Source organism: Ascidiella aspersa, chromosome 9 (genome assembly GCF_963924565.1).
Source record: "Ascidiella aspersa chromosome 9, kaAscAspe10.2, whole genome shotgun sequence".
Classification (NCBI taxonomy): Eukaryota; Metazoa; Chordata; class Ascidiacea; order Phlebobranchia; family Ascidiidae; genus Ascidiella; species Ascidiella aspersa.
The window spans coordinates 5832960-6409675 of NC_139455.1; the positions used below are offsets into that span (position 1 = coordinate 5832960).

Here is a 576716-nt window from a genome sequence, read left to right on the forward strand (position 1 = left end):
CGATTTCGGCTTGCGTTTTCGCGTTCGCCGGTCCTAATGCGATTAACAGACCGACGCACGGCGCGATTTAGACTCTGATCAGATATTTACAATTCCCGTCGCTCCACGACTGGTGCGCAGTTTGAGGTTTAGGCAATTGGCCGGACTGAGCTGCTTTGAAGACGCAAAACTCCGGTTTTCCACGCTGCTATGCACATAGCCTGTTTTACGAAAGTCGATTATGGAAAGATGTACCGATAAGACCGGCTAATTGTTAACTGTTGCGCTTCATTTCAATATAAGCTCCTATAATCGCTTGTGACTGGTAAAGCGTATTGAAACGCGAGATTTTGTTTTTCTTTTATATCAATAGATAAATAAATAAAAAAGCTAAAAAGCACAAGGAAAACAAATTATAATAGGAAAGCTCTCAGGCAGCTAACAACCATCTACTTTTGTGTATCGCCGTAATTTCTCTTTTTTAAGTCGAATATCGCTCGGAAGTTCGCACAGAAGACAACAAACTCAAGTATTGCGTTGTCGCAATGTACAACATGCTTACCAGCTACAGAACATTCTCGTGTTCGCAGCTGCACACCGGCGCTTCTCCTCGTACACTGCGCGCGGGTTCAACTTTATGCCTTGTGACATTGCATACGTGGTTAGTACGTAATACGTGGCATGGTTGCACAGAGCCGGGATTATGTTTTTACCTTCCGGTTCAGAAACACCTGCAGAGGCAACGGAGTGCGTTTACGAAAGGAAAGTTGTTTTCCAAAGGGCACAGAAATAGACGTTTCTTTACATGGGCTGTTTAAAAGCGTGTGTGTGTTTCTTAGAAATTAAGCAGTTTCCTGACGGAAGTAACATGGCTGTTTACATTTTGGTTGGCTTTAAGGTATTGAATGTTTCACAGCTTTAAAACCAAAACGATGAACAGATACTTTTTCACGTGAATACGTAAGAGCTTGGTTGAATTGTCTAGAATGAAACAGCGTATCTTTAAAGTGAAAAAACATTATTATTTTGTGCTGTTCGTTCATAATTGAGTTTTCAACGATTAAAATCCCAAGGGCTTTGAAAACGCAAAAAAGACAAAGAGAAATCTGCAGAGAAAATAGTGCTGACTTACGCTGACTTGTGAAACGTTGTGCTCGTATATACTGTTGTGTTGCTAGAAACGTGAGGCAGGCGTGGAAGCGATAGGAGTGCATATAGGCGGGGTCGCACATGGCCGTGCGGGCGATCAGTCAATAGCCGCTCGTCCGCCGCAATCGCGAATCTTGTTATTTTTTCAGCCGTCGTTGCATTGTAATCGGCGGCCTGGAGGGCTGCAGTCTATTGACGCGCGCCCGCGGGCTCCAAAATCAGAGCGACTGCAGCTCTGCGGCTCGAGACCCGTCGCGATTGCGTCTGTTGCCGGACAATTGACCTCTTTTGTTTTCCAGCAGGGTCTATAGCCAGAGTGCGTGCGTGTTAGTGTGTGTGTGTACTTACTGTCGAGTTTTCACGATAAGACAAAAGCGACCAGCAACCCACCAGCCCCCTCCCCCCACCAAAGTCAAACGATTCTAGTTAATCAGCAAACGTGATGTCTGAACAAGAAGCCCAAACTGCCACCGAGACCAAAACCGAAGAGCCAGCGCCTGCAGAAGCCCAGTGCGAACAAGCAGCCGAAGCAGAAGCCCCAAAAGAACAAGCAGCCGAATCAGAAGCACAGAAAGAACAAGAAATGGCCGGACAAAGCAAAGAAGGTTTGTTCATCCTTGCTTTATTATAATGTAATATTTCACGTTGGAGCATAAATGTTGGAGGTTGCATAAGACGTAATAAGAATATCAAAGCCCATACAGAAGTAGGTATCAGTTTTAACGTTTCGAATAACTCTTTATTCATTTTCAACATAAAGAAAAGGCACTCCACGTGTTTCGGCGCAATGCAATGGTATTTGCTTGTGTTAATGTTAATTTCAGTTCTAACGTTTCGTTTTTTGGTGAAACAATAGTGTAACACCAAGTGGTCTTGGGGTGAGACAGCATTTTTAACGTACTTTGTTTCGTTCATGCCCCCTAACTATATGCTCGTTTATGCTCTGTGGTCGTGGTGTGACAGCAACGACAGAGTACGGTTTCGAATGTCCAAAAATGTATATTCCAAACTGGACCTCTAAATCTAACCGATAGTTTTGAGGGTAAATCAACAAGTTTTTTAAAATGCCCCAATAAATTGACCAGATAACCGGTTTTGTCGAGGTTTTCGCTTTTTTATTGTGACCATAAGTCTATATTTTCTTCTTGGTGATTTTGGGTAATCAAAGTCCTCTTCGTTTGGCACAGTTTTATTAAAACCAGGCGCGCCGTTCGGATTTGCTTTGCACACTTAACTAGAAGTGACGTAACATTGTTGCGAATAAAACTCGACGCCTTTCATTTTTGGCGGATCGATTGATTTGTTTGAGTCGAATTCACTTGACTTCGATCGTTCTTGTAAATGTCCGCCCTAATAGAATTTGTTCTGGAGGGATATATTTATGAACTTGACAGAACGGGTGTAGTATATAGTACGAGGCATTTGAAACAATATTTTACTATCTCTTTCTAATAACGAAGGTTATATGATGGGCCGTAAACTAGTTATGCTCGAATAGAGTTATTCGAAACGTTCAAAATGATACCTACTTTTGTTGATATGCTTACTCCTCCAACCGTTATGCTCTTAAAAGTTATACCCTGTTATTGAATTGCAAGTTTGATATTACTGACTGAGAGGTCCGGCCAATTGTCATAATTTGTCATGAAATATATGACGTCACAATGTGACGCAAGGTTTTGTAGCTCCACCCGTTTTTAAGGGAAATTTTGAGAAACGCCTAATTAAATATTGCCAATACGCAGCGTTTATTCTGGACGAATTAGTCATCATTCGGTTGAGCGTTTTTTGCCCTTCGATTTCGTGTCATTCTTTAATTTTTTGTCTGGCAACTACGCGATGATTTGTATTATGAAAAGCTTTCTGTAATGTTCAAATTTCGGTACGACATTATTCATTTCAAAGGTAAGAACAAGTTTATAGAAAGGCGAAGTTGTTTTAACTGTGTTTCCGGAAGAAGTGTAGATCTCGTTAGTAGCTAGCTTTGGAAATATTTGTGTGATTTAAATGATAAGACCTAGATTAATTACGCAAAATGAGAAAGATGTTTAACCAAGAAAAACGTATCGGTTATAATTAGACGTAGGCTATAGCTACTGTAGAATTCGTCGAAATAATTTTTTTGTTTTAGTTTTTCGTTCTTATTTAAGTGAAAGCTTTGACTATTTTGGGATTTATCCCAAGTCATTTATGGTATTTATGCAGTGTTTTTAAACGATTGTTTCATTTGGCACACTCTAACTATATTTAAATTTCGCTGTGTAAATACCTGTACTACAGTTCACAACTTTATTAGGCGTAGAATCAATTTGTAAAACCCAACTTAGTCAACACAACAATGCGGCGAGACGATATTTACAGTCGTTGGTTAGTTGTTTTTGTGTTAAAGATGAGACAAAAAAGGCACCACAATTTTAAAGTAAAACGTGATCGGTTAACCAGCCCCGATTGCGCAATACTGACGCAGTTTCTTGTGTTGGTTTTTGATTTATTGTGCCGGTTTAACGTCTCTGTGTGGAATTCGGGTCGTGCTGGTGGCGAATGGCTAGCGGCTTTGCTGGAATACGCACTTCCTCGAAGCCAGCTGTGACATCATTTTGTGACGAACTCAAGAAATAGGCCGGGAATTTTTGACCTGGGTTTAAATCGCAAAAAAAGCTACAGCACGAATTCCCACCCGGGCACATGCAGCAGTTTAAATACATAAAGGCTCCATAATTTCGAGGATTCGAACCTCTATTTTTGACATTTGGGCCTAGAATACGTACTTGCGAAATAGCAAGAAAACTTAAACGTCAGTAGTGTGGGATATAAAACAGGTTTTATGTGTATTCGTTTGAATAGGCAGCCTTTGGTACAACGAACTGAAAAAGTGCGGTTTTTGGCGTGTAAATTTTTAAAAATGCTGTATTAAGGCGAAACGCCGACATTTAAGTCCATTTTTTGAGCTAATGCTTTATTCAAACATTAAATTTTGCGCCATGTTGTTTCAGATGCTCCCGCAGAAGTAGTAGAGGAGACGCCACAACAAGAAGAACCAAAGGTAAGGGTAAATAGAGTAAAGAAAACAATACATTTTACTCAGTGTAACCATATGCTCAATGAGATTGTTGTTGGATGCTTTTCGTCGCACGACATCTCTTATATTCAATGATTGAAAATTGATATCCCCCACCCTCTATAAACTCTTCCGATTTTTTTCTTGTTTAAATAATGGAAACAACAGTTTTAGTGTCCATACTTTGCGTCGACAGAGGGCAACGCACGTCAAATAGATTTATGTTGTTAAAAGCCATTATGTTGATAATGATTCTCAATGTCAAAAAGGTCGAGTATATCGAAATCACGTTTCGATTTTGCTTGTATCATTATAAGTTAATGCGGTCCATAATCATGTTTTCATAAACTTTGTTTATTACACTGACATCTTTATGCCGAAGCGATAATTACACTTGGTCGTTAAATGACTATTTGTGACGTAACACCACGCGCGTTCAAACGACAAGTTGCGAGTTTGCTGCTGACGTAACTGCCACAAGCCAACCATAAAAAGCCCATGCGTCACCGTTTTGCTCTTGCGTTCTAACGTCGGCGAAATTCCGGGAATGGCACGTCAGCGCAAAATTTTGCGTTACCCGAAAGTCATGACCCCAACGAAACTGGCACAACGACTAAGGCGTTGTTTTAACTGCCATTTTCTGCGCCGCGACAGCTTTTAGGGGCAAAAATGATTAAAAGCGTAGTTGACGAGTCACCAATGTTGTAAATAAATAGTCATTTTTGTAATGACTCAAATTATAGTGTATTTTTCAACAAAAAACCTTTATTTTCCTAGAAAAGCCTAAAAGTGAATAGGCCTACCCTTGTATAATAGAATGTAGCAAGCATTGGAGTCGTGTTGTTTCACTACCTGCTCCCCTCTGAGCCTGTGTAGCTCAGTTGGGAGAGCGACGGTCCCGGTATGGCTGGAGGACGTGAGTTCGAACCTCACTACAGGCTAGTTTTTTTTTCTAGTCCTCCTTGCGTGCATAATGGATCAACAGCTTTGGTTAGTCTGCAAAGGATTTCGGTGCACTGTCAATTTAAAAACATAACCATTTTGGTATTTTGGTAAAACCTGGCTAAGTCATTTGACCAAAGCATTTCGGGTCATTTCAAAAAGTGATTAACGTTTAACAGTTACACTGGTTTTCGGATTTTTTTCGAAGCGATGCGCTTTTCAAGCTATTATTAAATTTTGGAACTTTTATCGTCGGCATTATGTGTTCTGTTGGAGGGCAAGATTCTGTTGTGGAAACATATACTATAAGCAAAGACGGGATAGTTGTTATTTTTGTCTTAAATCTCCCAATTCAACTGATCGCGCAGGCCGAAGAGGTGAAACAAGAGGAAGCGGCCGCAGAGGAAGGAGGTGAGAAGAAAGAGGAAGAAGCGGCTGCTGAACAAGAGGAAAAGAAGGAAGAAGAAGCCACTCCAGCCGCCGCCGCTACTGAAGAGGGTGAGACCTCGAAGCCGGCCGAGGAGAAAAAGGAAAAAAAGAAGAAGAGGCTCTCCAGCAAATCCTTCCGCAAGGTCTTCAAGATCTTCAGCACGAAAAAGCCGGCCAAGGCGGAAAAGTCTGCCGAAGGTTGGAGCCGCTTTTTTAATGTTGTCATTCCTTAGCGCTTAGCTCAATGTTTCGCAACCTTTTTCGGATTGCAGCATCCTACAGAAATTATAAATAGTTCGCGGTAACCTTGCTCGTATTTAACTGTAACGCTACAATAAACAAGATTGAAACAGCGCGTTAACTGTACAACAAGGTTGAAAAAAACTTTTTAATTTTTGGAACTTATCGTACGCAAAAATTGTATCAAGAAGCTTACCAATAGAGTAAAAATTAAAATCCTAAAAAATATGAAATATCTTTCGGCAGCCTAGAGCGTTTAAAAGGGGACCCTGGAGTGCCTTGGACGGACCATAGAGTGCCTAGAACCACTTGTATAAAAAAGGGGTCCCTAGAGTGTCTAGAACCACTTGTATAGCTCTTTGAAGCTTGCACTAAAGCATAGTTTGGATTTGGTTTTCGTAGCTTTTATAACGATAAGAATAACATGATTGACTTGTTTCAGAGCCAATATTTTAAATGTATCATTACCCCCAAAGTAAAATCTGGATAACTGCACTATCCAATCCTATATTTGTAGAGAGCACATAAGTCCTACTATTTTAGGCAATTGGGAAGACAACTATGATGCTTGTGTAGATTTCGGGTGTGACCAAAGTATAACGACTTTGCACCTTTCCGTTTTTCAGGCGAGAAAAAGGAAGAGAAGCCGGCCGAAGAGGAAGCCAAGAAAGAGGAAGAAGGCGAGGCGTCGACTCCTGCTCCTGCCGAGAATGGAGATGCGGAGGCGGCTCCGGCTCCAGCACAAGAAGCAAACGGAGGTGGGCGTTTTAAACACTGCGACATGTTTTAAGAGATTTTTCGAAAGCGTCATCTATATTTTTAGTAGTCAGAAAGCCAAAGTTTTCTTGGCTTAACACTTAACGAAATCGGTGACTCGAAATTAACTTAGATGACGAAAATCGTGCATGAATGGGGGGGACTCAAAAATACAGTTTTTATCAGTTTTAACATATGATATCAATGTTAAATTTTGATTGTGACTGACTTGGGCAACTGATAAATTGGACTCAAAAACACAAATGAGTTATTTTAGTATTGCCACGCCCACACATATCATTGACTTTTAGTAAGAAACTTCAATCATTGGGATTTTGAAGAACTAAATATAGCACACTAGACGCATTTTAAATATCAATTGAAACAAAATAGTTAAATTCAATGAAAAAAGAAAGGTTTTAAAATGGTTTACCGCCATTTCTAAACACCTCACTTAAGCTGCGCATAAAATAGATTGCGGGCTACATTCAAAGTCTTAAAAAACAAACATAAGGATTTTCAAGACTTGTTTAATATAGAACCATTAACAGTTGAGGACATTTAAAATACTGCTAAGATTTTGGGGCAACGCTGAATTAGTTATTTCATATTGACTTGTTTACTTCAACAATGCAAGATCCAAACAAACTTTTGCCTAACACAAACCAGCGAGCCGATTGAAAATCGTTCGATCAATTTCGCCAAACACGTTCAACTTCCCGGCGTTTCGGCATTGCGAAATAGGAAGTCCTGCGACAGGGTTAAACATTTCATAAAGCTCCAACTGTTGTTTGTTTACTTTTTCATTACGAAACCGAAGGGCCGGTTCTGAAATCGTGTAAATCGCTATTTACCTTAAGCGACCGGCTATGTACAGCGTTGTGTATTGGCTAAGCACACACATTCGGGAAAGTAGTTTCAAGATGCATGATTATATAATGTAACCCGGGGCCATTTTCACGCAGGAGTTTGCCAAATTAGGGCCTAAGGGGTTTGTTGATTCAAATTTGAACCAATGCTGGAAACATTAAATTAGATTAATTTTGGTTTAGCATTTTTTTACTTTTTTACTTAATCTTGGGATTATATATATATACTATTGTGAGGCAACATTTCGATTGTTGGCAGTCAATGTGCCAAACTTTGTAACAGAAGTGGATTTTTTCTCCTTCCCAGGCCTATATGAGCTCAGACACCCTTAAATTCTAAAGCTAACTTCCTGCACTGCCGGCCAACGCACTTATAACTGCTTTACATTTGCCGCGTCCGAATATTTGGCAGTTGTTGCTCTATCGCTCCCTCCGACGGACGCTTAAAAAATATTATGTCGTCACGCAGAGGCGCCAACCGAAGGCGGCGAAGCACCCAAGGAAAACGGAGACACGAGCAAAGCAAGCGAGGAAGTCGATACCAAGGCCCCGGAACAAAATGATGCGCCCGCCGCCGCCCCCGTCGAAGCGGCCGGGTGAGCCGACGGCGCCGGAAGACCCGCGCCCCACCGCCACCCAGTGGACAGTGAACCCCCTTCGCGGTATACATTCCTGTATAGCTGCCCCTCTCAGTGTTGCCGCAAAAAATACCCAACGCGCGCGGCGCCGACGGGCAAAACCCCCTTTACCCCCTCACACCCCACCATTTTTTTTTCAGGTATTGTTGGCCCCGTTTTTTTTGTGGTTTTATTTCCTTGTTTCGTGCCGGTTTTGGCATTCGCGATTTTTTTTCCCAGTTTCTTCGTATTCGCGTTAACACACCCCCTACAAGATCACGATCATCGCCATGACACTTTTTCGTTTTTCGCCCAGCATATTTCTGCCGGTTTTTTATGTAAATATTTTTAGCGACCATCGTTTCGCGGTGGTTTTAAACAAAAAAAAATCGCCCTAGTTTTCGCCGCGAGCGCGAAATACCCCCGACCAAAATCCGCATCTTTGTACTACTTTTTTGCGCGATCAACATATGTTGGACCTTTTGGCGCGATTGTTATTTACTCAAACCAACGGAAATTCAATTATTTCACTCTCACATCTTTTAAAAAAAAACGGCCATTTCTGTCCCGTTCATTTTTCTGCGTTTGTCGTCCAGTAATGCGATCGCTATCTTTACCGAATCAGAGTTAAAAGGCCCAGTCCCACACAGTTTTGTGGGGGGCCTTCAGAAAAGTTGACGAACATCTTCACTTGAATTCCAACCAACTTCCTGGTGAAACGACCATCGTTCTATTTAACAAACTTTTTCGCACCATTCCATTACAATACATATTACTAATTTGGCCAGCATATTCTCGCTAACCCTTTCGTTCTAAGTTTTTCACCATAGCCGACCTGAACAATGTTATGTTTTTGAGTTGATTCGCGTGTTAACAGAGTCCCGGAAATTGTGTTCAGTTTTTTTAATGTGTTTGTTTTTTCTTGCAAACGAAGCTGGTGAGAATATACTACGTTCGATATTTGCCTTGCGGTTTTATCCCGGTCATTAAGCGAGCGTAAATATTCGACAACGTTTTTTTGTGTCTTGGTCCTTGTAAATGCAACCCGCTAAATAAAAACCTGCTCCCGACTTAGCCCATTTGACAAGGAAAACTACGAAAGGTTTTACGAACAGCAGACTGTGACAAGGCTAGAATCAGACCAGCCATTTATATTTTAAATTTAGAAGATGGGATTTTAAAACGTAAATAAGTTGTTGTGTAGTTATAGGTAGGGCTGCGGAGTCGGTTAAAATAATCCGAGTCCGACTCCGGCAAACAAATAAACCCGACTCCCGACTCCGGTCAAATGTGCGATTTCGTCGAGTTCCAAGTCCGGCCCTGACTCTACAGAACTGTAATAACGTGGAAATTCAGCAAACCACCTTCAGGTGTGTCGTATAATTCATTCACTCACAATACAGGGTTGAAAAATATTCCACCATATGCTATTCCACCTTTAGTTTTTAAATTTGGTACTGGGCATGCGCATGTCGGAATCGGGACTCGAGTAGTTTTACGTGAGAGTCCCGAGTCCGACCCGACTTAGCAGCCCTGGTTATATAGGAGAGGCGACATACATATATATATGAGATGGTAAACACTTCAGCAGACATGCAATGGTAAAAAAGTTTTATTAGCTAAATGGGTATCCAATTCGTGATTCCTATGAGCAACAACAGCGTTTGTCAAATTTAGTCGAGACAACTAAAAGTGCGTTTTTGCGTAAAAAAGGGCAAGACCTGTTAAAAAAAAAATTTAAATTATATCATCAGAAGATGCTGGAAGGAAGGAACTACAGCCGAAACATGAAAAAAATGTTGTTTATCGGTTCAGTGCTATGTATAAAAAATAATAGCTTCCAATCAAAGATAAAATCATGATTTCCCAACGACAATGTTTCTCAGAAAGACTAACAAGAAATCTAGCTAGGCTATAATCGTCTTTAACGCTAAAATAAATAGAATATTGGATATAGGTTGTCGAGAGCCCAAGTAATTGGGCTAAAAAAAGAGCAGGAGAACTTATTTTATATAAAAATATAATGCAATCCGTATAACATTGTTTCTCCAGTTAAAAAGGCTGTCCAGTAGATAAAATTACCGCCCGGGAATTGTACTTCTTTATAAAAGGTGTAGGCGAGTTTTTGTGACAAGCAAATTGGAGTTATATTGAAAAAACGTATAGCTAGCGGTAGGCAGCTAATCATGCCATTAATTTACCATGATTGGTTGACACAACTTGACAGCTGGCAATCTTGTTTGGACCTTCGGTAAAAAAGAGATGCCTTATGAAATCGCAATCAAACAGCGCGTAACGTGAACGAAAAGCTTTCACTTCGCCTGAGAATATCGAACGTCGCAGGCGAAGCGGAAAACCTTCACAACACATGTTTCCAAACAATGCAGACATGGAGACAAGCGCGAACTTTTCAAACCCTGTGCAAGACTTTGCCCAAATGCGCACGGTACGCTTCAAGCAGACAGACGGAAGAGAAAGAACCGGAATTCTCGGCCAATCAGCGCTCTCCTTCTCGGCGCCGAACCTTCTTCGAATTTCCTTCTCTCGAAAATGCTCGCGGGCGCCAGCTAGCGGCGGTGGTTGTGCCGCCGGAACTTGTCGAAGTGAAAATTGTCGGTGGATTTCAAGCCGACCGATTGCTGCTTCTGTTGCTCGGCTGGCGCTTCCACGTTCCCTCGCCTACGTTCTGCGTTGTTGACGGGAAACATTCAAGAGGTAAGATAAAGAAAATAGTCTAGCAAGAGAGGGAGATTTCAAGATATGTAATGAAAATTATTATGTGATATGTATAATACAGTCAATTACTTAATTGGTTCTTATCCTGTGGCGCATGCACTTATATACAGGAATAATCAACTCATGTTTGATTTAAGTTTTTCAGAAGGCACAGTGTTGTTTTTTTCCTTCGGAATATGGAGGTTCCGATTCGGATGTTATCATTTTTCAGATTTTCGCAGCATGGTGGCATTTAATTACTAAGTCTCCCCGTTGTGAATAACAATTTCGCGTTAATATAGCCTAATTAATATATCTACTTTGGCGCTTCTATAAAAAACACTGATTTAGGGCGTGAAATAGAGCATTTAATATTATAGCTACAACCTAAAAAGCAGGTACTTTAAAAATCCTGGCTTGATCAGGTTATTTTAGTTAGCCCTTTAAAGGCTTTTGGTGTATAAGGCGTGTGGCGTTTTGGGTTGGTCAAACAGACGTATTTTAAAGGACTATATCACAGCTGTTGTACGATACATTTATATGTTTTTGCATTTAGGGATTTCCAATACTTGATATTCTATTTCGATGAGATACCAAATGACGTCAGTATAGTGCTTAAAAAAGCAAAAATGGAGAAATTTAAATGTTCAAAGGCCTTTTTGCCAGGTGGTTAAGCAAAAATTTGCCTTAACATTAAAAAGTTTAGTGCTCCAGTTGCTAATCCTAACATTTTTAAATAAATTTGCAGTTTAAGATTGAATCACTCTGTTGGAACGAAAATCAGGATGGAAGTTCCGATATACTTGACACCGATGCCACCTCAGTATCAAACGGGTACCGATAACGATACTACCACTTAGATTAGTGTATCGGACCCGGACGATTTCATCGGACATCCCTATTTGCTTTGGTAGAGCTACTCTAGATAGAAATTGTTTTTTTGGTATTGCCAGATGGTTTTAAGGCGTAGGTAAGAACAAGTTATCGGACTTTTTGCACTCACCTTTATCTCCGACAACCAGCGGTGGTCTTTCGACGACTGGCGCTTTCTTGTTTTGCTTCGTGTTATCGTTTTGCATAACTGCGAAAAGGTGAAGAAGGCAAGTGTCAGTGCACGGCATAGACAAAAGTTGGCTTACTATTTATATATGTGTGTATATGGAAACAGAAAATGCGTGGCAAACCAGCAAAACGAAACTTTACATGCGTTATTTTTAAATACAGTATGTGTTGTATACTATAAGACTTTGCACCAAGAAATGAAAAATGTTGGCTTGCTAATGTATTACATGATATTAACAATAGAATACTAGTTTGAAGTTTTTTTTGTTATGGCCTTTGTATCATTTCGAGTTGTGCAGGCCTATACTGCATAAAGCTCCTGATCCTTACATGGAAGGGGAAAGCTTACTTGGCTTTACAAGCGACATATATTGCCAATATAACACAGACAACAACACTTTTTGAACGACCTCAAAGTTGTATAATGTCTCAGTGGATAGAGCCAACCGAACACTCTAGTTTTAAGTTATCTTTTGTCATTATAATTTATTAACCAGGCTTTAGCGACACGGAAAAATTACATGAAATAAACGTAGCCGTATTCTAAAAGCCAAAAACTACCAGGCTCCCTCTTTCAAGCCCCTTTTATACCTTGGCCTGTCCAAAGACCAATGCAGTGCATTATTTGTCAGACAATAAAGCTAACTTGCAACTGAATATTAACATTTACTATACAATATCTTAATCTTAGTATAGCTAGTGTTTTAAACCTACATCGCTTGTGTTGCACGTAGTTAACAGCAATGTTGGTGGGAACGAAGGAGGTGGTGGACTCTTTCTTCTTCGAGAGGTCCTTGATCATCTTCTGTTTCGCCTCCTCCGTCCTCTCTATGTTCTTAATCTTCACACTGAAGGAAGAGTGAGTTTTATTTCAGTTGGAACAATTTATATAAAGCAGGGGTAGCCAACTAGTCAATGGCGATGGATCGGTCGATCGCTACATTTACCTGGTCGATTGCGTCAAATATGTGTTACGTCGATACAGTCACTGTCGCACACAAGCGGAACATTAAAATGACCAATTGTTGTTTGGAGAAGTAACAAAGCGTTCTTTCATGTAACAAATTACCTCCATCGCTTGGAATGCTATTAACGCTCACACTGTTTCAGAAGTGTTCTTGTGACGAACCAGTCAATCGCAAGCCTCAATGAAAAATATTTCAGTCGACTGCAATCAAACATGGCTACACCTGATATAAAGGATATGTTTACTCACTCTATGCCAAGGTCAATCTCAGGTATTCCACTTAACATTTGATTTGACAACATTTCCTCGGATTGCTTGTATGCTGCCACCTGAAGACGGATTTCATATGATTAATTTTTTTTATAGCAATTACATTTTTTGACCACAGCTTAAAGACAGTTAATGAAGAATGAATGACTGTTTTTAGAAATATGTTGCACTTCAGATATTTTTAGGCTTTCAATGGTTAAAACTGGAATATTGAAGATTCATTCTATTTTAAATAGTCACCTTTAAGTGTTCAGGCAATTGATACAATGCATCTTCAGCAGTTTTCAACTTTGATTGGCCTCCATCACCGTCTTGGGCAACCTCACCCTTGATCTTTTTTAATTCGTTTTCAACATAAGCAGTTCTGTAAAGCAAAATTTAGGTTTAACCTTTATAAGATACCAAAAAACACTGTACACATTTTTAAACATACTTGGTTATTTCATAAATAAGGTGACTTACAAAATTGTATATTTTCATGTTTTTCAGTACAGTGTTAGGTATTATTTAAAAATGTTCACATAGTATTTTATTTCATAAAGATAAGTGACTATTTGGTGAGAAAATCGACAACCATACTATGTTAATATCAAAGATATATATAAAATAAAAAGTTAACAAAATTAAAGTACCGGTAGGTACTAGTTATTCTAAAAAAATAAAAAATCTTATCAATGTTAGCTTCAAATCAATCCAAAAATTGTACCCCAAATGTAATATACAGGGTTACCAGTTTGTAAAATAAATTCAAAGACAAACCCTTTATAGGATTTTAAGACATAAAATGAATTGAATTCCAAGATTTGTTTCAAGTGTAGTTCAAAAACAAAAAATGCCATTGTTCAAATAACAAGTAATTCAAAATTGGCTTTGCAATTTGCAACGAATATGTGACAACAATGACAACCCTGACATATCAAATTAGAAATACACACTTTATAGCGTAAATTTTTCAGCGTAAATCCAGCTAAACATGCCGTAATGAGAAAAACTTAAAATGGTATAAAGTGGAACAACTTGAAGATCTTCAGTATACTAGATTAACTAGAATGGACATTTTTATTCAACATACAATTCTGAATCTTCATCTCTTCTGTTGGTTTCCACAGAGAAAGTAGATCCCAGACTGGTAACATCTCGATCTATGTCCTCATATGTCCGATCACGATTTCTGTCCTTGATGTTACGAAGACTCACCAAACCTCCATTCTTTAATTTGAATGGATCTTCCTGTATAAAAGAAAAGTAAAAAAAAAATTAAAAACATATTAAAACACTAAAAGAAATGCCTGCCACATTTCACCGTTTTTCTTAATTTTTTAAACAGCAACACAAAAGACTTTACACTATTTGACTAAATATTAAATAACATATTATATGCATAATTGAACATTTTATAGAATTCCAAGGTCATGATTACTCCATTACAATTGGTTTCTTTTTTTCTATGATGAAATAAAGGGTTAAAATATTTTTGCAATTTAGTGGAGACAGAAATTGTATATGAAATACTAAAACTGTGTACACTTAAAAACCCAAAGAAGTCGATATACAATAGCAGTACAAGATAAATTAGTCACTTTGTACTGAATAAGTTCAGTCCAAGTCATCAGTTGCCCAAGCCAGGTGCAAGTCCAAGATATTCTAAAGTCTATTCCAAGTCAAGTCCATGGCATAAAAACAAGATGTTAAACTTTAAAATTGATACCACCAGGATACTTACATCCATGACCATTTCATCAGCCTTGGAAAGCTTAATACCGGTTGCCAGAGAGGCAGAGCTAACACCCATCTGCCGTTTTCGGATTCTCTGCAGCTCTCTTGTTGCTTCGAGTACATCACTGCAAAGTTATGAAATAGAATGGCCTTCATATTCAGTATTTTGATGTATTGTTATTTCAAAGAGTATATTTTTTTCTAATGGAGACAGCAGAGTATTTAAATAATGGCTTTATGTGTCTAATTAAATTATCGCATTAATAAGTCACTACTGGTTAACTGTGGGAAGTATGGCAAGTGTACCCGCAAGTTTTTTTACTAGCTCTTATATTTTCAGTTATAATCAGGGTTGCGGAGTCAGAGTCAAACTCTGGACTTGATGGAGTCGTCTTGTTATGCTGGAGTAAGACAATGGACATGAGTGAGACTAGGTAGAACTTCCAGAGTCAAGTCTGACGTGCGCAGTGGCAATTTTCAAAACTAATAAGGACAAAAACTATTAAATCAAAAAGGTGGAACAGGATGTGGTAGTGTGGGGACTGGGGATTAATTGTATTACACCCCCATAAGTGTATTGCTGAATATCCTGTAGAGTTAGAACCACACTTGGGGAAATCTGTATATTTGGCCAAAGACTCTTTCGGACAAGGGTTGTTTTAACCGACTCTGCCCTGGTTGTAATTCACATCATTTTTTCACAAAATGAGCAGGTAGGGTTCCAGCTGAGAGTGCAACTGTGCCAGATTAATGATTTTGTTGATACCACCAATTAGCTTTTGACAGCCTGACAACAATATGATTGGTGCTCAAAATTGTTTTAAGCTAGAGTTAAATCAACACCAAATATGTTTCAAGACACAGGATTTAAATACTAGACAAGTCTTTTGTTTTTCAAGAAACTCTGATGCACATCACCCAGGTTGGAAAGTAAAGCCTGGGATTTATTGGGATGCAGTTTGCCGGTCAGCCACGGTCATAGCCGCGCATTTCATGTAAAATTAACGTAAACCACGAAAAATCGCTCAAATGCGCAAAACTTACGTCGCGCTAACGGTTTTCATAGTACTCCATTTTCAGCCGTGCAAATTTTACAAATAACGTTATTACAGCCGCTCAAATTTGGGCGGAAATGTTATTACAGCCGTGCAGTTTCAAACTGCAAAATCGTCTCTCCCGCGCAAAATCCAAAGTTTCCAATCTGGCACATCACATGCAGAGGCCAGCCTGCATTCTGCGGCAGGTGCACAACTGATATTAATTCTAAAGGAAGAGGCTATTTATGCGGATACTAAAGAAGTTCAAATCGATATTAAATCACTAACGGGTGCAAGCCTAAAAGAGCAATCAGGGCAAATAGCCTGTAGGCCCTTCTTGAGGCTATTTATATGGCTTACAAAGTAATTTAAATCAACTTTGGAATTATGCATGGAAATTATGGGCGCTCTTTCACTTATGTACGTGAAAAGTTCTGCAAAAAACAAAACAAAATAATACCGCATACCACAACGCATATTGTTTGGGTTAGGGTTAGCGTTTGGGTGAGGGTGGGTCAAGTAATATTATGTTTATTATTAATAATAACTTGACCCACCCTCAACCAAACGCTAACCCGCACCCTAACCCAAACAATATGCGTTGTGGTATGCGGCATTTGAAGAAAGTTTTTTTTTTATTAATTTTTACGTACAATAGTGAAAGAGCGCCGAATTATGCAAGTGCTAAGGCAATTAAATCGGTTTACCTCACTTTTTCCTCGTTTTCTGTTGAATTGTCTTCATCAGATTCACTCGGTTGTCTTCGCCGACGAAACTGCTTTGCTTTTGGCATTTTTAACAAAATTTTCTTTAAATTTTAGTCAAACGAAAGCAAAACGCAAAGTTTGTACAAAGTTTGGCGTTGTTTATAAATTGCCAATGTTACGTAGAAAAGCCAAGGAGCGTATGCAAAATTTGACAACCAACTCATATGCCTAAAATGGCCAGTTTTAAACTTTACAGCAAATAAACTACTCACCAGTTCATAACTTGCTTTTAACTACACAAAGTAATTGCTACAAATTTCATTCTTTGCAACAGGAGATTGCATTGAACATATTTTACGCTAGCTTGGGCATGCGTAATGAAAGCAAACTTAAATTTTTTTACAAAAAACTGGGTCTGATAAGGGTGATTCTACAATCAACTGATGAAATAAATGTAACTTTTTAAACATGAAATAAAAGGTGAGTATTTATTTGGGTCAAAACACTCATAGGATTGTTCAGTTTGTAAAAATCAAATTCGTTACCATACGAGGCTTTCTTTAGTTTGTGAAAGTCTTAAACGTGGTTCGGCCGTTGCAACAACTTTTCGTAGATGTAACTAAAATTTTGGTAAACTGTCAACTTAACTTCCAGGCAAAGCATACTCGAATTTTTTTTAATACAATAAAACTACCAGTTTGCAACTAATCATTTTAGTTTAAACAATGCGACACAGAAATGAACATGCGGCTTAAAATAAGTTATTTAAAAAAAAAACTTCATCACGGTTAGTATTCATCCGTCTCTGGTGATTTAAAAAATTAAACACAGGATAAATGTTTATTAAAAGTGACAAAAATTACTGTCGTACAGCGATCCCATCACATTCACAGCCAATGTTACACATTACAACACGAAATAAAATCCGAACAATTAAATTATAAAACACGTAAAGAGCAATAAAGGGTGCTTACGATTTTGCAGATCAATTGCAAATTTAAAAAGAACCAGGCAGATCGAAAGGGCCAAGGGTAGGCGTTCAATCGGGGGAGCGTTTAGCGGCTCAGACTTCGAAAATCTACTATTAGGCACATTCGTTTGGACCAATAAAAATGTCACGTCTAGGTGGATCTAATTACAAACTGCCAGCTTTCGGCGGTTGAGTGCTGTCAGGCTTTGTTTCCGGGCTTTTGGCGGTTGTGTTGTTTTGTGAGCTGGGTCCCGGTTCAGCGTTAGAAGCAGAGGCGGCCGCTTCCAGTTCGTCATAGCCGTCTTTTATAATTCTGTCATAGTCCTCTGTCCAGTCGAGTCTCTTGCAAAGATCGCGACAGCTGTCGTCGCAGTCGCCAAGACACGCGACATCCCTGGAAGAAACACGCATATTGTTTCCATTCATTGCACTACGAGCCAGTGTTGAAAGTCATTTTAAAATGAATAAAGTCCCAGTCAAGTCATTTGTGAAATAAGTCCCAGTCAAGTCATTTGTGAAATAAGTCCAAGTCAAGTCTTTTACAAAAATAGCAAGTCAAGCCCAAGTCATTAGTTGCCTAAGTCAAGTCATTATTAGAGCAAGCCATCTCCAAGTCAAACCACTAACTAATAAAACGATACACCATTAAAATAAATAAACTTCAACGATTACACGCAAAAAAAAAAACAACTAAAAAAATAACAAAAAACATGCTGCAATCTAATCGTTTTATGGGCAAAACTTGCGATAAATAGCTCATTTTTATTAAAAAAAGGTAATAAAAACACTAAGTTTCAACCCAAGTCATTTTGCTCAATGAATTCAGTCCAAGTCAAGTAATTTTACCAAAAGATTTAAGTCAAGTCATTGACTTACGTCATTACAGAACTGTAACAAGCATTCGGTGTTCTTTATTTAAGAAGGCAACTTGAATACGTAGGTTAATTATCAATTACTATTACCAGAGGAGCGGTTTTGATTAATATTATGCCTGGTAGCAACAGTTTATACACACCATTATCGTTTACACTTTACAAAGGAAGCTCAAATTCGCAGATTAGTTACATAAATGCAGTTCACGAAACGAGGGCAAAATGTTAGAAAGTGGGTTAATGCCGAGACGAAGCACATATTACAAACAACTTCGTTGAACTTTGATTGCTTTTTCATAATAAAACTTCATGCTGGTTTAATGTCAATCGTCTGCTTATGTTGTTTTTTTATTTTAGGCAGAGCCTTTAGGTCATTTTGAGTTCTATCGTTTACTGTTGGGCGTGATATTTGGTCAAACTACATCATACTTTTTGAAGACCGACAGAAAGGTGCTTGGCGTTGGGTGCACGCTTGTTAAAGCTGCTTAATAAAACACAAATATCGTAAAAAAAGAGGACAACATTTATTGCTAGATAAGGTAACGGTGAGAAAATCCCCATGACCATGCCTCGAATTTTAAACAGGTTACAGGCAAAGTACCTGTAAGCCTCCTCCGAATCGAAATCCATCCCACTGGCGAAACCCAGCATTGCCATCATCGGATCGGTTTCGCCGCATTTTTCGCGATTGATTAAGAGCCGAGGTGTTTCCAATCGGACCCTGTCGTGAATAGAAGGCATCGTTCAAAGAAAAAACATTTTAAAGGACTTCACTCATCCGACATGTGAAGGTTTTTGTACAGATTTTATTCATGAGCACGTCGAATAACTGTCGAACTTACACTTTTATTAATTATTCCAATACTAAGGTCACATATACCATATAGATTTGGCTTAGCTTCTTAAAAAATTTAGTAATATTTAGTTTAGAAAACAAAAATACATTTAAAATGAAAAGCGCGTCGATTGCTAAGAATCAAAAATATTAATTTATGTGTATTAATACCTATTATAGTATGGGCTCCGATCCGACAATACGCAAAAACTAAACACCTCGTATACAGAAAACGCGACATAGGCCTATAATACGTTTTCTAGAGTCTAGACGACGTAACTCCGTAAAACAGACAAGGAGGTCTTAAACCTTATAGCTTACCCTCCGACCAGCGACGCAAACGGTTGAACTTTTAGTGAAGTTCCCATCACAATAAGAAGGTCGCACTGCTGAAAGTCGTCGTATCTGTTCTTGAAGAACTTCTCCGGTAGTGCTTCCCCGAAGAACACAATGTCTAAACGGCGACACAGAATAGGACTTAAAAAGCAATAATAACTAGCAGAAAAATCTATACAAGCATAGTATTGAGATTTGAAGCCAAGTACGCCGTAATATCCGCGACAAGTTAAAAACGTAATCGTATAAAGAAGATATAAACTCGCCGGAATAAGTCCTAAATTTATCGGAATAAGCCTGAAAGGCCAAATTAACGCCAAAAACGTAAGGCGAGGTAATGGGATGATCGGAAGCCATGGGTCTAACATCGGTCGTTATGTTATCGACGTTTTGTTTTGGCAACGGATTTTTGGCCCTGTTTGGGGTTATTGGTGTGTAATGGGTGGGGTTAGAAAATGGGTTAGGGCTAAAATTATTAAGGGAGTCATTAGTCATGTACTTAGGGGTGTGGGTTGGGGGTTGGGGTTTGGTAATAACTGGATTCCGTATCAACATGGATAATAACCATAATATACAAAACTTTACGAGAATCAATCTTAAATCTGGTATCAATAGATAGAAATTGCCTTCTGGTGTAAACTAAGTTATAAACCTAAACTAAAATGAGAATACGTTAGCCAACTTATACACTAAAAACATGTATAAAATAAAACACTATAGATCAACAATAAATATACACGTCGCTGAAGTTCACGATAATCTGTGGCGCGACAAGGTTATCCGTATGGAGAAAAGCGCAATATAAAAAACTTCACGAGAAACAAGCATAAATCTGATACCTTCGCTTTTGTTTCGCCAAATTAATTTAAAGTTAATTTTTTACGCTCTCTTCTTCCTGTGCAGTCTTGCATATCTTGTGCAATCAACCTGGTTTTACTAAAAGTTCAATAAATGATGTTTTTTGTCTCGTTTGTCTCCATTTTTCGGTGACACAGAGCAAGCCAAATCAACTCCGCCTGGCATCACGTATGATACATAAGAAATTAAAAGAACAAAAAGTGTGAGTTTTAAAATCAAGTTTTCGGTTTGTAAAGCTCCATAAGTTAAATAAAATATTGGCAGGAGAGATTGTTCTAACTGAGAGACTTAAGCAATTCCCTTATTATATTGTTTCTTTACAAAATTAAATTACCAGGTTTTACGAGTCCTTCGGTTTCATGAACGCAGTCTGGACATCGTGGCACCTCGTCGCTGAAAATCTTTTCTGCGCAAAGAACATAATTCGGTAAAAAGCGATGTCAGATAATAAAATACCAAGCTTCGATGGTTCATTTAGCCAGTTTCGCTCCTGGCTATGAACAGCAGGTTTTTGAAAATTTGTGGGATCAACCTAAATTAGTATTTAGACGCACACAAGTCCACTAAATTTATCTGGAGCGTTGAATGTCGGTTCATACACACACACACCCTTATGTGTGGGCAAAAAAGATACGTGCTTCGTCTTAGCACTGATATATGTCGTGTAAAAATAAAATTGTGGGTTTGGTGGCATGTTGTTTATCCGGCCAGTGAATAAATAGGCGCATCAGCCTTTAACTCAAAATGTAATTCCGTCTCCATACCATTGGCAATGAGTATAACGTTACGGAGATTATGGTAAGATCCTGGCGTTCATCTTATGGCTCTAAACAGTGTTTTTTTTAAGGTGTTTTTGGGGACCGAAACGGTCCCCCGAATTTCTCCAGCGGTTTCCCAAATTTTGGACTTGCAACTTTTTGGTATTTAAATGAAACACTTGCGGTCTCTTAAAACCACTTAGCGGTCACCCAAACCAAACCTTAAAAAAAACCTGGCTCTAAATGTCCTGTTATTTGCACTTGATGCTTATCATAAAAAAAGTTTATAAAATAAAATATAATAAACAAAATTATAATTCGCGATGTTTAAAAATAGTTTTTATTTTTATTGTTACATTTATTTTATATTATTTTACTTTATGTTATGATACTTCATCTTTTAATGTCTCCGACTAATACTAATACTTATACTGGTGCGCTGTTTATTCAGACATACTGACGATGCCTTTGTCGGCAAGTAGATATTTTTTAACATGTTAGTGTTTGATCTGAATCATTAGCTTTGCTAGACTATTCTGATGTTTGTCACAATAATGACGTAATTTAGTGTCGGATCTGGCGGACATGGTTTTTGACTGAAATTTTGAGTATCGGAATAAACACACAGTACCGGACGTCTCTTTGGACTAAAAATCAAGCCTACAGAGATGGCTGTACAAGGTGGTCGGCAAAAGTTATGTATAATACAGTCGGTAAAAGTTGGTACATCTATAAAATGCCAATCATCAATCCAAACCTTTCATCCACTGCTTTGAGTATTCTTTTTTGCAATCGAGGCAGTGGTTGGTGTGAAAAGTGCCGTGAGCTTCAACGATCTTTTCTTCGCTGATGCCGGCTTCCCTCTCCAGCGTATCGATGTTCTGGTTTAATTGTTGCACGGATTGTTTTACGGTTTGCGTGTGCGTTATTGTTTTTCTATATTTTATCGTCTGTACGCCTGTTGATCTTATCAATCTTCCTTTCTCACTCACGTATTGCTTTTTCACTAATGCATCTCACCTTTCACGTTTGAAAAGTTTGAAATTCGAGACATTGCAATTTATTTGAAAAATCGACACATTGCAATTTACGTTTTTGCCCTTTTTAGACGTTGGTCGCGTTTTACTGTTTTATGTCTTATATTATTTTATTTAGGGTTGGCAAGCCGGTCAATTGACCGGTCAAATAAGGTCAATTGACCGGTCAATTGACCGCACTTTATTTAACTGGTCAAATACTCATATTGGATTCAAATGTTGTAAATTTTTGTTTTTGTGATTTGAGTTTTTAATAAACTTGATTGTAACTTTTAGAATTCAAATATAAAATGGCAGGGTTTACCTGAATCAAACACATGTTCTGTGCTAATAACAAGTGTTTGTAATAGCAAAGTAGATTTATTTTGTTTAGAATAAATCCAGGTATATGATGAATCGCATTTGTCATAAAAGGAAATACTAGTCGGGACCTAGAAATTTAGGAGAACCAAATCCCTTGTCTCCAGTGGACCCTGGTGATGATTTAGAAAATTCAGATAGTCGCAAAAGTATTTTTTTTTACTGATGCATTTACTTGTTGTTAAATTTCGTTAATGAAATTCTTGGCTTAACTGGTGTTGCTTTGTAAGATGGAGATGGTTTTGCAAAAATTCTTATTAATAGTCATAAAATTATTGTTTTTTGTTTACAAACCATTGTACTTGAGCCAAAACGTTCACATATTTATTTAAAGTTAAAATCAAGGTTTATTTTGAACTTCAATTGCATTTTGATAGTGTGTATAGTATTTGACCAATATTTGGCCTATTTGACGAGTATTCGGATCTTATTTGACCGGTCAAATGCCCAACCCTAATTTTATTTACGTTTCGTCTATATTAAAACTGTTTTAAGACACTCCGTTTAGCGCTTGGCATCTGACAGGCCGTTAAGTGGGGCGCCTGTAATTGGTGTAACATGTCACATACAACTTATGATAAATAGTTTTAGCGAATCTATCTGCGGTAATCGGCATATGTGTAAAATGACTCAAACGAGCAAACTTAATGTTAGTAAAAAGAACGCCCCCGCTGTTGACAGCAATGACTGCAATTAGTATTCCTTGAACTACATATTTCTTTACATAGAAATGACTGACTAAGAGGGCAAACACTAAGCCAGGGATGTCCAACCTGCGGCCGGCGGGCCACATTGCGGCCCGTCTGAAATTTTGGTGCGGCCCGCTAGTCATTTTCACTCCCTAGTAGTATTTTAAATGTTCAATATTAGCCTAATTAAAATGTACCAGTCAGCTTTTAGGGGCGCACTAATAGTATAGCATTGGTAAAAATATACATATATAACTCTAAAGGCCCGTTATAACTCTAAAAAGCAATACTTAATCTTGAACCTTTATAGGTTCTGCGGCCCATTAAATTATTTCAAGTGTCAATGCGGCCCACTATAATAAAACGTTGGACATCCCTACACTAAGCCATGAAATCCACATGGTTGATCAGCCTGTTGAAGCAATACTACACACAACTTCATGTTAGTTAGGCGATCAACAGCCCGGATCAAGCAACTGAGCCATGACATTGACACGAGTAGTTGAGTACAATATACTAATCAGGGCCAACACTGGTGATGGTTTTGGGAAATCTTACACTTTTTTACTGTAGATGGCAAATACAACTTTTTTACTTGCGAAAAATTGAATAACAAACTGTATTTTTGGTCGAAGCCAAGGGTTTCAGTTTAAGGGGTCACCGGTACACAAGTTACAGGTTTTTTTATTTTTACTTTGCCTATACCTGAGTGTACAACCTTGCCAGCTTTCCTTTCTCTTCAAGAAGTTTCACGAAGAAATGGCTGGGAGTTGGCTGAAATACAAATCATTCAACACATTGACACACTGGACAACTATTTCAGAAAAACAACACAGCAAGACATACCTTGAAGTTGCCAGGGTACAGCTCTTTCGCCAGTGTGAAAAAGGGTTGTGGATTTTTCTGCCAAAAAAAAATTAGTTAGATAGTTCTAACTTTTCAAGAGTTTCAATCTGGACGACCATACCTTTTACACAACGTAAAATGTATTAATAAAGTTTATAAAATATTATTGTAATATTACTTTTATTGAACATATTACGATCTATGTCTATCCAACACTGTCACTTGTTGACCTTTTCTCCATATCATATGACAGCAAAAAAACCACAAAGGTAATGGAATAGTTCATGGCGCACTTCGGCAATTGTTGGACCAATTACTCATAATTCTAATTTCCCTGTCGTTTGTCAGTCACCATTCAACTTTTTTCGCTGTGGGAATACTTTTATGCCAAACGCATCCATATTGGCGTATGGGTTTTGGAACAGGAACAGGGCTTATCACCAAGATTTTTATCACTTCGTGCTTTTGACGACCGACACTATAATCAAACAAACTTCACGTACAATTCCCACGCGGGGTGTTCGTTCTTTGCCGTTATTGCAAACTTAAATCACAACAAATCATAAATATTCAAGTATAGAAAACGATCGCTATTCAAGTGCCACAACAAAATATTAATAATACTTTTTTAGCATGTTCTATTAATAAATATTGGGTGGAACTAAAATATTTGTCTTTGAAAACAGTGTCATCTTGCCAGAAAAGACGGTTATAGCAATAGCAATGGAATGTGGTGTTGCACAATAGTTCCAGTTCCAACGCAATGTTATAAAGTTATGTAAAGCCGTGAGATCTCGCGTTACTCTTAAGTGGCGTACAGTTACATGCTGCGGGTGGTCCACGTCTGTTTCGTTATTAGTTTCCCAGCGATTTCCGAAGTTGCAACAGAGTTTTGTTCCGCTTTAACCTCGCTTAAAAATACTTCGATCGAGAAGCACATCAAACGCAACCGTTACAAAATGTCGTGGAATTTTTTTTTTTTTTTTATGTTTTATTCTAATCTATGCAAATTTACTTTTCTCCACGGAAATCAAAACGCATTGTTTTAAATTCAGTATTTTGGTACGACATAGTTTATTTTTCTTTATTTCTTGAATATAAAAAGGAATTGTAATTACAAAAGGCTCTAAAGACAAACAGGAACCACTGTCAAACACATAAAAACCATTTATATTAGTATTACATTAAAGACAAACAGTAATATTTCTAAAGGATGGGTATCTCACTATGTTTAAGAAAATGAGAGGTCAATGGTGCTGTCATACACATATTTTAACGTTAGCACGTTTAATTTAAATTGCCTTCATATTTTATTTTTCTCCAGCATAAACCGATTATGTCAATAAGTTTGGCTTTACTGCGAAAAAATACTACTGCTGAAACCACCTACCTGGAAGTAAACTATGTCGAAAATCTGTTGCGGGTTGCTCAACTCGTACTTTTGCAGGTTGTCATAGAGACCAGTGCCCGGAGACCTAAAGTCAGGGATGCCAGCAGCTTAAAACACATTTAAAGATCAGTAAGTTATAATCAATAGAGTACATTAATAACACTAGGTTTACCACTTACATGTTGAAATTCCAGCACCGCACATCACAACAATGTTCTTGCCTAAAAAACACAAACAAACGAAATAGTCCAGTCTCGGAACTGTGGTAAAATCTACCTATTCAGTCCCTGGAAAGAATGGTACTTCTGGCAAAATAAATTATAGAATATATTTAGTCAATTTAATATAAAAGTAAAGTATCTCAGAAACAATACAGCTAAATAGTATAACTGGATAAATTTAAAGCAATGAAGCAAACAGTAAGCCCTACAAGACTACAACCTACATTTATCTGATTTGATATACTTCACAATGCCGTCCAGGTTTAGCTCTTCCAACAACTTTTCAGGTTTTTCAGCTGGTTCCTCATCAGAAACTCGAAATTTCTGGATCAAGCTTTGCAGCAAATCCACTTAAAAAACAAACAGAGGTTTTAGAGAAAAAATGTAAATGCGAGTTCTTAGGGAGCTGTTTTGGGTAGCAACAGTTTTTATATAATGAAAGTTCTTACATTTAAATCATATATGTAACAAAATCCTTTGAGCCATTTTAAGTGGATGCAAGCTTTTTAAATACTCTAGTTTTATCTCGAAGTTGTGGGCAGCTTAATAGCTGTACATTTATTGTACTATTTTGAAAGATGGTGAGCGTTTTTATTTTGGCTTGTTGTTTGACAACTTAGGGCCACTAATTCAGGAACCCAAACTGTACTTTAAGCCAAGTTTAAACATTAAAGTACAAATATTTGAAGGACTTAAAACAAACTTTTTTCATAGCAGTGAATCCTATTCAGCCGAGCACTATATGTATATTATGGAAGGAATTGCAAACTACTGATCTGCAAGTCACACAGTGACCCATTTATATTTACAGCTAACCCTTGTTTTTTTAAATACAGAAATATGAACTTAAAATATGAATTTTATAAAATAAATGTGGAAGGAAATGTTTGTAATGTAAGGTGCCTACATTGAAACCATGTAATTATACAATCCTAACAGGACAGAGTTGCTGCAAAATTATTTTGCACCATAAAAAACTTTGCCCTACTTGTGTGAATTATATTGGTTCTTATTATATCGTTCTTATTATAACCTAACTCTAACTGAATTGCAAAAATTTACGAATTATCAACCAAGGATGATGAAAGATGCAGCAGTAAGTTTGTAATCAAAGTATGATCATGGGCGGATCAATGGGTGGCTAGTAGGTTAAGCCCATTACAAACGATTGTTTTTGCCTACTTTACCTATGAACACACTAGGTTGTTTAGCGAAACTTGTGATAAACTCTTTTATGTGCCTCATGCAATAGGTATCCTTTTAATTAAAGATTTGCCAATTGAAAACAACTAAACGTAATTGCATGACAGAACTTTGTGACATCATAAATAAAGGTACACTTAGCTGTTTAAGTGGTTAATATTAAAGTGAAATTGATATGTAAACACAATACATACTTGGTGATTGGGACTCTTCCTCAGCAACTGAAGTGCTTTCTTCATTTGAAGGTACAGTTGCATCTTCAGTTTTGGAAGAGCTCTTATCAGCATCAGCCATAGCAAAGAAAGTAATTTATAATGCAGAAACAAGAAAGCAGATTTACATTTAGGACTTTAAGTCGAAATTTTGGGAATTAGGCGCCTGTGCTGTGGATAAAAAAACACTTGTGTCAGGTTGGAAAGTTGCACTCTTAGCCACGGTCGTATAAAATCGCCATCAAATGCATTCAGCTGCAAAACTCATTCAAACACTCAAAACTTTCGCTAACGGCTTTCAGTATAGTACTTCGTTTTCAGCCGTGCAGATTTTAGAAATAGCGTTATTCCAGCCGCGCAAATTTTAGCAAAAACTTTATTCCAGGCATGCATATCTAAGCTGCATAAATGTATCCCCTATGCAATAATCAAAGTTTCCAATCCGGCATTTGTGGATTGTTGACCTAGATTCATGACGGAAAGATCATACTGAAACAAAAAATCCCTTGACTACAACCTACAAATTTATTTAAGCTAAAATAATTCTAAGAACAAAGAACACTATATATTTGTAATTTATTATAAGTTGAATTGCTTGGTTAAATATTTTTGAGTTAAGTGATACTTCAGAATGTGAAAAATGTTTTGTTTTTACTATTTTGTTTTAGCAAAACGCGACAGTACATTATGTGTTCTATTAGGTTTAAAAAAGTAGTATGTTAGCAACACAAACCTGTGTGATAAACTCTTTTGTAAATAGTCATGGACTACAGTTGAGTAGCACATATAACTGCATGTTACCGCCTCTTATAGCACATAGTCAACTAATTAGTAGATACTTCGGTAGCATCTATTTCTATTAATAACTGTGCGTAGAGTTTTATAAAAAGGAAGTCTAGGCTACTTTGTGCTGTCTGTTTTAACCACATAACGAACACAACACAATATCATTACTTTAAATGTCTTTCTGTCATTATGGCAACGTAACGTATTTATTTTCGCGGTTCTTTCTTCACCATAATCATCCTGCCAGGATTTTTTTGATTTTTAGTCTTTTTCAAAATGATTTTTTCGTTTAAATGTTTCCAAATATATTTGAAAAAATTAAAATGATGTAATAAAAACAATACAAATATTTTACTTGTAAATCAATTTAATGATGCACTATATAAAAATTATATTGAATGTTTCTGAAACTTTCAGTTATTCAAAGTTTCGTCATCGCTATTAGGCATTCTCAACGTTTGTTCGGGACCTACTTCGTAGCTTTGTAAGAAACGACTTTTAGGAAAAAAATACAAATGCAAAACTTTCCGAACAATACATTTTTTTCAAACTTTCGGCAGTTCTAGAAGAAATGTTCCTTATTCAAACGACAAAGTTAAAAAAGTGACCCCATACCTGGTTACCCCAACATAATAAATTGTTCGGGGCCTATTTTCGCTTTTTTCATGATACGAGTTTTGGACGTAAAAAGAAGGCAATTTTTAAAAACTTTCCGAACAATAGATTTTTTTCAAACTCTTTGCAGTTCTAGAAGAAATGTTCCTTATTCAAACGACAAAGTCAAAAAAGTGACCCCATACCTGGTTACCCCAACATAATAAATTGTTCGGGGCCTAATTTCGCTTTTTTCATGATACGAGTTTTAGACGTAAAAAGAAGGCAATTTTTAAAAACTTTCCGAATAATAGATTTTTTTCAAACTCTTTGCACTTCTAGAAGAAATGTTCCTTATTCAAACGACAAAGTCAAAAAAGTGACCCCATACCTGGTTACCCCAACATAATAAATTGTTCGGGGCCTATTTTCGCTTTTTTCATGATACGAGTTTTAGACGTAAAAAGAAGGCAATTTTTAAAAACTTTCCGAACAATAGATTTTTTTCAAACTTTCGGCAGTTCTAGAAGAAATGTTCCTTATTCAAACGACAAAGTCAAAAAAGTGACCCCATACCTGGTTACCCCAACATAATAAATTGTTCGGGGCCTATTTTCGCTTTTTTCATGATACGAGTTTTAGACGTAAAAAGAAGGCAATTTTTAAAAACTTTCCGAATAATAGATTTTTTTCAAACTCTTTGCAGTCAAATGGATTTATTTTATCGGATAATAATCAGATGATGTAAGTTTTTGTATTTCCTATATCTCGTATTCATGCCGTTACCGATACCCGATATTTTTTGCAAAACGTACAGACACCCCAACCGATACCAAATGATTTCATTACTTTAAGCAAATTGATGCTATCACAGAAAGTAACAACGATTATTTTAGCACGTTTTATTAACAACTTCAGCTTTTTAAGTGCAGCCAAATTATTGAAAGACAACACAGATAGTAAATAATTAAAGTTTTGGAAATGGGTTCAGATTTCTCAAAGCTTCATAGTGACCTGCCATGAAACCGCTCTCATTGGCCATATTATATGTAAGTGGCTTCCAACCAAGCTTTTTGGAAGCTTCCATATAACAGATATTACAGGCAATCATTTCATAACGTATAAAGGCCTCGTTTACTAAAACTAAACGGAGATACGTATTAGCATTTTTCTTCGCTTGGTTTGCAAAATTCTGAAAAACTGAACCCTCGTGTAAATCAACTTTTAGCTCTAGTCCGCACATATATTTAGAAAAAATTGCTTGGTCCACATTACAAACCCTTAGACGATATCTATTTGGACAAAAATGGCTTTGCATGTAGCTCCACAGAAAATTATGTTGTCCCTCATTTAAACTGCCTTCGTATAATTTCGAAGTTAAATTGATAAATCTCAAATACGACATGCGCTCGTTAATAAATAACTGGTGGCGGCAGCATTCATAAACGTTTTCCGCTTCCAATTTTGGTGTGTTAATCATCGTTATAATTTGTTCAGTAACTTCCGAAAAACGTTTTTTTATTTCCATGTGGACTTTCACAGAAAAGTGTTCTAACGCCAATTCTTCAAAATTAAAAGAAATGTTTTCTGTAACGTATTGGGTACTCATTTGCATGTCTTCGGCACTTGGTATTTTTCGTTTTTTCGCTTTATCACTGTTATAGTTCGCGGCATCTCGTCATCGCTGCTTTCCCAGGTGCTCTCGATTAGTCTTGAAATTTTTCGAGGCTTACTGATGCAATTCTCAGGGGATCTTATACAAGAAGACATACAAGTGTTTGCTTTATCGCCAACAGATGAATTATTTGGTAAAGAGTCTTTTAAAATATGCGAAGCGCTTTGTTCACTATCATATTCACCGGGTTCGGTGTTGATTAATAAAGGCATTTCACCTGTGGGTGGAGGACAAACAACGGTCGTTTCTAAACTTAATACTTTTTTATAAATAAAAAAAAACGCCATTTCGTGTCAAAGTTGGTTCAATTAATGTTCTACTAGTCAAGTTAACTAATTCGTCATTGTATACAAATACACCGTTCTCGCAAAAATGATAGGTAATGTAGTGACCACTGTTAACGCGATCTCCAAGTAAATTGCTTTTACGTTAATACAGTTTGGGACAAAGGGATAGGAGTGCCAAACAATAATTTGATAAAATTATGTCAAGTAAAACGCTAGAGATACAGATTCGTGAGACTTCTGCTATTTAGGCTTAACTTTTAAACTCTGAATTTTGAGAGCGTAACATTTGGTTTTGGCACGGCAATCCAGTCAGTGTAGTTAAAATAAACTTAAATTCTCTTGTTTTGGCATAACATATTAAAAAAAAGAATTTACCTCAGGATCAATAATCTGACGTCCATTGCTGTCTGTCAAGAGCAACACCGACTGAACCCTGCATAGCCTGACGAAGATAGCCAGTCTCTTTTCCACAAACTCCCTTTGGAAATTTAACAAATTTAACCATTTTCTCCCGATATAACTTAGTTTTTAGGAGGTGCTACAAATAAAGAAATATGTAAAATACATTTGGACAAACTTTGTTTGCTGGGTATAAATAAATATATAATCATGGTGCGACGTAAACTGTATTCTCCACAAGGCCAATAAAAACTAACACACAAAGCAAACTGGACATAATCCTTAATAAATCGATTATTGTCTTAAAATAGGCCACGCTTAAATCGTTCAGCTGGGCGTTCTAGCTATGGGGTCATCAAAATGGTTTTACTGCATTGTTAAATAAAGTGTATTCTAGCAATACTGAATAACTAAAAACAATCTATTGTACGGAAAACTATTTTATTTGTCTTTACTTTTATGCTGCGGAACCAAGTTATGCCAAAAAATATTATTTTTAATTCACATAAAAATCCTTCCTCGTCTTTCCCTGCAAATATAACTATTGATACAACCGAACATTAAAACAAATAACTTAACTTCAAATGAACTATGCTGATCTACGTCGCTGACGTCAAATAACAATACGAGCCGCGTAATGCGAGCGGTGGTTACCCCTATGACAAAGCGTTTCGGCGGCGTGTGGCCCAGCGGGATATGCGCATAGAAAATGTCTAGCGAAGCGCCTTGTTGCATTCCTTCAACAATGTAGAACTAAGTTTCGCCAATTTATAAAATAGGCCACCCTTAGACCGTTCTGCTGGGCTTGCTAGGTATGAGGTCATCAAAACGACTTTACAGCATTGTCGACTAAGATGTAAACTAGCAATACTGAATACTTGAAAAAAATCTATAGCTCGGAAAGTTATTAAAAATCGCTCTGATTTTGACAAAAATTCCAAAAAAAATAAAACGACATATCTTGAAGTGTGTAATACTCGAAAACTAGTTTTGGCGTAAATTTTTTAAAATGTAGGTTGTTATTTTTTAAGTTTGATTCTTACGATGCTGAAAAAATTATAAAACTTTATGGACTGGAAAGTTCTTAAAACCGTCGTTGATTTGGCCCTCTAAAACGCTGTTTTAAAAAGTTACAAAACAGGCCAAGCTTAAATCGTTCAGCTGGGCGTTCTAGTTATGGGGTCATCAAAATGACTTTACAGCATTGTCGACTAAGATGTATTCTAGCAATCCTAAAAAGTTAAAAACAGTCTATTGTTAGAAAACTATTTTATTTGTCTTTACTTTTATGCTGCACAACCAAGTTATGTCAAAAAATATTATTTTAAATCACATAAAAATCCTTCCTCGTCTTCCCCTGTAAATATAACTATTACTACAACCGAACATTAAATTCTGGTCGTCCTGCTTTCGTGCAAACAAATAACTTAACTTCAAATGAACTATGCTGATCTACGTCGCTGACGTCAAATAACAATACGAGCCGCGTAATGCGAGCGGTGGTTACCCCTATGACAAAGCGTCTCGGCGGCGTGTGGCCCAGCGGGATATGCGCATAGAAAATGTCTAGCGAAGCGACTTGTTGCATTCCTTCAACAATGTAGAACCAAGTTTCGCCAATTAATAAAATAGGCCACCCTTAGACCGTTCTGCTGGGCGTTCTAGGTATGGGGTCATCAAAATGACTTTACAGCATTGTCGACTAAGATGTAAACTAGCAATACTGAATAATTGAGCGGTGGTTACTCCTATGACAAAGCGTCGCGGCGTCGTGTTGACCAGCGGGATATGCGCATAGAAAATGACTAGTGAAGAGCCTTGTTGTGTTAAGAATGAAACCCAAGAAAAATAATAAAACATAAAAACTTGCACCAGGCAACCTGTCAATCAATCAATATCGCTACCATGGTGTAAACGAAGTTATAAATCGTCTGTTCGGCTGTAATATTGCATCAGAACCTAATCACTAAAAATATTGAAAACAAGCATACGTTAACCAACTTATATAATTGTGAAATAGTTAAATGAAAAAGACTTTGGATTAGAGATGGAAACAATTGTTGCTGAAGTATAAGATAATCTGTGGCGCGACGGGCCATCCGGTCAATTTCGAACAATAAGGTTTTATCAGTCAGCTTCAGCGACGTGAAGATAGCCGGAAACGACGAACCCTTTTTGTTCATGGTGTAATGACCTTGGCTGAGTCGGAAGGATGCGATGAACTATTTTTGTAAAAGTGCGGTTTTAGGGTTCTAGGAGTTAACAATTATCTCAGTTAATTCCGTGTTGAAGTTCAAGCGCATGCTCTGGCAGAGTCGACCAGATAAATTTCACTTGAAAAACATAAATAACCTTAAATTTCGCATTTTTACCCAATTTTGCGCTTTTCGGCAAAAAAACAACTCGATCTTCTTATACCTGTACATGTTCAAATGAGCTTAAATTTTGTATATAACGGTTGTAGGTGTCTATCTATTAAAATCCATATGAGGCAGGTGGGTTTGAAAAAAAAAAGATTTGACGACCCGCCCTTACTATATATGTTCCAACTATTCCAGAAGACAGACTGTATTAACGCGTTGCAAAAATATATAGATTCTAAACAAGCCATTTTTTAAGAATTTCACTAATTCTTTTTCAGTCAACATAATAGTGTCGTAACATGTTAAAATATGTTGTCACAAACAGTGCAGACTTAAAAAAAAACATGAATTGCTGCTTTTTTATAAAATTTCCAAATTATGTACAGAAAAAATTTGACGTGATAGAGAAAAACTACTTCCATTTTCCGAATCAGTGACCTCGAAATAGGGGGAAACGCCTAATAGGGTGGCTGGAACTTTCAATGACTCTAAATTTGTAAACCAGTGTATTTTATCATGCTGATAAATTATTCAATAAGTTTAAAGCCAAAAAATTAAATAATATCAGATATAAGCTTAAGAAAAGAGATATTTTGCTTTCTTTATATAAAAATAAAAATTGCTCGTTAAGTAATAAAAGTTTTATACTGGGTGGGTGGAATAAAATAAAACAAACCAAAATAAGGAATAAAAATAGAAATATTTTTTTCTTCAAAAAAATGATTATAAACACTTTATGTGGTATGCGCATCAAAAATCAATTTAAAAATAGGCAAAATTTGAGCGAAATAAATTCCAAAAAAATCCTGCCAGAATGACAATGGTCTTTCTTCCGTTAACTTTTGCATACTAACTCAAGCATGACGATACAAAGTTACCCAAGCAAAGCGTGTATTATTTATTTATGGCGCCAGAAAAGTAAATCTTTTAAATAGAAGCCTGAAAAGACACTTGGGCTATGTCGGCCAAGAAAGGTACAGTTCAAGCAACCATGCAGAAGAGATAAATGAAATAGTAGTCCCACACCCGACTACATGACAGAAAAAGTCAAGAAAGTAAATAAGGCATTTACACAGCAATTAAGACTCGTTGTTATTCGTAATACTCGTCCTCATCCGGTTGAGCTGTGAGAACTCGCTCGTAATTCCAGTTGTTTCGGCGGCGTTGTCTAATGTGACGAACGTACAGACCAATCTAATACAAGATAATTTAATTTTATCTAAGAAAGTATAGGTTTTTTAATTAACGAATAATATAAAGACGTTTACAGACTTTGATTATACCAACCTATTTCTACAGTTATATTCAGTTATACAATGCGTCGGGTGCTTTTCATGCTATTGGAACTTGTTAATAAGATTTTACATATTATAACATGACTCTCCTTACACAAGTTATTCAAAAACAATAAAAAACTAAGGTTTTAAACCAGACAGTACAGTACCGTACGTTAACAGATACCTACCCTCTTTCTGACTTTGTACAGAACACAAATGGACAGAACTACCATTGCACTGGCGAAGAGCACTAGAATACTAAGCATGGGCAGTTCCTGTCTGGCATCGTGTCTTGTGATCGAATCCAATCCTTCTGCCATTATTCGCTGTCGTAGCAACATAGCTTCCCCTAAAACAGAAATAGCAACATTTAAAAAACCGAGGAGCCTAATAGGCGTTGCTTGGAATTGGTTTGTATTTTTTCACCTAAATTAAAGGCGGGTAAATTAAAACAGCGTTCGGGAACCAATAGCTCGCGAGCTATATGTGGCTCTTTTGGTAACGCCATATGGCTCTATTGATGAAGTAATTTTGCCCGCAGATAAATCAAAGCTATCGTTCTAGCATGATGTGAATAAAACTGCACGCGCCCATGGCCCTTTCCAAACTGTACTTTATTTTTTAAAACATGACGAGAGGCACCTTTTCAGCGCTTCGCGCGAATACTATTCGTCTATTGGTGGCTGTTAGTCCGTTTGACGAACAAATAAACAGCCCTACTTAAATTAGGTAGCATTTTGTTTTAACATAAACTCGATGTTAAAACATGTTATATGACTCTCATCGAAATACAACCAAAAGTATTCCGCTTTTATGGCTCCCTCGGGTCAAAAGGTTCCCGACCCCTGAACTAAAGTAAAGATTGTAACAGAGATGTACCTTCAAAATTATCCCAATTAGGTTGTTGGCCAAGTTGCTCAATTTCCAAAACTCTGCCCACGGGGAATACATCGCCTTTTTAATAAAGAAAAAAATTCACTTTATAATTTGTCTTCGTTTTGTAATTTTCACAATTTAATTTTTACCACCGTTAATTTAGCTATTCGTAAAACGACAGACCGAACAAAATTATAAGCTCTAACTGGACTTGAAAGTTAGTAACGATGTACCAACTTTAAACTTTGGGCTAATCATGTAATGAATAATTGCACCAAAGTTACAATATTTTTAGAAAAAAAAATAGTTTTTTAAAAAAATCCCAAGTTCAATATTTTTGAAAATTTTGACAAAAAAATTAATTTTTTTTGACATTTTTCGTTTTTACCGTTAATTTGAGTTCCATCGTCGGCTGGAAACGTTTCTCCGATTTCCAGGATGTTCTCCAATAGTTTAGGATTGCTTTCGAGAACTTGGGACAGGATCACGCCTTCTTCTTCCTCGCTTACGTGGGCAAGGTCTATCACTGTGAAATATAAGCGAATTGGATTTGAAGCAGGAGTTCTTAAACTTTTTTTACCGCAGACCACTAATTTTTGCTTCGCGTGGACCAAGGTAGACAAGAAACTTTAAGAGTTGACCTCATACATTGACGTCACAATACAAAAAGACTTCACAATACCACTCTTTTTGGTCCAAAAAATGTGAAAAGGAGTTGGTATACATTCAGTGCAAAAACGTTTTATATTAAATAAACTATTTTCTTTAAAAAAGTAGTTACTTTTTAAACATACACCAATATTTCAATAAGGTCCTCGTGGACTCCTTAAAACTAGCTTTCGTACCACGAAGATGTCCCTGGACCCCATTTTAAGAACCATTGATTTAAAGGTATTTTTAAGTCCGTGTATTGTGCGCAGTGACAAAAACATTACTTCTGTATCGGGGGTCCTAAACAATACTCGGGTAATTACCTGGGTGTGGGTACAAGCAAGAGCATAGCAAACTGACACGTCAGTCGCCATAAAACGTTTCCCCAAAAACTGAGCACTGGCAGACGCGGTGGATAACTTTTTGGTGGATAAATTTTAAGTGTTTCTTTTATGCTGGCCAATTGTCTTTTTAGCTCTTTCAAAGCAATTTAGTACTCTGCCGCCTTAAACATCGGTGGCGTTTGTGTTGTAGAAACGTAAGCAAATCTTTATGCAACCATATTCCAGCTTTTTAAGATATCAAGGTGTTAGGCGATACCATCTATTCTAGATAGCCATTAAGGACACGGTCAAATTAGTAGAGGGCACGACGCCTTTTTTGTTTGTTTTCTTGAGCCGCGCAAAACAGTAACGAAGTGGGTCACCTTTATCAATAAAAAACTAAAGAACGCATGATGCTTTAAAATATGGCTGAATAGCATAATGTTATTTTAAAAACATGGTTATTATCCGATAAAGCCCGTATGACATAACTGTATTATATTGCTTTTAAATATGTTGTTTAAGATCCGCGGTTCTCATTCCTATTGCTCACATAGCAAATTTTCAGGTGCTACGCGAACAGTGTTCTGGTGTTATGCTGAGTTAAGAGAACATGGTAGCGGGTCGGATAACTGTTCGGATTGTTTTGGGGTCGGATATATAATTTGATGTCGAACTTTAGAACTTGAATATCGTTAGAAGAGCTGTATTAAGATGTATTAAATTGTCGTTCAGTTGTTTTTAATATTATCACGAATTAGTATGGAATTTGCATCACAACATTTCAACTTGATTAGGACAACATGACTAGGGTGGTTTAAACCTTTTCATTTTTGTTTTCGTCGTTTGCAGGGCACTTTAGTTTATGGTTTTTACCGCGTCACTCTCGAGCAAGATGAAGCGCTTTTACGAGTCCAAGTCGATCGCCAAACACTACGCGAAGTACAGGGCTGGTTACGACGACGCAGTGATCGGTGATGATGAGCTATCTCAGGCGGAAAAACAGCGGCGCCGCGACACAGGGCAAGTTCGGCTTGATGGTAAACGTGGGCTGCGGCACTGGGCAAATAACGACCCGCTTCGCGCCACATTTTGACAAAATCCTTGGCTTGGACGTCAGCGCCAATCAGCTGAGTGAAGCGACGGCAGCTAACACGCACGATCACGTGATCTACAGTGAAGCGACTGCCGAAAGCATGCATGAAGTGGCCGACGGGAGCGTTGACCTTATCGTAAGCGCAATGGCAGTGCACTGGTTGCGCGTTGTAAAATCCGACGGCTGCCTGGCGCTGATTGCCAAGTCCATGCCTTTACTTACTGGAAATTTACCCGGTCCTTACTGGAAAAGAGCCACGGAAATACGACAATGCGACAATCAGGGAAAAGTTCATGAAGGTTGGCGTTTTCGACAGACCGGCTTACAAGGAATTTACCAGCGATTACCCGAACATTTTCGCGGCCATACCGTCCAAAGATAAAGAGCATTACGACGAGTACGAAACCGTCCAAAAGTGGGACCTTGAAACGTTTGTGGGCTATCTGCGGTCGATCGACGCATAGGCGTAGCCAGGGGGTGTGTGGGAGGGGGGCTGAGGGGCTATGCCCCCCCTAACAAAAATTTATAAACATTTTACTCTTAATAACTTGTTTTCTTTAGCATTTATGAGAAGTACCACAACAGTAGATCACAGGCATGCCACACCTTTAATTTTCATGCGTTGTTACGTCACAAACGATGTAGTAAAAGGTTTGCTATACAATAATGTAGTTTTACTGCATTCAGTTTTTTCTCTTTAATGGGTTTTTGTGTATTACGTTAACACTCAGTCAGTTGCTGCTCGGAACGGTTTGCTAGCATTGTTATTTATGTTCGTTACGGCAGTTAATACAATGACAAACACTAAACAAAAAATTCCAACTTTTTGGCCCCCCCCCCCAAATTTTCGGCTGGCTATTTCAAAACCACCAGGAAGTAAAAGTGGAAGAGCTCAAACGCAAGGGTGTCGAAATAACGGACGAAATACTGAAATCGGTCGACCTGGCGCTTGAATTCCGCTCCGAATCAGGAAGGGGAATGCAGGTCGACGACAGTGTGCCGAATTCGGAAGTGAAAAGCGAGGGAAAATCGAAAGTAGTCATTCTTTTGGCGTGCTATTTGGACTATTGAATCCGTTTCGACTTACAATCACGTCGCTTTCGGGCGATATTGTCAATGATTAGCAGTGGTGCAATGACTTGACCTAATTGCACCTAAGTCACTGTTTTTAAATGGTTTGACTTGACGTAAGTCTTTTCGGCAAATGGGTTGAAATCAAGCGTTTTCATCAGGCTTTTTTTCTATAAAATTCGGTTATATTTCTTAATCTTTCTACATAAAACAATTTGCTTGCTACATGTATTTTTAAGTTGAGTAAAAGCTCATATTTGAGCGACTTTACCAATTTTATTATTTTACCGTTTACATTTTTTGACAAGAACTTGACTTTGAATTTATTTGGTATAAATATGACTTGACTGGGACAATTTTAGATTTGGTATGATTGGGGCACGTATCTTTTTTGTCGTTATTATTTTGTTGTTTGCTGCCTAGGACCAATGTATCTTTGCTGATTGCTAAATTTTAAAATACTATACAACAAGTCAACATTTTTTTATTCGTTTTCTTTCCACATTAGTAAAGTTGATGGACATCGAAAGTTTTTTTTAGGTTGTATCATAAATTAAGAGTATTTTTATGAAGACTCGTGCTTACAAGTCGTTCTTTGAGGATTTATTACACCGTTTCTTAAAGAAAATGTAACACGTAACACCAGCTTTGTAAGCAAATCCTTTTAAAATGACTGAAGTCTCAGTCAAGTCACTTGCAAACTAACTTAAGGCTGAATCAAGTAGATTTCAATTAATCACAAGTTAATCCCAACTCATGCCATCGGTTTCTCAAAGCAAAAAAAAACTCTTTGTCAAAAAATGTTTCGAAAATTTACAAGTGGAAAAACATTTGAGTTAAAAATTGAGCTAAATGTTTGTTAATATATTTGTAAAAAAGTAGACTCCGCACTGGTTTCACCAAAAGATAAATTAATTATTTATCAACGTAGCCAGCTTGCACTAAAGAAATACTGACGATGGATGTTAGAATCCGGGTCGATTGAGCAACTGAGGACAGGAAAATCCTTTTTGCGGTACACTGGTAGTTGTATTGGATTTCTCTTATCGTTAAACAAACTTTCAATCATATTTATTGTGTGCGGAAGTAGGCTACCAACCTGTTCCTTGCATATCGTCGTAGTTGTAATTGTAGTCTGCAGCGTCAGACGGTCTTGTGTTGAGGAGCTTAGGATTGGGCCTGAACACATCGCTGGCGTTAAAACTTGCCAGCAGGTCGCCGATCGCCTGGCTGATATCTATACCTATAAACAATAGTGTATATTGGAGTCAGCAGGCGAGGCAAAACTGTCAAAGGAGCCAAGCTAGAGGAAACCAGATGCCAACGCGGCGTCGCTATTGCCAATCAAAACTTGGTATTGTAGCAATTTAATGCGCTAATGACAAGTGACTGTTCGAATTTATCTGTTTAAGGCAGTTGCAAGCCTGTACTGCTGGGGAAGTAACTACCTAGCCTTGTCAGCTGAGAGCAAGCTAGCGTATTGTTATGTCAGCGCAGCGTCGCTCAAGCGAAACGACGATGCTGGGTGACTTTTGACACCTTAGAACTGTGGAAGCGAAAAAGGCAGCCATATGCTATAAATTCAATATTGCCGAAATGTAATTTTCTTGACGCAGAACAGATGTGCGTTTTTATAAAGGCTACGCTTGCTCATTGAAGTTTAAGGTTACGAAAAGCGTAGCACCCTGAAGAATATTGTTTTCTGTAAGGTTTCCTTTGCAGGTTTACGTGGCTGATTGTTGCAATATGTTACTAAGCTACTTCAGTTTCTAGTTACAGTAGTTATGCGCTTTAAACTTGAATTTTGTTGAGTTGAAACTTATATTTCAGCATTAGGAATGTTTATCAGTTTATTTACAGGGGTCAGAAAACATAAGGCTACAATAGACAATTATTGCACTTTGTTGTTTGAAATAGTGGAAGAATATGACTGTACGAAATTACGAATATTTGTATTACTTATGGTAATATTGCAAGCACAAACGCTCTGGTTTGGCCGTTTGTAATGTGCTAGGCTTTAACTGAAACTTAGTTTACCATGTAGGCCTACGTTTTACTGTGGGCCAAATAAGTTAGTAGTATTGTTGACCACAAGGGCACAAACCTTCATCATCAGGTAGGTCTTCCATTTTATCTTCGTCAATGTTTTCCTGTAAAAAGAGATGTTCATATCACATTCTCTATAGAGGTTTCAATAAGTCAAAGAGTTAAATATAAAGGTGATTTAACGGCCTATTTTGTTGGCTCGTACACCTTTTGTGCTCACCTATAAAATAAATCTTTAGAACAAAAAAAAAGGGTAAATTCATTACATTTTAAAATGTTTTGTTGCAATAAAAACTATTCCAGATGTTTTTGCGTCAAAAAAATACCCTCAAAGAATAGAGCCGCGCAAGCGCGTTTAATCTAGATTTGAGCTTATTTTTACCTTTGTCATTCTCGAAACCTAACATTACAAGCAAACACTCATTTAAAAGCGGTTTAAAAAATAATTCAACAACACAAAGGTGTATTCCGCTGTTTCTCAAAGTCTCAAATACCTCATCGACCGTTTCGCTTGCCGCCTCGACATCGAAATCGACCGTCCCGATCGTCGCGTCCTCTTCCTCTGTGACGTCACCAGTAGCTACGTCATCGTTTTCGGGGACGTCGGGGGTGGCACCTTCGCTTGGCGGGGTTTGGGCGTCGGCGGCCTCTGCGGCGCGGGCCATGACGTCCTCGATGTAATTGTAGTTGAGTAGGTAGCCGAAGCAGATTGGGTGGGCGCCGTCCAGCCCGCAAACACTTGGACAGGTGGCCGCCGAAAAGAGAAGGTTGTAGGTCGGCTCGAACCATTCGTCCTCGCCTTTACGTAATCAGAAGCAACAAAATAAGGGCTAGTGCTGGTGTTTTAATTTAAGGCCCGTTTACACTTCAGCTGCGCTGAGCTGAGCAAAGCGTAATATACATTTAATTTCTATTTTGGCGAGCGTTTAACACTTTGCTAAACTCGTGCTCCCTGCAAAAAAGTTACGCTTTGGATCGATTTTCACGCCATCGAAGCGTAAAAGTGAATTTTCCCATAGTCTGTAAATTTGCCTAGTCGCAATTTCACGCCGAGCTCAGCTGTAGTGTAAACAATTTCATGTCCATCTCAGCTCAACGTAGCTGTAGTGCAAACGGACTTTAAGGCGCAGCGTATAACTTTAAAGTTCAAATAACACCTACTCTATTTGCTTGAGCATATATAACGTCATTTTATATCGGTACGTTTTGTCCAAAATATCAGGTGTGGCAATCAGGTTTGATCCTTTGTTTGAGGAGCGCACGATTTTTTTAGAAATGACGTCACAAAATTACGCCATGACGTGGCGTCAAAAACAATAGTTCAAGTTTTTGTGAAATTTTTGATGTGGAAGAATTTGTTCTCCGGTGTGCATTGAATTCTTATGTTGCATGTTTCCGGGTCGGGTACACACGATTAGGTAATAAAAAAGATGCAAAGTTGGGTAACCCGCATCCTTAGCCAGAAACAACATTAGGTTAAACCTAACTCAGATGTTATGTGCTTTTTTAACTAATTTACAAATTCAAGACGCAAATCACAAATATTTATTTGTAACATAGGTACCGTATCTGAAAACTAAACTTGAGTGGTCCCACGCAACTAAAACCGTTTGGGTTGTACTGGAGTGTGTTTTATTTAATATCCTGATTTAGCAAAACCCTCAATTCACTATTGCATAATTAAATATTTGTATTTCAAAAAGTTGGCAGCCCATGTAAAATTCGTAGTGTTGCTGTAAGATGCGGTAAAACCACAGTACGGTGTTTGATTTGTTAAGCTCCGGTTGCTGGAAAAAATGTGATTATCATTGATCCAAACGTTAAATTCGATTGACGAATACCCAACAGAAGCAGGTTGCGTTTGGTGTACACTGTACATGTCACGTACTTTTTTGGCTTGTAAAATACCACAAAATGCTTTACTTAGATGTTTGACCCCGACCCTACACGAAAGCGTTACTGAAGCAATATTAGGGCAAATGCGTTGTCTGAATGGCATGTCAAAACACCGCAGGGAAATGGGACAAGTGCCTGGAAAGACACATTAGCCGTGAAAGCACTTCCATTCCCATTTCGTCGCGTTTGATCCACTCTTCTGGGATTCAAAGCGCCGGTACATAATGTGACTCACGACGCAAAACGGAAAACATTGACCAGAGCCTGTCAGTTAAAAACACTGTGGTAGGCCAGTGCTTGGGGCCACACGTTTAGAAGCTAGGCTTTATTACTACTATTCTCTAGCCCTTGGCCTGTTTTGGGCCTCTTATTACCCAGTCGTCTTAGTTCTACCTTTTGCTTTTTTGTATATGTAAGGTGCGAAAATGCAACGTAATTAGGGCCGAAAAAAAGGAGATCGGGCCTGGTTTAAAAGGGCTGTGCAAACTGCCTGGTTTGACAGTTGCACCCGAGCCACCCCGGGTCCGCGTCCATTTGATCAGGAAACCTGTCTCAGCTGTGCAAAAAATACCAAAACTGTCATTTCAATCAAAATGCTCTTTTCCAGCATCTGTAATACCTATGAGTTGGGCTGTTTTTTATACTTAGCCTACTTTGCTGCTAAAATAAAATGTCATACAACATCCACTAAACTATGAACTAAATTGCCGGTAGCGTATATCTTGTGCTTGATAAGCCACTTTCACACTTTACCAATAGACTACGTGCAACCAGTATTAATTGACCGTAGCTTACCGATTTTATTAACGTAGGTTTAATAGCAATCGTTACTGTTTGACCTACCTGAAGGGTGCGGGAATAGCTTGGGGTCGTTTTCCCTGAATCCGAGTAGGGTGTCACAAATATCGTCATCGCCGATTTCAGCTTGGATTGTGGTAAGGCTCAGCATTGTCTGCAAAAAAGTGCCCCTTCGCAGTTAACCTTGTTACACACATACGCCGTATTGGTTTTTTATGGATGTACAGGTTTAGCAATTTGTTTGAGTTTGTACGACCCTGGAATCCTTAACTTTGTTCAAGAAAATGTTTGTGGTAAAAAGTTTACGCGTTAGTCCGAAATATAAAAGTGCTTAGCTAATAAAAGGGTTTAACCTCAGTGTTAAAAACAAGTATTTTGGAATAAGTAAGAATCCAGTCCTAGTCAAGTCATTTCTAAAGTATCAGTCCAAGTTAAACTTTTTAAATTGATTAACGCGTCTGATTGTATGACCAATAACCTATATAAAAAAATAACAGAAACGCGACATTTAGCAAGTAAATAGTTTTAATTTGAAACATCAAAATAAATAACGAAAAATTGCTTGATAAAAACACTTTAATCTAAGTCATTTGTCCAAAAGACTTAAGTCAAGTCAAGTCAAGTCAATTAAAAACAACGACTCGATCCCTGAAAACAATAGCGCAGGGGCGTTTCTGTGTCTCGCTCTCTCACCTCTTAAAGTCGCGACATTTATTGTATAAATGTCTGCTACTTCCGATTATCAGGAAGTGAGATTTGCAGACACCAGAATAACCCTCCGACAAAGCCCTTCAGTATGTTATTAAGAAACAATGTTTCATATGGAATACTTATCAGTTCTTGCTTAAGACACGGAAGAGCTCAATATTCCACCCCCATATAACTGTTCGTCATTTTTGACGTAATTACCTGGCGTTCTTCGTCGCCTGCTCCTTCCAGTTTGCATAGCGACTTTGACGTGTTGTAGAACGACCGACAGATTCCAGCGTAGAAGGTGGTGGCGTCGTATTTCACGTCGCAAGCGCTACGAAATGTGGGGTGAAAGTCCTGCGGGAAGTTAAAATTGCTTTGTTGTGATCGAGGCCGACAGTATTTTTTATGGACTCCAGCCGTAAGACCGAAACTAGAACACCACCAATATCGCAATAAAACACAGTTCGGAATAAGGCTAAGATAGGACTAATACCTAATAGTCGTGATAACGTCCAAATCAGAATAAGACCCAGGACCGTCGGAATAACACCTAAATGTCCGGAATATTGGCTATGCAACATTTTTTTAAACTCTAACCCCAGCCGTAACTTTATCACTTACTCCTCTAAAAAAATTCAACCTTAACCCATTTTTTCTTACGAGTATAACTTGACTTCTTTTTGATGGAAGTTTTTCATTTTTGATAAATAACTATACATTTTAAGGTAGAAATAACTGCGCTAGATCGCAAAACATAAATTAAGGGTATATTACGCTTTGGAGTCATAATCAGAACTTATATACAACCGTAGTCTCAAACGAGTGTTGATATTATATCACTTGGAATCGAAAATCGTCTCTTATCCCAGATATCTACAATAGCGAGTATACCTTCTTGTATTCACAGAACCCAAACCGTAAGATGTATTTAAGAAACAAAAAACAAAACTCCTGCTAATATCTTGTCAAGTTTACCGGTGGCGGGTACACGCATTCGTTCTGTGTCCAGTATGCTTCCGCGTCGTCCGCTATTGTGCTCGTGGGTGGGGTTGGGGGTGATGGGGGCTTCGAGGGTCCCCTAAACACGTCGAAGGGACTTTGGGCCGACGCCCTTTGACCAACAAAGCTTAGAAAAAACAGCAGCAACACCGCGGCTGGATAGTTCAAACTCATCATTTTTATGTTTCTGTCAAACAACGTTTTTTAATGAACTGCAATGGCACTAAACAGTAATCATTGTTCAGGTGTGATGCAATTTTGGAAACTTATACGCAAAACAAGTAAATTAGCCTACACAAATTGTAACTTATTTGAAAAGCAGATATTTTTGCTTTGCAATATTCTTTTATATTTTCTCGACTTTTTTTGTTCAAAAACAGAACACAATCGAAAAAAGGGCATACGGTTTAAAAAATAAACCACCTTTTTTATCGCTCATTGTAATGACATAGTGGCATAAAGGTTACTCAAAAACGACCAAAGGGCATTTGAATGACTTTCTCATCACCTGGCGCTTTTTTAAAATAACTTGTTGTTATTTATTAAGCTGAAGCAAACACGCCTTTAATCTACTGCATAACCGTAATCTTATCACAGTCGTTCTCCTACCCATTCATCTTCAAGCAAAAAAACAACAGACTAAGCCAATCGGTGGCACGTTGTTTTAAGTCACAGAATATGAAACCGACAAAAGAAACATATCGATTTTTGCCATCGTTCATCTTTCAAGTGCGCCACAGAGAACAGAGTTTTGAACATTGCGCTAGTCGTACGTGTCCGGTTACAATATTAGAGTGTTCTATAGCCACTTTGAAATCTTTTCTTTCGTGGTGCCTTTCCAACTTCTAAAGTGTGCAAGGTTTTTAAAGTAGCGCAAAAAAATGTTAAAAAATGATCATGAAAACTGAAAAAAGTTGGACAAAAGGCCCTAAATATAGATCAAAACTGGTGCCTGGCCGTTTGAAGTGGTCTCGTAAACCGACCTATATTGCGATTAGAAATTCGAGTGCCCTTGTGGAAGTCTCTGTTTTTCAGGGTATGAATTTATTGTCCGCTTTTCAAATTGCGACAGTTGTTTTGATTTTCCGCGTGACGAAATTTTAAGTTTTGTGGCAACCATTTGGAGCACGTGGTTTACATGTTATTTTGTCAAAGTCTGGTTTAACGTAATGGCTTTAATTGTTGTTCAAGCATAAACACATCGCCGCCTAAACGTCGGTCGCAATGTTCGTCCTTTGTGAAACTAGCAGTGTGTAAACAAGTCAATTTAAAATGAAAAAAGTCCCAGTCAAGTCATTTGCGAAAACACCCCAAGTCCAAGTCAATTGTTTTCAAAAAAAATAATAATTGAAGTCCTGGTCAAATCAAGTCATTATTAAAGCAAGTCAACTCCAAGTCAAATGACCGATGAAAAAATATAGCGATAAACCATTAAAATTCGTAAACTCATCCGATTATTATCAGCAATACCTGAACTTTTTGTTTTAAGTGAAAAAATTAGCAAATTGTTTTAAGTGAAAAATTGAGATGTATCTAACTGAATTTTATAATTTATAAAAAAAAATGTTAAATAAAAAACACTTAATTTCAATAAAAGTCGTTTGCCCGAGAGACTTGAGTCAAAGTCAAGTCATTTACCAAAACTACTCTAGTCAAGACAAATCATTTGAAAACATTGACTTAAGTCATTTCGACATTGGAAACTAGCGTATTTAGAAACATCCGTAGTATGGCTTGTATTTGATTGCAGGCAAAACCTTAGTTGGGTCAGCCAGCGAAACAAGCTTAACATAGAAAGCGTGCGAAAGCGCATGCGTAATGGCTGGCACCATTGCGGGAGTAATTACTGCTAAATGCCTAATCGTAACTCTGCTTTCCAGCTGCAAGCAATAACAACACGCAACAATTTGTGCAATGCCGTGACCCCCTATTCCAAGTTCACTTGCAAACTCAATGTAACCTTGACGCCGTTCGGCTGTAGAAATCCATTTGGACACTTACGACCACGAATTACTTGTTGTTTAGTATCGATAGGGAAACATACCTCGAAAATTATGTTGTTGTTTTAAGTGCTAGCATTTCAAATCATCTGGAACTTCTTTCGTAACATTCCATTTTTCTTAACTTAAAGGGAAGCAGATCACTAGGCTATTTTTTCGAAAATATAGTAACAATAAGTTATTGGCATTGCAATTAAACGGTTATTCAGTAATCCAAAAAAAAAACTCCGAGGAAAGCGTTTCTAAATATTGAAGAAAAGTTCATCTTTGCAAACTGTAAATTGTGTTTTGAGATTCAATTTAATATTTTTTTTTAGAATTATTGCACCTAAGTTTGCTTCACCAAAAAATCCCTTAATAGAGTTGTTCATAAACGCACATTATTTTGAAAAAAAATAATGTTTTTTAAACGAAGTCTTCGCCTTTTCAAATGTTTAGCGTCCAAAAATTCTGTTGAGTAAGGCGTCTTATCACTAAATTCAAAAAACAAAAAGTTCGAAAAAAACACAGAGCAGACTCGAAGGCCATTTGCAAATCTTCAAAACACTCGGAGACATAAAAAAGCCCTTTACATAATAGAATTGAGCGGTGTTCGCTGAACACTTGCCAGCTTAAACGGCAAAGTGGAGAATTCGGTCAACACAAAGCGAATTTGTCGATGCTCAGACAAAACAACCTGGTGGCAAATCTCGCACTTGATTGCCGCCTTTGTCTTAAAAGTTCCGGAGCAACTCGTGTTCTACAAGTTTTTTCTCGGGTTGCTCCGGAAAAGCAATCGCGGACTTTGGAACAGCGTTTTGATACTGTAGCCACACGACGTTTGGCGTTCCGAGGTGTTTCTCGGCAAAACGCGCAAGGTCGATTGGCCGCTTGAGTTGTGGCTGCTGGGCAATCGAGTTCGCTTTCAAAATGTCTTTCGAGTCAGTTCCGGTGAAAAATCGATTCTACCGTGTCTTTATAGGGCATCTGCGATCGCTCGATTGTGTGTCCTATCGAAAAGCGATAAGAACCCAATGTAAGTGTGCCAGTGGAATATGATTTTCTTGAATTTAGAGGAGATTTTATTGCTTTATGATGTTGAAATTTACAATTTTGCATTCGCAAATTAACCGAATGGGATTTTTAACCACATCATACTTAAAAGCAAAGAGATGTAACCTTACTTAAAGAAAGCTACAGTTTGCTGGATGTTGTACAGGACTGTCATTTTACGCGTATTTTGAGGAACATCGGTCCAGACAATATTTTTTTTCTCAGAAAGGTTCTCATTTTGTCGTGCTGTCATCGCTAATATACTATGTTTTAATTTTTGAAAATGAAGTATGCCATGCAGATCAGAGTCCACGACCAACCAATTTTTAAATGCGTTTTTTATATTTAGAAAAATTTTCTTTTTGGTCGTTAAATGTTTAAATTTGCATTTTCTTTGTGAACATTAATTTCCCTTTGTGTGTGTTGTTTTTATGTTCAGATCCGTGCTTCAGGCTGTGAAGCTTTGTCTTCTTAAGTTTTTAAGCGTTGTTTTGGCTAGACAGCCAGCGTCCTGCAGAATGTTGATTCGCTGGTGCCTTGCTTTTCTGTTAATCAATCTTGCCTACACGGAACCCACAGCGACGACACCTTCTGTACCGGATGTGTCCAGTTGTAACGGAGCCTTCGATGTCTACTTTGTTCTGGACATGTAGGTGACTTTTTATTCTCCCCCCTCCCCCGTTAATTTAGTTTTGTGTTCATTTTACCCCCGTTCATCATGCTTATTAAGTAGCGTTGTACTTTTAATCGTTGAAAAGTTCTACTAATATCTATTTTCTCACTAAATTCCATTAAAAGTTGTGTTTTTTTTTGACTGAATAAAGGTTTCGGAATTTGAATAATTTAGAAACGCTTAATATGGTGGCTTTAAGGGGTACAACAAAACTGAGTACATATCCTGGATTCAAATAGTCAAAAAAAACTCTGTACATCTCAAGAGACGGAACACCAATACTTAACAAGTGGTATTATTGTAAAAGGGGGCCCTTTTTCAATTTTTTTGTAAAAATGTCCGCCCTTATATTTTGTAAAGGACACGCGCGGTAAAACGTTCCCCTGACCGATTTGTAACGGAATTATTCAACGTTATCGGTCAACCAAAAGGTTTGATTGGTCTTAAAGTGTTTCAATTATAGTCGCTTAGTGCAATTTCTTTAGTGGTTGATCCCAAGTATAACATTACACGTAATTATATTAAACCTTATCATTAGTTTTGACGCAATTGTATACATTTTGTATTTTGTTGCAGCGCAAAAAAGACCCTTATATTTCGTAAAGGGCACGCGATATTGCCAATCAACATTTAGGTTCGTTTAGTCTGAAATAGACTTTAAAGAGGTCTAAAGATAATCATCGGTGAGTACCATTTCTATAGTGGCTGATCCCAGGTATAACATGTCACGCCAATATATTAAACTTTATCACTAGTTTAGGCGCAATTGTATACTTTTTGCAATTTGTTGTATCGCAAAACGACCACGAAATGTCACCACTTATATTTCGCGAAGGGCACGCTATGTTACCAATCAACGTGAAGGTTCATTTGGTTTGACATAGGCTTCAAACGGGTCTAAAGATAATAATCGGTCGGTTTCTATAGTGGCTAATCCCAGGTATAACATTTCACGCAATTATAGTAAACTTTATTACTAGTTTTGGCGCAATTGTACACTTTTTGTAATTTATTGCATCGCAAGCAAAAAGACCAAGAAATGTCCGCGTTTTGTCGCAGTTTTAGACATTTCATTTCGGAAACAATTCAGAAACGAACTTTGACAACCGCACGCCATACTTACTCGATACAGCAGGACTACATTGCCAGCAATCTGCCACTTATCCTGGAAACACGGCGGCAATGGATTTGCAACCGCAAACGACCGAAGTCGCCCGCTTTGGCATTGAAGGATTCCCGTAGCTTGTTTATTTACGGTCGTTTTCGCGGAGCCTTCCCAGGCTCGTTGGCACATGTTAATTCCTTCCTGGACCTACCACGGCGCGACCCGCGGGCCTGAAACCAACGGGCGACCTTCCACTTGAATGGAACCATAGAGTGCCCAGATTTGAAGCCTATAGGGGAACGGGCAGGCAGCGGATGCTTTTCTCCACAACGCGATTTGTCCGCGATTGCAAATCGTTATAACGTTTTTTCGCAAGTGGCTGACATTTTGATTCGGGAGGTTACCCTTTAAACACCCGGGAAAAAATATGTAGTTGAAAACCTTGCCAAATATTGAAGTTTAACCTTATACAAACATACCAGGGTTGGATCCAGGATTAGCTTTTTTCTGGTATGTAATATCACTCAACCCTGCCTCAACCAAACGGTTGAAGGGAAAAGTCCCGGTTTGTCCGTGGCCTTCAGAGACCAAAATCAGTTGATAAATCAAGAATTTTGTGCAAACAAGGCTAGGATAAACAACTTGCGTGCAGTGAGGTTCAAAATCATGACCTCAGCCAAATCGTGTCCATGAAAACTAAAAACGGTCGAGAAACATACAGAACACCCTTTCCAGGTGCTGCATTTCCGTTTTTACAATGGCTAGATTGCATATTTTTTAGTAGACTTGAACAGTTATCATTACATTTGTAATCATGTATAGATTATTATTCGTCGTGTTTTTAAACCATTTTTTTCCTGCGTAACAGTTCTATAGCCTAGCTTTCACATGGACTTGCACCATACTTGTGGTAATTTGGGCCCGAGTCCATATGGTCAAACTCACCATAAGTATGGCTCGAATCAACAGCGATTTTAGCACGTTACAAAGCAATTCAGTTTCAGCCCCCGGATACCCAGCGAACCAATGGACTTTCATTGGCCTATTGGCTTATCCGGCCTTGGATAAGGTGGCTATTTGCCATAAAGTTTGTCCGGATCATCGTGAATTGTGTTGCAAGCGACTTGTTTCGAGACTTTGAGAATAAAGTTTATCAAGATTAACAGTTTAAATTGCTTGTTGGTTATTTCATAGCCAAAAATCTCGCCAACCAATCAAAACGAAATATAATAATAATCAAGAATGTTTTTTGAAAAAAAGGCGTGGCGTCATAAAAACATGTTCTGTTCTGAAGACTTTTCGCAAATTCCCGACAACCAAAGGGCGCTGCTATTGATTGATTACAGTGTAAAAATAAAATTATAAATTTTATTACCTCAATCGTTGTTTTTAGTTGGTTTTCGATCTCTAACAAATAGGCTGCAATTCCCTCCCAAGTCGTATCGCTTTTCAGTTGACTTATTTGAGTTGTTTAAGCGTATCCTGGTAGAACTGTAAAAAATATCTCATGAAAGTTTTATGCTCAATTTCAACGTACAGTTGGCAATGTCAATTTCGAGTCATTTGTAAATTCTAAAAACCAACTTACTACTTTTAAAAAAGTTCAAGTTTCCTCGTAATCAATATTAATTGTTGTAGTTTCAACATTAGTAAACGTATTTAACTCCTATCAATATTTTGCTTGTAAATAATTAAAAATAATAAGAAACTTTTAAGTTACACCACACGTATACGTATCTGAGTCAGAAACGTATTTTTATTTAAAAGTTTATATTTACATAGATTAAGTTTAAACGACAAAGATTTATGTGCTCTCAAGCACAGTTGGATTAATTGTAATTTGTAATTGTAACAGCTTTTAGTGTAAATGTAATGTAATTGAGCCATTTTCATTCTGTGTAAATCAAATTGTATTTGTAATTTGCTAAAATTGTGGCTCAATACATTGATATTAAGAAACTTGAAGTTTCAATGCCGCAATTTGTAATTGATGTAATTAATGAAACATTTAAGGGTGTAATTGTAATTAAACTAAATTAAAGTGATTGATCCAACTCCGCTCTCAAGTGACGTTCAACATTGTCACCCTGCTGTGCCTTGCAGCCAGTCAATTTTCGCTGCGCAGTTAGTTGACAAGCAATCATTCAGTCGTGCTTGCATTTTGTAAAGGTCTTCGAGCTTGCTGAAGGGAAGGCGCAACCACTTCCAGGAGGAAACGGTCTCGTTCGTGAAGCAGCTGGTTGACAAGTTCACCAGTCCACTCCTTCGCCTTTCCTTTGTCACCTTCAACAACTACGCGTCTGTCGTCATGCAACTTACCAACGACAGGTCGGTCGGTGCCAAAATCACTAAATGAATTTCAATTAATAAGAGGTTAAAGCAGTGTTTTTTAGCCTTTTCACCCCTCAGAAATAATAAATAGATTGCGGCAACCCTACACGATTTTTCCGTAGGTAGTTCACTAGAATATGACCATAGCAGAACTGGAACAACATTCATCAACTCTATACAACGTAAGAAGTTATAACCGGATTTATTCCACTCTACAATAATTTGTGTGGAGTTGAACAAAAATCAGATAACTAAAGATTCCCAAATATGTCGCGACACCCTTGAGGATCATGAAGAATGTAAAGATTAATTTCGTCAAAATGACTTGTTGAGTCTTTAGAAACAATGCAAACACGAAAACTGGTGATTACAATGATGAAAGAGTAACAAGAACAAAAAGGGGCAGGCTAGAAAAACAATTAACCTACTGTGAGGTTCGAACTCACGACCTTCGGCCAACATATGCGTGTACCTTTCGTACTTTGAAGCACAATTTAAAAAGAGCAAAACATCCTTGTTTTTGTTTTCCGTAATACTGACAATAATTTATAAAGCGAACGCTAACGTACAGAAACTATAACTAAACGTTAAACCGTAAAACACAGAAAAGTGGTGGAAGAGAAACTGGAGGTTCTGCGAAACGGGATCCCGGACGGGATGACCAAGCTCGGCCTAGGTCTCAACCGAGTCAACGAGCAGATCCGCAAGTTTGGCCACAAGAGGGCGAGCGTAATCATCGTGCTGACAGATGGAATTCTCGAGTACACGACGAAGGCGCGATCCGTGACTGAGGTGAGAAATTAACAAGGAATTATGAAAGTGGTTCTCAGCCGGGATGACAGTTATATGGGGTTGGAAATTCAGGCTGCCAGTGTCGCAAATGTGGCGACTTTAAGGGGTTAGGGCAGTGGTTCTCAACCGTGATGCCGCGGCGCCCTGGCGTGCCATTTCTAATTTCGCTCAATTGGTAAGCTTCGTGATACAACTATTTGTGTACGATTGGATGCCATTATATCAAATGACATTTTCCTTCATGTTTAAAGTTGATTTTGTTGTTCCAGGTCCTTTTATATTGACATTTCAGTGAAATACTCACCTGGTGTGCCATTTCTAATGCTCAAGGGTACCGATAGGTCTTTGAGAATTTTTAAAAATCTAAATTTTGCTCAATTGGTAAGCTTCGTGATACAACTATTTGTGTGCGATTAGATGCCATTATATGAAAAGACATTTTCCTATATATAAGCTATTGCTGCCAGGCATAATATCAAGTTTGTAGAGCTCTTCTGGCAAATGTAATTTTTTATTTACATTTGTAAAATTGCATTTGCCAGAAGAGCTCTACAAACTTGATATTTTCCTATATGTTTTATTGACATTTCAGTAAAATGCTAACGAAAAATTTCCAGTCGGAGTGCCGAAAATATATTCATTGTTTTTGAGGAGTGCCGTATAGCCATAAAAGGTCGAGAATCACTGAGTTAGAACCTCACGTTAATGCGTTGAGATTTAGTTGCCAGACTACTCAACCCATAATTGACTTAAGTCCTACTTGAGTGGTTTTCATGATGACTTGAGTCCCAAGTCAAGTCATGATCAATTAATACTAAGTCAAGTCCTTATCAAGGTTATTGTCATAGAAATTCAAAGTCAATGTCATTTGCATCTAAAATAAATATTAAACTATAAAAAATTAGAATTAAGATATACTGACGATGTCTTAGTTGGCAAAATATATATATATATATTTTAAGATCTGCTAAATGTGTCTGACCTGAATTGCTAGCTTTGCTAGATTATTTTGCTGAAACTATTAAAATTAGTAAATTTTATACATTTAAAGCCATATTAATATCAAAAACAAATAACGCTTTTTTTTTTCTTTTTACGAAAAATGTAAGTTCATTTTTATTTGCCTAAACATATTGCCCAAAATATTTCACACAAGGCAAGTTATGTTAAGTGCACTTGAACCATGTCATTGACTCAATTGGTTTTTACATGCAGTTAAAGGAAATGAAATGAAATTATTGTTTCAAAGTGATAAAATTGTGTCTTTTTGATAGGAAACATTGTATGGATATTACTCATTATAGTTTTAAAAATTGCTACAGCGAAAACAGAAAACTTTTTATAAACAAAATGACAAATGGCGTACGAGACATTTTGGGTATCGAGTTGTTCGACAGAATAAGTTGTTTATGTAGAATCGCACACCATATGCAATCGGCAAGCCGAAAATCACTTCACCTAAAATGTAATGTCCGTAAAAATTGCTTTTAAAGCCTTGCGACCGCGATAAACTCTTCATGCTGCTTCTTACTTTCAACCCCACAGGCGGAAAGGGCTCGCAAACGCGGTGCTACCGTGATGGCTGTCGGTGTCGGTGACTTTGACATGCAGCAGCTGATTGAGATTGCAGGCGGCCAAAAACAATACACCTTCCGGGTAAGTATAGCGGGGAAGGTAGTTGTAAAGCAGGGCTGCGAAGTTTGAAGCAAAGTGTGTTTAGTACTCTGAAATTTCGATTTTTATTACGAAGGTGTTCGATTTGTTTAGTACTTAGGTTCAAGTTAGATTTGATAGTCTTGGTACTATCAAGATAAGTACCTCGTAAGGCGGGTGGTAAAGCTGGGCTACGGAGTCAGTTTGAAGCAAAGTGTGTTTTGGACTGTGACATTAAGCTTTTAGTAGGATAGTGTTCGAATTTGCGTACTAAGGTTAAAGTTATCTTGGCTAGTCTTAGCACTCAGGCTCTGGCTTGGCGAATTTGAGCACAATTCTTGTTTTGAAAATAAAGATGCGACACCCTCTCGCATCAACTACAAAACTCCGGCAACGCATTTCCGAAACACTAAAACTGTGCTATATATTCCAAAAAGCTTGTCCCTTCACTGCTAAAGGTGAAACACGTTGTTGTGCGTTGCAGGCGGCAAGCTTTGACGGTTTAAACAAGATTGTGGAAAAAGTAATTGACGGTTCCTGTGTAGAGATCCACTCTGCCGACCCTTCAGCTGTCTGCACCAACTGTGAGTCTTACAACAAAATCGTAATAGCCGTTTTGGCAGAATAGCGTAACTTGATTTTAGTCTTTGTCGCCGATTAACTCAACTTTATTTAACTCAACTCGTTTTATTTATAACTTAACCAGGATTGTTTTGTTACGTTTTGTGTGAAAGCTATGTTTTGGATTTTTTAAACCCCTAATTACTTAGTATTGAAGATAGTTTGGATAAGAAAATTAAAAACTAGACGTTTTAACAGATTGTTTTTTTCTGATAAAGAAACCTGTAGAAATTAATCAATCGGATTATGTAAAGGAATTGTCTCAGGGATGTCTGATTCTTGACCTATTATTCTATACCGATACCAAAGTATATCGAGCAAAGAGTCCTATACCAAAATGACGTCATTACCAAGTTTAAATCTGCAAAATTATGAAATTGAAACGTTCGGAGGTTATTTCACCAGGTTGTTAGGTTGAAACGTGCTTTTAAAAAATGTATATACAGTACTATAATAAAAATTATTTCGCAAATTATAGCGAAATTAATGTATTAATTTGGTATCAAATCGACGGCGATACCACCCTAGATTTGGACGACTACTGAACTACCATTTGGTATCGGGTTTCTGCGCCGATCCGATATTCAACAACATCGCTATTTGTCGTAATTCAGCTATGCCAGAATTGTAAACAACCTTAAAATCTCGGAAGTTGAACATTTATGACTAATAGTAGGCTATTTGGCGCCGTGCATGGGTCAACTAGCAATTAACTTTGCACTTTGGCACTAAAGTTCAAGGTGTACATCATTTGTAGCGGTATCGATTGATTACTTTTTCCGGATATTATTCCCATTATTTAATTGCAATTGGTGGCCGGGAAAGTTTCAAATCACATCAACCGTAAACAAGTTTAAGAATGAACTCGTAGTAAACATACACCTCGAAAGGACCTGTCTTGAATAGGTTCGAAATAACAATTTGTTTTTCTGTAAATGTGAGAACCATGTTAATTATTTCTGGGAGTGTAACTTCTTACATTGTATGTTTATCTTAAATTTATTTTTTATAAACACTTTTCACAACTTATTTAACTCGTTTCTTGTAGGAAGAATGGTAATATGATTGTCTATAGTTTTGCTACGTTTTCACCTTTACCTTTAGATTTTTGTGTGGAGATCCATGACATAGATATGGTTCTGGCTGGTCTTCATGCCGTGTTTCGTTGGTCTTATAATCAAAAAGTTTCCGAATTATCCGTTGCCTGTTTATAATGTTTTTCGACAAAGTAAAGCCAACTTCAATCGTGACAAGATTTTGATAATTGGGTGCCAAAGATAAGTACTTAACAGTGTCCGCGCTACCCAGTAACACCTCGGTAAGGTTTGGCTTTCATTGCAGTGGCTGGCTCTACCTCTTTTCTTTATTACCTCTGACATCTCGTTATTCGTTAATTCGGACTCTTTTCTTTTTGCAGCAAGTTTCGAGGTCACCATCGCAGGACGGGGGTTCAACAAGACGGGGGATCCCCGAAACGTCATGTGCAACTACTGGTTCAACAAGACGTCAAGTTTTCGTGAGTCACTTGAGCTATCGGCAATTCATTTGCTGCTGGTGCCTTTGGTGGCATGACACAGCATTGGCAATGACGCAAGTTAAATCGACGCCATCTGAGCTTGCTTTGGAATTGAACTCTTGCAGAACTTTCCCCGGAAAAAGCCGCAGTGGCCAGTAATCGGGCAACAACTTCCTGGAATTAACAGAGCTGGCCAAATTTTGTTACATAACCCTTATAGGCTCGTTTTAAAGGGTCTTTAAATCACTCGTTTTTAGCCAGCCATTTATTTTAAACGTAATATTAACGAAGGAATAATGTTGATCTGTTGTTAATTAGAATGACATAGCAGACCTAAACGACAATAGAAACACTGTGGAAGTAAATGTGTCAAACCACCGAAATTCACGCCAAACCGGTTTGGAAGCTATTACAATTTTCCCCAAGCTTTTTAGAACAGTGTTTTGTGATGTATAATTAGTCTTAGAATTTGTTTTGAAGCATGCATTGAGCAAAAAAGTACAAACCAGCAATGTCATTTTTTGAATGCTGTTTTTTTTTGAAAATCTGTTTTCTAATTAGCTATTACAAGAGGGTAAATTTTTCAGAAAATCCCAAAATGACAAAATAAAGGAATGTAAAATATAAAAATGTTCAGAAACGCAAGCCACATTTGGAAATTCAAGAGCCGCGTATAATGGATAAAAGTTTGTAAAATGAATTAGAAGTTTTTTTTATGTGGCATTACGTAAGAGTGAGTTCTGGAGATTTGAGACCACAATCCTTAAAAGCATCGAAACAAACGATAAATATTATATACCGGTACTTTTGTATTGTTCGGTTCTTTGGGGCAGTCACATTGCAATGTTACATCACAGTGTAAACTATAGTTTAATTGCGAGGTTCTAAGAAAAAAAACTTTACTGTTTCGTCATAATGAAATTGTTAATAAATAAACAAAAACGTATAGTTATAGTTGATATGTGAGGTACACTATCTTATGAACTAGGATGTTACTCTTCAAGCAGAAGAGCCATAAAAACATACGGAGAGTAGCATTCGGTTCAACGCAGTTTGCCCACGTTTAGTTTAAAAGGGTTTTGACTGCTCCAAATAATCTCAACTGCATGTTCCTTGTAGAAGTACGCTTGAGACCTTAACATGTGTTTTCTCCGCAGTCGTTTCTCCCACCGAGTTCGGTCCGAACCAACTGAAATGCCCTTCCCCCAAGAACGTTATTCTCGGCATCGGCGACACCGTTGTCCTCCAGGTGACCTTGAACGGCGGAGTCAGCTTCATTTCGAGCAACGTCACAATCACCACCGTTTATTGCGTGAGCAGATTTTTACTTGATCTTAATCCGTGTAAAAGTAAACATGATCATGGTGCCTCTGGATAGGCTTACCGAAATCAGTCAGCCACGCATAATGTGGTTACATGTGCGAACAGGATACAGCAGGCAAAGGTGCTATGGTCGTTTTTTAAACAAATGCCACTGATACTGCGTAATTGGCAGAGCGACGGTCCCGGTATGGGCGGAGGTCGTGAGTTCGAACCTCATCGCAGGCTATAGTTATTTGTTTTTTTTTCGTCTCGCCTTTTTTGCACGAATATCCTTATAAGGCCAACTGGTTTGGTTAACCTTTCCAGGGCATCATGAGTACTATGTTATGTGTGCCATTGTCGTCCCAGAAGGGCTTGATCACAGATTGTACACATTGTGTATATGTATGTGTTAGTCGTGTAAAAGGAGTCAAACCTAATTTGCGACAAAAATTAGCTATTTGCGACGAAAAACCTATATTTCTAATAACTGAAATGACAAAAAACGCCGTTTAACATGTTCCAACAGCAATACATTTAGAGGCTTTCTAATTGATGTAGATTCGTTGTTTCCAGTTTGTTGTGTACGGTAAAAAAATAGTTCGTTGGGTACCTTAATAAAGACGTCTTAGTTTGTCGAATTAACGCAATTTCTAATCGTCAAATTGGGTGTAATGTTGATGTTGCACAGCCGTGCTTAACCGGGTAAAATTATCTTGGAAACAGGTTGACCTCAAACAAATTTATTTTAAACAAAACGCCCGATCGTACTAATTTGCAGTTATAACGCTCTCAAATTTCCAATTGTTTTGCTGATTATTTCACAGCGTCGCACAATTGGCGGGGTGCTGGTGGCTCTCGCGTTCTTCGGTTTGCTGTTTTTGCTTGCCCTGTGGTGGTTCTGGAAAGCGCTCTGCTGTGTGGTGGTAAGTGAGTTAGAAACAAACCTACATCAGTCACGTATTTGCATTAAATGGGGTTATACTTTTTTACAGAAATATTTTACTTTTGCATTTTATTTTATTAGTATTAATATTTGTATATTTTGGGGGAGAGGAGGGGCATTAAAATCCACGACTGATTGAAAACGCGATTAATGCCTCAGTTTAGGGGTAGTTTAAACAAACCCACTCAAATTCAAAAAATTATAATATTGGGGCTGTATGAGTTCCCATAGATGTTTACAAAATTCCGTTTCTTGGTGATGTCTGTACCATAGCCATGTGACAGCAACGCGTTTTTTTGTTGGGTATGTGTTCGATGTATGTACATTCCACAGGGTGTCTTTCCGAAAGCGCAACAGTTTAAAATTGACACAAACGTTCCAATCAGCATAATTGCTCGCCTGTCGTAAATAGAGCGTCTGGCGTCTCTCTGAGAGCTCCAAAATAGCAAAAAAAAGTGGTCTCAATTTCAGCCCTGTCCAAGTAGGCTTTAGGCTTCCGCGGAGCCAACAATGTCGAAATTTATGACGCAAGAAATGCGATTGCTAACTTCCTGAATGGTTCCTGTGCAGAGCGGCCACTTGCAAGCGCAGCTGTATGCCAACTTATCGGCTATTTTTACACCTTAGGGCAGACATCGCTTGGCATAAAGCATGTTCCGGTATCCTGTAGTCTAAGTCAGTGGCGTAGCCAGCCGAAATTTTTTTTGGGGGGCCAAAAAGTTTGAACTTTTATGTTTAGCTTTTGTTATTGTTCTAACTGCCGTAACGAACACAAATAACAATGTTAGCAAACCGTTTTGAGCATCAACTGACCGAGTGTTTATGCCATTATTAATGTATAGCAAACGTGATATTAACTACATCTTTTGTGACGTAACAGTGCATGACAATTGAAGGTGCGGCATGCCTGTGATCGACTTTAGTGCTACTGCTCATAAATACTAAAAAAACAGATTATTAAGAGTAAAATATTCATAAATTTTTGGGGGGGCCTATGGTCCAAGTTGGTTCAACGCCTGGACATACTTAAAGTTCTGCTCATTGCCGCGACTAGACGTTTAACAACCGCTCAGTTGGAACTTGGAAACTGTAAATTGCGACCTGAATTCGCCCATAACAGAAAATTAAGAGAATGACTGACAATTGTAAAAAAAAAGCTTCGGACACAATCGGAATGTAACTTCGGGAGACAAAAAAATGTCGACTGAAATTGTTTGACTTGACGACAAACAAACAAGAAGACTTTTAAATGGACTGGACGTCACCTTGGCCCTGAGTCGTTTAGGAAAATGGTTTAAATTGCACTTAACAGTTGCGATTTGTTTGGTAAAAACGACGAAAAACAATTTTATCTAACAAAGTATTTTGTTTTCTTGACGCAGGTAATGGAACCCAAGCGCCAAGCCCCTCAACGACCGGTGCCACCCCCACCCCCTCCGCCGCCTGTAAGTCGTGACGTCATACAGGATGACGTTTGTTCTTTAAAATGTCATTTAGCATTGTAAACGGCCATTTATCCAAAAAAAGTGGTTAACAACTGGATGTAATTAAACCTCTTTGCGCTAAAGTAAATTTGAGCCTAATAATCTGGAAAAAAATCTTTGAATGTTTGGATTTTATCTAATTTGCTCGTTTGAGAAAAGTAATCACGACATTTGCTATTGGATCAGATCGCGATACTGTCAAAACTTAATGCTGTACCATTTCATAAATTCCTCGATTGACACAATAGCCTCGGTTTTACTCGAATTCTTTTACAAGATATAGGCTCGATGTGATATTGTTCGGCCTTTTTAATCCTTATGGTAAAACATTGTGTCGTCTTCCCCTCGTAAAACGCGCATGCACAAAAGCGAATTAAAAGCCTGAAATATAGTTGAGACTTCAATGTAAATCGTCATTAGGGTCTGAAAGTTACTTCTTGATATTTAAGTGCTTGTCGGAATCGAATTCAATAGATGCAATAGTTATCCTGTAAAGTAGCTGCGACCTAAATTGAATTATGCCCAACGCGCGTAACATACGGTCTTATAATATTAAACCGGACACTTTTGCTAATAAATATTTTAATAATACCAAAATGTTTGGAGCATAATGGTTGGAGGTTGTAGTAAATCGTAGTAAGAATTTTAAAGCCTATGCTGAAGTAGGTAGCATTTTGAACGTATAGAATGTCTCCCTATTTATTTTCATCATCAAATGAAAGTTCGATGCGTGTGAAATGTCTATACACTTCAGTATACGCTTTGATATTCTTACTACGTAATACCAATATCATTACGAAATAGTCAGGAAACACAGAGAGTTAATTGACGTATATAAATTTTCCTCGATATTTGCGTCAGTTGTCTTCGTTTATTTAACTTGAGTCAGCGTTCAAACAGCCTTGTTCAAGCTGCAACGCCAATAGAGAGCGCCTAATACATCATCATCGCGCCTAGTACCAGTAGTACCCACCTCTGTACTGTACAGCAAGAGCAGCCGGACGACATCCCCAACAAACGCTGCCCTTGTCGTTGTCTCGAACTTGGAAATCGATCCGTTCCTGGATACGCGCCAATAGCGATGCGGCCGCTTGGCACCGGCGCCATTGGCCTGTCCCCGAACGCTCTCGTATTGCCCCTCGTGTAGTCTCGGAGCCCTGGCTATGATGTTTACTACGCTTTTGTCGCTCGTGTTGTTGTTGCTCTCGCTCGCGATTGACTGTCGCTTCGCACGAGATGTGCAAAGTCCGCGACTTTTGCGAAAGTATAGCAAGAGCCCGTTGGATGGACTGCGCTATGCTTTGTAACTGATGACTGATTTACCTTAGAGTTAAACGCATTGAAAGGCTTAGTACTGCATTGGCGTTTGTCGCTAGGATTTTGTACAATGTGGGTCTTTGTTTACTTTTAAAAAACAAGTGGCAACATGCCACGGTTGAGCAAGAGCTTGCCAGCTTTAATATATATTTTTTTACAGTGCCACTTGTTTTTATAATTATAATACAACTGCGTATCAAAACGTCTTTATTTAGATAATGTCGATTTACGCGACATATTTGGCTTTGGTTTTATTTTTAAGCCATTTGTTTTCATTTTTTTAATAAAACAAATACAGATCTAGGTCAAGATAAATATCTGGTTTCAGAAATGCTGTGAAAATTTAATCGGGTCGGGTCATTTTAGAACTCATCTTAAAAAGTTTTGTTTTTGCAATTCTCTAGCTTCTTGTTGGTTAGTTAAAACAACCTATACATTTTTTCTTAACTTTTTTTCGTTTTCATGTTTAGCCGATGACGGCGGTACAGCAATGGCCTACCGTCGACGCATCGTTTTATGGAGGCAGGGGTGCCGGTGGAATCCATGCCATGAAGGTAAATGCTTTAATGCTTGTTTTTGAACGCAAAATAGGAAGTTGTTTACCAGGTGCATAATGTTATTGCTTAGCAATAATACTTTCCTGTCTTAGTCAAAGTCAGTCATTCATAAGTTCGACTTCCTATTTTTTAGTCAAAGTCCGTCATTCTTAAGTTCTAGTCTATATTTCTCTGTTAAAGACTAGAACTTATGAATGACTGACTTTGACTAAGACAGGAAAGCCTAAAGTATATTTGCTCCCATTTGAAGCCATTGTCGTAATTTAGATGTAAGAGCGAGGAGATATCCACATATTTTAGACATTTAGTTGTTATTGCTTACCTTTACTGGTTTATTTCGTTTATTCCCTTCCAATAACCCCTCAACTTGGCGGTTTTTCAGGTCAAGTGGGGCGACAAGGGGTGCACGGAGGGGGCGATGCACCTCGAGAAGACCAAAGACGCAAAAGAGGTCGGATTCCTGGAGCGGGAAGTCCTGGTGGACGGCGTGGAAGAGGAGGAGCCAGAGATCAAAACAAGAAGGCCGCTGACCTGCTGCGAAAAGTTCAAGGTTTGAGTCTTTAAGCCAGTGTTTGTCAACCTTTTATGGCGCACGGCACCCCTCGAAAATAATAAACAGATTTTCGGCACCTCGACTGGAATTTTCGTTGAGTATTTTACTGAAATGTCATTACAAATAAAACTGGAATAACACAATCAATGTAAAACATGTAGGAAAATCATTTTGATATAATGGTATCTTATATCCTACACAAATAGGTGTATCAAGAAGCTTACCGATTGAGCAAAAATCAGATACTAAAAAACTTCTTAAAGAGGCACCCTTGAGCATTCAAGGCACCACTGCTTTACGACATTCTTAATCTATTACTCGTTACACTTAAATATCTATATTTTCAGTTTTAAATAACTTAAGCGCACCTCGCAACAGTTACGTTGGTGGGAGAATCAGGCATATCCTGTAGTGTTGTAATGACTAAGTCAATGACATGACTTAAGTACACTTAAGTCTATGTTCTCAAATGGCTTGCCTTGTCTGAAGTCTTTTGGGTAGAATAACTTGACTTGGCTTGATTTAATTCATTTAGACAAATTACTTGACTTGATGACTTAAGGTATGTTAAGGTGCCTGAATGAAATACTTGAAAATTGGGTTCTTTTAAGTCAATTATTAAATGTAATAAATGTTGCTATTTGTTTTGTTTTTGTGTGTTTGTTTTGTAAAATAATGGACAGACTGGAACGTTTTATACCAATTTTAGAAGTTTAATGATATTTTTTGTTCCAATACTGTGACTTGAAATTGACTTGCGTCACTAATGACTTGGCCTGGGACTTGACTTGATATTCGTTTAAAATAACTTAACTTTTTTCAGTTACTTAAAAAAATGACTTTACTGGGACTGAAGTCATTTCGAAAATGACTTGTTTACAACACTGATATCATACATAAAAAGTAAATCAATCCCTTTTTCCAACCTGTCACTATGCTTTGCTTCATTTAAAAAAAATTGTTACAGTAAAACTAGGAAAGTCAGATGCTTCGTAATTTTAATCCAGTACCCGATATTTTAGGCAAACATTGCTCTCGTCTGACGGGATTCCAGTTATGCCATTATTCAACAAAATATCATTTAAATTGTTCTAATCTACACAAACAAATGTTTGCAATGGAAATGTGCCAAGGCAATATATTTGTGTTATTATCATTATTTAACTACAAAATGTTAGTTGATTTCAGATATTAATATTTCCTTAACGAAAGAAAACAACACTCGGTTTGCAAGACATTGATTAAAAACATACTATTTTTGTTATATGATCGGTATCGATATTATAGCTTATTATCCAGCAGCTAGAAATTTCCAACATGGTATCGGATATCTAATATCACACATGCCTAATGCCCATTGACTAATTATACGACACTACTATAAGTGTTTGACCCGATAATTTATCGAAACCCGATTTTTATTTCACCTTAATTGTGAATTTTCTCCGCAGAGATTTTTCCTGCGTCTGCTGGCTCCACTTATTTCACTCTACAAACGACTGGACGTGAGACGTCCCGGACCTGACGAAGTGGTAAGTAAGAGAAATCACCAAAATGAAGGCGTGTGCTTTGTTGGCTGCAACGAACCCAATTACAAAATCAGCACCCGGCGCTTACTGTGCTTTACTGATTGTTTGAATCACCCGTATAGGCAAAAACTGGCAAAACGTCCACTCGTCCAGTCATTGCAATCAACGTGTTTTTATCGTACACTAAAAACTGACAAGTGCTTGAACATTTTATTTACTTCAGCTCCATGTAGCCTGGTAGATTTTTTTATATTTAAATAGGCCAAAATCATTCAAAACGCACGAAAAATATGATATTGTTTTGTGCGGTTCTGTTCCATTGAATTATTTTAAGTCTAGCTACGACAAATGCTTTTATCATCATTTCAAGCCACGTGTTTACAAATGATTTAACTGATGCACATTCGATTTAACTCATTACAATTGCAATAAACCATGTAAAGTGTTAGCCAGTATTTAAATGTGTTGATTTCGTTATTGGCTAGATAACTGTAAGGCACAACGATGCTGGATAAAAAAATTGTGTCGCAATATGTTTATTAGGATTTAACTTGATTAAACACTTTTATATTAATTATTATCGTTGAACGAAAGAAATATAAATACCTATGCAATAAAAACTGTAGCTAGCTTTACAAAATTGTCCTTTGCTTTAAAAAATCATCCAAATATTTCAAGTGTGCTAACAAGATATGCCTCGGTTTGGTAGAATTGACTCTGCGGGTCGGATCTGTCCCGCGGCCGTAGATAGGCCACCCCTGGTTTACGCCAAGGCCACATACAATTGTGGCCAGATTGTATCGTTTTTTAGTTGTATATAGTTTTCGGCGCTCTACCGATACTTCCATAATGGAAGTCTTTTGGGTTATTCAGGGCAAATGCGTCTTGTGCAAGAGCGGAGAGGCACTTGGCAACGCTAAGAGAGAAAGTCTGACCGGCGGTTATCTCGACACAAGAAACTGAACAAACGTGGAATCTTTTCAAGCTACTATTCCACAACAATGAAAGACAATTACAGTTATTGTCTTTCCAGCTTTACCAACATTTTTAATTTTATTTGTCAACTGTGTCTGAAGCTTTCTTAAAGCAGATTTTACGCTTTGACCAAATTCGCGTTAAAAAGTGTCAGGTTTTTCTATTCACTTTGAATGCCATTACGGCTGAAAAATTCGCTTTAGGCAAACTAATGTTAAAGCGTCGTTTTACTTTAAGACCAGCATTGTTTCTTTTTTTGCTATATTTTTTATTTATGTCGCTCTAACGATGCCTATTTTGCTGGCATGTTCTTTAATTAAACCCTCGCGTCAACTATTATATAAATATTGTTGACATAAATGCACTGAATATACGTCATTTTTTAGTTGTTTGCTGTTGCTCATTCAGGTGGTTTTATTATGTACATTCCGCTTGCATTTTTTGTTGTGTGACTGTCCTGCATAATTGTTACACGTGTTTGTTGTTTTTTTACCAGGCCAAGTGGGTCTCCTATTTGTAGTTGCCAAGCATCATACTCGCTTATTTGTGTTTGTATCAATCTGTGCTGCTTTATCACGTTTTGTGCGCCAATAAAATACCCTTGGTCATGAATCAGGTTAATTTGTAATATGCGGTGAGACCTTTTTAAAAACTGAAAAAACAACTGGGATGATTTAAATGGTAGCGCTATTTGCTGTTCTTATTCCATACTCATATACCTTTAGTCTCTTTCGGCACATAAAAGTCGTTTGGTATAATCTATATTTAGTCAATATATAAATGATAAAGCACAGCTTACCTTTCCTAAGTTTAGGTGCAGTACAACTGGCTTCTAATAACGAGCTTACAGCACAAGCTGAGCTTAACCTATAACGTAAATAGAACAGCAGTCAAACAGCAGCTAACTTTTAACCAGTCACTAAGCCTAGTTTAAATTATCTTTTCAAGTCAGCCCCCAAAATCAATAATATATTTGCTTCAACAAGTCAAAATGACACATGTACACAGCAATAAGGTTACAAAGCGGTTAGTAGTTGTTTCTCGTTTGCTGGTTTGTCATGCTATAAGTATAAAGTAGCGTAAGAGTGGTAAGATTTCACAATGATTGGCGCGAGTTTTGTACAGTAAATCAAAGCTGGCGAGCGGCTGAACGTACATTGGCCAAACGTTAAAAAAACGAAGATGCTGCTAGAGCTTGAACAAAAGGCAAGCCAGTGAGTGCGCAAAGCGTTTCTGAGTTTTGTTTGAAGGTGATAATTGACAAATTAAAAAGCGGTTCGCTCGCGTGAGTTCGAGTTCAGTGTTTCGGATGGCAAGACGCTAATTTGCACGGACACCACTACAGAAATTAGTCAGAAATATAAATCTACAAAATGTCGGTTCAAAACATAAAAAGAGACTGTAGCAAACGCAATAAACTTAAAGTCGATAAATTTGTTTTATGTCAAAGTTAAAAGTGAAAGCTCATTAAGTATTGTTCAGAGAATAAAAATATTGACAAAATATCAGATTTTCTGATCAACAAGATTCTGAAGTTGACCCATACGATTTATATAAGAGTTTAATATTAAATATACAATTTTAAAGATCCTGTGTTATTTGCGAGCCTCGAGAAGACAATGTGCACGAAAACGAATTGAAGCGTGTACAAAACAAAAACGGCTAAAAACGGTACAGCAAACGCACGTCGTATACATACTGCAAATATGAGTAAAATCGGGCAAGCCTGGTTAAAAAAGAAATCCCTACGTCATCAGTCAAAATGACGTCATAATGTGAGTCGCTTTCTTGATTTCGCTGTTAAAATGCGGCGCGGCTAATGTGACTCTGTGTAGCGTGAGTTTCGCAAAATACCACACTGACAATTAGGGATGTCTGATAATATGGAAAATAAACACATCATAAAGGTGCCAAGCGGAAGTAACGGGACAAGTCCCATACCAGGTTGTGTCGGTACGGATCCCATATCACAATATTAAAGGGATTCCGCCAATTTTATTTATAAAAAAATAGTAGGCAAACAGCTGGATGTAACTAAACTACTTTACGTGAAATCAAATTTAGACCCAATAACCCTGGTAATACAGGTTTTAAGTTAACCTATTTTGCTCGTTTAAGCTTATCAATGACGTCATTTAGTATTGGATTGGACCACTGAAGGTTTCGTCCGAAATTTTGAGTATCGATATCGGAACATCCTTATCGGACAACCCTATTTGCCTACTGATAATACTAAGTTCGGTTATCAGTTGTTGAAATCTTTGCGCAAAAGCAGGTTGAAAAATTTGAACATCGAAGAAACTTAGAGGTTATAGTACGACATCAAAAATGATAGATAATGAAAAGATTTTTCGTGTCACATGTTGCCAGCTACAGTATGTTCTTAAAATACAGCTAGTTACAATACTTTTTTAAGTATTGTGAAAAGGTGCTTTCATATCCAATATATTCCATTACTGACTCCGCATTTAATAAACGACAAGAATGTACCTTAAAGCGGACGAAATCACACCGAACAAAACATTATAGCGTTTTGGGCCCATAGCGAATCGAGTCTAAGACAGATGAAAAATCATAGAAATCGCAACCCGGAAGATGCTGATGACGTGTAGCGCCCCCTGCTGGCGGCAAGATGGCTCAGGGGCGCCCTTACGCGGGCAGTCTGGCGTTCTTGTGATTTGAGCAAACCGGCTTGGCGTTGATTGCGAAGAAACCGGCGTTCTTCAAGTCGCAATGGCACACCTGGAAGATTACGTATTAAATTACATGGTGCCTACCCCATAGCGTAAATACGTAAGTACAATTATAACGCAATCATCTGGTTGAAAATTGAAAACAGGAAAAATATAAGGTGGTTAATTAGTAAACACTTCGAATCAGAATTGTACAACTAGATAATTCTATAGTTTTATAATTCAATGAGTTAGAGCAAAATGTGACTAATTCTAGTCGAATTGTGAACTGTTTGTGTGCTCTGATTCCAGTTCTAATCCAATTCGGATTTTACAAAAAATGCTACTTTACTTTGTCCAACGGCATTTTTAGTCTCTCAGTCAATACAAAGAATTTCAATTACTACTCTTTGGTTGTAACGACTAGTATGTAATTTTTACAGTCTGAAAAGCATAAAAAGGCATAAAACTGTCACAAACATATTTACCACTGACGTTCCTGTTAGAATAATTTGCGATTTAATTAAATTGATTGTGAATAATTAAATGCAATTCTAGTTAAAATTTGATTTTTTAAGAATTCGGTAATTCTCATTCAAATAAATCGAATTCGAGAAAGCTCAAAGCAATCTAATTTCAATTCTAATCTAATTTGGAAAAAATGAAATGCTCTAATTCTAAAAAGCTAAAAAAAAAATTAGTTGTCGAAGTCTAGATAACAACGATGAAAGATTGTACCATGACTTGTTGTAAACGTATAACTCATAAAACGTAAAAGTAATATCTGTTAATAGTAAAGTCGGCAAACAAATTCAAACTTGGAAAAGAACTGTTAAAAATTAATTAATAACAGGTAAAGAACCAAAGTTTTTCGAATAAGGGCAGAATATGGATATGTTATAAGTGTGACGCACTGTAAAAGCTATCAGGGGGTTATCAGCAACGGCCCTCTCTAAATAATGTACACTAAAATAAGGTATACACAGCGATAAGGCAGGGTTTGTGTGAACTTTGTCGTTTGTTCAGCATCGCGAGTGATAAGAGTACAACAAACAATTTTAGTGCCCTAATTAAACAAAATTGAAACCAAGGTTGCGTTAAATATTTTTTATACGAACCCACATAAATTGATTGTCTGTGATTAGTCTACGGAACGTTTAATATTTTGGTGGAAATCGAAATTAAAACCTACCCAGGGTAAATTATTAAGGTAGTTCAAACATCAGTTTAAGCCAAATAACAAATCCACTTTCCACTCTTTCTGTATCGTTTCGCGCTTCAATTATTATATGTAAAAGGTGTAAGAACTGAGATAGTTACAATCACATTTAAAGCAAACATGATAGAAAACTATGGTTTAGGAAAGACCTGTAACCATAATTTGCATAGCTGTAGCTCAAATGACGGTATAATCCAGGGGTAGGGAGTTTTTCTGCTTATGGGGCCGTAAAATCCGATTGTTTTTGGCTGATTTTCATAAGAGCCATATAATATTTTCCAACATCAAGCTAAGGTTGGCAAAATAGTGATTTGAAATCATTTAAAAAGGCCACATAATTCTTTCTTCAAATCGGGATTTTCTTCGAATTGGCCTACAGCCACGTGGAAAAGTTTGCTATTAGACTATAGTTTTGAATAGTTTCCATGCGGAGACAGTTATGCAGCGACAACCTACTGGAGATCATTAAGCGATATTGGGCTTTTCGATTTAGGCAGACTGGAAATTAAGCTAGAACAGGCGGAGCCCGAAGAAAAAAAACAGAATCCTTACGGCGCAAGTGAAGCAAGTCTCGTGCCACTGTGCCTTGATTGCTTCAACGTAGTGGTCTCCAGCCTCAATCGGAAAGCCGCAACCCTTGCACATTGTGCTGAACAGCCTGTTGTAGTCTGCAAAAAGAAGAAGAAATAAATATGGTAATAAAATAATTTCCAACACGAAAAATTTTCAAGTTACGAAAATTAATCTAAACGTTACTTTTTTTTTCTCTTTTTTTTATGTTAACCAGATTTTTAATGGCAAGTTTTATTGAAGTTTTATATCTTATTAAACTTAACTGGTCAACAGTATTTCTTACAACGTGGGTAAATGCCTATTGGTGAAGTAAAATTTGCCCTCCGTGTCTATGTAGCTTTCTATTAACATTCAAAAAAAACTTTTTTTATTTCGGTCAGTTTTATCCAGGGCTTTTGTAACCTAATTTTAACACCTATACAAAAAATGTGAAGAATAAAAATATATTTCAAGAAGATTCGTTGGGAATTATTACACGGTTCTACCTATATTGAGGTGAACTAAGTTTATACCGAGAAAAAAGTGTTGAAAAATGTGAAATGGGGCTAATTAGCACCAATTATGTACAGGCAGCTTAAACGATTTCTCCAACAGGTGGTGATATCTATGAAATGGGCAATACTATCAGAGCTTGTAATACATCCATTGACAACAAGTTCTGACAAAAATGAAGAGCCAAATATACGAGTGACGTAGCCCAGTGACTCATGTACTCCCGTTGATAAATAATTATCGAGACTGTTGATTGGCAAAACATCACACCGGAATCATACCTAATGTGTGTTTCTGCTTATTATCCTACGGTTAGATACGTGACTTTCGTAGGCCTTGTTTTCGGCATCGCAATATGTTAAAACACAAGCGCTCATTCATCGAGTCCGTACTTATATCACGGCAATCGGGTTTTGCGGGTTCGACTCGCTGTATATTTGTTGGGCTCGAAGCGGCAAATGAGAAAGTCGTTTTCACGCACAAAACAACGCGTTCCTTCGGCGAGATAACATCGCACAAGTTCGACTTTACGAAAACCGATTTTTTTTGTTCGTAGGTCGGCTTGTTTGTGCGAGGACGGTAAAACACGTGAAAATTCCACAATTCGTTCGACGGAAACGCGATGAAGACTGCTGTCTCGAATTTAGGATTTAGATTTTTTACTGAATGTTGTATTGTCAGCAAGTCAATAGAAGCGAACTGATCTTTGCAAATAAGATCGATATTGAGTTTTTGTTATTTATAAACCCATAAACCCAGGGATAAATGACTTAAAACGCTAGGCATGACATAACTATGTTGGGCAGAAATTACTAAAATTGACCCAATCATTTTGAGAAAACCATTGGATTTCAGTTTCTTTTTTCTTCCCGTGAACCCCGACCTATTTAAATTTAACTAGATATAATTTACAATCAATATAATACATAATTTTGGCAAACTTTCAGGTGATTTTTAAACAAGTTGTAATAGCATTGACCCCACAGATGTACGGAAATTTCGTTACCTAAACGTCATGGGTCTAACGGCAATACGATTTACAACATCCGCCCTTAAACTTCGAAACCCCGCTACGGTTAAATACCCCACACCTTCCCGGTTGAGAACCTCTGCCTTAAACGTAAAACTCTCTGAACTTACAACTTTATGCATGCACGACATTACTATTCCCCCGGCCGTTAATCAGGTTTACGACTCTTCAGGAAATCAAAACGCTTTCAAGAGTTATACCAACGCAATAGTAAAGTACAACGGGGTGCATCAGCTTACCTGCAACGCAGTAGGGCTTATCGTGCTCCATTTGGAATACGCCGTCCCGGAATGGTTTCTCACAAGCAGTACACACGAAACAGTTGACGTGCCAGTCCTGGCTCAGTGCGTGCATCACTTCCTGTTAAGGCAACAGAAAATACAATTGAGCATCTTTAAAGCTGCTATTCGTATATGTCCGATTATTATTAAAGTGTTACAACAATCAGGTTGCGTTTTGATATGGTTGGGTAGCCGCCTGAAATAGTTCACAAAATTAAACAATAAAACTGAAAGTTTAAAAACCCGAGGGAACCAGGATACGACATTTTTCAAAGGAATGTGTATTTCGCTTATACTGGAATCGTCAGTTCCGTAATTCGAATAGTTTATGTACAAACAGTGATCGACAAGCAGAAACCTGTTGCCAATGGTTTTGGATTCCATAAAGATACGCCTTTTTTACAAGATTAGGTTTGTTAAGATTGGTTCTGAGCAAGATTTCTCCAAAAGACATTGCTAATTTTGCGTTTATGATGCTTTTAGTTAGGTCGCTAAAACCTCGCTGGAATACTTTCACTAAGTATATTTGATCGCAACAAAAACGGTTGAGGAATACTGAGTTATAAAGTAATAGGAACCTAATAAAAAGCATCCATATCTTCATCCGCCGATAAATATTTAAAAGGTGACAACTAATTAAGCGTATGCGGAAAAAAATTAGAAACCAAGTATAGGCCGAATAACGAAATCTAATGAGGCGCTTATGGCTATCTATGCAGGCCGCGTGCTCTCTGCATTCGTCAACGGTTTTAATTGCGTGGGCCAGTGTTATTTTAAGTGCAATCAGAAATGGAAGACAAAACCCAAACCAGCGTGTAACAGAGCTTCCGAATTGAATTGACTGGGTTTATGCGTAATATGTGGAGATAGATGCTGATAAGCATCCAATGTGAGATATCAATCAATGTGGGATGTAATCAAAAAACAAAAAACGATTTAACTGCAACTCAGTTTAATTCTACAATTCAATTGTTCATAGATTAAAAACATGAATAAAGCCCGTACAAATATTAAAAGCAATTCTCTGCGTGTAGCTTTTAAATTTAGCATGTTACATTAACAATAGGTTGTGTATCGTCAAAAAATATTCACAAAACAGTTACAGCAGATTTACCCGTCAAATACAGTTTTGCTGGTGTCTGTTTTAACCAAATGGGACAATGTTGATTTGGATGATAGAACCCCGTTTGTTTGTTTTTCTCTTTCAGAATATAATAGGTGGCAGCTGGGTCAAATAAAAATTGAAATACCCAGATTAGGGCTATGCAGGATTATCACAGTGAAGCCAACACCTGATAACACGTCATAGTGGCAAAAATCGTAGAACACCTAGGCTAAAAACGGTGCCATATCAATCCGCTATATGCATTTCAGCTACGATTAATGATCAAAGGCAAATATTCTACCTTGAATCGAAATTAGTGAAAAATCATAAATTCACAGTCGAAAATAAATACACTTTCCATAGTTAAATCAAATTTTATCCTAATTTTTCCGAAAACATTGCAGTAACACGTGTTATCATTAACAGTTTTTTTCGAATTTAACTATACAATCGACGTAATTTAGTATCCGATAAGACGGCCGCACTTTGCCCCCGAAATATATTGGATTAAACTACAGAGTATTGGACATCGCTAAACCCAATTGCAATATACATCACGCGCAAATGGGTTAGTCGCCTTACAGGGGTGGGGATTCTTAAACCTTTTTTACCGCGGACCCTTAACATTTTTTTGGAATGACGTCATAAATTTACGTCACAATACAAATTTCGGTCCAAAAAATGTGAAAGTGAAATGGAGTCTTAATACATTCAGTGCAAAACCGTTTTTTAAACTGTTTTCTTTGATATGTTAATTACTTCTTAAATATACACTAATATTTCGATTAGGCGTTCATGGACCCCATAAAACTAGTTCATAGACCCCCAATGGTTCCATGGACCCCAGTTTGAACCTCTGCCGAAAAAGATGGGATAAGGGATCACCTGCCAAACACCTGGGCTAAATAAATAGAGCAGCAGGCAAACTCACCCCGACGATTTTCATCCTGCATTTTCCGCAGCTCTTTGCGTAGTAGCGTTCGTAACATCCGGAGCAGTAGCGTCCGCCTTCTTCCTCGATGAAGCCGCAGTCTTTGAGCGGGCGACGACAGTTTTGCGACGAACAGACGAACTCGTCCGGGTGCCAGTTCTTGCCCTGCGCCGTGAGGTAGGGGCCCCTGGTACGTAAGTTGGGTTAGGACTGGGTCAAGGTCTTTGAAACGATTTTTAAGGTACTTTAAAACGTTTTTTTAAGTTATTTTGAAACGATTTTTTAAGGTACTTTGAAACGGTTTTTAAGGTACTTTAAAACGATTTTTTTCTAATTTTGGGGTAGACATTTAGGTATTGCAACTTGAACATATTTTTCGGGTAACAATATCTTTTTTTAAAAACACCCATAAGGGGTGCGAGAACTGTTCTAAGAAGTGTGGGGATGCTGAATGAGACACAATAATGTATTATTGTAATTTATTTCTTTGCGCAATTACCTGTAAAACTAACTCATATTTTGGTATTGTGTTATTGTGTTTAGTTACTTGTATAAAAATAAAGTACAATGCCAATGGTTTTGTTATTTAAGCAATTCAAGAAGGGGTTGCGAGAATAAGTTGGTGATTTGAAAGGTGTGCAGCAAGGAAAAAGGTTACGAACCACTGACCTATAAGGTTATTCCGATACTTCTTGTTCAAATTACCACAAACAATACAACAACGGAGAAATCGCATAAGAAAACAGGCAGCGAAAACTTGACACGTTTGCAACAAACCTGATAAGCTGTCGACATCCCTCGCATATGAGGTCTTGTGTTGAGGTGGTGCTCGTGTTCGAAACTGGCACTGTTACGACGCTGCGTGGGGGCGGGGGTAAATCATCCATGGGTACAGGGTCGGCGGCAGCCTGGGGCAAAAAAAAAACAGATGACGCTTTAGGGTAGTGGTTCCCAACTTTTTTGACTTGCGGCACTCTAAAAAAATCTTAACTATTTTGCGGCACACTTTGACCAGAACAACAATAGAGTAATTTTATAATCGCCCTTAACACACGACAAACTATATGTAAATGTCTCAAAATTATTAGTTTGTAATGAACATTGCGAATTTAAGTCTAAAATGCTTGAATGTATGCCTATTGGTAATATAAAATACTCTCTTTTCCGGAATACCAAAAAGTTTCGCGACACACTTGACAATCTCTCGAGGCACACTAGTGTACCACAGTTTGGGAATCACTGCTTTATAGGGCCTTCTTGGTGGTCGGAAAGTTATAAAATTAAAGTCAAATGAGCTAAGCCTAATGGGAAAGTAAAACATATATATACTAAACAATATAAAATACGAATTCAAAAGGCATAACTGCTCATTCAAATTACCAAACAGGATATAAGATTTGGGTTGGGTTTTACCCTCCGCCAGCCCGTTTTTAAATTGGGTAAATTTTCGCTGCATTCTTTACAAATCGACAAAACATTAATAGAAACACGGCTGCCAAAACGTTAAACGGGCGTAAAAAGATTTCGGTGCTTAAAAGTGTGATTTTAGGATTTGTGAATTTCGCGTGCTCTTGGTGCAAATTTTGTTTCCAACCTTTTCACTATTTTTATTTTAAACCTTTTTACAATATATTTGTTTACCTTTGTTCAGGTTTTTTCACGATAATCGTTCTTTTAAAAGCGAAAGAGCCAACGAAGCAAAATGCGTTTACAGTATAAGAACACCGTGGTGCCTCATTATAGGCCGACTGAAATTAGCCGATGACAACGAATTGATTGCAAGCAAACATTAGATGACTATAGCCCGCGGTGAAATTCACTTTTGTGGCCTTAATTACACCATCGTTTTGCTGATCGAGCTACGCAGGCTTCGTAAAACATGTCTGCTGCATTATAATCGACAACTTAGACGGGAACAACAAGTTCCGAATTAATCAACTTAAACGACATATCACGACAAATTGGCTGCGTTTTTTGGGGGGTTATACGGAAGTTAGGAATGGTCGACACATTTACCAAATTCATTTTTTTCTGAATTGCTATCTTTAGTTTTATACATACAAAATAACAAAGTCTTAAAAAATTAATACTGCTTTCATAAAATATTATTTGCACGCCTTTCATTTTTAAAACAATCTAGCTTTTAAGCCTTAACGTTTTCCCCCAACCTAGGCTGCAAACACGTGTGCATAATATCAGCACCGGATTTACGCTAATAGGTGCCCAAAGCACTTACAAGATTGTGGTCCACTCTATATATGTGTAATTCAAAATTAGAAATGAGAACTAAAAACAAAACTTAACTATTCGATAAAATCGACATTTTTCTGTTTACAGACGTTTCACCAATACCTCATGCGATCATCAGTGTAAAAATACAAGTAAACTGAACTAATTTAAAACAAACATTTGTATATATTATATTTTACCTTAAATCCGTTATCTTAAAAATATTTGGGTAGAACGAATATTAACTTAAATGCGACAATAATTGTTTCACGGGGTCCCCTTTTCCGGGATGCCATAAGCACGTACTTATATTGCTTAGTGGTTAATCCAGCCCTGATTAATTAAAACCACATAATTATGAAGTCATACTGGCCAACCGTAACGACTGCTTGGCAAATAGAATTGTCCTTTTTCAGTTTGGTGAAAATAGGTTCAGATTTTCCAGCATGTTTCTCTCACCGTGTGAGGTTGGTTTTGGAGCATGGATGAAGGCGGAGGCGGAAGAAAATCGTCGTTTCGTTTCTCCTGAGGGGGATTGACTTTGTTCTGCGACGGTTGCCATGGTTTCTGGGATCAAGTCGAAACTTTAGACTTTTAAACTCCAAGTAAAAGGATAGGAATGTGTATATGTTTTATCCGAACTAATTTGACGGTTAAGGCTTAGTAGGCTATGCAAGTAACAAATACAATTTAAATAGCGGACATTAATTTTCAAGATGTATGAAATGGACAAGTTCTTTCAAGCAAAAGTTATTTTTAACCGAGTAAATTTTGGATAAAGTAGTGTCATGAGGTAGATTGTTCGTTATAAAAAATTAATTTTGTAAAAAAAAAAAAATTAAACTACGGAATCACTCGATCCCAACGGTCAAACTTAATGAGCACGAGTATATTTTTTAAAATTCGACCGTTTGGTCTTTAACTTAGTTAAAGTGCTAGTCTGGCGTAGATTAACTCGCGGCAAAAAAACACACAAATTAGCTTAGGTGCAATACTTACGGAGGGAATAGTTACGGTCGAGGTAAAGGTGGAGGGTTTGTTACTCGACGGGGGTGACGAGTAGTTTTGTGTGGGTGCCGGGGCGACGGGGGCGGGGGCAGAGTTTGCTTCACCAGCACTGCAAAATGAACTATAAGTTACATTGACCATGTTTAATTGGGAGTAACTATGGCGCTGGTCTAGAATCCTACCACAATCATTAAATCAACGCACAATATTTGGGTTAGGGTGGGTCAAATATTATTATATTCATAATTTATTAATATTACTTGACCCACCCTAACCCAAAACGCTAACCCGCACCCTCAACCAAATATTGTGCGTTGTGGTAGGATTCTAGACCAGCAACACGTGTGTTTACCACATGGGGCATTTTTTTGGTCACTGTGTTTCCTAGTTCACATAAACAATACCGCCAAATATAGCAGTTTGTTAAACAGGGCGTGCTCATCAAAGTGTTAATCTAATTTTTAATATATTCGTGTATTGATATTTGCGAAGGCTTGGGCGTCATGCGACGTTATGGAGTCAATTTAATTAAGTGTGTGACGTGTTTGAAGAGTCGCGAAAATTTAGAAAAGTGCGACGACGGGAAAAAAAGCGATACAGGTTTAAAACAAGTTATAAAGGAATGAATGTAATAAAGAGGAACTGTTTCCTTAATAGGGGCTAATACACTCGGTAATGGTGAGAACAATTTCATATTTTAAAATGAATTTCGCCTATTCTTAGCGGTTACGGAAACACTAAAAATATGTAAAAAGATAGCTAAGTATCGTTTAAAAGGGGAAATATAGCGTACTAAACCTAATAAGTGGCAAATTGCGTTTAATTATATAGGAGCACAATTCTAATATGATCAACTGCAAATTTATCAAACATCTCACTTCAAAAATTTGAAACTTTTAGTATTTTACTTTGGATAAAAACTTTAGAATAAGTTTCATCTATCATTTAATCGTTACCATACTTAAAGCACCAAAGTTTGTCAATGTAATACGTCTATCCTACTTCTAATTAAATACAGCCTCAAATATTGACCAAAAAACGTTATTTAGCACCTTTTTATCGTGAGGGTTAATTCTGAGGTGGACGACTTAACGTGGTTTTGAGCCTCCAGATGCGAAAGGTTGCTGGAATCAACGCCATTAATGGACTGTATGACATCACCTGGCTTTAAGCCCTTCTGGCTGGCCTTGCCGCCCGGGGTTACCTGAGTTCAAAAAACAACTAAATGAGAGGTCACTTCGGTTCACGTGAGGTGCTTGAAGCTCGGTGGTGGTGGTAATATGTCTATGTGTTAAGGCTTTAAAGCCTATTATACGTGATCTAACGTAAACAAGGCTATCACTGCAAGTTGACTTTGCAAGTTGACTTTGCAAGTTGCATTGCAAGTTAAACCATCAAGGGGGGTCAACTATTTAGGGTTAAAGTTGCATAAAAAGGGATGGTTGTACGTTAAAGATTGAAAACTTTCCGAATTTTGTGGCAGAAACCAATCTTTGCAGTTTTTAAGATAAAAACGGCAAACGTTGAATAAAAATTTGCAACAATGTATACTTTTTTTAAGTAGAGCACATACATGTTTTTTTTTTTTTTTGTCAAACATGCTTATGGGCCTTGTTAAACTTTTGCGCTGTGCAAATTCAAATGTGCTCTGTATGTATGTCAGTTTGCAATATCAACCAGCTTCAAAAATATTACTCAAATAAAGTTACTTTTGTTGTTTTATAAACTGGTAATAAAACAAAACAATAAACCTGTCTTTATACATACTTTTAAAAATGCTAGGAATTGCAATTTTAGGTCGTAGTGTACACACATTAACGTGATGTTGCACACCGGTTGCAGCCAAAATGCAACGGCCTGGTGGTAACGTTTTTGCACGGGACGTATGCCAGTAAATTTTGTTGCAGCATTCCCGTCACGCCAAATAAGGACGTGGCAAATAACTGCCAAACAAATACGGTCCCAGTTGTGGCTACAGCATTCCCAGCGCGACGGTAAATAATTGACATTACGCCGAGGTCGCCCGTTCTAGCAAATTCGATTTTAACAAGTAAAACTCGATCTCTAAGCTATTTCAAACCAGCGGGTTCCAAATGTTTAAAATAGAGCTTACAACTTTATTAAATATATAGCCTATAAATTTACAGATTTATCTGAGTTTTGTAAACCATGCAAAATCAAGATTCCGATAAACTGTTTTTTTTTCTTTCAGGCAAAAAAAACATTTTGCCAAATAGCAGCATGTGGGATAGAATACAAACCACCATTCAAATTTGAAATCAATAATAAATTAGAAGAAAAAAAAATGGTTTTAAACCTCGGTCAACCGGTCTCCACTATTTTAATGGGTGTTTCGGTACACTGTGAATATGTGTCACAAAACGTCGCTTTAAATGTGTAAAAGCGGGTCCCTCTTAGGTGGTTATGCAAACAGGATAGTGGAAACCGCCACAGATAGCAGACAAACTCTGGTCTTGACACATTGCGGCGCTGTGGCATGTATAACGTCTGTTGCCGCTATGGCAGGATACAAGTGCGCGGTCGTCTGCCATTCACACCACTTCCGCCAATCGAAAATCGCTATCAATAGCAAGAGACTTGGCCCACCTGAAAACTGCAAAGGACGTCGTATTGAAAGCGATCTTAAACCTCAATCAAAACGTCGCCTACGGTGTTGGGAATTGCAAGTTTAAGTTTTTGCGTAAATTGCAAAATCGAAATTACATGATGACGTGTTTCGGATTTACAACTACTAAAATAAACAGGCAGATTGGCAAAAGGTAATAACTGGACGCGGAAACTGGTGTATTTCAACGTCTGTTTTTGTGGTAATACACTAAACCGCACAATTTTAGTTCAGGGAGTAAAACGGTAAAGCCATGTACCAACCACCTCTGTATAAATAAAAAAAAAGGAAGCCTGTATAATAAAAGCAAGGCTGAAAAACGGTACTGCAATTACAATAGAGCCCATTTGGCTAGCAGTCATCAGCCTTACGACAACATGCCCTCTATTTCACCGGCGGCTTGGCCGTTACTGACCGACATTCTATTTGTCGTTCGCTGTTGTTTTAAAAGTCGTCACGAGCGAAAATAACGAGGTTAAGATGATTTGAGAGCGCCGTCGCCGTCCGTTTGCCAAATAAGGCAATGGGTTCAGTCGAGCGCGACCGCTTCGAATGCCTAGTATTGTGTCGTCACAAAACGGATGCGCGTTTCAGTGCGCACGAAAACTTAGGGGCTGCTTTTATTCCAGCAATTCAGCAGGCAAGCGTTGGCTAAAGCCGGTGGCTTGTTTTTGCCAGAAACGTCAACAAACACGATACTGTTGAAAGGTCGCACGTCGCAATTAAGCGCGGCCGAAACGGGCAGGTGAATTTCGAACCCTGCACCCAAGTTTTTCCATATAAGTCGATAGTTCACAACAGTCGCGTTAAGGCGAATTTGTGGTTTACACTGAGGACAGTTTGAAGAAACGGCACAGTCCGGGCAAGGTGTTTCTAGTTTGATTTTATCAACATAATATGCTTGTCGAGTTTATCATAATATGCTTGTCGAGTTTATAAGTTATAAAAAGTGACAATGGTTGACCTGAGTTTCACGCCTGTACCTAAAACAATACGTTATTTCTGAGTTGTACAGCATTAGACCCATTACTATAGGCACACACACACTCGGTATTGCAGCAAACTTCCTAACATTTCCAAAATGATTTTAAACAAGGAGAGAAAAAACATAAACAGTTATCACACAGCATATTTAAGGATACAAACGATATTATAACTACGAACTGCACAGGTTAAGGAAATGTCCATCTTCTGAGTCAATATTACCATCACTTTACCTTCGATATTGCCAAGCTTGCGTGGAAATCGCTGCCACCGACCAGTCGAAATCCCCACGGACTGCCACCGCTCAATGTTACAACGCGCATATTGTCGCTGAGATCAAAGTGCAATTTAAAAAGCTTAACAAATAAAGCAGTACAACTATACAGCGGAATGTTGCTCTGAAAAGAGACAGAACGTCGATTTAGAAACACGGACGTGATAGCTTTATCGCAGTCTGCGATCTTTTCAGCTCTGTCTAGCTCTAACCTCAACTGGTAACTTCACCTGCAGCAACTTTCGATTTCCGTTAACCTAAATTAAACAACGTCTTAGCAAACCCTTATTTTCTGGTGGGAACTGACAGTGTCAGCCGCAAGCAGTACTATTGGTAAGGATTTCTCAGAATTACAGTTTGTGCGGCCTAACAGCGGCGCACTCCAAACCAAAATCCGTTTGTAGCGGCCTAATCGGGCCTTATTAGTCGCGCAAATCTGCTTGCAATAGGCCTGTACTATAACTTCCGGAGGTGGGCCCAAGCCAACAGCCTTGCACAACGTAACACATCTCTTTACCCCACTGTAACCAGCGTAACTACGATGTCTCGCTTTGAGTGAGAATGGCCGACGCCTATGTCTGTGTTGTTTGCATTACAGAGCGGGAAAAAAGGCGACGGGCGCAGTGCTCGAAATACGCTGCACTGATGGCTCGCTACGACTTTTGCACGACTGCAGACCGATAAATGCGACTTGCATATAGTTTAGTCGCTATACTTTATGGAAAGTTAAGTACTAGCCGTGAGAAACCACACTGTTTCGCAATCCCTGTCTTTCACAATAGGCTGAACAGTAAACACAAAAATGAACCACACATTGTTTTGTTTGGACACAACTGCTGGTACATTGTAGGCGCGACAGGGGGGATTGTTTTAACGCGCAACACAGATTTACTGTCAAATAAGGAAGCGACGTAGACTTGGTTTCGAGATGTAGTTTCTTCATTTGTAAAATTTTTGTAACTAGTGAAAACTAGTTTATTTCAAGTTAACACCTAGGCAACTGACATTTTTTACTAGTTACACCTTGACGGTCTTGTCACGTTTTATGTTCATACAGTTTTACATGGAAATTTATCGGGGTTAAGTCAACTACACAAAACTCTAATAATATAAAGTCAGATATGTGCCTTTCTTAAACCGCGTTGGCAACGACAACGGCATATTTATGACTAACAATAAAACACCGGGGCCAGCAAGCCTTCTTGGAAGCTTGAAGAAAGTTGAAAAATATAGCCTGTCATAACCCAGACTTGGACAACTAGATAATTCTAGTTTTCTAATTCAATGAATTAGAGCAAAATGCTTCTAATTCTACTTCTAATCTAATTTGTGAATTGCTTGTTTGCTCTAATTCTAGTTCTAATCTAATTTGGATTTTACCAAAATTGCTACTTTGTCCAACGGCATTTTTAGTCTCTCAGTTCAAACACAGAATTTCAATTAAAATTTTCTGGTTGGAACGACTTGTATGTAATTTTTACAGTCTAACAATATAAAAATGCATACAAATTAGCACACACATATTTACCATTCACGTTCTTATAAGAATAAATTGTGATTAAATTAAATTGGTTGTAAAAACTAAATGTGATTCTAGTTCAAATTCTAGTTGAAATTGATTTTTTAGGAATTCGGTAATTCTAATTCTAATCTAATTTGAAAAACCTCAAAACGATCTAATTCTAATTCTAATCTAATTTGGAAAAACTAAAATGCTCTACTTTTAATTCTAATCTAATTTTAAAAAGCTAAAATAAATCTAGTTGTCCAAGTCTGTCATAACCAAAGGGTCATTGTAAGCTGTGTCCTGATCATAAGTGTTTAACGCCAGGTATTCATCAGCCTTGGTCGAGCAACTAATATCATTGTATTATACACTCGTGTGTTTGTGTATATCTGCTCTGCCATCTGTCCCTCTGAAGTTCTAATTAACGATTAACACATATTTTCATACAGCAATAGTAACTTGGTGCCGGAAATACGGATTCAAAGCATTGGCCAACCAAGAATTTTTTTTCAACAACGGAATGACTAAAAGTTTGACCAAAAGCCATGGCATTCCGTTTACTGGCATAAGCATTTAAATTGATTGACTTAATTAGCCGGTAGCGCCAGTGGTGCAATATGATTTATTACTAAACAAATCTACATCCTTGTTTGTTTTTGGTAATTTAAATGACATGAAAAGCTTTCGTAGATCAACCACCAAAATAAATATAAATCAAAGCTAGTCATAATATTCGAATGTTGATGTTTGGATTTTGGCTGAAATACCTCCCCACTCAAGTGGCTCTATACTTCGCAATCGAATATTCTATAAATGTTTCGGATTTTTAAAAAAGGACGATGTAGAATTCAAAAATAATATCAAACACATTAGATATTGGCAGCAACAATAGTAATGTTTTTATTCACTTAAGCCTAAGGAATTACAAGAAACGAAGATTATTGCTAGTGAGCAACAGTTTTTTTAAAGTAGATTGTAATTTTGTTTCTGGTGTAGTAAAGAATACCAAGAAATTAAATCTATAAAACAAATCAGAAAAAAGTGCCACAAACGTATTTCTTTTTGTTTCGCGACTAACGAACGTCTTAGCAAGTAAACACTTAAATTAAAGAAAACTGATCTACGGCAGGCTCTCTTGTTAAACACTCAGCTATCGCCTGACATTCGATAGATAAAACAAACAAACAAAGACAACTGGTTTTGCTCTTTTACAAAAATAGCTTATAATTTCCCCAATTCTTTCGACGTAGAAAGGGAAATAAGGCAATGAAAGTAATATTGACCACCGACTGCACAAAAAAGAGAGAAAGACTCAGCAACGAACAAAACACATAATATAAAGAAATGAAAAAAACAACAACAACAACAAAGACTGAAAGCGAAAAAGGGAATTTCGCAAGATTGGAACTCGAAACGCAAGAAGGTATTTGTGCGACAAGATAGACTAAAATAGCGCCCTATATGTGAAAAATGTAATGATATAACGATGGGTTTAAGCCCCTTGCTTCAAGAGTTTATCTTACTGAAACTACTGGCAAAGACATAAAAACTATAGGAGCTGTATACTACTGTTGAGGTCTTATGGAACTTGAGATAAACGGCAAGATTCTGGGTTTTACGTTTACCAAATAGTAAAATGCAGTAGATTTATGCTTACGCCGCACCGTTACGTCTTGTAAAGCTGCGAACAATGCAGAAAGGGGCGAACAAGGCAGAAAGGGGCAAACAACAGTATGCTGAACGTCAACTTAAAATAGCAAAGCAACAAACCGCAATAATACTGCTAAACGAACATTCGCCGCTGCACATTTACAAGTGTTCGACCATAATTATCTCCAACTTTCGTTAAATATCGCGAGGAACTGACAGGTTTCAAAGTTCAGGAGGTCCTGTAACGCAGAATGACTTAAACTAATACTTCTATTGCTTATAAAAGCGACTGCAATCATTTGCGCAGAAATTGGCCGGACGTAATGGCAAGCGACAGAAAAAGTGCACGGCGGTTGCGGCCGCTGGGTGGCAGAAACAAACGGCGGGCACAGCTATCACCATGACAACGCACTGCGTGTGTCAAGCTTTGGGGCGCGCGCGATAAGCAAAAATTTAAACAGCGAAATAAACCAAGCAAAGGCGACTGGAAAAAATAAATAAAAAGGTTGGGCACGCGTTTTTTTCGGCGAAAAAATAGGCTGCTGTCCAGCGGGCTTCTTTTTCGCGCCCGGGGGGTGAAGCTCACCCCTCCTTCCGAGGGGGCTTTCCCCGGATTTGGAAAGCCGGCGGCGGCGCGCACAGTATCTTGGCTGCGGCGGACTAAATACAAAAAGCGCACGGGCCGGCACGTGACGTCACTGACTGACGGCTGCGATGACATCATCAGGTGCCTCGAAAGTGGTCGCGCGGGCGCGTTAGGCCCTGGTCCCAGTCCAGGCCCGGCTGCCGGTAGTTGCAGCGCGCCGGGTGCGCCCGGGCCCCGGGGAAGCCCCGCTTGAATTCGCGACACGCAGAGCTGTGGTGCGAGGGGAATCCCCGGCGTCGCGAGGACTTGTGCGGCAGGCGCCTGTGAGAAAAGGAAAAGTCTTATTGCTGGCTAATTAGGGTGCATTAAGACTAGGTAATGTGTGGAAATTTTAACTGAAAATCTTGTTCATTTGTCGAGTTGTGGGACTTTTGTTTTTTAACCAAATTTGAATTTTTTACGTTTATACATATTTAAACGAATATTTATAAACTATCCCCCTAAAACTGGCGGTCGAGTAATGGCCTTTTTGGAAGAGTAGACTCGTAGGGATCATCCTATATGAGTCACTTTAAACGTTTAAAAATGTTAAGTCCGAAAAGGCTGAATATTAATATTTTTTTTTGTTGATAATTTCTAATGGCTGGCTAAGTTATAGGTTGCTTTGAGTAATGTGTGAACATTTCTGATTGATATCTTTTTACTTCCGGAGATATTACACAATAAAATCCAGCTGCATGCTTATCTTTGGTATAAAAAGAGGTATCGGGTTTTGTGGTGCATTGGTGGATTACAAGATTAAACTATCGGTTGGTCAACGGTTTAATCATAATTTTACCTTTTAACACATTGAGTTAGAATTGGTCAACAATCGAACAGTGTACACTTTAAATGTGTTGAATTAGAATTGGTCTACATTCTAACAGTTTACGCTTTAAATGTGTAGAATTCAAATTGGTGAGCATTATAGCACTTAACACTTTTGATACGTTGAGTTAGAATAGAACCGCGTAAAACGGTTAAGAAACACTGTGCCAGATCACAGATATACCCACGTGTCTACATAATGGTTGTGTGTGTTTCAATATTGGGTCAATTCTCATTGCAAATCGATGCTAATTTCAAGTCAATATTTCGCCGAAGGCAAGTAACTGTACTTACAAGTAGCACGGCACCACGCAGCGTGACGATGATGACGTCACAGGATGTCGACACGCGGATGACGTCACCCAGGCCGACCGGCTCTCGTTCCAGCAGCCGTATATGGCGCGTCTGCGGAGAGACAAAGTCGGTTAATTGACTAATTAACGCAATAAAACTTTTGCTCGAGCACGCCCGCCCACCACCATTAGCCGTCACGTTAGCGGAAATGACGCGAGAGAAATGGCATATTTGCCTAACTTCCGGTATTAAACGAAGGCGGTGTTCCCTCGCCGTGTATGCTAACGGCGAGCTATCCATGTATACGCGTTGTCGTTGCAATTAGGTTGGCTAAATTGGATAATGTGTAGGCCTTCGTGCAAGGTTAGGGAGCAAACTTTTTAACTTTTTAACTGTTGAATTCAAAAAGTTTCCAGCCTCCGACCACCTCTGACATATTCATCCCGAAAATTGACTAAAAGTATTTTTGAAACAAAAAATGTGGCCGGCTTTTAAAGACTAAATAGGCTTAGAGAATCTTCGGTCATAGCGAAATGACCTCTTCAGGCAATAAGTTCAATTTTACATATAGGCCTCTGTCATAAAGGTAATGTCCTATGTCGTGTTTACGTCATGTCTTACATGTAAAAAGTTATTCAAGAAGATCTTCAATTTCACTTGTATTTTATTGAAATCAATCTGCTTAAATTTATTAGCAACGATATAATCATTTTTTATTTAAACCAGGCAAAATTCGTCTTAAAATCGCAGGATTGAAAATTCCTTATGCTCAATTTTCGTTTCATTGTTTTACTTCTAAATCAAACCTTTTCTTTAAACAAATGATCATCTTTCAAATATACACTAATATTTGAATTAGGCCTTCACTGACCCCTTAAAACTAGTTTACGTACCCTCAAAGGGTCCATGGACCCCAAGAACCCCTGTTTTAAAGGCAATACTAAATGTAAAGCCGAATGCTTGCTCAAGGTCAAGGATTATTGCTTTCTTGTTTCCAACAAAACTCGATGGTCGATGACGAAAATGAATGAACTTCAAATTAAATCGAGTCATTCATATATCGCAGAGCTGGCAAAATCTTACCTTTTCCCGACGCCGCATCCCATCTCTGAGCCGCACATGCCCCATTCGCGAAACACGCTCCGAACCGATCTCCTACGCCGTCTAGCGGCAGCGGAAATCTCCTCCGAATCAGGATTCTCGGCGTCGAGCAACGACTGGGGAGTGCTCCGGGTCCTGTTTACTTGCGGCGAGAGAGTCTGGATGACTTCGCGGACCCCGGAGTTTGCGTCTGGATCGTGATCTTCTTCTTCGTCTTCTTCATCTTCATAGTCGTCCAGAACTGCTTCCCGGTCAACATCCTCGTCTCCGACATCTCGGATCGCTTCCTCCTCACCTTGAAGAGCGGAGGGATTTGGGACGACCTCCGGATGCAGGAAGACCTCGCCGTGAACGGTGGTGAGGCGCGTCAAGTTAAGGTTGTTGAGCGCGGACTGCGAAAAGCAGATTTGTTAATGAGAATCGCAGATAAATAGGTTGAACAAAAGCAAGTCATTCGAATTCAGCTTTGATTTTCAAGGTGGAGAAGGTAAAAGACAATTTTTTTATGAATTCATTTTATTTCTAGCAATATTTCGCGTATTTTCCAAAATTGTATTTAATTGAAGCGCTCAATTTTAATCTAAATCATTCGCCAAATTCACTAAAGTACAACTTAAATAATTTATGCAAAAGGCTTAAGTCATGCGATTTAAAAAGCAATGACTAGCACTTTTTAAGTGTTTGACACCAATCAAAACTGTTTTAAACAAACTTTTTACTTCTTTCTTTTATTTCTTTTTCTACAGCGCCATATGGAAAAAGGTTTTATTAAAATGGGCAAAACCTAACAAAAAATTGAAAAAAAACGGCATTTAACATAATTTAAAAACATAGTTTTCGGTTTCTATATGGCCTTGTACCTATTTGGTAATTCAGAAAAGCTTTAATCACTTTTCGAGAATTAAAACTGTGCTTAAAGAATAGATTTTGCACATTTATTGATAACTTGGTCAAACTCAAATTCCAAAGCGTTTTGACGCCCAGCCAGAAATCCAGGGCGTCCAAAAACGCTCTGTACACCCCAGTGTTGTAATAACTTATGTCATTGACTTGACTTTAGGGCACTTAAAACACTGTTTTCCTATGACTTGACTTGACTTGCCTTAAGTTTTTTGACCAAAATAACTTGACTTGACTTAAATCTTTTGGACAAATGACTCGACATGGTTTGTCAAATAACTTGGGATAAATTAAGTGTTTTTCTTTAAAATTTATCTCGAGTTTTGCACATTAAACACTTTTATTACCGTATATTGCATTTGTGGTATTTTTTAGTTAAATTGTTTCTTATAATCGGACGAGTTTACCAATTTTAATAGTTTAACAGTTTACTTTTATGTCAATAACATGACCTGAAATTGACTTGCTCTCATAATGACTTGACTAGGACTTGACTTGTTATTTTTTGCAAAAGACTTGCCTTGGACGAAGTTATTTTTTAAATGACTCGACTGTAATTTGAGGAATTTTAAATGACTTGTTTACAACACTGGACATCCACATTCGGCACCAAAGCTCCAAAGTCTTTCACAACTAGAAGCGCAAATGCTCTTACTTGATTGTTTCCGTACAGCGAATCGTTGTTGAAATACCGCGAGACGGCGTCGCTGAGCAGATGACGTACCGCTGGCACCTCGCCAGGTGCTTCCCCGTACTGACGTCGGTGCTTGCGGCACGAGCGGCAACACAAACTGCGGTAACCCTTGATCTCACAGTAGCTCGAGATTGCCTTCAGCTTGCAGAAGATCGACTGGTCGGTGGTGCATTCGCTTTCTGCGCGAATGAAGAGGGTTTGGACGCTTTTTAAAACTTTACAAATATATATATCATGTTTTAAACTTGGGTAAACTATGCACGGATCTGTAATGTAGCTTGATAATAAATTGCAAAGCCAAAAAGGTCGATAGATCGACAACGTCTTATTCAAGAAGATGTCGATCTACCCGACCTTTTTGGCTTTGCAATTTATTATCATGTTTTAAACTATTGGGTGCATAATGGCTCACAAATGGTGGCCAAAAAGACCAAAACCGAGACGCAATGCCTTATATGCCTCGACAAAATATTACATCCAATTCCAAAGTAGGTAAAACATAAAATCCTGATTGAAAAACAAACATCACGTGTCCATACTGAAGTAGGTGGCATTTTATAAACGCTTTAAATAAAGTTGGAAGATTTATTTCAAACTTTTACGAAATGTTTTACCTACTTCTTTATGGGAGATTTTCGTTTGAGACTTTTGAGGCATTGTTTCTCGTTTTGGACTGTCATTTTTTTTAGTGACCAACAAGTTTAAAGCGCCTGGAAAAAGCTCTCGTGTGGATAATGTGCAACACAAGGTAAAAGGTTTTTGTCTTGGTTTGTATAAATTATTATTTCGGCCAAGAGATCAAGGTATTGTCTTTAGTGAGAAATGTTTATACTGATGACGCTAAAATAAATTTTCCACGATACTGATAGCAATTCCAGCAAATTTGTCATTAAGGGATCATTGGACAAAACACAGTAAGTTACAAAAATACATCCAAGAACTTATTATAATATGTATAAGTAAACTAGCAAAGCGTATAGTCAAAAACAAAAGCAAGGCCACTGCTTAAGCTTAAGCAATATTCGCAAACAAGCAAGCACCAAGAATATGCAGTAACGATAAAGCACTCTTACAAGTTAACCTACTTGTTTAATTTTTTTTTTCAAAACTATAATAAAACGTTTTTCTCGCAAAACTACCTTTCTTTGACTTGTCGCGTGACCGGGATGAGCTGCCGGATGTTGGGCGAAAGCGCCTGCCTAGGGGTACAAGCGCAGTCAGTATTCGGCGAAGCGTTATGGAACGAAGGCAAAAGCAAAGCCACCGGTGCAAATATAAACACACATGCATATATATATGGCAAAAGGCAAAGGTCTAACCGACTAACTCGATAGCTAGGGATGTCCGATACTTGGCATTTTATTCCGATACAGATACCCGATATTTTAAACAAAAATTATCTAATTCGATCCTATACCAAATGAAGTCGTTGATATGCTTAAACAAGCAAAATCAAATCGTTTAAATATCATGTTTTCCAGGTTAATATGTCAAAATTTTCTTCAGTGTTTTTAGGTTAGTTACTTATAGTCGTTAACCTAATAATATTTGATCAATTTGTTGGCATCAGGTATCGGCTCCGATCTGATATTATTGGACATCCCTAACTATAAGAATAAATCTTTAGGTAGACTTGAAACTAAACCAAAGTCAAATGTTTTACGAGAGTAATAGAAATTACTTTTTTGGGAAAAAAGACTTGGGACTAGTTTGGTTTCATTTCTGTTTTCTAGTCATTTGCTTTAAAATCAATTTTGTTGTGTGTGATAAATTTAAGTAAAATGTCAGTTAAACAAAATGATATAAACTATTAAAATATTCACCACAAGCGTTTTAAATATTCGCCACAAGCTTCAAAAATACAGCATTGGTTTAGCCTTTGTCAGTGCAAAAAAGCTTATCAAACAAATATATGAGCTATCTATACGATACAATAAATTGAAATCAATTAATATTTAATTGAAAATCTATTGTCTGTTCAGCTTACGTTCGCAATCGGCTAGTTGACAGGTTTTCACGTCGAGGGGGCGTGTCTCGAGGCAGTTGGGCGAGGCGTAGGTGGTTCCCCGGCCTCTGCAGATGACCTGACGTCGTTGAATGCCTTCGCCACAGGTTGCCGAGCACTGGGGACAGAAAAGAGTTGATTTTTTTTAATAAAGGGTTAATTTTGACATTTGTAAAGTTAGGCGCGGTGGTTTGCTAAGTAGGTTAAGTTAAACCCGGGAAGGAAATATTTCATTCGCAATGTAAAATATACTCAAAGTATTTTACTGATAACACTGATTTTATAAAATAAAAACAAACTAGCAAATCGCACTTAGCTGACAACGAGAAATACAAAATGGAATGCACCGATATATATTAAACTTAGGGCAACGCTGTATAATAGTGAACGCGCAAACTTTGTTGATAATACGAATTATTTCTTAAAAAATATCGCAATTATCAGCTGTTCAGTGCCCAACTTAACCAAACGCATTAGGCAGAACTCGTTTAGTCTTCACCGTTTAAAGAATACACGCACTGTTCAATCCCATAAGACGCATTGGTGATGGTGGGTACATAATAGTTCTCAACAAAGTTCGCAATTTTTAGCTGTTCAGTGCGCAACTGAACAAACACCATCAGCAGAAATCGATTCTTTGCGAGAAAAATAGTACAAAAACGCTGCGAAACTTACTCTAGACCAGTTGCCCTTCCTCCATACTGCCGGACACGGAGGCGGCATACAGCGGCGTTGGGAGACCGGCATCGCATACCCAGAGCAGCGGGCATTGTCCAACTGCTCTCCGCTGGCCGTCTGTCTGCAGGTGACTGACCTGTGGTGGACTCCTGGAAAGCCGCAGGTCCGCGAGCAGGATCCCCACTCTGACACGACCCAGCTGCGTGAAAATAGGGACACTTGTCATCAGGGTTTAGGATTAGGAGTCTAAATGGGGACTCGAGACTAGGTGGAGTCGGTTAATTTTACTGAAGTAGGACTCCGGACTCGAGTAACGCTCCTTAAGATTACCCGAACGAGTAAAGAGCAGGATCCCCACTCCGATTTGACCCAGCTGCGCGAAAACTCGCGACACTGGTCAGCAGGGCTGCGGAGTCGGGACTTGACGATATCGTTTTATTCTGCCAACCCGGGTAGATAACCGACTTGTACATGCGCAGTACTAAACTTCGAAACGGATAAGGCCGCAAACTTTCAGTTGTAATTAGGGATGACGATAATATCGGATTGAAGCCGATACCCGATACCAAGTGGTAGTATTGATACTCGTCCGATATACGCAGGAATTTCAGTCATGGTTTGTAATCTAACGCAACGATTCAAACTTGAAAGGTTAATTTATCAAAAACTATACTAGGTTAACAACTGAAGGCAACTACATTTTTTACCATTGTTGTGGAACGCAACCGCGCCATTCCCGAGCACGCGGCTCGAGGCATTCTTGTGTTATTTTAATTGCTATGCGTTGTTTGTGTGTACGCGCTTGATTTGTGCCTACTGCAGGAATGTAATTGGTGTGTTTGTAATTACTTCGTGAGCCTATAAAAGGCTGTTCACTTACTACTACGTTACCATTCCATTTTACTGATTCCGACTGAATACAACCTAAGTTACAACAAACTGTGCTTATTTGGACTCTGTAAAGAAGCAAGGCGCAAACGTGATTGAAAACACAACAACCATTAAAGCAAATGTTGGCATAATAACCTGGAAAAGGGCCTTAAATGTTTCGATTTCACCTATTTTGCTTATTGGAGAATAGCAATGACGTCATTTGGTATCGGATCGGATCGCGATACTTTTTGTCTAAAATATCGGGTATCGGTGTCGAAATGAAATATCAAGTATCGAACATCCCTAAAAGGTGGAATAGCATATAATAAAATACTTTCCAACCACGTGTTCTGTGTGTACGGGTAATTAGACCCCCGGCATGGGCGGATTGCTGGACATCCACCATATTTTGGTTACGTAAATGGGTGAAGGTAAAAAAGATAGGAACCAAAATAGTCGCTAAGTGTTTGTGGTTTAAACCACGAGCAAAATAGACAGTTTAAAAATTCTTGCCGTGACACAAAGTTTAGGGTGATTTTATTAAGAGTAGCCATAGCTCCGAAAAAACTCATTTCGGAAGAACATTCGAGTCACCAACCTGATAGAGGCCGGGCATTCCCCGGCGTTGCAGGTCTTGCCCCAGTTTTTTGGGGGCGAACCCAGGCACTTCCTTTTTGTCACCCACTTGCCCATCCGCTTGCTACGACAGCCGAAACGAGGGGTCCTGGATAGATAACAAACGGAAATGTTAGAAGGCGTAAGTAGTATAGTAGGAGGTAGAACACATTAGCTCTTTGTTTTAATGTAGTGCTAAGTGTTTTATTAAGTGCTAACGATGTAAGAGAGGCCGATGAATATCTGTAAGAAGTAAATCGAGATTTTGCTACGCGTGTTATTTGACGTTTAACGTTTGTTATTGTCTAATTTTTTTCATAGTGATTTTATAACTGTAACCAATACCATAACACCTCAATAAATCTAGCCCTGTCAATTACTGCAGACTGCGACTCAACAAAATCAAACGCCAACCCAAATTTAGGTCGCAAACCATAGGTTGAGAAACACAGGCTTTGGCGAAGCCATTCTTGGTCATCTCAAATAACGGCCATGTTTACATGGGACAAAAAGACAATACGCGACAGGCGCTTTAAACCGGTCGCGCAAATCGAGCGAACCGGGTTCGAACCTCTGTCCTTCCCCGCATGTCACGGAACAGGGCGTCCAGCGTCGCACCGCAAAGTTGTAAACGTCGCGCGGCCTCGGAACGTCGCGCTGGTGCAGCACGTAGTTGTAGCGCACGTCGACGCGCACCTGGCGAGAGCGGACCAAGATCTGAAAAGGGAAAGGGGAGAATGTTTTTAAGTATAGTTGCTGAGGGAACTTTACAAGCAAAGTGCCGACTTATAGGCCAGTGAGTTCCACTTAGTGTTAAAAAGATACAAAAGTGCCGAGGTGCTATACCGTATAACACCTCAGCACCTTTGTATCTTTTTAACACTTAGTGCTACTCACTGACCTATACAGTGCCGACTTGGTTTTGAAAACCCTTATACGTATAGCTGATTAGTCAGTGGTCCTGAATTTAAACCCAACCGCAGTTAGTTTTTGTATCATTTCTGTTGTGCATGTAAATTAAATCAACAACGAATAATATTGGTAAGCCCTTTAAACAATTGCCCAACGTATTATACTAAAAATAAAAGATCGTTTAGAGCTGCTGTATGACCTCATAATATTTGGTCCGCAATGTGCATATTGCTTGCCTTAATGTGTTGTTTATTAACTGGAGAACATGACTTTTAAACAATCTTAGATATAACCACCAGACGTGCAGCTTTGCTTTCTCTAGTGACCGAAGCAATTTTGCAAAACAACTTGGGTTTTGCTGCAATATGCACGTAAGGTCGTCAGGTGCTCAAAAAGTTTCTTTTAGTCTCTTAAAATACCAGCTAGGCTCCTGTTAAACATATTTTTACGGCTCTGAATGGCGTCCACCGTGATTTGGAGTGAGCTGCAGCTCTCTTATTTTAATTGCAAAAACAAATACTTTACGAAACTTGGGTTGTCACAGTTGAACAGAACGTTATTGTTGGCTAAACGCCATCAGCAATTTCTCATCAATTTACATAGGTGTAGCTGACGCAAAACAGTGTCGTGTTTAAGAACTTCAAACAAGGTGGGTAGGGAATTTCGAGGCGTTTCGACACAAGATCGATAGACCAATAATAAGTTAAAATGGCAAACTAACATTCCGACACTAATCCTTCGCATTTTTGAGTTGCCAATTTGCGCAAACCGTGTTTTCCGCAGTGTGTGTACTGTGTAATCAAAAACCAAGGGCTCGTTCGAACGGTCGACGGGCACGTCGGGATTACCTAATGGCTGTTGTCGATGACTCAAGGCCAAACAAGAGATCAAGTTAGAATTCGAAATGCAGCAGCAAGGAAAACAACAATTCCCACATGATGACGTCACTGCCCTACACCTGATATGACTCATGAGCGGCATGGACTGAAAACCGTGTCCTTTTCACAAGGAAGTGCTTTGAGAGTCCTTTAGACAAAAAGAGGGGCGCAAATACTTCACCAGAATGACGTGCGTCATAACGACGGGGGGCATCAAAGCAGGGACTGCCCCGTTACCCAACGTCAATAAACAGGCCAACTTGGGGCCACTGATCTCGTTACAAAGAGGGGAGGGGGCTGTTGACGTATTCGTGGAGAGCAATTGGGCAGCAACTTGGTGGAGGGATAGACATTCGCAAACCGTGTGCCGCGAAACTTTTTGTGAGTTTGGAAAAACTATCCATGTTACACATTTGAATACAGACAAGACTTGAATTTATTATTATTTTTTTGGTTAGTTGACGCTGCGTCTTTTTTAGTGACGCTGTGCATCACCAGGGTATAGAAAAAAACATTTCATCTAATTTTATTTTATTGCCTATGGTGAACTGCAAAACATTAACGCGCTGTTTCAATCTCGTTTATTGTAACTTTACAGTTAACCACTCAGCAAAAAAACGAGCAAGGGTGCAACGAACTATGTATAACTTATGTATGGTGCCGCAAGTCAAAAATAACGAAACACTGCTGCGATTTATTTTTTTATTTTTATTTTTTTTTTAAGGGCGATTTCGCAATTTAATTGTAGGCTACTTTCGTTTCGAAATTACATATACGACTTAAAATCGGCCGGCCTACTACTTGTGGCGCGCATACAACAGGTGAAGAACCGCTGAGATAATTGCAAGTGTTACGGTATTAACCTTTTGCCAAGTGTATCGCGATTTTCTTTGGAATTTTTCCCAGTAAGCTGAAAAAGTTTGAGAAACCCTTCGTTTAAGTAGGGAAATTTTGCTTTTGTGTTAAGGCACTTTGCATGACCGCAAACGAATGAAAGTCTTCGCAGTGGATAAGCAAAAACACGAGACGCCGCAAAGTAATGGGACTTTTGTAACCCCCGTAAAAAACCTAACGTCGTTTCATCGGCCGGCGAGTTAGATCGTGCGCGCCGCTATTTGCGCTGGCAGTGACACGAGCGACGGTCTTAAACAGCGCGCTCCCTATTGTGACGTGTTCACGTGTTGATAATCGTGCCGGCGACACGGGTCTTTAAAAAAGAGTAATTGTGCTTCGGAAAATAGGAGGCGCTTTTGGCTGTTAAAACTGTTAGGTTTCTTTCCCTTATGTTTGAGCTGTTAAATTTCTTCTCTTTTAGTATATTTTTTTCATTAAACACTGCTCAACAAGCTTGACATCAAACAAAAATCAAGTAAATTGCGTAAAATTTCTATTTTTATAATAGCAGAAAATCGCTACTATAGCTATCTACATCCAGGTATCGTTTGTTTATCGTTGTTTTTGTCCCGGAAAGCCTTGTTCTAGACTGAAATCTAGCAAATTCTAAGGTATCTCAAAGGATGCCTCAAGACCAATAGAAGAACTTAAGAAATGATTTAAGAAGTTGTAAAACGGGGGTAAACTCCCGGGCTCATTAGGGAACACGGGCTTTAAAGCGACCAACTAATCGAGCATATCAAACAGTAGATCACAGCAACGAATTATCTCACAATACCCGTACCATTAGGTTGACGTCTGAGTTGGTCGGTCCATAGGCGGTAATGTTCTCGACTCCGTTTTCGCTATCGTATGTCCACACCGTCCCCGCGCTCACAGTGCGGTAGGGAAGCGAATCGCCGCTGATCACACGACTTCGCTGGTTGAGAAAGTAACGGCGGCCTTCGCGACTCTTGAGCGCTGTTTCGGGAAGCAAAGGTGTGTGTTAACTCGGTGCAGAGAAAACGCGTTTTGGGTCGAGGTTTTCTTTCAACGGGAGCTGTTGTGTTGCCGTAAATATATATTGGATGCAAGTCTATAGCAGTGTTGTAAACAATTCATCATTTACAATGACTAAAAAGTCCCAGCCGAATCATTTGTGAAATAACTTAACTCAATCCAAGCCTTTTTAAAAAATAACAAGTCCAGTCCCAGTCTAAGTCATCAGTTGCCAAGTCAAGTGCCATTCAAGTCACTATTGGAGCAAGCCAACTACAAGTTAAATCACTGATATAAGAATAAATTGATAAAAAATCATTATAATTTGTAAACCCGTCCGAATATGAGCACAAAACCGACTAAAAAAATAACAAAAATTTCATGTACCAAAAATGTGCAAAAATTTAGATAAATAGTTCAAATTTGGAATAAATTGTTAAATGAAACCACTTAATTTTAACCCAAGTCATTGGACTGACTTAAAAGACTCAAGTCGGTTTTCCAAAACCACTCAAATCAAGTCATTTAAAAAACAGTGAATTAGGTCTTTACAACACTGGTCTATAGTAAATTATTTGGACAAACTAAGTTTAGAATTTGAAACCCCCCAACTCCATTTCGTCAGATATGTACGATTGTTTTTACTGCATTATAACTATTTTTAGTATCTTATTGGGATTTAATTTCGCTATTAAGATTCTTATAACAATCCGGTTGCGGTAATAGTTTAGAGTTCACTATTGTCTGGGACATAGAATCAGTTGATATTATTGATAGCGATACCTACAACATAATTTTTGGATTCCAGGTGATACTAAAGTAGCGGATAAATTACCGTGTTTGGATAATTTCGCCTATTATACTTTAACCAATTCGTAAAACATTTGACAAATAAATTTACTTCAGTTAGTCACTGCTTCAGGCCCATTTAACCCGCAAACCAACTAACCTACTTCATTTAAATGGACTAAGCATTGCGTTTCGAGACACACGTGACTAACTGTCTACAAACCTAGACACGATGGTCGTTAGTTTTGAAGTATGGCTTTGTTTTTCCAGAACTAAATTACTCAGCGCTAACGAGTTGTTAATGGTAAGAGTTGTTTTAGTGATTCAGACTCATTGCAAGTTTTTAACCTTTGCTTGTCACCCTAACTGTGCCCCCAAAGACTTGACGCTAGTCTAGAATCTTACCACATTTTCGATTTGGGATTTATATTGCTTATATTATTTGGGTTAGGGTGCGAGTTAGCGTTTGGGTTCGGTTCGAGTGGTTCAAATATTGTTATGATATTTATTTTACTCTCCTTGGCATTTTATTTTTGACAACTCGTTTCTTTAGTGTAAAAAAGTGGTAGGATTGTAGACCAGCGCCAAATATTTCCATTATATTCCTAATAGGCAGGTCTATCGCATCTGAAATCGAATTAGCTGATAAGGTCAAATTCAAATTACCATACAACTTACAGCAAACACTTTGCCCAAGGTTCTTACCGAGAATGTTGGCGTTATCTGATGAGGGAATTTCCCGAATGTGGATGTGGCGTGCGCCGCGCGGGATCTTGTACACCTTCATGTATTCTGAAAATAGCATCGAAATTATCTCAACGTTTGATCATTTTTGGAAAATTGAAGTTTTTTTTTGTATTTCATTGTTTTGTTTTACTAACCTCCTGTTTAACAACATAGATAACTTAAAAATACGCTACAGCGGGCAAAATACATTTTCATTATATACCAATTTAAAAGGTAAATTTGTATAGCAACTTAAATACAATTGACTTCTTGTAGAAACAAAAATATTAAACAAACGGAAAATATTAAAAGAATCTGCAGCCAAGGGTGGAATAACAAAAGTTTCGTGATCAACAACTTAAAGTGTTCCACGTTAAACATAAATATGCCGTTGCTACCATAGGCATAGTATACTAAAACAACTCTGCTTATACTTATTTATTTTTTCCAACGTTTCAGCTAAACCTACACAGGATGCCTTCATCACGTTAACCATAACTTGACGGTCGCGAATTGAACCAAATGCTGTAGCCAGCCCCTGTACTTACGGTTTATCTTCCTCTTGGTGGTCTTGGTCAGCTCCCCCGTTACATTTCTGCACTGGCTTCCATCCCCGTTGCAAACCCCGCACGCGTCTTCACGCAAAGGCGATCCGATCATCTTATCACAACCGACGTTCTGCCAATACAGAGTCGATTTAGTTTTACAATGTGGTATACCATTGTTAAAGCCGAAAAGTTTCTCAGTTTGTTCAAATTGATCCCAAAATCGGAACGCCTTATCGGCGACTAAAAATACAATGAATGACTTTCTCTGCTACCGGACAGGACTCAGTTAAAGCCCAGTACAAGAAAGCCCGAAACCCCTGTATTTTAATGCCTCTCTGCTAAATTCGTCCAAGTGACCTAGATTTTTACACTGAAGATAGCATGAGGTATTGCTAAAACGTCTGCAAACTGTGAAATGTCAATTTTATCGAATATTATTCAAATTGCTAAAAAAATGAGTGTTTTGTTCCAATGGTTCTTTTAAGGTTTGCAAAACCTTCATTAAAGTTATCGTCCATACATGAGAAATTTTAAGCCATAAACAGATATCAAGTTGAATAGAGGGTTGTCAACAGCGCAATCCCATTTATGCTGATCAATTAAAATCCTCAACGCCCGAATGTACATGGATTGCAGATCAGTTTTTCAAAGTTTTGCTTGAGGTGCTGTAGAATTTTTTTTATTTTTTTTTTAACAAATACCAATGCAATAAAACACTGCTAGAACCCGCTACAAAATTAGAGCATTTTAGGGAAAATCACGCGTGTCAAATCTATAATCTTTTCCATAACTTGCTATCTCGGCTTGAGCCCTTCCGGCCATATTCGCGCCTGGCTGCAGAAATGACGCCATCAAGGCAGTATTTACGTCGTGGGAGGTTAAAAAACAATCAAAGGCGCGCGGAAAAAGCTTGCGGCTCAACAGATTAAGATAAAAAGCGCCAGATTATAATCCGGAGGCAGCTAAAAGCGTTCGCCGCCGCCTTTTGACGGCAAAATGCCAATAAACAAGCCACGGCTGCGGTTACCGCTTCGGATTTCGCGGCTGGAACTTTGTCTCTTCGGGCCAGGTCAAGGCAATCACAAGAGTTCGATGTTTTTTTGCTACAAAGAAGGCCTCAAAGCTGATCGGAAAGATACTGTAGTGTGCTGTGTAGCTATCCGCCTAAACTGTAGACCAGTGGTTCTTTACCGGGGTGCCGCGGCGCCCTGGTGTGCCACTTCTAATGCTCAAGGATGCATATATAGACATTTGAGATGTTTCAAGAATCTGATTTTAGCTCAATTGGTAAGCTTTCTGATACAACTATTCGTGTACGATTAGAGACCATTATATCAAATGACATTTTCCTACATGTTTTAAGTTGATTGTTTTGTTACAGTTCCATTTACAGTGACATTTCAATAAAATAGTTAACGAAAATTTCAGTCGGGGTGCCGACAATCTATTTATTATTTTTGAGGGGTGCCGTAAGCCATAGAAGGCTGAGAATCACGGCCGTAGACACTTAAAAATTACACGGCTTATTTAAGTGGTATACACGAGATTAAACTTATCAGACCGCAAGGTGTAATTTTTTGTGAATTTGTCCAAGCATTGGTGATTATCGAGCAGTTCAAAAACGATCACCGATCTTAATTGGATCAGCAAGCGAAAGCGAATTTAAAAAGAGGAACGTTGCTTGAACACGTTTAGGTCATTATCGGAAAACACATCAAAGGATTTCGAGAGAAACGCAGGATTCAAGGCAACGTTAATCAGGGCCAGAAAGAGAAAGATAAAAAAGCTCTTAAGGTCATTGCGGTGATATCTTAGCTTAAGCGCGCGTAGTGGTGTCTAAATGGGAATCCTTTGTCGCTGTACTATAGTCTCCTGAAAGCCGATATATATATCTCTCTTTTTGGATCAACAATACGCGTCCCAAACTTGTGGCTTTTTTGGATCGCGTTCCGACAATTAGATCTTTTTAAAGACGCTTCGAGTTTAACTACGAGTTTAACGACATTACACCTGGGTATGTCTAAATATCTCATCACAAAGGGGATTGGAAACTGTTTAGGAAGGAAATACTTCATCGTGTTTCTTTTTTAGGCCTACCCATATTGAACTCACACTTGAGTTCGTATATGGGGTTAAGAATGTTGTTTTGTCAACGGAGAAAACACTGTATTTCGAGTTAAAGTTTGTCCGCGCAAGAATATGCGACGCTCTTGAAATGCAAGAATTTTTCTTTTTTTTTTCTAGTATTTTTTTTCAATCTCAAAGAAAGTAAAGAAAGTAATGTAAAGTAAGTGGTGAACGTGTAGTAACTTTTTCTTTCCATAGGCCAAAAAGTCGACCGGAAATGCCTGAAATGTCAGTAAAAGTTTGGCCCAGTCCTCGAGACAAACGACCTCCCATAAGGAGGCGGTGCTGCCGCTTAGAGGTAGGGCCAGAGTTGAACTGCTAATCGACAGAGGGTCAACATTGATACCTTTTTGTTTATAATGTAAGTAATAATTGTAAGTGTCAGTGTAGTAATAATTTCAGTATTTTATTGCCCCTAAAATCGGTTTACCCAGTAAAAATAATGGCAGGATAACCTTAAGGAATCCGGTCAAAAAACCCTGTTAGGTAAGTATGGACAAATATATATGTCTCAGTGAGCTCAAAGTGGGCCCTAATAGGACCTACCACGCACTCCCCGCGAATGCAGATCCCGTGCGGGTCTTCGTAGCTGCAGAAAGTCCCGTCCTCAACTATGTCGCCCATGCTCGCCACCAGGTGTCGCTTTCTCGACACGCAGAAGAGCTCGCATTTGAGAAAGACTGAAAAAAATATATTTTCAAAATTAAAAAAAATACAATGAAAAATAGTAACACTTTTTTCCGGAAAGCAGGAATAAACAGCCATGAAGTTTGTTTTAGAAAGGGAACAGTGTAAAACGTAACGCACAAATACAACAAAAATTGACGAAGAAACACCAAACATGTTTCAGAATCCTTGAAAAACAATAGTATCACACATCTACATGTTTTACAAATGCACTGTAGAAATTAATACAAAGTGATCGTACGCCACATATTTACATAAGAGAACACTCCATGGTGTGCAATTATTTTTGCTAGCAGGCCGCGTGATGCGTGTCAAAATGGGGAACTGGAATACACATAATAAAACGTGCAATTCCTTTTAAAAGAAACTTTAAATGGCCTTGTTTAGACAAATTGGTAAGAGTACGAAAAAGTTTACAAGAAAATTCCTTACAAGAATAATGTATAAAACAAAATATTTTAAAATGTTGTTGTTTTCAAGTTGCTTGGCGGGCCGGCGGTAATTTACCCACGTCTGTTCTAATCGCTTTAATGCCGAGAAACTTGAAACAAAATCAACTGACAACTTACGCTTGGGGTGCTCGTAGGGTTGCCACTTGTGCTTCTCGCGCTTGATCGACACGCCGTTGCTGTTCATGCACTGCTCGGCTCGGAAGTCGCGTCCACTCGGGCAAGGGCGCCGGTTGCACAAATCGGGCTCCATGTTTTGTCCCGTGCAGTCGCGCCCGCCGTTTGCGGCGCTGCGGAGCAAGGTCGGCGCGGTTAGAATTTCATAAAGGAAACGACGTGGAAATCAACGTGGGAATCCTTAGCCTTTAACTAATTAAAACAAATAAAATAAAAAAGAGACGTGAAGGTTGCGCAAAAGAGTTGTAGTTTTCGTTCCAATATTTTGCGTTGCCTTCGTGAATTTCGCTTTATTGCTGTTTTCGATAATGCAAATCGTCTTGTTTTACCTGTTTTATTTTCGTTCATTGCGATATTGCAATGTCTCAAAATTATGTATGAAATTGGTTATAAAAATGTCATGACTGAGTATTGCATTTTGAGGGTTCGGCATTGTTATTTCAGCTTTTACCATAACGACATTTCCAATCGTTGTATAAATTGTCGAATAGTACAGGGCAAATTGTAAGAATCATAAATTACGCAGTTAACGGTGAACCTCTAAAAGTCAAGTGTAAACTGCCGCTGTAATATAATGGGATTCAAACGAAGAGCCCTAAACGACCGCGTAATATTAAAACACCCTAAAAATACGCTGTTTTTAAACGACCAATAGGTAGCCTCACGCGCCACAGCGGCTTGCAAGAAAATTCGCTCAAAGCACCCACTACAATATCCCCGTAAACTTAAATCTCCGTTGAGAGATCACTGAATCCGCTCAGACCACTAGTCTAGCAAAAAAAAGACTCGAGCTCAAGCGACAAACAGTCAGAACACCGCAGACACTACGCTACGTGCCAAACTGAACGTTCGCTCACAAAAAAGCGCAAATCCGTCTCTCCTTGGGAAGATACTAATCCCGCGCCGCACTTCTGGTCTCTATCTGGAAGCGGATCGCTACCTTGACGAGCCGCAGCCGGAAACAACAAATCGCGTTTCTGCTGCTGACATTTCGCTCGTCTCTTCAAAGGCTCGAGTATTTACGCTAAACTACGCCGTAAGTTTTCGCGGCGAGTTTCGGATTTGTGAACTGACAAAACGAATCCGTTGCACATGCGCTTTCGGATGTACACGTAGAAAGTTGCCGATATGTAAACTGGCGCTACCTGGCGTAGTAATGTTAATCAAAAAACGGCTCCTCTGGTAGTTGTAATTCTTTACCAACGTTTCGGCAACCTATTTAAGGCGCCTTTGTCAGAGTGAATGACATCGAGCGCTTACATGAAAAACACACAAAGGTAAAAAAATAAAGTTGCCAATGTATAAACTGTTGCTACCAGGCGTGGTAATATTAAAAAGCAAACCAAAATTTCATACATTAAATCGCAAATTTTGTACATCAAAATCTATTTTTCCTATATAGGTCATTGAACTGAATTGACCACATAAATTGCTTGATGCGCAAACTGTTATAGTTCGGAAAAAGCCGGTGCATGTTAAATAATAAACTCCAACATAAGATGTTATTCCGACATCACTATCCGCCGTACCCGGTTTAGTTGACAGGGAGATTTTACAGACTCCTTTAACAGCGAAATCGAATTAAACCAATAGCGAATGCATAAGAGCCTCCAGATATGATCGTTGATCCTTATAAGGTCGCCGGTGTACACGTGTCGTGCTGTACAACAGCGTCGGTGCAAAGCAGTTGAATGGTTAGCACCCGGGGGACTTTGCTGGCAAGCGCTATTAGAGCTGGACGTGAACGCCAATCAGTGGCCCGCTAGTTGGTCACGTGCCAGTAGAAGGGTCTCGTTTTAGTCTTTGCGTAATGCGAGGTTCACCGGGTTGCCTGGCACTTATACGTAGAGTATTATAGAGCTAAGTGAATTGTAAGCGCCATGCGTAAGCGGCTGAATTGGAATCCTGTGTCGCTATGTATTATGGTGTCGTGTCTTACACGCGCGCCAATTAGAAGGCGAGCAGATGGCCTCTGCAAATGCAAATATTGGGCGAATGAGGTCACGTTCCCGCTTTAAAGGAAGGACTGGAACCATCATGGGTTTGATCTAGTTTTTCGCAATTTGCGACCGCTTCTTCCAGAAACAGAAATTACACATTAATAGAAGGAAACGGGCTTTATTGTTTGTTAAGTTACTACCGGGTTTCGTAAAGTTGGTAGAAGATATTTTAAACTTGGTTTTACAAAAATCATCAAATTTCAGGTTATGAAAATTTGACATCGGATTTTGGGTTTGTATCTCGTTTGTAAATTTGGTATCAAATTTGGCAAAAATAACAGTGAATTTCGAAAAGTGTTTAGGTTTCGGATCTTTTAAAGTTGGAAACTGGTTTTGTAGAGTTGATATCGAATTTCGTACAGTTATATTTAACTCTTTTTGTAGATGACAAATTGGCAGCTAAAACATTCACTCATATTTAAGTGATTGATGCTTTAGCTGGCACACATTTCTAGATTTCCATGACCAAAATGGTACCAAAAGTGCTCTTTTACCCCTCCCTTTCAACACACACCAACCGTATTAAAAACGTATAGTATACTCACGGCGGCCGATTGCAGAGTCGAGTCCTGTACATGACCCCTGTCCCGCAAGTCCTGGAACAGTCCCCGTAGGTGGACCAGGGACCCCAGTTGCCATCCACCGACTGACGGGTGTCCCTTCGCAGGCAGTGACCCTTGAAGCACCACTAAAATAACAGATTTGGTCAGTGTTGTAAACAAGTCATTTTGAAATGACTAAAGTCCAAGTCAAGTCATTTGTAAAACAAGTTAAGTCCAAGTCAAGTCTTTTTGCATAAATAACAAGTTAAGTCCCTGTTTTGTGGTCAGTGTTGTAAACAAGTCTTTTTCAAATGACTTAAGTCAAGTCAGGTCATTTGTCCAAAAGACTTAAGTCAAGTCAAAACATTTGAAAACAGTGACTTAAGTGAGTTACTTAAGTCATTACAACACTACATTGGGCCTAGGGTTATCTTTTTAGCCTAATTGTGATCCAGCTTTTTAGGGAGATCCTTACCGCTTTTTGCGTATCTTATAATAAACAAAAATAACAATTTAACAAAAAAAGCGAATCTTTTTGGAATTTAGAATCATGAGCAGCAGGAAATATTCCCCTTAAGCGTAAAAAATATTACTTTTAAACAAACGTCTTATCCTGTACGTACAATACAAGTGTTTAAACGTTTCGGTATTCTTTATGCTGTAAAACACAAACGCACACAAAAAGTAAACTAGAAGCCCACGAAAAGTTTAGCCGTGGTAATTTAAATGCAAATAGCGTGTATGTTTGGTTATTTTTACATAAGCTTGATATGTTTTCCTTCTTGGACAAAAAAATGACACATAACACCCCTTAAATTAAGAATATTGCTTAACCAACCATGTTATCGCCGCACGCTGTCCCGTCGGCCGGAGGGCCGGACTTGGTCAGGCAGAACATCGGATTGTCCACGTGGCTGCACCAGAGAGTCTTGCACTTGTCCAGGTTGGAGAACTGCTCTTGGAGAGAAACAACCATTCTTTAAAAGCGGAAGTAAGAACTGTTTTTTGCCAGGAATGTGTAAAATAATGTCGGGTGCAAATTTGCGGGACAAAAGTTTGCGCCAAATGTTATCTTTATGGCTCTGCGACTCTCACTATGTATAAGGTTGTGGTCTAATTAGAACGGAATTTATCCCTTCCCCCTCATGCTAATGTATACCACGCTAGAGTTTCATCCAAATATTTGAATTAGTTATTCTAACTTTTATTGTGAAACGAATCTTAAGAGACGTACAATATTTTTCGCAATCGGTAATTAGTTAACACTCCAGCGTACCGCAGGCCTTTAAAAGTTCCTAGAGAAATTACCGGTCGTCGCACGCTACAACTTTTCAAATTCGTTTTCATAAGACCTAATTTGAGAAATTAACCGTAAGACCACAGAGTTGTATCGGTAAATGCAGGGAGGGGCAAGGCTTGCTGGTTAACCCGAGTCTCTGCAATTATAAATTAATTGTGGGGCCGACCGCTATATGTTCTCCCTCTTTTCTTGCTCTCTCTCTCTATCTATCTTTTCCGTTGTTGTCGTTCTCTCTTTTTTTCTCTCGCTACACTTCTTTCTCTTTTCTTTCTCTCTTTTCTCTAAACTTCTTTCTCTGTTTCTGTCTCTCTTGCGTTCGGTTCTTTTTTGCTTCACTCCCTTATATATAAAAAAAAAGTTTGCTATAAAAAACCAATGTGAACAAATTAAAAAAAATATGAGGGTGTTTGACATCGTTATGAATTCATTTATTTCAGTTAATAGCGACAGGCGCTAATCATTACAATCAACAGAGTTGCCAAACCAATAAGGCAAATCAAAAATACTGAAAATAGAAAAACTTTTTTTTTTCTTTTTACTAAAAACTTTCAAGGTTTAAAACGGGTCAAAGCTTTTCTTAGCAAAGTCAAAGAAATGCCGCGTGCACGTTTTGTAAAGAATTCGGACGAGCAAATTAAAATGAACCTGAACCTAAATAACTGCTGGGTGCGAAATGCCTGAAACGCATCGTCGGGTTAGAGTTTCAATTTTTCGGCGATGCCTTGCTTTTGACTCAGGCTGCCCCACCGACTTGGATAAACACCGGTCAAGGTTTGTCACCCCTCTAAGTGCCCCCTAAGTTATGACTCCGGACCCCGCCCCGAAACGTGATGGGACACATAACAATCCGGACCCCCGAAAATTGGCCCCAACGGAAACCACCAAATAAATGTCCCTTGGGCGAGCTGCTAGTTTGGGTTAGAGTTTGATGTCCCACAAATAAGCCCACTCTAAACGAGGGATACTCTTGCGAATTTTTCGCGTGTCTGGGTCGTTAGCAATATAAGCAAGCTCAGAGCCCATCCTTTCGGCGGAATCCGCCGTTAAAACCCTACACCGGCTCGAAACCACTCAACGTTACAAAAGCGTATCGATTCCGACCAGGCAATATGGTCCCTAAACTGCCGGTTGGCCAACTATGCCTAATTAAAACTTGCAAGCAGAAACGTGTCAATCAGTGTTGATTTTACGTTTTTTCCGCTGTTCTGTAGACGCCGTTTTTACGGAAGGCAGGAATGCTTTTCACTGATTAAACTTACAACGAACGTTGCGACAAATATCGGTTAACGGAATAAATCATCTTGATCATTTACTCGCGAAAGATTATCTTCGTCACTCTTTGGACGAATCGCCGGAAATTAAGCAAGTTAGAAATTTACAAAGACGCGCATTATTTAAGTTCGGAACAAGACTTTTTACTTGTTAGATGTTTTGTAAATCGCGTCTTCTTGATATAGCTGATCGCGATAATTATTTACAAGTTATCGGGCATTGTTAAATGTAATGCTCTACTAATGCCTTGCATACATAAAAGTGAACAGGGGCTAGGGGATATGTGTTAACATTTAAACAAAATTAGCGGTCAAACATTTCGACAAAAGCTTAGTGAAATAGTGCCACCCGGTCAGATAAGTATGAAATAAGCCAATAAAAGGTTGCAAACAGCATGATGCTCTAGCAAAGATGCCAATTCAGGTCGGACACCATTAAAATATCTTAAAAGATATATTTATATATATCGCAAGCAAAGGCACTGTCAGTATATCTTAATTCGATCATTCCATATATTTTAATAGTATCTGATCTAGACTATTCCACTTATACTGATTAGGAATTATAGTCGACATTTATCTTGCAAGGGTCAAGGCGATTTCCAATATCACATATTTACTGCAAGCATGAAAATGTTTCTAAACGACAAAAAGACCATCCCCAAACTACAGTAACTACCAAACAACGATATAAAGGGTGTTTTTCACAAGCTTATAAACGAATCACACTACTTAACGAAGGAAAGTTTAAGGGCGGAAAAAGTCATGTACTCACAGCAGGACAAAGCCGGTGCCCCTGACCGAAGTTGAAACGGCATTGGTCGTCCACCGAGTAGGTGACTCCTGGGTAAATTGGGGTTGGGCCCCAGTTCTTGGTGTGGGGGTCGTCAATCAAGCAATCGAACCGTCTGCGTAAAAGCAATCGTTATGCTTTTAAGTCGGTTCAGGGGGTGGTTACAGAACTATATAAAAGATATAGTATATTTGTTTAAGTGTTAATACACTTTTTACTGATAGTCAGCAAGTAAATGGTGATTTGAACGTAATTTACAAATAGTAAAAAACACACAAGTCTATACAACGTTTACTTTCGGGTTTGAAAACAATACTTGTAAATGAAAAATGTTCGACAGTTTAAAAATCCAAGCTTTTTAAGTTTTACGCGACAATATTTTGCAGCAAACTGCATTGCCATTTCGAAGAACCGGTGCAGTAGATGCGGAATTCGAAACCATTTCAACCTCTTCTGTTGTCTTGTAACGTTTAAAAAGCCCAAAGGGCGAGTAGCAAAAACGATACTTTTCGAACTCCCTCGTTAAGAGGTTCTAATTAGCGCCAGGCACGTTGGAAAAGCCGCTCATTACAGAGAGAACGTTTTACACGCAAAAGCAACAATTCCTCGGAAATCAGCGGCGGCATCTCGAAAAAAAAAAACGAAATCTGGCACGAAAACAGCCGGGACGATAATGAAGCGGCAACAAACAACTGGGTATTCTCGGCTCGTTACCTAAAAATAAGCGCGGAGATTGCGGATAGCCGGGCCCCGCTGTCACCGCGCGCTTGACTGTAAACGCTGCCTTCATTAGCCGCCTAACCCGCAAGGAGGGGTTGTTGTATGTTGCCCGACTCGAGCACAAAGCATGCGAGTGTATGTTGCATTGGAAGAAAGTGAACGCCCCGCTTGTAATGGGCTGGTGAGGTCACGGGCAAAGCAAATGGCTACAAACAGCGCCTGGGAACGCGAGTTTGGGGTAGTGAGAAAGGCGCTGTGTGTGTGCAGTGCAGACGCGCCCCGGAGAAAACATGTTTTCGACCTATGCTGGGGTCGCGAAGTAATTTTTCGTTTAAATAACTGAGCGCCTTTGAAGTCGCTTTATGATAACCATGCGCGCATGTGGAGTGACATCACAGCAAAGAGTTTGCGGTGCGAAATGTTCTTCACACAAGAAGTATTCGCGGTTTACCGGCTTTCTAATCTGTTTGCTGTATGTCAGCCGAGGGTGTGCCCCAGATTACAATCCATTAGGGTTTGCTTGAAGTCTGTAAATTGCAAAAGTGCGGCGACTGTGAACGCAGCGTAATTTTTTTAGCTATACTAAGTACTTTATATATATATATATATATATGCCTCAAGCAAGTTTGCAAAAACCGTTGACACTGAACCACAACCTGAAAAAATGACGCAGTCGGGTGCTTAATTTGTGTTTTATATGACCTATGCTGATAACTTTTTTAGGCGACGGTAAAAATGGTTATCAGCACGCGACGAATAAAGGATAAATTACTATTTCAAACTAATTTCCTGTTCATAATGCCACAGACAGTGTAGAGACGAGGGATTTCCTGGTGGCTTTGTGGTTAATCGTGAAGGATTTGTCTTAGAGGTTATAAAAGCGCTTAGCTTAAACTTATGAGATTAGTTCACCCTCAGGATTGTGCGGGTCAAGGGTATATTACTACATTCCTCGCGTTGCATCGTAAGTCATAGCTAAAATACTTTACTTGGTTTAGCGTCGCAACGACACCCTATAGCACCGTACGATTTCCGAAACTACCACTCTGCTTTGTGTAGCGGCTCCGATAGAACAACATCGGACATCTAATTCTCGTAAAACAGTCTTTGTACAACGCACAAAAGAGTCCGAAGAAACGTCTGCCTGGACTATGGTGTACCGCATAATCTAGTTCGCGGTTTTGCCAGAAGCATGTCAATACAGTAGCAGATTAACTGACGTCCAATTGCCAATGTATGCACTTACCCGATGTTGCTGATGATCTCCTGTTGGCTGCACCTCGACCAGTGGTAGCGGTGGAAGGCGGCCTGGACTATGGGCGCCATGATTGATCCCATCACAGTCTCGTCAATGCATCGGTTCCCCTCACCGTCGTGCTCCATTCCTAAGCTGGCCGCGCAAATGAAAAGAAAGTGAGTTCTATATATAGTCGCTGGAAACGTAGCCGCTGTTGGGTACACACAAAATGACTCGTATTCAAGTAGAGTGGTACACAAAATAACTCGCGACTCATGATTGTAAAATTGCTCAGCCCTGGCTATAAAATTGCTCAGCTTAAAGTCATTTGGTGACATGAGTAAAAACGTGTGTCACAACTGACTCGAGGCAAAATTTCAAAAATATTCCACGTTTTACTGTGTCAACTTGAGACACTTTAATCACTTCGAAGTTTAAAGGCATTCACTTCAAAGTCTGGTTTGTAAATAGTAATAGGATCGTGATTGCCCAATGCACGGGAATGTTTAATATCAAATAAATACGTAAACATTTTAAAACAAAGGTCCTACATAGTAAAGAAATACAATTTTAGTGCAGGCCATTGGCTATACAAAATGCCTCACAAAATGACCCGTATTTACGTCGAGTGGTTCACCAAATAACCCGCGACCTATGCGTACTAGCAGTTCTTCCATCCCAGGTTATAAAATTGCTTAGCCCTAAAAAAAAAAATGATTTTTACAAATGACTGGAGTCAAAATTATTCCACGTCTTTATGTCTCAAAGACTCAACTTAAATTAAGTCTAAGTCTACAGGAATTCTATTTGAAATTTGGTTTGTAAATATCAATGGGCTTGTGATTGCCAAATAATTACGTAAACAGTTTAAAACAAACGTCCTACGTGTATAGTTCCCATATAGCAATACAATTTTAGTGCGGTAGGCCTAATCGCTTTTACTTCGTAACGGCATGATAAATATAAGTAATTAGAATGACTCATTTGAATAAGAGAGATTAAAGTGTGATTCGAACAAAATAAATTACAAGGCATTTAATGGAAACTGAAATTTGAGCTTTGGATTTGTCTTCATTAGGCGTTTTTTTTTTCTTAAGAGCTACCTCATGTCAAACTGCTGGAAATATGTAGAGCCGATTCGGTTTTTATACTTCGAAAAGTGGCTTAGGGTTGTCATCGCATAAGGTTCGTGCAACTCAAACCTACTGGATTTTCAAGCCATGACCTCGCGGCAGCAGTTCAGCTTATTGGAAAAAACTCGCCTACGTCGCCGAAGTAAAAAAAACGGGGTCGCTTTCGATAACAAATGAGGTTAACGCCACTGTCCATCATCGCCCGGTGTGCGCGCGCAAGCCTGAATTCACATCAAACGCCCCTCTCAAACTAGGGCAAATACTTGGGGGTAGATTAGCTTTTCTGCATTTTCCCACACCTTGGGCAGCCAGTCTATTTTTACGAGCTTTGGTCGCATTGCATAGAACAGGACCTATACAGGTTTGAAAGTAACGGCGGCTGCCTGAAGGTTATCATGTAAACAGGCAAATTACTGCATCACACGACTAAAATGCTTTGCACACAGATTCGACAAAATTGAAATGCAGTAGTATGTTGTGCAATTATCGTGGCCTGTTCGTGCAATTTAGTTAAAACTAAAGTATTCCCAACAGAGCGTTATCCAGGTGGTGGCATTAACGATCCAACGCAACTAAGGAATACCTTTTCACGCAATCGTTTGGGCGAAACGGCCTTTTAGCAAACCCGTCGAGTGGGTCAAACGCGAGCGCTTCGAATTACTCCCAGCGCTATAAGGAAAGGATTAAAAACGTCCGCGAAAGAACTGGAAAGATGCAGAATCTGGCATAAGAAAAGGCAGGAGAATCGAACCCGGGCGGCAATTTATCAGCCCCCGCTGTCAAAGCGTTTCAAACAGAAGCGTGTTGAGTTCTGAGATGAAGAATTAGTGCTAAGGGCAACGCCCGGACCCTCTAAATACCGAAGCCGCGTCGAGATAAGATCTCCACATACACCGGCCAAATCCACGATCGAGTTCTCAGCGCTCGGGGTCAGAGTTCGAGCGGCCGGACATTTTGTTTTCACAAGTCGGATTTGCTCGGCAACTCGATACACTTTCGGCAATTCGGCTTTGCGCTCATCGGACGGGCGGCAATGCGTATACACTTGTTTTCTTAATTTTTCGGCGGGTTTAGTGTACTTAAATTCTTGAAGGTTGGTAGAATTAGTGGGAACACTTTGCGCGAATCTGTAACGTAGCTTTAAAATGAATTGCAAAGACAAAAAGGTCGGGTAGATCGACATCATCTTGATTAAGACGTTTCTAAAGATGATACAAGTTCGTATCGAAACGCCTTAATCAGGATGATGTCGATTTGATCGACCTTTTTGGCTTTGAAATTTACTATCTGGCAAGATTCAGTTGAGGAAAAAAGAAAAATAACAAAGTTGCAATTGTAAAATCGAATTCGTTACAGATTTTTAGTGTCAAACTAAGTGTTGGAACAACCTAAGTGTTGGAGAACGGGAGGACATCTTCTATATAATCAAGTTTCGGGTAAATAGTTAAGTTCGGGTAAATCACTATTGTATACTTACACGTGTCCCAGCTCGTGCGCCACAACGAAGGAGGTCGAGAATCCATCCTCGAAGTTCAGCGAGCAGCTGCGCAGTCGATCGCACATCCCCGACACGTGGGCGAAGCCTGCGCCAATCACAAGGCAAGGTTAAGTCACGTGACTACGCAAAACAGGCAACAGTTAATAGGGGTTGCTTGAATGTAGATTTCAGTCTCTGGCTTCAAAAAATGTGATAAAACATCTTTCAAATATAGACTGGCAATATATTTCTACTGTTATGATTAGTCACTATTAAAAAGGAAAAAAAGCAACGTTGTAACGACCTAAGTGAATGAGTGGTAAAGTACATTTAGACTTAACTTGACCAATGTCTTCAGAGGAAAATGACCTGACTTGAAATAAGTTAGTAAAGCAATTGAATGGATTTCGTATCACGTCTGGTATAGTCAAACTATTGCTCAGAAAGGGACGAGTTTACAAATTTTAAATGTTAAACATTTATTCTGCTTTTAATCGCTTCGTATGACACCTAAAATATTTTACAACGAATTGACTGGCATTCAAGTCATTACTGATTGTGTTATTACAACACTGGAAAAACATGTTGCGCTATATTTCAATAAAAAGCCAAATAAGACTAAATCGGCGCGCGTTAAACCTAATCAAAAAGTGTATGAAAATGGAATGCTGTGATAAAGTCATGCCTGTAAAGCACAACGGTTTGCAGCCTCTCCAAAACACTCGTGCGCATTCCGGATGTTTTTCAGCGTTCCGCATCCTGAGCGATTCGGCATTTCCCAGCCCGGGGCCGCCACAATTACTGCCAAAAAAACTAAAAAAACACCAAAAATCAGGGCGGGCCCATAATCGCGTCCATATATCTGCGAAATCGGGCGTCGACACGCGATAGAGATTTTTTGTGCAGATGGCGATTTCGTCGTTGACTTATCGAGATTTACGGCGTTTATGGCCGTGATCCTATCGCGGCAAAACGCGGACAAGTTATGACCCAACAAGGCATTGGAATTGGGCGCGGCGTCTTGATTGCCGCGGACATTCGACGAGCAAAAATGTTCTACCAGCAGAAGCGGGCCAATTAAATTGCGCAAGGTCGCGATGGCATCGTAGCAGCGGCGATAAGGATCGGACGCGTTACAGCGATAATCGCCACAGCTATAGGGCGTCGAGGAATGTCAATAGGTCGCCGTGAAATGCGACTGGAAACATCCGAACGGAAGACACGGGTCTCCCAAAGAACGATTCCCATCTCCACGAATTTCGCGTCATTGTAACACACTCACCATTTACGAGTGATGCGGTTTCGAGCTTTGGATTGCGACTACTTTTGTGCGTTTACCACTTGCAGAAGTTTTTATTTCTGAACGCCTTTTTATGCTTTGTGTATTGGTAGAAAAACACAACTAAACTCGCTTTACCCGTTGTACATATTACATCGCTCTCTCGCTGTGAAAGAATGTAATGATAAATTTTATGTTTTTTTATTTGTGATAAAACGCTGGATGTTTATAGAAGACAGTTAGATTTTACCCTAAGGGTTCGGATAATCGTTATACTTTTTTTTCTAAATTTGGAATCGTTAACCACTTTTTGTGTAAGACTTGATTCATTACCTTTAAAAGGGCAATCGTGGTTTTCCAGCAATCGTACAGAGAAAGGTTCAATAATTTTAAAAACAAATCTAAAACTCTCCAGTTTTATCATTAACAGTAAAATGCTTGCGCGTTATTAATACAGGTGTCCTTTCTTTAAATAGTACTTTGGTTCTAAAATGGGTTATTTGTGCTCGCCACTCGATGATCAGATTGTTCAGATAATATGAATCAGCAAAAAAACTACAGGGGTCTGGGTTATCAAATCGGCAGCTGGGTCAAAGCGAAAGTCAATCTGTGAAGAAGCCAGGATGTGTACACTTCAGCTATTATTAGGCCTGCATATCAGGTGGAAAACATCTTGAGATATCGTCAAATAAACATTTAATATTTGATTTAACCCGTCTGTGTGTTGAGTTACTCCCCCCAAAGCGGAATATGACTACTTAATCTTATTTTTGACAAGCTTATGTTATGTTCGCCTGATTTCCTTGCCGGCGACAAAAAAGCCGCGGTAATTTTCCCGGCTGATACATATACGATAAACTCGCCGCCATGTTTTTTGAATCAGTTTATCAATGGAAAAATGTCGCTCCAACCCAAACCATCTGTTTTACTTGAAATTATCTTTCGATTCTCAAAATCACATCACAAAAGACACAAAAAAGAGTCCTCAATTTTTCATACCGCACGAAAGCCATGGCCATACGTCCAATGTAATGTAATAAACTTTTTTTCATGTTGTGCTTTTCCAACCAATCTTTTCTGTCTTTTTTCAGGCCTAGGCCGGCTTACGTGGCCACCTTAAAAGCAAGCCCCATCCCTGTTTCTCCCTCTTTGTGTCATTTCAGTCTCCAGAGTTGTGTGAAAACTGGAGAAAAACCAGGCGGCTTTGAAGTGGCCAGATGTGAACATAACATGTCCTGTTGTGACGAGTGGCGCAAGTTTTTTCCCCGGAAAAATGCGATTCCGCAGAAATCGTAAAGCCGTCATGTCGAACAGAACCTGGCGGGAGGTTAATTCGTTTCGGGGAATCAAGCAATAGCGCTAAAATTACTCTATTGTAATAAAGCTAGCCATGTGAGCATTCTCCCGGCAGATTGTTTAGCTTCCCAAAATCCAGATTTCAGGACATTTTTCCAAAATGTATGTAGCTTTCCAAAATCTTTATAGAGCTTCCCGAAATATATGTAGCTACCCGAAATATTTATATAGCTTCCCAAAATCTATCTAGCTACCAAATAATCTTTATTTAGCTTTCAAAAATGTTTATATGTAGCTTCCAAAAATGTATGTAGCTACCTAAAATCTTATGTAGCTACCCGAAATCTATATCTAGCTACCCAAAATCGTTATGTACCTTCCCCAAATCTTTATGTATAGCTTTCCACAATCTATGTAGTTACCCAAAATCTTTATGTGGATTCCCCAAATCCAGATGTAACCCTATAGCCTTGAAAATTACGCAATGACAATTAAACGAGTAACGTAACTTTAGCAAAAATAGACTGTGGATCGCTTGCATAACCATCGCGTTTTTGTTGTTGCGTCGGCCGGCGTTCTTCAGTTCTGACTCACGCCGGTTAACAAGGTGAAGTAAAAGCAGCTAAACAACAGCCGGGAGACTCGCTGTTTTCGCGCCTCGATCCCAAATGTTTACCAGAAGTAAGGCGGCGGTTCGCGGTAATCTGCGATTGTGCATCCGGCCGACGACGTGCGATCTTCCCGAACCTCGAGCGGCGGAGCGCGATAACGACCAGCTATTCGCCGAATGCCGCCCGCCCTAAACAGTCGAGCACCTGCGCCCCAAACCACATTGGCACGACTGACCACAAGACACGCTCAAAACCTACGCCGCTTTGAAGTCGCTTTCCCAGCAGCAGCGGCGGCGGACAAAAGTTGCCAGGGACCCTTACCGGGGTTCACCCCCCTTGGGTCTCTGCTACGGTTCGACTGCTCGCTCGGGGGTAGGGGTAGGGGGTAATCGCGTCGGGTCCCTCGGGAGTGTTCGATTTCGTCAACAAGCGCTGGATCTGAGACCGTTTCAAACGGGAAGAGCGCTGGTTGAAGGAAAAGGCGTTTAATCGGCTTTGGGTGCGCCCCGATGCTGACGATTGACAATTGCAAGACCGGGAATAGATTTCTCCGCGTCTGTACCAAATCCGAAGGAGGGGTTTGAGAATTGGGTTTTGCCGAATGCAGCAAAAGCGGGCGGCTATTACAAATCAATAGAAAAAACTTTCTCAGGACCCTTTATACTTTAGCGGCCACTTTGTTAGATTATTACAGGACTGGGCTAACGTACTATCCGCTTTGATGACATTGCCCAATATTGGGTTCAAACGTAGGCTATTCTGTATTAATGACAAAATTGTGATATATTACATAAATGTAAGTATTGCGACTGTTAGGCCTGCATTTGGCTTCTCATAAACGGTGACTTAATAATCAAACTATATTTTCCCTGCTTAGGTTGGGCTTACTGGGTATCCCAATATTGCAGAAATGTCACGTTTTTTGGCGAAGCATAATCTACCCAGAAATACTTTAAAGTACGATGGGTTTGTTATAAAATGAAGTTTAAAATTCGTATCACGTTACAAATGTGCGTAATAAATGTAAAGCGCAAAAATCGGTTAAATTGGGTGTAAAAGACAAAAGCCGTTCTCTCACAGCTTGCAGCCCCCGGTTTTGACCCACTTTTCACAAGCCCCGGGGCAAACCGCTGGCCCCGGGCCAATGCCCCAGGGCGCACGTGTTCGGCGCTGACGAAACCAAATCGAACGGAACAGAGATAAGATCGCGCGCTTGATTTTCCAGACTAAACAACAATCAATTTTTCAATCGCCGAAAACACACAACACCGAGGGGGCCTCGACCTCGCGGCAAGGCGATATTTTAATTTTCACGGCTCTGCTTTTTTTGCCTTTTTTTTCGTCTCGCTTCACGTGAAGCGAAAATCCTTTTTTTAGCCGACCGGCGAAATTTGTCGAACACTTGGTGGTCCCGGGAGCCGAAGCGGATTTTGTATCGCGAGATGAATTCAGTGAAGGTCTTTAGGGTTAACGAAGCATTATGTTTTCATTACTAGTATTGCCTTACAATACTCGTGGTTTTATCAAACGACAGGAACACAGTTATTTGGTAAAACATTGTCTTGTAAAAATTGCAATTTCGCTTTTGATTGTGCGAGACCAATACATCTAGTTTTGAAACAACAAGCCGAAAGTTATACAAAAATACATGGTGTAGTATATGTAAATAGGTGACAAGAAATTTTAGACTGTACGACGGTTTACAAAGGTTCGCTACAGTTTTTATTGCACCTAGTTGTTCATATTTTCCTAGCATAATAATAATTTAGTTAGGTAAGTTCGACAACAAAATTTAGATCCAGTTTGCGATCGTAAATCCTACCAGTTATCCGGCCCTCGACGGCCAGGCTTTACAGTTATCCGGCCTATTTTAAAAAAAGTTTGCATATCCCTGACCCAACTATAATTAAGCACTACAAAGCAGGAACTCTCACCTGCGGGTCCAAAGCTCCTCCTTGTGAGAAAGATGCTGCTGTCCGGACGTCGGTTGTGCTCCGGAGGGTCCTCCGTGAAGATGTCGTCGGCCCATTTGCAAACGTTGCGCAGACTTGTTTTCGCCTGGTTCGAGCGGATCAGCTTTCGTGACTGTGTGACGTAACAAACATGTGATCAACGGCTTGTTTTCGTTTGAATTTAAACCCTATTGCTAGTGACCAGTGTGTATACCGGTGATTACAAAGCGTTTTACAACATGTTTTTTGCAATGCTTCAAGGTAGGGCTTTCTGAACCGGTGGTCGCTTAATAATTTCAGGACTGACAAGTAAGGCAACATCAATGTGTTCTTTTATCTAATGAACCCATGGACTTTTTCTTACTTTCGGACAAGTGGAAAAAACGATGTAAAAACTATTTTTAATCCGGCTTCTATATAGCATTTTAACTTTCTAATTAGTTAAGTCGTAGCCCATTGGACACGTTTAAGCTCAGACTGTAATATTAGAGTTGGTTATAAAAATCCAAGTGAGTTTTTTTCACAATTTAACATTTTTTTAACGAAAGAAAGAACTTTTAAGGGTATATATAGTTTACGCCGGATTCTGCCGGTTTACAAACTTGACGGCACAAGTCTGTTAATATCCTTGCCAATTTCCTGTCGCCGGTGTGTACAAATTACACACGCCAATTCGCCGGCAAAATGTAAACGGCCAAAGTGCCGCTGCTATCTCAGAGATCAATTCAAAGCTAAAAAAACACTCTTCACGGCCTCCGTAGGTTTATCGAGTTAAAATGGCAAGTCCGTCCGATCGCCTTAATCGGATTAACGTCGCGGCTCTTGACGAAAACGACTGGCGATCTTTTCCTTTGTTTCCGCGCGCGGCGTAATCAAGCCCGGGTGTTTGTTTAGGTATCCGGCGCTTCAGTAACCGGCCGGGCCTCGTAGAACAGTGCTTCTTATACTTTTTTGGTTTTGTTCACCCCTAGCATCTATCTTCAGATTTTATTCACCCTTGTCTCATGATATGATAAAACCATCCCGTCTATATATAACAGCACAAAATGAACACCCAGGATATCCGCCCTGCTCGCATGCTATCATCCATTTCTGCCGGTTCACCCTTATTCACCCGTTTTGGTTGGTTCACCCCTGCAAAAAATGTATTCACCCTGTGATGAACCATTCACCTGATTAAGAAACAGTGTCGTAGAACACAACAGTTCATAATAAGAGCAGAGGCTCTCAAATTTAGATTGGTTGCGGCAATCAAACATATTCGGGAACACTTTCTACTAAAGAATAACTTTGTAACTTAACAGCCGAGCCCAAACAAGGCTAAGCAATAGCTAAACACCATTAATATATATAGTTGTATTCTGGATAGTGTGCTTTTGCTCTTGTATGTGTGTTTTTATTTGTAACACAAAACAGTTATTTAAAACTTGTACCGATATGCAGTGTTGTAATGATTTAATGACTTAACTTAAGTGTACTCAAGGGTGTTGATTTCACTTATAGATGACTTCTCTAATGATGACTTAAATCGGATTTGACTTGGGTAAATGATCTTGATCTTGGACTTGACTTTCTTTTTGACTACAATTGACTTGGACTCAAGTTATTTCAAAATTGAATTGACTGGGACTCAATGATTTCAAAACGCCTTTACAATAATGCCTTTACATATAAGCGTTTGACCTGTTTATTGGTCAGCACAGTTACAAAACTAAATGCTGCTTTGGTCACTGACATTTGTGAACCAAGGAACGAAAAATTGACTCCAGGCCAAATAGATGTGTTGTGTGCGGTCCTAAAACACCCAAAAGCCACACTGGTCGTAATGAACAGCTAAACGTTGTGTAAAAAATTTGAAAGGAAAGTCGATCTGTGTCATCATTTCACGACTGTAATCGCCAAACAACAACGCACTTTGAAAAGGTTAAACAAATTTGGTGAAAAGGGCGGCACGAATTTGCTCCATAAACTTTACTGCTTCGAATTCTTGCATTCGGTATATGAATGTCGCGATAGTTCAAATCAGTATTGTATGACTTAACCTGAGTACACGAAAGTAACTGTGCTTTATTAAAATACCTTGAAAAGCGTGTTGACCCAACTTTATTCCATTTACATTAGTAGTTTGGCCTAAACGCAGGTATTTTAGACGAATGGCTGGACTTGTAAAATTGCATTATAACCCTTATTTTTTGTAAGCCTTTGCTTACTTTGAGTTCGATGCCAATGACTTCAATGGCAAAATAGGAAGATTACTTATCATTTTACCCGTAAAACAGTTTACTTGCTATATGACTTAATGACAATGAATTGATCTGGCTTGTCTTTCTATGGAAATAAATTGGACTGGAAGTTCCTGTTTATTGCAAACGACCCAAAACCTAAACCCAATGATATCTTGCTGGCAAATTGTAACCGATTTAACGGCGGCTGTGTAGCAACAGCTGTACCCATCGCGCTGCGTACGTGCTGAGCTTGGCCTTGACAGCGAACCGCCAAGGTTTCGCGCGAATTATATACCCCCTGTTTTTGTTGACCGAAAGCCGCTAGAACATCAATCTCTGCACCTCGCCGCTTTCCGCTGAGATGAGTCGACAACCGCAAGCAAATAAACAATAGACCGTATGCGTCACTTCTTAACGGCGGGGGTATTTGCGGGGGGCTAGTCAGCTCGTATATCGTACACAAGGACCACATCAATTTAACAGCATAGCAGCTGTTTTGACAAGTTGAAGTGGACAGGAAATATTATGTTGCCTATATTTTTGTTCGTTATTTGTGAATTCAAGGACCACTCCTTAAGTTTCATTATTTTTAACCTTGTGATCAGTTTACTTACATTCAGAAACCCAACCTTGTAATGTGCGATAGAACATTAAAACACGAGCGCTATGTTCAAGGACAGGTTGCTTGAATCACTTTGCAATGACAAGACGAAAAAACAAATATTAACTGGGGGATGCGCCCACAGCTGTTCTCTAGGCAGCCAACAAGGCCAATATACAACCGGCAACCTGCCTATTTCGCAAATGCAAAAAAATTATACGTGACGGGCTTTTTGGTGCAATTTGCAAACGGGATATTTCCCCGGCGACTGGACCAGGCATTTTTTTGTGGGCCTCTACACGGGCATTTATTTTGCCCCACGAAATAGTTCACATCGTCCACAACAGACATCTTTTCATTTCACAAACCTTAAAACACATGGCTGAAGCTTTTGATGTAGCCGCTTGCACAACGGCCAATTGTGTTACGGCCAAATTGCGTTGTATATTTATACAGTTGCAAAGTGCCGTCAATCGGCAAGGCAAGATCAAAAGTGGAAAATTTGGGGTGCCGGATGGCGTGTTACACCTGTCTGGCAGTATACGACCCTCTGTGCAATCAACTAAGGCCACGGCATGATCAAAGACATCGCATAAATCGGTCAAACCACCCATTACACGGGATCGCCGCAAAAATAGCTCAATTTTTTGAGGATCAAAGCTACACTTCCAACGGGATTAAAATGTGCGGTGAAAAAACAATATAACGTAATAGCGAAATTGCATTAGAGTTGCGTGCAAGATAAAACAAGATCACGGATCCCTTGCGAAACACCGAACGTTATAGTATGGCCCTTGGGTATAGACTCCAGAGGGGTAACACTAATTTACGGAATAATGAATGGTCGGAATGGTCGGAACGCTCACAGTATTATTATTAAACATAATAACACTTGACCCACCTTCACCCAAACGCTAACCCCCACCCTAACCCAAATATTGTGCGTTGGTTTAACAATTGTTTTAACGGGGTAACACTTAAATTAGTGAGCGTTCCGACCATTCATCATTCCGTAAATTAGTATTACCCCTCTGGCAAACAAGGTGTTCATCAGACTTGAGCTTAAGTACAGTAATAGGTGAAGTAAAATTGGGGGTTATTAAGCTGCGTTGACAAGGCCAATGCCGACCCGGCCATTAGGGACGAAACGGAAAGGCACAGAAAGCACTCAACTAACACACCACAAGGACAGAACACGAGCGCACAATTACCAGCAAATGGGATTTGGAAGTGGTTCAACCTGAAGCTGAGGGCGACAATTTGCGCCTAATCGCGCTTGTTTACTTGAAAAAAAAATCGCCAGTCAGCTGGCTTGTCCCAGTGGTTAAGGGTAAAACCTGGAAGTCGCCCTACCGAGCATCCGAAACAGGTCGAAGAAAAACGCTGCTGCGGAGTGATCTTGCGGCGGCCGCATCCCGTTCATTATCGCCTCATAATAATCGACGACGAAACAAAGGGCCCTTATTGCGTGGCAGCCCGCCGGCGTTTAACTTTCCCGCTCGCCAGGCTGATCAGTTGGTCGACTGCTGCGATCTGTTTGTGTGTGTGTTGAAAACAAGCGAGTTGCAAAACAAACGATGACGTTTTGCGCGGCTACGTTTAGCATTTAACCTTAACGGGCCAGAAACAGTCTTCTGCTGATGCTGATGATGCTATTGATGCCGGATCTGACCTTTCGGGAGCCGAGAGTAATCGCTCTTCTTTTTTTGCGCTCATGACGTAATGCGCCGAGATGCACGGCAATAAATGTCATCGCGCAAAAGACTGGCAACGCCTGCGAACGCGTTTGCGCCCAAAACACGCCAAAAGTCAAGCTCTTGTTTTACGTGGGTTGCGTGCAACTGTGCCCAAAAAAAAACGCTTGAAGTGCGCAGGCGTTAACATTTTTATGTGCTGCTTGATTATTTGAAAGGTCTTTATTTATAGCGATTACTGCACCTTTAGTACTTTCCCTACATCGGTGTTACTGTCTAGTATTGGCACGATTAAGGGCCAAGCTCAGGAACAGCTGAAAACTAGCACCTCACTGTGCCAATTTTCTTTAACATGTTTTTAATAGTTAGGTACACTATGCACGGATCTGTAATGTAGCGTGATAATGAATCTCAAAGACAAAATGGCAGTGTTGTAATGACTTTAGTCATTGACTTGATTTGAGTGCACTTAAGTCATTTTTTTTAAATGACTTGACTTGACTCAAGTCTTTTGACCAAAATGACTTGACTTGACTTACGTCTTTAGGACAAATTACTTGACTTGGACTTAAGTCATTATGTCAAATAACTAGGGATTAAATTAAGTGTTTTTCATTAAAATTTATTTTAAGTTTTGCACATTAAACACTTAAGTGCTGTATATTGCGTTTGTGTTAGTTTTTTAGTTAAATTGTTGCTTACGATCGGACAATTTTACTAATTTCAATAGTTTAACGATTTACTTTTATGTCAATGACATGACTTGAAATTGACTTGCTCTTATAATGACTTGACTGGGACTTGACTTGGGCAACCGATGACTTGGACTGGGACTTGACTTGTTATTTTCGCAAAAGACTTGACTTGGACTTAAGTTATTTTTCAAATGACTTGACTGGGACTTAAGTTATTTCGAAATGACTTGTTTACAACACTGCAAAATGGAAACTCAAAATGATAAGAATTGCGATCCTCCTTTCATAAGTGAGGTTTTTTTTTTTTTTTGATAGATTTCAGTCACATTAGCTGATGAAAGAAGTGCGCATCGAAACGTCTTTATCACGATGATGTCGATTTACTCGACCTTTTAGCTTCGAGATTTTGTGATAATTTCTTCATTAAAAATGACAAATTTATAAACGAGTTTTAAGGTTATTCTTGTACAGTGGCAATTTACCTGCAGTAAAAAAGCCACTGGCTCAAATCCACTGTTTTGAGGCGAACATTTAGGCTACAGTGGTCGTATTTTCTAAATAAAAGTATCATCTCAACGAGCGAACTATAGTCGCCGTGCAAATCTGCCAACAACAAGCGAGCAAAATGTCGACCTTGACGCTTTAATCCGGCCAAAACAAAGCGACGAGGCCCGGTACCTTGCACCGGGCGTCGGGCGAAAAAAACGAAAGCGTGGGAACAGAGGGGCCACAAACTTGACACCACAAAAAAAAAGTTGACACCGCGCCCAGTGCTCGGCATTTTTGAGCCGCGTTGCCATGGCAATTTTGCGCGTCGTCGTCACTCCAAATAAGGAGCCAAGCGCGACTGGCTGAAGTCCAGCGAAGCGATTGGGATCTCGCTTCGCTGTTGACTTAACTTAATGCCATTTACATTCGTAGTTTGACCTAAGCGCAAGACTTTTAAACTAATAGCTTCGCTTGTAAAATTGTAAGAAAAACCTTTGCTCACTAAACGATTGATGCGAACGACTTGTATGGCAAAATCTGAACACTATACTTATCATTTGATAATAAATTGCAAAGCCAAAAGGTCGAGTCGATCGACAGCATCTTGATTTAGACGTTTCGATGCGGCTTTGCAATTTATTATCAAACTACATTACAGATCCGTGAATAGTGTACCCACCTATCATTTTTACCCATAAAACAGTTACCTTGCTATATGACTTGATGACTATCATTTGATATGGCTTTGACCTGATATATGGAAATAAATTAGACTGGGAGTTCCCGTTTGTTGCAAACGACTTACACCTAAACCTCGCTTCGATTAGGTATCAGCATTTGACGCCGGGGTCACCACCGATGGCCGATTGCTTGTTATCTTGTTGGACAGTTATGACGTAGGAGGGGTGAAGGGTCAAGAGGTTAAGGGGTCACTCGGGTCAGGAATTACAGTAGAGCTCACAGGTATCGCTTTCGCGGAGAGAAGTGCGATTTGGGGAGAATCGTTTTGCCGAAACTGCACGTTTACTGCTGCTGCTGCTGCCTGCTGCTGAAACATGAGCTTTTGTTTGGTTTGCAAAATAGAGCCCCTGTTATTCTGGACTGGCGTCTCTCTAAAGTAATCTACTGAAATCAGGTTCTACCACAAAAACATATAAAACCCGGTCTTACAAAGCATAACGCAAGCAGTTTTAAATTAAATTCCTGTCTTGTGTCGAAACTAGTTAAGATATCTTGATAATGAATTGCAAGGCCAAAAAGGTCGAGTAAATCTTTAGCCGAAGATGATACCAGGCTCGTATCGAAACGTCTTAATCAAGATGATGTCGATCTACTCGACCTTTTTGGCTTTTAAATTCATTATATCGAGCTACATTACAGATCCGTACATAGTGTACCCGGGTTTAGATATGTTTTCTCTTATTTCTAATAAGCAACTTAAAATAGTGAATTTTTGCTGATATCGCAACATAAAGTAGTTTCGTAAGAGTTTGTGAGACCAAGACATGAGAGCCGAGGAAAGTAAGAAAAGTGGTGAACAAACCTGCAAAGCGTCCAGTTGATAAATCCTCGTCAAGATGATGTTGATGTGGAGGCCGAGGGAATCGTCGTGGTAAATCTCATCCACCTACAAAGAAAAAAAATGGGTTTTTGCTTGTCGATCACTGTTCCTCCGACGCGTATATAAACAATAAAAACTTAAGGTTTAAAAACCTGAGTAAAACTAGAATCAGACATCTTTTTAGTATAACACGCGTTAGACTTGCGAGCGTCTTTCCAACAACATATATATTTACATTTAGCGTATTCGCCAACAAAATAGCGCAGCTTTACATTGGCGCCCGCAAAACGCCGCACTTGGAATTTCATTTGGCATTATTCTGCGAATCCAACACTCGAGAAACATACATTTTGACGAGGCGAACTTGTCAGGACACCTGTGAAAAGTATACACAGCGTAGCGCGATGCCATGCGAGCGTCCGTCTACCCACGGTCACAAGCTGTTCCCCAACGAAACCCATGGGTTCGCGTTTCACATTCTGATGGGGTTTTGCCGACACGCGACTGACCCATGTCCCACCGCCACGTTGGCAAAAAAGAAAAGGGGGCTAAGCCCATGGGTAACAAACAGGGGGCCGCTTCACCCATACACGGGGGGCGGACAACAGGTGCGAGCCGAATTCGCGGGCGAGCTGTAACGCGACGCCCCAAGGGGGTCAGGGGTCAGTAAGGAACAAGATGGGGGTGTTGACAGGAGGGACAAACATCGTCAATTTGCGGCCTCAGTGACTCAAAGTCGCGCGCACAGCTGTTACCGCTGTTCCTGTGATGCGAAAAGGCAGTGGGCGCGAAAAACAGAGATTATCGGGTGTGTGTACATATGCGTGCGTTTATTATGTGTAAGGGGCGTTTTGATGCGTCGAAATTGCGTGACAACCGGGCACAGCGTCAAGGAATCCAAATTTAAAACGCGCGTGGGCGCAATGTGAGAATTTATGCCACGCGTGTTTATAGGGCGGTGTAACATTTGCGTGAAACCCACGAAAACACAGTGTGATGGTTATAGGACACTTCTTCAAAAGTTCAATCGCCCCGACAACAAGTCGAGAGTAAAAATGTGCCATAACATACAAGAATACGGTTGTAAAACTCTGCGGATATTTTTGCAATTGAATACAAAAAATTGAATATCAGGGTTATGGTGGGGCAAACGTAACAAGGTCCTTGGAAACCAGTTTTCATAATATCCCGCTGCATTAAAATTATTTATAAAAAAGAAATGCCAATTTTTTGAAATATATATTTCTATATTTGAGCTGTGAGATTTTACCACGAAAGGAGCTTCTTTTTGAAGTATGTAAAGAATTTTAAAAGAATATAAAAATTGAACTAATAATCATTGCGCAAATGAAAAACCACTGACGGGGTAAGTAATTTGTTGCAATCACGATTGCGGCAATGTAAAAGGAAATGAGACACCGAAGCGTGAACGTGGTGGAAAGCCATACAAGGGCCTACAAGGCAGTCGCGAAATCCACACTCTGCAAAAAACAAACAGTTTTGAGGATCTGAAGGGAAGAACAAAAGAAGAGCCGTTCTGGTTAGAAAGGCTTCACAGACCACTCTACGGTGCACAGACACAGAAAAAGAACGCGGCGCTCGCGAACGACGTCGGCAAAAAATTGCAACGTTCTCGGGTGTCGAGGCGGTTATTGCGGTCGGCGCGAAACCGCTTGAAAAAGAAAAAAAAGTGGACTCGAACGAGGGGGGGTGTCAGATGGGGGTACCGGGGTGCGAACGGCAAACCTGTCCCGCCAGGCCCATTTTAGGCAGGGTTCCGCGGACGGGAATGTCGGGCAAAACTGTACGTCGGTGCCGCGGCGGTGAAATAATAACTTTTTAGCCGGTCTTGGGTTGCTCGCCCCTTTGATGTGAAGTCGGCCGAGCGCAAGCGTAATTACACAGAAGCGCGATCGCGTTTCAAAATACGCCCGGGCTCCGGTTCCCATGCTTCTCTTCGCTCATTTTCGGCGCCCCGCCGCGAAAATGCGACTCTATATGCTCGCATATCGCACCCAACGCGCTCTAATTGATCCTCGCTGAGAAACGCGCCTTTGCTGAAAGGGTTCGACACATTTTCATTAAGCGGGGAAATTGGTTTAGATCACGCTCTTTTGCGAGGTTGGCGAGAATTTATCAGCCTAAACTGACAAAGGAAATTTAAATTATAAAGCGTAATTTTTCTATCAGCAGCTAATTCTTAGATAATGTATAGTTTTAGGTGACAACTGATTTCTAAATAATATCTTTTTAGATGGTAATTGATTTTTTCCAAAAAGTTTTCCGAAGGTGGATGTTTTTAACTGACGCAACAATAAAAAGGTCTATCACTACTTTGCCATTTTAGCGACGTGTCGTCAACTTCCTGTTGTCAATTTCGTAGATCTTACTGCATTCATTTAAACCGAAAAAACGTACGTTGAACATTGGGAGGACACAATATTACTTTTGAGACAAACATAGAAGGATCATATCTTTAACTACATTGCCGATTTAACGACGTACGTTCAATTGCCAGTAGCCACATCGGGTCAATTCGTATGTCCAGACATTTCACCGCAGTCGAACGCACAACAAGAAGCGGCCTTAAACAGGACAGAACGAAAACGCGACACTTAACGTTCACGTGATATCCTTCCAAGGCGCGTCGGCAGCAAATCGAAGGCGCAGCAGAAGCAAGCAAATCAGCAACAGCAGCAGCAGCAAGGAACAGCAAGCAGCGGTGGTTTTATTTGAAGACGCCTGCAGCGCGCGGGCTTTTGTTTGTTGCTGTGTTGGCGTGTTTACGCCGCCAGTTCCGCCCGACGTACAGCGCGGCCGCGACAAGGCCCGGCTCAACGAGATGTCCCGGACCAGATTAGGGCGGCGGGCTCTCTCGAACGCGGAGGACTTCCTCTTTTTCACGACGCGCTCGGAGAGCCGCTATTTTGCGGCCGCACTTCGCATGGCAACCTTAGCGAATCGTATCGTAAACAAAGCGCATCGCCTCGGTCGCTTTTCGCTTGCCGCTGATCCGGGAAAAATTGATCTATCGACGCCGATAATCTCGCCCGGCCGCTTAAAAGCTCCAATCTGTGCAAGTGTGTATGCGTGTTCGCGTTTCTAAGGCGCATTGTGTTGAAACCTCCAGCGCTGCTGCATTTGCAAGCCGCGCGATTCGTATCTTTGACTTGAACGACGCCGCTTGTTTATTGCCGCTTTTTAATAATTTGAAACGCCATTAATGGTCTCGTCGCCCGTTCGCTTCAGGCTAAATGTAATCAAAATAATTTTTCTATAACGTTGGCTGTTCTTTTGTAACTCCTCTCGGATCAGGAACAAAGTAAATTCGAAAAAACTAAAGTTTCGCAAAAACGCGAATTGCGATAATATTTGTGTTTTTCTAAAACAGTGTCCCACTAATTAATTTCCGTGTATTTCTAATACATGTAGTAAAGCATGCTTTGTTGTTGACCAATGGTAAACTTCAAAAGATAAAGTAAGAAAAAGTAAAGAGAGTAGATAAGGGTTGTGGCTCGATTCTTCTCATTGGACAAGAAGGAGCCCGGGCATTTCTTAGCAAGGCAAAAAATAAACGTTTTAATCTTTTGTTTGTGGTGGTAGTACAAGTATAAGTATAGGTTATAACAATAGGTACGTATAATAGTATAGGAAAAATGTTAAGTTATACTTATTTTTAGTTATGCTGACCCCAAAACAACAAAATTTCCCTGGGAAAAAAACGCAGGAAAATACCGAATTAGTTAAGACTTCCAGGGAGCCAGCTACCTTATTCAAATATAATTAGTAGATCAGGCGAAATTGCAGATTTATAACTACGGGACCAACGCCCAAGCCCACTGCTGTAAATGCGTGCCGATGTCTGCTGTAAATGCGTGCCGATGTCCAGCGTTTTGCATGACCCACTGCCACCTGCTGCTAACCACGCTTTGACGTCACGTGGTACTCTTGATTGCCGACTGTCAATCTTTCTCGCCTCAAACGCCCGACGGGTAGGGGGTCGGGGGTCGGGGAAGAGGGGGCTTACTTTCGAATGGAATTACAGCGGCGGGAGAACAAGCGCCCCCCCCCCCCTTGGCCCCCGCTATTCATCATCGATTCTTAGCTGCCCCGGTATTCAGTTTCGCCCGCTAAATGGCCGCAATGACGCAGTTTGCGCGCTTGGCTGCTGCACGATTGATTGCGGGCTTTGTATACGGGGAAAGACACCGTTTAAAAAGCACCAAGCAATCGGACCCCAAGCATTGCGGCGCGATTAAGCTGGCTTACAGTATAGAGCAAAGGAAAATCTGACCGCGGTGGATTTAACAGCTGTTGCTACTCGACCGGCGACTCCGGTGGTATTTCGCCTTTCGCCGAGCAAAGTAAATGACAAGGAGCCCTTGCGACCCCGCAGAGGCCCGTTGGCGTTGTTGGCACGCTAGCGGGATCCTATGGCCACTTGAATGAGATTGCTAGCAGCAAAGGATGGGGCCATATAAACGTGGGATGGAATGCTCAAATAAAAACGGCGCTCAAAATTCCTCTTTACGAAATTGGACAACGGGGACGTTTTTTTATCCTTTTTAGGTCTCCTAAAGTTGCACTGCATATGTGATAATAGAAATCACCTTGACCCTTGCAAGATCTGTTAATTGTGTTCGAACTGAATTGCTAGCGTTGCTAGATTATTTTGCTGAAGTTTTATAAAGTATATGTATTTATATAGTGCTTTTCTTCAAATCACAGTAGATGTGGTTATCACAAAAAGCTCACAAAGAATTATGCTACCATGTGCAAAGGTTTTGAAAAACGTTTATTCGTTTTTAAGCAAAGATTATTTTTATTTGGTCTGCACGTTTCTAGTCCAATTTTGTATTTATCTTTCAAATATGTATATTCCGACAAATTTGTTTGCTTTTTTAACCATTTAGTGTCAAAAGCTTTACCAACATTATTTTCAAAGCCAAAACAAACATCTTGATGAACTCCTGGCCTTTTTTGCTTAGAAATAAATTCTTTTTCGTAGCTGTTTTTCTCGTGATGATAAACTTTTTTTTCTGCATAATATTATTGCAGCTCTTAACCCATTTACCGGTCATACTCTTTCGTTAAGAAAACCTAATGTGTGCACAACGCAAAAGTATACACAGCAAATGTTCAACAAGGCAACTCACGATGTTTATGAGCGTGAGTAGGTAGTTTTGCACGTGATCGCCGCCGTGAAATGAAACGAGCTCGTAATCGGCCGTGAGAACGATCTCCATGTTGTAGGCGTTCTTCCGCGTGTGACGTTTCTCACGATTCCGGCCTGAGATGGAAAGCTTGAATATTTACCAAAATAAGGAACGTTCGTAAAATTCTAGGCCGTTTTCTCATAGATTAAAGGCTCCTATACTAAACGTGGGTGTTGCATTGAGTTCTTATCTCGAATTGACTAATTATAAGCACTAATTCAACTAAACAATAAAAAAATCATTTGCAATATAATAGTTTTACGTGAAAAACTTGAGATAAACAGCCCAAACTTATCATAAAGTGTTGATATTTCGTTGACGTATAACTCATTACAACACTTCCTAAAACGTGCATTGGAGTGATCCTTGGGCAATTTGTTTAAGGGCCGCCCTAAAGTTAACGAGATACGAATCGAAAGGTCACGGCAGCTCGCTCGAGGTGTGGGTTTCAGCCTTCAACATCCCCAAACAAAACAGACCGGGGCCAAATTGACCCCTAAAACCGAGTGACGTCACAAACCGGTTATTGTACACCGCGCGAAATGTCGGGCGCTCGCAAAACTTAGATTAATTTCGCCCCGAAACCGAAAGGAATAAAATCAGAGCTCAACGCGCGATGACGTCATATCATGGTTGTAAGGCTCATAAACGAGAAAAGACTTGTCTCGGGGTGAAATTGAGGGGCCGCAAGATGCTCAGAAGACAATAGCCCTCCTCCCCCATTTCCACCTGGGTGGCGAGACGCGGGTGGCGATTCCCAGCGTCTTATCTCGTTCGGTTTAGCGAGCAATAAAAAAGCGGAGGCCGATTTATCTATGTCGCGCGAATATCCCTTTTTTGTTGTTTTTTTAGCGGCCCTCCCCCTTCATTATCGCCCGCCCGGCACTAGGAAACACCTATGTGGCCGATTTAATCGCACAAAAAATATTTTACTCCAAAATTCGAAAACACAGCGACGCTATTAAATGCCCGAATAAACTTTCCAGGGTTTAAACCCGTAAATACATTGAGTTTCTTTTGTTGTTGTGGTCGTCTATGTTTTCTTAGTTTTTTTTAATCGATAAAAAAAGCTTTGGCAAATTTTTCCTAGAGGTTTGAAATCTTTAAAAGTGACAAGACTCTTTTATCTGTGTGCTGCGCCGTTTTATGACAAGCGAGTAATAGGTTCACGACCGCAACCCATCAAATATTCAGCCGATCAAGCAACATACAACGAAAATACACACAACGGCATTAAGCCAACAGTAAAGACCAAGCCTTAATTCCCTTGAACCGTTTACCTTCAAAAAACGCGCAATAAACTACACGAAGCGCGACGAGCAATCCGTCTTCATTTCTGGCGAATCGCACGTCCGATTGCGCAATGCGCCCAGAGAAAAGGCCCCAGGGGGGAGCGCGGGTCGCCGACGCCTCAAGTGCGCGGTTATGTAACGCTGTCCGAAACCCCGAGTCCGTACCACGAACCGCGAGGTAAACAAGAGTCCTAATCCCGCGCAATTTACTTTTTTTTCGGACGCTGTCGCATTTTTTATCGATTTCCCCTCGGTTTGTTTTGATTTCCCTCGTGTCGCCTGTCGCACGCGCCCGGCAAAGCGGCGACGACGGATCCGTGGCGTGCCGCTGCAAACTTCCGCGACGTGCGACACAGCTGCATCAGCTTCGCGCGACACGCACGCGTTTTGTTGTGTTAAGAAGCAATTCTCACGATTTGCTAATTTGCTAAATGTAAAAAAATCCGTTTAGACTTTAGGCCTAGGACATAACTGCTTTGGTTTTAGTCTAAAGTTAACGCTTCGATTAATAATTCCTCATTTTTTAAATCCTGCCAAGAAAATAATAACAACCTTTCGTTTAGTGTTTTTCCAAATTCTAGCGTTGTTTCGCAATATTTTGCGACACGACGTTCAAGGATCGTTTTGATCCAAAATAAATCTGTCGGAAACTCCCGAATGTCTCGAGACAGTTTGGATAAGGTGAAAGTCTAAAGTAAATGTTATTTTTGGGTGCACAAATATGTAATCCTAAATCGAAACAACATACGATGCTATTTGGTCCAATTGTCATTACACAGCAGACGAACTTTCGAGCATAATGGTTGGAGGTTGTACGTGATAAGAATAAACGTCCAAAATGATACCTACTTCTATATGGCCTTTATTATTCTTATTAGACCAGCGGTTCTCAACCAGAAAACTTTTTAGATTGGACACAGACCAATTTTTAAAAAGCTAGATTTATTGAAGAATTTAGTTTCATTTGTGTCACTATACCTAATTTTACAGGAATAATGGCTTGGAATGTAAATAAAACATAAATCTATTGTTCAGAAGCAAGTACCTCCCTAATACACGGTTAAATAAATAATCTGTTTTGATATATGCTCCACTATTTTTTGTGCAAAACCTTTTTTTATAGTTTGTTCTTTCATAAACATTTTTTGGGCCACAGAATGTTTGTGCAACGAAAATGGGCCACAAAAGAAAGAAGGTTGAGAACCACTGTATTAGACAGACTGTTTCACTTTTAAAATTTCTCTGGAGTATATTTCAAGTCATCAGTTATAAGTCAAGTCCAATAAGCCCAATAAGTCAAGTCCTATACAAGTCATTATTAAGATCAAATCATTTCCAAGTCAAGTCACAGGTATAATAATAAAACTATAAGCAATTACAAGTTGTTACCTCGTCTGATTATTATCAGCACTAATTCAACTTTCACGTGCAAAATTTGAGACCAACAGTCCAAATTTAGTTAAAGTTTAGTATAGCCTCATCAACGGGCGTTCTGAATTCCCTAACAAATGAACCCAGAGCTCGTTTGGAAGTTTAACAATGCAGCACCAGTTTAATTAAGTCCGTGTAGCTATGTCCTGGCCGTTCGACAAAACACGAAAACTGCTATGGCGAAAAACGTGCTTTGCGGTGCCGGCACAGCTGTGCAGTACAACCGGGCCATGCCGTCTAATATCTCGGGCAAAGTCAACAAACCCGCCTCACCTTCTGTTTTTCCCGTCAGCGGATTGGCCATGATCGATGCCAGGGAGTTCCCCAGGCTGCTGTGGGAGTCGTCGGCGTCGGAATGCGACCGCTTCTCGCGCTCCATACCTGGAAAAGACCGAGGAAAAATGTTCGTAAAACTTGTTTTTTCCAAACCTAGGCCTCGGGATTTTTTTTAAGTGTTCGCAGCGAATACTAAGGGCACACTTCGACTGAGATTGTTTTCCAACCAGAGTAGAATTAAAGTTATATGTGGTTTGTGTTTTTCAATGTTTGTTTAGATTTAGTATTGGGGGTCTTGTGAAAACTAGAAAGTAAACTAAAATCTAAACTACAATAATTTTCAGTTATGTTGTGCTTACAAGAATGTTAAAGGCAAACATTCGAAGTAATGACTTGAACTTTTGGTTGAATATTTCACCTATACACATCTATATTAAGCCTAAGTTATCTAATCCCCATTCACAAAATGGTATAGAACGCCCTTTTTTTAAGAAAATGAGAATAGACAACAAGTAAAATAAAAAAACAACAAAAAAACAAGCAATTAACAAATTCGTTTGGTTAAAATTAGCAGCATATCGATATAATTCGTCAAACTAGGCAAACAGAATTTTCTTGTAGGCCAATATTTGAGGCTTTTTTCTCGCGGAATGCGCCCGCGTAACGTTGCCTCTATACAAACTGCTGCTGTTGTTGCGCAAGCGAAATACCTTGCATTCGGCGGCGGCCTAAATTACCGCCAATATTCGTCAGATAAAATACCGTTCCTGCTTTATGTCACGACCACCGGCAAACGCAGGCAGAAAAACAAGTGGAAAACACATCACACACAGCAGCGTTCGCGTTGATTCGCGGCCGCCGATAAAAAATCAGCCGGCCCGCCGCCGCGCAATCTAGGGAGATGGGGAATTTGTGACGTCACGCGAGGTCAAGGCGAGGGGTCGCGGGGGCCGATCGGGCGCCAGGCACGCGGTGACACGGAGCCGAAGCGCGGCCGCCGAGGCCTAAACAAGATAAGCGCCCGTCGCCGTTCCTGCTGCTAATGTTGCTGCAAAACTCACGCGAAAAGCGTTTCACGCGGACATTTGCGGCCTGATGAAGGAGAAAGGTTTTTTTAGATAGGGACCGCGCTAATTTTTACGGGTTTCAGAAGCCAGGTTCGCTTGCTGTAAGGTTCTTTTTTGGTGACGGGTCTCCCGTCATGGGGTCTCAAGTCATGGGGTCTGACGCAGTTTTTTCCCGTGTTTCACGCATGGGTGATAGCATGTAGATTGGGAGAAAACGCATTTAGTTTCGTTGTTGGTTATATTCCCATGGACGAAACACCTCAAGGAACGGATCAGCAGAATAACCTTTGAGGGAAATTTGCAGCTGACTATACCCTTTTGCTTTTAAACCGTGCCAGGAGCACGAATTTTCGAGGATGACTAACAAGAGAATGAGCCTAATTTTTCGATTCAATTCAAAGTATTGGGCCCATGGGCATCCATACATTAAAAACACAATAGTCACTATAAAGCCCTCCCCCCAAAATAGGACGAATATGATTTTGGATATACATCCATATTTATTCTCAATTAAAAAAAGTTAAAAAGTTGTCGGTGTTGATTGTAATTTTACTATAAAGGTTAATGGCGTTACCTACACTATAAAGTAGGCGTTAGCATCTCGTATAATTGATACCCATGGTCAAAGCTAGTTTTCGATTCAGACATTACGCAAAAAAGAAATCGAATTGTTTTTCACTGTAAATTCGAAAACGCATAAACCAATCAGGCTGTAATTTTCTGAAAGAAGGAAACACTCCGTCACTTGTTGAAGTTTGTTTCATACCAAGGTGCCCGGTGTGCAATTTCTGCGAAGCGAGAGGCGCTCAAAACAAATTGTCAAATTGCCTTGGATACGTCTCGCAATCGCGATAAGCCGGGAACATATAGGCGGGCCTCTCTTACCACGTAAACCCGCGCGCTAATCGCGTTTAGGGGAAAGCGCGTGATGAAGATGGTGCATGGGAAGAAGTGATTCGCGGTAGCAAAACAGAAGCGCCATTGTTACGTCACACCTGAGCGTTCCGACGCGATTTTTAAAGCTGTTGACGATCAATAATGTTGGGCGATTAATAATTCCGACCGGGGCTATAGCGCTCGAGCAAAAAAAAACGACGCGAAAGGAGAAAAGCGACGATTTAAATAACAGCTTGCGACAAAAAAAATAAACCAACGCAGCGAGGAGGTTGATTAAAGACGACAGCGGCTCAATCGCACAACGCGTTAAGCTGCAAAAACGAAAAACAAAGAGGCTATGAAGCCGCTGCCACAACCATAGCCGCAGCCGCCGTGGATTAGCTCCGGCCGTTGCGTCATCGCCACGTAACAATGGCCGATTGTCCGCTGCTGCCGCTGCTGTCGGCTCCCCGCTGCAGAAGATAAACAGTGCTGCCGCGATTGCATTTTGCGCCGCCGCAAAGGCCTGTTTACAAACTAAACAAGTGTGTTTTTTTTCCTTTTCGTTTCAAAGACGAAAAGGGCACGAATCTACTTTGTTCGGCACGACAGGAAACGGTAACAAAGGCGGTTGGGTCGACCCCCTCCCCCCTGGCCCCTACAGCCCCCGTTATTCTGGCACAGGTGACGAGTCGCCGAAAATGCTTCAGCTTGATGAAAAATAGCAAAAAAAATGCCGCAAAAAGCCTTTCGCCCCATGAGTTGCATATGCAGTTGCAATCGAATTTTTTTTTGCATTTATTTCCCGTAAAAATTAAGCATTTTTTGTGAATTGAAAGAAATGAACTCTACGAAGCTTTCAGTTTTAATTTAATGAGTTGCTATAATAAAGCGACCACAGTATTTTTAACCGGCCTTTATATTTCTCCTAAGACTGAAATTTCCATAGATCGGGTAATTCAAATTTCGTTGAAACACGAACGTCCAAACGTGCAAAATATCACCCTCCCAAAACTCGTCGTCGCCTTGCAGCCTTTGTAGTCACGTGACTTCGGGGTGAAAACAGCTAGCGTTCCCACGGGCCGGCTGCCAGCTGACCACGACGGGTCAAGTGCGTAGTGACGTCACAAACGAGATCGCGGTGCCGCGCGCGCGATGGACAGCCGACAGGTGGCCGGGACGGCGGACCTGGCCGTCACGCGAATGAGCCACGCAAGACGCCAGTTTTTCGCGATATGGTTATAGTAACGTGACATTAATTAATTCTTTAACGATTATGCTTGATTTGCTCTTTGAAATGTTCCGATTACTCTTAATTTATTTATTTACGTTGTTTTCATTTTTGTGTTTTATCCATGGCTTTCTGTCAGGTTTTTTCTTCAGCCTCTTAAAAGCGAATATATAGGTGTTACATTCTTATATAACAATTTGTCCGCGTTCTATATGCAATGAATTAGGCCGAAATCTAGAAAAACGCTAAACGAAAAAACCCTCCAAAACGTCTGGCTTAAACCTATACAGGAAAATGATCCCGACCTTTTTAGTCAGGTAAAACATGGCCGGAAACTGACCAAGTTATGTTCTTTTTAACATCTTTTAGTAAATTGGAGTCTAAATTTTAGACAGACGGACGCTTTAAATACAGTCGGTTATATTTTCAAACCAACACGAAAAGATGTAGATCACAAGTTCTGCTTTAAAAAGGCAGCCGTATATACCAGGCACGCGGCAAACAATTCACAAAATATCAGTTGAAGAGGGAAGAACTGCTCCTTTTGAAGTGGTCGTGTACAGACGGCCTCGCTATGACGAAAGCAGAACTCCCTAAAAATAAAGTCAGCGTCCAAATCGTGACCTCTCGTTGTCGAAAAAGCGAGTGAGAGGTCGCTCGGGTCGCCTAGTTGCTAAAACCGGAGTGTGGGAACGCTTATTGAAAGTTCATGACGTCACGGCTGATCGGGCGCGTGAAATGACGTCACCGTCTGTGAGCGTGCGAAACAAAATCTCCGGGCACGCTACCAAATGAAGTCGCATCAAAATTGCATTTTTAGATCGAATTTTCATTTTTTTATCGCCCTAAAACCCTTGGAGCAAGGGCTTTCCAATATTTTCCGAACGGCTTCTGCTGCTAAATTGCGCGGAGCGGACACAACAGATAAAAGCAGGGGGCTTGTGTGTAAAGTGTCGCCCCAGTGCGGCAAACAGCTTTGCGGTAATCAAAACACCCGACCGATTGCGGTCTCCAGCATTTTCGCAAAGCTGCGCCGCACTTTGACGCTCAATTCCCCGTGCGCGAAAAAGCGCTGACGGCCTGATCCCCGTTTTGTTCGGGATGTCAAAACACGAGGCGGCGGCGGCGGATATTAAACGTGGCTGCGGAAGAGGCGCTGTTTTTAGCAGCAACAAGCAAAAGGCGAAAGCTGGGCGGCGAGAAATCTCCCTGTCGTCGGACGCGTCAGTACACAGGCGCAGGGCTGTCCGGGGAGTAAGCGTGCTGGTGCTGGATTAGCGGCTGGCGCACAAAGGCACCTTTGTGCGAAAACGCGTCCCGGGCTCTCTAGGCTGTTTAAAAATCCGCCTTGTTTCAATACAGGCTGTTGTTGCCCGAAGAAAAAACCTTAGTATTTTTTCTCCAAATCGAAGCTTAATCACCGAAATTTAGGTCATCGAATTTAAGTAAGGCAAGTCAAGTGTCAAGGAAATCTAGTCTGTCTCCGCATGCTTGAGGTCGACCGTTCGATCCCCAGTTAAAAATATATTGTCTGGTTTCAATACAGGGTGTTGTCCGAAGCACAACCGAAGTATTTTTCCCTTTAAATTAACTCCAAATCACGTAAATTATAGGACATCTATTAAAGATTTCCGTTTTAGCAAAGTAAGTCAAGTCTTAAGGAAAATCTAGTCTGAGGTCGTGCGTTCGAACCTCACTTCAATCTGAATAGTCTATATTTGGATTATCTGCATCCTTGCGTGGCAATCCATCTACGATATGTGTTTGTGAACACGACTTTAAAGGGCTAGATCACACTTGCGATTTTAGAGGCGCAAGATCACAACAATCGCGCGCAAAATCGGCCGTTTGAAGAGGAGGTTTTGAAAACGCATGCGCACCAGACACAAATGATAAGAGTCAAAACCACGGCCTAGGAAGGCTTTTTTACGCTTCCCGTGCTTGGATAAACCAAGATAACGTCGTCTGAGACTACAAAACCGCTTTCCTATGCGTCTTTCCTATATATCCGATTCGCTTGACTATGCACCATTGCAGGGCTTCTTAAACTTTTTATACCAAAAAACCCTAAAAATTTTTTTTGCTTCGGGTGGACCAGTGCAAGCAAGGAAGTTTAGAGATGGCGTCCTACATTGATGTCACAAAACAAATAGACTTCAAAATCTGCTGTTTCCGGTCCAAAAATTGTGAAAGCTCAATGGAGTCTAATATAGATTCAGTGCAAAAACGTTTTATAATTAATTCAACACTTTTCTTTAAAAAAAATTAATTTTTAAATATACACTAATATTTCAATCTAGACTTCATGAACCCCCTAGGCCTAAAACTAGTTCACGTACCATCAAGGAGTTCATGGACCCCAGCTTAAGAACCTCTGATTTCAAGAAGAGCACATTTCTACCCCTGCGATTGAGCCCAGTTCGTGACTGGACACAGCGGAGGTGGAAATGACGTGGTTTCCAAACCAATGTGTGCGTCACTAAATCGAGTGGTATTTCAATGGAAAATTCTCCCTACACTTTCGACTTGATCGGTGTCGAGAACGGCGCTAAAAATCGCCCGGTATAGATTCAATTGCTTTGGCGTCATTTGCGAACCTTACTCGTACAAAAATATGCCCATTTTGACAATCGACGCGTTCGCATGCCGGCATTTGAGAACTGAAATCTAACTTTATGTATCGAAATTTTGCCATATAATTGCTAGTGATAGCAAAACCTTAGCGTTGTTTCAAGTATACTACATCAAAGTGAAGAAAATAAATAGAAACCGTGGCTAAAAATATAAAAAATGTCAAGCTTGGACCAGTTTTGTTACAAGTCACAAAAAACAAGCACAAGTCTTAGAAGAACATATAAGCGTAGTCAGATATCTAAATTAGCCCTGTAAATTACCAGACATAAAGGTCAACGTGCCACTTATACAAAAGATTTCGGATGAGTTTGACCTTCGCTGACAAATTCGCCTGTGATTATACAAACTCGAAAGTTCAATGCGTCATTACCATATTGTATGACTCGCAGCCTTGCGCCAAAGAAGTAGTGATGATGTCCACCGATCGCAGTCATTCACAAGTGATAGTGAGCAATATATTTACACAGGCGTATAGTGATTCAGCGCGTTGGCCGCACTAAATCTCTTATAAGAGGAACAAACCTGGCAAAAATCTCATCGCTTCGGAGCCCTCAATTTCCGCATCTGTCGCGCACACCAACCATTAGTCGGGCTAACGATTTTCGCACGCGGCCCCAGGTGGGTCCCTGCACGAGCCTAGGGGGCGAGGATAAAAGTGGCCGCCCCCTGGGGTCAATGGGGGCGAGGGGGCTACAGGAAGCGCGACAACGGGCCGCGTTGTTTTGCCAGCTTGCCGCGCACAATCGAAGGGCCGGCGACAATGTATCAGAACGAGGGTCGCCTGACACGCGATACAAGAGTACCTTGGCGGGCGCTGAAAGGCAGATCGCTCTTCGCCCGTCGCGCTTGTCAAGGAGGGGAAGCGGCCACAAAAAAGCGCAAGTTTACATGTCCGCACCGGGGTTTAGGGGTCGGGGAGGGGGCGACGTCGGCTCGCGGCCTTTACGCCGAACCTGGCGCGGTTGGCACGCGCCCATGGGGCCATGAGAAACGTTGAGTGGTAAGCGCTATTACATTTTCTTCAGCCTATATTAAGTTGCCTTAATTTCTTTGGGAATAGCTTTGAAGCAAGTATTCGCCTGCCTCTGAGTATCTCTGTTTAGATTGCTCTCTAAAAGAAGCTTCTTGGAATAATGAGTATGATACCGGTGCCATTCTCGTTGGAGTGCCAATATGAAATACGGGGTAGATTTATCAATCCGCAATTGTGTTTGAACATAGAAATTATTGTGATCTGACCTTGACTTTTAACACGAGCTTAAGTAACTAACAGAAATAGATAAATCTGAGCGTTTAAAGTGAAATATAAATTTTTTTTAGGTGTATTCCGAACTTTTCACGAACCAACTTAGATATATTCGTCTCATGTTGGTAAGGTCTGAGTGCACCTTGTTAGCCATTTTTCCTGGTGTGTATAACCCCGCTTTCATCGCGCATTTGAGAAAGGATAGACTTGCACAGTACTCACTTTTTTGTCGACCACAAATCGTGTACTTGAAGCCTGGAGGAAACTAGAAAACTTAACCAAATACTCGCGCGTACAAGAGACTCGTTTTCGAAATCGCTTTCCGTTCTGTCGCGGCGACCGCAAACGAGATTTAAAACGTGAAAGGCCATAATTTCCAGACGAAATGGACGTCGCCATCATTGCTTTGTAACAGGACAGGGGCACAAGTCGTGCGACTCTGACACAAACAGGACCAGTCCCGAATCGAAAGAAGCTCAAGCGGGGGTAATGGGGTGGGGGGTTGTCGGCCCGGCCTCTTGATGTGCTGATGTTTACCGCGCCGCAAGCCAAGGAAAGCGCCATTGGCCGTGACAGGAAACACCGGAGACCGAAATTAGGTAAACGCCAGAACGCGACACTGGGATTCTGTCGCCGGGCGTTTTGTCCGTCGGGGTTCAGCCATAGCCTTAAGTTTACTCTGCCGTCCAGGAAAGGACTGCAATATCCCTATTTTCAACAAGACAAGGGGGTCGTGGAAAAGGCATAACACATTTTTGATTTGAAAAGGGGGCCGACTAATTTTAAAGTTTGGGGCAATTTTTTTTCTCGGAGACTTGGCTCATGTTAATTAAATTTAAATTGATTTATTCCATTTTTGGGGGTTTCGTTCACTTATGAAAAGTTCAGTGAATGGAAAAGCGTCGCCACAGCTTGACTGTGCTATTTACGCTTAGTATTCAGGTCGCCGCGAGTTTTTGTATGCTTTAACTAGCTATACTCAGAAATTTACCAGCTTATGCAAAGGTTTTGTGTAAAACAATGCCTCAAACCTTTCGTGTAATGTGGCACTGAATATGTGATAATGGAAATCATCTTGACCCTTGCAAGATAAATCTTTCTTCAAAGTGGACCTTTGCAGTAAAAAGCCACAGACGCATAGCCGAGACTTAAAGCCACGCGCAACTATATACCGGCCACGCGAAACCCAGAATAAATCGCGTCATTTCGTCTCACAAACCGCGAGCCGCCTTTGAGGCCTTTGATAGGCACCGGGGTGCGACTGTCAGCACAGAGCGAAGCGCACGGGCGCACGCGAATGGATCAGTTTTTTTTTTCAGCAGTATAACAGGGCTTTTGCGCGCGAGCGGCGACGAGGCAATGCCCGATTGCTTACAGCAATGTAAGCAGTCGCGAGGGGAAATTAAAACACGGGCGGTGCGACGGTTGGTGGTCGCCTTTCACTATGTAAGCAGCCTCGGCCCGAATCAAAGGCAAAATTTCTGTCACGGCGCATTTTTCTGCGCTTTTTTGTTTGGCGAAATTCGCTTGAAAGTTTTTTCCGACCGGGTAACTAAGGGAGGCTGGCCTTTGATCGGCCGAAAGAAGGGCGAACGTCCAATTTCCCGAACGGGAGCTGGAGCCAATTACTGAAGATGCCTCCTTCGAAAAATGTCCGAAATTCAGCTGTCTCGAAAAGAAGGAAATACGCTGTTAGACAACTATTCCAAGCCTGATGAACTCCTTTATTGAACATGGTGGTCGTTGGGGTAGGCTAAGTCGGGTCTGTTCGAGATTCGAACTCTTGACCCCTAGGGTGCCGGAATTTTCTCACAGTATGGCGGCATGGACGAAGGGCGTCGACAAGTTTCCGCCCGTCTTGGATAAACAAGCACCCCGCCATCTGAAATACCTCGGTGGTCCGAGCGGAATGGGCCGTTTTTACATATATATGTATGAGTGTATATATGGAGCGCGGGAAAACACAAAGCCAGGGAAGATAAGGTCTCGAAACGCGGGCCACGATTGCGATCGGACAATTAGCCTGAAATCGCGGCGCAACCCCGGAGTTAGAGCCGAGCGGTTTATTATTTTAACCGACGGATTAGCTATTTCTAGTCGCAGCCTGGCCCCATTGCGGGCACGTCTGCGGGCCAGACGTACAAGCAGTCCGAAAATATATCCATTCCTGGTTAAGATCAAGGCCCGACCCGCCGCCCTTATCAGTGTTGGCCAGCGCTAACGGCCTCTCATCTGATTGAGTCATTAGCGGTGGCGAAGATCGAAATCGCGAGCTGAACACAGCAGCTGATTTTGAGACCCAAGCCCAAATTGACGAATGCTGCACGGACTTAAAGGCTTGCTAAATCTTGGGGTCTTCGGCGGCTGTATGTGTTCGAATTTGCTGCGAGGGGAAATAGCCTCAGACACTCGAAGTCTCAACCGGGTTGCGGGTATCGCGAATATTAGACAACACTGACTATGGCATAAGTCAGAGGTTAATCAAACTGCGACGACCTGGTGAGTCGTTTTGATTTTCCAAGGGCGTTGCACAATGATTTTGTTTCGCGCCCAAACTCAAGTCCGTCAAAAAATCCTTAGAGATAATATCATCCCTTGACATGTAAATTTGAAATCATTGGTATGAAAAGAACTGTAGCTAATGATTACGATTTGTATAAAGGAATAAATAAAATAATTCTAAACAGTATAGTTACGCAATAATGCAAGACTTTTATTCGACAAAATTAACTGACAATTCCCAAATTTTATAGGGCTTTATACGCGTTATTAAGCAGCTTAAACAATTTAAATTTTTTGCCGACATATAAGTATAGTCTTAAACACTAATAAAACCACAGCTCGAATACAACGCATTATTGCGGGTTATAAGGCGACCGACCACCAAAAGTTAAGTATTTTTGAAGCGTATAAGCAAAAACGTGTCTCATTGTAACAAGGATCACACCTTCCACTAAACCAATTTGCGCGTCTATTGCGGAGAAACGCAAATTCAAAACCCGGGTATAACCGCCACGTTAAAAATCCCAGCGCCCAGATTAGCCACGTAAACTTGTTGACGGCCTTTCATGGCTGCGGTGATTCGTATGTGCACGTGTAACTGTGTATGGGGCTTGTCGAGAGGGCGCGTGAGATAAACTGAACCGCAAAACTTCAGCTTGAGTGTTGCAAACGCCCTGATTGACAGGCGACCGCTATATGCGCGAGGCGAATAGGTCTGGCAATCGAAAATTCGAACAGGCGGCAAGTGTTTTTTTGCCCTTTTACCAAATGTCAGCAGCTGGACAGATGGGGCCATTTGATGATTTCATGCTGAATCGAAATCGCGTTTTGTTGGCCATTTGTACGCGGTGATCACCGGAAAACACACTGATGAGTATTTCGGGCGTTTTGAAAGTTTTGAAAGGGAAAATGCGTTTATACATTAAAAGGTGATTATTATCGAGATTTTTGCTAGAATACAGGTAGATGTTTAAACGCAAGCTGTACCTAACACAGTCGACAGTATTCGAAGTAAGTTCCCGGTTATTTTGCGAAGACCTTATGGAAGTACAGGCCGAAGTGAAAATTGCGTTTTGTGTTTTTTTTTTGTACGTCCTTTTTTGTGTATGGCCGAATTCATTTTCATAAAGGAAAAAAGGTGCGAAATGTTCATATCTTTGTCGTCGGACGCAGAACCTTATATAAATCGTACATTTTCAACAAAAAAAACCGTACATTTTCAACTTTTTTCTGCAAAAAGAAAAAAGCGTGACATTTACACGCGCGGAAGCTTATCTAAACCCGGGCAATCGCCAAAAAATCTGCTTAGCACGTCGCTGTCGGCTGTCGGGCGCTTAAGCTTGGCAGAAGCTTATCTAAACCGGGCATTCGGTGTTTGCCTTCTCAGGGAGCAAACAGAGATTGACCGGCGGCGGCAAAACAGATCAGCAGAAAGCAAACAACATTGGGCGGCAAAAAATCTATTTTCAAACGCGGCCTGCTCTACACTAGATAGGCCCGGGCCCTTTCAGCACACAGCAGCCGCCCAAACCTGGCGTCGAACCGGAAGCGAATATGCGCACGTCGCCCTGCCGTTCTTCCGATGACGTCACCGTATGACGTCAGGATCGCCGCGCGACGCGTCGACAAACAAGTCGGGCGTGACGTCGGGTTTTAACGCTTCCCAGAAACTGCGGTTTTATTTGGCCGTGAGCAAATGTTGACGAGTCGACTTTATATCGTTGTAATGAATTAGGAGATATTTGAAACGTTCAAAATGATACCTACTTCTGTATGGGCTTTGATATTCTTATTACGTCTTGCTCTAACCTCCAACCATTATGCTACTATTTTTTGTCGTTTTTTATTTTTATTTTCTCATGGGGTAAATAAAAGGTGTGCGTTTTAGTGTCCCGCGTTTACAAATAAAGATGCGCGATAATATCACACAGTGCGAAACGGATTTTTCCTTTCTTCAAATATAAATATTTTAATTTGTAAAAAATTAACATGTATCTAAGCTTCGTAGGGCTAACGAAAATTTAGCCAAAGTGAATGGAAAACCTTCGCAGTATATCAATTTAGCTTATTTTGCAATAGTTATACCGTCATTTTCCTAATTTCTTTTTCCTAAATATTGTGTATTGTTATCGTAAGAAAATACGACCTAGAAAACGTATTCACACACGATTTTTTGCATTTTTTCACGCAGGGAAAATATAGGTACTCACGTTTTCCACTGTAGGCGCTGTTGAGCGGTGCCGAGCGCTTGTAGACCACGTGACGTTGGGGCTTTCCCGGTTCGTCCGGGGTCTCCAGGGGTTCGATGAAGATTTCACCCTCGTCGGTCTTAATTAAACCTGCCTGGAAGACGATTCGGTCACCAAGCACATATTTTGTATTGTTTTATTCGGTTTGCTTTAGCGCAGTGGTTCTTAACCGGGGTGCCGCGGCGCCCTGGAGTTCCATTTCTAATGGTCAAGGGTGCCGATAGGTATTTAAGATTTTTTAGGAATCTGATTTTTGGCTCAATTGGTAAGCTTCTTGATACAACTATTTGTGTACTATTAGAGACCACATTTCCTACATGTTTCAAGTTGATCGTGTTGTTCCAGTTCCTATTATAGTGACATTTCAGTAAACACTCAACGAAAATTCCAGTCGGGATACGAAAACTATTCATTATTCTTGAGAGGTGCCGTAAGCCATGAAATGTTCAGAATCACTTCCTTAGCGTATGAGTGACAAAACCACTGTCCAATGATTTAAAATTGCATGTTTAGGGAAGTGAGTAACTAGTTTAAATTTGTCAAGTTTATTTCTTAGAATTGGCTTGGGAAAAAAGTAATAAACGTTAACTGGGGATGATATTTTCCAAATCCGTATGAAGTTGGTAACCTAATTTGTTTACGATATTACGCCCAGGAATTTTATTCAGTGTAGAATTAAATAGGCCCCAACCGTAAGCAATTTGGTCAACCCGAATACGTGTTTTCAAAATTGGATTTCCTGAAACCTCATTGAAATTTAATTTTCCGGCAGAGGAAAGAAAAGAAAATTGCCCCCGATGCGCCAGAAACTATAGTGAAGTTCCAAGCAATGTGGTTTACGACAATTAAGGCATCCAAGGGCCGAAAAGTCTGACTTTTAGACCTTGAGGTCGTGGCAATGCACTAATTGGACCTTTAGGTAAACTCCCGGCAAAGTAAAAATGAAAATATTAGTGTAAATAGATGCGTATTTTTATCCAATCCCAAATTCTTATAGAAGGCCTCGCCTCTGATAAATGTTACAACATGTTGTTTTTACAAATGAAAAAAACGTATTGAAAACAACATGGCAAAGAGCCTATACTCACCAGTCCGTTGCAGTTGCTGATAGCCACGGTCGAGTCGGGCCTGTGATTGACTTTGCCGAAAAGCATGCAAGCCGAAGATATATCCGTTTCAACCTTGGTCCCGTCGCCAGCAAAAACTACGGACTTGGCGCCGGGCGCGATCAAATGCTGCTTCCACTGTACGCTTAGCTGCAGCTCGGCGCCGAAGGCAGACACGTTGAAGTGAAGCATCTCCGGCCGCGGTGGTTGATAAGCGTGGATGTGCGGCGGAGTTCCGGCGGTCGGCGGTTCGAAGCTAGCCGAGCGCGCGGGAGAGCGCAGCGACTTGGCGAAGCCGCTTTCGTTGCGGTCCGGGTAAAACATGTCGTTCCGAACGTCGATGGTGCGGTTGTAGCTGCGGATTAGAGAGTTTGGCCCACCCAGAGCAACGATCACGGTCTCGACGTCAGCGTCGTTTTCCTCGACCGAGCGTCGCCGTCTCCGCGGGCTTTCGGGCTTCGCAAGTCGGCGGAGATCGTGCGAGATGAAGTGGCCGGCGCCGCTGACCTGCCGCGGCGTGACGATTTCGTACAGTGAGAACATTTCCTTGAGCTTTTCTGCGGCGTTCAGGTTAAAACAGACACTGATTAGATTTGTTTTTTGACGGCCGACAATAATGGGTTTAACACATGTGTAAGTAAGCGTAAGGCTCCGTGAAACTATTAACAGCTACAGCACCCTTTTACATATCCAGGCTCTAATTGCCCCAAAATAACTTATTTTTAGTTCTAAATTTTAACTCACAACTTGATAATATACACGCCATTGTGTCAGTGGTTGTTACATTGGGGTCCAAAGAACCCAAGGGTTCCGTGAGGATATTCAAGGGGCATGAGACAACATCTTAACCAATTAGCTGGGCAAAAATCGTCTTATGTTTCGATGACAAAAATCCCTTTGACAGTTTGTTGAAGAATATTTTGCATGAGCAGTGATTTCAATAAATAGTAATAATCCCAATTTTTAGGTTTACAGAGAAAGCAAAAGGTTTCGCAAATAAAAAGGTTAAAGAAGCAAAAGATTCCGCAAGATGAAAATATCCTTTGTTAGACGAAACGAATAGTTTACTTTTATTTGAAAACAATTTTTGTTTGACTTTGCTTTGAAAATTTCAACTGAAATAAAGAACAGACTTACCGGGTGTTGCGCCATGGAGCACTGCGGATACCTGAAAAAGAAAAAAAACACAGTTTAGACGGCTGGTTCCTTTAATTAAAAGTTAGGCGTTCAGAGTGCACTTGAACATAAATGAACGACAAAAATTGTTCAACAGATTACGCAGAATGTCTTGTACAGAAGAAAAAATAGTCACTAAAAGGGCTGCACAGACCTATGCATGATTTTACCAAAACCTTCGTTTGTCAGTTTTAGAAAAAACGTCTGCACATCATAAATACGTGAATTCGCAACTGTTAGAAAAGTGTTTAGTATAATCAGACGAGAAAATTGTTTCGTGAAAAAGAGGAATCCTCGCGCGCAATCAGATTGACTTATCTCGTGCCGTTTTTTAAAACAGCAGCCGCCGCTGAGAAACTACACTTTGGACCTCAAGTCGGCAAACAGAGCCCACGCCTTTTTCACAGCAAACTTAGCAAAATGTCAGATAGGGCTAACGCACAGGAAATGTCATCAGAGGTCCGAAACGGTTTACAATATATAAAATACGTTGATCAGACTGAAAAGGGTCAGGTAAGCTACATGGCTGCATCTTCACTTAACAAATAATTTTATTTCACTCTGAAACCCCCATTGGTGCCCCATTACCTCACCCAAGGTCCATATAGCAAGTTAGAAATAACAGTATAAACTTATTAGCATGTGGCAAGTATAAACCGGCTTAAACCCTTTCAACTTAAATCTGGTCGAAAATGCATCCTTCTTATAAGTCTATTTCAATATTGTTTTGAAATAGAGCATCCAAAAGTACCTACCACACAAGATATTGTGGCACCACTGGACTGACCACAAATGACGCGGATTGAAATAAAGTGTTTTTAATCAGCATTTCTCATTATATTTTTTATACCAGTATCTTAAGTTTGCACGTAGAACAATTTTTTTTTTATATATGTTTGACAATATGATGGGATTTGTTATTTTTAGTAGAGGGTATTGCTCATAATGGGACTAATTTACCAGTTTTAATAGTCTAACGTTAAGAGTTATGTCATGAAATTTACTTAAAACTGACTTGCTCTAATTGTAGCTTGACTGGGACTAGACTTGTCATTTATTTAAAAATGACCTGACTTTGGCTTAAGATTTTTTTACAAATGACTTGACTGGGACTTGTCATTTCAAAAGTGACCTGTTTACAACACTGCTGGAAAAACAGCAGACTAAGGGCGTGAGCTTTTGAATCAGCGGTATAACACAGGCCTACCGAGCTGCGTCACAAGTAGGCGGGTCGCGTATAGCGTGGGAATGGCGAGCGTGTAAACGTGAGCCTAGATCTGCGGTCGGCCAATTAACGCCATTCGGCTTGACGCCGCACGGGAGGCATGTGGGCGACCGCCACCGCCATGACTGTAAATGGCTTTTAGAAGGCACCGCCTGCCGTGGCTTTCGTATGCCGTGTGCGCATGTGACGCCCTTTCACTGCGCGCAGCGTATACTTAAAGAGTCGAGCGTTTTGTAACCTCCCGTGCTTACTAGGCACTATTCGGCGACTTTTGTGAAGGGCGACCGAAAATCGCTGATTTCTGGGAAGCTTTGTGCTTGGATTGGCCTGGTTTAACACGAGCTTTACAGACTAAACGGTAAATTAAATATCCAGGATTGTCGTTTTGGCAACCTACTTTAAAATTCTGACCGCACTGCTAAAACGTTGAAAATTATATACATAAATCCATGCGCAAGATTAGGGTTTTGCCGTCAAGGTTTAAGAAGGATCACGCGGAAAGGATTTTATCTGAAAAGTCCCATATCCCTGTGTTGTAATATCAGCAACCCCACATTTTTAAAAACAAAATGAGCGGACCGTTTATCACGTGCATTCTTCCACATGTATACAATTGTAAAATCGCCGTGAGGAAAAACCCGATGTTCAAATTACATCTGATAAACCGTTATATACAGCTGTTCCAAAAAATATAAATTCGGGTGTGTTTTAACCCGGCTCACTTTGTAAGCGCATTGAGTTCGGCCTATGCCTCGTTTCCAAACATCTGTGGTCACATTACGACGCTAAACGACTTTAGGCCCGCGACCTTACGGCCGAAAGCGCTCGAAAAGCTAAAAAAGCTGCCGCGATTTCGAATTCCTTGCACGCAGCTGGTGGCGAGGGTCAATTGCTGATTCGATCGGATTCGATTAAGCGCTCGGCATCGAAGGGGCCGCGGTTGTTCCCAGGGACCCGAAATCTTGAAGTTCGCGAGGTTTTAGGCTTGGATTTCCAATCGTTTGCAAGCTCGCATGTTTTAAGTTTCCCTTTGTTAACTGCAATGCGGCGAAATTAAGGCCCCGAAAGCGAAGAGCAATGTAATTATTTCCTTGGTGTTGAAAAGGCTTGGAACTAAACGAAGCCTAGAAATACGTATCTTCTGACAGAATATGTACGCGACTTGAGATCAGCTTTTTCCCTTTAGCATTCTTATTGTAATTTTGGCTTTCACACTAAAGGTGTTAAAACGGCGAGGCAATAAAAGGAGCTGATGCTTAATTCGCAACACACTGAACAACCAAGCGAAAGAAGGATAAAAAACTAACAACGGAAATGGCACTACATGTAATCTTCACAGCGCGCCGCTATTTCAGGTGGTGACGTAAAGACCCAATATAAAGCCAGAAACAGTTACAACTTGCTGCACGATAAAGCAACATAGGTTGTTCTAAACGGAGTCTTTATCGTTCCAGCAACATTTTCGTGGAAGTGTAAAGACTGTACCACTGTAAGCGCATGGGTTTGTTTACCAGCTGGTAGGCGCGCTATCTAACGAAAACGGCCTTAAAAGGGCGGGTTTCCATTTATTCTAGGCTGGTTACTCACTTAATTCCCAAATCTGTTTTATTCGTTTTCTGGCCGCTTCGCTTTTATCGAGAAAGGTTGGAGAAATTCATAATAAGGTCGGAGAAAATGGAGGATTAAACTTTAAGACCAGCCAAAGAGACCCGACCGCGCGATTAGCTGTGTGACAAACTTACGGTTTCGGCATCTTGACATTTACGAACACGTCGCAATTGACGACAATACCAACACACCAGGCGTCCGAAAATAAATGCAACGACGACACTTTCAAATTGGTAGCAATTAAATCACAAAACCTCCATTTGTGGTGCAAATTATTCACGCCCAAATGTAATATCTATAATAAACTGTCGCGGGACAATTCAGCGAACTTTTCGTGAAAAACCTATTCCACATCTTACCTAACTAATATTAATAAAAAGTTTCAATTTGACGATGTGGTATTGCTAAATAAAATGCATTGATGCGTACATTAAAAATGACTCAGTTAAATAACGTCGCCATTTCTAAGTGACCCATTTTAAGCAAAAGGGTCAAATCAAGAAATTGAAAATAAAATCATTTGTGGCTTGCCTTAAACTAAAACATTTCTCCGTTTTCTGGACACTTAGCAAAAAACTGGGATACTTTGCCGCATGTGATAACAGTTCAAAAACAGGACACGTCACGAAATCATGGACTACATACATCAGGCGTTGTTTTTGCTTAAAACGAAAGCTTTTTTAATCGATTTCGTACAAATTGTCACTAGGCAAACAATTTCCTAAAATATTGTGTTGTAAAGTCTGCTCGTGGGCAATACAAAGGCGTAGGGCGGAAGATTTAGATTCTGAGAAATCAAATAAAACGACGAGATCGCACGGAAACGTCAAGGCCTGGCGATGTCTGAAATAGTCTCGCGTTGCAAAATCGTAACCAGACCGAGAGTATAACACACATGGCCAGCTTATACAGTAGGTGGCTACTGCGAAAGCGCGGTTCTCTTGTGTTGCAACACAGAATGAGAGCCTATACGACAGTGTTTCTCAATGGTATTTTTGCCGCGAACCTAATGCTAAGCGTAAGTATAACTGAAAAGCATTGGCGGCCCAATTCTCTTCACTGAACTTTGTATTGGCGAAGAAAACATAAGGTAATGGCATAAAAACCGTACTCAACAAACCTTACCGTGTGAATTACTACAGGCGGCGATTCATCCAAATCACAAAGGCGACCTGTTTTAATCGCGACTATTAGGCGGAGAAACACAACTCTAAGATACGTGACGGAAAGTTTGAAATAGATAAGACAACATAAGGTGGTCACTCGATGAGTCTGGCTCATTTTTTGCCCTGTTAAGCACTGTAGTCGAAAAATGACACACAAATTCGGTGTGAATTAGACTGTTTTAACACGCCGCCGTATAAGCACATGCCAGAGCGGGATTAAAAGAGTACCATAACAAGTATGGCCGTCTTTCCTAAGAGCTGATGTGAACTATAGGGAGGGGGTGTCCTATCAGGCCGGCGCGTTCGGCCGATGACAGACGTACAGAAAAGAATAACAACAGGCCGCTGCGAGGTTGATAACGGGTTAGCGCCCCAAGTTGATGGGAGAACCATGCGCACGTCCGCCTCTTACTGCCTTTCACGTCTCACTGTAGCCCTAAGTTTACACGGCTGGTTTAAAAGTCGCTGTCGATGTCTGTCAAATTTCCCACCGTTCTCCTGTGCTAATTCTATATACTGTTTCTTAGCTGCCGAGGTTCTTTCAGGTTTAGTTCAACCTCGGTTTTAAGACGGTCGGGTGTTGTGCTTTGGCCGCGCAACGTTTAAAACCCATAAGCCAGGCCTTTAAATCAACTATAAAACCGCAATAAACTACCGCACGGGGTCAATCGCCTGACTGAATAAACGCGAGTAATAACGACAGGTGCAGTCGATAATGGCGCCCGTACGTAAAGCGGCGTTCCATTGCCGAGCGTCAAATTCTGACGCCATAAAAACTTGCTGGCTGCACAAAAGGCGACTCGCAACCTAGGGGTAAAACTAACCCGGTAAAGCCGCCACGATATTCGGTTTCAAAGCGTTGTGGTACCGCGCCGACCGCAACCGTACGGTTGAAAGTTGTCATGCTAAACAGACTCGACCCTAAAATGATAATAAACAGCTATGTATACACACAACATATCGCTTCACACAGTCATTGCGCAACGTTTTATAGCGATTTGGCAAAGTTTGCTGCTCAATCACAGTAAATAACGGAGGAAAGCTCCAATTTGGCCGCAACGTTGGGGGGGCATGGGGGTGATTAATGCACCCCCGCCCACGTCCAGAGGCGCTGTTGACAATTTGCCGGCGCGGCGGGCAGCCAATTGCGCCCAGCGGCAAAACAATGGACTTTGCACGACGACATGTCAGCCCGAAAACGCGCTCGCGCTGTTTTCCCGATCATAAACCGGCGCTCGCTCACTGGGCGGGCCCCGGTCACCATAAAGACAGGAGCTTTAATATTTATGGATTGCTCTGAATACGCGGGCAGCAGCAAACTGCCTTTGTGACTTAAGCCGACTTTTGCGTTTACGTACTGGTTTGCAGGTTGGGTGAAACCATAAAGTCGGGTTTCCGTTTATAAATCGACCGAGCATCAAGGACATGACTCATTCACGCTGGCGCAAAGTCCGACCTTTCGCCTTTACCTGGCGAATCGCGCCCGCGCCAAATACGGCCCGGAATCGACTTTCGCTAATCGGCCGCCACGCTGAGACAATTGCGCCGCGACGACGACGCTTGATTCGTTCCGCGAAAAGGCGAGCTGTTTAACGCGCGCGCCGCATTCTGCCCCGGCCAATCAAGGCCGAAAGCGCAAGCTCTGCTGCCAACCTCAAGCTACAGCCGTTGGCCTGGCCTTCTACACTGCTACAGTGCAGCGAAGTAACACAACTAAACTCGGGCGACGCAGCTTTCGGAGACGAAATAATCCGTGTATGCGGATCGAGAGGAGCGGCCGGGTATCCAATGGAAGTTCTCGTCCGCTTTCTAACACAACTCCACGCGTCACATTATAAAGGGTCCTTTTTCTTTACCTCGGTCGATAGCAGGCCCAAGACGACGACGAACAAAAGTTTCGTGAGCTGCAGGCAAACCGGTGTCATCCTGACGTTGAAAAACAGCACAGCAACGCGCACAGGTCTCTCTCTCTCTTTATCGAGGCGAGTTATCAAGGCGTTCGATTCTGGTTTTCGTTCTCAGAGGCCCCGGGTAGTCGGTGTGGCCTGCTGTCCTGTAATTACTCGAATGCTCGGTTCGCGGCGCGCGCCCTCGTACAAATTGCGGCGCGTTCTTCTGCGTCGCGCTTCGCTGGCGAGAGCGCCTTTTTCGTCTCGCCCCCGTTGATGCTAATTTACGGCGCGAGAGAACGAGAGAACGGGCCGTTGCTGCTTCTTCTTCTGCTGCCGCTGCCACAACACAGGAGGCCGGCTTAACACGGCCACTTCAAGAGCGCCCCCGTTTTAGCCTAACTGTTTTCTTTTTTGCTTTCGGCTTTGTGCAAACGGCACTAAACGAGATGTATAGGAGAAGTGTAATGCCCTGGTTTTGCTGCAAAGATAGGCTCGACATTTAAAAAACGCAGCCTCTGGCACTTTCTCACAAGGGGTCAAATAAGCTGGTCAGTTCTTATAGCCAATAAATCCAAGCACAAGTTGCTGCTGAATGAACAAATCTATAGCATTATTGCCCAACCCAATAAAAAGGTCAACAAATATTACCAAAGCTGCTTATAAAGCAGCTGTCAAAACAGGCAAGTGGTACAAGAAAAACAGCACAATAAGAAAGGAGCTTCAAAGACCGAGGTATGGATAATTTGGCCGAATAACTGTTTTTGCCTCATTGATCGCGCCCAATGGCGTAATGCTGTTTTCCTAGCTGCGGCGCGTCCGCCACCTTGCCGCTCGTCTTGACGTCATAGCACGCACCTACGTCACGCCTGCTGAAGTTGATTTACTCGCGCGGCGATTACTGCTCCCTTTTGGCGCCGCGCGGCAGTCAATAAGAACGCACGGCGAAGTATAGCCGTTCGGTGTTTTGTACATCCTGCTGCATCACCGCGAGTTATGGGAACGTCAAGAAAACGGCGCTGTGAGAAAATGCTTGCCACACAAGCGATCGCGTGCTGACTGGAGGACTTCGATGTTCGATGCTTGGCAGCCTCCGGATTAGAATAACCCGCAGGTGACATAGAGGGAACGTCCTAAAGATTACACATCAAAAGTTTTGACGATTTACGTAGGCAATTGTTTCGCGGCACGACCACTAAACCTTTGCGTGTCATTGATGAAATTGAACCCGATATTGCCTCTATAGGCTGATTGGATTATTCTAGAAAAAAAAAGTTTTGAAATGATTAGGGACGCTTTTTAAACAGGCAAGCGTACATTTTATCCGGCACGTCCTGTTCACATATTGTTTTTTTTTCGGGTCCGTAGTGATGGCATTTGAAGGTAGGTTATCAGATGAACCTTTGGAAGTACATTAGATTACCATATAACAACAATAATTCTTGAAAACAAGATAACTTAAGACACTATAACTTTGCAGTGTTAGCATTACAGACTATATTTGTATCCCAACGACAAGCAACATTTTTGACATTTCAGCTTGCCAACAATAAAAAATACACTTTGGTGGGCATAGCCTATATCAAACGCTGCAGACCGTTGATTGAGCATATTTACTTGTTTGGGCATTGCGAATCCCTGTCAATCAATGCCGACCTGCATTAAGCACTGACCAGGGTCAAACTAGTTTATAGTTTTCATTTTTCCTTTGCCCAACTCAATCATGGATAACGCTAGCTCTCGGCTAGCCGGAATACAGACAGACGTCTCATTTGGGTTTACATTGAATTCCGTTGACCGAGCGGGCGCGTGCCATGTCCGCAAACACATGGACATATAAGTCTATAAATATATAAGTAGGCCTACCGTGTATATACAAAGATAGGCCAGAAAATAGCGACAAGTTCCAGTTATCAGAATGCGTTGCTGTGTCCTGTAGTGTAATTATAAGGCTATACTCTAGTCTAAAATGACCTTTCCCACCCTTTTGAAAGCTTGGCAAAGTGCTCTATTACACCGATTAGCTGATTCACTATTTCGAAACCCCTCGATTCTGTTTTGTTTTCGATTTTTATTACCTTAACAAAGCGAAAAAAGGCACTAAGCAGCATTGCAAAAAGAGCAGCCAGCTACGTTTGAAGTGGCTTGGTAATTTATCCCTAGGGGGAAAGCAAACGAGTTTTAGCAAAGCACTGAAGTGTGTTGCTTTTGTCTAACTATTCTGGGACTTTACGCCGTTACCCAAGAAAAATGTTTTACAAAGGCACGCTATATTTTTTGTTTTTAGGGGAGCGGTCAGATATAGCCGATATCTACAATGTCAAGGTCGACACGCAGAATTTCCCACTAATATATTTATATATATACAAAATAACTTGACTCGAACGTAAATTTACCTGTTTTTATATGCAGTCGTTTTATTATTATGACTATACTGCATATCATTCTGGACCTTACATTTTATTCACCTTATATTTTACAAATATTGTGCTAAATTGCAATGAGAAAAACAAACCGAACCAAGAAAAAAAACGGAAACGGAGAGAAAAAGACAAGGTGTTAGGCCAAGGTTTAACAAGGGTGGTTTTCGTGTTTTGTGAGAAAATTAATACAGATTTATTTTTAAAAAATCCTCCACGAATGTAGCGCTACCATATGCATTTTGCGTTTTGCGATTTTTTTTTTTTGACATAATTTCATTATATGCGTTTCTTTGGCAAGTTAAATCCTTTTAGGTGGCAATAAATCTAGTAAAATGGTTTATCTTATGACGGTTTCCTATAAGAAAAAAAATAAGGAAATCATCGAGTTGTCGTGGCCGAAATCTGGCATCCTTGCTTTATGTCATTTTTTATGTTAATTTAGCAAGTTTTGTTTGCTTGTACTCGCTGGCAAACATTTTCTTGGTTTGGAATAAGAAAATATCCCTAATGCCATGTGTACCCATATGTTTGGCAGGAGATCTTAAAAGCGCCCAAAACCGAAACTGTGCTTAGTTGTAAGCAGTCTATCAAAGCAAGCGGTAACGCCTGGTGCACAACTACAAAGCAGCTCGGTGTACATGTGATCGGGTTAAGAGAGTTCTCTGTCCAGCAGTGGTGGGAGAGTTCTTTTTCTATAGCTGTGTTCACGACAAACACAAACCTTATCTAAACCCGTAACAAACCACTCACCGTTCCGTTCCCGGCTATCTGCTGATTCTGCTTGTGGCAGGTTACCTAATCCCAACAGCGCTGCTTTGCCTGTTGCAGAGGACTTAAAAGCTCTCGCTGCCATGGGCCTGTGTTAAAGCGAACTCAACCTGCTGCATTGACAACTCTCTCGATCGTCGTGCACGTCACAATGGAAAGCCAAGGCGGGCGATTGTTGTGGGGCCACGAGCTTTCTCACGGCGACGCGCGGCCGCTTTCAATTGTTTGTTAGGCGAATACGACGAAAAGCGCCGACACCCGAAGCCGAAACGACTCAAGTTGGCCGGGCATCTTCGGTTGCACTTGTCAATTCGAAACAGGGCATCAGATCCCAGCAAAAGAATCGACAGGGCCGGTGATTCACGACGCTACGCAGCAGCAATTGCTATGACGTCAAATCCCTTTGAAACAACAAGGCAAATTGCAAAGGCATGTCGGCGGTAATCCCCTTAATCTCGCGAAAAAACATCTATACACACGGCAAGTGGCAGTTGTCATCGGCTTTCGAGATATCTGGAAATTGTGTAAACACTGAACGTCGATGACGAATTCGTGTTAAAAAAAAAACAGAACCGCCTCGTTTTTTTCCTCCATAGATAAAGTGGGTATATGACCTCAATTCCGGGCATTCCCCTCCAAGGAATCACTACTAGTTTATTGCGCTACATTGGCGGATACTATCCAGCCGAAGAATTTTGTTATTTCGTTTTTGAACGGATCTGTACGATTAACTATAATATGTTGACTCACTTAGCGATTATATAGCGTTCACATTAATAAAGAAAAACACATACCCGGGAGAAAAGTTGACCTTTTAAAACACACATGTCTGATTTGTTTTAAATGTGCCAAGCCCTAGACAGCAGACTGGTTTGAACAAACGCGCAAAGCCGAATCCAATTTGCAAGTAAGTTTATTTATCTTGCGGTATAGATAGAGAAATTATATAACTGTGCTTCTCAAGGTGGACTTTGCATGAGGTTCAGGTGGTTAGCAATCTTGATCTTGGAATTTATCCCAAAATTATGGGATTAAATTAATCTGTAGTTCTGTCAATCATTCGGTTTAATTTTAAAAGTATAATTTTGCATGGTCACGTTTTCACTTATATTCTCATTTTCTATACAAGGGGCCTTGGGTCAATAAAAACACAAAATGGTCCGCCAAGTACAATATTAAAATGATCGGAAACCGTTGAGCGATACAGTGGTATTTTGCATGTAGCCGAAGGTCTGTCTGCGAAATTATTTAAGAATTATTCGCAGAATTCGCAAGCGGGCCGAAAGGGTGAATTTACTCGCTTTTGAGGAAATGCTCATATAGCTGCTATGGAAAAAAAACATAGCTTTTTATTAACTTTTCAATATGTAAATCAATTCTTTGTGGAACCCTAAGGGCAATTTGTTAAAAAAACAGTGAGGATTATTTGAGAATTCATCATAATTTAGTCGCTTTGAAAATGTACCAGAGAATGCTTATAGTTGCAAAACGCACTGATGTACGCGCCGGTGAAAACTGTGGCCCGAGTCAGCTGACATCGGCCGATTCGCGACATTTAATCGAAGCGAAACCCAACTCCGGGCCACTCAGCCCTCGCGATATTGCAGCGGTCGTTTTACAGAGTCCTTGCTATTTACACAGCACTGTGCAGCGCACAACGCCATATACAGGATATCAAGGTTCAATGGACCCGGGCCGTCGCAGCAGTTTCATTCAGCATGCGATAATATCGCGACGCCTCGCCGTGACAGCAAAGTGCGAACAGAGAGAGATTGGAAGCTATGCGCGGGTTAGATTCGCCGTAAGGTTACTGGTTACGCCCTCTGTAGTGGTAAGTCTATCGTAGTCCGTTGGAACACTTGAGATCAAGTGACGAACTAAAGCGACCGGCCCCTTACCGAATTGCAGTTGTCACTGCTGGTTTACGTGTCAGGAAATTACGAAACTTATTTTTCGAGTTGTGCAAAACAAAAACTGTGACGCGGTCCGATTGCGATTTGCCTGTCTTCTCCATATATGGTCACAGAAAGATGCTGCGTATAGTGGGGTTGGAATGAAAACAAGAGAGTAGTATTTTAAACCTATAGTATATTATTTCAGAGTGAACGTTGTTTCCGTTTTAAAACAACGACAACGTTTTTAGTGGAAAGCTGTGAAAAGACACAATAAGAGCAAAAAATGTTATAACTAGGGGACAATTATTTTGGACTGAACATTAGGACATACATTATCAAAGGGTTGGACTCGGGACATAATTAGCAAGAAGCCTATTTTTAGGTGAAGATTACGTCACTTCACTAACAGAGGTCAGTAGTCCGGAAATAAGCCAGAATAGCATCGTTAGCGACCCAGAAGACTGTTTTTGGAAGCTTGTGGCGCAAAATAAACCCCGAATCTTCAAACTTGAAACAATCCAGGAAGAAGATTTATGACCCTGTCAGCAGATATCCATAATTTCGCCCTTGACTTCCCAATTAAACCCCTGTATCAGGTTTAAGCATTTCCGTGACCAAACTCGCATCTGGCGCGTGTTTAGCCAAAAACAAACAAGCACTCCATTCCCGAAAAAGCCGCAAACACGGTGGTTTTCTATAAAAAGCACTGAGGCTGTATGTAATTAGAGACGGGCGTTTTTTGTGTTTTAAAACGGTATACACTGTATACACTATACGGAGTCGTCTCTTTACGTCTGCTTCTACCTATGAGAGCTTCGTGTCGGTATTTTTCGCCCGTTTCGTACAGTTTTCGCCTTTTAGCTTCCAAGCGGCGAACGTGTGGTGAAATTGATCGATCGCTTGATTGTAGCCAGTGGATTAGAATCTGTTTACCTACTGCGGACGAGCAGGCTTATTGCAGGGCGACGGCCGCGTTGTTTTGCTTACGGTCGCTTCTTTCTCCCCTTCTCCCCGGCTATTTCGCCCGGGCCCTCAGCTTTGATCTGGTCTGGCGATAATTGGCTCGGTGCTGGAGGAAAGGCACCCGAGATGCAAGGGCAGATAGCCGGGCGACCAGCGATAGCCACCGTTTAATACGCATGCTCAACGACCTAAAGTGGTTTGCACTGGGAGGGGGCAGCTGCCGGGTTTTCGAGTTGCCCGATTGTCCAGATGTGTTAAGCTGTAGTCGGACTGCATGGCTGTTAATTGTCTCGGCCTGCGGAGCTCAACCTTCTGTGCTGGGTCTGCAGTGAACATGCATATTCAATTTGAGTTCGCATTGATTAACATAACTCATTGGCTATGTCACTAAACTATTTTTTCTGGACCGCGGCATATTTCCTAAAGTTTAAAATGCGTTTCATATTTAGAATATCAAAGTCCATACAGAAGTAGGTATCATTTTAAACGTTTCGAATAATGTTGAAAATGAATAAAGAGTTATTCGAAACGTTCAAAATGAAACCTACTTCTGTATGTGCTTTGATATTTTTATGACGTCTTACTACAAACTCCAACCAGTATGCTCCAGCGTTTACTTTTCTTAATTTATTAACAAAAAGGTTTGTCGGGTGCAAATCCAAGCTAAATTTTGACGAAATTGTGAACCAAACCACAAATTCAGAAAGCTCATATTTTAAATATTACTGTATTATTATGTTTCCATCGTTTAACAAATAATCGAGTAAAATGTGGCAAAAACAAATATTGTACCAAGCCCTCGATCTTTATTCCCCAGTTATTCGGCTAGCGAAACCCAGACCTTTATCCTGCCTTTTATGAAAAATGGCGACTTATCAAAAAACCATTGTTAAAACGCCTAAAAGGTAATGGACACGCTTAAAGCACAGTTTTACGAGAAATACATGTAAAATCGGGATACCTTAAAAGGTTGACCTGTTTTAGTTTAGGAAAAGAATACATAGCAAGACGTAAGGGGCCACAATGTTTTTTTAACATCGAAAAGGTATGGCACCCTTAACCTGTATGCACTGCAATGCCCCTAAAAAACGCTACGCATCATAACTTTCATATTGCCGTGCCCGACAGCTCATATCGGGCCAATTTGGCTAGGATCGTCTTCCGCTTGTACCTAGAGCACCGTGCCAAGCCATTGCCTGGCCATTAGGCTGCAAGTTGGGCGACCTGCCAAAATTGCAATACGAAGGGTTTCTTGGCCGATCGCTATTCGCCCTATCGCTTCCTGAAAGGGCGCTGTTTTTTTGTTCTTTCGCATTTCGAGTGTCGGGGTTATTCGTTGTCGCTGGCTGTCGGACGCTGTACTGCTGCAGCCGCTTCGTTTTTGTTTGCTGCAACCTAAACAAATGCGATTTGCCGATTTTGGTTTCCTAGACTGCCTCGGAGATTGATTTGTGGACGGTTATTTGTTCGTTTATCGATTCTTAAATGTGTAAACACACCAATCCAAAACAAAAGTGTGAATATTTAGCCAGCATTTTTTATCCTCATTCAAATAAGCTGCTTGGCACCGTTTCGGAATGGAATTTTAGTAACGAATTAAGGCAATAAAACGTATTTTTTCAACTATTATATGTAAAATGGTATCATGGGCTGATGTCGGATTTTTTAGGGCGGTCATGAAAATTTTTCGTAATGACGTCAGAAATTCCAGAAAACAAAATAAAAGCATCTGTTGTTCATAATCGAATTGGTACATAAAATGCACTGAAATCCAGTCTGACTTTGCGAAAATAATTGCGTTTATTTGCTTTAAAATGACAAAACTTTTAATTTCAACTAAAGCGCGACAGTGTGCACATACAAAATCACATATACTGCTTGACAAAACAGAATGTATACTCAATTTAACATAAATGACAGTTTATAGGACATAGAGTTTGTGGGTTACACGGCGCAACAAGCCACACTCAGCTTAGCGTATTTGATCTAAACTAATTGCATAAAACGGCTAAAAAATCACAGTTAAACGGATAAAACTTCAGGCGAACTTGTCAGTATGCACATAGTAAAATTTGGCAAAACACATTTGTTGAGGGAGTGTTGAATACCCTGTTGTCCTCCTTCGATCCACCTCTGTATGTTAGTAAATATTTAATTGAGCAGCCTACCTGACAATTTTGCTTCCCTAACAACAGCGGATTATTATCATCGCAGCGTTGTAGGACAAGATGTGAGGTAAATGCAGTTAAATGGATCAGCAACAACAGGCTTTTGAAAATGGCAAAGTTCCCTTCGACATTTTGAAATGTCGACAGACACGCAGAAGTCAACAGTGAATAGGGCCTCGATTAACGAGAATAACAACGTTGTATAATATATCAGCATGACTTATATCGTTTAATTGGATTCGGATGTGATGTAAAGTGTAAATGATTAGCGAAACAAAGTTTGGCCAAAAGATAATAATACTTGTGTTTGTAAAGGATAGTGGAAAACAAAGTACTGTTAATAACGATTTTATTGCGCTTTCAAACTAACATCAATTAACCAGAGCAATTTTAAATTATTAGCTTACTCAAGTGCTTGCAAAATACCAATAATCGAGATAAAATTGTATTAAACGTAGCTAACCAGGAAATAAATTAATATCATATTCCTTCAAAAATGTCATCGGTCATATACTTTCATAATTCTACCATTTTCTCATTCGAGTAGCAATTGATTGATCAATTAGTCAAAAATTTGCCCTTTTTCGTTAAAAAAATCAAGAAACAAAACCTCTTCTGAGCTTTATTTCGCAAACAAGTGGTCAAAATCAAGCTTTGAACTGACTTACCAGTTTTTTACTTTTCAATTTGCACAGAACAATCGATAAAAGTCAGTTAATTTTTATTTACAATTTGTTTTCAACGGTGGCCCAAGATTTATAGTTTTTCTAACCGGCTGTCACATTAAAATAATGTCGAAGTCTCTTGCATCTTCATTTCAGTTAAATTAAACGAAAAGCTGGCCAAACCAGGACATAAATGTTGCAATTTACCTCGTTCGTGAGCAGTAAAAATTCAAAAACCTCATATAAATAGCTGACGCCACAAGTCGGATAAGGGCGTGTGAAAATAATGGATAGCGCAGAGGATTGGACAGTTAGTGTATGACGCATAAAACTGGCACTGAGTTGGCACCAGAAAAGCTAATAAACTGCACCAATTGCAGCCCTATTCGTTTTAAAAAGCCCTAGCAGGTCGACAGTTGCGCCAATTGGCAGACACCGATTTCAATGAGAAACGACAAGGGTTCAAAAAGAAAAGAAAGACTAGGTAAAAATAAATCTGTGAGAAATTACTTTTAATTTTTAAATTAGGGTTTTGTGACGTCTTATCAAACGTGTGACTGCTCGATGAGGGATGGTGCCATTCTCCCCAAAACCTAAAACACGGTTAGGCTAGGTTTTTTTTATTGAAGAGTAGGCCTAAGCCCCAAACTTTTCCATTTGTATCGCTCTCGCCTATTTTTCTATTCGCTGTGTCTTTATATGAACAAACTAACAACAACAAAAGAATACTATGTTCATTAACTTGGAAACATTTGAAGAAGAGGTATACCGTATACTGTATAGGCAATTATTTGTTGTATGGGGTGTATGAAAAACGGAAAATGTTGTATAGGCCTGGGACCAAAAAAGTGTCTGGAATACACGCAATGTGAGTTGTAAACCGTCCTATACGGTACTTTTAAAGGCTGATAAAAATCCGGGACAGTTCCAGGATTATTCTTAGGAAACATGAAATGTTTTAAAGGTGACGGCACAAGTTACGTCCTAAAACAAGTAAGCTTAAGAAAAGTGCTGTTCTTGTAAAAGTCATGAGCAAACGTGCAACTGAACTCTAAATTAAATAGAACCTTGACAAAATTAGGGTTATTAGAACAAAATCACAGTTATCAAATAGCCAAAAATTTAGAATTAGTATACGCATTGAGAATCCAAACAGTTAGGTAAATCGCTTGATATAAAGGCAATACAGCCTATTTTGACAAAACAACGAGTTGTATAGTCCATTAAACAAATTATAATAGAGTATAGGGATGTCCAAAAATATCGGATCGGAACAGGTATCCGATGGCATGTGGTGGTATCGGTAGGCTAATCGTCCGACACTAAGTGGTATCTTTAAACCGGTACTAAATTTATAATGAATTACAAAGCCAAAAAGGTCGAGTAGATCGACATCATCTTGATTAAGACGTTTCGATACGAGTTTGTATCATCTTCAATTAAAGTTATAAAAGCGCGCATCGAACGTCTTAATCAAGATGTCGATCTACTCGACCTTTTTGGCTTTGTATATCATTATTCAAGCTACATTACAGATCCGATACTAAATGAATATGAGAATTTTAAGCATGATTGCGATTTCGACGTTGAAAAAAAAATCATCAAACAACACAGTAGGTTAACAACTGGAGGTAAGTAAACTTCTTCACCATAAAGCAATTTTTTTTTTTTTTTTTTTAATAACAAAAAACAATTTGCTTGGAAAAATACCTATGATGAACGTTTCTATTTGAACTCTTCTGCTTACTTGAACAAACTAATCATGCATTCAGTATCAGATCGAATACTGTACGTCTACAATATCGAGTATTGGAACAATATGTTACTGTTGTCAGACATTCCTGATGAACTAGGCTACGTTTATATTGTTTATGTTTCAGGTGGAATATGTGTTACGGTAAGCTGATTAAAGATTTAGTTTGTGAGAAAAATATTTTTTTTTTGGCAAAAATTGATAGAAATAAAACCAATTTAAAAAAATTACTTCAGGACTCAGTCCGAAGCCCCGTCATTTTGTGCCAAAGACTTAAGTGGCGAAAACAGTGAGTTAAGTCATAACAACACTGATTATGTGTATTACTGACTTATATGTTAAGTTCATGAAAAACATTCTCAGAAAGAATTGCGTCTCTCAATCAATAAAAGTAAGAAAACTTATTTTGTAAAAATGTTCCACTTATTTATGCAAGCAGTGTTTTACAAAGACTTTTTTCCCGGGTTATTAAGATAGTAACTGCCACTAGTTCTAAAATAAAACAGTACAGCGGATCTAAAAGTGTTTGTATTGTCGACATGAGCCTCATAAGACAGGTAAAATCGCGCTGGATTGATTGCATGGTGCAAATAAAAAAAACACGACGAAAAAAAACAAAGAAAAAGCAAAGGCACCGCGAGCATTGAGCCTAAGGTATATAGCAAGTAGTAAGGCAAGATATTGCACAGTGTAGGGCCGCTAGCTAAAATCACGAGTGTCTCTCTGTGAAAGTGTGTGTCGGTGTGTGTGGGGTGTTTCACCATCTGGAAGCGGAATTAGCCTTGCTGGAACCGCCACCCATGCTCTGCTTGTAAGCGGCAGCCGCTTCGGCAACGTTGCCCTTCTGGTAGCTGCAACAACATGATGAGGAAACTAGTTTTAAGACGGAGGCGCAAGGGGTTCTCAACAGCAGGGGTGCGGAGTGGGACTCGGGACTCGAGTAAGACCACTTAAAACTACCCAAATCCCGAGTCCGACATGCGCAGTACCAAATTTTAAAACTGATATCGCGGCCAACTGGAAATTGTAAAGGCGGAATAGCATATGGTGGAATATTTTCCAACCATTTATTATGAGTGAATGAATTATAAGACACACCTATAAATGGATTGCTTAATATCCACATTATTTAAGTTACGTAAATTAGCGGAATACAGGCTGTAGAGTGAGGGCCGGACTCGGACTCGGGAGTCGAACTAGGGTTTATTTTTTGGCCGGAGTCGGACTCGGGTTACCTAATCCAAGTCAAATCTTTTGCACAAATAAAATTCAAATCCCAGTCCAAGTCATCGGTTGCCCAAGTGAAGCCCCAGTCAAGTCATTATGAGAGCAAGTCAACAACAAGTCATTTCAATGACATAAAAAATAAAACGTTTACCAATTAAAATAGGTAAACTCGTCCGAATATGAGCAATAACTCAGCTAAAACTAACAAAACCGCAATATACAGCCAGAAAATTGTTTGAGGTTCAAAAATTGACCAAAATAAACCAATTTTGTTATATTTTAAAGCTATTGGACAGCTTCAAATTTTCGAACCATAATTTCTAAAAAAGGATAATTTGTTCATACTAAGTATTCTTTTCGTTTGGAATAAACTTGCTGTAGAGCTTTTTTATATCCCTTTGTGGTTCTGTTCGGATCTTACGATATGCACAAAAGCTCAACTAGCAGTGTTTTTAACAAAATCCCAATATAACAATAAACTTAAAAATAATATTATTTTTTATCAACTATTTGGCTGTGACAGTATGACAATCATTTTCAGGGCGTGTTATTCATACAAACAACACAATAAAAGCCAGGCCGGTGTGGGATGTCAGCAAACTCACAGCAAGACGGCGATATTGCGCAGAGCCTGGAAGACCTGAGGGCTGCTGTGGCCCAGCACCTTGCGGTAGATTTCTAGGGCTCTCTCGTACAGCGGGAGGGCGGTGTCGAGTTGGCCAAGCTCGCATTCGGCGACCGCCACGTTCACCTGAAGAATAGATTGAGGCTATGTTGTTAGATGGTGATTGTCAACTTGACCGAAAAACTTGCTTGCTGTTTTTTGCGTTTTAACGTTTAAAAATATGCATTGTTTACACAATTTCTGAAAGTTTAAAAAAAAAGCAGGTTGTGCAAAAGAGTTATAAGACTCTTATTAGTAACCTAATATCGCGTCGTCTCGTTTAGCCTTAAAAATTATCAATATTATGTCGCACAAATCCATATTTAAAAAAAGGCGTTATGAAAAACTTTTTCGAAACGGAACTCAAAGAAGGTCTCCTTTAAAAGAGTATTGAAACGCTTTACAATGCAAAATCAGTTCGGCTAAAGTCATTTCCTTTCGCAGATAACTAAATTTAGTTTATATAGGAAAAAATACTTATTCTTTTTATATATTCTTAATATTTCTTCTTGGGATTTTACAAAAACAAGTCCGCGACAAAAGTAAACCAGATCTAAAAGTATTCAACGACTTTCGCCGCTGTTCGACCAACATGACAAAGCGCGCCATTAGCCATGCAATACCACAAAGAAGGCCATTTAAAAAAGAAAAAAAGAAGAGGCCTAAGAAGACTACAGGTGCGTAAAAAAGGCGCCCATTTTACCATCGCGTTGGCTGCGGGAACGGAGTTGGGACTCGACTGTTGTTGCGTTGCGGTGAGGATCTGGCGGTAGACCTCGGCCGATTTGTTTGGATTCTTGCATTTCTTGTACAAGGCGGCGAGGTATTTCATCGAGGTCAGAACTGCCGGATCGCCCACGTGCAGCAAACCCTTTCTATAAGTGGGTTTTCGACAAAATTTGAATTTGAAAACAGCTTGGGAACGCTAAAATAGTTTTTTTCGTGAAAGTAGTTTGGCGTAAGGTTGTCCGTTTTCTCGATTTAAAACTTTTTATCATGGCCAGCGTTTGTTTTACCGTCAAAATGCACATACCTTTGTTTAAATAAATTTAATTAAGGCTATTTAAATAAATCTTCAACGTGGTAGAAAAATACATAGGTTCCTTAGAAATGTTTTAGTTTGAAAATATATTAAAAACCTTAGAATTATGAGGAAGACTATTGCTGGTTATATGAAACAGTATGGGTGCCACGCACTTTTATATAATAAAATTAGAAGAAATTCTAGAAAAATTCATAGGTGTCCTAAAACTAGATCAGTTGATATGTATTCAATATTTTTCCAAAACAAAACAGTATAACTGCCAAACTAAAGACAATAACAAAGAGTTTTTCAACTAGTTTTACAATGACACTTCCAAAAACGCAACTCAAGCTGCAAAATGAAAAACAAAGACTTTCCAATATGCAAGTCAAAAAAAATCTTTGTGGCAACCCTGAATGGGTGTTAAAGTTTGGTAATAAATCGAAAAAAAACATTTCCTTTTATAAGAATTCGCCAACAAAGTTCCATTTTTGCGGCTTATAAACGGGGGGACACCAAAAAGCGCTTTGTGGTCATTGGACCTTGTAAATCAACGAGATTTCAAAGCGAAAATCCCTAAAACATTGGCTTAAACACACGAGCAAAGACGCAAAAACCTTATGTTTAGCGCGGTGGCCATGCAGACCGAGGCCTGTTTAAAGTTCTTCTTTTCGTTGTAGACAGCAGCCAGGTTGTGGTAGCTCTGGGCCACATCCAAGTGAGAACCTCCCACCAGCTTCTCCCGGGTTTTCAGTGATCGTTTGAAGAACGACTCGGCCTGACTGCAAAGACATTCGAAACGCTGTTTAGTTCAGTGGTTCTTAAACTACTTTGGCCCTCATAAATAAACTATACTATAGGCATAGTATACTTAAAATAAGCTGGTATCTATGTGTTTAACCAACGTTTCGGTTAACTGTTTAGAAAGCCTTTATCTTGTTGGCCATGTGTGTCATTCCCTGATGAAGGCTTTCTGAATAGTTAGCCGAAACGTTGGTTAAACAAAAAATATCAGAAGAACTTATTTTTAGTATACTTAAACTAGCTCGAAAATATAATGAGTCTGCTTTTATCGCAAATGCTACATGAACGCTATTAGAATGGAGGTTGCGTGTTCTCCTTCTACTGCTAAACATTCATATCTGTTTGACTAGGTCCATTACAGTGTTGGCATATTCCAGTCCGAAAATTTCATTTTATAAAAAGAAAATAGTGTTAACAATAATAAATGTTATTATATGGACCATTCAATATGTATACCTAATTAAGAGTCGACCTGACGACTACAGGAATACGCTACGAACACTTTACTGATTTAACAAACAAGCACACAAAAACATTTGCAACATGTTTTGCTAGACATGAAGATTTAGCTCGTCAGAGCAACTCCATAAAAGAGTACACTGTAGTGACCTGTAGTAAGCGGTTTAATTAAAAAAAACTTCGGCTCTGCGTTAAAACATGCGTTAGGGCTGCTTCCAAATTAGAATCTCGAAACGGATATTTATTAAAACATTAAGTTTTGTATATAGAGAGGTAATGAGCGCACAGTTAAAATATCGACCCTCAATATTCCTCAGGCAGTTAAACACTCTGGCTCAACAAGTAATACAGAAATATTTTAAAGGCTTTAAAATGCAAGCAAGCATAAAGTTAAGGGAGGGAATAACGGCAAATTTCTCAAAAAACATGGCGGACATAAGTATACACGATTACATAAGGGATAGGGCTAGAGGTATAGCTTGGTCGTCATTACATATCATGTCAGACAATTGAATTTTGATTTTTTTAAACTAAACGATAAGTTGAACAAAGAGCTAGAACTTCCATTAGAGCGGATTCAACAACTGTTACAAAAGCTGTCAGTTGAAAAGAGTCGTCTACAGATAGCAAAGATAACAAGTACTGACTCGAGGTTGTTCTGCATGTGGTAAAGCACACCGAGGTCGTTGAGGGCCTGCGCTGTGTCGAGGGTGTCGTCTCCAAGCGTCAGTTCCTCGAGTCGAACAGCTCGCTTCATCAGACGCTTAAAGTTGTTCTGTGCGATTTAAAGAATGACTAAACTGTTTAGAGCAGTGGACCTCAATGTGTGGTTGATTGCCCACTAAGGGTTATTCAGATAATATTATAGGGCATTTTCATGGGTAAAGCTCGTAGCAGCAAAAATGAATCTTCATAGATATTTCGGCAGAGGGCGGTTTCTGTTATCTATAAAGGCCATTAATGTACTGTTTCCAGTTATAGCACGACAAAAACAAATTTCGATTCCGCATATTTTGGACAGCTAAATGACCAAGTTTGGACTGCTTGTAGTCGGTTGATTCGTTTGGTTAAACAACGGCTGCCACATAATTTTATAAAAAATCGACAATTGAAAGACTTCTGAAAAAAAAATTATTATTTCCAAAAAAAAGACTCAAAATTGCATCCCTCGACGTTTTTTTTTTAATATAAGTCGTACGGTATAAATGCCTTAGTTGGCACGATAGAAACTAGTTAAAAAATGGCAATCCAACAGCACTTTCTAAACACATACCTCAAGCTGAAGATAAAATAGTCCAAAATACATTAAATTTTCCAAAAAATCGACTTACAAAAAAAAACTTTCGAAATTTTTTTTTTAAAACACTGCCTTCAACTTGTAGACAACCTTGCTAAATAGATGTGTAGTTTCTAGTGTTCAGTGTTGTAAACAAGTCATTTAAAATGACTTAAGGCCCAGTTGAGCCTTCTGCTAAAATACCAAGTCAAGTCTTAGTCCAAGTCACCAGATTACCAAGTCAAGTCCCAGTCAAGTCATTGTTAGAGAAAGTCAACTTCAAGTCATGTCATTGACATAATACATTAAACACTTAACTATTAAACTGGACAGTCGCCCGATTATGAGCAATAACTCCACTAAAAACAAAAAAAACGCAATAAACAGCTAGCAAATTGTTTTACGCGCAAAATTTTTTTAAGAAAAAGACTTAAGTTAAGTCATTATAACACTGGTTCATAGGGCGACATACCGATCCGAAAGAGGAGTTCCTCTTCATGATAGAGAGCATCCTTTGCTGAAGTGAATCGGCCACTTCTCTTCTTCCCGTTTTCCGATTAATTCGGACCAGTGCCGACAGTTCCTGGGCGATTCGCAAGTGGTCACGCCCCACCGCGCACTCGACAAGCTCCAGCGCTTGCCTGTGACGTAACAAAAGGTCGATTGTAGTAAAATGTAAATTTGCTTTGATCACTCGGTATAAAGTGCAGCTTTTCGCAGGAGACTTTGCATTAGACAAAAGTTGGGAGGAAAATTAGAAAGCGATTTTTTTTAATTAAATTTAATGTCGCAAATTTAAACTCGCATTTTCCACAGAATTGCGACTAGCATACATTTATTGAACCATACCTAACATACTTGAAGCGTCCAGCTGATAAAACACGATTTAATATAAAATTAAAATGGTTTAATATAGTAGGAGGAGCCAAATTTTCTAAAGGTGTCATTCTTAACCTGGAGTTCGTGGGAAAGTCACACGGGGTCACGCAACATATTTATATTCCTTTACTAAAAAAATAGTTCTTATTGAGCTTTAATGAAAGCTGTAAGCCCAGCGTGTTCATTACCGAATTCGAGACTGATAAAGCTGCACACTCCATATCATAAAAGTGAAATTGAAAACGATGTAGAATTCCCACCCACTAGAGTTATGACACCCTGAAAGTGGATTGGTGTATTGTCCATTGTCCAGTTTGTCCACCCTATTTTAATTTTGCGATGGAGACACGGGACTCTGAGAAGCCGTTTAATTTGGTTAAAGTTGGACCCTGGACACGGGGATTAGAAGTGGCATTCCGGTTGTTTTTTCTCGACTTTATTTTTTCGGCAGGAGTCGTGAGGTCCGGCCAGTTAAAATGTTATAAAAACATTGATCTAAAAGGGAGGAGGACCTGTAGAGAGGCTCGGCGGTGGAGAGCTTTCCCCACTGGGTGTATACTGCCGCCAAGTGGTGCAGTGAGTCGGCCACGGCAGGATGATCAGGATCAAGGATGCTCTCTTGAATCTCCAGGGACTTCTGAAGGGAGGAGACCGCCTAAGAGAAATAAAAGTTGTTTAGAAACCCCCTTGATGGATTTACGAAGTTGTTATGCGCGTTTGACAGTACAGTGCATAGATCGACCGATATCACTTTTTAGAACGATACCCGATTATTTACAATTTTGGCAACCGATACCCGATACCGATACCTTTATACACCTGGGAAATGTTTAAAACTTGAATTAATTGAAAGTAAAATCCAAAGAACGTTTTAGTTTATATAGCTTTATTAGTTATTAAACTATTATTTCGCATGTTGACTTGGCGTGATGCTTAAACCCAAATTCAAAAAAAATTGTGTACAGGAAAAATTATATCATATTTGCGTACTGAAATATCGGCCTACATTTACCGATACCGATATATCGGTAGAAGCCAAATATCGACGGATATTATCGGTATACTCTAGTATAGTGTATAGAGATCTTCAATGACATTGAATCGGACCAAATACAAAGGTCGCAATATCAATACTCAAGCAATTTTATAAGAATTTTAAGGTGAGGAAAGCAAGCATATTTATCAGAAAATTTTTTGATTTAGGTTTATCACCAAAGGGATTTTCTTTTAAGTAGAAATTCTATTGTGCGCTATATAGTTAACTTATACTGTCTTGTTTACACGAAAATTCATAAGGATGTTTAATTATGTCAGTCTGAGGGCGTTTACTGTACTAACAGTTGTGCCGTTATCCTTGGTCAGTATTACATTAAAAGGAGCAGATCACGGATATAAACATGTGCATGAATATAATATAGAGACCATAGACTGGATTCCGCATAATATTTCCACTTTTCCTAATACTGAAAGATGAATAACTTCTTACGTCGTTTTTAGAGCGTTACACCAGGGATTGCTAACGGTTAGAATTTAGATAACGACTTTAGAAGGTATAAAAATTGACAACGAATCAGTTGCTAATTCTAACAAATCAAAATAAACAAATGTTTTTAATCAAAATATCAAAAATAATGTATTCTACAAAACAGAAACTAAGAATAAAGATAGGTGCCACCATTACAGAGTATAACTTTTGCACTTAAGAGCAAACAGCCAAGGACGGCATTAGATGCAATATTAAATAATAAAACAAACCTATCGAAGGGAATAACTTGACGCTTGCAATAACAAGGATAAAACTGAAAACTAATGGTTCAGATTCGATACTGAAGTCTATATCAGTGTACAGGAATTTATAAATAACACAAATCCTTACTCAGGTAGATTCATATCTTAATTCGAATGAATACAAAAAAATGTTATTGAAACAGAACAGTATCAGTGTAAGTTAAACCTCGTCTCCAAACCGTTACAAGTAGCTCACAATAAGCTCCCACAGCGACAAGGTCGTAACACCAACTGCCGTAATGACAACTACAATGTCAAGGCACCATGTGCTTAGCGACCTTTGACTGCAAATAATAGAATGCTTATAAAATTAAATAGGTCACAAATCGCCCACATTAAGATGCGCAAAACTCACTGTTAATCTTAACAGAAACCACCCACCTCTTCCATGAGTCCCAGGTCCTTAAGAAACCTGCCCAGCGACAAGTACATTTGTGCCACGTCACTCATCGTCACTACGCCCGTGACATAGGATGACGCGGCATCGGCAGCAGTGGCTTCGAGTCGCTGTAGCGAATTGCGATAGTAGCCGGCCAACAGCGACTTTTCCTCGTTGAGAAAGTTCCAGAGGCGAACGACTTCGCACGCGCGTCCCCTGGAAAAAGTGGAGAAATGATAAAATCCGAGACAAATTTGCCACATCATTAGATTACGTATGTTAAAAGAAAGGATTGAAATGGCTTTTTAAAAATGGTAAGAAAAATTTGCCACCAGATTTGAAACACTCTTCCTTAGAGCCAAACGATTTGCCACTTAATTAGATTTACGTACGTTGAAAAAAAGGATTATAATGGTGAGAAAAAACAAAAAATTGTCACCAGAATAAAGCTATTTTTTCGTGTAGGTAAACGAGTTCTGTTCAAATATATTATGAAGATCTCTGTTTTTCACCTATACAGTATATTTTTTTTTTGAGAAAAATATTTTCAATTGTATGTATGAAGCATTTTGAGCAACGGACGCGAAACGGACTAAAGAATAAATATCATCAAACTAGGTAAGAAGAAATGTGTGAAAATATAAAAGTCAGAAGTTTTACTATCAATAAAACCTAAATTTAAATCAATCAAACTTAAATTTTTACTTTTAATAAATAAGTAAAACTTAAATTCAAATCAAATCAATTGAACTAAAATTCAAATGAATAAAACTTAATTTTTTCCATTCAATAAATCAATAAAACTTTAAGATGAGGTTACCCCTCTGTGCCTGCTGTTAGAACGACCTGTTTCGCAAAACGTCTGATACGACGAATTCTCATTACAAAAATCGAGATTCAATTACGCGTATAGCGTTTAAATTAGCACCCATTTTTTACCTGGAGTACATGAAGTGGAAAACGACAGGAGAGGCGAGCACCTTGCGCAAGGCTTCACGATCGTCGACCTTATGCAGGAGCCAGAGTAGCAGGTCGCTGTTGCGGGGAGTCACCTGACGCGCGAACGCCTGCTGCAGCCAGTGCGCCATCTTGTGGTGGACGCGGCGTTGTTGAACCTCGTTACTGACGTAGCAGTCGTAGAGGACCGACGATATCTGGCGGCGATTTGAAATTATTCAAACCAGCCATTATTTTGGGTACACTATGCATGGATCTGTTATGTAGCTTTATAATGAACCTAGAACTTAACGTCATTACCAACAGCACACATAACAATATCACGTCGGGAAACAATTAATTTTTAACTGAGGACATTGGCATCGGTATTTATTTTCATTCATAAAATGCGAATCGGCTAAACTTCGTAGTTGCACGCAATGCGCATATTTTGCTATACTGCTAAATGCAATAACCATTATAAATATTCAAAACAAAAAATAGATCTGGGTACACTATGCACGGATCTGTAATGTAGCTTGATAATAAATTGCAAAGCCAAAAAGGTGGAGTAGATCGACAGCATCTTGATTAAGACGTTTCGATACGAGCTTGTATCATCTTCAGTTAATGTGACTGAGAAGCATAAAAAGGTCAATGAGACATTAACTGAAGATGATACAAGCTCGTATCGAAACGCTAAAAAATCAAGATGATGGCGATCTACTCAAACTTTTTGGCTTTGCAATTCATTATCAAGCTGTTTTTTTGTTATGAATGTTTAATATGGTTTTTGCATTTAGCAGTATTGCAAAATATGAACTCCGAAGTTCAGCCGATTCGCATTTTATTAATCAAACAAAATACCAATGCTAATGACCTTAGCTAAATAAAATAAGTTGTTTCCCGACTTGATATTGCTATGTGTGCTATTAATAATGACGTTCAGTTCTTGGTTAAAAACAATAATTTTTCAGATTCTATACCGCCGGGAAACAAAAGGGTTTGGTCAATAACATTTAAAAAAGTTGCATTTTAAACGACTATAACACCAGTATAACAAGCGGAGGAATTGAGGGAAGATATTTTAATTAAAAATGTAAATAATTTCACACAATAATGCCCAAGCAAAATAAGGCTTAAAAACATTGGTGCGTGATAATATCGGTTTCCGTCCGACGCTAAGTTGAAACTGGTGCCGATATGATAGGCAACTAAGATAGGCATTACACCTTGTAAATAAACCACAACACAACGTTTTCTCAGCTGAAACCATCTTTCAGACAAAAAGTTTGCAACTATAGGTTTATTATTAAAGGCATTAAATTGATCATAGTTAAGGCCAAGTGTTAGTTCAAACATTTTTTCTTAACTGAGAGCATGTTTTAGACAAAAAGTTTTTAACAAAGTTTATTATTGAAGGAATTTAATTGATCATAGTTAAGGCAAAGTCTTAGTTATAATAGTTAGTTTGATCGTGTTATGAAATTCCTTTTGTTGCTATCTCAAAATTATTTGCTATCGCAAAACACCGATAAAAAATTGTCCTGATCTGAACAGCCTTGTAACTTAATCTTCAAGTCAATGGTTTAATAAACTTAAAACTATTTAACTAACTGGAACAAGCAGTTTGTAACTATGAGTTTATCATTAAAGACATTTAATTCATAGTTAAGACAAAGTGTTAATTCAAACAGTTAGTTTGTTTCATCGTGTTATGAAACTTATTGCTATCTCAAAACTCATTGCTATAACATAAATTCAAGTCATTGCTTTAACAGACTTAGAACTATAATATAATTAACTATGACTTACCTCGGAATTATGCAACATCACTAGGCCCGAAGTGTCATCGATGACGCAATAAGCGACCAGCTGACGTCGGAGTGACGTCCAAATGCTCCAGGTGAGGTCAGGAACCAGCCCCATGATCTCGGTCTCGGCCAGGCCGCCGCGAGAACAAACCAGGAACTGAAATCAAGTAGAAAAAATAAACTTTTTAGACATTGGTCCTGGAAAATTACAAAACCTATCCAGGCAAAAAAATTAAGGTGCTTGTGTATTTACGTTCTTTACCTTTTGGCTTGGTGGCCCTCCTGACAAAAATACATTGAAAATACCAAATCTTAGCTGTGAATCAAATGAAGGCTTTACCCGAAGCCATATTATCCTATTTTTTTATTCTGTACAGTAACACATTATCCGAGTTTAGTTATAAAATTTTGAACAGCTTAGGAATATAGTTGGCTTTATTTCGATACATAGAAAACATGCGGTAAGGGAGTAATAAACAAGGTTTCTGGTGTCAGGGGTTGACAATATTTTACCCATTATAGTCGAGCCGAAAAACCTTGTACAGTTGTACATGTATTGTTAAAAGATTTTTAATTCAAAGAATCGCAAATGAAGTTATATGTTTGTCAAAGTCAGGAAAATAGGCGAAAAACTTTCTGCCAAAAGCAGCATTTATCAAAGCAAATCAAAAACTTTGGGCGTAATGATTCTAGGTTGTAGTAAAACTTAGTAAGAATATCAAAGCCCATAAAGAAGTAGGTAGCGTTTCGAACGTTTCGAACAACTCTTTATTAATTTTCAACATCAAATGATGTTCTACTTCTGTACTTGGAATCAGATGTTGAAAACGAATAAAGAGGTGGTCGAAACGTCCAAAATGATACCTACTTCTGTATGGGCTTTGATATTCTTATTAAGTTTTAAAAAGAGTTGCTGTCGGTAGACGAGTCCACGACGAGTAACTGCACAATACTCGTTACTCGTCCATGTCGAGCATATAAAGTAATTGACCATTGCTAATCCTCATCACCTGGAAGAGCGCCTTGATGCAGCTCCTGGTCTGCTTCCTCCCTGCTCTCGACTCCACATCCCGGAGGAGGACACGATAGAGCTCCGAAGAGTCTCTGCTACGGAGGCAAGCGCCGAAGAGGCTCTCACCGGCAGAATCGCCAACGCAGCTGCTGGAGGAGAAAACGAAACTTTTTTGGCGAAATTACAGTTGAACGCTGTGCTTTTTTTTCGGTTTAAAGCTTTTTTAATCGGTTTAAAGCGGGTAGCTGGAAGAAAACGACTAAACCGTAGGGATGTTCAAAGTAGAATCCCAAGGTATTCTAGAATAATAGGTTTCGAATCTAGAATAACGAATCCAGAATAGCGAATCCTAGTATATTTTTATTAAATTATTTATCCTCGATTTTGTTTGGGGAAGGGATTAATCTTAATCTACCCTACAGGGCCCACAATCACAGCAATAAATCACCCAAACAATTTTCTAACATGTGTACATTATAAGAAAAAACTCATATGTTTAACATTCTTAGCAACTGTCATCTGAAGCCGTTCTGTAAACTGTAATATGTCAACTGTCCAGGCTGTGTCCAAAACTTATATTTTTGTCAAAAGTGAGCAAATGCAACACTGCACACAGAAGTCTTAAGCAATTCGGTCCTGATTTTGAAAGCATTGTTAAGTTATATTTCTTCTTTTTTGACTAACATCATCTGTTATGCAGTCAAATGATGTACTGCAAAGAATACAAAGTTATTATTGACATAACAAATTCTTGACAATTACGTTGTGCATAACTGTTTAACTTCCCTGAATATTGGCCTAAAGTTGACCTTAAGTAACCCCATAGCGCATTTTGTGGACGGCCAGCATTTTACAACGTAATGTTACTTTTGCAATTAACGCATTTAGGGAAATTACGAACTCCACACCAGACATTACACGTTAGCCGCTCGCCCAATAACGCTCGATTGACACTTAATTATTAGACGAACGTTATCGCGAGACGCGGTAATTGGTGGCCCGAAAAACGCTGACACTGCACTACGAGGTTACATTTAAAGCAAGCACTGTAAATTGGACATGCCAACTTACCACACGCGTTTATGCAATCAGACGCAACAATCCGCGGTAAAACATTAAATTATATCGGTTCCAATTACCCGAAATAAACGGCAGAATTGGATTCGAATCCCATAACAAGACAAGAAACATTTTAATGGTAAATAGTATTTAAAAAACATATGACTGAAGATGATAGATAAGTTGAATAAATTAGAAAATGGGCTTTTCTTATTTTACGTTCGACTCATTTTCATCATTGTAAAAAAATCATATTTATAGAGGTTAGCGAAAAAATATATATACTAGCGAAAAAAAATATAATCAGGTTTCCGAAAGAAAACAAAAGCAATTTTTATTTCCAGGGTCAAAACCGTCAAAATGACTTGTTTACAACACTGCTACGAACCTGCAAGCAACCGACGATAGAAGGGCCACGTAGAGGGGATGGCAGGTGGTTGCTGTTCGACACTGGGAAACAACTTCACGCTCCTGTGTAAAGTGAACAAACATGTAAAGACAACAGAAAGTGAAAACTTGACAAGCATAACATGTACGTTCATAGAAAGAAGAAAGTGCTATTTTTTCAAAAAGGAAATCCCTAATGTTTTTATAAGGTTCTGCATGTCCAAATCAAGTTTTTACTCATCCAAGTCAAGACCCAAGTCATTTCTATACCAAATCGCAAAACAGTATAGACTTTCTTGTCTCAGTCAAAATCAGTCACTATAGGTTCTAGTTTATAAAAGAGAAATTTATTTCGCCAATCACGGCATCATCAGTCTCTTAATTCGAATGACTATAGTGACTGCTTTTGACTGAGGCAAGAAAGTCTATACTGTTTTGCTACCATTCGAAGTCATTAACGTGCATTAGGGCGAGGAGATATCTTCTTTTTCAAATATTCGGTTTGCACTATACCAAATCGTTTTCAATTCAACATATTAGAATCAAAGTTGTTTTATAATAAAAAAGTGATGCACTTATTTCATCTCAAGTATAATTAAACGTAGCACAGCAACCACCAAAAAATAAGTAGCAATGAAACTCTTTTACTAAAAATAGTAAACCGTTACATTTTTAAAATTCCATTTTAATTAAAGCAACCAACTTAAAATGCAAAGTATTTGCAAAATTGACATAAGTCAAGTCATTGACTAAGGTCATTCTAACACTGAATTGCCCTACATCCTGGTAGACAGGTAAAGCATACAGAAATATTAAAACTAAATAACTAAAAACACGCAAACATATTTACTGGGAAAGTGCAATCACTTTGAATACTATAATAAAGTAATAGAATAACCCGGTAGCTACAGCCTTTCGAATTTCAGTAAAGCACATTTAACTTTTGGCTGAATGTTCCTGCGCAACATTTATGCTTAATACGGTGAAGAGAGTGTTAAGCACTTTTTTATTGTTATCAAAGCTATTTTACAACGTTACGCTATTAAGTTACAGGCGGTGCAAAAAGTTAGAGAAAAAAATTCGGGTTTTAAAAGAAACACGTACAAAAGAGCATAACCGTACAGCTCGACAAAACTATAATTGAGATGAAAAAATGTGCGAAATATTTAATATTAACAGCAAAACAACGTCAGTGTCTCTTTAAACTGATTAGGAGATACTGATGATGCCTTTGTTGAGGAAATACGTCTATATTTTAAGATCTTTTAATAGTGTCTGACCTGATTTTCTAAATTAGCTAGAATATTCTGCTGTTACTGCTCAGGAGGTAAAGTCGACAGTTATATTGCAATTTCCATTATCACATACTCATTTCTAACAAATATTATAGGATATATATCTTTTATTTCCACTAATGAGCATTTCTTAACCTTTTATACTTGGGGGCGCACCTAGAGACGTATGAAAACGTGGCGGCGCACCTTACGAGCGAAGCGAGCGCAACATTTTTGAGGTGTACCGATATTTTAATTGCCTGCATTTTTTATTATATGGGCCTTTATAGTTGCATATCTTTAAAGGGACTTCAAGCCTTTCAGACTAAAAACGTTATTTTCTCCATTAAAGTCTAAATCCGATTAATGTTGGACTTATTTCGACATGTTTTTTCCTTTCGCTCGCGGCGCACCTAGCATCCTTCCATGGCGCACCGGTTGAGAAACGCTGCTCTAAACAGTAATCAAAACGTAATTTGGCGCTAGTCTAGAATCCTACCACATTTTGGTCCGAGGTTAATATTGCTAACATTATTTGGATTAGGGTGCGAGTTAGCGTTTGAGTTCGGGTGGGTTAAGTATTATTATTATATTTATTTTCCCATATTTATTTCTTACTGCAATTTTAATTTTGACAACTCGTTTCGTTATTGTAAAAAAAATATTGATACTGTAGGTTTCTAGACCAGCGCCAGTATTTTTTTAATTGAATAAGATAATAAACAATGTCCCAATTATACTTTGAAATTGAGAGACTAGAAAACCCCAAAATTCCTTTTCACATATCCACGTAGCCAGTGGTGAATATATTTCTTAGAAAATCAACATTACAAATTTCTTGATGAGATTCATTTCTGGAAAATCGCCCAATATTACCGGTGAATTTAGTTATAACAAACGCAAATTGAAAAAATCATTGGGGATTCTTTGGAAAATCCAATGTCTATTTAAATCTAAGGACGTCCTTTGGTTTTATTCGTAAAAAACTCTTCTGGTTCCACACAATTAGGATCGAACTAAAACAAATGATTAAAAGTCATGTACTTTTATCGAGGCAACACCATTTAAAAACAACAATATATATCAGACCAGTGGTTCCCAGTAGTGGGCCATGAGTCTATTTTAAGTGGGCCATAGAGCTATTTAAAAACATTGCAACTACACATTTGGTGGTACTAAAATAGTTTTAGCATATGGAAAATACTCCATTTGCTGCAAGAAATAAAAATCCTTATAATATTGGCAAACTTTTGTTAATCAATATGCAATAGTCATTACCTGAGGTGAAAAAAGCGATGGGTCACGATCTGTTTTGTAAAAACAAAATTGGGCCACGGAAGAAAAAAATTGGCAACCACTGTATTCGACAATGCAGCGGGTAAATAAAATTAAGAACCCATACTTAATTGAAGTTGCATTTTGATAAAACAACAATAATGCAAAAAACAGGAAACCTTCGAAGAGAATTACCTTATGCACCAATAACGCAAGCCAATATAAATGGAGGAAATTAATCATAGGTGCATGCATCCGAAATAAAAACATTTTGGCTCTGGAATGTCTTTAAAATAAAACTTTTGGCAACTTGATATTAATGAATTTTTCCTTTGCGCGAATAAAAAACATCTTTCTAATGTGATTTTGTGTTCTAATTAAAACGCCATTACCAAACACATACAAAACAAACGCACTTTGTTCTGTTCTTAAGGTAACTTCTTTAAGACGTCACATTCAAAAGTAACTTTATATCGTATTCTATAAAAAAAATGGCCAAAAAACTTGTCCTAAAAAAACCTTAATCCGTCAACAGGAGGTGTTATTTCGTGCAAATTACCATAACCTAGATCGGTGTAACTTAACCAGAGGTCCACAAGGAGAGGTGGCCTTCATTAGGTAGCTCCTAAATATAATAAGTGGAAATAGAGATGGCCTTTATAAAATCAAAAACAATACTGTGGTTAAAACAGCTAAACGAATTTTGCGAATAAAATTGGATATAATTATAGGTTGTTTTTCAACATTGCGAAAACGCTGACAAAATTCCGATTATTTTCAAGGAAATTGAGTAGGCCTATAAAGCCCATATGGAAGTGGTTCGATAAAAAGTACCAGTTTCCACTTTACTTTTCTGAAAACAGTCTTCAATTTGCTTATTGTTTATTTTTCTGAAAATAGTTTTCAATTCGCCTACTGTTTGAAAATGTCAAATGATAGGAAAGATCTCCATCTGATGCTGTAAACTACACTTAACCAAATTGTTAATAAGCACCTTCCACTGGTTTATTTCTACATTAAAATTCTGAAAAAATCATGTGCAAAGTGTTTGTCAATTGTTTTAGGCAAAACTACAGCTAAGATCTGCGCTGTTCAACCATATTTTACCGTTGTACCCCTTTAGTAACTTTGTATACAACATACTTACCAAAATCTGTACAACGCCTGTGATCTCGACCTTCAAAAGTCGTCGTTTTGATCAGCATTAACAACTTGTATCCTATTACACCGGCAGTCGCATCATATTTAACCGGAATAAGAGGCTAATCAAATCAGTCGATCAATTTTAGGCAAGACAGGCCAGGCTTGAAAAACTTTGCTCGGCTAATTGAGTTACCGTAACCGTGGGGCAAGCAAATCACAATTGAAACAGAAAGAATAAGTTCGCGCAAAGTATGGCTTCGAAAGACAAATCGAGACACGATTCCCGATTCCGACGTGCGCATGCGCAGTATTAAACGGCCGCAATTATACATTTTCGAGGTGAAAAAGCTTAAGGAGTTTTTAAACCACGTATTGTAGGTGGATAAGTTATATGACACCCCTAAAGGTAGATTGTTGTATATTTTTTTAAATTAGCTGGATGGTTATATACACAGAGTTTTAGATAGAAGCCCGAGTCCACAAATTTGACTGGAGTCGGACTGGGGTTGTTTTTAGCCAACTGTAATTCATCACAAAAAACAAGGGCAGCTTATAAAACGTTTACCAATATCTGAGATATATTGAAAAGTATGTGCAACAAGAGTAATTTGTGTTTACGATTTGCACAAATACATGCAGGTTCAGACAAATTTTAATCTTAAAAAAGCCCAAAAACAAATACTAAATTAGCGATTTTGTTTTCGTGTTATTAGAAAGGAAATACATAGACTAGACCAGCCTTTTCCAAACTGTGGTCCGCGGACCATTGGTGGTCCGCGACGACTGCACAGGTGGTCTGTGGCGATATGACAAGAAATTAAAAAGTCACACATATACGTTGTACAGTAGGCTACCCTTTAAATAATTGCCGCAGTTATTCACAACTTAATGATTTCGACAGCTTTTGCTATCCAGTATCGTAAATCTTTCTTGTTGCGCGAAGATCAGTGAGTAAAAAGTTTGTTGTGAGGCAGAGATGAGAAATGGAGTGCAGTTATTGGATAATTCAATTGTGTAGTTAATTACACTGCCATTTTATGAGTTCAGTAATTTACCTTTAATTATATTGCGGTCCTCAAAAAAAAAGAGATTCACAAATATTGGTCCATTGTTCAAAAAAGTTTGGGAAACCCTGGACTAAACAATTTTCAGTAATGCATCTCATCGAAAAAATTTTGTGAAATAAACATCGTTTATTTTCGTGGAAATATACTAACCGTTGGTTCTATAAAAAATTTTCGCAGGATGTCGAGTTATCCTCGGTCCCTTAATTTCTTAGTATAAATAAGGCATTGTTTTATGCCTTTAATTAAATTATCAAAATTACGTTTAGTTTGGGTATTCCATTTTATCAATATTCGCTATATAAAAGGTTGAAACAGTATTTCAGACACCATTGATCTGCTTCAGCACTTCAAGGTAAGTTCTGGCGAGGAAAGAGTTCGTTTAATATTTTGAAATTGATGGTGCAGTTCTCAAATTACCAATAGGTTAAAACAAAGGTTATAACCATAAAATCAAAATTAATGTTTTTTTGTTTGTCATTTTTAGATGAACAAGCTCTATGTATTTTGGTAGTATTGTTGGTTTTCTTTACCGTAAATGTTAAGGCATAATATTTGTCGCACATAACCTAATATTTCCGAGAATATCATACTGGAGGCTTTTTCTTTTCTCTTTTTTAGATGAACAAGCTCTTCTTGCTTTTGGTACTATTGTTGGTAGTCTCTACCGTGAATGTTGAGGGACTTTGGTGGCGCAGGCGAAGGTACTATTCCCGAAGAAGGTACCACTCTAGGAGACGTTACCACTACCATGGTGATGTGAATGAGGAGGATGCTAAAAGCGAGAGCTCTCCTGAAATGGGTGAAGACATAATGCCCGAGGAGGCACAGCAACTTGTTGAGATGGTCAACGAGATGGACCAGCAACATAATTAAATGAGTTGTTTAATGTGCATTGCAAAATACAGTAAAAATAAAAGTAACATTGTTGTTCTTAAATTGGTTTAAACCAGGAATTTCCAACCTTTTAGCAGAATGGGCCGCATTGTCACTTTAAAAATTTTCGATGCCGCAAAACCGATTCAATTAAAAGGGTGACGTCATAAGTTACGTCATATCGTGACGTCATAAAACAACTTAACTTATAAACACCTGCTCTTCCAGAGTGAACTCGTGTGCAAACATGCCAGTGAATATCGGTCTTATCCCGCGAAACGCCAAAATTTGAGTTTACATGCCGTATCATGCCATGGTAACACACCTTTGGGCTGATATATTTCCTTAAAACGGTGCGCAAAAACGCACATTTAGGAAATAAAGAGGCATCTTACTTGACAATGACGGGCGCACAAGTGTTCGATGGATGTTGAAATGCGACATTAGACTCCATTACACATTTTATGAGAGTCAAAACGATGGTTTAAATAAAGGCTACTGAAATAAGAATAAGTGATGAGCCGCACGTAAACATCAGGCGGGCCGCGGGTTGGACAATGCACATCCCTGGTATAAACGGTTTGACCATTTTGAAACGAAGGTGTAACAGGCGACTGCGACAGATCAACATTTTAGTGTCCAAAACAAACAAACAAAGTTAGGTATTTTTTTTTCAAATGGATTAAGTGTTCGTTGACGTTAGACAAGTCATCGCTTTTGCCAAGTTAAAACCCTTTGTATGACAACCAACAATAATATAAAAAGCAACATTGCTTGTTCATCTAAAAACAAAACGTCCCCATAATGTAAGTTGTTTATAGAAGTGGTTCTCAAACTTTTTCATCATGCAAACCCAATATGCTTTATAAAACAATGGGACCCTTTGATGTTAAAAACAGCAAACATTTAACGTTTTCGGGACAAAAATTACTCTTGACAAACAGTTCGGTATTAACGAGTATACTTACTACACACAGTCTGACCAAAGATTTATTATAAATAAAATTTCATGAAAAACGTATTCGTCCGCGCCGCCAGGGGCATACGCTTACACGAGTTTGACAACCACTGGTTTATAGTAATGGTTTTAAATACGATTTTCATGTTAATAACCAATGTTTTAGGCCTGCGTAACGGAAGATTCAATCAAAGTATTTTAAAAATACATCGATACTGGCTGCGCGAAACCTACTTGAAGTGCTGTAGCAGATCAATTGTGTCTGAAACAGCATTTTAAGGACTGATATAGTGGTTATTCGACTCTCTAAACCAGTGTTTCTTAACATTTTTTACTTGGGGGCGCACCTAGAGACGTATGAAAACGTGGCGGCGCACCTTACGAGCGAAGCGAGCGGTACACCTCAATGTCAATGTGAATAAAACCAAAGGACGTCCTTAGATTTAAATAGACATTGGATTTTCCAAAGAATCCCCAATGATTTTTGCAATTTGCGTTTGTTATAACTAAATTCACCGGTAATATTGGGCGATTTTCCAGAAATGAATCTCATCAAGAAATTTGTGTTGATTTTCTAAGAAATATATTCACCACTGGCTGCGTGGATATGTGAAAAGGAATTTGGGGTTTTCTAGTCTCTTAATTTCAAAGTATAATTGGGGCATTGTTTATTATCTTATTCAATTAAAAAAATACTGGCGCTGGTCTAGAAACCTACAGTATCAATTTTTTTTTTTACAATAACGAAACGAGTTGTCAAAATTAAAATTGCAGTAAGAAATAAATATGGAAAAATAAATATAATAATAATACTTAACCTAACCGAACTCAAACGCTAACTCGCACCCTAATCCAAATAATGTTAGCAATATAAACCTCGGACCAAAATGTGGTAGGATTCTAGACCAGCGCCAAATTACGTTTTGATTACTGTTTAGAGCAGCGTTTCTCAACCGGTGCGCCATGGAAGGCTGCTAGGTGCGCCGCGAGCGAAAGGAAAAAACATGTCGAAATAAGTCCAAAATTAATCGGATTTAGACTTTAATGGACAAAATAACGTTTTTAGTCTGAAAGGCTTGAAGTCCCTTTAAAGATATGCAACTATAAAACCCATACAATGAAAAATGCAGGCAATAAAAATTTCGGTACACCTCACAAATTTGGCGCTCGCTTCGTTTGTAAGGTGCGCCGCCACGTTTTCATACGTCTCTAGGTGCGCCCCCAAGTAAAAAAGGTTAACAAATGCTTATTAGTGGAAATAAAAGATATATATCCTATAATATTTGTTAGAAATGAGTATGTGATAATGGAAATTGCAATATAACTGTCGACTTTACCTCCTGGGCAGTAACAGCGGAATATTCTAGCAAATCAGGTCAGACACTATTAAAAGATCTTAAAATATAGACGTATTTCCTCAACAAAGGCATCATCAGTATCTCCTAATCAGTTTAAAGAGACACTGACGTTGTTTTGCTGTTAATATTAAATATTTCGCAAATTTTTTTATCTCAATTATAGTTTTGTCGAGCTGTACGGTTATGCTCTTTTGTACGTGTTTCTTTTAAAACCCGAATTTTTTTCTATTTTAAGTGGGCCATAGAGCTATTTAAAAACATTGCAACTATACATTTGGTGGTACTAAAATAGTTTTAGCATATGGAAAATACTCCATTTGTTGCAAGAAATAAAAATCCTTATAATATTGGCAAACTTTTGTTAATCAATATGCAATAGTCATTACCTGAGGTGAAAAAAGCGATGGGCCACGATCTGTTTTGTAAAAACAAAATTGAGCCACGGAAGAAAAAAGTTTTGCAACCACTGTATTCGACAATGCAGCGGGTAAATAAAATTAAGAACCCATACTTAATTGAAGTTGCATTTTGATAAAACAACAATAATGCAAAAAACAGGAAACCTTCGAAGAGAATTACCTTATGCACCAATAACGCAAGCCAATATAAATGGAGGAAATTAATCATAGGTGCATGCATCCGAAATAAGAACATTTTGGCTCTGGACTGTCTTTAAAATAAAACTTTTGGCAACTTGATATTAATGAATTTTTCCTTTGCGCGAATAAAAAACATCTTTCTAATGTGATTTTGTGTTCTAATTACAACGCCATTAACAAACACATACAAAACAAACGCACTTTGTTCTGTTCTTAAGGTAACTTCTTTAAGACGTCACATTCAAAAGTAACTTTATATCGTATTCTATAAAAAAAATTGCCTTCCTGAAAAAACTTGTCCTAAAAAACCCTTAATCCGTCAACAGGAGGTGTTATTTCGTGTAAATAACCATAACCTAGATCGGTGTAACTTAACCAGAGGTCCACAAGGAGAGGTGGCCTTCATTAGGTAGCTCTGTCGTAGTATTGTAAAGCTCCGGTATCACAATATTAGTTATTTTCCACTCAAATATGTGGTTTTCAACATGACTTCGCAAACCCTTGTGATGCTTGTTAGTCAAACCTCTTTATTATTTACCCGTTAAAGTTCGTGAATTCACACTGTGATGTAAAGTAATTTGACAGTGAATTTGTTAATATTTTGTTGTGATTGTATTGAGATAATTTTTGCAATTTAGCTCCACGTCGTTTTGTATATGCTAACTATAATAAGTGGAAATAGAGATGGCCTTTATAAAATAAAAAACAATACTGTGGTTAAAACAGCTAAACGAATTTTGCGAATAAAATTGGATATAATTATAGGTTGTTTTTCAACATTGCGAAAACGCTGACAAAATTCCGATTATTTTCAAGGAAATTGAGTAGGCCTATAAAGCCCATGTGGAAGTGGTTCGATAAAAAGTACCAGTTTCCACTTTACTTTTCTGAAAACAGTCTTCAAATTGCTTATTGTTTATTTTTCTGAAAATAGTTTTCAATTCGCCTACTGTTTGAAAATGTCAAATGATAGGAAAGATCTCCATCTGATGCTGTAAACTACACTTAACCAAATTGTTAATAAGCACCTTCTACTGGTTTATTTCTATTAAAATTCTGAAAAAACATGTGCAAAGTGTTTGTTAATTGTTTTAGGCAAAACTACAGCTAAGATCTGCGCTGTTCAACCATATTTTACCGTTGTACCCCTTTAGTAACTTTGTATACAACATACTTACCAAAATCTGTACAACGCCTGTGATCTCGACCTTCAAAAGTCGTCGTTTTGATCAGCATTAACAACTTGTATCCTATTACACCGGCAGTCGCATCATATTTAACCGGAATAAGAGGCTAATCAAATCAGTCGATCAATTTTAGGCAAGACAGGCCAGGCTTGAAAAACTTTGCTCGGCTAATTGAGTTACCGTAACCGTGGGGCAAGCAAATCACAATTGAAACAGAAAGAATAAGTTCGCGCAAAGTATGGCTTCGAAAGACAAATCGAGACACGATTCCCGATTCCGACGTGCGCATGCGCAGTATTAAACGGCCGCAATTATACATTTTCGAGGTGAAAAAGCTTAAGGAGTTTTTAAACCACGTATTGTAGGTGGATAAGTTATATGACACCCCTAAAGGTAGATTGTTGTATATTTTTTTAAATTAGCTGGATGGTTATATACACAGAGTTTTAGATAGAAGCCCGAGTCCACAAATTTGACTGGAGTCGGACTGGGGTTGTTTTTAGCCAACTGTAATTCATCACAAAAAACAAGGGCAGCTTATAAAACGTTTACCAATATCTGAGATATATTGAAAAGTATGTGCAACAAGAGTAATTTGTGTTTACGATTTGCACAAATACATGCAGGTTCAGACAAATTTTAATCTTAAAAAAGCCCAAAAACAAATACTAAATTAGCGATTTTGTTTTCGTGTTATTAGAAAGGAAATACATAGACTAGACCAGCCTTTTCCAAACTGTGGTCCGCGGACCATTGGTGGTCCGCGACGACTGCACAGGTGGTCTGTGGCGATATGACAAGAAATTAAAAAGTCACACATATACGTTGTACAGTAGGCTACCCTTTAAATAATTGCCGCAGTTATTCACAACTTAATGATTTCGACAGCTTTTGCTATCCAGTATCGTAAATCTTTCTTGTTGCGCGAAGATCAGTGAGTAAAAAGTTTGTTGTGAGGCAGAGATGAGAAATGGAGTGCAGTTATTGGATAATTCAATTGGGTAGTTACTTACACTGCCATTTTATGAGTTCAGTAATTTACCTTTAATTATATTGCGGTCCTCAAAAAAAAAGAGATTCACAAATATTGGTCCATTGTTCAAAAAAGTTTGGGAAACCCTGGACTAAACAATTTTCAGTAATGCATCTCATCGAAAAAATTTTGTGAAATAAACATCGTTTATTTTCGTGGAAATATACTAACCGTTGGTTCTATAAAAAATTTTCGCAGGATGTCGAGTTATCCTCGGTCCCTTAATTTCTTAGTATAAATAAGGCATTGTTTTATGCCTTTAATTAAATTATCAAAATTACGTTTAGTTTGGGGTATTCCATTTTATCAATATTCGCTATATAAAAGGTTGAAACAGTATTTCAGACACCATTGATCTGCTTCAGCACTTCAAGGTAAGTTCTGGCGAGGAAAGAGTTCGTTTAATATTTTGAAATTGATGGTGCAGTTCTCAAATTACCAATAGGTTAAAACAAAGGTTATAACCATAAAATCAAAATTAATGTTTTTTTGTTTGTCATTTTTAGATGAACAAGCTCTATGTATTTTGGTAGTATTGTTGGTTTTCTTTACCGTAAATGTTAAGGCATAATATTTGTCGCACATAACCTAATATTTCCGAGAATATCATACTGGAGGCTTTTTCTTTTCTCTTTTTTAGATGAACAAGCTCTTCTTGCTTTTGGTACTATTGTTGGTAGTCTCTACCGTGAATGTTGAGGGACTTTGGTGGCGCAGGCGAAGGTACTATTCCCGAAGAAGGTACCACTCTAGGAGACGTTACCACTACCATGGTGATGTGAATGAGGAGGATGCTAAAAGCGAGAGCTCTCCTGAAATGGGTGAAGACATAATGCCCGAGGAGGCACAGCAACTTGTTGAGATGGTCAACGAGATGGACCAGCAACATAATTAAATGAGTTGTTTAATGTGCATTGCAAAATACAGTAAAAATAAAAGTAACATTGTTGTTCTTAAATTGGTTTAAACCAGGAATTTCCAACCTTTTAGCAGAATGGGCCGCATTGTCACTTTAAAAATTTTCGATGCCGCAAAACCGATTCAATTAAAAGGGTGACGTCATAAGTTACGTCATATCGTGACGTCATAAAACAACTTAACTTATAAACACCTGCTCTTCCAGAGTGAACTCGTGTGCAAACATGCCAGTGAATATCGGTCTTATCCCGCGAAACGCCAAAATTTGAGTTTACATGCCGTATCATGCCATGGTAACACACCTTTGGGCTGATATATTTCCTTAAAACGGTGCGCAAAAACGCACATTTAGGAAATAAAGAGGCATCTTACTTGACAATGACGGGCGCACAAGTGTTCGATGGATGTTGAAATGCGACATTAGACTCCATTACACATTTTATGAGAGTCAAAACGATGGTTTAAATAAAGGCTACTGAAATAAGAATAAGTGATGAGCCGCACGTAAACATCAGGCGGGCCGCGGGTTGGACAATGCACATCCCTGGTATAAACGGTTTGACCATTTTGAAACGAAGGTGTAACAGGCGACTGCGACAGATCAACATTTTAGTGTCCAAAACAAACAAACAAAGTTAGGTATTTTTTTTTCAAATGGATTAAGTGTTCGTTGACGTTAGACAAGTCATCGCTTTTGCCAAGTTAAAACCCTTTGTATGACAACCAACAATAATATAAAAAGCAACATTGCTTGTTCATCTAAAAACAAAACGTCCCCATAATGTAAGTTGTTTATAGAAGTGGTTCTCAAACTTTTTCATCTTGCAAACCCAATATGCTTTATAAAACAATGGGACCCTTTGATGTTAAAAACAGCAAACATTTAACGTTTTCGGGACAAAAATTACTCTTGACAAACAGTTCGGTATTAACGAGTATACTTACTACACACAGTCTGACCAAAGATTTATTATAAATAAAATTTCATGAAAAACGTATTCGTCCGCGCCGCCAGGGGCATACGCTTACACGAGTTTGACAACCACTGGTTTATAGTAATGGTTTTAAATACGATTTTCATGTTAATAACCAATGTTTTAGGCCTGCGTAACGGAAGATTCAATCAAAGTATTTTAAAAATACATCGATACTGGCTGCGCGAAACCTACTTGAAGTGCTGTAGCAGATCAATTGTGTCTGAAACAGCATTTTAAGGACTGATATAGTGGTTATTCGACTCTCTAAACCAGTGTTTCTTAACATTTTTTACTTGGGGGCGCACCTAGAGACGTATGAAAACGTGGCGGCGCACCTTACGAGCGAAGCGAGCGCCATTGAGGTGTACCGATATTTTAATTGCCTGCATTTTTTACTATATGGGTTTTATAGTTGCAAACCTTTAAAGGGACTTCAAGCCTTTGAAACTAAATTTGAGACTGTCCATTAAAGTATTATTCCGATTAATTTTGGACTTATTTCGACATGTTTTTTCCTTTCGCTCGCGGCGCACCTAGCAGCCTTACATGGCGCACCAGTTGAGAAACGCTGTATTAGAGTATTGAGTTGAAAATTAGGCAATATTAAAAACAAACCAGTAAAATTACTGAAGAGAAACGTCGTCGACTGTAGAACCACAAGAAAATAGGCCTACCGTGTGACGTGGCAGGGTGATTCCCCGGAACGAGGCGTGTTCCTGTAGTAAGGACTTTACCGACTGGACGGAGAGGGGTTCCAGGTGTAGGGTGGGAAATGTGCGCCACTCCTCGGGGCAGGAATCCACCCCTGCCGAGATGACGACACGCACCCCGACGTGAAGGGGGTCCAGAAGCCAGTGGAAGTTGCGCTGGGCCTCCTGGTGAAGTGGGGTTATAAAATATGTGTTGTTTTAACAGTAATTACTAAGTCATTTGGTTACTATTGACAAAATGATCGTAGCACTAAATGACTGGTTGATATTCTGCAAACATTTGCAGAACGGACGAATACGACAGTGTTGCAATTACTTTTTAAATGACATAACTTGACTTAAATCTTTATGCTAAATTGACCTAACATTACCTAAACTATTTTACCACAATTGACAAGGTCATAAGTTGTTGATATTCGGCGAATACTAGACTTGAACATAACATTCGAGTATAGAGGTATTATTTGACAAAACAATCTTCTTGTAAGAATCATGGATACGTACGAAATACATAATCAGCTTTCTCACAACCGTGCTTCATCAGGTCAACAATCTATCGTTTTAATAAACAGTTTTGGGAAATCTTGTCAAAAACGAGGATTTCAGCTTTGAAAAACACAAATGCGGCTTCAAACAAGAATGGCTAAACAGCAATCTTCATTTGACAATAACTTAATCGTTCAAACACTTGAGACACACGTTTTTTATAGATGAGGGATTTCATATTTTCATGATACAGACAAAAATTGAAACAGGTACTCCTACTATAAGCCGAAACACTTTTGGAAATAACAAATCTCCCGCAAACAATAAAATATAATAAAAGATTTTTCAATAAGGCGAAATATATATTTTTGTAAAATTTAAAGAAAGGATTTTATGTTTTATACCTGCTTTCATAAACAGTCTTAAGAACATCACTCCTACTATAATGTTGATTTTCTTCTAAGAACATTAGTTTAGCTTTCTTATTTTCACCTTCAGCAAGTCGATAGAATCGACCACGAGCAAAATCCGATTGTTCCTCCGTGACGTCAGCTGCTCCAGCCAGCGGGGGAGGGTCTCCCTCAATCTGGTGACGTCAAAGGTGGAGAAGGTCTGCACCGGGGGCTGGTTGGCCAACGGCAAGTGATGACGTAGCTGGCTCAGCAGACGCCTGTGTGTGACGTAGTTGTCAAGGTCATCGTATCACTAAATTAGTTGGAATGCTCAAGTAACTGTTTTAAAACGACATGACTTGACTTGAGTTGAGTTGTTCGGCTAAAGTGACTGAACTTAAGTAATTTGAGTGACTGAACTTGTTGTAATGACTTAAGTCAATGTTTTTTTTAAATACATCACTTAAAGTCTTTCGGGTAAAATTAGTTCATTTTAATAAAAAATATTAAAAAAATGAGAATACCAATGATTTGGAAACATAAAGGAAAAGCGGAAATTAAATTGTATGAAAAAAAAAATTTTCGGCAAAAAGTTTAAATTTTCGATAAATACCGAAGCATAATGACTGGGTCGGCATCAAGAGCTTCGATTCCCGTAACAAAATGTTGAAGCACAAGGATATCGGGGCTGGTGCTTTTCAGACGACGAATCCAACTGCAAGTAAAAGTTGTTTTTGCTCGTATGTATTTCGTTGGTACAACTAAGTCTGGTTGTGTTGTAGTTTTGGGGTGGTGTGTTTGTTACCCGGAGCAAAACTAGCTTAAAATGCGAAATACACCACATGTGCTGTAAAAGCATTTACAACAAAGCCTAAAAAAGTATAAAAAAAAGATTTCTATTATATGGAATCGCAAGTCTTAAAACATGAACGCAACACAACACGAGGGCTAAAAATCAAATATAAACAATTAATAACAAAACACATGCCTCAGTATCCAAAACACGTATGATAAAAAGAGTAATTTATATCAACGTAAATTTTTGACGTGAAATTTATTCGCTTATATTGCTTTCTGAGAGAACAAACATTTAAATGGCGTCAGAATTGTTTATTAGTCGAAACCAAAAAGTGATATCATATATTTAATAATATGTGTTGATCCCAAAAGCTCAAAATACAACGCCAAAAATAAATTGATGACACTAATACGATAATGGACTGTGGAGGGAATATTTTTTTACTACAACGTTCAACAAAATTGCCAACCTGGTAAGGAGAAGGGTTTTCCCCGAACCCCTGGTTCCCGATATGAGAAGAGGGGGCACCGGACCAGGTGACGTCACAACTTCGTCCAGTCTTTCGTAACTCTGCACGAAAAGGTTGATCGTTGTAGCATAATTAAAGACGAAAACAACAAAATATAAAAACGGATAATCCAGCTGGAATAGTTTCGCAACTACAGCAATGTCCGATAACATCGAATCGGATCTGGTAACGTTTTCTAATTGAAATGAAGGTTTAAAAAAATGCCACACTAATAGCAGAAGGTAGCGAAGCGTTTTAACGCTAAACCAATAGGTTTTTTATACTGCCATGAAAACGTAAGTTTGGTATATGATTGCGGCCAATTTGTGCCCAAATTATCAGTATACACCATGCGGAATTACAACGGCAGTATTTAGCTTGTCAGCTAGAACGAAGTACGGCAGAGATGAACAAATATGAGTGTGTATATAATCTAACAGATACATGCGAAGTTCTGTGATCTGTATCTTGAAAGTCGTAGATACCACGAAAACGGCAAACATATAAGCAGCACTAGTACCCTTGGTGCCTTCGGTAGTCTACGTAAAATCAGCGGGACTAGAATGGCATTTTAAGCAAGGCTATAGTTAAACACGTTGTATTCTGCGGACGGGATACAAATTGACAACGCAGGATAAAATGCGTTAAACAGTTACAGAAGCATGCTTTCGGATTAATCAATGTCGTAACACCATAAACAAAAAGGAATTGTAGTTTTCGGATATCTACAAGTCGCTTTAGCCAGCGACATGATTGAAAAACGCCGCGTTGTTCGACGGTGCACTTTTGCACCGGATAACCCCGTCGCGTCGCACCTTATCGTAAGTTCAACGACGTCTAGATTTTTTGTTCTACGACTAGTCTTTCATTTTATTTTCTACTTTTTCAGTACATAAGCTGACTAAAAAATTCTCGTTTAAATTATTAATCTTGTTGAAGTCAGCAGTTATCTGCTGTTGAAACGTCAGTTCAAAATTTCGCTCTCCGTGATAAAGCGAAGCTTTTGCGGCTAGCTATTATGCTGTCATCGAATTTGGTGTGCAATTAAACTTAATTCTGTATCTGGGCGTTGGCGCTTAAGCTTTGGCGGCTGGGAACGACTGCACTAGATAAGATAAATGCTTATTTGTTGCTACAAATGCGAACACAGTAGCAAACGATTAACGAACAACCACAAAATGGTTATCGAGTCAGTTAACCCTGACCTAACCAAAAGAAAAGATAACATACTAAATTGATAATGAATTGCAAAGTCAAAACGGTCTAATAGAACGATATTATCTTGATTAATTTCGTTACAAGCGATCCATTGATATGTTGCCTGGTGGAGCAAATTCTATTTTTAAGTCCAAGAAACTTATTTCTAACCTTCTCGAATCCGACGGGTTGTAGGTCGGGAGGCGCCATGATGGACTGCTGCATCTGCTCCATGTGTTCATCCGATGGCATCTCATCGATGCAGACCACCTCATGCTGCTCCGAGTCCCCCGATGCCTCCGGAGGTTGAGAGGATGAAGAGGACGCCTTTATACCGAACTCCTGGAGGAGAGAAAGAGGATTTTGATTTATACATTTTAGGCCAATATATTTCTGTGCAGTAGCGGGCTTTAGAAAGCTGCAGCCTTGTTGTTTCACATTGTCCGGTTATTAATGTTCCTGCCTTTGGTTGCAATTATATTGCCCTGCAGAACATTACCTGAATGGTAATCGAAATGTTGGCACTTTAATAAAATTTTACGGAAGAACAATTGAAATAATGCTGAGCAGCAACAGCATATTCAATAAAATAAATTAGTTTCGGTATGATTCGAATATCCTTTTATTAACATGGATGTTAAAAATAGGTAAATAGATATTTTAAACGTTCAAAATGTTACCAACTTGTATATGGGCTCTAATATTCCTACTACGTCTAACTAAAACCTCCAACCATTATGCTCATAAACCAGCTGTACTTACCAGCTGCACAGCCTTGCTGATGCATTTTAAAGTTAGGGAAAAAACTTCTTCGGATGTTTCGTAATGGAACTTTCGCCTGCAGTGGCTGGCAGTGACACGCTGCTTTAATTCGGCGCTTGGCATGTCGTCCCGCTAAAATAAATAATAACACATTGGGTTAAAAGTCGGTACTTGTTGTTTTTAGCGCTATGTATGACTATCGAAGCCAAAAAAACAATCGATTTGCCAGTGTAGGGTAGTTATGCGATACTGTGGTATCTTTGCTGATTCGTTAGCAAACGTTTATAAGAATTTTAAAACGGTTTGCGATTAAACGAAAGATTTTATTACCAGAAAGCAAATTTGAGCCAAAAAACCTGACAAACATTGATCTTGCATGTTTTAGTCTTACATACTTCATCTACTTAATGACCGTAAGACGTTATTTGATATCCACGTTGAATTTTAATTTTCGCACAAGTTTTTGTTATAGCATCTGAATTTACACAAGGCATCTCACATATTCATCATCCATAGTTGTTAACCGATGTGCCAGGATTTGCTGCTCGACTTATGAATGTCTTGGAGTAAGACGACAACGCAAAATGAAAACTACAGTATAATTAACAGGGAGGCTGTTCTGTGACTATTTTTAAACATTTGGCTCTGGGGTGTAAATGGCGGATATTTTTTATGCGCTATTAGAATACAAAAAAATTCTTTATGAAACCACAAATCTTGTAAGTATAATTTTCTTTAAGCTGGAGGTAGGGAAACACAAAGGCACGCCGACACTTCTGATAATACAAACTTTTTCTCTTGCGATTTTATAACTTTATTGAAAAACGTTGGAATAAATACGTATATAACAAATACATGCGCTTTACCTCGCCCTGCGTGGAGTTTTTCAGACAGAAAAATGTAGATTTGGAACCAGGAGAGTTAAAATGTCCTTCTTGGCATTCAGCATCTGTGTACCTAGAAATACGTGGTTCAATAGGCAATAAAATCAGTTCAAATTGCAAAAAATATTTTCTAGAAAAAGAAAAAGTTACTCTTACTTTCCCAACATGTCACCAATGATGAATATAAATATGGATGATCTGTGTACAGCAGATTGAATTAGTTCTACTTTTGCAACAGCTGGATCTTCATTTTCCTGCCTTTCCTCCGTATAATCACTCAAATCTATGATTTGGTTAAATGTTATTTGCATTTAAAGGGCAATTGGAATATTTTTGTCAACGTTAATCAACATTTAATTCGGTGTTCAAAATATGACATTAGTATGTGCTATGATTATGAAAAGGTATTCATTGTAATACATTGTTTTACCTGTAAGATTAGTCACTGAGAGAAAATAGCCTTCTTTTTCACAAGCACTTTTGGTTGCTTCTAATTCTGGGTGATTTACTATACTTTTCAAATCTCTGATAACATCAGGAGTGCCACCAACATAACATCTGTATCCAATTAAAGTTCAAGAATTAAATGTTAACACAGTTTTCATGAAATGTCTATACTTTCTTAAATCTGTATTAGGTTACTTTATACCTAAAAACTTAAAACATAGCAATTAAACAATTGTGGCCGCATTGAAAGACGTACAAATACAGTATATATGAATATGTCTCATTTGTTCATTTCATTGTCTTACGTTTTTCGGTGTTTTTAAAAAATTACAAAACAACTTTGAAGTACATTACCTTAATATAATACTTCCACAAATGTCGGTGGAATTGGTGAGAGGTAGGACCATTGGCAAACTGTTGCCGTTTGTCATCCAAGGTTGTCTTTCAGTTGGAGGAGATACAAAATCACTGCCATCCTGAAAAAGGTTTATCAAGTTATTGCTTTTGGCGCCTTGTAAAGAGTCTATTTGTTTAACATAATACAAATGTACTGTGTACTGATTACCAAATCAACGGCTCAAAGCAGGTGGCATTTGACTTTTTAGTTGTTTTAGGCTGAGTTTGCCCTCTTTAACTGGGCATTATATAACGACAATGCTATTTTATGTTGTTGATAGTGAACAGGCTTCAGGCTAGCGAGAAATTAAACTGGGGTACTGAAGGAACGGATTGCCTAAAGTAAAATATATTGCAGAGACAAATCAAACAATTAAATTTGAACTTGTAGTGTTTTTTTGATAACAGAAATACTTAACTTTAAAAAACTGTTAACCAATACAGAAAATTATTATAAATATCTGTTGCTTGTACTAAGAAATCAAGCAAGCATTGGCGTATGGTTGATTCTCGACTCGCTCCTCTCTGAGCCTGTTTAGCTTAGATGACAGAGCTTCAGTCTCGCCTTGACCGGAGGTGATGAGTTCGAACCTCACTGCAGGCTAGTTGTTTTTTAGCCTGCCCTACTTGCATCATTGATCGACAGATTCGGTGAGTCTGCAATGGCTTTCGGTGTACTAATGATACATAAGCCGTACATATGTGTGCGTATGTTTCATTAAATATTTTTACACAAAAATTGTTTCAATCTAACTTACTTCTACACGACCCTGCTCACGGATATCGGCTGCACTTTCCGCAAATCCGACATTGGAACCATTGCGAAGTTGAGCGTAGCTTCCGAACAGAGAGGTGGCTTCACTTTCTGGAGGTGCCCACCACTCACTGGCTGGTCGCATTGCATCTAATTAAAAAATAGTAAAATTAGGATGTTTGCAAATTAACTAAGTATTTGGTTATCAACAATTTTTTTCAATTTTCAGCAACATTTAAGGAAAATTGGTGTAAACCAACTTGAAAAAAAGTTGTTCATTTCTGTATGTTTTGTACTATATTTTCATTACATTAATTTAAATATTTATCTTTAAAATAAATGTTTTCCTAAATCAGTAAAATTACATTTCGGTTTCTGTTAAACACTTTCATAGTAGAATTACTTGGATCGGTTTACATCATAAGTCTTACCAGAATTTTTTTTCAAACAAACTATAGTCTTACCATCAAGGTGGTTTGATGCATCATTTTTGGAGTAAGTTTGATCATCAAGCGTTGCCACTCCATAGGCTTGCAAACTTTGAAGCTGGGTTTCAAACTGGCGCTTGGCCTTAAAATAAATTCATAGATAATTTGAAGCTTTATCATGTACTGACTATTTGTGAAAAAAGATACCAATCCTTCATGATAATACTCTAATTAATAACCTGAAACCTAAAGGTCTTTATCCATGAGAATAAATATGGGTATATAACTGAAATACAACCCTACTACTACTGGCCAAACAAAAAGCTCAGTCAGTAGAGTGGTAGTCCTGGTAAGGCCAACAGTGTGTGTTTGAATCTAGCAAGACTTTTCTAGGCTAACCCTGCTTGCACTCTGATAAAACTAGGATTTTGTAATAGCAGGTGCAAATGCACAAACTTGATTTTCTGTATAAGATATGAATCCTTCGTCATGAAATTACCTGTAACAGAGCTTGTATTTCAGATTCCTTTGTTTCTCTGAAGATTTTAAATTGGCGTTGGATTTTCTCTCTGTCCTAAAGAAAAATATGCAATGCAAAGTCAACTTGGTTATTGTAAAAATTGAAATTCAAGATTTAAATTTCACTTGGCAAGTTATCAACAACCATCAATAAAATTTAAAACATGTTTAATACTTCCTATTCAATTAATCGCTTCCTGTATTACAGTTATAAATAAAACAATTTGTCAGCAAGGAATTTCTAAATAGTCTTCATACATTCACAAAAACATTGAATAAAATCCTTTAATTTACTTACGAACCTGTTCCAAAGCTGTTGCTCTCTCAGTCGCCTCATAACTACTTTCCATTGCAATGTCACGCTCTGCCCTCAGTTTTTGGCATTGTTTGTTCAAAGCTTGAAGTTCGGCTCTTAAGCGATTGTTTTCTGTGTCAAGTTTTTGCTCCTGTAGCGAAAAAAATATTTTCGATAAAAATCCGCAAAATATAAATATTAAACATTTTTCTTTTTTATTATAGTTTTCGTAAAATAATGTGCCTTTTTATGGATAACATAAATAGAATAACACACTATTCAATGATGTAAAATATCATTACATAAACCAAAATAAATTTAGGACGACAGTTCTATTGCACACAATTTTATCCATTAGCAATTGTTTTCCCTGTACCTTTCTCTGTAGTGCTTGTATTTCTTGCTCTTTAGTAAACTTAAGGGTGTCATACTCTTTTCGTATCTTGTCATTCATGTCTGGCAGCATCATAGCAGCGTTTGACGGATCAAACGACCCTGACGACCTTATATTAGCAGTTGGGCGATGCAATCCGTCCCCGTGCTAAGCAAGACAACGAAATATATAGTTAAGTGAAAATTTAATACAAGATACATAGACAACTAATTTGATTTAGTCCTTCTGAAGCCATTTTTAATCTAACATAGAGCCTTCAATTAAGAAACCCAATCAAGTCAATCAATAAATAATGGATTGTCATGCAAGCAAGGCTAGGATTTGAACAACTAGCTGGGGTTTGAACTCATGACCTCAACATTGGTTAAGTGAAAATTGTTTGATTGATGTAAAATTGGCATGTATATATAGAAAACCATAAATATGTATCAGCTACAATGTTTTATTGCATAATTTTACATGTCAGATCACTAACCAAAAACAGTGTATAATGCTTTAAGACGGGTTCATGTTAATAGTCTTCTAATGGAAAAACAAAATACTTTTACAAGTATAAACCTGTCCATGTCTTGAAATGTAAAACATAATATTTGTATTCAAGGACAGGGTATTCTACAAACAATGGTGTAGTCAGTACGGACAATATATTTGATTGACAGTGGCGATTCAAAAGTGACTGATCAGACTTACATTAAACATTTGCTATAAAATTACTTGACCTAAAGACTTTACTTTCAACTTGACTTAAGTTTTGTGTGCATACGGTCATTAGTTTTTTAGGCAAAAGGGTTTAATTAGGCAGTTTAATTTAGTTTCATAATATTAGTATATTTAATTGATTATAAAGTGTTAAACAGTTTCATGCTTTTTTGTAACAGTTTCATGCTATTTGTAAATGGTAACTGATTAAACTTATGCTTAGAATGGAACAATATTGACAATTCTTTATAGCTTAAAATATTTAATTATAATACCAACGACTTGACTTGTAATGCCAATGACTTGGGCAAGTAAAGACTTAGAACTTGACTTTGTTAAAAATGACTTAACCTGAACTTTATTTATTTTGCAATTAAAATGACTGGGAATTCAAGCGATTTTTTAGATTACTGTTGGCCAGTGTTGAAAGTATGGCAGATCTTAAAAAGATATTGTGGGTGCACAGCAAAAAAATCTGGGTGACCGGGTGCAACCAAGGTAAAAAAAGTGCACCTCGGGTGTACTTTCAAATTTCCGACTACATTTTTTGATTTTCCAATGCACTCTGCATTGCAAAGATTGCACTGTAAATGTATGCTGCACAAATGCATATTTGGGGAGCAGTTAAGCTTTTTTCGAGGTGCCCTTTGTAAGGTTTAAAAAAAACTTGCAGGTGCACACAAGTTACAATGAAAACTAGCACAGTTTAAATTAGGAAGACATATCGTTCAAAGACCATTTTTAACCTTTTTTGGAATGAGAGACGCAAGAAGGGTGCTCGGTGGTTGACTGTGGTGTCTCGATATGGCGCGGGTAGCAGATGCCTCGTCGGCAATATTGACTTCGACGCCGCCGTCGTCTTTGTTGGCGACCATCGAACCAGAAGCGCCCATCTTTGAGCTACCTATCCCGGCTATCCGCAGTCATTGCTTTAACTTTTGCTCGAGGCACACAATGCGTTTCGCTTGTGTATAGATGAGGTATAAATATTGAGATTGGAACATGCAAAACAAAGGACAAGTCTTAAAGTTGACACAAAACGACTGTTGTTTACGTTTACGGCCTTAACGATTTACCGGAGTGGGATGTTGGAGCCTAGAGATTAGCATGTCATAGAGTACTTATACTTTAGTAGTTTTCTCCTTAATTTTGTTTGTTATATACACATCAAACTTATTTAAACATAATTGATTAAAACGGGGTTTACTTTGCTCTTTATTATTGGAACTTGTGTTCATTTTAAATAAAAGTACAATAAGTTTTCAACAAACTAAAAAAATCGTTCCCTTAAGTATTTTATGTTAAATGTGGTTTGAGACACTATATTGATTTTGGCTAAAGATGGTAAGAGGTGCAATGTTTTTCAGTTGTGATCATGGCGGAGGCAAATAACATGTAAATTTTGGAAGAAATATGTATTTGGAAACGTAACCAGCAGTTTATACGACAACACAAGTACTGGGTACACCCTATTTGTAAAAAAAAGGTATAAAGAGGTTTCTTTCCATGTACTTTTTCTCACTTTCATAAAACATGAAGATAAGTTTCAAAAGTACGCAAGGGTGTCTTCAAAATTGTTTTTTTAACTAGTCAAGCTGGTAAAATCATACATGGAAAAGAAAGATACGAATTAAAAGGCTTTTAGACCTTTCCAGGAACATATTTTTATTGGAATTTTAAAAAAATAACCTGCTTAACCTTTTAAAATAACATTCCTAATATAAAACCCACAAAAACCCGGAAAAAACTAATGGTTTCTATCAAAAAGCATCTTCAGACACGGTTAAAAAGTAGTGCACGCGCTATCTCGCTAAAAACGCGTTTAGTCGTGTCTGTCTGCTGTGCGTAAGATTTGCGTCAAGTCTGGTCGGTGGAGACGCGACAACAAAAGAAATAGCGTTCCATCTCATTAGTCGCGACCAGACTGCTTTAAAGCGTTTTTGTCTAACCGGTGGGGATTCAGCCTAGAAAGCAGTACCCTTACAGACGATTTCTGACAATTCTTAACTAGATTCATTTGGCCATTTTACTTGACATACATTGACGACAAGAACCACAAAGTAACAATTTAGGGCTGTGTGTTTATTCAACAGCAAATTAACCAAGGGATAATATCGATGATAAAGGTGAAGTCGGGTAAAAACATTCACAACAGACACGACGAGGGTAGACAGTCTAAAAAAATTCGAGTATACTTCTTGCACCCACTATTTTCTGCGCCCAACTTTCATTATGATATAAACACAATAACAATACTTAGGCATCTTTTACGCCTTCAGTTTGGGAATGCATCAAACAGAAAGCGATTGGTATTACTCGTTTGTTGTTTAATTCAGAAATATAAACATTCATGCAACGAACTTTGGGTACAAAAAAATGTGAATTATATCTGTAGTTACCATAACGACGCCTTAATGCAATTACCACTTGAGAAGTGCGCTTGCCTTAAAAGTCGAACCGAGCACTGCACAAAAATCTACAGATATATTTTTTGCGGAAAATGACGTCTACTTTAAAGATATGCTGCAGAAAAAGGAATGAGAAAAATGTTCTGCATCGCGAGTCATTTCCCGATGTAAATTGCCAATGAACGCGGGACAAACACACTTTACTTTTTTTTCCGAGGCTGGTATGAGCAGAAAGAAGAGACGAAAAGAAAACCTCGTGTAAAGAGGTGAAAGCAGCAGCAAATCCAAGAGCTAAAAACGCCTAAAAAGCGGCTTTAACGCTCGACTTCAAGTAGCGGCGGTAACAGAAGCAGTGACGGAATCCCCTTTTTCGGCGCTCGCGTCTGCGGTGTTGCCAAGTTCTGCAAGGTCCTCTGCCTGATCGTCCTCCTCTTCTTCTTCCACGTAAACTGTGACTTTGCGCACTTCGCCGTCCTCGCCCTCGAGCATCACTGAAAAAATAGAAAGGTGTTACGAACAGCCAGACGAAAATTGAATGGTTTTACAAAAAAGCCAGACGCATAAAATAGGGAGCAAAGGCCTAATTTTTTATATGCGAATGCGATAGAATTTATTTTATTTTAAACACCTTTTTTCTCAAACTGGAACCAGGTAAATATATTACGCAATCTGTTTGCTGTGCTGTTGACATATCGAAATACTAAACTTTATAACAGGGTTGCCACACATCCTTATGACATAAAATTTAAGGACACTTTAACGATCTTAAAGAACATTATCTTTAAAAAGACCGAAAATTTGAGGGCTCGACGTTTTTTTCAACATAGTTCAAAAGCATAACATTATATAAAAAATAAAAATAAATTTTTTTGGAAAAACAGATTTTTGGGCTTCGTGGCAACTTAGAATAAGCAAGTGCAGCTTGATATAAAAAAATAAGCAAAACCAGGTCACGCAACTAAGGAGAAGTAGTAGGCATTGGGACGTTGTCTTATTGTAAAGAAATTTGAATTTTTTTAAAAGGAATCTCTAAAAATTTGAACGCTTTTCACTTTTAAACAAAAACTAAATTTGCTTTAAAATAAGAAATATTAATGCTTTAAAATGGAAACACCAAGGACAATGATTACTTGGTTAGTTGATCTGTCACGTTGTTCCTATCCAGGCTGCGGGTAACATATCGTGTAATACTTTTAAATCATTTTAAAAGCGGCGGTTTAGTTTAGCAGCTCCAACTTACTAGATTCGTATTCCTCCTGATCCTTCCAATCGATGTCGTCCTCGTCTGAATCGTAATCGTGACGTCGTTTTCCTCCCTTTCATTATAACGGAAAAAATAATATAGGTTGAAGAAAATCACGCAATTGAACACTTGAAAGTTGTCACCAGAGTTAAAAGCGTACTCCGGCTCTTCCGTTAAATTTGCAGGATGGCCACACAATTTTATATATTTTTTTAGACTTATCAAATAAATGTTGTAGGTTTTTGTCGTGTGTTAAGGGCGATTGTAACGTTTCTCTTATGTTGTTTAAAAAGTATGCCCGCAAAATATTTGAGATTCTTTTAGTATGTCGCAAGCTAAAAAAAGTTTGAGAACCACTCCTTAAATAAAACACTTACAGCTCCGTCGGGCCTGAACCGCACCCCGCAGCTGCGGTGAGTGCGCTGGTGCTGCATCAGGCTCCAGCGATCGTGGAACAGCTCGTCGCAGTATCTGCACTGGGTTGGCGCCTCCTGCCCAAGTAAAAAAACACTCTTGTTAAACCGCAGTATGTCACCACCTTATGAAAATTGTGCATAATGTACCCCAATTCAAATATATTTAAATTAAAGAAAATTTTCAGGTTTTTAAAGACCTGCAATTGGATTACTCTGACCGTTTTGAATATACCTCGAAAATGGTATAAGCCCAAAACACCAAAAAATATTTCAAAAACGTTTTAACGAGATAATTTTGAACCACATAAATTAGGCTGCCCCCAATATGAATTCTTAACGGTTTCTGTAGCTTTTTTTTCGAAGCTCAAAGAACCTGTTGCATCCCTGTATCAGCATTTCAGTTTTGAATGCCTATAAAGCTTTGTTCATAGAGCGAAAAAAGTCGCTCGTGTAAAATGTACTGCGTTCAGCTGTGGGAAACTATTTTGGGTGAATTGTTAAAAAAAAAATATTTGTCAAGGGTGTTGAGCTGACTGACTTGGAATGCATGTTGCTTTCGCATGTGAACGTTAAGGTCGCTTTTCCTTCCCAGCAGCGTCTTGCAAATCTCACACTTAAACTTGGGTGCGGTTTTGGTGTGCTGCTGCATGATATGCATCTGAAAAGTAAATATGCGAGTGACGGCTTGTGATGGCAAAACATAATAGGTTACACCTGTCCTGCAAAACGAGATCTAGTCAAACCATATTACAGCTAAATACAAAAAAAGTCCTAGTAGCAGGTATAATGGTTTGCCTAACAAGTTATTATAGCAAGCAAACTGCCGGTAAAGTGTGGAAAATAGTTGTATGTAAGGTGATGTATATTCGAAAGTAGGCCGAGAAAAGTACTCATTTTAATTAAACATGTTCTTTCACGGCATAAAACAAAATACCAACGCTTTAAAGCAGCGTTTCTTAACCAGGGGTACATGTACCACTTGGTGGTACGAAGCACCACATCAGGTGGTACGACATGTGTGAAATGATTGTGAATGATGCGTTATTTGGGCATATTTGTGAAGAATGCGTACTTACGAAAAGCAACAACAAAAAAGTCATTAGTAAATTGACTGATTGTTTGTTTGTTGTAAATATTGTTGAACTTGCAAGACTGTTTTTTAATGCATGCATTCAACACGTAATTATAAATACACTGAGTTTAATTCCTATTATTACAATTTTATTTAATATCGTCGGCCATCGCAGAAAGGGGGTACGAGAAAAATTCATGAAAGCTCAAAGGGTACAAGCGCTAAAAAGGTTAAGAAACACTGCTTTAAAGGGTTAAATATCAGTCGGTACAAAATGACTGTTGTTAGGATAGAGGAAACAGTTACTTGCCAAACGCTTTTTGTCGAATAATTCTAGTGATTACAGTCTTCGTACTTAATCTATAAATCAAAGCGTCTAGCCCAAAAGAATCGTAATGGCATCCAATGGAGTAAAAATCGTTTCGAAACAAAGGTGTATGAAACAGCTGCAACTAACCTTGACGCTGCCGCGCTGTGTAAAGCGCTGGTGACATTCGGGACACTCGTAAGGCTTCTCCCCGGTGTGAGACATTCTGTGTCTCTTCAGGTGGAAGCTGTCAGCAAACGCTTTCCTGAAACAAACAGTTGTATTTTTAGTTATTGGCAATATTTATGTGTTTTTTGTGCAGTACTTAGTATAACCGAGGCTGAGCTAGTCAAGCGCAACGTATGCACTTTTTTGCTTTGTGCAACTGGAGATTTTCGCCTCGCCAATAACTAACCGATTTAACGATACTAGCCCTGGTACTAAATATAGAAGAAAAAACGTTATCAGAATGTGTATTTTTCCGTAAAATTTATTTTAATCAATAGTAAAAGTTTGTTTTTGTAATGCCTGAAGGACTGAGGGTGTATCAACGCTTTTCACCTAATTAAAGTCAAACTGTCACCAGCTTGAGCGTAATACAAGGTTAGTTTTTAAGACTGTCATAGCAAGAATATGTTTACTTGCTACCCCACACATTTTCTCAACCGTTCACATGAAAATGTATACCTAATTTACCAGTCAATACCAGTTAACACTACGTATTTCCGGGAGCATCCAAAATTTGATTAACATAATGGGACAGAGGGAGCTAAAACCACCATGCTACACGTCACTTATAACCTGCTGCTAGCCATTAACAAATCACTGTTATGCGAATGCTTTTATGTAGCAAAGTATTAAATCTTTCCACCACACCAAACGTTTTGTTTTTATCCCTGATTAGCCATTTTTGTCTGTTTCGTAACAAAAGAGCTTTTACGTTGCTTTGTGACGTCACTTGACGCAGCTACAGACACTGGAGTGAACTTCAGTTTTTTTTACTGCCGTACTGATTACAATTATGTAGTCAGTTTTTTTTCGGTGAATTATACATGCGCTACTGAGCCGAAAATGTATTTTGCTGAAGTTTATATTTTTATCGCAGGTAAACCACAGTTATGTCTACCAACCTTAAAAAATACTATAATTTACACAACGAAAAAAAGTTCAAGAACCTCTGGACTATGGTAACTCGTCCCTACCCCTTATGAACTAGCCTAAAACTTGCGCTTAAAACCAGAGGAAATAACCTCACCCGCATTCGTCGCAGCTGTAGGGCCGTTCGCCGGTGTGCGAGCGAAAGTGACGCCGCAGTTTGCTGATCTCGACGCTGGCGTAGTCACACATCGTGCAGCGGAAGGGCTTCTCGTGTGTGTGGATGTAGCGCGTGTGGCGCGTAAGTTCACCGCTCGTAACGAACGCCATGCCGCAGCCCTCAACCACGCACTTGTACGGTTTCACGCCTGCAAAGGAAGTTGTGGAGGTTGGTTTTGCGTTTTTTTTTATTAGGCTTTACAACACAGTACACGGGTTTTATTAGTAATTTTATTACAAACAACAAAACCAAAATATTCGATGAAATCAACATTTCGTTGATAAAAAACGTTTCAGCAATACGTCATCTTCCAACCTTTGTATGAAACATTGACAGACTTTAAAAAGTATAGCAACACAAATAAAACTAGTTTTAAATGGGAAAAAAATTTTTAACTAAAAAAAGGCAAGATTTTATCTGTCTTCTTCAAACACCCGTTTTCCCTAGATGGTTATTGGTTAGATATACTAAATCTCATTAAAGTTCAATGCAAATTGACAGTATTTAACACAACACTAACCTGTGTGGGTGTTGATGTGGTTCCGGAGCAGCGTATTTGTGCGGAAGGCCTTGTCGCACAAATGACATTTGTATGGCCGCTCGTTGGTGTGAATCTAAGAGAAAATAACATACACTAAAACATACATCACAACAGTCTGAATGGAGCAAAAGTACCCAGTTTTTGTGGCCGTAAATACCTTATTTTTAAAGTTACTGTATTTAAGCCGAAAGACATAAAATACAGGCTTTGATGGCATCAATTAAATATACACCGAGGACCGAGGTCAATCAAATATACCTTATCAAAAATACAGTGGGTAATTCAAATATACTGTTATCATATATACAGTGGGCCAATCAAAATATATACCTGATCAAATATATAGTAGGGTCAATCATATATACCAAGTTATTAAATGTACAGTATCTTCGCAGATGTTAAAGTGAAAGGGGCATTTTTACAGAAACAATTAAAAAACAACATTCATAACTCTTGGTCCCTGTTGAGCACTAACCTTCATATGGCGGATCAGGTTGCTATGGCGATGGCTGTAGAAAGCGCATTCCCTGCATTGGTAAATTTTCCGACGGTCGCGACTTTTGTCGGCGGCTCGCTTGCCACGCTGCTTGAACATGGTTGGGTCGAGCACTTCAATCTTGTTGTTGGCTTCCTCGTTATCGCCACCTGTCGGAGGATCCTGCGGACAAGAAATTAGAGTGAAGTTGACTGTGTATGTGTGTATGTGTGATGTACCATTGGCGCCGAACGTGCTGTGATGGTTTAACAAAAACTTATAATGAACTATAATTTAGCCAATTAAAGTTTTACCTAGAAACATTTAAAAGCTTAAGTTTAAGAATACTGTACAATACTGCAATCATGAACTGAGGTTTAATAAGCTTGCATAACAACAAAAGGTATACTTTTACTTATTCTTAACATATATGATCATCTGCATTTCATAATATTCTTCTATGTAGGTTGCTACTAAATTTCATTTATATTGGTAAGAATATAAAATCTTCTGAAGTTTTGAAGCTAGCATGGATCTATAATAACTATTTCCGTGGCTAAACTAAGGTAAACCACTTGACAAACGTTTATATATCGATCAATTAATTTCAATAAGAAATGAAACTTCAATATAAAAAGGATGAGTTGCATTTTACCTCGGATTGTAGCATGGCTGTTATAGCTGCCTTTATCACCAAAACTTGGCAAAAATTCCAGGTTGCCTCCTTTTCCATGAAAAACCTCTGGAGAAAATAACTGTCACAAAGTACTGAGAGGTGTCTGCCAAACCTCAAACTAGTGAACTACAAACTAATGCTTTTCTAAAACAAATCCATTTTTATTCCTTATAACTCCGACACCTTCAATATGTTCCTGATTTAAAAAACTCCATAACTATGTAATTTTCGTTTTTTTACATCTACCTTTTTTACAGGTATTCTGAAACTAATTCTGATAGTACAACTGTTAAGCTTAGCACAACTAACAGAAAAATTCTGTATCTAAAATTAAGTAAAGGTAATATTTTTAGCTGACTAAAAATCAATTCAAACTGCGTCGAGAATAAACATGGAAATGACACCTTAAAGAAAAACAGAATGAAGAAGCTGCTCTTTATTTGAAAGAAGACACCATACCTGAAACTCATAGACAGATTCATCATTCGGTTTTTCTTCAGCCTCCTCTGTTGGACCTTCCTCAGTAAAGTTTAATTCATCTGCAAATCAAAACATAAAACTGGGTGAAGGGTGCAAGTTTACATTTTAATACTTCATAATTTTGTTTTAAATGAGGACGTAAACTCTGTTTTGGCCAAGATAGTTTAGCTGGGCAAGTTTGAAGTTTATACTTTACAGTTTTGTTTTAAATCTATGTACACTATGTTTTGTCCAAGATAATTTAGTTAGTAAAGCAGATAAACTAACTATATACCTTTGCTGGTTGCGATTTCGGGGGAGATTATTCATTAAAATTTATTAAGAGAGTAGCAACAGCTTAGAATGTAACTTTTACAAGAAGAACATTTGAAGATTTAATGTGCAGATCATCATGCATAAACATTTAAGTACTAAAAAAAATCGAGCAAAAACACACATCAATGAAACTTACTGTCCTGCAGGAACGAGCTTGAAAGCACAGCGTTGCTAGAATCTGCGTCCTTCTGACTGTACACACGCAACTTTAATCTTGGTTTCTTCGCACGAGGGCGCTTGCTCTCTGATTCTATAGCATCATCCTCTACAAACAAGTAAAAACGACAGAATTTTACTTTAAATCTTTGGGTTGTTAGGAAATCCTAGGTTCTTTAGGCACTAAAATTAGTCTACAGACAAAGATTTGGAATATCAGTAAATTGAGTGACATCCATTGATCCAAATGAATTAACATAAAACTATTTGTCTATACTAGTTTCACTCTGCGAACAAAGAAACAACATGTCATACTATATTATATGTTTGTTTTTTTTATTACACAGTGGAAACTACGATATAAAGTAAAATACGAGCATACCGGTCTCATTTCCATCAGTGTCATTGTTCTGATATTCTTCTTCTTTTTGCTCGAGAACAACAGCTGCCGTTGTGGCAGTTATGTGAGGGACATTATCACCCATCGAAAGCTGAGAAATTAACCAACAGAAGAACAATATTATACATTGATTATATGACATTGGAGTTTGTTACTGTAGAACAGGAGTTCCCAACATTTGGTATGCATACCGCTAGTGGTACGCGAAGGTTTTTCAGGTAGTAAGCGAGTAGCTTCCGGTTTTTGCACAAATACGTGGAGTTACAACTTTATATTTTGTTCATCTGGTTTTGTTTACAAAAAAAAATTACGAAGCCTATTCATTGTTCTGAACTATCCCTGTTTTTCGTATCATTACAATCTTAAAAATACAGGTCATGCCAATTGTCAATAAGGAGCACAGTTGCTTTAAAAAGCCACATAACGCTGTGTGACAGTGGGCGTTAACTACATGTGAAATGATTGTTTTCGATGGATATTATCTGCTGTTTTATAGCTTCATTTACAAATAGCATGGAATAATGCTAATTGTAAGCTAAAAATAGATGAAAGTAAGATTCAATCAAATTAGTTATTCCGTAAGAAGTGGTAGGCGTGGCAGTACATAGCGTCCAAGTGGTACAATATCGTAAAAAGGTTGGGAACCCCTTCTGTAGAAGCCTAATGTACCTCATTACAGAATGACAAAATAACAAAAAATATCATAACAACAGTATCATAAAATCAAAAAAAATTGTTGAAAGTGTGCCATGGATCAATAAGTGAGAAAGCGATAATAAAAAGAGTTTCATTTTGTAATCACGCTTCACTTACCTCCATGGCTGTATCAATCGTAATGTGTGTATCTTGGTCATTTTCGTCCTTGGTTATGAAAACGATTCCGGCCTGTTCGGCTGCCGCTTGAAGAATTGCTGGTTCGGTTACAGGCACTCCGTTACTGTCCACAGCAATCAGTCTAACCTTTTGAAAAGAAAAGTAATGGCAATAAGTTTTAGCTGATTAAATACATTACAAAAATAAATATTCTCAAAATGAGACAGTTTTTAAAGTATAAAAAAGTGTAATATCTGATTTGCCTCTGGGTTATTCTTTAGTTTCTTATTTAAATAAACTTAATCATTTAAACTGAAAAGATAAAAGATTTATGTTTAAAATGTAATTTTATTGGATAAGGTAAGGCACAAAAATAATTTTACCAGCGTTATCCTTACCCAAGATAATACAAAAATTACTAATGGATTAAAAACACATTAGTAAAGAAAGAAGCATTGGTTTCAATGTATATACTTTGTCAAGTTACCTGTTGGGCCTCTGCCCCTGGTATTTGCATATGCACATCAGCCCCATGCACACTTTCTGGTAGTTCTCCTGCTGCCACCATCCTGGCATGCTCTTCGGCCGAAACGGCAATAAACTGAACAGTGGTGGTCGTACCTTCCTCGGCCAATACCTGGTAACAAAATAACAGAAATAAAGACAAGAAATTTACCTTTTATTTTTATAGTTAACTTTAAGAGGATTTTCCATGCATTTTGCATAGTATCCAAATTTGTTTAATTGGTTGGTTTAGTGAGAAACTTTAGATTGGTATTTTACTAATGTTAGGCAATTTAAATTAACTAACACTTTGTTACAGGAAGTCAATTGTGTCCAAAAAAAACATAACTATATAATGCTCCTGAAATGTTGTTTAATAACTTTTTTTGCTACAGAAGATTCAAATAAAACCCAGTATTACACCACAAAAATTATTTTTGAGACATATCTTGCTTTTGCCTGAATTAATTTTTGGTTTGGTTTGCTTTGGTTTGATTCAAGTCAAACATTCATAGAAATAGTATCATGCAACTAAATTACTAGTTTTTAGGGGGTCCATAAAGGCCTAATGGAAATAGTAGTGTATATTTTAAAAGTTTTAAAATAACTTTAAATAAAAATTAATATTTTTTTTTTCTGGCCAAAATCAGCAAATTTCTAAAGTCAATTGGTATTGTGACATTATTTTTGATAATTTCTTACCAACCGTGGTCAAGGCAAGTCAAAACAAATATTAGGGGTCCGCTGTCAAAAAGTTGCTTTAGAGCTTTAGGGTTCTACCCACAGAGAGGCCTTTGACTAGGGAGATGAAGATAATGAACATATAAATGCTTTTAGCTCTATACCCCAATTTAGTGCTATCAATATCGCTAGACAGGACTTGTTCTGGCAATTCCATAGCAATGTAGTGGGTATGTTTTCATTGAGCATTGTTCAATATTACATATTTATTGCTAGTCTTGGTTTTCTAGATGTGCAAAATAATTGTAATTTCCAGTGAGCCAGGTTTAATATGATAGTCGAAAAGCAACACACAATATGAAATGACGGAGATCACATGATCAATAACGGAAAGGAGTTTTTTAAAACAGTACAACTTATATAGAATTTTAGACATACATTGATCAAAGCTGAATAATCATGACATGATATTATTTCAGAGCAGTGGTCCTTATTATTTCAGAGCAGTGGTCCTTTGTACCGCCCCCCTTTTTGGTAATTGTCCTGACCCTTAGATATTAAACAATAATCATACTAAAATAAATTTGTTTTATTTTAAATACAAATTGCTTGTTCTATTGGTTTACATCAAGCTGATTTTGAGATACAAGTTGTGAAAAAACAAACATTATGTTAATCCTGTTTCCAAAAGTGTTATAACCCACAATGTAATGGCTACATACAATAAGTAACATTACAAATTATCACAAATAAGTATAAAATCCCTTCAAATTGTGATGTATGTACGACAGGTTGTGCGAAGAGCACAATTTTTTAGAGGAGTTTTTTTGTTAAAATGGCAAAAGCACAGTTTATGGTGAGAGTGGCTTGCTGCACAACTTAGATCTCCTCCAACATACCGTACTGTTTTGACTAAACACAGCCACAATGCTAGGCACCCACAATTAAGAACCGCTGTTTTAAAGCGTTTGAAGGTCATCTAGTTACATATTTTGGTACTAAATAGGAAAAGGTTTTGAAAAAATTCAGAATTAATTAAGGTATAACAACACTTAATTACTGCAAATCTCAAAATGTTTCTTAAACATTTAAAGTTGTGTTTTTTTCCCATGCTACAAAACATTATTTTAAAACAGCTGGATAGCAATTGGCTTGCATGTCGCTGTTCAACCAAATAGACATTTAAGTAAAGCACGACTAAAGCACTTTGTTTAAATAGTCGGTTTAAAAATTATATTAACCGCTACAATGTATTTTGTCTACAATATGGGTGTTAAACCAAGCATTGCACAAGGAGGTCAGCGAAAAAACTGCCATTACTATTTAGTTCGAGTTTGTGCTTTAAGAAATGGATGTAACTAGTATGGTACTACTGTTTTTATATTTTATGATGCATGACTGTACAACTTTTGCTTTATTCATGGAAAATAAACTTGAATTTAGCAAACTGATTTTTTAGCATCTGAAGGTTAAAGCAAATTATATTGCAAAGATATTGTAGCTACTGAACAGGAACATTATACTTCTCAACAGAAACTTCTCGCCAAAATGTTGTTATGCTTAGGGTTGCAAAATTCCTGGGAATTTTCAGAGCCGAAACTTTCCATGGAAATTTTAGGAAACCTTTAAAACAATCTTAGTTTAACGTAAGTGTGAAACCTTTCCCGCTATGCGCGAATGATCTTCATACATCCAGTTGATTGCGTTTTGTAATTCTTTTCAAAAGATTAGTGCTTCTTTACCTTTGTTAAGTGAAAAGCTGACAAGCGTCACGGACAAACGGAAAACGAATTTAAAATTTTTTGACCTTTTTTAACATTTTTCATTTTCGGCAGTGTAATAAAAACTTGAAAGAAATTTAAACGAAATACACTATGCCAAAAAAAAATCGCACTCAGCTCGCCAGGTATGCCCAGACTTAAAAACTTAGCAAATATTGAATTACTAATAAAGTTATCGCGTTTCTTCAAAGTAGTTCATTACACTTTTTATTAGTAGTATGGATGACGACACGTGGACTCAAATTTTACACCAAACAAATGCCTTTTTCGCGCTTTGCGCCAACACTTAACTGCCTCATTAAATGTAATTAAACACGTCTTTAAGTGCAAAAAACGATTACCGCCTAATATACAGTTGTTCTAACATTTTAATAACACAATTCTTAGTTAACTTATTGTGTGGCCCCAAAGACCTTTCTTAGTTTGGTTTAGGCCCGCGACTAGAAAAAGGTTGCCGACCCCTGTACTAGTTGCTGCCGATTAGCATCTCCTCCTGCTCGTCTAGAAATGCTCAAGTTTTTAATATTTTTTTCTGGTTGATGAAATATTTAACAAAAGCTTTAAACATAATAAATGCCAAATTTGAAAATTCCCAATATTCCCTGGTCCTTCAAAATTCCCGAAAACTTTCCACCCCTTTACAACCCTAGTTATGCTTACCTCATCTGTTTTATCTCCAGTAGATAATGGCGGGATTGAAGAACCGGCATTTTTGTCTATTTCATTGCCCTCTCCTGCCTATAAAAACATATTGAGTTGAAGAAAATATTTAAACTTTGTAATAGTAAATTTTTCAGAGTCACACCACCTAAAGATGACAACTAGATAAGGGTCTACTTTCGAAATAAATGAGATGTGGTTTGCAATTTTGTACTGTTTAAATATCGGCATCTGTCATGACACTTCAAACACCATAAAATAAGAACTACAGAGATAATTTATTTTTATTTTTAAACAAAGTTCAGTGCATACTCATATTTCTGCCTACAAACTCAGTAACACAAACTAGGACAAGCCAATTATAGGCATTCTGTTATAATTCCAATTGTTTAATCTGTTTTAATACATATTTTGTATCAATTATAACAATATACATTAAACAACCGATATATGGTGTTCAGTGATGAGCAACTTCTTTAGCAATTTAAACTTTGTAATCATTTATTTTGTAATTGCAACCATTTTTTATGTATCTATCATCCAGTCTGGAAAAGATGGCAGATCTCACAGGTGCACAGCCGAAAAAATCCGGCTGACTGGGTGCAACAAAGGTAAAAAGTGCACCTCGGGTGCACTGTATGATTTTCCGGTACACTTTGTATTGCATACACTGTAAGCCTACGTCACACAAGCTTTTACATATTTGAGGTGCAGTTCACATTTTTTCAGGGTGCACTTTTGAAAGATTGAAAAAACTCGCAGGTGCACTTGCCATACTTACCACAGTGATCTATCATAATACGACTAATATCAAAATATAAAAGTGAAAACTCTGATCAACAGTACAATTTCAAATTGACCAGTTGAAATAAAAAGCTTATTTGAAAATTAAAGTAAATACCAATGCTGATGCCAATTGATCTACATCTCCATTTGTCTGTAGTGCTTCTTTAACCTGATCAGAGTCGGCAGTAGAAGCTGCTACTTCTGCCATTTTCTCTGCAGATATAATTTAAATAAAAATGAAGTACAAGAAAGGCAATAGGTTGGTAATAAGTTGAACGAGTATATATACATATTAATTTCAGGGTTCTTCCAATTAAGTTTTGCCTGACAATTCCCGTTGTCACTTTAATATTTGTAAATGAAAGTGCAAATCGCATATAGTTGGAAATAAACTTTTCACTATGTTAATTTAAAAAAAAAAAAATTGGGCAACATATGCCAGCTGACGTTCATCGTAAAAAAACTCCCAAGTAAGATTCGTTGAAACAAATGGAGCCCCAGTTAAGCCCCCTCAGTTCTTACATGGTGTAGCAGGCGTTTTTTTTCGGCCATATCTTTGATTTTAAACAAAACTATAAATTTGCAAGCAGAAACGGTAAGGACAGTTGTCGCAAGCACCCGGCACAAATAAACTCTTACCTATGTTATGCCCTGCACTGCCCTTCTGCGGGTAAAACTGTATACTGGAGGGCGCTCGGACCTGAAATAACGGTCTCAAGATGGCGTTCGACACAATTCGCTTTTCGCTACCCACAGTTCCCTGCGCGGGTCAGGGGTTAGCCTTTCTGCGTTTCTTTATGACGTTTCGTCACGTGATCAAACGAGAATATGAAGTCGTTTCGAGAAAGTAACGCGAAGCGCGCTTTTGCAGCGATTTATTTTTTTTAAATTCCCAGGGTATCGCAGATACTACGCAAAGCAGTTGTTAAACACCATTTATTGTCCGTTGGTATTTTTTGTGGACTACAGCAACGCTTTCGTAATTTTTGGAACTTTTTAATTTTTAAATAAATTTTCAACTTTTTGCAAAAACTTTAAGAAAAACAATAACAATAGACCTTGGATAACTAACTTTTCAATAAATAAACTTCTTTGTGTCAAATTCACTTATGCCCAGCCCAGTAGTCCACTTTTTTTACTAAATCGGTAAAAAATTACCAGCGATTTAAAAAAAATCTTATCAATGCCAGATAATCAGGCATTTCATAGTTTAATTAATGAATATTTAAATTAAAAACTTGGTCAAAAAACAGATGGAAAAAGCGAGCATACATTAATTAAAAAGTTCGTCAAAAATCCAAAAACATTAATTTCGCTAATAACGGAATACGTGGAATTAAAAAAAAGTTTTTGCTAATGTAACCGAGAAAAAATCCTAGAGGAACTATATTTTAATAAAACACTAACATTCCATAAAATCTTAAAGTTATTAGAAGTTAAACACATCATATTTTGTACGCAAAACTCTTTAAAAACAAACTGTGTTCTGCTAGGCCAAACTTTTGAAAAAAATACCCGTCTAAAGATTGAAAATCCTCCAAAGAAATATCTTGTGTCTAACTATTTTCTTACGTAATTTAAAATTTTTCTTGAAGAAACTTTTCACTCCATTTGTTTGTCAGAGTAAAAACAAAGATTAAAAAACTTTTAAAGAAATATCTTGTCACTAACTATTTTCTTAACCAACTAAAAGCTTTCCTCGAAGAAACTATGTTCACTCCATTTGTTAGTCAGAGTAAAAACAAAAACAACGACACCACCAGTACACAAAACCGTTTACTTTATTGGTAATTGGGGGGGGGGGGAGAGAAAATAGTGTGCGCCGGGCAGAACTGCTGTTTGGAGGAAGAAAGATAATACACGAAAAGGGGCGCAGACGTACGACAAATACGACGACAACATCACGTATATGAAAGGGCTGGCTTTAAAAACTGGCATCCCTAGGTGCCGCTTCAAGGCTTTTACACATGGACCGTGTGTCGCAGGAAATCTAAGAAAGCGATAAAAAAAGTTGCGTCGCGTGAAAATCGGCGACGCCCAGACGGCAAGCGGCAAGACGACACCAGCGTTTTTGACACGAAAAATCACGCGAAGAAAAAAAAACTGGGCGCCATACGAGGGAGACAAAACACTGGAATAGCTTACAATCTAACGAGAACTAAAAAGTCATGTCGCCGGGAATGATACACCGCGATAACAACCTTTCGCTTGTCCCGGCGTGTTAGTCCAAAGAGTACGACTCGATTTTGTTTCATGCGCCAAAGCAAAGTTGCTGTTTTGCCGGCAAAGGGTTAAAAAGCGCGTATAAGAAAAAGCGGAAGAACGATGTGTGAGGTAAACGAAGTAGTGAAATGCGGAACAGGTTTGCGCAGATCTTGGAAAAAGATTCGTCTCTATGTCAATTTTGAGTTGTCCAGCAGCTGTAGTGAAACCTTACCTGACCCTGAATCCCATAATAACCTGAAGATGACACCAAAGTGTATTTTTCTCGACAACGTAGAATTTAAAGAGAAAAAATGGTGATAAGTTAAGTTGGGCGTGTAACTTGAATTTGATCAAAAAATGGTGCTTTTAGGTGTTCGCAGTTTTCTTGAGGCAGTAAATTGTGATTTTTTGTCTGTTGTTCGACCAAAGAAATAGTAGAAAAAAACACGTGCAGCTTGCAGTTTCCTCTGTAAAAACGCGAATAAGGGAGCGCACAGTGGAGCAAACGTTGAGAAAAGAGTTTTCGAAAAATCAATAAAGGAAAAAAACGAGCGCAAAGAAAAAGTCAGGAGAATATGAGACGACACCGAACAGGGAAGCAGAGCTGTTTTGCGTGATTTCTTATTTCCGAGTTAAAACAACGTTGAATTCGCTGCGATAAATGCAAATCAAAAGCTTTTTAGAGTAATTTTTACCTTGATGCACACTCAACGTTTCAAGCAGGAAAGTCAAAATCCTGCTAATTCGCAGCGGGCGCATTTTTTTCTTTAAGAATATTTGTGCATTTCGCGAAAGAAAAAGAGCACGTTACGTTCACAATATACTACGGCAGGAAGTGGCATAGGAACAGATGATACTATCGATCCGCTGATGACGTCACATCCTCGGTGCCAACGTCATCAACCTGTCGGAATCGCCACGTCACCGGTGCCAAGCGCCGCAACGCATTGTCAAGTGAGAATAACCTGCAGGAAAGCATCACGTTGCAATTTGTTTTGGTTTGAAAATAGCACTGTTGTGACGACATAGTGGGGATTATTATATCGAAAGCCTACCTTATTTGGTCATCTAGCAGCCAGTCCAGTTCCCAGCGTTGTGTGGGTGGTGCGGTTGGGAAGAGTCAGGGAGCAGGTTTGATCCGGAGTCGAGGAGGTGGAGGAGCATTCCAGGAGCTTGTCGGAGCTCTTGCTCTTGCGCAACATCCGAGAGAGGGGCCTGGGTGATTAGGGAGAAAGATAACTTGGTGAATTCAATGAATGTGATGGTTAGCAAACAACGATTTGCGGTCGGATTGGCGGATGCTGGGTTTGGTATGTCGATGTGAATTGTCCCAGTACATAAATATATCTCGTTAAAAGTAAAAACTCTTTTTCGCGGGGATTTCTTACAAATAAGACGTCGCGAAACCAAAGAAATCTAAAAGGACAAATTGTAATTCCACAGATATCTTCTTAGACATATTTGTCAAAGTGATATGTTTACAGCATAAAACAAATTAACGATAAAACACATAGGAAATATTTTTTGCGGAATAACCGTCCTTACAGTGTTGCAACAAACTATGTTTAAAGTTGTTAAACTTCGAACAAATGCTGCTACAGAGCTTTGTAAGTGCACATAACTTCAAATTTAAGTTTTTAAGTTGACGTTTTTGATATCCCAGCCAATTTGTGTAGGACTTTGACCTTCGTATTTGTTAAACGTGAGAGCAGAATACTCTAGCAAAGCAAGAAATTTAGGTCAGACACTTTTAATAGATGTTAAAAGATAGATATATTTCGCCAGCAAAAAGGCATCGTCAGTATATCTCAATTTCGAATAATTCTGAAAGTGTCTGAACTAAATTACTAGCTTTGCTAGAGTATTTTTGATATTACTGATCAATAATTAAGGTCGACATTTACCTTGGGTCAAGATGATTTCCATTATCACATATTCAGTGAGCATTGGTTAAACGTGGTTTTGACAGAAAGCCGACCGCTTGCAGCCTTAAGGCCCGTTTACACTACAGCTGCACTGAGCTGCGCTGGGCGTAATTTGCATTTAAATTCTGTTGTGGCGAGCGTTTCACGCTTTGCTAAACTCAAGCCCCGTGCAGCAGCTGCAGCTAGCTTAAAGTTACGCTTTGCTAAACTCAAGCCCCGTGCAGCTGAAAAAAAATACGCTTTGGAGCGATTTCCACGCTTTGCTAAACTCAAGCCCAGTGCAGCTATAGAAAAACATTACGTTTTGTCGCGATTTTTACGCCCAGCGCAGCTCACTGCAGCTGTAGTGAAAGCAATTTCACGCCCAGTGCAGCTCAGCTCCGCTCAGTGCAGCTGTAGTGTAAACGGGCCTTTACCTTGACAGCGAATTGTTGCTGTGCGACTTTTTGTTGCTGGAACGCTTCACCGACCTTGGCGTTGACCTTGCCCGTCTCGCTCCACTGATCACCGGGCGACCAAGTACTCGACCTGGAAGCCATCCTTCCGCTGGAGGCGACGTTGAGTTGGCGGCGCGAAACACCAGACACATACCTGCCGAACGGAGATATGGCATTGATTTGGACGCTTGTGTGTTTTTTATTATAAGTAATCGATATAACGGTAAAGTAAAGTATACAATTGTGATTTAGGGATGACTGACGATTCCACGCGTTTTAAATTCACTGTAAACATTTTAGACCTACATTTTCCTACAAATTTTTTATTAAGGTTAAGCCTTACTTTTAAATTAAACACAAGATTTTAAATTTTATAAGGGGAAGTTGAATTCTAAAGAAAAATGTTTAACCTAAGTTTTAACCTTACTTTTAAATTAAACAAAATGTTTTAATTTTATAAAGGGAAGTTGAATTATGGAGAAAACGAAAGGTCTTTTTAATAGGATTGTGTTTTAAGCATGTTGGTGACCTGGCCAAAGATCTGAAAACAAAACATTATATAAAATCGTGGCCATTTTAAAAAACACCATTTTAACAACTACTTTCGATGGCAGCTGACTTAATTTGCCATCCTAAACCCATCACTTTGGAATTGTAAGCAAACAGACAACACTGCACAAGTGTACGGCGGGTGCGTTTTAGGCCGCCATATCACAAATCTTGCGAAAGACCGCCCCCTTTTTATTCTAACAGAAAAAAATACTTTGTTACGATCAATGATGCAAGCAAGGCAGGCTAGAAAAACAACTAGCTTACAGTGAGATTCGAACTCACGACCCCCGGTCATACCGTGAACGTCGCTCTACCAAATGAGATACAAAGGCTCAGAGGGGAGCGAGTCGAGAAACAAGCATGACGACAATGCTTGCTACATTCTGTTAGTACAAGCAACTTCACATTGAGGAGGATCTTTAAGCCTTTTTAATAACTGGTGGTGAAGAAATCTCTACCAGTTGCTAATCCATAAACGACTTGAAATCTCATCATGGTGGGTTTGGTGGCTAAACCAACAAAGCCCAGAAGACACAAAAATGAAGGCGCCTTAGCTATATGTACCATATTAAAACCTTATGCCAGTCTAAATTAACTAGGTACTTCACCTCTGGGCACGTAAAGGGCACAGGAAGGAAGAGTGGCGCGCCGGACCAATAAAAACATTTAATGAAAGACACACGCATATATATGTGTTTAACAAATGTGCCCTCCGAAGCTGCTTTTTAACCAACGATTACGGCTTACGTATCGCTGGTGACAACTGAATTAGTTTATTGTCCAACTCTCCTACCTTGAGCGTTGGTTGCAATAATATCAAGTGGTTCGCCTTGCATCACGCTAATCTCGTCCTCCTGTTCTGCTGTGTAGTCCTGCGTCGCCTGCACCGTCGAGACCGACGCCGATTGCGTCACAGGTGACGTCACAGTCGGGCTGCCAGTTGCTGTTGATGACGTAGGCGTCGCGGGCGATGGCGCCGGCGTTTCGGCACTGGAAATCAATAAATAAGGGTTTGTGAAAAAATGTCTCAGCATTTTAGTTTGTTTTGTATGAAAAAAACAGGACCGAAATGATATGTTGATAATTTAGTCTAGTTTTAATATTCCTTTCATGTTTTACTTTCAATATGAAAGACAAAATGTTAATTCGAAAAAACGACGGTGGTTATTTAGCAAAGCAATAGTTTCGCCGCAGATAAGTCACGATACCTGACATTTTAACCGATACCGATATATTAAACAAAAAGTATCGTGATCCGATCGGATACCAATGACGTCATAACTATGCTCAAACAAACACAATTGTTTAAATTAAAACAAATTTTTCTCAGGTTATTATAGGTCAATATTGTTCGGTGGTATTAAAAAATTTAATTACAATCAGTTGTTAAACTACTGTTGTTTGAGAATGTTAAGATTAACAGTGAGCTTGCTAAACCGCATTTTTATTTAAGTACTTTATGACCGATTTAATTGTGTAATCATTCTATGACTTGCGGTCAAAGGTCACTGAGCACATGGTGCCTTGACATTGTAGTTGTCCTTACGGCAGTTGGTGTTACTACCTTGTCGCGGTAGGAGCTCATGTTGTTAGTTACTTGTAAGTGTTTGGCAATGATGTTTAACTTACTGATTCTGTTTCTGTTTTATTAACATTGTTTTGTATTGATTCATTCGAATTAAGGAATCCACTTGTTTAAGCCTTTTCGTGTTTTAATAAATTCCTGTACGTGTACACTGATAAAGACTTCAGTATCGGATCGGATCCATTAGTTTTCATGGTAGCAGAGGATGGTTACAGGAAACCAGTTGTAAACACACAAGATGGCAACAAGTGCAAAGAGATCTCCACCAAAGTTTAAAGACGACTTGCCTTATTCTGCATGGAAGAACAAGGTACAAATGTGGCAACTTGTCACGGGCGTCGTCAAGAAAGAACAAGCAATTATTGTTCTGTTGGAGAGCCTAGAGGGCAACTCGAAAGCGGAAAAGGCTGTTTCGCAATTAACGCGCGAGGAACTACACGCAGAGAGTGGAATGTCCACGTTGATTGGAAAACTCGATGCAGCGTTCAAGACGGAATCTGTAGATGATGCGTACTCTACATACACGAAGTTTACAAGGTTTAATAAAAGTACTGATATGACGATGATTGACTACATTCTAGAGTTTGAACATTTATCGCATAAGATGACATTTCACGAGATGGAATTGCCAGATACAATTTTTTCTTTTAAACTGTTGGATGGCGCAAATTTAACTTCTAAAGAACGACAATTGGCTTTGACATTTGCAAGTGACCTTAGGTTTGAATCCATGAAGTCTGCTCTAAAACGCATATTTACTGAAAGCCCAATTTCTAATAAACTGTCACAATATATTGACGTCAAAGAAGAATCTTACGTAGCCAGTAATCCAAGACATCGAAAAGGTTTTGATAAAAGAAAGTTCAATCCTATTGATAAGTTTGGGAAAATATCTAGATGCGTCATATGTGATTCTAAAATGCATTGGGCGGCAAAATGTCCTCACAAAAGTTGTAATACGTCTATATCTTCTAATGATGTTTCAGACGATGAAGTCAACATTGTGCTATTTTCAAGTGTTACCAACAGTTGCGTAGCTGAAACCTACAAGTCGGCAGTTATAGACACTGCTTGTTCGAAAACTGTCTGTGGTGAACGGTGGCTGCGAAATTATTTATTCAATTTACATTCCAAGTTTAAACGTGACGTTAAAATCACTCCTTCGCGTACGGTTTTTAAGTTTGGTGACGGAAAGAAAGTCATTTCCAGATCCCAAGCCCTAATTCCTGCTTGTGTTGGTGGAAAATTGTGCAGCATTGACGTTTCTGTCGTCAAGAACGACTTGCCCCTGTTGCTTAGCAGGTCGTCACTTCGGAAAGCAAGTGCTGTACTTGATCTTGCTCGTGGTCGAGCAACAATGTTCAACAAAGACGTTGAACTGTTTTTGTCGTCTAGTGGTCACTACTGTGTTGGTGTTTTTCCGAGGAGGCACAAACCTGGTGACAACCACTTCCATGGTCGGAAGAAATGGAAAAGCCCTGGCAATTTGGCCAGATCGTCGTGCCCAGTAAGAGCGGCTCCTAAGGTCAGCGAACCTAGTAAAGCGCACACTAAACGAGTTGCGCGTGTAATCAGTAAAATCACAGATGCAGCGCAGTACGAAGACTGTGGTGAATGTCCACATCTCGCCAATGATGAGCGGAATCGATATTACTTCAACGCGTGTAAAGAATGCAAGAAGGTAAAAGGAAATCTATCCAATGGTTGGATCCTTCGCCCAGATGATAAGTACGGTGGTCGTCGAGCGACAGATGAGTTCGTCAACATATCATCGGGTTCTTACTTTTCGTCCTGTCAACTTGAGGTTAATTGGTTGCTGTGATGGTATATGAGGTAGCCAAGGTACATTGCTGTACTGACGGCCCTATTGTGCGTGTCACATCAACGCAGTAAATGAGTTGGTGTTGGGACGGACTGTTATGTTTCTATTCTTGCGTTCGCTATACATTGCCGAGTGTTCGTTAATCTTTCTATTCGTTGCAATTCACTTTTTTAAGAAAAAAAAATAACAGTGAGTTTGTTAAGATTAACAGTGAGCTTGCTAAACCGCATTTTTATTTAAGTACTTTATGACCGATTTAATTGTGTAATCATTCTATGACTTGCGGTCAAAGGTCACTGAGCACATGGTGCCTTGACATTGTAGTTGTCCTTACGGCAGTTGGTGTTACTACCTTGTCGCGGTAGGAACTCATGTTGTTAGTTACTTGTAAGTGTTTGGCAATGATGTTTAACTTACTGATTCTGTTTCTGTTTTATTAACATTGTTTTGTATTGATTCATTCGAATTAAGGAATCCACTTGTTTAAGCCTTTTCGTGTTTTAATAAATTCCTGTACGTGTACACTGATAAAGACTTCAGTATCGGATCGGATCCATTAGTTTTCAGAGAACATACCTCTTAAGGTAGCAAAGCTGCATTGAGTGACAAATCATGGCCAAAATACTAATTTAATTTAGTATCGGATCGGCACCGATACTAACACTTGGCATCGTGTATCAGCTCCGGTCGATATTATCGGACATTCCTAGTCACGCCATATATATTCAAGCCAATGTTTAAAGTTCCTAATATTCTTGACAAACTTTGTGTCAGACGAAATACACAGGCGCGATTCCGTGCCAGGTGTAACATATATCCGACGAGAACAAAAACACGAAAAGAAAAAACTCCAAACCTTACGGGCGCCAAAAGAGTGCTCTATTAGTGCGCAAAAATACTCGAAAAAAAAACAGAGACAAAAATCAAGCGATTGTTTACCTGGTCCCGTCCGCCTGTGGATGTCCGTGTGGGTAGATGAACTTGCACGTTGACGACCTTATGTTGGCCGGGGAGAGGGGCGACAGCCAGAAGGACTTGGAACCGGAAAGATCCGGCGCCGAAAGGTGGCTGTTAAACAAAGGCCTAAAAACAGGGAATTTTTTGTTAAAATAAAATGGGTTGAAGTTTATTTTTGTAACATCACGCGCAAGTGAGCTCTGTAGGGGACTTTTCTGTAGACATAGTAAATAGAAGGATTCTTTGCATATTTGGGGACTGTGTAAGAAGATTGCCAAAATTTTAAGGCTAATTGTTAAAAACTTTTTTCGGAAATTTATTGTGTGAATGATATAAAATAGTAACAATACTAAAACACAGTTTGGTACTGGTTGAAAAGTTACAGATTGATGTAATAAGTTATAACTTGTATTTGATTTTAATGTAGCGAATTCACCTCTGGCATAAAGAAAAAAACACACAAAGAAAAACCTTTTCGTTACCAACAAAAACCTAAAAATAATTACCTTTTTACTATCCTAATTTTTTTATTAACCAATGCGTAAAACGCCGTTTATACGAAAACCTATGTGCGAAAGACCTAATAATTACTTGAATAACTGGGAAAAGAAAGTCACTTAAAACAAATAAATGGTAGATCACCTGACGGGTGTCGATGGGTTACTCAATGACGTCACCCTGCATAAGTTGAGGGTTTGCGCACCCTCGTGGCCATGGGCGCTGGCGGGTCGGGGCAGGAGGCTCCGGTGCCGACCACTGAGTGGCGCCATCGCTTTGCTATCGACTGTAGAATCTAAAAATAAAAAACATTTTCTTGCTTTTCGAACAATTCTTTTAAAGAAATACTGTTAAAGCAAATTGCATTTGAGCATTAAAAAACGTGTATTTTAAGTAGTGCGTAGATATAAGACACACCAGTAGGACAGAGTGTTGGCAACTTGACGACTATGTTGTACACCAAGTTGTACTTTTGCATTCCCCTTATGTGTTTCAAACACCCAAACAAATAAAAGAAAATACTCACCCAATTGCTGATGGTCGGTGCAAAGCTCCATGGCCGGAGTTTCGGGCGCCTCTATCATTGTGGAGTTGCAGACAGGCTCGGGCATGGAGAGTGGTCGAACTGGGCTTGCCGTGATAGGGCGAGGTTCGATGATTTCCTTAGCAGCTGCTTCGTTCTTGCTGCTTTGTTCGACCGTTGGATGAACTGTCTGCACGAGGTACATAACCTTATTTTAGATTGGTGACGCGGGAGTTGAAAGTAATAAAAAGGACTACATAGGTTAGCAGCGTGGTTAACGAGTGGCTAGTATGTCGGGCCAATATTTATTTCCAAGGACTCGATTTTACATTTTCGGCCAAAGTACGACTCCGGTTGTTTTTACCGGCTTTAGAGCCCTGATAGATGGGCACTAGTTGCTTTCGTTGACTACTGATAACTCAGTGGTACTTAATCTAAGGGATTCACTAGGGTTGGATTGGCACAAGTGTATTGACAAAATATCCTGAGTCGACATATCGTTTGCTCACTTGGCTTAAAATGGCTTGAGTCTTGTATCTTGGTAGTTTGGGGTAAATAACTCGCGTTGACTGGTTTATTGTTTGTGTTAAATTGTGTTTTGCTAAAACCTATAACTTTTAGCATTAAAAGTGGTTGCAAAACATTTCTCCTCGAGTTTTCAAGTTTACCTCACCCCACCTCGCAAAAAAATTCAGTTTTGTTTGAATTTCAATAAAAATTCAACATAAGAACGTTGTTTATACCTTAAATTGCAACTAGCATTACATAGAAAATGTAATCACGCTGAGAAATATTGTGTTAAAAACAAAGATATTTTTTAAAACACATGTTTTGTTAAAACAGCGTTCAAGAAAGGGTCACGCTTTTAAAACGAGCTTCCTATCTAAGAAAGCAAGCTTTTCAAACACAACTGAGGGTATTTACCTTTAAAGGCTTCAACGTCGTTTTCGTCGTGCTTTCTTGTTTTGACCGCGGTGGCGATGACGTCATGGGCCTCGCCGCGACGACGGTGACGTCATTGTCAACGTCATCGTTGCGCGAAGCTTGCTCGTCATCCTGCGTCACGACAGCGCCACCCGCTTTAGAGTTTAAATGAAGCGGCGGTTTGAAAGAACCTGTCGATAAGCAATATAGGTTAAGGAAAATGGCGAAGTGTGATTCTCCTTTGAAAGTAAAGAACAATTATTTGCCTGAAAAACAGTGGCTCTTTAAGTTTAATCAATAACTAATTAAAAAAAATCATTTATGTCGGTGAGTTAATTACTCAAATATTACATAAACAGCACAAGAAGAATAGAAGTGGCCTGAAAATTTGCATTTCAATTGTTCAGCTTTTTACAGCGTTATGTGATATATTTGTCTGAATTACAATCTCTACACTGTTAAATTAATCCTGTACAGAACTATTGTCTTAGTCAAAGTGTAGGGCCAAGATAAAAATCGGAACCTGTCAATAGAATGTTATAATAAAAGAAAAGTGTAGCACGAAGTCACGCGATACGAGTAACATAATGTTCAATTGTTCAACCTTTTTTAAATGTTTGGCTGAAGGTTTCTTACTTAAAAACTGACGCTCGGTCGGTCGGTTTCTGCTGTTATTGTTGTTGTTATTATTGCTGTTGTTGTTATTGTTGTTGTTCGAACTACCAAGCTGCTGTCGCTGGTAGTGAATGGGAGCTTGAAGGGCTAAAAAAAGAAAAATAAGGTTTAAACAAAATGCAGTTTAAGAGAACATGGAAACAGTTGCGATTGGGGGCCGAACAGAATTACTAAGGCTTAAATTAAAACGATGTAAAACAACCTTATTAAAATACACAATGCTGCAGCTAGGCCAAAGTCGGCATCATCATTTTTGTTTAAACGAGTGTTCTATTTTTAATTCACAAAAAAACACATTTTAAAAACGTTTTTGATTTCGTTTTTGAAATAAGTTAGATTAAAGGTGGCGCGAGTCAAAGCAGTCAAACAATTGGCATCGCTTGTCGCAAAAAGCAGCCTTTCTATTTCCAAAGTGCAATTTGAGATGACACAAAAATCGATGAGGAACAGAAATAAGTTCGGTATCAGTCAAACGTAAAATCGATTTGTTTTACATTAAAAACCGCAGATTTTTAAGGGCATAATGGAAAAGATCGCCCTTTCGTGAGTCGGTGTTGCAACAAAACCAGCACGACTTGAGTTCTTCAAGACGGCTTCGTTATTTCATGTAAATAAGTCGTTAGATACAATAGTTTGTCACGCGTCAAGTTTTCCACCAAAAGCTTAAGAAACTAGAAAATGTTATTTAGTCGCATTATGTGTGCTCAAAGTGCGTCTCCTATACCAGTAAATAAGTTTTTTAAGATCATTAAGTACCGGACAAAAATTGATTTCTCTTATAAATCAAATTTTGCAATTTTATGCCTTCTTTTAAAAAATTGCAATTTATAAAAAAGCGAGTATTTTAATTGAAAAAAATAAACTTCATGAAAATAAGTCAGTATTGGATACAAAGTTTTTTTAACACACGTCGAGGTTTCTACCATAAAAACGTAGATACGACAAAAGGAACAAAAAACAATACAAACACGGCAAAGTGCGTAAGTTATACCACACTGTAAAAAATAAATTTAACAAAAGATTATCAAGTACTTGACAAAACAGATTTCTGTTGCAAGTTAGAGCTAGAGTAACTGATAAATAACGCGTAGTATAGGCCAGTAATTAGGAGTACTTGTCAGGAAATGATTACCGGGCGAGAAATTTTTTTTTTTTGAAAAATACGGCCATCCTGAGAAATTGTGGCCTCTTGTCAAAAAAATTATGAGAAAATATTATTCTGAGAAATTGAGAACTGTTTTTCAAGAAATCATGAGAAAAGATATCCTTTGAAATTGAGAGCTCTTTTTAAAGAAAATGTACCTTTGTCGATAGAAATAAACCCTTACCGTTCAGGAAATCCATCTGGTCTTCCAGCTGCTTTTTGACGACCTCTAACCAGGTGAGTTTGACCTTGGGGTCGGATGCGCACAACTCGTGCGCGTCGTCGCCGTTCCGCTTGGCTAGCGAGAAGCGCGCCTCGGTTCCGGGGATGTCCCTCAACACGAGGTCAGAGTTCTTGATGCTGGGAAAGCACCCGGGCAATTCGGTTAGATTTTTTTCGAACGTATTTATGCGTTGAAGGAAAATAGAGAAACATAAATAAAAAGTGAAAACAATATACTTCTACAGCTTCATTTAACTATGGTTATGTTTCTGTTTTGTTTTTTTGTTAACCCAAAAGCAGTATATAACTTTAAAAAAGGTACACATATAAAAAATGTTTATAGTTGTTTTTGGTGTTATCGATTTTCTACCGAATTTTAAATAAAATATGTTCGCCATATGCAAAATCATTGTAGTTTTTATGTTTGATTATTGGAAAAACTCAAAAGCGTCCATATACTGGAAAAGCTTGCATTCAAAATACAAATATGTGTTTAAAAAACGGCCAATTGGAATTGCTACATGGAAAAGTATGAAAAAGTACATTGAAAAAAATAAGCCTTTTTTAATCAACCGTGTAATAAGGGATGTCCGATAATATCGGATCGTAGCCGATACCCGATGCCAAGCATTTGCACTCGTCCGATACTACGGTGGTAATGTCGATTTGATAGTCAAACTAAATTCATATAATAGTTTAGCCATGCTTTGCGATGTAAGGCAGCGTTTTCTACTTGTAAATTTTAATTTATCAAAAAACAAAAGTAGCAAGACTTGAAGGAATTTTTAGCCTCATAATCTGAATAGAATTACCTTTAAAGTTTAAACGTTTTTATTATGTGTTTTGCTTGTTTGATAACGTAATGACGTCATTTGGTATCGAATCGGACAGTTATGATTTTAAACCAAAGTATCGGGGATCGGCATCCGAATAAAATGCCCAAGTATTAAACATTACTATTTGTAACACACGATAAGGTTAAGCACTGACCTGGTCTTGTAGACGAACCCGCGTTCCTCGGCTCTCTTGTCGACCAACTCGCTGAAAATGACTGACTGCTCGAAGAAGAAGACCTTGCGCTCCTTTTCGTGTCCGCTGGATCCCTCGCGCACCAGAAAGGTGTCCTGGAGAAGGAGCTTGCCCTGAGCGGCGATACGGCCCTGGAGGAAAGTAGATTTTTTAATTTTGGGAAGCGCAAGTGTTGAGAGGATTGTTTTATCGTTGTGTGTGAGTTGTAGTTTCTTTGTTTTAACGTTTTTACGTTTGTTGTTCTTTTCCTTCTTCCTTTCTCACTCACGTAACTTATATTTCTTTTCCTCTTCTGCACCTCACCTTTCCTGTTTTACTTCTTATCTAACTAGGGCGATTATTTTTTAACCAACAAAATGAGAAATTTTGATAAATATTTGACCTAAAAATATATTTTTGTGACAAAATTTTGACCTATTGAAAATACATCGATTTAAACAACATTGTTGTTTGAAGAACTTCATTTTCACGTTTGTGATGTTTTACTGACTGCCGGTCGAACATAAATAGGTTATTTCTCGGGTTTGTGCAAAACTCATAAAAATGCTCAGTTGATATTTTTGTCATTTCAAAAAGACAAACCACTATAAAAATGCCAACGTAAAAAAGCGGGTTATTTCAGAAAAATGTATACAGTTGAAATACAAGGTAAGAAAATTTGCAGAAAAATTTGCTTTTTTCGCAATAAGATTGATAAGGTTTAAGTTATCCCGTTAAATTTTGGACGCCAAAGTGCCCTTCAAAAAATTGAGCTTTTACTACCACACCTTCCAAATTACAAAACATAAAAAAGCGTAACTCACGGTGTATCCGGTCATCCTGGCCACCATCATCATGTCGTTGGCGAGCTTAGGAACGACGTGCATCACTTGCACCGCCGCCTTCAGGTCGTTGCACTTGTGACGAGCGCGCTCCGTAAACTTGAGGAAGTCCTGTGATGTTCGAACGAGAAACGACTTTATTCGGTGCTACTGTTTCACATTCGGATATAATAGTGCAGTAATTGCAGTAGTTACAGTAGAAAGAGAAACGTCTGTGTTTTTTTTTTAAATGTTTTGCTTGGCAGCTGGTAAGACAATTTAAATGTGCCGATCGAAATGCCAGGACAGTTATGTTATCGTGATTTTTTTTAACTTTTTGTGTTAATTAATAGGGTATAATTTCGAAAAAAATGGTACCCAAGTAATAACAGAGTTTGCGGACAGCTGACCAGGTACTCAAACTCTGTTTTACTTTTCTTGCCGTACGAACGACAGTGCTAAGCTTGCCCCTTGGGCATATTGTTTTAATCGACAAATACCGCTCCTAGTAGACACCTCTGGGCCTCTGTCAAGCAAAGAACATTTTTCTTGTTATTTGGTCGAGCAGTATATTTGGGTTATAATACTAATAGGTTTAAAAAGTGTTCACATTGCAAAGTGACAGAAAAAATTAAAGGATTCCCTTGACCCCAATATGGTAGAAATACAAATGGTTTGGCCGATAACTTTAAGAGAAAATTGGCAAAGGTTTACTAAAGCGTGTTGGAAACTTAAAATTACGTGAAAGCACATGCTGGCTGTTGTGCAAACGCATGATCAATCCAACTTTTTTCTTAGGAACACTAAAAGCCCTTCAGAGCCAAAAAACTCTACCTCGTCGCGAACTTGGCTAATTTCTAAAGGCGAAAAAAGAACCAGCCACGGCGCCAAACATTAGTCAAAAGAGCACGAGCCAGCAATAAGTTTATGGATTCTCCTGTCTAAGTATCCGCCCATCTGCGAACGCCCCTAGAAAACCCCATTTAGCTGTGTGTAATTTGCCTGGGTACATAACCTCATTCTACGGTTGACCCCATATTGCATTCAAGTTGCCCAACCGTTGTAATCGCGTCAAAAAGCCAATTCCCACGTGGGGGCCAGGATGACGAATAGGCCTCACTAAGTGACTTTTAATCGAGTTTCGTGCCTGCTCGCCAATTAACTTTGCCGACCAGCCTTGCAACTCTACTTAGAGCAGGCCTATAGGCCAGCAGGAAAAATCAGGATTCGACCAGAGAAGCAATTTTATTTGGCCCGATGGTTTCTTTCTGTAAAACTTTTTTGATGAGCCGTTACCCTTTTTCTATTAATTATTTTTTATTCAATAATTTACACTTGTACGGCATCCTCACATATTCCTTCTGCTACCAACTTGTCAAAACTAAAATATTTATAGTTTTATTTAGAGTAAATTATCCTTTACATTACGTGTATTTGAGTTCCCATTTTTTATACGGCCCACCAAGACATTTAATGTTTGTCACGCGTTTAAATTCGAGATTCTTATTCATTTGAGCATAATAATGTCATTGTTTGGAAACCAATCGGAAGGTTGTGCTTTTCACCACAAAATGAACTGGCGTGTATCGAAAACAAGATAAAAAAGTATCCTAACTGACCACCACAAAATCCCCAAAGACCACTAACAAGAGCACCCTTACCTTAAGAAGCAGCTGGTATTTCATGATTCGCTGCACGGGTTTGATGAGAAAGTCGGTGATGTCGAGCTTAGTGCCGACCTCAGCCTGGATTTCGGTGAAGAATGGCGTCTTGTATTTGTGCACAAGGTACTCGCTTAGCGGCTTGTTCTGGCAGTAGACCACGTACATGTGCAGGCGCCGTTCCTGGAAGTAGCGGAGATAAGTGATGTAATGACTAAGGTCAATGACTCGTTAATAACTCGACCACTGTTTTTAAATAAATGAAAAGTTTCATAAATCGTGGTATGCAATAATTTCACTCACGTATCTTTTGAAGAGCTTGCCCAAATAGTCCGGGTCCTCTTTGCATTTGTTCAGTTCCTTGAGGAAAGTGCTACAAGAAAACATATTAAGTAAATATTTAGAAATAAGAGACAGAATCACAGGTGATACAAAACTATAGCGTGTATAGACTTGGCGAAAGAGTTTTGTGAGACCTTACGGTACCAACAACAGTGCAACATCTCGAACTAAGTTCCTGCATCGATTTTTTTAAGAAATAGTTAAATTATACATGTCCATGTACGGGTCAAGGTAATATCTAAAGAAATGCAGAAAAAAAAATAGGGATAGGGTAATCAGGTGGCACTATGTACAAAGAAAACTGTATTGATTCTCGACAAGCTTTCGCACAACCGTGCTTCATCAGGTCAAAGTAGAAATGAAAGCAATCAGTTTGAGCCTTTTAGTGGTAGGAACTGTCTTTAGTACAGGGGCTCTTCGACTTTTTGTCACGCGGACATCTAACAATACAATTTGGTTTGTATGGACCAGGGCATGAAAAATATTAAAGATGACGTCATATTAAAGCTGACGTCTTTCATTTCTACTTTGACCAAATGAAGGACGGTTGTACAAAAGCTTGTCGAGTGTCAATACAATTTTTTTATATGTGCCAAAAAAATCCAAGTCAAGCCAACCGTTTCACCGGCCACACAAAGCAACGCAAAGCAACACAAAGAGCACTCACTCGCGATGCCATTCGTAGATCTGCTGGATGTTGCCGAACACCACACGTTCCTTGCCCTGGTCGGGCTGAGGAAGTCCCCGTTCCAGTACCCGGCTCATGTAGCCCTCTACGACGCTGGCCAGGTCCGTCACGTACTCGCGTTCCGTTTCCAGCAATTCCTACGCGCCACCAGACACAAAATGTCGGTCAAAATAAATAAGACCGCGGCGTCGAACTGTTAACAGTCGCCGTTCCCCAAGCCCGGGTTGCCACTAAGGATGTTCTAAGTAGACAATCGGATTCTCAAATTCGAATCCAATTTTGCCGTTTATATCGGGTAATTGGAACCTAATTGTACAAACGCGATTGGCAAGTACAGATAAAAAGACCTGTCGCTGTGGCGACACATTTATAGTGCATGCTTTTTGAAGAAAGCTTGTAGGTTTTTAAATACCTAAAAGTTGATCACTCGACGTGCTTTGCATATATTTCGAAAACAAAAGTATAAATTTTATGTTTAACGCAATTAAAAATATGCATTTCTGAACACATAATTTAAGCTGGACGTTTAATCAACGACTATTCAAAGACAACTAAGTTTTTTGAGACTTTTTAATATGTTTTTTAATGGGAATAGGTGAATCACTTTAAAATTTTAATATTATGTAGCAACATACTAATTGGTAAAACTCGCTTTTTCGTTGTAAACGAGGCCAGAAGTCGGTGTTACTGCCCTACGACTAATCGTTAAGTATCAGTTATAATGAGAGTTAGGATAAACTTTTTGATACAGCTGTTGGTTTTCTGATTTGAAAATTTTGTAGGCACGATATTGTGCAAAAAACGTTTCACTACAAGCTGTAAAACACTTTTAGCGAAATTACCCTAAGTATATTTCTTAAGCTCGACTGATCGCTTACGCATCGCGATGCATCACACACGGTTAAATACTTTACACCTTATCCCAATGTTTATTAACTTCGTACCTGTAACACGACACAGATTAAGGTTTGTGAACTTTGAATGCTAAATCATCGTCGGGTTCGAACATTGAAAAATACTTCAATCCCATACCGTATCCAGTTGTTCAATAAAGCATCGCCTTACCATTAGAACGTATTCCCTTTTGATGAGGTTCTGGTCCTGGCCGCCCTGTACACTAGGTGTCGCGCTTTGCGGACTCTTGGTGACGTCGCCGTTGGCCAAGGTCGTCTCAAGGTCGGCGTCGCCGTCGGGTGGGGGCGCTGCACCGCCACCAGAGTTGGACGAAGAGCGTTCCTTGCCTGACGACTGAAACGAAAACAATAGACTAGTCGAGTGGTTTTCAAACGATTTTTCTGGCGTATTTAAAAAATGTTTATTGGACTTGCCCAGCCATAGGACTTTTACTAATTTTTATTTATTTGTTTGTTTGTAACATAGCATCATAACCAATTTCGAATGCACGTGTCATATTTGCAAACTTTTTATTACCACAATAGAGTTCAAGTAAAAAACGGAATCCTTGTACAACGCCCTTTGAAAAATTGAAACGACGCACCAGGGCTTGGTAACGCACAGTTGGACTAGTTTGCAAGACTTGTAGCAAAAACGGTAAAAAAACAGGTTATAATCAAGCCTATACTGTTTTAGATCAGAGCTGTGATAACTGAAGGCCCCGAAGCTCGTAATGAGTTTTAGGGGAGCGGGTTGGTCCATATTAAGTTTAATCGTAAGTGTAACTTCTATAATTCTATATAAGCGTGCTTTATTAACATTAAAATTTTGAAATTAACGTAAACCTCAATCTACTGGATGTGCGCATTATCTCACCACATGCGAGCAAAAGACAGAAGCACAAAAAAAACTCTCTTTGTCAAAGTCAAACGGGGTCGCAGAATATTATATTTAATTAAAATTTATGATTTAAATAAATTAAAAAAAGGAAAATTACAAATAACGCTAAAAATTAGTTGAAAGCATAAAACTGTCGCTAATTAAGGTGGTCATATTTTCTGCAAACGACAAGGTTTATAATTCAAGCGTCAGATCGTTTTTCAATTTTAACACGACGAGGAAGTGGAGTAGGTGGGTGGAAAACTTTAGCAAAACTATCAACGCCGAAAAGATTTTTTATTTTATTTTTTTTGCATTATTTTCGGTTTTTTTCTTTTTTAACATGCAAAGACGCAAAAAACAAGGCAACTCACCCTTTTCTGCCATACCTCCTTGCCGGGCGAATCCCCGTTTTCGACCCTTCGTTCCTTGGCGAGGGCGCTTCGTAGCGGCGAAGATTTCTGCGTATTAGGAGAAAACAAATAAAGCGCGCGCAGTGGAAAGAGAACAAAGCGAGGGAATCGGGCGTTCGATGAAATAATTCGCTTTGTTGATTGGCGTCGACTTATGGTTGTTGCATTGCGAAGCGGGCGCGTTTATTGCTTGAGTGGGAGCGCCCAATTACACGAAAAGTTGATCGCTCGACGTGCTTTGCATATAATTCGAAAACAAAACAGTATAAATGTCATGGTTAACGCAATTAAAATATGTATTTTTAATTGTTTTAACTGACTTTTTTAAACACATAACTTCAGCCGGACAATGGACATAAACATTTTCAGCGACTATTTAAAGACCGTTAGGGTTTTTCAAAGACGTTTCTATAAGTAAATTTATTCAAAGACATTAAAAAAAAAAATTAAGGACTTAGTGGCAGCATAGTAATTGGTAAAATTCGTTTTTTTACTAATTGGTAAAATTTGCTTTTGGCCCTACGACTAATCGTTAAGTAACAGTTATACTTAGAGTTTATTTAACATAACTTTTTTAATACAACTCTTGGTTTTCCGACTTCAAAATTTTGTAAGCACGATAAAATTATTTTAGCGAAATTAACCTAATTTTTTTTTCTTAATCTAAGCCAGTGGTTCTCAACCTTTTTTCTTTCCTGGCCCACTTACGTTGCAAAAAAATTCTGTGGCCCAATAAATTTTTATGGAAGAAAAAAACTGTAAAATAGTTTAGAACAAAGCACAGCAGAAAATATTTCAAAACAGATTATTTAATCAACCGTGCATTAGTGAGATACTTGCAGCTGAACAATTAATTTACATTCCTTTTTATTTCCTCCCCAAAACATTAATCCTGTAAAATTAAATATAGTGACACAAATGACACTAAATCTAGCTTTTTTAAATTGGTCTGTGGCCCACCTTAAATGTTCTTGTGGCTCACCAGTGAGCCACTGGTTGAGAACCGCTGATCTAAGCTAACCGATGGTCTTCTTCCAAGCAACGCTTGGAATTTAAATCGCGGTGAACGTTACTTGATTGGCGTCGACTGGTGACTATTGGATTGCGAAGCTGGTGCGTTTATTGCTTGAGCGATTAAATGCAGAGCGGCCAATTACACGAGTTTTACGGGATGCCAAGAATCAATGAATTCGCGCGCGCGGGCGTGAAATTTTCAAACGGACTCGAATGTCCTCCGACCGAAATGTTAATTAGGCCCGGGGAGGAGTTAATTTGCTGGTTGATAAGCTCTTTGGCGGAATGCGTCAAATCGTGTAACCAGCACCACCTTCTGGGGCATAGGTCAGTCGACCTTTTGCTTTCAGATGACTGGATTAACGATTTACCGACGACCGTAGAGACGTATCGCCAATAGTGTTTTCGTGCAATAATGCAGCGAACTAATTGAAACATTTCCTTGTTGGCTTACTAAAGGGAAAAAAGTGATGTGAATTTTAAAAAAGCGTTAACTGGATTGCTTTATGGCCGGCTAAACCAAGGTAAAAATACTTTGCGCACTGCGCAGTACAGCATATATTTGGAAGGTTGCGTAATCTTTAAACCGAAAGCTTGCATATTTATTGCGTGACTGTCAAATATGTAAGTATGTTTTTAGGTGTAAAGATCAAGTGCAGTTTAGTGACTTCATGCCACTAAATCATTGCTAAACCTGAACTAAACAAACATGAACACCTTGAAAATTTAGCTCCGTTCAATTTACAAGAAGATACCCTAAGTGCGCATTTTGCTCAGAGTTAAACTTCTGTGATTTAGTGATGTGATAAATACTATATAAGAAACCCATCAAATATTTAACATTTTTCCTCAAGATCGGCAAATATTTTGCGATTTGGCGCAGGAAAATCAATATTGCTGGTTCGATTGCGGAACCCAATTAGTAATTGCGGGTCTTTCAAGTTCACTTTCCATTAAGCCAAATTGTTAAAACGGCCAAACACACAAACACAGATTTGGTCGTTTTTGAGTGACTTTAAAATCAAACGTAGCTGCTTATATGTTCATTGTTTGCGCAGGATTAATTTAGGGTGAATGCAGTCATAATAGCTCGTTAGTAGGAACTCAAGAAAAAGAAGCATGCAAATCCAGGAAAAGCATGCATATTAGTTGACGTATGGGTCATGCGTTTGAAGACGGAGAAATGCTAAATTCAAAAAAGCGAATAAAGGGTAAGTGTTTGTGTAGAAGAAAAATAACAAATATCTTGCGACAAAAATTGCTGTTGAGTCCTGGTTTAAAAATTATAGACTTAAGCCATTGTTGTTGTTATAATACCTTTAGGGATGAACATCGTTACGCGTCTATAAATACAATTTCGACGCCCGCACTTTTTTTAAGTTTTTGCGATCCGATTCCGACAGTACAAAAAAAACGCTAAAAAAATATATAAAAAATTAAGTATTAAAGTCCATATTACATTTCTACGTCCCAATTAATGCGTAGCTTTCTTGCTCATTGAAAATCCTTAGCTCTGATTTTGCTCATTGAAAGTATTTGCGTTGAATCACAAAGCTTTTTTTTTATAAAAATCTGATAAAAATAAAATACAAACCGGGATTACGATACCCGGTATCGGACGAGTTCAAACATTCGCCACACGTCGGTATCGCATCATTGTGCCACACTACAAAGAACAGCCATGCACCCAGAAAAAACACCAGAAAATCAAAATCAAAAGCAGCAGCAGCAGCAGCAAGCCGAAAAAAACAAGCAAAGTAAAAAAAAAGTCACCGAAAATGTTTCGCTCAATAGAACTTCCATCTCGCGTCGCAGGTCGTTCGAGTGCGAGTGGTTCAGGTCCGGGGTATTCCCCCCGCCGGCGAACAGGTCCCCGCTGCCGTTGCCCGGCGCCGACGATGACGTCACGGAACATGCGGACGAGCACTGCGGGCGATGACGTCACACGACAACGTAAAAGGTTTGGGACAGAACGAAAAAGAAGGGACGACGACATGTCATACAGGTTACGTCACGATAACAAAACAGTTTCAGTTTTCATGCAATTATGTTTTTTTAACTGAATTAAATTAAATCCCTGGTTAATTTAACAACAACGAAAGGTTGATTTTGAACAAAAAAAATTAACATACAAAAATCTATGATATTAAAATAGCATTACTCTATATTTAGTTAGCAACGTTTCTCGTAGGTTTTTACAGCCGATATGTTATTGGCATTTTGTTTAGAGTAAAAAGGCGCCAAAAGTAGTTGCCAGCTCTAGTTTGCATGCGGTTTTTAGTTGTTGTTTTTTATTAGTTGTTGTTTTTTAATCGAGAAAGCACCGTAGTTTTAGCCGCAGCTCTTCACACCGACTGAGATATTTTTTATAGCTAACATAGAACAGTCCAAGTGTTAGTCCGTACAAATTTGCATATTTCTTCCTAATGTTCAACGTTTAACCACGGATTTATCTCGAAATTTTAGTATACAATTTAAAGCATCCATTTTATGTAAATATCTGCTGAACACCCCCCTACCCCGTAAAAAGGAAATATTTTCTTCAAAACCATATTTTATATTTACCTTTTCGTTAAAATTTCAAAATTTAACTAGATGCGTTAGACAACAAAATCCGCCTAATGTAATGCATTAAGCCGCGAGTGCGCCGTACATACACCATACAGAAACACAAAAAAATTAGAAGCAAAGAATCCGCACCTGGCTTGCGCTGTCCATTGCCAGCTTGTTGCCGACGATTTGCATGGGCGGGGGAAGGGAGGGGGCAAGGTCCTCTTCGTCGTTACCATCGGCAACCAGGTGCTTGACTGAGGAAGGTTGCAAAGGAGCAGGATTCGACGAACCGTTTTGCTTCGCCTGAAAAAATAAAAAAAATTATTTAAAAAAATTATTAATTTTTTTTTTTTTTGATTAAAATTTTTTATTAATACTTTTAAAGCGGATAAAATAAAAAAAAAAGTTGAAAATTTTTCTGTTTTGCCTTTTATTTTTCTAAACCTAACGCGGGGTGTCTGGTATTAACAATCGGGCCGTTACCCGATATTATGTGGCAATATATATAATTAATTGGTCGATTTATTTATATCGGCGCCAACCCGATTGGTTTTATATTTTAGCATTAAAGTAACACAAACGCACATTTTGTCTCACAATAGCTTCGTGTACGTTTAAATGTCAACCATTTGATTTATTTGACGCTAGTGATGACGTATAGTTATTATCGAAATAACCGGCGTAGCATTTTGTCTAAAATATATTTTTGTCAATTAATACACGGGTTCTAATTAATAGCTTTCAGAACGTTCTTTTTAGAATAGTATTTTTTTATTATTTTTTTAACGTTTTACCACCATAAAAGAATTACTGCATTGTGCGGACTAAGCATCCACGGTACAGTTTAGTGCAACTTCTATGGCAAGACAAAAACTATTTTACCTATTTTGCAGCACTGTGGTAATAACAAATCAGTAGACAGAATGATGTCGGCAATTAATAGAATGCTTACACAATTAAATAGGTCATAAAGCACTTACATCAAAATGCGCTTTAGCAAACTTATTATTAATCTTAACACTTACCTTTCGAAGTCTTCGGGCAGAAGGAGATCCCGAGAGATCGCTACTCTGTTGTCGGATGTTGCTCGCCTGCTGCTGCGCCCCCTCCTGGCCAGGTGATGTCACGTCGGAGGAGCCAGAGGACTCCTTGCTCTGGTGGGAAGAGGAGGAGGACATCTTGTGCAGCGTCCCGCTTCCCTTCTTCCGCGAGGTGGTCCACCACTTGCGGAAGCCTGCAGCGGAAAGGGGAGTTATAAAGGACAAAGTTTACCAGCTACGCCGTTTGTTAGAGTCCGTTGTATTTTTTAACACTGGTAGATATTTAGTTTTTACACGTGGAACTTATTTCTTCATCAAACGGCAAATTTAAGCCTATTTCAACAATTCTAGTTGTTGTTCTTTAAGTTATCCGTGTCATAAGATCCAAAAGAACTGCTAAGGTTAAAAAAATCCAAAACAGCTTTATGAAAAGACAGAATACTGCAGTTACGCAAAAACAGGCATCAGCTTAGATGCGAATATAAACAATAAAAATATTAGCATAGTTATTTTTTTTTTACCTTTTTTACCTATGGTTAGCAATTGTTATTTTTATGTAAAGGTGTAGGTCCTTTTGTCAGAAAGTGACCAATTAACCAAAGCTTGACAATTTTTAACCAAAGCTTGACAATTTCGTACAGCCAGACTCCAGAGTAAATATCAACTGCACCAATGAAAACTATACTATCCGACGAAAAGCAGCAAATTGTCGAGTTTCGAACCAAAACTAAATCCATATTTTAAATAACACAATTTACTAACGTTTAAAAAGTTGCCAAATTGGCAGTATACCCAAATTTTGTTCGTTTCATAGTCCAATTAATTTTAATTATTTTGTAACCAAAGCTCTCTAAGGCAGAGGTTCTTAAACTGGGGTCCATGAACTAGTTTTAGGGGGTCCATGAAGGCCTAATTGAAATATTAGTGTATATTTGAGAAGTTTCCATTTTTTCAAAGAAAACAGTTTAATTAATAATAAAACGGATTTGCACTGTATGTATTTAGACTCCATTTCACTTTCCCATTTTTGGACCGAAATCAGCAGATTTATTAAGTTTATTTGTATTGTGACGTCAATTTATGTCGTCATTTTTGAATTATTTTCCCTACTGTGGTCCACGCAAGGCCCCCATTTTTTTTTCTGCTCTAAGGTGTCTCGAAACACGTTGTTGACCCATTTATACCACTCATACCCTACAACAGAAATTGCTCTTTTTAACTATCATTTTAAATACAAAATAGGCGCGAATGACGCGCGCATTTAAATAGTATCCGAAATGACACGGCCAACCATTGATGCATAGAACAGGCTCAAAAACCAACATGTGCGACATTCGGGTGTAGCACGATAACACATACCAGTTGAATATAAGTGACTTACCGCGTTTCTCATTGGGCAGGGTGGCGGTCGATCCGGCGCTGGCGCCGTTCTTGACCGGCCTCGCGTTTTGGCTCATGGCCAGGTCGCCGGCCGACGAGGCCCCTCCGCCCGGCTGCTGGTCGAGGTCTCCTGCACGAGAAAAAGTAGAATTGTCAAGAAGTTTTTAAATGTGCTTTGGGAAAGTTCAGCTCGGAGCCATGTTGAAAGCGCAGTTAACCTGGCACAGAAAACGGTGCAATATGGCGGCGTATTATAGGTACTCGCCTTACATTGTCTGTCGATGACCTGATAATGTATTGGGCATACATGGCATAGCAAAGCAGACGTGCAAAGGGTGTTATATGACTGCCTCACCATTCACGATTGTTCGGTGATGAAACAACAACTTTTTTATATTTTTTTTTTTATTTTTTTTTTTTTTTAACAATTAGGTTTAAGAAAATCACAGTGAAATGACCCAAATTTGCTACAAATCTTGCTATGTTTTTCATAAATATTTTAATATTAGCAACAGTGCAAATTTAACCGCATTTCGTTACTAATTCGACAAAATTAATTATTGTCACAATTTGAAACCTTCTCAAGACTTATAAAGCTGCGGCACAAAATGAATGCCGTGATATTGCGTTAAACCTTACTATACCAGTTCTTTTTTGTGTAAATAAAAATAACGCTTATAAAAACAAAAAAACGCAGTTGCAATGTCAAAACAAAAACGCTATATATTTTGGCATTTCGGTATTTGCTGAAACAGCATTGTGATGCAAGTTGTTCGCCAAGCAATATAACCAGGTGGTTCTAAGGAGAAGGCAGATGGCCTTTGGAATTACGTTTTTTCGTATTAAATGTCAATACAAGGATCTTCAATTGGTAAGAAATTCATAAATTAATATATTTATAGTCGTAATACGATCGCTCGTATACTTGTAATTTTAGAGAGCAAAACATATACCGGGCGCGCAGCCAATGTGACTAAACCAGGCGCCCACAGGTTTACAAATTAAAACAAGCGCGTCTAACTTCCGGAAGCAGTCACCTGGCGTCTTGTGCTTATTTTGCTGCTTGGTGCAAAAGGCCAGCGAAGGACAGCTGGTTAAAAAGCGGTAGCATTCCATTTGGTTGGTTTCGGCAGATCTAGCGGCTTGGGCGTATCAAAGCAACGTTCAGAACCATTTTTGGGACCGTTTTTTCAGCGGTTTAGTCAAATTTTTTTGTACTTTAACGGCAAAAGCTTAAGACTGCTGGTTTACGAGAATCCTAATAGCGAAATAATGCAAAATCATAAAAGTAACACGAACAAAAAGCATGGTGAGCAAAAGCGATTGGAAAAACGGGCGTTTGCAGATTGAACACGATTTTTAACTTTACCTGTTTTTCTAAAAGTTCGACAAAGCAAACACATGATGATTTGCAGACGATTAGAATTTGCGAGTGCGGCCATTCAATTTACGAACTCCTATAGGTGCTGTATGGAAACAGCAAATATTTGAAATTACAATGCAAAATCGTCTCTTATTTGTCCATTTAACTTCATGTATAATATGCGGATCGATCGATATTGATGCGAATTGAGCGGATGGATCTGTTGTCAATTACCACTAAACAATAAACATATACCTTTGGAGCATAATGGTTGGAGGTTGTAGTAAGACGTAATAAGAATATCAAAGCCCATACACAAGTTGGCATCGTTTTGAACGTTTCGAATAACTGTTTATTTATTTTGAAATATATATACCGATTTGTCAGATCAAACCAAATTACTTTGATAGATAAAAGTTAACTGAACCAAAAACTAAACGAAATAGTTTGATCGCCAGTTGCGACCATACTTTGGCCGTTAATAAAATGCCCCGTAATGCACTAAGTTCGGCAGAAAAATTTCAAAGATGTTGTTCAGGTCAACAAGTGGCCCTTTTCCATTAGAAACTTGTTCCCGTAACATTTTAAGTACACCCTCGAAAGTTGGAAACCTCGACGCCAAAAAGTCAACAACACACCAACAAATACAACAACCATTTCTCAGCAATAAGACAGTGTATAGATGGCTACTTAATCACTAGTAGGGATACGCCAATTTTATCATAGATTAAAAGTTTACTTTCATAACTTATAATATAAAGATTGTAAAAACACCTTGTTGGCGAATAAGTGCAGAAAAGGATAACGAAATAAGACTGCCAAACCAAAGGGTCGCGAAATGTTTAATAAACTAAAAGGGGTATGCGTACTAGAAGTTTGAGAAACCCTGTTGTGGAAAACTGTGGCCGACTGCTTTAATGCTACTTTTTAAAGTGGTTGAGGAGTAGGTAAAGCAACAATAGGCTATGTTTTTAAAGAACACCTTGCGATTTTAAAAGTAAGATGTAAACTAGTCAATTAGCAAAGTGGTTGTTCATGGACTCCTATAAGACCGAATTTAGAATAACATCAACGTAGGAATACAACACAAATCGAAACAAGATCAAAGACGTAAACCGCCAGAAGAAGATTAAACTAGACACTTACCTAACCCCAGTTACCAGTCCTAATTTTATTTCTAACTTTATTCCAAACCTAACCTCACCTATTCTCCATCCTTAATTCCAAAACAGTGCAAATATTCCGGTGCGCCAAAATAGCGGCGTACAAAATATTGCACCCGAACGGCCGATGTCGGAACGGCGGCGTCCAATCGTCTCATACACCCTCCAATAAGTTTTAATTGTTTACTTAGGCTTATTTAGGTTTTATTTCGATGACTTTAGGTATTATTTCGATATAGATTACACTTTTTTTTTTAAAGGTTTTATTATGTCGTTGGCTGTATTACTATGGTATAAAAGACAACTTCGCTTTAAATATTGGTACTTTATAGGTTTAATTGTGCGTAACCGTTATATATGTTTGACTGGTGCATCAATATTTAGCCATTATTTGAACAAGATTGATTTGCGTTTTATTCGACGTTTTTCAGTGCAATACGCCGTATTCTTATTAAAAGCGGAGCAGGAAACCAACAGTTCGTCATTTTATTCAGTAAAACGGCTTGATTTAATATTTCGCAAGCGCTCGAGTCTTCCTTCTCAAAGTGGCACCAATTTCTCCCCACATGAAGTGGACTGACTTGTAGGGGATTCGATTAAAGCTTGTACCTTTGCAGGAAATCGATCGGGAGGAACTATAGCTTTTACGATTACGCGTTTTTTTTTTACTGTGCGCAGGGACTGGCTATACAATCTTACAACCAACGAGGTTGTCCGTAAAATAATAGCCTATACAAACATATTGAGCATTTGTATCGGCCACTGAAAACGACAGAATAATGAACTGGAGGAAACATATTGAGCGAGACTTTTTTTATGAAAATAGCGACATTATTATTGCTGGAAGAATATGTCAATCGTTTAGCTTATGCCAGTTTTTGTTAATCATGCCACTGAACTGATAGCTTAGGCAAAAACTCAATGAAGAATTAATGTCTTAAATTCAATTATACTCAGATGTTCGCTTTGTACTGACAATATATTCCAACGAACGCTCCCCTGTGGTGATGAACAACAATATTGACAAAATATATTTAATAGGTTTACTTCCTCGTTCAAACAGAAGCTGTATAGTTTCATATTCTACCATGTATGTGGGCCCAGCAAAAACACATGGTTTTGATACTTCTAAATAAATGATGGCTACCACAGATGTGGCCATTTTGAACAACGCTGACACTCGTGATTTAAACACTGCCCCTTTGAAACAACAACTGGTCATTTGATGTTGCCAATTACCAAAACAGAATACGAAAAACGGAAAACATCAGGAAATAAAAGTATTTCAACACCCTCCATGCGCTTTTCTTGTGAATCTGAAAAATATACTACGCTTGAACAAATTCACTGGAATAAAGTGGTGAATTTTATAGTCTCATTTGAGATCTTTCGCTAAGTTCAGTTTTGCGATACTGTTCCTCATTTAACACATTACAAGACAGTGGACAAATTTAGCGATCCACAGCAAATCGCTTTTGACAAATTGCGAATCCACGCGGCCTTTAAGTAATTCTGTAAACTTATAATTTTCTGCACCGGCGCTTTTAAAAACCTCAAAATCGGCTATTCAGTAAAAAAACGCCACTGGCTTGGCTTCACGAACGCTGGAGCTCACTAGAGAACAACGCAAGATATAGAAAAGGCTGCACAATGCACAGATAACCTGGATCTGACTAGGACGATGCAAGATGCAGACCCAGAACAACGGAATATACACCAACAGTAACAGCTACGCAGGTAGCCCAAATGCGATCGAGCGCGTATTACAATATTACACACAGCTCGCACCTTTAAGCGAGAGCAATTAAACAACATCAACAGAAGCGGCGCCTGACTCATCGCAACATACACAAGCGTCGTACGCATCACTCTCAAACCACCTAATAGTGGAGAAGCAGAGAGGGCTTCTGCTGCTCTACTGCTCTACTGTTGTGGGCGTCAGTCAGACACGATGAGCGCTGCTTATTTGCAAGTGATGTATATCGGAAACGGTCGACGTCACCTGCGGTTTTTCGATGTTTTTCGATGCTCGTCTGTCGTTTTGCGTCCGATGCGACGCGAATTGCTGGTTTCGGCGGCGCCTCGCTCCCGATAAAGTTGTTAATTCGCATGATCGACCGAAAGAATCGAATCGGAATCTTTCGCGACGAACGGTGCATGCGATTGTATGGAGGGGGAATTTTTTATCGTGTATAATCTATGTATGTAGGCTGGCAATTTAAGCCGGTCGAAAGGGTTGCTCTATGACAGCGTTTCTCAACCTATATGGATCGTCGTTCGATTTGGTGGGTCGCCAACTGCTGTGCTTTACATGGTTAGATATGTGGAGATTGGTTTCGGGCAAGCTATCTCTGATATTTGAGAAAAAAAAAAACTTTTTTATGCAAATGTCATATGTTTTGTTTGCTTACAAAAATGTAATGAAGATAATTCGGTCGACAGAGCTTCGCCTATATAAGGTTTGGGTCGCCACGAAAAAGGCTGAGAACTAAACAGTGGAAACCTCAACGTCAAAATCACTTTTAGTTTCACATTTTTAATCGAAACTTTGATGTTTGCTTGTGCGTAGCTTACACAATTACTATAGAATCGACAGACTAAAATACTATATTCGGGCAGATTCAGGCCTTGTTTCGTGAAAAATTTGAACTGATCCTTTGACAGGGGATTATCGTCTTTTCGATTATAATCGTTACAATCGAATGTATGGCGGGTGGACATGTAGGCTTTTTTGGCGGCTCATATCAAAGAGGGCAACCTGTCCAATCTACAACAAATCGATTTTGGGAAAAAAGCTGATGCTTAGAACAGAGCGAGGGAGTTTTGCCTGAGTATGCTGAAGGTTTGTGTCAAACTTGCCTTCGATAGCTGCACGTAAAATGACGGCAAGATGAATAACAAAGGTGACATACACTTTCAAAAAAAAAATAATTAGCGAAATTAAGGTTGTTCATAAACATTAAAAAATTCGATCTCGTGGAGTTTTAGAGAAAAAATTCAAGTTAAAAGGCAGCGCAAAATTTTTTTTTCATAAAAATGCCCATGTTTCCGCAACAGAAATGTTGAACGCCAACAGACAACATAATTTTAATAGGGTTACTGTAAATCTAAAGCAGTTTCAATGCACAGGCATAACGCACACTTGAAAAAAAGACGGACTGTATCAGCATCTTAAAATACGACTCCTCGCTAATCAAAAATACTTATTGGTGTCGTGATTGGAGACAGGCCGTCAAAAACCTTAAAATCTTATCCTTCTCGGCCCGATAGCGTGCAAGCGCGAAAACCCAAAGTTGCAACTCTCAAACCGGAAATCAGATTACCTTGATAGGCGACAGTCTTGGTGGCGATCCGATCGAAAAAGCGCAGTTCAAAGTGACAAGAGGAAGTTGGTAAAAAGCACGGTTCGACAGGCAATAGGGCGATGCGGGTTTTGGCGGATCTGCCCAAAAACGGGTTCACACGCGGATCTTTCTGTAACACCAGTCGATCGACAAGCTTCATGCCCATTTCTTAGGCACAATATTAGCGTTGGGTTTAAAACTCAATGTTTTGCCCTCGTTTAAAGCCGTTTTAAACCGGTGTTTAGATTCATGTATGCTTATTGATTATAACATTTCATCTAACCGCAATGCAACCAGTAAATAAGGGCCATTATTGAAACACGATTTGGGGCTTTGATCACTTTTAGGCTCTCAGTTTGCCATTCTTTTTCGAAGGTCATTGTAAAGCCTACTGTTTCGAAAGCGCCCTACAAATACACGCAAAACATTCAGTTATTCGAATGGGCAACTATGTCGAAATCGTTGCGATGAGTTTATATTGATTGATGTAAGGACGGCGAATAACTCGTTTGCCTTCGGAATTATCCGTAGAAAGTCGGCAGTGCATGTGTTCGGGTGTGGAGCAGTGCGTCAGAGGTTACAGCGTACGAGGGAGGAAACACGTATTTTTCGCAAGACAACATTACACACGGTTCAAATTTAAGGAAGGGCGTCTAAACATATGTACATATATATGTATATACGTATAAGTCCAGCCCGCCTTGCATGTCTTAAGCTATTTCAAACGTTTGGCGGATTTAAATTCCGATGAGGTGAAATAACAACATGTAATTTAATGCCTCTGTGAAAATATTACACTATACATCGCTGTTTATTGGCCGTGAGCAGTGGTTCTTCAACTGGGTTGGGAGAAAAGGTTTGGGGCCAACGCAAAATTTTTGAATAGGAAAAAATTATAAAAAGGTAACGACAACCATTTCATTACGTTTCAATCACAATAAATCACTGAATATGTGAAAAACTTTTGCTTTATTTTTTCGTGTTGCAAAAGTTCATGGAGTCCCCGTTATTTCAAGAAAGGAAAGGCGGCACAAGTTTGAAAACAACTGGTATGGAGTCTCAGGCAAAGTAATATTCTGTTAAAATACGCAGCGCATTTAAGTCAATGAAAGCTACACGCAAAATATCGTTGAACAAAAATTCCCGTTTTTAGACTTCGGCACAAAAACCTTCGTTTAGCATTGGCGAATTTCGCGCGACCTTCGGTTCGCAATTGATTGCTTTAAGTTCCGCGTATCGATTGTTCCCGGATAAGGGCGTCTTGTGACGTCACAGCGAAGCGTTCGAAATTTGGCGCGGCGCCAGTACGCTTATTTTAAATAGCGACGTCGGCTAGAATCTTAAAGTTGCGATGCGTCGAGGAAATTCCCAGAAGTTGCGAGGCGGGTAAATTAATTAGAATCTAAGGTTGTGTTGAGGGATTATTGAGAAAGAGTGCTTTTTATCTGAAGCTAAATTGACCACAAAAAAAGATCTAGCAAATAATACAAAATCATTGACAACTAGATAGGAGTCAATTGCTACAGAGAGCTAAAACGATTACGTCACAATATTTTAGTTTATTTGCCCGTCAATCGAAGGCCCCCAGGGGTGCAGATTCATAAACCTTCTATGCGCATCCTACATACCACTCTACGTCTTGTCTGAAAATTTGAGAATTCTACGATGTATACTTTTTCTATAAAGCTTTGTTGGACAAAAGCAGCTCTGAAACATTCAACGGCAAAAACAAGATATGTAACGAAAATAAATTTTCGGCCCATATAATTAATGATATTAGAACATTTAACTTCTTCGAAGGCAAAAAGATATCATTGAATTGTCAAACCCGGTGAGAGAATAATAGTTGTCGACATAACAAGTCTATGCAAGTTGGTGAAATAAATAAATAGTTAAAAATAAAACAGTTCCTACTGCAACCACATTATGATGGGAGAGTGTTTTAAGTATTTGATTTCTATTGCGCCCGGCATAAACGAATTCGATAGTTATGAAGAGGAAAAGGTTGCCTACATTAGACAATATTATGGAAACCAGCGTTAACCTTGTGTAATTCCTACTGAAGCATGCTTACCCGACAAAATCGTTACATCTTAGAATTACGTAACTCTTAATATTTCGGCTTGCCCTTGTTGTAACCTTTACCCACATTTCGACCCTAGTTTACAACGAAATGTCTGTCGCTAAACAGTCGCTTCGAACGGCACAAAAACTGAGATTCGCGGTAAGAACAATTTAAAAGGCATTATTTATTTTAGCGCGACCGGCGGTACGATGAACAAATGACGCACGGTTGCGTCCAAATACGTGGCTGCCCTCCCCAAAGCACCGGAACACAATCAAACAATCGATCAATCAATGAAAAGCGTTGACATCTAAGAATACAGCGAAGTACAGCTTATATCTGTAAGTCCCATTAAAATCGCAGTTTTTGTAAGACAACGCGTTTACTATGCTAATATATTGACATTCTGAAACTTGTACTTGAGTGAGACTCGAACTCAAGGCCGCGGGCAACGCGACCACCGCTCTTCCGTCCGAGTTATCAAACAAATGCAAAGTACTAAAGTACATTACGAAGGTTTTTTTAGCTTGCAAATGTGGAAAAATGTAGGTAAGAACGCAAATAGTAACGCGTCTGAAAGCAATCAGATCTACATGTACAGTGGCACAACAACAAGCACGCGTCCCTTCGGGCCCGGAAATCGTAACGGAACAATAACAGTAGGCGGCGGGTGGAGGGCAAAAAGAGTTAAGACAGCAAATGCCTCACGCAGGCGTAGGAAGCGACTCGGCAATTCTCGTATCTTTGCCAGACGAGCTGGTAAGAGTAGTAACAGTGGGGCAGTCAACCTTCCCGGAAGCGGTGCTTATACGTTGTAACTATACAGTAGAGCACGCCTAGCCTGGCAGCACTTTATCGACAGGTGATTGCAACTGAATACGCGGAGGGTATTTTGTGTGTGGGTGCTTGTTACTCGCTTGGATAGGATTTGCTTGTGTGCTTTACTACGTGCGATTGCAATGTTTCGTGCGTGGTTTGTTGCTAATATTACTTCACACCTCTACTTTTTTTTCCTGATCTAAACATAACTCGAGTGACGCAAAAGCTTTTGCAACCTGATTTGTCATTTCGGTAGACGTGCCAAAAGTTTTGCTATAACTTTGCGGTCTTGCGAGTAATTGTAGTTATTTTCACTAAATCAGACCTTCTTCGTGTATTATAAGGCTTGATTTTAATTATAAATTGTAAAACGTCAACCATCAGGATTTAAATAAATAACCTATTCAAAGGTCGGACAGTGAGCTGACATTTCAGTTCGACAACTAAAAATAGATTTTAAATACATTCAATTTTACACATTTGGGAGTAAAACATGTTGCCCGGCATTAATCAACCGATTATATTAGTCACAAAAAATGGTAGACACAAATAAACGCTAAATGTCATGTTACGCATATATTATATAAGTGTTAATGCGTAAATTTATAAATATATGTGTATCATGTATGTATATATATGTTTATTGGTCACAACATCGTGCGATAGAACACACCATCTAACCGCAATGTAACCAACCAACACGCAAGTTTCACATACAAAATGCGTCATTACGGACTAGTGGAGCTCAAATTCGTGGATAAAAGAGAAGGGTTTAAAGGTGAAGGTGATTTTACCAAGCTGTGCAAAGGGCGAACGGTGTCTTGTTCAAAGGCGAACTGCAACACGAGAAATATAATTGCAAGCTGAATTCCGCTGCCAACTTTACCGACTATCATGTAGTCCACCAACGCAGATCAAGAGATCAGCGCGCTCGAATATGCAATTTCGAAAAACCACACGCGCGCGCGCGCGCGCACGCACGCACATACAGGCCTATCTACGCAAAACCATATATATAAATACCAGTATAACATGAAAATTTTCTCCGAATAGGATGCGTTTTGGAAAATGACGTGGATTAAACGTATATACGCCGCGATAAGTGGGTCATGTTAACCCACACCTGCACCAACGCTCGGTGAAATATTTACACGTTAAAACAGAGGAAAAATCTGCTATTTTACGATAACAATGCTGTTTCTCTGAAGTTTATTCTGTTTAGGAAATCAAGGCGGTTTGAAATATATACTATCCTGCTGCGATTTTTAAACAAAATGTAGGGTAGTAAACTTAACGGGAAATTACCAAAATATAACATACAATTTTTTTGAATTTATTACCTTTTCCAATAAAGCATATTTGTCTAGAAACACTTTCCCAAACGCTACCCCCAAAAAAATTAAGAAACAACACTCACAGCTTCTCTATAGAGTGGTATTTGGTACCATTCATAGTTTTGTGCATTTAAAATTCAATCTTTTACATCACCATTTTTAATTTTACCTTTCGGTAAATTGTTTTACCAAGAGACCTTACAAATTTCAGCACAACATGGGTACCGCGACAAGTATAGCTATGACATAAAAGTAAAAGCTTTACAGGAAATTCCTGCCAGTTATCCGGGATATCAAACTGTTTAGCAGAGTTTAAAACCTTGTAGACATTTACTAGAATTTGAAAGACACAATCAAGGCCGCGAATATAGTGATCAACACACCCTAAATTCTTAAACTAAGAAAAATATTTAAACAGTTTCGATTGAAGTGGTCAAGCTGCTAGAGCTCAGTAGAACCAGCAAGTAATACTAACAGCAAAACAATATCAACCAGAGATGGTCCCACAACGTACAAAAAAACTTAAAAGCAACACAAAGAAAGCGAGTAATCCTCGACAGTTTTGCACATTACCAGGGCCCTAAATTTGGCCGAAAACTCGTAATAAAACCGACCTTGTGCTTTCGAGGAGTCGTTGATCGAAGGAAGGTCCAAAGATTTGCGGCTTGGCAGGGCGTAAGAGTGACGCTTTGGTTTGCGAAATCGCACGGAAAAGGAGCGACTCGAAGAAGACTTTTCGCTCGACATGATTTCCCGATCCGCGCGCAGAAATAAACTGAAGGCAAAAACTACAAGAGCTGCTGCATTTCGACAGGGCTTGCTTCCATCACACTAATCCCACTCGCGCTCTCGCTGTACAGAAATACACTTAGCGGCGTCTACGGCGTAGGTGGATTTGCTGCTGCTACTGCTTCTCTCCAGAACACGTGACCAGGATGTGACGTAACGTGCTTTAGACGGGGAGATAAAAAGAGGCTGACTTTTGCGCGCTCGAAAGAGAGAGACCTTTCCACCACCGCTGCTGACTTGTATAAAGGCGTGCTTTGAAAAACTCAACCTGTCGCGGCGACCTTGCTTTGTAACTCGCCCTTGACTGCAGCGGGTAGGGCGGCGGTGGCGAAAAACAACAAGCAGTTAAGCCGGGGTTACAAGAGGCGGCCTGGGAGCCTTTTTCGGGTCGATGAAGCGTCCCTATTCCATTCTCGTCGGTCACACGAGCGATATGGATTTCCCGGCGGTGGCACGAGGCTTTAAAAGCGTGTAAGCAGCGGCAAACGGTCCCTGTGGTGCGGAGAAGCGAACACGGCGGAAGGTAAAACGTGGGGAAGAAGCGATTACCGGCCTGCGAACACGTTGTTTGGCTGAGCTCGGTTGAGGCGCCTTCTTTTTGTCACGTTTGCATGTGAACGCGGTGCGAAAAGCGATGGGCGGAAGAGATTTGATCGCGGCCCAAGCACAAGAAAATTCGCGCAAGTACGACCGACTTCAGCTATTTTTTGTTTTGCTATTTTGACGAGATGAGCAAAGTAAGACCCACTCAAGTGTGTGTGTACCAGGCGCGACTCTAAAAGCAACATTTGCCGTGCATAAGAAAACAAACAAGCCTGAGACGCCGCACACCAACACATAAAGCCGCTTTCGTTGAAACAACAAGACTCCTTTAACTCTTTCGCGTGGGACGGGTCAACTGCGAGGCTGTTGCGGCCGCCAAATAACAAGAACCTACAATTTTTATATTCAAACATACGACTAAGAAACTACCGCGAGCTTTTTACGTTCCAGCAATTTTTTATTTAAATTTTGACTCAACAATTCTTGTATAATTTGCGCCGAGACCTGTTACTCTGTGTCAAAACTACGTACTCTGATTTCTAATCTCACAGCTCACTTGTTGCGTTTTCGAAGCAATCTTACTATTTCCGCGTCAATACGTCACACACTTTGCTAAAAAAATAGAGACGCTAGGCAAAAGCACAAGTTTAAACGGCGAGTCAAGCTCAAGCTACAATGCACCGCCTCGTATACAACACAGTAACTGGTCACTCTGGCAGTCGGGCAATGGCCGTGACTTGCGAGTAAACATGTTTTACTTTTTCGTTTGTCGGTCTGTGCTGTAATCCTTCATTCCTGGTGTCGTGTCGACAGTGGACGGTAGCCATTAGCACAAGGGCTCGAAAAACAAACGCGAAATTGTTTCTCAACCCTGGGGTCAAACACAAACTGTTGCGAGTTTGGATTGAAAAGCGCTGGCGGCTTTCTTAATTACAGAAGTTCTGCAGGGACATGTGAGGAAGGGTGTAAAATATGAAATACGTGATTTCAACAACCTCAGCTAGAGTGCAGTAACACTAAGGTCGTTTTTATTTCAGCGCCTTCCTTACCCGCAGCAACCCCGCAACGCAAAACACGCACACACAATGTGATGTTGAGCGAGTTTAACTGCAACAATCAAACAACAAAATAAACTGCTGTTAGTTGGGGTGTTTTTGTTGTTTCCCAATGCACCGTAGTAGAGAGGCCCATTCAACAAAACGTATTAATGTCAATCGTAATATTGTTACACAAGGGTGAAGGTAGAATATTTTCTTAACGGAACGCAAGGAAATTATTAGAGATAACGACATAACTGAATGTCCAAAAAGAATAAAATGAAATAGGAGGTTATCATCGTAAACAAATAATGCTACTGAAATCTTAGTCGAAATACATTTAAGGAAACAGAGCGTGGCCTGGTGGCCTTGCTGAAAAATATCTTTATTTTAGCGGAACTATGTTCAGGATCATTCCGGGTACTGTTACCCGTGGTGTTATATTAATTTGACGCGGTGCTTAACGGACACTTTTTGCCACACAAGTTTGCTGTTTTCTGTGTGTAACCGGCCTATATTGCGAAACGAACCAAACACGACCTGAAAAAGGTTCCACAGAGTCATTGCGAAGTAAACGGTCGACTAATAACGACCATCGGCCATAAAATTGGGCCGTCATCAATAACCCGGTAATAATGCCCGCCGACAGCTTCAATCAGAATTAAATTGCAGCTAAGCGCAAGAGGCGCTGAGTGTGGGAGTCTGATCACCAGGCGAGATTTTTTTTATAGGAGAAGTCACTTTGACATTTGCCCTTGCAAAATTTTTACACACCAAGCTCACGTTTACAACGTAAGAAAATTATTAATTATTGCGGCAGTTTGCATGACGAAAAAACCTAAAACACGACAACTTGTATCGTAACGGGTCAGTCCATATTAAAGTTTTAATAGACCTAAATCTTTTTTATGTGAACATTGCTATGCACAGGGTTGCCATACAATTGTATGAAAAAAATAAAAACATCCAAAGACTCTTTAAGGAAATTTATAGAATTTGAAAGATCAAAAATGTGGATCGCCCTTTGTTTCACGAATATATTTTGAAAACAAAACAGTATAAATACCTTTGTCTACACAATAAAAATCTAAGCCAATAACGTTTCAGACTAAACACATAGAGTTTTTTAAAGATTAAGCTCGACATAAAATGAATTTAAAGACTATTCGATGACGTTTTGAAAATAAGTTTTTTTTTACTTTGTTGCAACCCGGTGCACAGTTACGCCTCTCATTGTACTTTGAAAAAGATTTAATCAGCACATCGATTCGTTCACTTTCTTTGCGGTGAAAAAGTAGCGCTTAACCCCGAGTTGAAAACGTACAGAACTAATAAACGTGACCTTTGCGTAAAAAATCGATAGATTAAAAATCGCAGGCTTAGCAAAAACGATTTAAATGCTCACACCATTGCCGGCATTTCCGTTTGTTTAAATGACACTACTACTACTAATTCCTTTCTACCTTGACAAAAGCTGCATTCGCTGATCAAATAAGTGAAAAATGGCCAGATAAACATTCCAAGAATTGATTACGGCATGCGAGTTTAACCGAAAAATATTCTGTCATTTTTAAAAACATTTTGGAGCAGTGCCTAGGGAGTTCGACAGTTCGCGCATTAAACGTTTTTCAACCCCAAATTTAAACTGTCTTAACCTTTTTTAAAAATCCAGGGTTTTATTTACTCTTGCCTATAGCATAGCCAAAACGATTCGCTACTCCGGAAAGTAACAAGTCTAGTAGCTGAAATGTTCAGAAAAGTCGCCTGTTTCCGTTCTACAAATGTTAACTGCAAAATGGCATGAAAATGTCATCATGTTGCTCTATGCTGGAAATAACGATTAGACTCTCGGGTTAGGTTAACCAGTGTAATCGACATCACCCGTCGAAATTAAGTAATACTAACGCCACTAATTTTTGATTGTTTAACTCGGCGCTACGTTCGAAATTCAATATTTTTTTAATTTCGATTTTTTTTACTGGCCGAAATGTTTTAAAATACATTTGTTGGAATGTAATTTGTCTTATAGAGTAAGAGGGTTTAGCAAAACAGTCTTAAAATTAACAGAAATAGACATTTCGCCGTATTAATTAGAATTAGACAACGCATTTTTTAAACAAATAATAAACATTCAACACAATCCCCAATTGTCAAATGGGTAAAACCTGCTAAAAATTAGAAACACCTTGAGGTTCAGAGGTAATTTAAGAGTCTGCTGGAGTTCATAATCAAAAAGCTAGCAACCTGAAACCTGACTGAGACCTCAAAAAGCAAAATCCTAGGATACTTGCCTAAAAGAGCAAAAAGAACTGTATCATCATCGTAACACTCCTTAAAAAACGGCAGCATTAAAATTTATTTGTTTTTGTTCATATGAAACGGCAATGCAAACTGGTCTAATATCACTTGGAAACCGCTTGAGCCGCCCGTATATCGAACAGAGGCGGCCTCAGCGCCAAATCTAATTAATGTCGAATGATTGAAAGGGCGCTGGAGAAATGCGGATCGATCGTTAGGGTTCAGGGCCTTGAAAACATACCTTCATTTTTCAAACAGTTTATCGTGGCCAGTGTCTCGACCGAAGCTATTGGTTGTACGTGTGAGGTTGTGTTTATTAACCTTTTCGAGGTTGTGTTTATTAACCTTTTGCGACAAACCAAATACTTGTATAAGTTTAACGGCGAATCATTGGCGACCCAACTTTCTTCACTGGTATTTTTGCCTTTCTAAAGCTTAAAGTGAACAAAGAAGAAAGAGATACAAACTGTTGCTAGCAGGCATAGCAATGTGAATCACAAAACAGCTCTTCTGGTTATTCTAATTCTTTCAAAACGTTTCGGGAACCTATGCAAGTCACTTTCGTCATGGTTAATGACCCAACGCAAGAAATAAGAATAAATAAAGGAGAAATAAGCCGCTTGCGTTAAATGATTCAAAGTTAATAGAAAAGCGTCATGTTCTGGTATTGCCTATACGCATTTTTTCAACATTTGAAGCAAAGTTGCTCTGAACCAATCTAAAAAATCTAACCTGGTGAAAAACTGCACCCAACCAAAGCAAACGCCGATTCCCAAATTTGGGCCTCGACCCACGGGTTGAGAAACACTACTCTATAAGCCAGTGGTTCTCAACCGGGGTGCCGCGGCATTCTAGGGTGCCATTTTTCACGCTCAAGGGTGCCGCGAGATATTTTAAATTGTTTAGGATTCGAATTTTTCCTCTATTAGTAAGATATTTTTTCAATCTCGTTTATTGTAGCGTTCTAGCTAATCCACTCCACAAAAATACGAGCAAGGGTGCCGCGAACTACTTATAATTTTTGTAGGGTGCAAGCCAAACAAGGTTTTCCATCACTGTTTGTAAGGATTGCTCGCATTCTCATAGAATCGAAAACTGTTTCCTTGTTCTGCCATAAAAGGCGGCTGTTTTTGCATAACTTTACCGACTCCCAACTGTGGTAAGGTATTAGGCGTTCCACAGCGAGGGGTAAACCTCATGGGATCCAAAAATATGACGGCGGTATAGGTTATCCTGTCAATAGACGATGTTATGCTGCAGGAAAAAAATTGACCAGGTTCTTATTATACAAGGTACAGCTTCTTCGTTACTATATACTGCGTTCATATTTAGGTTTTTTTTTATGTCCGATTCTTGACATTTTAATACGATACTGATACCCGATACCCGATATTTCATACAAAAAGAATCGTGTTCCGATCCGATACTAATGACGTCATTACCATGCTCACACAAATCAAAATAGTTCAATTTAAAACTGTCAAAGATAATCCCGATACCACCCTACTGTCGGACGAGTACCGATACTACCACTTGATATCGGGTATCGGCTCCGATCCGATATTATCGGACGCCACTAGACCTGACCGAAAGTACCGAAAATTTTCGTCGCACGTCAGCATATTTAACTCTTTATAACAACTAGTCGGCAATTTCTTATAGCGTTATACGGTTTACGTATAGACAAATAACATGCGGAAGGCTCATAAAAGTGTGACCCAAATGATCTCAGTAATGCACAGATAGAAAATTAATTCCCGCACAAAGAAAAGACAAGTTTGAGTGAAGCTCACAAAAACAAAAAAACTTTTTAATGTGAAGCCGTAAAATGAAATGAAGGCGCCAAACCGTTGTTGTTTCTTGGTGTTATTTTAGGTGCAGTCCGTGTTTAACATCGCTTATATTTGGAAAAAGGTCAGCAAGAAAACAAAACGTAACAGAAGTGATTGATTTTTAAGAAGTACACCAAGAGAAGTTTTATTCAGCATAACACACTAAGGGAAACTTTTCCGCAGTTCTTTTGAACACTGTATCCACACTTTGATTTATAATTTCGGAAAGTCAATTTCAGGTAATAATATCGTTTAGGAACAATTTTATGCTGTATCACTGTCCTTCTCGAAGGAATTGCACAAATACCATATATTATTAGATTAACACAAATGCACTAGGGGCGTTACGTGTGAAAAATGCCCACTCTCACTGATAATTACCGAACCACTTGGCTACTGGAAACGCAACATTCTCGAAAAAAACGAAAAACTCAACTACCTTTAACCGGCCGCCAAATCGCAAGTTATTGAAATATTTTCGAAACCAAGAGCGGCAAAAACGCGGTCATCCACCCAAGCACGTACACAAGTTCGAAACTGGCATTGCCACTGCTCTGTCACACGCCTAAATACAGACGGAGTGGTTGCCGGCTGCGGCGTGGCAATCTCGGCGCTCAAAGCAGTAATGATGACGTGTGATTGTGCAGCGCGGGTCTCGAGCGACTGATAGGCGCGTCCCATTGATCTCAAGGCGATTGGCCCCGGCACAGAAGAAAAAGAAAAGAGAAACTGCCTTGGCTAAAGTTAATATGAAACCGACGGCGGCGGAATTGAAATCGTCGGTGCGCAATTTACCGAGCTATCTGGGCGTCGGGTAATAAAAAATAATCAAAATTAGATGTGATTTAATGGCGTACGGCGGGTCTCACGGCGACAGTTTGAAAGCGGGCGCTGGCTTGATGAAACTAGAGACGGTTGAAATCGGATTTTTTTGATTGTCGCCTATTGCATTTGGAGCGATATCGGTGCTATTTTTGGAAAATCGCGTCTTGCAAAAACGGTAGGAGCGACTCCTTAGTTTTTACGACATGTAACCTAAAGCGCAATCTTTTTTTTCAATGGCTGGCGATTGGAAATAAAAGGACGAGGTGTCGTTTTTTGGAAAAAAATCCTTGGAAAACGGTACGGGCTGCTACACAATTTTCGTTGAAGGACTTTTTAAAAGAAAATTTATAGGACCACTCACTGTATTTTAAGATAATTCGTAAACAAAACAGAATAAACGCAATGGTAAACAAAATAAAAAATCCTTTTAGCGTCACTGTCTAAATATATGCATAACTTGAGCTCGGCATAAAATAAATTCAAGACTATCGAAAGGCTTTTGGAAAAACCATAGGCTATACGTAAATCGATTCCAAGACATTCAAATACTTTTAAAGTTCCAAATACTTTGCGGCAACCCTGCGGTAGGATAGACTAAAAAAATATAGTTGACTTTACGACATATAAAACTAAAAAACGACTTTTTATTAACTGTATGCAAGTTGACTTAACTAGATGCGATGTCGATCATGTTTTTGTTTTAAATCAAGACTGAAAACAAATCACATTTACGGTGTAAACTAGAGATCGACCGATATCACTTTTTTAGACCGATACCCGATTCTTTACAAATTTTCAACCGATACCCGATACCGATACCTGTATACACCTGGGAAATGTTTAAAACTCGAATTAATTAAAAATAAAATCCAAAGAACGTTTTAGTTTATATACCTTTATTAATTATTGAACAATTATTTTGCATTTTAATTTGGCGTGTCGCTAAAACCCAAAATGTTTTGATCAAAAAATGGGTAAATTGCTTATTGTACAGGAAAATTATATCATATTTTCATACTAAAATATCGGTCAAAGTATCGGCCTATATTTACCGATACCGATATATCGGTAGAAGCCAAATGTCGGTCGATAATATCGGTCAACCGATATATCGGTCTATCTCTAGTGTAAACCCTAAATTCAATTTTTTAAACAGGTAACGTATGGGCGGGTTTCGCGCCAGTGTCTATATCGGTCAATGTTTCGCCACCAGTAAGGAAATTAATTGCAAAGCCCAAAAAACATCAACATTATTTAATTAGGACGTTTCGATACACTTTTCAGTCACGTTTACTGAAATGAAACAAGTTCGTATTACAACGTCTTCATGTCGATTTTTTTGACAGTTTTGGCTTTGCAATTATCAAGCTACGTTACAGACCCGTGCATATTTTTTTCACTTGTTATTCATTTGAGCCGCACAGATTCTCAGTAAACGTGTAATTTGAGCAGCACAGATAAGTTTATAATTCAATTAATCTTAACTGACTTCAATAAGTTTCTGTACTTAAATCCATGTTAAAATGAATTGCAAAGCCAAAAAGGTCGAGTAGATCAACATGGTCTTGATTAAGACGTTTCGATACGAGCTTGTATCATCTTCACTTAATTTATAGAAATTCAACTGTAAATAATACAAGCTCGTATCAAAACGCCTTAATCAAGAAGATGTCGACTTACTCGACCTTTTCGGCTTTGTAATTTATTATCAAGCTACATTACAAATTCCTGCATAGTGTACCCCTGTTATACTTTTTTCTTAAAAATCGGACATTTTTTTCTCGTTGGTATAGTGCTCAACCTAAAATGGTGCAATGCAGCACTGTAGTGCAGGTACATGTAACATAAGTTGGTCACCCCTGCATGATACTAACTTTACCACTTGCAAAATAAGGGATTCCGAAAAAACAACAACAACTGACTTTGTAGTGTAAAAACGTACATCAATTAAATGAAAAGAAAATAAACTCACCGATAAGAAGCACGCACGAGGTTGGAACCAATCCTTCGCGAGATCCGTCGGCGTTCTGAACGTGCACGAACTCGTCACGTGACCCGATCACGGTCAGCAATTGGCCCTTACGTACGGTCATGTGACCCACGCCGCCGCTGTAGTCCTCCAAAGCGCGGGCGAAGTCGCCGGGAGACAGTTGCTGAAAAAGCAAGATATTTTAGCTCCTGTTAAACGGGAGCCCAGGCTGACGAACGCGCGGCTGACTGCCTGCTTGGCAAGGGCGGTGCTGTGGCAGAAGAACAATTTTTAACCAACTATGTCGAATTGGACTCCAGAAGATCGAAATATTAAGTTTTAAGAAAAACATCAACGCATAAAACACAGTTTCGAATAAGACTAAAATAGAATACACATAGTGAGCTCTAATGAGCAAATTGTTAATTAATTTAAAATTTCCGAGAAATGTAATTTGGATTTGCATAGTTAAAATACTAACAGGTGCATTTTAGGATTATTACAGATATACGACGCGGACCCGAATAACTAACTAAACCGATGAGACGAAACAGTTTGGTCGCCATTAGTTTAACTTTAAACAAAGCAAATTTGATACAATGTAACGGAAACCACACTTTTTTTTATGTTAACCACATTGCAACAAATTTTTCGGGTGCAATATACGACGTTTCGAAGACATGCAATATACTTAGATACAGGCTTTTCGAATTTAACTTAAATCAGACAGTGGGTTTTCTAATACGAAATCAGGTGATTTTGACACTCTACACTAGTGTTTCTCAAGTTTTTTTTTTCGCGGTAACATAAAACTAAAGCATGTATAAGAGCGAACCTGGCGAATTCTTTAACCGAACTGTTTGAAGGCAAACAAAACATAGCAATTAGGATTTATCAGTGCTAATTTAACTAAAACGAGTCTTCGTATTGGTTGCACAATTTTTTTCAAAATTTGTAGAAATATTTTTTAAGAACCAATCCAAACAAATCTAACCAAGCAAAACTACAACAGTCGGCGACCCAATGTGGGTTCGCAACCCACAGGTTAATAAACTCTGATGTAATGTAATCTAAATAGGCTTAATTGGAATACCAGATTTTAAGTCAATAAAACAGTTTTTACCTAATCATAGGTGTAAGTAAGGCAACAATGTTGAACAACTTTCTCTATTTTCAAACGCGATTTAACAAATGGCGCGTATAACTCACGTTTTCGTTGTAGGAGGTTCGCGAATGAAGCGACACAGAATCCGGGTTTCCGACGCTGCTGGATTCGCTCCAACGATCTGTGTTCACGCTCCACCGGTCATCGTCCAGCATGCTTCCGGTGCTGTTGTGCCTAGGTACGACGTTTAAACTATTTTTATCATTTGGTCACGCACATTAGCTTAAGGGTTGCAGGGCCACAGTGTATGACAGACACGAGACAACTAGAATTACCAACAACTTGTCTTTCAAAAACAGAATGGAAGTAAAAAAAAGCGGAAATCGACCGAGATTCGACAACCAGGTCATTCTATTCGGAAAAATCATAGTGAATTTCCTAAAATTCTCTTTTACACCTAATTGGTGACTAATGTGTGAGTTCAAATATAATTTTTTTCCCAATGCCTTTAAGATTACTAGAGTAGCCAAATTCAACAGCCAACTTTAATTTGGACGAGCTGCTGTTTGACCTTATAGTTGGTCGCGTCTGGCAAGACTCCAGTAACTGACGTTGAAGGCCAGGGGTTACTCAATGTTCGGGGTGGGCCTTACACAGATCAACAAAGCTTTGACAAACAGATAATTCTGTTGTCTAGTTCGGCAAATCTTAGCGAATGGTCCCAAATTCTATTTTACACCTAATCAGTGAATAGTCGATGTGTTTAAACTAGGAGTGGCCAAATTCGACAACAAATGTCAAATCGGCAGAGCAACTGCTTATCTTAGTTGGTCGCGTTTAACCAGACTTCAGTAAATGACGTTATTTGGCAGGCATCAGGATCAAATTGAAGCATGTGTAATTTTGTGTACATTATTTTCTTTGAATGTTAACCTTAAATTTCAGTTTTTATATTTGCGCACGACATCGAACGAGAATAGAAGGTTGCTTGTGCTTGCCTGTTTTATGGTTGTGCGTTATGACGTAACGCTGTGACGTCATCTCTGAGAATTTGGGTGCGTTTCGGTAAGAAAATTATTCTACTTTCAATATACGCATGTGCAAGTGTGCATATTACTAACTAGTCTTTGTATGCCACTTCGGAAGTCGCACTGACTAACGATAAAACCTCCGTATCCTTAAACTCATAAAGTTTGATGCTTTGCATATCAAAAATACCTTTGGTTCAGTATATAGGCTTTCGAAAAGAAAAAAGCAATACGTTAGACGTCTAAATAACTTAAGTTACAAAATAACCAATATTAGCGGACCTCTTATTTTGGCTGGGAAAGGTCTTGGTTGGAATTTGCATATCCTTAATGTGGGATGAAGCTTCCTGGATCACTTCCAAAAGTTTGCGGATCCATTCCTAGATAAATGAAAATAAGTGTCGAAAATAGAAAATCTTGCTTAATTTTCGGTGAGATAGAGGTTAATTTTTTTTAGATAAAATAAGGCGAGAAAATAATAATGTTTAGAGCAATTTACTAATCTTGGATTTTAAAACAATCTGTGAGCGAAATGAACCACCCTAATCATAACATAGTTCATAGGTTGGAAAAGCTGAAAACTATAAATTCCCCGAAAGCTCTTCAAAAAAATTGCCACCATATCGATTAATACAAATGTATGTAGATACAGGCAGACACACACAAAGAAAAATGCCACACTACACACTATAGCGTATATTACTATTTCCGAATAAAAATAAATAAATAACAAAGCACCCATTTACTAAAATAACAATTGTCACACACAAAAAGCAACAATCACACAAAAAAAACGTGTCATATAAAAAAAAAAACAATTATCAAATTAAAAAAACTGAAGCGCGCTAAACGCCCTCCTTATTCTAACAGACCCCACAAACCTGCTTTGCCTCAACAGTTGGAGCTTTCAAGGTTAACTTTCCGTCCGAGCTTCCTGTGAAGATGACGAACTTACAGCTGTCCTCCGACTCGACGCTGTCAATCACGCTCAGGTCGCAAGTCTGCCAGAGAACGCAAGAAAAAACATGGTTAACGGAAGAATACTTCAAATTTTCGGGTGAAACACTGTTTTTTGAACTTTGCGTACAACCTAATAATTTATTACTTCCATTATTTATGAAAGTCCGATATTTAGAAAAATTAAACAAAATTTATCGCGATTGGATTTGACCCATTACCAAATTACGTCATTAAATTGCATTAAGCGGTCGTTTTTCCAGGTTATTAGGCCAAAATAAGAAGTTGATTTATTTTACGGACCATAAGGCGCAATTTAAATCTTTTTTCTCCTCATAAAATGATCGTGCGCCTTATAAGCCGGTGCGCCTAATGTATGGATCAAGTACAGTAGTGCTTGATTGCCTACACTCAAAACCAGTACCGATAGACGAAAAAGAGGTGCGCGGAGAAAAAGTGGGAGGAGTAGGAGAAAGAGCGGAGCGGTTTACCACGCGGCTGAAGTCTCGGCTTTTTGTGGAGGCCTCAGCGTGTTGCGGACGCCCGGGCGATTTGGACAAATTGATCGTGCGCCTTATATCCCGGTGCGCCTTATGGTCCGTAACATACGGTACTTCTATTTGTTTGATAATATTCTCTATTGTTTTTATACCTCTATTGCTTGATAATAATAACTTTTAATGTAAAAAGAACAGCGTTAGATCGCCAATCATGTCTGAAATTCCAATGTTAATTTGCGATACCACCATAATGTCACTGTGTTATCAGCCAACATCTTGCATTAATATAAAGAAAAAAAAGATAAAATAAATCGAAAAATTTACGGTTACAATTAAATAAACCAGGGGTTCTTTTTTTAAGACCTCTTTGTTTCGCGTGCGGCCAGGGTCGGCATGGAATTTTTAAAGATGACGTAAAAAAATAAAAATATATATTTAAGAAACCTGCTGTTTTTATAGTACGACAGAGATAAAACTGAAATGCAGCGTAAATACATTTAAGTAGAATGCGCCAAAGCTTTATTTTCAATTCAAGCCTTTTTTTAATTAGTCCGCTTTGCAAATTATACACGTAGGTTTCAATTAAGCCTAAATGGACCCCTTAAAAGTAGTTCACGTACCCCCAAAGGAGTCAAGGACCCCAGTTTAAGAACCCCTGCATTCAACAAGATCTGCCAACTCACAAAAGATTGTTGCACAGGAAAAGTAAAGCTAAAAAATTTTTTTTACAGAAAATATTAATGTTAGCTGGCAAACACAGTTTCGCTTCAATATTATCTCACCGGGTACTTGGTCTTGAACAGGTACCGGGACTTCCCCGTGCTGTCCTTGGTCTCTTTGCACACGAGAAGCGAGAGCTCGAATAGAAAAAGGTGGCGGTCGCGACCTTTCCGGATCAGCTGTTTCGTATCCACGATCTGAACGCATAAAAACGATTGCCTTAAAACTCACGTGCAACATGAATGCGCTTTAAATTTCACAAATAACTTATACTGAATTCCTAAAATAACCCCTACAGACATAAGACGTAAAAATAGGATTTCTTTATTTTAATTTTAAAAATCTTTTGATTGTCGTATGAAAAAACGATAAAAACAGGAACCGACCTTAAGATTTTCTACCAAATCTGCTTTTATCAAACGGTTAAGCAACTTTTTTTCTCTGCTTTTTATCTAACAGTAAAAAGAACAACTTAAATTTGGTATGCATCTAAAAACCCTATAATGCGCGTTACGTCTTTATTTTCGGGACGACAATTGGTGAATAGAGTTTTTCTGTGGTCGATGTCAGGCATTCCCCAACGTAATTTAGTGAGAAAATAATGGGCATTGATTGTTCAGGCAGTAGCCCGAAGGGACTCATCAGAGTCAAACAATTAAGAATAGCGGGCGGATTGATCGATGCGTGGAGCCGCGTGAGACCTTCACAATTTACTGGCGTCTCACAGGTGGCAAGTTTATAAAACTAAAGTTAATGAAAACGAAAGACGAAATATAAAAAGGTTTCGTGACACGATTAATAACGTCCCCCTATCGAATTCTTGCATTGCCTGCTGAAATGCTTGGCATGAGACTGTTTTTTATGCTGTTGTTTTTAAATCAGTTTATTAAGTTAACTAACAAATGAAGTTTAGAAGGAAGCTATTCAACCGGACACCAAAGCCATCAACCAAAAGTAATTTACAACAACGCTTTTTGATCGCTTTAGCATTTAAAACTACACATCAAAAAAGCAACAGAAACCCGTAAAAATAAGGCTAAAAAGCATGAAAAACCGAATGGTAAAGCCCAAGGGTAAAACTTACTGGTAAAATCTAACGTAAAGTATTTCCAGAAATTACAAACAAATATATATTAACAGGTAACGCTGTAAAAAATCATACACGATTTAGGCCAGTGCTTCCTAACCTTTTTCAGTTCGCGGGCCACTTTTAATGCAAGTTTTATTGTGCGACCCACAATGAGATATGAATTGTTACGTATTTGTTGCATTGTTGCATAAATGTCACGTAATGATAAGGCAATAATTTCCCGATCTAATAGAAAACTATGACATTTAAAAATAGCTTCGCGACCCACTGGTTGGCAAGCATTGATTTAAGCGAAAAAACGAAAAAATACGCGTATCTAAAAAGAAGATCAACGCAATGATGATACCTGGAACGATTCCTGCATCAGCATCTCTCCCTGCTCCCGGATGTCCTCCTCGAATCCTCGCATCATGCTAAGATGGAGGGCGTCGTTTGCTCTTCGCGGGACCGAGAGCATCACGTCGAGTCCGTCGCGGATCTCGCTCACCTCGCTCGTGCAGCAGGAGGCAAGGTCCTGAGAGGAGGAGGAAGATTAAAGAGGAGGAGGCATTGGAAGAAGAAGGATTTTAGGAAGAGTGTTTAAGGAGGGGGGTTAAAAATTAGCTACTTTGGCTGACTGCGATAAAGTTACAGCTGAGAATGATCGCCCTTGCGCGTATTCGAGGAGGAAGATTAAAGAGGAGAAGGAATTGAAAGGAGATGGATTTTAGGAGTGTTTAAGGAGGGGAGTTTGAAACTAGCTGATTTTGCTAAATGATATAAAGTTGGAGCTGAGAAAGATCGCACTTGCGCGTATTCGAGGAGGAAGATTAAAGAGGAGGAGGAATTGGAAGGAGATGGATTTCAGGAGTGTTTAAGGAGGGGAGTTTGAAACTAGCTGATTTTGCTAAATGCTATAAAGTTGGAGCTGAGAAAGATCGCTCTTGCACGTTTTCGAGGAGGAAGATTAAAGAGGAACAAATAAAACTCAAAGTTTAAAAACCCGAGTAAAACCAGGATCAGACATTTTAAAGTAATATATATTTCGTGAATCATTCGAGTTAAGGAACTGGCGATGCTAGTATAGGCGAAACATATATTACTTTAACAAAATGTCTGATTTTGGTTTTTCTCAGGTTAATAAACTTTGCGTTTTATTTGTTTAAATACAGTGATCGATAAGCAAAGATATGCTGCCAATGGTTTTGGATTCCATAAAAATATGTCTTGCGTGTTACCAGGGGAACTATAAAGGTCCGATAATATTAACAGATATTAGTGGTGGTACACATCTGGAGATATTAGTGGTGGTACACATCTGGAGTTACGAATTAACAATCCAGGATAAATATTAGGGCTCCAAATCAGTGTTACCGTGACCTTTTTATGCAAAGCACGGTTATAATGAATAAAGTCGATGACTTGGCACTTGAGTCAAATGGCTTGACTCGACTTAGGTGTTTGGATCAAAATGACTTAACTTGACAAAGTCTTTTAGACGTTAAGGACTTGACTTAAACTTTCATTGTGTCAAAAAATTTGGGCTGAAATTGGATGTTTTTATTAAATATATTTTATTCAAATTGTGTTATTTGTCTTAATTTGTGTATGAAAAACAAAATGAACTCGCAATATGTTGCGTATTTGGTATTTTTTGAGTTTAAGTTGTAGGTCTATTTCGCACGAGTTTACCAATTTTTATTACTTTAATTTTATTTTTATACTAATGACTTGACTTAGGAGTCGACTTTGGGTCATTTGGGCGACTGGTTACTTTGCTATAGACTTGTTATTAATTGAAAGACTTAAAATGACTTGTTTACAACAATTACAGCAAGGCAGCCTTACAACTTTATAAAGTTCACTTACCTTGAGCAATAGTTGGTATTTGGTGATACGTTGCACCGGTTTGATGAGGTAGGAGGCGATCGAGTTGTTGAGCTGCTTTCGCGCTTGGATCTTGTCGAAAAAGTCGCCAGCCTGTTCCACGAGAAACTGCGAGAAGAAAATGAAGGTGGTTTATAGTCAGTTACAGAAAACAACGGCAAACGTTAAATTGTAAATAGACGGTTGAAAATCTTGGTAGTTTTAAACTTAAAAACCGGTGGTCCACGGCTTCGGATTCCAAAAAGATTCTAATGGATAAGTCTAATGGATAGCGAATAATAAAACAGCGCTTAGCGTAACAACTAAAAGTCCGCAAAAAACTGAATTCATGTTTCAATCAGGCAAATGATTTACAATATTAAGGCGTAAGATTTCTCTTTCTCTGAACACTAAAGGTATGCAAAGCGGTATGTAAGTATGAAAAGCGTTTTAAATTATAACGCCTGAATGTAATTGGGCGCCGACGTCTCGTTTTTTCCTTAAAACCCGTCTGATACTTCAGAAAACTTTTTGTTGCAAAATACATGTTTGCGCGTATTTCGTTTCTGTAATAGTTCTCGTAAAGCCTAACTTATAACTATTCTTGTCCCATGATATTTCGACCTCACCGACTCACCTCGTTCGACATGGGCTTGTTCTGGCAGTAGGACACGTACAGGTTGAAGTGTGGCGCCCACGTAACGAAGCAGTGTCCCAGGTCCTCCGGAAGTTGCTCGTACTTCTTCAGTTCCTCCAGGAAGATATCGCTAGAAAGAAGCAAAGTGGGTCAAAAGGAGTTTTCAACATAATTATTATTGTTTATACTAACACTGCCAGGTGTTCAAATCTTTACATTCATATTTTTTAACCAAGTTATAAGCAAACTTTTGCTACCGTTTTGGAGGTAATTGCAGTATTTTGCATTTTAATAAAGTTGGTTAGAATTGTTTAGTTTTTTTCAGGAAGATCTCAATAGAAATAAGGAAGGGAGCAACAAGAATAAAAGTGGGTCATCAGGAATTATAAGAAGTTGATATTAGTATTTTTGTTATTATTGTTTATATTAGGATCTAGGCTTGTTCCAACACTGCCAGTGGTTGAACTTTTATCCAAATTGTAAATTCCAAAAAGAAGATTTCTTTTTAATGAGTAATAACAAGCAAAATGATGATGACTTTTTTGGCGTAACTGTACTGTATTCTGCATCTACGTGTGAAACAGTATCCATTTAGTCGTTAAATCGGTTTGTGTTTGCCTGTATTATCCGTTTACAGAAACATTACACAGTTCACCCTATGCCAAAATACATAAGCCTTTTGCAAAAGAAATTCGAGCCAACAGACACGGTTTTTAAGTTGTAAAACAAGTACTTTGTAAATCACTTAAACTGTTCCACAATAAAAATCAGTGTTTTCTCTCAGCCACACAAAAACGGAACGCTCGCCGACATAAAACCGGAAAACAGATCACCTAATTCATAACCGCGAGTAAGCTCAAACCTATCCAGAACCGAAAGGCGGCCTTAAGGACGACCAATGAGAAAAAAGTCACCTGTGGAAGCGAAGCAGCTCGTCCATGTTGCCGAAAATCACCTCCTGTTTTCCCTTAAGTGCGGGAGGGAGCTCGGGGTTGGATTCGTGCATCTCGAGCTTGTAATGTTCGATGCAGTCGCCCAGGTCTTTTACGTAGCTGAAGAGGCAAGAAAACGACGGTTAGGGTTTTATATTTTTTTTATGCCACTGTATAATTATAATTATGCATAATCAGTAGTCCTCAACAGGGGTGCCGGTGTACCATTTCTAATGCTCAAGGGTACCGATAGGTATGTGAGAATTTTTAAGAACCTGAATTTTGCTCAATTGGTAAGCTTTTTGATACGAACTATTTGTGTACGATTAAAGACCATTATATCAAATGACAGTTTGGTACATTTTGTAAGTTGATTGTGTCGTTCCAGTTCCATTTATATTGAAATTGCAGTAAAATACTCAATGAAATTCCAGTCGTGGTGCCGAAAATCTATTTATCATTTTTGAGGGGTGCCGTAAGCCGTAAAAGGTTGAGAATCACTGGTGTAAATGATAAGCAGGGCTGGACTAACCATTAAGCAACCTAAGCACGTTAAATTACAAACTCGTCCGTACAATGACCGAGGTCAACAGTATCGCTGTACAACTGTACATTCACTTTACTATTGAGTCTCCAGCCTAAACAATGTAGAAAAAGAGTTCAACATGCAGTTTGACTAAAAATATATATTAATTTTTTGAGAACGAGCGTTGGGGGATTCGTGTTTGGGCAATTGAATGAAGGGCCTATGTTACGCTTTACTGATGTTGCGTCTATCGTTTGGGCGACTGGATTCTCGAACTGGTATTGAATTCAACGGCTCGACGTTTTTTTTTTATAATTCGAAAACAAACAGAATGAAGGCCGTGGTGGTAAACTTAACATAAATAGTTAAAAATCATTTTTACACCGGCACCAGCTCGCAGCATGTCTTAAAATACGCCAAAAATACATAAAAATAGAAAAAGACGAAAACTCACGCTTTCTCGGTCTGTAGAAGTTCAGCCATAACGTAATTCTGCCTCCTGGCGGTCTTCCGCTCCTCCGAGTCCTGCTTACCGAGCTTGGGAGCCATGGGCGATCCCGGATGCTGTCCTCCTCCTCCTTCTCCTCCTCCTCCTCCTCCGCGAGGAAGAGCCTCGGAAGAACCGCCGCTGCTGCTGCTACTGCTCCGGATCGAACCTGAAGAGGAAAGAGAAAAACGATGAGGAAAAATTCTATATCTTTGATTAAATGAAAAACCTTTTTGGTTAGGAATGTCCGATACTTGACATTTTAATCCGATACTCGATATTTTGGACAAAAAGTATCGCGATCCGATCCAATACCAAATGACGTCATGAATATGCCCAAACAAACAAAATATGAAATTAAATCGTTCAAATATCACGTTTTCCACGTTATATGTCAAAAATTTCTTTAGTGTTATTAGGTTAGCTTGTACCGAAAATCCAGGCTGATTTCCTATGTTAGTTTGGTATCGGATCGGCACCGATACCACCCTATAGTAACAGACGTGTACTGATACTACCACCTGGTATCGAGTATCGGCTTATCCCTAACTTTGGTTCAATGAAAATCTCTATACTTTAGTCATCTTACGCAGTTCAGGTAAGTGTTAAAGAGCATAGTTGTGTTGTGTGAGTATCAAGTGACTGAATGACAAGTCACTGAACACATGGTGCCTTGATATTGTATTGTATCTGACCTTATTTTGGTTTGTGCCTTTTATTTGAATGAAATTCTTTATATTTTTGATCAACTTGCGCATTTTAGATGTGTTGAAAGTGTTGAAAAATTTGGTTGTGTAAGTATTATACGGCATTATATTGTATCATATAATTAGTAATATATGGCTCAAGTCACTGAGCATGGTGCCTTGATATTGTGTCGTTTAAGTGGTTTAGTATCAGGAAGTCACTTTTTCAAATGGTATAAGCATAAGTCAGTAATGTTATGGTCTTTTAACAATTGTTTTGTATTTATTTAATTAGTTATTCATTTCAATTAGGATAAAGATTTATGTGATCAAGACATTGTGATGTCCATAAATTTCCGCGCGCAGAGTGAAAACAATTTAGAAATTTTTATCTTGTGTTAAGAATTTTTCGGTCTAGGCGGGCCATTTAGGTCAGCTATAGAAGCTAAGACTAGGTATAAACAAATACATGTGTTAAAGCCTTAACAAAAAACGATTTTTTGAAAACAAATATTATAGTTGATCTGTGCCGATGATATAAAAGTAGGAGAGTACTCTTGACCGAGACGAATATTACAATATTCTAATTTTTTTTAATCTCGCAACTATAATCACAAAGAAATATTTGTTGTAATAACTTGTAATAAAAAAAGCTACAATAACAACCCAAAGATGGCTATTTGTAAGTTGTAACTAAATTTTTTTGCCTTACCTGTTCTAGACGACAGGCTGAGTTGCTCCATAGAGTTGCCGAGCGTTTCGTCGAGAAGCTTCTTCTGAATTTGCATCCGATGCGAAAAGTCGTTGAACCTAAACGCAAATCGCGTATGTTAAAAAACACTCGTTTCAATCCAAATACATCGGAGATGCTAGGGGGTAGTTGAGGATTTAGCAGTAATTAGGTCGGTGCTTAATTAGGTCGGTCTTTTCCACAAACTGCTTAAACATTTTGTTTTTATATAATTTCACCTGTTGACGATGACGGCCTGGTATCGCTGCACGGAAGGTAGAAACGAGCGATCTTTTTCCACGAGGGAAGACGACATTCCTTGAAAGGCGGTGAACTGGTCCTAAAATTTAATATATCAATAATAAGAACGGGGTATTTAAACGTTTTGTAGGAGTAAGTTACAACGACAAGCCTAAACAACCCAGTATGTCTTTGCTTTTTCATCTTTGTTGAATTTTTTCAATGTTTGCGTGAAAGAGAATGGATTCCTTTTGGGCGTACTTAAGTGCAGAGGCGGACAATTTAGTCAGAGACCAAGAGACAGACCAGACAGAGACCAAGTGTTTTACTTAATTAGCCAAAATTAGCACTGGGCATTCTAAGAAAATATAATTCTACTGGGACGTAAGAGCCGCATAAAACTGCTTGAAGAGGCACGATTTGGCCACTCTGTATTGTGGCTAAAATCGTGGTTTAAGAGTTATTCGATCTCCGCTGTATTGAAAACTCACAAAATTAATGGGGTATTACATTTTACTATCGGGGTGTATTACGGACTTAAAAAAGAAAGAAAAAGTGAATAAAAAAACACATCAAGCAACTTTTGCCGTAGTTTCAATGAGTCAGATTTTAAAATCTTTTAGGCTTTGTTTTATTTTTAGATTGAATACCCCTAAAAAGTACATCGACAGTGGAAAAAAATAGCCCGCATTCGCGATATGAACAAGACCTAGCTTTACAAACAAACACCGCATTTTCAATTGCTAAATGCGACTTGTAAAATGGTGAGAACATGAAGACATAAACCTTGGCTCCCTTCAGAATGCTGGCGTGCTCTTTCGCCTTGCTGGTGCTCTGTTCTTCCGTAGGTTTAGAAGCGTTAGCGGCAGGTGGTTGAACGAGGTAGGTGTCGACTGGCGAAAAACAAATATTGGTAAAGGCTATGTGCGTAAAAGAGGCCGACAATTGGGTGTTAAACAATTTTACGAAAATATCCGAATACTCGTCGCTCAAGTCGAGTCGTTGTGCAAAACAGCCCGAGAATAAAAACTCTATTAAAAATTAAAAATTTCAAGAAATTAGGTTAACCTATAGGTACACTATGCACTATGCAGGTATCTGTAATGTAGCTTGAAACTGAATATCAAACCAAAACAGGCCTAAAAAATCTACATCTTTTTTTAAAAAAGTTTTGATGACACGGACTTATCATTAACAGTTAATGTGAATTATGTGACTGGTATATATTATTTACTTTACTCGACATATTTGGCTTTAACATCCATTTTCAGATTTTTCGATAAAACTTCTTTTTTTTTTTGATAAAGACAAATGCGTCATATAGGTGTTAAAATGATTAACGTGAAACACGCAAAGCTTCTCTGTCGAATAACATAAAAATAACTTTACAAAACTTTAACAAAAATATTAATTTCAGGGCTATAACCGTTACTATAGGACGAGTGTATAACATCGGCACAATTTCTTTCCAATATATACAAATACAGCTACGACTGTAAAGGTTTAAAAAAAAATTCAAAATCCCACCAGTGGTGTGCAGCCACTTGAGCGTCTTGTCTACGGTCGCCTGGTATTCCTGCCACAGTTCCATCGACGATTTGCGTCCGTTCCACAGCCGGAGGACCTGGTTCTCGCGCTGGAGGAGATCTTCCAGGATTGCTGGAGGAAAAACGCGACGGAAATCGGAATTACAAGTTTTGTGGGTGAACGTGTACAAACTGCAGTTGCCAGTCAGCGGGTTTTTGAAATGATAACGATCGTTGAACATTTCACTTCGAACTGGTATTACTTTTTCCACGTTTATAAAAATTAAACTTAAGGCTCTTGATGGCAAAAACTCTTAACTGTTAAGTTTGTTGTCCTGAAATGTCCATTTTTGAGTAGTTTATAATAGTTTTTAGCTATTGAGTATACCAGAATACATAATTATATATTTATAGGTGTTTATAGATTACGAACTTTAGGATAGTTTTAATGGACTTTTGACATTGCAGATCAATTCCTTAAAAAAACAAGTCCGAGAAGCTACAACCAAAAACAATTTTTACAATAAAAACATTATTAAACTAAACGCCGGTACTTATGACGGACACACGCCAACGTGACGTCATTATCAAAATTGCTCACTTCGGACGCATGCTTCTGGTTCCCTCTGGTGGGCGGAGGCCTTAACGTCGACGTAGAACTGGTCCTTGGGGTAGTGCGTCACCGTGCGGCGAACGTTTTTGAGGAATTCGTTCGCTAGCTTGCGCACGAGAGTACAGGCGTGCAGAAAGCCGTCCTTCTGTTCCTCGTGTTTTTCTGTGTTTGAAAGATAGCGTCAACGTTAAAGTTTAATGCGTTGAAATAAGCAACCCTATTCAACCCATATGAGTTTATACAGAGATTCCGTCCGAATGATTCAAATTTGGACTACTAGATTTAATTTAGCATTTAAAAAAATTATCGTGGCCGCGTGCAGTTTTATTTGTTATCATGCTGAGAAATGATAGCTCAGATATTTTTACAAGCAAGAATCTTTCATCAAAAGAGCCATACGGCGCTACTAAAAGAGCCATATATGTCTCGCGAGCCATAAGTTCCAGACCCCTGCACTATAACACAGCCTAGAATTAGAGTACACAAGCAATTCACAAACTAGATTAAAATTAGCCGCACTTTGCTCTAATTCAGGGGCGTCCAACCCGCGGCCCGCGGGCCACGTGTGGCCCGCCGGGGTCTCAGAAGTGGCCCGTTGAACTTTCCGCATTTTATGTTAATTCTCACTAGTTAATACGGTGACAATTTTTTTCTTACAGGAATAACGTTTGTTACTAAAAATCTAAAAAGTGGTAAAACAATAAATGCTTAGATTTTTATGTGCTGTGCGCAAAAAATCATTAAAACACAAGCAGCTCCAGCGGGCAGAAAATTAATAAGTGACATAATAATGGCTATTATGGTAAGACAATTAATATTTTCCGGCGTATTTTAAACAACAGCCGAAGTATAAGGCTATAGCCTATAGGCCTACATCTAGCATTATTTGTTACTGCGATATTCGCCTTTGGTTGATATTTAGTATGGCATAAAAAAAAGACAGAAGATTAGTGATAATGGCAGAGTATTTCAAGAGAGGTGGACAGAAAAGTACTTTTTTGAGCAAGTCAATAATAAGCCGATCTGCTTATTATGCAACAAATCGGTTTCTGGATTAAAAGAGTATATATATAACATTAAAAGGCCTATTTTGACTTTTACTCCTTGGCGATGGATGAAAGAACAGACAGCAAATCTCAGTTAGCCATATTTGAACATTTTGATGTTACAGAAGAATTAGCAGAATTATAATAAATTTTTACAAGAAGTCACCTGAAGGATTCTCTGTGTGTGCTACTTCATTTGAGCCAAATAGGTCTCGTTCGTAACAAGCAATGCCAAGTTTCCCTTAATTCTTTGTTTTAAAAATAAATCACGATTTTTGAAGGTGTTTTCAGTAATTGATTATATTATATTGTGGCCCGCGAAAAATTTTGAAAGTTAAATTCGGCCCTTTACACAAAAAGGTTGGACGCCTATGCTCTAATTCATTAATTTAGAAAACTAGAATTATCTAGTTGTCCAGTAGAATTATCTAGTTTCCAAAAGAATTATCTAGTTTCCAAAAGTATTATCTAGTTTCCAAAAGAATTATCTAGTTGTCAAGTCTGGACTGAAGTAGTACTGACCAACGGTTACGGCATAACCATAATAATATACCAGGAGCCACCATAAAGGCCTTCGGTGAGGTTCGAACTCATGACCGAACCAAAGTTCGCAGGCGCCTCTTGTTGGCTTCGTTAATCAATGCGTTGAATAATTTATGAGTTGTCATTATAAGAGGGTCGACAGGTTTACTCCATTTGAATGCAAACGTAAATAATACTGAGGATCAATAAAAAGCAGACAAAAACGAAAATTAATTTTTCGCTTTATTGTTTTTAGTGAATCGCCATGAATTTTAAGTCGTTATACTTTTATAACAATAAGTAGATAGTTCAATTTGAAAAATCAACACGCCTGCAGACTAATGATTAAACAAAACGGCGCCACTACGTCGGATTTTAGAAAAATACACCCAAGGTAATATATAGAAGTATGGGCGAAATATATGTTCCTTTTAAAAGAATGTCTGATACTGATTTTATTTTGAGTTTTATTGTTTACTCAAGGTAAAATATGCATATTTAACTTATGCTATCAGGCACGATATTATTGAAAAGCAGCTTCTCTGGTAATTATATAGACTTGAATAGGTGGCCAAAACGTTGGAGACGAAACGTAAAAGATATTTTTCAAAATAACTAAGAAAAGTCACTTACCGAGCATAGCTGGGGTGTTGGCATTCTCACTCCAGTCAGGAGCCCGCTTGTAATCGGCCTGAAGACTTCCCAGGACATCGCAAACCTGCCGAAGAGAAGACGTATTTCTTTAAGCTTTACTTCCATTGACGATTAGAAAAACATTGGGCTCAATTTTAACAATACAGCGTTAATTTTTTTTTAAAGCTTTAGTGCCGTGTTTGTTTCTTAAATTTTCATAAATTCGTTAAAAAAATGATTTTTGCCTTTGGTAATTGTGGTCATTTAGTGGTGTACTACACAGATTTTAATACTACACAGACAACACAGATGTTAAAGGTAATACTTTTTTTTAAGTTTAAAGAATTTCTTTTATTTTAGTTCGTCTGCAATACTGCATTAAAGTCCGCTGGTATGAATAAATGTATAGGCGTGGCCGTATAAAAGTAATTGTGAGGGTCATTCTTGATTACTTTTTTCGCAAGCCTGAATATTTTTAACGTGGATCGCGGCTAAAAATGGTCGACAGCCACCGTACATAACTTCGTAAAAAAACAGAGGCGAATAAATGCGACACTCACATTGTTGGCAGTCTGGTAGAACTTGATGGCCGAGATGGTGAGACGCGACCTCTCGTCGTGATGACGTGCAAGCGCCTGCCATGCGTGACGAACGTTCTCGGCCGCTTCGCGAGCAAGCTCGACGAAGTCGGAATCGCGGAGCAGCACCCAGTCGTTTTGCACCTGAAAGTGGATGGAAACTTTAATGGTTGGAGGTTTTAGTCGGACGTAGTAAGGATACCAAGGCCCATATAGAAGTAGCTTACTGTTTCGAAAATCTTTTTATTCCTTTTCAACGTCAATGTGATCCCACAACGGTTTTTATCTATTAAGAATATCAAGGCCCATACAGAAGTATAAGTGGCATTTTAAAGGGTTCGTATATTTCTTTATTTATTTTTAATATTACATTGTTGTTGAAAAAAAAATACTAAGAGATATTCGAAACGTTCAAAATGCTACCTACTTCTATATGGGCATTAATAAATGTGTTAGATAATAACCGCTAAGGGACGATGTTGTACCGCCGCGTTTTAGCTTCACAAAGAACGCTCGCAAATTAAAATCGATTTTTTTACGAATACAAAATCAAGTTTTATTGGGACGAAAAACCGTAGCCGTAGAAGGATAGTTTGGTAAATAAAGTTAAAAAGATGTCGCAAGTCCAAATAGAGGTGATGGCGATCTTTAATCTTCTTAATCTTAGTAGAAGCGGCATAAATGAAAACAAAATTTGATAAAAATCAAAACAAAATTGGGCTTAAATGATGAAAACCAATAAGGGAACAAAAAAAAGTAAAAAGTTTGTGTCTTTGCTAACATGTCTTAAATAAATCAACGCTTCGACGTTAAGCAGACGACCCAACGTGTAATCGTATTGCTCTGTCTAAAAAGGTGGAAAAAGTTCTTTATAGCCCAAAACGTTGTTCTTATTTTTTCATGTTGCATTCACAAACTCAAGCCATAACAAAAAAAACGAACACTTCAAAAAATGACACAAAATGGCGTCGGAAAGTGACCTGCACGACGCAAGCTCGTGTCTTCTCGGTGGCGTCGATGCAGTTCTCGTGTACCACGTGACACTGCTCGGCACTGTGTAGGTTGGCCAGGGTGAGGGGAGATCCCCGCAGGGTTTCCTCGCCGTTCGCGATCCATTGCAGAACCTGGGGGTAAAAACGGGGGGTTGGTTAATAAAGAAATGGGTAAATTGTGTAACGGAAATCGGGTTAGTGTAGAAATGGGTAAACTGTGACATGTACGTACAAATCTATTAAATTAGCAGTAAGGGGTTTCTGAAATAGGGCCATTAACCCCTAGGGGGAATAAAGCGGTCTTTTGGGAGGGTACATAATAACTTTTACATAATCACGTAACCACCTATGGGGAAAAGAAGGAGGTTGGGTTAATGAAGGAAATGTTGTAACAAGTCATTTTTTTTCCAATTTAATCCTTTTTAAAAAAATAACAAGACAAGTCGTTAGTTGTAAGTCGACTTCAAGTCATGAAAATTAAACGTTAAACTATTAAAATTGGCCAACTCGTCCGTTTATGAGCCATAGCTCGACTAAAAACTTAACAAAACACCCAAATTGTTTTTTAATGCATTCATCCAAACATTAGTTCAGTGATCCACAAAATAACTTAGATCAGTGTTTCTAAATCAGGTGAATGGTTCACCCCAGGGTGAATGAAATTTTTGCAGGGGTGAACCAACCAAAAGGGTTCAAAGGGTGAAGTGTCAGAAATAGATGATATCGTGCGAGCAGGGCGGATAGTCCGGGTGTTCATTTTGTGCTGTTATATATAGACGAGATATAGTTTTAACATATCATGAGACAAGGGTGAATGAAATCTGGAGATATATGCTAGGGGTGAACAAAACGAAAAAAGTTTAAGAAGCACTGACTTAGATGCATTAAGTGTGCGTGGCTCTAAAAACTTTAACAGCATTGCGTTAAAACATCCTTGGATTAAAATCATCGCGCCTGACCAATAACATCAAACCTGCTGGCATTGCGTCTCGAGTCTGCGCAGGTGAAGACATTTTCTCAGCTTGTCCTGATGCTCGCACGCCTTGGCGCTGAGTTCGCGCATGCGCTGTTGTACTTGCTGCTGCAGCTGCTTGACTTTCACGCACACGGTGTCGCTGTTGGTGCTGCACACCATCTCCAGTTCTGTCCGAGACAAAAGGCTTTTAAGCATAGGGTTGCCACTCATTTGGTATAAAAAATCATAGAAATTTAAAGGTAGCTTTTAAAGAAGTATAATCGTATCTTAGAGAGGTGTTGAACATTGACCAGAAAACAAACACTATAAATGCTGCGGTTAACACAATAACAGAAAGTTAAAAATTGTTTTGCTACGTCACATTAACACATAATTCAAGATTAAGGTCGACTGGGAAATTAACCTTTCTTAGATCAATCAGGAGATTAAAAACTGCCTGTCAAAACATAATATAATAAATTTACTCTTGCACAAGTATAAGTAAGCTTTTGCTAAACGTCATTACACACTACACAGGTATGATTGTTTTCAGTTTTTAATATTTGATTTTGTAACATATGTTGTACAAGAGTTCCGCTGTTTAGGCCGATGGAAAAAAATAATAGCGCTGTTTGGCAAATAAAAAAAGTAAAATGACTTGATTAAAAAAAAGTCTAGAAGAACAGTATCTTTGATAGCCTAGCCTAAGCGAATTCCTAAACCCACGAAACAGGCCGGATCTCGGCAATTCGACACCCGGAGGACCCACCACGCTCACCGGCTTGCTCCAGCTGGAGGAGGATGTCCTGCGCTCTTCCGGCAACATCCAGGGTGAGCGCGTGCATCTTTTCCTGTCTCCGGCCCGCCTGCGAGAGACGCTGCTCCACAACGGAAGCGTCGAAGAGAGCGAGCTCGGCCACAGTGCGCGACATGTCCTCCCACCAGTTCTCCAGCTCCAGGAGCAGCTGGGAGGAAGAGTGGAAGGAGTGAGAAAAGGTTTAGCCGTGTACGCTTTAAATTAATATAAATCGCCCACACAGTTTTTAAGAAAAGTAACGAAAAAAACGTATAGCCTTTCAAAGACCTAAAATAAAATACCAACGTTTTTAATAATTAATTACAAAACAAAACAAAATTGCTTATATACTGCAAATGATAGGGTCAAATCAAGCTCGGCAACAGTGCGCGACATGTCCTCCCACCAGTTCTCCAGCTCCAAGAGCAGCTGGGAGGAAGAGTGGAAGGAGTGAGAATATGAGGAGGGTTGGTAAGCCGGGTTTGCGCGGCCGCTAAGGCGAGTTTAACCGTGAACGAATGAATCACTTTAAGCACGGAAGGTGAACTTAGAAATTCTGTGCCGCTCGATGGTCTTTGATTTAGGTGAAATACTTTTGGTTATGTAAGTGAAAAATAAGTGATATTTGTATTTCCTAATGAAAACGTTCACAAAATTACTCATTGTTCGAATGGACCTACATTACAGTGTAACGCACTACTTTTTTAAGGGATAATCTTAATGTCAGGCTCATCCAATAAAAGTCTCATATAAGCGGTAATATAATTACCTCGAATGTACATTTACTAATTAAGAGTTAGGGATTTGTGCACAGTGAGATAATATAGGAATTTAGCACGTTTAATCCAGTGATGCATTCATGGAAAACATCAAAACTTATAATTTTTCATTTATCATTTATGTCGTTTAATTCGCAATGACCAGTGAGTCTTCAAATAAAATTAATAAGAAACCAACAAGAAACTGAAACAAAAACAAAAGTCAAAAATAAACAAACGTAAAAAAATAAAAGGGGTCTTAAAAGAGCCATGCTCGGACCTTACCTATGCTCTGTGCAAACCTGTAGAAATAAAGTTAAAATTTAAGGAGACAAAATATTTTTCGCCAAATTAAAATTTTTTAGGTTAACATTTAGATATCGGTCTTTTGTACTTTCTTGAATAATTACAGACTGTTAAGGTTTACAAATATTTAGCGATCCCGTTTGAATCTGTCTTCCATCGTTTGTTGTTCAAAATGTTATAATTATAAATTACTGAAGGGTCATTTGATCGGTTCAAAATAGGCCTTTATACTTTGTTGGTTTTATAAATGAAACAAGTAGCAAGTTAAAAATAGTTAATCTCTTTAATGGGTAGAAAATTAGATTTAAGTTGTAGATAACCGAAGTCTCAAATCAAAACGGTCTTGTGTACCTAAATTTGAGTTTTAAGTTAAAAAAGTCCGCATTAAACTTTAGAAGACATACACGGGTTTTATTAAAGCCATTATATTCGATATATTTTCATGTTATGTCCCTTTTTTTTGTGCGTGTTTGAGCGTTTTTATCTGCACTTGTATTTTTACACTGATGATGGCATGAGGTATTGCCGAAAGTGTCGATTTTATCGAATATAATGGCTTTCGTATTTTTATTGAAGTCTCCATTAGTTTTATTTAAAAATCGGTATCTCTACCTCAGTGTATTCTCGTTCGTACGCCCTGATCTGCTATTTCATGGGTATATATTAGATTTTTAAGTGGTAGAAAACCGAAGCCTCAAATCAAAACGGTCTTGTGTACTTGAATTTGGGTCTAACTTAAAAAAACTCAATTAAAATTGGTTCCTCTACCTCGGTGGATTACTTACATTCCATAATAAAGCTAGACAGTGTTCGTTTTGATTTTTAGGTCTAACTCTAAAACATTTAGATATCAAGTTGTATTCAGTTTATTGCAATTTGCTGATAAAAATTTTAGACTATTAGAGGTTAAAAAAAATCGGACCCTCTACCTCGGTGGATTCGCGCTCGTAGGCCCTGAACTGCAGCGCCAGCTCCAATCGGGTTTCGTTTTCCGAGCACGAGTCCTCGAAGGCGCTCTGTTCCTCCTGCAGATCACGGAGGATCTTCTCGATGTTCTGAATGGCGGAAGACATGTCCTTGCGCGTGTCCTCAACGCTGCAGCACCTTGAAACAGGGATTGACCGGTTAAAAGTGGGCACGCATTTTTTTTTGTTTTTCAATATACTGCTGCCCAGTGTTGTAAACTAGTCATTTCGAAATTACTTTAGGTCTCAAGTCAATTCATTTGTAAAATAACCTAAGTCCAAGTCACAGAAAATAGTCAGTAAAGTTCCAGTCCAAGTCATCAGTTGTCCTAGTTTCAGTCAAGTCATTTTTAAAGCAAGTTATCTCCAAGTTAAGTTACTGATAAAATAATAAAAAGATAATATTATTGAAATTGGAAAACGTCTCCGATTATGAGCAATAATTCAACTAAAAAATTACAAAAAACAACATTTAGCAATTTCATCGAATTACGTGCAAATCTTGAGATAAATAGCTCAATTTTATAACAAATTGTTAAATAAAAACACTTAATTTTAACCCTAGTGATTTGACACAATGACTCACGTCTAAGTGAAGTCATTTGTTTACAAGTCAAATCATTTTACCAAACCGACTTAAGTTAAGTCAAGTCAAGTCACTCGGAAATAGTCAAGTACACTTAAGTCAAGTCATTGACTTATCAGTAAGACCGATAAATTGGTCTAACTCTATTACTGTTGGCTGTTAATCATTGTTTTCTCAAAAAAAGAAGAAAAGGTTTCGTTTGGTAGCAAACCATACTTGAAATGCACAAACAAACTTAAAATCGTTAGGTATCGCCTCCATTTTATAATTATCGGACATCGCTATGTAAAACCGGATCACTCTTTTATAAGGCCTTCCAAAGGGTTTTGAAACAATATTGAAATGGGTGCAATCGTTATATGTCTGTAGGACTTCATGTTGGCTATATAACGGCTTGTAAACACTTTATGACCGTCATCCTATTTAACATAATAAATACATGAGATTTTAAAAGAATCCTGTTTTATATTTTGACCAGCATTTTTGCAATTTTAGTTAGTCATTTTGAATTAATAAAAAAATAATTCTGGACGAGAGGGCAGGTTAGTTTAAGCAAGAGCGTCTACAAAGAAAACGTTACGATTCTTTCATTACGGATTCTCGAAGGGTAGACCAACCATTAAAAGCTGTAGTACGCCAGTCAAATTGCACAATCGAAATACTGTATATGTAATATGGCACAAATGTGGCAGTTCTTTAAAACTGCATAAAAATGTTTTGTGCGCAACTGCGCATAGCTGATAAATTGATTAAAATCAGATAAATGACTCATGACATATTGGCAAACATGTCGATCGACGATCGATAACGCCGGTCGATAGAGAAACAGTCTAACTTTAAGTAAGGTACGTATTTGTGATCGCAGTGCATTAAAGGGAGCAGATTTTCTAGAATTTTGTTGCGGAAATATTTAAAAATCTATAGCAACCAAACACTGCAAATTTAGTCAGAGTTCTTGTCAACTTAAAAAAGGGTTTTAAAATCTTCAGAAAAATTAAATTAAATTTTAAGAATTGTCTTGTACAAGGCGAGTATCATGAATCATATACGACTGTAATTTTTTTTTTTTTCTTATCGAATTACATCAGTTTCCTCTGTGCATACACTGTAGTGTAGTCACCAACGCATGTTAGAAGACGAATATATATATTTTTTAAATTAATTTCATTTTTCCATTTTTTTTACCAAATAACGTCAGAATTATTTTCCTACAAAGTTTCATTATTTTACAAGGATCTTACAGCTATTCAGCATATTTAGCACAAAAAAGCTTCTAAAATTCTCAGATTTTTAACTACCAAATGTTGCCCATTTTGTAAGAATTTACTTTTTTTCAAATATCTCCCAACGTACAGCGTAATCAGCACCAAAGGGCAGCCAGCCCAAACACACTCAAGCTAAATTTCTCGGAAAAAAGTGCAATTTTCTAGAAAGTGTTAGTTTTTTTGCGGTTTAATAACAACCCAGTAGAGACACTTTCCTCACCTGAGTTGCAGGAGCAGGTTCTTGGCCTCCTGCTGGCAAGCGATGAAGGACTCGATGAGGCGATACCTCTGCTTGCGAAAGCGGCTCATCCGTTCCTCGGCCGACTCCAGGTTGTCTGCTACATCGTCCTCCTGCATGTCGCTCCTCACAGAGTCGTACAAGTTGCACAGCTGGAGGAGAGAAGGAGGAGATTATGAGGAGGAGGAGGAGGAAAAAGTAAGAGCAAGTTAATTTAGGGTTAAAATGTATTGAACTTGAAACGCCTTAAATATGCTGTTGCTACCAGGCATAGTACACTAAAAATAAGTTCTTCTGGTATATATTTGTTCGTCCAACGTAACTATTCAGAAAGCCTTTATCAGCCTTCATTGAAAGGCCTTGGAAAAGATTGGGCGTAACTTGGGTTACCGATTCTGGGGGTGTTATACCTAATACCGATCCGATGTATTGGACAAAATGTATTGCGATACGATCCTATACAAAATGACGTCATTACTACGCTTAAACAAGCAAAATAGGTGGATTTGAAAACGTTGAATAGGATTTTTTTCAAGTAATTAGGCCAAAATCTGCGTTAGCATTAGAAAGTTTAATTATGTTGTTATCCAACTGTTTTTTATAAATTTGCTCTTAGAAGTAAAAATTGCTGCGCGCAAACGCAAATCATGTCTCAAATTCCCATAATAATTTGGTATCGTATCGGTAGCGATACTACCCTGGTATCGGACGATTTCCGATACTACCCATTGCATCGCGTATCGTCTCCGGTATTATCGGACATTCCTAGGCATAACGTTATGGCTCAAGCCAAACTGTGTTCGTCCAACCGATTTAGGGGTGTAGAAATTTTGCCACAATTATTAAAAAATAGAAAAACAAGCAATGCGCCTTGTTCCTAAGCAGTGCGCTTGTGTTACACAGTTACGCTGATGGTCTTATTAGGCATTGCCTTATTAGTTCAAGATAAAATAACAAATTATGACGATTTAATTAAATATTGTGAGCTGAACCATTCAACTAAAATACAAAAAGTTGTGAAGTTTGACGTTGATAACAAAGAGAAAATACCAACAATCAGGGTTATTCCGCGAGCCTATTGCTTAACTGGTTATGCTACAAGGTGTTCTCTGCCAATCGCCTGAAAAAAATTTATATAATTGATTAAATGGAGACATATATACATAATACAACTTTAGTTTCTGGAGCCATACAGACCACGAAGGGCGCACAAAAAGCTTTTAATTCGTTGTTGTTACACTGTGCCACGACACTTTACAAGTCGGACATTGAGTTAATAGGTCACCGTTGTTGTGTCAAAATCGGGATAAACTGTTTCGTATTTGCTGGAACCATTCTGTAACGGATACCATCACGACATTGTAGCCGTTTTATAGAAAGATATTTAAAACTGAAGCACACTAATACAAATGAATTAAAAAAAATAAAAATAAATCGTTAGGATTTATATAAAAACAAGATTATGAGAAAGAGCAGTACTGATTTTTCTTTATTGAAGAATTGCTGTTCCAAACACGAAAAACAAAATCGAACACTTTTTTTGGCCACGCAAGCGGCACTGTCGATCAAAGAAAGGCCCATGTAGTCGTTTCCACCGAGACGTCTGAGCCGGTTGGCGGCTAAAGGAACGGGATCGATCTTTGATGAGTCCGTCGCCGCAATCATGTAGCATCAGAGGACTGGCGGTCAAATATACAACCATTGGGCTTGATCTACATTTTCTCAGGGGACTTATTGTAATTAATGCGCGCTATATGATTTATAGGAAACCACAAGGCTGTGTGGTTTCTCAGCTGTGTTGGCCATTGTGTGGAGTATTGTATCGGCCAATGCCGCGAACGTCTCTGACTTCATTTCGAATAAACTCGGTCGGTCGACTGCTTCGATTAAGGCAGTGTTCAGTCTATAAAATTGCGTCGCCGTTTGATTTGGTTGAGTCGCCGACTGCGGTGGTTTTACATTGTCATATATATTGAGATTGGCACTGAGCAAGATTACTCCAAAATATACTTCACAAAATTGCGGAAATAATACGCAGGAAACAATTGTAAGACCATTGGGACGACCAATCTTCGCTGTTATAGTTATGCTTAGCACTTGGGCCGCGGCAACAAAAGGTTGACGAACATTGGGTTAAGTTTTTTATAATTATTGAACCAAACGGGTTAGGCTTTGGCTAATGTGTATGGGAACACGAAGCCTTAAGAGTTAAGACAAACCTCAAAACATGTTTCGTCGGGGTTTGTCCTAAATTAGTTTAGTAGTGGTTCGTTAAAAGCGAGTTCCTAGTGGTAAGTTGATGGTTTGGAGTATATAGCGAGTAATTTTGTTTTCGGCAAACCAATGTGTTTACAGTTTGTAAATTTTACGACAATATTTTCCATTAGGTTGACATCATCAACCTTCTAGTGTTGTCATTCATAACGGCCGTGATACCAGTTGGTGAATTTAAAACTATGTTCGTGTTTAGCCTGAAATTAACACCTTTATACCATTCCCACTGTACGTTGTTATAACTGAGTACAACATAAATTTTCCAGGGAAATTATTTATTTGTTTTACAACTAAATACATTTGGAAGAACTAAGGGTGTCAACTATCCTACCGCATTTTCGTCCAGGGGTTATATTGCTAACATTACTTTGGGTTAGGGCGCGAGTTAGCGTTTGGGTTTGGGTGGGTCAAGTATTATTAATATATTTATTCTTCCATATTTGTTTCTTCCTTGCAATTTCATTTTTGACAACTCGTTTCGTTACTGTAAAAAAATGGTAGGATTCTAAACCAGCCGAACTTCGTGAGATTGGCGTGGATATGAACATATAAACACACAGAATTCCTGGATTAACAAAAAGACCACTATATAGTTTAGCCGGAAAGCTTTAGCACTTCGATTGACTCGAAAGCGCATCGATTGATGCGAGACGCTAAACCAAATCGATTATTGCGCTTTGTCGACGGAAATGATCCCGTAATTGTTGTGGAAGTACGGCATCCCGTGTTCACATTTATACAGGTGCTAATTGGATACACGGGCTCCAAACGTAGTTATAAACATCGCCTTGCTGAAAGTGTAAGTGACTTGGGGATATCACGTCATGCAAAAAATAAATTTCGTTTTAAAACGGTTCGACATTTTGAACAATACTATTGCATTTTCTTTCGCCGATGCTCCATTCATTGTAAGTCAGATAAGCAATGGTTTACATATTTTTAGACTTCCATTGACAATCCTGTTAATTGTTTGACAAAGAACTGACTAAAACACGTGGCGACATCACCAGGGGCGTTCCTTGACATTTTGCAACAGAATGGAGTAGACAGAAAAAAATTCGTGAAAGTGTTTAGCCATTTGCATGAATCCTATACAATGATGCTATTCTGTGACCAAAATGCTTTGGGTTCAATCTGTCTTCACAAAAGTATTTAAAATTTGACCTTTTAGATCGAAAAAACCGAAAGTTTTTGACAGTTTATCTTTGGTATTTTAGACACTTTTAAGCAGCACGACACGTCATTTAAACGCCAACTGGCCTAAAAACGGCCATACCTTTGTTTACCGCTTTACATTTTCCGTAATCAAGTTTATAGCGTCGGTATTAGTAAGATATTAAGGTGTCATCAAAGGCAAATAGCAAATAATACAAAGCTATCCCTTATGAAAGAAATATAGGCAAAAATAGTGTTTTACAAACGGAAGAGACAAAATGGATCAAACAATCGTAAGCATTCTGATGCGCTAATTTCCCCTAATTTGTCAATATTGCACGTGTGACTTTTCCCTTACCTCTTTTTTGTTTGTGTAGAAGGACACGGAGAGGTCGAGGATGTTCCTCCTCTTCTCGACGCGACGCACAAAGTCCCGGATCTGTTCCTCCAGGTTCCGAGCCACCTGAACAAGAGGAACAAGATGACGAGGTCGTTCGAACTAGAGATCGAACGATATCACTTTTGTGGACCGATAACCGATTTTTTTAGGTCAACCGATACCGATATCTTAGGAACACAGTGGATGTATTTTGAGGCTTTTAATAAAAATGCTAAAGTCATTATATTCGATAAAATCGATATTTCGCCGTTAAAAACGCCTCGCCAATACCTTATGCCATCATCAGAGTAAAAATATATCGATAACCGATTTTTTTTTCTAACCGATAGCAAATGACGCCTTTTACTACGCTTAAACTTGTAAGCAAAACGTATTTTCCAGATTATTAGGCCCAAATTTACATCAGTGTAAAGAAGTTTTGAAGAAGTAGAGTAGACCCTGTAAGACTACATGTGAAAAAACACGCCTGCAAACTGAGTCCACTCATATGTAAAAAAGGTTCAGATCTTTATATCAGTGGTTTTCAACCAGGGTTCCGCTTGTACAGTCCAGGGGTTCAGCAATTTCTAAATTGTTTAGCTAATTGAGGTGTTTTTATTACACTGCGGTTCCTCGACCAGTGGAATTATTGAACTGGGGTTCCTCGAGCCAGTGGAATGTTTCCATAGGGCTCCACTCCAGAAAAAAGGTTGAAAAGCACTGCTTTATATGATTAATTGGTGGCCAAATGATAAGGGACCCATTCGATCAAATAATAATGTGCAAATCTTTTCAGAGAAGGTGAGCAAAAATCTTGTTTTACTATTACCGTTTTTCAATTCGGCGACGAACCTCGCGAAAAAGGGTCTTGTTATTTGCGGCAGGAAATTACAGGCGAATTGTTTTGCCGTTCGAAGAGCAAAGTGCGAAAGCGAAATCTGATATTTTTATCACCTTTAAAAAATACCCACTCGGGCCGTAAATCTCATCCTCCGTCGGCTGTTTGCCAAACAGAACGCCAACTCAGGCCTATCCGTGCGCAACGTGTTCGAAAATAAGTTTCATTGGCGTCGTTTTGACGCCAATAAAACGCGCAGTGGGTTCCGTTTTTTTTTATATGTTGACGAATAACTCGGCCTGCTATAAGTCTCCTCAAAGTGTTGGACACAATTTCTTTTTCATAAGTTTAATTTTGTTTTCGTGCTGCTTTCGCAATTTAGATCAACCGTTTAAATACGAGACACAAAAAAGTGGTTATCACAGGGACAGCAATCATCTTTTTAACGGCCAAACAAACTTGCCATTGCATGACATTCCGAAAATAATCCATTGCATTACATTCCGAAAAAATTATCTACTGCATACCTATAGGGCAATCTTCGCAAAAGTGCCTATCAGTGGACGAAGCAAAATGAAACGGCCGAAAGAGTTTGCAGCAGTTTGTGATCAATTTCAACTTTTAAACAAATCGACAAAATAAAACTCCCGTCATGTATATTGTCTCAATTCTTTGCAAAAATACGGCATTGCGTTTCAGTGGAATTCTACTAGGCGAAACAATTAATTGCTGTTTGGTGAAATACAGGACTAACTTAGTTCTTAGCCACGTTCGTCTAATTAAAAAAAACTTGAAATCAGGTGACACCAAGTTATCCTGATAACTGCTAAAACGCACATGTTGGTTTACACGACAAACGTGTTTTTGTTGGTTTACACGACAAGGGTAAATTTCCTCGTTTTAGGGGGTAAATGAGCTATCAATCGAAATATCTACATCGGTTGAAGGGCTCATTTTCGTTGTACTTTATCTACTTTACCAGATATTGAACAACTCGTTGCAAAAAAGAGCAGCCGTCGCATTAAATATAACTGATGTAATTTGTTACTTTCGTTTTTTACTAAATGAGCACCATTTTATATATTAGGGTAAATCTGATATTCGTTTTTGTTAAAAGGGTAAAACATACAAAAAAGGTTAGGAACCCCTGCTTTAAACCGAAAAAAAAGGACATTTGCGCACATTGAGTACGCTAATTCAATAAGCAATGCTGTGTACTGTGTAGCCACCGTGGTTATTCCATAATTATAGTGTGGCCGATGCAATGAGAATAGGATGACCAGCGCGATAAAAAAGCACGGTGAACGCAACTGTGTGCGCAAGCTTTAAAATGGTAGCAGGAAGAACTAAACAATGTTCTACAATGAGATTACTATTCGTTACTCTTTAATTTATAGTTAGAGAGAGAGTAATGTGGATATGTTCCATCTAGCGTGGCCGATGCAATGAGAACATAGGACGACTGGCGCGATAAAAAACATGGTTATCACAATTGTGTGTGCAAGCTTTCAAATGATAGCAGAAAGAAGTTTCAGGGCGGCCTTTACCCAAGACCAAATACACTTACGCCGACGAGATTTCCCAGAAGGCGTCACTCGATACCTCCGGTAAACAAGGCCTTAACACCGCATATATATCAGTAAAAGCTCTCGCTCGCTGTCCTGGCGTGTTGTGCACCTTGCCCTAAGGCGGCGATGTAAAAGGATAAGGCCATTATCGCGCCGCTTTGAAAAGGCCGAGTCGCCGAGAACAGGCGATTGGCATTAAGAGAAGGCGAACCCTTTTTTTCGCCGAAAGCCTTTAACACCTTTTTCATACTTGACTAGTTTACACGGCCGCTTTAATCGTGTTTTCTCACATTTGCTCGTGCGGAAAATGCACGTCAGAATTAGCTATTTTTCCAGCACCTGTATTGGCTGGGCTTACGAACATGGACGACGTAACTTAAAATAGGCGTAAACGATCATTTGCATCTCATGTTCTTACGTTACAAGCTTATACAACTGTGACTAATGGTGCAACCCTAATACAACAACAAAGAAAACTTTTATTTATCTCGATGGCGAACTAGCCGATTCTTTATCACTGTGTTGTATTTTGCCAAGAAAGAAAAGCCCAAAAGTTGCAATATTACTCCACTGCGAAGGTTTTCAGATTCTAAAAGCAAGGTGTGCTGGGGTATGAAACTTTGGCAAAATTGAAGTACATCGTTGTGATTTTGACGCGTTTGAGTCATCATGATCCTGCACATTGTTGTCTGAAGCTTGCTACTGACATTTAAACACAGTTTTCACATTTGTAATTTGGGGAATGGCATCTAATGGGGAAGGGAGTCAGGAAATTTAAAAAGAACTTGCCCACGGCAATAAAACGATGTGCAATTACCCAACAAAAAACAGGTTTGCGATCTAAATAGCCCAGTCCTGTATATTTGCACAAAAGCAGTCGGTAATGCAGTTTCAATGGACGGCTGCGCTTAACGACAAATAACGCTGCAAAGGCGAGAAAATAAAAGCACAAATGACAGGCTTACGGGAAAAACTTTGCCCTTTGGAGCAAGTAGAGTGCGAAGTGGCTGGTGGATCGAATTCGTAAAGCGTTACCATATAAGGCGACGGACAGAAATTCGGCTTACGACGTTCATTTCAAACGTTTTCTTTTGTCCTTCAAGTACGAAAACTGTGATGGATTTTAAGAAAATTTGAACCGGCCTTTTTACATTCATTACATCGTCTGATTTTCTCTTTTTTCTTGTTTTTTTTTTTACTTTTTCTATGTAATAATTGAAAACTTTATCGAATGTATACAAATCCAAGCCAAAAAACACGCAATGGATCTTTTGTTGGTATATGTTTGCTTTGGCCTAAACTATATCAGAAAAAATATATCAGTCCCATTCTACCTTATTATACACGAATTGATAGCCGTATGACAAAAACAATGGTGATGTGAAACTGTTTTAGTTAAAAAAGGTGTTCGCTATAAGCAAAGGTTGCAATTTTGCACGCCGGCCTAAAGGTGCAAAACTCATAAAGCGAGTATCTTGTCGAACACTATAGGCACTCTACTGACAACAAGCATACTAAACTTCAATAAGTACTCTTTCAAACAAAACCAATACAGAGGCGATTCAAATTGAAACTAAAGCAACATTTTCCAATGCACCTTTGCCTGATTAGTGATTACTCAAAACAAAAAGCAAGCGCAATAAGGGTAAACAGGTGACTTGAATAAAGATATTTGAATTAAAGGTTTTCACTTATTATACTCGTTTGTGGAGTAAGATGTTTTCATTAAAAATATTAACAAATTTCGCCAAAAAATTTATTTAAGAGTTTTGAAAAATCTCAAAAATAATACTTTCGGCCAAAAAATATTTTTTTTTAATTTTAAAATTAATATTACATAAAAATACATAAAGTTTTTAAAAATCGCCTTCTCTACCTGGAAAATCTCATGCGGGTCGCAGTCTCCGTTTTGCGCCAGCTGCTCGGCGGCTTCCAGAAGTTTCTCAGCGTTGGTGTACGTGTTCTGCGCCACATCCTCGAAGTCCTCGTGCCGCTTGCGCAGCTGCCCAGCTCGCTGTAGCGACTTCCCGATGCCCGTGTACTTAGCGAGGAAAGCCTCACCGTGTTCCGCTATCCACTGAAGGACCTGCGTTTCAGAGATCTGGGTTTTAAACTCTTATTTCTTTCTAAGGCTCGTTTTTGTTAGCCACAATCATGGCGCTTAGTTTTTGGCGATCGGTTAGATTTGACGCACTTTTTTCGCTTTTCGTTCTGGTATGATTTACAATTTTTCCATTTTTAACGATCCCCGGTTAAGAGATTCTATTTTATCACACATAAAAAATTAAATGTTTGCAAATCCACTTGCGTACCCGCATTTACTAACAATATTAGTCGATTTATGAACTAATTGTTTTCTGACAAAAAATCAATGGGTTAGATCGCTGAACAATAACCGTGTCTTAAATGCCTACAATTATTTGCCAAATTAACCGGCATCGGGTATCGGCTCCGATCCCATATTATAGGAAATCCCTAGTACGACTCACAGTATCGGGATGGGGTATCACATACTATTCAATAGGATCGGAAATTACTGCAGGGCACACAACTAACCTGCTGTACGTCGTGCTCGTAGACCCGAAGGTGGTGTTTTTGCGAGAGGGCCGCCTTCCGTTCGTTCCATCGCTTCTCCAGCTCTCTGTGGTGGTGAAAGACCTGAAAGATGGCAACGTAAAGAGTTTTACGCAACGACATTCAGAAATAAAAAGCGCCAGGGTAACGCCTGTCGGTTCTATAGGCGCGCCAAGTGGGTCCCAATCACAAGTCTTGTTGTGGAACTGATTTACGTTTCCGATTGTGCAAATTTCGGTCTGTTCTTTTTTTGCGCACCCGTTAGCTATTCGATATACTGTCGTGCAATTTTTTTTTTAATTTTAGCGGAAAAGGCCAAGTAACCCACAAAAATGAATTTCTGGTAAGCACACAGTTAAGGGTAAACTTCCAAAGTTCCTTTTTCGCCAAGAATATTTTTCTGGAGTTGCTTACGTCATAGCGCATTTAGAAATACTCTAGATGAGTGTCAGTGGCGCGTAAGAGTTAGTGACGAAACAGGTCTTGCTCACCTCGTGAATGCTGTCGAGCACTTGTTGTGATGCGCCACTGTAGTCGATCAGCTGCGCCAGAACGTCGTCACTACTCGGACTTGCTGGTTTCTGAAGGAAGTCAAGAAGTTCTTTGCCGTTGTCGCAAACCTGCGAAGAAGAGGTTGGGTTATGCCAGGGATCGACAACCTACAGTCAGTGGATCCGCAACTGTAAATCATGTTCTTGCGTATTTCGTTTTCCGTGTGAGCTGAGAAAATGTGTTTTTTCATATCACTTTGCCATGGTGGACGTTAGTAACAACTTCTGACGTTTAGTTTAATTAACAATAGCAATTAAGCAAATAGGTTTGCGAAACAGTATATAATGTTGGCAAAAAGTGCTTTGTTGTATTTTGTTTAAAATGTTGGCATAACAACACCCGAGTTAATGGAAATTGATTATGGCCCACCGAGAGACCTAGCCAAGATAAATTTTGGCACGCGACTAAAAACGTTGCTGACCGCGGTTGAGGGCGAGTGGTCAACAAAAGGAAAACTGACGATTTTTTCTCTATCTGGGCGATTTGCACTGCACTACTTTATGTGTGTATTTGTACGGCTCAGGTGGTTTCTTAATTATAAATATCGTGGTGCAATAAACCTCAAAAAACCCTAAGGTGGGAAAAAGGGGGGACCGCCTTTAGGCGTTTATTCAGGCAGTTTATATATTTTTCTTATAAAAAATGTCAGCTACCTATATATTTTCAAAGCTGACAACTAAATCGCCTAACTAAAAAGCCAAAAGCTGCGAGTAATAGCAATCGACCAAAAGCAGCCAGTTCGTGAACTGTCCAAGTGTCTTTTCGAAATGCCAAAACTAGAAAGATGCCAGATACCCCGGCAACTGCTGCCCGCACCAGTGTGCTTATCCAGTAACTGTTTTTCAAGAAATTTGCCTTTGGTTTGCGCAGCTTTCGGAATATACACGTGCGGCCGCTGGCAACTGCGTCACACTTGTAAGCAACTTGTAAGCAAGGAGGGATTTGTTGCAAGCTGTTGAATAATTGATGACGGGCGTGTAAGCCTTACAAGATACCGATTCCATACGAGGTTTTCGGGAGTGACCGGCGTTGGACTTTTGCTATGTCTGGCGGTTCGTAACAACAACAATACGTCACAACTTACTGTGCTACATCGAAATGTCCGATAATATCGGATCGTAGACGATACCCGATACCAAGTGGTAGTGTGGGCACTCGTCCGATACTAGGGTGGTATCGGTGCCGATCCGATACCAAATTAAAATATAATTTTGAGACATGATTGTGGTGTTTAACGCAGCATTTTACCTTAAGAGCAAAATTTATTAATAATAGTAGGTTAACAACTGGAAGTTACTAAACTTCTTAAATCTAAAGCAAAGTTTAACCTAAAGACCTGGGAAAACACATTTCAATATTTCAATTTTATCTATTTTGCTCGTTTGGGTATAACAATGACGTAACTACGTTCCAAAAATGCTTTTATGGATTTTTCTTTTTGCCGCAAAAACTTAACAGTGTAGGTAATGTAAAGACAAGAACGACATTTGTGAAAACTGTAAGACATGCAACTCTTGTATAATGTAAAGGCTGTATATTATAGGAAAACAACCATCCAATGAAACATTTAGATCAAAATTCGAAAAGGGGTGAAACAATTATATCTGTACTAACCATTAAAACCGATTACATACATGAAAAAGTCAATTACCATGCACAAATTAAAGCGGAGTTTGTCTTATACATCATCGTAAAACATTAACCTATATTAGAGAAGTTCTTTGCGAAGTATTACGAATAAGCTTGTAGTAACCCACAAGTGGAATGGTAAATATTACGCTTTTCGTATAAGCTGTTCACTGTTAAGTAGACGAGAATACATAGTTTTCCGAACATGACAAATTAGTTTGATAGATCCTTTCGGTGTTTCTAAAATAGTCTCTGCTTATAACGAAATTGTAGTACTGTGATTTGCAACAGATTAATTTGATTTTGGTGTTCGGGCACATACTTCACCATCCTCAAAAACGTAGAAGCGCAAAGTCAGTCTAATTCAATCCCTCTCATATAGCACTATAGAGTGGAATGTTTTCGTTTCCGGTTTAAACATTCCGCCGAATCACCAATTCCCGGGCGCTTTTAGCTGCGGCAGCCGGTTAAAATTGATTTGACATTTAACCTATTAAAAAGCACGGTTATAAAATATGTCCCAATCTGGCCCGGGTAATCTCGAGTGTATTGATACAATACGCAGAACGGTGTGCATCGCACTGCGTATAATGTGCTAGCGTCATATTACAAAAAAAAGAGATAGAAAGTCGTAATTGCAGCCGCGATATGGGCGCGTGGCGTAAAGCTAAAATCGATTGCCAGGTTGCTGAAATAATCATGCCGATCTCCGTGCAATCCACGGGGTCAACTCACTTAAGAGTCGATATACGCATATTGCATACACATGTGAGATGCCAGTCGGACAACAAATGGACTGACAAACTTGCGATTTCTTCAAGTAATACAGCGATTCAAAAAACTAAGGCTTGGCGTAAGGAAACGCTGGTTTAGCTTTATTAGGTAAACTAGGTTTCAAAAAATAAAGTTATAGAACAACTTACAAAATTAGTGAGCTTTGTGCTATTATTTAGTTTTGTTTAAAATACTAGGACAACATAGTTTGCATTTTTATTTACTTACTACAAAAATTTCCAAAAATGAAAAAAATGAAACCCGCAGGTCGTAGTTGGGTCACTGCTGTTTGACTACGACCAACTACTTAGCTCGATACCTCTAACTGAATACCGTTTATTTTTCTGTTCAAATCAAAACACTTTTGGGGAGTTCAATCATATTTCGAAAAATTCCCATATAGGGGCGTCATTCTCTTCGCGCCAATAACACATAAATGGTCGCGACAACAATAGGTACTGATTAAAATATATAATGGTCGCTAAAAAAATAAGTACCGACTCCATATATCATGAAAGAATAGCCTGAAAAACAACAAGTAAAAACAAAAATCGTACAAAATACATAAAGCTGCGGCGTCCTGGGAGACCTTTAAACCTTTAAATAAGTTGCAGCTCTAAAAAGGTGCCATAAAAAAACAAAATCGCCAAAAAAACATAAAAATTGCGCCCTGGTAGGCCTTTACATTCTTAAACGTAAGGCAAACCACTCAAAATACTGAAAACGGCCAAGGTATTCTAAAAGATTAGGGTCTAAGAAAAAAAAAACTTTCGTCTTGGTAGGCTATTACACCCTTTAGCGTAAGACAAGCCACTCAAAAATACTAAAAAAGGCATTCTACAAGAATAGGGCCGAAGAAAAAAACAAAACTCACGTCCTGGTAGGCCTCGGTGATACGCTCGTGTAGGCTTTGGTGCTTGTGTAGGCTCTGCTCAAGCACTGCGATCGTAGCCACCGTGGTGCTCGAGTCGCTGGGATATCGCTCGTCGTTGTCACATTCACGACGCCACTCGGACGCGTTGGCCACAAAGCGCTCGACCCTCTGGTGGAACTTCACGGCCAAGGCCATCAGCCGGCTGCGAGTAAAAAACAATAGTTGCAGCTTGCAGGTAGATATGTTCTATGACAAGGGTGTTCAAACGATTTCTTCCATGATCCACCATAGCCTGACAACATGATGATCCACTAAATACGAATAATGGCCTGGAGCTTTAAGTTTAGAGTACTTAGATGGGTAAAACAGTCAGCAAGAAACGCCAAGTTACATAGATAGGACCTTCAAGCAGAGTACTACTTTGACACTTTACATTCAAAAACATGACCTACTCTTTACGAAGGTCCCACACCTTTTTCAAAGCTTTACCCTTACTTAAAAAGGTTACTTTTATTTTATTTTTTCTTATTTTTGAAGACCACATTTGGAAGATCCACAAGTTGTACACAGAAGGTAAAAGTCAGACGTAAAAGTTTGGACACTCGCCCGTTCGCCAATGCGAGTGCAATTCGCTACGGACAAGTGCTGATGATTGACACCCACTGGCCAAGCTGGCGAGTGCTTCAAAAACAATAAGTTGGTTGTTGTTCTTATACCTAATGTCGGTTTTAGGTTGTTCATGTGCATCAAGCTATTTTAAACGGCCACTGCCAAAGGGTAATTATTTAGCTAAACTGTGAGCAATGCGACAACGACTCAATAAGCGCATCGCATATGTTAAAAATCCTACGCATGCAATATGACGGCAAAAAAGGCTGTCTCTATAGTGGTTATAGTAACAGTTTATTTTGGTTAGCACCTAACTTCATTTCTGCAGTGTACCCAATTTGCGCGTGGTTGTACGCAAGGACTGGTATTCAAGGAAAACAGAAAACGGTCGAAAACATGTGCGGTTTTAGTTTAAATTTGTACTGTTTTTTTTTTCTTTTGACAGAAAAAAAAAGAAAGACGAAAAAAAATTGCAATAGAATAATACTTTAATAATTATTCACTCCTCATACAATCGAACTATTTATCACGAGGAAAATGTTTTACAAGCTCTTGTCCTAAAGTGCTCAGCTTACTTTGATTTTTTAGTGAAATTATATCGTTTGGCGTTTCCATGAAGTTTACAGTAAAAAGTGAAACATTGTTGTAAGGTCGATTCGAGTTTGTCTAATAGCAGCTCCCTGACTGGTTAGGTGGAATCCAGCTGCGGGAAGATATTGGGAAGACGCGGCGAAGTAGGTTAACTGCGGATTAGCAGAGCGGCTTACGATTTGCGTATGCGCGCATTGTGAATCAGCAACGAACGAATTGCGCATCTTCATAAAAATGATTGATGTGTTTGAAGGCCGCACAAGCAACGTAAATGAAATTCTGAACGACGTAAAATAAAACAATTAAGAAAGGGTTTAATGAAAGGGTGGGCAAACCGCGGCGGCTCTTCGACACGTTTTAGGTAATCTTTGTGTAAAAAGTGACAGTAACCAATAAGGAATAGTGATGTTCACTTTATTGACTAAACGCTTTTTTTGCGGCTCGCCTGTGTTTAAATTTTTTTTGCAGCGCGGTATTTTATCGCACAATTTACAAACCCGTGTTAGATGCGGCGTTATGGGTACATTTGATGAAATATTACGTGGCTTCAACATCTGTCCTGCGTCGCGTTTAACTCACAACAGCCGCGCAATGAAGATGGTCAATCCTTTAAGCAATTAGTCGATACAAACAAGTCGTTTTACGAGGTGGTTAAAATACACAATAGCAAATCGAAGAAAACCACATAATATTAGTAAATTGTAATGCTTTAAAACCAATTTTTTTTAAATCGGCAGTACGGATGACGATAACATCGGATCGGTGCCGATACCCGATGCCAAGGGGTAGTATTGGTACTTTTTCGATTAAGGGTAGTATCAGTGCTATGAGATAATAATAATTTAACCGGTTACATCGGTAGTTTAGCCATTATTTGCTACCTAATAAAGCAATTTTTACCTTAAAATGCAAATTTAAACAAAAATATGAAAATAAAAAACAATTGACGGTAATTGAACTTTTTTACGCTAAAGCGATTTTGACCTAAAAACCTGGGAAAAATTACCTTGAAATAATTTCATTTTAGCTATTTTATTTGTTAGGGCATAGTAATGACGTCATTGGTATCGGTCTACAATATCGGTATCGAAATAAAACGTCAAACACAGCAGACGAATCGTCCTAAAAAGTTTCCCGGGCAAAAGGTGAAACGGTGGTTTGACAGATAAATGCGCGTAAACAAGTTCTGGGGTAATCGAAGATCGAAGATCGGCGACGAAGGCCGTAATGTTATTTTCATAAAGTTGGTCTGCGTCATTGCGCAAAGGTTAATGACACGTTGTTGTCGCGAATGGCCGCCGCTTACGCTGTGGACGGGTCAAAATATCCGAGTTTACGACACAACCCGCGGTGTGACGATTCTGTGAAAGGATTGTTCAGGGCTGCGATAGTAAACACAACTGTAGACTGGTTCATTTAGGAAAACAATGTCAATCCTTGTTTCAATTTTTAGGAAGGTTTTACACTACGTTTAACGCGAATTTTCACCAAAAGAAAGGAATAGAAATGCTGACAGCTTTCATATCAGGCATCGTAACTAGATAAACAGCAGGCGATTGTCCAAACAACATATTTATAATGTAACGCAGTTTAATTTCGCTTGAATCTATGCACACAGCTTATAACAACAGCCAATGATTTCACGCTTTAATTCTCGATAACTGCTTTAATTGTCGAGAACTTTCTCGTATTTTCTGACGCAAATGCAAATAACCTAAATATTCGGAAAACATGTAATGCTATGTCATTAATTTAACATTTTTCGTATAGGGGCTTATGAGCAAATGAATACATTTTTCAGTTGTATAGAGTAAAAACAAACGTGTGCTATAGTTTTGCAAAAACAAAATTCTGTGCCTCTTAACCGAAAGAAATTTTGTAAAAAAATGGGCTCGTTTTTACATGTTTAACGAATACCAAGAAAACAGCGAATATGCGCGTCTGGACAACTGGGCGTGCATGTAGAATTTTGAACGACCGCCAGCTGTTAAAACTGAAACTGGCAAGTTTATTGCTTTAAACAGCCGACGGGGTAGTAACTAGTAAGTCATATATATATAAAGCAATGCCAGTGGTAATCCTTTGATACAATTGCCGAGGCTTTTAGTAGGGCCTTGTCACATTTATTGGGTTGAAACGCGATATACACTTATTGCTTACGATTTACGAACATCGCACATTTGATGTGAAATTAAACAAACCTTGAAATGTTAACTAGTTAAAAATCTGGCTCTTAAAAAAACGTTCTTTTACATGAAGCCGTTAAAAGATTTACCGAACAAAAAATTGTCACTTTTCGTCAGAACATAGATATTTAACACACTCATTCTTCAGATTGAGTTAATCAAATTTGATGCGGGCCACGCGGCAAAGCACACTACAGGAGAAACATAAATGCAATGGTAATTCTCAAGCGGTTAAATAGGCAAGTGTTACCTTTTTAAGAAGTTAGCAAGCTCCAACCACAAACGTCAATTATCTTCAAAGCTATAGGATATATCGAAAAGTCTAGGGAATATTTTTGATAAAATGTGTATTTGCCGGACAGTTTATGCTACTATGAATAACGTGTAAAAAATCCCAGCTGGATATCTCCTATACCTCAGGAGATAGTAAACGCGAACCTTAGAGCTGCTGAATTCACTTAGGGTATCATTTAAGGTTTAAAAAGTACCCTTATCACTCACCTCCGTTCGTCGAGCGCAGCAGCAAAGATCTTCCATTCAAGGTCGAGGTTTGCGGATATGTCACGGATCTCGTCGGCTGCGTAATGCCCAGTTTCCAGCAGTCGGTTGGCCACCAGCATTACTCGCCGTACGTTCACGTAGACGCTCTGTGGTGAGAGGCAACAAGTTGGATAACATGAGAGATTAGAGACAATATTACTCGGTGGGTATTGGTGCCGATCCGATATCAAATGGCTTCCTGCATCTTAGCCGTGTTTTGCATTGTAAAATTGGGAGACTATAAAGTAGAGTTGATGGACTTAATAGTCTGGCCGAGTACAATCAACAACCACCGCACATCTCAGTTAACAATTATACAAAACGCCATCTGAATAAATCTCTTTTTTATATGTAACTAACAGCAATTATACAATGCATTGGGCCACCAACCCATAGAAACCAGTGGGCGCGAAAAAAATTAGGCGAAATTAACTTGAAAGACTTGTAAACGAAGGTGATTGGTTAATAGTCTGGCCGGGCACAATCAACAACCAACAACGACCGGACTATTCAGTTAACAATTATTGCTATTGGTAACAAGTGAAGGCGCTTTTAAGGCATCGAGTGATTCATGGCGATGGCAGGTCACAGGGCCTTTTCTCGCTGTGACGGGGCCTTTAATGGGCGACACGGCGCGCAATTAGCCGCACGGCGAGGAACACATCGGTGCCAATTACGCGAGGTCCTCAGTCACGGCGGGCGAAGATTACAGAACGCGTGCGCAGGGCGACTTTTCTCGTTTGGCGTAATTCGACGCGATCGGGTTTCGAAATCGAAAGTCAAACGAGACGACTTTACTTTTGATTGCTCCTCAGAAGAGGCAGTGTGATAAGCGGATGCAAGAGGTTACGATTCCAAGAGAAAACTTCACACTTGCTAAAAATAAAGTATGCAAGGATCCCGCAATATAAAATCAAAAGGTTTTAGATGCGTTTAACTTTTTATTAAATCCTTTAAACGCGATATTCGTATTATCAAACTGGGTGGCAAAACACCAAAAAAGATTTTTAAGCAAGATTAACCAGGTAACTCTAACTTTTCCCCTGTAATTTACAAAAAATTATAAAAAAAATATCAAACCTCCCACAAAAAGTTAATACTTTATATGGACTTCTCTCATTTAACAAACCTACATCCAACACCCTAAAAAATAGCGACACATGAAAATTTGACTGCCATTCAAGTACAATAGCTGAAAGTTATCCTGGGAACAACTGGTACACTGCTTTTAGATTTTTTAAATTAGAGCAAAAATTGAATTCAAGTAATTTACAAATAATTTTCTGAAATCAAATTTTATTCACATAAGAATGCAATTGGCAAAGATCTTACATTGGTACCTTTTAGCAAAGTTTATGCTATTCAGACTAAAAAAATCACCTTCAAGGCTGCTAAGCCTCTCCGAATAACAATTTAAATTATATTTTCCGGCTGAGAAACTAAAAAATGCCCTTGAACAAAGCAACACTTTTGTTAATATAAACTAGAATTGGAGCATGCAACCAAGTCAAAAATTAGATTAGAATTAAAAATTGGATTAAATGCATTCAGGATAATTTTTCACACTCAACAACTAGCTAAGTCTTGTGCGCCATTGTTTAAAAAAGGTGTCCTAAGAGAGTGGTAGCATAAGTCTACAAGTTTTCGCCGCTATAAATGTAACGGACAATTTGTGAAGCATATTTCCAGGAAAATATGCTGATCGCTGTCTGGATTAGCGTTAAGCAGTGTTATTCCACAACCGGCGTTATCGGCGCGCTATGTATGGTTGCCATACGTACGTTAAGGCTTCGACGTGTAAAACGCGCGATTCGTGACTAGAGGCTTAATATTACCTCTCGTCAGACTGTTACATTTCGGCCGTGGCGGAAATAATTGCACTCGAGCAAACAATGGCAAAGGAATTCCTTTCGATTCCCGGGCCATTCCAGAGCCAGGGCCATTGCGGTGGTTTTAACCAGTCTGGGAAACAAATACAGCTTTGCGTAATGACACTTGACGTTTCTCAGTTAGGCTAAAAACGATCGAAACGATCGACCAGACATTTTAGTCGACCCAAGTGCATCTGCGACGATTCGAACGGGGTACACTTTCGCCTTTTTTAACTTGTAAGTTTACCAGTTCAGAATCTCACATTACAAGGGTTTAAACATAAAGGGTAAATTTCAACATTGGCGATATTGATGTTAGACGGACAACTTTTAAAGAAATCTTTTATAGTAAGGCGCGAAATGCGATTTACTAAACTTCATAGATTCGTCTTGAAAACCAGCTAGAATTTAGATTCAAACAGCTCGGGCTCGGTAATGTTTTGGTCCGCTCGGTTCACCTATACCTCTCTACTAATAAATTCAGACAGGTATGAGCACAACATACATGTACGTTCCATAGCCCGCTTTTACAAGGCGTTTGGCCAAAAGGTAAGGCACATATGTGTACAGTTGTTTCTACATGGTTCGCTACTCATCGGGCAGTACCTTACCATGGAGTTGTAAACAGTTTTTTTTTTTAAATGACTTAAGTGTCAGTCAACTCAAACATTAAATAACTTAAGTCCAAATCATTTCATTTGTAGATTTAAAAAAAATCCAGGGCCAATTTCTAGTCTTTCTTGATAAACCCAAAAAAGTTGAGTCCCAGTCAAGCCATAATTTGGGCAAGTTAATTTCAAGTCAAGTTCTTGTCACAAAAATCACACATTAAACTACTAAAACTGGTAAACTCGTCTAATTATGAGCAATTATTCAACTAAAAAATAACAAAAACGAAACATATAGCGAGCAGATTGGTTTATGTAGTAAATTAAAATAAGATAAATATAACCCAATTTTATGCAAATTGTCCGAAATACTTGGGTCAAAAATTTGCCAAAAACCTTCGGTCAAGTCAAGTAATTTTTTTCCAAATGACTTATGATCTAAGTCAAATAAAAAAAAACAGTGACTTAAGTGCACATTATTGACTTGAGTCATTACCACACTGGTATACTCACCATGGAGTTGGTAGCGAAGTGACGGTGGCTCTCCTGTAGGTCAGAAGCCTGCTGACAGTTGGAGCCGATATCGGTGCAAGTGCCCACGAACAGGGCCCGGTTCTGCTTTATCCAGTCGAACATCTACACAACAAGTCGGACACGGTTAAGGCGCGGTAATAGGTCGTGATTCGGGCATCGGCCCGGCCATCTGTTAGTGCTTGATGCGAAACTTCAGCCAAACGAGCGCTTGGTATTTTGAGTAAGTTAGAGCGAAGACAACGACACAACGAACGCAAACGCCGTTTGTTTTGGCGTATAAAGAATACATCATCGCAATAATATAGAATAGTGTTTATGGACGGATAAATACAAAAATAACCCTGAAAAATTCTTTTTCAGAAATTCAAGTTTTCCGTTGGTACATATGCTCACACGTAGCCTGGCGGTCTATAAATAAAACGACAACAAAATCGCCCAGAAACAAAAAAATGAGTTTTGAGCAGATTTACATTTTTCAACTGAAAACCGTTAAAATCTAGTTTTTCAGTTGAGCACCAATATTACCGAAATTCAACAAATCTTCACGAAAGGTAAACTCGAAGTGTATACGTTCAAAGTACAGTTCGTTCTACGTAAAAGAGCTACTTAAATCTAATGCAGTTTTGCTCGCTTCCTAGTTTATTTAATGCTAGATTCACGGAATTGGCCCACCATATACAAAGTGGGACATAGTCTTGCAGCAAGCGTTGCGGTGATTTTATTTAATCTTATTTAGTAAGTTTTTAATTCTATTTAATCTTATTTTGAAGTGCATTCGTGAAAAAAGAACCTGGCTATGACTTGTAAAATGGCATTTAATAAAAAATTATGTTGTTTCTAGAACTGTTTGGACATTGAATTATGTATGTTTGAGATAAATGTGACCTAAAATAATACTGGCAATAGAGTAACATATCTACGAAATTTAATTGCCGAAATTATTCCCTTTAAAACATGATGAATGAGCACGGTTCTGATTTCAAATTGTATTTTTCATGAGACGAACATAAATAATGTGCTATGTTGAATCTACCTTGAAAATATTTTGACCAAACGTGGATTTGAATGCTATTATCAATGGCCTAAAACAAAACCTAATTAAAAGGGACACCTTAGCGCAGTGGTTCTCAAACTTTTTTAGCTTGCGGCACACTAAAAAAATTAAAAATATTTCGCGGCACACTTTTAACAAAACAACAATAGAGCAACTTTACAATCGTCCCTAACAAACGACAAACGATATGTATAATGCCTCAAAATTATTAATCTGTAATGAATAGTGCGTAGTTAAGTCTAAAATTAATGCGTGTACGGTATGCCTATTGGTAATACAAATACTCTCTTTTCCGAAAATACAAAAAGTTTCGCGGCACAATTGACAATCCGGGACACAGTTTGGGAATCACTGCTTTAGCGGGACAAGAATAAAAAATAGCGGCAACAGAATCATCAGTATAACATCTCGAAACCGTCCCACCTTGTCGGCGTCTTGCTGAAAGAGCCGCAGCTGGTAGCACTGCTCGAGCTTGATCTTGCGCAGGTGCCAGAGGTTCTGCAGTTGGTGCCTGGTGCTGTGCAGTTTCTCGATCAGACTGTGGATTCGCGGCGCCGCGCTCTGGAAGTCGGCGTTGCCTGACAGAGGCACGCCCCCACTGCTCCCTGGAGAGAAAAGGGCGAGGTTTTTTTCAGAGGAGTTTGCTTGTATCAGGCAGACAGTTTTATGAAAAAAAAACGACACTCAAAGACTGTTGTAGGTTGTAATTAAGCCTTGAACCCGAATCTCCCGACGTTTTTTTGTTTTTTTTTAACACAAGTCAAATACGAAACAGTACGAATGGCCAGGTCAACAATCTCTTTCTAGACAAACAACTTGAGCTGCACATATTCTCCCTCAAAAACTATTTAAACTTTTGGAAAAAACGCAGAGTTTTTCTTTTCAATACGCAAATCAATTCAAAAAAAAAACTTCAAAAAATGTAAAGACTTAGTTGCTCGTATCAGGCCTGCCAAACACTTTTATAAAAAAAATCCGGACATTTTAATACTTTTGTAGGTTGTTGAAGGCTTTAAACTGGATCGCCCAACGTTGCTTTGAATAAAAGTCGAATACGAAACAGTACAAATGACATGGTCAACAAAATAAATACAACTCTTTCTGGAACACCAACTTGAGCTGCACATATTCTCCCACAAAAACTATTCAAATACTTTTCGAAAAACACAGAGTTTTTCTTTTCAATACGCAAATCAAACCAAAAAAAGACAAAACGTAAAGGCAATGTGACAACCCTGTTGTTCGCTTCGCATGCATGCTGCTTGTCGTAAGGTAAAATGACGCAAGGGTGAACTTTGTAACGTTAAGCTCCATTTATAACCCTCCTTGTTTAAAGGTCCTGTTTTTTATGATTTCCAGCGAATGTTGGTTTTGTCTTGTTATTGCATTACTCAAGTGTGTTTTTCAGATTCTATGTCATTTTTTTTCCGTTTGTAAAGCGAGTATTCGAGAATTTGTGTTTTATCACTAAAATAGGCTTTACTGCGAGTTTTTGGGGGTCAATGTTTTTGTTTTTTCTACGTTATTCAACTTTCCCCGGCGATTTTTTCGGGGATGTGTTTTGTCGTGACTTCTCGCGACCTTTACCTTATTAAGCACGCATACACTATCTTCCGTAAAAGCGCAACGATCGGGGCATTGACTTCGCTAACGTTATACTGTATATGCCAATCCCGTGGGCTTTCAAAGCGCGACATTCCATAACCGTCGGCCAGCCTGTGTATTGATCGCAACCGACTAGACTTAATTTTTCCTCAAGCACGTTTTGTTTTTGTTTTTTGTTGTTTAACGGGTAACACTGAAGAAATTCGTCTTTAAAAAACGCAAGTCTAACCAAAATTCGAATTGACCTCACTACCTGACCGAAAGGTACGAAATAGAACGAGAATGTAGTTTAAAAAATGCCATAGTAACCAAAAAATAAATAATGAAAGTAAAAATGGACTAAAGTAAACCAAAAAGGTATATTTTAACTTTTTGGTCTATGATGAATAATGGCCAGGAGCCCCGGACAATTTTTTTTTAAATTAATTAAAAGATACTTGAAAAAAAATTAGTCCAGACCCCCTTTCAAATCTGCCAACTGATCCAATTTCCATAAAAAAGCACCGGCCAGATGGGCCAGAATTGGATCCGGGTGTGACGAACACGATAGATTGGCGATTGGTCTTCGCGAGGCGCCGGGAGAAATCAAAACCGTTTTGGTGACCAGCGGCGGAGATCGACTTTTAATTGCTCGTTTAATTGAACGTGACGCTATGGCGTATGGTCGGGTCAGACGAACAACGGCTAACGGCAGAGGAAAATTCGATAGCATATGTCCACAGTTCGTGTCCGCAATTGATTTTATCGGTCCTAGATTAATTAAAAAGTTTGTTGATAGCCGTTGGCTTAAAGATAAGATAGAGCACTTTCTTTAGTTTGCGGTATTAAATTGTGACGGTGAACTTTTATTTTACCGTATACAGCCAATTCACGATTTATTTTGTATACTTATTTTGCAGAAAAAAAATGTGGATTTGTAGAAATTTTGTTAACACTAAAACTCAAATTGCATCCCAAATTTTCTATCCGAATAACAACTTTTACTAGATTTCAATTTCATTGGGCTTACATTAAAAATAATGAATCCTTATGGTACTTTAAAATAGAAAATCGTTTTTTAACTTTACTAAATAGTAAGCTGAACCACAATTGGCTTATATGAGAATAGAATTACACTGTACTGTACTCTCCAACTAATATAACCAATGATACCTTTTTAAAAAAGGAAACTTAACCCAAAGTCATCAGGATTATCAACGACTTTTACTTGGATTTATTTTCATCGGGTTTAAATTTCAAATAATGAATTTCACTAAATAGTAGCACTTTAAAATAGAAAATCGTTTTTCAACTTCACTAAATAGTAAGCTGAACCACAAATCCAGTATTACCAGGTACAACATATTCCATGCACCACAGTATCACCAGGTACAACATATCCCATGCACCACAGTATGTATATCAGACCTCGTCAAACTAGGCATCGGTCCCTAAGAGGGTTATAAGTGTGAAGGTAGTAGCCTACATAAATCACAAACAAAAGTCCTACATCTGTATCATTTCTACCTTCCTCACTTTCGAATTTTGATATCCAAAGTCCTAATAAGCACTTGGTGCATCATGGAAGGTGCATCATGGAAGATTGAGGTGCGCCGCGCGAAAATGGAAAACTATTTAAACTTAAAATATTTTTCATCAGTTTTTTGTTTTCTCTGTTTGTTTAGTTGTTAAGGGAAACACTGGTAGACCTCACGCCGTTTTTAAAAAAGGAAACTTAACCCAAAGTCATCAGGATTATCAACAGCTTTTACTAGGTTTTAATTTCTTTGGGTTTACATTTAAAATAATGAATCCTAATAGCAATTTAAAATAGAAACCTTTTTTAACTTCACTAAATGGTAAGCTGAACCACATGTGTGGGAATAGAATTTACACTGTACTATGAAACTTAACCTAAAGTTATCAGGGTTATCAACTGTAATCTTTGGCAGATAAAAGGGCATTGTGGAACCCACTTAGCAAAAGTTATTTTATCAGCTTTAAGCAAACAAAGACATATGCTGGAGCACATAGTTGAGACCTGTTTTGGAAGCAACCAGTAGCTGAGATATTTGCCAGACAAACATATACAGCGCAAATAAATGCTCCTCTATGTTGACATATGGACTTTTGGCTCAGCACAATGCATTTAAATTCTTTCGTTTGCACGAAAATCCCTTCATTATTTTATACCATTGTAAAAACCTTAGGGTTGTATGTATACAATTTTTATCAAGAGCATTAGAGTACTAAAAAGACAAAACATTTATATTAACATGTTTTTAACAGTAAAAATTGTGTTTTTATTGAGTTTTTTTAGGCAGTTGGTACTAAAAAAAAATAGCGCAAACAGTTTAAAATAGTGATGGCCACTAATTGCCATTATAATAGTTTGACGAGCTATGTTTTAAAGAAAAACATATATATATAGACATTGTTTAAGTTTCAAACAAGATTCTTAAACTGTGTGTCGTATAACTTTTTTATTATTCAAAAATCAATAAAAAGCATATACAGCTAAATTGTGCATTATTGAAGTAGACAACTAACAAGTAAATATGTACTACTTATGTGTCATGCAACTCATGCCATTTACCAGAAAATCCACTATCCGCATCGCAGTTGTTTCCATTGATTCGCTTGAGTAGTTTCTGACCCTGGGAGTCGAGTTGTTCAATCGGTGAATTCATTATTTTCTTTTTCAATTTCACATGTTCTTCCATCATGACCTAGTATACCAAAAAGCAACCAATTTTTAATTTGTTAGTCAGATTTTACAGCAAATTCAACGTTTTTTAATTGACGAAATAACTAAATTACAGCATTTTATAAATAAACAACTGAAATCGCAGTTTGTTTTAACAGAAATCTAAAACTTTTATAATTTGTTATCGTAGAAGCTACATATTTTACTAAATTACTCAAGTGTCAATGATAAGCATGATTACATTCAAGTAAATCTGTAAAAAATACATTTGTTTTATAAAAATAACCAAGTTATTTTATAAGTTTAATTTTTAACTTTTTACAATTATTTATGAAAAACAAAATTGAAAACTATGAATGCCTTAATGATTTTAAGTTTATGACAACAGTCATAAAATAAATTATATATATGATTTTCTTTTTACAACGCATCAACAAAATGTAAATCATCCTGATTTAACCGTCACTAATTACACAAAACCATTCAAACATTTTATAACTAGGGCAAGTATAGTCCTGACTGTGCCCAAAAGGGTAGAAAACATCTCTCTACATACAAGGCTAACCTTGTTGATAAGTGAAATCCAGATGTCTGAGTGGCATTTATCCTTAGGCCTTGGGTAAACAAGGTTTAGGGCGGCTGTCAACTGCTACATATTCGTCACACAAAGGTTATTATTGAGAGCATTGGAGTGTAGTCCTATTGTGAACCTTATCAGACTAAATCTGCCAAGCAAGGTGTCTTATTCAAACCTAATCAAGCGTGTGTGAGTGGTGAATCACCACAAAAACCAGACGATTTGCCTGGCTGTTGTCTGAAATTGCAGCATGGTAAACAACATCTTAATATTAAGAGCTATAAAAACGGAGCTATCCTTAAAAATAAGGATCAAAAATCTGTTGAATATGTCAAAAACATTTTTTAAGCCAATAATTAAAAAAAAACTACTAAAATCTAAAAATATGGTAGGTAGACTTTTTGCACGAAGATATAATTTTGTAACTTGTATGTGTTTGTCTAACTTTTGTATGCTTATTAACCTTGAAGATTTAGTAAGAACCTAACTTTTTGACATACACCAAATGGAATATTCTGTAAGCATTGTAACCTTTTTTCTGTAAACAAGCAAAAATCACAGCAAAATAAAAAAAAACGTGATGATGATTTCTTAAGCTGCCTTTTAATGATGTTCAAACAAACAGAAAAGAATATCATTGTAGCACATATACTTTGTATTATACCCAGAAAACATATTGAAAATTGCAACTTACCTTGGCGCCTTCCTGGTCACTTGCAAACTGATCTGACGACAGTCGACTTTCGCTGTCATGTAGTTTATCTAAAACATCCAAGGCGTCCCAGATAAACTCCTCGAAGGCAATTCGAAGTTCGATCCATTCTTCGTGGTCGTAGGACAGCGTTCCGCCCAGTTCAGGAGTCAACTGTCGGGGGTCAATTGATCGGCATAATCCGTCCAATGATACAATGTGAATCTGTATATAAATAAAGCAAAGTTTTGTATATTTTCATTTTAACCATCATGAATAAGTCATTTCCAATATTATTCAGCACATATTAATAGGTCATTGGAGATGTTTTGTATTTATAAATATATTAATAACCTAACCTTTATTTAATTTCAAACATAAAGTCTGCATTGAAACATATTTTAATTTTAAGGCACAACTTTCATGATGTTATGCTCAGTTTAGAGATATAGGTTACATGCAAAAACGTTGATCAACTCAATTAAACCAATTTTCCTGTAAGACCTAAATCAGTTGATGTATTATTACATTTAACAGTTCTAAGATATACTTTAGTTTGGTGGGGTCAGCTAAATATTATTTTAATAAAATGATATGTAATATTAAAATTGTGTTGGGTCTGCTTCTTGGTTAAAACTTCTACACCACAAGACAAAGAGCCAACAATATATAAAACATGGAAAGCAAACAGTGTGAGGTGTTTTGTGTGCAAAGCAAATTTGCTTTACCAAGTGTAACGTATAAAAACACAACGGGGAATTTCAATCCGAATCAAGCCATATAGGCAAGGAAGTAAAACTTTCTTATTATTATACTATTACAGATTTCAATATAGGTAAGTTGAATTGGTGTAAAGCGACATGAAACACCCATGACATTTACTTGTGTGTTGAGAGCTTACAATTTTGCAGTTAAATAACATCTACAATTCCTTATTAGAATGTTATTCTTGTCCAGATTTTACATTTTCTGGGTCGCAATTATCTACATGACTGCTTTACGGTATTGCTTACCATCTCAACTATATTTTCACATTAAAAATGTGTCATGATTGACAATATTTTAATTTTGCATACAATAGTTATTGGGTCCTGAATTCTCATTAAAAATTGAACTTAATAAATCAAAAAGGGGAAACTAACAGGCCGATATTGTATACAGTGTTGAGCTGGGTGTCTGGGCGACTGGGCGTCTTGGGCAAGGTCTGTGTATACATTGGTCTTTTTTAATGAAAGTTGTAGGATACAAATCCGAAAAACATTTTTTTGGAATTTAATTTGTTAGAAGCACCCTTAGTTCTCATCAAATATTATATGCAATCTTACATCATTGTTAATACCTCAAGAGAAACATCATGGTTAGTATAGTACAGGGCATTAGTACACTCAACTAGTGGGCCGCGGTCCGAATGCGGACCTTTATAGTATTGAATCTGGACCTTATCTGTCTCAGTATTTACTTAGCAATGCGATTTGATTAGTTTTCTCTAGGCAAACAATTGCTGCTGTTTATTGAAAACCCCTACATAACATAATTCCTAGTTAAAGCCAAGGACAAATTATACCGTATTGTATTTTGTATGACTGTGAATTATTTTATGAGAGGTACAACAGGCCTAAGCAAATTTTAAACTTTTGTAACTGGACCTAAAGTTGCTAAAAATATTTGAGTAGTCCTGGTATAGTATATACCTCAAAGGAAAATTTGTTGCTGCCAAAGTTGGTTCTCTGCTTTTGCCAGAAGTTATCCGGCTTGATGATGAAGGCGCCGTTTATTTTGGCTGGAAAGTGATCCTGCAGCACCTTGAGTATGGGTTTAATGGCGTTCCAGGTGGAACCGCGCATATCCATGACAACAGTGAAACCCAGTTGCAGCACATCCTCACTGAAACACAAATGAGTTTAAGTTCAAGTTTTGTATGTCTATTTTATTGTCAGGCTGGAAATTATTAAGGGAAAATTCAAACTACAAAAATTTATAATATGTTTCTGATTGAACCTTAGTGAATCTGTTTTATTTGGTATAAAATTGCAACTTAATAAACATTATGCAAACTTTAAACACACAGCTAACCAACTAATAAAAACCTTAGGCATGGTCTAATTTAGAGTTTCTTAATTTGTGGTCGTGGCAAATTGATACATCATTTTAATTTTCAAGATAGTTGCACAATGCATATGTTTTTATCCATACTCAATAGCTGTAATAGAACTCTTGTAAATAATATTCTATGTCTTGTACTTTTAAAATCATTGTAATGAAACAACTACAGCAAATTGATTTTGATTTTCAGTTTCAAACAAATGAATACTCATAATTTGGTAAAATTTTTCTATCGCTGGTTGTGTTGTATGTCAAACACACTTTTTTTAAGGTTGTCACAAAAAACGTTTGTACGAAAACCACTGGTCTAATTGCAGCATATCAATATTAGGTTTACAAAAATAGCACAATGGAAAAATTTTCTTATTCGCCAGTGTTTTAATGGCCTACACGTCAAGTCGCCAATTTTAAGGTTAACATGTATGATTGTTTGACGTCATTCACCCTGAAGAAGGTGGCTGGCATAGGTCAACATCAAAGAGTTATAAAAGTAGTTTCCTTTTTGTTTTCTACCTTGGAACACTGGCAAGGTAAGACACCAAGCATTTAAGATCCTCTGGGCGAATCTTGTCACAGTTCTGCCATGCTGGAAAAGACAATATCGGGCCACCCTGTTGATCTCGTCCACCTAGAAAAATCAATGCAGATTAAGGACGAACCAGCTTTGCGCTTGCAACTAGACATTGGATAAATTATTTATAGCAAGACTGGACAACCTTGACTCTCTACATTGCAAGAAGACACAGAATGCAGCATAACAAACATACTTTTGAACCAATCTGATTAAAATAAATACAGTCAGGGTTGAAAATTTGCAATCGCCTGTTCACAAATGTAAGTGAAATTCGCTTCATACAAAAGCTGATTGACACTGCCCAAGCGAAAATTTGGTTGTGAAACCTACTGAAAGTATTAATTTTTATTTAACAAAATTTATTGTTTACTTCACTCATTGAAGGCTAATTATAAAGGCCGTATAAAATTGATAAAAAACCTAACAGCAACATGCCAAACTCTCTTTAACCATCCATTTTTATCCCTTTTTATTTTCAAATTAAGAAAACTAGATGATTTGCTTACTACATGTAGTTCTAGGGGAAATTATTATAAATCTACCAGGTCCAATTCAAAGGCCAGCCCTGACAGAACTACTTAGTGTGTTAAGTCATGCTTTATTTCAGATTGTTGAAAGACAATTTTTACAAAGTAAACATATTTTGTACGTCATGAAAAAACAATCTTTACAAAAGTGTGCTGCAATATTTTATTAAAATAAAACATTCATACCAGACAGAAAAGTTAATTTTTCTCTTAACAGTGGCAGTAGGTCAATTGCTCTAATCCTGTCAGCCATTCTGAAGAAGTAATCCAATGAAGTACTTTACATGATCCTTGTTTTTGACTGGCAGATATCAAGTGTACTGATTAAAATACATAAATCCCCAAGAATGTCCTGGATTGAAGAGACAAGAAGTTGCACAATTAATAAAATTTCCAGTTATTTTCAACCTAGAATAGCCTGCAAAACAGGAAAGTTGGTTAATTATTAAAATATGGCTGAAGAAAAGCCTATTTTTCTATACCACTTATTCAACTCTATATTCTCGCAAAGCAATACTATATACATAAATAACTTTATGAAATTTCACTTTTATTCTTTGGCATTGATATTTATATATTTTATTCATATAAAATTTACAAAAGACAGCGATCCAGTAAAATAGCCTAGGCACCTCCTAAAGGTAAATTGCTAACGAAGTAAATTTATTTATTGCTAACAATAATTTACCCCACTAACAAAGTAATTTAAAACAATTTTCGCAAAAATTATATACAATGCTACCACCGATCAAACGCTAACCATCACTGCTGGAAAGTATCGCAGATTTCGACAAGATCTCACGGGTGCACGGCCGAAAAAATCTAAGTGACCGGGTGCAACAAAGGTCAAAAAGTGCAACTCATGTTTTTTAATGCACTGCACTGTGAATGTATGGCGCACAAGCATTTTACATATGTGGGGTGCAGTTAAGATATTTTTCCGGGTGCACTTCTTTTTTGTTTTTTTGTTTTTTAAGGTTGAAATATACTCGCGGGTGCACTCGCCATACTTTCCACAGTGGCTAACCATAACCCCTAAATCTGATCAAAGAACCACTTCCTTTTTTAAATGGAAGTAGAAATGCTGGGTTAAGGTAATCTATGATCTGGATATATGCAATGTTACAAATAATAAAGACAAACCAGTTAATTTCACAAGTAAAAGCGATTTAGCAATTTTTTAAATAAAATGCACTCACTGGCCGGCGAGCATATAACACAATTATATACAAAAAAGTTTCATATTGCTTTATGATAAAATTCAGCACAGCAAAGAATCTCAAAGTATCAAATACACACTTAACAAACCCCTCATGTTCTCTTCTTTCTCTAAATTTGTCATTTTCACTAATTAAGCCTATATTAGCGCGCGATAAATCAAGCAAAATTTGATATTATGGCGTAATCAAAACGACAAAACAGCAAACGCACAACCAACAAATCTACAAAACTTAGGAATATTACCCGCTATTAAATGCAATGCCGAACGTATAACACGTCTTTAAACTTTAAGAACTAAAACAAGCAACATATTATGTACAGAGCAGCTATATCGGCTTTTAGAAAAAAATCATTTCTCGTAATAAAACTCACACCTATAAAGCGCCACCTGGTGTCACAACTTTTAAACCGAACAAATAATCAAAAAGTATTCCACTTCAGCTAAAATAAATTAGCAAACTCAGTATTGAACAACCACTTTGAACATACCTCTGTAACGACGTGAACGGTAGTGTGTTTTAGACCAGACTGCGATAAATATGACAACTTAAATTTGTTGAAATTTTCGACACAGTTTCTCGCCATATTAAATTACAATTGTTGTGGCTAAACAAAGTCGCTCCGGCCTTTTGATTAGGGTTTCGAATACAACAGAGATTGGGCGTTAATTTACCCCTTTCGATGCTGTACGTTTGTGTCGACGTAGAGAGGTTACGCTGTAGGTTTGTTCGCTAGATAAACAGGTTGTAAAGCAGAAAAAACATGGGCTGTTTTTCGTCTAAAGAACATCCGGAACCTCAACAGCATACACAAAGAGCTGCCAGTGCAAATTCGCAAGACAGCGGAATTGGACTGTCTTGTCCAAACCAGTCGACATCTGCAGCAACTACATCGGATAACGACTCACTTGTCCAGTCGAGGAAGTCCAGAAAAGGTACTGTTAAAAACAGGGTGCTAACGGAGCTAGCGTGTAGCCTAACCATCTGTATAGGCTACCCTTTGCGAATCTATACAGACTGTCTTATGATGGCGTTGTCGATTAATAAAGTAATTTTTAAGTTCAGTTCTAAACCATTAGTTGTGTAGCGTTTCCTGAACACCTCAGTTGCAAACAAGTGAAGATCTAGGAATCTTGTTTAGAGAGGGGTCACAAGTCACGAAGTTGTTTCATACCGTGACGTTTGAAAGGTATATCTCAACGAGACGTTACAAGAAGCAATCCTAAAAACATAACACAGTTCCTGTTAAAGTTTTTAGATTGGACACAGGTGTTTTTGGCATCTTCAATCAATTTTTGATATGCCTATAGGATATAGGCTAACATGGGTAGGCCTACTGAATCATATGAAATTACTCAGTAAAGTAGCCTACACTCTAATGAAATAACCTTTTTAGACGCAGCAGTAAATAGTGGCGAGTTGTGCTATATAAGTTTCCGGGTGTCTGATCTTATATGGTCATGCAGGTGACCATCAGGTAGCCGTGGTCAATGTGTGGATGGTCCCTGGTATATATTAAGTACCGCCATTAAACGTTGGCCTATATACAGCCTAGATAGAATAGGAATATATATATTGAATAATTAAGCCTTCAATGAACTGTCATTGCAGGAATTGCGTTCAACGTCTCTACCAGGGGAATAATCAGACAACACCCACCAAAGAAGCCATTAGTAAGTGAAACATCAATAAAGGCAAAAACCTTTTTGCAGCCTAACGAATAACAAACTTATCATTTTTCAGTCGGGTCTTCGCAGCAGGTCGTCTGCTGGTAGTTCTAGGAACCAGCCCCTCAGGTCTATTTCCCCACGTAGACGAGCCAGGCCTCCGCCGAAGTTGCTCGACAGACAGAAACCAAAAATCTTAACAGCAGATGAAGTAAGTATTTTGCAAGTATGTGTACCTACCGATCTGTAGACACATATACACAATTAGGCCGCTGCATTTAATTTAATATACATAGGCTATAGAGGCAGGGGTTTTCAACATGTAGGCTATATCGCGTGGACACTTGGCTAAGTGCATTAATAACAATTACCGTAACTTAAGTCCGACTCCGGCCAAATGCGCCGATTTCGTTGAGTCTTGAATCTCTACAGCATGTATTTCACTTATGTACGAAACTAAAATAAGGTTGATGATTAGCAATCTACTAATAATTAGGGTGTCACATCTATATTTCATATACCCACAATGCGTGGTTGGCAACAATTTTACCACATGCTATTCCATCTTAACAATCATATATTTCGAGTGATCAGATTCGAAATTTTGTTCTGCACATGAGCAGGTCGGTGGCGGAAAGTTTTCAAGATAGTCAAATAGAGTCCCGAGTCGGACTCCCTAGCCCTGGCATAACTTGCCTTAACTGTTGTGTCCGCTTAAATACTTTATTATTATTTTCAGTCGAGACCGCTATGGTCTCTCAGTCAAGTCAGAACAGTCATCTCTGGTCTCTTACTTTACCGTTATCTGCGACCTTTTGTTAAAAAATGGACAAAACAATCTAACAGCTTAAAACAGTAGACGACAAGCAACAAATTGCCCTACACACCCCTGGCTTAATTTTAGTGGTAGTTATTAATTTGTCTTGCTATGCTTAACTGGGATACGGACAAAATTCGATTGGCTGTGATTTGAATTGTTGTTTTCTATCAATGACTTGGCTGGGGCTTTTTGTATAACACTGCGAATAGTTTAACAAACTTTGCAACGTATGCGAAAACAGCTGGCGGCGAAGCAGGAACAAGCGGAAAGGAAGCGCGAAATGGAACGGCTGGCCACGATAGCGAGGTTGCATCGGCGGGAGCTGCGGGCGAAGAAGATCAAGGATCGGGTGCGATTCGATTCTGTTCCACGCGCAGACCTCGCTCGCTTCGGCCAGGTCGGACGGTCAAAATCATTTTAACGCTCCAGATACGTCTGGATTATTTTTCAGAGGGAGCAGGAGCTGGCAGAATGGGAGGCAGAGGGCAGCGGAGATGAACTGAGCGACGTCGACGTGACCTTCAATGACCAGCAAGGTGAAAAAATATAGGCGTCACCTTATACGCGCGAGGACTTGTCTTTTAAAAGGTTAAGGCGCACAGTGCTGACCTAATTTGCTGTTTCTAATATGCCTATTAAAAAAATTCTAGTAGGCCAACTTTAAAATTGGTTACTTAAGCCAATTATTAAATACAATTTTTGTTTCGTTTTTTTGATGTTTGTGATGTGAAGTTTCGGTCAGAATGTAACGGGCTGACCGATTTTATAAGTTGAACGTTTTTTTATTATTTAACGACAATGCTGTGACTTCGACTTGCTAATTGATTTGGACTTTAATATAAAATATGTAAAGTTAATACAAATATAACGAACTATAGGACTTGTCTACAACACTGGGTTTAAACGAACTAAATTAAGCAGATGCCGCAACAATAAATAAGTAATACCAATTCCATTTGCCGCCTTTTTTTAGCAGACTTATCTTTCTTTTTGTCACAAAATGTAGTCGTCTATTTGACCCTTATCTGATAGTTGTACAGTGCACACGTTGTCTGGCGTAGGTTATATTGTTAAATAAGACGAAACATCCTTTAGCAAAAAGAAGGACGCTATTTTATACGTGCGACCAAAACACCGGCAACTGTTGAATAAACGGTCTTTCGGTTGATTGTAAAGCTTCCGATATCAGTGTTGTAATGACAGAAGTCAATGACTTGACTGAAGTCATGGATTATAAAAGACTTATCTTGACTTATGTCGTTTTGGTTTTCATTCAACATTTGATTTTAAAATTGAACTATTCATCTAAAGTTTTACATGAAAAACCACTAGATTGCTACATGCTTTTTTGCTGTTGTTTTTTAGTTGACTAACTGACTTGACTTGGACTAAAGTTATTTCACAAATGACTTGATTGGAACTCGGGTCAATTCAATTCAAAATGACTTGTTTACAACACTGTATAAAATTTGAGTAACTTTTGTCCAGAATTCACCTGGGATGACGATCTATCTGCGAAGGATGAAACTACCTCATTGCAAGCAAGCGCGACGCATAGCGCAACAACAAGAACACGGGAACCTTCCGTTCAAAGCGACGTTTCTTGGTGAAACAGGAAAATATTGGGACGGAAATCGCTTTAAGATATGACGGGGGACGTTTGTTAAAGAAATTTTTTCAACAAACCGGCAAATATGTTAATGCAGTCTTGTAAGAAAAACAAGACTATAGACTTCGGTCACCTTGTAAGATATCCACAAAAGTTGTAAGGTGTGTATCACTGCGGGAACAGCTTAGGTTTAAAAGCTTTCAACAAAAATGTCATACTTTGAATTAAAAATAACAAAGCGGAATGCCTGGCAGACTGGAAGCGCGCTTTGCGCTAAAGATTGTTTTTTTTTTCTAAAATAGCCTACAAACCGGTCTGTGGTGTCTATTTATATGCGACTCAAATCTTTGTCCAAAAACATGATCCTTCGTCGTCTTTAACTATGTGTCTACCTCATTTCTGTTGGATTTGTAGTAAATAGAAGTTGAATACAAGAAAATTGTAATTACTAGTAAAACGTCGTGGAAAAGCCGCACAATTTAACTTGCTTTTTACAATACAGTTTTACTTTGTTGCAACACGGGCGTAATGATTTTTTGCAAAAGATACGTTTTCACAAAATTTCACACGGGAAGTTTAAGAGGGGGTGCAAAAGACTACCCCCAAAAGCGCACGACACAAAATGTCAATTGTTCTGAAAACTGTGGTCGCGAACCACTAGTCGTTCGGGTTAATCAGGTGGTTACTGGCCGGGGTTGAGGGAAAGCAAGATGTTCTGCTGGCTGGGAAGGTAGTGGATGTTGCGTGACTTCGCCATAACGCCGGCGATTTCTTCGGCCGCTTCCAATTTTCGGAGTTGAATAAGACCCTCCCCGGCGGCGGCTAGAACAAGGAACAAATGTAGTTGAAACAAACCGGCGTTTTATATATACTGTTGCTACCAGGCATAAAAATAATAAAAAAAAACAGCTCCTCCGGTAGTTGCAATTGTTAACCTCTCGGCAACCTATCTATATCTAAATCGCCTTCTTCAGAATGAATGTAAACGTACAATTAAAGGATTTTTTTCCATATATTATACCACGAGTATTTGGTGCCTTTCACCCTGAAACAGGCGATTTGAATAGGTTGCCCAGGCGTTGGTTAACAATTACAAACAGCCGTTCATTTTTTGAATAATTTTAAAAACGTTTTTTATGACTAAGTAAGGGCTTCTGAACTTTAGCCGCAAAGGGTCAATGCTGGTGATTGGTGACCTATTCTAAAGAGTTTACAGGATGTTCTTACAAAGTTAACATTTCCTGGCTGAAAGTTCAATTTGTGAGTAACCTAAATAAAGTCCAGCTATCCTACTTTTGCTGGTAACTGGAGCATGGTGCTGCAGTTAGGGATGGTTTGCTTTTCGTATCTGCTGGTTTCTTTGAACCCTTAGGTATTTCTATATATTTTCGGTTGAAAACAGTTCACTTACCAACAGATTTAGCGATCATCTCCGCGGCCTTAGCGTCTCCTTCGGCTGTCGTAATGGCAGCTATTTTTTGTTGCTCAGCCTAAATACAGAACAACATTATAATTTAAAATTCGATTAAAGTGTGAAAATTTTAGTCCAAAACCAACAAGTTAGTGGCTTAATGACAAATTGCAAAAGTAGCCAAAATTAAATGGCCATTAACTGAAGATGATACAAGCTCGTATCTAAACGTCTTAGTCAAGATGATGCTGATCTACTCGACCTTTTAGTCTTTGCAAGCTATTATCAAGCTACATTACAGATCAGTGCATTGTGTACCCAAAAAGTTAGTGCTAATTTAGAAGGCCTGCTTTAAAGTTCTTACCTTTTCGACGACGAACCTAGCCCTTTCAGCGTCCTGCTGAGCAACTTGTTTCTGTTCAACAGCAGTCGTGAACTCGTGTCCAAAGGTCAAATGCGTGAGGGAAACGTCATCAAGAATAAGACCGAAGGCGTCTGCTCGCTCAGCCAAATCTTCACTAACCTATAGGACATGAGCATTAAATACATTAAATTACAGGGAGATTCGGAATTGACAAAATCAACTGATGGATTTTAATACCCAATTACCCAGTATCTGGTGGCGGGATCGATACCAGTCAACTGTTTAATCCAGTGATTCATAAACTGTGTGCCTTGAGAGATTGCCAACTGTGCCGCGAAACTTTTTGCAATTTCGGAAAATATAGAATTTGTATAACTTTTGTATAACCAATAGGCATACACGCAAGCATTTTAGACTTAAATATGCACTACCCATTACAAATTAATCATATTGAGACATATGCATTTAGTTTGTCGTGTGTTAAGGGCAATTGTAAAATGACTCTATTGCTGTTTTGTTAAAATTGTGCTGCGAAATATTTAAGATATTTTAATGTACCGTTGCCCGGGAGCCAAAAAAATTGTTCACTGCTAATAACAAATACCACGATTTGAATTAACTATTACCATTTTACATTTTGATTTAACATCATTTCTAAAATCAATACCCTATTTTCTGTTTTTTTTTTAAGAATGCTAAATTCCAATAAATTGAAGTTAAACACAAAAACAACTGTATAATCATGCAACAAACCTGTCGTGAAACAACTTCTCTTTGTGTGATCAATTCACTGGCATCAAATCTAGCCTGCAAAAACAAAAAGTTTAGATTTTTTTAATGTGTCTTTATGCATATTAAATAATATGATTTCAAAGCAAAACTTACAACAACTGCTTTCAAAACTTCATTGGTAATCGAAGGAAGAATTCTCTCGTCATAATCTTCTCCAATTGTTGTGAAAATGTTTGGGAGCTGAGAAGGTTTAGGGCGAAACAGGATTCGAAGAGTGATGTGTACATTTTGCAGATCTAGTTAAATCAAAATTATCTTGATTTTTTTTTAAACAAGGATTTGCTTTATACTTTAAGGTGGGTATTTATTCCCCATTTACAAGTAAAATAAAATCAAAATATTTGATTTATTTGCTAAACTAAACCTGTCCTAAAACAAAGTCTACTACTAAGTTTTGCCTAACAATTTTTGAAAAAAGCATGTTTAAAAAATAACCATTGAATTAATGTAAAGTTACATCTATACATCAATTTTATTCGGGGTAATATAAAACCAGGGTATTGAAAGGCTACACATTTAAGCTTGAAAACCTTATTTCAACAAATGTTAAGGTGAAAACTAGAAATGTCCTATGATATCGAATAGGAGCCGATGACAGTACGACAAGAGTGGTAACTATGCCAATACCAAATTATAATATAATTTTAGGACATGATTGTTGGGTCTCATGCAGCAATTCAACAAAGGTAAATTTATCAATAAATAGTAGGTCAAAAATATAGGTAACAAAACTTATTTAATCTAAAGCAAAGTTAGGCCTAAAGACCTGGAAAATATATTTTGAAATTTTAATTATATCTGTTTTGCTTGTTTGAGTGTAATAATGATGTCGTTCGGGATCGGATCGCAATACTTTTTGTTCAAAATACCGGTACCGCAATAAAATATAAGGTATCGATCATTCCAAATGAAACATTTGAAGGATAAGGACCTTTTTAATTATAAATATAAAACTGCGAATCTATTTAGAGCAGGTGAAAGTAAAGAGAGAAGAGATTGCATTTATTCTGTTCAAATATGCATATAAATCCCATGTAATTAAAAGAAACCTGAATATATATACCTTTTGATCCAGTTACCACAGGGATGTTTCTTGGTCTGGCCTTGCAATCAAATATGATTGGCTTTTGGATCGCTGGAATGAGGAAATGTGTTCCTTCGTTTGTCACGTTTTGTTTCACTCCAGCAAAGCGATCGAAAATTACACCTCGACATCCAGCATCAACTGAATTGGAAAGATTAATCAGGGTTAACACATAAAATGATCAGCCATAATTTCCCAAAACATGAACATGGCATAATTTAGGGCTTACTGGCTACAACAATAGCTATATTAGATAAACCATGTGTACCAGTAGAGAAATCTGAACTGTGGAGTCAGCAGGACTCTGGACACAACAATGTCATTTTTTTGCCAGAAGGCTGACACAGGTAGAAGCAAGTTCGAAAAATGACTAGGCTTCATATTGTCTTCTAAACGAATAGAAAATGTCAAATGTTTTTTTGGTTTATAATTGGATGGATGTTTTCATTGCAAGGGAGAGATGAAAGCACGAGGAAAATTATCTTAATTAATTTCTCAGGTGTGCAGAACCAATTTTTGAAATGTGCAGGTGGGCAATTATGTTTTTTACATACCTTTTGGTTGGAAATCCTATTTATACTGCATGCTTTAAACCCAGCCATTTAGTGCGGCCATTGGTTGGGCGGACAATTAATTGCATCTCCCGATAACCTTCGCCTAATAATTAAGTGTCAATCAAGCGTTATTGGGTTAAGTAACATTTCTTCCTATAACAGGCTGGCCTTGGACAAAATGCGCTACAGGGTTAAGGTAAACTTTAAGACAATATTTAGCAAAGTTAACATTTGGAATTTTTTTATTACAATATAGACCTGTTAGCAAATTATCTTCCTATTTATTGATGTGGCCTGTGAAAGAAGATTAATCCCTCGACGAAACAAAATCGAGATTAAATAATTTAATAGAAATAAACTCAAGTTCTGGGATTTTACTTTGAACATCCCTAATGACAGTATCCACTAAAACTCAACATTATCACCGTGTATTTTTATTTTATTGGGAACAGTCTGTTTTTTTCTCTCTGATGTACTTGCTATGCTTTAAAACCGGTAAGTGTATTCCCGTAATCAAGATATAACTGACAGTCTTTTTACCCATAATTCAAAAGCAACCTACTAACCCCTATTGCATTCCAGTACCTGCTTGCCCAAAACCTAACGCAACAAGTGATGTCATTTGGTGTGCAATATGTCCAAGATATGGCGCTTGTCTAGAAATCCACAACGAACATTATTCGGGTTAGGGTGCAGGCTAGCATTTGGGTAGCTTGAGCAATATTACCAAATGTTAATGCTTGACCCACCTTCACTCAAACACTAACCGACACCCTAACTGACCCACCCTCACCCAAACACTAACCAACACCTTAACCCAAATATTGTGCGTTGGTTTAATTATTGTTTCAAAGCTGTGGTAGGATTCTAGACTGGTCTATAATCCTACCAAATCGTTAGAACAATTATTAAAGCAACGCAGAATATTTGGGTTGGTTAGGATGTCCATTAGTGTTTAGGTGAGGGTGGGTCAAGTATTATTATATTGATTATTTGGCGCTCTTTCACTATTGTACGTAAAAATTAATAAAAAAATTTTTTTCTTCAAATGCCGCATACCACAACACATATTGTTTGGGTTAGGGTGCGGGTTAGCGTTTGGTTGAGGGTTGGTCAAGTTATTATTAATAATAAACATAATATTACTTGACCCATTCTCACCCAAACGCTAACCTGCACCCTAACCCAAACAATATGCGTTGTGGTATGCGGTATTATTATTATTATTTTTTTTTGCATAACTTTTCACGTACAATAGTGAAAGAGCGCCGATTATTTAATATTATTGCTCAACCTACCCAAACGCCAAACCCAAATAATGTTGGTTGTGGAAGGATTCTAGACCAGCGGCCAACATTAATAGAAACTTGGAACAGATAGTTTATATGACTTACCATTGTACAACGCAGAGTTAGCAATGCCACCAGCGATCGCCAAACCCAATCCTAGCTTGGTAAGTTTCGACAGCAGCTCCGACATTTTTGCAGCAGTTACGCAGTGGTTTGAGAGTTACACAGCGCAAATAAACAAAATAGAGCCGCGTTATAATGTCTGCAAGAAACGTGAAATAAGATTAGGTACAAAAAGCGTTGCACAACAAAGTACAGAATCATACCAAACGTGCAATTTCCACGTGATTTCGTCATGTTAAAAACTCCGTTATCCAAAGCATCAGGGAAAATGCGAATATTCCAGTGATTCGGATTTTAGAGCAAAAATATTGTTGACAAAGAAAGTACTTTTATTTATTAAATCAATGATACTATATAATATAGTATCATTGATTAAATTGCAAGATTTACAAATAAGAAAACTCAAATGCCATTCCAAAATTTATCAACGCTCTGATTTATGTTTGAACGCCCAAATTCGGGGCAAGTGAGAAAAAAATTGGGACGTATGAATCGTTTGGTATGCCTACGAAGCAAATCCACAAAGGATAACGACCACGGCGAAACGTTTACTGATCTAAGTTTTATTGTTCGCGAAAAGTTTCTATTTTAGGATCGAATGCGTTACCAATGACTAACAATCATCAATGAATAAATTTACGTAACCTCTACCGACATGCGTAGCGATTTGTAACAGCGCGTCAGAGGCTGCTAACAAGGCGCGACGCAAATAAAACACATGTCACGCCAAATAAGCAACTATACTGGAGAAATAGTCGATATATATAGTACCAACAGTACTCTTTATAGGTACTGCACTTAATGAGAAGTAGGCCTCTAGATAACAACAATAATGTTAAAGGCAATTCGTCGGCTGAAGACGGAGTTGCAAGCAATGGAAGAAAATCCAGACGACGGCGTATCTGCATCACCCGTTAACGAATCGGACATATTTCAATGGAAAGCCATCATTCAGGGCCCAAAAGATACGCCATACGAAGGTGGAGTGTTCAGCATTTCAATTCGACTGAACTGGTCTTACCCTTTCACACCGCCAAAGGTGCGTTTCGAAACGCCGGTCTATCATCCAAATATTAGTTCCGACGGAAGAATCTGCCTCGACATTTTACAGGAGCGCTGGTCGGCGGCCCTTACCTTGTCCAAACTTCTGCTGTCGATTATTTCCCTTCTTTCGGATCCGAACCCCAACGACCCAATGGTTTTTTCTGCGGCCCAATTGTACAAGACCGACTATTCGGACTTCGAGCGCGTGGCTAAGGAGTGGACTCGCAAATACGCCCGACAAGAAACGAAAGAAAGCCCTTCTACTTCAAATGACAAAAGAACAACTTCGTGATACATAATAATTGATGCTGTTTTTTTGGTTAATCTAACATTCTAAGCCACCGAAACTTGAACTTAATTTTGGCTAACTATATGCCCGTAATATCAGGCCGTAGCCGATTTTCGATACCAAGGTAAAGTATAGGACTATATGTGCTTATTCGATACCAAGTTATTTTGTTTCACAGCTACAATGACATGATTTGGTTTCACATTAATGCACTTTTTTCCTATCGGTTTGGAATAGGCCTACCTAGTATCGGACATAATATTTGCAAGTTGAATATCAGAAAAGCTTGTGTTATAAATAGCAAGTGGCAATTAAAACAGGTTAAATCTTTTTTTACATTTCGCGTTTTGAACTAGAAAAACGAATTTTTATACTGTATATAATAAAAGTAAAACAAGTTTATCTGTGATTTCGTTTTTTAGGTCGAACTGTTCATTGTACTGGAACGACTTTCGTGAATTACAACAGTATTACTATTTTAAGCATTAGGCGATTACATAATGACGGTTGTAGTAATGACACTATTTTAAAAATGGCGTCAATACGACAACAATGCCGTTTTATGAATGAAATTGCGTGTAAAGATAAGCGTCAATGAAATATTACTATGGTCCTTTTGTATAGTTTGAGCCAGTCAACATGTAAGATACTTACGAATAGTGTATGTTCAAAATGGAAATCAACTTTTTACTTTACGCCCTCATCTTACTCACATACTGATTTTATAATTTAAAAAATCCTTTCTGAAGATAAATCTTTGAAACTGCATGAAGCTTGTTAACATATGAGGGTCCAATTACAGTTAATTACATTTATTTAATTCACATTACTTTTAAAGCCACAATATTTAGGAAGTGTCCATTTCTTGCTGGGCACTGTCAAGTTCTCTTAAAAGTGATTTACATTTGGCCATGAGAATCTTAACAGACTCTGACATCAAAACATCAGGTGCTAGACCAATTGCAGATTCAACCGTAAAAATAAAGTGGTCTTTAACTTTGCTTAGTTTTACTTTGTCTTTTATGTTTGGATGCCTGTGGATTTCCCTGCTGCAAGTATCTTTCCTGGCAGACACAACAAAGGCCTCCTTTTCTCCAATTTCATTTCTTTTTATGTCAATTACCCCGGCGGAAAAGCAGGACTTTAGCTCTTCTGCTTGTTCTCCAGTTATAGGTTCAAGCAAATCAATTTCGGGCAACAGCCTGTATGCCGTGGTGGCAACAGGCGAGAATTTGGCATGATCTTGACCCAGACCCTTGATAGCATGCATTTTTACATCGATTTCATGTCCTGGGCGTAGTTTGGCAATAAGGATGTCATCATGGACTGGTTTGGCATAGACCAAGTCGCTCTGATTTCCTCTTGGAAACCACTTGATGTCCCCAGAGTAAACCTTGCTATTCTTGTACATCACATCAGGATCTGTGGCATCTTTTGGTGCCGCTGGGTCCTTGGTGCATTTTACCTTTAGTTCAAGGTCAAGAGTGTCCTCTTGGGTTCCCTCTTCATCGTCAGCTTGGCGAAATTCAAATAGGCGTGCATCTACATCCAAGGGGATCAGTCCAAGTCGGTGAGCCAACACTTCGTCTTGAATCACACTGGTGTTGTTATAGAGAAACACCTTATCTATTGCCATAGTTGGGATTTCAGCCAATAGTATCCGTCGGAAGGCATTGGCTATGGAAGCATCAATTCCGATCATATCAAATTCCATTTCGTTTCCATCGATGTGAATCACTTTGATTCTGAATTTGGAAATAAAATTCCTAGAGTCCCATCCGTCCTTGTAACCACTGTAACTACCTGGAAAATCTGTGGTGTGTACATTGCTCAGCCCTTGCTCGTTCAAAGTCAGCCTAGTTCGCATATCACTTATGTGATCCATTACTTGGATTGCTGCACGCGCTTAGGCGGTTGCTTGGGTTGAAAGGTGTAGTATGCGAGATAGCCAGCAGATGCCAGTGTCAGACTAAATAGGGCAATGTTAACAGATATGTGAAGTCTGTTTAATATACGCTCTTTGCGCTGAGTGTTCCACCAGGCCATTACCAACAAACTCTAAAGAAAAACAATGGTTTCAATAATTTTTTTTATTTTTTATTGATTACATCAGTGTTTCTTAACTCATTTTACCTCAAGCGCACCTATAGGCCTCTAAAAATGTGGTAACGCACCCTGGGATTCTAGCAGGAGAAAAATTAAAAAAAAATGTTTTTGAGGGAAACGGTTAAACAGTTATTAATCTTGAATTGCTTGCATATAAAGACTTCATAATTGAATATCTTCAGTATGACAGAGAAAGTAAGAACAATTTTCAAAAAATGGATGATATGTAAAAAAAAAGCAAAGATGGCCTTAATGTTTTTAAGGCCATCTACTTGTGCACACTGCTGGAAAGTATGGCAGATTTCGCGGGTGCACGGCCGAAAAAATCCGTGTGACCGGGTGCAACAAAGGGAAAAAAGTGCACCTCGGGTACACTTTATGATTTTAGGATGCATTGTGTATTGCATACATTGCACTGTAAACGTTTTCCGCACAAGCGTTTTACATATTTCGGGTGCAGTTCAGATTTTTTCGGGGTGCACTTTTAAAAGTTTGAAAAAATCTCGCGGCTACACTTGCCATGCTTTCCACAGTGGCTTGTGCATATAGTACTCGGCAACACGCGACACAAAGTTGGGAACAACTGATTTAACGCAATAACTCCAAAATCACACATTAAACAAATGCTCGAGCTTAATAGAAACACTTTCATTGATAATAAAGAAAATTATTTTATCTTAACACGACTAGCTTGATAAATAATCATTTTAGCAATTAGGACGATCTCAATGTTAAACAGCAAATTATTATGCCTTTGGAAACATTTTTGCACGTGACTTTTTCACTTGTATTTTCTGAAGCAACGCCATTTTTTATCTTATTTAAGGGAATAAATCTTGCTCTTTAGGGTTGCTGCTCGCTTCTTCGCAATCGGAAATATTTCGATAGGTAATAAAATAAAGAAACCACATATGCAACGTTTTTGTGGTTGCAAATGCAAAAATTATCCTGCAGTTTAATCTTAGGTCACAACATTAAATCACACATTTCGGAATTGATGTTCTGTGTTAAACAGCTGATTTAAGATGACGTAATGATTCTTAAGCAAATGGAAGTCGCTTTGCTTTGCATACTTGTAGTTCTCAACTGTCAAGGCGTAAGGTTAAACTGTTCATATAAGAAGTAAACATGGTCGGATCGGCGTTAAAGAGGTTAATGGCTGAATATAAACGTAAGTTTGTGACTCAATTTTTTAGGGTTTATATTTCAACTTCTGAAATAGCAGTTGGAACCCAAACAAATATTTTTACAGAGCTTTCGCTTAACCCACCGGAAGGTATTGTTGCCGGACCAGTATCAGAAGAAAACTTTTTTGAGTGGGAAGCATTAATAATGTAAGTATTATATTTTGTTGGAAACACAATTGGAATTCCACACAGCTCAAATTAAAAGGTTACCTAGCTATGTATTTCAGTCACTTAAATTTGTATGATGTTGTGAGTTAAAAATAGGCTCCTGAAGTGTTCGGCGCTGGTCTAGAATCCTATAACCACATTTTTGTCTGGGGTTTTATTTTGCTAACAATATTTGGGTTAGTGTGTGAGCTAGCATTTGGCTAGCGTCTCATTTTGTTATTGTTAAAATAAATGTGGTAGGATTCTAGACCAGCGCCAAGTGTTCTAGTTGTATTTCACTTATATATCTATTTTAGGGGTCCTTCCGACACGCCTTTCGATGGTGGGGTGTTTCGAACGTCACTACATTTTCCAACAGATTACCCAATGAGTCCACCGAAAATGAGATTTATATCCGAGATTTTCCATCCAAACAGTAAGCAAATAAGAAATATTTTGAGTGTAATTTAATAAAGCTAATGGATCATAAAAATGAAAGCCGTCTTTTTTAGGGCAATTTAAAGGTATTTTTTCTGCACAAAAACACCAGCAGTGAAATAATTATATTAAACCAAATTGCGTCACAATAGAATACTGCATTCTGCATTTAACTATATTCTGATTCAGTTTACCCAGATGGGAGAGTTTGTATATCCATTCTGCATTCGCCCGGCGATGACCCAATGGGTTACGAAACAAGTGCAGAAAGATGGTCACCAGTACAAAGCATTGAAAAGATCTTGCTGTCAGTTATGAGTATGCTTGCAGGTATGCAGTTGAAGAAACCAAATTAATTTATTTGCATACAAAAAACATGCATGTCACCTCAGAAATTTAAGTTTGACATGCCCGGGAAAATTAACACTGTTCAGAAGACGCAACATTTTGTAGGTTTGGCAATTTAATGATTTAAAAATTCTGGCCAATATCACTTATAAGTATTGAAATCAATTAAACTTTAACAAGACACTTCCTGTTTTGTGATGTTCGAAACTACCATGGTAGTATTGTATTCGATTTAAAATTCACCACAAAATTACATTTTTAACACTTCTACTATCGTAGTCTAGGTTTTGAATTCTTATGTTTTGCAGAACCCAATCCAGAGTCTGGAGCAAATGTGGATGCATCGAAAATGTGGCGAGATGACCAAGAAATGTTTAATAAACATGCCGAGAAGTTGGTTCGAAAATCACTCGACTTGCCTGCTGATTTGTAACATTGACTTTTGGGAAGTATTGCATTTGCAGCATTGTACGGAAGGCTACCGTTTTTTTTTTCTTTTTGTAAAGTTAGGCATATTGCCTTTGTAAATATGTTTTATATTTGTGCAATACATTTAAAAAAAAAACATTGTTCAGTTTTATAGGTAATGACGCTATACAAGACTAGGACAGTTTGTACTTTATTTAACTCAAAGAGCAATAGAATTGACACAGTGATGAATAATAGGTAAAACTTATTTCCTGGTAAAATTATAATGTGGGTAACTGATTCCTATTCGGGTCGGCAAGGCGGCAAAATACACACATGCGAATATCCAGGGGGTCCTCTGCTTGTGCAATTGAAAAAGGCTTGCTGCATTGCTCGCACTGTAAAAAAACAGATGCTTGATTGTGTATCATAGTGGTTTCCAAATTGTGCATCGTATTAATTTATTAGGTGCGCTGAACAATGATTTTGTTACAATTGTCAGAATAAAATGCTTACAGATATTATTATACAATGCTAAATGGATTAAAACTCTTTGTTGCTAGAATGCTACACTGACCGATTTTGTTTTATATTAATAGGTGCGATGCAATAACAAAAAAAAATCCTAATATTGTAAAACTTTTTATTCCCAACCTTAACAATCTTAAGTCCCATTGCTCTTCTATTTTCAATAACTGCTGGTATGTGGTCTGCTGCTTCGATATTCCAAATGCGAACAGTTTTGTCCTTTGAAGAATTAACAGTAAACTAAACATCAAAGTTGAACTAAGTCAGGGGTGGGCAATCACTTTTTACAGCAGTAAAATGTATTTAAAGGCCAGTGTAAACTAGGATATATATTACACATAATATAAAGGGTAATAACTTTTAAAAGAAAGCTGTTGATATTCTCATTAAATAGATAGAAAGAGTTGGTTGATGAGGATGCTTTACAAGTGTAACAAAGTAGCTCTGTTCAAAAGTCAACAAAAAATTAACATTTTTTCATACAATTAGAAAGTATAAATCATTACATATATATTTTTTAAATTCATTTTATTTGCTTTTTAATAAACCTCTGATGAAGACATGATCCACTTTCCGTCAGCACTTACATCAACTCCAGTCACCCAACCATCATGACCCTAAAATAAAATATACAGCAATTTTATAAAAACAAACAAAAAACATTTGATTCTGCATGGATTCTTCATCATACCAATATTTTGCATCAATCATTTTATAAAATCTAGCCACAAGACTTTTCTGGTTTAGTTAGGTAGATTAGGAAAAATGTACAATATTGTATACAACTTACTTTTAAAACAAGTTTCTTGCTTTTGTTCTGCATTTCCCAAACCACAATAGAATTGTCGTATCCTCCTGAGATAATTTGCTGTCCTACGAAAAACATTTTGTTAATAATATAATTAATGTAATTTTTTGTAAGTTGGCTAAAAAAATAAAGAAATACCATCACTAGTGAACTTGCAGCAGCTGACTGACCCATCGTGACCTTTGGTTAACTGACTTGGTCCTTGTGATCTAATTTGTCAGAAAAAATATAAAGATAGTGTTTGGGAACACAGGAAGCAGACGTTAAGTTTAAATTGTTTGGCTACGGTAATACAAATTTAGACGTCTTGCCATTATCAACTGGTTAGCATGTTCAGAAGGACATGGTCTTTATTTTAAAAATGGCATACACATCATCAAAATTAAAAGAAAACATTCAGAGTAAAAACATTCTATTTTAGCCCTGATGTTTAAAAACAGATAAACATTCATCACCAGAAAAATGCATATTTTATCTCCAATAAATATTTTAATAACATGATTGGTCTGCCAATGTTTAAAAAACCTAACACAAATTTCTGTCAACTAGAACTATTAATTAAAGTGTAGTTTTAAGTAAAGTTCCCTAACATACCGTATTATACTCATGCATGAAAATACCTAAACATTCCTGTGGAAATGTCCCACACTTGTAACGTTTTATCCCACGATGTAGTGCACAGATATCGCTCGTTGGAAGCAAAACAACAACTTGAAACAACGTTTTTGTGGCCACTAAAAATATTTTTTTTTGAGATTGTTGCTGGTTGATCCTTTTTTGTTTTAGGAAGCAATTTACCTTAGTTTGACAGTAGTACGCTTAGATAGCAGGTCATAGACCTTTGTGGTTCTATCGAGACTTGTTGTTGCCACCCTTTGACTGTTTGGCGAAAATACACAACTTGTGGGCATACTGTCATGATATTCTATGAATAATAAAAATGAAAAATAAAATACATTGTTCTAACATATCAAGTTACTTGTTTACGATAGGGGTTATCAGCATAATATCACCCAATTTCGGGCCTCGTGCCTATTTTAAAAAAAAATCCCTAAACATATTTCATAAAAGAAAAAGGCAACACCGAAAGCCATCGCAGACTCACCGAGTCTGTTGATCTATGATGCAAGCAGGGCAGACTAGAAAAACAACTAGCCTGCAGTGAGGTTCGAACTCACGACCTCCGGTCAAGCCGGGATCGTCGCTCTACCAACTGAGCTATGCAGGCTCAGAAGGGAACGAGTCGAGAAACAACCATACGCCAATGCTTGCTCAATTTGTTAGTACAAGCAACCTCATTGAAGGGGATCCACAGTACCATATCATTTATTCAATGAAACATTCACACATATGTGTGTTAATAGCTGAGATCTAGCCCTTCGAAGCTGCTTTTTGACCAACGACTACGGCTTACGTATAATTAGTACACCAGAGCGACGGTCCCGGCTTGACCGGAGGTTGTGAGTTCGAACCTCACTGCAGGCTAGTTGTTTTTCTAGTCTGCCCTGCTTGCATCATAGATCAACAGACTCGGTGGGTCTGCGATGGCTTTCAGTGTACTAATTATACGTAAGCCGTAGTCGTTGGTCAAAAAGCAGCTTCGAAGGGCTAGATCTCAGCTATTAACACACATATGTGTGAATGTTTCATTGAAGAAAAAGGCAATTTAGAATTGAAATGCAGGATCAATAGCATACTACAATTTATTCTATACTTCTGTCGTAACCAGGTAAAGAAAGCAGATAAGATAAAATTAGTGCTTCGAAGTTGTTTTACACTGCTGTTACCACTTGATTATCTTACCAATCAACTCTTCAACCATTGACCCATCCCTCATATCCCAAATTAGAATGGAATTATCAAAGTCCGAAGCAGAGACTGCAAGTTTTGCATCATTAGAAATGTCGCAGGAAGTCACAATACCATTATGTTGGGACTGCCACTTTACTTGACCGGTCTCAACATCCCATGCCCTTAAACTTTTATCCCACGATGATGAGAGAATTCTGTCAAATGGATAGGTTATTTCATTAAAAAAATACAGTGATTAACAATTATATTTCGTTAGTATTTATGTTATATGATAAAGTTCATTTTCATCAGGTGCCTACACATAAAAACTTATCTAAATATAGCAGACATGTTTAAAGCAAATGAAAATTAAGTTATTAAAAAGAATGTTGCATGTGCAAACTTGTATATGCATATATCTGTTATACTGAGTGATATTTACATATATAGTGGGTGTTATTTACATAGAGGTATGTTAACGCAATTTGTTTTTGTACAAGAAAGAGTGATATTCAATTACATCACACCAATTTTGTACCTTTATTTTTTTATGTGAATAAATATTAAGGTTACAGTTGAAATTCTTAATCAAGACATATAAATATAAACACACAATTAAACCATAAAATGTCCATACGTGTTATTGTCATTTTGACTTATTGCACCACGAGTAACAGGTAACGAATGACCAGTGTAAGTGTGAATTATGTCTCCATAGTCGGCACTCTGAAAGATAATTTTGTATAACTATTACAATAAACTCTTGTTACCGGTACATTCAATTATAAGCAAAAGCGAATTTATAATAAGAGATGATATATAAGACATAAGGCTTTTCAATTTTTTTTATTAATGAAAAACTCATTAATAAATAATAATTATGTACATACGCGCATCACTACTGTTCCATCTTGTGAGGTTGAAAGTATCTTTTTTCCTTGTGAAAAAAACTGGCAACTTGTCACACCACCGTCATGTCCTCTAAATACTTTAAAAGGAATCTGAAAAAGGTCAACTTAAGTAATATAGTACAAAATGTTGTAGCAATCTTAATAGATACCAAACCTTATGAAATATTAGTTGTGGTAATTCACTTTATATCAAAACAAGTTTTATGAGGTAAAACAAACAAAGCGAAAAAAGTTTAACGGCCTCACAATGAAGTTGACATAAACATTGTAACGTGCATTAAATGATCTTTTTTCAGTCGCGCCCCCCTTTGGCAATTTTCCTATGCTTCGCGCCCCCTACGAAAAACAAAGAGAAAGCTTGCGGGGCTATATGCAGCTTAAACCCAGTCCAAGCGCAGTAAATGCAAAAAAACACTTGCTTTAATTCGGTTTAAATTGATGAAAAAATGGATTTGTGCACATTAGGCACATAGCAACATTTGCATATTGCTCGTAATTATAGTCTAATTTTAAGAGTTGCATTTTGTGGAGTTTAGTGACATGATGCAACAGGCCATAATATGCATAGCGCTTTAGGGTTGAATTGATTTTCCTAAAAACAGACAAAAACTGTTAAAATGGATAGAACTTAAACAATAATATTTACATCGCAAAAAGTAACAAAAAATAGTTAGGGGTCAGTTCCCCTGAATCCCCTTGTTTAAGACCATGGTTTTAGAAATTCACTGTTTCTTGCCCCAACAACAGACTACTCTGCATAACTTGGCGTGGCAAAAATTCTCTAAATTGGTCTATAACTAATTATTACATGCTCTCAGTTGCTTCAACTATTGGACGCATGACAAACTATGCGCTTTGTTGTTTTTCTGCACTCCTGGCATCCTGACGTGACATGCCATGAACCAGTCTGAAATGTATGGCAGATCTTGGGAGTAAACGGCTGCCACAATCTGGATGACCGGCTGCAACAAAGATCGAAAAAGTGCACCTCGGGTTTTACAGGTGCACTGTACTGCTTTTCTGATGCACTCTGTTTTGCATACATTGCCCACAAACATACACTGCATAAACGTTTTACACATTTGGGATGCAGATCACACTTTTTTTGGGGCGCTTGAAAAAAGGTTGAAAAACCTCGCAGGTAATGCACTTGACATACTTTCAACAGTGGGCCATGAAATGCAGATGAATGAGGTTGATGTCATAAACATTTCTCAAACTAAATTCGACTTTAATATGACTTGCCACGATCATAAACGAATTAAACTACATAAAACATGAAGGTAAAATCAGTTTACTTTAACAAGTCGCAGCAAACTGCCCCACAAGCTGATTTAAGTTTAGTACGACTCAAAAATACTTGACTTAAAACATTTAACTAAAATATCAACGAACGTCATCATATATGAACGTCATTATATTCGGTGCTCTTTCACTTATGTACGTGAAAAGTTATGCAAAAAACAAAACAAAATAATACCGCATACCACAACGCATATTGTTTGGGTTAGGGTGCGGGTTAGCGTTTGGGTGAGGGTGGGTCAAGTAATATTACGTTTATTATTAATAATAACTTGACCCACCCTCAACCAAACGCTAACCCTAACCCAAACAATATGCGTTGTGGTATGCGGCATTTGAAGAAAGTTTTTTTTTTATTAATTTTTACGTACAATAGTGAAAGAGCGACTTATATTCTTAACCTGGTGACAAAACAAAGTGAACATAAAACCAAAAATATACCTGTGAAAGATTTTCATTTTCCCACAAAGATGGTCTCTTTTTGTTAAGGGCCGGGGTATCGTTCGATGCGGAAGATAACCCCATAATCGATTTGCCACGAGAAGCGTTACGTCTACTTGCAGGGTAGCTTGCAATTATTCATGAATATGGTAGTTAACAAATCATGGGATGTTTAGTTAAACATTTGACAAATTAGCTATTTTGGGAAATACCCTATTATGATAATTAACATTTTGGAATCTTTACAGATAAACCTTTTTTTGTAGTTTGTACCAATGTAAAAATAAAAAGCGTACACAATTTAATGCAAACACTAATGTAATTTTATAAAAGTATAGTCCAATTCAAATCCTTAAATTTGTAAAAAAGTTAAATACAGTAAATGTTCTGTTGTCCTAGTAACAGAATGTTTAACTACACAACGCTTAAAGAATTTAGTGGGTTTTTTTTGAAAATATGGGCTGATTTGATTTTAGTTTTACTTTCGTCGTGTTTTTTTTTTTGAAGAGTTACTATTGTTTTTTTATTTTTATTTTTGACTAGTTACTATCGTTGCTTTTCAAAATTTTGAAATGTTTAGATTATTTTGACTGATATAGTATTCGCATATAACCAGGGAGTCGAACCGTTTGACTTTTCCGGTTCAGGTTCGGTTCGGGTTCAAGGATTTTTACGGAATCCGGTTCAGTTCCGGTTTAGGTTTCGAGCAATTTAAAAGTTCCGGTTCAGTTCCGGTTCGACCATTGTTATTTCAAAACCGGTTCATACTGTTCAGGTTCGGACACAATATAAGTTGCGTTAAATCTAAAAATGTGTAAATATTTGAATTATAAGTCATTTAATCTAAGTTACGTGACGTTTTAAAAAGACAGCCACTCATTATTCAAATATCTGAAAAATAAAAAATCCACGTTTTATTTATTAATATTAATATTTTTTTCACAAAATTTCGAACATGGCATAAAAACTTTCCCATAAAATATCGAACATGGCGTAACATAAAGTTGTGACGTCATGCTGGAGTGAACCGCTTTTGTTTACAGGTTCGGGTTCGGTTATGGTTCAGGTTCTTTCAAATTATTCGGTTCAGTTCCGGTTCGGCTCCTTAAAACCTTGCAAAAAACGGTTCAGGTTCGGTTACGGTTCGGGAAAAATTGACCCAAAACCGGTTCATAAAGTTCCGGTTCGGTTCCGGTTCGACTCCCTGCATATAACTAATTACGTTAAGTCGACATTTTGTTTAAAAAAAGTAATAAACTGATTTTACCAAAAAATATGTTGTAGTCTTGATGTTTATTTTCAATTTAGCAAATAAGAAATTGTAGCAATAACTAGGAGGTTTGTTGATAAGCCCTAAACCTTAGCTTCCAAAATCCTTCCTGCTTAGCAAGCTCGATTTATTCGTTCGTGTCGTATGATCAAAAAGTACAGCCGATTCTCATTATCGCGATTTTCAGTTGCGGTAGCGTTCAACCTACCGGTCCCACAAACCCGTGGTTTCGATTCTCGTGTGTGGTTTGATTTTTTACGCTATTGATCGCAGTATAAACGACAGTATATCACTGGTATAGGCCTACTGCTCAAAAACGTATTCATTTTGCATTTTTTGCTGCATTAGACATCGAATTACAAGTTAGGCCTACAGCTACAGTGTGCAAGTTTTTTGTGTCAGGCCAGTTTCTAAAACTCATAACTACAAATTTTAACCTGCTTTTTAGTAACTGTATGGAGGACTGGCAAAAATATCATGTATAAGAATAAAGTTTATTATAAAAATCAGAGAAGTCTAGAACGAATTTAATCTGAGTCTAACCGTTCCCGAACAGGGTCGTTATAAACCGGTTTTGAGCCAATTTTCCGAACCGTAACTGAACCTGAACCGTTTTTTAGAAACTTTTAGGGTGCCAAACAGGAACAGGACGGAATATTTGAAAGAATCTGAACCTTAACCAAACTAGAAAACAGTGCGGTTTACTCTAACAAGACCACAGAACACTAAATTTTTTAAAGTGTTCCGTATATATTATTTGTTTTAAAGATTTAAGGTAGGTATGTCATGTTCGGATTGGGCTTCGGTAACTTAAAGTTTTACGCACTGCAACAAAACAAAAACTGATAAAAAATTAATATTTATCAAATAAAACGTTGGGTTTCATTATTAATTGTAATATAGAGCTGTTTTTTATTGCGCCGTGAAACTTAGATTAAATTCGAGTTTTAATGATTATATTGTTTTTGGATCCAAATTTTCAGGTTTAGCTCAATTTATATTGCACCTGAACCGAATCTAAAACGAAAAAGAAAACCATGCGACTCCCTGATAAAATACCAAATAAGTGGTTGAAAATTGTAGTAGGACGAAGTAAGAATATCAAAGCCCATACAGAAGAATAGAAAAGAAATATTCGAAATGTTCAAAATGATACCTACTTCTATTTCCCATTTCGGCTTTGATATTCGTACTTTATCCTATTTTACAAATAATTCAAGTGATTTTAGCGTGTTTTTAATTTTTAAAATATAAAGGCGTTACCCGCAACAAGTTATACAAAAACAACAAATTTCTGAAGGTTTGGAAATTTGTCATTCGGTCTGCAAATGCGACTTGCTGTCGACTAATGCCTAATTTTTTTTTCAAATTGTGAGCGATTATGACAATGACAATAATCCTTGTTCGAGTAGGCAAATCTATTCGAAAAGTTCTTTGTCGTAATGACTTGTGCAAGTTCATCCGATTGTTTGATGGCCTGGGGATAAGATTACTATGAATTCTTATCGCGGTAAAAACAAGTAATTGACTCACTTAACAATACAACAAACTAGCGAAAACATATCTCTCTCCTTTCAGCAACGTATATACAGTACTTTTAGAAGTTGATATTAATAACACTACGTAAGCTGTATAAGTTCGGCAACCTTTTTCCAGTTGCGGGCCAAAACCAAAGTCAGAAAGGTCTCTACAGGCCGCAGTGTATACTAAGAAATGTGTTATAAAAATGTTAGAACAACTGTAAATCAGACTGGCCTCGAGGCTTTTTTGCACTTAAAAACGTGTTTAATCATATTTAAGGAGGTACTAAAGTGTTGACGCAAGGCGCATAAAAAAGCGTTTGGTTTGAAATTCGAGTTCACACGTCGTCATCCATGCACTACGTAATGAAAAGTGTAATAAAACTACTTTGAGGAAACGCCATAACATTTAAAGTTAATCAGCGAAGTGTATGTTAACGTTTTCAAGCGAGGGCACACTTCGCGAGCGAAGTGAGCGCGATTTTTATTTTGGTGTAGCGGCATTTCTTTTAAAGTTCTTGCAAGTTTGCATTACATTGCCAAAAATAAAATAAAAAAGTATATACTAAAAAATATTTGTGAATATGTTTTCCGTTAGTCCGCGTCGCACTTAGCAGCCTTGCACGGCGCAACGGTAAAGAAGCGTGAAATTTAGTTCAAAAGACAGCATCAAAACGCAAACAAACCGGATGTAGGATGATCATTCGAACTTACGTAGTTAAAATGTATGTGAAATTGATCTGTGTCCAATTTGTCAAAGAGGAGGCGGGCCGGATGAATTACATCGGTGGGCCATAGGTTGCCGACCCCTGGTTTATAACGTTATGTTGATGTAACTTTGTTACTTCATGTTTAGACGTAACTTACGTACTATGGCGTAACTTTGCAACCTAATCTCTAAAAATTGTTTCATGACCCCCCATTCACCCGAAAAAAATTGTATCAGGGCCTAGCTTCAATATCGCCGTTCATAAAACCTCAGACAAGGTTAGGTAGAAACCTTTCTGTTGGCTTAACCAGCATTTTATAAAATTTCGTGCAGCTATTAAACCGTTTTAAACATGAATTTCAAAGATCCACATTATCTTGTTCGTATCGAATGCCATTTTGCATAATCCCCTCTAAACCTAGCAAACCATCTAGCGCAGTGGTTCTTAACCAAGGTTCGGTCGAACCCTTGGTGTTCGACGCAGCTGTTTCAGGGGTTCGGCGAAAACGTCCTCTGAAACATAAATGCTGTAATTTGAAACTAAATTCGAATCTCTTTTATGTGCCAAGGTGTCATGTGACGTTATAAATTGAAAGTTTCGCCAATTTAACCTATTTAAATGGAAGTTTGTAATTTGGTAATGCCCAGTTTCAGCTGCTAGGACAGGGATGTCCAACCTGCGGCCCGCGGGCCGCATTGCGGCCCGCCTGACATTTACGTGCGGCCCACCACTTATTGTCACTTTCAGTAGCTATTAAAAACAATTGTTTCGACTATCATCAAAACGTGTAGAACGCGCAGTATTTGATGTAGGCCTAATCTTATGTTTTTTCTAAGACTATAATCAAGTCTAATGTCGAATTTCAACATCCATCGAACACTTTGTGCACACACCATTGCTAAGCAAGATGTGTGTTTTTCTAAATGTGTTTGTTTCCGGACCGTTTTAAGGAAATGTATCAGCCCACAGATGAAAAATCTCAAATTTTCGCGCTTCGCCATAATAAAACTAATAAATAAGGTCGAGATTACTTGCATATTCGCGCATAAGTTCACTCTCCAAGAGCGGGTGTTTATAAGTTAAATTGTTTTATGACGTCACGATATGACGTAACTTATGACGTCACCCCTTTAATTTGAGAGGTTTGGCGGCCCATCGAAATTTTTCAAGTGGCAATGCGGCCCACTCTGCTAAAAAGTTGGACATCCCTGTGCTAGGAGGAAGAAACGAATACTGAGCGAAAAATTTGGGGTTCGACGAACGCTTGCAGAATAACATAGGGGTTCGACAGGTTACCAAAGGTAAAGAACCATTGATATAGCGCTAATACAAACACGTTAAAGCCCTTGCGACATTCGGTTGTCTGGTTATGCAATATATAGGAGCTACGAATGCCAACGTACCTTCGATCACCTGTATGGCACCGACCTTGGCCTCACAAGGAGGGGCGTTAACCTACACTTCACAATTAAAAGAGCCAAACATGTTGTCGGTTTTGGGCTTTTTTGTGACGACATCAAGGACTCGACTTTGACTTGACTTTATTGTGCTTTAGTGGAGTGGTGAACGACCCGCGTCCTTATACCGGGTTATGTGGCTCTTTCATTCATGTAATATTTATCTTTGAAGTACGTGCAGGGTTCAGTATAACTGGTCAATTTGCTTATGTACTGATTTTTTTATAGAAATTAATTGAGATTCCCTTTCTTTGTAACCCAATAACTAGATTGAGCACTGGTAGCACGGTCATATTCCAACTTTCTTGAACCAAATTTCACAAGGTCAACGAGCATTTATAAGGCCTATTCATTCCTATTTATTGGGCAACTTTTATAATAAATTCAACTAAGCGAAAGATATATGTGTAAGTGAGTAGCAAACAGGGCAATATATATTTCTGCACAAGGTGTGCCCCTTCGCGGTTAATACAGAAAGTTGAGAGAGTAATGAGTCTCTTCGATTTAGACTTGTTGACAACCTCTTGCAATGCCATAATTTGCTTAGACAGCATCGATTAACTGTCCTGAACATGATTTGGATAGAATCGCATTATAGAGGGGCTGTATTGGGCTCGCTTTATTTAGAAAATGAGGTATTGGGCTCGCTTTATTTAGAAAATAAGGTATTTGACGATAGACTAGACTTAGACCAGAATTAGTTCAGTTTAAGTTGTAGAACCATAGACATAGACTGCTCAGTGCTCATTGTATAGTTCCTGATTTTGTTGTTGTTATTTTGTTTCCTCGTAGAGTTTTTTTTGTGAGCAGACCAAAGCATCACAGTTATAAACAATGTCTGGTTTTAGCTCACGTAAATACGCAGGTGACGCTTTATTCATTAGTCCAGTAAACGCATTACTTTAGTAAAAGGCGTTGGTTTGTTAATAGGAAGATGAAAAACAATTTCTACGCAATTTGCAAGCAAAACTTAGCAAAATAACCTGATGCATGTTGGCGAAATAAACTATTTAGGAAGTTTTAGAAAATCGTTGCTACTTCAGCAGCTGCAAAGCTGACAACAGTCCAATTTAGCACGTTGTATGATGGATACAACAAGGGTGTCGTAAAAATGCAACAAGGGTGTCGTAAAAAGTCAAACCATGCGACTCCCTGATAAAATACCAAATAAGTAGTTGGAGGTTGTAGTACGAAGCAGTAAGAATACCAAAGCCCATACAGAAGTATAAAAACGAAATATTCGAAATGTTTAAAATGATACCTACTTCTATTTCGGCTTTGATATTCTTACTTTAAGTGATTTTAGCGTGTTTTTAATTTTTAAAATATAAATGGCGTTTACCGCAACAAGTTGTACATAAACACAAGAAATTTCTGAAGGTTTGGAAATTTGTCATTCGGTCTGCAAACGCGACTTGCTGTCCACTAATGCCTATTTTTTTCAAATTGTAAGCGATTATGACAATGACAATAATCCTTATTCGAGTATACGAATCTATTCGAAAAGTGCTTTGTCGTGATGACTTGTGCAAGTTGATCCGATTGTTTGATGGCCTGAGATAAGATTACTATAAATTCTTATCGCGGTGAAAACAAGTAATTGACTCACTTAACAATACAACAAACTAGCGAAAACATATCTTTGCATATACGGTACTTTCAGCGGCGCATACAGTACTTTTAGAAGTTGATATTGATAGCACTACGTAAGCTGTAAGTTTGCGCCACAATCTGCAATCGTCCCTTGTTGAGTAGCGTACGTGTTGTCGAGAAAGAAAAATTACCCATTGGAGACTGCGTTAACTGATGGCTGCCGTCTTTACAATGCGAATAAAGAAAGTGCCCTGGGCAGCAATGCAGGAATTGTTTTAGCGGTGCAAATAACAAAAGATAACAAAGTTTCTTCTGCTTTCGTCGCAATCTAAAACTCAATGACTTCAGTCAGGGGGTCAATGCTTCCCTTAAACTTTAATTGCATAAATGCATCCGCAAAAATTTAAATTATGCTTTTAGTATGTTTTAGATTAGACAATTTTGATAAAATAATTTTAGTTCAAATGCATCGTACGTCTTATCGCACTTTTTAAAATGAAAGTTTTGCCATCTATAACGACGTAGGCCTAAAGGTGCTTTGCCTGATTCGGTATTACCTTTTTAATGTAGTTTTTGCAAGTAACACCTCTCCAACGTAAAACTCTACTTAGAACGTACAATAAAATGTTGCTATAGTTTATAACGTTATGTTTATGTAATTTGTTGCTTCATGTTTAGACGTAACTTACGTATTATGACGGAACGTTGTGACGTAATCTGTAAAAATGTTTCATGACGCCCCATCCACCCGAAAACAACCTGTATAAGGGCCTAGTTTCAATATCGCCGTTCATAAAACCTAAAGCCTTCAGACGTTTTTAGATTGCGGTCACTCGAGTCGCTATCTATCCAAGGCTGCAGCCCAGAACTAAACGTCGACACCTTATCAACACCCCTGTACCTGTTCAACACCTGAAGGTGATAAATAATGCCCCTACTTTCGAAACTCAGAATGATAACAATTGCGTCTCTTATAAGTGATGCTTAAAATGCTTCTCAGTCACATTAACTGCAGATGATACAAGCTCGTATCGAAACGTCTTAATCAAGATGCTGTCGATTTACTCGACCTTTTTGGCTTTGGAATTTATTATCAAGTTATATTGCAGATCCGTGTATAGTGTACCCATTGGCTCGCTTAAAGAATTACGCGAAAATGCACGTGTGTGTAAAAATGTGATTAACGGGAATTTGTTATAGGAAAATTTCATATGCTGAAGATTGCATTAAGCTGCCCTGCTTTACACAAGGTTGATTTTTTCATAAAAAAGGAGGAATACAGAAGTGGTAGCTTAAAGTCAACAGATGCACAGTGCTCAATTGAGATTCTAACGCAGATTAGTGTCGACTTCAGCTGTGATCGGTAGAAACTGTTGACCTAATGAAACCACATCATTTGCTCTTGTTTGTCTAAGGTTTACCCATGTGTTTAATTTGAAGTGGAAACTTGATTGTTGTACAAATATAGATTGGCAAGTAAAGTTTAATAGGTCAAGCGACAAAGAGTATTGACGGAGGTTGGCAATTAGGAGCAAAAGGCGAACTTTGAGACTTATTGAAAAACCTAAAGTACCTTTAGACAGTTAGCCGCGTCCTACTGGACAGGTGTTATTCCAAGGCGTACGGATGTCAGAAATTGATCCTGAAGGCAAAGCGGATCCATAGGCCCGTTCTCACATTTGGTCGTGCTGGCCAGACCATGCTAATCACAATAAAGTCAGCCAACTGTTTTAAATAGTAAGCAAATTATTTTTATTATTCGAGCCGAAAACCTATTTTCGGGACATATCTTGTTGTTGCCGTTGTTTTCGTTGGTTTGCTATGGTATGTTTCAGGTCAATTTTTTGTCCGGAGCTTTCTAGTTTTAATGCTTTTGCGAGAAAAATACTTTTTTATGTAAGCGCAAAGCTGCATTGGGCACATTATAATGCACTCGTTTTGGTGACAAAATTCAGGGAGCTTGATTTTGTGCAGTTCTCCTTTCTTTAAAACCCAATAAGTTACGGTACACCATTCACCCGGAAAGCAATTGGACTTCATTTCTCTCTCACGCAGCCGCAACGTGCGTTAGGCGTGTGTAAATACTGAACTTGGGATGACGGTTTCTCAAGGAGCTGCTGTGCCAAAGTCAAAATCGTCGAGCCACGACAATGTGAAAAAGCCGAGGGGCGACGTGGAAAAGCACAAGTACAAATGGGTGGTGCTGGCAATGGCCGTCTGTATCAACGGACTGACCTGGGGCATGCTTTATTCGGTCGGCGTATTGTACTCTGACTGGGTTCGGTACTTTGACGCCTCGGCCAGCTACATTTCACTTGCTGGCGGACTGCCGACCGCCGTGTCTTGTTTGGGAGGTAAACAAAGAGTTTAAATGAGGGATGTTAAATTTAGCTAAAGTTTTAATGGTTTAAAACAATCAAGTTCATTTCGGAAAATCCTAAAGAGTTTTTCCATTTTTTAAATCAACTCTTTAAATTTTCTAAATATAAAGTATATTTTAACAACTGTAAAAAAATTAACTTCAACAAATATATATAAAATCAAGTCGGTTAACAGAGAACCAAGGCCATGAAATTTATATAGATATACTGTCAGAATCTTGCCAGCCTTCTGGTGACAAGCATTTTTGGTCTAAATTCTTTGGTATTTTGGTCGCGCCCCTAAACCTAAATGATGTGTTTGCCTAAGGAATTTATCAACCTTGAAATGTTTAGGCGATAACAAGGCTATTAACTAGTCAATAATGAAATAAGAAGTTACGCCCATGGCGCCAAATTTTTTTGACATAAACAAATACATAAGAGGCAAAAGTGCAACCTAGTGTGCACATTTCTGCTTTTCTTACTCTAACAGTGTTACATAGCTAACTGTTTTTGGGAGAACTCGTGTGCAAACATGCAGCGCAAAATCAGATTAAAAAGCGCAAAAAAAATTCTTGGGTTAAATTGAGAGAATTTTTTTATATTTATTGCTTGAAATAACAATATTTATAATCCAATTTAATAGAAATTGTTTGCCGAGGTTAGAGTCACACAGTAAAAGCTCGACAATTTTTGCGTTTAAGTAATTAAAACAGCCAGAAATATAACAGGAATGGCGACTATTGTTTTTAACTCAATATAGGAGTACTTGCCAAATCAAAGTAAAACTGCAAGCACACAACAATTCTATGATCGAAATTAAGTAATTTTTAAATAATAACTATGTGTATGCTTAGCACTGGCTTTTCCTCACTAAACAACGTGTGCTTCGCACTTCTGTACTTTTTTCAGAATGGCACACAAAATCAAAATTATTTCTGCAATTGTTGTGCGTAATGTTCCTACATATTCTGCATTTCAAAAATATATGTGAATAAATATGTGTAGAAACAACAAGTTTTATTTTGTGAAATACCGGTAGATCTTTAAAAAAAATGTAATTGAAAACAATAAAAAAAAAATTTTTTTAATTTTTTTTTTTTGCACCAATTTCTTCGGTTTTCTGGCTCATTCTGCGGCCGACATAGTTGCTAAGTCGCCAGCATTCTGCCATGTAGACTGTCTCAGGGATCACAAACTACGCCCCGCGCTCCGACTCGCCGGGAAAAATAATTCGGCCCACGGCATATTTCCTTAATGAACATGAAGTCGAAAGCAATTTTAAACTAAATTTTAATGCAATTTAAACTGTTGGAAAATTTATTAGGGCTCAGGCTCATTACAGTTGTTATTGTATAGTTTCATATTCCCTTCGTGTAACGGTAATCAGTGACTTGACTTTAGTGCACTTAAGTCATTGTTTTCAAATGACCTGACTTGACTTAAGTCACTTGAGCTAAACGACTTGACTGGACTTAAGTCTTTCGGACAAATAACTTGACTCGACTTAAGTCTTTTGGGCAATGGCTTGGGTTGAAATGAATGGTTTTTCTGTAAGTCTATTTTCAAAACTTGAGCTGATTATTCAAATTTTTGCACATAAAACAATTTGCTTGCTAAATGTAGCGTTTTTTTTATTTTTTAGTTCAGTTATTGCTCATAATCGTACGAGTTTTATAATTCCAATAGTTCGACGTTTTATGTTTACGACAAGGACGTGGCTTGAAGTTGGACTTGCTCTCATTATGACTTGACTGAGACTTAAGTTATTTCAAAATGACTTGTTTACAACACTGTGAAAAGATCTTGGTGACCTCTGGTATATTGCTAAAAAACATCTTTCAAGAAAAAGCCCAACGGCCGAGATGTATTTGTACTTAAAATGTGGCTATAAAGTTTCGATTTGTAAAGATTAATTCTTTAAAGATTGTACTTATTTATAATTGCTATATGTTGCTTATATCGGACTCAGTCGGAAGTTAACTTGCCATTTGTTGAAAACGACTTGCCTTGACTTGGACTTATTTTGCAGATACCGTGTTTCAGACGGCATCTCAGGCTCCACATCTTATATATTGTTTTTTTTATTACCATTTCTAAGGATTTTTATTCGTTACAAATAACATAGGTTCAATCTAAGAATTTGCATTCGTCAAAATTAAATTTTTTTTTAATGAAGCAATTTAAGTAATTTCTCGACTACCTGTTTGCAAAACTGTAGAATTAAGCTTCCGTTTTAAATTTCACAGGTCCTGCCTTCGGCTTTTTGATCGACAAGTTCGGCTGCAGAGTGAGCGGTTTTGCGGGCGGGGTGATCATGGCGCTCGGCTTGGCTCTGAGTTCGCTGGCCAACACCGTCACTCAGCTGATCGTCACATATGGAGTCATAGCAGGTGATAATTGAACCTGAGTCACAATAGCGGTGAATTTTTCTACGGAATAAATTGCATATTGGCCACATTCACCGGCATTTGTTCGTTATTTTGGTGCTACACAAATTTCCTCCCAAAATGTAAGATAGAGATAAACAACTCCTGCTAATCTATCTCCTTAACCAATTCTAGTGTAATTTACACTTATTTATTTATTTCGTGTATAGAGATGTTGGGATAATACTTCCTGGTGACTAGGGCAGCATTGTATGTGACAAGACACAAAGACCTTTTATCGATTGGCAGAGACCAAAAGGCCGTCTTATGCAACAGCATAAAAACTCGCGGCCTTGCAAAGTCGGTACATACCAGGTTTGCGGATTATTAGGAGTTAACAAGTTAATAAAACTTTCCTTTTCTAAGGTTTCGGTGCCGGTTTGTCTGTTTTCTCGGCGAGCAGCGCCATAAACTACTACTTTTCGCGCAATCGGGCTTTGGCGGAAGGTGTTTCTGGCGGCGGCCTTGGTCTCGGAATGTTTGCCTACTCCTACTTGCTTCAAGCTCTCAGCAACACTTACACATGGAGGGTAAGTAGGACTACTTCACTAGCGCAGCCTACATGTCCGGGAAATAAACACTGTTGGTCGTGTGTGACATCCTTATGTTGCACTTGTATCCTATTTCTACTAATGTCAATGTAGTTAAAAATAGTAATTTAACAACTGGACTTAAAAGAACTTTTTGATTCGAATATTGGCCTATTAACCCAAAATATATTGTGACCATTCGAATGAGTTTGCTCTTTTGATTACCGAGTAGTGAAAGGATTTTATATTGGGCTCACCGTATTTAAGTTTATGCCTAATATATTTTGTATTAATATCGAAATATATTGTCTATTGTTATCAGACCTGTATAGAATTTAATATCAGAACTGCGTTAAATTATCCTTTATAGGTAGGAAACAATCGTTGTTAAAATCTGCATGTTTATCAGCGCCTGATTTTTTTATTTTTACAGGGCGCAATGTTGCTGTCAGGGGCAATCTGTTTTCACAGCTCCATCTGTAGCATCTTCCTCATCCATTCCGACCAAATCGAGCAACATTCATTTAATCGCTTGTTTGTGAATTCCCAAGCGACGTCGATCGACCAAAAAGCTTCTAAACGAAAATATGATGACAATCGGCTCGACGACAAAGAAGAATACCACGAAGATCAGTATTCTTCTGAAGAGGTTGGATTCTTCCGCCGTTCTTTAGCGCTTTGGAAGAGTCCAATCTTTCTTCTATTATTAGCAGTTGACTTTTTGGCGTGGATCGCTGTGTACGTTCCGTATGTTCACCTTATTGAACGCGCAAGGTAAACCCAATGGAATTTAGTTACACTAACTGTGTTTGTGCTATCTCAGATGAATCACGCGTAACGATAAAGCCATGTATGTCTTATTTATCAGAAAGCATCAATGTTGCAATGAATTTGGGCAATGACTTGCCTCAAGTGCAATTAATTTACTATTTAAAACTACTTATAGCTTTACTTAGGCTGCATCGTTGGTGTTAATGATAAGACAAGATTAAACAAGACAAGATTTAAATTGACAATAGGCGCGTTTCAATAAATGACCTAATTTGACTGAAAGTCAAACCACAATAAGATCAATGATCTGATTTGGACGAAAACTGTTTGCTAGTTGCATGTTCAAAATTTGGTGTTGACTTTATGAAATCTTGTTTGCAATCAACTAAGAACTAACTAACAAATTTTAATTCGTTTAGTTTCTAATCATTTTATGTTAAAATAACTTGGGACATGACTTGCTATAAAAAACAAACAAATATCGTTCAGGCTTGTGTACAATACTGACGGGAATATAAATAACGCAATAAACAACTGGACTGCAAAATAAGATACAAGCAAAGTATGTTTTGTATAGCCGATTTGAATTTCTGCTTTGTTTTCATCCATAGGCAGCAAGGCGTGGATCCTAATCTAGCGGCCTGGTTGTCTTCAGCTTGCGGAATAGCGAGTGTGTTCGGGAGACCTTTTACTGGCTTCATCTGTAGCTATTTTAAGCTGCATCCCTTCTGGTCTTATTGTACAATGCAGGTGCTCGTTTCGGATTGTTCATGAAGATTTTGCAATCTATTAAGTTACAAACTGTGATTATAAAATTCATATTTTATTTTGTTTAAACCACCATTTCGCTATTCTTTTCCCATATTCAAAATGCATTGACATAAACTGAGATATTTTTTAGGAATCTGTATCAAACGTTACATGTTTACAATTTAAACTAATACCTTCAAGTCCATGTGATCATGTAAAAGTTACAACCTAATTTGTTTTAGGCTAGACATACTACCTATAACGTTTAGTGGTCTTAAAGCTTGGTAACTTGAGCAATCCGTATAAATCAAAATGTAGCTCCTCTGGTAATAATACGGCTATTACCAGAGAGGAGCTGTTTTTTATTTATATTACTATTCCTGGTAGCAACAGTTTATAGATTGAGTAATCCTTGACGGCCCAACAGCCATTAATCGCCCACTTCCATGTTGCTTTGACCCAGATGATACTCGGTCTCGGAACGTTGCTCAGTCCTTTCTGGTCGGACATTTACGGTCTGTTCGCACTTGCAGTCCTGGTCGGATTCCTGAGCAACAGCTACGGGATGATAAAGGCAAGCGCTGCCCGAATGCTGGGCATGGAACGCTTCGTGGACGCCTACAGCTGGATGATGCTGTTGGAAGGAATTGGAATCGCCGTTGGACCAGTAATCGCTGGTAGGTTTGCTGATGTACGGCATCGAGTCCAATTCCTCAGTTTTTTCGTCAAAGCCCCAAGTCCGGTTGCGACTCTACAGCCTTTATTTTACCAATTTACTAACTAATTTAAAGTGGATTTTCAGCATTTCCCTCATAGGGAAAATGTCACAATTCAACCACTAACAACACATGGTTGGAAAATATCCACCTTATCCTATTCCGCCTCTACAATTTACAGTTGGCGGCAATATCAGTTTGAAAATTTGGTACTGCTGCGCATGGGCACGTCGGACCCGGGAAGCTTTACATGGTCTTACTCGAATCCCGAATCCCGAGTCCGACTCTGACCCAGCAGCCCTGGTTATAAAGATTCCCATATTTCGATGGACGCCTTGAAATATAAAAAACTAGCGTTTATGTAGCAAGTAACAAACTATAACTGGATATGGATCTAAACTTAGTGTAAACATTTTTATATGCCATTACCTTAGCTTCGACTTGATTTGTTGAATGACTGTTTTCAATTGTCTTAAACTCCAAAGTTGCATTAAACCAAGTGTATATTTTGTCACCGGTAAAAAAAAGTAACAAAAACATACCAAAATGTGTACAACTTTATCCTGAATTAAGCAAATTTATCATTTACAAATTTACAGCACTGCAATGCTACGTTTTATATTAGGCTTTCATCCCCAAAATAATTCAACGCAATGTTGGCTTTTACTTGAACTTTACCCATAAGGGAAACCAATTCTGTATTTGTCCAAGGGTACTTAGACATTTTGATAGAATTAAACTTGTAGCAAGCCACGCAACAGCGTTTTTTACCTTATAATAAAGCACCGAAATAGTCACACCTACTATAAATGCTGAGTTAAACTGAGTTAAACATTCCAATTTAAAATACAGATATAAATGGTTCTGTTATTCAGCTGACTCCAAGTTTGTTGTTTAGTAATGTTTTTATCCCACCTCTGAAAAAACTTAAATAAATTTATTTTTTGATTATCCAGTCCTCTGTTTTGGAAATTTCATTGGCAGTAAGAAGTCTTGCTTTTACCCTTTTTTTTTGCATTCATGAGTTTTCCGATCCATCCAACGTTTAACGTGCTTGATTCTTACAGCTACAGTCGTTTCTTTGCAGGCGTGATTTTCGACGCGACCCAATCGTACAACCTGCCCTTTCACTTTTCCGGATCGCTGCTGGTGCTCTCCGGTCTAATGTGCTTTCTTAAAACGCCGGTCGAGATTTTGAATCGTCGACTGGCAGTCAGCGTTAAACAAAAAGCGGAAGCATGCTCTTGCTATATTGCGCACGTGTCAGATCGCCCACCAAATTTTCAAACGGCTCCTGTCGAGGCCACTGCTGGTAATAAGAAGAACAAAACCTTACCGAAGGCTGCTGTCGACACGAACATCACTGTTTAACCCGCTCCCGAACACTAGTAGATCCTTTTGATGTCTTGTTTCGACGTGCTGCAGTTATCTCATTAAACACGGCCTTTGCCGCTTTTGTAATAATAAAAGCCTAATTTATTTTAATCTTTTTCTACGCTTTCGTGTATAGCTTTATATTGTTTTAATTCTTTTGGGCCGTACACTTTACACCAGTGGTTCTTAAACTGGGGTACATGAACCCCTTGGGGGTACGTGAACTAGTTTTAAGGGGTTCATTAAGGCCTACTTGAAATATTAGTGTATGTTTAAAAAGTAATCATTTTTTTAACGAAAACAGTTTGATTAAAAATAAAACGATTTTGCACTGAATGCTATTTAGACACCATTTCGCTTCTACATTTTCGGACCGCAAACAGCACATTTATGAAGTCTATTTGTACTGTATCATCAATTTGTGACGCCATTTTTAAGTTTTTGGCCTATTGAACCCCGCGCGAAGCAAAAAAATTAGGGGTCCGCGGTAATAAAGTTTAAGAACCCCTGCTTTACACGTTTCCCCGAGAAGACGTATAAGATCCGCGTCTCAGATTTTTTATATTTTATTTTTTATTGTCAACTGATATTAAAAAATCGTGTCTTTTTTCTTCGATCGTTTTTTTAATCAATGTTGTATAGTACCGGTGATACTGTTAGCTAACATTTTCGACTTTTGTCACTCGTTGAAAGACAACTTTAAATTATATTTTCTCGTAATTTCCCGTCAATGGAATGTAAAATGTAGGTGTGATGTCACATCAGTAAAGTACAAAACGCTGTTTTTATATGATTTATTAAATATTTTTTGTGAAACTGTGCTGGCCAATTTACCAAAGCGTAACTTTTTCGTGACGTTTATGTTTTCCCAACAATTCTTTAGGCCACTATAAAATTGTTTGCAATGTTTAGTAGGGCGATTATTTTTTACCTAAAAAATTAAAAATTTTGACCTGAAAAATTAAAACTTTGACAAATTTTGACCTAAAAATATACTTTTTTGACAAAACGTTTGACCTATTAGAAATACATTGCGTTAAGCAATATATTGTTGTTTAAAGTACTGTATCAATGTCTTGGAATCGACAACCACATGTTTTAGATGTTTTACTGACCAGCGGTCGAAAACTAATCAATTATTTTTTCGGGTTTATGCAAAACTCTTGAAAATGTTTAGTTGATATTTTGTAATTTCAAGAAGACAAACAACTAACAAGGCCATATTTTTTTGAAAGAAAACAAGCAAAACAGTTCAATATATATGTTCATATCAGAGATAAAAACTATATAATGCAAAAACGAAACTAGGCCTGGGTGGTGAATTCTGCCTGCTTGCGTATACGTTGGACGTAGGTCTATATACTGCTCTAATGAAGATATAATTCAGCTAAAATGTCGTTGAATATAACTGAAGACTATTTTTTGTTATAAAATTTTAAATGAACGACAATTTCAACAAGCTGACTATAGTTTTTTTAAATTTTGTAAACGATTTATGTGCATTTTTAATCGATTTTGAATGGAACTAATTTTGACAAATTTTGACAAGTCAAAAAATAATCGCCTTGGTCATTAGATAAAAATAAATTTAAAATCGTCTGCGGTTTGTCTCATGGTTCGCCGCTTTAGTCCTATTAGCAATCCTATGGAGATTCTAGAAGTAAAATATTTCCACATGTATCTATCCTTTGCAACATTAATCAATTTATGGGGACTTTCATTGTAGTTTCCTTGAAGTGATCTAATGTAAACAACCCACCTTGCCTTCGGTCATCCTCTGCCAGCACGACCATGCAGCAACCCTTCCTTTCATGCACTGTTCCAAATTATTACTGTTTCGTCGGGCAACTTTGCCGATCGTTCACTTAAAACTGATTAATGGAGAAGAGTTTTGTGATCAGCCCAAAATAACCCAATATATTATGGACGGCTTAAGATAGGCATATCAAGTTTAGGGTGTTGGGGCAGGGCTGTGGAGTGGAACTCGGGACTCGGCAGAGTGGGTTTTGTCGCTGTAGTCGGGCTCGGGACTCGAGTAAGACAACGTAAAACTATACCCGATACCCGAGTATGGATGGATTTCATCAAAGAGTCGGACTTAGAATTAGTTTTTGACTGGAGTCTGACTCCATCAGGTATTATCAAACGAATGACTACCCCTGGTTGAGGGTATCCCAGAGATCCATGCGATTCTTTTAAACCATGCTATCAATGCGATGTTATAGATTTTGGATGCATCCCCGGAAAAGGTGGAAAATATTTCAGTATTGTTTTTCGGAAGCTCAAATGACGACAAACTATATATGTTCAAATTGCGTCAGTAAAAACGAAGAAGTTAAAATGTTTTCCGCGTGAAATGATCTCGGGATTTAGTGTACGTGAGTATGGATTGAAGTCTTATTAGCAGAATCGGCATAGCAACTTCTGGCGAGTTTGAATATACAGTCTGGTTTTAAATTGGTGTGCATCTAATATTTATAGTATCACAAGGAAGTGGAAAGATCGTTAGGAATAATCTCAAAGACCGGTTGGATTCAATAAAAGCTTCTCTAGGATCAATAGTTTAGATCTAAAGATCTCAGTAAATCAAGTTTTATGTAACACCACAGATTCGAGCAATGTCTAATTAAAACGTAAAAAAATGTTTAACCTGAAAACAAAACTAGTACTTTCTTTAGTTTTTTTCGTATAAACGTTTTGTTTTCGAATTAAAAAACTCTTATTTCGAAATAACTTCATTTTAGGTTCAATTCATTGTCGTGGACCAAAGAAAACGCAAAACGTTCTGCGAAAGCTGTATAATATCTAACTAACTTATAGCCTAATTAAATTCGTTTAAATAAATTTAATGAGAATAAATAACAAGTTTTAGTACAGCGTACCATAAATATATATTATCACATTTGATACACTTACTGTAAAGTATGACATCGTGTAAAAATGTTATATATACAAAGGTTAACAACAGAGACATTTCAACATTGCTTAACGCCATGACAAAATGTTACACTTAAAATTTGATTATATTTAGATGGCCCAGCAAAATAAACACAACTTTGGTCCACATTAAAATTGGCTTTGTTCGTTAAAATTAAACACGGTCTCGAAAAAATTTATGAACAAACAACGGCGTTGTTCAGATTAATTGTGCTATTAGATCTGAGGTTCTTGAAAAGTGAGAAATTTCTCCTTAGAGAGGAATTTTGAAGTTGAGGTGGGAAATCTGGAATTTGATCAAAAAAGCACGTTTTAGTTAGGTGTGAATTTTGCTATCGTATGTATATTGATGCAACTTATAAGCAAGGCCCAATTCAATATCTTAATACAGTAGATGTTTTCCGCAAACGAAAAAAATGTCTGAAGTGTACAATTTCTTATGATTTCGTCACAATGTGCTTTGTGTGCTCATTGTTGCTTCGACTGCATATTACACAGTTTTTATCCAAATTCCATTCACCAAAGTAGTAGCTTTTATTTTGGTACTCACACAACGACCAGCATACGTGAGTAGAGCATACATATTGTAACCACGCCCTTTGAATGTTGTTTAAATGAGCTGAAAAATCCAGGTCAATTGCCTTAATTGGTTTGACAGACAGATGGGATAGTTCGCTGTTATGCCAAGAAAATAAACGACGTCGAGTATGATTCCTATAAAAACATTCAGTCTACTAGCATTTTGCCGTTAGACTTCAAACTAAGCCAAGACAGTCCGGAACGGTGTTTCGATAAAAGAAGGTCCGCCGTTCTGGTAAAATGATGTCCCATTTCACGAGGTCAATTTCAAAAACAATGTTTGCCTCTTTTAGTCGCATGTTTGTGCACAAAATCGAACGCTAAGCTTGGAGTTTTACGGATAATAATTAATAAACCCATTTTTTTGAAAGTTGACATATATGTTAAGGTTTATTGCTGTATTATTGTGACATGTAGCTAAACATGGTTACATCTTCAGAAAATCAGAAATTGCTTGCACCAAGATAATTGCAAGCAGGATAAAGAAATTTTGGCCAGATAAACCATACCAAAAGTCTGTTGAGCAGCGTTAAAAAAAATATTGTATATTAGACATGCACAACTTAATTCTAAAAAGAAATGTTGTTCTTCAGTGAACCCGCGCACAAATATGCAGCCAAATACAGTTTTAAATACAGTCCTCGCGGAAAGCGCAAAAAAGTTGCGTATATTTGGTTTGAATTGGCAAAACTTTCGATTTTAAACGTGGCACATTATAGACAAACACAAGAGATTCGTATATTGCTCGAAATGACGGCATTTGTAGTTTAATTTAAGAGTAATTTTACTTTGTAGAGTTTATGAGAGAAAAGAACAACATGCCGTAAAATGGCATAGCGCTTTTGGACTGAAAATATTTCCTTACAACAGACAAAACCACAGTAAAAAAAACAACAAAAAAACAGATTACTCCCCACTCTGGCTTGGCAAATATTCTGCACTCGGTAATCTACTTTATACAATTCTTCATTAAACTTCTGATTTAAAATGTGACTAACAAGATTAAAAGTTTGACGACCCCTATAGTCTGGTCAATCTCTAAATTTTAAATTTACATTTTTACACGCATAATTAAGCTATGTGAATTGTTGTTTTGTTAAAAAAATTACTTTGTGTAGGCCTGGTGTATATCCTTAGAACCCTTTTCGTGCCAGTTTCAACCACTTTTTTGGTTTTAATTTAGGTATGTAAAAAGCCTGCATACAAAAAAATTCGGGTTTGGTTAAGGTTCAGTTTCTTTCAAAACATTCCGTTCCGGTTCGGCTCCTTAAAATCTTACAGAAATCGGTTTAGGTTCGGTTATTGTTCGGAAAAATTTAGCCCAAAACAGATTAATAAAGTTCCGGTTCGGTTCCGGTTCGACTCCCTGAAAATAAGTGTCTTATTCTTCAAGATGGTAATCAATACAATTTAATACGAGAAAAATAGCTGTAGTCTAGTATCATACTGGTCAAGCATAAGTATGTCATCGTTGTCCTACGGTAAGTCAGGTCAAAATATTGAACGAAATTACTTTTTTTTACTTCGTTGACCGAAATCGTTAGACACCTATCAATTAACAAAAGTACATTTTCCGTATTCGATTTAACTACATTTTTTGTGTTTTTAGACAAGAAAACATAACTTTGGTCCATAGCATGAAGTGGATTGGTAGGTGCTTTTTGGCATCATCATTCATTACCTTTTGGCAGCCATTCGAATATAAAATCGAATTGTATTGTTCTCCGACAAAGTGCCTTGCGCTGTACAATACCCATCAACTTGAGTGGATGCCCGGAAGGGTATAAGTGTACAGCGAAAGCTACAGTTCAAGTTGTGGGCGTAAGGCGCGCAGCTTCAGCAAAACGTTTATATTATTATCTATTTAATGAGGTAGGTGTAAACGGCGATGCTGTAACTATGTAGTTTAGTCAGAATTTTCGGTTTTCGTTAGAATACGCCTTTTAAAAATAGGTATTCTTTAGTTCTTTGTTTCCTTTGTGTTTTCTAGATTCTTTGTTATGGGTTAAAATTTTTATAAGTTTACAACAAAAATTTTGCTATGAAACGTAAAGCTGACAAAGAGTGTCGCAAAATCAAAGGATTCTGAATGCAGGGGCGTAGCGTGGGGGCGAAGTCTAGGTGTCTTGACATTCCCTTATATATCGGTAAACTATGTTATATAGGAAACATTGCACCTGTCATACGAAACACGTCGGTGCTTATCGCCGCCTCCTAATCACCACTCGTTATTGTTGTTTCAATTAGCAGTTCGCCTGTCACCGACTCAAGTAATCTCAAACAGGCCTGATAACAAAAAGATATTTTTTGGTGAAACGAAAAGACTTCTCAACGACGTTCTCAACGAAACAGGCGTGTAAGCTACAGCAATGCGCATTTAAACTAAATTAATTTTACTCCAATTTTTTTATATGAAATCCTGAATATTATCATCAACGGAGTAATTTTCCGGTGTTCGTATATTAGTGTTAAGCCGGTTAAGCGTTCTTCGCCGCATGTCACTCTATTGAACGTTTTTATTAGCCTCGTGTAAAAAAGGTTTCAAAAAAGGAGTCATTGCACGCTTCATACAACCGGCGAAATCTAACTACAAATATCACCAAAAAATTTTTAATCCTTGGATTCCAATCCAAAAGGGATTCGTATCCAATTCTGCAGTTTATTTCTAGTAATTGGAACCAATATAAAGTTTGATCGCCATGTTTACGCCTAATTGTACATTACGCGAGTGCCAAGTTTAGATAAGGCCTGTCGCTGTGGCTACACATTGTAAGGGCTTGCTTTCAATGTAGCCGGGTAGTGCAGTGTTTGCAGTTTTTCGGGCGACCAATTATTTCGTCTCGCGATAACATTAACCTAATAATTAGGTGTTAATTGAGCGGTATTAGGCGAGCCACTAATTTCCTTAACTGCGTTAATTTGCAAAAGTAACATTCCCTTGTAAAACGTGCGGGCCTTGGTCAAAATGCGCTACAGGGTTATTTAAGGCCACCATTAGGCCAATATTCAGCGAAGTTGCGCGCAGCGTAATCGTGACTGTGGGTCCTGTAGTGTGGGATATATTTTAGAATTAATCCCCCCTCAAACAAAATCAAGGTTAAATAATTAGAAAATAGATTTTCGAAAACTAAAATGTTTGAACATCCAACGGAGTGCAACAGTTTGTGTTTGATACATCACAGAGGTTGTTGTGACACCGCAATTCCATAGCGTTTCGCGCGCAATTGAAATCATGTGACTTGAATGCCTCTATAAGGTGTTTTTTTATAGTCGAACAGATCATTTTAAACAGCCGTAAGCTCCTAATAATCGCCGTTGACGGCGTCTAGACCAGTGGTTCTCAACCTTTTTTCTTCCGTGGCCCATTTTCGTTGCACAAAAATTCTGTGGCCCAATAAATGTTTATGAAAAAAAAAACTATAAACTAGGTTTAGAACAAAAAACAGCAGATCATGTTTCAAAACAGATTATTTCCTTAACCGTGCATTAGGGAGATACTTGCTGCTGAACCGGAAATTTACATTCCTTTTCGATTCTTTCTCAAGTCAATATTCCTGTAAAATTAAGTATAGTGACATAAATGAAAATAAATTCTTCAGCAAATCTAGCTATTTTAATTGTTCTGTGGCCCACTCAAAATGTTCCCATGGCCCACTGGTTGAGAACCGCTGGTCTAGAGTCTAGAATACACGAAACGTCATTTTTTTACTTCATTTTACCATAACCGGCCCGCCGACTGGAGAAGTTGCCCGCCCCTGTTCTAAAGGTTGCTCAAAAACAGGCTGTAATGCGAATACTGTTGCAAAAAGTTGATTCTGCTTTTTTAACAGGTAGTAAAATCAATTTAGGCCTATTTGCGTTATAATATCATCGATCATCAACCTTTCATGTATGGAAATGTTTTTTTTTAGGTTTTTTGATTCGGCACTAATTTGTTGAAGTACTGTGTATCGTAAGGGGTTTGTTTTGATTTGTTAAACGTCGGAACTATTACGTGGCACTTTGTTTATAATTAAAGTAGCCTACTGGTTATGAAGTTTGGTATGGCCAACATAATTTACTCATAGCACTGCTAGTGCGTAAGTGTTCCTGTTTATATTAATGTACTTAGTATTAAATATGTACAACGATTTTCGCAATAAAGTTATACATAACGTGAGGCAAATTTATATTCCTTTAAGTTTACATTGGCTTAAAACGGAATATAAAATATACTAAAAATGATTTTAGCCGCACAGAACAAAGATATTTCTTTACTGCAAAGAATTATCACATTCACTTCAAAGAATTATCACAGGTCCATGACGAAAATTAATCAATATGTTACTTTAGTGGCAGCACTAACATATTTAACAAGTGGCATCGCTCAATAAAGTAATTGTCCTTATTTCCAAACACAAGTATATTCGGTGTGTTTTGTGTAAAACTCAAGGGTAAGATTCAATCTGTCACCCCTGGGATTTGGTGGCCTTTTTATGCTTTTTAGCCTGCAAAAATTACATACAATCGTTCAAACCAAAAAGTTTTAATTGTAACTCTGTGTTTTAACAGAGGGACTAAAAATGCTGTTGGACAAAATAGCATTTTTGGTAAAATCCGAATTAGATTAGAGCTAGAATTAGAGCAAACAAGCAATTCACAATTCAGATTAGAATTAGAATTAGAATTAGCCACATTTTGCTCTAATTCAATGAATTAAAAAAATAGATTTATCTATAGTTGTCCAAAGTCTGATCGAAGGTTTACGAGTGATCCAAGTTTTTATGAGCTGCTACCTTTCGATCGCAGCTGTGGTAAGCGAGGTAGAGTGACGCCGCTGAAATTAGCAAAGGCTATCATTCAGCAGGGCGGTCGGATGGTTTAGTAGGCGCAAAACGTTCCGAGTGGATTGCGTTTGGCAATTGAACGACGTCGGCCGTGACGGGCGACTGGCTCCGGCCGTCAAAACAAAACACGGGCGGCGTGAGTTGAATCAGCAGGGTGTGTGGAAACGGCAGAGATTAAGCACTTCTGTTATACGCTGAACCCGAGTAGGTGGCGTGTGGATCCGAACGCGTTTTGTTTACGCCAGGGATGTGAACTGAAGTGCGTTATTAACGGTATAGTATACATCATAGTGGAAGAGAAATATAACCGAGGCGAAGTTGTTGTATACCGCCTTTTCCATTGCGGTAAGTCAGTGATTCCCAACCTGAATGCCGCGGTACCCTGGGGTTCAATTTTGGACGCTTAATGGTGCCGGGAGATATTTACAATTCTTTTAGATTTTAAGTTTTGCTTAATTAGTGAGCTTCTTGATATATTTTTTCGTGTACGATTAGATTGAGTGTAACATATCATGAAGGTTTTTTCGATGTTGTGCATAGTTGATGTGGGTCGTTTCAATTTTGTTTATTGCAACGTTACAGTCAACCATTAAGCGAAAATTCAGTAAGGGTGACGAAAAAAACAATTTCTGTCGGGTGGTGCATGCCAAAAGTTTGGGTACCACGGCAGTAAGTCGTGTGCAAAAACATGCAATACTGTTTGGTTGCAACGGTTTACGTTAGTACTTGTTTTACATTATGGGAACCGCCAAAGGCGTTTTTTTAAAAAATTGCATACTCTGATTTTATGCATGTGATCTAAACGAGGTATTCGTATTTTATTGTGTAGGAGGACCACCTGTAGCGATAAATACTTAACTTTTGCGGCTTTGCCTCATTTGTGTCAATATCAATAGGCTCTACATGAAAATAAACGTATATTTTTATGTAGCAAGTAAAAATTTGCTTCGTGTGAACCTAAATGATTTGAAGTCCTGAACTAATTAAGGCCATACATATATAAGCAGAACGCGAATACCATCGTTTCAAAAAAACAAGCAAACGTTTTAGTGATGACAGAAACTCGTTTTGCTTTTATTTGCGTTTTTTCAACCTTTCTTATTTGGAAGCAAACAAACTAAACAGCAAAGGCGTATTTTTTTAATTAAATTAGTTTCTGCCAAGGCAGCAATATAGTGTGACGAGGGTAGCTTGCTAGCAGCGATAAACTAAACGTATTCAGGATAGTTGATCGGAAGTGAGTGTGTTTAGTCATGAGTAGTTGCTTGCGGTCAGTGAGGTATACCAACATGAACCACGGAAGCTTGTTGTGGTTAATTAGACTAATAGACCGGGTGTGGCTGACTTTTGTTTGCTTGCAATCAACTGAAATACTTTTAAGAGATTGGCGATCGACTGGTTCAGTGAAAAAAAACAAAAAAAACACTTAAACATTAAACATTTTGAGCGGTAATTGCTTTTCAAGCCAAGATGGAGGTTAGTTTGTTCGCCAAAGAACGTTTTTTAAGGGTTGTCCAGACAACAATTGGTCATTTTAAAGTTCCGCTTGTGTGCTACAGGCTACAGCTACTGAAATGTCGTAACACATTTTCGACAAGGTGAAATGTGGCGATCGACGCGCTGTCCTGTTATTGACGAAACACCCTACTGGGTTTAGTAATCGGCATCAAATTGTAGGACATCTTATTAGATCAGTGGTTCTCAACCAGTGGGCCATGGCTTACTGGTGGGCCATGGAAACTTTTTAGATGGGCCACAGAACAATTTTAAAAAGCTAGATTTATTGAAGAATTTAGTTTCATTTGTTTCACTATACCTAATTGAACATGAATAATGGCTTGGGGACGAATTGAGTAGGAATGTAAATGAGATGTAATTTATTGTTATATGCTCCGCTACATTTTGTTCTAAACCTTTTTATAGTTTGTCCATTTATGAAAATTTATTGGGCCACAGAATTTTTATGCAACGAAAATGGGCCACCAAAGAAAAAAGGTTGAGAACCACTGTATTAGATATAGTCAGCTTAACTCATTGTACTGTTAGCCTGTTTAGTTTATTCCATCACAGAAGGCTGCAAAATAGACCGGAAAGACTAGAGATGTCTGTCCTGGGCTGACTGAGAGACAATCTCTCACGAAGACAATATAAGATACAAAGCATATAAGCAAGTACGAGTTGAAGGCTCGCTTATTAGAATTCAACAAGATAGTGATCGCCAACGCTATAGATAAAGGTACAGACACTACAAAATTGTTTCAAAATATCGTTGCACTGAAACTTAGACACTGTGCACCATTATAGTTCGCTAATTCCTACCCGAATCGGCACCCTTATTGAGTTGGACGATGTTTTAAGAATAGTTTAGCCTGAAAGTTAAGTTGTCTAACTGCGACGAAACGCCGAGCGCGAAGCCTGGGGTTGTGCCATATTATCAAATTTCCGGTGAAACGTTCCTTGTACAATGCTGAACGTAAAAATTGATAATTAAGTGGTGTTGGCCGAAGTACAGCTTGTTTGAAATAAGTTGGTGCCCGATTTAGAGAAAGTGAAACAAAGAAGGTTGATCTGATCTATTGAATAGATCAACATTTTACCATAAACGGCATTCAGACGCAAATATTACACTTTTATGCTCAGTTTTTCGTCAATGAAACCTATCATGTCTAGTAAAAATAGCTTTGCCAAGAGTTGTTTACAGTAAGAAATATAGCATAATTATCCTTGTGATTAATTGTTTTGAGTTTAAAGGATGTCGCAAACGAAAGCGTGACTGAAAATCGCGTCGTAGGGCTGTGCATCCTGTTTTAAAGTCTAGTTTTGTTTTTGTTTTGAGATCGTTGACAAGCAAACAAATTGATTCAGAAGTATTATGTTGGTCCAACAGACTGTTAATCGACGCTCAAATCTCTACTGTTGTTGACATTTTACAAGAATGATGTGCATTTGTTTAAAAAGTTGCATTCTAAAGGACATAAACTAAAAATCCCTTACGATCATTATCATATTTTTGAAAAGTCCGCCGACATCATGTTTTGCCTGCGTAATTGTACGTCTAAGATTTAAAACATTAGCAATAACATAAACCGTTGAACCCAATAGGTACCATTACAACATATACACTCTTAAAATGTTAGTTTATTAGATCTATTTTGGGCTTTTAGAGAGTGTTTTGTATTATCTAGCACAACTGGGATAACCTTTTGCAAGTTTTTTTTGCAAGGTTGTATTTGGTACACACCTCATATCAAACTCAATCTGAAGCGGTTTCTAGCTGTTTATTTTATAAGAAACGGTGAAAAAACAAACAACTTTTAAGCTTGTGCGTAATCTTTAGCAGATTCAGGATGCGATAGAAGACAAATAAATCTATTTAAGAATGCTTTTATTGCTTTGTTATTTTTGAAGCATTTTAAGTAAAGGATAAGATTTTCGAGAACTTTGTTATTCACCTCGAACTAAAGACCCTGAATAACCCGCTCAGACCGTGACCCAAGCCACGAGATTCAAACCAATCAGAGCCGATCAAAGGCCTAAGGGTGTGTCGATGTTTTGGGCAGTCATGTGTGCAAAGAATCTATACGTCACACTGGCGATCTATTTTCGTTTTGTGGAACTCTTGCAAATGACGAAAACTTCACTTGTACCGGCTTACCTGCTTAAGGAGCCAACCGTCTAATGCGCACCTTTATCTGCAACAGCGTTCAATAATTCAGCTCAATGCATTTAGGTGAGCGGGGTCGTCTAAACTTGAAACGATTCGCACGTTATAGGAAGTTGTTAGGTTTCGTTTTAAATTTTAGGAATCTATCTCTTCATTGTGTTGATGACGTCAATTTGCTCGTTGCGCATTTCCTTTAACATTTTCTCAGCTTAGAATGGCTTTATACCCTAGAACGCGAAACCGATGGCTGGCCTTATCGTTTGGTGTAGTTTGATGATTATTTTCTTCTACCTTGGTGAAAGCAAATAAGATAACATGTTCTTGGTCACTGTAAACCCACTTTGGTGAAACTAAATTCAACGTATTAAGGGGTGAGTTGGGTTATTTGAGACGCGGTTAATAGTGGCCCGACGTCTATTGTGACGTCAATCCGACGATTGTTGAGACGTTCATAAACAACACGTTTGCCAAAGAGGCCCGCCTTGCTTATTTTGCTAGTCGCACTGTTTCTTAATTTTCAACAGTGTTGTTGTTGTTTTTTATGATTTAAGCTGAACCTGTTTTCCATTTAGGCGTTGTTTTTATCTTACTTAGCGTTAAATGATAGAATTGCTTGCGTTTAGTATGAGCAACTGGAGAGTAGGTTGCATTTAGCACAGCACAGCACTGGATACAACTGGTAAATTTGGTGAGGTTTTAAAAGTAAGGCGCCGTTTTGTTTTTTTCCTATGTAGGAACCATTGAAACAGTCACTAAAATGACGTTCTTAAATATTTTTTAGAAGTATACATTTGATAAAAAATGAGACAAACCTGTCTGATGTAAACACATGTTTGTTCAGAGATAAACTTTACCATTTCAGTGCAGTTATTTACAGTTTTGTATATATAGGGAAGCTTATATATACAAAACTGTAAAAAACTGCACTATAGGACAGGACTTAAAATTAAATGTTTTGAATGAATACATTTTTGAAACAATTACAGTCGCGAAACAGATCCGGTTGTAAGCCACAGTTAGACAAGAGGATGCAAGGCACGCTGGTATAGTTTAACGACCAATATGAAAAAACGAATGTTCAAATCCTACATTCTGTTTTTGCTTTCAGCAGAATAACTCACAAGGCTCTACGCAAAAACGGCTTAAAAAATGTAGCCCTTAGAGAAAGCGTTTCTGACAAAGGCGCGGCGATTGAAGCGTCACAGCAGGCAAAACATGTACGACGACGGAGAAAGGTACAAGTACAAATGGGTGGTGCTGGCAATGGCCGCCTCTATCAACGGACTGACCTGGGGCATGCTTTATTCGGTCGGCGTTTTCTACTCCGACTGGATTCGGTACTTTGACGCCTCGGCCAGCTACATTTCTCTTGCTGGCGGACTGCCGACCGCCATGTCTTGTTTGGGAGGTAAACAGAATTTTAGAACACTTGTTGGACCTAGTTGCATCGTTGCAAATGCCTTTTTTTGTTGTAATTTACTAAAATATGCGTCAAAAAAATTTAGTCGATATTTTCGAAGTTAGTAAAATAGTGATTTGATGATTATAAAACGATTAGGCCTTCTAACGATATAAAATATATTTTGGTAAGAAACACTTCGCCATAAACATATTATATCAGATACGCTAAAACCTGAACTCAATTCCTACATAGATTTAGTTTGTTGTACTAATTGCAAATGGGCCACTCTTTTAATTGAACCAAGCTTATTCAACATTTACCTAGACTTAAAAGTTAACCTATTTTCCTCAATTTTAAACTGTTTGCTTGCAATTGAAGATGTCCGATAATTTCGGATCGGGGCCGATACCCGATACTTGCTGGTAGTATCGGCACCCGTCCAATACTAGGGTCGGGCATCGGAGCCCGATACGATTCCAAATTCCAATAATTTGCGAACCAATGCAGCGATTCTACCTTAAAAGGTAGTTTTATCAAAAAATAGTAGGTTAGCAAGTCAAGGTAACTAAACTTCACACCTAAGCTAATTTTGGCCTAAAAACCTGGAAAAATTGCATTTAAATAGTCGTGATTTCATCTATTTTGCTTATTTTTGCGCAGCAATGACGTAATTGTTATCGGATCGGATCGCGACGCTTTTTGTCCAAAATATCGGTTTTAGGTATCGGAATAAAAAGACAACATCTCTACTTATAAGGTTGCTTAGATGTCGCCTGCTTTTTTTTGATCGAAAAGTTGACTTGCAGATTAAGCGTTTTTTTTCTAAGTCATGTCTTGATTACGTGTACACAAAACTGCAAAGAAATGAACTTTCGTATCAAATTATTTACGCTCGGCAAACGCCGCCTTTCCATATCGGCTCCTCGGTCCCTGGACTCATGTATAGGCCTACCCACTCAACCAACGCTATACTGGCATCAATTAAACAATTGAAACTTGCGCCTTAAATTGAAACACTTCCACACTCCGATCTTATACCTTTCAACTTCTTCTTTGTTCAGTTTTCAAAGCGGCATTGGTTTTGTCTCACTGCTTATTACATGTCAACACTGATATTAATGTGTACTAGTGAAACATGGCTCATATTAATTAAATTTGAAGTTACCATATTTATCGCATGTTTTGTTCGCTTACAAAAAGTTAAGTGAATAGCTATGGAACCTTGTTATACTTGCGTTTATTATTTGGGTCCCGCATTAAAAGGTTGAGAAGAACTACATTAAATCGACCTATAGTATAAATTCGTTTTGAATTCTACAGGTCCTGCCTTCGGTTTTTTGATTGACAAGTTCGGCTGCAGAGTGAGCGGTTTTGCGGGCGGGGTGATCATGGCGCTAGGCTTGGCTCTGAGTTCGCTGGCCAACACCGTCACACAGCTAATCGTCACCTACGGACTTGTTGCAGGTAAAATCTACTTGTGTCGGCACTAATACGCACTGACGGTGAGATGAAAGTCTAAAGACCACTTTAATGAGATTGAGAAAGTTCGGTTTTCACCTTTTTAGTGTTTTGTTAACACTCGACCTGTTTTAACTTTCTCGATGTAAAAAGATGAGATGGATGATTTTAAAGTAGCCTTGTCAATCAACCAAAGTGGTTTTGTAAGTGCCTTGCTACTTCGTGAACCAGCCAAGTATATAAAGCGTTTAAACGAGACACATAAACCCACACGTATATTGGTTTTGGTTGGTTATTCAACTGTGGCTATAGCCTTTGCTATATATTTTTCTATTTCAATTTGGTCTAAAAGCGCTATGTATACTGAGGCAATGAGGCATGTTTGGCTGCGTGACTCATAAACTCTCCAAAGTGCAATTTCTGTTAACTTAGCTATAGGGTGGTCCATTACTGACAGCAACTTGGACCACAATATCATTTCTGTATTGTCCCCAGGCCATCCACAATAATATAGAAACTTCCAGGGTAATATGTGTATAAGATTTGTTTATATTTTTGAGTTTATTTTAAACGTAGGTTGTACGCTAACTTTGTACGAAACCCGCATATGATATCCAAAGAAATACAGTTTTGACTAATTGAACTTAAACAGTGTTCCGCAGGCCACAAAAATGATATGGTGGGCCACATGTACACGAACCTCCTGGGTTCGGACCAACCGGAATTAAATTATGAAAGCCCTTATTTCGAACGTTATTAGAATATCTTTTACATGCCTAATTCGTCACGTATTCTTTTAAGTTCAACGTTTTGTCAATTCAAACCAAATAGGATACAGTGAAAACTATTCCCACGATTAGACTGGATTTCAGCTATATTTTAGCTTAGGAGTTCGCTCGAGAGGAACAGCTGTTTTAAGATTAAATGTCACAGACGTAACACTGTAACGTCATTCCTCGTTACAGTGTTACGTCTCACAACTCGACGATACTCTATAATCAACTGCAGTGTGCAGTCCGCAATTTTGTTTGCTTGCGTCGCTTTATCATTTAGACATTATTTTACACGCCTGAAATTATTTAGATTTTTATGTAGCCTATAACCGCCCTAATCTTGCTATCAAACAATACATTTGTCATTTGTGTGTTTTTGGAACGAGCGGTCGAAAAAAACTCGAATCGCAAAAGGGCGACAACTACTCTATATTGAACTTGTAAGGATGAGTAACCAATGTGAGGCGAGATCCGAGCTCGATTCTATAGGTCACGGACGCTCCAACTAAAGCACACACCTGTTTCCGCAGAGACGCCAGAAACGGCAAGGCGCGCGTCAAGCATCATTGCACGATATAAGCGCTGCCAGCGTAAAGAAACGCTTGTCCCGATGTTTGACAAATGCCCCTGGACGGGAAAATTGTCGTCGTTTCAGGTTTTGGTGCCGGCCTGGCCGTTTTCTCGGCGAGCAGCGGCATAAACTACTACTTTTCGCGCAACCGGGCTTTGGCGGAGGGTGTTTCGGGCGGCGGCCTTGGTCTTGGAATGTTCACCTTTTCCTACGTGCTTCAGGTGCTCAGCAATAACTTCACGTGGCGGGTAAGTATACATAGTTGTCAAAAGTGTTCAAATAGATGTCGAGTTTGTGGCAGGGCTGCGGAGTCGGGTTAAAGTAACTCGTGTCCGACTCTCTCGACCAAATAAGTAAACCCGACTACGGCCAAATGTGCGATTTCGTCGAGCCCCGAGTCCGGTTCCGACTGTACAGCCTGTACTTCACCCATTTATAGAACTAAAATAAGGCGGATAATCAGAATTCCACTCATGGGGGCGTCATATAACTCATCCATCTACAATATTAGGTTAAAATTATACCACCTTTACAATTTACAGTTTAAGGCCTTATCAGTTTCGACATTTGGAACTGCGCATGCACACGGCGAACGCGGGACTCGTGTAGTCTTACATGGTCTTGCACGGGTCCCGAGTTCGACTATACGCAGCCCTGGTTTACAGTAGGGCGATAACCTCGCATGTCGTCTGAGAAACATGCCATGCCCTTCATGAATTTCAGGGTCCACTTTTCTTGATGGCATCGGTTTTATATCGGTCGTCCCTATATTAACACGAGAAGCACTGCCTGTATCTAAAATATGGTAGCAACTTAATATCACTGTTGCACTAAAAGTATAATATTTCAAACCACCTTTACCCTTGCAAAAAGATATACAAACCTTATCGAATTCAGATATACTGGCGATGCCCTTGCTGGCAAAATAAATATATATTTTTAAATATCGTTGCAAAGTGTATTACTTTAACTAGCATTGCTGGACCAATGTACTGCAACCCAATATCATTGCCAATTATGTACAATTGTGGTGAGTGTCTCCGGTAATTTGTAATTGGACGTTGCAAACTCACAGCATTCCTGTTTAGCCTATATAGAAACGTAATTGTGATAATCGAGGCTTCGTGCTGTCTCAATCTTTAGATGCTATTTTAATATGGTGGCTTGGCCAGGAAAAACGTTAATTACGACTCGAAATGTTTCTAAACAGCGCAATGTTTTTGTCATGGGTATTGCTTCTGGGTAATCGATAATTTATTCTGTCGGTTAGGCCGGGGAATATGCAATAGTAACCCGATGCTACATTCTGTCGGTTATTTGTTCACGTGCCAAGGATGTGTGTAATAAAAATGCTTATCTAAACGTCCTTAAATGGTTAACTTTAATGGTTGCTGTAAGGTCTACTAATGCCACTTTATTCTGCTCATTAGCCCGGTAAATAGACAATAATAACTACGATCCCTTATTTTACCAGTTATTTTTCCGGCTCGACAGGCGATAGGCGTTAATGATCTTAAACTTTATTCAGCTGTTTCGGTCGATAAAAACACATTAGAAAAAATAATAACGCATACTTGTTTCTAAACATGACCAACTTGCGATATCCAAGGGTGCCATGCTGCTGTCAGGGGCGATTAGCCTCCACACTTCAATCTGCGGCATATTTCTTATCCCTTCCAATCTAATCGCGAAACACCCGTTCAACCGATTTGCCGCAAACATTCAAATACCGGCCGCTCCAGATGACGGCTCTGACATAGAAGAGAGTCCTAGAGCCACTATCAGTAAAGAAGAAGAAAAAGACGAGCGTCTGCCCCAAAGGGAGGGGTTCTTTCGGCGGTCCTTTGCCCTTTGGAAGAATCCGATTTTTCTCCTAATCCTCGTGATGGACTTTATTTCGTGGATTGCTCTCTACGTTCCCTATGTTCATCTTATTGAACGCGCAAGGTACATAAACACTCAGGCGTTTTTTTCTCTACTTTTTTTGTCGTTACTTGTTAACAAAATGCCAATGTTTTTTTTTTACCTTGAAGAAACATTTTCAGTGCACTTTTCACGTTGCGCAAGGGCATCTGTATTATATCTGACGTTTCTATTATCGACACGAAAAGCTCTTCCTGTATCTAAAATTACATTCCCAGGCTGGTTGATGTTACTTTTTTATTGTCCTTACTCCTGAGGCCAGATGGATTTTAATGAACCCTTTTGGTTCAATGTGGCAAAATATTAAAAATATTTGTCCTGCAGTCCATTAAACATGAATAACATTACAACATAAAAGTGCATTCCAGTTCAGTACTTTTTGTTCAGTAGGCTAATGCTACATTTGCTTTTCCGTATTTGAAGAAGTCATTATGTATATTTGCTAAAGTTTTCTCCTTTAAATTGGTAAAACTAAAACCGTTAAATTGTCAAGTATTTTGAATAAGAACACTGATTTAACGCATAAAATCACTGTAGGTTTAGAAGAGTGTGCTCCAAAAAAACATCACTAAATGCAACAGGGTACTATCCCTACGATTTAACCGTGGGTAGTACGATACATAGCCTCACTTGTACGACCATAAAGTGACGCTCTGGTAAACCATACAGATATAGGCTATGTCATCAGAGTTGTGAAACAAAAAGGTCTGTGACAATTAGGGCATCCAAGGACCAAAAAGTGTGATATTTAAAAATCGTGAAAAATGCACTAATTGAACCTTTTAGGAAAGCCTCAGGCATACATAAAATGAAAATATTGGCTGAATATTGACAAAACAAAACAAAAAACAGGGATATAAATTTAATAATACTCCCTCTCGAACCCAAACGCTAACCTGCTTTCCAACCCAAAATAATGTGCGTTGTTTTAATGAATATTTTAACGTAGGGGAAAAAGCCTAAACTCGGGTGGGCAACAAAATAATCTTTCGTTCAGGTTTTATAACGTTGTTACGTCACACATTGATGTGTTAATGCCACCCTAAAAAGTTTATATAGTTATTAAATCAACGTACATTAGTTAGGTTAGTGTGCTGGCTAGCGTTTGGGTTCGGGTGGTTCAAGTATTAATAAATTTAATCTTCCAATGCCGATTTGCAAAGTTAAAACAGTGCATTGCCACGACCTCCAAATCCAAAAGTCAGACTTTTCGACACTTTGATGCCCTAATTGTCGTAGGCCTACACATTTTTACTTAGAACTGCATCAATTTCTGACGTTCAGGGTGGCACTTTTATATCGGGTTTTTGTTATTACAATTTTGCTATACACTTACTATTGACTGTACGACAAAGGCGACGATTTCTGTTTACCCTGCAGACAACAAGGGGTAGAGCCTAACCTGGCATCCTGGCTGTCTTCAGCTTGTGGAATAGCGAGTGTGTTCGGGAGACCTTTCACGGGCTTCATTTGCAGCTATTTCAAGCTTAATCCTCTCTGGACTTACTTTACAATGCAGGTGAGGACGTTCAAAGTAGGCTTGTGCTATTTTACTTTGTTTCTTACGGATTTTTTGCCTTAAAATGCTGAACGTTAACATAAACCGTTTATCACTAGTCAGAGCAATTATCATCGATTTTTCACAATATTGTCTTGGAGTCAAGGACATTAAACAAGGTATATTCCCAGAAATTTTATCTCTCGAGCTTTTTCTGGCGATATGTGAAACAAAGTAAGCTACTCTTACTTAGTCTTTTTTCACCGGAGTTGTTGTGGTTTTTGTTTGAAGCAGTGTTTTTCTCTAAGCTGCGCACCAGCGCAAATTGCGACACATAGGATTACAAATTATATTAGAATTAGAATTACCGAATCATTAAAAAAACGAATTTGAAATAGAATTACATTTAGTTAGTCACAATTAATTTCATTTAAATCCCGAATTGTTTTCATTGGAGCATGGTTAATATGCGTGTGCTAATTCCTATGCCTTTTAGCTTAGCATATGTGCTTTTCATACTGTACAAATTACATACAAGTCGTTCCAACTGAAGAGTTTTACTTCAAATTCTTTGTTGTGATCAAGATAATGAAAAAGCCGTAGGACAAAGAAGCATTTTTGGTATAATCCGAATTAGATTAGAACTAGAATTAGAACTAGTAAATAGAGCCCGCAAACAATTAACAAACTAGATTAGATGTAATCTTTCTGCTTTAATTCATTGCATTAGGAAACTATAATTACCTAGTTGTCCAAGTCTGCCATGTACAATAAGGCTAAGACCTAAAACTCCGTAATTAGCCCTTAACCGCCTTTCTGTAGAGCTGAAGTGCAATTTTGGTCTTTCTGGCCGCGCAATTTTTAAACCCATTATACGGCCGGCGCTATGAATACAAGACAATGTAGGCCTATTCGTGAGAGCAAGCCTAAAAAATCAAACCGCAAATTGCGCATTCGCTTCACATGGCCACCGCCGCGAATCTGTTTGGCAACCAAAGTAAAGCTATTGCTAAAAATTCATTGTATGTGTGTTGCAAACCTTGCCAATCTATTAGTTTAACCGTTTCGGGGCCGCATATAATCTAGAATCCAGCCATAATCACCGACAATTGGAAAACTTCGCCAGCTCCGCTCGGTTTAATTGGCTTAATGATATTGATATGCATAATGTTTTTTCATATCGCTTTTTAACTCAGTTTACCTTTTAAGTAAACAGGGTGCATGAGTTCGTCACAGCAACTTTAAGGGTTCACCAAACCGAAAAAAGTTGAAGAGCACTGGCGTAGATTTTATCTAAGTCGCTTAAATATTTGACATTCGTGTTAGGTATTTTGCTCCTTATTCAAGTGTTTGTTCTTTCAGATGATACTCGGCGTCGGAACGCTGCTCAGCCCTTTCTGGTCGGACATATACGGCCTGTTCGCGATCGCCATACTGGTGGGCTTTCTTAGCAACAGCTATGGGATGATAAAGGCAAGCACGGCCCGCATACTGGGCATGGAACGTTTTGTGGACGCATATAGCTGGATGATGCTGTTCGAAGGGATTGGAATATGTGCGGGGCCTGTTATTGCTGGTAGGTTTGCTTGCGAGTTATTTCTGCATTAATAATTAAAACGAAGCCGGCCCTAAAAGTCCAGCGTGTCCAACAGCACGAATAAGACTCAGTTTACTCGCTGTTTTCGGGTTCAAAACAGTTATTTTGTGTTAAACGCCGATTTTTTTAGCTTGTAGATTGTGGAACGCTTTATACTTCTATCGTTTAAAAAACGAAACCTCCAACGGATTAATAGGCCTGTTTAGCTAAAGGAGTAGGCTAAGCGTCGTTTTGCCTAGTTTCATAGGATATATAAGTATTGCCTAAAAATAGGTATAGTAAAATTCTGTTGATATATATACCTTTCCGCGATGTGGTACGGGTGTTTTATATCTTGAGTATTTATTATATAAAGCGGCATATAAAATCTATTTTAATACAGCCTCTTTCGAGTGTTTTATATCTTGAGTAGGCCTATTTATTAAATAAAGCGGCATGTAAAATCTATTTTAATACAGCCTTTTACGAGTAGGCAATTAGGATAAAGCATTAACCCAGCATCGAGCCTAAATCCTTTAGGATTTTTTTCCTAAAATTAAATTTCAATAAAACGTGGATCTTTGTCCACGTGATCTACGTCTAGACCAGCAGTGCTTCTAATCTAAACCTTATTTCGCGATGACACCTATACGAAGTGTAAGGTTAACGGCGAAGGTTTGGTGAGCCAATTGTCTTTTTTCAACGGAGCTTTATCTGCGCAAACAAACCATAGGACAATCATTATTAATTTCGAATTTAATTAATATGACCTTTTAATTAGCGATGACCTTTTAATTAGCCTATTATAAGCCAATTTGCTCAAATTTTTTGAGCAATCTTGCTTAGAACTAGTCTCAACAATTCTAATGATATAAAACTGTCCAGTCGGCGATCCAACCAAATCAGGCAACAACACCTGGGTTGTGAATAACTGTTCTAGACAATTAAGACCAATTTACTTCTTTATAGCCCAATCTTTAGGTTGATCCGATATGGCCAAGAAGGCATTTGATACTAATTATTTCGCAGTATCTCTTGTGTCAAACCTTATACGCCTTGTCTACCTTTTCAGGGGTTATTTTTGACGCGACACAGTCGTACAACCTAACCTTCCACTTTTCGGGATCGCTTCTTGTGCTCTCCGCTCTCATGTGCTTTCTCAAATCGCCCACCGAGAAGTTAAACCGTCGACTTACCAGAAATAAACTGGGGTTGGATCAGCAGACTGGTGCAATGTGAAACAACATGGAAAATTGCCGATGGTGGAAGCGGATGTGTTATCTTTTTATTTTAAAGATCAAGTAGAAACAATATTTATAAACGGTTTAAAAAAAATCAAGCGTACTGGTACTTGCGTTTATATTTGAAAGCAGTGTTTTCTTTTTACCTTCTTCGTTTTTTGCTCATCATGACCCGCACAATACATAGCTGAAAAGCCTTAAAGCTTACCCATTTTACAATATTTTTACCCTACGCTTGCGGAAACTTTGTGAAAGTAAGCAAAAACAGTGCAACGATTAATACGCAATAGCACAACGTCACTATTCGTAAAGTTACAAGGAAGATTTTTTAAACTTACGGTTAACATTGGAGGATATATTTTAAATTTACGTTTAATTCTAAAGTGTTTTTTCCGAACTACTTTGTGTGGAGACTTTGTCCCATGTTTTTTTTTATATGCCTTGTTATAAATAAGACTGCCTTCTTGCAGGCTTTGAGCTTTTTAACGTGAATATTGTATTAGATATTACTAATGTGCCTATACTGCCTACTTATGTAATAGTCGCGTGCGCCGTACGTATTTATTCAATAAATATCAAAATCGGTGGTGAGTACATTAAATAAAGTCAAGTCAGTCATAAAATAGTCTTGTCGAAAAAATAACAAGTAGGCTAAAGCAAGTCGCATTTGTAGTGTTTTATAATGTGCCGGTTACCATTTCGTGTCGTCTGTTACATGAACTGTTGTGTACATAAGTATTCTACCTAGCGTGTGCTGAAGTTGTGCTGCGTAATTGACAGCAACGTAATAAATTTGTTTGAATCCCTAAAAGCGTGAGTGAGGCTACAGCATTCAAGTCAAGTTCTTATCAAAAAAGTAAAGCGTTAAACTATTAAAACTGGTAAACTCGTCCGAATATGAGCAAAAACTCCATACACGCAACTGTCCCAACTTATAGCAAACAAATTGTTTTACGTGCAAAAATTAGGCTAAGATAAATAACCCAATTTTATGAAAAAATTGCTTAATGAAAACATTAATTTTAACCAAAGTAATGTAGCATTTAGCCTACTTTGACGTCACTACACACGTGACCGTTGTCCACTGAAGTGTGATCGCAGCGCCTATATCCAACTGCTTTCTGCATTCATTCTACCTTATGCATCGTACTTAAAATGTCTTACTGATTAGCGACTTGAATCACCGCTTCGTTACATCGTTGTGTTTCAGAGATTTCCGAATATACTCAACGCGCAATTATCTGCTGAGTGGATCGACTTTTCCTAAAATTCAAGAATTAAGGACAGGTATTTAGCGGCCTATTCCTCTGGAGTCAGATTAAGAACAATTGTAAGAGACTAAGGCAGCCGTCGGCTCTCGTATACAGGTTCAGCGCCTACTTTCCCCTAACTACAGCCCTCTCTTCGCTAAAGTAATCGGCCAAGTCAAGTGATTACAACACTGAAATGTCGCCTTCTAGGTGGCATTAAAATGTTTCGGACTTTTTCGTTTGCACTTATTCATCAGGTGGTTGACGTGCCTTGTATAAGCAACTGAGCTCGGTCGTGGTCAAAAAGTAAAACGTAATTTTGAAAACCAAACTTTTTTGATTAGCCTAGCACAAATATTTTATGCTTAAAAGAAAAGTTCGTGGTGTTAAACGAAATCCCGTATGCAAGCGAATACGGCTCATCAAGCCAAACAAAAAAATCTAACGGATTTCAGCAAAGAAATGGCCTAATGGATATATTGCAGTTACATTTTTTTTTACATTTTCTTGCTGCTGCTTTCCAAATTAATTAAAAACTACTTCTTCCTTAACCGAAACCGAAGACTCACCGAACTTGTATTGCAAACACCAACAACACGAGAACATACAGCAGAGTTCAAAATCCATTTAGCCCACATTTCTTGGAAGTTCGTTGCTAATTCGGCGGGGCGAGGACTCGCCATTTGTAACATCACGTATTTTAACGCTTAATATGACCACGTTGGGTACAATAATCAAAATAGCATCTGTAAAGCCTAATGTAAATGCACAAAGAACCACGCTCAATCTCATTACAATTTAAGGAGTTGCTTGCTAAGCAATCTGTCTACAGCGATAGAAATTTACCAGTATGCAGGGTGCAGGCGTTTGGTGAGCCATGAAGCAGGTAATTCTTCGTTTAAGCTTTCCGCAAATTTGGTGAACTGTGTTTATATTTGCTACTACAGGGATTAGAAGAGTTGTATTGTTTTGAACTCTCTATGCTCCACAAAGAGAAAAACCGAGGTTACTTTAATAAACTGTCGGAAATCAGCAAAGTAACTCCGGGCAAAACGTTCCGCACTTCCAACAAAACATCACTCATTGTTGTACTTTATAAAAGTAATCGCTGCACTGCAAAAACAGCAGACTAAATACAGTTTGAAAGTTGTCGTCATGCATAAGCTTGTATCTTTAAAAATGACGCCACACGTTGATTTTACGCGTGACGTCACCGAGCCTAAATTAATTGTGACGTCACGGGTCGCCGACGAGCGCGTGACGTCATTATTATCGTCGTAAAATTCACTTTGTAAGCTTGGGTTGCGCGGCGCAACCGATTGGTTTACCGAGTCGCGCTTTCTTATAATACAAATGACGTCACGCATCCGGTGACGTCATCATGATGGATCGAGCGAGGCGCGTGTGACGTACATTATACGTCAAGGTCTGCTAATTCGTCCTCTAAATCGTCCAGGTCTTCAGTGAAGAGGTTCTCGTCCACGGCAACGTCCTCCTCCTCCTTTGCGGCGCTCCCGTTGGAAAGTCCGGAGGATTCGGGAGCGGAGGCGGCGTCTCCTCCTGCGATGCCACTCGTGGAAGGGGACTCGGAGGCTGTAACGAGTAATAGCTTTTGACGGGTTTCATATGGTAGACAGAGTAAATTCTATATAATCAAAACGCCACACCTGTTATAGGTAAACAACTAAACATATTTTTTTCAATTTACCTCCGGGACAAGGATAACTCATCATGTGCTTTTAATTCTCGCTGGTTGGCTTTTCAAAAACTTATAGGTTCATTTTACAGCATTACCAAAATTACAGCATGCAGCTAAGGAACCACTGCCCACAAGTATCGGACAAGTAGCGATACAATACTTATGACCTTGGCTACCGATATTAACTATCGGACACGACATAAAGCTGTAGTATTAGACGAGTGCCGAAACTGCGAGATCCAAACCTGTCAGGGATCCAAACCCCGCCTGTTTGCCAGCATTCGGATATCTTAAATATAAAGCTTGAAAACAAGAGGAGACAGCTCACCAGGTTGATCCTTTATTCTGTCGGGAGCGGCCTGAGTCCCGGAGGCGTCGACCTCTGTTGGTATGAACATGCCTTCTGAAACTCCAACCACGTTGACATCCGACTCCTGTTCGTCTTTTTCCTCCCTTTTGTAACTATCAGACCAGGAAGAGAAAAGAAGAACACTTCAATTAAACCCATGAAAGATACACCCATTAATAGCAACTGTTATCTAGCCCTTTGGAAGCTGCGATTTAACCAACGATTAGGGCTTCCATATCATTATAGTACACTAAAAAGCCATCGCAGACTCGCCGAATCTGTCGATCAATGATGCAAGCAGGACATGCCAGAAAAACAACTAGTCTGCGGTAAAGTTCGAACTCATGACCTCCAGTCATGCCGGGACCGTCGCTCTACCAACTGAGCTACAAAGGCTCAGAGAGGAGCGAGTCGAGATACGCCAATGGTTGCTTAATTAAACCATTGTAAAGAGCATATGTCCGATAATAGGTTTGTGTCAATTAGGGTTTCCAATAGGGATGTGCGATAATGTCGAATCAGAGCCAAAACCCGATGCCAAGTAGTAGTTTCGGTACTAGTACGATACTAGGGTGTGCTGATCCGATACCAAAATAGATAGTACAGGAATTTCAGACTTGATTTGCGAACCAATGCAGCGATTTTATTTTTAAAATTAAACTTATCAAAACACAGTAGGTTAACAACAGCATGCAACCAAGCTTCAAAAAAAAAAAAAAAAACGCTAAAGCAAATTTTGGCCTAATAACCTAGAGAAAAATATCTATTAGCATTTAAATTTAGTCTTTTGCCTATTTGAGCATAGTAATGACGTCATTTGGTATCCGATCGTATCGCAATATTTTTTCTCCTAATATCGGTCATCCGTATAAAATGTCAAGTATCGGACATCCCTATTTCGCAACAATTTCCTTTAATAATCCTGGGAATTTTGGGGATTTTTTTACACTCATGTGCTTTAAAATACTTTACGTGAAAAAAGGGAAATTAAAAGAGATTTTAAATGCCTCACTGAACCAAATTGTATCAAACCTAAGAACACTACATAGAAGCCATGAAACAATTACAAAAAATGTTGGGGTTGATTTGAATATATTATATTAATCCAGTCTATGAAAGGGAATCGCGTATCAAAATAATCCTTGGACAAGGGTCAAGTAAATAATACTTTGACAAGGAATTCAGTTATTTTACAAATGACTGGTTTACAACACTGGTAGGTGGTTCTGCATTTGCTCCAATGAGATCGCTTGCCATTAACCCACAGTATGAATATTTAGTGGCATGCATAGCAATTTTTTGCTACATATTGCTGACACGAATTCCAGAGCGTAAGGCATTGCTTCTGGGAGCGATATCACATGGATACAATTCGGGGACGTCATCACTCACCTGACGTCATCAGCGTCTGCGTCATCCTCTCCAACCATGTCGGGCTGAAACTCGAATACCTCCCGTCCGCTCACCTGTAAACAGCGAATCACGAGCGTCAACTACCAAGAACTGCTGACAGCAAGGCGTACAGAAACTGGGTCAAGGTATAGCTGCTAAAGTAATAACTACCTACTCACTAAGGCAGTGATTCTCATACTTTTGTGGTTACGGCACCCCTTAAAAATAATAATTCGATTTTCGGCACCCCGACTGAAATTTTTGTTTGAGTAGTTCACTGAAATGTCACTATAAATGGAACTGGAACAACACGATCAACTTAAAACATGTAGAAAAATGTCATTTGATATAATGGTCCTTGATCGTAAACAAATAGTTGTATCAAGAAGCTTACCAATTGAGCAAAAATCGGATTCTTAACAATTCTAAAATAACTATCAGCACCCTTGACCATTAGAATTGACACACAAGGGCTCCGTGGCACCCTTGTTGAGAACCACTGCACTAAGGTAACGACTGACGTTGAAACTTAAATTTAAAAAAAAAGGTAACGACTGACTGCTCAGAACAAAGTGAGTGCTGTGTTTTGGGCGTTGACGTAACTTTTTAACAGTGTATAAACGACAAAATTGTTTCATAGAGCTTAGACATAGCTTAATAGTGACGACTAGAGATGTTCAATAATATCGGATCAGGGCCAATATCCGATGCTGCGTGGTAGTATTGGTACTCTAAGAGTGGTATCTGTGCTTATACCAAATTAATATACGATTTTTAGCCATAATTTGCGATCAAAGAAGCGATTTCAATGCTGAAAGATAAATAAATAAAAAAATACTAATTGGAGGTAACTAAACGTTAAAAGCGATTTTTGGCATGAAAACCTGAAGAAACATTTTCTGTAAAACAGAAAACTCAACATCTACAATGCATCTTTGGTTTAAAACTTTCAAATAAAATTAATTCTTTCGAAATAGTTTTCTTCTCGAATTCAGATGCTTCTAAAAATACTTTTAACAATGTTTAAATCATTCAACCATGATTAGACCAGTAACTTACGCCAAGCAGTCTTCCGGATTTAAAATCTTTGTGACGCTTGTCTTTGGTAGCTCTCAGTGCCTTGATTTTTTCCGCCTTCTTTCGTTTCTTCCAGGCCAAGAATGTCTCTAACGTGACCTTAGAAATAAAAGCAGTCCTTTGAAAATTTTTCTAATAAAAAGTGATTTATTTATCTAATTAAAGACATTGCACAGCTTGTTCTCACTTAAAAAAACTTAATTTAAGCTTAGAGCTTTATTTTCTAAACCAGAATAAATAAAATACTGCAAACTACCCTACCCATTTTGGCAAGCATCAGTTAAGAAAGCCATGGTGAAATTAAACACATTGTTTTGGTAAAATAATTAAGAAAAAAAGGTTCCACGAACTTTTATTCTGACATTTACTCAAAATTGACAGTTTTGCACGATAACAACCAAAAACGATGATTTTTTCATAGTTTATTTGGTCAGGTTTTCGTATGACTGTGGTACTGTTTTTAAGTTTTATTTATTTTAGGCCATGTAATGATATGATCTTACCCTTGTAACTTTGGAACCCAAAGCGGCACGCTCTCTTTCAACAAGGTCTTCGATGGAGATTTTCTCTTTCTGTTCATCCATAGCCTTCTGTTCACTTTTCAGCACAAATCCAGGTGGCAAAGCATGTCTTGTAAGGCAAAACAACAATTCACTTAAGATGTAGAAATATTTTTTATTATTCACTATAGATAAACTTGGCCATAAGACCCAAATAAGAACATAAACGTCGAAATAAGACTTAAATGGCCAGAACCAAGCCTAAGACACATATTTTAATCTAACCTCAAACACCACCCCTAACTTCATTGCTAACTCCCTTAAAAAAGCGTAACCCAGTTCATTAACCACTACCAGAGGCAAACGTTCTGGTGCCAAACCAGCACCAAACGGGCGATGCCAAACCGATGTCCCCTGATAGTACCATTCCCTCCCCTATAGTTTCAGGCGTTATTTTGACCATTTAAGCCTTTCAAATTTAGGGCGTATTTCGACAGGTTGAGGTCTAGTTCGGACGATTTAGATCTTATTTTGTCGTGTAAATTACTGTGCATTTGGCTTTGTTATTTCAATGGTCTTATTACTACGGTACTATATTTCTTTTCTGCTTTCGATATTGTTGCTTTGTAGGTCCTATTGTGTGTTCCTAAAAACTTGAGGCTAAATGATCAAATTTATTTGCAAGAAATCATAGTTTGGTGGAAAAGTTTTCTTACTTGTAAATACAAGAGGTTCCATTAGGGCAACTCCAAAACCAGCCGTACTTCTTGTTTTCAATTGCTTGAATGAAAAATTTACAGACCTAAAAAAATAAAATGAGGGCTGTAAAATTTAGATAACAAATATTTGATCTGTTTTAGGTAAAAAAAACAACATTTGGTTTAATGATTGGGTAAATTTAACAATAGCAAAATATGTTTGTGCATTGAGAGTATGTGGCATGTACATTATAAAGAATTGTGGTAAGAAAAAGTAGAAATAATACAGCAGAAAAACAACCAGGATTTTGTCTAGTTTTTTTTTTTTTTTTGATTAACAAAAGTATAACAACTGCATTGATTTTGTATAACCCTTAGAATCTTACTGTATACCCAATACCCAACTGTATGTTATTTAAAAAAAATTACATCGTTAAATTGAATAACAGAGTTTTGGCTGATTATAGGAAGGACTGAGTTCTGCTATGTACAGTGTGTGGTGTACCGTAGCCCTTCTAATCACGTTAAATAAAGTACAGAACTAACAATTTCGGTGTGTTGTTTCTTTTTATTTCCTTCTCCGTGTTTCTTTTCCACTACATCTTTCAGCTTGTCCTCATCCCACTTGTCCATAGTGTCTATTGAAATGGAAAATAAAGTTTTTGTGTGTATGTTATGCAGAAGTATGTAGACAAATTCAGTAAACACTGGGAAAATGCAAAGTTTGGCGATCAAAATATGACATTGTAAGTTACTGAGGTCAATACAACACTAACGTACCATGGTAAAAATACTCTGTAAGAACATTCACCACATAGACAAACAACCATAATGAAGTTATGTTTTATGGAAAAGGCAAAATTCTTCTGCAAATAGCCCTCACCATTTTCCAAGCCTTCTTCCTTTCCATCAGAGTACAAACTTCTCTTTTCGCCCTTGCGCTCGACGGCGAGGTCGTGCGAAAACTTACATTTGTCACCTTTCCCACACTGACCTTGCTTGAAGAAGGCACAGAGCACCGATTTGGGGTCAGCCCCTATAAAAAAGAATTCAATCAGACAATAAAAATGGCTACCTAACACAATGCTTTGGGTAATTGTGAGAAACTGAGCATTAGTGTGAAAGTTTGCATACAAAAAGAATGGGCACAGAACATAATTGTTAACAGTAATTAAAAATATTATTTTATTGCATGTAATTTAAAATTTAGATTTTAATAATTATTCAATATCAATTAAAACAGCTGTTAATTGTCTGCATTGTTTTTACTTCAACGTTTTGAGAACCTATCCAAATCAACTTTATCTCGGTAACAGCTACTGTATTGGAATGGTAGTGACACAATAAACTCTCGGGGGGAAAATAAGAGAAAAAATGCACCCCCGAAAAACTAAACATGAGTAACCCTAAAAAGGCAAGCTGGATAGACTGTTAAAACATTGGAAAATAAAAACCCATTAACGAAAAAAGCTGTTTTAATTAACATAATGCCTGGTGGCAACTGATAAATAAAATTGCCTATATAATACAACAAACACGTATAAAAAAGAACCTTTGCCAATTTTTTTTTGCACAATAGTCGGTTTAAACAAGTCGTCCAACTCGGCCTGCTTCTTTTTCTCCAATTCCCGCTTTTTCTTTTCATCAGCACGTTGTTGCTCGAGCTTTAAAAAAGTTATAATAATGAAGAAGGTGCTAATGCAGGGATGTCCAACTCAAACATGCCGACGTGCCAATTTTTATCTTATAACTTGTTCCTGTGCCAAAGTTTAGTAACTACTTTCAAATATTACAAGCACTTTTTAATGAGTAATAAAAATGCTTATTTGCATGTGAAAAACATTTCTTTATTTAATCAAGCAAACCATTCATATTTGACAAAAAGCTTGTATAGGCTGATTATGCGAATGCTAGCCTCCACTACAGTATAATGTTATAATATCCGAAGTAATTGTTAGTTGTCGTAATTGTAGCAATATTGCTTAATATTGCTTAATATTGTGAATAAACAATGGCAATTGGCTGTATAACAAATTTAGATTTTTTTGACAATTGGCTGAATAACAAATTAAGTACTTTGGCTAGGGCTTGCGTGCCATTTTTTATTAGGTCGCATGCCACATTTGGCACATGTGCCGCAAGTTCGAAACCCCTGTGCTACTCATCCAGGTAATCTTTTAAAAATCCTAACTAAAAAGGGCATGAATGTTTTTTTTCTACCATTGTTAAGTTCAAACAGTTGGCCTTTGTTTAAACACAAATTGTTCACTGCTGAAAACATAAAACAAATTATTTACCTTTCTTGTACTAGGGTCGCCACCAAATTTCACTTGCTGGTTTACATGCTGCACAAATTTCTGCTGTTTATTTCCTTTCTTGTTCTTCAAGCCAAAAGTTTTGTCCTGTGGATAAGATTATTAACAATACACCATCAATTTTTAATCAATTTCTGTGATTTAACTTTTAAATGTGTATTAAAAACCATGTGGTTTTGCTGTGGTATTAAACCAAAACGCTTTGGAAGGTTCAACTCAGAAAGAGCTAGATTTGTTTTGAGAAGGGTTAGTCCTTCCAATATATCCCTTAAAAAGTATATATTATCATACCAAAAGTGCTGTGTGCAATGAACGTTATATGACCACTTAAATGAAAAGTCTGAAAAGTTTATCAACAAACACCTAATGATTATTATCAACCCAGCATTGAAAGTAGGGATGTCCGATGAATAAAATACCAAATAAGAATAATATCGGATCAGAGTTGCTACCTCATGTCAGGTGGTGCGATCTGTAATTATCCAATACTAGAGCATTACTTGTGCTGATGTAATACCAAATTAATATGGGAATTTCAGCCATGACATGTGTTTCAACCCAATGATTTCCATGTTTAAGGTTAAACAATCAAAAAATAGGAATAACAACACGATGTATTTGAAATTTTTAATTTCATAGTAATGACATTATTTTTTATTTGGTTGCAATATTATTTATTAGGGTTGGCAAGCCTGTCAATTGACCATACTTTTTTTAACCGGTCAAATACTCATTTTGGATTCAAATGTTGTAAATTTGAGTTTTTAATAATCTTGATTGTAACTTTATTTAAAGAATTCAAATATGATATGGTAGGGTTTACCTGATGCAAACACATGATCTATGGTAATTAATAACAAAGTATTTGTAATAGCAAAGTAGATTTATTTTTGTTTAAAATAAATGCCTGATTGCATGTATATGATGAATCGCGTTTGACTAAAAGGAAACACTAGCTGGTGTATACCACAATCTGAGGCTACTTAAAAATTTAGAAGAACCATATGCCTTATGTCCAGTGGACCCTGGTGATGATTTAGATCAGTGAGGTCCAACTACAGGCCTATGGCCAAAGTTGGCCCGCAAGTTACGCTGTTTTGGCCCGCGAACTGATAGTCAGCTTTTTATATCACTTCAATTTTTGTTTTTTTGTTATTGTAATTGACAAAAGAAACAATGATCCTTTGTGGTTTGTAGCACCACTAAGCAAAAGTATATAAAATCACATGTAATGGAACATTTATCGTATTGCGTTAACTTAAAATGTGTTGCCGACCGTAGCTGAAAAAGCTGTAAATTCCATAAAGTTAGTATATACACCATAAATGTATAAAGCAATAAGCCTAAGAATGTGGTGAGGAGTGAAAATATTTTTTTACTGATGCATTTATCTGTTGTTAAATTTCGGTAATAAACTTGTTGGCTTAACTTACTACTGGTGGTTGTAGTAATTGTAAAATATACTACAATACTGCTATAGTATTGCTTGGAAGATGGGCATGGTTTTGCAAAAATTCTTATTGATAGTCAAAAAATAATTGTTTCTGTTTTATAAACCATTATACCTAAGCCAAAATGTTCATATATTTATTTAAAATTAAAATCAAGGTTTATGTTTAACTTCAATTGCATTAAAAATAGAGTTAGCTCCACCAGGCAACATATCAATAGATAGAAATCGCTCTTCTGGTGTAAACGAGGTATAAACCGGCGACATCTAGAATTATTAATCTACGTTTTTTCAATTTTTTACTTCTCAGTATATAAGATGGCTAACGCACTCTCGTTTTAATTATTAACCCTGATGAGGTCAGTTGGTATCTGATGACGAAACATCGGTTTATATTTTGTTTACACCAGAAGAGCGATTTCTATCTATTCAATTGCATTATGATAGTGTTTATAGTAATTGACCAATATTTGAGCTATTTGACGAGTACTTGAACGGTCAATATTTTTATGGGCCGGATTTAATTTGACTGGTCAAATGCCCAACCCTATTATTTATACAAAGGTATTGGTATTGAAACAAAATAAAGTATCAGACAATCCAAATTGGGAGTATATCAAACACATTCAAACTATTAATATTTTTTTCATCCTAATCAGATACAAAGAAATTTATTTCTTATTTTAGGTATACAATAAGACTGTTGTATCAAGTAGTAAGTACACAAGATTGAGATTTCTGTAGGTTGTTTTGGGTAGCAAGTTTTGACAAAGTTTCATAAGATTGTCTCCAAATCTTTCCGAATTCACATAATTCCTATAAATCCTTTCTGTCTTTTTGCCAGTCCCTTTATTTATTGTTGGTTGTGCAACAGTGCCTTGGTTCATATTCAAATAATTAAAAAGAAATTTGGTAAAAAACTAACTTAGTAATGCCAAATCAAAAAGAAGTTCGTGGATTATGGATACAAGACAGCTGTTAAACAATAACTATTTACATTTATTTAGATATACAATTAGAAAATAATAGTTAACTATTAACGTTAACTTCATCCACGTAAAGCAACGAAATGTAGTTTAACACTACAAATGTTACAGCAGAAGTAAAAACAGTTCAGAGGAAGGCAGCATGGCGTTAGATTTAAACCACAACATTACTCCAAACTCTTAACTTACCTCGATTATTTTGTCCTTTCGTTTTTGTTCGGTCTTATTGCTCGCCTTCTGTTTTTTCGGTGGCATCTTGGACGTATCTTTGAGAAGTTAAGTTAAACTCGAAATCACTGCGAATCAATCTTGCCGTAAATTTCCACGCGATTGAACAGCTGGCGCGACATCAAGTCGCGAAACATTTCTGTCGCATGTCGCTAATAAAATTGAGGGGAAACCCCATTCTACAAATTATCGAACTCTTTTTGGTTCTATTTCTTCCGATTTTGGTAGCATTAAGAAATGAACATGGATGGTAACGACATAAAAAAGAACAAGCACGTACGTGTGAAAGTTAACGGCGATGTTATTAGGTAAGGGTTTTCTTTTTTGCTGAGTGTTGTTAAGTAAGGTTCAAAACCAAGAAATTTTTTTATTTTGTATTGCTATTTTCCAAATAATATTTTCAAGGCTTAAATGCTAAAAAAAAGATTCATTGGCATACAATATCCCCTAAAATTAACAGCCTTATTATAAAAATAATTTTTTTTGTTTGTTTTTGTTGTACTATTATATAAAAAAAAGTGATTTTTACATCCACATAAACATAGATTCTTTTTAGGTATAATCCTGGCCAAACTAGTGGGGCTGTCGGATGTTTCGTTATGGGTCAGACCCTCAAAGAAAACGGATATTTTGAAATCAAGATTCTGAATGCAGGGGAAGAAGGTATAATGTGTTTGTTAATATTACTTCACACAGAACCGGTAATAAGATTGCCTACACTGTAAATTATATGCCATTGTTTATTGTACATTCCATTATACAAGTGTTGTTTTGTTACAGGGTTTATCTCAATTGGCGTGGTACCTTATGATCATGATATGGATTCAGAGCCAGGTTGGAGAGTTGGATCTGCGGCTTATCATGCTGAAAACGGAATGTATGTTCTTAGATGGGATTTAAATGTCTGTTAATAATTATTATAAACATTTTCAAAACACCTTTCATTGCTCTAAAATGGTCTGAAACAGTGTCCAGTTTATTAATTTTTTTTCAAACTATTGATAAACATTTCAACAATTCTTTTCTGGAAAACCTAGTTTAGAAAAAATATGATTTGCCTAAATAAGTTGTGCACCATCTTAAAATAAAACTTGCTTACAGCTTAATATGAAACAAGATGATGTTAGATTTATTCCCTGACAATTACTTGCAATAGTATCTATATTAATTTATTATTTTACAAACCCCACATATGACCATTCAGCTGCCCATGCACCACATAGAAAACCTTTCTGTAAAATGTTCTATTACGGTTAAGAACCTCTATTAAAAAGCATATACATGGTATATTTTTAATCCATTTTGTTGGTAATAGTTTTTGGGATAAGTATTCCCTGTTTGTTTCAGCATCTATTCCAGCTCTGGTAGTTCTTGTCCAATTGGCCCACGGTCTCAGGCTGGGGACATAATAGGGTGCGGAGTAATGAAGATTGAAGAGATGCTGTTGACATCGCACATGGCCTCGCACAAGTCCGCTCAAGTCTACTTCACAAGAAATGGAGAAGATGTACTTTTTATCCTAATTTTTGTTTTGAACTTTATTTTTTTTAACTGTTGCTATCCCCTTTATTTTCGGCCTGTAAAATAATGTATAATGTTGGCAATTACCTGTTTTTGTAGCTATTTTTTTTTTAAATCTTGGTTATCATGGGTGCAACTTTTTTAAATATATATTGTTGTTTCGCTTTTAAATATTATGTTTTAACTTCCCATTTCTAATGCTTGCAATTTAACTCTTTTTAGTTGTTGCAAGCAATTAATAATAGTACCATTTGTAGCTTCAAAACTCCAGTTTTACTTGGTATTTTCATTAAATTTCAATTCACCAAAATTCAAACTTCTGAAAATTCCAGCTATAGCTTTGCTTTGTTTTTCTTCAGATTGGCCAATGCTTGTTGATGGTGCCTGGCCCTGTCACTGACCTTCATCCAGCCATTGGAATGCGCTCACCTGGCGAAGAAGTCGAAATAACGATTTACCCACAGAAATATGATGCCATACGCAACCTGGTGTCTGCTGTTGACGACTTGATGGTGGTCGACGGTGCTGAAGACGAATGGCTTAAAACTTACGACGTGAGAATCAATGGACAGGTAAACTAATTTGGTCCTGCTTTAGTTTATTTTTAGTTTCTCCAGTATATAACTCTGCCAAACAACTTCAATACAGTTGTTTCTGAAATGTTGTAGAAGAATATAGTCCACAACAGATTTGTTGCAATATTTACAGTCACATTATCTATAGATTTAGCAAAACAATTGTTTTCAGTGGCCTTATAGGCTACACCACCAATCTTCTACCCGTTTTGTTTGGTGTTAAGATGAGTTCCTTATTAGGTAGGTAAATTTAACAAAATATACATCAAAAAATTGGGACATACAAAATATACGTTAATCATTATGTTGCGCTCACCGTTGCCTTAATAACGTAGGTTACCTTTAACTGTAAACTAAAAAAATATTTCCAATGTTAAAAGCACTACAACACTGGTTTAGTAGTCATTTGAAAAACAATTTTTGTCCAAGTCAAGTATTTTGCCCTAAATAACAAGTCAAATCTTTGTTGGAGCAAGTTAAGTGATTAACAGAAAAATTGAAACGTTCAACTGTTTAAATTGGTAAACTTGTTCTATTATAAGCATCAACTAAAAATAACAAAACACAACATTTGGAAAGCAAACTGATTTATGGGCAAAACATTAAAGTCAAAAACACAATCTTTTTTAAATGCTCAATGAAACTAATTATTTTAACGCAAGTTATGGCTGTAATGCCTTGATTCCAAGTCAGGTAGTTTGTCCAAAACACTCAAGTCAAGCCAATTTTTTAAAAATACTTAAGTAAAGACAAGTGAAAACAGTGACTTAAGTGCACTTAAGTCCTGTATAACATAAACAATGCGAAACCTGTATAACACAAACAATGCAACTCTTGCGTATACAATATAATATCATTGTTTTTGACAATATGATACCTTGTTTTTGAGCACTGCTTTTAATATGATATTATCGCACATTTCTGCTGGCACTTGTTCATGTCGCCTGGTGTTGACTGCAGATTGTGGAGTACACCGGTAACGGAATTCACATCCACGACGTCGGTCTCGCTCAAGGGAAAGTCCCCCTCACTACCACTTGCCATTATTTCGAGATGGAAATTCTGGAGCCGGGCGAGCATTGCTATATCGCGATCGGGCTTGTGCACAAGGTACGTTGTTGATTTCTAGCTTTTATAGACTGCCTGAAAAGCTTTTGTTAACATTTTCCGAATTCGAAAAGCTGTTTTTGTCTAATTCTAAATCTGGAAATCAGGTGTCACTGTTTTGTATGTCAACCCTGTAAGACGAATTTCAACATTATACAAAGCGGAGAAAATGGGCTCGTCTGATTTTAATAAATAATTTTTCACTCTGTTTTATTGCTCTGTGCCTTGCAGAACTACCCGCCCCACCGGCACCCAGGTTGGAACATGGGTTCTATCGCTTACCACGCCGACGACGGCAAAATCTTTCTTGGTCGTGGACAAGGCTCGCCATTCGGACCAAAGTAAGCATTTGTAAACTTTCTGTTATGTGTAGATTACTGACCTTATCAGCTGCATCATGTACATGTGTGAAACTGTTAAGAGTTGATTAATCTTAGCATTTCAATAACCTAAATAACATATGTGTCTAGAGCAGTGGTTCTTAACTCTTTGCCGCGTGAGTACGGTAAAAATGTTTAAATGTGCTCCGCAACCGGTGTGCCGCGGCATTCTTTGTCGCCGTAAGACCACCCCAACGTCACATTAACAGTGCCAAATCCCACTTGATTTACAGGTGTTACCGTGGCGACATCATGGGATGCGGGATCCTCTTTCCGTGTGATTACGTCACGCCTAGCGACGGGGAGGAAGAGGAAGATGAAGATCTGGATGAAGAAGACGACGAGAAGCCGCTTCACATGCAAGGTGGGAATATAAGAAGAAGGGATCGCATCAAGGCGCGACACGCGACATTTAATCTTTAAGCGACACGCGACATTTTATCTTTAAGCGACTCGAGACATTTAATCTTCAAGCGACACGCGACATTTAAACTTCAAACGACACGCGACAATTTTAAAGCATCTCAAACACGAGATTTTTTGTTAGGTTAGGCAAGCGACCTTTGAACTAATTAGAAACGCTTTACGCGTTACGATCGAGCAACCAAACTGGATACTAACGTCTGTCTAATTCCTTAAATTGGTTTTACGTCTCGCATTCAATGTTGCTTCTTATCCGTTAATAAACTACAGTATGTCGTAAATTCTGCAGACGGACAGGGAGCAGCCGGCGGGATGCAGGACGCCAACGACATCCTGATCGACCTCCTGGATGATCTGGACGACATCGACACGGACGAGGAGGATGATCTCGTGTGGCCGATCTGGAGGAAGCTTGACGACTTCCGACCTGGAAGAGGCGACGAGGATTTGCTCGATGACGTGCCGCTTCCCTACCCAGTCGGAGCAGGGCCTGGCAACGTTGAGGAGCGCAAGAGAAGGATGATCAACGTAAGTCGGTGTTTTTATAGGGGTGCTCGAATCCATTTCGCTCTTATAGCCACCTTGCCTATTCTAGGAATTATGTTGACGCGCAGCAAATACGCCTTTTTGTTCCGTTAGAAAACAAAAGGCAAATAAAAAAGATTTATTAGAAGTGAAGGCATGACTAAATCCTAAATAGCTTCAATAGTTGCCCAGAAATGGAAGCATTACATCATACAGATATTTTTTGCTTCCTTAAAAAACGTCTTTTCCCTAGAGCAGTGCTCATCCTCGGATCCTTACCTATTCCCGATGCCCTATGCTGGTAGTGTCGGTAGTCGCCTTATACAACGGTGGTAACATCCGAATCGCTTTGTTTTGTTGGTCACGAATCCACGATCGATTGCGGGGCAATGCGGATAGTAGCGATGTCGCTTTATGCTTGTATTTGAATTTGCTTGTGCGCAGTGGTTCGAGGATCCCCTTCAGCCGCCCCCTGGGATGTCGCGCAAGATTTGCGGCATGATGTCGCGTCGCGGAAGACCCTCGATCGCCAACATCTACGGACGCAAGGGCAAGGGTCTTATGGTTAAGGTGGGCGCAGTGTTGTAGCGACCTAAACGCGCTTTATCACTTCTCCGTTTTCGAACGACTGACCTTACTTTACGATTTGGGACAGAATGAAGTTTTACTCAGCCTTAAATGAGTTGACTATTTTGTAGTGACCTAAACACACTTATTCACTTCACCGTTTTTAAACGATTGACTTTGCTTTACGATTTGGGATAGAATGTACTTTTACTCGGCTTTAAATAACTATTTTAAAAGGTATAGTATTGTTGCGAACTAAACGCGCCTAATCACCGTTTTTCAATGATTGACTTCACTTTACCATTTAGGACAGAATGACTTGATTTACAACTTTTACTCGAAATCAAGTGAGTTAACTATTGTAATAACTGGTGCTGTAGTTGCCTAAACACATTTACTTACTTCATCGTTTTTGAATAATTGACATCGCTTTCCAATTTGGAACAGAATAACTTTATTTAAATATTTTAATCGGAATCAAGAGTTGGGTATTTTAACAGTTTCGTTGATTTGGTTGCAAAATGACTTAATACAATAATGAGGGCGGGCGATCTCCACCAGTATAAGAACAAGCGCCCGTTTTAATTGCAAAGTAAAAGAAAATTTAAAATGTCGAAACCTTGTAAAACGAATGAGACTGACTTCTGATATTCTACCGCTGCTCTATAAGTATATTTCAAAGGCCACTTAAAGAGTTTAAGACACAGTTTCCAAAACAACAAAGTAACCTATAGTACCAGACGACTACCGATACCACCACAGTCCACCAGTATCAGATATCGATTTCAATTATGCGATATATATGCGGTCCAGGACGGTATTCGGGTTAAATAATTTTTGCAGGTATTTCGTGAAAACATTTTTTCACCAGGTCATCCCGCCATGTTATGAATGTGTTTGGACTGATTGCATATTTGTCCACTAAATCGAACGATAACCTTCGCTTTTCTTTACTTACTTGTTTTACACGTCTCGTTATGACGCAACTTTGTGAAGTTTTGTCTAAAAAATTGTATGCGTTTTGGTACAAAAAAAATCTTCGTTCCTCTAAGATAGTTAAAAAAAGTAACTACCTTAGTTAAGATAGGAACTATCCTACCGGAGCGACGAATTTTTTTACCAGAGCGCATAATTTTTTTTAGCTATTCTACTTTCAACCGTGAGTTAAACCTATTCTCAACAGAAGGGCGTTTTAGGAATCCAAAACCATTGACAGCAGGTTTCTGTTTGTCGATCACTGTGCCACTGACGCGTATATAAACAAACAATAAAACTCAAGTTTAAAAACCTGAGTAAAACCAGGATCAGACCTTTTTAAAAGGAATATATATAATATCGCCTGTGCTGGCATCGCAGTTCCTTATTCAAATATAATTCTAAGCGAAAAGTATATTCCTTTAAAAAAATGTCTGATGCCATGGTTTTACTTGTTTTTTCAAACTTTGAGTTTTTTTGTTTGTTAATCTTGCGTAAATCAACCCACAGCTTTTCGATAGTATTTTTGGAATTTAATTGCAGGTGTTCTTCACTCGCAACGGACGTCGCGTCGGCCTGAAAGAAGTCATGATGCCTAAGGGCGGTTTCTACCCCTCGGTGGGAATGCTCAGCCTCAACGAGAAGGTCCGCGTTGACCTTCGACCTCTCACCGGGTGACGCGGCAAAAGGTCAAAGGTCGCTAACACTAGTTAAGTTTATTCGAACAAGGGACTGGCGCTGTTGTACAATAGGCATCCGCAGCTTTTCGTCTTTGTAACGTTTACTTAGACCAGGGGTCGGGAACCTCTTTACCTAAGGGAGCCAGAAAAGTGGAATATTTTTGGTTTGGTTGTATTTCGATGTGAGTCATTTAACTTGTTTCAACATCTAGTTTGTTGGGAAAAGCAATGATTTCAATAGGGCTGTTTATTTTGTTCTTATTTAAAAGACAGGCCTCTTTCATCGCGAAAAAAATGCCATGATACGAAAGTGACCTTTTTTAACAATAAGAGATTACGTCAAACGGACTAATCACCATCAACAGACAAATAGTATTCGCGCGAAGCGCTAAAAAAATGTCACTAGTCTTGTTTTAAAAAAATGTAAATTACAGTTTGTAAAGGGGTTATGGCCGCGTGCAGGTTTTATTAACATCATGCTAGCATTATAGCTTAGTTTTATCTGTGGGCAAATTCCTTCATCAATAGAACCACATGGCGTCACCAAAAGAGCCATAAGTTCCCGACCCCTGACTTAGACCTTCCGCCGTGTTTGAAATATACAGGTGTTGCGATTATTTCAAGCCAGAGGGGAGTCGTATCAAGAAAGCTGTGAAAATCGCTTGCTGACTTTATTGATCACGGCCACTTTTCAAGAAATGCTGTGAATAACCCATTCGTTAGTCACGGCCATGTTTTGGGCGTTACCTGTCCAATCGCCATGACATTTTTTAGAGTATTCATTGAAGAAATTCACTCCAGCTCTGTATATCAGAATATAGGCTATAAGCGCGACTCTGGAAGTGTTTATTTGCTGTTGCCTAACGATACGTGTCGTGTGCAATTTTTGATACGTTTAAAAGTTCGGAAATATGAAAACGGCAAAACACGCAGCCGTTACTTGCATTACGTTTGTATTGGGGTCATACGTAAATGCTCCTCCGACAAAGAATCAAATCCTGTTTTTTCAATTTAATACGTCGTTTCTGTGCACCCAGTAATAAAAGCCTAGTGCACTGTACTAGGCTGAACGGTTGGCAGGGAATACTGGTGTACAAGGACCATAAAATAAAATACCAAAATGACGTCATATACATTTATTTGCTCTCAAATGTAAATTGTTGCTGGACGAAATATACATGTCTAGCCTTTTAAAAATTTCTAGGCTTCAAATATGAATTTCTTGCCTTTAAGGATCGGATGAAATTATAAATTTTGCAAACCTGCATATCGTGCTATGTATTTTTTCTGTGATTTGTTCCAATTATTCTTGCTGTTCCTACTTACAAATAAAACTCTATCGTGTTGTACTGTACATTTTCGTGGACTTACAATCAAGTATATTTTGTTTGAGGTTTAGTTTAAACTTTTTTTTAAATAAGACTTACACTTTTTATCAGCAGTGCGATACGCCCAAAACTCAACCAATATAATAAATATGTTTTAATCAACGAAGATAAAAACACGCAAACTTAACTTGTAAAATACAACGAAGCTATTCTTTGTGATAATTTGTCTCATTTCGACTTAAAATTCCATGTAAATATACTGACAGCAAGTCTAAATTATTTTGAACTAGGGGCCAAATTTTCAATTTAATTTCATTCTTAGGTACGCCACGCCTAATTTCTGTGCTGAAAATTCGAATCCACCGTTTTTAGATAAATAAGGTCGTCGCAGGTGCTTCTTTTTAATTGTCAAAGTTTTGACAAAAACTCTACGAAAATTAATAAGTTATGTAAAAAAAGTGGGAATATTATGCTTGTCGTTTGGTGGAAAAAATAGTCAGTCGTCTTTTATAATGTACAAAAAGTTTGTTCAATGGAAATCGCTGCTTTCTGTATGAAGCATATAAACCACAAGTCGCCAACCTAAACGGCTTGCTCATATAATACAGCCAGCCCGAGATTGTTAGTGGAAAATTATTACGGCCCACCAGACGTTGATTTTATAGCCCACGACTAGAAAAAGGGTTGCCGAACCCTGAAACAAACTAACCAACTAGCGATTTAAAGGAGGAAGTCGGTTTATGTTGACCTTATACGCTGGTCATCTCCTAAAGCGCTCCATCGAAATTTCCACAATCTTTGCTTCGCTACAGCAGCAGTTATAAATAGACTGCCAGGCGGTCATTTTTAGTTCGTAGTATAGTGTGACTTGTCCCGACCTTATGAAGTGAAATGTTAACGGAGTTTGCTGTTACGAAGAAACCTGCCAGATCCGCCAGCGAGTGACAACTGCGAGTGGGAAGTTTACTAGCTTCTAGGCTGATTCACGTGACTGCTGTATAAGCGCCAGGCTCTGTTAACCGCGTCTTTCTCAACTTTGCAAGACAGGTTGCACGACTGACAGAACAGATGCTAGGGCGGTGGTTGTCGAACTTTGTAAGCATCTAAGCCAAATTTGAACAGTCGGTTTTAAAAGGAGACGCAAAGAGATCTAGCAGTTTATTTGAAAATGTGTCTCTTCCCATTTACTCTAAAATGTTCTATTTTCTTGCTGAAGAATGAAAGCTGGAGGGGCGGATCTAGTATTTTGGTTTAGGGGTCATGGAAATTTTCAGGAATGACTCTACTAAGTTACGTAATTAAACAAATAATCTTAAAACACCTGCTGTCGTCGAGCGAACTCGTGTACAAGTATGCTTCTGATAAATATATTTTTTAAAACCCCGATGGGAACCTCTAAAAAATAGTTAGGGACCTCATGCGGCTCTCGGAGCCGCGGTTGCAAACCACTAAGCTAGGGCATCTTTCACTTTCACTGTGGTCTCCTTAACAGCTTATTTTATTACTGGACACCTTAATTGGTTAAACGCTTCATAAGGCATTACTGTCATTAAGACACTGTAACGGTCAAACGACTGTAAACAAACATGTTCTCTTCGTGGTAGTTACAAAACTTCGCCTGCACCACTCCAAGAAAAACACCATCAGGCACAAGTTTCGCAGTAGAGTCTTTTTATTTTGTAAGTATGTGTGTGTGTGTGTGTGTGTGTGTGTGTGTGTGTGCGAATCTCTCTATATATATAAAAAAGAAAAAAACACATCAGTCGAACGATAAACACTGAAGGGAACAACAATGGAACGGAGAAGGTATGCTGGCGAGAAACGAACGGTGTCGAAGTGAGCACAGAAAGGTGAGACAAAAGTAAGACAAGATTAGCAGCGAAGTGCTCTTGTGGCAAAACAATGGCAGTGTATCACAACTATCAGCCAACAACGCTGCAAAATGGACCTCCGATTTTTCATTAAATGCCAATCTCATAGCTCGCACTTAGTTCGTGCGTCCGGGTGAAATTGTGAGGTATTGAACACCAGTAGAGAAGCACGTTTGATGCAGTCTTATAAAGCCTAAAAGTAGCTTTTTTGAAAAAAAAAACATATGCAGAGATCTATAAAGGGAGAAACAAACCTTCATATAAAGTAATGCTTTCGTTGCTATAAACAGCCATGAAGTTAATGTTGTGATGCCTTAATTCACTTCTAACAAATATTTTATTTGTCTTTTGTTATATACCAAAAAACTTGGCGTTTGTGCTGCGGGTCAACAACATAGTTACCAGAATAGGCAAAATGGCTATAAAAGCGAAATCGGAATGAATAGTTCTGGGTTGGGATGTCCTGCTTGAAATTTTGTACCGATACCATATTTTTCGGACAAAAAGTATTAGGATCCGTTCCGTTTCCAAATGACGTTGTAACTACGCTCAAACAAGCTAAAATGATGAAAACGAAACAATGGTATTTTTTTCAAGGTGCTTGTGCTTAAATTTGCTGTAGGGTTAGAAATTTTCTGTTGTTAGCCTAAAAATAGTAGCATAGCTTCAGTTGATCGCAAGTCACGGCTGAAATTTCAAAATCAGTTTGGTATCGGATTACCAGCGATACCACCCTAGTATCAGATGAGTACCGATACTACCAGTTGGCATCCGGTATCGGCTCCGATCCGATATTATTGGACATGCCCTATAGTCATGGGCTTGTCACTTACTTGTGGTATATTAGACGGCTCGCGTTGCACCACAATGACAAAACAACAACGTGAATACAGCTTCACAGAAAATCAGGTAAAGAATATAATTTTATACCAATAATAATATTGTAAGCTGGCTGGTAGCCATACGCAGCAGCTTAACTGAGATTAGTGAAACAAATTATGTTACAGTAAGAACGCCATGCGCAGCTAAACACATGATACAATAATGAAAATTGCACGCCCCATTTTTAGCCGTATAAGCATCTAGAAAACGTTGCAAAGCGTCGTGTATTTGGAACGTATCGACTTCCTAATGTTGCCCAAGCTATAATCGCTGAACGGGATACAGATTGAAGTAAATCGACCACAAAAAAACAAAAAATTGATCAGAATAGCGTTAAGCCTCTTATGGTTTTCGACTCGGGATGTCCGCTACTTCGTATTATTTGCTGAAAGCGATACCCGAGGTTTAGGTAAACATGTATTGCTGAACCGATGCCAGATACCAAAGGATGTCATTTTTGTGGTCAAGCTGTGTGATGAAATAAAACGTACTAACGTGATGTTATTTAAGTTACGTTACCTTTTCATGTTTTAAAGTTATTTTAAAATAGGTTTGCACCGAATTAACGCCGAATTTAATCCCAAACCATGGCTCAAATGCATTTACCATCGATTTTGACATAGGCGTAAACCATGGGTCGAACCAAACCGCTCCCAGTAAAAATCGGCTTCCGAACACATTGGCAAACTCTTTCCACTTGGATCGGACGAAAGGCGAACAACGCCCGTTTCTGTAAAACTTAACGACGAAAGGCTCAGGAAATGTGGGCGTGGCCGCCCTCGTTGGGCTCGCCCACACCGCTGTCCCTGTGCCGCGGCTTCTCTTCAAAAACCTCCGGAAGACTAAAGCTGAGGTCCTCATCGTCGGAAGAGGCGCACGAGGTGTTGCTCGACCTGCGCTGCGCCGACGCGTAATCGCTCGACGGCCGGTCGTCGGACTTCGGGAAGCTTCCGGGTTTCCGCGGCGTTTCGGCGCTCGAGATCCCGCGGTTTCGTCCGGCGCGTCCTGGGCTCGTCACGAATACGCGGATCTCGGCGCTGGTCGACTTGGGCTTGGGCGCGCCGATCAGTAGAGGCACGCTGGTGCTGCACGCGCTCGCAGCCAGGGTGCATTTGCCGTAGGGGGATTTCCCGGCGCCGGAGGACCCCGACAAGGTCTGGCTCCGCTCGCGGAAACCGATGCTGGCGTCTGTTGCGTCAATTTGCGAGTCTTCCTCGCTGAAGCGTCCCAAGCGTCCGAACTTGTGCGACGACGGAGGCACGGCCAGATGCTCGTGACTGCCGAACGAGCGGATTCCGCTGCTGGTCGAGGGTTCGCGACACGCGGCAGATATGGTGCGCCGCTGTCCGATCCGCTGCAGAACGCGCTGACTGCTGGATCCCACCAGCGACTGCGTAAGACAGAAAAGTTGGACTCGATAAAAAACATTTTTTTTTGTAAACGAATTAATATCTATTCTTGCTTTTCGTTTGATGAGTTTATATAATATATTTTTCGCTTATGGTTGCTGTTATATTTCCTTGAATAAGATTACCCGAATATAGGTAATCGAAACGTTGTTTGCCGGAAGAGCAATTTTACAATTATTTCTAAACGCTTGAGGTAAAAGTTCTGGTTTAAATGTCGTGGAAATTTTAAAAAGCGAAACAATACCATGTGTTTGTTATGTGTTTAGTCGATTCCAATGCTGTACCGGAACTTTCAGTCAAATCAATGCTATACACTTTGACGTTAAATGCTAAAGTCAAACGCAACTATTTTAATTTAAACAAAGATACAGCCTGAAGCCTGAACTTAATGTCAAATGTATTTTATGTAAACGTACTCTATTTCCAACATGGCGACGATTTTTTGTTTAACTTGATAGTTAAGTCGAGAAACAATTTCAAAAAAAGAGACGGGCAATCGAGATTTCATTTACCACCTTTAAGTTTTGTTTAAATCGCTTTTTAAATCGATTCAGGCAACACTAGTGTTCAAATCGCAAATATTTGGTGTTAAAATAAATATTCAATGAATATGCGATTATCATCAGTAAACTGACACTCCAAAGACTTCCTAGCGATGCAGGCAAAAAATTGAAGGGTTAATGTACTGGTGAGTGCGAAAATTATAGTGTTGTAAGCAAGTTTTGAAATGAGTGAAGTCCTTAAGTAAAGTATTTTTAAATAACAAGTAAAGTCACAGTCCAAGCTATCAGTTGCCCAAGTCAAGTCCCAGTCAGGACATAATTAAGGCAATTCACATCCAAATCCAGTACGTAGAACCAGTGTTGTTATTACTTAAGTCAATCACTTGACACGTGACTTGAAATTGACTGGCTCAAATTATGACTTGACTTAGGCAACTGATGACTTGGACTGGGACTTGACTTGATATTCATTTAAAAAGACTTGACTCAAGTTATTTTACAAATGACTGGGACTTCATTTTAAAATAACTCGTTTACAACACTGCGTCGAACTATTAAAACTAGTAAACCTGTCCTGTTATGAGCAATAACTCGACAAAAACGCAACATACAGCAAGTTAATTGTTTTATGTGCAAAATTAAGATAAATAACCCAGTTTTATAAAATATTGCGAGTGGAATAACCTTATTTCAGCCAAAGTCATTTGTGCAAAAGACTTGAGTCAAGTCAAGTAATTTTACCCAAATGACTTGTGTTATGTCAATTCATATAAAAACAGTGACTTAAAGTCATACCACACTGGAAAATTGTTTGCCATTTTTGCAAACAAAAAACAAACTAAGTAGAAATTCACTGCACTTCAGGTAAGCACTGATATTAAATTGCATTTGAACTTAATACGAATTTCGTACTGTATGTTCGAAATCAACCCGGTAATCGTAGTTACGAAAAAAAAGTCTCTTACGTCAGGATGGGGGCTCGGCTTTTTGCTGCTGCAGATAGACAGCTGGTTGCTTTTCAGGTGGTTCCCGTTGTTGTGCTGCCCCTGGGTGGGGCTCGTGATCGACCCCTGGTGGCTGCATTTGCTCCACTTGTTTTTCTGACTCCCGTGTTTCACGCTTTTACCTAAAACAACACACAGGGGTCACCAAACTTTTTTTTATTAAGAGCTGGAAAGCTGTCAGAACTGAGAATAGCGGGTCGGAGATCCAGTTTTGTGTCTAATTTGCTTGAACTGCCTATTCCAATTCAATGAATGAATAAAAACAATTTATTTTTCAATAAATAAAGTGAGCTTTATAAAAAATTCGGTTAGTTTAATTTGGGTTTTCATCCGATAAATGTTTCTGATGAAATACTATTAATAACCTTTAGCATGATTAAAGGCTAAATTCCGTGGGGCCAAAAAACTTTTTTTTTAAAGAACAGAACTATGGAAATGTAATCAATATAAAGGAAAATGGTTTACTGCTTAGTTTACGAATAATAGGCTAAAAATCTGTACAGCTGAAATGAACACGAAGCGTTAATAAAATAGATTCCTCGTTTTGGTAGAATTGGGTTTATTTTCCTTAATTATGTTTTTTAGGTAACTATAGGCTTTGCTGTTGGCATTTACCACAAACTAAAATCTTGTGTATAACACAGCCTTCAAATTATTACCTGAAATTCGCCGCCGGAACTCCGAGAAAGCTCCCCTTGAGTTTCCATGATGTTGGCTGTCGCTCGAACTGTCAAGCTCCGAGGCTTTCATGTTTCGCACCAGAACCTGAACGCAACGCAAATGAATCTCTTCGGTTAATTATTTTCTCGGCAATGCGACCTGTCTGTTGTCTGTATCGCATTTTACAAAGCTTTAACAATATGTGACTTTAACATATTGTTTAGTTAATGAAATTTGTGTGGTAAACTTTGGTAAATACAGTTTTAGAGCAAATGACTAAGTTGTAAAAGCAACCTCGCGACACATTACAACTCAAAGCAAAGTAAAATTGCTTTCTATAATTTCTCCCAATCTTAAGGAAATAGTTAAACATTTTTGCTTTTTAAACAAATTACAAAACGATTATAACTGTAGCGAAATACAATATTATGTTGATACTTTTAATTGAAAGACTAAAATCGCGCTTCATTACAAAGTGACCAAATTCATTTATGAACTGTGGAGATTTGTGACCTTACCCGTATGTATAGTCATAATGACCAACGACAACGGAGCATTTTTTACAAACAGCAGTATACCAGGTGCCTTCTTGAACTCTTGTCGGCCATCGAAAACCCGAATACAAAAAGTGTTTTATAAGGGCAAGGTTAGTAAAACTTAACCTACGATGTAATTCAAGGTTAGATGCCCTAACATTGCCTAAAAAGGATTAATTTCGGTTTAGGGCCCCTAAAGTCGTAAAGAAGTAAGCTTATTAGACAGTTTTACGTTCGAAGGTGTTACTTTCATTTCGAAAGCTACACTTTACCAAGATTTTATCAATTCACCCAAAGCAAAAAAACACTTTTATATCGTTTGAGTTGCAAAACCGTTTTCGTTTCAAAGGTGTAATACGACGCACGCCTCTCTCTATACGACATTTTTTGCGTTAGCGCAGTTAAAATAGGCAAAAATACAGTTTAAGGGGACTTGCCTTACTAGATCAGCCTCTGCCCATGACCCGTTGTTTTAAGCGCTAAGAAAAGAAGCATGTATACCTGCAGTTCCTGTCGGTAGCGTACATTGGTTGCCACATAAACGACCGGGTTAAGCAGCGGTTGAAGGAAGGCAAGCGCGAACGTGGCCCAGGTGAGAAGGGTCGCCGAACGATTGCCAGACGACGACTCGTACATGACCCTAACCTGTCAGTGGAAAAAGAACTTGTGAGTGACGTTCGTAACACAAAGGCGAAAGCGTTATAGAGCGGGCGCTGGCCTTTTGACGGCGTCATTGTGACTTTTGGGTGACCTCTGTCGCCCCGTTGAACAATTTTTTTTAAGAAGTTGGCCATGATCGAAACCAGCGTTGAAAGTGGAGAATAATTTTCTCACCGAAACGCATGGAATTTTTAGAGATGACGTCACAAATTTTCGTCATAACGTCACTAAGTTTCGCCAGGACGTTTAAAACAAATACCCTTATATGAAATCGGAGGTTTTCGTTCCATGTCGTGCGCGAATATGTAACTAAAATAGCTGTTTGAATACGTTCAACGAGTTAGCGGGATGGCCTGGCAAAAAAACAGCCTTTTTTTCTTTCTTTTTCAAATCTTTCACCACTGGTCGAAACACCTTGGGCAGTTTGCTCGTCAATAAACTGACTTAAGTGCACTAAAGTCAATGTTTTCTAAAGACTTGAGTTGCTAAAGACTTTTTTTTTCTTGAGTTGATAAAGACTTTTTTTCTAAAGACTTTTGGGCAAAATAACTTCATTTAACTTCAGTATTTTGGAAAAAGGACTTGACTTATATTTAAGTCATAGTTTCAAAAAAGTTGGGTTAAGCTTACAATGGGATTGTTGATCTCAATTTTAGCATACAAAACACTCTGCTTGCTCTAATTTGCGGTTTTGTGATTTGTTATATTAGTTAAAATAAAATATTTCTCGTTATCTGCTTCGGCACGCATTCGTTAAAATTAATGTGTATCCTAATGATTTTGTGTTTCGTCACTGTTGGAATTGTTTATCGAATGTCAGAACAAACTTAATATAAACAGACGCAAAGAGCTTGTGCAACTTGTCATCTTTTAAACTTATTGCGCGCCCCCCTGTGTAGGGTTGCCAACCCAGTTTGATAGATCATTAAAAGTTTGCCGTGTGATGATTGGCGTTTATCAGGAAGGCGACCAGACGATTGGTGCCGCCGACAACAAACGCACAGAGGCATCAAAACAAACGCGAGACAATTAGCAATTTTACTAAAGTCCCACTCAAGTCATTTGTAAAATAAGTTAAGTCTGTCTAAGTCACGTCATATGTGAAATAACCCAAGCCCACGTCATTTTTTTAATAAATAACTAGTCAAGTTCCAGTTAAGTCAAAATTATAGAGCAAGTCAATTCCAAGTCAAGTCCTTGGTCATAAAAATAACACGTTAAGCTATTAAAATTAGATAAACTCGACCGAATAATTATGAGCAATACCTTAACTTAAAAAATAACCAAAACCGCAATATACACCAAGCAAATTGTTTTATGTGCAAAAATTAGGATAATTAACCAAATTTTACAAAAAAATGCATGGAAACACTTTATTTTAAGCAAAATCATTTGTCTAAAAAGCTTCAGTCAAATAAAGTCATTTCGCCCAAAAGACTTAAGTCAAGTCATTACAACTCTGCAAATTAGAAAAGAAGTCCTCTGATCTAAACTTCCTCTTGCCCAATCGCGGGAAATCACCAACGAAGCGGACACGTGGGAGGCAACAACAAGTTGTTTTCTAGCGACGTTCACAACCAAGTATACGTTTGTGTTGTGCAACACGTCGCGTCAACAAGCAAAGGTGGGTTGCTAGGCAACCGTGACGTCACTGCTACGCCCATGCGTCACGAACATCCCGTGCCCGAGAGACGGCGTCGTGACCGCGCGCGCATTACGCGATAAGCGCGGGGAAGTTGGGCTAGCGGGGGTTTGTGGGGTTTGGTGGGTCGGCGAAAGTGAACCCCGCCGTTGCGTAGTTCGTCCGGCTCTGTTTATGCCTGTTATGTATCAGTCATCGTTAGGGATCATCCGATCGTTTTGGGTCAAAGCCGATACCCGTTATCACGTTACAGCAGGGATTCCCAACCTTTTTTACGATCGCTCTGTAGTGTCACGCGTACCATTTCTTGCAGAAAACTAATTTGATCGAATCATATTTTTATCTATTTTTAGCTTACAACTAGCATTATTCAACGCTAATTGTAGAGTAAGCTATAAAACAGTAGATTATATCTATCAAGAGCAATCATTTGACATAACCTAGGACCACTATCCCACAGCGTTGTACGCTTTATAAAGCAACTGTGCTCCTTGTCGACAATTGACATGGCCTGTATTTTGAAGATCGCATTGTTTCGAAACAATAGGAAAAGTTCGTTGCAATAAGGTTAAGCTTCGGGGAAGTTTTTTTAAGTATACAAAATATTAAGTTGTGAATCCAGGGTTTTGTGAAAAAAACGAAAGCCACTTGCATACCACCTGAACAGCCTTCGCGTACCACAGGTAGGGAACCCCTGCGTTACACTATCGATACTGGTCCGATATATTTCATTCTTAATTTGTAAACCGTGGCAGCGATTCTGTCTTGAACGTAAAACCGCTAGTTTTACTCACCACGTAGGGAAGATAGCATATGATGAAGATGAGGCAGACGGCCATTGTTGTGATGGTAGCGTTCCGAGTTCGGCGTCCCGACGTTCGCTTCTTCTTTACCGCCGACTTGTGCTGGAACAAAAATGGCGTCCGAATTAAACAATATGAAAGCTGACATGTGAGAGCGCGAACGGTAAAAAGTGCTAAAGCGAATACGTGGCCGTTGTGTAAACCTGTATACCTAGATTTAAGTTCACATGGGTAAAATTGGGCGACGCTTTTTTGCTAGCCTAGACAAAAATACTTACAACAACTCAAAACACAGTTTATGCTTGTTATGCAGGACTTTAAACTTAAAAAATCTACTCTCTACTCGCTTAACAGTGCCGCTTTTTAGGCACAACCTGAAAGTCTATTTGGGCTTATAAACCTAAACTATTTTTTCAGGAAACGAAACAACGGTTAACAAAATAAGGTAAAAAGTATACAACAATAAGTGTTGCCTGGCCTTCAAAATGTGCACAGTGTCTGAATTAAACAAACATTTTAATTTCAAGTTTAAAGTTAAGTACGGTATAAGTGGTTCAGTATCAAGAACGCCCGGTTTCCAAAAAGTCAGAACATATGCGCCCTCCGGTAAGCAGGACTTCGGACAGAATCAATCAACACAATTCGGCTTGTGTTATTATGACAGAAGCTTTTCACATAGGCCAAGTTTTCTTGAAAAATAGTCGAGGTCTGGTTCCTTTCAGCGATATAAAAACAGGTGTTCGCAAAGACCACCCGGGTGTAACTAAAGGGCCTAGGGGAGGCCAAAAACACTCGCCTATCGCGCTGCGGCGAAATCAGGGGGGGGGGAATGACGCACAAATAAAGATAACCTCGGGTTGAAGCTGATAGGACGCTAATCTTTGCCGCCTTTTTCTACAGACAAAAGATCTGGAAAGCTTATGTGCCAGAAACTCCTTTATTGTCCGCCCTAAATAAACTATTGTTGTTGGGCACTGTAGGCCACTTACAAACCAAACTACCAATACACCCTCATAAGAAAAAACGAAGCTTATATTTTTTGGTGCCCAAGTTTATGTTCCCCTTAAGATTTGGCTTAATTACCAGACTGTTAAAGTAGAATAAAATTAAGCTTGATAATGAATTACAAAGCCAAAAAGGTCGAGTAGATCGACATCATCTTGATAAAGACGTTTCTAAACGAACTTGTACCATCTTCAGTTAATTATCTTTAGCATTTTTGGCTTAATTCATTATCAAGCTACATTACAGATCCGTGTATTTTAGGGTATAACCAAAATTGAAATTAGTTTTCAATAAAATCTTAGCTAAAAACGTCATCCATAATTTGTCTAAATCTCTTCGGATTGGCCTTGTGGGTTACGTAATAAAATGGATTTCTTTTCACGACAGATTACCTTACATTATTCATGCATGTTATTTAGCAAACTACATGTGGCAGACGACTGAGAACAAAGCTATACCTGGTGAACGTAGTCTTCATACCAAATGCGCATTGAACTTTAGGATGAAATAACGTCTAAGGCAATAACGACCGACAGGTGAAATGCGAAGGGCGGTTGTTAACGTACAACCCCACGCTCGTTAAACTCCTGCATAATCGCTCCCTTATGTTCAACCTGGCACTCATAAACCTTTCATGGCGGCCTACTCTTCTTTGGTGGTAGGAAAGTTCGGCCAGAGGCCATTCCATTTTTTGCACTTTTTGTTTAGGTTTAACCAATCTACATGTATTTGTCACAGTATGCATCTGGCCGAGTGGTGAACCTCTTTAAGAAAAGAATCGTGGTCGGTGCAATGCCCATTGTTTAATTGGAACATTAAATCATTATAACTTAGTTTTGTTAGAGCCTTTGTATTTTTACTACAACCCTTAGCTATTTTTTTACATGACATCGTTCACACACTTTAGAAAAAACGTTTTTAAACATCACAAGTATGGATTTAACATTTTTAAAGAGGTTCACGTTAGTTGTGAAATAAATAACAAGCTTAATTATGGGCTTCGGATGACACAATCATCTCCGATTTTTCGTTTTTTTGTTAAATGTCATTTTTAACAAAATAAACCACAATAATAAGGTAATGATCAGCGGCCAGCCTTTCCACAACGGCCAACAAAGAGGAGAGGTAACAGAAGAAGTCAGACAGGTGCTTGGGCAAACCGGCCCTTAAACTGCTGGCGAGAATAGATCTGGGCTTATGGCGAGGATATCCGCTTGCATAGCAAAGGGTGCTTGACACGTTTGAAACTCGCCCGTTCAGCGAAATCGGGACAGCTGCCGGTCGCGAGGCTAAACGGTCGGGAATCGGCGTTTAACAACCCCATATTTATGGCGACTGCTGGCGAGCCTCGCTTTTGAATTTGGTTTAAACTTCGCCTTTGTACCAAGCAGGAAGGGGTGTTGTACCAAGCAGGAAGGGGTGTACGCGACCCATTAAAAATCGCGTCTGCTTAGAGCACAGCGCTCCTCAACCGGTACGGCACGTACGTTTGTCAGGTGACGGGGTGGCAAATGGAAAAATTATTCCACAATATAAAACATACGTGTTTATATAATTTTTACTTGTCGATGCCTATGTAGTAAAAACTTTAAACCCGGTTACGAAACACTGGCTTACAGTCTACGACTCTAGGACTCTTAGGACTCTCTAGGGCAGTGGTTTTCAACCTTTTTTCTCTCGTGGCCCATTTTCGTTGCACAAAAATTGTGTGGCTCAATGATTTTGATAAAAGAACAAACTATAAAAAAGGTTTGGAACAAAAAATAGCGGAGCATATATCAAAACAGATTATTTATTCAACCGTGTATTAGGGAGGTACTTGCTTCTGAACAATAAATTTACGTTTCATTTACATTTCTTCTCAATTCCTCCCCCAAGCAGTTATTCCTGTAAAATTAAGTATAGTGTATATACACAGATGAAACTAAACTCTTTAATAGTTCTAACTTTTTTAAATTGGTCTGTGGCCCACCTCAAAAGTTTCCATGGCCCACCAGTGAGCCACTGGCTGAGAACCGCTGCTCTAGGAAGTAAGCAAATATACAAGCCATTTGAGCGTCACAAAATAATTAGTATCTTAAATAAATATGGAATATAACAAAAAATATTGAATGGTTTTAGTCCTTACGCAAAATAAAACAACCAACAATCATTAGATTTGTTGACTGGTTTTAAATATTAACTGATTCAAAAGCATAATTATCGTTTTACATTCTATTGTATGCGGGAAATTCCTTAGATAAGTGTTTCGGCAACAATGTTTAGATTACGACCCTAAGTAGATTGTGTGTGAAATCGCGTAATTCGTAACATTGAGTTACCAGATATATAAGATGTAAGTCAATGTAATTAGTGACGTAATGATTCTCGAAAATTTAAGAAAAGCCAGATAAAATGGGCCAACAACCAAATTTCATTCCAATCGGTCCATTCGGAAATCTACAAGCCGCAACTGAAAATATACCGAACGAAATATTTTTCAATTCTTTTTGTTGGTAGAAGCCCGATAACAGGAAATAATAGCTTCGAGTACACAAATTGCCGCAATACGGCCAAATATAGGTCAAAGGCACAAGTTTACGTTCGTTGGTTTCTCAACGCCCACGCACTGATGGTGAACTTTAAGTCGAAGTGCTACAAATAAAAAACAGATTGATAATGAATTTAAAAATCAAAAAGGTCGAGTAAATCGTCATTATCTTTGAAAAACCTCTAGACACGTACTTGTATCAATATCAGTTAATGTGACATCGATTTACTCGACCTGTCTGGCCTTGATATTCGTTATAAAGCTACATTACAGATCAGCGGATATTGTACCTAAAAAAAAAACAGTTCTGCTACGGATATATCAAATGACTTTATAAATATTATTTTTTTTTTGGTTAATTTTGTTTTTCGGTTGACGCCCATACGCCATTATATAAACTGGCGCTAATTTTTTGAGAAAATACTCGAAAGCTACAACATGTAAGTGCCAACATTAGGCTACATTTAATAGTCTGAAAGTAAAATAATGAACTGGACTCTTTTTTTGTTTTTGAAAGAGTTTAGCGTCGAAATTAGCCAATGCTGCCAATCAAAGCAATGTATTCTTTAAAAAACAATGTCGAAATTTGAGATGTGCCTATTTTTACATTTATTTTGGAATACGTTTAAAATTAATAAATTAAAAAAATGTAACATAGTAGCATTGTTTTCTGACCATTTGAACTGCCGACCCCAAACCAAGCACAACTTCGTCGAAATAGCTCGACTGACGCAAAGTGCGCATCGGCAATTAGCGCAGGAACAATTCGTTATCGCGATCGGGCCAGGGCTGATGGTGGGGGGCAAAGTGGCCAGACACTCGATCAAACCGCCTCGCCACCCTCGCATCGCAGGGGGTGCACAGCACTGTACAACTCCCAATGCGTCAATGTCGCCAGGGGTGCGATCATTACTGTCCGTCGTGCTTGCAATCAAGCCAGGCGCGCTTCTCACAAATGCACACTTAGCTTTGTGTCCGCCTTTCGCCGAGCCCATGCAATGCATGTACCATGGGCAATTTGCGGCGCCAAAGATTCGGGAATCGGGCTACGAACAGGGTTTCTGGGCCTTTTGAGCACTGAGAGTTGGCCTGTATGACACATCGCTAAACATTTTTTTCTGTGATTTGTCTAGCATGATCGGAACCTGTTTTACATACTGCCTTTGGTAAAAAAGAAAATTATAGAGCCCTCAATTTTAAAAGACAGACCTCAAATTATAATTAGCAAAAATACACCTGACCAACAACAAGCGTATTTAGTGGTTTCTACAGCCATGTATGTTCCAAGGCAATTTACGGCTCCAAACATCCGGAGATCGGGCTACGAACAGGCTATTACTGGGTGTTCGGGCATTGAGTGTTGGCTGTACGGCACAGAAGCTGTGATTTGTTTAAGTATATGATCGAAGAACATTTGGATCATTGGTTCGCAACCTGTTTTACATAGGCCTCCGTTAAAAAACAAAGTTATGGGCACCTCAATTTTATAAGACAGGCGTCAAATTATAATTTTGCAAAAATACACCTACATATTATATAAAGACAAGAAAACTTTTAAAAACAAAAGAAAGTTCAAATCTAAAAAATTACGACCCAAGAACTATTGTCGTACATAAGTAACAAAATCCTTTCCGTACCAAGTGTAAAATTAACTAAGAGGAGTTGTCCATTTTCCAACCTTGTATTATTTATAAAATTTCCTCATGAGATAAAAAGCTGCGTGAGTTCGCAATAATTTGAAATTGAATCGGCATCGCTATTGTCAACGAGTATTTGCGGTCATCAGCTGTCTGTAGTTCAATGCAGACTAAACATATAGGCGAAAAGCATACTTTGAATAACCTAAGCGCACTCAAGTTACTGTTTCAAAAAAACAAATGACTTGTTTACAACACTGCCGTTAACGCGATTGGTAGATCTGTGTATCGAAGTAAGTTATCGCGTAAAAGCAGTGAGTCAAGGGCTCTTAAAACACTTTGAAGACAGGGACGGCAAAGCCCACCTTTACCAAAAAGCGCCGCGATAAAAGCAAAAAGGCGCACAGGGCCGTTTAACGGTCAGCAGCCGGCGAGCGAACGCTGACAAATGCGTTCCTTAATCCGAGCAGGCAGCTCGAGCGATAAGCTATCCTCGATGACGCACGTTCTGACGTCATGGGCGCCGTGGGCCACGGGGAACCGGAGAAGTCCTGGCTTAGACTCCCCTGCCGTATGCTATAGTGGCCCACCGGCGAGGGATTTTATTTGAATTAAGGTTATATTGTTTTTTAATTAACTTCCAACACGCCCAATTCCCATTGCGATGCGGTGAAGTTGTAGGTCGGATTTCAGCTGCGTCGTGCAGTATTGCGTAATAGGTCGCTGGGTGTTTTTCGTCCGATTCGCTAGATTCGCGAATCGATTTTTTGATGTCGCGCCCGTCGTTTTACGTAACACGCGAAATGGCTTGGCGTGCAAAACGACTCTTGTCAATCAGTCACGAACCAGCACCACCGCCGCACCAAACCGAGTGCAATCAGCGGTAAAACTTGATAAGTTGCCCTTCTGTATTGAAACGACAAACTGTGTTTTTTTGCATGACCACGATAGCAAAATCAATACGAAAATGGAAAGTGTAAACCTTTCTATTGGGGTAATTAGGTGTAATGGGCACCAGAACTAAACTGTTTGAAGCATTTTTCTCGTAGTCCAATGGTTCACAATTTTGCACAACGAGAGAATGTTGGTGTATCTAGCAATGGCCACACTTTAAACCTTTTTTAAAGCCAGGGATTAAGAGCTACGGGGCAGGTAAGTAGACTTTCTTACCTTTTTGTCGAAGGACATACGAAAGAGCTTGACCTGAAAGGTGACGGTGCAGGCGGCCATGAAAAGAAGGGCCACTAGGAAGATGCAGTGAACCGCCAGCACGTACACAGTGTCCACCCGGTCGTCTGCAATTAGCGTAATATACTCATTTTAGCCAACGTAAGACCGACCCAGCGCCTTGCCATATTCTGCAAGGATCCTTAGACTGGGGTACAAGCAGTACCGGATTAACCATTAGGCTACCACGGTTATAGCCTTGGGCCCTAGAAAAAATCGGATTTTTTAGGGTTAAACTTGCGAGTAGTTGTATGAATTTTTATTACTTTTTTTTAGCTTGGTTTGCAAAATTAGGCCCTTCATTAGTATACAGCCTTAGGACTACAGTACCCTTAAAACGGCCCTGGGTACACTGACCTCTTGGGGCTATACGTGAACTAGTTTGGACGAAGAAAAACATGTCGACCTTGCTGGCCAACACGAACCCAAAATTGTTTTTTAGGGGTCTGCGTTAAATATTAGTTTAAGAATCCCTGCCATAAATACAGTACGAGAACATAGTCTCTAGCCTATAAAATATGCAGAATAGAATTATTTAGTGCGACCAATTTGTGGTACAGCAATGACCTGAAGACGCAACAACCAAGACTTTTAGCGATAATATCAGGAGCAACACGTGCTTTTACTACAATTCAAGGTACATCGTTTTTTTGTTTTGTTAGGGTGTATAATATTTAACTATACATCGCTTCGCTTTTCGAAAAAAAAAACGTACACTTATAGTTGTATCAGAAAGCTTACCAATTTGAGCGAAGATCAGATTGTTAAAAAATCCTAAATACCTATCGGCATCTTTGAGCGTTAGAAACACCAGGGGGCTGCGGCAAACCGGTTGAGAACCACTGGGTTAGATATTAATGTGTATTAGGCTACTTGTGTGAAAACTGCAAGCAAATGCATTTGTGCGCAAATACAGAAGCGTTTCCGATGCGAGAACGCAATCGTGCGACAAAATTGACTTACTTCTCGTACAAACGGCCATATTTAGTTGACAGCAAGCACGCTGTAAGGTTCAGGTAAGGTCACACGACCGTTCCGCAAAGGCCTGCCTTTGTTCGACAATCTTTTTATCGCCGCTTGGCCTTTTACGTTTTCAAGGCGAAATAGCCTTGACCCATTTTTCAGCATTCTTTTGTGCCGTTTTCATACTTCGAAAACCAGTTCAAAATGTTCTCTTCAATTTATGACTACAGTCAGGAGCCAACTGGGCAATTTTGACCCGCGTTCGATTTTGTCGACTGAAAGGGCATTATTACGCGTGTATTACGTCATATAGGCTCGGGATAGGGTTGGGCAACCACACTGACATTTGGTGCCCTTGGAAAATAAGGTTTGCCTTCCAAACGAATCAGAGCGGCTGCCAATGCACCATGCATCGAAATACGTTGGCCGAATCCCGAACTTCTCTTTGCGTGTTGACTATGACTGCGCATAGAACGATACGGTATTAACATTCGATCGATTCGTTTGGACTCTCGCACGGCATTTCGGAGAAGGTCGCATTTCTTGTTTTACGAATCGTTAATTTGAGCGCTGATGCTCATTACGCAGCACGGTGGTTTGCGGTTATACTGCAAACAAACAGATTAGATAGATTTCTGTAAACATTCCATGCAGGTTGACATTGGCCATTCTAGACTAAATGAAAATGAATAAACTATTATTGCCTATAGTGAAGAAATTGTCAATTTAAGCGGTTTACCCCTAAGGTCACTTCATATTTTGCAAACGTTTTGCAGGATTTGTAAAAACAAAAAAAACACAACACGTTGTTGTCATGAGGAAAATGCACTGTTGACGCACATTTTAATGAGTTTGTCCGACTTTTTCAAAATTGTTTTTTAGCAAGTGGTAAAGTAAAATTTAGTATCGATAACCAAACGCTATCTCTAGCAGACAAGGTTCTAACCTCACAAATTGTACATTTTAAAAGATCTTGCACCTTTACCTGTAAATGATCAGACATACTCTTGATCACGTAAAAAATCACTTACAGTATATATTGGCACTGAACAGTAATAGCAGACTTTTACTCACGAAACAGCACTGTACTTAAACCAAATGTTCGGTTTCACTTCGCTGTTGCAAGGTTCATCCGTAAATTATACCGTTTCTAACAGGTTGCGACTCATCCCATTTCTACATAAAACGGAACCCCAGGCCCCAGAGTTCCCATGTAGGGGCAATCAGGCATCAACCCTCACCTGTTATCGTGTCGAGCAGGCACATCCGCCTCCCACGTACCACGTGATACTCCCCAACGCCAAATATGGGCAGCGTGGTTATGATGAAGACAAAGCCGCAGGCGGAGGGCAAGAGCACCTTGAGGATCTAAAAATAAATCAGGGTTTGAGATCAGCTTCATTAGAGTTTTACTGAGACAAAGCTAAATGCACGACAAGCTGCCCGTTTTAAATGCATAAAATACTGTTCATAGACGCTTTCCAGACTGCCTTTAAAGTTTTCTAAACCGACTCTTTGGCGGGCATGGACAGAGATTCAGAAACTTTTTAGTCAGCGGTATCGTTTAGTGTAAAACAAAACTGTTCTCGCTGTATGCAGAAACAGATACTATGTAACTTAGTCGGCGATAAGTATTAAAAAAAGTATTGAAAAACTCGAAATTGTATTATGTGTATTCTGTGATCAGGCCTTTTTCGAGACATTCTGGCCAAAGGTAATGGCGCACATTATGTGGTACACCGGATGCCTTTGGAAAAGCTTACCGAAATCAATCAACCAGATCGGGATTATGGTGCAAGTCAGGCCAGGCTAGAAAAACAATTAGCCTGCGGCGAGGTTCGAACTCACGACCTCCGGACCGTCGCTCCACCAACTGAGCTCCACAGGCTAATAGGGAGGCACGTCGAGAAACGACAGAAAGCACCATTGCTTGGTGCATCCTAATCGTACAACCTTGGGGTAATTTTCTAGCCTGGTTTTACACTATCATCCTGACCAGACTGATTGATGTTGGTAGGTGTTTCTGAAAGCATCCATTGTGTTATAATATGGGAGTGGGAGATGCCCTATAATGCTAGGAAGTTTCGAATTAGAGTAATGTTTCTAAACGTTGGTTCTAGTGTGATTTAAATCCCGCCTTAAAAGGGCTGTGAATGAAGAAAAACCGGCAGTAGTAATGCAACCTTGTTTCAAATCTCAAATTGTATTACAAGCAATCGACGACCTAATTATTGTTAAGTATCCTGGCAATGGTCGTGAGACCGACAGGGCGAGGTCAAGGTCACTCTTCAACAACAACATCAGCACTTCTACGGCGGCATTCGCTGCTGCCACTACAATGCTATAAAAGGGCGGACCGAACTGTTTCTGCGTTGCGCGGTTTGCACGTTATCTGGGCCATGGTCCAGGTCCAATCTCACTGCCGGCCGAAGGCGCTTTAATTTGGCCGTGAGTGTTTTGCAAACAAGGCATTTCAAAATTAATTAAGTTAGAGTCAATTTAAAATGACTGGTGTAAAGCCATTTTCAATAAAACTTATTGCTTTAATAAGTTCATTCCATGTTTAGTCATTTGCATCAAAATTAATTTCATTGAAATAAATTTTAACGTTTAATATTTAAGATCATTAACCAATTTATTACGAAAAAGATTTCCAATTAAAACACTCGTGATTAATGTAAGTCATTTCGCCTAAATGACTCAAATCCAAGTCAAGTCATTTGTAGAAATTCGTTGGCATACCGTTGGCGGGATTTTATACGCTGTAAGCCCGCAAGCGTAGTAAACAGATTGCCCTTAAAGCTACATAGCGTACAGGGAGACATAACCGCCCAAAGACCTTGCAAGGCTTCGCTCAATGTGCGACCTCTGGGGAAATTAAACGCTACAAAAATATCACTTGCAAATCGCAACGTCTATTACTGACAAATATCAGAAGATTTAATTGGCTCTAACATGTATAAATTAAGAGATGCGTGTTAATTTGTCGACGGCGACTAGGCAGTACTACGCCCTAGAATTGGAATTAAGCCTGTTGAAACACGGTTTAAGCTTGTTACAAGTTAAAAGGTGCTCATTTGGTAAAACGGGCGTCTGATGATTTGACCTCTCAATTTTTCAGCATTGAAATTTCTAAGCGCTGGTAAATATATTAAATATTAGCTCGTGTGCTGGACATAAGTCCACGACGTTATTTGAACAAAAACAAATACGCTCGTTCATTACTGCTTACGTATAACGTCAGATAAAAACATGGGAAGTATACAATATTAGGGATTTAATATTGACAAATCTTAATTTTACTCGCGAGGGACTTTCGATTAAAGCGGACTAATTGCAGCAAAAAAGGAAGTAACAAGTATTATATTAAATGTACAGCAAATGAACGCACATTGACTTTGTGTCTAGTTGGTTTGTTGATGGGCGGAAAAGGGGAGTAACCGCAACTCCATTTGTTGGCGTAAGTTTTTAAACAAGCTCATTACGAGGCCGAATTCGCCTAAGAGAACCAACAGCGATTGGCGAAGGATATTGGAGCAATACGGCAGCCTCATTTGAACGACCTGGATCGCCTCCAAACACCCTTGGCTCGCTGTATTTAGCGTGGGAAAACTTGCGAGGTGATTTGATACGGATAAGGGCTGGTGCAAAGCTGTGAAAGCAGACAAAAACACACAAGCAACAGACGGGTGTGCAAGATTTCAGCGGGTCATCGGCAGGTGATTACTTGAAATAGATACTACCTAATACCTACAGTGAAACAAATTCAGTAGCCTCTTACAATTTTTTTTGTAATCAAGCAAAATACACAATTTACTGTGTTTTGTGTACAAAGATATTACACAGCAAATTGAAATAAAAAATGCTGTTTTTTTTCTGCTGTTGGCTTTGGAAGGCAAACCGTTGTCGCTTTTTTAAATTTATTTGTTTCTTCCGAAACAGCTTTTTAGGTCAAACGCGTCTCTTTTCAGGTTAAACGAAGGGCACCGGCTCCGAATTCCCTGATGTTTGTAAGATAATCATGGCAAAGATAAAAGCAAGATAAGTTATAACGCCATGGATTCGTCGCAGGAAAGTGTCAACCACGGAATCGGCAAACCCTTCTGGGAATCGCGAACCGATCGAGAAGAAAGATGGAAGGGCACTGGGAACTTATTGAAGATTGCGTAAAACAAGATCGAACAGCGAAAACACGTTTATTTGTCCGGCTGCCAAACGGTGACTATACCACTTTCGCCGGCACCAGTGGTCATGTACGATAGGTCCGGTCTCATGGCCAGCCGACGAGACGCGGAAATGTTCGGTGGCTGTACTGGTCGCTGTCAGACGCAACATTACTAGTACTTAAAAACGATTTTTAGCCAGGGTTACCGTCCTTATTTTTTTTTGTGGCGAATCCTAAAATTTGGACTTAAATTTTTCGTAAGAATCCGTAATGTTTTGAACTGAGTCGAAACTTACTTAAAGTGGGTGACGGCGAATGTTACTTTGTATCGGAAAAATCAATTTCGGAAGGTCGGTTTTTGTTCTTTTATTTTTCGATTGTCCTTGTTAATTACTTTAAATGGAAATAAATCCCGTAACAGAGAATTGTTAAAAAAATGAGATATCTACGCCGATTTTTAAAAGATTTTAGGAACGTTAAAGCAATATTGTCTCGAAAACATAAAATAAAATAGGATCTATGAAATGCTACACTTGATACAGTTTCTCTAGTCTATATTTTAAAAAAGTGTTAAATTCCCAGAAAAACTCTGTAACATTGTTACGAAAATTCTGAATGACTGCACATAATCACATATATTTGAGAGCCAAGCAAAGTCAAGCATACAGTAAGTTCATCTGTCGTGGTGAGATGTTGCAACTGTATGGAAATAAATCGCGAAAAATTCTTAATTCGGCACAATTGCGTTCTATAAAAAAAACCTTCACCCTTTGTTGAGAATCACTGCTTCACACCAAGAAAAGTATAGGCAAACGCCGACGAGAATCTGGGCGCGCGAAGCGTGTATAGGTTCTAATTGTCGCGACGCCAGACGGGCGACAGTGGCGTGTAATAAGACGCAGCGCCCGACCCCGACCGCCAATGAAGAGCGAATTGCGACGCTCGAGCACTTCCGGCCCGGCGTCACCAAAACAACCGCGTCCGAGTGACGTCACGTCCCACACCCCCTCCCCTCTCGTTTTTTCCCCTGGATCGAGTTTGAGCGTTGCTAGAAGTCATGGTCAAAGTAACGTGAAGCTCCTTTTTGTCCTCTTTTTTTCGCGCCTTTGGTTTCACCAAATATTTAAATTAAAATTTTGCGGCCGCAGCGATCTCGGGCAGTTTCTGACCTTTTCACATTTTCTGGAAATTCAGTAATTTTTTTGTGCGTTATTTAGTAAAAATAAACATCATTAAATTTAGGCTGAGGCATATAAGTATAAAATATCTGCACTTGGCATAAATTGTCTACGGATGTGAACTTATACAACATGTCATTGGATGCCCTTGTAACACTTTATTTCGACCAAGGCCCAGGTGGGTTTTCACAGAAGCGGGCATACAACAAACCAGTGTTTTTTAACATATGGGCCGCGATTAAAAATTGGGTCGCTGCCTGCAGTAGTTCACGTATAGTTATAGATTTGCTTGACAAACACTGCAATAAACGAACCGTTTGACCTTGAAAATAACTGCTGTTTTTTTACCAATGTGTCACGAGGTTGTATATAGTGGGCTTACAAGAAACAAAAACCCTTGGCACAGTCACTGAAACGCCGCTGATAATATATTCGGCAATGTTCCTGATAAATAATTTAAACTGCGGCCGATTGCGGACATTCGTGACGTCATTTAGTTACGAAGTGACGGATCCTCGATTTGGCGACTAACCCTCAGCAACAAATCAGGTCAAACTGCGCCAAACTTGTGTTTTGTTCCATCGCGCATGCGCAAGGGGTCACCTTGTTTATGTCGCTGTTATTGAGAAACGCAGTTGACTCGTGACGTCACTGTTTCTGTGTCGTTCGCGAAAGGGAGTTGTTGAAAACAGGAAACATTACAGTGACAAAAATCACGCGTTTTTTGTTCCTATTTGAAGATATAGCACCCAAAGAGAACTGTGTTTTGAAACGCCGCCTCAAAACGACTTGACTTCTTACGAAAAAAAAATAATAGAACCGCTTATTAGTCAATTCGTTCGCATTGCACTATTGCAGGTTTTCATCTGCGTGACCATTTCTTGCCTTTTGTTAAAAATCGTAAACGGATGAAAAATTGCCTTTTAAATCGCTTTATAGTCAAACGTTGTTGCCTTTCGAGGCTATTTGCTAAAGTTGAGATCAGTAACGCTCGCGAAAAAACGGTCGCGTTGATCGTCGCTTTTTACCATTTTGGAGTTGAAGGTCAATATATTCAAAAGAGTGCCATTTCTATTTTGTCGGCTTTAAAACCGAATTCGCTAAATAGACCATCGACAGCAGAAACAAGATATTTTTAAATCACATCGAACACAATACAAACTTAATTATTTAAAGCCAATTATTTAACTCACAATGTTTTTGTCAAGCATAGTCGTAACAAAAGGTTGTTTTTTTTTTGTTTTTTTTTAACACGACGATAAAGGATGTTACTGTCGTGCAATTCGACCACCGTATTTACTGCAAAGAAAGAGCGTGTAATGTGCTTCGAAACCTACAAAGTGTATAGCGCGATGGCAGTACCCGTCGCACCCTTAATTATTGCATCACACCACCTTTGTTCGCATCGCACAGCATCCGTGCGAAGCCATAGAGGTTCACAGCAACAGAAACGTTGACGAACTTCGCGTTCTGAATTAATCAAGGACACGCTTGACAGGCATGTTGTCTGCAATTACACAGAACGAACGTTCCCGCCCAAAAGGGGCCTCGCGTTTTAGGAAGCGACTGCCTCTATTCGGTATTGCATAACAGACGGCCTGTCGAAGATTAATTGGGTGCGACGGTTTAAAGACTGTGCTTTAAATACTGTTTTATTACATTTAAAAGCACGTAGATTGACAGCGCTAGTCGATATTGGTCGAAATTCGATCGACCACTTTTACAATTTTTTTGGTAATGTAAGAATAATAAAATATTGGTAAAAATGCACTTATGGTATCAGTTAACAAGTACTGTATTTTTAGGTATGGTATCGTCCAGTATTTTGTGACACTTGCCGGTTTCAACAACTAATAGAAACACAAATTTGTTGGCCAAATTTGTGTCGTTTTATATTTGTCAGTTACCGTATTAAACGATCAAAAATATTTTGCCCAAAACTAACTTCGTAACAGGACGTCTAAAAAGAGAAACCTTAGGAAACCGGAGGTTATATTTAGATGTCGTATACACAGTCATGCAACTGAAATGTTGGTTAAATATACATTTAGGGAGATGACGGGATGGCCTGAAATAGTGCAGTGGTTCTCTAACTTTTTTAGATGATATCAATTGGATGGGCGCACTTGCTTCTTTGCTATCAGCTCGGCTATGTTAACCTCTAACGAATCACTTTTTTGTGTGAAGCAATCACGAACAGTTTTTAAAACCGTGACCATACAGCTCACAGTGGCAGCGCAGCAAGCTGTAAAAACGTAACTTTCATTAGCACAATGCAATACTATGACGTCACAATGGACAATTCAACTCAAAGTGTAAGTGAATGAGGAACTAATCATCTTGCTTTGGAAAAGTAAGTTTCCTGAATTTTTTGTGCACAAGAGGTTTTCTTCTTCAGGAGCGTCGTTTTGATTTTTTGTTGGGTGCTTGGCGGTCTCAGAAAATTATCTCGCGGACCCTAAAAGGACCGCGGACCCCAGTTTGAGAACCACTGGGTTAGTGCTATACCTTCCTAGATTATACACAACGCTCAAGCGAAAACATTTAACACAATGAAATTCAGAGGACGGTCCGCTGTTTTTTACCTCGAGTTTGACAAGAAAAGCGCCGCACGGCAACCACACAGGCAGATTTGGCGTGATTGAAATAAATGTCAACAAGCCACTCTCGCGCTATAGCTAGCCGTCATATGCGCGAGCGTTGCGCGAAAATGACAGGCGTCGCTCTTGGGTTTCTCAAACCGCTGATGCAGCGAAGGGATGCGCGGTGTCGGGTTTCGTGTACGCTAAATGCGCGCAAAACCAATGTTATCACGTCGCCGAGGCCTTGTCTTTACAACGGCCGCTACGAAAGGCGCGGGCGGTCAATTTCGTGTCTTGATGGCCAATTTATATGGCCACGCTGTGCTGTTCCCAGTCAAGTCATTTGTAAAATAACTAAAGTACAGGTCCAGTCTTTTAAAAATATAAAATCACGTCAGAGTCAAGTCAACATAAGAGCAAGTTAACTCAAATTAATTTAAATTGCTGACATTAAAATAAAATGATAATCCATTAAGATTGATAAACTTGGTCGATTATTATGAGCAATAACTCAACCAAAAAAATAACCTGTAGCAACTTAATCGTTTTATGTGCAACAATTGAGATAAATAGTTTAAATGTATAAATGGTAGCTCCCGAAACAGCAATCGGTCGCGTGTTTTACTTCCAGCTCAAAGAGCAAGAAAATAATCCCGGCAAACAGGGAACATGAGGCTTTTATAATGGCCATAAAAGGTGGCCTCCTGACAACAACCTCGTCAACTACAAGCACTCGTGTCTAATCTGGTTCACAGACTAAAACAAAACCTTGGCGTATGATAGACACTTCCCATATTCTCGCCAGCTAGCTTTTTTAGATAAAACAGTCAGCTAGTAGTCATTTTTTAAATACAATGAACGCTTTATCGCATTTATGACCGGTGGCCGCTTAGCAAAAGCCAAAGCAAAGTAAATGACGTGTATTACGCCTGATCCGATCGTAGGCTTACTCCTGAAAATACCTTGGGCGAAATGAAGCATGTTGGCATTTGTGTAACACCGTCTCTGAAACATGCGACAATAATTAAAAGACAGGGAATAGTGAAGTCCATTTCGCAAACAGAAACTAAACAAGTAATCCTTTCTGTTGTTTAAATGACGCCGTGGAAGACATGAGATCATAGACTTGCAAATGGTTATGAAACACTCCAGCGCCCATATTGCAGTAATCAAACGAAAAAAAAGTTATGCACTCAAATTGCACGTCCACCAATTTACATTGTAATTTTTATTCTGCTTTTAGTAAATCACAAATCGGTATAGGCTGTATTATGTCCTTTACCTCCAGGAAACAGAATACTTTAGTAAGACCGACGGGCCAGTGACCCATAGACAGTCATAATTATCGAAATACGCTAAACACACCAAAAAATCGCGTTTCGCACCTTCAATCCCAGGTTGCTCCTGTACTTGAATGGCTGGTAGAGGGCGATGACGCGGTCGAACGCCATCAGAATGGTTATGAGAGGCGAGACTAGGAGCAGAAAGAGGGCCATGAAGCCCATGATGCTGCAACTGACGGCACCTCCCAGCCATACGCAGTCGGGGTCCGCAAAGGCAGGCATCACCATCAGGAGAATGCTCTGCAACGCAAAACGTCAAACTTCTAAACTCTTTTTGTATTATTCTTATGCTTAAACTACAAGATTAAAAGACGGACGAGAATACAACAAAGCACCTAACAATATCACCAGAAGAGCGATTTTTCACTAGTAATATTTTGCCTGGTGAAGCTAGTGCTATATTTACAACTAACTTTTAGGTTTCATTTTTTTTTGAAGAATTACATTTGGTGACCGAAACGGCCTTTGCAAATACTAGAACGCTATAGTGTTCAAGACCCTGGACAATGGGTAACCTTAAAATACCAAATAGCGTGTCCTTAAGGACTTTTCGTAAAGCAGAGTTGCCGACATTAGGCTACATTGAGTTTTCTGCATCAGTCCGTTTAATTTAGTCCATACTACAGTACAGTTACTCTCTTTGTTGCGTCACAGTGTGCAATTATAGCTCTTAATTGTGCTTTGTTTGAAATCCTGACAGCCCTTTAAAATAGAAAAAAATCCCTGTTGAATTTATCTTCATTTATATAGCTTTGAGATTCCTTTGCAGCGAATTTCAACCTTGCATGTTTGCCAAACGTGGACTGCGACCAATTTTTGTAGAATTTTTCCCGCCATTGAACTGTTGCGGGTCCCTGTCTGGATTAAAGGCCAGCAACAGTGGATGGTTTTTAACCAACCTAAACACCGATTTTCCATCAGGCTAAAGCTAAGTGGTTTGCCGATTGCTGTTTTAAAAAATGTTATCGCAATCGTTTTAATGGCATGATTGAACGACAGATTAGTCGGCTTTGGAAATTGATTCATTCATTGGGCCCATTGACTAGGTTCCTTGATGGATGCCCGACTAAACAGAGTAACGAGCAATGAGCATAGATTCTTTAGCTGGTATCATTTATTTGTATTGTGACACACTAGACCAGTGCTTTACAACCTTTTTGCTAGAGTGGAACCTTACAGAAACATTCCACTGGCTCGGGGAACCCCAGTGCAATAATTCGGTTTTCTTATGCACGCAATTAGTTAAACAATTTAGAAATTGCGGAACTCCTGCACTGCACTAGCGGAACCCTAAGGTATCGACGCAGGTCCCAAATCACATTTTATGGTAAATAAGTACCAATCCGTTATTTTGAAGGCGTTAACGTAAACTATATTGTGGCGTATGACTGCATAGATAAAAGTTCCAGCGCAAAGTTTTTACAAGGGGAATATTTTTATTTTTTTAAAGATTTTAGCTCGATTACAATATGTTTTAGTCCATAGCTTACCTATATAAAGTATATCTTAAGATAGATGTTTTCCAAAATTCGAGCCATTTCAACATTCTAGAATCTATACTCGAGGAATTTCTTAAGAGGGATAAATAATTTGTGTATAAATGTGCTAATTAAAACCATTTTTAAAGGTGGTAACGCTAGCAGTGTTTTCTGAAAGTGTCTGAGTTTAAAATAGGCTACGGGTGCTGTCAGATATTATCAACGTAATTTGCTTGTTTAAAGGCCTTTTTGCATAACTAAAGTTTAATTTTAAAGCACACGCAACCAGTCGATTTTCGCTTTCATTTAGGGGTTTTCCCAATTTCCGCAATAACATCCTGCCGTTTAAAGTCGCAAATCCACAGCAAAAACCTCGCACAGGCAAACACCAACCACGTGCTTCTGTTTTTCGTCTTTTTAGGTGAAGAGAATTTACAAAAGCGACAGCCTAAAAAAAGTTTGGTTTTGACTGTTCTACGAGAAATTTAAACTTCAATGCGGATGGAAACGGATGTTTTTCGCCATTTTTGCCAATGGAGATTGCCTTGCATTTTTTGTGAATAAACATGCTGACCTAATTCATGACTATTAACTGATGGCTTAGATTATATTTAACTTAACAGTTCGCGTCTTGTTTACATTTACAAGAACAATTATTAAAATAATATTGTAAATGTTAGTGTAAAATTTAATTAAAAATATATAGAGAGGATGAAATAAATAGATCTGCAATTTTGCTTGGGCAAAGCTCTATTAAAATGTTAAAACTTTCAAATGGTAACAAGGCCAAACCTAAATGACGCGCTTGATAAAATGGTTTGTAACTTTTCACACAAAGCAGGTTAAAGCGATTCTTCAGAATTCAAGGGGTCGCGTTTTACTCAGTACCTACCTTAACATTTACCGACAATTGCAGTCACAACTTTTGTATCAATCGCCGATTAATAATATTCCGTTAATGCTTGTACAAACCAAACGACGCTAAATGGACCACCAAGGGATACTTGTAACCGCACTCCAGGCTCGAGGAACGGAAATAGCTTTGAAAGCCAAGTTTGCCATAAAACAGCGCCTGCAGACTCTAATAAAACTGTAATAAAACTTAAACTAAGGAGATAGACCCGCTTCAGCCGAACCTTTTCGAAGATGCGCCAATCGAGCCAAAAACTTTTTGTGTTATAGATTAGATGACAAGTAGAAACACTCAATATTACGGTTCAGGCCTATATGACCGATGGAAAGTAGTATTGCATCAATACGCCTACGATATGAAAGGGATATTGGATTAGTATTAGTAATAAGATCCGAAAAAGTCTTCTTAGCCATGGTTTGCGATTTATTTAAAACAGACTTTGCTATATAACATTATAGGGTTCTAATTCTAATTTAATTTGTGAATTAGTTGTGTGCCTTACTTCTAATTCTAAACAATTTTACCAAAATTGCCACATTTTCCAACCGCCTATTTAGTTTCTCATCCGAAACAAAGAATTATAATTACTCCTTGGTCGGAACGACTTGAAGGGTGAAAAAAATTTTCCAAATATTTAGGTCTACCATTCACATGTCCATAAGAATGACTTACAACAGCTCATTAAAAAACGAATAACAATTGTTTTATGTTATATAATAAATACATTTCACCGTATCAACTTTATCAGCGTCGTTATTCAGATCCCAAGGGTTTGTTTTTATTTAAAAGAAAAATCTCGGAGTAATTTTATGAACCAGCATAGTAACGATGCAAGCGTGAACAATTGAGGGTTTAAATATCTTTAAAAAAGTCCAAATAGGGCAAACCAGCCATACAGCTACAGTACACTTGTAACGACAGGCTTAAAAATTCTGTAAGGGATTGTTGATGACATAACACCCCGTGACAATGCCCTTTGTTTGATGCGACTGCAATATAAGTTTCAGCGCCTCTTGGAATTTAGGCGAATTTCACAGACTGCTGGACACTAACAGGCAAACAATGCTGCAAGATAAACTGGGCAACCAGACTTATATTTTTGAGAAAAGAGATCTATCATAGCGTATATAAAGATAATTAAAAAGCAAAAAACTTACGAACGATTAAGATAATTTGTTTGTTAATTCCAATTATCGCCTAAAACTTTTGGTAAACCCCAGCCAATAGCCAAGTTCGTGGAAATTGAATTGAGTTAATGATTTACAATAGTTTAACATTTGCGCTTACGAGTTTGGAAAAAGACCAGTTTTGTAGATTCGTCTCTTTTAAATAAAAAAAAAAGATATTTCGTGCAAAAAGTACATCCGTAGGATCCGTCTTTATTATGGTCAAACAAGCAAAAAATATGCAAGTTAAATTTACAATGAGAGTCATTGTCGGGAGAAAGGTTAGTTTTGTTTTATATTTTCTGAACGATGTACATTGTGAATTAGAAAACGCTACTTGCAAAACATGGCTAAATGCGTCAGTTTGGTATCAGGCATTTCTACCAAGCACTATAGCAGTGTTTCTTAACTTATTTTCGTGGCGACCTAATTCCCTTCACTAAACTTTTTCATAAGTGAACATAAGAAATTAGTACAAATAAGTTACAATTTATTTAATACGAGTCACGTCGTGATATTGCCTCAGCAATTTTACACTGTATTGGAGAAATCATGCTCAGAACCAATCTCAATAAATCTAACCATGTGGACTACTTCATTCGGCTACTTAACAAAATGCGACTCAATTCTAGGTCGCGATCCATAGGTTGAGAACAGACTTGGACAACTAGATTTATTTTAGCTTTTCAAAATTAGATTAGAATTAAAATTAGAACATTTAAGTTTTTCCAAATTAGATTAGAATTTGAAGTAGATAATTTTGAGTTTTCTCAAATTAGTTTAGAATTAGAATTACCGAATTGTTAAAAAAACGAATTTGAACTAGAATTACATTTAATTATTCACAATCAATTTCATTTAAATTGCGAATTATTCCAATAAGAATGTAAATGGTGAATAAGTGTGTGTTAAGTTTTATGCTTTTAAGATATTAAATTCTTCATTAAGACGGTAAACATCACCTACAAATTCTGTGTTTTAACTGAGAGACTAAAAATGCCGTTGGACAAAATAGCATTTTTGGTAAAATTTGAATTCGATTAGAACTAGAATTAGAGCCCACAAGCAATTCACCAATTAGATTAGAATTAGAATTAGCCGCATTTTGCTCTAATTTATTGAATTAGAAAACTAGAATTAGCTAGTTGTCCAAGTCTGGTTGAGAAACACTGCTCTATAGTTTCACCTCCAAACTGCATCGTACGGAAGACGATACAGCGTATCGGGGCCAGACGAATGCAACTGAAACCACTGGAAACTACAGATGTCCGATAATATAGGATCGGGACCGATACCCGATTCAAAGCAATAGTATTGGTTCTCGTACGACATTCGGTTCGTATCGTTCTCTATCTATTCCATACCAATGTAATTTGTGCATTTCAGCATTGTTTTACGATCTAGTGTAGAGTTTTCTTTCTAGCTTGAAAGTTGAGTTCATATAAAATATTCATTTAAATGGCGAAGTCGATCAACTTCCTAACGCAATAGCAAATTCGGCCAAAAACCAAGGTTTGTGGAAAACCGTTGCCTCTTACGAGCTCTCTCTTTTTAAGCAGAGAAGTGACATAAATTGGTATGGGATCGGATAGCCATAGTTTTAACAGAAAAAGACGAAAATGAAAAGGTACCGAATGCTTTAAATCTAAGGTGGGCAATTATTTTTTTGATAGCGGGACGCATTAGAAATAAAAAAATGTCTTGGCGGGCTGTGTCAAAAACTAGGATCTCGAAATACATGTAATGCAAGGTGTGATTCCTTTTAAAAAATCTTTAAATATCGTTGTTTTACCAAGCAGGAATAGGTGAGGATGCCTTACAGGAGTAATGTATTTAATAAAATAAATTGAAAATCAGCCGCGGGCCGTAGTTTGCTCAGGTCTGTTCTATAAACACTACAAAATCAAATTTCGAACGCACCTGTGCTACGTCGCTGACGTTAAGGAATCGTATGCAGAGGTAGACGGGGTTGCTGCGTCCCCTCACAGTCACCAGGGGTACGCGGAAAAGGATCACGGAGGCGAAGACATTGAGCAGCAGGGTGACCACAAGCGAACAGGTCAGGGCCGTGTTCAGGCTGTTCCATTTGCACTGGCCGGCATAGGGGTTCGTGTCGTTTGCGGGCAAACAACTGTTCGTGCATCCGCTGCTGTTAAAGCCCCCGGTTGCAGCTGTCCATAAATCCGGATCCAGCAGGCTCTGTACGGTCGTCATGGCGTTTTAAAACCAGGAGTCGACGAGCTGCTGTTTCGGCTGCTGTGTTTGTGTTTCGTGGCTTCGGCGATGGACGGACGTTGAACTTTGCAAATATTGGCACGGGTCGCTTTTTACGATCGACGGCTCGGTGACTCTATGTGTGAGCGTTGGTCAATAACCTGCCTTAGAGCTGTTGGACTGCGTGAAAAACATCGTTGAAACAAGGTTTTTAACAAGTACAGTTGCAAACCTTAATCCCCCCCTTTTAACATTACGCGAACCCACGTTTTGGTGAAATAATACCCAAACCGCAGGGTCATTCGATATCATATAAGAAATTAATTGTTCCTGCTTTAACGCGATTGCTTTACTGGTACGTATATTGTACTTCTACCATAAAGTCTTTAATCTACTGTTGGCCGCAAAAAAACTAAAAAGGCTCGTGTTAAAAGCCGCTGTAAAAACAGGCTCGTTAACGACACGAATGTTATCTGTTTGCAAAGTTTTACATTAACAATACTTTCCCTGTCAGAGCTTATCTGGTTCTAATCTAACAAGCTTTACTGTGACAGGGTAAAGTAAAGCGTACCGAAAGCTTTCCCTGAACTGGTTTAACAGAATTTAAAGCCAAATGGCCAAGACCAAAGCTGAACTAACAAATGGTTCACCGTAATGCGCAGAGCCCTATACCAAAGCGCTGGCTTACACGACACTCGACTGCATATATGTGCGCAGGGCCTGGGCACTTCAAAGAATTCGAGAGCAAACAGGAATTGCAATATGCAGCCCGCATTTCTCTCACGTGGCGCTGGTGCTCGAGCTAAACGAGTTCACTTTCGGGAAACTCCTACAGGCGACGGGGAGTCGCTTCCTGGTTGGGGCGATACTGCCTACTTTTTCAGCTCGCTTACAACTTCTAACAGGCCGGTGTACAAAGGCGCCACGAAAGTGGACGGCCCCCAGTTTCCGCGCGGGCCGAAAACTGCGACATCCTGCTGCTTTTTCGATCCGCGCAAACTGAAAACAGTGCTAGAAAGCTGAACACAGGGATAGAAGCGATCACGCGCAGCATCATCAGAGGGAAGCGTTCAGCTCGATATTTCGTTGTGTAATATCTCCGGAAGTAATCAAGATATCGATCAGAAATTTTTACACATTACTCAAAGCAACGTAACTTAGCCAGCAATCAGACTTTTATTTAAAAAATATTGAAAAATTACTATTCATATTTATGAGTAATACTATTCAGCAGTCATATTCGATCCTAAAATTTAAACGAGCGCTAAGTAACTTTTATAGAATGATACCTACTAGTCTACTCGTCATAAAGAGCCACGACTCGACCGCCAGTTATTCAGGGATAGGATAATGTTTCTTCAAAAATCCATGAACGTCAAAAATTACAGATCGGGCTAAAAAGCAAAAGTCCCATAAATCCCAGTCGAGAATATCCCGCAAAAGTACAGAGCAAAAGAGAAAATCCCGACACTTTATAGGTGCTTACCTCCCCACCGAAACAGCGGGTTTTCGATTCTGTGTTTCAGGCAGTAATTCAGCTCCCTTAAGTCATCTAGCTCGCCAAATATAAAGCACCGTGGCAAATGTTAAAAAAAATGTGTACGTAGCCAATTGTTTGCTATTACACATGCGAAACTTTATCTTGCAAAACAACTCGCGGCTTTTAAAAAATAATGGTAATCTCAGTCCTCCAACCAGATTCAAAACTGCTTAAACATTAGTCAACTCTTATACTTGATACCCTGATTCCAATCTAGCTTGAAACGCTGGGCTAAATAAAATAAAAAAACTGAGCTGTTTGTTACCTCGCACATGAGCCTCTTTCAACACTGCATTTCCTCGCAAGCCGCTAACACCTGTCGCACATGCAGATATATACGCACATCTCTATCTGTTACGGAAGCCGCTTAACTATAGAAGCACGCGACAAACAGTGGTAACGAGGCAGCGACGCAATACACAAAAGGTGAGCTCGCCCGCCTCGACGGCTTGCTGTTGTACTGATCGTCCGCAACAGTCTTCCGTCAAAGCGCGACCAGGCAACAGACTTGCAAAATGCCAAATCGCGGAAGCGCGAACTGGCTACAGCTACAGCGCCAGGCGCGCGACTGTGATCTCTCCCACCCCCAGACCAGTCTGTTGCTGCCCTGACGCTTCGCACCGCGGGTCAAGCACACAGCGGGCGCGTTTCGTTCCCACAGAACCAGAGCCGAGCAAAAGGTGAAGGGACGCAGGCGTTCGCACTCTCCCCGCCGAAACAACTTTGACAGCGATTAGTCAAGCGCGCCCCTTTTTCGCACCTAACTTACAACGACTACGGTCGGTCGGTCGGAGTCGGCGGCGTCGCTATTTCGGCACAAATTTGGGCGGGTTGTTCCGCCGAGCTGACGAGGGTTATCTTCGAAGCCTTAAAACGCGTTTTTGTCATTCGAGTTTTACTTACAACATATTCTGACTAGATGCCTTGATGGCGGAATAACAATGGGACTGTTTTTAGATTTCAATCTTTGGGGAAAAAATGATACTATTTATGGAGGCCAACGACTGAGAACGATTTCAAAGCTTTCCAGTTTACACATAGTTAACTAAAAAGCTTTTAGTTTATACCGGCTTTATTGAAATGATATATACGCAAAACGGTTACGAGCTGGACATCGTTTTGCATTTATTTACCTAAATTATAGGTAAAAACATAATATGTAACGGTATATCAGCTACAATTGTTCCTGAAAATACACATAAGTCACTAGAGAACGTGTCGCTCTTTTTTTTGCAAAAAACTTATTCATTTTTTTAGGAAAAATGCACCGTTCCAGGTAAAATTAAAAGCACAGTATGGCCTTCCAAATATCCAAAAATGGCCTCGGCTTTGATTATATTTTTATGCCTTAATCCAGGGGTCGGCAACCTTTTTTGTACTACGGACCGGTTTAAAACTAAAATTTTGTCGCGGACCGGCCTTGAAAAAACAACAGATGTTCAGGAAAGGAAATTTATTACAACTTTCAATGCGAACTTTATGCTTGTTTTAGATGCTCCCATCTAAGAATTATTGAACTTACTGAAACCGGCGAACGGCATCCGGCCAGCCAAACAATTCAGTTTAACCCAGCCCGCGGCTCATTTCAATAAAACTTTTAGGCGTTTTTTTCTTAATTTACACTGGTATAACATAATTACCAATTCCTATATTCTTACCAGCTTCTCAAAATAAGGATATTAAAGTTCGTTTTTCAACAAAATTTTAATCTTACAACCCTGCTACGGACCGGTAACCAACTCCTCGCGGACCGGTGCCGGTCCGCGGACCGGCGTTTGCCGACCACGGCCTTAATCGACAGAACATAAACACATTATAGCTGTACACTAGAAGCGCCATATTAAACACCATTTCTTCGCCGCGTGACTCGACTGACAGACCGCGGTAAATATGTAAGGCGAAAAGCGGCAAAAAAGTGGTCTTTTATTCGCACTACCATGAGAAAAGTTTTCCGCGCATCTTTATAACATGAACTAAAACGAAACCATTCTTTTTTCAAGTTTTATACGTTACTGGGAAACGCTAATCCTATAGAAGCAGAAGGGGTTGCTGACGGCGACCATAGCTGACAAACTGTGCGGACCGGGCACCAACTCACAGACCTCCTTCGGCACGCCAAACCCGCACACACTGCATATATACTTCCGACACGCAAACCATTGTCGCGGTTAAAAACTGCGGTCTCGCGCAAAACAACAGCTCTTCTGCACCGGGCGCCCGCCGCCACACTAGATTCAAAACGCAACGCCTGCCAGAGTTTGTCATTTAAAGAATCCACTCGCCCGGGTTCAATCGGTCGGAAGCGCACGACGAGGGCCCGAAACTGTTTCTCCCGCCGCCAATTGCTTGATTGCACGTCTGCGCGTGTTTTTTCCTTCTAGTTCTGTCGTGACGTCGAAAAAACGTCGGCCGCTTGACCAACAGCAGATGTGGCGCTGATAAAGGCCGCTCTTAACAGAGCTCAGGCTGGGGCGTTTTCCGGGCACTTTGGGCCATGGCCTGGGTTGTTTTTGCCACCGGGCTGGGGGTCGAGAGCTGATAGCGCGACAAAAGCACGACTGTTTTTCGTCGGCGCATGTAAATATTCCAGACGGCAAACTTGACCAACACGGCGCCTGTGTTTTTTAGGGCAAAATTAATTTAAAGACGTGTCGCTTTCCTTATTAAAGACACTTTTTTCTTCATTAAAAATTTTTAATCATCAAAAATGTTTTTTGCAAAAAAGGGTAAGGCCTCTCAAATTGATAGATAATGGACCCTTAATAATTTGTTTTGTAGCATTTATGGGAAGTACCACAACAGTCAATTACAACCATCACATACTTATACGTCACAAACGCTGTAGTTATTATTACGTTTGCTATACTTATTAATGTATAGTTTTACTATATTTTAGTGATTTTGTTTTTGCTCTTTTGAATATTGCGATAAAACTTTGTCAGTTGCTACTCGAAGCGGTTTGCTGGCATATTTTACTAGTTCAAGTTCAAAATCTTTGTCCCACTACAAAAAAAATATTACGGCTGCCTCCGCCACTGCTGGTTTATGCTCCCTTTTTTTGCTTTTTCGGTTACAAACAAGGCGTCAAAAATAGCTGTACAGCAAAATTAAACCCTGCTCTCGTTACTACTTGCAACTCATTGAATAAGGATACTCTTGCGCTATACGCAAAAAGAACAGAGCGCTGTGTTTCTCAAACCTAAATATAGACGATTAAAAGCCTCCAAACGGTTATGCAGGTATCATCAAGGGGAGGGGGTTTTGATGAGGAAGTCTCTGTCAATTGATTGCAACCGGGTATTTGCAAATGGACCACAAGGAAAGTGGCCAGCAAGAGTTCAGGAGTTGATTTGCACCGACAGTGTTTTTTTACGCATATAGGTTTTTGCGGTAAGGACATTGGCCGCACTGAATGTAAATTTGCGGATGGCCGTTCGAGCCACGGCGTATTGTTTTCTACTGATTATTCGTATATAGGGCAAAAATTATTTTCGTCAAAGTTATCCCGATTGGATTTTATCGCAAACGCTTGAATGTTTTTGAAACGTAAACAGATTACACAATATAAGTTAAATTGTTGTTTGTTTGGAACACGTTAATTTTTTTTAAAGGAATTAAATGCGAAAGTGGGACATTTTTAAGGCATGCCATTATTAACTATGTTTAATTTACGGAACATGCGTCATTAGGAAAAATATCTAGAAAATCAATTTATTCTAAGCTGGATTCCGAAAAGCCGTGACGAAAATATAAGCGCTCTTATTGCTTTTGTCCGATCCGATAAACTATAAAAGTTACCAAAACCATAATTGTTGTACACACTTGAGCGTGAGTTCTCCAATTCTTCACAGCTGTAATTCTTAAAATAACTGATGGAATTCTTTAAATAGCCCACTGAAGACGTAAATAAAATTCGTTTGGGAAGTTGAAATGACGAGATGGGCGCTGTCATATTGCCAAACTTATCTGATCTTGCCATTGCAAGAATTGTTTTGACAGAAAAATCAATACTTTAACAGCCCGTGACTATACGCTGGTATTTTAAGAATCGGTTCTATCCATTCAAAGGTGATAATTGTATAGCACACTAAATTTAAATTTTTTTATCGTCGGCTATTTGCCCCACCCCCTAAATTATTAAAATCTAAGATACATATAGATAGGATCTATTCTTGTCCAATTATTAAAAGAAACGGTTGCTGTCCTCCACGGAAATGTTATATACAACCTAATCTCGTTAACCCAGTGGTTCCTAACCTTTTTTCAGCCGCGCCCCCTTTGGTTAACTTTCCTAGGCGTTGTGCCCCCCCCCCCCCTACGAAAAGCAATTCGGCATTTTCAATTAAATATCACTGAGACAACTTAAAACTAGTGCAGTCTGGTGTCGGTTTAAATTGCGGTAAACTGTCAATTCAGGAGGCTTTTCGCATTGGGCGCACAACAAATGGCTCGAGCTCGACACATTGATTTTTATCTAGCTGAGTTTGACCAACGTGTTGTGAGGGCAGTTACTTCAAAGGTGTAGGGCTGTAATGTCGAGCGCAAAAATTAAACATTGCGTTATCGTGTTTCAAACGATGTGACGACACACAATACAACGCCAATATTGCAAAAACATTATAGATTCGCACAAAAAATGTTGAGCCCCCCTGTTGGTAGACTGTTATCAATACGTAAAATATGGATAAAAAATAGTTCGAACGGGGGATGACTTTTATCGTTTATCTATAAGTTAGCAAAATTGTAATTAAACAGGGCCGTTACACCTTCGATGATATGAAAACATGCAATGGCACTCAAATTGGGCTGAAACGAAGTCAACAAAATAAGAAAATCCAAGATTCGCGCGAATTTATTTTGCTGTTTCAATGTTAATAAACTTTTGTATAGCGCTTTAGGAGTGTTGTACAACCTAAACGAAACCATTGTAAGATTCATTGCAGAAAATGTAAATATTAAGTTAGAGCTCGCGCCGCCTTAAGAATTGCTTGGCGCCCCCCTAGGGGTTAAAAACCGTTGCGTTAACCTAACTATGTTTACCTTTAACTGCATTCTGCCAAAATCAGCACAACGACAAAAGTGCTAAAAGTGAAACTAAGCGTTCTTAATCGCCACTGCTAATTTTCTTTAAAGTCTATATAAACACATTGTAAAACGGTCGACCTGATATCTAAAGTTGTACGTATAGCGCCCTATTCCAAACTTATGTGAGCGCCTAACAAGAGAACGGCGTTTGTTGTCTAACGACATCTGCTCGATATCTTTTCCTGACGGCGCAATCCTTCTATACTGAGGACCGAGATCCAAACGTCGGTTTACGAAAGAAACGTGCGTACACTGAAACCAGATACTTCCGTGCTAACGCATTCTGAACTGGCGGCTAACTGCGCGACACGAACAAAGCAATTTCCAAATTATTCCCGGAACGCAAAAGTGTTTTCAAACATTAGGCCGGTTCATTAATTGGAATGCGCCATTCGTCGACGCCGTAGTTTAAATAAAATTAAATTGGAAAAAAGGGCAAAATGCATTGGGCGACAAAAAAGTCGTAGGTTAATTGCTTTTTGTTGTTGTAAAAATTACATTGTCACGACATATATCGACGTGATTTCTTTAAGTTTTTGATCCTTACTTTTCAATTTACTTTTAAAAACGTTTTTACTAATTGTTATGGTAAGTAAAGAACGCCATAAATATTTTCTCGTTAGGAGGTCTGAATAATTAACTTTGAATTAGCCATACTTAACTCATGCCCAATAGCGTATCTACATTATCTAAAGCTTTTATCCGATTAAATCAAGGTAGCAGTAGGCCTTTAATCGAAGAAATCAAACGTTTTTGAACTTTTTTGAACCGCTCGCGATATGAAAAATGGAATTTGCACTCATCCCTGTTTGCGAATCGATGATTGCCGAATTTGGATTGACAATACTTTAAATTTCCCAATATGGACAAGGAAATCTTTACCAAAATGTGTTGTGCCACAACCTGTACGTCACTTTTCGCAAAAGACTTAAAACTAGACCCGCGGATCCAACATTTAGTTCTGTATCAACAAATGAATATCCTTTGTTGTGTTCGTTGTACGTCATTTGGCATCCCACCGTCATACATTTATTACCACATATAGAATTTAGCAGTTGGCATTTGCTAAACTTATTTCTCCTTCAATTTATAAAATAAATTTAAAAACGATTGCTTGATATCTAGGTTGAAACAGGATGAAGCTTCACTGCTTTCATTTAATCTTAAAAAGCCACTCAAATCTATATGTGATGTTGTCAGCAACCACGTGCGCAAAAGTACAGCTGAAATCCAATCTGATCGTTAGAGCGGGAAAAAAATGGATTTATTTAGTTCAAAATTGCAACAACTTTCCAGGGATAAGTTACGACTTGGGCACATAAAACAGATTCACATATTTTCTCAAAAACGATATTCATAGTATAATTAACAAAAAATGCACTTTATTAAGAGTCACACGGCCCAACACTACGCATAGCGCTTATGGGTGCAATAGAGATTTTGCGAAACGGACAAAATATAGTAAAAATGGACAGAGGTTCACGCGAATAAATTTGTATTTAAAAATAAAAGTGTGCAAAAAAGTTATAGTTTCGAGTTGACCATGGCCCGGTGTCCCCGGGATTCGCCTTGTCATCGTGTAACTATATGTAAAGCATAGTCACATTTTGCGGCACAATTTCTATATAATTTCTCCGTTTTTGTCAGTTTTACCTTCTTAAATAAACACCATCGAAACGAAACCAAGGTTCCGTAAATCAGGGTTTCCCAAACTTTTTTGGACCACGGACCACTATTTGTGAATCTGTTTTTTCGCGGACCGCAATACAAAGCCAAAATAAATAAAACCGATTTTTTTTGTTTTTACTAAACTGACAACATCAATAGGACGGAAACTTTTGCGTATAGGCAAACGGTTGGAATGATCTCAACAAAACCGCAAATTCCGAATGGCGATAAGAATATATTATTACGTCATAGACGAGGAATACGGGAATTTTTCGTAAACAACTTTTTGACTACAACGAAGGCGCGGCAAGCAATATTTACGATCGATACTGGATAGCAAAAGCTTTCGAAATCATTAGGTTGTGAATAACTGCGGCAATTATGCTTGAAAGGGTATCGTACTGTACAGCATATATGTGCGACTTTTTAATTTCTTGTCATATCGCCACAGACCACCTGTGCAGTCGTCGCGGACCACCAATGGTCCGCGGAACACAGTTTGGGAAACCCTGCCGTAAATCATTGCCATTGGGAAAAAATGCGGCTAAAGCAACAGCAAACATCTTACAGTTACCCTTTTCTATTAGAATTTAGAACAAGTCAACTTGTCAAGTCCTTGAAATAAAGCCAAAACGATAACTGACAAACTCGTCCGATTATGAGCAATATACCTTAAGTAATATATATCATTAACGTAACCGTATGCCAATCAAATTGTTTTATGTGCAAAAATAAGAATAAATACCTTAATTTTATAAAAAATGCTTAATGAAAAAACTTTATTTCAACCCAAGTCATTTGTTCGCAAGTCTCGAGTCAAGTAGAGTCATTTGCTTAAAAGAGGTCAAGTCATTTAAAAACATTGACTTAAGTGCACAAGTCAAGTCATTGACTTAAGTCTTTTCAACACTGATTTTCAGGCGTGTTTACTGTTTATTGACCTGTAGCGGGAATATTTCTCTCCACAGGAATAAAAATCATTTTAGTACAAATGGCTTCTACAACTCTTACAGGTTTACACTTCTACACGAGTCACGAAAGTTCGTCGAGGCAATTAAGAGGCAAAAAAGGCAATTCACAACCCACGTAACGGATAAAGACGTGAAAACGACACTTGATTGTTTCGGATTTCTGCGAGTGTCGCCTTTCGCGCTTATAATACGAGGTGAAATGGGTTCGATGGACCTGAAACGGAAAAGGCGCCGTCTGGTAATTCCTGTACCGCTTCGCTTTGTTTCCTCGAGCTGGGTTTTGACAAAAACACAGTCGGTCCAGGCAAAGTCTAAACCTGATTGATTAAACACATTTGCATCATATTTGATGCTGAAAACGATTGAAGGGTTATTTGAAACGTCAAAATGTACCTAACTGTATAATGAACTATACAGCCATGGAGCTAACAAAACTAATATTTTACACGGAGAAGTGAATAGAGGTATGAACTACATTTTAAAAATAAAACAAACGTGGAATTCTGTGATCCCTCGGCAAAAACAAGTAAAATACATAATCCCCCAGCTACATCTAATATGAAACAAGGCGAAAACTGAGTTTTTCACAACCCAGTAAGGAAATTCTTGAATCTTCGCCTCTTCGACAGGTCGCTATATATGGTAGGTCACCATAAAAGCCCTTAGCGGGTTGGAAGCCCTTGGGGTCGATTCCAGGATTTTTGTTTTGAAGGGGCGTGAGAAATTCAGGATAGCGTCACAAAAGTACGTCATGAAGTTATCAAAAAACATATTTTTTTGGTACTAAAAGGACGCAACGTGAAAAAAATACTTGGTATATAGATTGATCAAGTTGCTCAAACATTTTTTTATTTAAGAGGGTCCTATAAGACGCACTGCGCCTTTCGGGCTAAACCGATTTCAAGAAACCGGCTAAGATTTACTATAGACTTTATCTCGGTTTACACTAAGCGCGAGTATTTTTCCTTAGGCAACAAATACAGTTTGAGTGGTTGGCTTATTAATTATTGTTTTGCAAAAAGTGTCTCGTAATTTCTATATTTTCTTTGTGTGTCCAAAGTTATTGAAGTGTGTGAACCGCTGTTCTATGGAGCAACATGTTATAATAGTAAGCTAGTCTGACAAGTTACGTTATAATTTGCCCGCAAATCAGTAATTTGTTTAATTATATCAAGGGCACAAGTTTATCTGTTTCAATCGTAAAAATACTGATCAAAAATGTCGGTAGGCTAATAATGCTGTTGCTTGTTGCCATGGTAAACTACTTGTGACCATTAGAGGCGCTATTGACAACATAATTTAAAGTGTGTTGATGTTTTGGACAAAAACTTCACAGATTTTAAGTTGTATTTATAACGTTTCCACAAACTACACTTCTTTTGCAAAGCACAAATAATTTAATATGAGCTACACGTAGGGCAATTGTCAGTTTTAAACGCAATTATTAGTCAGGCAGTCGGAGGTCAGTCAGGTCAACCATACATTTTCAGTATTTGTCAGCAAACACATTGTATTTTTTGCAAAATATGTTTCAGGAAACGAATTTATACCAATAAAATCAATCAGCTCATGTTTTACAACTGTTTTTATTATTTTATTGGCATTGTACATTTTATGTATTATACATTCTATTTTAAAAATATAGTTATTCTAAGACCTCAGCCCTGTAGCCCATAAGTAATAAAGGGTCATTGAAAGAGAATTTCACTTTTGATTAAACATAACAAAACAGTGTTTATACCAAGCGGAACAAAAAACATATTTTGAAAAATATGTAGAAGTACATTTATTTTTTATGACATAGTACTTAGCTACCAACACCGTTCTTTATGTTAACCTTGAAATGCCATATTTACATTTTTTTAAATTTTAACAGAACTATAATAATCCACAATGGTTATTACTACTCGCCAAAGTACATATGTGGACAAAAATGTGCTGTTTGTTAGACACCTTCCCTCGGAACTCACCTCTCAAGACAAGAAACAATTTTTTGAGTTGTTTGGTGCACATGAGTCAAGAATAATGCCTGATAAAGGACAATTTAAAAACACTGCTTTTGTCATGTTTGCAAACCCGGATAAAGCCAAAGAAGCCATGGGTAGAATTCATCAATTGGAAGTCCTAGGTTGTTTGCTTTCTGCAGAATTTGCCAATAAAATACACGACAATGCAATGAGTTGTACAGACGCAGAAAACATCTCTGAAAAGTCTGATAAAGAAACTAATTTACATTCAACAACAGCAAGCTTGGAAAAGGGAGAATTAAAAAAATGCAAATTTTGTCAGAGATTGCCTCCAATATCTCCAAATTTTGGCTTGGAATACCCTTCCAATCCAGGTTTAAAGTATAAATATCCTGAACCAAAGGCCAATATTTTGTTAAATATATGCGCTGCTTTAGTCACGGTGCCCAAATTGTACACGCAGGTTTTGCACTTGATGAACAAAATGAATTTGTATCCCCCATTTTCTCCAGTTACACACATACCACCGGTTTTGGTAGAATTTATGCAACAGACTTTTGGCGGGTCATTTGATCCACAGCATTTCAAGGAAGAAAATCGAAACAAATCTGAATCCGAATATGAAAGCAGTGACGGTGATCACCAATTCAATCCTAACTTGCCGCCCCCACAAAGGGCTATGCGAGCAATAAAGAGAAAAAAGAAAGTGCACCCTCAGGACCCTAAGCGCAAACTAGCCAAGCTAATATCATTAGACCAAGCAGGAACCAGTACTGGTGCTGTTTCAGCCTCTAAGACTATATCCTCGAAAGATCTTTTTGAAAAGTCCGATTTGAAATTGGGTAAACCGCAGATAGCCTTCAATGTTTCCACTGATTTACCGCCTCCCGAAAAAAATGATAGCATTACTGACGAGGACAATGTGGTTAAAGAAGCTTCAGTAGGCTTTGGAAAAATCCAACCAGTTCAAAATCCAAGTAACACTTCCAGCAGCAACACAGATGACTACACTTTGACTTTCGATTTTATACCATTAAAGCATTTAGACTCTGGTCGTTTGACTTCAAAGGAAATGACCAGCCACTCACTTTTCAAACACTACAGACCCGGCGAGCCATCTTGTAGGCTCTATGTGAAAAATCTGGCCAAAAAGGTTACAGAAAAGGATTTGCGGCACATTTTCGGCAGGTTTGTCAACTTTGAAGACGAAGAGGAATCAAAAATGTTCGACATTCGTCTTATGACTCAAGGTCGGATGAAAGGTCAGGCTTTCATCGGACTTCCTTCAATTGAATCTGCTAAAAGGGCATTAAAAGCTGTAAATGGATATCAGCTGATTGGAAAGCCCATGGTTGTTCTGTATGCAAGGTCTGCAAAACCCAAAGCTGATCAAAGCAAATAGGAAATCGTTTTATTTTTTTGCTGCTCTGTTTCTGACAGTCTGCAATACAGCCTTATCTGACAGTCTGCAATACAGCCAACATAAATTTTGATTTTCTGCCTAATAGTGCTCCTGTTTTCAGTTTGTTGTAATATGTTAAGTGCGTGCATTTTTCTTTTAATCAATCATGCATTATTTTCCAGGCTAATATATATATATATAAAGGGTGTTTTTCACTGATATCAGCCATGCCTCTGGCTAGCACTGAAAACCAAGCTTACCAACTAAACTTGGAACCACAAAAGAGAAATGTATTTGTCACACAACTAAATGAACAAACAAATGAAGGTATTTCTTTGTTCATCTATGACCTATCTAAATTTCCTTGTTTTTGGCATGTGATATTGTTAGACCTATATGATCGGCTATAGCCTGGTTGTTACAAAAATTGTGCCAAATGATGAAAAAGTGGATGAATTGAAAGTTGAACGCTATATTTTAACAGTACTCACTATTTAGCTGTTTTAGGCATCTATTATGCATAATTATTTATTACTCTCAAATGCCTAGTTTGTTCGATATGTGCCCAGGAGCTTAAATTTAAACTCAAATACTGTTTTTACTTTGATGCCTATTGTTTTACAGCTAATTTAAGTTTGTTTGTCAGGCTACCAGTGCCTTGTCAATATAAATCAAGTTAAAAATACTGCGAAAGAAATATTCTAGATTTAACTGCTACTTGCAATATAGACTCCAGCAATGAACCAAAATTAGAAGAATATTGTCCCCCTAAGTAAAGCACAGTTTGGAATATGGCCAATATAGGACTATTACATAGAAATTAGAAAATGTCTTGTTAAGACCTTAACCTGTCAGAATAAGACCTAAACAGTCAGAATAAGATTATAATAACCTTTAACCCCAAACCCAACCCCTAACTTCATCACAAACTCCCTTAATAATTTAAAACTTAATCCCAATGGTAAGCCAACCCATAACTTATTCCTTACCCCAAGAGGCAAACAGTCCAGTGGCAAAAACAGCTAAGCCCTAACAACACTTTTAAAACTATAGTGCCGAAATCATTGTCTGTTCCCTGTAATACCAAAAAGTAAACAGTCCTACAATTTACAAATGTTATTTTAAGGCTATTGCACTTGCAGTTTTATGAAGCTAAATGGTTGTATTATTAATTAAAAAGCCAAGACAACACAATGAAACCGCTTTTTTACAATATGTGTAAACCAGTCTCGTGGCTGCATCACTTATTTTAATGCCAGACTGTTTGACCTAAGAAGTCAATGACTTGTGCAGTTAAGCAAAAGCACAAGTTGACAACACCCCTTTCTGCCAAAGTTTTACGAGCCGAAAAAAGAACAAGTTGCCATTATTATTGATGTAGAATGTCCAATCCTCAGATTGGACTCAAATTGGATTCATATTTTTATGTTAGGTAATTTAAATCGATATACTTTCTTCATTTTTCTGGGAATGGTTGCGCCTAAATTAACATACGCGAGTGACAAGTTTGGATGACGACCTGTAGCTAAGGCCAAACAATTACTGTGCTTGATTTAAATGCAATGTAGTGCGGCGTCAGCGTTTTTTGTGGGGCCCATTGCTTGCCAATAACCTTCGCCTCATTGTTAAGTGCCAATCAAGTGTTATTGGGAAAGCGATGACGTGTTATTCCTGGTGCAGAGTTCGCAATTTTCTTAAATGCGTTAAGTTGCACAACTAAAATTTTATCGTAAAACGAGCTAGCCTTGAAGACGCACATTTGTAATTGAAAATTTACGCACATTTTGAGATAGGTAATGCTCGCACAACTCTAAATTTAACTCTAACTATACCCTTTTTAAAGGCATTTTTAAAAGTGCTCACATTTTTTGCACATTTTCGCGTGCACATTGTGCGAAACAATGCCACGTTCCCTGTTGTGGGCTTGGACAAAATGCGTTACGGCCCTCGGGGTTACTCAAGTTAAACTTTAGCCAATATTGAGCGAAGTTACGCACAACGTAATTGTTAAGCATCAGTTACGCATTACTGTTAGTAGTTACTGTGTATTATTTGCAGCACTATGTTTAATCCCCAAAAACAGAGGTTATAAAAATATATATCAGGATTCGATATTCGCAATTCTTTATTCTAGATTCAAAACCTTTATTGTAGAATTCCTTGAAATTGTAATTTGAACATCGCTAGCCATCATCTGTGTATACTTCTGCCAAATTGTTCTAACAAGGAAAATATATCTTACTATTATTCCGTATTCAGACTACTTTTATCTGGCAACAGAAACCTTCCTGTGAAAAAAAGTTTAAAAACCCGAGTAAAACAAGGACCAGACATTTTTTAAGGAATATAAGAATATGTATTTCGCCTATACTGGTCACTGTATATGTATGTTACTTTATTAATTAATAGGAACTAAACTTTGAGTTTTATTATTTATATACGCGTCAGCGGGACAGTGATCGACAAGCAGAAACCTGCTGCCAATGGTTTTGGATTTCATAAAGATATGCCCTTTTACACTCTTCGGTAGTTGTACCTGACTAACTCATACAGCATTTTCCTCCCGCACAGATGACGACATCCGCCGCTTCGCCGTTGTCAAGGAGACGGCGGACAAGCTCCTCCACACCGGCATCAACACGCTTCAGAAGACATCGCTCCTCCGGAAGGCCGTCGAGGTGGAGGAGACGGATCGGGAGCTGGCCGAGAAGCGAGAGGAGTTCCGGCAGCGGATGGCGAGGAACAAGATCAAGGAGGAAGCTCTGCGCAAGAAGCAGGAAAAGATAAGGGAGCGGGTCACCAAGTTCGATCGCTTCCTCAAGGATAACGACGCCAAGCGAGCGCGCGCCATGCGCAAGTACCAACTGGAAGCTCGCGACAACAAACTGCGCAGCCGCGAGCTGGCCGAGGTCAAGGCCGAAGTGGTGAAGGCGCGCGAACGCAAGGAGGCGATGCTCAAGAAGCTGGAAGCCTACAAGAAGTACGAGGCCTACCTGATGCGAGTCGTCGACGTCCTGCCTGAGAACTTTCTCGAAATGACCGGCGACAACATGATCCAGAGTCTGATCCATCGCTACGAGGCGCAGGCGAACACGCACAGCAGTTTGATGCAGCGCAACCAGAGCATGGCGGGTGCAATGGAGGCCGGACAGCGCGAACTAGAGGACCTCAATCACGAGCGTGAGCAGCAGAAACTGGTCATTAACAGCCAGATGGCTGAACTGCAAAACTACCAGGAGTCCCTGACGCAGCGTGTACAGCGGCTTGAGCAGGAAGTAGGCGACACAACGTCCTCACATCGCTGCCTGGTCGGCGAGCTTGGTCAGATCCGGATGGCGATCGACAACATCGCCGAGGGCTGCCATGCGCGACACTTCCCGCCTCTGGGCGAGATGTCGCACGTGGAAAAGCTCACAATGATCAATCAGCACTTCAACGAGCAGACGCGAGTCGTCAAGCTCATCCAGCGTCTTGCTGAACGCAGGAGGAGCAGTACCTCTTCCGGAGCCAAGCCATTCCTCCCGAAAATCGCCGCATCTGCGTCCGAGTTTAAGCAGCAGGAGGGAAACACGTTCTCTAACCCCTCCGGCCAACCCACGCCCGCCGATCAGGTGAGGCGAAGGGCTAAGCATGCAACTGGCGGCTTCGTCGAGCAAATGAAAACTATTTCCGAGTCCAAAACCGAGTGAGATGGCGTCGCTTTAGGTAATAGGCTGCATTTTCGCAGTCGACCACGGATTTTAAGGCCCGTTTCTACCAGACTGGATTTAACTGGGCAGAGCCAAGCGTGTAACTTATCATTTTTTTAATGTTGGTTGTTAGGTTTGCCCGCCTTTTGTTTACACGCATGCTTCGCAAAAAGTAAATTCCCGTACATTGAGATTCGAAGTGTTTCAGCCTAAGTGTGAAATAACAAAACAAACCTCATTTTTTCTAAGCAATCTCAGCTTATCCCGATGAAGATGTTGAAAAAAAAGTTGAGCCGTGTTTCGTTGTGATTCCTTGCGGCTTGCTCATATGCACAGTGAAAACACATCATTTATTGTGGCGTCCCCCTTTTTTGCTGACGATGGTTTTTGGCGTTACACTGGCGTTGTTTTCATGACAATGTGTGTATGTGAGCAAATGTCGACTTTGATAGCTGCATCTGAGACAGAGAACTATTGCAGGGCAACATCTCTCTGTTTTTTTCTTTATGATGGCTAATATTCGCCATTTCTTACTTACCAGATTTATCACTTCATTTATCGCCCCTGTTTGTCACCTTTTCCTAGCAAAAGCAGTGCTTGTCAAAATATTGGTCAAAAAAAAATTGGGTCGTCGTTTGATTTGGTTTTGTCGACGACTGCGGTATCTAAGCAAGATTGCCTCAAAAAAAGTTGAGAAAACTGTGTGTGAAATGCGATGATGTTGCTCGTATTAATTGAATTCGCCCTTTTAAGAATGATTTCGCAAGTTTTGTTCCCTCACAAGAAGTTCAATGAAAAGAATTGGGTCACCAAAGCTTTGCTGTTATCCCTAACGCTTAGTATTTAGGTCACCACGAAATATAGTTAAGAAACACTGATTTGGTATATGCTTTGTCATATCATCCTTTGCTTATATTCTCAACCTCGTTTCAGATTAACTTAAACATCTATATTTTATCACCTCTTCCTTTGTTGGTTTATATCACCTGTTCCGAATATGTTTCGTCGCGCGATGTATTCTTTCGAGTTCAAGATAGAAAATGGTGTCCCTTTTACTTTCACTGTGCTGTGTTCGTTTATGTGCCACACAATTTCACGTGATTGCGAGGTCGTCAATTTAAAAGCAGCTTTTTGATAACTGTGGGCAAAGGTTTGCCTGCCGATTAGCTTCCATACGACCCGGTGTGTTGTAGGTTGCTAGCGTAACTTTGACCATTCTTCCAAATTATCTTCCCTTTAGTTTTAGTATTATGTTACTGTGTTCGTTTTTGCTTGACTTATTTCGTCCCTTGATATTGCGTTACACCGTACAATGTATGCCTTTTTAATAAATAAATAAACAAAGGACTTGAAAAATATGCTTTTTTGCAACGACAAAAAGACTTGATTAAGGCCGGCGAAAAAAAACTGTTAACATCTAAACAAGGTAGGTATATATATATGAGATAGTACAACAAGATAAAATTTTGGTCAAAACATCAGTTTTCAAAGTGAAAAGCGTGTTGTATCATCCGCAGTCTTCAAAACATACTTGTTTCACATCAATGCCGTTGTCTTCTTTGCGGCTTGTTACTAATTTCACAAGCTGTGAGCGATACGATGATGGTTGGACAAACTTAGTGTACTTATGTTGCTCTGTGTATTATTTTTTCATTGTAATTAAACATTTTTTTTTTGTTTTATTTAAAAAATACAAAAGGTAGTAAGTAAGTGCCCGCTGTAACTCACGAATGATTCGTTTGGTTACCAAAGAAAAATAATTTCACTTATTGTGTCATTGCGGGTATTAGTGTGTATTGTCGACAATGCGAAGCCGGTTTAAAGTAACCCGAGTCCGACTCCGGCCCCCAAAAAATACACCCGAGTCCGAATCCGGCCAAATGTATGATTTCGTCGAGTCCCGAGTTCTGCTCTGACTCTACAGCAATGGTTCCCAACCTGTGGTACGCGTACCACTAGTGGTACACGAAGGTCTTTCAGGTGGTACGCGAGTAGTTTCCGGCTTTTTCACAAAAACCTGGATTCACAACTTGATATTTTGTTCATTTGTTTTTTTTACAAAAAAATTCCCGAAGCCTATTCATTATTACGTAATATCCCTGTTGTTTTGTACCATTACGATCTTAAAAATACAGGTCATGTCATATGTCAACAAGGAGCACATAAGTTGCTTTAAAAAGCCGTAGGCCTACAACGCTGTGGGACATTAGGCGTTAATTATGTCAAATAGGTGCTCATGATAGATACCATCTACTGTTTTATATAGCTTAATCTACAAATAGCATTAAATAATCCTAGTTGAAGGCTAAAAATAGATGAAAACATGATTCGATTAACATAGTTGTTCTAGAACAGTGGTTCTTAACCGGGGGCGCCAAGCAACTCTTAGTTGGGCACAAGGTTTACTTCAATATTAAACTTTTTATAATGATTTTATCCTTCCCTGTTGCGTTATTAGTTATTAAATCTGCTTATATGCTGCCGCGTTCAAAAAAACGCCTTAAGAATGTTTCAATTTTACTTATATCGCTTGTTCAAGCATAGTTATGACGTCATTTAGTATCGGATCGTAATATTTTTGACAAACATATCTGGCATCGGAAAAATAAGTATCAAACGCCCGCACTGTTGAGTAATGGGTTAGGTTAGAATTTGAGTTAGGGTTGAAATTGCTAGTGTAGTTAGGAATGGGGTTAAAATTAGGTAAGATGTTGTTTGAATCTTATCCCAACCACTGACTTGAAAAATGTTGCCCCCCGTCTCATCGCAACTTCGAAAACGAAAGTTTGGCGACTTGAATAATATAAAGAAGTTTCTTTGCCAAAATTACACATGTTAAGAAAAGTAATTGAAAAAAAAAAGATTCATAATTTTGCGATTTGCGAACTTTGAGCCTACCTAAAGAGTACTTATGTTTTAGTATAGTTTCTCGAATTTGGGGACAATATTTGCTATTTATTCCAAATAATTGGGACTGTGTTTAATCTGAACAGTTTAATTTGGTTGAAGAAGAAGTTGTGCACCATGCCACCCTCTCCACAAACTGTGTTTTGTCAATTTTAACAACAAAACTACGAAAAAATTTTGCGCTTCGCGCGAACTACAAGTTGCTTTTTCTGCGCATTATTAATTGGGGGAAATTCAGACTTTTTACGCCAATTTATAATGTTATTTGCAGTAAATAGCCTTTGCATTGTGTGTCATCACACTTTTTAAAACACGATTACGGGACTGTTTTATTTTTTCACAACATGTCTGTTAAAAATCAGCTTGAAGTAAACCAATATATCGAGCACGAGCAGCTTTTGTGTTTTTCCCAAAATAAAGTTCAGCCTATACAAATCAAATAAACGCAAATTTTTCGCGCTTCACGCCACAAAGAGTTAACTTTTCTATTTTTATGCGGTCTGATTGTTATGTATTTGAAATTTACCGAATTTATTTTAGTATTATTGTGTAATATCTAAGGGAGCGCAGGGCACAGGACAATAACCAAAGAGGGGTGCGGTAGAAAAAAGGTTGAGAAATACTGTTCTGTAAGAAGTGGTACGCGTGACAGTACAGAGCGTCCAAGTGGTACGAGATCGTAAAAGGTTGGGAACTCCTGCTCTACAGCATGTATTTTACCAATTTAAGCAACTAAATTAAGGTAGATTTTCTGCAATCCACTCATAGGGGTGTCATAATTGATCCACCCGCAATACATGGTTTAAAAATATTTCACCATTTTCTATTACGCTTTTACAACTTACATTTTGCCGCCTTAACAGTTTTAAAAATTGATACTGCGCATGCGCACGTCGGACTCGGGGCTAGGGTAGTTTTACGCGGTCTTACTCGAGTCTCGAGTCCGGCAAAACAAACCGACTCCGACTTCGCAGCCCTGGTTGTCGATATAACAGAAAAATACCGAGTTTTAAAACGTGGCGCTCTCATGAGCGCCGGTGTGACCGCGTCAAGTGGGGATGGATCCCAACACCGCATTGCTGCTCACAATGAGAGCCAGACAAAAGGTTAAAAATCCGACACGAATCCCCGTTCCGGCGATTTACCTTCAATGAGTGGATATTGCGCTACAAAGGCAATTCAAACCGACCATAGGTTATCTAATACCGGCCCTGGGCCTGCGAATAAAAAGACAGTTACAACCAGTGTCCCACTAAGGTTCGCAACTGCGCAATTTGCGCAGTAAAATTTGCCTTTCGCGCACTTACATTATATTCAAGTTAAAACAAAAACAATACTCATATGGACCACAATGTCACGACACTATAAACGTACTCTTATCTAGTAAAACGTCACGTTTTTTATATTGTGTTCTTTGCTGTACTAAAACAAATGATAACTCGTTTTAATTTTATTTCCAATGTACAAAAAAATGAATGATTTATCTGGGAACCTTTAAGGCAAAAAATGATGAGGTAAACCTAACGATTCTTAACTTTTTAGTTGGCACTTTTATCATCATTGATTTTTGTAATATTTCACCCAGTAGGCCTAATACTGTTATAACCAGAGATACAACTGCCGAATGCTTTCGTTTGAGAAAGGAGTCGTCGGCAACCTTTTTCTAGTCGCGGGCCAAAACCAAACTCAGAAAGATCTCTGCGGGCCGCACAGAATGATAACTAAGAATTGTGTTAATTTCATGTTGAAACAACTGTGAATTAGCCGGACCTCGGATCGTAATAACATTTAAGAAGGCTATAAAGTGTTGGCGCAAAAAGCCCAAAAAAGCGTTTGTTTGGTTTAAAATTCGAGTTCACACCTCGTCATCCATACTTGTAACGAAACATTTAAAGGGTAATGTAAACTCAGGTTGGCACACCTGGCGAGCGAAGCGAGCGCGATTTTTTTGGTATACCGGCATAAAACCGATCATTTAGTTATATTACAGGGCTAGCTACATAGCCTTATCAATTACCGACGGTTGTTTTAGGTAAATTTCTCTAAAAGAGGGAACACGGCTTCTACACATGAATATGTGTGAAAACATGGTTTAAAAGTCAGTTTTTGTCTATTTTTCTAAACATTTTGATGACACATAATCCCGCATCATTAGGTGTAAAGACTTAATCATTCGACATCCACTCACCACCGCATATATAATAAGCAAAGGCACTGTATTATTATTAACACTTGCACGATAGAGAGAGAAAAAAAGACAATAAGAGCGAGTGCGGCCGTTTATAACACACTTGAAAGACAACCTCTCCAATTGATAAAGTATAGTAGTTAGAATAAAGCTATTTATAGATGTAACAAACCACGGGGTCGAAATAGGACAGTGGTTCCCAAACAAGTCAAGGACCCCTTTTCAAACATTACCCCAGCTTACGTACCAATTATTTTTTTAACACTGACCCTTACTAAAAATTTCGCATTTAGAAAATAAACTGATAATTTCCATTGCAATATTATAGACGAATTAAAATTGAAAGAAGTTTCATTCAATAACCGTTGCCTTACTTTTCTAAAAAATCTAAAATTTGCACTCCACTTTTGTATAACCCTGCGACCTTTTTACCGACCCTTATGTTAGGGGTATGTTGACCGATGGTTGGGAACCACTGGGATAAAGGGTTAGGTCAGAAAAACTCTAGCCAAAGATTTGGTCAGCTCCACACACGTATAAATCGGGGGAAAAAGGCGACAACGAAAGCGTAGAAAAAGAAGTCAATCGGCGCCTGTAACACCGGCAACCACTACTTGAACAGGCAACACTGTATTAGAGAAGATTGCAAAAAACGCTTTGCCGAAAATCGGCGACGAGACTAGCGATGCGAGCGATTCAAGCGACGCGAAACCGTGACGTAACAGCTGAGACCTAATAATATAAATGCGTTTTGCGCTCTACTTTAAACGGGACATAATTCAGGGTTGCCACATACTTTTATAGAAAACGAAATTATTAGAAAAATCAAAAAGACCTTAAATTGAGATCACTCGCCATATTTTATTAATTTAATTCTAAAACAAAACTACATAAATACCATGGCCAACGCAACACAATAAGAAATAGTTAAAATAGTTTTACGATCAACAATTTCAAAACGCATTGCGCGAACTGCATATATATGTATATATAAGTTTACAAATTTGAAAAAAAAAGAAGTTTACAATTTGAAAAGTCAATTCAAAAGACTTATAAAGTTTCGAAAACTTTGTGGCAACCCTGTAATATAGGCCCCTTCTTTTCAGTTGACGAGGACATATTAATCGGGGAGTGGTTTTGCATTTTATGTTGCAGCTTATAAAGTCTTTTTAGCCCGGTTTAAGTAGTTGTACCATTTTTTTTAATCCTGGTCAATTTACTTTTCCCGTCAAACAGCCGACTTGACCGAGTTAACAAAACATTTGTTGCGAGTGGGGAATGCGTTTGAATGTATACGCTCGCCTACAGTCCTACACGGGCGCGTATTTCGCCGGTGCTTCGTTGCGCGTCGGTGACAGTGGCTCTCAGTAAGGAGGCTTGAAGCGAATGCGCATAGTTGACGCGTCACCTTGTATTTAGTTGCCATGCACTCACCGAATGTGTTTTTTACTTTTAGTATCCTATATAGCAGTGTTTCGCAACCTTTTTTGGCTTGCGGCACCCTAAGGAAATCATAAATAGCTCGCGAAACCCTTGCTCGTATTCTTGCTGAGTGGTTAACGGTAACGTTACAATAAACGAGACTGAAACCGCACATTAACTGTACAACAAGGTTTGAAATTTTTTTCCAAATTTATCAAGAAGCTTACCAATAGAGCAAAAATTGGAATCCTAAGTAATTTAAAATATCTCTCGGCACCCTTGAGCGTTAAAAAATGGCACCCCAGAGTGCCGCGGCACCCCGGTTGAGAACCACTGCTATATAGCTACAAAAAATGTCCATCCGTGTGTACGGGTCGCGATGCAATCTTGGCAACCTAAACCGTCGGAAAATCGAGTTTTTCTACCAGTTCGTTTCAAATTTGAGCCCAATTAATGTAAACGAGATTCGCGGTGAACGCGAAATCCGACAAAATTATCGGAAACCGGCCCCGATAATAAATTTAAGAGATATTTTTCAAATAAATTTCAGGGTGGCCCAAGCCCATGCACCACATCATTCTATGTGGTCGGCGATACATTGTTGATTTTGATACTGCCGACATTTTTTCTATACGCGTACAAGAGGTTTGACAAGTGCGTGTGGTTTATAGCCATATAAGTTATTAAATACACATTAAGAGTTGGAAAAGCCGAATTAAATGAAGAATACACAAATATCGGCATGAGAGTTATTAGCCTATATTATGTTTGATGGGCAAAAAAATCAAGTAATACTGTGGTCCCATTAGTTGGCAATCTTGGGCCACCCTGTTCTATAGTCAATGCGAGTTTAATGACAACAGGTGCATTTTAACGCCATCCAATGTGCTGTGCAGAGGCCTGTTAACAATACAGGCTGAAAATAAAACACAGCAACAGCAAGATAAGTCTTATGGGGCAGCAGCGAATGTGCCTTTGAGCGCGCGTGCATTCGATTAAAGCTTAATCGTGAACATTCTTGGGCGTTGAATTGAGGTCAGCGGGATGTCAGTAAAAAAGGCTTGTGGAGGTAGGCGACAAAATGACCGAAGAGCCGTCGCGGGCACACATCGAAGCATTATTTCGCATTTAAAGCGACGAAATTCGCCCAAATAAGACGAGAAGCGTGTTTAGTGGACTTTGATTCGCTTTGGACGCAGGTCTGTCGTGTTACCGCAGGCTGTAAGGAAGCCGTTTTAGTTTGCATATACCGAGATTGCATAAGGGTGGGGGCGCTTAACACGTGGAAAGAATAATATAGAGATGTCTCGGAGCAACGAGTAGTAATAATATTAATGGTAGTAGTAGTAGTATAGGCAATAGTGGCTTTGGAAGGGTCGCGGGTACAACTTTAAATAACGAGGATCGGTATAATTTCTTAGCGGCAAGAATGTCGTCGGTGAGAAAAAAAAATCAGGTCCTGGACGGTTTTAGCAAAACAGAAAAAAAAAACACTTCTGAAACGGCGAGCAGCTTTGGTCAAAATAAAAACTTAAAGAAGCACGACAAAACTCAAAAGCACGATTGCAAAAAAAAAATATATATATATTAATTATGTAGCGTCAACAATTAACCACGAAATAAAAAAAATCGGGCTTTTTACACTCCTGTTTACAAGGTAAGAAGGCGAAGCGCGTTAATAGTTTTTTTAGTAGTAGAGTGGCGGCAACAAAAACAACAACAAAAATAGTAATAATATTAATAATAATATAGTAATAGGTTGGGCGCGCGACAATTAGTCTAGTAGGTAAGAGCACGGTGCGACACAATGGAAGAAAGGAAAACGGCTACAGTCTCTACAAAGGTCAGTAAATAGCGTCGCAAATCAAACCCTTGGACGCTGGCACATTTTCTGCTAAATTCTAAGCAAAAAAAGTGTAAAAAGAATAAAGAAAAAAAAGTATTTTTATGTTGTCGCATATTTTTTTAAAATATAAGCCAAAGTGATATTCTGATGCTGTTTAGGTGCAATTGCACCTTTGAATACCGCCGCCTAAAAGAGTGGTATATTGGTTGAGTTTGCTGCGGTTCATTGAAGTTAGTAGTTTAGATTTGACTCCGTAGTGTTGGGATACAAATAAAAGTGCTGCGTTTTAGGGTTTTCATTACAAAAATCGCAAGCTTGCAACGTATTAAACGACACACACAAACAAATAATAACAACCAGTTCTGGGGTAAATTACTATTGCAGCGCGTAAAACAAAAACAAAAAAGAATAAAATCGCGTTACCGTCAGGGGGCGCGAGAGAGGCTTACCAGCAAATAAATAAAAAGGGACGATAAAGTGCAGATTAAACGCCGACAGCAATTAAAAGGGAGTTAGATAGGGGATAGCGCGAACAAAAGAACGAAATTAACAACGAAGATGATAAAATCTTGAGTATAGACATGAAAAAAATATAGCGAAATTCACCTATACAGATCGCGGCGGACCGCTTGAAAACGAGCAAAAAATACGTTGCGCAAATCGGCTGGTTTGTAACAAAGATGTTTCGAGTGTTACCGCTTCTGCATTCGTACCATTTGATGCCTGTCAAATGTACCACATCTGTTAAAAGTTAAGTGTTCGGAAGTACTATAACTGGGAAGGGGTGCGACTTTGGAACGCCCGCGTGACTGTAGTGAACTTACAGTCGGCAAAAACTTGTAAAAAAACTTGTACCTTTATTTGGGGAAATAGTAAAACTGCTGAAGATCGATGGGGAAATGAGGCTCTGATGTACATTTTTGTCCGAAAAGATTGTCCAGTTATGTTATAAATTAACGGGTTGAACCAACATATTTTCGCGATGCAACATTTCAACTGTACCAGCAAACCTATAACATATAGTGTACCTACAATTCGCGCCCAAAGTTACGCGCAAAAAAAAAAAACAAAAAAAAAACGAAGGGGTGTACAAGAACGAAAGAAAGAGAAAAAATCTTATCTGACAATGGCCTTGGACGGAAATCGGTGCGTCATGGGGCTCTCCGACTTGGCGATGGCTGTCAGCGCCACCGGGCCCGAGTCGTGCTGGCTCAGGCGCAGGTCGAGCTTTTCGCCGGCTTCGGACGCCTTATTTCCCGCAGGAGGTGCGCCGATCTGGTCGGGGTCGTCGGACTCAGCGTGGCCGGGACCCAGGTGCTCGCCGCGCGCCAAATGCGACTGGAACTGGTAGCGGTTGGCGGCGCGGAAGCCGCACACGTTGCATTCGAGCGGGTCGTGGTAGCCGTGGCAGCCGGCGTGGATGGCGAACATGACGTGGTCTAGGAAGAGACAGTGGCAGTGCGCGCACGCGAAAGCCTTCAGCTCTTGGATTTCGCCGTCCGGTTCACCGCTCGCGCCCGCCGTCGAAAAAACGCGAAGGCCGGAGCGGGCTGCGTCGCCCGATCGCAGGAGCCTGGAGCTGTCTTCTTTGCAGTCGTCTGTCCTCTGAAGAGGGCCTCGGTCGTTTGAGAAATCCACCAGGGACGCGACGCCCGGGCTTGATCTGTACGAGTGTTGTTGCTGCTGTTGCTGTTGTCTTGGCGTCTGGCGGCGCAGGTCGTCTAACGGTGAGCCACCGCTCGTCTTGCTCGCGTGGTAGTAGCCGTTCTCCGTTTCCGGCCTCTGCGCGTGACGTCACAATCGAGGTTTACGTTTGAAAACAAACAATCGGGCGCAAATATAATGCAGGATTGCTAATTAAATTGTTTTGAAAATGCTTCCGCACAGCATAAACTTTTTTATTTATTGTTAGTTACAAAGCGTCAAGCAGAGCCTTAAGATACTTGAATGAATTTAACGTTTTTCTTGGAGTACGGCCCAAATAGAATAACTACATTTAAAAGAAAGCACAGCTACACCTAACAGTTACCAGTTATTAATGTTTAGGAAAGAATAAGTTTTCTTGTAATTAAAAATTTTCTTGTAGCTCATATATATTTTTTTTTGAAGTATAATGTAGCACAGACAGGCCGTACATAAATATAATAACGGTTTAGAACAATGACGTTGGTGTTACAGCGTTATGCGCCTGTTGTCTATGTAGCAACACACATCTAAAAATTCCACACGGCTTGGATACCGATTACAGAGCTCAGTTGGTAGTTAAAACAAATTAACGGCTGCTTATAATAACCAGACGGCCTAAACTGTGCAGTGCGCAAATTGTCTGGACTGCAAAATAAAAAAACGCTGACGCATCGTCAACGTATGGACCTAATACTGGAGACCAGCCCGCGGGCAGCTGCAGCGGCGCAATTGGCGAAAGTGCCCGCTATCGGTTTTCAGCAGCAGCAAAAGTTCGCCGGGAGATTACGGCGAAACTTTGAATTCCCTCGAATGAACGCCGTAAAGCCTCAGGGCCTCGTAGCATGCATTGCATATCTTTTAAAGCGAGTATCAAAAGAAAGAGAAAGCTAGGAAAAAAGAACAAAGGAGAGAGAACGAAAGGAAAAAAGGAAAGGCGGAGAGCGAAAAAGAGAAAGGCCAAGTTGGATCGCCAGGCTTTGGCACACCGCCTGGAAATAAACAGACGCCTTAATCTATCCGCCGGAGCGATTGGAACGACGACTGCGAGCGCGCGAAATTGTTCGGCGGCAAGGAAAACTGGTTTGGGAAGTTTCGGAATGACCTCAATACCCGGGGTTGCGGCAAACGCGTGCAATATCTTGAAGAGAGTTTATTTTAGGCCGGTGTAGGGCGCACGCCGTGGTAAAATAAAACGGGTAGGTTTGCCGACTTTTTAATGGCGGATTCGGATAGAAATCAGGTACAAAGTTTAAAACATAAAAAAAGAACACACGACCGAATACCAATTTATAATTCTATAAGAACACCCTATGTTGTATGATTGATCACTTAAGTTGTTTACAGAAAGTCTAAATTTTGCGCATTTTAGTGTAAGTGCTGTATGAATTATTTAGTTCTGAAATCATTCTATTACTTGCGGCCAAACGGTCAAAGGTCACTGAGCACATGGTGCCTTGACATTGTTAGGGCACCTGGTGTTACTACCTTGTACGCTGTAGGGGCTTGCCTTGTTAGTTAGTTGCAAGTGTTTGATGAATGCTGTTTCCGTTTTAATAACGCTGTTTTGTATGTATTTACACTCTAGTTGAATAAGATGGGAATCCACTCAAATTAAACCAGTGTGTTATTAATAATTTTCTGAACACCGATAAGAACTTCAGTATCGGATCAGATCCATTCGATTTCAGAAACCATAACGGGCTCCACTTACGTCCAAATGGACAGGCGGGCTCCTCGTCTCCACCACGCGTTCGTTCATGTAGCGGGGCCGCTTCCGCTTGGCGCTGCCCGAGAGCTTCTCGCCGCCAAATGAGTTCTTGTAGGCCTGCTCCAGCGAGTAGTTGCTCAGGCTAAGGTAGCTGTCGAGATCTGGTAATTAAAAAAAAAGTTTTACGCCACCGTTTTTTGAGTGCCAAACCCGGGTATATGGGTATTCGTGAATTATTCGCTGAAGTAGCTCTACACCAGTAACAAGACGCAAACTAGGTTACCGACTAATTCGCATTGTCAACGGCAGGGTTTCCTAAGCTTGGTGTCCACAGTAGGGAGGGCTAAATACAATTTACACAAAGATTTTATTTTATATAAATATACTTTTTCTTCTTTAATCTATATCAGAATTTGGACAAACTTTGTAACTTTGTAAGCAGATAACTAAAAATGTTTTGTTTAATACAATTTTAGTGTTAGAAAACTAAAACAAGTCACTGTAAAACATTTCGTCCTTAAACAGTGCCATCTGATTTCCAGATTTTGTTTTTCTACATGCTGCAATTAAAGTAATGTTTAAACGAGTTTAGGCCAAAAAACGGACATATACAGCACAATTGCGGCGGAACGAGCTACAGGGTGGTACCTTTCGGTACAGTTAGCGTCAACACCTCGTCGTGCTGACAAACCAAAACAAAACCATACGCACGTCGCGTATGATAATTAACGGAAAGCGCGCGCCGACGAGAAATTCAGCCCAAACCAACACAAGTGGGCAAACTAAAGCCTACACATTTCGAGCAAAACAAAAAGATATAAACAAACAAACAAAATGCATAAATAAAGCAAGACACCTTTGCTCTGTCCGAACGCCCTGAAAGCGCTTTTCCCCGGCGACTCGACTTTTATGGGGGCGAATCGGCTGGCGTCGGGGGGCACCACGTGCTCCGCAGCGCCGGCAGTGGCCAGCACGAACTCGCCGTCGATGCGCGGCCGCTTGGTGGCGCAGGGCGCGTGTTCCGCTTGAGCGACTTTGGGCGAGGCTGAGCGGTGGCCGGGCGCAAAACGGAAGAGCACAGAAAGAAAAACAACAGAGGATCGTGAAAACTCAAGCCAAATTAAACAGGCAAAGCGCAGAAGCGACAGAATGCGGGCTTTTGTTGAAACGTAAGAAAGCCCATTTTTAAAGGGTTATGTCCTATATACCTGGGGTCACCTAACGTTTTTCATAAAGTGCCTTAAAACTGTAAGGCAGTGATTTCCAACCTTTTATGGCTTAAGGCACCCCTAAAAACATAGATTTTTGGGACTGCGACTGGAATTTTCGTTGAGTATTTTACTAAAATGTCACTATAAGTGGAACTGGAACAACACAATTAGCTTAAAACATGTAGGAAAATGTTATTTGATAAAATGGTCTCTAATCGTACACAAATAGTTTTATCAGGAAGCTTACCAATTTAGCAAAAATCATATTGTTAAAAATTCTCAAATACCTATCGGCACCCTTGAGCATTAGAAATGGCACACCCGGGCGACGCGCCTTCTCTTAGAATTAATTTAGACTCCATTTCAATTTCACATTTTTTGTTTTATGACGTCATCTCAAAAACATAATGCCGACCATGGCCCACGAACCAATATATTTTTTAGGGGTCATATTTTTAAGAGTGTGTAAATCCCAAGCTTAGAACGTGTTGCGATAAGCCGTGAACAAAACCTGTAACTTATGCAGTAACAGACTGACGTTTCACAATAGTTAACAAAGGACAGGCGGTCGTCATGCATAGGAGGGCAAAGTTAGTTAAACAAGATATATATATTTCTAAGCAGACATATATATCTTTGAAAAACAAGGGCAAAATGTCACACGGGGACAAAACACATGCTTCGTATTTTGTACTAACAAAGCAAATAGATTTTTATGCGCTTACCTAAGCCGGAAGATCTCTTTGCTGAAAAATCAATGGCCACGTCTTGGGTCGCGGCGTTTTCCTAGAAAATTTGATCAAAAAAAAAAAGATAAAAATCTATAAATAAAAAGCTTTAACGTCTATATTATACTAGCATTTTTTTTGCGGAACTGAAACAATTTAAAGTAAGTTTCTGTCTGTAGAGCAACATTCTAATGATTGTATTCGAAGTGCGAGACCTACTTTATTTCAGTTATGCAGAGAACACAAAATAAGACCTACAAAGAAGCAAACTCCAAAGTAGAATAATCTATATTACAATAGGATAACGACCAACGACACAATAATGCTAAATACGCAGTAATATCCACAACAAAATAAGAACTTAATCGTCTGAATAAGACATAAACCTGCCAGAGTAAGTCCTATTTTTTTCGGAATAAGGCCTAAAACTAAATGGACGAAACAACGACTAAAACTGCTGAAAGAGGGTATGCGACGATTTGGGGACACCTGTCTGACATCAGCCGTTTGGTGTACTGTAGAAGTTTTGGCGCCCTAGTTTGAACGATGCGGTTGGGGCGCTGATGCTCTGGTACCGGATTGTTCGTCAATGTTTGGAGTTAATCCAGTTAGGTTTAAAATTTAGGGGAGTTAGTGGGTTGGGTATGGGTTCAGCAAAAAGTTGGTTAGGGTTTATTCTTGCCATTTAGGTCTTTTTCCGATGGTTTAGGTCTTATTTCGAATTAGTTTTATTTTGGTCTTATTCCGACGTTCACGTTGTTCTAATGTCGGTCTTGCGGCTGGAGGCCCGTTATGCAACTGTGTCATCCGGCGTTTTGGCCTAAATGATTAGCGCTTAAACAGGACGAAGGGCATTTGGTAATCGATTTACAAGTGTCGGCCTGGTGCAGCCGAGAACGGAAAACTTGCGCGTGAAATTTTGCACGAACACGGCCGGCCGAGAGCAGCTCGCGACCTAATTTGTTAATTATAGCGGCGCACGTATAGTCAAGCGATTTCGGGAAAAGCATATAGAGTTTAGGCCGGTCGGCTATTCTAGTCACAGGACCTGCGCAATTTTGCGCCGAAAAAGAGGCGACAGTTCAGATCGCTGTTTTACAGCGTTTGCCGATTGCAAAAGCGAAACAAAGCGGCTCGTGCTAAGGCATACCTCTGCTTCCTGACGCGCTAGGTTCTCCTGGAGCTGGTGGCGTTGCTGCATCATCGAGCTCAGCAGAGACGGCATGAACTGCAGGGCGTTGGCCATCGTCTGGCTGCTCATGTACGACGCCGGCGCCATGCTCGGCGTTTCGAGTCCGCCGCCGCCGGTTTGAGAGACATCGGACGCCCGAGTAAACTTCTGCGGGTTCGAGGCCTTCCGTTTCCCGCTGCTGCTCGACGAGATGCCCGAAGTGCTGTTGTTGGCGGCAAGATGGCCACCGCCGCTTCCACCACCCACAGCAGCGCCCAGGCTCAGCATGCTTGGGCTTTGAAGAACAGAGGGAAGAACAGCCGAGGGCAGCATCCGACTGAGCGCCTGTTGAGCGAAGGCTGGATGGTGCGTGGGCGACATTTTGTTTGTTGTTTTATCGCCATAGGCGGCTGATTTTGCCGGCGATAGGCGGGACTGCTGGCCTGCAATAAGGAAATTCAAGGCGGCGATTAAATCGATTGCAGTAGCTAGAGGTGGATGCATTGCAAGGCCTTGGTGTGTTTGCCAATTTATGAGTGTTGCATAACACGGCGAGGGCGCGCTTGGCGAGACCATTTTCGACAAAGTTCGAACCTAAATAAACCCCGAGTCCTTTTTTGCTAAGTCTTGTTCTAATAGTCACGGAGTCACGGTCGGCAAAATATAAATAATATTATTTTTTGTTAATTACACAAACATTTTTATCAACCAAGAGTATTTTAAAAACCTCAAAAAAGTACCAACTGTTCCCAGGACCAGACTTTAGCTTTTAAAGGGAGTATAAAGAGCTAATCATAGTTATTTAGAATAACACGAAAAATTTTGTTTTTATTAAAAGTAAAACTTAGCAAATAAATGTATTTTTAACCTAAAAAAAGTACCAACCGTCCCAGGACCAGACTTTAGCTTTTCGGGGGGTATAAACAGCTAATCTCAGTGATTTAGATTTATAAGATCCCGAAGCATTTATTAAATGTATAACTCAGCAAATAAATGTATTTTTAGGTGAATTGCGTAATGGTCATCAAAGGACTAGTAAGTTGGTTAGTTGGAAATAAATTGACTAATAGTAGCGCAAATGCCTTGATCCGACGAAAAATGTTTTGCTGTGTTCGAGCGACGAGCGCCAACAGCTAGAAACTAACTTAATTTCGTTGGACGTGCTAACCGTTTTCGGCGAAAACGAAAAAACACGTCAGACGCCTTCGAAAATCCAATCCTAAAAAAATGAACGTCGTACGTCATAAGTGAGGTTAGATACGTCAGTGGTTCGCGGCGCTCTGCACGCGGCACGTTCCCATTTGGCGAGGGGTTGGCTTTGATTGACAGCTTTCGTCAGCGGGCAGTGGCCATGCGCAAACGCCCCTCTGTGCATATTGCTTTCAGGAAGGGACAAGCACGTATTGTAGACGAGGGGTGTGTTTACGTTATATGTCGATAAACAAGCTTCAAGTCTAACAATATGCGCAAGGCAAAATCACAGGCTGGCCGAATGACCACCGCATGGGTCTCGATTGACATTATGCATCATGAGTGTTTTTTTATTCTGGGAACCGTTATACCCGTGTAGTCCTTTTAACACAAAGAAGCGATACCCCTAATAACCCATTATGAAACTGATAAACCAGCATGGAGTATTTTTTTTTAGCTAACTTGTTAAAAAATAGGACAAAATATCGCCCTTATTAACACATACTGCAAATCAATTCCCATTAGTCGCCTTGTCGCAATCATTGTCGGAATGGGGCATCGACAAGAAACCGACTAAATTGTCTCCTTGAATACATTCAAGTTGCCAATTGTTTGTTTTTACAGGTCACTACAATTAACTGGTCGTTGGAGAGCTAAAACGTTTAAATTGAAATTTTCAATTTACCAAAAATTATAAACAATTAGGAAAAAAACAAAAAAAACAAACAAGATACCTTAATGGCGTTTGGTCATTTGGCCTTGTATTCTTCAAATTGGAATTTAGGAAGAACATAAACTAGAAATAAACGTATTCTAACGCAAAGCTGTGGGAGTGTAGGTCCACGATGACAGAATGAATAGGTGCGCGTTTTTATATTTTCGACAAAGAAACATTCCGGATTGCTCAGCAGTGACTTTTGTTTCTTTGCTGATAAATGGATGGTAGATGTTTGTGAACAGTTTTGCCTTTCGCATTTTAGATGCAGTTCTTCAATAATACAACTTTAGATGTACCTCTAAATCATGACCTTTAACTCGTATGTGTGCAGTAAGTATACATATTTGTTGACTAAACATGATGTTTGACGGACGAAACATGGTGTTTTCAAATACCAATTGAGAAGGTCTGATGATGTAAATAGCTATTTTTTTACAAATCGGATGACCCTTTAAACTCAAAGTTAAAAAAATGCTCGCGCCAACAGAACTAGCAAGTTCGCGAAAACAGGGACAACAACAACGAAACCGCCAACAGTAAGAGAACCACAACGCAACAACAACAAAAACAAGGCAGGGCGCCTCAGTGTGTGCGTCTATGGCCTTTTGCGGCGTGCCGTCCTATTCCTGTTAAAATCCAGTCAGCGCGCCCGAAGATGGGAAGACGGGCGGAAAGGAAATGCATCACGTCACGCCGTCCCAGGCGACCTCAAACTGTGCCCTTGCGAGTGTATATAGACGGCCGCTCATTATGCGTTAGGGACAGTTTAAACGGCCGTTTTTGGCCATTGTGGCACCATAATCTGGCTAGAAAGACTCCTGTTCCCTTGTCTATAGACTGTATACAGACGGCCGCTTATATGCGTTAGGGACAGTTTAAACGGCCGTTTTTGGCCATTGTGGTACCATAACCTGGCTAGAAGGACGCCGGATTATGGCGCCGAGGCATGAGGCTATATACAGTACGTTTTTATCCGATGACGACCAAGCTATAGTCCAATGACGACAAGGATTTTTGCGAAGTTCTACATGATGCAATATTTCGCTCTGTGTATACAGTACGCGTTGTTTCTTCCGTTACACTACCAATAAATCCACTCAGCGATTACGGAAGCGCCATTCAGTTTTTAAGCTGGCGCCCTTATGTTTAACCTGAAATGTGTGCACGAATCATTTGTTTATAGCTTTAACGAGGATCTGTCTATATCGAATGCACACACGAATTTAGCTTTGCGTTAAGAACAGTTTTCAGACCCACATATTGTCATAAAAAGTATGGTTAATTGTTTTGTTGCGCAATTTCAGAAAAAGTTCATGGCAACACCCGGAGGTAGCACTGTCTGCGTCTAAAACTAAGTGAAGAATTTGTTTCTGATTGTACAGTTGTTGTATGCTTTTGCGATTTTCTTCAATCTTTAGATCTAATGGTCATAAAACATGGTATTGCTTTAAGGATTCCGCCTGCTTACAAAGTTTAACCAAGTAAAATATGATTGAAAAATACATAAGAACAACAGAAATTCTCCTTATCGAGTTGGGTATAGAGCAGGGGTTCTTAAACTTTTTTTACCGCGGACCCCTAAAATATTTTTTCGCTTTGCATGAACCCCGGTAGGCAAAAAATGCTTAAAAATGACGCCATAAATTGACGTCACAATGCAAATAGGCTTCATAAATTTGTTTATTTCGGTACAAAAAATGTGAAAGTTAAATGGAGTCTAACTATACAGTCAGTGCAAAACCGTTTCATTTTAATTAAAAAAACTGTTTTCTTTGAAAAATTAATTAATTCTGTATACACTGCGAATATCCGCTGGATGGTATTTTTTGTGATCTCCTAACGTTAAACGGTGCAACACCGGACCTTCAGGTTTGCGGTAGTACCGAATTCCAAGTATTTAACTGCAAGCAAGGCATTGGTTCTAGAAAAGCCTGTGGTGAGATTTGAACACACTGCCTCGGCCATTAGGTGGATGCTTCCAATTAATAATATCGAGTCACATGTGAATATCAGTTTAAGGTTAAGCGGTGAAATCGGTAAACTGATATCAAATATGAGCAATACCTGTAACTTAAAATACCCAAAACGCAACAGAGAGCAAGCAAATTGTTTTATGTGCAAAAATTAGGATAAATCACCCAATTTTACAAAAAAAAATGTATAATGAAAACACTTAATTTTAACCCGGGTCATTTGTCTAAAAGACTTAGGTCAAGTCAATCCATTTTTCCCAAAGAACTTAAGTCAAATCATTGGCCTAAGCCATTACATCACTGATGTAGGGCCTTTTCTTTGCGCACCTATAAAGAGCAGCATTCATCAGCAACACAAAAAAGGGCAGCATATCACTAGGGGAGGGCCAGGTGTAGGTTAGGGGGGTTGATCGCGGACTTTCGCGTCTATATTAAGGAGACCGGGCCGATTCTTTCTCGGTAAAAGGCTGCGAGCGCTAGGGAAGGAAGACGGGCTCGCGCGGCGCTCATTTGTCAGCGCCAGCCACTTCCAGGTGCCTTGTCGAGTCGGGATCTCGCCAGGTGACTGCGGCCGACGCCCTTGCCACGCCCCTCCTCCCAATCGACGCCCTGTCACGGCCGCAACCGAGCAAGTTTAAATGCCCTCGCGCTTCGAGTCGGTTCGGCGGAATTTTTCGTCGTTTCGTTTTTGTAGCCACGCGCGCAGATACGTAGGAGTATGCGGTGGAGGCGATTTGTGGCGTTGGCAGCAAGGTGCTTTCGGTTATTTCGTTGTTACTTTATTATGTACAGCGATAATTTCAATCGAAAGGCGCAAACGACGCTTAAGGTTTCGAGCATTTTGTGACAGGATACAATAATCTATACTTTGAAACAATCTGACTTATGACCTACGTGGTATGCGTTTTGAGTTAAAATTATATTTTCTAAAATATTTTTGCCTGCTTCTTCTTTTTGGGCACAAGAGCGATTTTTATTTGCTATTATTTTGGCGATTAGGAATTTGTATAAAGCGAGAACACGGATTTGTCCTAAAAGAGGCTTCGAAAAAATATTTTTTTTTTGAAAAAAAGATTCACCCTTTTTCATCCAGTTGCGACCGTTGAATATCGAACCATGAGAAGGCGGCGGAAGGCCAAAAAATACAGGCCGATCTACTTGGAGGAAGGTGATGGAGAACTGGTCTTCCTTTGTAAAAGGCTGTTTACCTTTGCACATCTCGAAAAAAAGAAAAAAAAGGCCACAAAAATTAGGGACGTCCTAAAATATTCTTTGTGGCCGATACCGGATGCCAAGTGGAAGTATCGCCCCTCCGATTATTATCGGTAGCCGATCCGAAACAAAAATTAGAAAGCTATTTCAGTTGTTGTTTGCGATCAACCATAGCCATTACGACCTTATAATGCAAAATTTTCTGCCTTATAATATAAAAAAAATCAAGTGACAAATGTATAGCATAATTTTCTATAATAGCTGAAAAATTGTAATAAATGTGTCTTTAAATTTCTTCTTTAGACCATATATGAACGGGCATTGTTTGGCATGGGATAGAACGCTTGATTTTTTTGTTTAAAGTATCGCGTATCGTTAACAAAACAAAACGCCAAGTATAGGACATCTCTAACGAAAGCGTCGCTAATATAAAATGGCCCTTTGAATATATTTGCCTTGTGCGCGCCTAAATGTGCAGCCCTCGTCGACTCCCTATTTTTAAATAGTTACGGCCTTTGCCGATAGCTCAAACGCGATCGGCGATTAATCTGCGGGACGGGCCAACGTCCGACAAAGGAGACGCCAGCGAAACGAAAACAGGAAGGCACGGCTATAAATATGTTTCTAAAGTTGCACTTCCAACGCCTGCATATCGACACACGCGCTTGTAAACTTTGGCGTGAAAAAAATGAACCTTTAGAGCTGGTTAGCGCAAATATCACCAACACTTTGCTTCTCGTGGTACGCTATTAATATTATTTCAGGGCACACAATAAGATGACAATTAAAAAAATTAGCACAAAGGACATATGCTAACTGTCGTTCAAGTGAAAAAAGAACATCTTAAACTTAATCGCCAACATAACTTCTTACACGAATAGGTTTTGACAAATAACAATTGATATCACATCACCAAAAATTAAAAAAAATGTATATAGAACAAATAAGAATATCAAAGCCCGTAAGAAGAATATCAAAGCAGACGTAATAAGAATATCAAAGAATCATTTTGAACGTTTCGAATAACTCTTTATCGATTGTTAATAAATAAAGAGTTATTCGAAACGTCTAAATAGATACCTACTTTTCCGTATTTGCCCTAAACCACTGCAAATATAGCTTAGCAAAAACGCCAGGGCTAGTAAACTGTTATAAACAGCAATTAACTAACATTGACCGGGTCACCGTCCTATAGTTAGGGTCGCGACGCAGCAAGTGAGACGCGTAATGCTATAACGGTGCGGTTCACTCGCAGTTCGCCTTCCGAAGGAAGCCATACCCGCAAGCCACAGTTCCATCACGCGGGAGCAAATCCCTAAACTTAATCGATCAACGACGAAGAACGGGCGCACCTTTATAGAGAAGCGACCAAAATAATCTGCGCGCCACCGCCGCCGCCTCGATTGGTGTGTACCAGGGGTTGTTAAACTTTTTTTGCAGCGAATCCCTAATTTTTTTTCGCATGGACCAGGGGCAGGCAAGATATTTAAAGGATGACGTCTCAAATTGATGTCACAAAAACGTATTTTTTAATTCAACTCAAAAAAAATTGATTGCTTTTCATATTTATAGTAAAATTTCAACTTGGTTATTATGGACCCCCTAAAACTAGATCACGTACCCCCAAGAGGTTTATGGACCCCAGTTTGAGAACCCCTAGTGTATACGGTTATAGGGTTCAGGAAATTTTAAGTGTTTGGTAGAATAAACAACGCGCAATCTGTAATCAATTATGGCCTAACAAATGGAAAACCCGTATGGAACATGTCGCTCTTGACAAAAGGTGCATTTTTTAAAAAGAAAATAAAGTCGTTTATGTCGCGTTTCTTTGATCCGTGTGACAAATACTCGACTAGCACAAAAACCTCGAAATATTTTTTACAGCATATTTTGTGGTCGTTGATATATTCGGCCAAGATTTGTAATTTCACTTTACTCGGTCATGCAATAAACAATACGCGTTTATGTGCAAAATTCGAGTACTAGGCCCAGAAGGCACCCCCCCCCCCCCCAAAAAAAAGAACACAGTTATACCTCTCTTAAAATTAGAGCTAAACTTCTCTGAAAAAAAATCAAAATAGAATTTTTTTCAGCTCTGAAGTGTTTTTTTGTTGAAAAAATAAAAAAACTTTAAAACACACAGTCCTCCTCTTACCTTGCGCCACTGGGTCGTTCTTGTAGGGACACTGGTGCTCGTGTTCCTTCAGCGACTGACGAGACTTGTAGCTTCGCGCGCAATACACGCACCGGTAGGGACGCACATCTGCGAGAAGAATAACGGTGAGTTAGCACATGCAGGGTTGCCACAAACTCTTATCAAAAAACTTGCAAATACTTGTCAAAGAAAATGAATAGGTTTTCAAAGACTCCAAAATTGGATCGTTCAGGGTTTCTTAAACAGAATTCGAAAACAAAACAGTTCATCTGACCAGGCGCAGATCCAGGACTTTGGTTTGGGGGCTGGTAATGAATTTTTTCAAACATAATGTCACAAAGTTACGTCATAACGTGACGTTACAAAGTTGCATCTTAACGTGACATCATAAAAAAGTAACTTTAAGAACACGACGCTGTTCGTATTTCGTTACAGTTTAAGGTTGCAGAGGTGTTCGTTTCAAAACAAAAGATATACATTACAAAGATGTATTTTCATTTTTAAAACAGGAAAGAAAAATTGCATTTGCGTATAGGTAAAATAGGCACAAATATATATATATATTTTGGGGGGGGGGGACATAAACCCCGCCTCCTGGATCCGCTCCTGATCAACACAATAACAACAAAGATAGTTGAATAAATTGTATTACAACAAAACTTTCTAAACACGTAACTTTAGCTGGACAGAAAACAAATTTCAAGACATTGAAAGACTTTTAAAGATTTAAATATTTCATGGTAACCCGGTGATGTTGCTGGTTTTTATTTAAAAAAAAACACGATATACCGACTATAGAAAGAAATACCTCAGCCTATACCAGATAATACAATGTGTGCGTTTCCAATAATAAGCTTACATCCCTTTTTAATATCGAGTCCTAAGGTGTTTTGACGGGCTGGGTATTTCAAACAGAAGAATATTACTATTTTACCAAAAAGACTTTGTAAAAAACACCAAGCTATAATTTTAAGAAACAGTTGTTTTACTTTGACGGATTTGGTATTCAAAAAAAAAAAGAATAATTCTACATTTTTACAAACAAACGTTTTGTCGGCTTACATTTTGCAAATGAAAACTACTTCGGTATTGGAACAAAGAAATACTCTAATTTCAACGAAAAGACGTTGTGTAAGCTTTACCGCTATTGTGTAAACTTTATCGCGAATAACCGCTTGTAGCGTATACAGCTCTCCCTACACCGGGTCCCTTATAGAAGTTACAGCATTTTTCTTCGTTAAACGCAACGTTACGGTACCTGAGTGGATGCGCATGTGGCCGTTCAGGGCGTCTCGGCGCCGGCACCGATAAGAGCAGACCGGGCACTGGTAGGGCTTCTCTTCCGAGTGGATCTTGTGGTGTCGACGCAGGTTTCCCTTCTGTGTGAAAGCTACGCCGCAGATGCTGCACTTAAACGGGCGCTCGCCTGAAAAGGAAATTTGTGTTGTATTGCAGCCAGATGTTTTTAAAATTAGATTAGAATAAAATTTTGATTGAATTCACTGAATTTAGAATTATCTAGGGTACACTATGCACGGGTTTGTAGTGTAGCTTGATAACGAATTGCAAAGCCATAAATTATCTAGTTGTCCAAAGTTTGATTACAGAAGCCGTATTTGTTTAATTCTAAATCTGAAAATCAATTGGTGCTTTTTAACGACAGGTTGTATTTGAATATCGACCCTATATAGTACGGTGGACGGTTTATGGACTCCGATTTAAGTTTCGAAAATTATAAAAATACGTTTCCGGCGGGAATTCCGTTTTTTTTTTAGACAAAAACGTGGTTAAAAAACTGACTATTTAACGTTTATACAAAGCAGGAACATCCACCATTTTTTTCACTATACACCAAAACGTTGTTACTATTACTTAATATAAGACGAGGCAGAAAACTTTTTGTGTTTGAAGAAGCTTAATAAATGACATTATCTTGATTAAGACGTTTCGATATGAGCCTGTATCATCTTCAGTTAATGTGACTGGGAAGCAATTCAAGCATTACTTATTGCTTGTTCTCAGTTACATTGACTGAAGATGATACAAGTTCGTATTAAAACTTCTTCAATCAAGATGATGTCGATCTACCTGACCTTTTTGGATTTGCAATTTATTATCAAGCTACATTACATATCCGTGTAAGTGTACCCAAGAAGATAGCTGGGAGATGAATGCGCTGCCATTAGATATAATACCTTATTGACAAGCTTTCGCACAGTCATGCCTATTTAAGTTACTTTGGCCCGATGAAGAACGGTTGTGCGAAATCTTGTCAATATTATGCTACATTGTGTCGTTCAACAGCGCCAATTAATTTCAGATTCTGAAGAGGAAAATAACCAAAACAAGTTACGTCGATCCGTCGACATATTTTGCCCCTTTTATTTCAACGTTTATTGCTTTAAAAACAAAACACACGGCCATTGTCCAGCTTACGTGCCATCTCACCCGAAAACAAACGCCACAGGTCTAATTCTGATACATTTCGTTACCGCAAAGCAGAAGATAGCTAAAAGTTGCGATTTTATCGAAACGCAAACGGCAGTTTGCCTGTGTGTTAATTAAACAAAGCCCGGATCTCGTTTTTTTGTGATTTTCCCCGAAGGCAATCGTTAACATAAAGTCAATTAATCGGCTGCTCTGCCAAAGACAAAGCAACAGTGACAGAAAATTCATTTATAGTAAAATGCGGCATAGTACAACCAATTTACATTAAATGGGTATTTTTGTACACTATATTTTATTGAAATGCAGGATAGTGGGTGTTTTCGTATAGTTGCGCATTTAAATTCCCCGATCATAGTGTATGGTGACATAAGCGGATGGTAGCAACTCACAAATGACGCGCTTCGCCTCCGCGGAGTTTCGTCTGGCTTTTCGCTTAAAATTTTCGCACACGATTGCTATACTGTGTAATAACCGAAAGTTGAATTTGTATAACTTCAAGTTAAAGAAAATACAGTGTCAACTTTTTTTATTCGCTTCAAACTAGCACGAAGTCATTGATTTTCCTAGGCGGTCAAAAAGTCATGCAAACAAATCCATTCGTGGCAAAGCTTAAGTCGGAATCACTTCCAGACCATTGTGGTAGATTATAATCAAATGGCTGCACACAAGCGATACACTCGATTTAGGAAATGAACAAAAAAATCTGGGCGACAAAAGCCATTCACAAGGCGGAATCATGCAAGGTTTAAACAAATCAGTGACAAAGAGTGCAGCAGGGGAGGTAAAAACAAGCTATAGGAGAACTGGACCCGAATAACCCCGAGCGGGCGCTGCGCAACCGTTGCACCTTGGAGTGACACCGGCGTTTGACACATATATAGTTCACGACGTTAACGGTCACTTTTTGTCCAGTTGGCAAGGCCACAAAAGGAGCCATGACCTTTCTTTGCCACATATTTACCACGTTTTCTGTATACACGGGGGGAGGGGGGGATAATATTATGATCTGGAGTCAGGACAGCATTTCAAACTGGCCAAGTGGTGGAAAACAGAACCCAAACTATTGTTAAATGGGAAGCTTGTAGATTTTAGTGGTAAATACTTTTTAGGGCTGTACGTTTTTTAAAAAACTTTTAAACTAGATTGAATTGTTGCCTTGTGGGGATAAGTTTATAGCCATATAAAGGTTAACTCTCACGCGAAAAACACACAACGAAAGTGGAGGTAAAGATTGCCAGTTGATTCGATAATAATAAAATACACCAAAAACCAGCACCCAACGAGACAACTTACCGGTGTGCGAGCGAATGTGGACTTGATAGTGGCTCTGGCCGGCGCAAACTAGATTGCATTCCTCGCAAGAAATGAGGTTAAGGTTGCGCGATTTCGGGTCGCCGTTGCCGCCCGCGCCGCCGCCGCCGCCCGTCGTACTGCTGGCAGCCGAACCTGTCGGGGGGAAACAGACCAGAGGGTAACAACACTCACGTTTCGCCGCCGCGACTTTGTTTTTGCCAGCGCGCTCCGGTTGACTACGAATAGGGGAGAGTGGTGGCTAAGGTTGGCGACGGGCGCTTAAAACGGGGTGGTATTGCCTCTTTTTAACTGATTGATTTTTACATAATAGTTGGCGAGGAATAAGGAACCGATGCGATACCAAACAATGTCATAACTCTGATCAAATAAGCAAAATTTTATCACAAATTTTATTGCAATGGTTTACAAGGTATTTCGTCAAGATTTGGTTTTGCGTTCCGGAAGATTTTTATATTCGATTTTTAATGTGATATAATCTCAAAATTTTGACGTTTAAAGTATAAGTACTCTGCGTTCGAATCTCAAAACAAGGCTGTAATGCTCAAGTTTAGTTGGCATCGGATCGGCGCCGATGTCAGCCTAGTATCGGGCGAGTAACGATACTATTCTTAGGTATCGGCCCCGATCCGATAATATCGAACTACCCTGTTCGGCGTTGTATCTTTGTTTTTCAAAGGAAAGTTTATCCTTTGGTATGATTGTTTGCAGCACGCAGTTCGGGCGGAAAAACACGTTGGGGTTTCGTTTAGTTCTATGAGTTTGTCGTGTATTGGTCAGCCGCAAGAACAAAACCCCGTCTGGGAGTATTTAATAACTTAAGGTAGGCGCAGGTGACTTACAGCGCGATAAAATTAAAAGTACGGCCCTTAAAGTATGTATTCGAACAGCCGCCGCCAATTATTGCGACATACCCTGCAGTAATTAAACGGCTTCAATCCCGTCGCTAACAGAAAAACATACGGTCGCCCCGAAAGCTCGGCTTTGAATTGCTAGCCGGCCTGCTTTGTCGGCTGTAATTGTACGGCCCATCAATCGTTTCGCGACATTCCACGAAACTGCGAGCTGCCTTTCCACTGCGGAAACTCGTGTTAATTGCCGTCTTTGCAAAGGGACGTTTAGCGAAAACGCGCTGTCAAAGCCTTGCTTGTTTAATGCGACCGATGTTGGGGTAAAACGCTGTTAACCACTCGAAAAAGCTAGGCCCCCTATCAAATATGAGGTCGCGTGTTTTGTGAAGACTGAGCGATACCAAATCTCTGTGCATCGTTTTTTTTTAGAAAACGGTGATTCTGATCTTTGGCTTTAAAATTTACATTCGGTTAGTACAGGGTCCTCAAACGGGGTGCCGCGGAACTCTAGGTAGGATGCCATCTCAATTTTTGCTCTATTGGTAAGCTTCTTGATACATGTTTTTGTGTACGAAAGCGTCAATAATTAAAAAAATTTTATCAACCTTGTTGCACAGTTAATGTGCTGTTGCAATCTCGTTCATTGTAACATTACAGTTAACCACTCATCAAAACTACGAGCAAGGGTGCCACGAACTATTTATAATTTGTAGGGTGCCGCAAGCCAGAAAAGGTTGCGAAACACTGTTAGTGGAACAAACTAGCCTAAGAGGGCTAAAGCAAAATAAGGATTGATTCGAAAAAAGTGGTGTAATTTTCTGTGTTAAACAGCGAATATTTAGGCCTTCGCGTCAACACAGCAGAATTTCCTCTTAATCAGCTGCGCAAATGTGGCGAAATATGCCTTTGTGTATAGTTTTGATGGGTCGTCAATGCGGTTGCGCTGACAGCTTTGCCAAACAAAGGGCATCGTACCCTTCATGGCAGGATCGCCCATACAGTAAAAGCTGTTTAGGTTACGGGTGCAAAATTTCGATTGTGGAGCACGACAGCAACAACAAAAAAAAGTTTTCCGAGCAGTTTCTGAACAACGAGCTTTGCGATAAAGACATTGCCATCAATGATGGAAACTGCCGATTAGGTGTACCTTTGAGTCGCATATACATTATTTTCCCGTTCCCACTTACTTTTGGAATACGGGCCTTTTTTGACGTTATTTTCGAAACTGTGAACAGACAAGAAATGGCGCTTGACTTCCTATCAGCAAACGACGACGGGCCCTGCGTTACGGTTTGACAGGCCAGCCTGGTTTTTGCTCTTATACTGTATATTCTTGCGATACAATTGCGTTTCTGGCAAGAAAACTTTATTTCGACAAAGAAAAACGATTTTCATCAGAAGCCACTGTCTGTAACTTGCACCCGAGAACGACAAACTACTGTACGCTTCGTTATTTCTGAGGTTGATTTGTGTACCGTTATCAGGCACAACATTTAGACAACCGTCAATAAAACCCTTCAGCTAAGATCTCGTAGTACGATTAAGATTGGGCAATAAGCGGTTAATTCGGCTTCAGAAATGCAGAAGTCGTGAGTTTGATTCTCACGGATTGCGGCTCTTTCAAGCGGACAATGCTTTAATCGCAAAAAATACTGATTTTGGGCAACCGGACTAGATTCCATTTAATATTTACCTAAAAAATGTCAAGAACACCACTTTTACAAGGAATGCGACCGCCTTTTAGTTTGAATCACAAGCCTATAGCTGTTGGAAGCCTAATTGGATGTAAAGGGCTGCTTTAAAGAGCTATCTCATCAGCAATACTCGTTAATGAATGCAATATGTCAGGGTTGCGCAATCGAAACGGGCCATGCCCACTGCTGCGGTTTAGAGGCGTTTTCATAACAGCAGCAAATCGTCTGTTTACGTTTTGCCGTCCCACAGAACCGGGGAATATAGGGTCTCTACAGCGAGAGAGCGATCTGACGCACGAGAATACAAGCCATTGCGAATCCCGATCGAAACAAAGGCAGAGAAAAAAGTGACACGAATGATAGACAACGTCGGCGCTTAATAGAAGAAACACACATATACGACCCAAGCGATTCGACATTTCGCCATCGACATTAATAATAATGCCAGGAAGAGTGATTCACTTTTGATGCGCGCGCGGCGCCACACGGGACGACTGGTGCCGGCAATTTTCCGAGTAGCCACCCTGGACAAAGCCCGATTGTTTACTGTGTTGTGTTTACAAAAAGTCGCCCGATGGATAAACCGCATAAACGAGTGGGCTTTTCATTAGGGTTTGAGCGCCATTTTACCAACTTAACACATTCAGTGTGATGACCGCTTGACCTCGCTTTAGGTTGGAATTCAAAAACGAGATTTTATATATTTGTTTAACACGATAGATTGTCAGCGTGGACTTTATGGGGTCCACAGTGATACAATTGTGGAAATAACATTTAGTACAATTTTCATGGTAGATTGATAAACTGATTGATTTAGCTTCCGATCCATGAAAGGTCGCAGCTATATTCCGAAACGATCATGACAAAAAGGTACCCTTCTTTAAAATTTAAATTTTTTACACTTTAACGCAATTTTACACGTTAACGTAAACTCACGACAAAACGTCTTACAAATTCGACTGAACGGTAAAACAATCCCAGAACGCGAAATAAACCTGGAATTTGAACACGGCTTTGCTTCTTTGGAGGTGAAGAGCTATATTTTTGATAATGTTTGAAATTTACTTTGGAAAAAGAAACTGACAAACGTGGAGGAGCTAAAAGTGTCGAATACACGAGCCAGGGGGGAGGGTGCTTTAAAAGCCCCTCAGAAGAACGGTTTAACGCCATGGGCCAACAATCAGCTATAGCAACAAGAAAGTAAACCATGTATAAAGGAACAGAAGAATGCTCAATGCAGGTCAGAGTCAGACACTATTCAAAGATCTTAAATAAACTAAATATATTTCACCAGAAAAAACACCGGCAAAAACAAGTATAATTCATTTCGAATATATGATTCTCTCTTTCAAGATCTTTTACTAGGGTCAGTATTTTGCTGATACTGATCAGGAATTAAGGTTAACCTATATCTCGCAAGGGTCAAGGTGATTTCCAATATTACATATTCAGTGCAAAGTTTTAAATGACCCACAAAAAACGGTGGCAAGGCCAAATCAAAAATATGTTCGATTTGCGCAAAGGGAAAAACGACTTTATTATAATTAAGTTGTTAAAACTTTCATTTTCGAAGGTGCTGCGATGAGATGCACGACGCCGTTGGGCAAAAACGATTTTTATTAAAATGGGATAAAACATACTAGAAACATATCTTACATTCCCGTGAAGCAAGAAAACGCTAGAACAGGTTTTGTACACGTATGTGTATGTATTTTTCACAGTTGTCATAAGGTTCGACTAACGGAGCATTAACTAGGAAGTCGGGACGTGGCAGCAATCTTTTTAGGGCTTTTAGGCATTAAAAAGACACAAAACAACTTGCGGGTGCCGCTAACGCAACGCAGTAGCGCATCGGCCGACGCCAGCTGCTGACGTTTTTCGCTGTTGCTGCCGCCGATGCTTGCTGTTGCTGGTAAACATAAACATTCCTGTGCGCTTCCAAAAACTGCGCTGACGTTGCGGTACGCGACTGAGGCGAGGCTGCAGCGGTCGGCGAGGTCGTTTCGGGCGAAAACGCTCAGCGCCGACCAACAGCAATCGCTTTAGAACTGGGGTTCTCAAACTTTTTTACCGCGGTCCCTATTTTTTTGCTTCGCGTGGGTCACAATAGGCAACAAAAGTTCACAAATTACGTCACAAGTTGAGGTCGCAATACATAGAGACTTTATATATTGATTTCGATCCAAAAAATGTAATTGTGAAATGGAGTCTAAATACAGTCAGTGCAAAACCGTTTTATTTTTAATTAAACTGTTTTGTTTTTTTTAAATAGATTACTCCCCAAGGGGTCCATGGACCCACGTTTAAGAACCCCTGCTTTAGCACATGTGTTGTTGACCAGTGGGGCACAGGAGCATTTTGCGGTGGGCCACAAAGCTATTTGGGAAATTGAAAGTTGGTGAAAATTTTAATTTCTTTCGTTTAATTATTTATTTCATTTTGCCGTACATCCATTCGTGTCTCTTCCTATAGTTTTAATTACTTAATGTGTGGGTTATTATAAATTGTTCTCTTCTTTTCCCATTTTGAAGTTATTCTTGATATTACCTATCCTACTCCAAACCGAATTTTACTGTTCTGTTAAAACTTATTGTTTCTATTAATTTTGCAGCAAATTGATCACCATGACCCTCGTCAGTGTTTCTTATCCAAATAGATATTAAGATATACTGACATTCTGACGATGCCTTTGCTAGCGAAAAATAGATTATAAAGCGTCCGACCTTTACACTAGCTTTGTTACAACATTCGACTGTCAGATCAACTTTTAACATAAAATTATTGTAACCGATTTAAGCAGAACTTTAAGAAACGATTATTTTAAAAATAAAAGTGGGTCACGACCATAAAAAGGTCAAGAACCCCTGTTCTAGAATTAAGTCCCAGCGCTGGCGCGTCTGCCGAAAGTCGAGAGTGCTTCCCAAGAATTCGCGCGGCAATCAATGTAAATATGCCAAAATGGCTCGACGAAATGTTACGTTTTTCGCGATGTTATCTCCTGTGCGAACTTTCGAGCGATATTCGGCGTTAAAAAGATGAAATATGGCGATACAAAAAAGTAAATGATCATTAGCTGCACGAGAGCTTTTCTATTGTAATTTGTTTCTCTTTTTTTTTCTCTTTTCGCCTTTTTATTTATTAATTCTAAAAAAAAATTCGTGCGACACCTTAAAGCATGGCGCAGAAAACCACAGTTCTAGCAACTGAGTTACCGGCTCCCGACTACTGTCACGTCACGAGTTTCCAACTAGCCGCGTCCCCGTCGGAAGGCAGACGTGACGTCAATGATGACGACAGGCCTGGAGAAACGCGCGGCGCTGGAAAGAGAAACATAAACAGGCGTACGAGGAAACGCACGGAAAAGCACGACGTGGGTCGTTGGAAGGCGGTTTCCGACGGTCCCTTATAAAGCGTTGGTGGCGTTCACTGCTTTCCCGACCTTTTTAAAGCACACCGGAGTTTAAAAAAAAATGTAAAAATGCTATTCGATCTAAGGGGACGGTTAACAAACGCGCCCTTTGTGTAAATTTTGCAATAACTAAGCGTGCTTTTATAGTAGCGTCGTAGACTGACCGTAAGGCAATTTAGTAATAAAAAACAAGTTTTTAGTAAAAACAAGTTTGTCAAATACCCATAGCCACTTCAAAATCTACAGTGATACATTCTAATAAAATTTTTTTTGTAAATGGCCGTATTTGTCTAATTTCTTAATTGCCTTTTACTCGCGCTTTGTGCTTCTACTTTGTGCATTTTATTGTTTTCATTTCTACTTTGACCTGATGAAACACGGTTTTGCTAAAGCTTGTCGAGATTTTAATACATTTCGTCTTAGTGCCACCTGATTTGATTGCCCTGTTATTAGAAAATAATCTGCTGGAACGCCGATTTTCAATCAACGGCCTACATATGTCCGATGATTACCGGCCACAATCCATAGCTAATACAACCGGCTCAACACACACAAATAAAAAAAAACCTGCCACGAATTTCTCCAAGGCGAGGGCGCAAAAATTTTCGATGTATCTTTTATTTTTTATCTTTTTTGTTCTTTTTTTCTTTTCAGGATAGGGCGGCTCGGGTTAAAAGTTACAGGCGCGGAAGGAAAACGAATACGCTACAACGATATGCAAGGACATTACCGACGCTTTCTATGTTTGATTTTATGATAAAGTCTACAAAACACTCTAAGATGATCTGTGCTTTAAATTCTAAAAATCTCGCAATTCATAAAGTTAAGTGGGCTGGCCTTTAGCTCAACCTGTCGCTTCTTGCTAGGTGCTATCTTTGATTCTCGTTCGCCTTCTATTTTGTTGTTTCAGCGTAATAATAGTAAAAAATACGCCACAACGGTGAAGAGAATAGTTATAAAAATAAACGAAGGCGCCGGATGGACGGACGGTCATGCTGCTTGCTAAAAATGACATATCGTTATCGAACACAGTAAAAGGAAAAACTGAAACGAAGCAACATGCCGCAAACAAATCGTCCGCAATCAACGCGGAAAAATCATAAGCGACGGGCGTTTTTCATTAAATTTCTTTCTTACCTGCCGACATCTGCGAGGGGCTGCGCGCCTGGCCCTGGTTGGGTCCGCTGTTCGGGGACCCGTTCAGGGGAGACTGGGGGTAAGGCCCCCGCTGGCCGGGGTCGGATTGAGACGGGGAACCACCGGCCCGCTCGGGGCTGCTGCCGATTTCCTGACGTCGGAAGTCTGAAAAACCAACAACAACAAAAAATTTAAATGCTTTGGAAAATAAAAAGCGATCTCAAATTAAAAAGAATTGTTCACCGAAAGAGTTGACTCGTCCATAAATAAATGAAAGAATAAATTTTAACAAAACTCAAATAGGTTTTAAATAAAGTACATTTTTTTTTTTTTTTTATAAAACCCAAATAAAGCACAGTTTTAGGTATTTGTTACATTTCATAAATCAATTTTTCTAAATTAACCAAAAGGCATTTCCTTATATTAAAAGTCAATTCCGCAAATTAAAATGACAATTTTTTGAAGCTGCACTTTTCTAAAAAGTCTAATGTCCGCAAGAACTAACTACTCCATAACTAAAACGAAAACTAGATATCGTATAATGGCTTTGGAATACCCAGTTATCGTTCCAACAGGTGTACTTGGCGTAGCTTTAACACTCCAGTCGCGACAAGGAAGGCTTGACAAATATTAGTGCAACGTAAACGCGACCACGTAGCATGTGGACTCTGACATGGAGGCCCATATTCCAACATGAGCACGGTTTCAAAGGGCCGGAAGATCCTGCGACTTTTGACGCTACGAATTGTCCGAATCGCCAGCGAACGAAGTTACATAAACAACCTTATGGATCTATAAACATTTCAACGGCGTGTGATGCCAGTTAAAAACGAACGGCTGTTGACACACTGACCGAACATACATTCGTACATCGTTTGTTCTGTAGCTCTCGGATTTGAATTTAGCGTTCCTGTAATGATTAGCTTAAGTGAACTTAAGTCATTGTTTCCATATGACTTAACTTGACAGCAAAATACTCGAATTATTTCAATTAAGATATCCTCACGATGCCTTTGCTGGCGAAATGTATCTTATAAGATCTTTTAATGGTGTCTGACCTGAAATGCGTATTCTGCTGTTACGGATCAGGAATTAAGGTCGACATTTATCTTGCAAGGGTCAAGGTGACTTCAATTATAACATATTACGCGCAACATTGACTTTAGTTGACTTAAGTCTTTTGGACAAATTACTTGACTTGGACTCAAGTCAATAAGTGAAATGACTTGGGTTAAATTTTTTTAACATTTTTTTAACATTCACTTTAGCTATTTATATAAATTTTTGCAACATGTTGTGTTTTGTTACTTTTAGTTGAAATTGCTCACAAATCGGACGAGTTTAACAAGTATACTAGTTTAACGCTATATCAGTTCAATGCTATTTTTAGAAGTGATTTGACTTAAAGATCACGTGCTGCAATAATGACTTAACTGGGACTTGACTTAATATTTTTTAATAAAGAATTGACTTGAATTTAAGTAATTGCACAAATGACTTGACTGCGTTAACCCACTCGAATCATTTCAAAATGACTTATTTACAACACTAAAATTCAGCGCATAACGAATTTCATTAGCACGCAACTATAACGACAAGCTTTGTGATGTTTAAAATTGGGTAAATTCGACAGAGTCGGCCCTATAGGAGAAGTCGCAAACAAAGCTTTATCGTTTGGTCTTGCGAAACGTTTCAACTTTAATTAAACCTACGTCTTTTTAAAACACACAAAATAACGGAATTGAGTTAAACGTGATTTGATTTAGCGAAGTAAACAACACCGTTGTAGAAGCCAAATTTTAAACGTTTTCCTTTGCTGTCCTTACTCCTTATTGACCTTTATGGGTAGCTGTATTTTCTAATTCTAAATCTGAAAATCAGGTGGCACTGTTCAACGGCAAATTGCATTCAAATTTTTATTTTGAAAGCATAGTAATGCGAAAGCTTTACTAGATTATAAAACAATTTGTTGTTCAGGAGTCTTCTTAAGCGCTTTCTGAGAAATATGGTCCACACTTGTGCACCGTTGTTGGTGGTTTTCGTTATTTCATAAGTGGTTTTCCCTTTTGTGGTACAATGGTTAAAAATTGTTTTGTTTCGTCCAACTTATAAACACACAGAAAAAGCCTTCAGGCAAAATTTAGGTTTTAATAAACTAACTATTGAGAAAAACGCTCCTTTTACTGAAATATGTTTTATTGTTACATTATTACGATTCTAATTAACCGAACGCAATACTAGTTCTTTTAAATAACTTTATGTAAATATAGCCACGATATTTCGTTTCTAGTTTTCGCGAAATCGTTAATTCCAGCTTCAATCTCCATCAGAAATGCGAAAAAAATTCTTTCAACTTAATTTTGACAAAAAAATTCCAAAATTTAAAACGGTCAAATCACCTTCGTCGGCGGCCAGTGGCGTAGGTCCGGCAAGGGTCGAGTTATTGCTGCTGCTGCTGTTGCTCGTTTCGGCGGCGGCGAGTTGCCAGGAGGTAGAAGAAACTGGGGTACCGGGTTCGGTGGGCTCGGTGGGCTCGGCAATCACAAGGCCGGCGGAACGCGGGGCGTCGTCGGCGGGGGAGGCCGGCGCCACGAAGGCGCTGTCGCTTGCGGCGCAGAGGTCGGTCGTATCAGCGCGGGCACTAGTTATTTCCATGCTAGTTGCCGCAGGCATTACACCCGCTCCTGTATTAGGAAGACACGAAAAACGAGAGGTGAGTCTCTTGGGCGAGAGAAGGCGCGAGAAAAAGGAAGCGAGCGCGCGAGAGAAACTCGGAATTGCCAGACCGTTTTCTTTCGTTGCGCAACGCGAGACGACTGTATCGCCAGCGCGATTTACAGGCTCAGAGCTGCCTTTTCAGCCTATCTGAATTATCTGCGTCTCTTGATTCTTGCGGTTGCAGGGCGCGTGCAAGTTGCAATCGCAAACCTAACACACTTATCCTGGCAAAAAACGTAAGAAATCCAGCTTTGAAAAACAGCAGGCGTTGAACATATTGACTTTGACTCAAACTAATCATGCCATTCTTTAGCGTGACTTTAGAATATTTTTTATATTTGACTTTTGAATATTATTTGATGTTTTTAAACGTTTACGTTTGTTTGGAGGCTGTCAACGTGCAGGTGCTTTTTTAAGAAAAAACGAATGTCCATCACGATAGCGGTCATTTTCCCGCAATAAAAAACGCTAAGGAGGCCATCAACGGAATTTGAAGGGCAGTGGCGAATTTTGCGCTGGGCGACGGCGCCAAATCGGCGTTTTCAATTCGGTGCTAAAGCAAAGCAAGTCTAAGGTTATTTTTTCGACTACCGCAATAAAATACATTTCTGCTAAAAGTTAAAAAGCTATTTGTGTTCCTCAGCACTTAACACTGTGTTTGCGCTGGGCCTGGCGCTCTCTTGCAATATACAATTTATCTACAATGTTGAAATTGACACAATTTTTTTACTTTTTTACGCCAAATCAACTTTGAACAAAAGATTTTGATGATACACAATGCAATTTGCTACTCAACACTAACTTTGTTTTCTTTTTCATGTTTTAAACTGATGCCAGTCGTTGAAACACTACTAGACGGGACCTGACAACAACTAAAATCCAACAATCGGACACTGCTATTCAATCGGCAGACCATCTAAAATTCAACGATTTCAGATTCCCACGGACCTCTAAGGGCGTGAAAGTTATCAGTTCAAACAAAAGTTTGAAAGACAATGGTCACAGGTGGTCGTTAGTGGGAAGACAGCTTATAAAATAATCTAAATGTGGCCCGATTAAAAACTGCAGTGCTGGAACGCTTCGAATACATATTGGCATTTTATCTAGAATGGATATCCGACACTTATTTATGATAACAAAGATAACTTATTCTAACATGCATTGAATATCCGAAACGTTTAATGTAGCCACGGTCCATCACAAAATAATTGAGGCCGCAAACAAATAAGGGGAAACCAGTAGAAATCTCGTGAATCGCTACTCGTGCTATCGCTACTTATTTCCATCGCTTCGGACAAATGGGAATGGAACGCTGAGGTATGCGCTTGAAATGATGAGGTAAACCGCTGGCCGTTTTACATGGCCAATCAAGACGTGTTTGATGGCCCAATTTGTGCTTTAAAAACAGTAAAAAATCATGCGAGCGGCTTAATTCTCCAAGGCAAATCAATACATTTGCGTAATACCAGCGTCGGGCGAAAAGTTAGCCAAAATTTGAGAAAAAGAGCCGGAAAACGGCCTTCTAAAGGGTGCTGGGCCGAGCGCCGAGGCCAGACGAGCAAACTGCCGCGGGGGTTGCTCGCGAGGTTATCTGGAAGTGGGACAGCGGGTTTATTTCAGCGATGAAGCGGTAGAACTTTCTTCCGTGCTAGTCTAATAGCGCCGGCCGCTTCTCCACAATGGCGAAAACACATCACCCGGAATTACCGGCAACACGTCACCTGCGAACCTGTACACCAGCTAGCAGGGAAACCTTTTCATCTAAGGCAGGGGTTCTTAAACTTTTTTTACCGCGAACCCCTAACATTTTTTGGACGTCTCGTGGACCACGATAGGCAAAAATTAAAAAAAAATAACAATAATAACGCCATAAATTGACGTCAAAATACAAATAAACTTCATACACCTGTTTGATTTCGATCTAAAAACTGTCAAAGTGAAATGAAGTCTAAATACAGTCAGCGCAAAACCGTTTTGTTTTTAATTAAACTGCTTTCTTTAAAAAAATTATTACTTTTTAAATACACACTTTTTCAATTAGGCCTTCATGGACCCCCTAAAACTATTTTACGGACCCCAAGGGATGCATTAACCCAGTTTAAGAAACCCTGATCTAAGGGTTGTATTTCGATGAGATCACGTTTCAGCATCTAGTTTATGTTGAAACAAAATGGTGATTTGAATAGGACTGTTTGTTGAATTTGTTCTGTTCTTATTTAAAAGGCAGGGCGTGAAAAGGATACTAACATGACCTTTAGAACAATAACAGATTCAGTCAAACGGCCGAACAACCACCAATAGACAAATAGGAGCTGCAAAAACCGCTACTATTTGTTAAAAAAAATGAAAGTACAGTTTAGAAAGGGGCCATGACCGCTATTTACATCATGCTAGAATGTTAGCTTTGATTTTTCTGCGGCCAAACTTTCCTCATCAAAAGAGACATATGGCGTCACCAAAAAAGTAATATTTATGCGGGTAGACGCCCATGTGTTGGTTGCCTATCTCGGAGCTAAACCCCGAGAACGTATAATTTTCCATTTCTCTGTTAGCACGCTCGGGCCCGGGAAAGCTTGCGGAAACCTGTCACAGCCTGACCTTAGATTAACCGGCTTTGCAAAAGAAAACAAAAGAAGCCTAAACGAGATATTACCCTCACAGTGCTTCTCAACCTTAGCAGCCAACTTCCCATCCTTTTTCACCTCGCAGCCAAGTTCTACCAGACATTTGAACCTTGCGGCACACTTTTACGGAAAATCGAGTGTAGGGTTCGCAACAGGTTGATGCGGCAAAACAGGTAACGAATAAACAGATGAACGCGGCACTTCTTTAACACTGCAAAAAAGTTTCTCGCGTGCGGGAATATGCGAAATGGTGACTCATACCGAATTATACTTAAAATAAATAAATTCTGGTACAAAAAAATTAAAATATTTCAGTCGACAGTACGCGACACGGCGGGTTAAAAACGCTTATTGTGGCAACTGTTTTAATAAAGTATCTATTTTTCTGATAAAGTGTAGGCGGACTTAATTCGGCCAAGACCTGCTGTGGACTTTATATTATTCAAAGTAATAACTAATTTATGAACAACCGGTGAGACAACGAAAGCTTACTATTTTCCTTGGAAAAAACGTAAATTGCGCTGTCACGCCATTCCCTTCCACGTGCCATAGCACTTAATACACGTTCGTGGGAAAGTTTGGGAAATTTTTCTTCGATAAAGGTTACGCCTTTTTCCGGGCTGAACATATGTGGATAACGTTTTCACTACGTACCAGTCGCTGACAGCACAAAACAAAGCCAGCCATCGCCTACTTTAATCCGCAGATGCATTCCGAGTTAGAGTTTAAACACGCCCAGCAACTGAAAGTGTTTAAGCTCATTATGTCATGTGTTTAACTTTTACGATATTTTACCTCGAAAATAAGTTCTAACAACGCGACAAAAAATCAGACGGCTGTCATATGTTTTACTTGTAGGACAGTTCATTTTGAAGTTATTTTACAATACATGTACGGCCAAAAAAAAACATTTCAGAAGCTAGTATTTTGTTGGGCACGACCGAAAAACACAAAGCAAATCGAAGTTCGGTAGGGTCGAATTCCTTGAGGTAATGGGGCCTGCCACCTTAAAATCGTATTATTAGTTAAATGATATTTGGTTTAAAACATTAAAGCGTGTAAAAATACGAGTAAAAGTAATACTTAAGTGAGATGATGCCTATCGATAACCACTATATTACGGTATCGCGTCGACTAAATGGTAAATTATACTGGCGCTATACCAATGCAAAACACACATTAAGCTATAGACTGCTGTAGACTGACATTCTGAGTGTTAATAGGGGAAATCTACGCACCAACACATAAATCCAAATCTACAGTTTTGAACTAAGTTTTTCCAGTACTCCTGACAGCGGCTGTTATAGCTTAATAGTGTGAATCTCCTGTCAAAAGTCCAATAATTCTGGCCTGATTTGTTCTGACAAGGCTGTCAACTACTTGTAAGGCCTTGTAACTGTACGAAGCAGTACACATATCCCAAAGCTGTCCGTTTATCACCGCGACAGCCACAATAGAGAGGCTCCCATATAGTCTCCCGTCGCCTATACCGAAACGCTGGCAACGTGAAATGGCGTATCTCCGTCTAAACTGGGCCTATACGCGTCTGTTTCCATTGTGCGCCATATAGCAGGCGCGCGGCGGAAGGACATACCGTTTAGCTCCAGTAATACGTTTTTAATGCCACTTTTTTCGTTTCTGGCTTGCCGGCGCCCGCCGAGCAGGAAAAAAGAGCCACAGCCCAGGCCGCCTTTATGAGCGGATGTCATCGTAAGGCACAGTTCAGCGCTTGTGTATATGATGCGAGACTGCTGCCGCGGCACAACAAAACCACCGGGCGTCATCGGCAATTATTGCACGCCCAAATTTTCGGTGTTTATTGTAAGCGCTTGCCCACCGCGATAATTTGCGGCGGCCCAAGCTATAACTGCGCGAACGGCTGCTGATGCTGCTACCGTCGCCTATGCTGTTGCTGCTGACAAACACAAAGCATCCTTTCCTGTTTAGCAAAGATCACTCTGCTGCTGACCGATGACGAAAGCAATTGATCGACAAGAGGGTCCGTAACCCAAACAGCCAACGGCCCGGCTGCCAATCACGCGAACGATGTTTCGAGCGGTGAAACACGAGCGCGCTATTATGCACGCGCGGGCATAAAACGGCCGAACGCTCTGGCTAGTTTAAATGGCCACCGCCATAAAATTATTTCACGCGACAAGCTGAGAGGCCATTTAATACGCCCGCTAAACAAATTCAAGAAACAAAACGCCAAGACGAACACTCAAGCGGGTGCGAAATTGGTGGAAAAGGGCGCTTCGAAGAGGTGGAAAGTTCAAAAACGCGACTCGAGACCTGTGACGGTTCATCACCTGACTAGACGGCCTTGCCACAATCTGATATGTTTTGTTTTTGCACATGAAATCATAAGACAAGCGGCGCGGCGCGTTGCTGTTCGTTTTTTCTGATTGATGTAGCGAAATCCTGGCGCGAAAAGGCAGTTATCATAATTTTGCTGAAATTTGTTATTTCACCGTTCACTCCTCCTTTGCTATTACTCCATTAACGGAAAAGAATAATATTCCGCCCTACTGAAATACTGTCTTTTTCTTAAACTCGCACTATTTCTTTTCGTATACAATGCTCCTTATGCCCAAACGCTAAACCAGTGGTTCTCAACCTTTTCTGCTCGCGTACAACCCCGGGATTTTACTGTCGCTACAAATACCACCTGATGTCAAAAGCAACCATTTCCCAAAATTACTAATGTTTAATCAAGCCGAAAAAACAAAAAACAAAAAACTCACAAAATGCAGAATTGTGATGACAGGTTCATTTAACGTGGCGACCAGGGGATATAGTTTACGTAATATTACCCTTTCTTAAACACTACCTAAGACAGAAAAAAGCTACCTGCGTGCCGCTTGAAATGCAGTGGTGTATCACTATAGTGGTATGTGTACCACAGCTTAAGAACCACTACTTTAAACTCAATTCAAACAACCAACAACTCCGCGACGCTTTTTTCTTTCTCGTTTAGAACAATTCCCCGACAGTTCGGCATTTTTTTTCGTGACAGTCGCGCTTTCCAGAGGCGGCCAAATGGGCGTATAAACTTTCCCTTGCTCGAATTGGCCGCGTGACCTATGACGGGCGTGCAAGACCCTGCACGTTTGCGTGGCCGTTTTTTCCAAATTAACGGGGCCGTCAAAAACCGGGACGGCCGTTTTTCCAGGTCATAACAAAAAACGGACTCTTTTCTACCCGTTTGATCACTAACTGTTTGGGAAACGAAATTCAACAGAGAAATGATACCCCTATAAGCAGTGGTTCGCAATCATTTTTAAATCGCTGACATTTTTTTAATCGTTTACCCACTACACCACATTTTTTTGCATGGTAGCCCACTTTAAAGAGGATTTCTGTCATTAAATGTCATTACATTTTACTGCTAACCGCTTTAACATTAGAGGCGCTTCTGGTATGCAAGAAACAGTGAACTTTTTGGGGTGCGTTGGTGGTGAAGCGAACAAAAACTAATCACCATCATCATCGGTTAATATCATCGCTTGCACAACCGGTTCGCGAGCCCACTCGCACGCGCTTTCGCGGAACGCGCTAATTTAGCACACGAATTCCAGGAGTAGCCGGAGCATCCCAGAAGGGCGCCCGGCTGCCAAGGAACAAACTAAGGGTGGAGATAGCCTGGCGTTTCAGTGGAAACGTCGTCTCGAATTCCCGATTCCGCGTAAACGCGAAAGAGCCGGCAAGACAGCGTTTTTATACGTGCCAGAGTTGCATTACACACACAGTAGGGTTTATGGCGAATACGTGGACGCCTTGATAGTTATTACAGACTTGGTCAACTATGTTGTTTTAGTTTTTTTTATTAAATAGGATTAGAATTAAAATTAGAGCATTTTGTTGTTTTTTCGAATTAGGTTCGAATTAGGATTTCTCAATTATTTAAAACTAGAAAATGAGATCGAATTTGAACTAAAATAACATTTGCAAATAATTTAGTTTAAATTGTAATTTATTCTGATTAGAATGTTACTGGCAAATATTTACACGCTTTCCTGACTGTAAAAAATTCACCCACGATGCGTTTCGACCAAAAAGTTAAGAATCCGAATTCTGTGTTCCGACTGAGACACTAAAAATGAATTACCTAAAGTTGTCGTCTGACCTTATCAAGTCCATTACCCTTTGCATGCGAACTTTTTAAATAAAGTGTATCTCGAGTTGCACGCAAACGCCCTTTTAGGTGGAAAGCGGGCGGCTTTCAGGTTTTATGTAGAGTTTTTTAAAACAAATTAACGAAACACTGTAAATTTGTCGCGGTCTCGTACGCTATGATTTCTCTTTTATTAAATCGACCTATTAATCTATACAATATGTGACTATTAATCTATACAATATGCGGCGGTTTCTTTTACATTTTTGGCGTGAATAAAACGAAAGTATAGTAAGAATGTCAAAGCCAATAAAGAGTTAAGTGACTTTTGAAAGTTTCCAGTATCTCTTGATATAAAGAGATGTTTGATACGTTTAAAGTATTACTTCTACAGAGGCTGTGATATTCCTATACTACCTCCCAGTGTTATAAACAAGTCATTTTTAGATGGCCGAAGTCCAAGCCAAGGCATTTGTAAAATAACTTAAGCCCAAGTCAAGTTTAAATAAATAACAAGTTAATTCCTTGTCATAAAAACTAAACTTCAAACTATTTAAATTGGGAAAGTCGTTAGATTATGAGCAATAACTTAAAACCAAAAATAAAAAAAACGCGACGTATAGCAAGCAAATTGTTTTATGTGCAAAAACTAAGATAAATGACCCAATTTAGAAAAATGCTTAAGAAAACACTTCATTTCAACCCAAGTTATTTACCTAAACAACTAAGTCAAGTCAAGTTATTTTGCCTAAAATACTCAAGTCAAGTCATTTAAAAGTTGACTGAACAACACTGGTACATCCAACTAAAACAAAAGTAACTTGTGCTAAATCATTGCCATTAAAACCAGAAGGCACACAGGGAGAGAAAAAAATCATTAAGTGGTCCGCGGCCAGAAAATGTTGAGAATCGCTGATTTAAAGGCTACGCAGTCATTTATTTATCTAAGCATGCCGAAAAATCAATTGGTCGTTAGCTGCATGAGAGCTTTTCTGTTATTTTCTGTATTAAAAATTAAGGCTATGCAAGCGTGATGGCTAATGGGTTAGACCAGTGAGGTTAAGACATATTTTCTTAACAGCACTTTGCAGATACATATACAGTCATATGCACACAGATGTGCGAATTGAATTCGAGGACGACCAGACCAATTGAAATCATTGGATTGAGTCGCTCCCGCTAAGCAGGATGTTGGATTCTCGCTGTCGCACAATGATCCAAATGCATTCGAGTAACTTTGTCACTGGAAAGCCGCGCTTGAGCATAGAATAACGGCGGGCTTTCCAAACTGTTTGGTCTGAGACGTTTTTTCCTTTTTTTTTTGAGTTTTTATAACTCTCTGACACTCTTCAGGTTTGACAGTCCTATTTAGAAAAAGCATTTATCTTCTGTCTGCTTTGGTCAATTTGGTTAGAGAAGAGATTGTGTTGGTGCATTAGGGTCTTGATATTAAAAAAAATACAGTTTAAATGTCCAGATGTAACAGAAAACTGTCCTCGATGCGTGAAACACCGAAGAATCACAACCCAAACGTTTGAAAACGTCAAAAAAACACCCATTACAGAAAACTTAACTTTTGTGCAACAACTCAATGTCTTTCCTTCTCATTATATGCGACACCTTAATATACCTTACCTTGTCGCTTACAGTTTGCGAGAGTCACCCTGATGTCAGACTTGGACAACTAGATTTATTTTAGCTTTTTAAAATTAGATTAGAATTAAAATTAGAGCATTTTAGTTTTTCTAAATTAGATTAGAATTAGAATTAGATTGTTTTGAGTTTTTTTTCAAATTAAATTAGAATTAGAATTACCGAATTCCTAAAAAACAAATTTTAACTAGAATTTTAACACATACAACCAATTTAATTTAATCGCAAAGCATTCTTATAAGAATGTGAATGGTAAATATGTGTGTGCTAATTTTTATGCTTTTTATGCTCTTTAGACTGTAAAAATTACATAAAAACTCGTTCCAACCAAAGGGTTTTAATTGAAATTCTGTGTTTCAACTGAGTGACTAAAAATGCCGTTGGACAAAGTAGCAGTTTTGGAAAAATCCGAATTAGATTAGAACTAGAATTAGAGCACACAGGCAATTCATAAATTAGATTGGTTTTAGAATTAGCCGCATTTTGCTCTAATTATCTAGTTGTCCAAGTCTGCCTGATGTCACATTTTTCCAGTCTCACTTTCTTTAAGTCTAACAGTCGTTTCAAACTCAACATCGCCAACAAAAAATCATTTTTTTAAACCAGGAGACCTGCGAAAAAAGGCCATCAGGGCGCGCTCTGCCTGTTTCAACTGAAATGCGCCAGGGGTCAAAGCGCAACCAGGCCTCGTCAAACGTCCGTCCGTCTCTCGCACAAGAAAACTCGGTGAATACCCAAAGCGTGGCCGTGTGGCGACGCCTAAAAGAACCCAAAAATATAGCAGCAGCAGATGCATTACCACAGCCTATATGAGTTGCGATACGGCGACGCGAGTTAAAAACCGCAGGGGTTGGGTGGTGGTTGTAACGCGCGCAAACCAGCGAAGGACATCCCTCTATGTAAACAGCAGCGAAAAGCGTGCGCGGCTAACGTTAATCGCAGAGGAAATGTGGAGAAGATCGATAGGGCGGACTTCGTGCGGCTCGTAAGCGCAGCATATCGCAGGACAACCGTGCAGCCATGGAGTCGCCCGATGCTGACTGGCAATGGTGCAGGCTTAGATGACGCGGCGACCCGCTAAACAGAGGGGTGCGGTTCAGAAGACTGACCCGGGTGTTTAAACCACGGGGTAAACTTGCTCGGGAAAAAGTGCCTGCTCGAGTCATGGCTGCGGCATATTGATTTTACAATTGTTTTCGTTTTATTGGTTAACACAACGATTCTTAAACTTGGCGTCGTTTAGATTTCTCAAGAGCGCCGACCAATCATGAATTTTCCAAAAGCTTAATGCAGTAATATAGGAATTGTACATCTATTAGTATTATCTCCTGGTGTGAGCCTTTAGAAATGTTTTTCGCGAAAACACTACAGGGGTGATTTCCGATGCTCTGTTACAAATAAATAGAAAATAAACATTAGTAAAAATCCTATCCCTTGGTGCGTCGCACGAAAACAAGTTTCAGAACCATTGGTTTAACACAGCAGTGGGGATGCGTCGTGCCATAACGCAGATGAGTTTAAAAATATATTTTTTTCAAGGGAGTTGTCATAGCGGAAGTGTGGATTTTTTTCAGGGCTACGCGCCTTACGAAAATTGGCAAAATACCTCCTGAACTGTAAATGTGTATCTAAAAGTCTAGAAGACTCTGGTCTCGTAAAAGAACAAAAGTAACCGTATGACGAACTCCTTCACCTCGACACGTCGTTTCTTCAAACGTTTTATCGATGAACTTAGATTGGGATTTCTAAATAAACTCGAATCTAGTTTGAACCTGCTATGGTCGCATTGTAGTCCAACTAACCAATGAGCCATACCGGGAGTCAATTACCTCAGCAGCAACATAAGCGCATAAAAACGAGACCGTCGTCTAAAGCCGTGTAATACCGTAGTGTCGTGACGTACGACCACCGAATGGACTTCCACATCGGTGACGTCATAGCCCTGCTGATCGCATGCAGAACGGCCAGCTTCGGTCTCAACAGACTCCGGCCATTTCAAAGCGATTATATCCTAACGATACCATCATAAAGGCAGTGCCTATATATCGCGCACCGGAATCACATAGACCACGCTTGCTGGGGCCATTAAATTCTCGTTGGGCGCGCGTACTGACATTACGGTTATTTTATCATCGGGACGCTGAAAGCCCGCGAATATACCCTAATGATGGCCGTTTCCGCTTGTGGAAAAATTCCGTTAACTTTAGCGGCCTTCCCCTAGGGTGCCTATACGTTAAACTCATATCACGGTTTGTATATTATGCATGGGTATAGCTACAGTGGCGCCACATTTCGGGTATCGGCTAACGACAACAGAGCCTAAAGGCTTAAACCGGAATACTACCTCGCTCAATTACAATCACTCCCATATAAACAATTAAATCGTTTGCCACAGCTTGGCGCTCGAGCCAGTCCTGATGAATTGACATGCATTCGGAAGAACAATCATCTACCGAACGCATACTATCAATCAAAAGTCGTCTATTTCAATTATAATACATTAGACGCGATTCTTTATAGGCATTAGCATTCCTCATAAACATACGCTACACTGTATACACACACTTAAATATATAAACTGTTGCTGTCAGAAATATTAATTTTTACCAATCAAAAACAGCTTTTCTGGCTGGTTTATTCTCACTATATCATTTTGACGTCTATAAAAGTGGCCTCCATTGGGGTAAAACGTTAATAGTAACAACAAGATACCTAGAAGAGTTGGTTTGATTAATATGCACTTACAGTCTGTCAAACATGCTTAAAAACAGCTCTATACAAATCAGGAAACTGTCACTAGATCGCTGATGGCGTAACAGCACCGTTGCCCAATTAAAACATCATACGTCATTTTTGCGCTTTTTCAAGGGGCAACGATTGGATCTGTTTATTGGCGATTCCCGCAACTTAAATGTAGAGGAGAGTGCGCGCGTTGGGGATTGTTGCATGTAAGGCCAAGAGGAATTTGCATGCAACTGTCGACCTGAGGAAGTCTTTTGCAAGCGGAAAGGTGGAATAGAAGTAAAGGGGCTGACGCAATAAAATGCTAAGTTATACGGCTGTTAAATAAAACGCTTTACAGACGCCGCGCGGAAGACAACGCATATATAAGCATTTGTACGAACAGATAAATTATACTGTTAGGACACTTAGTCTACTCGGTGCCGAAACAATATCAGATTTACTCAGGGTGTAATTTGGCCATTACCGTCTCCGACAGAAGAGCAGTCGAATACGCTTAACTTAAGAGTAACAAGGACATACACACACGTATCAACGTACGCCATACCGCCAAGGCCAACGAAACTGTATAGTTGATTTAACGCATTTATAACCGTAGGCAAGTAGTGCCAATAAAAATTTGCAACAAAAAATAAATTTTCGGCCCATATAATTTGCAACAACCGGCATTTGGTGGTAATTCATTTCAAGTGCAATTTAAAAACCAATGTTTTCCGCTTAATACTTTTTTAAACAAATAAAACTCAGAGGGTACGCCTGTACAGGCTGAGAGCCAGTGGTTCAAAAACTCTCTTAAGTTATCCGGCATCGTTTACGGCGATCCTTTGGCACTATCCGGGCCGCAATTTTTGCTGCTCGGCGCTGGGACTTCAAGGAAGCGAGATGAATTTACCGCTTTTGACCTGTCACACTTTTAATGGCAGTCGCCCCTTGTCGAGTTAGCCATGTTTTGTCGTGCAGCGTTGTTTACCATATAGTCACCATTTCCCTGTAATTAATACCATAATACGTCAACATTATGGACAATGCCTCACGCCATCCTACGGGCTGGTAACCTATAAGTAGTGAAAAATTAAATTCGCTTGATTGCGGAAGCACTGCTTTAAATATATTACTTAATTTAAAATCAGAGGCACAGTTTTTATCTTAATTGGCCCAATTAAAGCAATATAATATAGGCAAAAAACGTTTGATATGGCCGTGACAATAAAGTCTGAGCAGTCATCAGGTCCGCACTCATTAACATTTGGCAGTTACTCCGCATTAAACATTGCCACGAATCATTAAAGCAAATGCACAGAACCGCTCGCTTTCTGGAAAAGCGGGGCATTAACAAGCGCGTAAGGGGGCAAGCTCTTCAATTCGAAATGGCGCTGACGAAATTGAACCCTTTCCAACTTGATCGGACCCAATGGCTAAGCGATTCCCTTGTTTGCTTGACATTTGGCGTCGAAGCTGTCGGCCAAAAGTCAATCCGAGCTGCTCTAACAGCCATTTCACCCGTGATAATCGTTGGAAACTTAGCAGTTTTTATTGCGCCCTCGTCGCAATTTCGAGAAGCGGTCATCATTAGGGCGGAGCCAGCAGGTCGCAATATTGCACAACAGAGCGTCTCCAAGGCCTATTTGGGGAAGCCCACTTCCAAGAACGCTTGTTACAGTTTGGGGCCGCATGTAGCGGCATGTCTACATAGCAGTAACGCATACATGTGCTGGCTCTGCGCGTTTCGTGCCTGGGATCCCGGATAGGTCGAATCTGGCGTGCGACCGAATGCCACCAGGCCTCCTTTCCTTTGCACGCGAAAGCCAATCTCGATTGCGGTCGAATTGGGAAAAAGTCCCGACGCCGGGCGCAAAGGGCAACGACTTTTTTTTGCCCCGTCATTATTTTGCGTAGTTCTTTTTTTAGTCAGGCGACGCAATACGGTGACCCGGCAAGGCATCAGCTGCGAGTGACAGTGAAAAGTCAAGCAAAAATTACGACAAAATTCCTAATTTTAAGAATTTCTTAAAAATTGCTTTCCTGTATAGTCTTGATGACGTAAAAACACGAGGAGCGAGTAATTATTTGTGCATTCGCACGTTCATGTGTAAGCGATTACAACTGTGCACTCGAACAACACTTTTAAAGGCTTACAGGAGTTACAAATAAACGTAAAAAGCAAACATTTATTAAAAAGAAACCAGTTGCGCTTAAAGTTGCGAAATTCTTAAACTAAAAAAAATGTTTTTATTTGTAATTTAAATGAACCGCTTTATCTGTATCTAAATGATTATTGATTTATTATAATTTTTTTTTTCAAGTTGCCAATGTTTTCGTCTAGGATAAGAATAGTTTCAAAACTCAAAACATTTATATTTTGAGTATGAAGTTTCGATTTTACTACGATATGTATTGACTATATATTTTTAAGTTTACAAAAAAGTGCTGTTGTGCGCTTTTTGCCTTACAATGGGTGGATTCTTAATAAAATCAGTCATAGTAAATTAACAGGGGTTATGGTTTATGACTGCTAACCATGTACCTTTATAGGTGCCGCTTTTAAACCTTAAAACTTCCAAAAAAAAATCATCATTTCGTTTTATTAAAGGCCAACAAAAGCAAGCTACCCGCCTGCGAGCTCACGCCAAGGCCAGTGCTTCCCGGAAACGCGACGTCACAACGTAAAAGAGGCAGATAAATGGAACGGAAGAATATCCGCCTTCGAAGAGGGCCTTAACGTCGCGTCAAAGCCCAGCAACCGGACGCAGGCCAGGCATGCCATTCGCGAAACAAGTCTGGGAATGCGAACGTTTTCCCAGAAAGCGCTCAATGGTCCATTTGTCTGGCCAATGTTTAGCTGGTGTAGCATCGATCACTATCGTTACGTTTCAAAAACGGGTAATCAGGTGGCACTACATTAAGACAAATTGTATTTGAATTCAGGTTGTATATTTTTAGGTTATATTGAATTTTCAAAAAAGCTTTCGCACAACCGTGCTTCATCAGGTAGAACAAAAAAAATTTTTCACTTTTACCTGAAGCATGGTTGTGCGGGAATTTTGAAAATACACTACAATTTGTGTTTATATAGTGTCACCTGATTACCCTAGTTCGAATAAGACGAGTACGGACATTTACAAAGATTGTTATGTTTTTTCAAGTTTATTTGATCCAAAAATAACGCGCCACACGTAAGCAGATTTGGAAGACTAAAATTTTTTTTTTACTTTTCCTAATTTTGATTGGAATTGAAATTAAAACTATTCAGAAGCCAAAAATTGATTTAAGTTAGCATTCGCAAAAAAACTAAAAATTTGAATTACCATTAGTTGGATCACTATTAATTTAAAAAATATGGGTATTTTACCTCATAAAAAAGTAGATGACGAAGATTCTTAGTCAAATGGACGCTTTTCACTCTACATAATGGGCCTAGCTATAGCGAAAAACTTGTTTCAACTGGGACTTACGATAGTTTGGCAAACGGACAAATCTGAAAAAAACGGTAATACAATAGAAAGACATCAGAAAAATAGATTAGGAGTGGAAATATCAACATATTGCTCTAATTCATCGAGTTACACATCTAATTAATTGCCCAGTCTGTAGACTCTGTATGTAAGTCGCTGTGTACGAATCTTTCGATAGCAAACCAAATTTCGTACGAACAAGGTTCGGTTCCCACCCAAGCAAACATGATAACGACTTAAGCTGCTACCGTTGTGGAAATAAAGCGTTTGTTTTTAAAGCAATTTAATACCCTATCGTTACAAAGAGAAAGGAAAACTTGTGGCGTCTGATATTGTTAAAGTTACTTGAAGGACACATTTTTCAATTATTATTAAACAATTCATAACCCGACTGTTGAAAAACGTTTGGAAAATGACGTGTGCAAACAATTTCGCCCGCGCGCTGATGCAGTCGAATAGAGTCGGCTGTTCCAAAGTGCTTCAAACGTCGAACAATAACAAGAGGCCGTATCGAACCCAAGGATGGTATTTTCCGTGCATTTTTGAGCGAGTCGTGGCCGAGCGCTGCAACAGCCCTAATAAGCGCGTTGTCTGGCGTTTACGGGCGTACGTGTCCGAGTGTCCCAGTCCCACGGGAAGGCACGCCGCGGCAACGTGGATAAAAAGCGAGATGCCGGTAAAGCGGGGCGCAAATTGCTCCGTAGCTATCTCGTTTGCAGCAAGACAGGCGGAGGTGTGCAATCGACGGGCGGTTTTACGAGGTCGACGCGACGATTTACGCAAGATGCCAGCAGCCGTTTGCAGCGAAATGACCGGTGCCGGCTCCATCGCTCCGAGCCATTCCCGCAATAAAAAGCGCGAGCGTATCGTAAATAATCGACAAAAGACGTACCGACCGATCGACCGCTGCTCCTTTGCCTTTCGCCGAGCGGCTGCAGACGCCGGTCTAAGCAGACAATAAAGGGCGTTATTATCGTGTGGCGAGGCTCTGGCATGCCCCGCAGGCACCTTGGCGGACCGCTTTCGCAAGCCGCTGATTTGGAAGGCCGGCGAACGCGCTGGAACCGCAGCCCGGCCGTTTCGGGCCCGCGTTTTTCGGGCCGTGCGCTCACAAAAAGGCCGGCTCCTTTTTCTCGGCCGGTTTAAAATCGAAACTGAAAACCACAACGGGGATCAAAAGTTTGCGTTAAACGGGTTCTTGAACAGCATTTATTTGCCAATGTACAACTTCTAGTGGCTTTGTCCATTGCTTAACACCTGTTTTTAAAATTCATTTTAATAAAATTTACTTTAAATTTAAAAATTTAAAAAATGTTTTAAAAACCTCACTCCCAGTACTAGTATACTGAAAAGTCATCGCAGTGTACTAGCTGTAGAAATCGTGATTCATTTACACCTGCAAAGAATGAGTATAACTCACAAAACAAAATCATATTCAAAATCAAATTTGCTAACCTCATTGACAACCTGAAAGTCGGCCAAGTTCCACAAGTTGAGAAGCACTGGTTAAAAATGTCGCATAAGCAGGGCTAAATATGGAACCTGCTCTATTTCGAAGTGGCCTTTAGGAAATGGCCCTTTTTAATCGGCTCGGCCGCTCTGGACGTGTAAACAAAGCGAACAATACTGATTCGGTGTAGGTGGCCCGACCATACGAGAAGGCAGAACGATTTTAAATGCCCAGGCGGCGTTTGGAACGAAACGAAATTACTCATCAAGCGCGATATCGCAAAAAAGCTCTCCTTACACGGCTTTTAAGTTTCAAGGATTTCACAGCGCCGAAAATGCTTTACAGAGCGATTTAAAAAAAACGAGCGTTGAACTGAATTAAAAGTAAATCAATTATTTTTTTAAGGTTAGCGTTTTTCAATTTCACTTTTTTAAGTCCAAAAACCGGGAACGCACCGTCTATAGTGAATTCGGAAATATTAACTGGAACCTTATTGGATGTCAAGCCAAGCTTTAATTTATTCCGCCAAGTGCGTTGATCTTACACATACTCCAGTTGATCTAACGCAAGTACGACTGTGGGACTGGTCTGAGAATGAATACAAACCGGACGCAATTTTTTTATTAAACTCACATTCTCACTCAAACAGATGGAAAAACGAACGTTGGACGTGCGCAAAATGCTCGTTTACCCGCCATGCCACGACGACAAAGCGAGGTCCTGGGAGTCTCGATGCGCTGTGACCAACTGGTTGGGTCGGTTTTCCGTTCGCAGAATTCCGAATTCGCCTTGCCACAAAGCCTCTGGCTTCCACGGCCGGCGCTTTGCGTCTTTTGTCGACCAGTTTAAACGCACTAAACTATGTTTTTCAACCTCTTTTCTAAGCGTTATAAATGGCTGAGGGTGGTCGACATCTGTGTAAGCCGTTTTTGTTCCTGTGGGGCCAGCGCGACACAAAACATTACAAAAAGGACATACAAGCAAGCCTATCAATGGTTTTTATAGTGACCATATTGTGAGCCACTTGCTTCCACACTGAGAAATTTGCAATACAAGTGAAACGCGTGTTTATCCTCTTTGACTATACACGCTTAAACAGCAATTAAAAGAGAAAACGGCAGCAACTAACTCAATATATCTTAGTACACAACCCGATTCTGGCAACTATTCGCATTGGCGTCGCTGGCAAAAACATGGCGAGTTCAATCACAGAGTATCAAAGCGACTGCAAAGCAACCACGAAAGCAAACCAAACATCTGGACTGCGAAACACGCGACGGGAATTCGCCGAAAAAAACCTGTGCCAGTAAAGCATCGCGTAGCGTCGCCAGTGCTAGCTACATACAAGCTATGCCGCAGCTGTTTCGCCCTTCCCGATTACTTAAATGAAGGCATCGCATGCCGGCGGATATTCAGAAGCGATGCTTACGTAGGTTCGGCAAAAATCAACGAGAATCGTGGTTATTTACCTGTGTTGCCTTGGCCCACGGTGAATAATAAAATCCTGGCCTGTCGTCGCGGCTAAAAAGCAAGGACAACGCAATACGACTCAAACTGCGGCGTGCATGTCAAAAAACGCATACGTTAAGGAATGCTTCCGTCGGGGCTTAATCCTTGTGCGCTCTCTCGCTATCCTACTGGTATCGCGGATAACCTCTACTGTCGGACGCGGGCTCGGCACCGATCAGTTGCCGGTAAAACGCCGAGCACCAGCCTATAACAAACGACGTCTCCGCCGGCGTCGCGTGCACTGCTTGCCTTTTCGCGTCTCACTCTCTCTCTATCGCTCGCTCTTGCGCCGCTGTGCAGTATAGAAATTGCTTGCAAGCGCTGCTGCTCGCTGCTGTTGGCAAACGGGAAACGCCTGGAATGTGGCGGCCGAGCGGGCTGAAGGCGCGCGATGGGAAAGGCGCCTTTTTTCCCTGCGCTTCCCGGGCGGCGAGGTCAACCGCTCGGCGCAAAGGGAGAGAAGGTCGGGCTAAGGAAAGAAGAAGTCGAGCTCTCTCTCTCTCGTCGCGTCGCAATAGCAACCGAAGTTTTTCCCGTTGCAATGAGGCACGGTGGCGGCGGCCGGCGTAAGTGGGCACCTTGGCACTTGCGCCCGCCGGGCAAATCGCTGCCGACCCGTATGCAGAGTCGCGCAAAGGCAATAACGAGCCGGCGCGACCGGGTTTACGAGCGGGCGGCCGGCGAGTTGCAAGCCGGAGTTTTGTGAAAACATCTGGGCCCTGCTTATTACCTTCAGGAATGCCGCGCGCTTGCCTGCCAGCGAACAAACGAAAGATCGTAGAAAAGCAATTCTTGCGGCAACCTCGCTATTGAGTTTTTAAGAACTCGCGGCTCGCGATTATTCGCACACGACGTGTTGCGCTTTTAGTAATTCGACACCTTCGCGAATTCTACCACGGCTATTACTAATTGACACGTGGAGCGGGGGGTTTACCTTAAAATCTATAACTAAGTTATAGAATATTAGCTGATACGAGAACGTCCAGAAGGACATTTTTAATTTATTTATGGTGAAAAAACAAAAAAAAAAAATCGAATTTTGTTGTTTAGCAAGTGCAGGATATTGTTTTCGTTCGGCGTTGACGTGCATCAAAGTCTATCAGAGACAAGATTTTAGCTCGTGGATTCACGATTATAGGTTGAGCAATGAGACTGGTTAGGGATTTAAGGAAGTCGATGCGCAAGACACCCGCATTGTTCAAGAGTAACCAGAATTCGCAATAAATCAGTATAAAGGAAAACAGCGATACCCGAGAACGCCCGGGAAATGCGTTGGTTCACGTAAAGCAGTTGTAGCCAGCCTATGTTTGATGGCGATCGACTGAAATATTTTTTAGAGATTCTCGATCTACTGGTTCGGTAAAAAAGTCACAAGAACTCTTATGTATAGTATTTTGAGAATCACATACTCAACGCGATTGACCAGGTGAAATGTGGCGATCGACGCGTTGGCTGCCCCTGACGTAAAGTAAGATAAGTCCATATGAGCCTCATATTTTTTGTTTGAATTTTCGTGGGGTGTCTGATATGCCTGATATACCATCAGAAGTTGCAAATAAATGCGCTTCGAACGATAAGAAATGATAGGAATAGCGTTCCAACTTTTATAAAGATGCTTGAATAGGTTTCGGGCTACATTACAGATATTTGCACAATGCACCTAAATACTTATTTATTTTAAATCGAAACTGCGTACATGGCAAGGCACTGAGTTGCGTTCCGTCGTCTGATCGGCGCTTTCAAAACCGCCCTAGTGAAAGTTGCCTCTCCACCAGCGCGCGCGCACCTTCGCCAGTTCCATAACAGTGCCGAGGCCGTCGGAGGTCAAGTGCGCGCGGAGCATAACAAAATTCCATGGTCGTCGTGGCCGCCTCGCAGCGTTGACATCGCGGCGATTTTGACACCCAAGTGTCAGACAACTCGTACGGAGCGCCGGCCATTCCAGTCTCTGTAGCTTTCTCGCGCTCATTTTCTAAGAGTTCCGACCGCCACTTCCATCCACGACAACTTATTTTTCGCGGCCACTTCAAAAGGCGACGAGACGGATCGCCATTTTCCACCCCGTTCTCGGTAAAGAAATTCCACCCATTTAGGTGTTTTGCCCTACCTGGTTGTATGTCGCGCGAAACAAAGCCTGAAGATACCCATTACCCAAACCAAAGCCTGCCGGCCTTGCTTGTATTATTATTAGACAGATTCGGTGAGTCTGCGATGGCTTTCGGCGTACAAATGATACGTAAGCCGTTACCGTTTGGTCAAAATTATATTCTTTCATTTCAAAGAGAAACGTTGGACTTTCTTAGAAACTAAACTAAAGAAAAGCAAGCAGACATTCGTGGCCCAAATTCTGGCCGGTTGGCATGCAAACGTAACTGTAGCTCGCGTTTTTGAACCCTGTTTTGCAGATATTTTCCACTTTCATAAGCGATCCGACTGTTTTGCGCAGTGTTTGCACAAGTTGCCTGGAGGTTGCGAAGTCGTTAGAAATACTAACGAAAAGGTTCTGATGTTACAATTTTATACAGGCTTAGAATCCATTGCCGCGTTTATAAAAATAGTAGCCGATCGTTGGCTTTACCATTAAACCTTTAAAGAACCAAATTTGTAACTAGGATTTGCTACAGCGGAATCCGGTATTGGACCTGACAGTTGAAAGATTGTTTTTGTGGAAAGCCAGCTGTATAAATAAGTTAAGTACTAATATCCATACCGCAGTTTTATCTTGATATCAGCCAAATTGGTGATGGGACGATTTTTCTGCAATGCCATTAAATTGAATTGCCGCAAACGTTTTTTTGATTTTTCGATACCGTTACTAACAATGGTCACCAAGCATACACAGTCAAATACAACGAAATATTTTAAAAAACGGCGCGGCCTGCCATTGCACAGCCAGAGCGCAGCAAAGGAATTCGCGCAATTTACAGGAACTGCAGGTTGAACGGAATCGTCGAAGTGAAGTCGAACAACAATAAAAAACAAGTTTTGAGCGCAGTCTGCAATTAGCGGTATCGCGTCATCCAAAGTTCAAAAAGCAGGACGCGCGAAAGAGGCCCACAGAAGCGCCGTGATTCTGGCACGGGCACTTAGCGCCTGGTGCGCGATAAGCTAGTTTGCTGAGGCAACTGCTCGGCGTGCAACGAGGCAGGTGACCAGGCAACAATCTGTGGCGCAAGACTGCACAGGCGACCGCAAGGTCCAAAATCCTGCGCGCGCGGTCTTGGAAAAGTCGACTCGGTCCCGATAACGGCGTTGGGCAAACAGGAAGGCGTTTGAATCCAAACAAGCAGCGCCCCACCGACAGAGCCGCGATATTACATCATAATGAGCCGATTATCGCGTATCAGAGTGTTTGTCTAAGACTTGGCGGACTTCCCAGGGCCGAAGGGGGCGTTTCCTTAAGCCTTTCAGCACGTAACAATCGACTGCGTTGTACACTATGTCTGTTTTACCAGGTGAGGTGCTCTAACATGTAAATTTTTGCGGTGATGATCGCACTTCCGTAGCACGAAAAGGAATATTTATATATATTATATTTTTTAATGAACTTTAGTGACCAATTTTTAATGTGTTTTACTGTGTAGATTTGCTGCTAGACGTGTTTACATTCGGAAAAATATAAAGGTGACAATTTATACCAAACTTTTTCGCGTTCCATTGCCAAACAAACTTTTTGACAGGCGTATATGGTTAAAAATGTGTTTTTCATTTACGATTGGAATGCATTACAACAACAACAACAATAACAAAACAACATCCATAGGATACAAACGCCATCTTGTCACGTTTGCATGCAAGCGTATACAAACGCGCACATCGGCATAAGCAATATGAATGCATAAGTAGAACAACGGCCGGAAAGCAAATGTTGCAAGGCATCAGAAAGATTAAGTGAAGGGATCAATACAATCAGTCCAGAATTTACACAAAAAATAAAGGGACGAGCCTAATTTTTTTTCTAAACGATTTTTTTACGTTTGGCAAAACGTTTCTTTTTTTGTGAAGAATTTAAATATTTTTAATAAACTTTTGCCTGTGATCAGCACAATTGGAATTTGACAGAACCTTTATAAAGAAAGTCAGCTCACATTAAAAATTAAGCATCCGACCCCCTTTTATCACGTCCATCTGCTGCATTAACGCAAAGCCCTTGTATCCAGAGTCAATACTTCGCGAGGCAAAGTGCTCCAAACCCTTATCGCTTAGGACTTCGTACCTGTGTTGTGCATGCCTTCATGGAAACCAAACACTTGGCAACGCAGCAGAAATTTACTGAAAGGGGATCATTAACCACGCCGTTACTTTACCTCGATCGAATACATGGCTGGGCAATAATTTATAAGGTATTGCGCCTTGCCTTTTTTGCAAGTTGATTTTTGGTCAATATGTGGACGGTATTTTTTTATCATTTTTGTTCGAATACACTACAATTGACTATATGTTGTTTCGCCGTAGCTTCAGACGAACGATGTTTTTACAAAATTAGTTGACATAAGACATGTTTTAACAATTAAAATTTTCACGATTTAACGTGTGAATATCTGTAGATTGTGTTCTGTACCACCTTTTTGCCATAATGGCGTTTCCTTATGGGTTACTGTTTGACTGTTGTTACTTAAAACTCGTAGTATACTTAAACTTCTAAAGTGTTCACTGTACGCGGTGCAACGTATTCAGCTTCTATCAAAAGTGTTGTAGAAATTTAAATGAAACTCACACGTTAATGTCACACTATATAACCCGTATGTAATTGAGCTATGTTTAAAAAGCACCAAAATAACAAAACAAGAAGCCTACTGCCATTCCAAATTATAGTGTTTTTATACTTCCTTTACAGGTAGTCTATACTCATGTCACTTACCCTAGACATAAAACTAGATAATAGCACAAGCGTTTATTTAATCAATCATAACAGATTACTGTTACCATTATTATTTATCACCTTCTGTTTCGATCAGCGGTATTTTCTTGAGTAAGGTGAGGGCGCAAGTCTCCCATTTGGCTTGCCGAAAAGGGGTCGTGTCCAGTTGGGTTGACATTGCATGCAACACTTTTCCAGTGAAGTAGGTAAGTAAATGAAAGTCACAAGTCACCAAGGTAGCCTACAAAGCAAAGCTTATCTTAACTGTTTGACAATGAGCTGCAGAAAAAGTAAAAATTGCAATATAAACGCTATTTTATTCGAGCTAAAGACTAACTGGTACAATAAATACAACCTAAGACAAGTGCTCTTGCAGGAAATCTTTCCGCCACTATTATAAATCGAGAACTTTGAAATACTTTGTGACGTAAGAAAGTAAAGCAAATGCTATTTGTTTAGATTTCTATCTTCAATTGTAGTGTCTGGTAGGAACAGCTGATAATACTCAGTTTTCTGTGTAAAATACCATTTCTGCGCGTTCTAATTGCTATCTTAGTGCTATAACTTTTTTGTTCCTGTACTAAGTGTACGTAAAAGCTTTAATAAAAAGGCGACTCTTTCGACTATACCTAAGGCCCGCTTGCGGTTGTTTTAAAGGATCATCATAGAACGGCGCAACTGTCGTCCACGTATGCGCCAGCACAGGAGATTATGTATGAGAATATGACAGCGGTGTGTTCCCAAATGGCGCGGGGGTATTGTGCAGGCTGTGCTCGTGCGGAAACTGCGTGCCGGCGGAATCTGGGGCACTCCATTGAAACGGACAGCAAAGCAGAGCAGATGATATGCGTCGCGATGAGATGCTATACTGCTGCTGCTACTGCTGCTGAAACGGAAAGGAATGCGTCACGAGCAATGCATTCCGTACGTTACGCGGCCTGTGACACATAGGCGGCACCAGTGATGGCTTGCCTATGCCGCCACAGCGAATTTAGTATATCAATGCACTGGCTCCCATGCATTTTGCCAACGCAGCACAATGGCAATTTTTTATGGGTTCCACAGGCCTGCTGTCAGTAGGCGAGCAGGCAAGTAGACGCACGCTCGCTAAAACACCAAATTCATAACCACGCCAATTTTCTCAGTCATCGCATGCGAAGCTTATCACTTTGTTAATTTGTTGTTAATTTTTCCCATCATGTCGAAAGCCATTGTTAGGCACTAAGGTAGGTTACACGCTGCCTAATGAAAGTAACACAAACCCCATTTGAAAGAAAAAAGTAGCAAAGGTTTTTTTAAATGCTTTAGATCCAAAAGAAGATCCCACGCTTTCAAAGGCAGCACCCCCGCCTTGCTTGCAAGCGGTGATCGTCAGGTTACTGGCAAATGTGGCTGCAAGGCGACGTTCGCACGAGGCGCGGTTGGTGCAGCTCCGGGCTTCCAATTTTACGGCTGGCTGCTTCCTGCAATAGCACCGCCCGTGCTTGAGCGTTGTAAGGAAAGCGGCAGCCGACGCCGCAGCTTGCAAAAAAGAGCCGAGGCTTGCTCGAGTGTCGTCGGGCGCCTTTGCACCTATTCCGTTACGCGGCTTTTTTTTCGGCACTCGATAAATTCCAAGTATGACGCGAGAAGATACGACAGCTCTCGTATTATAGCGGATCGTCATGCCTGGCAACTCGCAAAGGTTGCTGATTCAGATACTCCCGGTTGCATTTACCTTGTCCGACTTAAATTTGCCGAAACCACTGTAAAACGTTGAGGGAAAAAATTAGGACTGTCTAATGTCCACCGATGAAATTTATTTCTAGACAGTTGGAAGTTCATTAAAATAAATCACTTGCTTGCTCATAGTTTAAAAACTGTGAGCTCAAAGTGCAAGTCGCGCATTTTTACAATCGCAATTTTTCACGTTTTAACGTCGACTTGTAAACTTTAGTTAGACTTATGAGTTTATTTTTAGTTTTGAGTTGTGATCTCAATATGTAACCAGGGTGCCTCAAGATATTGTTAAACTCGAAATGTGCGGCGGAACGTTTTGAAATTATTTAAAAACAACCTGAAATAGGCACACGCAGTGTTTTTTTAAGGTGTTTCAAATTTCTCCAGCGGTTTCCCAAATTTTGGACTTGCAACTTTTTGGTATTTAAATGAAACACTTGCGGTCTCTTAAAACTACTTAGCGGTCACCCAAACTAAACCTTAAAAAAAACCCTGGGCACACGTGCAAGAATTCTGGATTTAAAATGTATCCCATAAAGAAAAAATAAAACAAGGGTAATACCGAACGACTAAAGTTTATGGTGGGTTGTTAGGTGGAACATGCAAAGTGTGTCGCGCGCGTATGATTTCTCTCTAAGTGCGGCGCAAACTGAAAAACGCGGCAAACTCAGAACCTCTGAACTGCGGGGTCACCGCAAGGCAACCGGGCGGTTAAAAGCGCTGTTTTCCTTGTTTCATTCCTGTGGCATTCTTGTGCGAAGTGGAACGCGCGGGGGGCGGGCCAACCCCTTTTCCTCTCTCTTCGTTTGCCGCTCGCCGTTGGAGCTGCTTCGGGATAAGTCGAGTTTCGCTGCACCGTGACCTCGGCTAAGCCAAGCATGAGATAGGCGACGTACCTAAGCGCCTTGGGTGGTTCCTGCCCTTCGCATGCAATGTCTTAAGCCTATGGAAAGCTTCACTTAACTAACCCATGTTGTTCTGCTGCCGCAGGCTCGCTGTCTTGGCAATGTTCCGCGATTTCGTCGAAAATCGCATTGTGCAACTCGTCTATACTTTACTATCCTACAGTGCTTCCCATCAAGAAGCTATTTTAGGTTGGTCACGAAGCATTTCTAAATGTTACAGTTTTCTATTGGATCGGGAAATTATTGCATTACCATTACGTAACATTTGTGCAACAATATCACAAATACGTAACAATTAGACGTGTTGTGCCGCATTAACTATTCCAGTAGGTACGCCAGTATCTCATTTTGGGTCGCACAATAAAACTTGCATTAAAAGAGGGTCGGGAACTGAAAGAGGTTGGGAAGCACTGCTATATTTGCTTGGAAAAATACACACAAAAATGATAGAATACTATGGCGCCAAATGCACATGACACCCTGCGCTGTACCTATATGGCTATACTTTTTTCAACAGTGGTTACTAAAGTTTCTTTTAACAGTGTCTTTTTGTGGATTGCGGAATAAAAAGTAAATAGTTCGCGGCACGAATTTTCGTGTAGAACTTTCATCGAGTGGTTAACTGTCATTCAACAATAAACCAACTCGAAACTGCACACACAAACTGTATAATATGCAGGAAAACAGTCTTATTAAGTGCACTCCGATCGTACATTAGAAAATGTATAGAATCTAACCAATAGAGCAAAAATTGAAATTCAAAGGGTTTGTTTCTCGGCACCCTTGAGCATTGCAAATGGCACCCAGCCCTGGTTGGCAATCACTGTTTTACAACAACACCGCTTCTCAGACACTTCACACCTGAAGGTCAACAAAATGCTTTGATAGTGTCACAGCGGCTTGTAGAGACTAGAGAGTAAGCAAAAAAGGAAACTGACACTTCTTACGAATAAATCAATCGTTCATGTTGGTTTGCACTTGACGTTTGTCATATTGCTATTCGGTGCTGTATAGCGTTGCCCAACCCGACCCACATGTGATTTTCAGCAAACACACGGTGCTGCATTTACGGGAGCGGTCCCACGTCTCATGTTTCACGATAAAAATGACAGCTTTGTTTGAGCTGCGACTTTTTCCTGGCTTACATTGCGTAGTATTATCTATATGGCCAGTGTCACATAATTTCTCGACTCACTCGCTACAGTCCAAACAAACCAAACACAGCAACAAAAAAACATAAAACACAGAAAATGTAATACGGGATGCACAACTTTGGGTCTAAATATTCTCAATTAACTCAATCGTAAATTACAAGCAATAACGCAATCTTATATTTTTGTATGTAGGAAACGAAATCTAATACATTTATTGTGCAAACTAATAAACACGTTTTTAGATTTGGAAAAACGTACTATATACTTCGACCAGTGGTGTAAATAAAATGTATTTCTTACCCACACGCATGGACTTTAAAGATGAAGACACAAAGTTACGTCATAATAGGACTCGAGCGCAAATATGCTGCTAAATCTTGTTTTACGTTCATTATAGGACATATCGACCAATCAATTGGCAAAAAATATTTAATTTGTGACAGAAAGCCTGAAGATAACGTAAACAACAAGTGTTTAACGACACGGCGTACCGACCAGGGATGCGGAGACGGAGTCGGAGTCGGACTCGGGACTCGAGTAAGACTTTGTAAAAGTCCCGAGTCCGACATGCGCATGCGCAGTACGGAATTTTAAAACTGACATGGCCGCCAAATGCAAATTGTAAAGGTGAAATATTATATGGCGGAATATTTTCCAACCATGTATTGTGAGTGAATGAATTATACGACCCCTTATAAGTGGATTGCTGAATATCCACGTTATTTTAATTAGGTTATTTGGTAAAAAAACATGCTGTAGAGTCCGGGCCGGATTCGGGACTCGACAAAATCGCACATTTGACCGGAGTCGGACTCGGGTTTATATTTTTGGCCGGAGTCGGACTCGGATTATTTTTAACCGACTCCGCAGACCTGCTACCGACAATAATTATTTTGCCCGAACGCCGGTTGAGACCGTTTTGGCTAATACCACTGACATTAACCTACCTATATACATAGTGTTACAAACGATTATATGGTGAGTCGTTGGATGTTATGGTCGCTGTATGATACGTTCGATATACATTTCGATAAATATCACGCTGACTTACTGCAACACCGGTATCCTCGACCGAAATCTTGTTTACAGCAGGCCCTAAACCAATGGTTCACAATTATTTTAGCCCTCAGGGTAATTTTCTAATATCATGTAGGGCGATTATTTTTTGACCTAAAAAATCAGAAACTTTGACCTGAAAAATTGAAAATTTTGACAAAATTTTGACCAACGAAAAAAACATTGATTTAAACAACATACTGTTGCGTAAAGTAACGCATTAGTGCCTTGGCGTCGTCAACCACACGTTTTAGATCTTTTTTTGACGATTGCCGGCTCACAAATCAACTATTTTGTTGGGATTATGTAGAACTTAAAAGCCTAGTAGTTATTTTTGTCATATAAAAATATAAGCAACTATAAAAATGCCAAAGAAAAACAAGACGCTGGTTATTTGAGAAAAATGTTGTGTAAACAGTTGAAATACACGTAAAAATAATTGCAGAAAATTAACAAAAACCTTGTTATCGAAATAGGAAATGCGATAATTGAAAATCGGAAGCGAAAAAGACAGCAACACTCATTAATACATTTATCCTAATCAGAGATACGAAACTGTATAAACCAAAATCGAAGTTCGAGCTCAACCTCATGCGATAAACTAAGTCTGGCTGGTTAATTTTGCCAGTTAGCTACACCATATATTGCTCTAATAAGGATATAGTACAGTTACAATGTCGTTGAATACAACTCAAAACTAATATTTCAAAAAAAAATTCAACTGAACGACAATTTCGAAAATATGACTATGTTTTTTTTAATTTTGTAAAGGATTTAATTTTGTAAATGACGTGCATTTTTAATCGATTTTGACTTAACGTGTAAATTTTAACAAAATGTTGACTTTTTTGACAAGTCAAAATATAATCGCCCTATAATCATATGAATTCGCGGATTTGTAATAGGAATAATGATTGTATCACACTACATAAGTAAAATAAATGTCGATGAGACCAGGGGTGGACAACACGTGGCTCGTAAGCCGCATGCGGCCACTTAGCCAGTTTCATGCGGCTTTTACGTTCAAGTTGTATTCGAGTTTCAATGTTTATAGAAAAAATAATTTACGGGCTTCGAGCTTAACTCGTTTAACATTCCAAAATGTCTCAGCAAGTTTTGAAAAATCCTAGTAGAATAAATACGCTGTATTTTTTTCGCATTTTTCCGAACCTGTTGCATATTTCCGAACGAGACCTATTTTAAGGCGTTACTTTTTTACAAAATCCTCCAAACCAAATTCGGGATCCAACCCTTCTCAGACCTCGTGAAGTCAAGTTCGATTTAAAAAACTTTAACTTCGTGGTGGCATTTATTCAAGACGTCCTGCAGTGTGAATAAAAAATCGCCAAATGTGGCCAATAGGTACAATATTGTTAGTAGGCAAAATTTCTAGCCTGGCAAAGGTTGTGTAAGTAAGAAAGATACAGGGTGATATTTACCTCTGCCCATGTTTAAGGTGTGGCTCTTTTCGGTTTACCAAGCAATCAATGCGGCTTTTGGTCTCTTTGGTTGGCCACCCCTGACTTGGAATTTTGTTTAGGCTTTAAATGCATCAACCCTAATTGCTTTGTAACATGTAGGCTACTTTGTATGGAAAGTAATTGAACAAAAATTACTGAGTTGACGTGCTGGCGGACATCTTTAGAACCTTTCAAGGGCTCGAATGATTGTGCGGACTCGTGGTTGAAAATCACTTCCCTAAACGGACATCAATCGATGTGTTGGGATCAATGTTTTTAACCCCTTTTCGCGCCGTTCTAAATACTAAGCGTATAACAGCGACACTTTGGTAACCCGATTATCTTCCCTAAAGTTTTTATAAGCGATCAAAAGATAAGAAAAGAGAATTAATCGATCGGAACAGATACCCGATGTCAAGTGTTAGTATTAGTACTTATTCAATACTAGGGTGGTAGCCATTGTTGGGTGTTACCCAGTGTTACCCTCAAAGGTTAAGCCTTGGTGCGCAACTGCGCAGCAACAATAGACAAATTGCCTTTTGCAAACTTACATTATTTTCAAATTAAAAACTAAAAAATCTCAACATTTTTGCCACATCAGTTTGAGCATTTGGCAATGGCCATTTTTTAGTTCTTTTTTATTTATTTCAGTAATGTTTGTAGCTAAAAACAAGTAAAGAAATTAAATTCGAATTGACGGTTGTGATATAATACATGTTTTGCTGTAACTTACTTTGTTTAACTAATCGGTTTACAGCATCTACTCTGTGTATGTTTGATTATCTCACGTAGAATTAAATGTCTACACCAGGGGTGTCCAACTCAAACATGCCGGCGTGCCAATTTTTATCCTATAACTTCTTCCCGTGCCAAAGTTTAGTAATATAATTCTTTCTAATAATCAAAGCGTTTTTTTACAAATAATAAAAACGGCGTAGTTAGCAGTGCGCATTACTGCATCTAAATGTCCGTCGGTGAGCTGACTTTTGCTTTTTGTTTCTTCAAATCAAACTTTATAGTTATATGAATGCTGGCCTCCACTAGCCTACAATATAATCCAGGGCTGCGGAGTCGGTTAAAAAAAACCCGAGTCCGACTCCCGAGTCCGATTCCGGCCAAAAAATTAAACCCGAGTCTGACTCCCGAGTCCCGAGTCCCATAAGATTTCGAGTCCCGAGTCCAGCTCTGACTCTACAGTAGGCCTGGCATATGTCCTCTTTTAGGAGGAAAAAAATTTTGTCCTCTTTCCTCAAGAAAACTGAATGATACTCCGAGGACGCTCAAAAATGTCCAAATGTCCGTTTTTTTTGCATTTTAAATTAGTTGCTCATATTTTTTTAGCGCTAGCTCTAAGTTAATATTTAATGAATGATTCCAATGGTTTCGCTGTGTTGTATACCACTCCTACAGCGCTGTACAAACTCTGTTTTTCCAACTTTAACATTAAAACGGCAAAAAATTTTCTTTGAATCTTTTCTACTTAGAACTTCTTTTAGCACAAAGTCTCTTTGAGTGCCATTGCATGTTTTCATATCATTGAAGGTATAACGGCCCTATTTAAAATTTTGTCAACTTATAGATAAACGATAAAATTCATCCACCGTTCGAACTATTTTTTATCCATGTTTTATTTAATTGGATAACAGGCTAGCAACGGGGACTCTACTTTTTTGCGCGAATCGATAATGTTTTTGCAATATTGCTGCTGTTGTTGTGTGTTATCACATATTTTGAAACACGATAACGCAAAGTTTAATTTTTGCGCTTACATTTTTATTTGCGCTGACATCGCAGGCTTACAACTGTGGAGTGAATGCCCTCACGACACGTTTGTCAAAATCATCTCGTGCACGAGCAATTTATTGTGTGTCCAATGCTAAAATCCTGCTGAATTTACAGTTTAGCGCCAATTAAACCCAATAATTTTTTTCGCGCTTCGCGCGCCCGACGACAAACTTCACTATTTTCAAGTTGTCTCAGTGATATTTAATTAAAAATGCCGAAGTGCTTTTCGTAGAGAGGGGGGGGGGGAGAGACACGGCTGAAAAAGATTAAGAACCACTTGTCTATGGCATCAGGTGGTTCTCAGTAGACGCTTTCTTTAAATTTAGACAACAATAAAGCAAAATATAAGCTATACATTATAATGCTGAAAAGGAAAACTCTATTTACTGATGAGCTACGCCAGAAGTATCCGTGTTTCAGAAAAGGACGTGTTAATTTCGAAGCTGAATGCAATACTTGGATATGGCACGTTTTTCTCAAACGTAACAATTCTACTTTCGTTTTACTTGCAGGCAAGAAAATGTCCTCTTTTAAGGTGCTGAAAATATGGTAGCCCTACTCTACAGCCTGTATTTTATCCATTTACGCAACTAAATTAAGGTGGATTTTTTGCATTCCACTCATATTAATGTCATAATTGATCCACCCGCATTACATGGTTAAAAAATATTTCATCATTTGCTATTACACTTTTACAACTTACATTTTGCCGCCTTAACAGTTTTAAAATTTGACACTGCGCATGCGCACGTCGGACTCGGGACTCGGGTAGTTTTACGTGGTCTTACCCGAGTCCCGAGTCCCGAGTCCGACTCCGGCAAAACAAACCGACTCCGTCGAGTCCCGAGTCCCGAGTCCCGAGTTCGACTCCGACTCCGCAGCCCTGATTAGAAGTAATTGTTAGTTGTCGTGATGCAGAGATTGTTTTATATTGTGAATAACAATGGCAATTTACTGTATAAAAAATTAGGTATTTTTTTAGAATTGGCTAAATAGCAAATTAGGTAATTTAGGGCGGCTTGCGTGCCATTTTTGATTTGGTCGCGTGCTACATTTGGCACGCGTGTCGCTTGTTGGACACTCCTGAAAAAAAAACACACAGAAAAAAACAAGCAAAAAGAAACAAACGAGTTTAGAAGAGTGCTGCTGAACACAGTAGTGTGAAGTGTTTGACTCTTATTCTAGACCCTTGAACGTCTTTAAAGCCGATTGCTACTCATACAAGTTTCTTGAGAATATTTTGAGACACATGCAAAAAAGTTGATCTGCCGAGGGTCCCTGCCTTAAAATATTCTTGCGCATCACAAAATATATTTGCCTAGTATAGAAATGTTTCTTGACGATCCGATACCAAATTAATATGTTTATTACAGCCACGTTTAAAAATTTAACCTAGAATTTTCTACCTTTAAAGAAAAATATTCTAAAAAAACTATTACTTTTAAAATCGAAGAAAAATAGGCTTCCGAGCGCAAAACGAATTTCAGCCTAATACCTTAAAAATGTTACCTTTGATCTATTTTTGCTTGTTTGTCTACAGCAGGGGCGGGCAACTTCTCCATTCGGCGGGCCTGATATGGTATAATTAAGTACTTGGCGTGCCGGATTACTGAATTGATAAATAAATAATACCATAGTATTAAAGCCAAATATGCATGACAGAGTAAGAAACTTAATCGTCTGAATAAGACAAAAATCTGTGGGAATAAGGCCCAAATAAGGCCTGAAACTGTAGGAAGTAGGTATGGGACCTGGGACGATCGCCGTTTTGGTGTCGAATTTTAGGCGCAATAGTTTTGAAGGGTTGTGGCACCTGACTTTTTAGCCCTTCGGGGTTATTGGTGGGTAATAGGTAAGGTTAGAAATTGGGTTAGGGTTGAAATTATTAGGGGAGTTAGTGATGTACTGAGAGGTGGGGTTTAGGATTAGGTAAAATGTTTTATAGATCTTATTTCGGTCATTCAGGTCCTAATCTGACGGGTTTATGACTTATTCCAATTTAGACTGTATTACGTCTATTAGGTATTAGTCCTATTTTGGTCTTATTCCAACGTTGATGTTGTTCTTAGTTCGATCGTATGGCTGCAGTTCTCTAGTTTTAAGTTTCCGGATCCGGCCCGTTGGCCGTATGTTGCCCACCCCTGGTCTACAGTAATGAAGTCGTTTAGTATCGGATCGTATCACGATACCATTGGTCAAAATATCGAGTATCGATATCGGAATAAGATATAAAGTATCCGACATCTCCAATCTCCAGCCACGGCCATAGAGCTGGAAAATGGGACCACTGCAGTTGCGACTGTGTTAAAATTGTGCCAGAAATTGGGACAGAAAATACTCACGTGCACAACAGCGTCACTAAATGGGTATTTACGCCGTTTTTCAATTGGCCAGGTTTTGCGAACTTTTTAGTGTTTTCGCGATTAGATAATCGAAGGGGTCTGCGAAAGTTTTACATAGCACTTCGCGAAAGTTTAGGTCATTTGAAACTCTTTTTGCAAAACATAATTTGTTCTAAATTGGCGACCGCTTTTTGTCGTTCATGCGTTTTTCAGACCGCACTTGTGTCGAAAAGTGCCAACGCTGCAAACTATCGACCACTTAATTTGCATTTGCTATTTTTCGTATTCGCGCGCGTACTGTCCGATAAGGTTCCGGGGGAGATAGTCGTCGTATTAGAACAGGGTTTTTTTAAACTTCTCTTTAATAAACGTTTTATATTGGTTGCATTGCTCGTCTAAACCAGTGCTTCGTAACCGGTGTGCCGCGAGAACATACCAGGTGTGCCGCAAGCATGTTCCCGGAATTGTGTTATCTGCTTTCTTTAAGGGTACTTCTTAATCAGCAGTCAAACTGATGCGAAAAGTGTGTATCTTTTTAGGGCAGGTATTGCGACCTTATGGCTTATGCAATAATCCAGGTGTAACTTTAATGAACTTTCCATAATATTTAAAACTTTTTTAAAACCTATATTACCCAGGGAGTCGAACCGGAACCGAACCGTTACTTTATGAACCGGTTTTGGGTCAATTTTTTTCGAACCGCAACCGAACCTGAACCGATTTTTGTAAGATTTTAAGGAGCTGAACCGGAACTGAACCTATTAATTTGATAAAACCTGAACCTTAACCGAACCCGAACCTGTAAACAAAAGCGGTTCACTCCAGCATGACGTCACAACTTGTATTTTACAGAGTCAAATTACGTCATGTTCGAAATTTTAAGAAAAAATATAAACATTAATTGAATAAAACGTGTATTTTTTTATTTTTCCGATATTTTAATAATAAATTGCTGTTTTTTCAATACGTCACACAACTTAGATTAAATGACTTACAATTCAAAGATTATTCTCTACATTTATTGACCCACATTTTTATACTTAACGCAACTTATATTGTATCCGAACCGGAACTTTATGAACCGGTTTTCAAATAACGACGGTCGAACCGGAGCTGAACCGGAACTTTTAAATTGCTCGAAACCGAAACCGGAACTGAACCGGATGCCGAAAAAACTTTGAACCCGAACCGAACCTGAACCGGAAAAGTCAAACGGTTCGATTCCCTGTATTACCTTCTATCGCCGGAAATAAAATATCAAAATATTTTTTGAAGTGACTAACCTACCAGAAACTACCAGAGGTACACACATACAACAATTGTTTGTACACTTTTTACTAAAGTGGAATGGTCGGAAAAAAATTGAACCAAAAAAGTGCAAAGCGCCAATGATAAGTATTGTTTTTCGAATGGTACTAAAAACCACTGTTCTCTAATCACCTATGGTAAGAGTGTACAATTTTTAGAACTTTTACCGGATTCAGAATTTTGGGAATCCTGCAAATACGCAAAATAAGACGATAGGAATGTATTACGTAATATATTTGGCACCCTAGGCACGTTTCATCATAAATAGCCCCTTTCTCTTTGCTACATATATTATCGGTGTTGTCTATTGTCGATGGACATATATTTCGAAGGTGTGCCGCCGAAGTGTTTTAGCTCTGTTGATGTTCCGCAAGTGGAAGAAGGTTACAAGGCACTGGTCTTAACAATAGAACAAAGGTTTTTAACCGTTGTACAGAAGAATATATTATTGAAACCCATGTTCATTCCATGTAAAATAATATAGGAATTTTTGTTTTTAATATTCGCTTCGGTTGTCATTGTATTTTTTTGGTTGTTGTTCCAAAAGACAATTATTAAAGTACAACATTACCCGAAAAGTACAAAATTTCGAGAGAGTTTCATTTTCTCAAAGCCACTTGGAAGACTTGAATATTTCCTGATCAGCCAACTTAAGAAGATGCCGAGGTAGTCCCAGGACTTAGAGCGGATTGTTTTAGGACTTATAAATCTATAAAATAGAGGATAAGGGATATAATACGTCAAAGCTGTTGCGCACAAGCTACCTATTCGACCTTGACCGCATTGGATGCGGCATTTTGTATATGCCCCTTTTTTTATCGTCATTTTGGGTAATGTTTTGTCGAATGTGTCGCCCCGAAAAATTTTTTTTACCTTGTTGCAAGTGACAAAAGGTCTCGGGAGAACTGGTCTGAAGGGCTTACTTAAATTTTGTAATATACGAACACTTTATTAGCCAGGGGCGCCCGCAGAAAATTTTCCAGGGGGGGCAATCAAGGGAAAATCAAAAAGGGGGGACCTGAATTTTCAACTTAGGAAATTCCCCTATTTTTCGTCTGACTTAATGAATAATGACGTCATAAAACAGTGACAGTATGACGTCATAGAATGGTTGTTGCAAGACGTGATAAAAAAACTAATCAAAAACAGCCAAATACGTCCAGCAAAAGCGACCACGTGCGTCGTCAACAATCCTGTCAGGCGCCAGCTGCAAAACACGGTAACTTCAGGCAAAAAACGAACAAATTGAAGAATACACACTTGCTTATCAGTCAACCTAAACAAATAACGAAAAAGAACAACTTCCAGCGTTTACGGTCGACCAAACAAAAGACGAAAAACGGCGTCTTGCACTCGATTTTGGTTTCGCATTAGACTAAGACGCGTGACCAAATTACTTTAAAAGCACGCCGCTTCGAACAGTCTTTTAAACCATGACAAAACAAACAAAAAACGATAAAATCACTTACAAAAAGAGGGTAAGAACTCCCGCCCCTGGGGGCAATGGATAATGTATAATATTTTTAACCTTCATATACATTACACTTATAAATAATACTAATAATCGCATTGTGAAATTCCAGGGGGGCAACTGCAAATTTGAGAAAGAATCACCCACAAAAGTTTAAAACCCGTTTATTTCCAATGGTTTGGCCCCCACCACCTGGGAACCATGCGTTCTTAAACCTCTATTTTTCCATATAGGTATGATATCGGTATGTTGTTTTATTGATATCAGGTTCTTTAAAAAACATGGACAGCGAATGAGCTTTAAAAAAAGTAATCCTAAGACAGCTTGAACTGCCCCAACGCTAAAGCCTCTGAGGCGTGGTCTCGGGCGCCCTGAAGCGGTGATTTATCCTGGCGTTTTACTTCGTATATATATCACTACTCAAGGCAGAATGGCTGTCTCTAATAGGATTCAAATCTCAAAGTTTTGCAACAGTGTTTATCTTCTGTTTTTCGAGCCGCCCCAATATTAAGTATCTTCTATACAAAAAATGAAATGCCAATTGTTGGCACTGCTACCAACCAGGACGGGCAAACCCATGTCCAACGAAGATCTCAGGCAAACAACTTAACAAAAATAAATTGGACCATTTCTCTATAACCGGAAAATACTTAAACAAGAAAAGATGCAGAATACTTGTCCTGTACTTTTATTATCAATGAAAAAAAAATTATCAATGAAAAGATAAACAGCATCACTGGAAATTGCAACAGAGCACGAAGACTGGGAAAATCAAGAATTGCACAACACACCATCCGGAAAATACGGAAAGACCTCAACCAACAAATACCAAAAGGTCTCATCCTAGGAGTCCGTAGTTCACAAGCATACATTCCACAGTATACAAGCATGCAACCATCAGATGCAAAAGAACAACAGGGCTAAATTAACCAAAAAAAAAACCTTCAAGTCCATAGGCTACCCAGGTTGGATGAAAATACAAACCCATGCACCACAAACACAGAAAGAAAGGAACATCAAGCAAAATAGAGGACTGAATAATGTATAATCGTATAGCGTTAGCAAATATGTTTCGTATATTCGTGTAGTTCTTCCGACGCTTTAATTTGACTCAAACTCATTGCGTTGTAGCTAAGTAGCTATATTTGCCGCTGTACTTTATTTTTCTGACTTTTCTGTTAACCAATAAAAAAAAACTAAAAATATAAGCGCGAAGCATTGGCGACCGAATTTTCTTCACTAAACATTTTGTAATCGAGTACATTAACATGGTAATTTTTCAAATTTTATTAATATGAGCCATTTTGTCGAATAGCTGAAGTAATTTTCTCAACTTCCGGAGGAATCTTGCTCAAAACAAATCTCAATAAGTTTAACCATGTACACTACCCGAATTTGGGTCACGAGCTATGTGTTGAGAAACACTGCTTTACAAAATAGCTCATCAAATACAGTGAAAATGGCAAAAAAGGTTCTATTTAAAACCCCTAGCAGCTGTTTTCCTGACTGGCTAACGCAAATAAATTCTGCACGATATAAGGTTCCCTTTCGCAAACTATGTTTTTATTTTCGTGTTACGGAGCATGCACTATGTGACAATGTGACAATCGGCTTTGACTATTCGCACACATCGTGCTCGTTCATCGTGTTGTTGATCCAACTTGCCAATCTCGGTACGTTTGCGTAGTAGCCTGGAAAACGCTCTCCGTCGCGTACGTACCCGCATCCGTAGCTCCAGCTCACAATCCCAATCTGCACCCAGCACGTTTCTCCGGTTTGTGAGTTGACGACCTGCCAGTAAGAAGAGTGTTTTACAACAAAAAAGTACAGCACAACGGCCCAGCGTTGCCTTTAAAGTATACGGTGATTTTTTTCGGAATAGAAAGGGTCTTGCATATTACTGCTAGAAAAAAAAAAATATTTTTTTTATAATTTAATTTTTTTCTTTTCGTGTCAGCAGGCAATGTTGCTTTCACTTGTCCGGCATTGCAGCAAAGCAGCAAAGCCGAGTTTGCTTAACTAAGAGGTTATTTTCCACAGAAAGCGCATCGTTAAGGAATGAAATCTCACCACCTGATAAGATGAAAATCTCACCACCTGATACATTATTTACAAACCTCTGCATGTGATGAAATAACATATTCCGCACAAAGTGCGAACATTACTGTATTGTTGTAAAAACGACAGGCCTACCTTTCGGACCAATGGTCCACCGCTGTCTCCCACACAAGTATCCGCTGTTTCATTGGCTCCTTTAAAGGTGGCGCATATCATTTCTTCGGTGAATTCTTTATTTATATCCTTCATCCTTTCTACGTTGGCACTGCAACTGAAATTATTATGTAGGTTGTTGATGTGTGTCGCCCGAGCTTCCAAAGTCGTTAACCATCGCGGAAATATCATTATAGACATCTTTGTGTTTTCGGACCATTTAAGTAACCATTTTTCAGAAAATGATGCTTGATGCTTGATTTAGAGAGCGAAGTTTTATTCACATTTTCTTAATTGACTCGATTGTGTTTTTTAAGGTTGTTTAACTTAAAATAAAATTCATGTACATATTGCGTGACACGAGGGATACTTACTTCTGTCTGCTGAGCAACTTTTGTTCAACTTGTTGGAGTTTATTCGAAGCTAGGACTTTGGGAATGTTATCGCCTTCGACAACTTCCATGTGGCCAAAACCAGTTGCAATGATCGTTGTTTTATCATTACCATCATCCAATAACCAGTTTACTAAAAATAAAATAGCCAAAAGTTTATCCCTTCTTAGAGAACATTTCAGCATTCAAGATTGAATGTATAAAACAACATTTGAAAAACGAATTTTGCTCGGGATTCAATTAGGTCAAAAATTGAAGATTGAAAAATACATACATATTTTGCTGTCCCGAAACATTAATAAAAAAAACGAAAATTTGGTTGAGGGTTTGAATTATGAGACGACCCATCTTTTTTACCTTCTTTTTGACACAAAACCTTAGGAGAATCATTGTCGGAAATCATTGGTTGGCCGTTTCTGTTCAGCATTTCTGCTCGATTCAAACAGCCGCCACTGCAAGGCAAGCACACAGGCCTGACGTAAGGGGATAGCGGCACACGGCCGTTAAAGCCGTCGTCAGAGGGCACAAGTTCACGCTGACTGTTTAACACCAGCTCCTTACCGATCCGAATCTACAGAGAAGAAACATTATAATCAGAGTAAAAGGCAAATAACTGTCTGGATGCTGATGTGCCAGACAGGCAGAAATATTTTTTAGATAAAGTATATGAAGTTCACAGACACTCACATATTTTACGAATGCGATAAGCAGGACATTTAGGCTATGTTTGTTTCATCGTTAAAATGCTTTAGTTACTCACAAGCGCCACGTCGAAGTCATAATGGAAATCTCTGTTATAATTATTATGTTGGATGATGTTGCACGGTTGAAAGAACCTCTCTGCTTTAGGGTTGTGATTACGTTTATCCCACTTCTTGACCGGCAATTCGAAAAAGCCTAACACGTTACCAAAAAAAAAAATATTTAAAGAAAGTATTTTAAATCAACATTCATAGCAGGGTGCAAAACACTTAACGCAGTGTTTCTCAAATTAAGGGTCGCGACCCAAAATTGTTTCGCCCACTGCAGTAGTTTTATATGGTTAGATTCATTAAGATTGGTTCTTAACAAGCTTTCTACAATACTTAAGAAATTGTAAAAGCATCACGAAGACGTAGCTCAAATTAGTTAAATTAGAACTGAATAATGCCTTGTAATTTTTTCGTTTATATTTTCTTTGCTTACGTAACGTTCTGAGGAAAATTTGGTCGCCCCGCCGTTTTATTTTGGTTTAGTTTTTGGATTGACTCGAAAAAAAATAAAGAAACATTGACTTAACTTTGAGTACAGGTGAAGAAATAATACGCCGTTGATGAGTTGCTATAATTACACCCCTTATCGTCATACAAAGCAACTACCAAACTGTTTTGTCAAATATCATATTTGTCAACAAGCCCCTGGTCGAAGACTTACCAAGACCCACCGCAAAGGCGTTGTACTGATCGGCGATTACCTCAGTCACGTGCGCAGCTGTTAAAACCCACTTGTCATTGATAAGAGATCCTCCGCCCTTCAGGCCTTTTTTCATACTCTGCATGTCAAATGACTTACTGTTAGATTCGACAGTGAAAAGCCCATATACACTAATTTTTTTAAATTGGCGCCCCACTTCCCACAATTAGAAAGGTTCATTGTATTGACCAACCGTTTTTTTTTTACTAACAGACCTAATAAAAGATCAAAAAAATATTATTTTAGTTTAATAAGTAGATTAAAGTGTTGTATTGGCTAAAGTCAATGAATTAAATTAAGGAGGCTACACTTAAGTTACTGTTTTTAAACGACTTGACTTGACTAAATTCCATTGAGTAAAATGGCTTAGATTGAAATAAGGTGTTTTTTCATTATTTAAAATTTTTGAAATAAGAAGTTTTTTTAAGTATTTTATTTATAAAATTGGATTATTTATCATCATTTTTGCACAAATAAAACAAATTGCTTGCTTTATGTTTATTATATTTTAGTTGAGTTGATGCTTACATTTGTATGAGTTTATCACTTTTACTACGTTAACGTTTTATTTGTGACTAGGACTTTACTTGAAGTGGACTTGCTCTAATTGTTACGACTTAAATTGGTTTTTATACTAAAAAAGACTTGACTGGGACTTGAGTCATTTAAAAGTGACCTGTTTACAACACTGCCAGATTATGTACAGCATACTTTATGAAGTGATCCTCCTCTTCGGAATATGAACGCCTGCCAAGGCCACGCCCTCTCGGCTGCTTTGCCAGCAATCACCCTTCCACCCCTTTTTTCTTTCAATATGCTTCTATCGTCACCGGCTTGCCCGCATTCGCTGTAATCTGTGTCGGCGACGGTAACAAAACGTTGAGGCCTGAACTTTCACACAGCTCCACACAGCCCATTAAGCAAAATAAAGCAGCCCATATGACTTGAAATGGTAACAATAATTTAGTAAAAATAAATACTGTTTTGATTAGAGCAGAGGTGCCAATATTTTTTGCTGTTGACCCTCTGTTTTTTTGTTTATTACAGATAACAATAAACCAAATGTGTGCAATTTTCTAGTCGAATTGTTTCCAAAATGGGCATAAATGTTCTGATTTAGGCCAAAAGAATGTGGACCTAACTCTAAAGTTACGGTTTTAAGGTTTATTTGGGTCATTATTACTTTTTCATTTTGAAGACGAACAATGTATAGGGCTCTATGATGTTACATGGGAAATAGATATTACATTATCTCGAAAAGTACCTTTAAAGTAACCTCGAAAAGTCATTTGTTGTTTAACTTACTTGGATTTTTTTAAGTGCGAAACCAAAGTGATTAAAAAAATATATTTATTTAGTTGTTATATTATCTCGTTTTTACGAAAAGTGTTCAAATGGGTAAAACATTGCTACAGAGTTTTGATCGAGTTTTCTGTGTTGGCATGATTTACATTGGACAAGGCTGACTGCAACTATGCTTCAGAAATTGATTAAAAACAGGGGTACAGGTGAATTTATGAATAAACCCACTGTAGCAAGTGTCATTAACAAAATCGACTCCTGACTTTTCTTGCTCCTTCTTCCGCTAAATTTTTAGTTCTGTTGTTTGTTTTTTTCTGTCCGTTTTCCGTTTAAAATAGAAACCGCAAGGAGTTTTAAAACACTCACCAAACGTGGAATTGAAGACCTTATCCAAGCTTTTGTAAAGTAGGTAGTAGCTCTCCAGGTGAATGTAGTTGGCAGGCTTGCTGGCCAAGTTTATGAGCTCGAGGTTTTGCTTTCTTGGCCAGTTACGGTTGACACACTCTTTGCAAGAGCTGACGCTGTAAAACTAATTCAGAAAGCACGTCGCAAATTTAAAACGTTTCGTAAACAGAGTAAACTAACGTGGATAACATAAAAAGTCCAAAACTAGTTTAGTTTCATTAGAGCAGTCTAACGCGGCCTAGGAAAACTGCATACATTGATTGTAGTCTATTAGGCGAAAGAAATCAAACATTTTATATAAATTAAATCTGTGAATAGCTAAAGTGTTCCAATATAATGGACCTTTACTCAGCAGTGTTACTCAGTAATTAACAAAACCATGATTGAAGTATACGATGCCAATTTTGAAATGACGTGCAATGCTAACGATCTATACGTCACATCACTTGTTCAATGTAAATTGAACGTAATTGGTAAAATATATTTATATATCATAGTTTAGTTTAACTTATATTTCGTGCGTATTCGGTAACTATCATGCCAAACTTATTTTGGCAAGCAAAACGTCTACCTTAAAGTCCTTATATAATTTCGAAAAAAACTAAGGAATGATAGTTTCAAGTCTGGTCCACGGGTTTAAAACTGATTTTTTTTTTGGCAAATGTATAACGCGACGAAAGAATGACAAAATAGTTTATACTCTTACTTCTATTTTGTCGTTATAATTAGATTCCATATTATCTTTGGTTTTGACAGGATCCCCCCCTTCGTTGTGAAGGCCTGGAAACAAAAGCCGTTGCGAAAAAACAAACGTGAATTAGTGCTGTTCGACAATTTGCTTTGTTTTAACTGAGAGACGATGTACAAGACAAACGTTCGTGTTGATAAGGATTGAAGAGATATTCGAAACGTTCAAAATGCCACGTAATTCTGTATGGGCTTTGATATTTCGGAAACTGTTTTTAAATACGTCGAAACATTGTTGATTTAGTCTACAAAGTTTCCAAAGTTTAACGTGCAAATTTTCCAAAGTTTCGTTGTTTATCCATTATTTTTATCTCTTGCTATACGAAAACGTAATACTCACCGTCTGTGCAAATAAATATGTGACGTTTTCTGTCCGGATATCTCAAGAAAGTATCTGCTAGCTGAAGGCTCAGCAAAAGCAGGGCCTTATTAGTTTTTGTTCCCTCTTTAAGGTTGTTGCTCAGTATCTCTACGACAAACATTGGGGTAAGTGAAACTATGTTTAAAATAGGCTGACTGTCCAGGAGACATGTCTTTTATTGCGCAAAAGCTTTCATTATTTGCGAAAAGTTTTCTAGGGTACGATAAGACGCAAGGCGCCTTTGGTCAAATATGACTTTTATTAAAATAAGATAAGACGTACTAAAAATTTTAATTCGCGCGGAGAATCAATTTTTTTTTGCGTTTACGGAGTTGAAATAGGGAAAAAAAATACAGTATGGGAGGAACCCCAAGATCAGAGCCTGAACTAAACTGAACTATTAAACATGGCAATATTTTCCAAGTGACGGATTAAAAACACCTTAAAATATGTCATTCTCTTGTTAACGCAAGCTCACTGTATTAGTAATACGTTTGCAAAATTTCAATGGCTGAAAGGAATACTATATTAGCTAAAGTCAAACTAGTTCTTTACAAGACTTTGATCCGGGTGCTATAATCAAGTCGTGCCAAATGCCATAATCATAAGTAGTTAATTGACAAATACGAACAATGTGAGAAATAACCCAAAGCTAATTTTGTTTGTTTAACTATGTATTTAGGATACACATAAATGAAATAAACTTTGGATCAAACTTACTTGCAGAATAGTTGGTTTTCACTTCGTCAAGTTTCTTAATAACTGTCGCAATGTCCGAAACTTCGTCAGATAAATCAAGGACGGCCTTGGCCTCGCTTGCAAAGACAATGATGCCAAAATTTACGGCATTCGAATAGCTTTCCATCTGAAATCGTGATCGGTAATTAACGTTGTTTTTTAAATAGAACACTGTAAAACTCGTTTAAAAGTGTCATGTGATAGAGTGATAAACCAATGTTAAGGTCATTAAAATAACAAGCCAAGAAGGTATTTCAAGTTTTTTTTTTCTAACAATGTGTAAAGCCATAAAATTCTCTAAAAGAGACAAAATTAGGTTATTTGACCTAAAATAAATTAAGCTAATTAACAATTTTAAAACTAGGTGCAATAATTACCAATAGAGGATGTTTTTGTTTTGAGATAAGTTAAGCTCGAAATAAGAACAACAGAAACGTTAGAATAAAACACAGTTCGGAAAAAATCATAATAAGACTAATACCTAATAGTCGTAGTACCTTCTAAACCGGAATAAGTCCTAAACCCGTCGGAATAATACCTAAAATGCAAGAATTAAGCCTATACAGCATCTTGCCTAACCCAACCCCCCACCCATAAGTACACCACTAACTCTCATAGTAATTTTAAACCTTTCCGATTTTCTAACCACACCTATTACCCACCAAAAAACCCGAACAGGACCCAACTATCCGCTGCCCAAACAGCGGCGCCGTTAAAAGTTGAGGGAGCCAAAATGTCGACACTAAAACGGTCGTTACCAGATCGATGGCCCCCGATCGTCCCATGCCCTGTCCCTACAGTTCTAGGCGTTGTTTTGGCCATTCAGACCTTATTTCGCTGAATTTAGGACTTATTCCGACGGGTTTATGTCTTATTCAAACGATTTAGTTTTAGACGCTATTTTTTCGTGGGTATTACTGCATATTTGGAGTTATTATTTCGTTGGTCTTAATACTATGTTGTTATAAATTTTTCGGCTTTAGTTATTGTTGCTTTGTAGGTCTTATTGTGTTCTCCCGTTTCATCGTTGATCCAGATACAGTTGGCTAAATTTGTAAACAATAGGTCCGTTCTGCTCTTTACGTTAAAAAGACAAAAAATAATGACACTTTGTTAAAATGCATTTGCATAGGTTAAGTTGACAAGAGTTTCATTAGAGACTTGAACGAAAATCCCCTCAAAACTTGCCTAAACATGCAAAATCACAGGAGATTCTATTTTACCTGGTTAAAACAGGCGAACATATAGTTGATATTTTCGAGGGTAGGTGAGGTGTTTTTTTTTGGAAAAAAGGACTTACGCAAAAACCTAATGAAACCTTGTTGCCGGCGCAAGAGCGGAACACACATGACTCTCACCCAGACTTGGACAACTAGGTAATTCTAGCTTTCTAACTTAAAGAATTATAACAAAATGCGGCTAATTCTAATCTAGTTTGTGAGTTGCTTGTATGCTATAATTCCAATTCTAGTCCAATTCGGATTTCATTTAAAATGCTTAGTTGTTCAACGGCATTTTTAGTCTCTCAGCCAAAACAAAAAAATTGAAATAAAACTTCTTGGTCGGAAAGACTTGTTGTTGATTTGTACATTCTGAAGAGCTTATGTTATGCTGAAATGCATAAGAATTGCAATGTGAATCTAGTTCAAATTCCAGTGGAAATTCGTTGTTTTCAGAATTCGGTAATTCTAATCTAATTTGAGAAAACTAAAATGATCAAGTCTAATTTTAATCTAATTTGAAAAAAACACAAATGCTCTGATTTTAGTTCTAATCTAATTTTCAAAAACTAAAATAAATCCGGTTGTCCAAGTTTGCTCTCACCCTTTCCACCAGCTTCTTGGCAAAGCGAATCGCGTTGGTGAACTCCTGTTTTGCCATACTCGGAGAGCAATCAATCACAAAGGCGATCTCCAGTCCCTTGTCGTACTTGAGGTCAATTGACCTGCCACCGCGGTGACTGTCCGTCGGAAGGACGTCGATCGTCTCCGAAAAGCTGCTGAGCGCCTCGAACGTGTTTCGTGGATAACGGGGATCTTCGAACAAAAAGGAAACGGTTGACAGCGAGGTAAATACCAAAATATACGCATTGTTTAGTATGTTAAGCCTCTATTGCAGTGGTTCTCAACCGGGGTGCCGCGCCACCCTAGGGTGTCATTTCTAATGCTCAAGGGCGCCGAAAGATATTTTAGAATTTTTAGGGATCTGATTTTTGCTCGACTTTACAACTTTTGGTATAAGATTAGAGTGGAATAAATCCAATTATACCGTACTACGTCGGGGATATTTCTGGTGTCTTCAAGTTCCGTTTATTATAAGATTATCGTGCATTACCTACGGAAAAATCTTCGAGGGGTGCTGCAATTCAAATATAAGCGTTTTTGTTATTAGCTGAAGATTATTGGCCCTACTTTATAAAAGAGAGATATGATTCGTACACCCTTTTAATGTTAATTTTCGGTTTTATTTCAATTTTTGCAAACTATTTTCACTAAACACACGGTGCACCATAGAAATTTTCATGGCCGAATTATCAATGGTGCATTGGTTCTTAATAAAACAATTCAACACACGATTCAGACCTCAATAGTTGTCCGGTTCAAATAAATTTTGCCTAATTTTCTTTCGTAGGTATCATTTTAATTCTTTTTGTGTTTATATTTTGAATGACACATATAGGGTACCAATGTCTTAAGTGCTTAGGACCTCTAAAAAGCATAATCCGGCCCTGTCGCGAAGATTATTGTGCAATTTAGTGCGCGTTGTAAAATGTTTACTGAAATTTTGCAAAAAAGATAACAAATAACGTTTTTACACAGATACTTTCAATAATTAATTATCTTCTGCTGGAGGAAAAATACGTTTACCGTTTGCTTCGAGTTTAAGGCCACGAAATACAATTTATTAGTTTGAAGAATTAACCTTAGTTGTTTCTGAAGATCACAAACCTTTACAGGACTAGTTTAACAAATTGTGTAAAGAGTCATTGCGCACCGAAAGTGCCCCAAACATTTTTTATGTCTATAACTCGAAACAGTAGAGGTCCGCGCAAAGCAAGGCGGCCATTGTAGTTAAAAAATATAGATTTTTTTCTGCGGAAGGGTATAAGTATATCAAGCTAAATTCAGCGTCGTTTTTTGATGCACGAGTACGTATAGCATCTTAGATATGTCGAATTATTGAAAATAAGATTATGTGACTTTTTATCGTTTTAGAAACCTTTCAATATTAATCGGAAATTTATTCCACTTAAAAAACAAAAACATATAGACAAAATTTTTAACTGACAACTTCCTATTTCGGTACTTAAAATTTGCAAAAGCAATTAGGCTACTGATAATCCCAATTAACCAGGCGAAACCATCGAAAACATAAAACCAAAAACCCACTGCAAGCCATCCACTCCAGGTAATAAACAAAAAACAACTGACGCAAACTCACCGAAGCATTTGGGAGCCCCTCCGTCGCTCCACTCGAGACTTTGTAGACAGATGATGCTGTCCGATCCCTCCATAACGAAGCCGATCTCGCAGCCGAAGCGTACAGTCTGGCCTTCGCCGAAATTATCACCAGACCGCCAGCCGTTCACCGGCAAACCGGGGTCCGGGCATTCTCTGTTCGCCCGTGCTGCGCGCAACATGTCGAAATCGGTTACAAGTACGGCAGTGTTGTAATCAAGTCATTTCAAAATGACGTATGTCTTGGTCCAGTAATGTGCAAAATAACTTAAGTACAAGAGTCAGACTCGGAACTCGACGGAGTCGGTTTGTTTTGCTGGACTCTAAATCGGGACTCGACGGAGTCGGTTTGTTTCACTGAAGTCGGACTCGGAATTCGACAGATTCTGTTTGTTTCGTTGGAGTCGGATTTGTAACTCGACTGAGTAGGTTTGTTTCGCTGGAGTCGGATTTGAAACTCGACGGAGACGGTTTGTTTTGCTGGAGTCGGACTCGGGACTCGTTGTTCGAGTTAGACAACGTTAGGCTACCCGAGTCCCGAATCCAACTTGCGCATGCGCAGTACCAATTTGGAAAGACGACAAACCGTAAACTGTAAGTGTGGAAAAACGTTTGGTTGAATATTTCTCAACCACGTATTGAGGCTGAATGAGCTAGATGTCACTCCTAAGAGGTATTTAATGAATATCCACCCTATTTCGGTAAATGAAAGAAAAATGTTTAGGTAAATGGGTGAAATACAGGCTGCAGATTCGGAGCCGGACTCCGGACTCGACGAAATCGCACATTTGTCCGGAGTCGGACTCGGAACTCGGATTTGGTTTGGCTACAGTCGTACTCGGGTTATTTTGAACTGACTCCACAGCCCTGCTGCAAACACCCGCAACAGGCGGCCGCGCAACGGTGAGCATTACTAAGCACCATAGTAAATTTTCATACCGAGATTTCTACAGGCGGGGGGAAGCCCACTCCAACGTCCGTTCGCCTGACAAGTGCGATTGGCCGATCCGAGCAGAAGGTAGCCTCGCTTGCAGCCAAAACGAACTGTTGTGTTGACTCGCTTGTAGTTGCTCTGCGACAAGCGAGGTTCCACCATTAGGTTGCGATCTCTCAGGCGGCGGGCCGGGTGGCCGCATCGGACCTCTGCAAAGCACACGTCATCATTTCAAACAGAAAAAATCGCTTAAAAGGTCTCTTAGGGAAGAAGTACCGAACTCACACTCACAGCGAACGGTATTAGCTTTTGGAGTTAGGAAAGCTTCGACAAACTTTTTTTGCGCTGCCCTTATTTTTTTGCAGATCTTCAACACAAGTATAGGTATGTTAATATGCAAAAGTTAGCAAAAAAACTTTTTTTTAATAGTTAAAACGTTTAGTTGAGTGAAAGCTTCTGCTTTTCCCACTTGAAATTGGAAATAATTAGTAAAAGTTGTACAGGCCACCTGGTAAAGCTTGAGCATTCTTTGTAAGATTAAATTACGTTAAACTAATACCGTCTTGTACATGTAATGAGCGACCATTCGTTTGTTATACAATACAACGTGTTTGCTGTTTTGTACAACCAAACATACCGAAATGAATCCCAATTGTAGCAAAGACATCAACGAAAACATATCTAAATGTAACTAAAGACTTTTATTCTGTAAATACTACAAATACCAATAATTTATCTTAAAAGGCCGCAAACAGGCAAACAAGTGTGCCGGTATAGTTGCACACTATACACAGCGGAACAAACACCCACCTATGCAGTTCAGTGGATTGCCGTAGAACTTTCTCGAACCGCCCGAACACGCATGAGTACTGTCCCCGGCCGTGGCGAAGAAGCCATGGTTGCAGAAGTAGTTTGCCCTACGCTCGATGCCCAGTCCGGCGTACTCTACTTGGGCATTTGGAAGGGGAGGTGCATCCACACAATCGGCCTCTGAGCGTAAAAAAACTTCACTCGTTACTCGTTGCGCAATTGAGAAAGCTAGGCTTTTTTAGCTTTTTTAAAATTGCCCCTGAGCGTCAGAATCTCCCCTTAGTTACTCGTTTGAGCAATTAAGCTAGATTTGTTTTTAAGCTTTTTTTAAATTGCATTGGAATTAAAACAGGAGCCTTACAGTTTTTCGCAAATTGGATTAGAAGATTTGGCAAATTGGCGAAAATTGAAAATTAAGATCTGAACTAGAATTATATTGAAAAAATTAAAATTGAAACAAGCCGAATATTTTGCTGAAAAACTGACAAAAGTTTCGTTTGTCATTGTCATTTTTTGAGCTGTTTGATTTACCTGAGTGACCGAAAACCTGTTCGGAATAAGAAACTGAAAAATTAAAAAAAGTCAACCTTCCTAATTTTTGAATTTTCAAACATTTTTCTTGACAGTGAAGATTATTTTGCCGGTAAGAGCTGGATACAGCTCGAATGACATCCTCAGTAAATCAGCTAATATTATAATTGGGCCAAAAACACCAAAAAAAGTTTATCGTCAAAATTTGTGAGTTTTTATAGCGTAGTTGCTGCTGCTTAGTAAGACAACAATGATATTGTCTGTAATTGGTTGCGCCAATTTGATACGGACCTCTGTCGACGCAGGTTCTCCCGCAAGGGCCGTCACAGACACAACTCTCGGAGCCCGGGCAGTCGTCACTTGTAACACAATCCTCGCCGCAGCGCAGGTCGTATCTCTCCACCAACCTATAGTCGTAAGGACAAACCACTGCAAAAATGAAGGGTGCGAACGTCAGTTCTATGAGAAAAGGTTACCTTAACAAGCCCTAAAAGCGCGGAAACTACACTACTGGCATTTTTTCTCGATATCACAGCTTTAAAAAGGTGGGCCAACTAAAGGTTTCTAGCAATATCTCTTTATGTGTGTGTGTGGGGGGGGGGGTGCTCTTTTTTACCAAAATGACGTCCTGGACCGTCACGGATATGAATCCTCACCTTAGTTAACGCAAAACCTACGTGCACAGACCACAGTGGCATGGGTCCAGTCCCTGTTCGAATTGCAAGTGATTTCTGGTCCCTCTGCTGCGTAGCCAAGCGGGCAAATGTACTCCAGCACGTCGCCGTACTTGTAGGGAGGTGATTCGACTGGTTCCATCATGTGACCACCTTCGGGAGGAAATCGAAGCACGAGGTAGCCCAAGGCTCTGGGAATTATTGGTGGCGCCTTGCATGGCGCTTCTGAAATTAAACGATGAGGGTCCAATTAAATCGGATCGAATCGAATCGAATCGAATCGAATCGTAATAATGAAAAAATAATCGCATCGAACGAAGTCCGATCAAATCTAATTGAATCAAAATCGAATCGAATCCCATAGAATCGAATCGAGTTGACTGAAATCCGGTCGAATCGAAATGAATCGAATTGACGCACACTTTATGCACGCATTGGTATTTCGCTAGCGTACCTAAGGCGCAGAAAATAATGGTTTACGTTGGAATGGTGATTGCATTCTGCGCCCTATATAATCGTGCGTGTTTTTCGTTCGTATGAGCTGCTTTACTTCTACGCCCATGAGCAATCAACCTTCCACGACTGACGGTTCTGTTAGCGGGGTGTGCGTTTGCGCAAAACCAACGAAGAGTCCGTTTACCTTTGTTGTAGCAAGACATTCCGCAGTTGCCGTCGCACATACAACTTTTCCTGGGTCCACCGCAGCGCCTGTTAGAGCAATCGCGGCGACAGTATCTTCCGTGCACCTTGCTCTCGTTTCGGGTGGGACAGGAAGACGGAAGACCTGAAATAATTTCAACATTTAGCAAAACAGTCGTACGCGAGAGGTTTCGTTTCTTTCATTGGGTCTTTAACCGGATCCCTTAAGGTAATAACTGATAACTGTTTATTTGTTGCTACAATGCGAACACAGTAGCAAAGGATCAACGAAGAACCAACAAATGGTTATCGAGTCCGTTGACCCTGAAGGTATAAGAAGCTCAGGTTACAACAAAAAATAGAAAATATCAACGATAAAAGAGAAGATTGAAGCAAAAATGCATAAGAAACGTTGGCGATGCAAACTATGTTTGGCGAATAATGAAACACTAAACAAATCGTTATGAGAGTAACTAAAACTACAATGCGGAACGAGATAGTCACAAGGTAGGAAAACACGTTTTAGTCCCAAACACCTATTTTCGGACATCGCTAGTTGTTTTGGCCGCTTGGAGCTGAGCAGTTTAGTCGTGCGTAAGCAACCGTCGCTTGGTCCTTATAACTTACCGCAGCGCGCGAATTCGTAGCTTTCGTCTTCCCCGCCGTCGAAGCAGTTCTCCACGCCGTCGCAAAGCTGCCATTCCGCTAAGCATTGGCCGCTGGTGGGGCAGCGAAAGCCACCGAAGGCGCACATTCGTTGACCCAGCGTCCCTGGAGATAAATGGGCAAAAAATCAGTCTCAAAAGAATAAACTATATATGCTGAAACGTATTAAAATAAAGGCACAAATATTTACCATTCACAGTTTATGGAAATAAATCTCGATTAACACAGAAAGATTGAGACTAATTAAATGAAATTCTAGTTCAAATTCTGGTTATCAAAAATTCGGTAATTCTAATTCTCTTCTTATTAGCAAATCTAAACTGCTCTTATTTTAATTCCATTCGCATCTTTAAAGCCAAATTAAATCTAGTTGTCCAAGGGTGATACCACGCCGGTAACAAATTAAACACATCGACAGCCAATACTTACCGACCCATAATAGGCAGAAAAAGAAGGCCAAGCGACAAGTGTTTTCCATGTCTTCTTTTTTGTACAACGTTTTTTATGTTTTTTCGTGCTGGCAGTGACAAAAAGTGATTGCGTTATTGGGGTTCTGACAACACCAATTCTATTATAATGATAATTATCAGACCTAACATAGACAGTTGAAATCAAAGTTTGTTTTGTAAATAGCATAACATATAAACTATCGCTTCCAGATGTATAGTCAATGGCAGCTCTGTTGGCAAATAAAGTTGGCTCTAACGTTTTGAAGTTTTATGCACGTCGCATTCATGAAGACAGGACACACACTTAGCAAATAGAAAGGCCGAAAAAGCGAAAATTGGAAATTTAACTAAAATCCAAATTATAATTATGTTTTATTAATTTACAAATACATTTCGTAAAATCATAAACTGTTTCCAAGACTAAAATTCTTGAAATTCCTAAAAGACCACAAAATAAAACTGCGGGCGTCGCGAAATACACTAGCTTGCCGTCCTGTTATTCTTCACTCAAAGGCCAAAGTTGTTCCACGGCACCTTGCTGTTTTCCTCTTACTCTACTGGGCTCTCTCTGCGGGAAGTACTTTACTTTGTATACTTTTGTTGTTCGACTTTGGTATGAAACGCAGAAAAACAAAATTAAAAGAGATCCCACATCGAGTCAGCGGGCTTTGCCAAGTGCCTAGCTTGGCGCAGGAACGCGGAAATACGTTTAAAGTCAATCGGCCAAGGCTTGTTCTGTGCTGAATTGGAGACAAGTGAGACTTCAATTGGCGGAAATAGTTGAATGCTGAAGTCGCATTTCGTTTGCTTTAAGTTCAAATTTACCCAACCAGTTTATTCAGCAGTCTGAGCAATTTTAAAAGGGGCGCGATTTTTAAGGCCGAGAAAATAAAAAAATCGCATGTAAATACGTCAGCTTTTTCAACAAAACGGACTTCGTTTAAACAAAGTTTTTCGCACTGCTTGCTCTTCTACTTAATGCTATATGGTGCTATATGTGTTGAGGTTCATTGAGCTATTTTTCTATTCAGATTAGATTTGTAGAGATGAGAATTGATTTGGTTCTTGGAGCGTTCTTCGTTTTCTACTGCCTGATTGGTAAGTAAAATGTCGTGGTTTTTCTTCGTGGTTTTTAAATATGATAAAATAAATAAGTAAACCGACGAGTTCCAACGTTCGACGTTTTATTTAAAAACTTTTGTCTGTTATTTTTCCTTCAAGCAAGTTATATTTCATTTTCGCGAATCTCAAGTTTCAAAATGTCAGTTGTTCTTAACTTTTTTATACTAATGTTCTTTTTAAACATTTAATTAGCTTATGCGTAGCCATATATGTAGCTGTGGTGTCAATAACCCGCACAAATGGCTGATTTTGTTAAATAAGAGCAAGGTGAGAATCTTTTTTCAGGTTTCCAACCTTTTACGCCTTCTTCTAAATACCTAACCTTGTTTGTCATTTCTAACAATTTTCGTGCGTTTCGCTAAAGAAACACTGACAAAAAGTCTACTTTCTTCCCTGCCTACAACTTTGCAGAGAGTGGCCAACCCTATTGTGAGCGTGACTTAGACCGGCTCCCTAAGGGTCGATTCTGCAGAAAGCCTTGCAATACGACGAGCGACTGTCGAGGTGTTAAAAAGCGATGTAAATGCGACGGAAACTGCGGCAAGTCTTGCTTTAACCCAAGTAAGTCCATTGAATAATGGAAATCTAGCAGATCACGCAATGTTGCTGCGTAATAGACATTGAGTGACTTCCGTTTGATTAAAAGAGAAAAACGCCAACCATATTTTCATCGCCTCTGAAGAATATATATAACGTCTAATAATTTATTTGTCTCTGTTAAAAGTGGTTAGGTTGTCATCAGTTTTAACTGAATCAAGTAATGAGCATTAAAGTGGCAAATTACGAGAATAAAGGATAACCTCGTTTAACTGTTTTTACTTTTGTTTCAGGTCATACGAAAGTATAAGCTATTGCTGCCAGGCATAATGTCAAGTTTATACAGTTCTTTTGGTAAATGTAACTTTTTATTCCGACGTTTCGACGTCCTATACAGCTCGTCTTCATCAGGGAAAATAACACTGAATGCACTAGTACAGTGTTCAATAAACAAAGAAAAAAAGAAAAAAAAAGAATGGAACGCAACGCAACCACCGCCCGATTATTTTTCTTTTTTTTTTTCTTTTTTTTTCTTTGTTTATTGTGCACTGTACTAGTCGCATTCAGTGTTATTTACCCTGATGAAGACGACCTGTATAGGACGTCGAAACGTCGGAATAAAAAGTTACATTTGCCTGAAGAGCTCTATAAACTTGACATACGAAAGTATGTGGTCGTTTTGGCGAAAATGTTGAATAAAATCTTATCAAATAATGATAGGTTAACAATTTACTATCAGACCATGTTCGGTGTCACTTGCACAAATTATAATTTGTTTTACACAATTTTCCAGGGGCCGAATGCCCTGCACTGCCAGCAATACCGCATGGAAAGGTTTACTACCTTACTGGAACACGTCACTATCGCAGCGAGGCCACATACGTCTGTAACGAGGGCTACAAACTGGAAGGTTTCACCCGACTCGTTTGCCAGAGCAATAAACGCTGGTTCGGAAAAAGTTCCTCCTCATGTGTTGGTTGGTAATGTCGTTAATTTGGTCTTGTGTCGCACGTTTGTTTTAAGCTTAAGTTTTAAAGTTTTCGAACTAATTAGGGAATTTTTCAGTGTTCTCCGAAGGTCATTTAATTTGCCCAATTGAAAAAAGGAAAATCCTCTATTTTCAAGTGGTCATATATGGCAGTCGTATATAGTCCATAGTGACTTATAAATATAGGCTACTAGATTTTCGTTTTCGATGCTAAGCAACGGTAGAGTTCATTATTGAAAATAGGTTCTTCTGGCATATATTTATTCAACCAACGTTTCGGCTTACTATACGGCAAGCCTTCGTCAGGGACTGCCACACATGGCCAACTGGACGCAAAATAAAATGACACAAAGAAAAAAGGAGATAAAAATGTGCGAGACAACGTTCAAAATATACAGCGTAGTTCATGTTGTTTACAAAACTTATATGCGGAGTGGTAATCTATTTCATGGAAGAAGTAACGTTGCTGGTATACGGAAGAAATATATTTTCGTGATTTCGCATGGTATAAAAATATGCGTCCTTCTTCAATTTTTGTTTTTTTACAAAATGTTTTTTTGCTAAATACTTTGGTCCACAAAGTTTTGAAAATAGGTATCGTAATTCATGTATTGCGCCATCTTTTGGTCCCCATGCTTAAAGGCGTGTCTCTGATCTCGTGAACTTTTTTAGTAACTTTTACTCTAGGAATGGTCGCGTGGCACGAACGCCAACGCTGAGCTCTATCTTGAACAAATGAGGCTACAGAATACGCTGCATAGCTCGCTTACTGAACCGACCATCTGACAACCCACTAAAAACAAGATTACCATGTGCTTAATTTGCGCTGCAAACTAAGGAATACCCCTTCAGGGCTTAAACAAAACTGTAAAATTAAAAGAGAGTGATAACAAGTGAAAACGTATAGATGTAACGACAAGAAACTAAATAAGGCAAGAAGTGAAGTGGAGTTAACCAAAGCAAATTAAACATAGAAAAATAAAAATAAATTACCACAACACATGGACGAAAACGATTTATGAAGCACCTTTCTAGATTTATAAAATCACGCCCTTTCTTCGTGGTTAGTAAATTTTCATATTTTTAATCCATCCCGACAATTTATTCTTCTTTTTTCACGGTAGCTTGTGCATTTCAACTATATGTAGCATTTATGTGGAAGAAAATAAAACGCACCGCAGACATTTTTGATTCCAAGACGATTTGTCAAGGAAAAAGTATGATTTTCTATTATACAATACGTGGCATTAATTGTTTCGCAGAAGGGTGTCCGACTCCAAGTGCGGTGGGCCCAGCGTTCCCGAATTACCACGACGAGAATGGCTTCGGGCCTGGCGATAACGTGACGTACGGTTGTTGGCAAGGTAATATTTTTATTTTGCGGCTAATCGGATCTAACTATTTCGTACCAAAGTTTGAATTATTTTACTCGCAATTCTTGTTCTTATCGTTCGGATTCATTTATGTCGAGCATTTGCGATGGATCGGACACAGCAGGTCCTCGAACAAGCGTGATAAAAACATTCCACTCAGCTTTGAGTGGAATTTCTTGCAAGGAAGATTTCGTTGCAAACTTACCCGTGCACCTTTTTGCGTTAGTTTTATCTGCGATTAGTTTGACACCTTAAAACAAATTATCTAAACTTTTTATTGACCTAAAAAGTTTTAACAGTGCTTTTCTCAATATGGATATCTTTTTTTGTTTTTTTTTATTGTAATAAAAATGGCGATTTTTAGAGTGTATAAATCACATATTGGGGATTTCAATGTAAGTGTGCAATGGTTCTAATGTGCAATGCTTCCTGTATATAGGTTCGCCTAAAAGCAAGCGCATTGCGCGACATACTATTCAAATTATAGTGGAAATAACTCAGTATTCAATTTGTTGTTTTAGCAAAGAAGTTGAATTACCCCAAGTTTATCACTTGCTTTTTCGGGATTACATTTCATGCTAGAAATTGCTGGTTTGGAATATACATCTTTGATGAACTTCATTTTGTATTGGATCGGCACCGATACTACCCTAGTGTCGGATGAGTACCGATAAACACCACTGGGCTGTATCGGCTCCAATCTAATACTACCAGTCTAACCTTGCCACAGACTTCGAGGTGGCTATTTTTCGGTTTGGAGAACCTTTAAGAACTTTTTTTCTTGCTTTGTCAGGTTTCTACGCCTCGGGACCGGCTCTTGTGTTTTGCGGCGAGGACTTTCGCTGGTCGCCGCTTCGGATGACTTGTTACAAAAGGCACTGTCCAAGGCCAGACAAGAACAGCCACCAAACAATCGACAGAAGAGATTACAGCTTCGGTTCGCGAATTGTTTATCACTGCGATCCTGGTAAGCGACTGTGGCGATGTTAAGCGAATATTTAGAAAGCATTTACACACTCTGTATCAGTGCTTTTCAACCGGGTGTATCGTACACCCCAGAGTGTACCAGAATTTGTACCAAAATGATGGGGTGTACTTGGGTGTACGAGATACGGCATTATAATAAGCCTATGATTAGGTATCATAATAAATAAACAGGTTTATTACCAGACTGAATGGAGTGTACAATAGATGGCACAACATGTATTTAAGTGTAGGTAGCTTGATATTCAATATTTTAAGGTATTAACTAGTTCTAGTTAATCTGCAGCACAACAGGGTGTATGCTTATAAGATAAGTTTAATGCATTGCGTGGACTTGGGTGAACAAGTTCTTCAGAAACCATAAAGTGTGTAGCCTACTGTTCCAAAAAAGGTTGACAAGCACTGCTCTATATAACGACGACGCCAATCGTTCGACACACTTTCATAGGGTTAGGAAAAATTAAACGTTTTTTTTATTGGAAACTAATAGAGTTTTTCTATATAGATAGATAGATATATTTTACTTGGCTACCAATTCTAGTGGCTCAGATATGTTTCGCTACCACATGACGTTCCCAATGCAGCCATGCAAGACACTTTGCTTAAGGCAGACTTGGACAACTAGATAATTCTAGTTTTCTAATTCAATGACTTAGAGCAAAATGCGGCTAATTCTAATTCTAATCTAATTTGGGAATTGCTTGTGTGCTCTAATTCTAGTTCTATAATCTAATTCGTATTTTACCAAAACTCCTACTTTGTCCAACGACATTTTTAGTCTCTTAGTGAAAACAAAAAATTTGAATTCAAACTCTTTGGTTGAAACGTAATTTTCACGGACTAAAAATCATATGCTATGCTACAATGCTTAAAAATTAGCACACACATAATTGACATGCAAATTCCTATTAAAATACTTCTCCATTTAAATGTTATTGATTGTTAATAATAAAATGTAATTTTTGTTTAAATTCTAGTTCAATTTCGTTTTTTTAAGGATTCGGTAATTCTAATTCTAATCTAATTTGAGAAAACTCAAAATGATCTAATTCTAGTTCTAATCTAAATTGGAAAAAATGAAATGCTCTAATTTTTATTCTAATCTAATTTTGAAAAGCTAAAATAAATCTAGTTGTCCAAGTCTAGCTTAAGGGTCTTGACTTCTAATCAGTAAGATCTTATTATCTTGATAATTAAGCCTAAGTTTAGGAAAAGACAGGGTCTAGTCGGGGGCTAATCGCTGAAAACGGGCCGTGCAACGTTTTCAGGTTGTCTTTCTTTCTTTTCGCGTTCTCTCGCTCGGCTGCCGAGCTCTCTCTTTTGCGAAATTCGCCCCCGACTTTCGCGGATAAACAAGCTCGGATCCGTTTTCGCTGCTCTGTATACGACGCGACGAGCGGCGCAGTTAAAATTGCCATTTTTATTTTGTTTAATAAAGCAGAAGGTAAAATTTAGGAACAAAGTTTTGCTAACATTGCTACTTTATGTTAGCATTTAGTCAGAATTTCCGAATTACCTTTATACACAAGTATTTTATTAGGTTACGAAATGCCTCCTGGTACCAAGAATGAAAGAACCTGTAGATCCACACTGCAGTGGTCCGGATCTGCGCCTACCTGCACTGGTGAGGCAAAAAGTTAACTAATACGTAAATGATTGCTTAGGTATATCACAAAGTTAAGAAAAAAACGACGATTGGCATAAATTGTTTCTGACAAACGAAGTTTATTTGGATTTTGACCCACAGCGCTCGTTAAATAAGCTAGCTATACCTTTCGCAATGCAGTGAAGCGGTGCGAGGCGCCGCGGGTACCAGACCATGGTCGGGTGAACGACCAGAACTCCGACTACACCTACCGTTCTCAAGTGACTTTCGCATGTGACCCTGGATACACGCTGGTTGGCGACAAATCAGCCACTTGCAACGAAAATGCGACGTGGCAAGGCCAAGCTGAGTGCATCGGTAAGTTCAACGGCCCCCAGTAGGGATGTCTGATAATATCTATCAGGGGATGGCAGCGCTATTTGTCTGGCACTATACAGAGCGATTACTCATTCCCCGAAAAAAATCTTCATATCGAACTTAAGCGAACTTCCTGACTCCTGAGTATAGTGTTGGTTTCCAAAGCTAACCGACGTAAAAACCTTACATTAAATATATGTATATTTTGGTTTGTTTCACGGAATGCATTCAGTCGAAATGCGCTATGCATACTGTATCATCTAATTGTAGGCTGTGGACTCTTAAACTCTTCCATTTCTGTTAAACAAGAATATAATATCGAGCAATTGCGAATGTCGTTTACGCGCCTCATCATTCCTAATAGGACACAAACCTAGGATGTTATGATTTGTTACTTCAAAATGTGCAGCTGACAGTCGTGTTATTAATACTGCTGATAGAATCAGCCTGTGATACATAAATCCTTGTTGGAAGTGTATTATGAACTTGGGTAATGTTGAATGTGTATTATGAACTTGGGTAAAAGCCGCACGTCATGGTTTTCGCAGTAGGTTTTGTGCTACTCATTAAATGAAGAGTAATTAAGGGTTGTCACCCTTTTGTTTTGGCAAAATCTAATGTAACCCGCGTTAACACTTAATTAACAATTTTGCCCGCCTTAAAAAAGTGTTGCAGGCCCTTTTCGCCTTAAGCGTCGGTCGCCGGATAATTTGTGGTGGCCGAGCATTGCTTGCCAGGCAGCGATTTGCAGGACGAAACCACGCCATTGACTTGATTTGCAGTCGACCCAAGCTGTGACTTCGAATCGTACAGGAATCCCACCTGTGGCTACTTAAACGGAGAGAACAGCGATTGGAACCGTTATCTGGAATGGAACACCTGGCAGGGCAGAAGAAGTAAGCTCATATCAGTGTTGTCATGACTTTAGTCAATGGCTTGACTTAAGCGCACTTAAGTCACTTTTTTTAAATGACTTGACTTGACTTGAGTCATTTCGGCAACTGGCTTGACTTGACTTTAGTCTTTCAGATAAATTACTTTGGTTAAAATGAAGGGTTTTTATAAAGCTTATAAATATGGGTTATATATCTTAGTTTAATTTATTAATCAGATTGCTTTTTTATTATTTTTCAGTTGAGCTTATGCTCGCAATCGAGCTAGTTTGCCAATTTTAGAAGTTTAGCCTTTCATTTTTCTGACAAGGACTTAACTTGTAATTGACTTGCTCTAATTATGAATTGACTGGAACTTGACTTGTGATTTATTGAACAACACTTGACTAGGACTGAAGTTGTTTTACAAATGACTTGACCGCGAATTTAGTTATTTTACACTAACGCATGACTTGACTTGGACTTAAGTTATTTCAAAATAACTTGTTTACAACACTTACCTACATTGACGTGTATTGCCGCTACTGTCCAACAGCGTAAGTAGGAGCAGCCACGCCTTTCGACCATTTGATTTAATCGTGTCTTATAGATGTCCTGAATTTCACTCACTGAAAGTGAAAACCGATACACGGATAAAGATAAATACCTAATCCCTGATCACTCTTTCTGCTGGTTCACTCTTTTCTGCTGGTTCACTAAAACTACATCCAACTTTAGATGTAAACCATTTCCTAATTTATGAAACACTGCGCTATATTAAACCTACAGCCTTTGTGTAATGTTAGATTAATTATGGGCAATTTTGGATTAATTTTAAATAACTTTGAATTATTGTCGACACTTTAGTTCAAGCGACGGGCGATTATAAAATAGGAAATTACAGATTGATGAACAAACTTTGTGTTAGTTCGAAATATAGCAATTTTCGGGAAAGCTTTGATAACGAAGACCTGGGAAATTTGAATTATGGCCAATTCTGAGTAAGTTAGATGTATGTGGACAGCTTAAAAACTTTTTTGAGATATGTAGGTGTCTTCACAGGATCTAATCCCTTTAAGTAAGTTTAAATTTAAGAAAGCTTCTGGTTTTACTGAAAGCAAACAAAATTGACATTGGTCTTTTCGCAGGTTATGCGCTGCGCACCAACGCGTACGGCACCAAGCCTCACACTCTTTTCACTCGCGGATTTCTAGTGGAGCGGGAAAAGTGCCTCAAGTTCCATTTTAAGCTCGCCATCCGATCGGAACTGGCGGTAAAAATCGGTTCGCGCGAAAGGTTCGACCTTCTACTTGACTGTCATGTACCATAATTGTGAAACGATTTCGTTTTGCAGTATAGCCAGGGACGGATTAAGGCGGGGGCTGAGGGGGCCGCAGCCCCAGGCCCACCAAAAAAATAGGCCCACCGCAACATTTTAAGTTATCTTTTTGAAAAAAACTGTCAAGTTTTAATCTCATACCACCTATGATACCAGATAGTTTCATTGGTTAGAGTAAATATTCATCATATTTATTTTTATATTTTTGACCATAAGCTTGTGACGTCAGTGCGTGTTTGTTACTTCACAACATGAAGCTACTATGCGAAGACAAGCTTTGACTTGTCTAAATTCTAAAGCTATAAAACATATTAATTGAATCTGGTTCATTTCAAGTAATTGTGGTTGGAACAATAAACAGAATGTAAATAGTCCAAAAGGCCTCTGATTAGCATACATCCCCAGGTCCATGAAAACCTTAGTCCCTCCCTGAGTATAGCTATTGTCGATCTGTCACTAAAAACAGAACTAGTGAAAACAAACAAGATGATTTGTTGAGCGTTTTTTCATGTTAGGTCATTTTTTAAATTTATACACTCCATCAAATTTTTGCAAAAAAAAAATAAACATCACTGTGTAACAACAAATGAACTAACTTTGCTAGCTATTACGGTTTACTAATAGCCTTTGAGTACTAGAAAGAATTTCAGCTGGTAGTTGTCCAATAAAATAAGATTGGAGCCGATACCCGGTGCCAACTGGTACTCGCGGATACCAGAGTGGTATCGGTGCCGATCCAAAATCAGATTAATTTAAGCATTTTAGCCATGTTTTTCGATCTAACTGGACGTTTTTCACTTTGAAAAACTTTAGACAGTTCCATATTAGCATTTAAGGCCCGTTTACACTACAGCTGCACTGAGCGGAGCTGAGCTGCACTGGGCGTAAAATTGTTTCCACTACAGCTGCACTGGGCGTAAAAATCGCTCCAAAACGTAGCGTCGTAGCGTGTTACTATAGCTGCCCTGGGCTTGAGTTTAGCAAAGCGTGAAAATCGCTTCAAAGCGTATTTTTTTCCAGCTGCACGGGGCTTGAGTTTAGCAAAGCGTGAAACGCTCGCCACAATAGAATTTAAATGCAAATTACGCTTTGCTCAGCTCAGTGCAGCTGTAGTGTCAACAGGCCTTAATGATAACGAAGCCTTTCCAGCGATAAAGCATCTTTTTCTAAACAATTCTTTGGAAGTTGAACAATTTACTGTTTTTGATCATAGTAATGACGTCATTTGGTATAGAATCGGTTAGAACAGGGGTGTTCAAATGATTTCTGTCATAATCAACCACAGCCAAACCTGACAACATCATGATCTACAAAATACGAATAGATAACATATTGGACATTCTTTAATCTTTATGGTGCTCTATTTATGTTAACATACCTTAAAACATATGAATATCTCTTTTAAAATCAAAAGTGAAGTGACCAAGTGTGCTACAGCTGAAAGATTGTTTCAATGAGAAAAAGATGAGTTGGTATAGATCTCACAATTGCATCGAATCGGGGCTTTCTGTCACTTACTGATACCCACAAAAGCTCATAGAGATGAGCATTTGTGAGTCTCGTTCTATGCTTGTGTTTTACAAAATTCATTGAAAAAAAACAACGACTCACAAAGTTAGGTAGAAACGAAGCAAGTAAGGACCCTACTAGCCAGGCTGGTTATAACTGGGTAGACTCCTTTTCATGTTAACAAGTGTTAACCAAAACACATTTGGATCTGCGATACAAATCTTATCACCTTTAAGATTACACAGTTCTATCTACAATATAGACATCAGCAATGCATAGGCTATTCAGTAGAAAGTTGAGTTTCCACATGATCAACATCAGAAGACAGTGGATGAGAGATTAACTCTCTAACTTAACTGATTTCATAAAATTCCTTGAACCTTTCACAGAACTCAGTGTCCTAATTTTCCGGGCATTCGACAAAGCATGACTAATTACTTTATCTGATAACTTCTTTTAGAGTGACTTTTAAGCATGGAAGTGGATCATGTAAAAAAACCATGACCAACTCTTTACAAAGGTCCAGTCTCTTCAAAGTATTGTCAGTACTTACTTTTTTTTTAAGTTTTTTTTTTACAAGACTATATTGGACGATCCACATAAAAATTGAAAACATCATTATTGCGAATAAAATACTTCGTTTCGGATAGCAATACTGGTAAGCTCGGGTCGATATTAACCATAGTAACATGTTATTTCCTTCAAAGGTGGAGCGTTTCGACGCCTCGTGGCGAGTGGCAACCGGCCGAAGTTCCAATACCTCCCGCACAAAGTCAATCCATTTCCTTCGTCGCAAGATCGGGCGTTGTTAGCCTGGATGACGTCACTGTTCTTGACGAGCCTTGTTGTGAGTTTACTCTGTTTGTATTTGCCTCCTACGCTGTTAAGGCCCATTTACACCAGAGTTGAGAGAAGCGTCAGAGCTTGGCTTAAAATCACGTGTGTATTATGGCTGCGTTGAGCCTATTTTTTCCAAAAAATCACGTGATTAATCAGCTGTTTATACTTTCAGCAAGTTTGTAGCCTGGTAGGCCTGTGATATAAAAACAACTAGCATACGAAAGAATGGTGATCTTTAGGCTAAACTGCTAAAGCAACTAGAAGGGGCACCCGCACAACACGTTAACTGCATTGTTAGTATGTAACCACATTTCACAGCCAAGAAGTGAGTTTTAAAGCGCAAATTTCGTATCTTAGAGACAGGGACACTTTTTCACTTCTATAAATTTTATAATTACATTTTTAGTTGAAAACTTAAGTGAATGCAAAACAATTGTTGTTATTTTTCTCTCAATAGCCGTATGAAAACTCGATTGCTCAGGTCAACGACATAACACGAATTCAAGCTGCACGCAGGCACATATTGTAGGCAGGCGGACAGAAAAGAGAAAAAAAAATTCTGGAATCTCTGAGTTGCTCTTTCTATTAGCATAGCTGATATTGCTGATTAAATGTCAATTACCACGAAAAACAGAAAGGCGAGTATGGGAACTATTAAAATCGTTTTTTTACAATCTCAACGAAACCAATCAATTGGCCGGGCCTAACTCAACTTACGTTAGTACAAAATTTCCTGGGAATTTATAAGAGTAGGGTTATCGTTGTCAACCAAACGAAGCTTACTCTTTTTAAACAATGTATCAGCGCCGTACCTCTTCGAAAGTTCTACTTCAATATTTAAATGTTTATAGTGTTTTAATTTGTTCCATTTTTTGTTTGGTGTCAAATTTTGCTTTTATGATGTCCTATGCTTTACATCAAACTGGTTTATATTTAAGAAACTGATGAAATTATTCGTAATTTGACTATTTGCCACATTTTTGGCTACTAATTTTTAATAACTTCTCAGTTTTTTGAATATATTTGCTACTTTTTACGGCCGGTTTGAGCTATGTTGAGCCAGAACAGTATACGGTGAAGATCTAGACCAGGGGTGGGCAAACTGCGGCTCGCCGGCATGTTTTTTGTGGCTCTTGTAGTTGAATCGTAAAATAAATATAAAACTGTTACATCTGCCAGCGTTTATGACGTAACACTAGACATAGAATCCGAAGAGTTAATTAACAGCAAGTGAACGCAATTTTATTGCTAAGCTTTCAGAGATTAGCAAATCTAACGAAAGACTGATATTATTAAATTTTGTGCGTGTTATTTTGTTATTACCGTTTTGTTATATTACAATTCTGCTATTATTGCTGAACTTACATTATGTACCGTTTTTGTATTGAAATAATGTTGAGACTCTCTGGTCCTTGTATTTTCTGCAAATAGCTCTTCCAATTGAATACATTTGCCCACCCCTGATCTAGACTGTGCACAAAGGTTGGGCACCATGTCACCCCCTCTAAAAATAATTTTTTTGCCAAATTTAATAATGAAACCGCCAAAATTGTTCATGCACTTCGAAACCGCAAAAATTGAATTCGTTTTCTAGTTTTGTTTTATCCTGTTTCGTTGACACATTTAGCACACAGTCTCTTTGAATTTCATTGGATGTTTTCTGTATATTCAAAAGACACATATCACCGAGAGTAGCCTACAACGGAAACTTTAAAAATACGTTTTTTCCGACTTACATATAAAATTCATACATCTTTATGAATGACAGCAGTCGAGGGAAGGTTTTGCAATATGGCCACTGTATTGAGGGTCGTCACACCTTTTGGATTACGAATAGGGTAATGTTTTGTTTTTCACTAAGGGCTACATTTATAGGTTGTTTTTATACAGCTTTACAACTACGGAGACAACGTCCTCACAACATGTTTGTCAAAATCAGCAAAATAAAGTCGTATTTTGAGCACGAGCAATTTGTTTTGTCCAAATACAAAATGTCCCCTGGATTAATGGTTAGGTAAACCAAACCAAATAGATCCAATTTTTCGCGTTTCTTTTTTTGTCGACGTTCTAGGTGCTTTTTGTAGTTGTGTCACAGAAAGTTTTAAACCCATTTGTTGTGCCACAACAATCCTAAAGGGTCGCGGAACACTTTTCTGTAGGCCCAGCCAATTGATTGGTTTCGTTGAGATTCGCAAACTTCGGAGAACGCAAATAAAATTGGCGTAAACACCCTCTGTTTCAATAGTTCCCACAGTCTGAGTTTCTTAATATCGGTGTACTTGGCATTTGGTCGGCAATACAGGAAATACCAATTGGAATAGCAACTCAAAAATCGGAGGAATTTTATAACCTTTCCTTTCCGACCGCCTGCCTACGATATGTGCTTGCGTGCAGCTGAATCCTTGTCACGGCGTTGACCTGAGCAATCGAGTTTCGATTCGGCTGCGATCCACACGCAGAACGTGGGACGATATGCTGTTTACCGGAACAATTTTCAAGTTGGTTCGCCAAAATGGCACCGAGAGCGGACCTATATTTTGACGCGCTGCAAGTGAACACGGCTTGTTGTTCCTTCAAAAACGCAACCAGCACTTGTGACGTTCGAAGCGGTCGGGTTTCCTAGCTTTGCAGTTTCAAAAGCTAGTTTTGCTACCTAAACGTGGTTGTTTTAGTCACGTCTGAGTTCTAAGCCAAGTGTTGTAAATAGGTCACTTGGGAACGACTCCTGTCCCAGTCAAGTCAATTGGAAAATACCTTAAGTCCATGTCAAGTCATTTCTAACATACTTCAAGCTATTTGTAGAGATGACTTAGATCTAAGTTAGGTCTTTCAAATACAGTGACTCAAGTACATTTAAGTCAGTACAAGACTGTCTAAATCTAAACCGCCCCTAATCTCAACATCCAACCTCTTTCCACTGTGTTCATACCTCTAATGTCCTACCTCCCCTGTGGTTTACCCACAAAGCTATAGTGGTGAAATGAAACATATTATAACACACCGTGATGAAATATGTATTGTCTGTGATAATATTGTCAGATTAGAAAACGTTTCTGCATCGCAAAGCTAAACGATATAAGTATACCCGAATATGTTTGGACGTTTACTGTTTATTTACATTTTAATTTTCTCCGGTATATGTTTGCCGTTTGTTGGTCCGATTAAGAACAAGACGTAGGCCATGTAGTGCTTAAAACACCTTCGTTGTCGTGTAATTGCTCAATTAGCAGAATTACTTAAATTTTGCATTGATATAAACAACTCTCCTTTAAAAAATTTAAGCTCCACTTATTGTAAGGTGCAACGCGATTCAAAATGTACTTGTAACGTGTTTTTCTTGTTATAGCCGACGAATGTGCGTCAAATCCCTGTCTACATAGCGGCACTTGTACCGATGGACCGTCGCGATTCTATTGCGATTGTCAACCGGATTTCGGAGGTACCACGTGTGCACAAGGCAAGTAAACATTAAATCGTTTTACAAATTTTTACCGCTAAAATCGCAGTGAGCTTTGGCTTATGTGGTCACTTTTGGAAATCGGTTATTTTAATGCAGTGATTTCCAAACTGTGTGCCAGTGCGCTTTGGGAGATTGTCAAGTATGCCGCGAAACTTTTTGTAATTTTGGAAAAGAGAGTATTTGTATTACTAATAGGCATACACGCAAGCATTTTAGACTTAAATTCGCAGTATTTATTACAAATAATGATTTCGAGATATTTACATATAGTTTGTCTTGGGTTTAGGGCGATTGTAAAATAACTCTAGCCTATTGTTGTTCTGTTAAAAGCATGCCGCGAAATAGTTAAAATCTGTTTGGTTTTTTGGTGTGCCGCGAGTCAAAAAAGTTTGGGAACCACTGTTTCAATGCATTTTAATGTCTTCTTGACAAGTAAGTCAAACATTTAGTAACCAAGACTTTATCTTTTGTTTGACGCAGCCTTTTTTAATATATCACAACAAAACCAACAATATTTATTTACAAAATGTATTTACAAACCATTAAACAGTGCAAGCCAAAAGAAAATATGCTGAATTGTTGTCGAAAAAACAAAAGAAAAATTGGTTAGGTTTTGGGCTACAGCCGAGGGCGTGTACAGGGATAATCATGTGTCGTGATGACTTGAACTACATTGCGACCGGCGGAGTTAATTGGTTGATATCTTGACAAAGCAGGAATGGAACTTGTGTGCCGGTTTCAACAATTTAGTTGAAAGAGCAGTCAAACAAATTTTGCGTTCATTTCAGATCTAAAATGCCCGCCATTTTCGGAGCGATTGGTCAACGGTCGGGTAGAGGTCAACTATCCAGCAACAACGCAAGGTTACAGAATCGCTGGCACCGAATTAAGATTCAATTGCAACAGCGGGTTTCACATTCAAGGAACTGCAGATGCATCGATTACCGTTACGTGTAGAGACAACCAGCGGTGGAGCCGAAATCTGGATCAAGTGTCTTGTATTGGTAAGTCCGTGCTTAAAATATAAGCTGTTGTGTTTTCCCCATACACGTCCGACAACGGTTTTGACTATTTTGTAATTCTTCAAGACAGGTTTAATTCTTCTTTCATTGGCCTTAAAGCCGATTAATACAGTATATACTAGTATATGGAGTAATGCTGCCACGGTATTCTCTTTTGTTCGATACCCAGTAAACATAACTTAACGCAACCAGTAATTTGTTTTACACATTACGTTTGGTTGTGGTTTTAAGGCAATATTAAACTAAATTAACTAAGCTTGGCATTTTCATTATAATCTATGCCAGTGGCGGGCAACTTCTCTAGTCGGCGGGCCTGAAATGGGAAACTGAAGTGCTTGGCGGGCCGGATTCCTGATCGATAAATTAATTGTACTTCCATTCCCACATGTTTTGTCGCATAATGGCGGTTAATGTTCTACTCTTTAAACACAGCAACACTTGCAATGCCCTGTTAACAACTGATTTTTTCTTGTCGACTTGAAAAAGTACTTCGGCATCAAATCTTTGTTAAACTTTACGTTTCTCGGCAAAATCCAAGAAAAAATATTGATGTAAACTCTAAATCTAAATTTGGAACACACAATGAGGCCAACAATGCCTAAAGCAGAAAATCAATAAAACCATAGTATTAACACCAACGACATACTAAAGCCAAACACGCAGTAATATATACGACAGAATAATAACTAAATCGTCCAAAAAAGACACAAATCTGTAAGAATAAGTCCTAAATTCTTAGGAATAAGACCTATATGGTCACAATCACGCCGCCTGAAACTGTAGGGAGAAGGTATGGGACAATGGGGGCCATGGCATTGGTCGCTTCGGTGTTGAATTTTGGGCGCCCTGGTATGTTTTGGCACCTGATTTTCTGGCCCTGTTTGAGGTTATTTGTGGCCGGTGGGTAATGGGTGGGGTTAGAAAATGGGTAAGGGTTGTAATTATTAGTGGATTTATGTACTTAGGGGTGAGGTTTGGGGTTAGGTAAAATGTTTTTATAGGCCTGATTCTGGTCATTTAAGTTTTATTCCTAGGGGTTTATGACTTATTCCGATTTAGACGGTATTACGACTATTTGATATTAGTCCTATTTTGGTCTTATTTCGTGCTGTGTGTTAGTTTTATTTCCGAACTGTGTGATGAATGTTGTTCTTATTTCGATCTTGTGGCTGGATTCCTCAAATTTTAACCCAAAACAAAAACTAAAGAATAACTAACAATCACTATTATTTGACGTAGTAAGAAAGTAATTGGGGATTGCGGTAGTAGACCGTGGCCGCGGGCCACATTATCACGTAAAACCGGAAATTGTCTGCGGGTCGCTCAAAATCCTATCGCGGGCCGGAGGGCCGTATGTTGCCCGCCCCTGATCTATGCCCTTATTTACAAATATGTGGCTGATGCTCATTCTGTTATCTTAGGCTACTTGAACAGAAGCTTTACCGGTCGGCCTGAAGGCCGAAATAGTAAGAACTTAACCCGGTTTAAAGCTAAATATTTTTTTCGTACCGGTTATGTTTTCTGCTACCCTATGGCCGTATGCGAAAAAATTCAGTTTAAACAGACGCTATTTAGCCCTGGTTAATAGTTACGATAGGCGAACAACATGAAGGCACGAATGTCTAAGCGACATCATTCGCTTGGCAGTGAACTCTAGGCAAGCAGGTCAGGATTTAATAAAAAACTGGCATGCGGTGAACTTGATCTTCCTCGGACCGACAGTTTCCGCAGCAAGTTGAACGAGCTCATAGTGGTGGTGAAGCTCGTTTAAACAATTTTAACTCAACATTGCTCTATCTGTTTTTACGTGCATCGTGAAACGATTTTGGTTAGTCCTGCCAAATGCTCCTAGTGTGCTCGGCTTACAATCTCTCTGTAGGAGAAAAGTTTTGCAAATCTCTGCTGCGTAAAAGGGCACGTATCGTATGTGAGGATGGAGCCAGATTCTGCTAAAAGTATTAATTTTATCAGTAAGCTTTATATGGGCAAACACTTCATGTATATCAGTCTGTGCCTTTGGGTAGTTAGACTTATCTTACGCATACGACAAGCTTGATAATTTATGTGAGCAATACAAGCTTGATAATTTATGTGACCAATATAAAGTGTTTCTAGAAGACTTAACTGTATCTCAGGTTTGTCAGACTATCAGTGAAGCGCTACGCAAGCCAGTAAAGGATTATTGTTAAGGTTTTATATGCTACTTGGGCCATTTAGTACCAATTGCAAAGGGTTTTGAGGGGGTAATCTAATGAGGTTTAGGACTCATTCCAAAGGAATCTTATCCCATTTAACATATGTGTTTTCAATATGACATTGATGTAATGCTACATGCTTTCATAGATTATTCCGCTAAAGATTTGGCAACTTTTCAGAAAATCGCTGCAAGAGAATCAACATTCAGAATGGTCGCATGTCGGGCGGCAACGAACGGGGAACGTTTTCGAGAGGAAGCTTCGCTACTTTGGGCTGTGATGCAGGTTTCAAGCTTTCTCGGACCAATGTCCATGTGCGATGCAACCAGGGCGGTAACTGGCCAGCCGATATGCCGACCTGTCAGAGTAAGTACATTGTTATGGTTGGATTTACGGTCAAAATATCGTTTACCGTCAAAAAGAGTCGATTTAATCTTATTCCGTCATGTTTATTTCGTGATATACTCAAACAACCAAAACAGAAATAAAAATTTGAAAATAGAAAAACTATGGATCCTTGTGACAACAGAACAGTCGCACTCCCTTCCTAAATATGGTATTGAAATGTTAAACATATTATAGATTTAAACGCTTGCACAATGTTTAAACTGGCCGTTGTTATTTCCCAGGGTAAAAGTGAATTTATGTTTTCTTGTGTTTTGCTGAGTAAACGTGTGCACTTAACACAAGGGCTATTTTTTTGTTCAGTTTAGGGCCACCTAAAATTGAATAAGTGCTCGGTATAAATTTCAGTACCGAGCCTTATCGCATTTGAACTTAAGGCTGTGACTTGGCTGTCCTGAAGTTCAGTATGGGCCATCGATAGTTAAATGACTTGTGTTCCGACCTAATTGTTTAAAAAAAATACAGGCTTTCCGTATTTGCATTTTTAACTATCTAGGCTCTAGACCAGGTGTTCCCAACCTGTGGTACGCGTACCACTATAGTGGTACGCAAAGGTTTTCCAGGTGGTACGCGAGGAGCACCCGTTTTTTTCACAAAACCCTGGATTCATAACTTTATATTTTGTTCTTTGGTTTTTATTAAATAAAAATTTAAATAAAATTTTATTTAAATAAAAAAATAAAGTTTTATTTAAATAAAAAAATTTACCGAAGCCCATTCTTATTGTAGGTAACTATTCCTGTTGTTTCGAAACAATGCAATCTTCAAAAAACAGGAAACAATGCAATCTGAAAAAAAAAAGAAATGTTGAGAGCACAGTTGCTTTGTAAAGCGTACAACGCTGTGGTACAGTGGGCGTTAATTATACCAAATGATTGCTCTTGATAAATATAATCTACTGTTTTATAGCTTAAGCCTTAAGCTACAAATAGCGTTGAATTATGCTAGTTGTAAGCTAAAAATAGATAAAAATATGATTCAATAAAATTATTTTTCTGCTAAAGTGGTACGCGTAACACTACAGAGCGTCCAAGTGGTACGAGATCGTAAAAAGGTTGGGAACCCCTACTCTAGACATTTAAAGGTGCAAATATGGAAAGCTTGTAGACCTATTTTGGCAAATGACTTGACTACTTTAGACGCGGAGTCGGAGTCGCACTCGGGATTCGGGACTCAAGTAAGACTATACCGAAATTCCAGGTCCGACGTGCACATGCAAAGTACCAAATTTCAAAATTTATAAGGCAAATATGTAAAATAAGATACAATTGCCAACCACGTATTGCGAATGATACATTGTCTGACACCCCAATAAGTGGATTGCTGAATATGCACCTCGCTTTAGTTACGCAACTGAGTGAAATGCAGGCTGTAGGTGTAGGGTCGGACCTTGAGTTGGGACACAGAGTTCGGCAAATTTTGCTGCTACAGTCGGACTAGAATTTCTTTTCTGCAATCATTTATCAGTTTGTGTCCTATTTGTTCAGTTTCGCTTTTTTGCTTTGGGGTAATATAATTAAAAGTGTTTACTGATTTAACGGTTCGGGAACCTGGCTGCTATTAGTTAAAAGCGACTTGAATTTCGCTTAGTTCGCAGTAACTTGAAATACACTTAAAGTTGTTACAAACTCCTTGGTTAAAACTCCAGATATTAATGAACCTAGCTTATCTAGCAATACCGACAATACATCATTGTCGGACTGTTTAGGAATTCCTACAGCTCCCCCTGCAACAGGACAACGACAGTGGAGAGATTGGGGCGCTTGGGGCCCTTGGGAGACCTGCTCGGCCACTTGTGGGTCGGTCAAGCAGCGCCGAAGACGCCCCTGCCCCGGCTCCACACACAACGTACTGGAATGCAAGGGAAGAAATTATGAGCGGAGAAACTGTAATCATCCTAAGTGTAATAATTCGCCCGGTAAGATTTAATATCGTATAGTGCTGTTCTAAATCAGAAATATTCAACGCTTGTATAACCCTGAACTCTGGAGTTAAAATTAAATTTTAAACGGTTTTAAAACACTGTTTAAGCGTATGAAAGCACCACTAGATAACGCAAGCAAATGGGTTAAAAATGGATGAGGATTGTTGTCGACTTACATGCAGGAAGTCCAACCCAATGACTTTCCCGGCACGGTGGTTCGCATTGGGTTTAAAGAACTTCTCGGAAATTTTCTCGGAAATTTCAATATGAAGTTGCTTGTACTAACAGATTGAGCAAGCATTGGCGTATGGTTTCGACTCGCTCCTCTCTGAGCCTGCATAGCTCAGTTGGTAGAGCGACGGTCCCGGCTTGACCGGAGTTCGTGAGTTCGAACCTCACTGCAGGCTAGTTGTTTTTCTAGCCTGCCCTGCTTGCATCATTGATCAACAGATTCGGTATGTCTGCGATGGTTTACGGCAGGGTAGCACCATCAAACTGATATTTTTGCCGAAATGAACTAGAAATAGTAAACGTTTTACGCCTAATGCCAAAATTTGACGCATTTTGTAATTTAAGAGTTTTAAACAATCGCATATTAGGAATAAATATTTTGTAGTATTTCATAGAGTAGCAGTTAGGAATGTCTGATACGCGATAGTTTGAACTAATGTATCGCGAACAGATCCGATATCAAATGACGTCGTTGCTATGCTCCAACAACCAAAATAGGTGTAATTTAAACAATCAATGGCATTTTTTCCAGGTTTTTATGCCAAAATTTGCTTCAAGGTTAAAGCGTTTAGTTGCCTTCAGTTGTTGACCTACTATAATTTTCGAGAAATATATACTTCTCAAGTTTGAATCGCTGGGTTGGTTTGCTAATCATGGCTGAATTTGAAATGTTAATTATGCTTCGGATTAGCACCGATACTCCCCTAGTATCGGGCGAGTACCGACACTATATCGCTTGGCATTGGGTATAGGCTCCGATCCGTACTTTCGGATATTTCTAATGGCAGTGACGCAGTCATAGCGTCTCGAAAACTTCGTTAAGAATTACCTTTAAATGCCCTTTTATGACAAACTTCGTATGATTTAGTTGGAAAAACTTTCACGTTGAACGACAAGGAATACAAGTTGTTCGTGGAAAAGCGCAACTACGCCGAGGCAAGCGAAAGCTGTGAAGCTATTGGAAGCATGCTTGCCGACTTACACGAGCAAAACGTGCACGAGAGGGTTTTTCATGCTTTCGAACGAACAGGTAAACATATACATAATGACAGTTTTAAGAGAAAACCTGTTTTGTTGTGCTTAAGCGCTAATGAGAACTTTCTTCTATGCCCAGTTCCATCTTTAAGTCAACTAAATGATGCAGGCAATGCATAGTTGCCAACGTTAAAAAAACGCTTTTTTGTGCAATATTTTTAATGCGATTATCCCGTCAGCCGAAACGTGTTTCCGTGTTAAATTACCAAAACGTATTATCATGCGCAAGATGTACAAACATAACCAAAACAACCATTTAACTCGACACCGTAAGCTACTACTGGGAATAGTTTTGTTGTAAAACATTACATAGCATATCCCAAATTAATTATTTTTGTAATTGTCTGAAGGGCGTTATGCTTTTATCGGCATACGAAAGACAAAAGAAAGGGGTTGGCATTGGATCAGCGGTTCAAGAGTGATTAACATAGAGAACGAAGAGGAGTTTCATCGTTGGACGCCAACAGACTACAAAAGAGAAGATATGGTTTGTGTTCTACTAGATCTGCATCGTGGAGAATGGAGAAAAGCGTTTTGCAACCTGCAGTTTCAATACATTTGCGAGCGGGGTGAGTTTATATTTTGAACTGTTTGTTAACCGTTAAGAAAAAAAAACATATTAAAACAAGAAATTGTTAGTCAATGAAACTTTCACACATATATGTGTGTTAATAACCGTGATCTAGCCCTGAAGCTGCTTTTATGACCAACGATTACGGCTGACATATCATTAGTACACTGAAATTTATCGCAGACTCATCGAAACTGTCGATGAATGATGCTAGAAAAAACAACTATCGCTAGTTCGAACCTCACTGCAGGCTAGTTGTTTTTCTAACCTGGCCTGCTTGCATCATTGATCGATAGATTCGGTGAGTCCGCGATGGTTTTCGGTGTACTAAGAAATTGATAGCCCGTCTGCTTGAAATAAATTTGCTGTAAAACCAAAAACCAACTAGACGGGGTTGAGGTTGTTGTATATTTTGTCAGGGGGTATATTTTCAGGGCAGAGAGTTCTTTTTCATATTTTATTTTTATTTTTTTTTATTGATTTTATTTTATTTTTTTTATTTTTTTATTTTCATTTTTTTTTTTACTTTTCATTATATTTTTTTTTTTATTTTATGCTTTTTATTGATTTAAATTTTGTATTGTGTATTTTATATTATATATTTTATATTTTGTTTTTTATTTTCCTTAACTTGTTTCTGGAAGCAAAAACAGATATAGGCCGAAAATTTGCCCACTTAACTTATGACTTTGATGCGAAAGGGGTACAAATATAGCGTAGATTTTGGGGAATGATCGAAACATAAATTTGATAAATAGAATTTACGTAGATAATGCGTATGGCCATTTTATTACATTTTGACCAGCTTACGTGTTTGAAAAGCAAATATTATCATTCTCTTAAATTAAAGACTTAAAATGGTTTAACGCCTATGGTTTGCTATACTTTTGCAAACTTTTACTCGAATTTTTACCATGGCTTGGTCCGAGCAATCACCGTTAAAACAGGCTTTAAATCTGTAGTTTCAAACAATATGAAAAACACTATTACGTGCCTAATACGCAAACTATTAAATCGGAAGTTTTGCTAGATAAGTTTAGGCCTGATGTTGGTATGTTGGTTGGAGCAACATGCACAACAGGTGCTACCAGAGATGCGTACAAGCTGCCTCAAGATTTCGCATTTAAATTTGCGGCGGTAACTACACACTATTGACACATAATTATTAGGCGTGGCTTATCGCGAATAATTGGTCGCCCGAAAAAGCCACATTTAAAGCAAGCATTGTAAACGAGTTGCGGATATTCCGCTTTGAACATCCCTACTCGCAATGCTTCCCTGCGTTAATTGTACGATGGCTGAAAGTATATTCACGGCCTTACCTCTTTGTGCATTACCACGAAAATACGATGAAATACGATTGGGAGAATATTTGCTATTTGCACCTGTTTCGTATGTTACTCCAGTCCAACATATCAACACACAATTTTAAGTTGTGTAGGCCTGGTGTTGATAGATTGGATTGGAGTTGCCACCAGATTTCGCATTTAAATTTGCGGCGGTAAAATATGTTGTTTCTTAAGAGCATTAAGTAATTTTACTAAAGAGAAGCCTCTTTTTAAAATGCAAGTCGCACGCGTCCAGTTTTGGACGAGTCACAATGAAAGTCTCACGCGCGGGACAATAAAGCGCAGCAGGCATTCAGTCGCTTTGTCACTTCACAAGCTGGACAAAGCAAGCGAATATGAACGAATTCTGTATGGACGTTTTTCTGCTGCTAGATGGCAGTCGTTAGCTACCGGGACCTAAAACGCAATATTTAAGGTTTTTGCCTCCCAAGCAAAGGCCCCTTGGGGTGCAGCCTCATAAACTTCTACAAAGCACTTACATACCACTCTACGCCATGTCTGAAAATTTGAAGGTTCTACGATGTATACTTTTTCTATAAAGCTCCGGACAAAAATCGGTCTGAAACATTTTCGGGCAAAAACAAGATATGTCCCGAAAATAAATTTTCGGCCCATATAATTCACTCAACAAGCACAACACAGGACTGAAATTACTTTGTACGAGCCTTTAATAGAAGACTTCGATAAAATCAATGAACTATACAATATTGCTTAAACGATTCAATTGAGAAAATATGCAAGGTCGGCAGTACATTACACCGCTTATGTTACTTGCTCGCAACATTGCGTAGTAAACTGGTTTGGCGCTTGTAATGTGTTCACTGTTCGTGGAAGCTGTACAACTGTCGTTTATAAATGTTTTTGACTCAGCGTAAAATTACGGAGTCTTTGAGTTTGATGAAGTTGATTATTGAGTATATAATTCTTGGAAAGTTACCGCTTTATCTAATGATGTTTAGGCATTTACTGTAGTTTTTCTAACCAGACAAACGCTGCAACGATAATACTGACCCTTGTTATAACGGTGGAACATGCCTACGGGATGGCCGCTGTACATGCCTGGATGGTTACACCGGAGATCGTTGTGAAACAGGTAAGATGTGTAACGAATAAGTTTTAGCAAAACGCACAAATTACTATCGGTTTCAACAAACATCGGTTCATCGTTATTAAAAAAAATACGCGTGTATTTATAATGATTAAATACTTGATTTAAACTTCGGTGACTGAGGAATGTAACGACAACACACGTAGACTATTATGTTATTGTTTGTTCAGGGTAGCTTACAACATTGATTGTATTGATTTTAACCATTATTTAGTGTTCCTTATACATTTTGATTCCTGATTGTTGCAGAATTATTTTACCTATTTTAGTGTCCGATCATTGCAGCACTCTGCCTTGCTTAAACGGAGCAGCCTGCATCGGAACGCCGTTGCCTTACAGTTGTGATTGTCGCGACGGATTCTACGGAAATATTTGTGAGAACGGTAATCTGATGTTTAACGCAATCAATTTTGGTTTAATTTAGAGTTTAAAGGTTTAGATTTTATGTTTGTTAAATTCGTAGGCTTTAACTCATAAACCTCATTTTTTCTTTAATGTCATTTAAGTTCATTTTTTATGGATTATGGCTGACAATCATCTGTTACGGTAAAATATTTTTGCGAACCACACAAGAATCCAAATTATTTGATTGTCATGCAGAGTACACATGTCGCCTGTCAGAAATTCCCGATGATATTGCAATTCGAAATGCGGCAAATATTCGCGTTGAAAATCACCACGTCGCTTCTGTTTATGAAACCTTTACGTTTCGGTGTAAAAAACCTTCGCTTCAACTAGTGGGCGCCACAGAGAGCCGCTGTGGCAACTACGGTAGATGGGAAACCGCTCTTCCCACAGGATGCGGTAAGCGGACTTTAAATGTTTAAAAAATGTGCAGTTTTAAAATCTAAAAAATTCTCTTTCTATTAATTTCCAGCTTTGCCCAGGGCTATATCATATGCCTTTTTCAAAAAATCGTAGGTATATTTCTCTTGAGTTGCCTGCAAATTTTTATTACATATGCTTCATAGTTACATATCTTGAATATGTAACATGAGACTCCAGTCTTAGGACCAAATTTAAAACAACCTCAACGTCGACATAAAACACAGTTCGCAATAAGGCCTAAATATAACTCAACTAAATCGTTATAATTTGCTAATCGGAAAAAGACCTAGTAACGTCGGAAGAAGTCCTAAATGTCCAGAATTAGACCAGTATGCAACCTTTTATCTAATCCCGCTCCTAACTTTATCACTAATTCCGTAACCTTTAAAAGGGGCAAACCATCCAAAATGGTCGATGACAGACAGGTGGCCCTAAATATTTCCATACCCTAGCCATACAAATTTAGGCATTAGAATCTTTATTTGGGTCTGATTTATAACATTTTAGGATTTATTTCGACATGTCTAGGTCTTATTTAGATGATTTTTCGTCTTAATCTGCCGTGGTTATTAATGCGAATTTAGCCTTATAATATCGTTGATGGATTATTCTAATTTAGACATTGTTGCTTTGTAAGGCTTATTGTGTGCCACACTTGAAAGTACTGTGCAATCAATTCCTAAAAAAAAGTAAAAAAAAATGTGTTTAAATATTAAAATGTTTTTTCCTTTTACCAGCGACGCATATGACCGCCTTTATTGGCGTACCGTGAAAGCGTTTTATCAAAATCTGACACATAGTTAAAACACAACTAAGAGTTGCAAACGCGTAAAAATTGCATTTACTTAGTTATACCATAAGCAAAAAAAAAAATTTTGGAGGGCATGACCTGTCCACTCCCTGGATAAGCCCATGAGCCTTAGTTAAATAAAATGACTTATTGAGGAAAAAGGCAAATAACAAATATACATCAGGTGAATTTGTCAAAACATTTATGACGTTTGCTCTATGCGTATAATAATCCCAAAAGAGATGATATATTCTTTAAAAGTAATACTCTATTTTTTTTGCATTGCACTTTGTGTGCTGGTAGGACTAGTTTAACCATATTAACAAAGGACTAATAAATATAACCAATATTTAAATACTAAATAAAAACAACGAATCACAAACGTCAAAATCACAAACAGCTTACAGCTTTCGCAGTATCTCATAGCCTGGGTGACGCTTCTCATCCCCTCACTGTACTTTTACTATTGCAGCCTTGCCTAGCTATCCGTCCACCAAAAAAAAAAATATTTTAACCTCTGCACCAACAATAATTCGTCATTAGATAGCACAAAAATCGTTCCAGATAACAACAAAATATATGATACGTATAAAATCGCAAACGCAGTTTACAGATGCCCAGGACTGGACGAACCAGCAAACGGCCGACTCGAGAGTAGCAGCGGTGGTCCGGTTTCTTTGGATCTCCACAGTCGAGTGCGAGTGGTTTGCAATCAAGGATATCGGGCTATCAGAGGAGAATTACATTGCACCACTTCGGGTTGGAACCACCAACCACGTTGTCAAGGTTCGAGTTTTTTTACTTCATAGCGTGTGCTTCAAGTTTTTACGACTGTTGATTTAAGTTAAAACTGCATTTTCGTTTGAAACTTTATTTCAATTAATGTAATTGAACAGAGTTGTTAAGCAGTTATTGTACGTTTAAGGAAAAAGGGAATTTACATATGGTTTTAATCCAGTAGGGCTGCGAATGCGCCCATATCATTTGCCGTGTTAAAAGTGCCCTAAAAGTTGCATGTTTTTTTTTTCGAATGATACTACATAACTTAATGCAGACGTGATAGGAACGCATTTATGAAACTGCTGTTCTGAATTACATTTAGCATTTTTTATCGAAATCAGGGTTTTATTAAGTTAACTTAATGATATCCTAACCTTGGTGCCTTAAACTAAACTAAGTCATTTTTTTAATCTTTTGGTTAAAATAAATTAACTGGATTTAATTATTTAAGTATTGTTTTGTCATTTCAAAATTACAACATCAATACACAAAATAACAACATCAATAAAAAAATAATTTCGTAAACATACACAGTAATATTTTTGCAGAAATTGCTTTCGGAAATCACAATAACTGATTTTATATACCGGTAGTACACAAAAAGTCTGTTTCTAATAAGGCGCCAACAACCTTGGCTTACTTTACAGAAAAGCGATGTCGCCCTCCTCCTTTACCGGACAACGGCGGAGTAACTGAACCACGTGATGCGTATTTCTACAAGTCTGAGGTCACCTTCTTCTGCGACCAAGGCTACCAAAACATGGGCGATCACACTTCGATTTGTGACCAATCTTTGCGTTGGACAGGAGTGGCAAATTGCGTTGGTAATGTTCGAATGCCTTTAATTGAAAACTTTTATGAAACCAACTTTATGAATGTTATAACAAAGTTACGTCATAACCTGACGTCACACGTTAAGCCACAAAGCTACGTCAAAACGTGACGTCACAAAGCTGCGTCAAAACTTGACGGTGTGCCAATAAAAACTTATTTCCGTAAAATATATAGGCTGCTCATTGATAATAGCGACAAGCCATGGAACTGCGAAAAGTTTTGGTGGCCTAACACTAATAAGGATGTTACGGGACACGTGAAAGTGCTGATCACCTTAGGGAAGTGGTTCCCACCAAACTTATGCTCAGAAGAGCTTGTCAAGCAACAAACTGAAAAAGAAAAACCAGACAATAGAACTAAGAATTAGGCAGTAAAAACGGCAACCAACAGAATTGTCCTAGCTAACAATTTAAAAAACCTAGATTTTGCAGAATATATCTAGAATTCATATTTATTATTTTATCTTAAAAGTATTTCTCGCTTGTCATCTTCCTAATGTAAACTTTGAAGTATGTACATCATTTATTCGACATCATTGGCTTCATATATACATTAATTAGATTTGTATACAAGACATCAAGACATACCTAATGTTTTTATTCACAGTATCCTCTAACCAAGGAGCTTAAAACGATTTGATATACTTTTTTTTAACTAAACGTTTTCAGGCGTATTGCGAAACTAGGTTGACTAGAAAAAACATTTTCAACGCAGCTTGAAGAGCAGTGCATTTAGCTTGGAAATACGACAGATTTGACCAAATCTAATCACGTCAAAGGCGCTGTACATTTCTCCTAAACTATAATATAAATGCTAGCATTTTTTAACAATATGCCATTATTTTTATGGGTATAATACTCATTTTGTTTGAATTGAAAGATTTGCCAATTTAAACCAAACAAACACAAAGTTTTTCGCGCTTCCCGCGACTATTTTGGATTTTAGTTGCATTTTTGCGCACAATTTCGCAAGAGAATGTCAGGTGTTCTTTAGGATAATCGTTTTAAGACGTCCTTATGATGTCATATCTGAAAACGTTTTTTAACTGGTGGCCGTAAGAGAAACAAAAACTATTAAAATGTTGGAATCGGACAGTCATAGTCATCGTCGATTTCTCTAATAGTCGCCTTCATGAACTTTATTTTTTAAATTTCGTATAGCCTCTACAACGTTGGCAGCTTTTACTACATCGAGGCCACCTACAACTACGGTGCGTTCGGTCGTCCATCGAACCCAGCCACGCCTCCAGCTGACCACGCCCTTTTTTCATCCCCCGCTGACCACGCATTCAGCCCCCACCGCTCCGCCTTCAGCCCCTGCCGCTCCGCCTTCAGCCCCCGCCGATGAAGGGCCCAGGTGGAGGAATTGGGGCGCCTGGGGCCCTTGGGAGGCCTGCTCGGTCACTTGCGGGTCGGGCCAGCAGCGCCGCCGACGCCCCTGCCCCGGCTCCCAACACAACGTTCTACAATGCAAGGGAACCAACTATAAGCAGAGAGACTGTCCCCTGTATCCCTGTAAGTGGTATATCTAACAAAGTTGCTTCAGTTAGTTGCACATATAAGCTTAGAAGTTGCCACGACTTAACAACTCAAGTAAATTGCTTTACTCAAGTTCACTTGAGACAATATTGTCAAATTACTTGACTAAACTAATTGGGCAACATGAGTAGACTTTAATAAAGTTCTTTAGACTTGAACTTCAGTAGTTTATTCAAAACAAAACTCATTTAGTCTTAAATATTTTCATTAAGTGCAATTAAAACTAAATTATTCTCGCTTTTAGTTTGTTTTGTATGGTTAGCTATCAAAGTATGATCAGATTTGATCAACAAGTTATCAAAATTGAATTTATGTTCGATTTAAACAACTTAATAACTAAACTTGCCTTGCTATTCTAATGACTTGGATGGATTTATTTGAGCTTTGTCCAGACAACATTACTTTTTCACAACATTGCTGTATTTAAAGGCCTAAATAAAAATGTAGATTGGTGTGTAAAACCAGTGTAAATGAGGCAAAGCAGTTCTAATATACCTTCTTTAACATTATTATGCTTTGCAACAATTTTTTCTAGCCGGTAAATTGTTTTGCAGCAATTTTTTTTTTTGTTTAATATTGTACATGTGGAGCAGTGGTTCTCAACCTTTTATGGCTTGCGGCACCCCTGCAAGATTTTTCTGTAGGTAGTTCACTAGAATGTCGCAATAAACGGAACTGGAACAACCTACAACAACTCTACAAAACGTAGGAAGTTAAAATTGGGTTTATTCCACTCTAATCGTACACAAAAAAGTTGTAACAGTTGAGCAAAAATCAAAATCTTAAAAATCTTATATTTCGCGCCACCCTTGAGCGTGCACCCCGGATGAGAACCACTCATGTAGAGTATAATGGATTATGCAATAAAATTATTTTTTGAATTATCCTACAATATTGGATGTCTATAGTCATCTTAAGGTTGTAAAAGTGAAGTCCAGCTTTGTGCCAAAACAATTAACTCAAGAAGGGAGTAAATAGGTCGCTGCGTCAAATAGGCCTTCTGACAAAGTACAAAACGAAATTTCTTATGAAATCAGCATTGATTTACTCAATTTATTTTGATTAGACAACCTTATGATCAACTAGAACAGTGCTTTTCAGCCTTTAAAAGAACCGTTCGTACTTTTTCTATTTCGGAAAAGTTTCGTCCGCACGAAACTAGCACAGTAAGTTTGCAACATTTGTTTTTTCCTACTTATGAAATCACAATGAAGGAGTTTGTGTCTGAGACACTATATGACTGTCCTGTAACACAAGTGGGCGCACCACATTATTTGCTTACTATAATACACATAATAAAATCATAATATGCACCACTTTCATCCACACATTCATCCGCACGACGTTTGTCATCCGCATTATTTTTTTTATCCGCACAAGTGCGTACCATACCACGGGTTGAAAAGCATTGAACTAGAAGATTACTAGTTTTACATTAAAACCAATCAGTCAGCTTTTACACCAATGCTTTATAGGCAGTGTCAGCTTGCGCGGTATAATATGTACATAAAATCTTGCGGAACACCTCCATCATTACATAACAATCCAATCCAATTTAACATTAAGTTTATTACCTATTCAATAAAAAAAGTATTATTTTGCGTGCTAGCTTTGCATGATACCAACGACAGCCAACTTAACCCTCAGGAAATTTGTGTGGTTTTAAGAAACGGTATATTATATTTTAAGCAAAATATCGGCCCAAGTTTGCCGATGTGTATATATGGTTAGAACAGGAATAAACTAACAGTCTGCCTCTAGGATATATCTGAGCATGCTTTTTCTGCAAGCATATTTGTAATGCATCACAGGCAAACATTTAAAAAAAAGCTGATTTACATTCAATGTTTGCATGTTTAAAGGTGGACGCGAGTTCGACTTCCGAAACAAGCGGTATATTGCCAGTTCGGATTTAAGGAATTTCGCAAACGCCGAGGATGCCTGCCGCCACCTCGGAGGTCGTCTTGCAGTCCTCAAGGAGAAGGAGGTGCACGTGGGGATAGCACAACTTCTTACTTACGGTTGGCTTAATTCAATTTTAACTTGACTGATAGAATTGTTCGGTCCTTTGTATTTTATATTACATGTCGATGTTCGACATTTCTGCTAAAGCTTTTTCCCCGCCCTTCGATTACAAGTGACGTTATAATATACATACGGACCAATTTACTCAAAACTGCTTTAAGCGTTAACAAGCCAAAAACCTTTGATTGTTAATTTATTATTTTCAAGGTAAGGTGCGAAACGGTACATTGGATCACGAAACACAGCTAGGTACACATAAGAACTTTACAATAGGTTCCTCTGGCATATAGTTTTTCAACCAACGTTTCGGCTTATTATCCGGCAAGCCTTCGTCAGGGACCAACACACAAAGCCAACAGGGTTCTTTGTGTGATTTTACTTTGCGCCCTGTTGGCTTGTGTGTTAGTCCCTGACGAAGGCTTGCCGGATAGTAAGCCGAAACGTGGTTGAAAAAATATATGCCAGAGGAACCTATTTTAAATATACTATGTCTGGTAGCAACAGCATATATATAAGAACTTTACATTCGATTGGAACAGATGCCACCTCTGATAAGTATTTCCACTTAGCAATGCCATTTCTACTTGGCATCGCGTATAGGGTCACTACCAGGGCGGACCCAAGAGGGTTGAGGCACGTGGCCATTGCCTCCCAAAACTGTATTTTTCGTGCAAAAATATTTCTAGTTTGAATCTAATTATGTTTCTAGAATGTCTCAGTTCAATTGAATAAAATCGCTTTATGAGCGAATCTATAACATCGTTGCAGCTTAGGGTAACACCTGTCGAATCTGAAAGTATACCAAGTGAAACGAACTGTGTGTGTTTATAAGGTTACTTTTTATGACGTCGCGTTTAGGTACAACTTCATAATTTTAACGTAACTAACTTCGTCTCTGAAATAAAATGCTCGTGCCCCCCCAAACCCAATTCCTAGACCCGCGCCTGACCTATTTATATGCAACGTATTTACAGTAGTTGCTTGCTTTACATGCTACTGTGTCTGTGTTGTCAGCCAGCCCATCATGGATTGGCCTCAGGAAGACTAACTTCTGGAAATGGTCCGACGGTGACAAGGTGATAAACATCGACAACAGAGATGTATTTAATCCTTGGACTACCGAAGGTCAAACAAATCGCCGCCTGCAATGTGCATACTTAAATGCTGATGCGAAATGCCATCGTTGGGGTTGGGATTGGCATCGCGGTTGGCGTCACACTAAATGCTGGCAGAAGGCTGACTGCAATGCCGAACATTTCTACGTTTGCGAGAAAGGTAAGTCGTATTTTTTTTTACTTTTTAAAACTATTACCGAGAAAGGGCAATTGAATTTACCGGGTTCCCATAAAATCCCCGTCGATGGCAGAGATTTGTGATGTTTTTATCATAGGTAATTACTAAGTTAGTTATTATATGAAACTATGGCATGTTTAAAGTTGCCTAAACAATATAAAAAACTTTTCATTACAAACACTTTTCTAAACAGGGTATTTGCGAATAACATGCCCGTCCAGTAAAATCTGACTATAGACTTCGAGCTGACAGCAAAATTTCATACTCATTGTACTGAATTTCCATTTAGTTTCGCATTTGGTTTGCTGAATTGGGCTGTGGTTTAATCTAAACTCTAAAGCATATAACACTGAACTCGAAAAAATTGTTCCAAATACCTTCCCAGCTTATACGGAGTAAAATTTCGTCGTTTTGTACTGCATTACAGTGCATTAACAGCTTAAGCCACGGGTTGTGTCAGGTGATAGATTCGCTCTTATAGTTGACGGCCCAACAACGTATATGTATCTGTCATGGCGTTTTTGTACAAAGCCATTTTGCAGTTAAAGAGAAGAGGTACGTCAAAAGGTTGCAGGGTGTCCGCAATTGCATACAAAATTAACAATTTTTTTAATACAGTGGCAAAGTTCGTGAATATAACGTTTTATGTTTAAATATTATGTTTTGAAAATGTTCGATTTATCTCGATTTTCCAGAATGCATTTAACATTTAGGTATTGATAAATATACAGGTAGTTTCGTGAAGTTGTTGGTTATATAGACTTAGGGGTCCGTAAACTGGACAGTAAATGGAAAGTGGTCCGTGACTAAAACAAGTCGGAAACCACTGCTTTAAAATGTTACTTTTCACAGTCACCGATGAATGCTTCCCAGGCTTGTGCAAGAACGGAGCAACCTGTCACGAAGGTGTCTGCTCTTGTACACCTGGATACGTTGGGGATCGATGTGATGTCGGTGAGAATACAGAGCATAGCGCTCATACCTTTACATTTGCACGTCTTTTAGTAACTTTGGTGTTTAAAGTTGTTGTTTAGAGCAGTGCTTCTTACACCTTTTTTAGTTTTGTTCACCCCTAGCATCTATCTCCAGATTCCATCCACCCTTGTCTCATGATATGATAAACTATCTAGTTTATATATAACAGCACAAATTGACTTAGGTTGTTTCGATTTTTGTTAAGATCAACTCAAGCTAAGTTTTACCATTGTAAATCTACAATTTCTCGAGTCGGGAGATATAAAGCTACAAAGCACAAAACACAGTCACAACGTTTAGAAAAACAATCGACTATAAAAAAAAACCCAGTCGACTATCAATAAAACAATCGACTATTAGAAAAACAATCGACTATCAACGTTTAGAAAATCAACCGACATACACTTCTGACGGTTCACCCTTATTCTCCATTTCCGTTTGGTTCACCCCTGCAAAAATTTTATTCACCTTGGGGTGAACCATTCACCTGATTAAGAAACACTGGTTTAGAGCAGTGCTCCGCAACCTTTTTCGATATGCGGCACACCAACAGAAGTAAAATATTTCGGCGGCACACCAACGAATTATATGTCGATGGACAATAGACAACAATAGCAAATATTCTAGACAGCCAAAAGAAAAAGAAGCGATTCATGGTAAAAGCGCCAAAAAAAGGCGCCAAAAATTTTACGTATTGCAATCTTATATCTTCTTATTTTGCAGACTTTCAAAAATTTCTATACTCGGTCGAATTTCTGCAAATTGTACCTCATTGAAATGGCTGATTAAAAAACAGGGGGCTTTTAAAAGCATTCAAAAAATGAAACCTGACATTGGCGCTTTGTACTTTTGGCGCGTGTTTTTTTGCCTAATTTATTTTTCGAAACAGCTGCCAAGACCAATTATACAATCACAAAGTAATATATATTTACATTGATATTTTATAGGTTTTATTTCTCCTTTCCACCTAAATGTAAAGATTGAAATCAGTTGAGTCAGCTAAACAAAATATTTTTCAATTTAATTTCCGGCGATAGAAGGTAACCCAGGTTTTACCAAGTTTTGAATATTATTGAAAGTTTATAAAAATGACACTTGGATAATTGCGTAGTCAAAATACCTACCTTGGTAAGATTTTGGCCTACATTTTTCGCGTTAATTAAATTGCTTATTAAATTTCCCCCTTCAAAACGTAAACACCTCCGGGAACGTCGCGGCACACCGGTTGCGGGGCACTGGTTTAGAGTAATTGCTAACCAACAAGCTAACCTGTCTAAAGTAAAGTGGTCAACTTGCCCAACGAAACCCATACGAGGATTAGACCCATGTTTTCTTAAGGTGTTTGTTTTTATAAATAGAAAACACTGGAAAACGGCCGATTGACTGTCCCCAAACACTATGAAGCATTAATTTGAATATACTTTTCGATTTGATTCGTGGCTTTATGACGAATGTTTCTGTTTCCAGTGTCGGATCACTGCAGCACTTTGCCTTGCCTGAACGGCGCTACCTGCGTCCTTGAAAATCTGCAGTACCGTTGCACTTGTCGCAATGGTTTCCACGGCACGAAATGTGAGCAAGGTAAATAGTGACCATTTTCAATGTTTGACGACCCGTTGTAAGTAGTATTTGTCAGCCTAGGAAACTTTCTCACAAAATGCCGACGGAAAATGTTTTTGTTTTATTCATATGCATTTTTTCTTCTAATGTAAATCAAATTATGTTTCTACGTCGTCTTAGCTCATTTGAATTAATCGCTTTAGCCCAAAGGCGTAGAACGGGCGTTTTGCGCTATGCGCGAATCTATAACATTGTTGTAGCTTTCGGGAAAACTGTCGAATCTAAAACTACAACAAGAGAAACGAACTGTCTGTTGTTAATAAGGTTACTTTGCATGACGTCACGTTTAGATATAACTTTATGACGTCACAATTTGACGTAACTTTCTAACAAAATCTCTGAAAATAAATTGTCATGCTCCCCAAACCAAATTCCATAAATGCTACGAAACGGTATTTTTCAGCCTGTAATGAATATAAAAACTTGTTTTATAGGCATTGCATACTCTGACCCGTTATTCCTTCTTTCAATAGCACTTTTCAAAATCTCCTAATTATAACCAAAAGTGAACATGACGGTAACGTTAAAGTACATTTTGCAGAGTACACGTGCTCGTTGGAGGGCTTACCGCCTGGTATTGATAAATTGGATCAACGTGGAAACAGTATTTTAGCTTCTCAAGTCTCAGTAGGCAACGTAGTGCGATTTAGATGCACCGACCACAAACTTACATTAAATGGTTCAGCGGAAGTCAGTTGTGACACATTCGGAATCTGGGAGGATGAATTGCCTGTTGGTTGTGGTAAGAAAACAATTTAAGTGGGGTGAAACAATGCCACTCGACTGATCAATTGATTATTTTAATTAATTAACAGAGCATTAATAATCGCGATTATTATTTTAGATCTGTTATGTCCGGATTTGGCTGACCCCGAGAACGGTAAAATTATGCCATCCGGGCAACCAGGGGCTGCTAGTTTGAACATTCGACAGAGGGCAAAGGTAGTTTGCAATCGTAGATACATTCCTGCAGAAGAAGAGTTGATCTGTACAAAATCAGGATGGTCAAGTCAACCTCTCTGCGAAGGTATTCCTAAATTCTTCTTATAAAACAGTGATAACGGTTATATACGTTTTTGTTGTTTCTTCATCAAAATATATCCCAAAATCCGACGAGTTCAGGAGTTGTAATAATTTGATTTTTAGTTTTAATACAAATGTTCACTTAATCTAAACTAGACTTACTATGACAACAACTTAAACTAAATCTTGTATTGCTATTTTTCACAAATTGATTTGGAGTTTAGTTGTTTTACGAATGACTTGACTAAGGCTTAAACAAAGCTAATGTTGGTGAACTTTTACGAATGTTTTTTAATTAGTTAGACCTATGTTATTTATACAATGTTGCAAATATAAGAAAAGTGTACACTTGATCACGAAACGCTGCTTTATGCTTTTAAAATAACACTCAAGGTATATGCCCAATATCAATGTCGTACAAATTTGTCTTGCAGGACAGTGTCACGTGTTCATCTCCAATTTAGAAGAAGGCGTGAGGTTGAGCGGAACAGATCAACAAAGCGACCGTGTTGTACGGTTTAAAGTAGGATCCCAGGCAACCTTCGAGGTATAGGTCATGCTTATTACCAATTTATTACCATTATAAAAATGTTTCTAAATTGGCAAAAATGTTTTAAAGCAGTGCTTTAAACAAAAATCAAGGTTGTCAGTTACCTAACACACCCATTAAAAAATTAACAATGCGCTGTTTATATACACTAACATTTTTCAATTCTGAACTCTGTGTGAATTGCTTGTTTGTCACCTACAAAGACTACAAAGATATTTTTGCTAACAACAGTTTTTAAACGACTTTAAATTTTCGGTCAATGACACTCATTTGCCAGACCAAAATAGGGTTACATTTGTACAAATTGGGGTAAATGGCTATTTTTAAATATGATTCCAGTGTGCCAACAGTGCCCAGGTTCTGAACGGCAACCCCGCAGTACTCACATGTGACAGCGACGGCCTGTGGGATTTCGATTACACCGATTTCCAATGCTCCTCGCCCTGTCCGGCTCTCAGTAACCCTAACAACGGAGCCTTAGTATGGACTTCCGGGTCTCCGGGTACCTGGGAGTTTGGGACTGTATTGAAGGTTAACTGTGACCGTGGTTACCAACCAAGTTCCGACATCACGGTCGAGTGCACAGCAGAAGGATGGACAAGGGAACTGCCGTCATGCACGAGTGGGCATTTTTATTTAGTTTGTTTTCGCATCTAAAAATCTAGATATGAAAACAGTGTTACTTAACCGAGGGCGCCAACCACTTCGTATGGGCGCGAGATCTAACCATTTATACAGTGATTTTAATTGTCTCATTTATCATATTGAAGTTGAGTCGTCTTTTATGCTGTCCCAGCTTTACACGAAACATACACATGCTTAGTTGCCTAACTGAAAAATTTGATTGAGGCGATTTGTCATTATCTGAGCTACTATAGTTTTGCCAGTTTATTTTGGTGTTTGAGTTCATTTAATTTAAATTTGCAACCTTTTAGAACCAATGAACCAATAGACGAGTTAGCTAGTCTTAATGATTGGGCCTTTTACTTTGATAAAAATGCTGAATTCACTTGGAATTAGCCTCATGTGACAATGACCTAAAATAGAACTTGAATTGCTATTTTTCACAAATTACTTCAATATAAATTCAGCTTTTTACTAATGACTTGACCGTGGCCTTACAACACAAATGTCGGTGATCTTACAAGATTGTTTCTAAATTAGTTAGACCTTTTTTTAAAAAATATACAATGTTTCAATGTATACGATTCCATACTATTAAATTGGAACTTTAACACGTAACGAAACGCTGTTCTCTAGTTTTAAATTAACAAAAAAAAAAAACAATACCAAGGTTTGGTAAATTTGTCTTGCAGGGCAGTGTCACGTGTTCATATCCCACTTAAAAGAAGGCGTGAGGTTGAGCGAAACAGATCAACAAAGCGACCGTATTGTATGGTTTAAAGTAGGAACACAGGCAACCTTCGAGGTATAGGTCAAGCTTGTTACCAATTTATTACCAGTAAAAATATTGTTAAATTGGCAAAAATGTTTTAAAGAATTAGCTTACTTTAAAAATCAAGTTTGTCAGTTACCAAACACATCCATTATCACATTAAACATGCGCTGTTTATATCCACTAACATTTTTCAATCCTGAATTAATGTGTGAATTGCCTGTTTGTCACCTCAAAAGACTTTTGGTAACAACAGTTTTTAAAAGACTATAATTATCGGTCAATGACCTTCATTGGCCAGACCAAAATAGGGTTGCGTTTGTGCAAAATGCAGTAAATGGCAAATTTGTGCAATATGATTCCAGTGTGCCAACAGTAACCATGTTCTGAACGGCAACCCGGCAGTATTCACATGTGACAGCGACGGCCTGTGGGATTTCGATTACAACGATTTCCAATGCTCTTCGCCCTGTCCGCCTCTCAGTAACCCTAGCAACGGAGCCCTAGTATGGACTTCCGGGTCTCCGGGTACCTGGAAGTTTGGGACTGTGTTAAATGTCAACTGTGACCCTGGTTACCAACCAAGTTCTGAGTTAACGGTCAAGTGCACAACAGGAGGATGGACAAGGGAACTGCCGTCATGCATGAGTGGGCATTTTTTTAATTTGTTTGTTTGTGCCATCTTAAAATCTAGGTTTTAAAACCTGGTTCTTTACCGAGGGGCGCCAACCAATGTCCAGGGACGGCTAGCTTTAATGCAATAATGAACCATTTATACAGAGATTTAAATTGTCCCATTTTGTCATGTCGGCTTTAGGTCGTATTTTATGCTGTCCCGTGCTTTGCACAAAATCTAAACATGTGTATTTACGTAACTCAAAATTTTGCCATTATCTCAAGCTGCTATTTGGGTTTATATTTAGTTTGGTTTCTTTTTTCTACAATGTGGGCTTTGTTTTGTCAGAAAAAATCTACGTTATTGTGCACCAGGGTCTTGCCTCCCTTCAAACTCCAGGAACTAGGGCGATATGATACCGTTTGATGAAACATATCCTATGAGTTCTGCGTCAAAGGCTTGAGAGTTTAGACGCTTTACAAGAAAATATAGTACACTTAATATTGATCATAGGTAAATCTATTTCAAAAGAACAAAATTGTTTATGGAAGAATGGTTATTATCGCGTAGAGGTGTGTAAAGCGAGCGATAGAACACGAGTGACATGATGTCCTAAAGTTATCAAATGTCTCTAAAGGTATGTGTCAAAAAAATAGATTTTTTTAAAAATCCGCCTCTTCAGCCAATTGATTCAGGCCTTCATAAGAAGAACACAATTTCAGTGGAGAAACAAAAAAGCAACTTACAATTCTTTTATGCAGAAATGTGCTCACTGGAAGGATTGTCAGATGAAATAAACATTGTGGATCAACACGGGAACGTTCTTTCATCAAAACAGTTTGCCCCAATGAATGAAGTGGTGTGGTTTCAATGCGTTGATACGGCAGAGTCATTGGTTGGTAAAAAGAAGAACCGATGTGGCAAACGCGGCATTTGGAAAAACAACCTTCCAACCGGTTGCGGCAAGTCTAACACTTAAATCTATTTAAAATATTGTAAACCAGTCATTTTTTAATACCTTAAGTTCAAGTCAAGTCTTTTAAAATAATGACAAGTCAAGTCCCAGTCCAAGTCATCAGTTGCCCAAGTCGAAGTCAAGTCTTTATTAGGGCACGTCATCTCCAAGTCAAATCACTGATATAATATAGTAAAACTATGAACCATTAAAATTCGTAAATGTTTCGATTAAATGAGCAATAAGCAATAATTCAACTATAGGGAATAACAAAAAAACAACATCTATCTGTATCATCTAATGATTTGACTCAATGACTTAAGTCCAAATCAAGTCATTTGTCTAAAATACTCAAGCCAATTCAATTTAGTTTACCAAACCGACTTAAGTTAAGTCAAGTCTTTTAAAAACAGTGCCTTAAGTGCACCTAAGTAAAGTCATCGATTTACTTCATTACAACACTGCTATTTAACACCGCTGAATCGTCACCACCATTACAGAAAAATCAAACTTCGGATTGTATGATTTATAGCGCAAATTGAGCACGAGGGGTATTCAAGTTCCTCCGCCACATTCTAATTTTATCCCAATCAATCATTACTCCCTGCTGTATGTTTATTTATGTGCCTGGGCAGCTAAAAATGCTTTGCAAGATTTACACTGCTACTCGCCTAAGCCTTTTATTAGATGCAACGAGCGCCGGGCTGTGATTTCTTTCGTCTATTTTAAATCCTCATCCTCTAACACCGTGCTTTATAAACCAAGGGTCGCATTCCTACAGGTTTCAGTGGCCGCGTGTGAAATTAAACAAATGTTACACTAACTACCTTTAATCCTTCATCTTTCCTACAAAGAAAACTTATGCAAAGCGTATAATCGCTGACCGAGTTGCAAATGTGTGCAGAAGTAGGTGACACGCAATTTTATGGTTAACACCAAGCTATCACACATGAAGTGTCGAGTAAAGTTATGCTAGGGTCGCTGACCAAAATGTTTGGGCGGCTTAACTCGAGCATGTTCGGTGCGTACACTGCACATTAGGGGAACATCCTCTCTCATTTTATAGATCTCTTATGTCAAAAGCTGCCCGACCCGGCGAACGGTAAAATACTGCCCTCCATGCAACTTGGCGCTGCTAATTTGAGCATACAGCAAAGAGCCAAAGTAGCTTGTGATCCCGGTTATTTTCCTGTGGAAGAAGAGTTAACGTGCACAAGAAACGGATGGTCGAGTCTACCTAACTGCAAAGGTATACCAATCAAAATTCAAAATTGCGTGTAAATTTAAAAGTTTGCAGACTCCTCTAAACACCGAAGACTTAGTAATTACAAAATAACCACGATTTTAATCTTACTTTTTTTCTTTTTGTTTTTTGTTATAATCTCTACCCAAACAAAAGCGTAAATTCCTGGCTGTCAGAACAAGCGGCATTACATTTCCGTTTGTTTATTCATCCATACAAAGGGATATTCACATATTTTACATTGCAAATAATGTCAAATAGCGGGATTTGACAGACTAGGTAATGGCTGCGAATAAATATTCGCTGTGGTCGCCATTAAGGCCCTTTTGATAAAAGGAATAAATTCTTGTCGATAACGGACATTTCTTAAGAAAATAAAGTCCAGTAAATAAATATATTCAGTACACACACGCCTCAGTTAGTTGTCTAAGCCCATAAAATCAGCATGATTTTCGCCGAACGGGCTCGGTTATCGGGTCAAGGTTTTTCAGTTACCCTTTAAGGCGAAGTTTCGATCGTTTACATCAAGGGCCACGAAATTTGTAAACAGCAAGCCCAAAGTTTAAGTGTTTATTGCAGCACGTTGCTCGGTCGTCGTCAAAGATATCCGTCAAGGCGTGAGATTTCTGAGAAACGATTCTACAGAAGAGTCTGTTCTGTATTTTGAACCAGCAACTCGGGCAACTTTCGAGGTATCGTTTGTATTTACAACAAACCGTTAGAATGTCAAAATATCCTAATCCATTATTTAAAAAATAACTAATTTGTTCATTTTTCTTGGTTAGAACCATTAACCATTTTAATATTTTGCCACAGCACGCTGATCTTCAATCTCTTGTAATTTAGGTTGTGTTTAATTTAATAGCTTTGGGGTAACTGTAAAATCAGTGTCTTCAAAGTAAAAAACAGTTACTCTGTTATAGTTTTGCAAGTGATCGAGATATAACCTTGTGTAAAGAGAATAACGCTAAACATTGATATTACAAACCAAAAATTAAGTCTTTTCAAGTTTAGGTTTCGCATAAAGTGCGAAAACGAACTTTCGTTAATCTTTTTTAGGTTAACAACAACTGACGCATTTAGCACGTATTATTTTAATGGCATTTACCTGCAGTAGATGATTTTGACGAAACGTTGGGAGGGCCACTAACGTAGAGCAACATGGCCGTACATAAATCAATATCAATGAACAATACGAATATTTTTAGGGTTGGAAAACAATGAAAGCCTTAAGTCGAATTTAACACGACTCGTAGCCGATGGTGATAAATCCTTGCTTTTAGGCATTTTAAGTTTGAAAAAATTATATAATTTGGGAGGGGCGTGTCTCACCATGAATCCGTCCTTGGGCACAAAGGTATTATTATTTGTTAAGCGATCCTGCTAAAATAATCCTTTACTCACTCCAGTCAACTTTCCTTTTAACACAAGCGACTCTGGAGATTGTATAGTGAACGGTGGTTTATTCATTTGTTTTAATTTTTTAGTGTGTCGACAACGCCCAGGACCTGTTTGGTCCCCCACCTGTGCTCACTTGCGGCGCAAACGGCTTGTGGGATTTCAATTACGCCCTGTTTTTCTGTCACTCGCCCTGCGACCCGCATTTTACTCCAAACAACGGGACCCTTGAATGGATAGATGCTGGACAGCAAGGAAGCTGGATGTGGGGCACGGTGTTGGGTGTCAACTGTCATTGGGATTTCGAACCAAGTTCTAACGGCACAGTCACATGCACAGACAAAGGATGGAACGGAGCACTTCCTTCATGCATAGGTCAGTAATTTTTTCTAGTGAGTTTATCGACATTCTGTAGTTGTCGGTTTTTCTATGCTATACACCTTATCAGTGTTGCAATGACTAAGTCTTAGATTACTTAAGTGCACTGTTTTAAAAAGACTTGACTTGACTTAAGTATTTTGGGCAAAATTAATTGACTTGACTTAAGTATTTTAGACAAATGACTTCGTTGAAATAAAAGCAATTTGCTTGCCCTCTATTGCCTTTTTGATATTTTTTAATAATCGGACGAGTTTACTTAATTTTAATAGCCTTTAACGTGTAATTTTTATCACAAACACTTTACTAGGACTTGACATGTTATTTATTCGAAAAGACTTTACTTGGACTTAAGTTATTTTACATATGACTTGACTTTGACTTTTTTACAGTCTTCCTAATCGTCGCCAACGAGGCCCTTATACTAAATCTCCTCATGGTAACTTTAGAATTATGGAACTATTGAAGAGTGTGCTAAAGTGGATATTTCTGTTTGAACTGAAAATAACAAAAAATTCTTCGAACATTCTATCCAAGTAACTAAAATAGGGTTGATATACCGTAATATACTCTTATAGGTGTCATAACTTATCCACACACAATACGTGGGTTGAATGCTGTTTCACCTCTATGATTTACAGTGTGTGGCCTTATCAATTCCGAACTTAATTCTGTTAAAGGGCACTTTATAGTTTGTAGTCGGGGCTCGAGTAATCTTATAGTAGTAAAATCGAATTCCGAATCAGACTCCATTCAAATGAACCGACTGCGTCGAATCTTGAGTTACGAGTCCGGAGCCGACTCCGCAACCATGGTCATTTCAAAACGAATGTTTTATGCACCAAGGAAAACGTGCTTTCGTTTTTGCAAATAAAAACTCGTGGGCGAACCTGCAAAAAAACAAAACCTATTTGAAGACGTTCGTTTTAACAATCGGACAAAATTAGTTGATTTTTGCCTTCTGTGTTGTGCCATGATACACATGGAAATAGAAGAAAGGATATCGCAGGAATCATTAAAGTATTACCGTTCTTCGTTTTGGAAGAGGTCTGCCCAGTCACATATACGACACTATTGTTACAGCTAAACAGGGGTGGCGAGCGACGCTGCTTTCCCGTGTTCTGCTTTAAACTATTTAAAGATTGCAAGGTCCCTTGATTGATTGTAGTAATAATGACTTAAGTCAATGAGTTGAATTGGCTTTGTTGAAAGTCACTCGCCCTTTATTTATGCGAAATGACAGGACTTGACTTAAACATTTCGGGCACTTAAATACTGGATCTAGGTTTAGGTCATTAAGGCAAATAACTTTACTTGAACTTAGGTGTTGTCACAAAATATTTTTGGTGACCCTGTTAAAAAAACTCTTATTTTTTTCTGAAATATGTAACTTCTATATGTTGCGCTTTTGTTGCTTGCCTGCTAAAATATTGCTCTGCTTTGGATGAATTAACTATTTTTTTACATTTTAAATTTTTATTTTAAATTTAATGTCTTGACTTGGACTTGCTATAAAAAATTAATAATAACTTAAACTGGAGCTTGGCTTGTTTTTTAGCGAATAGTCTGATTTCGACATGCGCTGTGTGCGCGATTATCGTAGTGGTTTAGTTTAAGATTGTGTTTAAATTGATCAACTTAAAGTTTATTTTGCGAACTTTTGCAGTGAAAGAAAGGCCACCGGAGCAAGTCACCCCTCCATAAAAATAATATGAAGGACTCTCAAATCATTGGACATGTCTAAACAAGTTTATTTTCTTCCGTGCCAACGCTAGACTTCATATTGAAAATTAAGCTAGCAAGTCGGTCCATTTTGTCTTGGCATACTTTGTAACACCAACTGACTAATGCCGTCTGCGTTTCGGCATAAGTGAAAATCCAAATACGTCCACACATTATTCTAACCCACCTTTTAAGCTGCTTTACAAGCCAATAATGCTTCAATTATGCTTTTATATTCGCAATTTACTCGCAATTTACTCATTAAAAATCAACAACTTGTCTGAACCGAATCTAGCCTTTTAAACAATGCTTACACTGTAGTTCTGTCTTTTCTGAGCACAGGTCATCGTTTTTTTGTTTTGTTTTTTTCTTTTAATTTGGTTTTTAAAACTACAGATAAGGTCCTGTAAATTGAAACATAACTGTACTGCTGATTTCACTCCTAGTTTATTGTTTCACCATATTTCACTTGTCTCACAACATGTTTCCGTCATGACAAATGTATCAGATTGTTTAAATAAATTTGTCAACACCAAAAGTGCTTATTTGTTTTAGTGATGGTGGTAAAAAATAACGCTATGATACAAAAAAAACTATCTAAAGGCAATCGCCACCCCTCTAACGCCAAAAATATCTACATAATTCTATTATTTGGTAGCCTAAATGCGCTTTTCATACCAGACCAGTCTGTTATCTCGTCCACTTCTTCAGTGTTGTAACCAAGTACTTTGCGAAATAAGTTAAGTCCAAGTCAAGTTCAATTGAAGTTTCAATCATGGGTTAGAAAATGGATTAGGGTTGAAATTTTAGGGGAGTTGATTATGTACTCAGGGTTAAGTAAAGTGTTGTATAGGCCTGATTCTAACCATTTAGATCTTATTCCGACGGTTTTTAGGACTTAGACGGTACTACGACTACTATGTACTAGTCCTATTTTGTTCTTTATGTACTAGTCCTATTTTGTTCTTATTCCGAGCTGTGTTTTATTCTGACGCTGATGCTGTTCTAATTTCGGTCTTATGGCTTTCGAGGTTCGTTTGTTGTGACATTTTAGTAAACATTTTAACTCAAATTCTAGTATTGTGTCGGAATCTAATTAGTTTTCTGGGGGCGTGTCGTGACTCGTGAGTCATAAATGTTGGGAACCACTGCTCTTTACACGTTGGACAAAGCAACACTTTTGGTGAAACTCCAATTAGATACGAGCTAGAATTAAAGCAAACAAGCCTTTTACAATTTTAATTAGAATTAGACTTGGCCGCATTTTTTTTACTGAAATTATCTATTGTCAGGTGCTTCAGTATGGTGGCCCATGCCATCCTGTTTTTTTCAATTTTTAAAAAAAAATTAACAAATAAATAAAAAATAACAAAAAAAAATTCAATTTTTAAAAAACAATTTAAATATATAAAAAAAAATAAACATTTAAAACAAAAAAATATGAAAAAAAAAAAAAATGAATTAAATAAAAAATTAATTAAAAAAAAATTAATTAAATAAAGAAAAAAAAACTCGACGTGGCCCAGGACTGCCATTCCCATATAATATGCATTACAGCCGGACCATCACTGCCAGTACTTCAAATATACTGATAAGCAATATTCTATTTTAACTTCAAAGCAAGCATGGAGGTTTGCCAATCGGAATTACTTTAGTGTTGGTCGAATGGGTTCATATTTACTGCATTTTCTTTTCGCAAGGTTATAAAACCCACCAGATGGCCAATAGACCAAGTGGCAAACCTCCATGCGCTTGCTTTGAAGTTAAACAAAACACAATAGAATATTTCATATCAGTATATTGAAGTATCATATGATGACAGTGATGGTTCGGCTGTAATGCATGTTATATGGGAATGGCAGTCCTGGGCCACGTCGAGTTTTTTTTTATTTTTTTTTTTATTAATTTTTTTGGTAATTTTTTTATTTAATATTTTTTATTCAATATTTTTTTTTAATTTTTTTTTTAAATATATATTTTTTTATAGTATATATAAATTTTTTTAATTACTTTTTTTTGTTATTTGTATTTATTTGTTAATTTTTTTAAAAAATTGAATAAAACAGGGTGGCAGTCATGGGCATTCTTCAGTGTTATTGCGTTAGTACGTTTCGTACAAAAATTAAAGATTGGGAAACGAACCACGGAACTATTAGGCCCAAGAATAATTAATTTAAGGTGGAATTATAAGATTAGATTGTTGTGCCAAGAGTTGGATTTTTGCTGACTGATTTACAACGCTTAATTTATCTCGTGTAGGTCAAAACTTGCTACAAGCTAACCCCCAAAATAATAAACCATGTAGCCTATAGCCTACATCAAAGTTCATAGAAATTATACAAGTTGTGCAACTCAAAATTCATAGAAATTTCTATAGACTTTGGCCTACATTTCTGTGTAATAAATAAGTAGGTTACAATAGAACCCTGTTTGCCAAAGCGTCTTAAAAAGTAACATAACTCGATAGTTAAAAAAGTTATAGTTAAACCAGCATTGCTTACGATAAACTTGTAATAATAAAAGTTAAACACGAGCCAGCAACAAGCTAATACTGCAGTTATCATAAAAACATTCCAACCACTTGCATCAGGGTTGCCAGATGTAAAAAATAAAAAAAGCCAAACTTACATTAAAAAAGGCCAAAAAAAGCCAAATCTACTACAAACTCTAACAAGCCTATGTTTTTCCTTAAATAATTAAAAAATGCAATAAATGGTCATGCTGGTACATTGAAGTTCTCTTTTTGTGGCAAATTTTCTTAATTTTTTTCTCTTTTAGGAATTTTTTCTAGGCAATTTTTTTTGTTTTCGCAAATTTTTCTTAGCAATTTTTCGCTTTTTGTGATAATTTTTGAATTTTTTTTCACTTTTTGTGTTAGTTTGATCTCTTCTTAACATAACACTCATGACATTTTGGA

The 576716-nt window shown here is 38.8% G+C and overlaps 26 protein-coding genes and 2 non-coding genes across 29 annotated transcripts; 12 read left to right on the top strand and 16 right to left on the bottom strand.

The window, feature by feature from the left end:
* Positions 1-1434: 1434 nt before the first annotated feature.
* LOC146132056 (uncharacterized) lies at positions 1435-9109 on the top strand. The gene is made up of 5 exons (XM_083397406.1): positions 1435-1733; positions 4122-4171; positions 5497-5755; positions 6424-6555; positions 7892-9109. Exons 1-5 carry the CDS (start codon positions 1571-1573, stop codon positions 8020-8022), a joined length of 735 nt encoding a protein of 244 aa, XP_083253532.1. The 5' UTR covers positions 1435-1570; the 3' UTR covers positions 8023-9109.
* Trnat-ggu (transfer RNA threonine (anticodon GGU)) lies at positions 5053-5127 on the top strand. The gene has a single exon. It is a non-coding gene; the product is annotated as a tRNA-Thr (tRNA).
* A 1003-nt stretch (positions 9110-10112) lies between the features above and the next one.
* On the bottom strand, positions 10113-16650 carry LOC146132058 (splicing factor C9orf78-like). The gene is made up of 8 exons (XM_083397575.1): positions 16514-16650; positions 14777-14894; positions 14126-14283; positions 13294-13417; positions 13033-13112; positions 12531-12664; positions 11758-11835; positions 10113-10725 (listed from the first exon to the last, which is right to left on the bottom strand). The coding sequence occupies exons 1-8, from the start codon at positions 16597-16599 to the stop codon at positions 10607-10609; spliced, it is 897 nt and encodes a 298-aa protein (XP_083253701.1). The 5' UTR covers positions 16600-16650; the 3' UTR covers positions 10113-10606.
* Positions 16651-17173: 523 nt separating this feature from the next.
* LOC146132059 (NAD-dependent protein deacetylase sirtuin-2-like) lies at positions 17174-27267 on the bottom strand. Its single transcript, XM_083396463.1, has 11 exons — positions 27083-27267; positions 25910-26035; positions 25644-25685; positions 25465-25571; positions 24075-24131; positions 23934-24002; positions 21900-22023; positions 20719-20790; positions 19512-19644; positions 18957-19076; positions 17174-17877 (listed from the first exon to the last, which is right to left on the bottom strand). The coding sequence occupies exons 1-11, from the start codon at positions 27180-27182 to the stop codon at positions 17649-17651; spliced, it is 1179 nt and encodes a 392-aa protein (XP_083252589.1). The 5' UTR covers positions 27183-27267; the 3' UTR covers positions 17174-17648.
* Positions 27268-34296: 7029 nt separating this feature from the next.
* On the bottom strand, positions 34297-45107 carry LOC146132060 (uncharacterized). Its single transcript, XM_083397197.1, has 9 exons — positions 44907-45107; positions 44148-44285; positions 43284-43392; positions 41039-41343; positions 40603-40648; positions 39598-39741; positions 35746-35883; positions 34670-34830; positions 34297-34398 (listed from the first exon to the last, which is right to left on the bottom strand). Exons 1-9 carry the CDS (start codon positions 45105-45107, stop codon positions 34297-34299), a joined length of 1344 nt encoding a protein of 447 aa, XP_083253323.1.
* A 3298-nt stretch (positions 45108-48405) lies between these two features.
* Positions 48406-65907, top strand: LOC146132061 (anthrax toxin receptor 1-like). Its single transcript, XM_083396829.1, has 13 exons — positions 48406-48611; positions 51910-52068; positions 52677-52863; positions 54409-54519; positions 55001-55100; positions 56555-56653; positions 57811-57965; positions 58783-58881; positions 60284-60346; positions 62173-62256; positions 62642-62809; positions 64264-64344; positions 65215-65907. The coding sequence occupies exons 1-13, from the start codon at positions 48481-48483 to the stop codon at positions 65302-65304; spliced, it is 1527 nt and encodes a 508-aa protein (XP_083252955.1). The 5' UTR covers positions 48406-48480; the 3' UTR covers positions 65305-65907.
* A 363-nt stretch (positions 65908-66270) lies between these two features.
* Positions 66271-80859, bottom strand: LOC146132062 (PDZ and LIM domain protein 7-like). Its single transcript, XM_083396743.1, has 9 exons — positions 80700-80859; positions 77909-78060; positions 76848-76965; positions 76308-76415; positions 74397-74527; positions 73620-73806; positions 71542-71662; positions 69760-69875; positions 66271-68058 (listed from the first exon to the last, which is right to left on the bottom strand). Exons 1-9 carry the CDS (start codon positions 80787-80789, stop codon positions 67966-67968), a joined length of 1116 nt encoding a protein of 371 aa, XP_083252869.1. The 5' UTR covers positions 80790-80859; the 3' UTR covers positions 66271-67965.
* A 2923-nt stretch (positions 80860-83782) lies between these two features.
* LOC146132063 (A disintegrin and metalloproteinase with thrombospondin motifs 3-like) lies at positions 83783-146229 on the bottom strand. 2 transcript variants are annotated; one of them, XM_083396532.1, is made up of 25 exons: positions 145660-146229; positions 144533-144665; positions 132764-132871; positions 129708-129841; positions 124534-124617; positions 117269-117419; positions 112149-112254; positions 109548-109691; positions 107564-107696; positions 105056-105169; positions 104221-104363; positions 101619-101788; positions 100909-101042; positions 98236-98365; positions 97667-97753; positions 95979-96154; positions 93082-93227; positions 92494-92619; positions 91020-91221; positions 90327-90462; positions 89479-89538; positions 88301-88518; positions 86728-87137; positions 85645-85755; positions 83783-84804 (listed from the first exon to the last, which is right to left on the bottom strand). In XM_083396532.1, the coding sequence occupies exons 1-25, from the start codon at positions 146218-146220 to the stop codon at positions 84621-84623; spliced, it is 4101 nt and encodes a 1366-aa protein (XP_083252658.1). In that variant the 5' UTR covers positions 146221-146229; the 3' UTR covers positions 83783-84620. The 2 variants fall into 2 exon arrangements, with proteins under 2 accessions (XP_083252658.1, XP_083252659.1); XM_083396533.1 differs by lacking the exon at positions 89479-89538.
* A 17736-nt stretch (positions 146230-163965) lies between these two features.
* Positions 163966-200463, bottom strand: LOC146132064 (nephrocystin-3-like). The gene is made up of 28 exons (XM_083396867.1): positions 200163-200463; positions 198700-198864; positions 198331-198474; positions 198009-198083; positions 197546-197651; positions 197086-197231; positions 196286-196407; positions 195915-196042; positions 195641-195767; positions 195456-195557; positions 194601-194715; positions 194010-194180; positions 192603-192703; positions 191948-192049; positions 191435-191612; positions 190421-190621; positions 177086-177168; positions 175637-175784; positions 174628-174783; positions 172816-173030; positions 171879-172092; positions 170222-170364; positions 169303-169471; positions 168202-168329; positions 166909-167073; positions 165971-166142; positions 165209-165354; positions 163966-164227 (listed from the first exon to the last, which is right to left on the bottom strand). Exons 1-28 carry the CDS (start codon positions 200307-200309, stop codon positions 164134-164136), a joined length of 3963 nt encoding a protein of 1320 aa, XP_083252993.1. The 5' UTR covers positions 200310-200463; the 3' UTR covers positions 163966-164133.
* Positions 200464-202011: 1548 nt separating this feature from the next.
* LOC146132065 (uncharacterized) lies at positions 202012-215142 on the bottom strand. Its single transcript, XM_083396641.1, has 16 exons — positions 215085-215142; positions 214561-214658; positions 213660-213737; positions 210521-210670; positions 210034-210180; positions 209203-209311; positions 208801-208929; positions 208329-208408; positions 207194-207376; positions 206698-206791; positions 206118-206325; positions 205013-205127; positions 204022-204141; positions 203445-203558; positions 203065-203140; positions 202012-202315 (listed from the first exon to the last, which is right to left on the bottom strand). Exons 2-16 carry the CDS (start codon positions 214651-214653, stop codon positions 202152-202154), a joined length of 1860 nt encoding a protein of 619 aa, XP_083252767.1. The 5' UTR covers positions 214654-214658; positions 215085-215142; the 3' UTR covers positions 202012-202151.
* Positions 215143-216208: 1066 nt separating this feature from the next.
* LOC146132066 (triple functional domain protein-like) lies at positions 216209-313037 on the bottom strand. The gene is made up of 56 exons (XM_083397198.1): positions 312810-313037; positions 312036-312150; positions 311111-311303; positions 309423-309644; positions 308041-308173; positions 304284-304465; positions 302786-302908; positions 299755-299900; positions 295868-296069; positions 292530-292658; positions 292021-292122; positions 291341-291550; positions 287038-287142; positions 283233-283402; positions 281126-281300; positions 279115-279301; positions 278355-278524; positions 277370-277513; positions 276372-276533; positions 275812-275896; positions 273599-273772; positions 272999-273130; positions 272258-272364; positions 271471-271571; positions 271214-271311; positions 269783-269984; positions 268785-268922; positions 267871-268000; positions 267237-267362; positions 265735-265902; positions 264361-264495; positions 263003-263122; positions 262404-262501; positions 261198-261327; positions 259992-260172; positions 240609-240737; positions 239213-239451; positions 238335-238490; positions 237408-237560; positions 234582-234668; positions 233500-233682; positions 232414-232571; positions 231708-231777; positions 231405-231587; positions 229747-229875; positions 228905-229074; positions 227877-228052; positions 226510-226635; positions 225874-226064; positions 224953-225139; positions 224571-224721; positions 223911-224054; positions 220358-220554; positions 218992-219166; positions 217706-217865; positions 216209-217615 (listed from the first exon to the last, which is right to left on the bottom strand). Exons 1-55 carry the CDS (start codon positions 312874-312876, stop codon positions 217715-217717), a joined length of 8217 nt encoding a protein of 2738 aa, XP_083253324.1. The 5' UTR covers positions 312877-313037; the 3' UTR covers positions 216209-217615; positions 217706-217714.
* A 1551-nt stretch (positions 313038-314588) lies between these two features.
* Positions 314589-318407, top strand: LOC146132067 (uncharacterized). Its single transcript, XM_083396512.1, has 6 exons — positions 314589-314778; positions 315455-315516; positions 315587-315721; positions 316572-316679; positions 316782-316866; positions 317819-318407. The coding sequence occupies exons 1-6, from the start codon at positions 314607-314609 to the stop codon at positions 317938-317940; spliced, it is 684 nt and encodes a 227-aa protein (XP_083252638.1). The 5' UTR covers positions 314589-314606; the 3' UTR covers positions 317941-318407.
* On the bottom strand, positions 318364-323726 carry LOC146132068 (prohibitin 1-like). The gene is made up of 7 exons (XM_083396511.1): positions 323539-323726; positions 321570-321731; positions 320600-320742; positions 320468-320521; positions 319715-319873; positions 319351-319429; positions 318364-318761 (listed from the first exon to the last, which is right to left on the bottom strand). Exons 1-7 carry the CDS (start codon positions 323621-323623, stop codon positions 318622-318624), a joined length of 822 nt encoding a protein of 273 aa, XP_083252637.1. The 5' UTR covers positions 323624-323726; the 3' UTR covers positions 318364-318621.
* Positions 323727-324388: 662 nt separating this feature from the next.
* Positions 324389-324892, top strand: LOC146132069 (uncharacterized). The gene has a single exon (XM_083397199.1). The coding sequence runs from the start codon at positions 324389-324391 to the stop codon at positions 324890-324892; it is 504 nt and encodes a 167-aa protein (XP_083253325.1).
* Positions 324893-325134: 242 nt separating this feature from the next.
* LOC146132070 (DNA-directed RNA polymerases I and III subunit RPAC1-like) lies at positions 325135-326940 on the bottom strand. The gene has a single exon (XM_083396804.1). The coding sequence runs from the start codon at positions 326772-326774 to the stop codon at positions 325737-325739; it is 1038 nt and encodes a 345-aa protein (XP_083252930.1). The 5' UTR covers positions 326775-326940; the 3' UTR covers positions 325135-325736.
* Positions 326941-328020: 1080 nt separating this feature from the next.
* On the top strand, positions 328021-329622 carry LOC146132071 (ubiquitin-conjugating enzyme E2 G2-like). The gene is made up of 5 exons (XM_083397978.1): positions 328021-328166; positions 328248-328329; positions 328647-328765; positions 328957-329097; positions 329424-329622. The coding sequence occupies exons 1-5, from the start codon at positions 328124-328126 to the stop codon at positions 329546-329548; spliced, it is 510 nt and encodes a 169-aa protein (XP_083254104.1). The 5' UTR covers positions 328021-328123; the 3' UTR covers positions 329549-329622.
* On the bottom strand, positions 329085-335432 carry LOC146132072 (WD repeat-containing protein 88-like). Its single transcript, XM_083397977.1, has 11 exons — positions 335305-335432; positions 333541-333651; positions 333288-333376; positions 332663-332865; positions 331658-331784; positions 331480-331593; positions 330998-331068; positions 330842-330924; positions 330600-330668; positions 330178-330270; positions 329085-329921 (listed from the first exon to the last, which is right to left on the bottom strand). Exons 1-11 carry the CDS (start codon positions 335386-335388, stop codon positions 329805-329807), a joined length of 1161 nt encoding a protein of 386 aa, XP_083254103.1. The 5' UTR covers positions 335389-335432; the 3' UTR covers positions 329085-329804.
* On the bottom strand, positions 332013-332087 carry Trnaq-uug (transfer RNA glutamine (anticodon UUG)). The gene has a single exon. It is a non-coding gene; the product is annotated as a tRNA-Gln (tRNA).
* An 8517-nt stretch (positions 335433-343949) lies between the features above and the next one.
* On the top strand, positions 343950-350781 carry LOC146132074 (monocarboxylate transporter 13-like). The gene is made up of 8 exons (XM_083397200.1): positions 343950-344208; positions 346464-346607; positions 347010-347173; positions 347607-347703; positions 347746-347947; positions 348556-348694; positions 349158-349371; positions 350498-350781. Exons 1-8 carry the CDS (start codon positions 343950-343952, stop codon positions 350779-350781), a joined length of 1503 nt encoding a protein of 500 aa, XP_083253326.1.
* Positions 350782-363035: 12254 nt separating this feature from the next.
* Positions 363036-374339, top strand: LOC146132075 (monocarboxylate transporter 13-like). Its single transcript, XM_083396833.1, has 7 exons — positions 363036-364198; positions 365513-365656; positions 367079-367242; positions 368604-368941; positions 370298-370436; positions 371778-371991; positions 373064-374339. Exons 1-7 carry the CDS (start codon positions 364006-364008, stop codon positions 373228-373230), a joined length of 1359 nt encoding a protein of 452 aa, XP_083252959.1. The 5' UTR covers positions 363036-364005; the 3' UTR covers positions 373231-374339.
* Positions 374340-375055: 716 nt separating this feature from the next.
* LOC146132076 (zinc finger CCCH domain-containing protein 15-like) lies at positions 375056-385268 on the bottom strand. Its single transcript, XM_083396900.1, has 11 exons — positions 385138-385268; positions 382495-382599; positions 381750-381861; positions 381081-381233; positions 380744-380835; positions 380216-380301; positions 379503-379629; positions 378982-379098; positions 377923-377996; positions 376510-376643; positions 375056-376075 (listed from the first exon to the last, which is right to left on the bottom strand). Exons 1-11 carry the CDS (start codon positions 385201-385203, stop codon positions 375897-375899), a joined length of 1245 nt encoding a protein of 414 aa, XP_083253026.1. The 5' UTR covers positions 385204-385268; the 3' UTR covers positions 375056-375896.
* A 117-nt stretch (positions 385269-385385) lies between these two features.
* LOC146132077 (SPRY domain-containing protein 3-like) lies at positions 385386-393268 on the top strand. The gene is made up of 11 exons (XM_083397122.1): positions 385386-385484; positions 385733-385839; positions 385957-386053; positions 386524-386683; positions 387057-387269; positions 388233-388382; positions 388611-388720; positions 388993-389123; positions 389472-389710; positions 390152-390277; positions 391793-393268. Exons 1-11 carry the CDS (start codon positions 385414-385416, stop codon positions 391925-391927), a joined length of 1539 nt encoding a protein of 512 aa, XP_083253248.1. The 5' UTR covers positions 385386-385413; the 3' UTR covers positions 391928-393268.
* Positions 393269-395432: 2164 nt separating this feature from the next.
* Positions 395433-425810, bottom strand: LOC146132078 (uncharacterized). The gene is made up of 9 exons (XM_083397202.1): positions 425335-425810; positions 419900-420097; positions 411831-411957; positions 409570-409694; positions 403219-403329; positions 400624-400767; positions 399580-399691; positions 398888-399033; positions 395433-397400 (listed from the first exon to the last, which is right to left on the bottom strand). Exons 1-9 carry the CDS (start codon positions 425626-425628, stop codon positions 396765-396767), a joined length of 1893 nt encoding a protein of 630 aa, XP_083253328.1. The 5' UTR covers positions 425629-425810; the 3' UTR covers positions 395433-396764.
* A 10964-nt stretch (positions 425811-436774) lies between these two features.
* Positions 436775-438442, top strand: LOC146132079 (RNA-binding region-containing protein 3-like). The gene has a single exon (XM_083397282.1). It carries the CDS (start codon positions 436786-436788, stop codon positions 438259-438261), a length of 1476 nt encoding a protein of 491 aa, XP_083253408.1. The 5' UTR covers positions 436775-436785; the 3' UTR covers positions 438262-438442.
* A 34-nt stretch (positions 438443-438476) lies between these two features.
* Positions 438477-443255, top strand: LOC146132080 (coiled-coil domain-containing protein 42 homolog). Its single transcript, XM_083397142.1, has 2 exons — positions 438477-438588; positions 440833-443255. The coding sequence occupies exons 1-2, from the start codon at positions 438489-438491 to the stop codon at positions 441948-441950; spliced, it is 1218 nt and encodes a 405-aa protein (XP_083253268.1). The 5' UTR covers positions 438477-438488; the 3' UTR covers positions 441951-443255.
* Positions 443256-451429: 8174 nt separating this feature from the next.
* On the bottom strand, positions 451430-477589 carry LOC146132081 (uncharacterized). Its single transcript, XM_083397204.1, has 10 exons — positions 477316-477589; positions 474917-475081; positions 467808-467960; positions 465325-465492; positions 464067-464174; positions 456797-457260; positions 455644-455704; positions 454564-454752; positions 453711-453868; positions 451430-452095 (listed from the first exon to the last, which is right to left on the bottom strand). The coding sequence occupies exons 1-10, from the start codon at positions 477587-477589 to the stop codon at positions 451430-451432; spliced, it is 2406 nt and encodes an 801-aa protein (XP_083253330.1).
* Positions 477590-514064: 36475 nt separating this feature from the next.
* On the bottom strand, positions 514065-529549 carry LOC146132082 (complement factor B-like). Its single transcript, XM_083396748.1, has 20 exons — positions 528989-529549; positions 528521-528664; positions 527895-528038; positions 527258-527479; positions 526872-527009; positions 526050-526229; positions 525245-525448; positions 524289-524474; positions 522672-522883; positions 520830-520974; positions 520089-520217; positions 519708-519781; positions 518963-519125; positions 518006-518148; positions 517256-517373; positions 516603-516739; positions 516200-516413; positions 515825-515975; positions 515433-515568; positions 514065-515030 (listed from the first exon to the last, which is right to left on the bottom strand). Exons 1-20 carry the CDS (start codon positions 529035-529037, stop codon positions 514857-514859), a joined length of 3063 nt encoding a protein of 1020 aa, XP_083252874.1. The 5' UTR covers positions 529038-529549; the 3' UTR covers positions 514065-514856.
* Positions 529550-530022: 473 nt separating this feature from the next.
* On the top strand, positions 530023-574337 carry LOC146132083 (sushi, von Willebrand factor type A, EGF and pentraxin domain-containing protein 1-like). The gene is made up of 37 exons (XM_083396885.1): positions 530023-530106; positions 530542-530691; positions 531461-531643; positions 532918-533019; positions 533822-533995; positions 535553-535636; positions 535799-535975; positions 536758-536871; positions 537996-538143; positions 540403-540542; positions 543882-543992; positions 544784-544999; positions 547393-547578; positions 549326-549535; positions 550641-550802; positions 551158-551376; positions 553713-553820; positions 554105-554218; positions 554436-554639; positions 556060-556239; positions 556881-557057; positions 558228-558581; positions 560468-560626; positions 561645-561905; positions 562776-562877; positions 564366-564479; positions 565060-565260; positions 565363-565545; positions 565976-566088; positions 566431-566713; positions 567408-567520; positions 567853-568135; positions 568865-569065; positions 570125-570307; positions 570881-570993; positions 571789-572074; positions 573744-574337. The coding sequence occupies exons 1-37, from the start codon at positions 530055-530057 to the stop codon at positions 573779-573781; spliced, it is 6198 nt and encodes a 2065-aa protein (XP_083253011.1). The 5' UTR covers positions 530023-530054; the 3' UTR covers positions 573782-574337.
* Positions 574338-576716: the final 2379 nt, after the last annotated feature.

Coding starts and splice junctions, on each gene's coding strand:
- LOC146132056 (XM_083397406.1), top strand. CDS start 1,571: ATGTCTGAACAAGAAGCCCAAACTGCCACCGAGACCAAAACCGAAGAG. Junction 5,756..6,423: donor GGCGGAAAAGTCTGCCGAAG/GTTGGAGCCGCT, acceptor TCCGTTTTTCAG/GCGAGAAAAAGGAAGAGAAG. Junction 6,556..7,891: donor AGCACAAGAAGCAAACGGAG/GTGGGCGTTTTA, acceptor GTCGTCACGCAG/AGGCGCCAACCGAAGGCGGC.
- LOC146132058 (XM_083397575.1), bottom strand. CDS start 16,599: ATGCCAAAAGCAAAGCAGTTTCGTCGGCGAAGACAACCGAGTGAATCT. Junction 14,284..14,776: donor CTGATGAAATGGTCATGGAT/GTAAGTATCCTG, acceptor TCTTTTATACAG/GAAGATCCATTCAAATTAAA. Junction 12,665..13,032: donor GAGATTGACCTTGGCATAGA/GTGAGTAAACAT, acceptor CTCTTCCTTCAG/TGTGAAGATTAAGAACATAG.
- LOC146132059 (XM_083396463.1), bottom strand. CDS start 27,182: ATGGCTGATGCTGATAAGAGCTCTTCCAAAACTGAAGATGCAACTGTA. Junction 20,791..21,899: donor CTCAAAGCAGTGGATGAAAG/GTTTGGATTGAT, acceptor TTCTTTGCGCAG/AAAAGATTTTCAGCGACGAG. Junction 17,878..18,956: donor GATTCGGAGGAGGCTTACAG/GTACTTTGCCTG, acceptor TGTTTCTTCCAG/GGATGTCGCGTGTCTTGGCG.
- LOC146132060 (XM_083397197.1), bottom strand. CDS start 45,107: ATGATGAGTTTGAACTATCCAGCCGCGGTGTTGCTGCTGTTTTTTCTA. Junction 34,831..35,745: donor CGATGGAACTCAAATTAACG/GTAAAAACGAAA, acceptor TTTCTGTTTTAG/GGGAAGCTATGTTGCTACGA. Junction 34,399..34,669: donor TGTACAAAGTCAGAAAGAGG/GTAGGTATCTGT, acceptor ATCTTGTATTAG/ATTGGTCTGTACGTTCGTCA.
- LOC146132061 (XM_083396829.1), top strand. CDS start 48,481: ATGTTGATTCGCTGGTGCCTTGCTTTTCTGTTAATCAATCTTGCCTAC. Junction 57,966..58,782: donor CAATCACCACCGTTTATTGC/GTGAGCAGATTT, acceptor ATTATTTCACAG/CGTCGCACAATTGGCGGGGT. Junction 62,257..62,641: donor GTGGAATCCATGCCATGAAG/GTAAATGCTTTA, acceptor GCGGTTTTTCAG/GTCAAGTGGGGCGACAAGGG.
- LOC146132062 (XM_083396743.1), bottom strand. CDS start 80,789: ATGCGCGTTGTAACATTGAGCGGTGGCAGTCCGTGGGGATTTCGACTG. Junction 78,061..80,699: donor CAAGCTTGGCAATATCGAAG/GTAAAGTGATGG, acceptor TTTTGAACTCAG/GTAACCCCGGGCGGCAAGGC. Junction 76,966..77,908: donor TTAACCCTCACGATAAAAAG/GTGCTAAATAAC, acceptor TTCATTTTGCAG/TGCTGGTGAAGCAAACTCTG.
- LOC146132063 (XM_083396532.1), bottom strand. CDS start 146,220: ATGTTCTCACTGTACGAAATCGTCACGCCGCGGCAGGTCAGCGGCGCC. Junction 107,697..109,547: donor GAGATCATCAGCAACATCGG/GTAAGTGCATAC, acceptor GCTTTTACGCAG/ACGGTTCGATTGCTTGATTG. Junction 97,754..98,235: donor CACCAAGAGGAAGATAAACC/GTAAGTACAGGG, acceptor TGCTATTTTCAG/AATACATGAAGGTGTACAAG.
- LOC146132064 (XM_083396867.1), bottom strand. CDS start 200,309: ATGGGCGCTTCTGGTTCGATGGTCGCCAACAAAGACGACGGCGGCGTC. Junction 194,716..195,455: donor CAGGGCGAGGTAAAGCGCAT/GTATTTGTTATA, acceptor CGACATGCCAAG/CGCCGAATTAAAGCAGCGTG. Junction 177,169..190,420: donor TCACCCTGCCACGTCACACG/GTAGGCCTATTT, acceptor CACTTTACACAG/GAGCGTGAAGTTGTTTCCCA.
- LOC146132065 (XM_083396641.1), bottom strand. CDS start 214,653: ATGGCAGAAGTAGCAGCTTCTACTGCCGACTCTGATCAGGTTAAAGAA. Junction 206,792..207,193: donor ACCTGATCCGCCATATGAAG/GTTAGTGCTCAA, acceptor ATTTTCTCTTAG/ATTCACACCAACGAGCGGCC. Junction 203,141..203,444: donor GGTTCAGGCCCGACGGAGCT/GTAAGTGTTTTA, acceptor TTATAATGAAAG/GGAGGAAAACGACGTCACGA.
- LOC146132066 (XM_083397198.1), bottom strand. CDS start 312,876: ATGGCTGACAGGATTAGAGCAATTGACCTACTGCCACTGTTAAGAGAA. Junction 302,909..304,283: donor TTCAGCAAGACGCCGACAAG/GTGGGACGGTTT, acceptor CTTGTTGTGTAG/ATGTTCGACTGGATAAAGCA. Junction 234,669..237,407: donor TATTGAGCGAAACATTTTCG/GTGACTTTTTTT, acceptor CCTAATACGCAG/AAATCTTCGCCGCTACGAAG.
- LOC146132067 (XM_083396512.1), top strand. CDS start 314,607: ATGGGCTGTTTTTCGTCTAAAGAACATCCGGAACCTCAACAGCATACA. Junction 314,779..315,454: donor GTCGAGGAAGTCCAGAAAAG/GTACTGTTAAAA, acceptor CTGTCATTGCAG/GAATTGCGTTCAACGTCTCT. Junction 316,867..317,818: donor GACCTTCAATGACCAGCAAG/GTGAAAAAATAT, acceptor ACTTTTGTCCAG/AATTCACCTGGGATGACGAT.
- LOC146132068 (XM_083396511.1), bottom strand. CDS start 323,623: ATGTCGGAGCTGCTGTCGAAACTTACCAAGCTAGGATTGGGTTTGGCG. Junction 321,732..323,538: donor TAACTCTGCGTTGTACAATG/GTAAGTCATATA, acceptor TTTCCAATTCAG/TTGATGCTGGATGTCGAGGT. Junction 319,430..319,714: donor CTAGGTTCGTCGTCGAAAAG/GTAAGAACTTTA, acceptor TTCTGTATTTAG/GCTGAGCAACAAAAAATAGC.
- LOC146132069 (XM_083397199.1), top strand. CDS start 324,389: ATGTTAAAGGCAATTCGTCGGCTGAAGACGGAGTTGCAAGCAATGGAA.
- LOC146132070 (XM_083396804.1), bottom strand. CDS start 326,774: ATGGATCACATAAGTGATATGCGAACTAGGCTGACTTTGAACGAGCAA.
- LOC146132071 (XM_083397978.1), top strand. CDS start 328,124: ATGGTCGGATCGGCGTTAAAGAGGTTAATGGCTGAATATAAAC. Junction 328,330..328,646: donor GAGTGGGAAGCATTAATAAT/GTAAGTATTATA, acceptor TATCTATTTTAG/GGGTCCTTCCGACACGCCTT. Junction 329,098..329,423: donor AGTTATGAGTATGCTTGCAG/GTATGCAGTTGA, acceptor TATGTTTTGCAG/AACCCAATCCAGAGTCTGGA.
- LOC146132072 (XM_083397977.1), bottom strand. CDS start 335,388: ATGGGGTTATCTTCCGCATCGAACGATACCCCGGCCCTTAACAAAAAG. Junction 331,785..332,662: donor AATGGTTGAAGAGTTGATTG/GTAAGATAATCA, acceptor TATTATTCATAG/AATATCATGACAGTATGCCC. Junction 329,922..330,177: donor TGGGACTTAAGATTGTTAAG/GTTGGGAATAAA, acceptor GTTTTTTTACAG/TGCGAGCAATGCAGCAAGCC.
- LOC146132074 (XM_083397200.1), top strand. CDS start 343,950: ATGACGGTTTCTCAAGGAGCTGCTGTGCCAAAGTCAAAATCGTCGAGC. Junction 347,948..348,555: donor CACCTTATTGAACGCGCAAG/GTAAACCCAATG, acceptor TTTCATCCATAG/GCAGCAAGGCGTGGATCCTA. Junction 349,372..350,497: donor CGTTGGACCAGTAATCGCTG/GTAGGTTTGCTG, acceptor GTTTCTTTGCAG/GCGTGATTTTCGACGCGACC.
- LOC146132075 (XM_083396833.1), top strand. CDS start 364,006: ATGTACGACGACGGAGAAAGGTACAAGTACAAATGGGTGGTGCTGGCA. Junction 368,942..370,297: donor CATCTTATTGAACGCGCAAG/GTACATAAACAC, acceptor TTTACCCTGCAG/ACAACAAGGGGTAGAGCCTA. Junction 370,437..371,777: donor GGACTTACTTTACAATGCAG/GTGAGGACGTTC, acceptor TTGTTCTTTCAG/ATGATACTCGGCGTCGGAAC.
- LOC146132076 (XM_083396900.1), bottom strand. CDS start 385,203: ATGCCACCGAAAAAACAGAAGGCGAGCAATAAGACCGAACAAAAACGA. Junction 381,234..381,749: donor GCAAAAAAAAATTGGCAAAG/GTTCTTTTTTAT, acceptor TCTTTTTTATAG/GGGCTGACCCCAAATCGGTG. Junction 379,099..379,502: donor TGGGTTCCAAAGTTACAAGG/GTAAGATCATAT, acceptor TTTATTTCTAAG/GTCACGTTAGAGACATTCTT.
- LOC146132077 (XM_083397122.1), top strand. CDS start 385,414: ATGAACATGGATGGTAACGACATAAAAAAGAACAAGCACGTACGTGTG. Junction 386,054..386,523: donor TATCATGCTGAAAACGGAAT/GTATGTTCTTAG, acceptor TGTTTGTTTCAG/CATCTATTCCAGCTCTGGTA. Junction 386,684..387,056: donor TCACAAGAAATGGAGAAGAT/GTACTTTTTATC, acceptor GTTTTTCTTCAG/ATTGGCCAATGCTTGTTGAT.
- LOC146132078 (XM_083397202.1), bottom strand. CDS start 425,628: ATGACGACCGTACAGAGCCTGCTGGATCCGGATTTATGGACAGCTGCA. Junction 409,695..411,830: donor CCTGCTCGACACGATAACAG/GTGAGGGTTGAT, acceptor CGCTAATTGCAG/ACGACCGGGTGGACACTGTG. Junction 399,034..399,579: donor GCGGCGAATTTCAGGTAATA/ATTTGAAGGCTG, acceptor AAAGCGTGAAAC/ACGGGAGTCAGAAAAACAAG.
- LOC146132079 (XM_083397282.1), top strand. CDS start 436,786: ATGGTTATTACTACTCGCCAAAGTACATATGTGGACAAAAATGTGCTG.
- LOC146132080 (XM_083397142.1), top strand. CDS start 438,489: ATGCCTCTGGCTAGCACTGAAAACCAAGCTTACCAACTAAACTTGGAA. Junction 438,589..440,832: donor AAATGAACAAACAAATGAAG/GTATTTCTTTGT, acceptor CCTCCCGCACAG/ATGACGACATCCGCCGCTTC.
- LOC146132081 (XM_083397204.1), bottom strand. CDS start 477,589: ATGCCTGCGGCAACTAGCATGGAAATAACTAGTGCCCGCGCTGATACG. Junction 453,869..454,563: donor GGCGTTCGGACAGAGCAAAG/GTGTCTTGCTTT, acceptor TTTAATTACCAG/ATCTCGACAGCTACCTTAGC. Junction 452,096..453,710: donor GCCCGCCTGTCCATTTGGAC/GTAAGTGGAGCC, acceptor CGTCACGCGCAG/AGGCCGGAAACGGAGAACGG.
- LOC146132082 (XM_083396748.1), bottom strand. CDS start 529,037: ATGGAAAACACTTGTCGCTTGGCCTTCTTTTTCTGCCTATTATGGGTC. Junction 525,449..526,049: donor CAATCCACTGAACTGCATAG/GTGGGTGTTTGT, acceptor TGTGCTTTGCAG/AGGTCCGATGCGGCCACCCG. Junction 520,975..522,671: donor CCAAGAAGCTGGTGGAAAGG/GTGAGAGCAAAC, acceptor TCACGATTTCAG/ATGGAAAGCTATTCGAATGC.
- LOC146132083 (XM_083396885.1), top strand. CDS start 530,055: ATGAGAATTGATTTGGTTCTTGGAGCGTTCTTCGTTTTCTACTGCCTG. Junction 566,089..566,430: donor GATCCCAGGCAACCTTCGAG/GTATAGGTCATG, acceptor ATATGATTCCAG/TGTGCCAACAGTGCCCAGGT. Junction 572,075..573,743: donor AGCACTTCCTTCATGCATAG/GTCAGTAATTTT, acceptor GAACTTTTGCAG/TGAAAGAAAGGCCACCGGAG.